This window comes from Balaenoptera musculus, chromosome 11 (genome assembly GCF_009873245.2).
Source record: "Balaenoptera musculus isolate JJ_BM4_2016_0621 chromosome 11, mBalMus1.pri.v3, whole genome shotgun sequence".
In the NCBI taxonomy this organism is placed as follows: Eukaryota; Metazoa; Chordata; class Mammalia; order Artiodactyla; family Balaenopteridae; genus Balaenoptera; species Balaenoptera musculus.
The window spans coordinates 36,541,589-37,118,304 of NC_045795.1; the positions used below are offsets into that span (position 1 = coordinate 36,541,589).

The window sequence follows — 576,716 nt, forward strand, 5'->3', positions numbered from 1 at the left end:
AGGCAGCAAGCAAGCTTGGCCAAGCTGTGAGGGGGGCAGCGGCAGATGAGGGCCCGTGGCTCCCCTCGCAACCCCATGAGGATGCAGCCCCATGGCGTCTGCTTTGAGGAGGTCTGGTGAGGTGGCCAGAGGGGTGCTTGTGGCCTCTGGCCCTTTATTGTGAAACAACACCTGTGTAACCACTACCCAGGTCTAGAGATTGAACGTGCAGAACCTCCTGCCCTTCATTCTAGGTCATGCTTTGCGGGGGAGTAAAATGCACATTTTGTTGGGGCTTTTGGCGAAAGCCTTCACCGTCACCTTCTGGTAGCTCCTTGGCGGGCTGGTGCTGAGCACGGCAAGCAGGGCGGAGTGTGTGCCTCGTGGCGCCCCAGTCAAGGCGGGCTTAAAGGCGGGGGCTGCTGCCAAGCACTCTGAACTTGAAACAGGTGTAACTATCACACACGCAAACACATGTTTTCCCATATTCTCAGTGCTTTTTCCGTTTTTCTTCTGAATTTAGTTAGAACCATGAGCCCACGATGGATGTGGGACTCTTCTCAATTGCTCTTTAAATTGTCACTTCTTTAATCTTAGTAAATGAAGTGTTGATTCCTGACAAATACATTAAAAGTGTTTTATTCCTAGAAGAGTTGGGAAAAGAAAATTATTTTCAGCAAGAGTGGGATGTGTTTGTTAGACTAATTCCTTGGCCAAGAAAAAAGTAGCTTTTGAATTGTGCAAAAAATTGCTCGGTAGTTATGCTGTCGCCCCAACTGTCAAACTGCTGTGCAGACAGTGCCGACCCAGTCAACTTCACCTTGTTTAATTCAGGAGGTAACAAAATTGTAATCACCTATCCTTTCTAGAGCCACGGGGGAAAAAGGAAGGTCTAATCTGTGACAAAAAGCAGAGCATCCTGTGTGCTGAGGCCATTTGATAATAAAGAAAGAGAGCGTTCCCCATTGTGGGCTTCAATTAAGAACCTGCCTTTGGACAGAGAAGAAAGGTGTCAAAGGAGGAAAAGAAAATTAGATGTGTCTCCTTCTAGGAGTTTTTCCTCATTAGTGAGTTTTTGTTTTGTTTTGTTTTCTGGTGCTGTCGTGTCACTCCTGCATTCCACATGGGCGGCCAGCTCCTCTGGGTGCAGCTGAGGTGGTCAGGGTGGCGGCCGGACAGGCGGCAGCTGTGGCTGCAGTGGTGCAGGCCACGCTCCACTTCCTTTTGTGGCTGCAGCCATCCATTCTGCACGTTTGTCCTGACAACAGCTCCAGCAGGAGTTCAGTGCTCATTAGCGGCCCTAAGAATTTAAAATGCAGTTCGTGGTTCTGTGCCACCATGGTTTTTATTATTCTAATATTAAATGAGAAGTAGTCCTGGGGCCTGGTGTTTGCACAGGAGTTTTTGGAGGAGGGGGAGGGATGTGCAGGGCAACTAGGACGCGCCCGTTTCTCCTCCTGGAAGCTGACCTGGTCATACCTGGTTACTGGACAGGATCCTGAGGCCCTGGTGTTTTGCAGAAAATGAGTGGGAACGGTGCTGGGAGGGTTTGGTCGGAGAGTAAACCAACTTCCGATACACCCTCGCCCCGCCCCTGTACTGAGGTGTGGGGAGAGGACCTGGGGGTTCTGCTGGTTTCCATCAGACTGGCCGCAGGAGCCGTCACACCTCAGCAGGCGCGGGGAGCTGCGTGTCCCCCACCAAACACCCGACGTGCCTTCAAGCAGCACTTTCTGCTGGACTGACACGGGCCAGGACCTGCCTCCTCTGCAGAGGTGAGGACAGGCGCACACTTTTGAAAGTCACTGTTCTATTTTTTAAAAATTACTGAAGTAATAATGCTCATGGAATAACCTAGCAGAGGGGTGAGGGTGCCCTCCCTTTCATCTGGCTGAGCCACTCTTGACCTGGGCCTGGTCCTTTGCTTCCTCTGTGACTGACTGTCCAGACGGGCAGCAGAGCCCCTGGCCCCCAGCTGTCCTTCCCTACACGCTGTCCTCTCCCAGCCAGAAGGCAGACTCTGAAAGGGGCCCTCCAAACCCACCAAGTTAGCTTCTGCTTCCCCCCCGCCCCTTAAAGAACTCAAATATTCCCCTAGAGGCCTGAGGGCCTAAAGACTCACAATCATCCACCTGTAATTTATGATAAATGTCTCGCGCATTTACCACGTGCGTCCTGAGTATTTATAGCCCTGAGCCCAGAGCAGGAGGCGGCGGCTGCCTACACCTGCCTCCACTATTGTCTCCTCTTGGCTGTCCCTGCGGCTGGGACAGCTGGAGGCCGCCACCTTTGAGAGCCAGCGGCAGGAGGAGCTGAGAGGCCTGTAAGGCGGGATCTGGGGCCCGGGGCTTGGGTTCCCACGGATGCCCGGGGAACACTGGTGACACTGCTACAGCCTGTCCATCTGTTGCCAGACAGCCTCCTCCGAGGGCTTGTGGCTCAGGACAGGGGCGGTACTTGAGCAGCAGTGGGGTAGAGAGGACCAGGCTGCCCAAGGTCACTGTGCCCCTCGGCCTCTGCTTTCCACCCTGCGTGTAGGGGGCAGGCTGTCCTCCCCAATGGCCACTTCTAGCGCCACGTTCCTGGTTTACTCCCAGCTGCTACGGGAGTTTTCCCTCCCAGACCTGCCCCGGCAGCGGGTCCCCATCAGTGGCCCTGGGTGCTGACAGTGAGATCCAGAAGCCTGTGGGCAGGGATGGCAGGGAGCACAGAGCCGCTGACCAGCCCAGGCCAGCTCAGAGCTCCCCAGGCTTTGGGGCCCAGCTTCTCCCAGCCTCCTTCTGCAGAGGGCAGCTCCAGTTCTCAGAGCTCCCTTCCAGAAGCGACCGGAGAGGCAGCACCAGCTCTGAGGAACAGCCAGGAATCTCCCGTCAGGCTCTCCCAGCACTCAGGTTCCGAGGCCACCCCACCCGTACCCTCACACCTAGAAAAGCCAGAGGAGGTGAGGACCGGACTCAGCCTCTGGACTGTGGTGTGGGGAGGGAGGGGTGGCAGGAGCACCTCAGGGTGGCCGTGGGGCTTGGCCCACGAGCTACTCTTGCCAAACGTGTATAACCTGAACTCGCCCAAGAACGCAGATGTCCTCTATCCATCTATCTATCTATCTTTGGTTTCTGGGTCTGTAAAGTTGGTGAGGGCCTCTGATGTGGGAGGGTAGGGGCCATGCTGGGCTGGGGCTGGGGAACAGCTCTTCTGAGCCATCTGTGAAGGAGGGCTGCGTCCAGAAGCCCAGAGGGCAGTGTTGCTGTTTGGAATACGTGTTCATTTGCGGGCAGGATGCAGCTTCATTCTGCATAGCAGCCTAGGTGAGCAAACATACAAATTGTGTGTTCACAACAACTGAGTTGACAGCTGTGAGACTGCGATGTGGCTTCCCTTCAGAAATCATGCGAAGACTCCTGTGCGTCGTGGTCCCTGCCCCACGGCTCCATGCTTTCTCTGCCTCTGGGCAGGAGGCAGACAGCATCCAAACAAGCCCGTCTCCTGTGATCTCAGCTAGCCCTCTGTGGGGCCTGAGTATCACGCCCTGTACATGTGTGGATGGTGAGGTGTGGCTGACTTGCTCTAGGATGGTAAGAAAGAGGAATGTGGGCCCATGCTGTGACCACAGCTCTACAGCACCTTCTCAGAACTCCTTTCCAGGCCCTGAGTACTGCAGACCCCAGTCACAACCTCTCCATTCTGAGATAGATAGATAGATAGATAGCCTAGTCTATCTTAAGGCGTATGAGGTGATCCTCTACACAGCATTTACATCATTCTGATCGTCCCTTCCGGGAATCTTTCTCCTCCAGGCCTGTCCTTGGTTAAGTTGGGTTTTGGATGTGCCAGGACCCAGGCATACCCAACCCTCGCACAGCTGGGGGCCCTCTGGGCTGGTGCTCATTCTTCCCATCTCCCCCAGGTATGTAACCTCCCTGCTGCCAGAGAAGGCTGGGCCCAGCAGACACACCTCTACCCCAGGGTCTCCCGAGGTGGAACCACACAAGAGAAACCAGAGGAGCAACTGTGGAGCCTGGACACTTACAGGACAAGTGAGCCCCAGACAGTGCACACAAGAGCCCTCCATCTCTTCCAACCTCTGGCTGGGGAGACCTTTTATTATTTTTCTGGTCGTCCAGGTGGCACTTAGGAGAACCAGCAAAACAGAGAAATCCAAACTTTCATACGATTGGTTTAATTTTTTTTTTTTCAGCAGGAGAAAAAAGAATAAAGTTACAAGATTCTTTTAATATTTTCACAATGTTAAAACTAAAACTGAGCTCTAGGCTATGTGTGTAAGTAAATCTAGAACACAAAAGGGTTAAATAAGATTTTTCTCTTTTAAAGATACAAGAATTTAAGCTTTCCTTACATTTAACAAACTTCACAGAACAGATACTGCCGGGGAACAAGCCCTCCCACCCCACCCCCAGCTCTACCATCAGGAAGTGAGCATGGGCTGCGAGCCCTGTGTGCGGCCGGGCTCCCCAGGGAGCCTGCTTCCCATCGCTGCCGGGAAGCAGCAGCCGGTGGGGCCTGAGGAGGGCCGGAAGGGCGCCTGGTGGCCTCTTCATGATCAGAGCTTGGTGGGGGGGCCGAGGTGGGCCGCATCACTGAGGATGGCCAGGTACTGGCCAGAGGGCCGTGGCTTGGTAACAGTGGTAAACGTGGGCAGACCTGGCCCCTCTGCCCTGGGCTGCCCTAGAGCAAGACGCCGGTCTGGGTCCTGAAGCAAGAATTAAGGCTGGAGATTTTGCAGCGGATTCCACTCTGGTGGGGGTGGGGTGGGAGAGGAGGTTGGGAAGAGCATGACTTCCAATTTCAGTATTCCGGACCAAAAACATTTGTAGTTGCAGGTATTAACTGTTAATTTGCAGAGCGAGTTGAGCAAACATTTGCTGTGGTATAAAAGGGTAAGTTGCTGGGTTAAACTATTCCAGTAGCCTGTGTGTGGGCAGATCCAAACTGCCTCTGCAGGAGCCTCTGACCCTCACCGGCCTGGATCAGATGAGGCTCTGGGACCATTCACCCCCGCTCAGGCTTTCAAGGGCATCGTTCGCCTGTCTACCCCACCACCACCACCTGATCGGTGATGATCTCCTAACACGGGCAAACAGGCCCATCCCCACCCATCCCCACCGGGCCTGAGCTCCTGCCTCCACTCAACTCCTCTCTGAAGAGAAACACGCTGAGAAACAGGCCCTCCCCCCACCTGCCCAAGCGAGCGTCTGTCTCAAGCTGGGCCACGGCCACAAACCACTGTTCTAGACAGGTCAACCTCTGCCCCTGTGACATATGCTGCCCCCCTTACTAAACTTGCTATGTGGTAGAAGTGGACTGGCTGCCTTGGACTACGGGGCTGCACAGACACGAGAGGCGAGGCCAAGGCATCGTCCTCTGGGCCTTGGAGGGGCTGAGTAGGCTCCTGCTGGCAGGGACGGAGCCGCAGGCAGCTCCCAGCTCTTCTATTGATTCCTGTTGGCTATGAAACATCTTTTTAAAAAACTTCCAATATAGAAATCTAGCTGCAGAGGCCAGTGTGTAGGCCACAGTTGCGGTGCTGCAATTAGCCTTATTTGATCAACTGCCAGATCCCTGCACTCGGCAAACGGCAAACCAGAGCCAGCGGGGTCAGGGCACGCCCACGGTGGCTTCTCATGACCAAGGGTCCTGTGTAGAAAAGGTGGTTCTCATTCGTGGACTAGTCTTGAGTGGAGCTGATTTTCAAAGTGAGGTTACTGTTTCTCTTCTCGTGTGATGAGAGAGTTTCTTCATAGCAAGTCAGGTAAGTTTTCTTAACCTGTCCCCACCCCCATTTCCTGCTCAATGGGAGAGCGAGGCCACCACCCAGCCCAGCCACGGGGCCAGTCTCAACAGCCTCCCGTGGCCCGGGCACGCGTGGCCATCAGGTATCCTGGCTACTGGGACTAAGGATAGTGAAGAGGTGAAGGCCGAACACTAACCAGAGCTTCCGGCAAAGCCACGTGCGTCGTGGGGACTTGAACACCAGCTTCTCCTCCTCTACTGACTCAGAGTCTCCGTCTGGAACACTTTCCACTTAAGGCTTTTTGTAAGTTTGACTCCAGCAGTGACAGGTATGTGTTGTTTTAAATCCACTAGCCATGCTCAAAAAAAAATATTCTTCATGTTTTAATTTTATACAATGGCTAGCAGGCACCTTAGTAACCAGCCAGAAATCAATTTCAACCACCATCAACCCCTAAACTACAGTACCAGGATGGCTGGCTAAGGAAAGGAAACGGACTGGCTGTAGTCTGACGCGTGCCCAGTACAAGGTGTCTGGCTGACTTTGTCCTAAATAAGGCTAACATTAGTGAACTAAGAACAGCGTCACGTAGCGGCCAAGCCGGCCTTCAGGAGCACCCTTCCCCGATGCGCTGGCAAGAGCGCCCCACTTTCCGGTCCAGTTTCACCATTTTCATGATGGCTTCCTCTCGGCCGCGGCCCATGTGGTCAAACGTACAGTCATGCTGCTCGGGGAGGCGATGCAACATACAGAACACGTAACCTGCAGCAGTGGGGGAAGCAGAGAAGACAGACCGTTAGGGTGGCCTCCACGTGCCCAGTGCCCAGCTCTCCCTCGGGTCCAGAGAGCGGGAGGGCGGTCCAGTGAGTGGACAGTGGTTGCAGCAGGGGCTCCGGCTGCTAAAGAGCCTATTACAACATCCGCCCTCTAACAAGACAGCCAGCACTTTCACGCAAGTCCAACGACGTCTTCAGAACGTCCAAGGGGCACATCTGCCTTCAATGCTGTTCCTGCCTGGACCCTGAGGGTGGAACCCCAAGGTGACTCTGCAGCGCCTGCCTCAGAAATGAGTGGGCTCTGAGCCCCTTTCCTCCCAGCCCCACGCAGGCGGGAGAGCCCAGAGCTGGCAGCTCAGCGCTTCCCCGGCCTGGACAAACCTCAGTATCTACCACAAGACACACACTGCTTCTAGGAGAAATGATTATGGGGACGGTGGGTGTGATCAAACCAAAACTCACGCATGAATGGGGGCTCTCAGAAGAAAATGGGTTATTTCAAGCACTGGACAAGGTATTACATTTAAAGAGAGGAAAGAACAGAAATGTCGAGCTCCGACTGGCATCTTAATGGAGCCTGATGCTTCCAACCCCACCTGGTGGGCAGGAGGTGAGGCCTACACACTCAGGCCTCCTGGGAGTGGAGGAGGCTGCAGGGCGGCCTCTGGAGCACAACGCTGGAGAACAAAGATTTGAGAGGACAAAGAGTTGAGAGGCCGGCAGAGCAGGTAGAGGCACAGATGAAACCCCTCTGGTAGGAAACAATGAGAGGAGGCCCTCAGGGTGTCAGCAGAGAGGCTCAGAGGACAAAGGGAACACAGAGCTGTGTCAGGATGTGGCCCATTCTCCCCTTCTGGTCAAATTCTAGGAGTGCTGATGGGGGGGGTGTGGACATGTGCGAGGACAGCCATCCAATGTTCCCTGGGTCTGTGCGGGCCTTTCTTTCAGGGAAGGGGGCATGAGATCTGGGCTGGCTCCTCCCCATCACCTCATCCCACCAGTTGCATCTGGTCATACCTCCAGGTCCCATGGGCCTAGACCAGGTCCACAGGACTGACCTATAGTGGGCTGGAATCCTTTCCTAAACCACCTCTCCCTGTGCACTTGGGGCAGGCATCCCAGAGCAGCGCCCCCGGCCAATGCTCTCCTCACTTATTCTCCAAGCAAACATCATCCCTTCTCAGAGATTTCTCTCTTTAAGCCCAGACCGCAGCAGCCAGAGTGAATGGACAGCCACCACTCGCAAACTGTGACTCATCCCTCTCCCCATCCTCAATTCTTTTCAGAGAAGAGGGGTGGAGGCAGTGATTTTAGAAGGATATCAGAAGTTGAAGCAAAGACTGGCCATGATGGACAACAATTTCAAAAGCCTTAACTTTTAAGATACTTTACCCAGAGAATATTCCTCAGCTGACACTCACAGCCCTGCTCTGATGCCTTCAGCTCATGCTGAGTACGGACAGGTGCCCACGGCGGCCTGAGCGACCAGGCCGAGCCTGGACCATCCATTGTGCAGGAAAAAAAACACGTTATTAACTGCTTCCCAGGGAGAGCAGGGCAATATGTTTGACTCTAAATTAGGACTAGGTTTAAGGAAAGGAACAGAGATGAAATTTTTGTCTCCTGAGAAGCTGAGCTCCCACTTGGCTCAAAAGCGAAGTTAAAATTAATGAGCTCGTGTGTTATATTTACTGATAAGTTCATTACTTGAAGATATTGGATACCAGTTGTCTTCCTCCTGAAGGATTTCACAGCAGAAGCGTGGATGGCCTCAATATGCCTCCTGCATCTAACAAGCACAATCATCTTTTTGGAGCAAAGCCCACCTGGTCGGGGAGAACCTGCTGTCAGGTCAGGGTTTGGGGTAGGGGTACCAGCTGTGCGGCAGCAGGAAGTGTGTGGAGGCATTTCTGTCGCCAAGTCCTGACATACTTCTATATCTTCAGCATCTATAATTAGGGCTGGGAAGACCCCTGCTAGCCTTCCTTCAAGATATTGGGATGATGCAGAAGAGGGTCCCAAGGGCTCTCCTCTCCTGATGAATGGTGCTGGCTGAATAAAAGTAGCAGGAAATGGATTACCCCTGAAATTAACTCAGCCCTGGCTCAGTCTAACACCTCATTAGTCAAAGACAGACTGGGATGGAGGGAAGAGGCTCCAGTCTTGCCCTCACTACGCCCCTGACAACTCTGCTTTAGCTTGCCTTCCGCCAACTCCTGGGGACCACCAACTCGGTGGGTGGACCTGAGAGCCCCAGGTTCTGTCTGGAAAAGGAAACAGGGCATGACAACCACAGGAACTCTACCCACCCAAGGATTTTCCATTCAGCCAAAAACACCTTATTTCTCTACTCAAGTTCTATGTAGCTCTGTCAGACACACCTTGACACTCGCCTTTGATTTTTGAAAGGTGAAAATCACTGAACAGCAGGTAAACTTTCACCAGTTCAGCAGGGAGCAGAGCTGGTAAAAATTACAATATATGACATTGTAATTCACTGGGGAAAAGTCTGGGGGAAATTTTGGAAGGCTAACTTCCCAAGTTGCTGCACTGAGGTTATTAGATGATATAAATTAAGCTCAATTCCCTCTCCTGTCAAGTTCACTCACCAAGTGGAAGTTACATGCTGGAACTTGTCCCAAATGCTGAGTAGGTATTATCCACTGACAGCAGCCAATTGGCTAAATGTACTTTGGTGTCAGTAGCTGGGGTGGGCTGTTCTGGATACAGGAACGCATTTGGGGGTGACTGGCGGGGTGTGTGTGTGTGTGTGTGTGTGTTTGTGTGTGAATCTTTATTCTCTTCTCTCGATACCCACAGACCTGTTTCCAGAAACCACTCAAGTGTCATGAACGTTCAATTATTCTCTGAAATCTGGAGACCAAGCTGGGCATGTGGAGAGAAGTGAGTTAGGCTGCTGGGGAAGCAGATTGTTCTCATTTCAGTGATGAACACAGTTTTAGAGCACAAGGGGATTTACAGCCTCAGCCTCAACACTTCCTCACGCCGTTTATTAGAAACCAAGTGGGGCCTTTCCAGGGTGAGTCAGCCAAGGCAGTGTCCAGAGGGAAAGAAAAGAGAAAGGACACTGAACTGATCAGCAGAGCTGCGACAGGGGCTTTGGTACTATTACCCAGGGTATCATGAAATTCTTTCTCCCCGATTTTAAAAAGTTATATATCATTATCAAACTCACTCACATATGTACAATTCATATCTACACCCTCCTTATGGTCCCATAGTTCAGCATCACGAAGTATTAAAAACAATTTCAATATACTTTTGCTTATGATAGCTATATACATACAGTGCTTTGGAGAGATAAGCAGTAGGATAATGATTAAAAGGATGCCAACCCCCTAAAAGCGAGGAAAACACCCAAGGCAAAAGTTTTTGAAAAAAGATCAGCCTATAATACTAAATGTGGTTTAACCTCAGCCCTTTCCCCTGCCATATCACACAACTGCTGCCCGCTCCTGGGAGCCCCGGATCACTGGTTTTCCACGAAATACTGGCTAGGAGGAAGCCGCAGAGCTCCGTTAAGGCTGCGGAGCTGTTTTCAGTAAATTTCACAAAACGCTCAAGAACTTGTGTGGGTGTTTCTTTCTTTGTCAGCGCAGAAGAGCAATTTGGGATGAGCCCTTGATTAAAAGGCGAGGGTGCAGAAGAGCTGTCTAAGCACTGGGTCCCACGGCCCACCTTCCAGGCCCCTTTCCACCTGCCACTGCCTGGCTCCTGACAGGCTGACAGGCCATCCTGGGCATGCGGAGAGGAGAGGAGGCCCGACCAGCACAGGTGAGACCAGTCGGCCGTCCTGCCCCCGTCCTGCGAGCTACGCTGCAAGGTCTCCGGCAGCTACACCCTCATTTCGAACAAACCTTCAACTGAGCAGGCAGCCTCAGGGCTGGACGAAGAAGAGGCCTGCCCAGGGAGCCACAGCGGCTGAACCGTGGTGGGCTCCTCCCAGGGTGCTGTGGCTGTGGACAGCAACAGAGGGGGCAGAGCAGGCAAAAGGCAAAAAGTACAATTCAAGACCTATCTTAACCCCCTGTCCTGAAAGGATCGCATGTGAATGAGAAACGCAGAGGCAGCACACTCAGCTCACCCTCACCCTGAGCAGAGAGGCCGGGGGATTCCTGTGGGAGGACAAGCATTTCAGTGCAGGCCGCTCACGGTTATAAACAAGCACACCTGGACTCAGCCCTCCTGGTGTAGAGCCACAGGCCACACAGACCTGGAGATGCTCGACACCCAAGTCCCTAAAAACACGTTCCCAGCAGAAAATGGATCCAAGGTTCACTCTTCCAAGACTCATAAAGGTCTGACATGCAGGTTTCTAAAAATGCTCATCTGGTGGGAACCGAACTTCAGCTTTTAAAGCTAACATCTGAAAGTCATCCATTTCATTCAGACGCCCTCATCCATAGCTAAATCTCACCTCTGCTCACACAGAGACGGGTGTGGGTATTTTGAGACTATACACCAGGATTGAGAACAGTCTGACAAATGCCATCATTAAGCAAAGATGATATAACTAACACCCAATACCTGACTATAAGTGCTATAAAGTTGTAACAATATTTCCCGTTTCACTTACTTGTTGACAAAAATCATTGACAATCACTGCCCAAGAGGAACACCCAGGGCCTGAGGAGAAAGGGTCACTACCTCTCAGCTGTGCTGGCAGGCAGGGGCCCTGAGGGCAGCTGAACCAGATAATTGGCCCCATTGGCCAGTTCCCTTTCCCCCCACTCCTCCCCCCATCCTCAGGCACCACTATGGTGTTGGGGGTGGGGAAGGTGTGTGGAGGAGGAGCTGGAGGACCGAGGGCGGAGCCAACCGGTCATCCCGCAGGCAGTACAGCCCCTACCCTTGGCTGAGGCCCCGGATCCCCAGGCCAGTGCTTCCCTCTGAACCTTAAGAACTGAGCAGGGGTTGGAACTGTCTTTTTTCCATGGAATTTCCTAAAGGAGACAAAGAAAGTGATGCCAAAATTCACAAAGTCTGAGCCCTTGACATTTTTATTCAATCCCTGCCAGACAGAAATGTTGCTTATTGGCTTTATCTTGGAGTAAAAAAGCACCACTTAAAAGTTGACAGAACTGGGCAGCTCTGGATACTTGTGGACTTTAATTAAACATTTGTTTTCCTGCAGATCCCCCCACTTGGGGGCTCTCCCAAAGTGGCCATTTCAGTGAAGCCTCAGACCAGGGGGGGGCCTCAGCTCCAGCTGCTCCGGTGTTTTTACCTCACTCACAACAAATGTTTTACACTTTCTTGCTCATTTGAATTTCAGATTGTCAAAGGTTCAAGCAGAACCTAAAAATACTGACAAGCCTTGGGGACCGAGGCACTGTAAAATGATCTCCAGGTGTGCAGCCTCAGGCGGCACCGTGTGTGTACACGCTATCCACACTGACACGTCTGTTCCCGGTGCCTGCCCACCAGCAACAAGCCCCAGGCAGGTATGTCCAGGTAGGAGGTAAATCGGAGACTGCACCTTGACATTTTTATCCAAACAGCAATCAGAGCCTACCCAAGACCTCCCGAAGCTCCCTGAGAAACCTGGGTAACAGAGCCTCCAAATCTCAGCTCAATAGGTACCATTTGCTATCTGAAGTGTCTATTTCAAATATAAACAACAAATATACCTGACTCGTGTCTGAAATGACCAGGCAAGCACATTAGAAGAAACGAATCACATTTTTCCAACAACATAAAAGTTTAAAACTCAGGACAGCTAACTGACCTCACAGCTCATTTGTAAGTACATGTTGGGAACAGCAGGTGGCTACAGGAAAGCTTGTTGGAAAGCATTAACCATTTATACTCCCACCAGCAGCAATCCCTGGATTACACCACATCTGCTGACCCAATCAATGCCCAAGGCAGAATTTGTAGCACAGAAATGCATTAAAGGATCTTAATGCATTTTATTTCATCAGGCCCATGGTACAGGCAAAGCAGCTGCAGGTGTTTCGGGAATGGAACGCGTCTGTTTTACATTCTCCTCCATCCCTGACTTTGCATGGAGGAGGGAAAAGCAATCACACTCCAAGAAAAAGAACTGGATCGCGGCTCACTGAGTTAGCTGACACAGTGCTCGGCTGGGCTGGGGGAGAGAATGGGTGGATGGACAGAGTCAGCTGCCCAAGGAGCTGGAACCAAAGCCACAGTGAACCACCAAGCAGGCATCAGTCTGTTTTCCAAGGGGAAGGAGAACCTGCAATTCAGAAGAGCCCAATGTACTCAACAATTCAGTAAAAACCACAGAACAATACCAAGACAGCTCTAAAACAGAAGCAATCATTTGTTTTCCCCAAATCAATTAAAACATCAGTTAGATACAAGCTAAACACTACAACAAAAAGCACTGTGACAGAGGCAAAGATACACAAGCCCGTGCAAAGAGCACTCACGAAGGCCCTGGGAGCAGCCGGTGGTGAGGGGGAGCTGCGCTGTCACGGCCCAGCTTAATGAAGCTCCCGACACGGTGCGTGCACACGTCAGTTCCCAAGTATAGAAAAATCCACCATTCTTGGTGTCCTTTATTGCCGTCTCTTCAGACTGCCCCATTCTTGCAAAAACTCTGACCTCTTTCCTTTCGTCCGTGGGGAATGTTCACCCTGTCCCAGGAACATCTCCTTCTACCACCTGACGTCCAGAGAACAAGTCTTCCACCCTTCATTCCTGCCTCCACCCAGGAAAAGGCTACCCTATTTTTGCCAAAGGGTGCGTGTGGGAGGTACGGGTGGGCCGGGCCTGGGGGCCAGGTACCCGCACCAGGAAGGAAACTGCGCCCTCAGCTTTGACCTGAGAACCCTCCCCCAGCAAGCTCTGTAACCCCTCGGTGCATGAGGAGAAGGGGGCTGGCTGCAGGCTCACATTGTGCTAGGCTGTTTTATCTAGAGATGAACATATATTTAAAAACTGAGAGAAAATGGCTCAAGGCAGCTTCTGCCACAGGAATAATGACTTGCTCTTTCAAACATTTCCTTTCAGTAGCTGAAAGCAGGCAGCCAGCGTCAGCCTCTTAGGAGCTGGGGCACTTTTTAGCATCCAAAAGCCCTAGAAGGTGCTTGCATTCCTGGCCTCCTCTTTCCTCCGCCCACCCCCACCTCTCTGGGGCCTCAGGAGAATAGTGAGGTACTCGCAGGAAACTTCTTTTTTGGGGGAGACCTTATCCTTCTCTCCGCAGGCTCCTGATTTGTTGGCCTTCTCTTTCAATATTTCCTTGTCCTGTAAAAGATTCTCCTCTCAGAGAGGTCTCCTAGAAAACCAACTCCAAAGCTGCAGTGGAGGCAAAAAAAAGGGCCAAACCCATCCTACCCAAGAGCCGCCGAGGGCAAAGCTTGGGCCCACGGGGGCAACTTAGTTAAAGACAGGCTCCTGACACACGGCTCACCAGAGAACTGTGGCCTGTTTCGCCACACCTGAAGGCTACACTGGCAAGAGCCAGTTCATCCAAGTCCAGAGTGTCCAAGTGGCAATGCCGTCAGGGGACACCAGACTACAGATGCCATGTGTCTCTCTAGAACAACACCTGGGAAAGAGAGGAATACTTACCCCATTTTTCTCTGCTGGCCTTTCAACAATCCACATGCTGGGGTCACAGGGGAGGACAGAAATGACAGACTGGCAATGGGAGAAACCTCTGGCTTAGTCCCACCCCTGCTGCTATGGCATGTCCCTTAGGGGAACCTCAAGTTCTCTTTCTGGATAATTCAGTGAGGATCTTGTGCTCCGGAGCCCAAGTACTGGATTCGTGTTCCAGCTGCACTGCTTTGACAGTCGTGTGGCTGCTGCTAAGCCATTGAGCCTTTCGGACCTTCAGGTGCGTCTCCTATAAATGGGGTTGTTACGGGCATTAAAGACTAGAGCCGCTGAAGCCTCGACTCAAGGAAGGTTGGCTGTTACCAGGATAGCTCTTCCAGCTGTTGTCACCCCTCGCACCTTACACAGTACAACTCACTCACCTGGTTTCAAGGCTGGGCACCCCCTCCTTCCCTGCTCCTTCCCCCTACTCACATGGCTTTCTTTCTGCTACACAACATTTTACACAAAGAAAATTTCTTTACACAAAGAAAATCCGCCTTCCAATGCAGGTTCAGTCCCTGGTGGGGAAACTAAGATCCCACATGCCATGGGGCAACTAAGCCCACGTGCTGCAACTACTGAGCTCACGCGCCTCAAGGAGGCCACGTGCCATAAACTACAGAGCCCATCCATGTACCCTGGAGCCTGCGGACAAAGCTAGAGAGAGAAAACCCACACGCCACAACTAGAGAGAAGCCCATGTGCCACAACGGAAGATCCTGCGTGCCACAACTAAGACCCGACACAGCCAAAGAAAGAGAAAGAGAGAGAAGGGAGGAAGGGAGGGAAAGAAGAAAGTAAATTTTAAAATATATAAAAAATAAAAGAACATTTACTGCTGGTAACTGTGCCCTCGCCCCCTCTCCTGGAGAGGACCACCACCACACAGTTTACTTCCAACCACCTGGGTGAACAGGGTACAGCGAGCACAATGTAAAGATGATTATTGTCTGGCTTTGGCTTTGGATGTACTTTAAAAATTTTTTTTGCAGTAGCAAGTTTACTTCCCTAATTATGCTTTTCTATTGCCATTATTAATATGAGCCTATATTTGCTGAGCTCACTCTTGAGAGGCAACCCAGAAAGGTCCAAGATGGCATTAGATGCTTTCCTGGAATTAAAATTTTGCTGTAACTCATGATCACAATGTGCTGAGTACAGATAATGAAGAACTGAACGTAAACACACAGGTTCCCACTGCATTCATCTCCTATTCTACCCTAGTATTTTGGTCAATTACTCCAGATTCCAAGGAAAATTAATCCTGGGGTAGCAGTTCAGTTCAAGGGAAGAGCAATTTAATTGATGCAAGGGAATTAACACAAAGCTGGCCCTTTAATCTGTGAGTCTGGAACTTTCCCCCTTCCTGGGTGAATCTGTAACCGAGGTGCACAGCTCTAAAGAACACATGTCATCTTATGTATTAATCACAAGGATGCACAAACTCCATCACGTGCTGACTCAGAGCTTCTGTCTCCCACTGGAGGGCAACAGCCTGCTGCTGCACGGCGGGCATCCTCGCGACGGTCCGGGGGGGGGGGCCCGCTCAGCTCCCTGAGGAGCAAATGGGCTGTCACTACATTAAGCCTCCTTGACCCACAGCAAATGTCTTCAACGGCCGCAGCCACTGCCTGCCACCTCCCACTCTACGGCCTAAGAACAACCCATCTCCTGCATTACAAGCAGTATCTTGACCGATACCTAACAGAACATTTGGCTAGAGAAAAGCATCTGACACCTGCATGAACACTTCCCCCAGCTCCCCGCAGCCCCGGAGTACTTTTCTGGAGGACTCACTGGAATAACTACAGCAGGCCTGGCTGCCTGCTGCTGAAGAGAGCCACTGGGGGAGGTCCCCACAGGCCAGGGCCACCTGTCTCCCAGGTATCCACCAGGCACTGTACATTTTACACGTATAGCAGTTGGTGAGGTCCCCAAAGCAAAGAGTGGCACTTCTTGTCGTCCCCTCTGTCCAACCATGTCCCAGGCACTGTTCTGGGGTAGAAAATAAACTAGACAGTTCGGTGGCCCAACCTCTCAACTCCACAGGGGACAACAGAGAAGAGAACACCTTTCAAATCACAGGAGGAAATAAGCAGCGGCCCCTCCCAAGCTCACACCACCCCATGAGTCAATGCCGGGGTTCTCCAATACCACCGCACCTCAACTTCTGCTCTCTTCCCTTTTCTTTTCTGTGCCTCAGTAACTTTGGTTGCCTTAACTCCTGATCTGACAGCAGAGGGTGTTTTCTGGACTGCAGGCTCGAGGGCAGGTCAAATTTGGTGATGTTGAGCATCCACACCAAGCAGCCTCTATATGCTGCTGCCCTCACCTCTCTGCAAAGCCTGCAGTAGATGCCTTCATTCCCTACTGAGTTCTGCCTAACTCCGAACAGGGATGGGAATAACGTCTTAAGTCTTAACAAACAAGGAGACGTGGAAAGGTGAGAAATTTCCTAGACAAGCCAGCTGATCCAATTACTTTAGGCACTTCTCCAATAAATGATAGGGCGGACTCACTTACCCTTTTCAGTTTGTGGCCTCTGAACTCCGCTCCAGTATCTCACGGTCAGTCTTGACCACCCACATCTGCAGTGTGACAGCTCCTCTCCCACCAGCTCTCAGCACTTCCTCCCTGCCTCCCCAGCACTTGTTTCTTTTCAGTCTCTGGGTCTCATGCCCTTCGTGGGTCCGTCCCAGGGACCTAGCCCCCTGGCGGGGTGACTTGGAGCCTCAGAGGCCGAACAGTTCTAGCAACACCAGGCACTGCGTGAGAGCCAACAACCCTCCACCACTGTGCCTGGGGCTCTGGCTAGTGGGCGGCCTTCTCCGTATCTGCCTTCCAAAAGACAGCAGCGCCCCGCCCCCCCAAATGCAAGTTCTCTTTTGGTAACGCTGGCTACAAAGTCAACCAACACTGCAGAGCTGCGCTGCTATTTGCCACAGTCTTATTCAGGCTCATTTCCGACAACAAAGCAGCAAAACTTGAAGCAGCAAGGCTTTTCCTGGAGCCTGCATCTTCAGGGGCCAAGAGTTGAGGAGTAAGGACTATCATGTGATCTTGTCAGAACCTCAGTCTGCTTAGCTAAAAGCACTTTCCAGAAGCAAAAACAAACTTCACTGATATTGATCTCTTCAGAGGAAAGCTGCTATAGAAATCTCATCTAATAAATAAAGGATTCAAGCTCCAGTGTTGGGCTGTCAGTCCAGGAAGGGAAAGAAGCTATCAGACTCAAGGAGTCAAGAGTATTTATTGGTCATCTGTGCACTGTTTACAGAGCTCTATTCTAGGGGCTGGGTGGAGGAGAAGGGGGAAAAAAAAGTCACTAGTTCCCAGCTTTTAAGACAGCTGGAGACGCACAGAGAGGAAAATGCTGAAGGACACAAGAAGCAAAGCAAGAAATCAACTGCAAATAAAATCAATACAATCCAGCTATGTGTAATAAATCAGGGGCACTGAGGAGAGGTCAACTGCATAAGGTATCCTGGAGGAGGTAAGTTTTCAAGGAAAATGAGGACATAAATTAGCACTCAGGAGAAAATGGAACACGTCAATGAGAATTAAGTGCCACTGTGCCTCTCATTACCCAGGCGCAGTGGGGGACAAAAAAGGGGCAATGCCATGGACCCTGTCCTCCAGAAGCATCGCATCTAGATGGAGCAACAAGTGGCACATGGAACAGTGGTCCTCAGAGAGTAGGTTGCATAAATTGTTACCAATGAATGTTTCCTTGAGACGGGGAAGTGCTCAAGGAACGGCTAAGAACTGTACAGCTGAAAACAGAGACAACTCATGCTGCAGCCATACCCTCCCTGTTTAGGGCACCCCATGGGCCAGTGTGGGAACATGGAGAAGTGGTGGGATTCTGGCAGCTCAACGGACCTGGGTTCAAGTGCTCCCTAGTATTTCTGAGTTACTTAACTTCAAAGCTTGAGTTTTCACCTCTGTAAAAAGGGAGTACCATCTGTCCAACCATGCTTTTGTAAGGGGTCAAATGATATAACACAGTTGCAGGCATCCAGCACATAGCTGGTGCTCAATAAAGCTGTTCTTCAAAGATTATTGTTTTGTTTTTATTAATAAATTTATTTTATTTATTTATTTTTGGCTGCGTTGGGTCTTTGTTGCTGCGCGCAGGCTTTCTCTAGTTGTGGTGAGTGGGGGCTACTCTTCGTTGCGGTGCTTGGGCTTCTCTTTGCAGTGGCTTCTCTTATTGCAGAGCACGGGCTCTAGGCACGCGGGCTTCAGTAGTTGCAGCACGCGGGCTCAGTAGTTGTGGCTCACAGGCTCTAGAGCACAGCCTCAGTAGTTGTGGCACACGGGCTTAGTTGCTCTGAGGCATGTGGGATCTTCTCGGACCAGGGCTCAAACCCTTGTTCCCTGCAGTGGCAGGCAGATTCTTAACCACTGCGCCACCAGGGAAGCCCTAAAGCTGTTCTTCTTCCTTCACCCAGAGGATCACTGCAGTGGTACAGGGTTCACCCATTCACTCATTCAGGCAACACTGCACACTAGGTACCATATAGCAGCGGCGGAGAGCTACTGAAGAACACAATATGGTCCCTGTCCTCCAGTGCTTATGGTCTGGGAGGAAGGACAGACATGCAGTCAATTTCAGTATGTTCTGAGAACTACAGCAACAGAGGCCAACCATGGACTCCACAGAAGACTTTTGAGCAGTCCCACAAGGAGATCTGCAGGTGAAAGGTTTTATTAAAAAGACTCCCAGATTTTGTGACGGCCTCTGATGAGGAAAACTATGGAGACAAGCACTGAGCCCAGTCTGGCATTCCTGTACCCCACCCTGCCCTTGATGTCCCCACACTATTCTTCAGTCCCTGTGAATGAACGTGCTACTGAAGGAACTGGGGTACTGGAAAGCCAAAGCCACTGTGTTCAAATATGTGAAGAGAAGCCTTGCAGGAGAGGAAGATGATTTGTGACAGGTCTCTCCAGAGGGCAGAGTGAGGAGGAATGAGAACATGTCACATACGGAGGCTGGTTTTAGTTCAACGGAGGAAGCACCTAGTCAGTCTAAGCTGCCTGCAACAAGACAGGCCTCACTCCCTCCAGGCTGGAGATGTACGTGCTGGCTGGATTACCTGCCAGGGCAGGGCACTGCTGATGTAGTCTCTGCAGCGTCAGTTCAGGGAGTTGGACTGGCACCAGATGGATAACTTCTCAGTCCCTTAAGTGCTTGGACTCTGTGTCAGAGAGTGATGGGTTTGCTAGGCAGGAGTGAGAGACTGCTGTGGTTATACACAGTAGGTCTGTGACCTGGCAGTCTCTGTGACGCCCAAAGAGCCCATCTTATTCACGTGCAAGATGAATCACAGGTTTTATTTAGACGCAAATACACCCATCCCCAAAGTTGAGTATCTAATTAAACCAAAAGCATATCAAATAATTTTAATCAGACCAAGCAAGCAATGCTGCTCTGATAGCATACCTGTCTCACCTGATTTTTCCCCCTCTACCAATAAAAATTCAAGGCGGATAAAAGTATGTAAAAATAAATAACGCTAAGGTTTTCTCTCTAAACCTTATTCCTTAAGTCAATTATTCCATTGGGAAACCCTCAGGTTGTACATGTACGTTGGCATCAAGAATTTCCATGGAGGGCTTCCCTGGTGGCGCAGTGGTTAAGAATCCTCCTGCCAATGCAGGGGACACGGGTTCGAGCCCTGGTCCGGGAAGATCCCACATGCCGCGGAGCAACTAAGCCCGTGCGCCACAACTACTGAGCCTGCGCGTCTGGAGCCTGTGCTCCGCAACAGGAGAGGCCACGACAATGAGAAGCCCACGCGCTGTGATGAAGAGTGGCCCCCGCTCGCCGCAACTAGAGAAAGCCCTCGCACAGAAACGAAAACCCAACACAGCCAAAAATAAATAAATAAATAAATAAATTTATTTTTTAAAAAAAGAAGAAGAATTTCCATGGAGACTGGGCCAGACATTCTCCCATTCACCTGCTTAGGCCTGCCTTCAAACACTACCACAAAAGGACGTTCCCCTAAAGAAAACCAGCAGGCTCACCAGAACACCACATTTCCTTGACTTCTAATTTTTTTCTTGTATGTTATTACAAGAAATAATAACAGATGGGGTACCTACTATAGGCCACGTAACTCTAACAGGGGCAGTGGGAAGCTATAGAACAACACATGGTCCTGCTCTCTGAGTATTTTAGAATCTAGCAGGAGAGAGGAGACCAGTGGAGGAAGGCATGTGTTAAACACTCAGAAGATGTAAATCTCTGAGTGAAAGAGAATGGAGTTGCCTAGATCTGACATAAAACCTCTGATGTGCATGACCTCATTGGAAATTTCCAGTAACTCGATTTTGTCTTAAATTACCTTTACATTTCCTATGAAGAAATGAGCTATTAAGTGTATAGGCAGTATATCAAACTTTGGGGTATATAGAATTGCCTGAGCAACTGCATTTTTTGCTTTCCAAAGACGCATCCCCACCTACTCAGGGACTCTGAAATGCTGGTCTGAGGCCCGCACTTTTTAAGAAGTTCTACTCAAGAGGGAGTCACATAAGAATTTAGCATGAAGACAGGGAGTGTTTACTAGCATATATCTGCATACAATGTACTAAACACAAATTAGTTTTAACTACACACATAAAAGGTGCAAGAAAGGACATTTCTTTAGCAACACTTTGTGAACAACTTGATATCAATTTTGAAAGAAATATTTTAATCCTGTTATTTTGACTAAATACTATTTTTACCACAACTGGTCTAATTTGGTGACATTTTGCTGTGAAGGGTCCATGTAAGAGTCCCAAGTCCTGAACAAGGTTCTGGAGGCTGAACTAAGAGGAGGTTAAGAGAGTCAGGTGTATTAATCTGGAGGAAAGACCAAGAAATCTTCTGGGTACTTCAGAGGAGATAAGAGCAGAAGTCCCCCAGGGATGGACAAGAATATGTGACAAGAAGCTGTAGTCAGTGGGGGATGAAAGCTATGCTCGAGGGAGGGAGAGTGGGCAGTGCTGTGAGCAGTCATGTTGGTCAGAAACTCTTCAGCAGTCCTTGAGTTTCAGATCAAAGCCTGCGTGAAATACCAACATTTAGCACACAGGTGTGATACGAGGCTAGTGGCAACTTTTCTGGCCTTGGTTTCCTCGTTTACAACAAACAAACAAAAAAATGGCGGGGGGGCCGTTGGACTAAATGATTGCTAAGGCTCCCTCTCATCTTGGTGGTACGTGATTCTATTACCTATCTACTCACAATTTTTTTGTGATTTTGTATTGTAGTAAAAGCATTTAATTCAAACAAAGCATTTCTCAGTGTGGTTTGCTTTCATTATCTCAAGTGAGAATAACCCAGAACAGCATCTTGGGTGTCTGTTTTGATTTTGGTTTTGAAAAAAGAGGAGTGCCCTCAGGTCACAGGCTTTCCCCACTATGGCTGGACAGACACGTTATGACTCTGAACAAAGGGCATGTGTTTCAACCGTAAGCATGGGACAGGAGAAGTCTTTAAAACACGTCTTTGTTCACCTTTTTTAGGTCACATGGTAGCTCACCATGAGCTGTATCAGCTGTTTTGGGAGAATGTATTTGAACATTTCCAATGTTTTCCTACAATGTATTCCACAGGTAACAACTATTAAACTTTGTCAGGATGGGGAACAGCTATGCACAATCTACAGCCAAATCATACATAAACGGTAAAAAACTGAATGCTTTCTACGTAAGATCAAGGAAAAGGCAAGGAAGTTGATTCTCAACACTTCTATTTAACATTATGCCAGAGGTCCTAGCCAGTGCAGTAACACAAGAAAAAGAAGTTAACAGGCATACAGATTGGAAAGGGGTAAAACTGCCCTTATTTGCAGATGGCATGATCATGGATACAGAAAACCCTAAGGGAATCTAGTGAATTTAGTAAGGTTGCAAGATAAAAGGTCATATACAAAAACCGGCTGCACTTCAAAGTGGCAGCAAAGAACAATCTGAAAATAAAATTTTAAAATTCTATTTACAATAGCATCAAAAAACTAAATACTTATAAATAAATTTAACAAAGAATGGAAACCGAAAAATATAAAACACTGCTATGAAATTAAAGAAGACTTAAGTAAGAGGAGAGACATATATTCATAGGTTGGAATATTGTTAAAATGGCAATTCTGTAAATCTTTTTAAAATGGGCAAGATATCTGAAGTACAAACAGACTCTTCAGAAAAGAAGATATATGAGTGGCCAAAAGGCATATGAAAAAGATGCTTAACGTCACTGGTCATTAGAGAAATGAAAATTAACATACGACAGTGAGATGGTACCACACAACCACTAGAATAGCTAAAGTTAAAAAGAATGACAACATTAAATGTTAGCCAATTATGGAGAAATTGGAACCCTAATACACTGCTGATGGGATTTTCTTAGAAAGTGACCATTCAACCTGGCAATTCTACCTCTATGTATTTACCCAAGAAATTAAAACATATATCCATACAAAGACTTCTGCATGAATATTTATAGCAGCTCTACTCATAATATCCCAAACTGGCAACAACCCAAATGTATGTAAAATGGTAAATGGATAAACAAATGTGGTATTATCCATACAATGAAATAATACTCAACATTAAAGAGGAATGAACTACTGATATGTAACAAATGGATGAATCTCAAAAACAACATACTATGGTGGACACACAACACTGTATATATATATACTGTTTGAATCCACTGATGCTAAAATTCTAGAAAAGGCAAAATTATACCAACAGAGGCAGATCAGTGGTTGCCTGGGGCTAGGGTAGGAGAGTGTAGTAACTGACTGAAAATGAGGCACGTGGGAACTTTCTGGGGTAATGGAAGTATTCTAAAATTTGAATTTGGTGAGGGCTGTACAACTTAAAGTTACTAAAACTCACTGAACTATAAAACAGGTGAATTTTATGGTATGTAAATTATATATCAAAAAATCCAAAAAACACGCACATATACACACACCTGGCTAGGCAAAGAACTAACTGAAATTATTTACTCTTAGAATTTAAAAAACTCATTTCCTTTTACAATAAGCCATTTTTTTTTCTCCATAAAGAAATATTCTAAACAGGGTAATCTATCCAAACAGTTTTGATTAAATTATTATTGTGTTGTTATTGCTAAGACTGGACTACAGAAATAGTTGCAAATTTGCTATCCAGACGGAAAATATTCACTTCATGGGACAAGGGTCTGCTGGTTTGCCTGTCAGTAGGGTATGAGTGGGGAAGTGACACAGGCTTCAGTAAATGTGCTCTGCACATTTTGTATTTTAAAAGCTTGGTCTTTGATGCTCCTTTGCTGGGGAGGGGAGCTCTTCATGTTTCTAATCTCTCTTTACAGCCTTGTTAAAGGACATATGGTAGCTTGGATCTCTGGGACGTGGTAAACTAATGGGCCAAATATGTGGAGCTAGTGTTCAGTAAAGGTTTGATTTGTTTTGCTCTAACACCTCAACTTGCAATTTAGAGGGACTAATCTGTTTGGTTTTAGACCAGAACTCTTACACATTAAAGATTAAATGGGGACTACAAATAAGCATACTCTTGTTTAGGTGAAAGTACAGTGAGAGTGAAAGGAAGAGAGTAGCAAAGGGAGAAAATTTTCTCAATTTGCCTCAAGATTTTCAATTACTCTTAGCTCTCATATATACAGTAACTCCCATCAAAGGTTTTCTGTTGCTGCTGTTGTTTTTGTTTTTGCTTTTGGGAGGGTGGGCAGGTACCTCCTTCTCTTGAGCCATAAGGTAACATAACACCCAGCTGCTGTCTCAGAAGTGCTGGAAAAACTTTAGCCTTTCACTGCCAGACTCAGCATAAAACAACAGGAGATCCTAAAGGGCTGGGATCTTGGTCACCACACTCTCTATATAACACACTGCAGAGCATGGACTCAATACTCAACGGCAGTAATGATAACACCTAACTGGCGAAACCAATTTGTTCATGATAAAGGATCTCAGGTGTTTCCATGGATAGTAGGGTTTTCTGACAGATCCAGGCTAGAACTCTGTACACAGAATAAGACCTTTTATAAGAAAATATAGCCTCGCTTTCTTTGAGACATAGGACAGAATGCCAAATGTCCCTGACAGGTTTAAATCACACTTGGAAGAGACTTAAAATAAAGGCCTAGACGTGGGCTTATTTGTGGTGGTTTCTGAAGCTGGTGGAATGGACCAGCCTGGTAGTTTCACGTCACCCACATGCTTCATAATCACCACAGCTCCTTGCCCCACACTCGACCTCAGAATATCACTATCTGTTCACTGCTCAGTCAGTCCCCTGTAGTGGACGGGGTCGGCTGTGACACGTGCACATTCCTTTCCACTTTGTGAATCAGTTCACATTCTCCCTAGATTGCTCCTCTAAGAAGATTCAACAGCCTCCTGGGCTTTCCTGTGTGCTTAATTAAAAAAAAAAAGTCAAATTAGATCGTGTTGACCACATTCAAACCACTGATAGCTTTTCACTGCAAACCAATGTCCAAACCCTACAGCCTGGAATCTGGAATCCCTTCCCTCCTTTTCTAGCAGTCTCTCCTCAGTCAACCCCAAGGCTCCACAGGGCTGCACAGAGGTCACCTGCAGAACACCAGCTTGGTCCAAGCATCCCCTCTTTCTGCACTTCTAAGTCCCACCCTTCCTTTAATGCCCCTATTGTGGAAGCCTGTCCAGAGTCTTCCAGTTGGAATTAATCTCTCCCTCCCCATATTCCTATAACATATGTCTTGTACCTTGATTAAAACTCTTATGGTAGGCTGCCCTGGATGCCACTTATTTCATGCATGTGCCTGCCTTCCACTCAGGACCAGCAAATTCCTACTCTGAATGCATATTTAAATCAGCTTGGAGATCCTTGGAAAAGTGGCTGATTCCAGGACTAAGCAAGTACAAGATACGTCCAGAACACATCATGTTAGGCCAGAGAGTAAGAAAATGCTTTTTAAAAAACGGGAGGCAGGGACTTCCCTGGTGGCACAGTGGTTATGAATCCACCTGCCAATGCAGAGGACACGGGTTCGATCCCTGGCCCAGGAAGATCCCACATGCCATGGAGCAGCTAGGCCCATGTGCCACAACGGCTGAGGGCCGCGTACCTAGGGCCTGTGCTCTGCAACAAGAGAAGCCATTGCAGTGAGAAGCCCGCACACCGCGACGAAGACCCAACACAGCCAAAAATAAACAAGTAAATAAATTAATTAATTAAAAAAAACCACAACAAAACAGGAGGTATGTCACAAAAATACAGAATTCAGCTCGAAGGAACTTCCACTGGCCAAATCTGAGACAATTTGAGCAACAAAATAATTAAGTATAGTAATGAATTATAAACCACTGAAAAATATAAGAGCCCAATGAGTCCAAACCAATGAGATAAATAAATGGGGGAGGAGAATGCTCCGTGCAAATGGTAAATGCAGGAGAAGGACTGGAGTTAGCAAAGCATCATTTTGCAACCATCATAGTAAAGATTGGTTCAGGCAAGAATCATCAATGGATGCTAAACCTAGGAGACCTTTTTGATGACGATCAGGACATCTGTATAGTCCAAGTGTTTCCCACAGATTGCTTACTAGTTGCAAGGGCAAAAATACTATTTTTAGAGACATCAGACAACACCTAGACTGGGTGAATGAAGCAAAATTAACATCAATAATGAGAGGCAGATAAACGTCCGTGCCTCCCAATGAAGAACCCTGAGGGGGACACAACATCACCCATGTAGCATTCTGGCTGGGAATACATAACCTGAATCTAATCATGAAGAAACACCAGACAACCTCCAAACAAGGAGTGCTCTATTTTAAAAAGTGGGGGGTTGGGAAGGGTAAGCAGAGGAGGGTGGAGAAATGTAGCCTTCAAGATGTCAATATCATTAAAAACAAAGAAAGGCAATGAAAATGTTCCAGCTTAAGAGTCTAAAGAGACATGACAACTAAATTCAACACTTGATCATGGACTGGATTCTGTACTAGAGGGGAGAAAATGCTTTTATGAAGTATATTACTGGATCAACTAACAAAGCTAGAATATGGACAACAGATTTGATAAAAATATTTATCAGTATCAATTTACTGAAGCTGATAAGTGTGCTGCGGTTATATAAAATAACTATTCTCAGGAAACATTCATTGAATTTTATAGGGATAAAGGGTCACAATGTTTGCAACTTACTTTCAAATGGTCCAGGACAAACTTTTAATTTCCAAAATGTGAAAAAAAACAATGCCCAGAAACCTTTTCTGATTTAATTGTTAAGTGTGAGGCCCAGACACTCTATACTTTAGAGGCTTCCCAGGTTGGGAAGCGCCTAGAGCAGTGGTTCTCAAAGCACGGTCCTCAGGCCAGCAGCGTCAGCATCGCCCACTGAGTCAGAAGCTCTGGGGGTGGGCCCAGCAGACTGTGCTTTAACAGCCCTCTGTGCAATTCTGAGGCCCACTTAAGTCTGAAATCACTGACCTAAACTATGAGCTCCTACGTTCTGTATTCTACCTCCTATATTCCCCACAAAACCTAGCAAAATGCTTTATGCAAAATCACATCTCAATAAATGCTAGCTGAATTTAGCTTGACAGTGAATGAAAAGGCAGAAGTGACCACTGAGGCACTTTAAGTCAATAAACTAAAGGTCCCAGCTAAAGCATCACTCTGAGTTTCTAAAGGGAATATAAAATTTATTTTGAAAGCAGTAAACAAAGTCAGATTACTCAAGAGGTTAGTAAAAGCACTGTTGTCCCAAAAGGGAGCATATCAGCTTACAGTTTAAGTCACTGTCAACTGAAAACATGCCATAACTTATGCAAGCTCTTAGATGGGTATTTAAAAATTAATTCTGTGGTTCTGGGAAGCAATGCATAGCGATTAAAAAGCCATGTGGTATGCATCATGCAAGATCTGATTAGAAAACACAGCATCCACATGGCTGTGCTGTGGCCCACATCGGATGAGGATGGCCAGATTTCAGAAGAACACCCTCCAGGTGGCATTTGGAGAGACAAGACCCCTGTAAAGACAACGAGCTGATCAATTTGCCTACTGAGTAGAAAATGAAACAAATAAATCCATTTTTATGCAATTGTTTTCCATCTTGAGAAGTTAAACTGCTGAAGATACACTAGGATGCAGGGTATCATCCCAGCCTCACCACATGCTTTTTCTGATTGGCACCCAGAAAGATTTCACAGGAAAAGGGTGTTACTATGGTATTGTTGATTTAAAGGTTATCTAGTCACAGCGAGGCAGAGGAGAATTCATCTTCAAAATTCACCTCCTTATTGAAAGCCCATGGAGTGTCTTGGCAATTAACAATTCCTATCACCTCTAGCTGTTCCCTATGTGAGAAGACTCAGAACTCGCCTTACAAATTGCTCTTTTGAAGATCAAAGGGGAGCTGAATGTGTCTGTGTGCTCTCGATGAGACTGTGATTTAATGGAATTTTTAGAGAAGGCTTGCTGGCAGTGTTTGGATGAGAGCCCCAGGCGGAGGATTCAGGGGAGCTTGGCCACTCTACCCTTTGGAGCGTCTTCCCTGTCTTTAATTGGCACCTCATTAGAAATTAATGAAAATGACATCCTCTGTTCTTCCTGCTCTAGGCCTCGAATGCTACAAAAAGGTCCATCACAATTCGTAACACATTCAATTTATACAGCAACGGCTCTTAAGCATTATTTATGAGATGTGAATTTCTTGTCAGCAGTTAATAACCTGTATAGAGTGGAAGGGGAATGGAAAAAAAGATTGTGAATATATATAAAAAAAAGATTTTCTGCAGTGGAAGAGTGTTCTGTTTGAGTTCAAACCGCCTTCCTGAGTCTTCACTTACAGTAGTAAATTACTGTGTTTCCCGTCTTCCAAAACCTTTCAGGGCAGTTAAACGTCTCCCTAGCACTCCATGCAGCCTCAAGGAAATAACTGTACAACTCACCTTTTCCTAGAGATCCAAGCAGACAGGCAGGAGGAACACAAGAGCTATTTGTCAGGGACAGTCCCAGAGGTGTGTGTTCCCATTACTGTCCTTCATCTTTTAAAATGTGGCAGTTGACTCAGTCATTTTTCTGGGGACATAAGTGTAATGCTCTCAGTGGGCCCAATTGAACTCCCAGCTCTCTCTAGGAAGGCTACATCTGGTGGGACTGCAGAAAGCTCAGGGCTCTCTTCTCCAGCAGAAAAATCAAATCTCTCTATAAGGCGACCCTCAGAATTGGGCATAAGCCAAGGGACCACGTGTTAGATCATTTAAAGAGAATACACATCTATGGCAAACCCAATAGGCACTTACTTTAGAAACCCAGCCTCCTGCCTGAGAGGTGAAGAGCACAGCAGAGTAATCTGCACTTACCAGAGCCAGTCAAGTTGGCTTCACTTTAGGAGCACATGAAGTCATCCAACATGTATTTCTAGATATTTTCAGCTTGGTGCTTAAGACCTTAGGAAATTAGGTGATTTGCATCAAAGCTGAAGGGTAAACTGGGAGACTCGGTTACCACACCTCTGGATCTCTCAGAGCTAAACTGTGAATTCTCACTGCTTGCCTGACAAGGAGAGGAGGTTATTAGCCACTGCCAGAGGCGAGACAGCACACTTGATGGACCAACTGCTTGATCCACTAGGGCAAATGTTGTGTAATACCCAGGATTCAGTTACTTTCAAGAAGGAAACAAGAATGTAAGGTACAGGAAAATCCCATGATTCTAATTTAGGAATCACCAAAGGCCTGTGTTACAAAAGCAACAGGCAAATGGTCAGGGAAGCTGCACAACACTGGTAACAGACTGAACTGCTGAAGCCCCAAGGGGTCCACGTGAAGACCAAAGCAAGAATTTGCAGACCACAAAAGATCAGACAAACCACTATGGGCAAAGCTGGTTAGCCATGAGACCCCAGAGTTTCCTTGGCTAACCACAGTATTCCTTCACTACCTCGTTAAGAATTTTACATTACCTGGCAGGGTTGATCAAGACACAGCCTAAGAACAAGGTTCTGGGCTCACCTGGACCACATCACATCGCAGGAACAAAAGTGAGGTTTGAAAATTCTGCTGACAGCCTCTGCACCCATGTCTTATCCTACCTCTCTCCTTACACTTTCACACAAGCATTTAATAGGATAAATAAATGCCAGGCTAAAGAATAAAAACTTGTCCAGTGATACCTGGACTCCACATGCTAGTCACCGTTTCTGCAGTTGAATATAAATATGTTTCTGATACTGCCGAGTACCACACACCAGACTGTGTAACAAACAGATTTCTACTCATGACAGGAAAGGAGTTCCAACTCAGTTTCCACGAGAGGCTGGAACTCCCTCCTGTCCTTCTCATTTCCAACAGGACAGATAACTGAGGGACAGGAGCAGCAACGGCGATCTCTTCAGAAGATGAAGAGCTTTGAGCAACTGTAACTTCCTAACTGCTGGGAGAACCACCTAGTCCTGACTACCAGCATCAGTATTTACAGGATATCTAAGGCCATCCCAGAGGTAACAGGAGGCTTCTAAAAGCTCACTCCTAAGGACAAAGGATACAGGATTCTCAGAGGCTAGAGCCAGTGTGCCTGATGACAGCTCTGTCCCAAAGAACAATTTCACAATACTGTGCTCTAAAGTCAAGAAATAAAAACAGGGACAGGAAAACTGTAAGTCAGCCTAAATAATGCAGCTACACAATTTCGCTTCCACGTGACACGATGTATGTGGTCAAAGGGAGAGGAAGGATTGTTCTAAGTTTTGTTCCACTGTGGGTAGGCATAAAGTTTTTAAAAAGTACATCCCACCAAAAATTCCAAGAGTTGGTATTACACTGGATAATACAGAAGGAAAAGGTTACTTTAAAGCTATTTCAAGGGGTTAACTGACAATGAATTATGGTTCAAAGAAAATAATTTTCTAATCAAACTTTAATTTAAAAGGGATATGGGGGAGAAATCTTCCATTTATTATATATAGTAAGAAGCTCATTCAAAATTAATTTAATATCTGAGTTTTACGGTACATATCTCAGAATTTCACTGGTTTGGTTAACTTCTAAATAAGTCATCAATGAGAAGGAACCACAGTAATATGCAGTGGGGAGAAGCTGAGAGCAGTAAGCAGTGACAATGCAACTCTAATGAAATATGTGTAAGAGTAGTTGGGGAGGTTTTTTGCCTTTTCTGTATGTGTGAGAGGAAATAAAGGGTGTTTAGAAATAAGAATCCTCTACTCTGATTTCCCAAGCTCCAAACCTATAGCTCGCAGGGAGGTACTCGGGAGAAGAATGAAGGAGCTCAGCCTCTCAGGGTGCCAAGGACGCAGCCTCTACCACGCTGTGTCCTCCACTGGGGGGACGCTTACCGCAGCGGCACGATCCCAGTTCCTGCTGCACCAGCTCCAGTTTGGTTTGGCACTGGAAGCACCGACGTCGGCTTTTCTGTTTAGATCGGCTGGTTTCCTCGGATCGTTCAGTATTCTCCAGTAGTCGTGGCCGTTTCACTGGCGAAGCCTCATTCTCAGACTGTGAATCTGAGCAAAACAACACATTTGGGGGTCAGGGTTAGTGCTTGGCCTGGCAAGCACAGCTGATTAATGTACAGCCAAGGCATTCTTCTGACCAGGCTACTGCCCTTTTCCAGGAACTGGATCAGTATAAGCAAGAGCCAGTTCTTCTAACTGGCCTGGTTTATGTCCCAAATTGTGACAAGCATGCACCTTTAGAGCTGACTTCTAACAAGCCAGGCCCAAGCTAGGAGAGGAGGGTGGGGTGGCTCAACAAACACCTGTTCTATGTTGTCTTTAAAAAATAGCTATCTCTAAGAGGAGACCATTCGAGCTGGAAATGGGATCCTCTCTTTGTACCCCTTCTTTGGGTCCTAGTTGTCTACTGCTTGTATTGGTTATTTATCTCTTCTTGGATCTTTGTCCTTAAGTAGACTGTAATTCACCAGAGAAGGGACTGTGTCTACTATTTCTGTATGTCACCGTGCTTATTAGCACAATTCTATACCTGAAGTCAGTGTTTCATGGGTGATCCATGATCTTTTCTAGTAAAAAGACATTTCTATTCCTATGCACAATTAAACGCACAAGAATCAGGTTCTAATACTGAAAACGATTCCAACTTTATTCAGAGTGAAGAAGTATCCTTGTTTGTTCACAAATAAGCTGTCCCATGGCCTCCAGCGTGGGGTGGTACAGAGGCAGCACTTGGCACCGCAACCCTAGGGCTGGTGCCAAATTAGCAGGTGAAGGGAGATGCAGTGTGCAACAAGTGTTTTGTATAACCTTAAAAAAGTAAAATGCCATAAAGTTCATGTCACAGGCAGACTGTAAATAACTCTTGCTTTCAAAAAAAAGAAAAGAAAAGAAAAGAAAAGAGCCAGCACTTGGGGGGCTCTGTACTCCTGGAATTACTGCCACTACATACTGACGATGCACCTCTCGCCAAGGTTCCAAAGTGATTTGTGCTAAACCACCTCTGGAAGAGAGTCTCCTAACACAGTAGCTTCTTACTGGTCTCCCTGCCCTTCCCCTTGTCCTACAGTCTATTCTCCACACAGCAGCCAAGCGACCCTGTTAAAAATCAAGTTAGAATCACTTCACACTCCTGCTCAAAATCCTCTAATAGCTCCCCTTCTTGGAGGAAAAGTTCAGATACTTCCTATGACCCTCAGAAAGGCCCTGCCTTTCTTATGTGCCCTCCTCCCATCTCTCTCCCCTCATCCCCTGCTACGCTCTCCCTCTGCTCCATCCACACTAGCCTCCTGATTGTCTCCTACCTCAGGGCCTTTGCATCTTCTGGTCCCTTTGTCTGGAACACTCTTCACCCAGATCTACCCGGAATTCCCTCTTTTAAGTCTTTTAAGCTACATTTTCAATGAGGTCTTCTTCCCTGAAAACCCTATCTAGACCACTCTTGCCCCCTTCAGCAGCACTTCCCTTCCTCCCTTTTCCTGCCTTTTATTCCTCCACAGCACTTATCTTTTGACATTATCCTCCAGGAGAATGTAAACTCCTGGAGGGCAGGAAGTTTCACCAGCTTTGTTCACTAATGTGCCCTCTATGCCTACAACTCAGTATTTCTTACATGAATAAATCTTCTCCTAAGGCAGTCCTGATTTTCTATTCACTGTGTCTCTAGTGAGAAGCAGTAGACTGTTGGCTGTTTTTCTTTCTTTCTTTCTTTCTTTTTTTTTTTGGCCGTGCTGTGAAGCATGCGGGATCTTAGTTCCCCGACCAGGGATCGAACCGAACCACGCCCCCTGCAGTGGAAGCACGGAGTCTCAACCACTGGACCACCAGGGAAGTCCGGCTGTATTTCAAGGAAGGCTGTCTGTATCCCCTTCCCAGCCTCCTTCTGTGTGGAGAGGATGCTGCATTTCGCCCGAGCACTCACTGGCCCTGACAGTGACAATGGTAACAGTTTGCTCACAGCCCTCCGGCCCACCGCACCGTGCACTGACTTTCAGAAGGTACGCACCATTCTTAGCAATTGTAAACTTCATTTTTCATTTCATTTAGTTCTTGCACCCTACATGACATTTTCCCCCAATACAAACCAACTAAACAAGGCCTTTGATGAAAACAATTGAAAGCAAGTTCAGCCTATTTCCCAGCTCTGCTGAGCAAAGCTGTCCCAACCTAGTCAGTGTGATGACTGAGGCAGCCAGACACACCAGGCCCCTCCCCTTCCCCTACAAGAGCAACAAGCAACAATCTAAATGTAAATGACCGCAAGGCAGCCAGACAAAAGGAATTCACCTGGTATGGGCCACACTGTTCTCCGGGGGGGTCCTTTTTTACAAACCAGAAATGGCACTATTTGTATTAATAACCCTATTTCGACTTTTTTTTTTTCCATTGGGTAACGAGAAGAGAAAATTCTAGAGTAAAAACTGAAACAAAAAAATGGTGTTTGTTCTGAGACAAGGTCCTAAATCTGGAGCATCCACATAAGAAATTATCCCCCAACCCTGGGGGGTGAGGTGGGGAGAGGAGAGAGATTGGGGTGCACACAAGAAGGTGGCTGAAGCCTTTGCATTTTTAAATTGTTAAAATCCAGAGGGTCTTGACACGAGGCCAGCACACCTCAAATATAAAAGAGGACCACTCGGACCCTCTTTTATTTGCACTGCGACCTCATAGAACTGAGCTTGTGTCTGGAAATGCAATGTTCACATTCAAAGCTGTTTCCCAAGTGAGTCTGCTCCAAACTGTCAAATGTGCTGTCTACCTACGTAGCACCTATTTCCATTTCTAAAGCAAGCCTCTGCTACAAGAAGACAATTTACTTTCAGTATGTCAATGTTATCCATGGCTAACTATTTTCAAACAAGCAAGAGAGTGGTATGTGAAGACAATATTTTTTAACATACGATTCCTAAGATTGAGAAACAGAATTCATATTGATATAATCATAATCATCATTGGTCATCACCAAACAACCCAGCTGATGGAACGCCCCCAAATTAGGAGACCTGTCCAGGCCTGATCCCTTTTCTTCTAATTCTCCACCTTGTCTGACCAATGAGCACTCAATAATAACAAAACTAAGAAACAGGTCTGCATGGTCTCATCCTGAAATTTTCCTTTATCCATTCCACAGTATATATAAAGACAACTGCATTATTTGTTCTGGAAGGCAGGAAGCATGGGATGTTCCTGAAACAGTGGGTCCTTAGGGAGGTCTTTGATGCTGCCAACAGCTTCTGGCGGCACTGCACTGGCCATCCTAAAAGGAACACCACTCAGCCCTAGTCAGTCCTCTGAGAGTCAATGTCTCGGCATCTCTGCAAGTCCAAGACCTAAGGCATCCATGTATAGAAAGCCTGAGCCATGAGAAGCAGTCCTCAATGAGTCTGAACCAAGACAGGTGAAATGTTTACCAGAATGTGTTATTTTTCAGAATCAAGGAACTGCTCCTAGACATTAAGAGATTCGTAACTTTAGCATTCTGGAATACACCCACTTATCCTTCACTCAGTCAATGGTCTATTAAGTGGAAAGGAATCCTTGTGCCCTCTAATGCTCTCTACCACAAGGAGGGAGGAGAAAAAACTCCCTAAACTGTTTACCACCTTCCACATGCTGCCATCCAATTATGTGTTATCTGTAACTTCTTGGCAAAGCAAACCATTCCTTGGCATTTCCTCACAAGTCAACTTAGTATTTTAATTATAAGCTGATGAAATAAATAGCAGTCTACAGGATCATCATCATGTCTGCATAAGAAATTTACATCTCCTCTCCTAATTACTTAATGAAACCTGTGCCATGTGGGGAGTTGCCTAAATAAGAGAAACAGATGTCCAGGACAAGAATTCTAATTACATAATAATGAACTAAATAATTCAACTGTTCAATTACAAATTTAATGGCAATTTTAAAAGGACCACCAGAAAGAAAAGATCCAATTATGGTCAACACTAAAGGAACCCTCATCTACTGTCCGTATTTGAATAAATTAAAGTTTGATTATTTACTTTTTGCTCACAAATAGTAAATAGTTCTTGTTACCCTGAAGAATTTTCAACTCCTCAACAATGATGGAAAACACCTACCAGTCTACTTGCATAATCTGAACTTGGGCAGTAAGGGTTTAATGCAGAGAGAAAGGTGAACAGAAATAACTCTCATATGCAGCTTCTTTAACTGTCAGAAGAAACGCATCCTTGCAAGGAGCATGCTCATTAGCAGCAGGAGGAGTGCAGCGGTGAGCTAGAAACTGTTCCCACCCCAGGAGTTAGGAGTGACTTCTAATTAAGGTCCTTCATAAATGGCCAACAAAGCACCTTCTCCCAGTATGCGTTTTCTTGAGAACATAATCTAGTCTGTATGTACCCACACAAGAGCTGCCCACATGCCTATGCCAGGCTCACAGTTCTTGATATCCAACCAGACCCCCTCTTCCTCTGCCTACGTTTAATAGCCTGAGGAAGATACCACATCAGACCTTCTAGTCAAAGGAAAGTCTGATCAAGAATCATAATGTGATTAAACGAGAAAGGAAAATCTTAAGAAAAAGTAGTTTATCTCTCAGTTTCCTAGATTTAAAGTAACCATTGCTTTATTTGTGACAGAGAAATAAGTACAGTGATTTTTAAAATATATAATCCTCTGAAGAGAGAAAGTCTTCTAATTGTACTTTCCTAGCCAATAGCAGAAAAGTAGTGGTAAGACTTTCAATTTAGGAACACAGTTTAACTGGAAAACTTGACTGGAGACCACAACAGACCTACTTCTTTTAAAATTCTGTTTTATCTCTGACAGAAATTCACATTTGTTCCTTACTGTCATTGTTCTTGTCTTGACAACTCATGTTCTCTCCTGAAAATTTCCAAATAAATTGTGTCAGCCCTGTCAGAGCTGAATCCCAATCTCCCTGAATCTCCCATCGCTGTGCAGCTGGCAGCCCGCACACAACTGAGACTGCTAACCATGACCATGTCCCTCTGACACCTCAGGCAGGCTCCTGACCCTCTGCACAAGCCAACACTCATGGTTTTGAACAGGAGAGTGGAAATAGCAAAGTGCCAACAAAGAGAAGGAAGCTTCTTCTATTCACTTCACCCATACCTTCCCTCACTTCTAAGAAAGAAAGATGAATCTGTTTAATCTCAGGTTTTATGACAGCTTTTGAGGTACTCAATCAGTTTTTTTAGAATCTATCACAGTCTCTTGACAGACTGACATTTATGATCCCAACAGTCTGTGCAAACATCAGTAAGAGCAATAATTAATGAACCCTCACACATCACTGCCATCTCTACTTCGACCATTTAAAAGAAGCTTAAGGGCTTCCCTGGTGGCGCAGTGGTTGAGGGCCTGCCTGCCGATGCAGGGGACGCGGGTTCGAGCCCTGGTCTGGGAAGATCCCACATGCCGCGGAGCAACTAGGCCCGTGAGCCACAGCTGCTGAGCCTGCGCGTCTGGAGCCTGTGCTCCGCAACAAGAGAGGCCACGATAGTGAGAGGCCCGTGCACCGCGATGAAGAGTGGCCCCCACTTGCCGCAGCTAGAGAAAGCCCTCGCACAGAAACGAAGACCCAACACAGCCAAGAATGAATAAATAAATAAATAATAATTAAAAATAAATAAATAAATAAATAAAAGAAGCTTAAGAGCACTTCCCTGGTGGTGCAGTGGTTAAGAACCCGCCTGCCAACGCAGGGGACACGGGTTCGATCCCTGGTCCGGAAAGATCCCACATGCCTCAGAGCAACTAAGCCCGTGCGCCACAACTACTGAGCCTGCACTCTAGAGCCCGCGAGCCACAACTACTGAGCTCACGTGGCACAATTACTGAAGCCTGCGTGCCTACAGCCCATGCTCCGCAACAAGAGAAGCCACCGCAATGAGAAGCCCGCGCACCACAACAAAGAGTAGCCCCTGCTCGCCGCAACTAGAGAAAGCCCGCGCACAGCAACGAAGACCCAATGCAACCAAAAATAAAAAATAAAAGAAGCTTAAGCTGCTAAAACCTCTGTCCATGAAAAACACCACACTCTCACTGGAAAAACTGATAAAAGACACTTAAAAAAGAAAATCTGTTCTATAGGTACTTTCTCTCTTTCTCCTCAGGCTTCCTTTCAGTGTGTGCAGGGATTAGATTCATCCTCTCTGGCTTCTTACTCTGTATGCCATAAAAGACTTCAGAAGAGAAAACTCCCTCATTATCCATTAAAATTTTGTTTCCACTTTATTTGGCTGGAATTTCCCCCTTCTTTCTTATTTTCCTAATGGTCCTAGAACTATTTTGGAATATCACACCTGTTAAAAAGCTGTTACACAGAGAAAGAAGTTCAACTCTTTGGAAGAGGCCGATTATTAAAATTTTGTGGAAAAACCCTTCATTTTCATTTGATATGTAATACAAAGATGAATCTAGTTTGAAATACTCCTAGGATGCCACATCTTAGATCATAACCATTTTAAAGGTCAGGTGTTCTCAAACTGCCAGGCAGTACTGTTGTGAAGCCCAAATCCCTCTCTTCTCCTTCCATCTCCACCCCCATCCCTCCAGGTTATTTCCTCTGGCTTGCTCCTTATCTTGAGGGTGGTCTCCTCCATCACAACCTTAAGACAGCAGACCTGACTCTTCCTCCCTGCTGAGAACACAAGATCGGGAGACCTGGGGTAGCCAATCAGTAGAACCAATTATCTTGGGAGCACACCTGAACTTTTGGGGTCTCTGTCCTTCTCAGTATGCTCAAAAGACATAAAGCATCAGAAATCTTGAGGGTAATTTTATCATCTAACTGTCTGACTTTGATCTTCACGACAGCAATTCAAAGCTGCTTCTGTAGGGACATTTTTTGATTGGAAGACAGCTTAAAGAGTAGCAGAAAATGCAGAAGTCATGAGCCATAATTTGTACCCTTCATGAAATGAGCACCCATACGTCCCAAAGACATGTTTTAAAGACTGGGATCAGATTTCTCACTTCCTCATAGCCCATCTCTCCCTCTGATTCCCGCTGGACAAGAAACTGAAAGCTGATTTTGGTGGTACACACTGACACCAAAAAAAAAAAGCAATTATGAATTCATCAAAGGATCAAGTAAGAGAAGCTAATGGGCTGTGGGGAGAACAGCTCTCCATTAAATAAAATCATCTTAAATGAAATCATGGCATCAGAGTCCAACAATTCTAAAGGAAGGGGTTTCTCTCAATTTTTCTTTCTAATCTGTGTGCCTTTTATTTCTTTTTCTTGCCTATTGTATTAGCTAGGCTTTCTAGTATGATACTGAATAGGAGAGTTGAGAGAGGACATTTTAGCCTTGTTCTCAACCCCAAGAGGAAAGTATTCAGTCTTCACCCAACTTTTTATTTTGAAAAATTTCAAAAATATAGAAAAGTTCAAAGAATAGTACAATTAATACCTGTGTACACTCCAGTCAGATTCAACAAGTGTTAATGAACGATCTGTCACACTGCTTTATCTCTCCCACCCCAACACCAAACCATCTGAAAATAAGTTGCAAACATCAAAATACTTCATATATACACATTTAACAATAAGGGCATTTCCTTACATGACTAAAATATCATACCTAAGAAAATTAAGAATAATGCTCCAATGCCATCTAACATTCAGTCCATATCCAAATTATCTCCATTGTTTTCAGTGTTTACCTTCATTGTTTCAAAGGCATGTCCAATCAAGTTGCATGTGTTACATACATCTGGATCTCACGTCTAAATCTCTTTTTAATCTAGAACAGCATACTCTCAAATCGTATATTCGTTCATTCATTCAAATGACATGGACTTCTGGATAGTCCTGGTTAGTTTTCCTGTGGAATATACCACCATCCGGGATTGACTGATTCTTTCTCCCTCTCTTTTCTATTTATCTCTCTATTTTTAATGACATCATTTATTTGTAAGGAAGGAGATTTTTTAACTGTACACCTCCTCTGTTTCATATTCAAGACCAGCAATTAAGCTTCCAGCAAGCCCCTGACAAACCCACATGGTCGGAGGGCTGGCACAAGTAAGGGCAGGTGAAGAAGGGCAAAGCACTGTGTGATCAGCCCAGTTCCCATTACACCTTGGCAGTGGGGGAAGGAATGTTCTTCCTCTAACTTCCTCCACTGCACACCTGCCGTACAGGTCATCAGGATATAGTTCATCTGTGCCTTGGCAAGGAAAGGATACTTAGGTGAACGTTAGGAGAGGAGCTAGCTGTCAGTGTTTTAGCCCATGATTTCTTAAAGTCTGATGGCACTGTCTGTGACTGAAGTTGGTCCCAGAAGGCCACAAGTCACTTCTCTAAATATCTCCTTTCCAATAGCTTCCTGGCCTTTTTCTGATTGCCCTTCCCCTCCTGATGGACTCTACACTGTTGCTAATTGTTCCTATAAGATATCCCTTTCATTGCTGATCACTCAACTCTCTAAACCTAAGGAAAATTTTCATCAGAATAAAAAACATAAAGCAAAAGCCCAGGAAAGTTCACTTGCAATAATAATCACAATCTCATTAAGTAAAATAAGACTCTCAGTTTATCTGATCTAATTTATGTAGGCCTCCAGATTAATGACCACTCTGTTCAGGGCCCAGACAAGTCAATATTTTATTAATTATTTATCAAGTGCCTACTGTGTGCCAGGCACTGGGCTTTAAACTAGCAAATCAGAACTACATATGGCAATGATCTCTCCTCTCAAGGAGGCCACATTCCAGGAAAGATATAAATAAATAAACCTACAGCATATTAATGTATGAAGAGACTATGAACATAAAATGTAGAAGTGATAAATTCTGTTAAGGGGGTGATTAAGAAGCAGAAGAGGGAAAGGTCGAAAAGGTACCTCTTGGGGCTTCCCTGGTGGCACAGTGGTAAGAATCCACCTGCCAATGCAGGGGACACAGGTTCGAGCCCTGGTCCGGGAAGATCCCACATGCCACGGAGCAACTAAGCCCGTGTGCCACAACTACTGAGCCTGCGCTCTAGAGCCCGTGAGCCACAACTACTGAAGCCCACGCACCTAGAGCCCGTGCTCCACAACAAGAGAAGCCACCGCAATGAGAGCCCGCACACCGCAACGAAGAGTAGCCCCCGCTCACCACAACTAGAGAAAGCCCACACACAGCAATGAAGACCCAACGCAGCCAAAAATAAAATAAATAAATTTATTTTTTTAAAAAAAAGGTACCTCTTGAACTTAAGAACTATACTGTATACATATAAACAGGTGATTTTTAGCTCACATCTGTCATCCTCGCATTGTTTTCTGTTAGCCCTGCTTTTCAAAATACCATTTGTATAAAAGTTGTTGCTCATCTACCTTCTACCTCATCTCTTTACCAAAAATCGTATCTATTAGTAGATCCTTTCACAGTCTGGAGAGCAAAGGTACATGGAGAACACCTGATTGATGGGTTTTCAGGGAAATAAAGCTGTTTTATATCTTTCTCCTCTCTTTGACGCCAACTGGTTCAATTTGCCGGCGGTGGGGGCGGGGGGGGGGGGGTGTTCATGAACATCTCACTAAAATGTCAATGGCCAGGTTAGTTCTCCTTCCATCACGTTTATTAATCTTAATACTGGTCTGTTGGTCTGAACAGACACATACATGGCATTAACTGCCAATTTTTCTCTATCAGGAATCTTTCAAGCCCATTTTCCTCTTACTATTAAACGATTTACTCTGAGATAATTATAGGTTCAAATGTAGCTATAAGAAATAATACAGAGAAATCCCCACGTACCCTTCACTCAGTTTTCCCCAATGGTAACATCTTGCAAAAGTCTAGTACAATATCACAACCAGGATGTTAATGTTGATACAGTTAAGCTACAGAACATTTCCATCACCACAAGGATCCCTCATGTTGCCCTTTTACAGCCATGCCTACTTCCCTCTCCCCCTCCCCCACCTTGCTCCCTGGCAAACCCTGGCAAACAGTAATCTGTCCTCAATTTCTAAAATTTTGTCATTTCCAGAATGTCATTTATACGGTCATACATGGACTTATAGATGAAATCATATGGTATGTAATCTTTTGTCCAAGCTTATTTTTAAGGTCACTTATCACAATAGGTAGATATGCCACAAGAGATTCCTTAAGTTACGCTTCAGTAATAATTACAATAATAACCACTAACACAAAGCACTTATCCTGTACCAGCACTTTTTAAATGCTTTTACAAATATTAACTCATTTTGCTTTTATAACAAGGTTATGTATGAGGTAGGTACTATTATTACCCGCATTTTAAGATGAGGAAACTGAGTTATGGGGTAAGTGAATTGCTGAAAATCACACAACTAGTAAGTAGAAGAGTTGGACTGTGAACCCAGGCACCATGGCCTGGAGTCCTTGCTCTTAACCACCACGCTATCCTGTTTCCAACTGTTACTACACTTCAAGATTCTACTTCTGCTCTTCCATGAGGGTACCTTACTGTGAAGATGAATTTCTGCTACTTCGTATGTATCCAAAGACCCCACTGCCTCTGGGATGAGGGTGAGGGCAGATACTGGGTCAAGTGTGGGGATGAAAAGCAGCACCCCTTCTCACTTATGATCTCCTTATCCAAACATGGTGGTGCAATTTCTCTAAACTACAACTCTGTTGAATAACCCTATCTGTCCTCTGCTCTTAGAATATGATTTATAAGACTTACTCCTCATACCATTTTCTTCCTATCCCCGTTAACTCTCTGAATATCTCTGGATTGTAGTCACAGAATTTTATTTATATGAAATCAGCTTTATTTTTTTCTCTCATGTTATTTTTAAAAATCTGTCCACAGAAGTTTCTTTATTGCTTATTTGTAGGATGATAAAAACTTTTCCCCCAGTAGCAAAGGAAAAGGTCTCTTTAAAAAGGCACAGATGAGGGTGATTACCCCATAAACCACTCCTGGGTTCATCTGAAAAACTGTGGCCACCATCCCTGTTTGTTAAGTGCCATTCCTACTGCACTGTTTATTTAAAAGGTATCGCCAGGAGCTAAATTCTACAGAGGGGTGGCTGGTCAGCAGAAGGTGTCAGACTAGCAATACAGTAGTCATCCTTTGTAGCTGGTACTGGCCTGGCACCACTTCCTTGTTTTAGCTTCTTCATTAGCAAGACCTGTCCTGCCTGCCCAACTAAACCATATTACTTTCCCCATAGATTTTTCAGTTACTCATTGTAACCGACAAATTACCCTCAATAGATAATCTTTCCTTTTTATAACCTGTTTGGGTATTTTAGAGTTCAACAATATTACAATGCATTGATTTTTAAAATATTACATTTATAGCATCAGTAGCGTACAGGATAAGGTAGTAGCACTATTGAGGTGAGACAAAGAGAGAGCAAGATGAAGAAACCCAAGAGAAATATGTACTTCTCAAAGGCCACATGCCTTCGTGTTTGGTGACCACAAAACACGCTCTATGACCACAAGGATTCCAAGACTCTCAGTGCTAAGACTGGTCTTGAACTTCTGTTCTACTACCTTTTCCAGTATTTCCAGAAAACTAATAAGATCAGCCACGCTTTATTTTCATTTACCCAAAGAAAGGGAAATTTGAGAGAATCCATGAAGTATCTATATAACCAGACTTATTTTCATATAACTGGGTCTAAGGCAGGCAATACTATTTTCATTTAGTTTCTTAGAACACTCATTTAGACGTTACACTGACTAAAAAATATGTAATAAGTCTACTTTGTAGTTACATGAAACCTAGATTTTTCAAATTATGCCTTACAAAATTATACAACTGTTTTGAGCAGCTGGGCAGTACATGTGACTACAGTCACTTCTTCCTACTGGTGACATATTTAAAGAAGCCAGGAGGAAGGAACAGGCCAGAAGTCTTCAAATAATGTTGTACCCTCATATCTTGGTCTCCAAAGCCAATGACTTGCCCAAGGGTTAATTTGATTTGACCCAGGGTCTTTTGCCAGGATGACTGAAAAATAGGTGTCCTTTATGGAAAACACTTGAGTATAGGGGTAGGGTGAGGACATGGGTAAAGAAGAATGAGACATTAATTCAATTTTTCTGACTTTGTGTTAAAAACATACAGACAAAAAGCCAAATATTCCCACACAAGTCATCTCACCCCTATGAAGCTTATAATTGTTTTGTCTGCCTGACTTACAATGCAAGCCTCTAGGGGCAGGGACAGAATTGGCCGCGTTTAGTACTCCACTGGTACTCAACAACAAAATAATAATAATAATGAAAAAGAATATAACAGAGGACAAATTCCTAATGACGGTAATCTTGCAATGAGAGATTGTCATCCTGTGGGCTGTGCTCCAGGTTTAATGTAAGGGGGGAAAAAAATGTTTGAACATTTATATTTTGCTATTTTTAAAAAAATCAGCTTGAATGCATAACTAAATAGATGCTAAAATTAAATAGCTGATTTGTTTTTAAACTATTTTTGTTTCTAATTTAGCATCAACTTAATTCAGTTCCTCTCTCTACCTATCACTTAGTTTCTTCCACCCAAGATTTAGTCTTTTGACTCATTACTCCCAGGGTAAATCCTTAAGCTTATAAATAAATACATCTGTGCCTCATTTTAACTCTTTCCAATGTGAGGCTAAATGAACCTAAAGTTAGAACTTAACATGATGATAAAGAGTGCCCAGTGAAAGCCTTGTCCCGGCCCCCCCCCCCACCGCCCCCAAATGAGTACCTTAGGCGTTCATTACTCAGGGGTGTATCAGTGTTGATGTAGATACTACTAAGTGTGTAGGGGGTTGAGGAAAGCTGCCTTAAGAAAATGGCTTATGAAGGAAAGAGAAATAACCCCATTTGTAAAATGAGCTGCTGGAAAATCAGAGGCGAGAAACTTCTACATAAAATTACTATGAAGATTTATCTTTAGTCCATATTTGAAACATGAGAGGAACAAGCATCTAGCATTTCAACCTCAATTCAACCAACTTTGCTCAACACTCTTCACTTACCAGAATTATGATTTATCAAGATGTCCACACTATGAACCATACTAAAAAAAATCAACTATATATTTTATCAATGTTAACTTCCCAACTTTGAAAACTGTACTGCAGCCAAATGAGACAATACCTTGATTTTAAGAATTACACACTGAAGTTTTAGTATAAAAAGGTCATTACTGAAATGGTTAGGGATGTGGCTATAACACACACACACACACAAACACACATGCACGGAGGGGGTGAATAGAGAGGAGAATAAAGAAAGCCAATGTGGTAAAATGTTAACGTTTGGGGAATCTGGGTGGGGGAGTTCCTGAGAATTATCTTCTCGTAAAATTTCTGTAAGTCCGAAACTGTCAAAAAAGCAACAACCACTATATCCCAGTAGTGGGAGTAGCCATACTGTCTTTTCTTAAGGCAGCTTTCTTCACACTTGGAGATGACTGGCTAGAGGGCCTGCTGAATTCCTTCCCAGAAATGTTGATACTGCTTAGGTCTGATGGGAAAGTGCATGACCAAACAGTTGTAGCAGGTAATCAACAGTAAGGTCAAAGCTCATACTTCTCCAGGTTTGTAGTTAAGTCAACACTTATCTGTAAGTACACTTTAATGATTAGTCACAGACTTGTACCTGTCACTCTCTTAGTCTATACTTCCTCCAATTCCAATAAGGACCCATTTTAAATTGCATCAATTACTGCAACAGCTGTTCCAGGAAGGATGATGACCAAGACCTTAAGACATGATTTTAATCTTTTAGAAATGGATTTATCAACAGGAAGCCAAAGAAAAAGTAGTTCTGAACCCTTGTCAGTTACAGGAACTATCAGTTAATGCCAAGCTGGAAAACAGACTGCTGCAGCTAACACTTCCCCTTCAAATCAGTACTACACAAACCGCGCCCCCCCCCCAAGCACAACTTTCTTTTAAAAGCGACCCTGCATATTTGAACACATAATTCAAGCTGTAATGTGATAACATCTTTGGAGAAGAGGTCTTCAACTTTCTCTAGAAACAAAGAAGCAGTGCCCAAAATACTTTTTTTGCAAGTAAAGTCTGGCCCACATTCAAGGTAAAAATCTTAAAGACTGTGTCTCCTGTATTCCTTCTTTATCCCTCGCTAAAGTAACAGAAAAGTTAACAATCTGAGTTAAACGCCCTGTTTTCTTGCTTATATATGTATACATTTTTAATAGGTTTTGAAAGGGTGGATGGATGTGGGAAATGCATAGCATGTAACTAATTCCTCTGTCCATTAAGCTAATAGAGATGTGGTTTATTTAAAATTCTGAGTTGTGGTTCTGCTATTTGGGAATGGCTTTCTGAAACTCTGTGGGTGGATACTGGTAATGAAACAGAATTCAGAACCGCGGGGAGCATAGGGCCAAATAAGCTTTTATAGCAGAGTGTGTGTATGCACTAAAAATAATTATACATATGTAGTGGGAGGCTGGTTAACTGAGCCCACAGAGGCACTTGGCTGTTCAGATAACTAATCACAATATGAAGTCCCCCATGACAGGAATGTTTCCAAGGTTAAACTGTCTGATTTTTAATCACAAAGAAGTAAATTTATTGGCTAAAGTTCTCTCATGTTGTTAGGATGCAACAGCCAGTCTTTTTATCAAGATTTTAACTACAAGAAAACTATCAACCCTCCACGGCTCCGAAATTGTGATTTGCCTCAGAAGGAAGGAGTTCTCAATTATAAATATAAAAACTTAGAGAAGAGCTCAGAAAATAAGAGTATTTATTGTTTTTTTGGAAAGCAAGCTTGTGAAATTTCTGTAAGAATTACTTTATACCAACACATACAGTAAAATTTTACTTTTAAAACAAGGCCTAGAAACAAAACAGAACAAAAAAGAAGTTTGATTTACCCATTCTGATGCCCAGTTTTCTTAAGAAGGGGTTTTCTGGGCTTTCTGTCATTACCGCCCTCATCTGTTGAAACAGGGCTGCTAACTGCCCCTGACTCCACTATCCTTCACTTCTTCCTTTCCAGGTCTGCACTCTCCAATCTGCTTGGCCTCGGGCCCTCATTACCAGTTTCTGATTCCACCTCTTTGTCCAACCAGATCATGTGAGTTATGTGAGTTCTTTCTTACTTTCCTCCACACTCCCTCAAACTCCTCTTTACCTTCCTTTCATTCAGACCATCAGGTACATTCTGTCCACATCTCTATTACCTACTGAGCATTTATCAGGCACTACATACTTTAAATAGATTATTTCATTTCCCTCAATAACAACTCAATAGCTGGGTCTGTTATTTTACAGAAGAGAAAATCAAGGCTCATAGAGAGATACAATTCTCCCAGTTATATAGTTGGTAAAAGGGGGCACTGGAATGTGAACCCAGGTGGTCTGCCTCTAGAGGCCCCCATTCTCAACCATGAACACATATATCTCCCTTCCCTTCAGGATTAGGGGCTTTACCTTGGGTATGATCCTATCCCCTACATTTCCAAAGAACCACATACTACTGAGGCTACCCTTTCCTTCTGTCTTCCACCAATGATTAAATCAGGAAGCACAGTCCTGACTTTGTCCCAGATAACTTTTAGTTCAAGAGGATTAAACACATTTTCCTCTGATCCCAACCCCCAGACCCAACTGAAATAAAAGCACAAAAATAACAAGAATGAACCCACTGCAATAAATATAATTGTGTATGTTTAACATAATCAGCAAGAGATTTTAAACAAATCTCTAGACGGTGGTAGCAATGGGAGTGGGTTAAGGCTGAAACTTGGTGACTGCAGAGGTGGTAGCTGCTGCATGCAAAGGAAAAGTCTTAAGAGAAGCAGAATGAGAAGCAGGGCAGAAAGCAGGGGATGCACTGAAAACACTTTTATTTGTTTCTCTCTTTCTTTTTTGTAAAACAACTATACTGGTTTTGGCAGCAGGCCATATTTACCTGGCAGAAATCTGGACAGCTCCTGTCTAGAGAAACTGAAAGACCTGCCTAGGCAAAGCCATTTCTATGGTTCCTCGTAGTCCAGTCTTCCTCCTCCATTAGGTTCTTAACTTCCTCACAACGACCCTGCCAGTTAACACCTCGTCCCCACTCCATTCCACACAGAGCCCCAGTAAAAATTCCCATTCAAGAAAGAGGCATGGTAGAAACCCTGCCCACCCATGTAGGCCTTTTCTCTTAAAAGTCAACAAACAGACTTCCCTGGTGGCACAGTGGTTGAGAATCCGCCTGCCAATGCAGGGGACACGGGTTCGAGCCCTGGTCCAGGAAGATCCCACATGCTGCAGAACAACTAAGCCCGTGCGCCACAACTACTGAGCCTGCGCTCTAGAGCCCGTGAGCCACAACTACTGAAGCCCGCATGCCACAACTACTAAAGCCTGCGTGCCTAGAGCCCGTGCTCCCAACAAGAGAAGCCACCGCACCGCAACGAAGAATAGCCCCAGCTCACCACAACTAGAGAAAGCCCGCGCACAGCAACAAAGACCCAACGCAGCCAAAAATAAGTGTGTGTGTGTGTGTGTGTGTGTGTGTGTGTGTGTGTGTGTGTATATAAAGTCAACAGAAAACCAAGCTTCACCAGGCAGATAAGGAGAACCTGAAGCATGAAGTAAAAGACAAAGATAAATAGGAAAACTGGCCTCAAAGCAATCACAGAGAATTCAGCAAACAGAAGAGCACAAGTCTAACCACTAATTAATACAGTCAGAAGATATTACTGTATGGGACTTCCCTGGCAGTCCAGTGGTTAAGACTCCGCGCTCCCACTGCAGGGGGCTCAGGTTCGATCCCTGGTCAGGGAATTAAGATCCCACATGCCACGTGGTGCGGCGCAGCCACAACAGATAGATAGACAGACAGACAGACAGACAGACAGAGACAGACAGACAGACAGACAGACAGACAGGGCTTAAAAAAAGAAGATATTACTATATGATAGTAATTCTTATTATATCCATAAGCAAGAATAGGATACTATGAAAAAGAAACCTTCAGAGAACCAGAGCAAGCGCACTGAAAGCTTGATTGTTGAAATACAATCAAAAGAAAAGCTGAGAGGTAAAGTCAACAGACTCACCCAGAACACAGAGAGGAGATGGAGACTATAAGAAAGGAGGTTAAGATCACCAATCTAGCAGGTCCAACATCTATATTATGAGTCCCAGAAGAGAAGAGAACATTGGGTTGGGGAATGTCAAAGACAGTCTGCAGCTCCATGAAGGAGTACGTCAGTCTTCAGATCTTAGGGCCTAGCAAGTATCCAGCATCTTGAATGAGGAAAAAAAAGGACGACCACCAGATACTTACTACAAATTTTAGAACACCAAGAATAAAAACATGATCCTAACAGCTCTTGAGGTGGAAAAATCCTAGCTATACTACTTAGTATCAGTGTCATCTGACTTCTCAGCAATAACATGAAATGTGAGAAGACAAGGGAGCAATGATTTTCATCCAAGAATTCTATACTTAATCAAACTTTCCACCAAGCTGGGGACAGAAGAGACATTTTCAGATATGCAAGAATCCCAACACTCTTTCTCTTAGGAACTTACTTCGGGGTTGTATTTCAAAAAATGAGGGAATAAAAGAGAGAACAGTAAAGGGAAACTCTGAGGTGACAAAATAGGCTTATAAAACATCTAGTCTAGATTGAGGCAGAAAGATGGTGGGCTCCAGGAGGGAGGTCTTGAGTGAAAGGTATAAATACAGGTTTGAAAAAAAGAAAGGCAAGTACAAGTTCCAAGAAAAAAAAACTGTATTAAAAAAATTACGATCCAGGGCTTCCCTGGTGGCGCAGTGGTTGAGAATCTGCCTGCCAATGCAGGGGACACGGGTTCGAGCCCTGGTCTGGGAAGATCCCACATGCCACGGAGCAACTGGGCCCGTGAGCCACAACTACTGAGCCTGCGCGTCTGGAGCCTGTGCTCCGCAACAAGAGAGGCCGCGATGGTGGGAGGCCCGCGCACCGCGATGAAGAGTGGTCCCCACTTGCCACAATTAGAGAAAGCCCTCGCAGAGAAACGAAGACCCAACACAATCATAAATAAATAAATAAATAAATAAATAAAAGAACGTGAATTTCTAAAAAAAAAAAAAAAAAATTACGATCCAAATATAGAGCAAACTAAAATGTGGCATGATTTTTGAGCAACTGGTGGAATACAACAACAACAAAACCTGATTTGGCTTTGATGTAAGAACATTCTCCTTACAGGCCCAGGCACTGTGACATGAGACCCACAGAAAAAGCAATCTATTCCTAGCATATAACTTGGCCTCCTGGCAGGGAACAACATTTACAGAGTCATAATAATATAAATGTCATTTATTGGCTTTCAATTTAAAAAAAACAACCTATGGACATAATAAGGAAGATTTGCTTGTGGCTATAGGCCAAAAATAAATAGTTAACAACTGTGACAATATAAAAAGTATAAGTGTAGCTGACAGGAGGTATGATAAGGTAGTACCTCTTATCACAGGTACTAATATCCTCATTAAGAGATGGTGCTGAAAATTGATGGATTAAGAAAGAAAAGGGGCTTCCCTGGTGGCGCAGTGGTTGAGAATCTGCCTGCCAATGCAGGGGACACGGGTTCGAGCCCTGGTCTGGGAAGATCCCATATGCCGCGGAGCAACTGGGTCCGTGAGCCACAACTGCTGAGCCTGCACGTCTGGAGCCTGTGCTCCGCAACAAGAGAGGCCGCGATAGTGAGAGGCCCGCGCACCGCGATGAAGAGTGGCCCCCGCTCGCCGCAACTGGAGAAAGCCCTCGCACAGAAATGAAGACCCAACACAGCCAAAAAATAAATAAATAAATAAATTTATAAAAAAAAGAAACCTATTAAGTGTACCTATTTAAAAAAAAAAAAAAAAGAAAGAAAAGGATGAAAACAAATAACATAAATTTCAAATGCTGGGATAAGGAACTGTGTGAGCTAAATCTTTGTGTTTCAAACCAGTTGACATCTCAAAAATCATGAATATAAGCATTTTTTCTTTCTTCCACAGTTAGTAAAAAGGTAACATAAAGAGTGAAACTACTAAAACAGAAACTGTCAAGAGAGAGATGCTGTTCAGTTTTGTGGGGTGGGACCATCTCTACGCTATCTTTCTCTTATAAACTATTCTGGGTTATGATGTGCTACCATGTGTTACTTTTGTAAAAATGAAAACATATAATTAAAAAAAGAAATGAGTACCACTTATTCTCCCTTCGTGCTTTTCTTCTGGGTTAAATATAGTAGCCAGAGAAAGTCTCACTTTGGCCCACTATAAATTTAAACTATTTAATGACAGTTTGGATTAGCTACTATTTAGAAATCCTATTTCCCCCCCTCAGTCCATAGTAGTTCTCTCAGTTCTCTACTGCTACTGATAGCTGTATGATCTATTTATTCAGAAAATGATGACCTTCAAGGATGAACTCCGTAGTGCATCTTGTCTCAGCTGTCTATATATTAAAAGAGAAAACCTATTTATCTATATCTGTATCTCTTCGCTTATACTCTAGGAGGGAACTAATGCTTCTGGGTTTCTGCCTCTAAAGAATCTTGCTTGTGCACCTTTTCTATTCCTCCTCTAATATTTTCCACTTCTTTCTCTTCTTTTTGTACTTTCCCTTTGTATCTTAACAAGGGTAAAATATTTCCCTATCTTAACCACCTCTGCATCAAGAAATGCCTGATCCTGATTCTCCCTTCAACCACCACTATTTACTGGTTTTTAATGGCCCAACTAACTCCTTAACTGAATGACTTGTCTGCTGCCTTTATTTCCTTGTTATCAAATGCCTCTTTAATGACTTCCCATCAGGCTTTGGTTTCCCACCATATGACACTAACTTCTTTCAGGTTTTCCAATGATCTTCTGCTACCCATAGGCAACAGCTTTCCTTAGTCCTCATATTTCCTGGCCCCTCTTCTCATGCATCTTTCATGATGCTGTATGAAGTTTTCTCCCTTCTTTAGCTTCCTTAACTGACTGGCTCCTCTTCTCTTTCCCAGCCCCCTAAGTACAACCCTTAGCCCCTTTTTCTTCTGTATTTGTTCCCTTACCCACTTGCACACCTTTCATCACTGCTTCAAGATCGATGATTTCCAAACTAGGTCTGTATTTTTAACTTTCTACAGGACAATCTACAACAATCTACAATCTACAATCTAGCTCATCAAAAACTGAAAATACATTCAATGAGTTTTTCTGCCCATTCCCTCCCTGCCATCAGTCACATCTTTCTTCCCTCAGTTCCCCAAGTTTATAAACTTTGCATGCTTTCTTCAGCCAACTCTAATCAGTCATCAAATCCTGTTATTATTATTTTAAAACATTTTTCTCAGTTATCTTTATTCCTCCATTCCACTGGCCACTACCCACAGGGCACTCTGAATGAACTGGTTCTTTGGTAAGTCAAATATTAATTTGCAAAAGGAAAAAAACCTATCCATATAACCCAGTGGCCAGACATTTTACACAATGAAGGACTCTCCTATCACATTAATTCTTGGTTTATCTGGTTTCTAATATTGAGATTATAATCTATCAGTCTTCTTTAAAATAACTTAAGGCATCAAAGAACTCCATAGAAAAACTACAATTCCTCTAACGGCAGGAGGTCTCCTGGTAGATTAGTTTTGAAGGTACTGCATAAAGAGGTGTATTCACTTAAAGGCACAAGTGACAAACAACAAATCCAGAATGCTCATAAACTCCTGGGATCAAACTGGTAAACCCTTTTAAAAGCATTCCTCTGTGGCTCTGCAAAGATTTCTCCTATCGCAAAGGTCTAATCACTGTGATTTAGTGAAGTTGAGTGATCAAAGTTGAACAGAGTTGTATCTCAATTTTCCCAAGTATTAGGTGCTTATCTGCTACTCAAAAGCACTGCCAGGTTTTTATTTGCAGTTTTCTGTTCACTGGAAAACACAATCCCCACTGCTGGACTTTCCCTCCACATTCCAGTAGCCCTTCATCACTTTAGGTTAGTCTAACCCTAACCCTAACTCTAACTCTAACTCTAAATCTAACCCTAACCCTCATACTAAGGCACTAAATTCTAAGCATTTCACCAAGAAGATAATTCTTTAAAAGAAAAAAAAAAAACAACCCACATTTGTATATTTGCTCTTAATAATTAGCATAATTTATCCTCCCTGTCCTCACTTTTAAAAATAAACATTAGTTACATTTCTTGCTCTCTAAAGCTGGAATTAGTTGTATTTATGCTTCTGTACTTATTCTGTCTCTTTATGGTATAAGCTCCCAGGGGCAAAATGCATGTTTATCACTTCTTTTGCATGTTCCTACAGAATCTACTACAGGACTTTGTCACAGTAGTCTTTTAATAAAGTACTAGACTGGCTGACTAACTACAGTGTCTCCTCTTGTCCTATATTCCAGGTAAGCAACCACTTCTGAAGGTGTGATCTATAACCACAACAGCAGGCAATACAATAAGATCACGGCTTTAACTGGCCATGATTATGAAATATTTCTGAAACTCTTCTCAACGGGGGTGCCTTAGAAGCAGACACAGGTATGAGAAATAAATGCCAGCCCACCTGCTGGCAGGAGAGGCAATGGGACTGCTTCTGCAGATAGATGAGCAAGCAGGAAAATGGATAACACAACTTGTCTTGGAAGCAAGCAGCACGATGAGGCAGTAAACACCCATCAGCATACATCATCCTATCACAGCCTAGTGTCATTCCCAGCCTCTATTAGCCCTCGCTGCATCAGCGCAAGTCCCAGACACTTTATCCTGTTTATAATTGCTGATGAGCAGTAATAAGGGCTCCATGCCTCAGCTCCGTCCGTTCCACTTCAGCACACACCTATTAGGTAATAACTTTTATTTACAGCCTTGCTTGATGTGCTGTTCTATTAGTACAGCCAGGAACTGAGGAGGGTAGAAAAAAAAAAAGTCTCCTTAATGGGCAGTATCATTGTGAGGCTCGGATGATTTATAATGCAGCTCTGTGGTTGTTCTATCCCGCTCCTGGTAAGACTGCTTCAGGAAAGCCACATTTCTAACACGCTGCCCTCCAGCAGGCACACAAGTGCTATGGAGCAGAACCTGAAAGGCACCCCCCAGATCCACCCCCCAAAAAGTCCAAAAGTTTCAAAGGAGGAAAGGGGTATTAAATTCCCTTGATATCCTTTTTAAATAGTGTTGGCTCAGGCATTTTGCCCCAGTGGAGCAATAGAACAACTAATTAATGGAAATTCAGGGCTTTTCTCCTTGGTAAGAGTGCAAGCTGTGATAAAATAAATGACCATAAAGGCAAAAAAACAGTTGTAACTGCATTCAAGGATCCAAGCAACCTGAATTTGCACAAAGCATGTGGACAAGCAGCTCAACACCAAAGCCTAGGACGGACAGACGGACACACACACACACACACAACAGCAACAAAGCTCATCACACTGCCTTTTCCTCTTTATACTGGAGTGCATTTTTATCCTTCAAGTGCAAAAATTCCTCTTGACAAGACTGGCACCCTGGCTTGATATTCACTTCCATCAGCCTTTTCTCAGAGGGGGAGCCACTGCTTCTCACAAGTAAAACCCAACCAAGGCCTCTGAAACAAGCCTCTGACTTCAAGCTCAGCAAACTTACACATACAAGTCTAGCTGGCCTGTAACACAAACACAGCAATTGGTGGCAATGGGGCCTAACTCTCATTTAGGGGTACAAATGAAAAACAGTAAGCTTTCCTTAAGCTTTTCTGAAATCTATACATCGTGTGAGGTGCTTTTAAACTTACCTTCTATTATTTACATATTGAGTATCAAATCATCTTATTATAATGAGCCTTGTTACCTCATTCTATTCTTTAACATATACAACAAATCAAGCAGATTAAACTTTTTACCAAAAAAACAAAACAAAAAAACCCCACAAGAAAAAGCATTTAGCAGATTATCTCCCTTCCCAGTTATCCACTCAATGGCCAAAAAGCACTGTCAGTAAACAATCACTGTGGCATACCATGATAACCTGTGGCTTTTTTCCTATGTTAAACATAGCAAGATGACACCTTCTAGATTAGAGAAATTTTTGCAGTCTTGCCTAATATTTGGTATTCATTTTGTCCCCCACCCCAGGACTCAAGATGATGAGTGCACAAGGTAAAACATTTTTTAAAATACTTTTTCCCTTGCCATGACAGTTTTAGTATGTTGATCTTTCTTCAATGGTTACATTAAATACTAATAAAAATGACCACCTAGGGGCTTCCCTGGTGGCGCAGTGGTTGAGAATCTGCCTGCCAATGCAGGAGACACGGGTTCGAGCCCTGGTCTGGGAAGATCCCACATGCCACGGAGCAACTGGGCCCGTGAGCCACACCTACTGAGCCTGCGCGTCTGGAGCCTGTGCTCCGCAACAAGAGAGGCCACGACAGTGAAAGGCCCGCGCACCGCGATGAAGAGTGGCCCCCACTTGCCACAAGTAGAGAAAGCCCTCGCACAGAAATGAAGAACCAACACAGCCATAAATAAATAAATTAAAAAAAAAAAAATGACCACCTAGAGGGGTGGGATAGGGAGGGTGGGAGGGAGACGCAAGAGGGAGGAGATATGGAGATATATGTATATGTATAGCTGATTCACTGTGTTATAAAGCAGAAACTAACACACCATTGTAATGCAATTATACTCCAATAAAGATGTTTTAAAAAATGCTAATAAAAAAATGAAAGGTTTGTATCTTCCCTAATATTCTCCTGATGGGAACTTGCATATTACATAAGTAGGTCAAATTTCTAATTTTCTATCTCAAATGCTGATATTGCAGACCTGAGGGAAAAGCTATACCTGAAGGACCAAGAAAAAAAAGAATAAAGAACAAACTGAATTACATAGTTGAACTCACACCCAAAGCCACCTTCCTTCCTTTAAAGCTTCACAGAGTCCTTCTGAGAAGAGTTACCTACAGTGTATGATATTGACCAATACAGTCTGTAGTCACCGACTCAACTCTCTGGGATTAAATGCACTGTTTCCATGAATATTGAATCTACCAGGAGATAAAACACACAACTGTAGGTATTTCTAAGATTTATAGGGCCACCTCTGATTTAACACTACCACCCTTTAGCTTCTGGATCAATTTAAAAGATCTTATATAAACCTCTTGGTAACATAATGACAATGAGACATTTCCCTTTAACTGGCATCTGAACACTGATGTGGAAAGTGTTTAGCACATCAATCTTCTCTGAACTCCCAGGTGAAAAGGAGTTTCTACTCTTTGTCTTTGTAAGAACAGACAATAATATCATGAGCAGGCTGCCTGAGAGAAGTGAGTCAAGAAAAGGTTTTTGGGAAAAAAAAGGAAACAATGAACAATACCAGGCTATCTAGTTCATGTCACTGTTCATCACACTGAAATAGGTGACCCAAAAGGATAAACATGTGCTTTAGGAAAGAAAAGAAGAAAGAGGAGAGGGGAGGGGAGGAGAGATCAGGCAAGGGATATACAGTTAAAATGAATTAGCATGCTTCTTATAGAGTGGAAAGACGATACTTTCTGGGAAAACCTGCCTTGATGTTTAATGGGACAGTTTCTAGTCCCATCTGCTTTCATCTTAGGCAATACTACAGCTCCCTTATGGCCCCACAAATGGTTATTTTACTTGCTATTCTACTAATTATAATCACATTTTTAACATACACACAGCATTTTAAAACCATCATTTTTCAAGTCTATCAGAGAGAATATTATTTACTCAACATACTTGCTGGAAAAAGAGTAAAAGTGAATATAAGATATAGTGGAGCAAAAGTCTGTTGACAGGACCACCTAGTCTGTAAACTTGTAACTTTTTTCTTATTTTAACTTCAGAAATGAAAGGACTATAAAATGAAAAAACAAACAAAAAAGCCATATAAGAGTGGTGAACTAGGGAAGGAGCAAATTCCTTTTTTTCATGTGCTAAAAAGTCAACCTTGATAAACTCAACCTAGGGCCTAGAGCTAAGAACTGGTTAATGCCCCACTTGGAAGGAGTAGGGTTCTTGGGTTGGTCACTGTTAAGGATTCTACTGGAGGGAGACTAAATTCTCCAAGGAAATTTAAGACAAGGAAGGCATGGTTCTATCTGCCTATTATAGCTTAAATTTTAAGGTTCATCAATGGCAAACGCCAACAAATAAAATACAAAAGAACATTTCTTTTGCTGTAACTCTACAAATTAAGTCTTACCAAAAAAAAAGATTACATGTCTTTAAATAAGAAATCCTAAGAAAAGGCAACAAACCTCTTCCCCACAAGACACTTTAAACATAAAAATATGACCTCATGAAGGTATTCACCTAAGTATCCAAATACATTCCCAAAAAAGTTGACTAAAGGAGATGACTGAAGCTCAGATTACAAGTTTTGTTTAAGGTATAACTTGATAGTTAGAAAAGATGAAGGACAAAAGGGAATCTTCTGGTAGTTTGTTGCCAAGGAAAGCGAACTCTTTCTTTCACAATATACGTGTTCTTGGCAGGAATGTTGTGAGAATTAACAAGGGAACATGTGCAAAACATTCTGAGCTCTTTGAAGAAATGTAAGCGTTCTCTAGTAATCTGAAGGTGTGATATACTTTAACTCTCACATTCTAACCAAAAGCAACCTGGGACTTGGCAGTCTTTGCTGACTGTAGATATCCCAGAGCGCTACAAAGCCACACACACCTGCACTTAATTTTTCTCTCTTAAATACCAAAAATGATCAAGGTGCCATTATTTTTTTCCATCTAAAGATCACCGAGTTTAACTGTTAATGCTATGTGACTAAAAGCCAGCATCTAAAGAAAAGCCTTTCCCACCAAGCTCACAAACACGAACTGATCTTTAATTTGCCACTACTGCTGCCTTTTGCAATCTGCTTCTTAAGACTCACAGCTACCACAGAACAATTTCTTAAAGGGTCCCCTCCCCTCTCTCACTTTTGATGGCTACAGACCCACCACTCTGCACTGCTGTCCACCTCTCTAAATTACAATACCCTCTGATCAAACAGTAGTCACCTGAGATACAAATAGAGACACTTATCAACCACTCAGGCTACATTCGTTCCTTGACTTATTAATAATGGATCTAATGCTAACCTTTAGATCTAATTTGCAAAGTACTAAAAAGAAAATGACCTGTGTACTGAGGAGGTCACTAACTTTTTTTAAGTGCACACTCCCATCTAAGACACTTGGCCGTGTACCTTTAATATGTATATATTTGTATGTGTATTTGCTGATTTTAAACTATACATATGGGCTAATACATAACTATGAAATTAATCTGTGAAACAGAAATTTTAAAGGGCTGAGATAAAGAGCTTTTATGATTTTCTCTCCATACCTCACAGACTGTACATTGTGTGCCCTTCTTCAGAGATCGGTGACTCAAAGAACTTTATTCTAGCCTAAGTATCCTTTTTCTAGCACACATCATTATTAAGCTGGAGGCTGCTTTAGGTCCAAACTTAATATGGATACATTGGCTGGGAGGGGGTCAGTAAGATCTAATTCAGAGGGCTTTACTCTATGGCTCCTAAAAAATGACACCACTGTAATTTTTTTTTTAACATCTTTATTGGAGTATAATTGCTTTACAATGGTGTGTTAAAGTAATTATTTACTATCAGTTGTGCCTGAAGCCCTGTGCTCTGGAAGATCTCTAGGAGCGCTACTGTCACTGTGTCCCTTGAGGTAGAAGCACCAGAGCATGTGTTAAGAGGCATGAGTCCTATTCTTGAAGAATCTAGACACCAAGAATACAGGAACAGTCCAGCAATGTAACACTAAAAAAAGCGTTGATTCATAAGAAAAATGTTCAGAATCCCCACCATGGGCAACCTGCTGATTTTAGGACAGAGAGAAAGATGGAGACAAAGACAGTCAGCTTGTGGTTCTCAAATCAAATCATTTAATTTACCTCTGAAAATCAGGAAGCTCTGTCCTCTAGAGTCAGGGCCATTATTTCAGGCTAACTGGGGGAGCCTGAGGGGGCCAGTGACCGGCTACTTGAGAAGAAGTACAGCAAGCTGAACCTGATGACCTTTAATGTCCACAGTGAGAAATCTCAACTTTCCTTCAGGCTTTCTAGGAGATGACCTGCACATTGCATTAATTTCCTTCCAAGCCAGAAACTCTCAAACTTTTTCTAGTTAAGAGGGATGTATTCACCTAAAAGAAGGCCTGGAAATGTGTGACTGAGAGCTCAATGTCTCACTTATCATTTCATGTAAGGAGACTTTAAAACATTACCTTCAGTTCCTACTATAATACTGACATGCAACAAAGAATGTGATCAACATAAAGCCAATTAATGAAACTAGGCATGGCAATGCATTCTGGTACTTCTAATCTAACTCCTTTCTGCCTAAAATACCGATTGATGTGTTACCAACACTATCTAATGATTGGCCACTGTATACACATAATCTTTAATGGTAAGACAATATAATAGCAGCTACCATTACTGAAGATCTACTATGCAAGCTTTATGTGTATCATTTCTTTTCTTACATCAAGCTATGAGATTTATCACCTCATTTTACAGATGAAGAACAAATTTTGAGATATTTACTTAAAATCATATTTTGTAAGGGGCTAGGCTAGGATCTGAAACAAGATCTGCTTCTAGAATTCTGTTTCAAAAACTATGTCACTACCTGCTATAATTCCAAATCTGTGTTTCTCTTTCTCCATATTTCATTCAATGATATGCTTTGTACTGTCTGGTTAGGAGCATAAATAATTATAATAAAATATGATAAGCAGTAATATGATGTAGTGAAAAGCAGGCTTTAGGATCTGAAGGATCTGTGTTCAAATCTTGACTCTATTACTTACTAGTAATATTACCCCAGGAAATATATTTAAATTTCTGAGTGCCTGTCTTGGTTAACTGTAAAAGAGGAATAACTATCTTGCAGAATTGTTCTGCAGATTAAATATGCATGTATGTAAAGTATACTGAATGGTGCCTGGTAATGTAGTAAGCATGCAATACATGGTATTAGTATTTTTAGATACACAAGATAGTATGGGAACAGAAAGGATGAAACAGATCTGCCTAGAAGATGAAGGACACAAGTACATGATATTCAGGAGGGGTTCCTACTAGTTTCAGTGTCTAAGCTGAGCACACAAGTCTCTTTCCTAAATCTCTCAGGATGACTCAATGCGCTCGAGGCTCACGCCTTGATGACACCTGAACATGTCAGGTAGTGCTAACCATAAACCCTGTCCTGAGGGCCAAAACTGGAAGGAAAAAAGAAAGACCAAAGTAACCTGTGTGTGTGTGAAGCGCTGGACCTGTAATCAAAGGGCTCGAGTGTTTTTTTAGGCTTCTGGCTGGAGTGGGTAGGAAGATGGCTCTTGGACTTCCCTCTGGCTAAGCAGGATGGTCTGTCTCACCCCAGGGCACAGTTCTCTTCTGTCTCAATCAGGAACTACCCAGTGGAGCTTGGGTACTGAGCACAGGAGGGATGGGAGCATGTCAGGACTATCTCACACAGCCCTGCCTCAAAACCGGTCATTTGGAACAAAAGAGTAAAATTAAAGTTCCTCAGAGTTCAATGCCTGGTTGTTACTCTGAAACTGTGCACGGACAGGCCTGTTTGAGGTTAACATCAAAACTATGAGCATTTAAAGGGGTTGAGGTTTCAGTGTAAGTCTGTACACAGAGGTAGTTTGTGCTATTTCTGCTGGGGAGTTAAAAGGACTTTTTAAGTTATGAAAAATACTTTGCGACCTTTAGAAAAACAAAATAATTATTTTGATTCTTTCAAATATAATCCTTAAGATACTCTAAATAGCAGGCAGCATTACTTAAAAAGGCAAATACTGTCGAAAATAAATTAAGCTACAGGGTAAGGGAGCAATGGGCATTCTGAGTGCTCTTTAGAGAGCTACAAGATTCATGGCTTCACGCTTAATAAAAATGTCACAGATGCACAAAGGTTTTTTGGGGACTCCATGTATCTGAAAAGAATGATTTCAGCACACCCCATGGCTTTAGCACAAATGAAAGGAAATAATTTTCTAAAACTATTAGGACACTATACTAGTCAGTTAACCTGATTATCTGTACTACAACTTCTTTTACCCTCCAGCCATCACTATTTAAATTATGTTTTTTTTAGTAGGTCCACGACTTATACAAATTAGCCACATGCTAGAAACCGGGCAACGATTTGCATTTTCTGTATGGTTTAGGTCTTAATAACATTCTTCAGACACTGGGAAGTAGGTAAATTTTGAGGTCCACCCTCTTGGTTCTAGCTGCCAGCATTAACTCCGTGAATCTGACCTCCAAGAGCATCACTCCGACCTCTGCTCACACTCCACTCCCCATACTAAGCACATGATACATCACTTCACAAATCATGGAAGAAATCAGAGCATACTCCGGCAAGGACACCGCATTAAAACCAGTAGCTAATGCCTGTGAATAATTCAGGTAAGAATGAATCCAGATAAGAATGATGTACGTACCTGTACCACAGGATCTTTTGGTTGGTGTGATTAACGAGACATGAGCTGTATCTGTGCATGGCCCACCTGGAAACAGAAAGGCAGGCACATCAGTTAGGACATATCCTCCACATACCCAGAGCTCCTATACTGGATAAAGAGAAATCTGAAAAGGAAGGGATCAACCTGTAAATATGCATGAGGAGGGGTTATTAGGAAAGATGAAGGTGGTAATGGTAGTGGTAGGTTAATTCTTAGCTCAGTCATTGAGTCTACAGGTCCATATTCTTTCTACATTATAACATGCTTTTCATAAAAAATAATCGAGTCTCACATAATGTTAAGACATTAAAGAAAAAATTTTTAATTAGAATTCTGATCTGGGTAAGAGTAAATTACCCGTAAGTTTGGGGAAATGAGTTTTTCCCCAGAGAAATAAGCAGGAGTACTCCTTCTCAGGCTTATCTCAGTGGTCACCCTACCTTTGAATTTATTCCAACACTGGCCTTATTTAAAGTGGGGGGGACTCTCTAAAAAACAAACAGCTTGTCAGAAGAAATAAGGATCATTGTAATATTTAAAGACAGCACTGCTGACTAAGGAAGAATATCTAGTTTAATTATAAAAATATGATACAAAGAGAGCCTTCATGCAATCTTTGTGGGCCCAGGGATCTGATGGATAGGTGTAATTCAAGAATATGCAAAAGATATAGTCAGTCAGTGGGTGAAGGCTTGAAAAGCAGTAATTTCATTCTACAGAATCAGGACCAACAACAAATTCTTAAGCTGATATTGATATATACTCCAACACATCCAATCAACTATGCCCTACCTACTGAAATAGGAAGTTACTGTGTAAACATGGAGACCTGTGGTTTTTGACATGCCCTGGGAGGGGCAGTAGTGATGATCATCAAGAAATGGGACACACAGGCAAATGTTACAAATATATTTTGAAAAAGCTCCCCAGGTGACTATAGCAAAGGGAACATGATTACTTAGCATAGTTTTATGTCACATATGACAAGACCTCATATCACTGAAGTTACTCATCAGAAAGGAAGGAAAGACGAAAGAGCTCAGAGACCTGTTCCTAGAGTTTATGCCACCAAGATCCATGGGTTTTGGAACCTGGAGAGTCCACCTAAGAAGTTCATCATTAGTCTACTCTTTCCTATACCAAGGCCGTAACAGCAGCAAACCTTAGTGGGTGTAAAAAGACACAGAGGAGAAATAGGAAAAGGGAGGAAAACCAAGTAAGTGTGTTGCTAATGTCAAAGAGCACTTAGCAAATACCTACTATGTGCCACCACAGGTTAGTCTCATGCTCTGGGGCTTATAATCTTGTTAGAAAGATAAAATCTGTTTACTTAAACACAGAACAATACGTGATAGCCAAAAAGAACTGGATGCAAAATGATCCACTGCCAAAGAATATGGAACGAGTAATAAATGCTAAATGTAATCAGGAGGAAGGATTATTCATCACTGGCCAGCATCACATGGAAACACTTCTCAAGGATTTGAAAATGAGGCAAGAATAAATTAAAAATTAGAAAGACCAAAAGAATAGGGCATTTCAATTGAAAAATTTTCATTACAAATGTCACATTCACTAGAGAAAGCTTAACATACTAAAATTCCAGAGGAGGCCCAAATGGGCACTGGTGACATAAAAATAAGTAACATGGAGAGACAATGAGCTGCAAGAAAACCTAATACAGACCCTACATCCTCGAAACCCTCTGGGCACTGGCTCTGTGGCTCCATAAAATGCTGTAGCTTCTGCCTCCATGTGTGATTTTTTTGGCTTTTGTTTTTTTTGTTGTTAAATGAATCATTCTTATTTCTGGGAACATAAGTACTTAAGTCCTGCAACTATTCTTTATTTAGTGAGTAATCCTGGGTAAGTGATCCTTAGTTTCTTTAACAAAAAAATGGGGATAGTTAAAATTGCCCATAAGCCACAGTGTTAATGAGATCTGTACAAAAAGACTTCGTAAACTATAAAGCCTTATGTTATGTATCTTCACTTTCTCTCCCATGAGGTTTTATGCACCCAAGGGTCAAGACTCACTTTGTCATCTACTCTTGGGTCATGACTGTATGGACAAAGGGCCCTTAATAGTGTTCAATAAGTGACCACCGCAAGCCACTTGACTGAATCAGTAGAGTAATGTACATTTTTAAAAAACCCTTTTTTACTGAGGTTTAACATAAAGAGAATGAAATACTAGAATGAAGTGCACAAATCTTAAGTATATACCTTGAAGGATTTTAACATATATATAATTGTGTAACAACCACCAGATAAAACTACTGGAACATTTCTGGAATCCAGAAAGTTCAAGGGTACATTTTTAAAAAGATTCCCAAATCTTGACTCTGGAAATTTGGATGCAATAGGCTGGGGTGGGCATAGGAAGAGATTAGTGTACATTTTTAAACCAGCTGAGCACGATGTACGTATTAACAGCCCAGTTAGTTCCAATCTCTGGTAACACTAACTCCCAGCTCAATATATGGCGAAGGTCACTGAGTTCACACAACATCGTGAGCCACACAAAACACAAGCATCAATAACAGCTTAACTAGCAGAATATTTTTTTAAAGGACATAAAATAATTCATTCAGTAAAATTATAAGAGCAGAGAGAAACTGGTTAAATCAAAACCCCTAAAGATATTTGGCTGGGACTCATGAATTAACACTCCCATGTTTACAAACGCAATCTTTACCTCATTTGTAGGTTGAAAGTTTATCTTTTTGAAAACTCCTAATGAATGAATTTCTGTAGGTTTTGGCAAATACACAAATAACTTCAAGGCTACCTAGCATATCTCAACATGCATCATCATGAAAGTGTTCTCCAGAGAGCTTGTTAAACTAACAACCCAATCCAAAGTATTCACTGCATTATAGTAAAGTACAAATAGAACCATAATTGAGCCAAAACAAACTGACAGCAAGAGTAACTGGCAATGATAATATATCCCAGCTTTGATAATTGGACAATATTATAAACAGAGAGCTTGGAATTAAGTTTGGTCTGGTAGACTATAACCTATGAAACTCTTTAAACTCCAGAACAGATGCACATGAACACTGTACATATATTCTATATACTAACTGTGCTGTCATATAAAATTCCTATACTCTCAAATAAAAGGAGTAACCACAGGAGATTAAGATATCTACCCCTTACACAATTAATTGCAAATCAACTCTGTTAAAATGAATGCAGGAGATTAAGGGCCACTCAAGGGGAACCTTTTCAGGTTTGAGTCCACAACAATAAAAATATAACATGAGTCCCATGTGGGTATAGCAAACAAAGTAATTTTGAGAGTTGATGTTAAGGGTCAAACTCAGGGCATCTGTTCCATCAAGGAATGGAGTTGGCTAATGTCTGAGAGGGGGGCTGGAGTATGGTCTCATAAATCATTGTAAATTCTGCTCCTATTTTTGGCCTTTCTTCCTCTTCTTTCCAAACAGTAGGGTAGACAGAGCTAATACCTGAAGAGTAAGATGAAGAAGTCTTTTCATGCCTGGGTCCTACAGGTTAATGTAGTGATGTTGTGTGTGTGTATGTGTGTGTGTTGGGATCAAGATTGGAAGGTTGGGAAAATAAATGCATTTCTAAGCACAGAATGATTCACACCATTACCCTCTATCCTATATTAGTAAGTAGCAAGTGAGTCTGGAACAGTTAAGTTTGGGGTTGTTAACTATTAAAAATAAAACCATAGTTAAGGTACCTTGCTTAACATGACAGACTCTCTGGGAATTCTGAACCAGACAATATCAAGATTAACTCATCTAAACTTTTAGCCCATCACCATGAGTGTTTTTTGCTTTCTTTTGCTAAAGCAAAATTAAACATGTCAAATTTTTTCAAGTTTCTTCATTATCTGAAGATACTTAATACTACCATTTTTCATTTGATATTACATTCAGAACTTTTTCCTAAGTTTCAACAATTCAGAGTCTGGAATCTGCAAGTAAATAATGTGTGTGGTAGCTTGTGGTTTGTATTCTGTAAGTCTGAATACTCTATCTTGTCTTTTAGGGATGTTTCTATTCTTGTATTAAAGGCGTCATACATAATGCAGCACTATGGATCACATTTGCAATTCCACGTGAGAGCCATGGAATGAAATTCTTCAGCTGTATTCCCAACAACTAGAAATCTTTACAGCCTTTGCAACAGGGTAGTGGATTTTCTTAGGGAACCAGTACTGATTTCAGCCCTGTAAAGTTGAAGACGGGGGTCAAATATGCATACTAAAAGTCACTGTAACCTGCAAAACCAGAAGGACTGAATAAAGGTATCCCGTCAACTATCAACATTCACATTTCAAGCCAAAGTGGCAGGAACCTTTTTCAGCCTCCTATAGAGTTACTGAGCATGTCAAAAAAACACTGAGCTACCATAGTAGTCAATCCAACTGACTGGTTGAAGACTATGACTCAGGAGAAAGACAAGAACACAGGCATGGAGGGCGGCTGCATTTATGCTGGTTATCATCTTAGGCACTCAAAATCTAAGGCTGAGTAAATATAGAAAAACAGTATTTCTCCTTAACCTTGAAAACAGAGATCAACAATCTACCCAGAAAGGTTTTGTTAAAAGAGCTGTGATGAGTAGCTATTTTTGGATCCTGATTCCACTAGCCCTCATTGGCTGCAGTTATACCATGTGCTAAACCACATCAATTAGGAAAAATGGACTGTCAAGAAGTCAGTCAGCTAAAAATTGCCAGAAGCTCAATAATCAAATATTCTACTATCAGCTCTTTCATGATAACTGCAAAGCATTAATACACAAAAATAGCTATTTTTTTTGTTGATTTATAACACTTCAATATTCTTGCTTAATTAGCATGACATTTACATAACAGTATCTAATTAATTTCTAACTAAAGACACTGTGGGCTAATTAGAAATGCATCATCCTTTTTTAACCAGCTTGTCAATTCCACTCTATCATTATCTGTACATTGTTTACCCTTGCAACATCTCACTTTTCCAGGCTTGCTATTCAAAAGGTGATTTCAGACAACAGATTCATGAGCTACAATTCTCCCTCCACTCTAGAGATTCATAATATCTTACAGGAGTGTTTTTTGATGAGCCATCCTAAAAAAAAAAAAAGAAAAAAAAAAGAAAAATCTATGCAATGGAGATAGTGAAATAAACTCAACACTGTCTCCTGATATGGCCATATTAAGAATGCAAAACTATCTTTTAAAAATATTCAAAGAATGTATATTCCTTCAGCAGTAAAACATTCTTTCTTTAAAAGCCTTCAAAATACACATGGATACTTAAAATAGTAAATGGTCATAAATATTAAGGACAGACCAGAACGCAGGAGAAAATAAGCCATCTCTTCAGAAAAGAAAACCCTATACTCCAACTTTACCCTAAACCTGCAATTCATGAACTGTTTTAATCAGAAAGGACACACCTAATCTGTCTACATAATTGAGTTTGAAAAGCACCATCTATTATAAACAAGGATACATAAAGATATAATGAGTGGGAATCTAAGTTTACAGAAAATCTTCAGCCCTGATAACAGCCCTCCCATTTCTCCAAATGAAACTTCCAAATTAAACCATTTACGAAGCTTGTTACAGAATCTAAGTGTTAATCTCTCAGAAATTCTAATCCTAACTCACTGCATGATTTTTCACACCATTTAGCTCTAAATCAGGGATTCATGAGAAGGGGATTTCCAAAGTGGGTAAGAAATTGCTACTGGTAAGCTCTCTGTTTTGTTCATAAAAAGGGCCTCTCAACAAAATTTCATTACCATTCCATCCCGACTCCCCTAAATAACTGTAGCTGGTAAGCTCTGCAAATATTAGTGTGTGTGTTTGTGCGTGTGTAAGTATGCCTATTAGTCTATCTGCACAACAGAAATAAAGTTTAAAATTCTCCCACACCACCTTCCTCAGGGAACAACACTACAAGCAAAATGAAATCAGGAATGCTTTCCATTTGCCCAGTACTGACAGACTCTTTTACAGTAGCGTGGACATCCCTACTGGGGCCAGGGTATGTGTTTTGGAAGAAATGCTCTCTCTTGACCCAGTAATGGCCTTAATGGCATGATCTTTAGGGGTAGTGGCAAAGTCTTACATATCTTGGTACCCTAGCATATGAGGTGTTCAAAATATGTCTTTCACTATTGAATGAAAATGATCCAGGCCAAAATCAATTATTGAACATACATATCTATTCAGAAGGGAAGTGGAACTATTAATAAACGGTTGATTTTCACCATATTTACATGTTAATCTAGCACAGCAGTTCTCAAACATTTGCATCTTAGGACCTTTTTACACTTAAAAATTATTAAGAACACAAAAGAGCTTTTGTTTATGTGGGTTATATCTATTGATATTTACCTTATCTGAAATAAAAACTGAAAAAAACCTTATAATTTTCATTTAAAATTCACAAAATAATGTCAACATAAAAACATATTTTTATGAAAAATAACTACAAATTTTTAAAAAAATGAGAGCAGCCTGGCTTAAAGAAGAAACCTGGATTTTCACATCTGCATTCAATCTGTTACAATGGATTGCTTATATGAAGCATATGAAGAAAAACCACCCTCACACGGATATATAGTTGGAAAAGGAAGGACCTCATGGATCCTGTGAATGGGTCCTGAGGACCTCTATAAGTCCCTGGACCACACTTTGAGAAAGACTGGTATAGAACAAAACAGGTTAATATAATTTCCATCTTCTCCACACTCTGCTCACATGCCAACTGACTTGTTCTAGTCCTGCAGAGACCCATCAATGCACTAGTACAAAAAGTAGTAAAACGTTTGCCCATTCTCAACAAAACATTAATATTTAAATAAATGAAGAAAAGAATAGTGGAATAAACTCTAGAATTATAATTTCAACCCAGAACATTCTATTTCTGCTACTTATGTAGGAAGAGTAAAACCATGTTTCATGTAACTCAAAGGATTCTGAGCAGTTAAATTTGTTTGTTTTTCAGATGTGATCTCTCACCTAGAACCCTTATAAACCAAAAAAGAGCATCCCATATATTAAGATACCGACAAACACTCACCACTAATACTCCGAAATGTGATAAAGTCCAACAGCAATTAACACTGAATTTCTAAGACACCACTATCTTGCGGTTCAAACTAAAAAGAAACCTTTTTTGAGAGGTCAAAATATCACCTGGCGAATGAAGTCAGTTCTATTTTTAGACACTTGTTTCTGTGACAAAGCATACTTAATATGAATATGAAATCGGGAGCTGTCACTTCTCCAATTTAGACTTCAGTTCTATTTACAGGCTTAACTAAGGCCCAACTCAGGTTTCTATATTTGCATTTTACCATCAACACAAGCATGAATCTCATAACATTAATGAAGAAACCACTCAGTATTACAAGATCTTTTATTTTTTTGACATAGTTTAGCTACCAAGAGTGTTTTCGTAAATCTTGTCCTGCGTCTGCAAATGAAAGAATGCACTGCCTTCCTCAGAAAAGGAAGTGTGACCTGTGCATGTTCTCTATAAGAGGCTTCACAGAAAATTAAAAAATACATCTATTTAGGCCATAGGTACTGCCCCGTGGACATTTAAAAAGAATTCTGAACATAGGTGCCCTTCTTCCCTGACCCTGTGCTGAGCCTCTCCTGTAAGTAGCTGTACCACAGCTGGCAATGTGTTCCAAGTGACAATGATTGAAAGGAAACTTAGCCAAACCTCCTTGCTTTACAGAAGTGAACACTAGCAGGTCTTACTAACAGGACCTTTCTTTGCAAATAATAGTTGAAAATGTCACAATTTGAATTATGTAAAGAAGTGTTTATATTGATATTTGGGAATTTTAAAAATTCCTTACCAACATGGCACCCTATTGTTTATTAAATCTAAAGAATCCTCCTTTTGACAGATCAAAAAGTGAAATGGTTTATGAAGCAACAGAACAAATGAACACAAAACATAAAGTTACATGCAGTCATTTTTTGGCATGGGCAGCTCTAAATTTTCAGAGAGAAGTTCACAAACACCATTAAAACATATTCACGTAAGTTTAAAATAACTACTTCTAACACGCAAAGAGATAGATAACCCTATTATATGATTTTTTTTCAGCCAAACACTTCTCTCATAACAAAACTTAAATTTAATTTAAAATCAGCACAGTGTCACCTATTAACCTGTATCTAGACAAAATAAAAACAGTATGACAACTGCAAAGGGCTAAAGCTATGTGATGTGTGGTTGTTCACTGTGACCTTTACTTTCACAGCCCAGTGTAGAGCATTTCATTTAATAAGAACATAAAAAAAATCTGCATTTGCAAAGAGGGGGCAGTGATGATGCTGCTTCAAAACCTAGTATGAATATCAATAACTGTATAATCTCATTAAGTGCCTGAGGAAACCTTTATGGGAAACCAACCTTTCAGATTTGCAGACTCCTTAAGGGATCCTTGAAAAATGGGTGTTTAAAGTTTGCTGGTCTCTCTTGCAAAGGGGAATCTTGAAGAGGGAAATTCAGGTGATAAAACAAATACCCATAAGCAGAAACTGGCTGTTTCACAACAGGCAGGTGGCTATTTGCAGTTAAAACAACAACAGAAAAGACAGTCTCTCATGCTAAAAGCTCTGTTAAAAGAGATGAACTGTCACCACAAGACAGCCAAATTTCAAAATTAGGTAGGGCAACTGCCTTTTTGAGTTACTTCACCTTGAGGTTACTGAATGGCACAGAAAACAATAAAAATATTAAGTAGCTGCTCAAAATCAGGTTCAGGCAATGAGAAGCCTCTCTTTAGTGTATCAAAACACATGAGCACATGAAGGTTCCCAAAAGTATGAAAAACTAGTAAACTTTTCTAAATATTTAAATCATTTACTGAGTATTGCCTTGCTGGGTGTTATGGGGCAGAGCAAAGCAGAATAAAATTAAGCCTCTGCTAATTTGGGGTATAACCTCTAAATTGGTACAGAGAGATGAGATTCTCATGTCAAAGAGGTGACCAACACAATATGTGATTAGATGTTACAGGGAGGAAGTTAGGAATTCCTTGGAGGAAGCAAGTGTGGAGGAAATGGTTCTGAGGTAGGCTTCCAAGAGCATGAATAAAAATGGTAATATGAGTTGCCATGGTGTCTTTTGGGGACAACAAGGATCTGGTTCATTTCAGAGCTGAGTATCGGTGCTGGGAAAGGTAGGGAGGTCAGATACAATGAGGTTCCAGATTACGTAGGGGAAGGATGTCTGATACAAGATTAAGAATCTGGATGATCAAATAGGCAGTGATGAGTCAATGAAAGAATTCCCTTTTTTGTTTAACATGATATCAATGGGGATTCATCTGACTAGTTTATTGACTAGGACAAGATTAGAAGCAAGAACAGTCTAAAGATTATGGCTGTAATCCTATGAAAACACAATGGTGGCAATAACTTCCCAGACCTTTAATATTTCTCCATTGAGCTAACACTAGAGGATCATAAACAAAGACAAATTAGGAAATATAAACAATATTAGAGTAATTAAGAATAAGATTTAGTTTGTGTACTTGGTACAATACATATTCTAAAATTAAGAGCACCTTTAATAGAAAAAAATTTTTAAATAAGAACAATATGTATAACTTCATTCCAATAAATTTAGAAATGTAGATGAAATAGATATTTTTATAATAATACTAATTGCCAAAACTGACTTTAAATGAGGTCAAAAATATAAATAGTCCAATATCAGATATCAGGCCAATCAGTTTTACGAATAAATTCTTCAAGCTTTCAAAGAATAGATACATTACACAATGTCAGAACATAAGACAAAAAGCAGTGTTAGGGCACTGGAAAAGATGACAAGCTTTCTATGAGATTAATGTAACTAGTATCTAAACTAGACAGGAATAGCATGCCCACCATATATAAGCACACACGTACACAAAATTAACTCACTTATTAAAAAGGCACAAAATTTAAAATAAAATTAGCATTTTGAATCCATCAGTACACTGAAAGAACTACCAGAGTTTATTCAAGGAATGCAAAGATGGTTTAACACTGGAAGTCTATTAAATTAAGAGATTACACATTAAAGGAGAAATGTATATGATCATCTCAACAGATGCTGAAAAGCATTTTATAAACATTCCTCTCTGATTTAAAAAAATTAACAAGCTAAAAATAGAAGTTTCTTAACCTGATAAATAATATCTACCAAAAAACCTATAGCAAATACTACATTTATGTGTGAAATACTAATATATTTCACATACATTAGTAATAAGAAGTAGTATCAGAGTTAGGAACAGGAAATACATATATAAAGCTATAAAGAAGAATTTCTAACAAGAAATGTATAAGGCTTACACTAAGAAAATAATAAATCTTTACTCAAGAATATTTAAGAAGGTTTGAACAAATGAAGACAAATGATATTACTGTATGAGAAGGCCCAATAATGTATTAAAATGCCAATTATTCCCAAATAAACCTATATTTTCAGTGTAAACCCAATTAAAAATCACACTGTAATTTTTAATAGAATTTGACAAAGTTCATCGAGAAGAAAAAATGCAAAAAAATAGCCAACAAAATTTAGAAAAAGATTAATTAAGGGGGAACTAGCTCTATCAAGATACCAATACACACCACAAAGTTATTTTCCAGTCTCAGGAATATACAATTAGACCAATGGAACAAAATAAAAGAGCCTAAAAACAGATTTACGTTTATAAAATAATAACGGAATTTCAAACCAGGCCTAATTGATAAGTGGTTTTGACATAATTGGTTATCCATTTGGAAAAATAATAAAGGTAAATCCCTATACCTCATATCATATACAAAATAAATTTCAGATGGAATCAAGAGCTAAATATAATTCTAAACTGTAAAATATAAAGAAAAATATTTTTATAAGCCTGTGATGGAGAAAGCCTTCTAAGAAACACACAAACCTAGAAGACAAACTAACAGACTTGAATTTTAAAATCTGTGAATTTTCTAATGGAATACAAGGCACCCAAATCAAAATTAAAAGTCAAATGACATACCAGAAGAAAATATTTACATGATATGTAACAAATATATAAGAATACATAACAAATATCCAGAATATATAAGGGGCTCCTACAAATCAGTCAGAAAAAAAGGCTAACAAAAAAATAAGCAAAGAATACAGATAGGCAAATCAATGGAGACACAAATAGCTAATAAACATATGAAACAGTGCTCAATCTCACTATCAGGAGATGTCAGGGAAATGCAAGTTAAGATAAGCTTTTCTTTTGCCTGTTGCCCCCAAAAAAAGAACACCTAACATTGGTAAAAGTATGGGAAAAATTGCTCACTCAAATAAAGTAGCATATAGGAATAAAGTAGTAATGTCATTTTGGAAATTAATTTGGCGGTATATATAAAAATTTTGATACATATTCTTTGACTTGTTAGTTCTTCTTCCATGTATTTATCATGGAAAAATGATACACGCACCATTACTTATGTTTAAAAATGTTTACATCATATGGTTTATAGCAGTGAAATATCAGAAACAGTCTCAAAAGAAAAGAGAAAATAATAATACAGAATACTACAGAGCAGTTTAAAAAGAATTAGGCTGACCTGGAAAGATCTCTAAAATATACTGTTAGGTAAAAAAGCAAGATACAAAACAATACATATAGTATGTTCTCATTTGTATAAAGAAAACCTTATATTTATGTAGACATGTATATAACTGCATAGAAAAAGAATATATATAATCCAAAATAAATAAACAGTGGTTATCTCTGGCAAGAGTGGGAATTTGGGGGGTAGGGAATGGGGTGGAGGCATTAAAAGAATATTTTCACCTTCTAACATACATAAACCTGTATGTCTTTGCTTTACTTGTATACTTAAAAAATAAAATAAGACAAAAAAGAGGGCAGCAAATAAGTAATTTAAAAGTCATGGTTTTGCTTTAATTTTGACTATTTTTAGACTACAAAAAAGGTCAGATGACACTCTAAGTGCTTGAACAAGTTCTCATCCAGCCAACAATGTGGAATAGAAGTAATTTCCATAAGAAAACACTGCTCAACTGGTCCTTTTGCATTTTGACCGGGATTCATTTAATGATCCCATACATTGATTCCTGGTGAATTACAACCATTCAATTCAATACAGCATACAACTGTACGTTATCAAACTGTACTGCAAAGTACCAATCTTTTTAGAACACAAGCCCTAATAAAAGCAACATGCTTTACAGAATCAGCTTCAAGGTAAATAAATGCACTGGAAAAAAAAGTACCTTTAAATTAAAATCAGAAGAGACATTTAAAATTTTGGCATTCTTCATTATGGGAAAGAATCTCCCACTTTGATACTATTATATATCAGAAAAGCTCCATCTGTTGTATAATTATCTCTGATAAATGGCCTGATGCTCCAAGCTTCATTAGAGAAAAAGAAAGAGAAAGACACATACAGAGAGAACTGTAAATAAATCTCCTCACCATATTTCACTTAAAACCAGCCCAGCAGGAAGTCATAAAATATTTTTAATAGGTAATATTTTCTGAATGTTCTACTAGAATAAGTCAGCCTGTTTTGCACATTATCTGGTCTTCAAGTAGGCATAGTCCAAAAAGGGAAAACTAGTTTCACTTAGAGATTATTATAAATTTAATTGGCAAAAACAGACGAACATGAAGTTCAGCCACTCAGTGGCAGTGATATTAATTTTCCAAGGGACAGATCTGTCAGACAGGAATGAAGACTAGCAGCCAATGAAGCCCAGTGCATGTTCAAAGACCCAAGGGCAGTTTAGCAAGGAAATCTGTTAAAACATGCCACCATTTTATTTTTTAAATGCCTGGGGAAGTTAGGCTATGACCAGGAACCAGTTTCCAAGGAAACAATGGAAATCTCTTTGTTCAAAAAAATTAATTTAACCACAGATAAAGAATGCTCTCAAATTCCTGTTTTGGGAATCACTGTCATATTAAAGGAAAATCCAGCCAGCACTTGGAAATGAAGCTTTATTCATTAAAAGTCTTCACTAACATTCCAGTTAGTATGGTTCTCACTTTTTCTGTATATTTTCTTTTGGTTACAACAAAATCATCTCTTCGGTATATGTAGTAGAGAAGAACAGGAAAAATTTTCAGCATTATGGATGAAAAAAGGCCGAGAGCTGAGTTCTAGCCCTGTCATGTGACTCAAGGCAGGTCACCATTCAAACCTTTCCCTCATCTGTAGAATAAGGAGGAGACTATCTGCCCTGCCTATGTTGCACACTGTTAGGATGATCCCAGAAAAATAACGTTTGTCAGAGGGCTTTGTAAAACAGGGGTTGACGAACTTTCTCTGCAAAGGATCACTGGGTCTGTGTAGTAACTACCCAATTCTGCTGTTAGAGAGAAGACGCAGCCACAGGCAATACTTACATGAATGAGCATGGCTGTGTTCCAATAAAAATTTATTTGTGAACACTGGAATCTGAATTTCATATAATTTTCACATGTTGTAAAATTACTGTCCTTTTGATCTTTTTCATTTAAAATCATTCTTAGCTCGTGGGCCATACAAAAACAGGTGATGGGCCAATTTGGCCTGTGGGTTATACTTTGCCAACTTCTCTTAAAAACTATTGTTTTATATATGTGTTGGTTGCTGTTTATTGCTTAGTATGTGCCTCTACACAGTTTAGAAACGTGTTCTGTACGAGGTGGGCCCTCTCTAACTGTTAGATTAGAATGTCAGAATATTTTAAAACAAGCCCATTTCTTGCCATTACTCTTCCCTAGTAGCAGGTATCAGCTCTCTTCCTCTCCTGCCTAGAAAGAAACAGACCAGCTAACTCTCCACCAACACCTCAATTTCCCTCCAGTACATAGTGGGACTGGCTAACCCCTGCCCCCGCCACCAAAAACCCCACAAAACCTAGCTCTGTAGGCATGTACACCATAAGGTCCCCCAGAGGGCACAAGCAAGGATGTCCAGGCCTGTAAGAGCATAACAATAGGAAATCTAATTTACAGGAGAAATAGAGAGAAGGGTCTTTTAAAAAATCTTTTAAGTCCAATCTTATAAGACTCTGACTTAACGTGACCAGTCATCTGCTCATCTTGTTAAGGCTATCAGGGCAGATGCATTGTCTAAGTCAAGAGTAAATAACTAAAGTGATTGCTAAGTAGCAATGAAGACCCAGGTGATCCACTGACACCCTGCAAATTTCTTCAACTGTGACCCACCTAGGAGAAGAAAGGTGGAGGAATAGGTAGCAGGGGATTACTCATATTAATCTTTTAGTACCCTCAAAGAGACCAGAATTTCATATAATGCATCCGCCCTGACAGCTTTAACAACCAGTTCCAGCGTTCTACCCACAACCTGACATTATTTCAAAAGTTGGCTCAAGAAACAAAGTACAGGGCTTCCCTGGTGGCGCAGTGGTTAAGAATCCGCCTGCCAATGCAGGGGACACAGGTTCGAGCCCTGGTCCGGGAAGATCCCACATGCCACGGAACAACTAAGCCTGTGCGCCACAACTACTGAGCCTGCACTCTAGAGCCTGCAAGCCACAACTACTGAGCCCATGTGCTACAACTACTGAAGCCCATGCACCTAGAGCCCATGCTCCACAATAAGAGAAGCCACTGCAATGAGAAGCCCGTGCACCACAACAAAGAGTAGCCCCCGCTCGCCGCAACTAGAGAAAGCCCACGCGCAGCAACACCCAAGTAGCCAAAAATAAATAAATTTATTTAAAAAAAAAAAAAAGATCAATGTCTCCTAGACTAGATTTGAATCTTCTAGGAAAGAGTTCTATGCCTGTTTGGGGTCATAGGTATCCTTAAAAAAAAAAAAAGAAAAAGGAAAAAAGAAACAAAGTACAGTAGCTGATTCAATTTGTTGTAAGGCAGAAACAAACACAACATTGTAAAGCAATTATATGCCAATAAAGATGTGGGAGGAAAAAAAAAAAAAAGGAAACAAAATAAACCACAATTTATCTCCTCTATGAAAAACCTGGAAATTGAAAGAACAATAAATTGGTAGTAGCAAAAGCATTAAGAAATGTATGTTATTTTGTTCTTTTTAAGTGTTTGCGCAACATCCCTTCCTCTGTAGTTTACTTGCAAGCAACGGCCTTTACACTACAAATCACTACAGAGACGGGCAGCAATGGAGTGGTGCTGGAAAGCCAGGCTGCTCTGTGATGTTGGGCAAGATACAGAATCATCCTGTGCCTCCATTTTCACATCTGCAAAATAGATACGGTAATACCACCCGCTTTACAGGGTATTATGAATATGAGGTAGGTTAATACAAATAAAAATTTGGAACAGTGCCTGGTACTTAGTAAGTACTCTGGTGATAGCTGTTACCATTTTTATAGCATTTAAGTGTTATGACAAGTCCTTTGGTCACTATTAGAATTTTGTTTACAACTGCTTTTTGAAAATGCTTCCAATGGCTAAAGTTCCATGGACTCTTCTGCAGACACACATAAGATGCGATAGGAAGAGACACATGTGTGTTTAGACAAAGAAATATCCCTTTGAGCTTTTGGACACCTGTTTTATTTGACCTCCAGTCAAGGTGTTTTAAGAAATTCTTTTGGATAAAAAATCTGTCCTGTTCTCTGCTTTACACATTCTTGTCAATAGTTCTTACTCTATCTGCAGTCTTTTCGAAACAGCATTAATGTACCCAGACTCTCACCAACCTTTCTGTTCTTATATTCATTTAACTTTGAGAAGCGGAAAGCAGATGTAAGCAATACTCATTCTCTTGATTATTAGGAAGAAAAGTAAAACCTTTCACAAGCCCCAAAGAAGACTCAGCACTTCCAGTTCTACACTAACGCTTCCAGTTCTACAATAACAATGGATCCATAACTACTACAGAGTTTACAGATTATGTAGTACTTGGATTTGGAATCCCACACCCATTTCCCAGCAACTCCCACACCTTACTTCTCCATAACTCTCTAGGGGAAGCTAAGGACCAACAGATGAAATTCTGGTCTCTTGAGGATACTAAAACATTAATATAAGTAATCCCCTGCTGCCTCTTCCTCCACCTTTCTTCTCCTGGGTAGGTCACAGTTGAAGAAATGTACAAGGTGTCAATGGATCAGGCTGTCTACTCTCACCTGGGTCTTCACCGCTACTTGGCAATCACTTTAATTACCTCCTGTTGACTTACAATGCATCTGCCCTGACAGCTTTCACAAACCTTCCTTACTTTTCTTCTCCCTATATCCACCCTATCCACAAACCAGGCACTTATCTCCTCACTCTAGCATAGTTTTCAACCTAGGCGAGAAGGCAAAACTCGCCTGAGAAAGCTTTTGCAAATGACATGCTTATTAATCACTATTCCTGCTACTGCCTCCCTTACACCCTAAAATTCTCATGCACCTGTTAGGGAGAACAAACCAGAAACTCAAGGAGAGATGTATGTATTTGAAAAGGTGACCTCCTTGTGGATAGAGACCTAATCTTATTCATTTCTGTACCCAGCACTTAACCTAGTGCCATTTAGCAAAGACTGCTAAATGAATATACAAACCACTGAAACAGTTTATTAAATAGTTTATTTAGAGAATTAATCACATGATCACCAAGTCCAAATTTTTCTTGTCAGCTTACAGTTTCCTGAAGCATTTTCACAATGTTGAGGCAATATACTATAGTGGTTGAAAGCACAGGCTCTGGAGCCGAATCAGTGGGTTGGAGCATGAGCTACACTGGGCAGCAAGAGCTCTGAATTTTGGGTGGAAGTTACTGAACCAGTCTATGCTTCAACTTCCTCATTTGTAAAAACAGGGATAATAAAAGCACCTACCTTATAGGGTACTGTGAGAATTAAATGTTAGTATGTGTAAAGAGCTTACAAGAGGGCTTAGAAGATAGCCAAACACTTCATAAATATGAGTAAATATTTTCATTATTATTAATATTAATTATTATTATTTCATTATTAATAATATTTCATTATTATTAATTATTAGTATTGTGAGAATTAAATGTTAGTTAGTATGTGTAAAGAGCTTAGAAGATAGCCAAACACTTTATAAATATGAGTGAATATTTTCATTATTATTAATAAAGCTTACACCATATGTTGAAATTTGTTCCTTGCCTTTTGTGACCTTGCCCACTATCACTTGCCTCCTCTCTGACTTCTTCAGTTGCCTCCTCTGTTTTGGTTTCCCTCTAAGTTCTATTCTCACTGCTTTTCTTTCTTCTCACCTTTGGCAATCTCACTTAACCCCTAAGGCTTCACTTATCATCTGCATGTGGATGAAGCCAACCTTGACTTCTCTCTCCTGAGCTCCAACTCAAACTGCCCAGTTGAACACTTAAGTCATCATTAAACCTCATATTAGCAAATCTCCTCCTCTCTCCAGATCTATGAAAATCCAAGGTTTACAATAATGAGCTCCACAAGAATTAGGAAATGAGATTAGATTCTGAGAGTTTCACTTGAAGAGTTAAACACACAATGGTTTAAAGCAGTGATGTCACCAGAAAGAGAGAATGGATCTGAAACTGGTAGAACTACACATCCTTAGTCAGATAGAAGGTATTTACGTATATATCGAAAGGAAAAATGTGGCAGTCTACAGCAGCCTAGAGTGGCAAGTTATGGAAACACAGGAAGTGCTGTGTCCTAGGGGCTCCAGAGCTCAGGGTAGGTCTAATCCCAAGCAGAGGAGGGGGAAAAGGGCATAAAGATGGAATCTTGTACTGAACGTAAGACTTTCCCTATATGTCCTCAGAGTACACCTGACAATCAGCGTGACTCAAACTTTCACTTCATCTAACTCCACTTGTTCTGAGTCCACACTTTGCCATTTGCTATGTAAATCCTTGTTATGGGTCTGCTTCCCATAAAGATCTGACTCCAGAGAAAATGTTTTAGTCATACAGTCATATGGATATAGTGTTTTTATTTTCAATCCCTGTTATAAGGATATTTCATGATGAATTAATCAAGTACCATGTGAGTTTCCACATACCTTAATTTCACAGAAAGAAAGTGTTGATCTTACCAACATGAATATTTCTATTCTCTGTGGCAGTTATATTTCACATTGTGAATTAACTAATTAAAAGCATGAGTTCTAAAGCCAAATGCTTGAATTTGAATGCTATTCTGGTTACTAGTTTGCTACCACAGGCAAATTACTTGATCTCTTTGTGCCTGTTTCCTTCTATACAATGGGGAAACTGAGTATTTACACCTCAATGAGTTGTCATGAGGAATAAAAGAAAAAATATGCAAAACATATAGAACAGTGTCTTGGACATAAAGTGCTCAATTAAAGGTAGCTGTTGTTATCTCAGAGCACTTGGGTTGCTCAAGTTGTTTTGATCCTGGCCTGATCCTGGTGTGTGTGGATCCAGTCAGATGCCATTCCACAAGATGAGATTCTGATCGGCTCCAACCTTTCCCTTAGACAAGGAGTTCTTAACCTAAAGGCCATAGTGAGCTTTAGAAAACTTTTATTCAAAATTGAGTATAAATGGTTGGTGTGTATTTTTCTGAGACAAGGGGCCAGAGCTTTCATCAGCTTCTCAATAAGTACACAACCCTCAACAGATTTTTAAAAACAAAACAAAACCTACTGCCTTAACATTATCACTACCATTTTCATCTTTTTTTCTCCTCTTACATAATTTCAACATCTTTGCCTAGGCCTCTATTCAATAGGTTACAATAATTTAAAAATTTTCTCTGTGCAATGTTATCTAGTATAATCCTTCCCATTTTCAATACTGCCATTCTACTTCTGCAAAATAATTGTAGTAATATTACTCCCTTTGCTCAAAAACATGACTACCGTCTAACATCCAAATATCTTCGCTGAGCAGTCAAGTCTCTATGGCACGGCCACAATCTACCTGTCCAGCCTTGTCCCCCATAAATGGCCCTAAAGAAGTCACTTGCCATTGCAGAACTCCATGCAGCTTTCCTCCATATTGTGTCTATCTTCAACACCACCTTCTCCAGTAAACCAACACCCTTCTTCAACAGTCCATGTCTTCAATACGTAAGAAAGACCATTAAACTAGGTGCATACAACCATGTATCAGAGTTTCTCAACCTTGGCATTACTAACATGTCAGGCTGGATAATTCCTTGCTGTGGAGGGCTGTCCGATACAGTGTCAGATTTTACAGTGTTGGGGGGAGGGGGAGGGGCAAACTCACTCCTGGTTGAGAACTACTGATATAAGAAATATATTTAATTTCCACTGCTAAACAGTAAATTCTTTGAGGACAGGGACTATGGCCTTTTTTACCTTTATGTTTTCAACTTTACCTAGTACAGTGGCTTATGACAGGGGTTTAGATAAACATTTGTTCTCTGCTAATCTTTCCAAAGTTAGTAGATAGAACATTCTAACCTACCATATTCCAAGGATTTCTAGATATTCATTAAATTTGAAACACCAGATTTCAACCTGTTAAGTAAAGCTTTTAAAAGGTAAAAAGCTGCTATGTCATAACATCACTACAATTTTCAACAAACCCTATCAGTTACAGTTGTGCCCTAAAGGAAATGGTTAGAGCATTATAAAGCTTAAATGGACAATGGACTTCCATATCACATATATGATAATAGCATTCTGTCACTGAGAACTTATAGAAGAGTAAAAGAAAATACTTCCTCCTCCCTTCAAATATCCCGTGTTCTATGAAGTATATAGTGTTATCTCGTTAACTGCCTAGAAACACTCGAGGCCCACTTAGTGACAGAGGCAAGGCTTCAACCAAAGCTTCCTAAATCAGGGTAAGTTCCCTAGACCAGTGGTCCTCAATTCTTGCTGCATATTTGAATCCTCTGAAGAATTAAAAAGAACAGATCACTGAGCCTCACTCCAGACCAGTTAAATTACAGATTCAGGGAATGGTGCTGAAGATTAAAATTGTTCTAAAAATCCCCAGTGGATTCTAATTTACAGCCAGGGCTGAGAACAACTGCCCTAAACTGGTTCAAAACCTCGTGTACCCTGACAGTTAACATAAAAGGCGATCCTTTAAGAAAACCTTAAGTGGGCTTCCCTGGTGGCGCAGTGGTTAAGAATCCGCCTGCCAATGCAGGGGACACGGGTTCGAGCCCTGGTCCGGGACTATCCCACATGCCGCGGAGCAGCTAAGCCTGTGCGCCACAACTACTGAGCCTGCGCTCTAGAGCCCGCAAACCACAACTACTGAGCCTGAGTGCCACAACTACTGAAGCCCGTGCGCCTAGAGCCCGTGCTCCACAATAAGAGAAGCCACTGCAATGAGAAGCCCGCACACCACAACGAAGAGTAGCCCCCGCTCTCCACAACTAGAGAAAGCCTGTGCACAGCAACGAAGACCCAACACAGCCAAAAATAATAAATAAATAAAATAAATAAATTAAAACACACACACACACACAAAAAAACCTTAAGCTCAATGGAAGGCTGAAACTTACTCTCTACCTTGCTGACTTGGGCCTATATGTTAACACTTAATCTTGAATTGAAAGAGCTGCTATCATTTTTTCTGGAAGAGGCATTACCAAGAAACTCATGATATGATTCTGAGGCTGCTTTCTCTACCACTTCACAGGATCTGAGACTTACACTCCTCTTTACTTGGTGAAGTTACATTCAGTTCTGTCGGAAGCGGCTGCTGGCTGGGACTAAGAGTTGGCGTGGTTATCGAGGTATTGCTGTTGTCACTGGTGGTCTCTTCGGAAAACAAATCTGATTGGCTGTTACTTGTACTTGGAGCGGAATCATCGTCTGGTTGTTTCTTTTGAAAATCTGAAGAGAAAGAGTGAGAAAACCAGTTTAAATAAGGAGTTCACAATCGTCTTGGGTATTAGAAAATAATGCAAGTTAGTATAAAAATTAAAACTAATTTGGGTGATAAAAAGAATTGAAGTAAAATACTGGTCAAAAACATAGAAGATTGGTGGAGGGTAAGTGAGTTAAAGATTTCCAAGATGAGTGGTAGACATACTGATTTTAACGCAAGACTCTGCAAAGCCAAATACATGTTAAAATTTTAGGGTAGGGGTAATCAAGGATAAAACAAATAAAGAAAAGTTGTTCAAACCAATAAAGGACAGGTTAAGAAGGAGAAAAACAGCAGAGGAAAAAAGGGGAAATAGAAAACACATAATAATGTGGCAGAAATAAGTACAGATGTATCAGTAGTGGTAATAAACGTAAACAGACTAAACTTAGCAGTTAAAAGATAGAAAATTCAGACTGAATAAACAAAGTCCTGTTTTATGTAGTTCCTAAGAGACATACTAAAAACATTAACATGAGAGAAAACTTTCAAAGTATATAAACAAAATACCAGCAAATACAAATGATTAAAAAGCCAGTAACAGCTATAGTACTGTTAGGAAATGTAGACTTTAAGGCAAAAACATTATTAGAGATAAAGAGGATCATTATATAAGAGTGAAAAAAATTAGCAGAAATCTAAAACAACTCTTAATCTGTATGCACCCAATAACAAAGCCTCAAAATAGGTAAAGCAAAAATGATTGTATCTATGGGAAACTGACAATTAGGTAATGAATTATTTTCAAACACATTTGGAATATTTATAAAAACTGCCTAAAACCTGGATAAACCTTGACCACACATTAGGTTATAAAGCAAAAGTCTCAACAGATACCAAAGAATTAGTAAGATATAGGCATTATGAATTGACCACAGAGCAATTAAGTTAAAAATTGGTAACAAAAATCCTATATATTTGTAAGTTTCTAAAATACACTTTAAACTCATGGGTCAAATTAGAAATTAGAAAATATGTATAATTAAATGATAATGTAATTACTACTTATCACTATCCAGTAAAGATAAAGATGCACATACATTACCTATACCCCATTTTTATTACTAGGTATATGCCTGACAGAAATTCAGCACACAGGTACAAGGATATTGATTACATACTGTTTGTAATAGTAAAAAGTCAGACCTAAAGGACCATAAATTATATTATATTCAAATAATGGAATAATGTACACAGTGAAAATAACTATTGCCACACACATCAACATGAATAAATCTCAAAATTATAATGTTAAACAAAAAAGCAAGTCACTAAATAACATAGTAAGACTGTACTGCACAAACCTTAAAAACAGGCAGAACTTCAAATAATATATTGTTTAGGAATATGTATCTATAAACACTAAAAAAATTAACACAATTCAGGAGGGTTGTTACCTCTGAGATTTGGGGGGGGTGGGGAGTGTGAAGTGAGAGCTATGCAGAAATATTCAAAATTATAGGTAATGTCCATTGACAGAGAATAGATTAAAATGATACATTCATTCATATGATGAAATACTCTATGGCAGTTAAAATAAATGAATAGAGCTATAAGTACAACAGAAAAATCTCAAAAACAATGTTGAGAGAGACAAGCAAGCTACAGAAAGATATGTATCTAATAATATTTATATAAAAATTTAAAATATGTAAAAATATATTGTTTATTGGTACATAATTACAATATAAAAACATGTGGAAATGATACACCAAGTTTAGGATAATAGTTATCTGGGGGTGGGAGGGAGGGAGGAACCGGGATCTTCAATTCTATCTGTAATTTTTTTTACTTCTTAAAGCTAGTGGTCAGCGTATGACTGTTTAAATTATTATGTTTAGTCTCGGTATGTTTCATTTTAAAAAATCTTATGCTAGTCTATGAAGTACAGATTATACTTCACTGCATCAATTCAGAAAAGGAACAGAAGATCCTGACAACTCCATTTTGCCTTATCTTTTGAACCAGAGAAGCTGTTGCTATTATGCTCTATAACCTCATCAGAATCACTATTCTGACATATTCTGAGAATAATAATAGCTAGCTAGCATTTATGTTGCATTTACCATGTGCCAGGCACTGAACTAAATGTTGTATATATTTAACTCATTTACTTTAATCCTCTGAACAACCCTAACAAGGGAGTTATAATTACCACCACTTTACTGATGAAGAAACTGAGGCTCAGAAAATTTAGGTAATTTGTTCCAAGTTAATAGCTAGTAAGTAGCAGGATCAGGATTTAAATACAGATCCATCTGACACAAAAACTCATGGTCTTCAATCTCAACCACAGGATGTAGAACGGTGTGCATTAGACTGGCCCAAGGAAAAGGCCTCCATGTCAAGCCCCCACCCATTTACAGCACCAATGGTGAATGCAATGGATTTAGCCAAAGAATTGCTAACCTGCTGTGCATGCCCATTAGTGATCTAAAGCCTCTACTGCTTCTGTGTATTTATTTCTCCTAGCCACTTTCTTATTTTCAGTGTTTTGACATTTCAAAATGGGTTATTATCTCAATGTTATTTGTACAGCACCCTCAGAGAAAAAGGTACTGTATAAGTGGAATAAAAATATTGCAAATGATGCTTCTTTTTTATATCATATCATCTCATTAGCTCTCCTATGTCAATAATCATTGTGTCCCTCCTATAGCCACCTTTCTACCATTTAATTGGAAATGTTATAAGACCCTAAAAGAACTGAAACTGAGTCATCATTGTACTATTTAACAGAATCTCCACTGCCTCAAGACAGACAAACACATAGAATCACTCACTGAGGCACAATAACCCTTTGAAGTTAAATGATGCTGGGGTCTAAAGACAATTACCAGGTCCCACCTACACAATCTCCAGCCCATGTTTGCCATGCTCCTTGCTTGATGTTCAGGTACTTTTCTTCAAGTTTTCTTTTGTAAATCTGCAGCTGTCATAAGGCTCCTTCCTTTAACCCATCCTCCCACTGATGCCTTCTTCTGCACCTCCACTGGACGATGGTGTGAAAAAGTCATCGGGCTAAAAGTAAAGATTACAAACCAAACTGGCTGCAAACAAGAGAACTAAGTAGAAGCTTTTACACATTCTCCATTTCAATTCAATAAAGAAACCAGAAATAACAGAATTTTACAACCAGAATTAACTTTAAAGATCTAGCTCAATCATCTCATTTGACAGATGAAGAAAGCAAGAGCCAAGAAAGTTAATGCAACCCACCAGAAATTCACAGTTAATTATAAGAGTTTTCTAACTCTTAGGCCAAAGTTAGCAGCTTATATGATACAAAGAGCTTTAGAGTTGGACCTGGATTCAAATTCTGACTTGCCTATTTACTGGGCATATGGCTAAAAGCAAACTGTTTACTCTTTTGGGCCTTGTCTGTAAAACGAAGGGAGGGAGTTATTTCTACCTCTCAGGATAGTGTGAATTAAACAAGATAATGTACATAAAGTATCTGTGCATGGGTACTCAAAAAATGATAGTCATTAAAGAGAAAAGGTATTTTCCTGGTTTAAAGAAAGAACCATCTCTTCCTTTTAGCCCTGACGTTTGCATTACAGTTCTTACTCTCTTGTTCCTTTCTTTCTGAATCATTCAGCATCCAACTTCTGACTACTGACCAAAAGAAACAGAAGGAAAAAAAATCCCAGGAGTCTACTCCAAGGACAAAGGGGAGCAGATTTATGTCCCATGTAAAAAAGTAAACAATAAAACAGGCAGAGACTGCCTCTCGTTAACTCTACTCTGGAAAGCAGCGCAGGAAAGGAACAGAAATAGTCACTCCATTTGATCCAGACACAGAAAAGACTTGTTCACTTGTTGTTTTACAGTTCTCATACAAATGGGAAAACTAGAGCTCTCCAAGCTTATCCATCTCTTTAAGAAAAAAAAATTAGGAAAAATTATCTATTTTTGTAAATTGTTAAGAGTTTACGGTATACACAAAGGTATAAACTTGGTCTTGAATAGAGTTTTTCCAAAATAAACTGCTATTTGTAAAACCTAAGTAAAAACCTTTGAACTTTAAAGGGACTGCTGTTGAAAAGTGAACAGAAGCCAAGATCTTGGCAGCTTACCTTATTATCAACTAAGAGAAAAAATAATTTCTCGACGAAGGTACTCTTGGAACCTGCGGTATCCAGAAATGAGATGGTTCCACAAGCTAGAAAAACTGACCTAATGGTACCAGCTGAGCCAAAATGGCCAGTGAAGAAGTGCCTGGGGCTGGTTACAAACATACTCACTAGACATATTTTTTTCTCACAGGTCAATCTTCTTACTACAAAGTATACCTCAAAAGACTGGGAGCACCAAGAAAGCACATGGTCCTGCTCTGCCGACAAGCTCATTCACCTGGGCAGCCTCACTGGGACTGTAACTTATCTAGTCATTACTCAAAACTCATATGTATGTGTGTGTGTGTATGTGTGTATATATATGTGTGTGTATATACACATCTCAATAGCTGATCTCTCATATGTACTACACAGACTTGGCAAGATGCTTAACTCAAACTCCCACCCAGCTTCCAGATTATGACCATAACTATGTCTTTTTGAATGATTTGTTCAAGGCAAAGAATACCCAAAAGTGATTTGGCAAGGACTTCACTAAACTTTCTTTCTTTGAAAATAAATTATTTTTTAAAAACCCTCCTTGCTAACCTACTTTTTGCTCTTAGCAATACATCGCGACTATTTTTTACAGATCTCTGGGATCGCTGATGGGTACACAGAATGTCCACTTATAAGATAGAAATTAAACCAATTCACTTTTGTTATACATTTGCAATTACCAATTTTTCACTATTATAAGCAGATTTCATCAAACTTCCTCAGGTTATGTTGCTAGAAGTAGATCAATTAGGTAGAAGAGGACGCACATTTTTAAAGCATTTGGCACACACTGTCAAATCCTCCTGGCGCAGCACCCTGTGATTTCCCACAGCACGAGCCTTACTATGGCATGTAAGAATCATCTGTTCACTTCTCCGTCTCCTACATTATACAGGCCTGGGACAAAAACACTGCTCCACAGATGTTAACTAAATGAGTAAGTGGCCAAATGTTTTTTAGTAGAAAGCCCATCACTGGATTACATTTAAAATTATTTTTTCAATTGTTATTTTAAACCCTTCAAACACTATTCTGTGTGCCTCTAAGGGCAGTCCTAGCATCATCTGGTTTAGCATTTCTAAAAGACGAAGTGCTATGAATTCCTATTTTCATAATCAATAAGGAGAGATGAGAAATTCAACTGCATTTGTTCTAACTCACTCATTAAATCTGTTTGGCCACTAATAAGGCTTCTATATCATTATTACAGACACTAAGCTGGGTATAAAGAAAATTAAACTGGAGGTGAAAGAGGAACTAAGAATGAAGTGCCTGCTATGAGGCAAGGCACTATGTTCATTCAGAGGCCTTACGTTCATTTTCTCATTTAATCCTCAAAATAAACTGGGTGGTAGATGTCATCCCCATATTTCAGCAGAGGACAGCGGGCATGGCAAGTTTGGGCAACCTGCCCCTCCTAACAAATGCCGGAGCTAGGGTGTGAGGCCCAAATTCGTGTAATTCTCGTATGCTACTTCCCACTACAGCATGCATCACTGAAGCAACCACAGCCCAGCTTGCAGGGGTGACTTTTCCAGTTCCCGCATTTCCATTCCTAGGCTCAAACCCCATCTGACTCTGTATCACAGATTACAACTCCACATTCCCACTGGAAGCTTTAATTTGGTATTTCACCCCATAAAATGCTTCATGTTTCCAGTAGCCAATTAAAGTAAAATGGAAATGTTGACAATAAAAATTTAATTTTGATATCTCAAAGGTTTGGTTCATGCAAGGCATAGTATAAAAGCCTCCTCTAACAAAACAGGGCCTTTTCTCCTCTTTTCTTCGTCTCTTCTCCTAATTTATCTCCATAACAGACTACAGCTTCCATTCATAAGCACATTTCTACGTTTTCAAAGCTTCACATTCCCACCCCAACCACAAATCTTAGATATCTTATTTTAAAAAGCTACAAAGCTGTTAGCAGTAGCCAACCAATTCATAAGCCAGAGTTCTAGCCTCCTAATTAAAATCTTAATAAAATTCTAGTATTTGAATGTTAATCTGGGTTAACAGCCTCAGAAAAAGACAAACTGGTTTAAACAAGAATTAGCAAGAACCAAAGGACGAACTAATTACTATTATTAAAGCCTTAAAATGCACTCACTCACCTTGGATCCTAGCTTATGGGGAAAACTGTGATCTGCTCAATGTGGCTGTGTTCATTTAAACTTTCTTTCATGAGTGATCTCTTCTAACTTCTTTAAAAAACAAAAACCAAAACCTTTACCCTACCGAATTCTCTCTCATGATGATTCCTTCCCTTTAAAATTCAGACTCTTCATTGACTGATTGATACTGTTTTGATACTGATACTTTCAAACAAATTTTAAACACACACACACACACATATGTGTATGTATATATACACACACCCACATACCATATATATATCCTGTTGAGGATAAATGACTCCTGTCCTGTGTTCCCTATCTATGCCCACAAATCTGTCTACTTTGAGGTATTACCTCAGAAATTAAAAGGGACCTTGTCTTCTGTCCTTTTCTGGGGATGGTGCCAACATTCTCCTAGGGACTGAAGTCAGAAGCCTGGGAAACATCTCAGACTCCACATTCTCCCTCTCTTAATTCTACATCTCAAAAATCACCAAGTCTAGTCTTTACCAGTCCTAAATATTTCTGGAATCCATGCACTTCTCTATTTCCACTCTAATCTAAGTCATCATCATCTGTCAGATTGCTTCAATAGCATGCTAACTCATTTCTTTGTATCCTATCCTCTCTTGGCCCTAATTCATTCTAATTCATTCTACACAAAGCAATCAGAGTGACGTAAAAAACAAATTTTGACACAGTCATTTTCCTCCCTAAACCCTGAATGAGCTTCCATTACCTTAATAATCATATCCAAATTCCTAAACATGGCTTACAAGTTAGAAGTCTCTCCATGAACTGGCTTCTGGCTATCTCTTCAGTCCCGTCTTAAGCCACTGCTCCTCCTCTCCCTCCTCCTGCTTCAGCCATACTGGAGTGCTTTTGGTTTTTTCTGAACACTATTCTTTTTCTCATCCTGGAGTACTTTGATCAGGCATGTGGGAGACTCTTTTTCTTTATCTTGCTATTCACCTTGGTAACTCCTACTCATTTTGAACCTTAACTTAAGCACTCTTTCCTCAGGGAGGCTCTTAAGATGAACCACAGAAGACACTTAATAAATATTTCTGGGTGAATGAATGAATGTCTTACTCACCGTACATCCCAGTCCCTAGCAAAATGCCTGCCACACAATATACAATATAGATTTGTTGAATTTAACTTATTTGATACTGGTGAACATACCAAGTTTAAAAACGTTTGTTCTCTCAGACATTAATAAGTAGACTTCAAATTGCTATAAAAATGTATTTCTAGGAAACAAGAATGCAACTACATACAGCAGAAATATTAAGTACCCCCTTCAATAAGCAGATGTTTGAATTTTACAAACTATCCCTTCACATATAAACTTTTTCTTCCTTACTACACACCACAGGTAACTGGTTCTGATAGAACTCAAAAGGTCTCTCAAGTCCTGTTTGCTTAGATTCAAACCACAAAGCTGCAAGCTTTTATTTCAGAATACTAGAAATAACACTAGACTGGCTCCCAAAAGCATGTCTTCAAATGCTTCCTGCAAAAGTAGGCAGTAGAGAATATATGAAGGTGACAAAGCTTATAAGCAAAACTCTTATCAGTAATTAAGCTTATTTTGTAATCTGGTTTATCACTGAAATTATACAGTCCCTAAATTCTTCACACCTATAGCGCCTACTGCTCAGAATTGTGAACTAGCAAAAAAAAAAAAGAAGGTATTTGGAAGAAGGCTTGTTTCTTATACAGCATTTATTGCGCAGACTATACAGTTTTCCCAGCAATAGTGTCTCATATTCATTTACAGGGCATAAATTAACATGTTAACATAACAGCAAATACCTAACAATCCATTAGTACTACAGTAACATAGTGCACAAGAGACACATTTACCTCATTTTGGTCTAACCTCAAAAACGTGTCAATTTTCTAAAAAACTGAAAACACAAGGAGAAGTTTTCTGAATATTGTGACCTTAATCTAGTTTCAACAAAATGAGAATTTGATGGTGTGTGTGCATATACATACATCCTACACATACAGCTCAACCAGCAAAATAAACAACAGAGTAGGCATATTGTGTAAATACTAGACAAAGCTGACAAAATAAAATAGGCAAATTAGAACCAAAAAACGAAACAAAAAACTCTGACCTATCTGTTTACAGCTGATCCTTGGTACCATTTAAAGACCTCCCTCAGGGCTTCCCTGGTGGCGCAGTGGTTGAGAGTCTGCCTGCCAGTGCAGGGAACACGGGTTTGGGCCCTGGTCCGGGAGGATCCCACATGCCGTGGAGCAACTGGGCCCGTGAGCCACAACTGCTGAGCCTGCGTGTCTGGAGCCTGTGCTCCACAACAAGAGAGGCTGCGATAGTGAGAGGCCCGCGCACCGCGATGAGGAGTGGCCCCCGCTTGCCGCAACTGGAGAAAGCCCTCGCACAGAGACGAAGACCCAACACAGCCATAAATAAATAAATAAATAAACTCCAATCTCTTTAAAAACTAAAAATAAAAAATAAAGACCTCCCTCAAACCAACAGTCCTTACTGTCATTCATGAATCATCGGATGGCACAGGTGTGGCACGAACATAACTGCTGGAGAGGCTGGAGCCCGGAAGATTTTTTTCAGTTCAGACCTAAGGTTACAAATGCCGCAGAAAGACTTCAGTGACAACAGAACAGAAAATTAGAAAAGCTTTGGGAATACACTAGAAAAAGAAAATGCTCCTTTTTTAGATCCTTGGTTGTTTTTATAATTGTATGCACAGTCTTCATGCTACCAGCCCTTCATTTTACCATGAAGAAGTGACAGGAGAAAAGACAAAACTCCCTCTCACTGGCCCTCCCTTTTGGGGAAGTGGAAGGAGAGCAGTGTTTGTGCTCCTGCCCACTGATACCCTTGTAATTCGGTCCTCTTTGTCTTTGTTCCCCTCCATGGGTGACGGGCAGCTCTTGCCTTTAACGATATTTCATTTCCACTCAGTTCTCAGTCTCACCATCTCACATCAGGGTCACAGACCACCAAGCTTCAGTCCTCCTACAGTTAAGCCCTATTGGCAAGCTGAGCACTTCACGTTTCAGGAAATTCAACTCAGGGTGGTGGTGGTGGTAACTTTTGAGACACACTTTCCCTTAAGATAAAACTTGCAAATGTTCAGCACAAATACTTATTTTTCAAACAGTGCAAAACGGTATATTTTAAGAATGGCAACCTCTTTCTCAAAATGTTAACAGACCACACATTGGTTTAAACTGCTAAGAGAAATTTTTTTAAAGGATGAAGTGATAGGTTTGCTAACATTTTATTACATCTATTAAAGCATATCAGGGGATGTTCAGCAAAGACCATGATTTTCACAAGATCCAAAGATCAGGGCTAACTGACTAATGTTTATCCGATGAACTCAAGGTAGCAAAAGAATATATAATGCCTGTGTGAGTCACAATGCCCAAAAAGGCATTTGTCTAATAATAGAAAGAGTACATGTTCTCTCTGAAGAACACTATGGATAGTTATTAAAAAGCTGTAGCATAAAGTAAGGGAAAACTTGTCCTTCACGTAATGGTTACCAGATAAAGACCTAAGAGATTTTTTCACTCATGAGAAAAGCTCGTGCAGTTACCTACAGATCCTCTGTCATAGTGTGGTGTTTAGGAATGCAGAATGAACCCTGGCTCAACCTCTTAACTGTTGTGTGACCTTGGGCGAGTTATTCAACTTCTCTTCCTTCAGTTTTCTCCTTCTCTAAAATGGGAATAATAATCACATCTACTTCATATATTATGTGGATTATATTAGATAATTACATGTGAAAAGTTTCAGAACAATGCCTGGCTAGTAAGTCTCAAATTAACTATGGACTTATTACACTTCTGCCTTCTTGCACACAATTTAAATATTTGCTAGTTTGAGACTGTAACAATGAAAAATAATTTCTCTGGAACCAATGAATGAACAGAAGGGAATTACATCTAACTCGTCTTCATAACAATGTACACTAGGTAAGCCAATCTGGGCTTATAAACTCAGAAATTTACAGGGACCAGGTAGATATCATAAATGTACAAAGTCAGCTGGCTTAAAGTAGCGGGAAGTGATGGTTACTGTGGCTAACTGGCAAGTGTAAGCCTCGCCTAAAGGTATCTGATTCCAAACTTAAAAACAAAATTAAAAACCTCCAAATACAACATATCTGTGCCCTGGCAAGCCTGCAGTTTATAAGATGCCTGATTTAAATAGAGACAAAGTATTTATTATATAAAAGTTTTGTACACTGCATTATCAATTCCACATACTGGTAAGGAAATGATTCATCAGATATATGTGCTTAGATATAAAGAGCAAATAGGAAAGTATAGAGATACAACACAAAGAGAATCAGACAGACCTATGTTAGAATCCTGGCTAAGCTAATCAGAAGCTGTGTGACCTCAAGAAAGTTACTTACCCAATTTGTGATTGTTTCCTCACCTGCAAAAATGTTGAAGACCTATCCTCTAGGATTGTTGTGAGAATGGGAGATAATGTGGGTGTCCCCCACATTACAAAGGTATTGAATAAATTTTTGAATGAATAACAAATGAGTGTCAAAACCCTCATGTAGGTCTACAACAGAGATTCTTAACCTAGGGTTCTTATATCAGCTTAGACTAATGTATGCTGCAATTACAAATGACCCTAAAACCTAGGTGCTTACCACAACAACAGTTTGTTGTTTTTGCCCACATGTGTCTTCATTCCAGGAATCCAGAATGAAAGAGTGGCCCTAACTGGAACACGACTGGTCTTGTGGCAGAGAGAATAGAGCGATGTGGAACCATACCATGGCTGTTAAAGTTTCCATTCATTAGTGACATATGAATTTTTTTGTTCACCTTTAATTTGTTAAAAGATGTCTCATGGTCAAGTCTGATGATGAAGACAGGGAAGTATAATCCTCCCACTGGAAGGGGAGGCAAACACATGGGAACAATAATACAACCTAGGGTTCATAACATGTGTGCACAGAAAATTTTGCATATAGTTCTGGGTTAATCTTATGAAATTATATGCAATACTGTGTATACATACAGGCCCATTTTTCCCCTCAGAAAATAGAACACAGATATTATATTCTGAAAGTTATCACAGACTAAAAGGGCCTAAAAAAAATCAGATTGAGTTTGAAAGAAGTCAAGTCTCAAAAATATGGCCATTACTAGTAATTTTATAACACTAGAGCAATACAACAGACCAAACTCTGGTTTTCTGAGTTGCTGATTACTGGGACAGTGTGGGCTGGGGAAATAGTCTGAATTTTCTACCAGGCTCCATTAAATTCGATTATTGTCTTATGAAAATCTGAGTATATGAATTGCAGTAAAACTACAGTAGGCTGATAACCGGTTTATTGAAAATAAAGTCTTATCTGAGAAAACTGTGATTGCCTGACAACTGAAAACGCTGTTCTTTATAAAATACAAGGCAGTCTAACCCTAATTCAAAATTTAATTTGTTTTAAATTAACAAGGCCATGCTATGTTTATTTTATTTTATTTCTCTTTTAATGATTATAACCCAGTCCTGTTCCTGATTCTCAAATGGATGAAGGTTACTAAGTCAATGTGCTGAAATATTTATAGCTCCCTACCAAATGGGAAAAATAAGCTATTAGAAAATTCTTCTTAGGAACCAACTGCCTTATACTAACCAAATAATCCAATCTGATTCTGTCTAAATTTCATTTAAGACAGGTGAAATTTGATATAACTAACTCATTTTTAAAATATTTTTTCCATTTGGGATTATGCTTTTATTTCACTTGCAACTGTGGGTAAATGCATTTTGAATGGGATGAGGAAGAGGAAGTTATCCATTTAAAAATTATCTTTCAAATATTTGATGGCATGTGCTATAGGCAAATTCTTCCTTTTAAGGTCATAATAGTACTAAACAAATTAAGTGTTAATGTTCTGTGTAGATACAACTCTAATTGGCCCTTACTCTTATTCTACGTAGCCCAACAAGAGGCCATGTAATTCAAACCCTTTATAAACTTCTAATTTACGCAATTAAATTAAATTTGGGCTTAGATCTTACATTAGTTTGAGAGAATTTGCTTACTATTAATTCTGACCAGTAAGAAAAAGGAAAATGAGAAACACTTCATGGGACTTCCCTGGCGGTCCAGTGGTTAAGACTCCACGCCTGCAGGGGGCGCGGGTTCGATCCCTGGTCGGGGAACTAAGATGCCACATGCCACGAGGCATGGCCAAAAAAAATCTTCTTTTAATTTAAGAAAAAGAAAAAAGAGATACACTTCAATTGTCACCACCAATACTCAGCCTTTATAGATGATGCCCTTGGCTTCTAATAGGGATGCTATTAAGAAATAGCCACATAAAACACACCACTTTTTTTTTTAGTTGAAGTATAGTTGATTTACAATATTGTGTTAGCTTTAGGTGTACAGCCTAGTGAGTCAGTATTTTTGCAGATAATATTCCATTATAGGTCATTACAAGAAAATGGGTATAATTCCCTATGTTATACAGTATACCCTTGTTGCTTATCTATTTTATATATAGTAGTTTGTATTTGTTAATCCTATATCCCTGATTTGTTCTTCCCCCACTTCCTCTCCCCTTTGGTAACCACAAGTTTGTCTTCTAGATCTGTGAGTCTGAAACACACTACTTTTTGAAGGGCTGTTACTGAGAACATGGTTCACTACTCTTCTCACAGTCTACTTTAGAGCTCATAGGATGTTGACCTTTGAACTGTTTGCATTTCCATTTTTGCTTTGACTCCTAGGAAGCTCAGATCTCAATCTGCACTCTGTCTTGAATGGTTATACAGAGGTTTATGGCATGAATTTCTGTGTTGACGTTCTTCATCTTCATCTTACTAATCAATCTAAATTTTCCCTTTGTCTTGATTTCTTCTTTTAAAAAGAAAAAGCGTATTGTACTCTGTATGTTATTTTTTACTAAACTACCATTTTTTGGAAAGTAATGATAATTAAATAAAAATAAATACCATAATCTCATTTTTATGTGGGGATTTCATAAAGATAAACATTTGTAAATAATACATATTTACGCCTGTATCTATATTGAAGTGAAGGCTACTAATAAAACCAAAAAGTTAAGAAAATTCCTAGAAAATATATGAATATATCAAGTTAGGAATAAAATTCTAAGTGGACTGCATTATATTTTCTGTATGAGGAGCCCATAGTTATGGTTGCTGTTTTTTTGTTTTTGTTTTTTTCATTTTACCTTTCAGGGCAAAGAAAGCATGCAGAAGAAATATCAACTAAATAGAACTGAACAGGTTTTAAGGCAAGACATGCCAAGTCTAAGTAACAGATCTAAAAATGTGAGGAGTTGAAAAGTAATGGACAAATGAAAATGAACGGAGGATGCTTAGGAGGCTAGGCATAACATTGCCAAAGCAGTACAACAATTTCCCTTGCAGTTTACACTTCAGTTGTCTCAGCACAAATCATACAAACCTAAAAAAGATCTGCTCCATCACTTTTGCATCTTCACATGTACTTTATCAAAAGCAAAAACATCTCCCCAATACAACCAGCCCCAAAGCTCCCATTTCATGAAAGTGATTTACCATTTCACTTGACTCTATATGTGAATAACACTGTAGTGCAAACTCAAGGGAAAAGGCTAGCATGTCAAGAAAGGCTACAGCACATTCCCAATTTCTCTTTTAATACTGTGTTTATCCATTTGATCGATGTTAAATTCCATTCATCTTTTCTCCTAAAAACTATAAAACTGAGAGTGACAAGGAAAATTACATTCTCTTCAGCCAAGTTCTTGCTGAGACATTAGAGATGCTGGCATTCCCAGTCAAGAGTGAATAGTGGCTCTAGCAAGCAGGAGCTCAAATTCTGCAAGATAGCTAAAGGATGAGCTTTTGTTTCTATTTTACTCATTTCAGATAGAGAAAACATTATAGTTACAAACTTATTTGCATAGATAACAATGTTTCCCCCAACAAATCATTTAAAAAGAGCACTGACTAGCCTTACTGTCAACCAAATTAAAATGCAATACTTTTTTTAAAAAAATCAATCTTTTCCATTAACCATTTCGTCATAGTCAGAAATAAATGCACCAAAGGTAGTAATTAGTATATTGCGATGGATGGATGGATGGATGGATGGATGGATGAGAGGATGGGAAGGAGGAAGGGAGGGAAGAAAAGGGTGCAGAGGATTAATGGGAGAAAAATAGCAAAACTGACTTATACTAGAAGTAATTATAATTGGAGGGATAGACTAAAGACTATGGACTAGATTTCTATTGGACTTTTTTATTGGTTTTTGTTGAATTGGCTACAAGTAACTATATAAGAGAAGTGATTCTTTGTGACTACTCCAGTGACAGACCTTGTCACAGAATCTACATTCTTCACCTTGTCATTTTAAAATAATTTCAAAGAATATACTCATGTAATTTTGGAACTGAAAAGCTTTTATAAATAATCTAGTACAAGGTTTTTGATCTAAAAACAATTTCAAAGGTACCACCAGCATTTTAAAGAAACAGAATAGAAAAGAAAATATGAGAATGCCCTGCAGATAGTAAGGTTAAATTCTGTTTTGTAAAACTTTGTTATACATATGTATTAAGCCCATACATATGTGTATACTGATTCACAATGCAAAATGTATTTCTTATTGTAGGACGTAATAAAAAAGTTAAATACCCATGATCGAATACATCTTCATTATACAGATGAGGAAACGGAGGCACAGAGAAGGAAAGAAGTAGACTTGTTCTGGGCATCTTAGTCACTGAAGTAGGAGCTCAAATGAGAAACACAAAAATGTCTGATCCTACAAGGCAAATGCACCCCACTATGAATGCTAATCCATAACTTTCCCAAGTAGGTTTTATATACTGTTAATCATCTATTCTTTAAAATACCCCTTAAAAGTCTGGTATGGCATTCAGACAGTTGTGAACTATTAGTCCTGAATAGCACTAAAAGATAAGCCCTTCTTGATCTGTCTACTTCTCTTGCAGATGTTTCTTGTAGCTGAAAGCCAGTAATGACAAAAATATCCTTATGTTTCTTAAAAAGCAGTTCAAGAAATATATATCAAAAGTTTAAATGAGCACACTTTTTCCCCCTCAAACCAGCCATAGGGGTGAAATGTGCATATTTCACAATCCAGCATTTTCACTTTAAGAAAATTGTTTTAAGGAAAACAAAAGAAGTACAAAAAGTTTTTTCTGTTGTTGTTGTTTTTTAAATGGTGACCTGAGAAAAGAACATAGAAGTCAGCTTGAAAAGATTCACAGTGGCCATATCTGGGACATTCTGAGCATTAAAGACAAAAAAGACAGTAATGGATTATAATGTACTGCATAAAATAAGAATTCATGGGTTCATATTGATATAATTTAAAAATGAGGGAGAAGGGAAAGCTCTTGTTACAGCAGAAAGCAAACTAATAAATATAGAAGAAATATGGTTAATAAAAATCATCAATGGTTGCTAAAACTAGTGGGTGAAATTTTGATGAGGAACAGAATACTTATATAGTCTCAAAGCATCTCCTCACAAATTCCTTATTAATTAGAAAGGAAACATAGTAATTTTATAGTGGAGAAACCTGGGGATTTCACCTTAATCACACATCTGATCTGATGCAATGATGGTACAACATCACTTTTGCAATATTCCTCTCAGAAATGCGTAACTTGAATCTAATCATAAGGAAACATCAGACAAACACAAATTGAGGAACAGTCTACAAAACAATTGACCTGAATTCCTAGTGTCAAGGTCAAGAAAAACAAACAAAAACAGGCTGAGGGACAATTCCAGACTAAAGGAGACTAAAGAGACATGACAATTAATTAATTAATTAATTGACTAATTTTTTTGAGACATGACAATTAAATGTGATGACAAACTCTGATCTGGTGGGGGGGGGGGCGGAGAGAATAGCATAAAAGGGGCTATGAGACAAACGATGAAGTTTGAGGGACTTCCTGGTGGTGCAGTGGTTAAGACTCCACACTCCCAATGCAGGGGGTCCAGGTTCCATCACTGGTCAGGGAACTAGACCCCACATGCATGCTGCAACTAAGAGTTCACATGCCACAACTAAGGAGCCTGCCTGCCACAACTAAGGAGGCTGCCTGCTGCAACTAAGACCCAGTGCAACCAAATAAATAAATATATACATACATATTTTTAATTTGAATATGGTCTGTGGATTAGATAATAAAATGGTATCAGTATTCTATTTCTTGATTTTGATCATTTTACTGTGGTGGTTATATAAGAGAATATCCTGGTTCTAAAGGAACTACACAGTGGAAATAAATATTAAGGATAAAAAGGCATAGTGTCTAATTTATGCTCAAATGGTTCAGGAGAAGATGTGTTTGTGTGTGTGTGTGTGTCCACACACACATATACAGAATGATAAAACAAATCGGGTAAACAACTGTTGAATCTGCATAAAGGATATACTCAAGTTCCTTCTATTATTTTTTTGCAGCTTTTCAAGTTTGAAATTGCATCAAATAAAAATAGTTTTTAAAAGGTGTGTAAATGGAAGCAACCCAAGTATCCACTGGTGAATAAATTAATAAACAAAACATAGTATATGCATGCAATGGAATATTATTCAGCCTTAAAGAGGAAGGGAATTCTGTCACATGCTACAACATGGATGAACTCTAAGGACATTATATTAAATGAAATAAGCCAGTCACAAAATGACAGTGTATGATTCCACTTATATGAGGTATCTAGAGTAGTTAAATTCACAGAGATGGCAAGTAGAATGGTGGTCGCCAGGGGCTGGGGGAGACGGGAATTGAGAGTTGCCGTTTAATGGGTATGGAGTTTGTTTTGTAAGATGAAGAGTTCTGGAGGCTGGCTGCATGCCAATGTGAATGTACTCCACACTACTGAACTGTACACTTAAAAATGTTCAAGATGGTAAACTGTATGTGAATTTTACCACAAGTTAAAAAATCTAATATATATATAATGAATTTCTTTAAAAAGATACATACAAAAAGTCATTGCAACCTTTTCTGTAACAGTGTTAACAACCAAAATGTCCTTCAAGAGGAGAGGAGGCAAGTCTGAATGTACACACACAGTGGAAAAAATAGGCTTACAAGTACTTCATTTAATATACTACTTGTACATAAAAATAAACTGTTTAGGGTTTTTCTTGTTGTTGATCTTTTATCCATTTTCCCCCTAAAGTCTAATAGCAATACACCGTAAGTTTAGGGGTAGTAATATCCAGGTGGTAGAATTAAGAAGGGAAATATTTTCTATACTTATGTCATAATTGGCTTTTTTTAAACAATCAGTATGTATTTTTTTTTTAGTATGTATTTTTTAATATTGAAAACAAAACATAGAGAACATGACAAATATCTGCATTCTCACCACCTAGATTCAATGAATTTTAGTATCTGTTGTATTTGCATTACGTCTGTGTGTCATCAATAGGCTAGAAGGTAATACAGCTTTCTAACAGAGCTACTTCTACCCTTAGGTTCCTCAGTACAGCAATGGCAGATGAAAAGACAGGATAAGATGCATAAGACCAGAGGACTTGGACCAGCAGATGAATCCTCGAAGCTCTGCTTTGGCTGAACTGCAGAGCAGCTTTGGAAGCCCCCTTCCCCATACGTGGATGCCCATGAAGGAGCAGAGTGTGGCCCCCAACTCTGTCTTTACTCTGTACCCTGTCCATTCTTGGGCACTTGTATTAATTGGCTCATACCCTTCCACACAACCCCGTCATAGATAATAGATATTAAGACCATGTGATGGAAAAGTCAGTCCCTGCAAGATTACGGACATGCAGTTTGGGAAATTAATCTTTGATTCACCCAACTTTGCAGTAAACATTTAGTAACATGCTGGGTTTGCTATCAGTTATTTACACTTGGTGAACAGGCAGTCACTTGGCTGGTCTCCAGAAGAGCTGGGAGGGGACATGAGAGCACAACCTATACACTCACCCCTCAACAAAGTGACAAAGATGAGCTTTCTAAAGGGCCCAAAAAGAGTCCTCATCCTAATTAAGGAGTACTGGCAGTGACTGGGTGCCCCTGTGTGGCTCCTCCCCAGTGGGAAGTGCTACTGTGCCCCCTGCTCTGGGATAAGCTGTTTCCTTTATCTACATTAAAGCATGTATACCTTTTACCTAGCAGCCAATGCCTTTCAATTAATTATATAATCAACATCAGCTAAATGCATGGGCAACCTGGATCATGGGGAAATTTTTATCAAGAAGTTGTTATCTAAGCACTTACCTTTAAAATGGTGATGAGTTGGTGGTTATAATGCTTGTTAAACAAGTGCCATTAAACTTTGTAAACCAAAAATCTGAACTGTGACACACTCTAAATTCTTCGTGGAGACAAGTGAATACTGGGTCAGCTTAAAGGAAAATGTAAGTTATTATACTTATTTAAGGACAAAAATGTTTGACACAATTTATGCATGAAATCAGGACTCAGAGGGAAAAAAGATTTTCAAGTCTTATTTATAACGCATTCCTGTACTACGGATATGCCTATTTTCTTTAATTAGCTAGAGTACCCCAACCATGCTTATCCTGATCAGAATGTTACACTTCATGATCTGAAAAATCTGAGATGAGTATATGGCAAGAAACAGTGTTTACTGACATCCTAGAAGGTGAATTCCACTCAACTACCCTGAGCTTGAACCCCAGCTTGCATCAAACATCAGGAAGACCACAACAGGAGGGCTACACCAAGGCCTGGCTATCACTCAGATAATACTAAAAACATTCTCTACTCATTTCCTGATATTTTACGTTGTGTGTGTTTACCTATTACACTTTACAACCCTTTAAGAGGTTCTAAGCTAGAAATGGCCATGGGATTCCTATTCTCTGCTCCGAAAGTGACTCAATAGCTCAAAGAAAGAAAAAAAAAAGTCAGGTTAGCAGGATATCACATGACTATGGTTGAGATTCTGCTCCTTAGGCAAAAACTACATTATGTTCTACACAAGCTCTGAAGCGACAAGCAGAATTAAATGGACAAGTGTTGTCTGTTCAAGTGAAAAGGTATACATTATATAGAAACTGAATTCTGATTTTATAAGTTTTTGGATATACCATCAGATAGTTTAGCTTTTAAAATATATTCAGGTATTTAATATTACATGTTAAAATTTGCTTACCAACTTGGCTTAAGTTTATTTCTATTTGATTCATTTCTATCTGTTGATACTCTATTTGATGAGTCATTGTACTCATACCTTCCTTTAAACATATTTAATTATATAATTTTTAAATATATTAAAATTTGAAATCTGTGTCTAAGTCCAACATCTGGGCCTACTGAAAGGCAGTTCCTATTGCCTGTTGTTTTTTTCCCCTACATATGGTCATACTTCCCATTTTTTTTTTTGCATATCTTATAATTTTTTGTTGAAAACTGGACATTTTAGATAATATATTGTACCAACTCTGGTTACTTACTCTCCCCGTTTGTGGGGCTTTTGTTGTTGTTTGGTTGGCTGGTTGGTTATCTGTTTAGTGGCTTGGTTGTACTAATTCTGTGAAGTCTATTTACCCTGCAATGTGCAGTTCAGACTTTCCAAAGTCCCTGTTAAGGCTTTTCCCTTGTTTTTATCTTTTAGCCGAGATTCCCATGGGTCACCACTGGGTCCACATAAAGCACTTATTGATCAGAGGTTGTACTTAAGCCTCCTTAGCCAGTTAGGTTTTCAGTCTCTTAATGTTTGTGTGGCTTGGAGACTGCTTTCACTTTCCAAGGAATTTATGATTTTGTCCTGCATTCAGCTAGGGAACGGCAGCTTGCAGGTACTCTCTCTACTACCAGGAGGGTGCAGCCTTGGGCATTCGCACAGTCTTCCACACCACCAGGGATGAATGTGCAATGTGGCTTTCCAGGAATTCCCCCGGGGTCAGAATAACTTACTGTTTAGTCAGTATTTGTTTTTAAGTTGTGCTTAAGACCTCTGAGCCAGTAAGACTTCCACATTTTGCTGATGGATCTGTATATGGCTTGAGGAATGCTTGCAAGTCCACCCCACATCCTGCTCAAACTGCTCCCAAGTGGGTACAGTCTAATGCACGCGGCACAGCTTTCCACATCCCAAGAAATGGCTGTGATCCCAGGAGGGCTCTTTCTGGCTGTCCTTTTCCTTGGTTCTGTTAAATTTCTGGCTGGTTCACCTTTCTGTTTATTGCTACTACTATCACAGAGCTACCTTCCCTCTTACTTTCACCACTGTTTTCAACAATGCCCTTAGGCATGACTTCTCTAGGCTTTGTTCCAAATAAAGGCAGTGTCTGCATGCCCCCCACCCCAACAATGCAGAACCCTTACCAATGCACAGGTGCTGAGGGTGAGGGCAGCAATTCACTTCTCCCAGAGTGACACCCTGCTTCATCCTGGCTTGCCCCTCCTGGTATAGAATCCCTATCCTTTGAGCAAGTTGAGGCAAGGGCAATCAGGGGTCTAGTATCTTCGGCTTGTTACGTCTCGGGCAGAGAGTCCTTGCCCTAGGAGTAGAAGCTGGGCCCCAGTCCTCTCAGCCCCATCCTGTCCAAAACAGTCTTTCTGCAATATAAGGCTGGGGGCAGATAAGAGATGCTGGCTGCCTGTCCCTCCTAGGGTGAAACTGTATTCCTAGACTTGGAGCGAGAGGGAGAAAGAGCTCTGTATTCTTGGCCACATCTGCTTGGAGTAGACATTCTGTAACATCGAGCTGGAAGAAGCAGTAGATGGGGGAGTAGGTTGTGACTCAAATGCCAAATGCTCTTGCTGTTCTTACCAAAATTTAGTAGATTTTGTTGAATAAGTGTTTCTCCATTTGCTGTGTGCCTTTAGGACAATTTCCAGATTTTTTAAAAAAAAATTTAAAAAATAATTTTCACTAAATGGTTGTGTTTCACTGAGGAGAAGGTCCACAAACCTTCTTACACAGTCATCCCAGAAATTCCCACCCTGAACAATTTCTAGAAAATTAAAATACGCATATGAGATGATAGAATCTGCACCTTTCCTAGATTACTGGTATGTGCTTGTTCTGTTCTTGAATGACTCAACACCGTTTATACAAGTCCATATTTTAGAAAAAGAAAATGCAGAAATCTTTAAGAATTACTTTAATGAGAAATTCCCATATACTAATTAAGCAGCATAAGTTTACTGTTTTGTCTGTGACTAAATATAAATATTACTGAAAACTCAGAATGTGAGTACATTAGAAAATGTACCACCCTCCCACTTTTCAAGGATTATTTTTAAGGGTTTCACAGGTTAAGATACACCATTACTTAAATGCTGGACATACATGCCCAGCCGTGTATCATCTTGGTTGCTTAGAAACCATGAGGCATGGCCTGAATAAGCAAAATTAGAGCAGCAGAAGGAAGGAACCCTTTGTTAAAAAGAGGTTCAGAGAAAAATGTCTTGGCTGTAATTATATATTTTGAAAATGAAACTGCAAAGTAAACAAACATAATGGAAGGTTTAGGATGTCACATGTAAAGATGTCTTCCCAAGCAAAAGCACTTTAATTCTTACTGCTCTTGAGTTACACACTTCAACATAGTTGCAGTTCACCAAGGAAAAAGAACAACTTTAATGCATGTACAAAATTTCCATAACCCCATGCATCAAAGTGTCAAAAAACCACCAAGAAAGAAAAGCTGACCTATATTTATGAACCCCAAAGGTCAGTGTGAAATCAACTTTACACTAGGCTCAGGAGGTGTAAAAATTTAATTTCCACTCAATTCTGACCATTTAATAGCATGAATCAGATGTATGGCAACCCAGCAACAACCCTGTACATTTAACAGGAAATTTTAAACCTGACTATATTATAAACAACAGAAGAAGATCTCTAAAGAACGTAGTGTGTCAGAAAACATTTACTTAGGTTGGTTCCAGTTTATATTATCTTTGAAATATCCATCACAACTTACAGTTGGTTATATCTAAGCAAAAAGTGATTTGTAAGAATTAAATTCTAATTGTTGGTATTCATTCTGGATCATTATCCTCTCAGAAGATATATGTGTCTATGGTTTATGTACTCAACTTCCTCTGAAATAAAGCAAAGTTTAAAAAATAATAAATTGCAAGAGCAAGTGGCTAAAGCAAGAATTTCTCAAGCAAGAAAAAAGATGTTCTATTCTATTCCTTTTTAGAAGAGGAGTAGGATGATTTTTAAAGTTGCCAATAGTTACAGTTCCTGTAGCAGACAGGAAAATTACCTTAGAAACCAAAAAGAAATATCATATAAAATTCAAAAATTCTCTCATAGGCTTTATGGTTCATTTGTTTGTGGGCTACAAACCTTGGGAGACTTACACAACTTGCAAATGGTGTTCATTTTCCTGGCTGTACAGAGATCAAATAAGAGGAAAGGACTCACCACACAAAAAGGGCAGTGGCCCCCCCTGTATGTTCTAAAGGTCAGCAGAGGGACCTGTATGCTTCTTTGTATTTAATAATAGTGCTGTCTCCACACAACCTGATTTCCACTTAACATTTCTTGATCATTTCTTAAAACATGATGAACAGTCTGAAATTCCTAAGAAAATGGACTATTTCCTATTCTCCTATATTCAACTTAATTCTAAGACTAGAGAAGTTTTATTTAGGGTCCAATCTGACTTTCTGTTGCGTTAATACATGTAAGGCATACAGAACAGTACCTAGTATATAGTAATCCAATAAATGGTAACTGCTACCCTCAACCTTATCCTGCAGACAACCTCCCCAACAAGAAATCACTGAGGGCTTTCACCTCATTACTAATGACATTTATCTCCATTCTGCTTCAGCTAACCATTCCCAAGGCAATAACTGACCCTTAGGACCCCAAACAACCCATTTCAGAAAATCTTACTCACCCTCACATACTCTGACCACAATCTACTTTACTTCTACAGTGTGTACTCCTCTCCTTTATTCCTACTGTTCTAGCTTTTCTTCCCCAGTTCCTCTTAAGTGATCAGCTTCTTGCCAGTCTTTCGTCCTTATCTAATCCATTCCAAAATCCTATGGTCTATTACTTGGCCTATTGTGACCAATTCCTAACTCCCTTGCAACCTCTGTCTTCTGTTCCATAGGCCCTGCCAACAAACCCCCAAATATGAATCGATCTCACAGTCTGCTTCTAATCTAGACTGCCAAACTGCATTAGAGTTATGCGACTGGGCAGGGCAGACTTAGGGCCACTTCAAACCAGCTAGGCCCCTCCAACTCTCCCTATGGGCTGGTTCCTTACCATCAGCATATAAACATGCTAACATATGGTACTGTGATACATGCTGAAAAACAAACAAAAAGGCTCCCTTTTGATCTTTGACCCCATAGCTATCACCCTCTCTCATTCGTCTCTCATTCAAGATTCTCAAGATAGAAAATCGAAATGACTTTAGGTTTAATGATGACTTTTTAGATGTAACACCCACATAACCCATAAAGAAAAGATTGGTAAATTAGACTTCATTAAAATTAATCTCTGCTCTGCTAAAGACACTGTCAAGAAGATGAGAAGACAAGCACAGACCAGGAGAAAATATTTCCAAAAGACACTTCTGATAAAGGACTGTTATTCAAAATATACAAAGAACTCTTAAAACTCAACAATAAGAACACAAACAATCCAATTATAGAACAAGCCAAGACTTTGACAGACATCTCACCAAAGAAGATGTACAGATAGCAAATGAGCATATGAAAAGATACTCCACATCACATGTCATCAGAGAAATGCAAATTAAAACAAGATACTACCATACACCCATTAGAATGGCCAAAATTCAAAACACTGACAACACTAAATGCTGGTAAGGATGTGGAACAACAGGAACTCTTACTCACTGCTAGTGGGAATGCAAAATGGTACAGCCACTTCGGAAAACAATTTGGTGGTTTCTTACAAAATTAAACATATTCTTACCATATGATCCAGCAATCAAGCTCCCTGGTATTTGCCCAAAGGAGTTGAAAACTTAAGGCTACACAAAACTCTGCAAACAGGTGTTTACAGAAGCTTTATCCATACTTGTCAAAACATGGACGCAACCAAGATGTCCTTCAATAAGTGAATGGATAAATAAACTGTGGTACCTCCAGACAATGGAATATTATTCAGGGCTAAAAAGAAATGAACCATCAAGCCATGAAAAGACATGGAGGAAATTGAAATGCATATTACTAAGTGAAAGATGCCGATTTGAAAAGGCTACATAATGTATGATTCCAACTATACAACATTCTGGGAAAGGCAAAACTATGTAGACAGTAAAAAGATCAGTGGTTGCCAGGGGTTACAAGGAGGGAGGGAGGGAGGAATTGGTAGAGCACAGAGGATTTCTATGGCAGCCAAACTACTCTGTATGATACTAAAACAGTGGATATATATCATCATACATTTGTCCAAACCCACAGAACACAAAATACAAAGAGTGAATCCCATGGACTTTGGGTGATAATGATGCATCAGCGTAGGTTTATCAATTGTAACAAACGTACCACTCTGGTGGGAGATGTTGATAATGGGGGAGGCTGAGCATGGGTGGGGGGCTGGTATATGGGAACTCTCTGTACCTTCCACTCAATTTGCTGTGGACTTAAAACTGCTCTAAAAAATAAACTTTATATATATATATTATTTTTTTTTTGTAAAGATTTTCAAGATATATCTTCTGGCTTTAGACTTAAGAAGTGGTGTACATATTAATATTATCAGAGGACGATAATGCCTACATAACAAGGATTAATAACTCGAAACAACCACTACCACCTGTTCACTGAGTCATTGATTATTGAGGGTCAGATACTGTAGCTGGTGGCCTTACCCTACTTTAAGGAAGTAGGGGCTTACAGAGATGAGGAAACTGAGGCTCAGAGGGAGTAATTTGTCTTAAGTCACACAGCTAATAAGGGGTAGAAAAAAATAAAACAGGACACACCCCTAGAAAGCAAATATCGATTGAAAGAAAGAATATTGGGAAGTGGTTTCCTTAAAGCATTCATATGGTTCCCAGAGAGATGAAATTCCTCAATGTGAGGAACTGATTTGGTAACACTGGTGAAAAGAGGTAAACCTTATGTCAGTCAGTGCCATGCTTAACCTACAAGATTTGATTTTAAGTCATCTAGCAAAAAAATATGAAGTTCTACTACTGCAGTTATTTTCTTTAAAGAATCCAAGATTAGAAATTGTAATCTGCCTTATTAATTTAGTCTTTACGCTATGATACAGTTTGAATATTAAATCCACAAGTTCAACACAATTCATTATTGCATAATTCTTTTTAAAAACTCTTTTTAGGGAGTAGAATTAGGATAACTGTATTTATCAAATTAAATGTTTGAACTGTAAAATAACATGCAGTAAACAATTCTCATTGGTTGTTCGATTTAACTCTTTTTAAAAATGTCTAGGTCAACTTTTAAAATGCCTACTAAAGTCATTCTATTTTGAGAACCATTCTTTAGAACTGATAGTTTCCCATATACAGGCATACCTTGGAGATAGTTCAGGTTGTTCCAGACCACGACAATAAACCAAATCTTATCACAGTTAAGTGAGTCACATGGATTTTTTGGTTCCCCAGTGTATATAAAAGTTATGTTTACACTATACTGCAGTCTATTAAGTGTGCAATAGCATTATGTCTAAAAAAATGTACATACCTTAATTTAAAAATACTTTATGGCTTAAAAAAAAAATGCTAACCATCATCTGACAACAGGATTACCACAAACCTTCAATTTGTTTAAAAAAAAAAACCCCACAGTATCAAAAGCACAATAAAATGAGGTATGCCTGTACCGGAGTTCTCTATTTGGGTAGAAGACCCATTATCAGCTTTCGACAGACAATCTTTTTTGTTTTTTTCTACTGATTTTACTTAATTGCAATTTTGGAAACCACACTGGAAAGCATATTTATTTTTACGTACTTTGGTCAAGAATCTTTAAAAAGACATGGCATATTTTTCAAGACAACTCAGCAGATAAAAGATGTGCTCCCTCTGCTGGCTTTGCAGTAGTTCCTTTTAGATGTTCCCTAGCCCTTGAAGTGGAAATACAAAATATTTTTTTTTCCTAATAAAATTAACTAGAGAAGGGTGGCACATCCCATTATAATGTATTGGGTGGCTTTTCAGCACAGCAGATTTATCAAGGGTCTGTCAGACTAATATCAATGGACTTTCCCTTTTCTTATTCTGGATTATTTTCTTGTTTTTGTTTTTTGTTTTGTTTTGTTTTCTAATTTTTGGCTGTGTTGGGTTTTGTTGCTGTGCGCAGGCTCTCTCTAGTTGCGTCAAGCAGGGTCCACTCTTCCTTGCGGTGCATGGGCTTCTCATTGTGGTGTCCTGTTGCAGAGCACAGGCTCTAGGCATGCGGGCTTCAGTCGTTGTGGCACGTGGGCTCAGCAGTTGTGGCGCACGGGGTTAGTTGCTCCGTGGCATGTGGGATCTTCCCAGACCGAGGCTCGAACCCGTGTCCCCTGCATTGGCAGGCCGGATTCTCAACCACTGAGTCACCAGAGAAGCCCTTTTCTTGTGTTTTATCATCTCCATTTCTCATGTGGACTGGGGTGGGGATAGAGAAGGTAAAAGCTTCACACAGAGAGAAAGAGGAGGTACCAGTATCTTTCACTAAATAAAGACATTGAAGCATGCAATTTGGCACATCTGAATTCACATAAAGGCTGAAATTGAATGTAAAACATAACTGGTAAATTTAAATCTATTTTTAAAAGCTGAGGAAACAACTGCTTCAGTAAAAAGGCCAATTTTGGATTAATGTTTTTTCAGATCCCAAAGGGGATGGAAGGGGATGGAAAATCGATATACAATCTAAAAAATATTCTTTCATTAGAAGCTATATTTTTTAATTTATAGAACTTTAAGTCATTTGCAAAATAAAATTTATTTTGAAACAGTATGTATCTAGAAGTAGGGTATTTAAACAAAAGCTTTAACTACACTTGTTTAAACATCTAAAGCTATTAATTTTAATTATTTTGCCATGTGCCGTTAGATGAATGTCATGAGAACTGTTATAGAGGTATCCTGTGATTGACTGAGCCATCCCTGAAAGGCTTCTACGGAGAACATGAATACCTTCTTCTTGACTACCAGTAAAATAAAAGATGAAAGGACTTTCAACTCAAGGCACAGTTGTTAATTTTGTACAGTACTTTACCACAGAAAACTGTGGATTGGCATGTAAAATTTGGTACAAATAGAGAAATGTGAGTAAATGGAAGGGTAAATAATCCTTCTAGACAGAGCTGAATTACTACTTTAAACTACTGACTGTCACACACTTGCTGTTCTCATTACCTGGTTAAAGCAGCCTGCATACCATTCCTGTGAGCCTCCTACAACAGACAAGCTTGGTCTCACAATTAGGTAAGGAGGGGAACACTGCAATAAATACAAGTTCCATTAACTAGATCAAACAAGCAGCTGGCGCAATGACATCAACTCTAGCTAGAAAAACGTTTCAACTTGATTTACACTCAGAAAGGAAAAAAAAAAAAAAAGAAGAATGGCAAAGATATTTCAAACTAACATCTCAGGAACCTAGCTCTTGGATAGGGGTATACTTGCAGCCATTTTCACTAAAGTGTTTACATTTTCAGCTAGCAGGTTTCTACGTCTTTTCAATAAGCTTCTCATCAGCTTTATATGAAAAGGATGCATCTTTTTACTAAGTTACTATAACATAAGGCTTTTTATTAGCATTTGGGGCAAACAACCAAGGCTTAGGTCTTACGCAGAGTAGCAACATGAGCTCTGTAAATTCACAGTCACAAAACCAAGTCTGATCTTTACTTTCTAGTTCCTAGATTTGAATAGATAATAATAAATCATTTTAGAACATATCTTTCAAATAAACCAAAGCTGATCATACGGAAAAAAATTCGCTAGATTATAAGTACAGCTGGCCCTTGAACAACACTTGGGGTTTGGGGTGCTGACCCTCCGCACAGTGGAAAATCCGCATATAACTTCATAGTTGGTCCTCCATATCCTCGGTTCCTCAGTATCCCAAGGATCGTGTAGTACTATAGTATTTACTATTTTTTAAAAACCTGTGTTTAAGTGGACCGACAAAGTTCAAACCGATGTTGTTGGAGGCTCAGCTGTAAAATAAGACACAGCTCCCACAATGCAGGTGCACTTGAGCTGAACAAAGTCCAAGGACTCCTTTGGGCTTCGCCTGATCACTGTGCTCCTCCAGAGTTACTGGATAAGCAACTTTTCTCACTTGCCCTGAATTCTAGCTTTTAAAAGAGATGTAGATATTTATCAAACACCTTTTGAAAATGATCCAGAGTTCTGCCTTTTCCAGCAGTTCCTCAGTACATTTTAAAGAAAATGGGTGTTCAGAGTTTTGTTCTCTTTTGGATAATGAGGTCCATGTCTCCCTATAACCTGCTCTCTCATTTACGGCCCTTCCTATCATACCTCCATGACCACTGAGCAGAGCCCAAATGACACTTCTGATACAACTTAACTGTCTCAAAGACTTGACAAAGATGTTCTCCACAGGGTTATTCTTCTATTAGTGAAACTTTCAAACAATATATGCTCAATGAAAACAATGATTAAAGTACAGCATGTCCATATAGCCTGGATTATTATACCACCATTAAGAACATTTTAAAAGACTATTATCTTTCCCATAAAATGGAATTGTTATCATTATATTGATTATATTGCAATATAATATATAACAGAATTATTAGCATTATCATATTAACATGGATAAATGCTCATGATATAGCAAAAAATGCAGGATGCAAAACTAAGTAGGATTCCAATTATGTAAAATATACATCTATAAAAAAGAAAATACATTAAAATATATTAAAATGTCTAGGTAGGAACTTTATTGGGCAATTAAGTGTTAGCTCAATTAACCAAAAAGCTTTTGAGGTAGTTATAATTATCTTCATTTACAGTTGGAGAAACTGAGGCTCGTTGGAGGTTAGTAAATTTGCTCAGAGTCACAGAATTAGAAAGTGGCAGAGTCAGGATACAAGTACTCAAGTCTATTAGACTCTAAAGTCTGAGTACCTTCCTCTATGCACCAAGGAAGGATTACAGAACTAAGACAGGTTTGCATCTAGACCTTGAACTGAGGTCAGGACTGAACAAGCTAGGGGTAGTTTGTTGGGCTGAGCATAGTGGGGTAATTAGAAGTTCCTCTGAAGAGCAGGAGAGTAATAGTTAATGGAAGACGTACCTGAAACTGTATTAAGTATTGAGGCAGTTAGGAAGTGAATGAAAGTTGTAGAAAAAGAACAAGCAGAGGATTATACAGTAACTATATATCCTTTTAAGGAAAAGAGGGCACAAACATGAAGCAAACTGGTGATACTGCACCAAGAATGGAAAAGAAACAAAAAACATTAGGTAGTACAAAAAAGCAGCAACTTGAATATAGAAAGACCTGACTTCTATCATGGCTATGTGACCTTGAGAAAGACAGCTTTCTCCTTTAGTTGCATCCTTAATCCATCACATTCTTATTCAAATTATTATTTTTACCTTATCCCAGATACTGCTAAGAACCTCAGCAGGTTTTTACTCCATTTATTGTCCTTCTTCCTTTTTGTTACTGTTGTCATCCATTTTGGTTCTACATCTATTTTAAACTGCAGAAGACACTGGAATTATCAGTTTTCACAGTCAATATTCACTTAAATTAAGTGACAATTTTATTTCATCTCCTGTTGTTCATTTCTTCTACTAGCTTTTTTGTCTGGCATTTTCCCCTCTTTCCCTAAAGGTTTCCTTCCTTCTTTCCTTGTCTTTCCCTCTCTCTTTTTTACATACTTCTTTTAAAGCAGATTTGTGGCTAACAGACTCCCTTAGTTCTTTGTTTTCATGAAAATGCCTTCTCACCTTTATTTTTGAAGGATATTTTCCCTGTGTTTGAATTATAATTTCAAAATTATTTTCTTTCTGCCTTTTTAAAGATGCCATCCTACTGACCTCTGGATTTCATTGTTTCTATTGAAAAATCAGCTGCTGGTCTTACTTAGTATTGCTTCTTTTAATGAAATATGTCCTTTTCTCCAAATTCTCTTACTTTAGCATTTTTACTATGATTGTTACCCAATTCTCTGTGCCACCACAGTTAGTTTTACTATGATAAGCACTAGTGTGGATTTCTCTGTATTTAATGTTGTGATGAGGGAGCTAAATAGAAATTAGCCAAATTGGATCACAATGAGAAAAAAAAATGGAAAATAAAAAACAGATTGTCAAGGGCAGTCAAACAGTCTTACACACGTGTAACTGTAATATTAGAAAAATGAGAGAAAAATGGGGCAAAATTAGTATTGAAGAAATCACGGCTGAAATTTTCCAAAATTAATGACACCAAATCCCAGTCCAAGACACTCAGGAAACATGCAGCAAGATAAACACCACACACACACACACACACACACACACACACACATGTACACACAAAGGTGAAAGAATTTATTGCCAGCAGACTTGTGTAACAAGAAATGTTCAAGTAAGTTCTTCAGGCAGAAGGAATTTGACATCAGATAGAAACTTGGATCTTCACATAGAAATGAAGAACACTAAATATAGAATAATTTAAGGTAAATATAAACAATAGTTTCCTTATTTGTATTTGCTCCGATAGGTGACTGCTTAAAGCAAACGTGGTAGTAATGTATTATGTGTTTACAGCATATGTAAAAGTAAAATATATGACAATTTACCCTCCTACTAGAAATGCATGAAAATTCCTGTTGCTCTACATCCTCACCAACACGTCATACTTTCTCTGTACTTCCCTAATGATTAAAAGCTCTAAGTATTTTTTCATGTTTATTGACAAGTTGGATATCCCCTTTTTGTAAAGTGCCTAATTTTTGCCTATTTAACTACAGTGTTCTTTTTCTTAAGGGGGTGGTCTTTTTATTTTTGATATGTAGGTATTCTTTATGTATTCTAGATACGAGTCCTTACTTTAGTCATTGCCTGAGAGATGACAACCAATTACAACCATAAGTGCCGTGTTGTTTCAGTAGTATTAGAGAGATCCAAATGAGTAAGAGTAAGGTAAGAAATCACAAGAAAGACATTTTATTACAGTCCTATTTAAAGTGTTTTGCTTGTTGATATTTAGTAACAACAACAACAAAAAAAAAACCAACAGAGGTAAAGGCAAAAGGTAAAATCAGAATTGCTATCCTTCCTGAGACCCAGAGGCTGAAAATCTGTACAATCAGTTTATAGGATGATTGTCAGCCAGAGCAACTTTATATCAGCCATCAGAAAGAAGGCTATCCACCTGCAATAGTTTGTAGATACAAATTTCAAAAACTAGTTTTTAACACTATACTGTTTAAAGAAGATGATTAAAGATGCCTGATAGAACATTAATGGTTTCTTCTATAAACTCTAATTTTTTCAAGGTAGGAGTTCAGATAAAACTGAAATAGCTAGCCAGGTCCAGGACTGAAGATTTGGGTCCTTACTGACTTGTCAGTTCCTCCACTGGCTATTAAGTAAGGCTCAATCAAGATGGTCAAGAGAAACAGAGGTGTCTGTGATGAGAGTCAAGGTCAACCTCACTGAAAACACATCTAATCAGGGGTAATTTAAACAATTCCTTAGAAGCAAAAAATAGAGCTTGATTTAGAGTGGGCTGTTCTGCCTCATGCCTTCTTCCTAAAGAAAGGCAAGTCATCAAGTTACACTCTACTGTGGAATTCTGCATGGGACGTATGAAATCTATCCATGATAAACCAGAAGCTACGCCAAGATCACAGCATCACTTCAAGGCAAGATGAGAAGCTGCAACTTGGAATTTATTCACTGGCACAGTAACTCTGACCTTATTTTGCTGCCATACTGTTACGGAGAGGTCAGTAAGTGGCTTCTTTACTACCATAGCACTTTAGGTCAGACAAGCTTTAGTTGCAATTGGACATCACCTTCTGAACCTAATAATCAAGCAGATCTGCAGTTGTCTGAGGAAATTAACTGGGAAAAAAGACATCTTGACTAGACAATAAATACAAGCATGGAATATCGACTACTGTACATTCAGATGTAGTTTATTAAGGCTAATCAGAGATGAGTTCAAAAAAAAAAAGAGAAAGTAAGAGAAAGGAATGTTTTCAAAAATCGTAACACAATACAGAAAATCTGGTGTAATGTTTACCTAAAATTCTCTTAATTTACCACATAGACATTTAGGTCCTACAAACCCTACACAAAATTTATAATGGAGGCTAGAGCCTACACAAAATTTATAATGGAGGCTAGAGCCAATGTATTCACATACATTGTTATCTTGTGAAAAAGTATGCCACATAACTGTGCTCTTAACTCTAGTAGGAGGTACAAACTACAGAACAAAAGAAAAAAAAAGGAAAGGAAGAAACTTGGCCCGCTCCTGGGCTTGACAGTATTTCTGGGACACTGGCTAAAAGGGAGGCTTATACAGCTCTATGAAACAAGGACCTGAAGACAATTCCCAAATATTCTGATAGCAATGTGCTCTCCTCAATAGAGCAGCAACTTGGGGAGAACAATCCCTTGAGGAATGTTGGTTAACCATCTTTAAGCCGTGGAAAAAGCAGTGTCTTCCCAGTCCCTACAACAAGAGTACTGCATGAATTACAGAGAAAACAAAAGCAAGGCTCCACAGCAGGGGCAGCTCAGATGAGAACAGCTGTGCTCCTACCTTAGACTGTGGCTGAGGGCTCTCTGAGATATTTTGCTGAGTCAGAGTCTTCCACTCACCCTACCACACCCTCCACCCTCCTAAGATATCCACATTGGTTTCAAAGCCTATGCTGAGAGCATCAGCCTTTTGTTCAAATATAAATATTTTATGCCTACCAAGGCAGCCAGCCGTGAAGAACAGTTTTTCTTCAGAATTTTGCTTTGATTCCTTGCTACTCTCTCTGAGCTACTCTCTCTGAGCTCTTGATTGGGTTTTTCAAGCCTTAGTACATTCATTAACATTTTACAGATTTAATTCCAAGGCAGCTAAACAATATAGTCTATTAAAAATGCTCTATTAAAAAAAGAGGTACCTTTAGAAGGGCAAGTTGCTGCCTAAAATATACTTACGAAAGGAAATGTTAACCTTGGAAAAAAGGTATCTCCATATGCTATTCAAAGCTCCTTGGTTCTTTTGAGAAGGACCTTAACAAGTCCATGGGGTTACTGAATGAGAATGGACTACTTGTAAACAATGAAGCATTTTAAAAGCTTGCTGAATTTATATTTAGGAGAAATATTTAAAAAGCAGGAGGTAGAAGGACATGGAAGAAAATCACTATGATCTACCCTAACTATCCTTTATCTTAAGGGACTGACAGATGTTTATATCCAGTAACACCATTTTTGCTTGTGCTCATTATTCATTATCCATCACTGGAGTCCATGTCCTTAGAGCCCCATAAGCTCCTGAAGGTCTCTCTTTCTGGACTGGGGACTGGGGGAAATATGTATGTAATGAGGCAGGAATTCACTTAGTTACAAAAGAAAAAAGTCAGTAAACCCATTCCTTATTTTATCAACATTAATCAATTTAAAAACCTGGATCTGAAATGTCATCTGTAAGAGAGAAAACTAGCCAATGTGCAGACAGGAACTAAAACTAAATTTGCTTCGCAAAGAGAGCACCCACACTTTGAGAGTGATGTCTAAATTTTATACTATATACACATACACAATATAAAGAGCTATAACACCTATCACACATGTAGATGGGAGATGCCACTGTCAGACTGAATAAGCATTTTAAGCTCATCTAAAGAGAGATCCTAAAATACAAAAACTAAACTTGCATAATGTGATGCCGAACTTCAAAGCTGAGTAAAGCATACTCTGAGTCCTTATATTGTTACCAAGCATTCCTAATGTCTTCTGTGGGTAAACAAAGCCCCTGATCACAGTGCTAAAACAGAGTGCCAAAGAAGCTATTCTAGGACTTGAGACTGAAGCAGGATTCATAAAGAAAAATTATAACAATATAACAAGTATAAAATGATCCAGTATAAACTGAATAGATGAGTGTTTAGGCGACAGAGAGATTAAGAGGTGTTTCCTTTAAGAACTGGATTTTGAAGTGGATCTGGAAAAGAATTCGTCAATTTATAATTTAAATTTTTGTAATAGCTTTACTGAGATGTAATTCACATACTATACAGTTTGTACATAATTCAACAGTTCAAAGTACATTCACAGAGTTGTGCAACCATCACCACAACCAATTTCAGAACATTTTCATCAGCTCAAAAAGAAACCCTATACCCGTTAGCAGTGACCCTCCCCCTCCCCACAATTTCTCTCCAACCTCCCCTCCCAGGCCTAGGCAACCACCAATCTACTTTCTGTTTCTATAATTTGCCTATTCTGAACATTTCATTTAAATGAAATCATACAGTACATGGTCTATTGTGACTGACTGCTTTCACATAGCTAATGTTTTCAAAGTTTATCCATGTTGTAGCATGTATCAGTACTTCTTTCTCTTCATGGCTGAATAATATTCCCTGTATGGGTGTGACTGGCTAAAAGATAAGTAAGCAAGTTATTTGTTAGACTCATCTTCTCTTTAAAGGCTTATGTTTTATAGTAATAAATATCACTAATTCGGCATTACTAAATATTTCACAAGAAGTAAATAGACAAAAAAGAATGATGGAAAAAAAAAAGAATGATCAGTTCACAAAAATGATGCAATGATATTTTCATGTGTACTTTTTAAAACAATGTGACTACAATATTAATTCAAGTTTCAAAAAATAAAAGCATTCAGAGAAATTTTCCTTCTCATTTGATGTGCATGACATGCCATTTTTCTTCCTTGACTTGGATATTTTGCCTACTTTTTAAGGGAAAAAAATAAATTAGCACTTCTAATTAAGAAGTGAAAGCATCGTGAGTGATTATGAAAAATATACTGAGGTGACTAAAAGAAGACCTTTGCCTCTCCTAAGTGGTGTCCACTCCTAGAAGCATGTGGCTTGTGAATTCTTTGAGGGAAAAAAGTTTTTTTAATGCTGCCATGTTTACAGCTGTTTACAGCCATTTAATTAACACCCTTGAGTTAGAAAATAAATCTTATTTCTAAAGCAAAATAAAGTAATAAATGGGTCTGATATTAAAATGTACTCTCAACATTGAAATCTTGAACATTGAAACACTGAACTCTGAAAGAGCATCTCTCAGATGACTATGTGACATGTGCATGTACCAGAAAGATTCAACCAAAGGAGAAATAATGAATAATATATGTGTACTTTTTATTGAGGTGAAATTCACATAAAATTAACCATTTTAAAGTGAACAATTCAACAGCATTTATAGTGTTGTGTGACCACCACCTCTATTCAGTTCCAAGCCATTCTCATCACCCCATAAGGAAATTTTGTCATGTTAAGTGGTTGTTCCCCATTTCCCCCTCCCTGCTGCCCCTGGTAACCACCAATCTGAGTTCTGTCTCTATGGATCTCCCTATGCTGTGTATTTCATATAAATGGATTCATACAATATGTTACCTTTCATGTCTGGTTTCTTTACTTACAATAAATGTTTTTAAGGTTCACCCATGTTTCCACATGCATCTGTACTTCATTCCTTTCTATGGCTGGATAATATTCCACTATATGGATGTGCCACAATTTGTTTATCCATTCATCCAATGACAGACATATGGGCAGTTTCTACCTAGTGCTGCTATAAACATGAATGTACATGTACTCGTCTGAATACCTGTTTTCAATTCTTTGGGGTATATACACCTAATAGGAGAATTCCTGGGTTGAATAATACATCTCTGAAGAAAGGAATACTGAATATAAATAGTGATTTCTACAATTGGCCAATATCATTAAACTGATTTTTTCCTAATAATGGAGTAGTTTAAACACCAATAGAAAGTATTTGAGACCAAACTGAGTAATCACGTAGAAATACCACTTAAATTACTTGAAATCTTTTCAAAAGCTATTCTTGATTCATTCCTGATTTTTCCAAAAAGTAGTGACATTTTTCTCGTGGGTGTATGAAACTGCTCTTTCATTTGGATATTTCCCTCTTGCCAAAATGAAATATTTCCTCCTTGCCTATGCCAAAAAGATTATAGGCAGCTTAGAGGCAGCACATTCTGGATTTTTCTTTAGAAGAATTAGTTTTAAAATACAAAAACTTCCATGTTGTTATTAAAACATCTAAATTGTTAGTATAGCTCCTTCTCCAGAAAGGTTTTCCAAGTAAAAATTGGAAAAATTAAACCTTCCTCAATTCAGAGTGCTTGGCTAGCTCACCTATGAAAGCCCCTTCTACCTTCAGAGATTTGTTGAAAGGTAACTAACCACTTTTTCCCCTAGTAAATTAGAAGTTGAAAAATTCAGAAAGAATAGTACATCCTATTTGCAAATTTGATTTTACTTATTTGCAAAGGACATACAGGTTCTTTATCTTTAAAGCTAACCACCACCACCCCCAGCACATATTCTTGGCTAAGTTTACAAGGGAAAACAAAAACAAAAAACTTGATGTTAGCAGAACTATACTAGAATCCTGATCTCTTGAATTCCAGTCTAAGGCTATTTGTACCAAGTTGTATTATGCTCCATAAGATCAAAAAAATGGTAATCCTCAAGTCAAATATTCTGAATTAGTAAAAACTACACATTTCACCTCCCTGCTCTTAGATAAATTCTCAACAAATGGCAGAGGAACAGAAAAGCACACTGGCTAAAGGGCCAGAAAATTTAGGAAAAATCAGAAAACTTTAGGTCTGAAGCTCAGCTTTAATACTTAGGTGATATATGACCTCACCAAGTCACATTAGAATTCTCTGGGCCCACTGCCTATTTCTTCAGTGGTGGGCGGGCGGGGGGGAGCAGGGGGGTGGGGTTTAAAGATTAAATTAGAGAACTTTATAAACTTAGTATAGTGCCTGGAACATAGCAAACTCTTAATAAACAGTAGCTGTTGTTATTAAGAGCTGCAAAACAAAGAGCTGACTTACTCCTGTTGCAGAAATTAGGTAGAAATAACTGCATGTACAAATAACATCTCCAGGAAGATACAGAAATATCCAAACAACATGGCATTACAATGACACTAAAATCATATTCAGACTTCCTGTTGGTGAAATAAAAGGCATTTTCTTTCTTTGTAAAAACCTTTTTGCCTACTTCAAACCAAGGGGAAAACATAGCAGATGCTGATTTTAGAAAAAAGCAGGCTGTGGTTTACAGCAGAGCTTCTCAAACTTTAATGTGCATTCGAGTAACTTGGAGGTCTTGTTAAAATGCAGATTCTGATTTGTATTTGGTAGATTTGGGGCAGGGTCTGAGACTCTGCATTTCTAACAAGCTCTAAGGTGATGAGGATGCTGCTGGTCTGGAGATCATGCTTTGAACAGCACAGGTTTACAGGATACCATATTCAAACAACAACAAAAGCCGAACTTTGGTCCTGATACCAGATACTTGATTTCCAAATCACAGGATTAGAATGGTGCTGATACCATCCCAAGTCCTCTATGATACATAGATCTACGTTTAAGTGTTGATGGTTTCTTAAATACTCATCTAAGCAGTTTTTCTCTTCCAAGGCACACACTGCCTCAAAATGGTGCTGATGCCACTCTCCCTGCCTCACAGTGAAGGTATCCAAAAACAGAAGCACTTGTGGCTGAATGGGGAAGCAGGGACTGCCTGGGGCAGCCCTTCTGAGTCAGGGATTCTAAGGTTTTAACAGCAGCCCAACTCAATTTTACCTCTAATGACTCATGCAATGGATAAAGAGGAGAGGTATTACCTCTACCACCACTAATTTTTCACCCTTTCACCTTTAGACATCTGCCCCAAGAGGAGAGATCATGGTACCACAACTTATCCAGGGAAAAGAGAAGAAAACTATACCTATACCAATAGGAAGACAGAAGTAAGAACTTTTGTTATTTAAAGAAGGTAGTATTTTTCTAACCCCTCCTCCTCTTTCCAGGTTCCACCCTACTTTCTCTAGTCAATGCAAAGTTCTACTCCTTGGGGGTACAACTGAAATTTAAAGCTTCCTTGGTATAACCAAGGGAGAAAGAGCTAGGGAATCACTAGTTTATATAAAGAAGATAAGCATTTAGCTATGATAAGTATGGTCCGTCCTTACAGCCTGCCACCTCTCTCACCTCCACCTTTTAAAAAAGGGCACAGTAGCAGACAATGTTCACTGGCTTTCAAAGAAAAATCATTAATCTTCTCCACATTACTTATCGCTGCAGCTAGGATAATGTTTGCTCTAATCTAACAGATTTTCATTTCAAAACCAATTGTAAAGCTCAGCAGGGTGCTATATACAACTTTAATGAGAGCTTCTTACCCAAGACTCCTCCAATATGTGCTTGTTCAGAATTGTTGAATTTTACTGGTGGAGGTTCTTGAATGAAGCAAGGGAAAGGTTAACCAAGACACAGAGTTTAAAAACAGAAACTCACTTCCTTATATATATTTTCTACTCATATAAGTATAAACATTAATAAATTGGACCCAGCTGATGACAGGATTTATGTTTACCTTCTGTGATACAAAAGTCAGCTCTACATAACTCCTTTACGGACCCTTTGCATTGCATCCTGTGGCTCCCTACAATTAAGGCAGAACAAGGGAGCAGCCCTGTAAACCTGCTGACAGCTGTTTAACGGGAGAGGTGGAAAGCAGTGGACGTATCCTGGCAGTGTGCTTAATGGACACACAAACACCACAGTCATCAGCCTGAAGTGATTCTGGCAGAAAATTAACTTAGAGATACAAAACTCATTTGGCGAGAAGACCCACAGCAATCTGGACAACATCGGACTGTATAATGGGGAAAGGGGCAAAATAAGAAGATGTGTTTTCTAAACTCCTCTTTCAGGAGGAAGCATTTAAAGAAAAAAAATTTTTTTCACACGCCACTGTGTAGCTTTTTTGCTTTAACATATATGCCTGCAATTGCCTCCTCTTTGGAAAGCAAAGCAAATAGTTACTATTTAACTATAAATTATGCAATGGACAAAGTATGTCAGAGATTTGTTAATACCAAAGTGTTGCTAAAGCACAGTATTTTATCAGATAACCTGGAAGATGTTTTTATCATCAACTGAATCCTATCTTTCAAATTTTCCCCCCACCACTGTAACACTCAGGTCAGAGGAAGGAAGAAAACCAGTATGTGTTGAATTATAAATTGTGATGTCCTCCTCTAAGAATATAACTTATATATTATCTTTCAATTTTCGTAACTACTCTGCAGGTAGGTACAATTACCTTTAATTCACATATGAGAAAACAGAGACTTGGATTCATGTATCTGCCCACCTCCCAGAGCAGTGAAGTAAGGGAGCTATGATTTGACTATCAGTCTGCCTGGATGTACAGCCTATGCCATACAGGCCACCCTACAATTAAACAGCAAAGGCCGTTATTATGAACAAACCAAAAATGGTGTTTTGATATTAATGTTTGATATGTCTTCTGCTGACAAAAGTAAGCCTATTCAAACATAAAAAGCAAAACCAAAAAAGTAGTAAAATAAAACGTATTTTTCTTTTTAATTTCAGAGAAGGCACAGCCTTTCAGTCTGACATAAACCAAGAAGCCATAAAACTAAAACCTGGTAATTTTGACTACATAAAAATAAAAACTTTCTGGACTTCCCTGGCGGTCCAGTGGTGAAGACACCACGCTTCCACTGCAGGGGGCAGAGGTTAGACCCCTGGCCAGGGGGACTAAAATCCTGCGTGCCGCACAGCCAAAAAACTAAAAAAATAAAAAACAAAATTTCTGCCATTTCAACACATGCCATAAATGGTCAAAATGACAAATAACTGGGTAAATTAATTGTAGCACATAGTACAGAAAAAGGACTCATTTCCTTAATAAGGATTCCCACAAATAAAAAGGAAAAAGACAGAAAGCCTAATAACAGAAAATGGACAAAGGACATAAACACACTATTCAGAGAAATCTGAATCACTCTTTATGCATATGGAAAAATGTTCAACCTCAGGATATATGGAATTAAAACAAACTTAAAATATTTTTAAAAATATACTAGATTGGCAAAGATCAAAAAGTTTGCTCTCTACTGCCAAAAAGAAGGGACTAAATGATACTCTCAAACACTGCTAGTGGGAGTATAAATTGCTGCAACCTCTCCGGAGAGCAATTTGGCAATATCAATATTAAAAGTGCACATACCCTTTGACCAATCAATTCTACTTCTAGTAGTTCACCTTAGAGATACAATAACCTCACTTGTGCAAAGTGCCCAATGTACACAGATAATAACGCAACACTGTTTTAGTAAAAAGTGGGGGTTGGGGGCGTCCCTGGTGACGCAGTTGTTGGGAGTCCGCCTGCCAATGCAGGGGATGCGGGTCTGAGCCCTGGTCTGGGAGGATCCCGCATGCCGCGGAGCCACTGGGCCCGTGTGCCACAGCTGCTGAGCCTGCGCCCTGAAGCCCGTGAGCCACAACTACTGAGCCCACATGCCGCACTGCTGAGGCCCGTGCCTGGAGCCCGTGCTCCGCGGTGGGAGAGGCCACCGCAGCAAGGAGTGGCCCCCGCTCGCTGCAACTGGAGAGGGCCTGCGCGCAGCAGCGAAGACCCAATGCAGTCAAAGATAAATAAATAAAATAAATTTAAAAAGAAGAAAAGAAAAAAAAAAAATTGGGGGTGGGTGGGGTCCTAAATATCCAACAACAGAGAACTGGTTAAATTTACAGCATAATGTAAAACTATGCAGCCATTTAAAAAAAAAAAGTCAACTTTAATGCTGTTTGTACAGATATGAAATGACCTCCAGAACATAATGAATGGAAAAAACAAGGTACAGTGGACGTGTAAATAAGAAAACCAAAATGAGTATACAAAAAGGGAGGCAGACTATGTGGATGGGGGACAGCAGCAGGAGATTTACTTTTTGTGATGTACCCTCTTGCACCTTTTAAAAAATTTTTGCAGAATGTGTGTGCACTTTCTGTTCAAAAATAAATTGGTGTTTATACTTTTTAAATCTAAAATATATGCTCTGAAAAGAGTGAAAAAATTTTTTAAATTATGAGACAGCTTAATTGTAACCATTTATGATGTGCTACAACATATAATATTTTATTTCCAGCTTTATGGAGATAGAATTGACATATAACATTGTGTAAGTTCAAGGTGTACAATGAATTGGTTTGATACATTTATAAACTGCAAAATGATTACCACCATAGTATTAGCTAACACCTCCCTCTTGTCACATAATTACCATTTCTTTTGTGTGTGTGGTGAGAATTTTTAAGACCTTCTCTCTTAGCAACATTCAAGTATATAACACAGTATTATTAGCTATAATCACCATGCTGTCCATTAGATCCCCAGAACTTGTTAATCTTATACCTGGAAGTTTGTACCCTTTGACCAGTATCTTCCCATTTCTCTCACTCCACAGACCCCGGTAACCACCACTCCAACTCTCCATCTCTCTGGGTTTGGTATTTTTAGATTACACATGTAAGCGACATCATACACTACTTGTCTTTCTCCACCTGACTTATTTCACTTAGCAAGATATAATACTTTAATGTTCTTTGTATTTTATTTCAAAATGCAAACAAATATTTTCATTTAGTCATATGAGAAGATGTTAAAGGAATATGTAATATCAGTGGATCCCTTTTCTAATAAAAGTTATAGATGACAAGGCTAAAACCACCTTATAGACTGTTACACTATGTTTTAATTATTTAGGAGACAGGTTACAAGTGACATTATGTAACCCATTTTATTTTGAAAGCCACACAAAAACAGGCTAAGTTCATAGTCTATTGGGATAACTGGCTCTTCAGCTGTGATAGTCCACCAGGGACTGTAAAAGGGAGCTGACCCTAAAAAGTCTGTGAAAGTTGGGGAAGTGGGAGGGGGGATAAATAATTATAATTAGCTTTCCAGGAAACTAGGAATAGCACAGTTTTGAGAGTAAAGGTATAGAGACTTGGGGGGACAGGACAAAACCTAAAACCAGAGATCCAAGAATGCTGATGTGAACGTTATTTTCTGTTGTTTAAGAAAATATCTCAGTTAACACCTATTTCCATAAAGGAAACAGCACAGATGGAGAAACAAAAACAAAAACAAAACAACCAACCAACCAAAGAGGCCCATATCTTTGACTAGGAAAGCAGAAGATGAAGGGAATTCCTTAGAAGATAGACAGAAATGTGTATCTAGAAATGTATGGTTCTTTTTTTTATGAAGGAAGGGGTATCCCTCTTTAGTGAGACACAAACACCGTATCTTCCCCCCTTCAACTTTTCAAGCATCAAACATAGAAATTCTAAAATGTATACTCACCATGAGAGTATCATTTACTTTGCAGTTTAGTATTCACAAAATGAAAAGACGGGCTCTGCTAAAGTACCTTCAGAAAAAATATGAACAGTGGTCTAGTGGAGCTAAGCAGATCAAGCTTTCAGACTTTATTTTAAAAACACTGAGCTACCTCAGGAATGCATGGCTCACTGGGCACACTAATAACTAGCTTCAAATACCAGTTGAAGTCACTGTGGAATGCAAAGGCTGTGCTTCTAACTGAATGCCAAACAGTCCCTGCCCAGATCGCCCACAGTGGTTCTTCCTCCTGTGGTTTATCCCAAAGCTTCCTGCCTCTCTGTGAATTGAGAGTTACCCTTTGGGTTGGTGTTTCTAGAAGTGATCAATCCATTGGGAGAAGCTGGATGAGGAAGTTGATCCATTTCCACAATATGGCTGGACTCAAAAAGCCATTCCTCACTCCCCTTGGCTCTGGGCAACTGCCACACACCCACAACTCTAAAATGCCTATAACCCTTTCACTAGGGGGTCGCTAAAAATGAAATCTTCTCAGATATGGCAGTACTCCCACCCACTTCTCAATTCGATGAGTTTGAGCAGAAGGCAAGCAATGCCCGGTTATGGAAATTCAAGACATTAAAAAAAAAAAAAAAAGTTGTTCTCTCTTCCACACACAGTAAGGAAGGACTGACCCTCTAACTAGATGTCTGAGTCTGGTTTATGAATACAATGTTTCCAGAAGTCCCTAAAGCCAGTTCTCAAAAGACAGTTAAAAATATATTAACATTAATCTTATACTAAAAAATCAAGAAAAAAAATCACCAGAAATATCATCTTCACACAAATGATTTTTTTCAGTCCATTTCATCTGCTGTAGTTGTTTGAATATAGCCTTATCTGTTTTTATTCGTAACTTTCACTAGACAAATCCATTAAGAATGGAGATTTCGGTTGCTGAAAAATTACAAGTAACTGACCTATTTTTAAGGAACTTTTTCTTTTAAAAAGCAAGGCTACACAAGAGGAAAGCACAATAACATAGTTAACTTCAATGATCTTTCATAATTAAGTTTGTAAGTAGAACTCAGTAAAGAAATACAGCTCTAATGTGGTCTCTAGGTGTTGGCATGGATTTTGTATTTTAGAAACTTTTAATTACACCAATCATATAGAAAACAAGCAATACTGTGTATGCAACACTTTGTCCCCACATCATCATGAATCTCTACTAAAGAATCGCTCCTTGAAATTAGGATGATTTAATCTAGGTGGTTAAAGGCTAAGTGTATCAATCATATATTGAGTGCTTACTATCTGTCACATTTTTTTCTTTTTCAAATCTCACAACCCACCCCTAGGAGGTAAGTTTGACCGCTGCTTCACACATGAGCATGCTAAAGCCCAAAGTCAGACAGCTGAGTGGATCAGCTGGGATTCTAACCCAGATATATTTGACTCCAAAACCTAAACCACTGCCTTTAAGTCTCAGGGTTACATGCAAGAGGTGGTCTGCTGTTCTACATTACTACTGATGACTTGAATTTGTGGCACCTTATAAACACACTACTCTGAATGTATCTAATCATGCTTTATAAATATGCAGAAAGTTATAGAGAATAACATGAACTGATATCTAGCTTTGCCTAATTTAACATTTCACTATATTTGCTTCAGAGACTTTAAAAAGAAAGAAAACATTGCAGGTCAAGTTGAAGGTCTCAGTGTACTCCTTCCCCATTCTTATCCCCTTCTTTCTTTCCCAGAGGTAACCACTATCCTAAACTTGGCTCAGGATTTGCTTTCCAAGGCATGTTTTTATACTATTTCTACAAACAAACATCCATTAAAAAGCATGATTTTTGCATGTTTTTAAACTTTATATAATGGTAACATATATATACATCACTCAGAAACTCTACTCAGCCGTGTTTTTGAGACCTATTCCATGCTGACATTTGCATAGTGTTCCAGTGTATGAACAAACCGCAATTAACGTACTCATCTGATGCTATACAGTTAGCTTGTACCTAATTTTTCTGCTAACACAAACACTTCTTGTACCTGTCTCCTTTGCACAAGCATTACAGCATTTCCAGGGTATAGACGTGAATTGCCAGGCCAAAGGGAATGCCGCCTTTACCAAATATTGTCAAATTGTTCATGAAAGGGATATTCAATTCATACTCCTACCAATAGCAGGACCCACACATCCTTGTCAACACTTGGTATTGCCAGACATTTAAATTTTTGCCAATATGAAAGGTATGAAATTATCTCATTTTTATTTTAATTTGTATTTCCCTGATTAGCAATGAGATTGAGCATGTTTGCATAATTACTAGCCACAATTTTTTTAAAAGAAACAACAAACAGCACAGTTAACTAATTAAGCATCAAGGGCATAGATGTAATATAAAATGGATATAATATAAAAGTAGATATTCAATACTGAATTCTAAATAATAAGAGAAACAGTAATATATACACACACACACAGACACACACACAGACACACACACACACATATATACTTCCCTTCCCCTGAGGCCTGAAATAAAGTATAAGTTTTCATCTGTCAGTCTTGTACTGGTAGCAGAAGGCTAAATTAAATGATCAAAGGTATTTCCAATTAAAAATGTAATTTAAGGGCTTCCCTGGTGGTGCAGTGGTTGAGAATCTGCCTGCCAATGCAGGGGACACGGGTTCAAGCCCTGGTCTGGGAAGATCCCACATGCCGCGGAGCAACTGGGCCCGTGAGCCACAACTACTGAGCCTGCGCTCCGCAACGAGAGAGGCCGCGATAGTGAGAGGCCCACGCACCCCGATGAAGAGTGGCCCCCGCTCGCCGCAACTAGAGAAAGCCCTCGCACAGAAACGAAGACCAACACAGCCAAAAATAAATAAATAAACTTATTTTTTTTAAAAAAATGTAATTTAAAATACACTCAAACCCTTCTACAGGAAAATCATTAAACTCCATGTATGAATGAATGAATGAATGAATGAATGAATCAACAACACAGCAATTAGCAAATTGCTTTGTGTTTAGAAAACCTCAATAATTATTTTCTGAATTCACAGAATTGTACCTGCGTCACCTTTAGGCACCCTTAGAGGAAATAGTATTTTGTGCCTAGGAAGCAGAAAAAAGAGACAGAGAAGTGGGATGATGCTTAACTAGTACCATCCTCTCTGTATTGGGCGGGGGAGCCTTCTCCCTTTAGAAAACAGGGCCCCAGGAGGAAAAGAATTCCAGATAAATGACAATGTGAGTGAAATGAGATGACTGAAAGCTAAGATGCATTCTGCCCACCTGTGTTTTTAAAATTAACAACAAAAATCTCTCAATATTTTACCAGTTAGAGATCCAAGTTAACAAACTCCTTTTTTATAACAAAACTTTTTATAAGTTTTATAAAGTTTTATAAACTTTTACAGAAAAGGTACAAGACTAATAAAGGGAACTTCCATATAGCCTTTACAAGATTCACTAACCATTTACACTTTGCTCAATTTGCCTTATCATTCATTTTCTCCCGCTGAATATTTTTTGGAACCATTTGAGAGTAAACTGAAAAAATATACAAAATACAAAAAGAAAACAAAATCCTCTTTTATCATCAAATACCTGGATATTAAGCCTGTTAGTTATTTATAGGTTTTAAGCCATCAAAACACCTTGCACCTGATTCAGGAAAGGTATTTTCCTATAAAAAGCAAATGGCATGAGTTTAACTTTACCTATGCATTATAAGTTAAATAGCGCAGTGGCTCATAAATTTTGCTTCAGATTAAAATTGTGGAGATCTTTACAAAATACCGATGCCTGCTCCCATCCCAAATACTTTTATTTATTTATTGGCATGGGGGGGAGGTGGCCTAGGTACATGGATTTTTTAAAACTCCCGAGAGTTTTTAAATGTACACCAAAGTTTTGAAATCAGTTTTAGGGATTAGGCACCTACACACTACTTGAAATACTGGTTCCAGGATAATACATTATAGTTCCAAACAACTGACGAAAATAAACAAGGAAAATATAGTCAAATTTCAAATGGAGGCAAGCAGAAGCTCTCAACATATGGTTTTAGGCAAATACTTCCAATTGTGTGCTGTTCTGGGGCTATAGGATATAAAAAGGCACAGCAAAGCCAGGAAATAGGCAACACACATAATAACTACAGCAGATGGCAATAAGTACCACACTAAAAACATTTTAAGACTAATAGGGGGCTTCCCTGGTGGCACAGTGGTTGGGAATCCGCCTGCCAATGCAGTGGACACGGGTTCAAGCCCTGGTCCGGGAAGATCCCACATGCCGCAGAGCAACTAAGCCCGTGCACCACAACTACTGAGCCTATGCTCTAGAGCCCGCGAGCCACAACTACTGAGCCCGCACGCCTAGAGCCCGTGCTCCACAACAAGAGAAGCCACTACAATGAGAAGCCCGCACACCGCAATGAAAAGTAGCCCTCACTCACCATACTAGAGAAAGCCCGCGCACAGCAACAAAGACCCAATGCAGCCAAAAAAAAAGAGTAATAGGAACACAGAACATATTTACTTCGAAAGTTCACAGGCATGGTGAGTGGTCCAGAAAGAAAGTGACATTTGAGATAGTCATTAGAGGATGAAGAGGACTTTACTGGGAAGGTTGAAATAGAAGTGAAAGAACATTCTGGGAAACAGCATCAGCAAGAACTTTGTGCCACAGAAATGTTAGCAAATGATCAGTGTTCCATTAAAACCCCAAACAAGGTTGAGAATCTTGTACCTAGGAATCAAGGCAACTCAAATCTGTATTTTAAGGATTAGGGATGATGTATTTAACAGTGCCTGGTATATAGAAGTGAGCAGTAAGGAGCTTTCTTACCCATGAATCTCCCTTAATACTATTCCTCTGGCTTAAAACACAAAAAGTTAACTGAATAAGATTAAGAAAATACACAAAGTATAATTATGAAAATAAAGTCATCTGTAATCATACTACCCAGATAACCAATGCTGTAATTTCAAGTAACTCCTTACTAAAGTTGTTCATCAATCCAGATATTTTACTCTGCAATAAGGAAAAGAATTCTATAGAAACAAGTCCCTCAGTCATTATCCTTTCTGATGTACACTAAAAGAGGATCAGTTAAATTGCAATATGGCCACAGCGGCCACTAGAGGGTGGCCAAGTCTGATGTATCCCTCACTCTCCCCTACTTTCTCAAAGGCCCTTAATTGACATTCAAGTTAAGATTTCTGGAGCCTATCACCTCATTACATAAAGATTAAAAAGCAGTTTCAAACAGAAAGGAGAGACTCCCTCAAGGCAATGAAGTGTTAACAGTTGGGATATCAAATTTGGCTGCTCAGATATTTTACCAAATGTTTCCCCTACTTCTCGGGAACAAGATACAATTTCTCCAACAGGGATGAGAGTATCTGCGTTACACAGCATGCAGCAGCATTCCACTACTGTCTTTCCCAACCCCAACCCCATTTAAAATGTACTGAAGCACATTAGGCTGAAAATCTCAATTCTGAATACTTCTACATAATTTCCCTCAAAGTGCTATATCCCAATGTTCAAAACTTGGGTATATCCTTCTCTTTTTATTTTAAACTTTTGTATTATTGTTTCACCAAAAAAAAAAAGAATGACTTATGAAATACAGCTATGTATCCTTTAGTTAACTGAGAAAAAGGTTAAAACCATTTTGAAGATCTACATAATGTTTTATTTCTCCAGAATCCTAACTGATAAGGTACAATTCACAAAGAATTACAGTATTTGATATTTTAAGTGTAACAGATTTCTAGACAACCAATTAATATAAAATAACTGTGCTGCTGATTGTGGAGAATCAAATTATATTCTGTGAACATAAAGATTACAAAGCAAAATGGTAACAGAACAGTAAAAGAAAAACACAAAACCCGTAAAATGACTTCCTATTTGGTACTTTTAACACAAGTGCCACGAAGTACATATTCACATCCACTAAAAACAAACTTTAAGGAAGTGCAAATTAAAACCACAATGAGATATTACCACACACTCACTAGAATGGCTAAAAGTTGAAAAGACTGACAATACCAAGCACTGACATGGATGTGGAGCAACTGGAACTGTCACACATTACTGGTGGGACTATAATGTGGTACAGCCACTTTGGAAAACAGTTTACCAGTTTCCTATACAGTTACCATACACTTGCTATATTTCATCATACATACAACCCAAAAATGCCACTCTTGTGTATTTATGCAAAAAATATATAAGCATATGTCAATACAAAGACCTATAATCAAATGTTCATAGCAGCTTAACTAAAAATAGCCCAAACTAAAAGCAACCCACAGGTCTGTCAACTCAAACTATGGTAAATCCACACAACAAAAAGCAACGAAAAGGAACAAACTACAGAAACAAGCAACAACATAAAGGAGTCCCAAAAATATTATGCTAAGTGAAAGAAGCCAGACGCAAGAGACTAAATGCTATACACTTCCAGTGATATGAATTTTTAGAAAAAAGCAAAATGATAGTGCCAGAAAGCAGATCAGTGGTTGTCAGGAAACAGGGATGAAGGAAGAGGATGACTACAAAGAGGTATGAGGAAACTTTGGGGGATAATGGAAATGCTATACATATCATGATCGTGGTGGTGGTCACACAACTATATACATATGTCAAAACTCATCAAGTTATATACTCTTAAACATCAGTGAATTTTATTTTAAATAAATTATATCTCAAAAAAAGCTGATTTAAAATTCCATTAAAGGGGACCTCCCTGGTGGTCCAGTGGTTAAGAATCGCCTTCCAATGCAGGGGACGTGGGCTCGATCCCTGGTTGGGGAACTAAGATCCCATGTGCCACAGGGCAACTTAGCCCTCACGCCACAACTAGACAAGCCCATGCGCCACAATGAAGGATCCCGCATGCCGCAACTGCGACCTGACACAGCCAAAAAAATTTTAAATAAATAAATGTATATTCAAAAATAAATAAATAAAAAATAAAATTCCATTAAAAACCTGCAAAATAAACTGATTCTAACAATAATAGGTCAAGACTTAATCAGAAGAAGAATAAAAAGAGATGGTCAAAATGAAGGCATACATACAGAGAAATAATTTTTCTCCTTTGGCTCTTTAAAGGTCCATCACAAAGGTGTACAGGTCCCTACATGTAAAGATCTACAAATGCAAAACACGCATGAGTAGAGGTGGTAATTATTTTACTATTCACAACATTCAGTCACTGTTGCTTACCACATTAAGTCTGGAACATGTCCCCTTATCACTGTTCTCACATGGTCATTGCTACCAGCCAGCCACGGAACCTTCAGTAACAAGCCCAGCTTTCCCCAAAACTATGTGTCCTAATACTTAATAAAATACAAATGAGGTAATCCATTCATTCCATCTCTTGGGCCTGCCCTAATTACTGGGCAGAGCAGCAGAGCATGGGAAACACCAAAATGATCTGTCTCTTATACCCTTATCACGGTGTCTGAAACCTCCATCACTAGACTCACTCCTTTGAGTTATTAAATGGTGTTCAAGAGGTCTGCAACTATTGTACAAAATATGTGGTTAAGGATCCACATTAAGTATGATCAAATCAATATAGTTTATAGGTACAGAATTTCTTTTTGGGGAGATGAAAATATTCTAAAATAAGATTGCAGTGATGGCTGCACAACTCTTGTGAATATACTAAAAACTACTCAACTGTAAACTTTAAATGGGTGAATTTTATGGAATGTGAATTATATCTCAATAAAACTGTTTTTAAAAAATCAACATAGTTTATCATGTTAGTTTAGAATTCTGGAACACTGGAACCAGAAAATTCTTAATGCAGCATGAAGGGATGGGTTGATGACTGGGAAAAAGACAGGTATCAAAGGGGGAGCCTCAGCGTCCCCCGGGAGAGGAATACAGACGGGCAGAGAGGAGAGCACACGCACTGGCTCAGTGCTGGGAAAGTGGGCCTCAGGAAGGAACGCCGCAAGGATGCCTAAAGGCACTCCAGGGCTGGTCCTGAACATCTGTCGTCCTTAAGAGAAATCTGTTGCTTTTCTACAAACTATTACTAACAGTAATGTTGTGGGGTTTTTCCTCCCCTTTCCAAATTCATGATTATCAAGGTTTTTTTTCAGTCATCTACTAAAGTATCTTAACTAATTTACTTCTTCATTTATAAAACTGCTGTAAACTATATACAACTAGACGAATAATCAACAAAATATTGAGACCTTAAATAACACATTGTCTACTTTCCTATTTTTACAGAAGAGGAAATTAACGCCCAGAAAAAGTGACTTGCCCAAGGTTATCAAGTTAAATATGGAGTAAAAACAAATTTCTAATCCAATGCTGATTTTATATACCAGCATGCATCACCTATCTTAGAAGTTCACAAAGGGTGTACTTATTTCTTAAAATCATGTAATCATATTCATATGTATAAAATTATTTGTGCAAACAGAAAATGGTTTTCTAATCTACCCCAGAAGAACTATACAATAGCCAAATACCGTCACAGGTACACCCAATATACCAGTGTTGTCACACACACTCAATTCAACTGTTAAAGGAAGTCTTCGCTATCAAGTTGCAGATTTCACCAGAGTGGAGCAATGAATTACAAGTTCGTATTCTTTTCAGGGTTCTGGGACAACCACGAACTACTAGATATGTAAAGCAGAGCCCTATGGGAATATCTATCTTCAAATGCGACCTTGCAATTAAGCATTCACTAGCTATCTTTCATAATTTGCATACAGAGTATTTAGAGAAAAGTTCAGCTAAATTAACAAACTGAAACAGAAAAGTTAGAGCTTTTCACAATCTGTCATTACTACATTCCCACTGAAGCACTAACAAAGGCATGAAAAGACTCACAGCTGCAGATGAAAGTGAAAGGCATACCACTGAACCTAATCAAAATGATGCTATCATATATGAACTTTCAAAATCCTGTACTGAGGCTTTAGGCTCCAGGGCAGGCTGTACCCTTCTGAGGAGTTATCTGAGAGAAATGAAACAAAGTAAACATATTTTTTTCTCCACAACATTCTCCCCCTAAGTATTCTCATTTCATCAGGAAGACCAAAACAAATGATGAGATATAAACTTTAAATTTCAGAGACGGTACTATTAACTGTAACCTACTGTTATTCTGGTGACTAATCACAGTTTGTAACTTAAAAGGCAGTGATAACTACCAGTCATCGCATCTGCTCCCTTAAAATGTGTCCAGATCAAAGCAAAGAGAGGTCTCTATGTTGGTATGTGAATACAGTTGGAAAGAGGAGACCTATTCTGGCCCAGAAATTTCCTGGAGAACCCCCTCCAAAAGTAGCTAAGTCAACCCCACTTCCAAAACAAAATCTGGATGGTGGCTACACATTATAGGTTATGGCAGGGTCTTATAAAGAGTTTAGAATACAGCTTTGGCAGGCTCTTGCAGACTAACAGATGTAAGAGAGAGATGTGGAAGATGCTTTCGTCTCTCCTGACACAACCAATTTCAGATATTTACACTGAAGACTACAGGATGGGAGATAAACACTGACTCTCTTACAACCTGACATCCAGCAGTATTCTAGAAGTTACTTGCTGCTGAGGGAGAAAAACAAGAAGTCCACCACCAAAAGTATAGGATATTAGTGGGAAGTGAGGCCAAAATCCTTTATCCTTTGTCAAAATGCCATCTCAACCTCATATTTTCTCCCTTTCCACATAAAATTGCCTGGTATCAGAATCACACACTCTTAAAAATTTTTCTTTAAATTTAAATTTTATTTAACTATTTATTTGATTAGTAATTATTTATAGGGCTCAAAATTCAAAAGATACAAAAAGGTATACAATGATTCCCTTCTGCTCAGATACTCCAATCATTCAGTTCCTCCACAGAAGGCAATTCAAGCACTTAGTATTTACTGATAACACATATAAAGGAACCAATTCTACTACAGGAATAAGAGAGCCAGCCTTTGAACATGCTTGCAGGTAAGCATCCTCAAGGGAATTCTTAATTACAGGGGCCTAAAAGCTCTGAACCCTGTATATAAGCATAAAGGAGTGATTATATATTTAAATATCTATTACTAGAAATTCCATTGTGATTCTCACATATCATATCACACTCAGCAGGTCTAAACCTATTATACCCTTCAAGAGAACAACAGTCTTTGTGTAAGTACTAGACAAAGTCCTCAAGAAGTTTAGTACTGTCCTCAAGAAGCTTAAACAGTGAAACTATCTGTGGAGCAGAAAAGAGGGAGAAAGAAAAAAAAAAAAAAACGATACGGGGGAGGGAAAAACAGGGAGGGAGGCAGTATGTCCCGGTGGCTACACATGTCCAAACAGAGTGGAAGCCTCATATTCAAAATGTTTACTGTAAACAGAGCCCTGAAACTGGATGGGCTAGAGGAGTGGGGGGACAGGGGGGGCGTGGTGGTGAAGTAGATAAACTCCTAAGGTACTTTCCAACTTTTCATTTTTAATTTCAAAATTCCATTGCTTGTTAATGGTGTAGTTCAAAAACTGTGATATAAAATTCTTCCTGTTTAAAAAAAGTCCCTGTATTTGTGATTATACCGAGGTTTTCTAAATATAAAACTAAACCTGAAAAGATAAAACTTAAAAACAGCTTCCAATTTCTTTTGAGATACCAACTTATATCTAATTGATAAGCTAATTATAAATCACGTTATCATTTATGTCAGTCTCAAGGCCTCTCTGTACTATATTTTTAGGCTAGTCTTAGTTGCTATTTAAAGCAATTTACTTCCTCTGATAATCCTAGTTTTGGAACACCTGTTAAGGAGACAAGGCAAAGGCTACGTGAAAATTACCTAATTGAAACTCTGGCTTTTAGAAAGATCCCCTAAATCAGTATCTAACTCTGCTATGCATGTGAATCACCTGGGAGACCTTGTTAAAATGCAGATTCTGATTCAGCAGGTTTCAGGTGGGGCCTGATAGTCTACATTTCCAGCAGCTCTCAAGTGATGCTAATGTAGATTGTCCCTGGATTATACTTGAGAATATCAAGTCCCTAAATCATTCTTCAAGAATTCAAGGTATCCATTCCACAATCTCACGAGAATTACTGTCAATAATTCAATATGGCAATGTATACCACCCGCCTTTGTGAGTACCTACTGAAACTGATTTGTGTTGCTTTCTCAGTTGTGTTCAAATTTTCTAGAAGCCTCTCTAGTTGTTGAACCTAAAATTAACTAAAAATACTATTCTGCAGCAGTGCTTACCACTGGGCAAGAACTTTGAGCTGCCATAGGCTAATATCATAATTTTTAACTTTAAATTGTTACGTTATTGTTCAAGTTAATTATGACCACTTGATTAGTAATTCCTAAATCCTGGGCCATAGTTAAATAAGAATAAGGGGGACTTCCCTGGTGGTCCAATGGTTAAGACTTCGCCTTCCAATGCAGGGGGTGCAGGTTCAATCCCTGGTCGGAGAGCTAAGACCCCACATGCCTCAAGGCCAAAAAACCAAAAGACATAAAACAGAAGCAATATTGTAACAAATTCAATAAAGACTTTAAAAATGGTCCACATCAAAAAAAAAAACTTTAATAAATAAGAGTAAGAACATATCAGTTTTTAAAAAGCTAAATATATTCTACATCGTTACCTATTACGTTTGTTAAAATTTATGTCAACTGTATGTTAGTGATTTCTTTTCAAATATCCAACTAAAAAAAGCTGGCAATCCTACGTTGGTCACTTTCCCTTCTCTCTAATATTCTTTTCAACAACTTAATGCAATCCAAAGTCTGAGAACCACCAAATTGAAATAACTTCTCCATACCTCTCCTTTCTCTGGGAACGCTGGACTCTCAATAGGACATGTGTGTGTGCTTGCACTGTGAGGGGGAGAGAAGGAGGGAGAGGGGGGAGGGAGAGAGGGAGAGAGGGAGAGAGGGAGGGAGGGAGAGAGGGAGGGAGGGAGAGAGGGAGGGAGGGAGAGAGGGAGAGGGAGAGAGAGAGAGGGAGGGAGAGGGGGAGAGGGGGAGAGAGGGAGAGAGGGGGAGAGGGAGAGAGGGAGAAGGAGAGAGAGGGAGAGAGGGGGAGAGAGGGGGAGAGAGGGGGAGAGAGGGAGAGAGAGGGAGGGAGAGGGAGGGAGAGGGAGGGAGAGGGAGGTGGGAGAGGGAGAGGGAGGTGGGAGAAGGATAGGGAGAGGGAGAGAGGGAGGGAGAGGGAGAGACTGACTGTGACTACAGGAGCAATTAGAACCACTTGTCAAATTTTTTAATCCTCTGCTCCAATCCCCAGGTTGTGACTTTACTATTGGAACAGTGCTGGCTCTCTCAGGTGAGTCTGGATTTGGGGTGGGGGACAGAGTGTTAAGATATTATACACAGTAGGTGAGGCGATTCCTAAGGTCCGTGGAACTTTTGACAGCCTGTGATTTCAAGGAATCTACACCTGTTGTTCCTCCCTCCTCTGAACAACCCAGAGCTGACAAAACCATCAGTTAAAAAAAAAAAAAAATCTCATCCCCTGCTCTGTAGGCTGAGCACATGTCAGTATTATGCAGAAGTTTTGTTTTCTCCTCAGGAGAAGCATGCGGCTGAATTTTGTACCCTGTGTTATTCATAAAGAAGCTATGTTTTAGCTGGGTGCAAGTAGGTTATTTTGCATTTAAAACACTGCAGACTTCCTGAAGAAAGCCAAATTTGTATTTAATTTGGAAAGGACAGCCTCTTAATTCGACAAATTTCACATGTTCTGTATAAAAAAGAAACAACTAGAATTATTTAGTGTGCAATAAAATTAGTGTGAAATTTCTCACCATCCTACATTCTATTACATTAAACGTAGAGACACACAACAGCTGGTCAATTTAACTTACATCTTCTGTTATTAAACATTACCTCAGGTCCGTTAAACACTCTCCCCCAACTCCTTCCCATACAAAAGGTTATATATGAATTGTATACTGTGTGTCAAACTGGGCAGATGATGACCTTCTCTGAGGTATGATGCATGTTGAACTGTCACTACAGGAAACTGAAGCAAAAGTAACCTATATTATGTATCTTCAATGTGAGCCTCAGAACGATACCATGAAGGGGAGAGTAGCTAAATTAGCTGGCTCTGCCTTCATCTGAGTTCATTTAGCACACCATGAGACGATCCTCTGGTTCAATGATCTGTGATTACCTAATTAATAACTTTTTTAAAGGGATTTCAAAGAACCAGAATTATAGGCTTAATAAATCTGCCAAACGTCCATATATGTGCTCATGTCCCCTGAATTGTACATTCAGTTTAGTATAGATTGATGACACCCAAGTTGTCTACTTTACCTCATACATAGCAAAGAACTATAAACCTACAGTGATTTCTGAATCCTATCCTGTTCTAGAAACCTGGTCAAATTAAGATTGTTCAGCTGTAATATTCTCCTCCTGGCAAGCTGCACGTTATTAACTATGCAGAATGTAATAACTGTATAATAATTTAAAAGATTTTTAAAAAATCCATCATTATAGGAAAAATGATTATGTGATTTAATGTGTTCAAATTCTTATGTAACACTGTATAAATGGAAAGCTATTTGTCATAACTGGCAAAGGAAGCAGAATTACTCTGTAATGGTGTTTTGAGAAAGGTAGCTTCTGTCAACACTATTTTCTACCTCTTACAATAAATAATTCCACCACATATGCTGAAAATACACATGATCATGACTTACTTAGAATCAAGTAAAAAAACCTCACAGTTCTTACTGGATTCTACACATAATGGCCACAGCCTTAAGAAACCTCCACCATCAGAGAGCAGAATACCAGAGGATCAGATTTGATCAAACTGGAGCTTGCCTGTTACAATCTAGAATCAGTAGTAACCCCTTGACCACAGTTCCACTTTCCACAGTTTCAGTTACCTGTGGTCAACCTCAGTCTGAATATACTACATGGAAACTTCCATAAGTTTTAAATTGCACGCTGTTCTGAGTAGCGTGATGAAATCTCATGCTGTCCCACTCCATTCCACCCAGGACGTGAATCATCCCTTTGCCCAGCATACCTACACTATATACACTACTGGTCCCTTAACTTAGGAAAAAACATAGTATATATAGGGTTCAGTACTATCTGCAGTTTCAGGAATCTGCTGGCGGGCTTGGAATATATCCCCTGCAGATAAGGGGAGACTACTGTACATTTTTTACTTCAGTGTCTTAGTTATAATTATCCTTCCAGAAATCTAAAATATTTGTGTCTAAAAAGGAAATAAGGGTACAAAACCAGTTTTTACCCCCTTCCTTTCCTTTTCTTTCTCTTTCCTCCTTTCTCTCTCTCTTAAGAGAAAGACCATTTTCAAGAGAAAGACAATACTTTTAAGAGAAAGTACATATCTAAATTTGAGTCTAAAGGGAAAAAACTATAATCAATATGGTGTGCAGAAAAAGAGTAACTCCCTGGTGGCACAGTGGTTAAGAATCCATCTGCCAATGCAGGGGACACAGGTTCGAGCCCTGGTCCAGGAAGATCCCACATGCCGCGGAGCAACTAAGCCCATGCGCCACAACTACTGAGCCTGGGCTCTAGAGCCTAACAGCCACAACCACTGAAGCCTGTGAGCCTAGAGACCATGCTCCACAACAAGAGAAGCCATCACAAATGAGAAGCCCGCGCACCACAACAAAGAGTATCCCCCGCTCACCGCAGCTAGAGAAAGTCCGCGCGCAGCAACGAAGACCCAATGCAGCCAAAAATAAATAAATAAAAATAAATAAATTTATATATATATAAAAAAAGAGTAACTGGATTGTTCAGGAGACATAAGTCACAGTCCTGAATCTGCAACTTACTAATTATGTGAGACAGATCTCAGTTTCATTAATTCTGAAAAGTGTGTAGAAACTAGTTCAATAAATAATTTTAAATTATTGAAAGATTTCCCTTCCCAATCGGAAAATGCACTTGTGACGGTACCATGGCCATGAATTCTTTGAGTACTACTTTCAAAATGCTTTAATATACATCATGTCATTTTTTTCTCATGAGAATTCTAAGATACAGATGGAATAGGTAGTATTATCATTCTACAAATAACTAAACTGTCTCTGAGTGATTAAATGACTTGCCTAAGAGCCCAAAACTGAGAGGACAGAGACTTCTTGATCTTGTTTAAGAGTGCCTTCTACTACATTGCATAATTCTGATCTAGAAAAGTTGGGTGCTATTAAAAGTATATTTTTGACAATCAATGTTAGTTCTTATTGGCAATGTAACAATACACACCTATACTCATTTTATATATTGGCACTAAAAAGAAATTAAGGTTTGACTGCAAGGAATTATCCTTAGAAACTATCTGTCAATGTCTGTATCTTTTGGTAAAGATATTAAATCCAATCTTTGAGACTTCAGTACTCTTTTTCAAAAAATGCACCAACAAGTGAGACTAGATATATAGAATACATCCATAACAGAGCCCAAAATAAAGCCATCCTATGTGGAGCTGCTGGGATTTGAAATGGCACTAAAAATTTATCAAAGATTCTCTGCAAATGTGCTGAGTAGACTCTCATTTTCAATCTTACTCATATAAAAGCTTCAAAGCCACTGCTCTTTCAGAAGCTGATTATCTCCTTGAAGATTGTGCGTCTCTTCTTGTTACAGGTTGAGCATTACACTACCCACATATACTTCCACCAATTTGTGATGCCAAGAAAATCACCAACTTTCAGTTAGAAGGGATCATAATGATTTTCTAGTTCAAGACCTGTATTTTACAGACTTTGGCAAAGCCCTGGCTGATTATTCACTGAACCCACAAAAGAATCACTCTGTTTTTCACTTTAGTATACCTTTACCACATGATGCTGATCTTTTTACATCTAGACATTTAATAAAAGGGATGGAAATTTTAACTTTAAGTGGTTAAAGTTTGAGAATATCTCTGGATCTCATTTTTCCACACCATTTCTATTCTACAATAACATCATGTGTTGGGCTAAAAGATCAAGTTTGAAGGTTATGAATTTATATGTTGCACACTCAAATTATCAAAAATTTAGAAATTACAGAATCAAAGGTGCAAATGAAAATTTGTTGCATGTAGTATTGGTCACTTCCATCTTAATGAACAGCTACCTAGTCTTGTCAAAAACAGGTTAAGTTTTTTTATTTCCTATAGTATGTCACCAGTATCAGGACACTGCTGTCCTCAAGTAGAAGGAAAGAAGAAAAGAAAAAGAGAGAGGGAGGGCGGGAGGGGAAAAAATCCCACAGAAAAAGGACACCCATGACAGGAATTCCCTGGCAGTCCAGTGGTTAGAACTCTGTGCTTCCACTGCAGTGGGCATGGGTTTGACCCATGGTTGGGAAACTAAATCCCACAAGCCACGCAGCGCAGCCAAAACAAAACAAAACAAACAGCACCCATCACATCTCCAAGGCAGGCAATACAGTAATTCTAAGAGCTAATGTCTTAGAAATCAGGTTCCTCCTTTGCCAAGATTCTACCAAATATCTACTATCAGAAATCAACTTCAAAATAACACAAAAGTTTTCTATGACCACAAGATCCCAAACTGAATACATCCGAGTTCTACGACATTAATTTGAAGCCCCTACTATAATAACCTCTCCTCATCTTCTACACCAAACTCCATGTTACCAAATTTTTAAAATACAGTACTCAAAATTTCCTCCAAGGGACCACACTGTTAAACCTAGAAAGCTGGCCCCAGGAAGCTGAACGTCGAGCCTTGGTCATCTTTCGGTCTGATATGAAATATAATAAAATTAAATAGGAAAGGGCTTCCCTGGTGGCGCAGTGGTTGAGAATCTGCCTGCCAATGCAGGGGACACGGGTTCGAGCCCTGGTCTGGGAAGATCCCACATGCCACGGAGCAACTGGGCCCGTGAGCCACAATTACTGAGCCTGCGCGTCTGGAGCCTGTGCTCCGCAACAAGAGAGGCCGTGATGGTGAGAGGCCCGCGCACCGCGATGAAGAGTGGTCCCCACTTGCCGCAACTAGAGAAAGCCCTCTCACAGAAACAAAGACTCAACACAGTCATAAATAAATAAATAAATAAATAAAAGAACGTGAATTTCTTAAAAAAAAAAAAAATTAAATAGGAAAGCTGACAAGAAGAAAAAGTGAGTTGCCACTCAATATTAGAGCCCTAAAGAAAAAATAAATTAGAGTGTTTTCATTCAGAACACAGAAGATGATGGACGGATATAGAGAACGACAGTGATAAACAGTGACTGAGGGGTGTCCCAAAGGCAGAAGGAAAAGAGATACAAACAGGAACCTTGACATTCTGCATGGCTTTTAACAGTACAAGTTCATTTACTTAAATTTCATTAATTCTCATTTATAAGCAAATACAATATAAAACATGTTTTAATAATTATAAATTAAAATACAGCAATATAATTCAGAACCAGACTCTAAACTTCCTGTGGGTATCATCTTTGTACTCATAATAACTTCATAGAGATTGTCAAGTGTTTATTGTTGAACCAAACCTAATTTATGGATATATAGGCTTATATAACACACAGACACATAGTACTATAGTTATTTTTTTTTAAAAATCACATCTCTTTCTGAGTGTTCTATAATTCAGACTCTATTAAATTGGACAAAACTTCGGGAGTCTCCTTTATTTAAAATGTTCACACTTGGGTCCCTGGTGGCGCAGTGGTTGAGAATCCGCCTGCCAGTGCAGGGGACTTAGGTTTGAGCCCTGGTCCGGGAAGATCCCACATGCCATGGAGCAACTAAGCCCATGAGCCACAACTACTGAGCCTGTGCTCTAGAGCCCACGAGACACAACTACTGAGCCTGCGTGCCACAACTACTGAAGCCCATGCGCCTAGAGCCCGTGTTCCGCAACAAGAGAAGCCACTGCAATAAGACCATGCACCACAATGAAGAGTAGCCCCTGCTTGCCGCAACTAGAGAAAGCCCGTGCGCAGCAACGAAGACCCAATGCAGCCAAAAATAAATAAATAAATTTATTATTTTTTTTAAATTGTTCACACTTGATTGTATTTTCAGTTGTAAAAACATATATCCTTCTGGTAATATAATAAATTAGCTCAGTTTTTCTTTGTCTGCTAATTAGAGACCAAAGATCTTGGTCATAAAAGAGGAAAGGGGTAATTTTTACTGAACAACCACTATTAATACCTGCTAGGCATTGGGTCAGATATTCCAGCATCTCACCTTCAAGGATATTAAAATCTAGTTAATCAGGAAAATATAACTATTTCCTTTTGACCACTGAGCAATTTTTTTTAAATGCCTATCATGTTTTTTTGTTTTTGTTTTTTTAATTAATTTTTTTTTTTTTTAGCTGTGTTGCACTGAGCAATTTGATCTTGGAATTAGTCTTGTTTTCGGTTTAATATGTCAATGATTTCAACAGAGAAAGAGAAATATCAGAAGCCCAGTAGAAATTTACCTACTTTAGATAAAATCTAAACCAAAGAAGCAAAGCTGACAGATCTTTAGCCCTAAAATTTCAGTGAGTTTGAGAACTATTCTTATCTCTATTTCAAATAATGGGAAAACGAAAACATAAATGAAGCATAAAGGTCGCACATGACTGTTAAACTCTGCAATCACTTAATAGACCAATATTTAGACTAAAAGAAAGGGGCTGAGAAGAACTCAGGCCAACACAACTCACTTCTTTTGTGTCCAACTAATTTTTATTCCCAGGGACAAAGAAGTCACCTTTACTTTTATTCCCCTGAAATTCTCTACAGAGCTTGCTGGGAGCTATGGGAATGTACAAATACATGTTTATCCATGTTCTGAAAATGGTTTTCCAAAACTGGATAAATCAGACATCTCGCTACAGCAATTACATCACATAAATTTGGGCTATTTACCTGTGACCATAGGACGAATTAATGGCTTTAAAAAAGAACAAGTGCTAACATCAAGCCTGTAATTTTACAGCGTAAAAAGTAATGCTACGCTCTCTAAAATCTGGAGCTCTGGACATCTGGCCAAAAGCCCACTAAAAGATAAGATTCTAATACAGTTTGTGTTGCTCTGTGGAAAGATCCCAGGAACGCAAAATAAATTGAGCAGGAAAGAACACCAAGACGGAGATCATTTATAACAGAACACAGACTAGCTCACAAAGTACATCCGCATCAGTCTTTTCGTTCTCTGACCTAACTACAGTTTCAGGGGCACTCTGTACCTTCCAGAAGGTCAAACACTAGTAGAAATGAACTTGTGAAGAGGGGAACTGTGAACCAGTTTCAGAAATATCTGAGCAAACGTTTCTAGGGGATTAAGGTTATTATTCAACTTGGAAGTTTTTACCATCCACTACAGGTCAAGTTTAAGAAGAATGAATAAAGATGAATCAGAATGCTTTCCACACAAAGGCTCAGAATTTATTTTGGAGATTAAAAATTCTCCCTTACAAAAGGATACACAGGCATTCTTGCTTTTCTAAATTACCCTGCATTCTTCAACTGTTCTCCTTCGAGTACAATCAGAGCAAACTTTGAGCTTTATCACTGCATCAGAGGAGGATTCAGTGTCTATAATTTTTTTCATTTATGAATACTTCTACTGATATATAAAAATAAAAGAATTATTAAGTAAAGTAGAAGGTAAGCATAAGACCCATAATCAGGATCTATGGGCTTTTTGCTCTTTCATAAACTTGTTTGGAGGGCATGGGAAAACCAGTTTCTATTTCTCAATTTCAGATTAGATGAAAAGAGTTTACAGTTAATTAATAGAAGCTGATTGGGTCTTTGCAAGTGATAGACATGAGAATCAATATAGTTCTCATATTGGAACCTAGATTCATCACAGGAAACTTTTTGGTTTATCTGAATTTTCTTTCATTTAAAAAAATTTTTTTAAATTCCATCAGGGGATAATTATAAGCAATTCTAGCTGTATGCCACTCAGAAGTATTTTCTTTTTCTTAATAATAAGTTTTATTTCTAGGAAAGTTTTAGATTTACAGAAAAGTTGCTATGGTGGTATAGAGACTTCCTATATACCCAGAACCCAATTTCCCCTAACATTAACATCATACACTAGAGTATGGTATGTTTGTTACAATTAATGAAACAATATTGATACACTATTTTTTTCTGCTTTGTTATATTCATCCATTTGTTTTAATTTTTAGGTTCCACATATAAGTGATAACATACAGTATTTGTCTTTCTCTGACTTATTTCACTAAGCATAATACCCTCCAGGTCCATCCACATTGTTGCAAATGGCAAAATTTCGTTCTTTTTTATGGCTGAGTAGTATTCCATATATCACATCTTCTTTACCCATTTGTCTGTGGATGGACAATTAGGTTGCTCCCATGTCTTGGCTATTATATATAATGCTGCTGTGAACACTGGAGTGCATGTACCTTTTCAAATTAATGTTTTCATTTTCTTCCAATCATATAGTAGTTCTATTTTTAGTTTTTTTGAGGAACCTCCATACTGTTTTCCACAGTGGCTAAACCAATCTACATTCCCACCAAGAGTTTATGAGGGTTTCCTTTTTTCCACATCCTTGCCAACATTTGTTATTTGTGGTCTTTTTACTGATAGACATTCTGACAGGTGTAAGGTGACATCTCATTGTGGTTTTGATTTGCATTTCTCTGATGACTAGCAATGCTGAGCACGTTTTCATGTGCCTGTTAGCCACCTGCATGTCTTCTTTGGAAAAATGTCTATTCAGGTCTGCTGCCCATTTATCAATCAAGGGTTTTCTTTTTTTGATATTTATAAGCTGTTTATATATGTTGGATCTCAACCCCTTGTCAGTCATATCATATGCAAATATTTTCTCCCATTCAGCAGGCTGTCTTCTTGTTTTGTCGAGGATTTCCTTTGCTGGGCAAAAGCTTTTAAGTTTAATTAGGTCTCATTTGTTCATTTTTGCTTTTGTTTCCTTTGCCTTAGAAGACAGATCCAAAAAAATATTGCTACAATTCATGTCAAAGAGTGTTCTACCTATGTTTTCTTCTAGGAGTTTTATGTTTTCCAGCCTTACATTTAGGTCTTTAATCCATTTTGAGTTTATTTTTGTATATAGTGTGAGAAAATGTTCTAATTTCATTCTTTTACATGTAGTTGTCCAGTTTTCCCAGCACCACTTATTGAAGAGACTGCCTTTTCTCCATTGTATATTCTTGCCTCCTTTGTCATAGATTAACTGACCAAAAATGTGTGGGCTTATTTCTGAGCTCTCTATTCTGTTCCATTGATCTATGTGCCTGTTTTAGTGCAAGTACCACACTGTGCTGATTACTGTAGCTTTGCAGTATAGTCTGAAGTGAGGGAGCATGATATCTGCAGCTCTGTTCTTCTTTCTCAAGATTGTTTTTGGCTATTTAAGGTCTTTTGTGTTTCCATACAAATTTAAAATATTTGTTCTAGTTCTGTGAAAAATGCCATTGACATCTTTTTTTTTTTTTTTTTTTAATAAATTTATTTATTTATTTATGTATTTTTGGCTGTGTTGCGTCTTCGTTTCTGTGCGAGGGCTTTCTCTAGTTGCGGCGAGTGGGGGCCACTCTTCATCGCAGTGCGTGGGCCTCTCACTGTCGTGGCCTCTCTTGTTGCGGAGCACAGGCTCCAGACGCGCAGGCTCAGTAGTCGTGGCTCACGGGCCTAGTTGCTCCGCGGCATGTGGGATCCTCCCAGACCAGGGCTCGAACCCATGTCCCCTGCGTTGGCAGGCAGATTCTCAACCACTGCGCCACCAGGGAAGCCCCCATTGACATCTTGATAGGGATCGTGTTGAATCTATAGATTACCTTGGGTAATATGGTCATTTTAACAATATTAATTCTTCCAATCCATGAAAATAGTGTATTGTTCCATCTGTTTTTATCATCTCCAGTTTCTTCCATCAGTGCCTTATGGTCTTCCAAGTACAGGTCTTTTACACCTCCTTAGTAAGTATTTTATTCTTTTTGATGAGACTATAAATCGAACTGTTCCCTTAATTTCTCTGATAGTTGTTGTTAGTATGTAGAAATGGAAGAGACTGCTGTATATTAATTTTGTGTCTTGCAACTTTACCAAATTCATTGATGAGCTCTAATAATTTTTTGGTGGCATCTTTATCATTTTCTATGTATAGTACAATAATGATACACTATTAACTTCATTAAATATGAAGTCCAAAACTCATTCATATTTCCTTAGTTTTCACACTAATTCCTTTTTCTGTCCAGGATCCCATCCATAATATATATTACATTTAGTTGTCATGTCTCTTTAGGTCCCTCTTAACTCTGACAGTTTCTCAAACTTTCCTTGTTTTTGATGACCTTGATAGTTATGAAGAGTACTGGTCAGGTATTTTGTATAACATGTATTGATTTGGGTTTATCTGGTGTTTTTCTCATAGTTGGACTGGGTTTATGAGTTTGGGGGATGAAGACTGTAGAGGTAGAGTACCCTTCTCATCACATCATATCAAGGGTACATGCTATCAACATGAATTATCACTGCTGATGTTAATTTTGATCACCTGGCTGAGGTGGTGTTTGTCAGGTTTCTCTATCTTAAAGCTACTCTTCTCCCCTTCCTTTCTCTTTGGGGAAGAACCACTGCTCACAGCCCACATTTAAGGGGTAGAAACTTGGGCTCCCCCTCCTTGAGGGCAGAGTATCTACATAAATAGTTTGCAATTCTTTTGCACAGCAAATTGGTCTCTTCTCCCACTTTTATTTATTTAATCAATCACTAATTATATCAGTACGGACTCATGGATGTGTTATACTTTGGGTATAACCTATTACTACTTTATTTATCTTATTACTCCAATTGTTCCAGCTTTGGTTATTGGGAGCACTTTTTGTTGGCTCCTATGTCCCTCTGACATGCTCCCATCATTGTGGGGTTTTTTTCTTTTTTTTAAAGCACTTCCTTTACTTTCTGGCATTACAATATGATCCATGCTCATCTTGTACATTTTCGGCCCCAGTCTTAGAACTGGCTGTTTCTCCCAAGAGACTGGATGGTTCCTTTTGTTGGAGAATGGTATTAAAAACCAAGATCTGGGTGCTAGGTATGCTCACTGCTAATGGGATGTCATTGCTTCCAGGCCCTCTCAGCTGACAAAGCAAGAAAATATATGTACATAAACTAACCTGTGTGTACACATATTTATAAATATTTTATATGTAACTATTTACATCTATAATAAGCTAAACATGAGTTCCTACTGATGTCTCCAACTCTAATCCATTACCATACAGACCATTTCTTTTTATCACTGAACAATATTCCATTGAATGGATGTACTGCAGTCTGCTTATTCATTCACCTACTGAAGGACATCTTGGTTGCTTCCAGGTTTTGAAGATCATTATAAAGCTACTAAAAACATTCATTTTTTTCAGGTTTTTGTGTGGTTTTAAGTTTTCAAAGGAGGTTTCAATATAGCAGTTAACATCATCTCTTCTTCCTAAACAATCTTTGAATTCTGTTAACCATCCACTGAAGCCATCAAAATCTCTTCCCACCAACTCTGTGCATTTGCCCAAGCAGCCCCAAGTTATCTAGTACAATTTTCACTGCCTATCTGCTAACCACTCTTTTCAAAACTCCTCCATGAATTTAACTCAACTGAATGGCCTATTATGTGCCAGGCACTGTACTAGGATTCAAAAGATGAATGAAACAGTGTTGTTAGCTGTCAGTGAGGGGAATAAAGCACTTCACCTGGAGCAAAAAGCACAAGAGTGCTTCGCAGTGCACCCAAGCTTGCTCCAACAGCTACCTCTCCCTGCAGTGGCTGTCTTCACCCCAAGTAGGAGCTAGTCTGGGGCTCCCTAGGGATATGACCTGGCTGTGTACTTTTATTTGAGTCTCTCCACTTCTCCCACTATGCATCTGAGATGGCTAAATTCCCAGCTGTCTGGCATCTGCTGATATAAAACTGCTGATGACGATAAAATTATCGTCATCATAGTTAAATAGGCATTCCTGAACCTTACTCTTCACCAGTGCAATGCCATTCTTCCCTCTATCCCTATTTTCTTTACAGGGCTTGGAATCGCATACCAGTTATACTCCTGAAAATATAAAAACTAAAAGACCATGCCAGAGAATGACAAAACTGAAACGCTACAAGCACTTCTAACTTAATATTGCCTGTATCTCTGTAATTTTTACTTTTCCCAACAGAAATAAGAAAACAGCATAACTCAACCTCTTTTATATGCAAAATGACTTTACAAGGAAAATAACACATTTTACTCTGCAAATTTACTTCTCCCTATCTAATTAACATAATAAAGGTACTGCTAGGCATAAACTAACACATGAGGTTCAAGAGTGTATCTGACCCGCTTCTGGGAATTTATCCTATAGAAATAATTCAACAGAAGAATACTGTTCTGTGTAGAAAAATATTCATTATTTCATTATGTATAATAATGAAAAACTGAAAACAACCAGAACAGTCCCAAAGTAGGGAAACAGACAGCAAATGTGGATAAGTTAGGTCAGAGGCATAATATATAACAATTCAAAATAATTTTAAAAACAGAACTATGTGAAATGTCTGATACAATGACAAAGAAACAGTAGAATATAAAATCACAAATACAATTACACATTGCAAAAATATGTGTATTTATGGAAAAATTGATTTAGGTAATGAAATTAACCACATTTTCCCTTATAATTTTCCTTTTACAATAAAAGTTTGAAGAAAAAAGTTACCTTTACTTTAAATTGAATTTTGCAGGTTCTTCCAAATCATATTTAAAAAAAAAAAAAAAAAAAAAAGACCCTACCGGGGGGGGGGGGGGGGGCGGTGCGTGCAGAGGATGATTGAGCCCAAGAAATACAAGGAGTTAAAACATCTGACTTGCCTGGTTTGAATCCAGGCTCTGCCAGCTAAGCTCTATAACTGTGGGACAGTTACTAATCTCTAAGAGTCCCCTATAAAATTTACACTTAAAGTTTATAAATAAAAAAGAAATAAGTGTATAGCAAGTATATGATAAATGTTAGCAGTTATTATTTCACTGCTATATATGCTCATCAGGTAACAGTGTTGAAGAGAAATACTGTGAAGACTATCAATATAATCTTAAAGCAGCACATATTTTGTGTCGATTATTTGTCTGGTGTTGGCAAGACTACAACTTTTGAAAATCTGCTCTTAAATTTTTTTTTCTAGGGACTTCCCTGGTGGCACAGTGGTTAAGAATCCGCCTGCCAATGCAGGGGACACGGTTTCGAGACCTGGTCCAGGAAGATCCCACATGCCGTGGAGCAACTAAGCCCGTGCGCCACAACTACTGAGCCTGCGCTCTAAAACCCTCGAGCCACAACTACTGAAGCCCACGCGCCTAGAGCCCGTGCTCCGCAACAAGAGAAGCCACCGCAGTGAGAAGCCTGCGCACCGCAACCAAGAGTAGTCCCGCTCGCCGCACTAGAGAAAGTCGGTGCGCAGCAACGAAGACCCAACGCAGCCAAAAATAAAAAATTAATCAACTAATTAAAAAAAATTTTTTCTATAAAATAAGAACCCATTGGTTTAAAATATTTTTAATTAGAATTATTCATTTGATAGTATCCTGCAAAAAAAATACCTACTGACTTTTTAATATTTCAAACACATATTTACTCATTTTACTTGTTAGTTGTGTTTGTTTTACTTTTTGTGCTCATTAAAAGGCTTTTTATAAAATAAAATTTCATTCGGGGAAGGGCCTCTGCTTTACTCATCTTAGGATTTCCCCCAGCAAAGTAAACAACATATACTGTCAACATTCAATAAATATTTATCAATTGAATTCTTTAAACATTTTTTATTCCCACTGCAAAATTAAATTATGCAACATCTGGCTAAGGAACAGGTATCACTGCACATTCCTAATGCAATTTTCCAAAAGGAAATTCCTTTCTCATTAACAGAAACCCAGAAATAATGTGCACAAGAAACAAACAGAACGGGGCAATCTAGAATTCAACTGCATTCATACATAGCTTGGGCTGCTAAAGGCAACTAAGGTTGAGAATTTAATGTCTGAAGACAGTAAGTTCTCCTAAAACCCTTGCCCCTACAATTGCGAATGAGACTGATACCCAAGATAGAAGTTTCCCTCACCTTAAGAAAGGTGAGAGAAATAAATTCCAACTGAGTAAATCACCTAAAAAGGAAGGAAAAAATCTGGTTAAAAGGACCTGCCAGGAGCCAACAGCTGCCTTTCCGCCCTTGATACAGCATACTGCATCAACAGACCTAATATTCTCACATAGGTGTCTCCAGCATGTCACCTTCCCACTTCTACCCTTACCTTTTACTCTCATTTATTCAAAGAAGCTGTTCAACTGCCACACCACTTGCCAGCAACAAAGGCAGTTAGAACCGCTTGATCAGCTAGAGACAACATTCTAGAACACTATCATTAGGATCACCCCTCCTCTCTGAGATAGGAAACCTTGGGGGTGGCCACTATCGTACATCAGTCTGCTTGCAGAACCTGTCTGAAGTCTAGCCACTAAGGCTGAATGTTAACAAAGCACAGAACAGCACCAGCAAAAATCTGGCCCTAAAAATCTGGCTTGGTAAATCTTCATTGTTTCAAATTATGCTAATGAGCCACAAGATATAACAAACTGCTTAATCCAGCCTGATTTGTAACTGAGCAGCTGTGTTTTATTGATGGAAATTGGAAGGTAAGAGTTACCAATCATATATTTAATATTATAATGGCATCTACATTGTATTTGATAAGTACAGACACCCTGAAGAAGAAGTACTCTACACCCTGCCAAGCACACAATGTCAAAACAGCGAAAAATGTTAAGACTCCAGCTTATAATTAGTCATTCTACTGCCAGGGAGGTGATGGCAGGCAATTTCTGTGGGAAAAGTAATGCCTGAGCTTGGAATAAGCAGTCCTTCTCTATCAAAGAAGTGGACACTTAAGAACTGCCTCAGCCTGCTCATAAATATTCCTGTTCACTCAGAGCCAGGCACCAGGTGATCTACCTAATCTAACAGATTTCCTAGTAGAAGGAAATGCAAGAAAAATAAAATGAAAGAAAGAATAAGTGATTTCTCATTTCCACGGTCCACTATGGGAAGTAAGCCACCTGTCCTCTTAAGACACTTTAGGATTTTCCCTCCAGGGGCTTTTAAGCTCTTTGCTCCATCTTTGGAATCATAACATTCTAATCATTATACAAGTATCATTATTTTCTAACAGAAGCCAACACACATACCATCCACTTGTTCTGTGAACCACACACACACAATTCTAGTAAGTAAATGTAAGATGCAAAAAGTTAGAAATCAAATTCTCTCACTGGTTCTATGGCATACCCTGTTTCTGTAGTAGTTCAATAATGACTTTCCTTTACTGGTGACATTCATTCTTTAAAGGAGGATTTCCATGTCTTTACCAAAAAATGAAAATATCATGAGCAGCCCCAAAAGAGTTCAGAATTACATGAGGGAGGGAGGGAGGGAGGAAGGAAGGAAGGAGAAAGAAAAGAAGAAAGAGAAAAACACTACCATATTGTGCTCTGCAATGTATATATTTTTAAGCTAATCATTACTATGGGACAATTTCGATTTGGTTAGGTTGAAGACAAGCTATTAAGTAATTGAGAAAACACTTTTTTTAAAACTTTAAAGCTGAATTCCTAAGCTTTTAAAGAAAATGGATAGATCTGCACAAGCACTTTATTGTTATTGATAATAATAAACAGCCCATGTTGCCAAAAATTTGAATAAAGAAAGTATCGTTAAAAATAAAGTCACCTCGGAATAAGAATGGAGGCAAAGATTGAGAAGATGCAAGAAATGATTAACAAAGACCTAGAAGAATTAAAGAACAAACAAACAGAGATCACCAATACAATAACTGAAATGAAAACTACACTAGAAGGAATCAATAGCAGAATAACTGAGGCAGAAGAACGGATAAGCGACCTGGAAGACAGAATGGTGGAATTCACTGCTGCAGAACAGACTAAAGAAAAAAGAATGAAAAGAAATGAAGACAGCCTAAGAGACCTCTGGGACAACATTAAACGCAACAACATTCGCATTATAGGGGTCCCAGAAGGAGAAGAGAGAGAGAAAGGACCAGAGAAAATATTTGAAGAGATTATAGTCGAAAACTTCCCTAACATGGGAAAGGAAATAGCCACCCAAGTCCAGGAAGCGCAGAGAGTCCCATACAGAATAAACCCAAGGAGAAACACGCCGAGACACATAGTAATCAAAGTGGCAAAAATTAAAGACAAAGAAAAATTATTGAAAGCAGCAAGGGAAAAACGACAAATAACATACAAGGGAACTCCCATAAGGTTAACAGCTGATTTCTCAGCAGAAACTCTGCAAGCCAGAAGGGAGTGGCATGATATACTTAAAGTGATGAAAGGGAAGAACCTACAACCAAGATTACTCTACCCGGCAAGGATCTCATTTAGATTTGATGGAGAAATCAAAAGCTTTGCAGACAAGCAAAAGCTAAGAGAATTCAGCACCACCAAACCAGCTCTACAACAAATGCTAAAGGAACTTCTCTAAGTGGGAAACACAAGAGAAGAAAAGGACCTACAAAGACAAACCCAAAACAATTAAGAAAATGGTCATAGGAACATACATATCGATAATTACCTTAAACGTGAATGGATTAAATGCCCCAACCAAAAGACATAGACTGGCTGAATGGATACAAAAACAAGACCCATATATATGCTGTCTACAAGAGACCCACTTTAGACCTAGGGACACATACAGACTGAAAGTGAGGGGATGGAAAAAGATATTCCATGCAAATGGAAATCAAAAGAAAGCTGGAGTAGCTATACTCATATCAGATAAAATAGACTTTAAAATAAAGAATGTTACAAGAGACAAGGAAGGACACTACATAATGATCCAGGGATCAATCCAAGAAGAAGATATAACAATTATAAATATATATGCACCCAACATAGGAGCACCTCAATACATAAGGCAACTGCTAACAGCTATAAAAGAGGAAATCGACAGTAACACAATAATAGTGGGGGACTTTAACACCTCACTTACACCAATGGACAGATCATCCAAAATGAAAATAAATAAGGAAACAGAAGCTTTAAATGACACAATAGACCAGATAGATTTAATTGATATATATAGGACATTCCATCCAAAAACAGCAGATTACACGTTCTTCTCAAGTGCGCACGGAACATTCTCCAGGATAGATCACATCTTGGGTCACAAATCAAGCCTCAGTAAATTTAAGAAAATTGAAATCATATCAAGCATCTTTTCTGACCACAACGCTATGAGATTAGAAATGAATTACAGGGAAAAAAACGTAAAAAGGACAAACACATGGAGGCTAAACAATACGTTACTAAATAACCAAGAGATCACTGAAGAAATCAAAGAGGAAATCAAAAAATACCTAGAGACAAATGACAATGAAAACACGACGACCCAAAACCTATGGGATGCAGCAAAAGCGGTTCTAAGAGGGAAGTTTATAGCTATACAAGCCTACCTAAAGAAACAAGAAAAATCTCAAGTAAACAATCTAACCTTACACCTAAAGAAACTAGAGAAAGAAGAACAAACAAAACCCAAAGTTAGCAGAAGGAAAGAAATCATAAAGATCAGAGCAGAAATAAATGAAATAGAAACAAAGAAAACAATAGCAAAGATCAATAAAACTAAAAGTTGGTCCTTTGAGAAGATAAACAAAATTGATAAGCCATTAGCCAGACTCATCAGGAAAAAGAGGGAGAGGACTCAAATCAATAAAATCAGAAATGAAAAAGGAGAAGTTACAACAGACACCACAGAAATACAAAGCATCCTAAGAGATTACTACAAGCAACTTTATGCCAATAAAATGGACAACCTGGAAGAAATGGACAAATTCTTAGAAAGGTATAACCTTCCCAGACTGAATCAGGAAGAAACAGAAAATATGAACAGACCAATCACAAGTAATGAAATTGAAACTGTGATTAAAAATCTTCCAACAAGCAAAAGTCCAGGACCAGATGGCTTCACAGGTGAATTCTATCAAACATTTAGAGAAGAGCTAACACCCATCCTTCTCAAACTCTTCCAAAAAATTGCAGAGGAAGGAACACTCCCAAACTCATTCTATGAGGCCACCATCACCCTGATACCAAAACCAGACAAAGACACTACAAAAAAAGAAAATTACAGACCAATATCACTGATGAATATAGATGCAAAAATCCTCAACAAAATACTAGCAAACAGAATCCAGCAACACATTAAAAGGATCATACACCACGATCAAGTGGGATTTATCCCAGGGATGCAAGGATTCTTCAATATACGCAAATCAATCAATGTGATACACCATATTAACAAATTGAAGAATAAAAACCATATGATCATCTCAATAGACGCAGAAAAAGCTTTTGACAAAATTCAACACCCATTTCTGATAAAAACTCTCCAGAAAGTGGGCATAGAGGGAACCTACCTCAACATAATAAAGGCCATATATGACAAACCCACAGCAAACATCATTCTCAATGGTGAAAAACTGAAAGCATTTCCTCTAAGATCAGGAACGAGACAAGGATGTCCACTCTCACCACTATTATTCAACATAGTTCTGGAAGTCCTAGCCACGGCAATCAGAGAAGAAAAAGAAATAAAAGGAATACAAATTGGAAAAGAAGAAGTAAAACTGTCACTGTTTGCGGATGACATGATACTATACATAGAGAATCCTAAAACTGCCACCAGAAAACTGCTAGAGCTGATTAATGAATATGGTAAAGTTGCAGGATACAAAATTAATGCACAGAAATCTCTTGCATTCCTATACACTAATGATGAAAAATCTGAAAGAGAAATTATGGAAACACTCCCATTTACCATTGCAACAAAAAGAATAAAATACCTAGGAATAAACCTACCTAGGGAGACGAAAGACCTGTATGCAGAAAAACTATAAGACACTGATGAAAGAAATTAAAGATGATACCAACAGATGGAGAGATATACCATGTTCTTGGATTGGAAGAATCAACATTGTGAAAATGAGTATACTACCCAAAGCAATCTACAGATTCAATGCAATCCCTATCAAATTACCAATGGCATTTTTTACGGAGCTAGAACAAATCATCTTAAAATTTGTATGGAGACACAAAAGACCCCGAATAGCCAAAGCAGTCTTGAGGGAAAAAAATGGAGCTGGAGGAATCAGACTCCCAGACTTCAGACTATACTACAAAGCTACAGTAATCAAGACAGTATGGTACTGGCACAAAAACAGAAACATAGATCAATGGAACAAGATAGAAAGCCCAGAGATTAACCCACGCACCTATGGTCAACTAATCTATGACAAAGGAGGCAAAGATATACAATGGAGAAAAGACAGTCTCTTCAATAAGTGGTGCTGGGAAAACTGGACAGCTACATGTAAAAGAATGAAATTAGAATACTCCCTAACACCATATACAAAAATAAACTCAAAATGGATTAGAGACCTAAATATAAGACTGGACACTATAAAACTCTTAGAGGAAAACATAGGAAGAACACTCTTTGACATAAATCACAGCAAGATCTTTTTTGATCCACCTCCTAGAGTAATGGAAATAAAAACAAAAATAAACAAATGGGACCTAATGAAACTTCAAAGCTTTTGCACAGCAAAGGAAACCATAAACAAGACGAAAAGACAACCCTCAGAATGGGAGAAAATATTTGCAAATGAATCAACGGACAAAGGATTAATCTCCAAAATATATAAACAGCTCATTCAGCTCAATATCAAAGAAACAAACACCCCAATCCAAAAATAGGCAGAAGACCTAAATAGACATTTCTCCAAAGAAGACATACAGATGGCCACGAAGCACATGAAAAGATGCTCAACATCACTAATTATTAGAGAAATGCAAATCAAAACTACAATGAGGTATCACCTCACTCCTGTTAGAATGGGCATCATCAGAAAATCTACAAACAACAAATGCTGGAGAGGGTGTGGAGAAAAGGGAACCCTCTTGCACTGTTGGTGGGAATGTAAATTGATACAGCCACTATGGAGAGCAGTATGGAGGTTCCTTAAAAAACTAAAAATAGAATTACCATATGACCCAGCAATCCCACTACTGGGCATATACCCAGAGAAAACCGTAATTCAAAAAGACACATGCACCCGAATGTTCAATGCAGCACTATTTACAATAGCCAGGTCATGGAAGCAACCTAAATGCCCATCAACAGACGAATGGATAAAGAAGTTGTGGTACATATATACAATGGAATATTACTCAGCCATAAAAAGGAACGAAATTGAGTCATTTGTTGAGACATGGATGGATCTAGAGACTGTCATACAGAGTGAAGTAAGTCAGAAAGAGAAAAACAAATATCGTATATTAATGCATGTATGCGGAACCTAGAAAAATGGTACAGATGAGCCAGTTTGCAGGGCAGAAGTTGAGACACAAATGTAGAGAATGGTCATATGGACACCAAGGGGGGAAAACTGCGGTGAGGTGGGGATGGTGGTGTGCTGGATTGGGCAATTGGGATTGACATGTATACACTGATGTGTATGAAACTGATGCCTAATAAGAACCTGCAGTATAAAAAAACAAACAAAACAACTAATACTAAACTTTCATTGGGTTATTTGTATGGAAATATGTTAATATAAATGTTTCAGACATTACATGAAATTTCTAAAAATCTTATATTTGTATTTGTATGGAAATATGTATGGAAATATGTTAATATAAATGTTTCAGACATTACATGAAATTTCAAAAATCTTATATTTGTATTTGTATGGAAATATGTATGGAAATATGTTAATATAAATGTTTCAGACATTACATGAAATTTCTAAAAATCTTATATGTTCTGGTATAATGTTATAAGTAATAATCCTAGTTATTACTTTAAAATGTATATCTCAGAAATAACTAATTTTCTTGTCAACTGCATTATTATGAACTTTCATCAAATCTTTAACCGTGGTCATTTTTAAGTCTTTTGTCATTTACAGACAGTCCTGGGTGTACTCTGATGATTTTGCAAATATGTTCCTATAAAAGGGTTTCATCTTCAAGAAATTCATGGAAAAGACTCTGACAAGTACAGGTTTCTGGTAACTGACTGTACTGCTGAACTGAATGAATAAGCATTTTCAGAACTCTAATGAAAAACTGATGAACTCATAAAAGTGCTAACAAAAGATCAAGATGAAAAAAAAATTAATTACATGGGACTGAGTGAACTGATGAGGATGAGTATAATTTTTGTGACTTTCTGTCTGAATTTAAAAAAAAAAAAAAATCCCACAAGGACTCAGAGGCAAAGAATATACAAATCAATTTTCACTGCAAAGTAAAGGAGCTGTTACAGTGGAGGATTACTGGACTGAATGTCAATATTATGACATAGTATGAGTGTGTTTCATGTTTGGTAATTGCAATCATTGTTGCTTTTGTTGTGGTCATCCATGTACAATGCTTGGTGTCAGTCTATTTATGTCTTGTAAAAATAAAATACAGTGTGTGTGTGTGTGAATAAAAAAAAAAATAAATAAAAAAAAAAAAAATAAAGTCATTTGTTAAAGGTTAACAAAAATGAGCAATAGCTGTATTTCTAACTCTATAGTTTCATTAGGCTTAGGATCACATAACAAAGACAAAAAAGTGTGTCTTAGGCTAATAAATATCCAAATTTTCTTTCTAGATTGATAAAACACTTCCTGCACGTATAAAATTTAATCCAAAGGTGAGCCTGGATCCCACAGATTACTTAGTCACCACAGATGAAAAAATATACATATATAATGAAGCAATCTAGTAGTCACCAACTTGGGCAAGTGATCAAACTTAGCTACTAGTACCAAGAGTAGCACGATGTAACTTTGTGGAACACCTGAAGAAATATATGTCATCTACTGTACAAAGCAATTCTTGCAAAATAAAGTTTAAGCTGAATTTAATTATGAGGGAAACAATAAGATAAATCTGGAATACTGAACAGTGTAGAATTTGACCAAGACTCAGATTCTTCCAAAAAAGAATTTTTTTAAGTCAGGAAAAACAAAGAAATAAACCAAAAAATGGCAGAGAAACCACTGTGGATTAAAATAAAGAGACATAATCAAATGCTTTACCCTTGACTGGATCCTGGATTAAAAACAATATTTTAAAAACTGCTAAAAAAAAAAAAAAACGGGGGAACAATTAGGGAAATCTGAATCGAGACTGTGTATTAACTGTTATGAAACTGTTGATACTTTTCTTAGGTATGATAATAGTATTGTGGTAATGGAAAAGGATATCCTTATTCTTAGGAAGTGCATGCTAAAGAATTTAGGGATAAAGTGTCAGGATTACTGCAACCTGCATGCAGCAAGGTAGCAAAGAAACAGAAGAAAAGCTGGTTGGTCTAAGTGAAGAATATACAAATATTCATTGCTCTAGTCTTTTAGCTCTTCTGTAGTTTGAAATTTTTAAACTATAAAGTTGGGAGAAGGGAAGAATGGGTGTGGGGGCTTCCATGTTTTCATCCAACTGCAGTACTGTGCTTTGCTTATATCCCCAAAGAACACCCACATCATCATTACTTTTCTCTCAGCACCAAAGATGATAAATTAAATGCTGATGTATGATAAGCAGCACAGATATAAAATTTTTTTTGCAAGTAGAGGAAATGCTGCCTAAAAAAACAAAATAAAAAACAAAAAACAAATTCAGAAAAGAGAGCCCTTCAAGGGTGAGTGAATTTTAAAAAGCCTAGTCTAGGACTTCCCTGGTGGCGCAGTGGTTAAGAATCCGCCTGCCAATTCAGGGGACACGAGTTCAAGCCCTGGTCTGGGAAGATGCCAGATGCCATGGAGCAACTAAACCAGTGCACCACAACTACTGAGCCTGCGCTCTAGAGCCCACGGGCCACAACTACTGAAGCCCGCACGCCTAGAGCCCATGCTCCGCAACAAGAGAAGCCACCGCAATGAGAAGCCCGCGCAACATAACAAAGAGTAGCCCCCGCTCACTGCAACTAGAGAAAGTCTGTGCACAGCAACGAAGACCCAATGCAGCCAAAAATAAATAATAAATTTTTTTAAAAGAAGCCTAGTCTAAGAAACAACAAAGTTCCCAAACCTTATTACATAAGTTAAAAGAAAAGCCCCAATCAACTTCAAGAAAGCCAGTCAGCAAGAGTAGTAAAATATTTTCAAAAAATGTAAATCATATTGCCCATTTATAAATTTAAAGGCTTTATCAAACATGATTTATCACCACGGGCAAGAAAATCTTAACATTTCATTTGTTTATCTTCAAATGAGTTAAGTGTGAAAAGAATGCAAAACAAATATAAAAAGTTTAATAACCAGAAATCTTTTTTCTAGTAGGATTTCATTATGTTGCTTACAATACGTAAAAGAAGATGAAGAACAATCTTTGAAAAATACAGAACTCCAAAAGAGGATCTGTGAAGAATAAGAAAACTGTGCTGCACACGTACTAGGAACTCAAATATTTGCTAAATGAATACTTACAGAAGACAAAAAAACAATATATACCTTTAAAATGTGCTACTGTGTCCAGTAAATTAGGGGCATGTGAAAAAAAAATTCTCTACTTAAGATTACAACATTGCAATTATCAGATATATATATAGTATACCCTAGCAAAATCCTAGCAAACAAAACTGGCACAGTGGCTGTTTGAAGTAGTATATTTATTCTGTCAAAACCTAATCACAAGGGAGAGGAGTCAAGATGGCAGTGTGGGAAGACTCAGAGTTAGCCTCTCCCCACAACTAGGGCACCTGCTGGCCTTCAGTGGGGGACTATGACCCCCAAGAAGACGGGAGGAACCTCAGAGTGACATAGGGGGACTGAAGCAGGGGAGGAGGAGTGGAGGCCAGACAAGATCGGTGCACCTGAGGCAGGAGAGATCAGGAGAGGCAGGTGGGACTCTCTAGGAAGAGCAGGAAAGGAACGGAGGGCGATTACCTGGCCCACTCGGGTGGGGAGCCTGCTGAGCTCCCAAGCCAGTTCCCCCACCTCCAAAGGCCCACGCAGGCCATGTGGATCCTGGGGGCAAAGGAGGGAGGCAGGGAAAATAAGGAGTGGCAGGTGGGAGGGGCCATCCAGGAGGAGCAGAAGAGAAGCAGAGGTCATTTGCCCCGCCCACTTGGGCCCAGGGAGCCTGCTGAGCTCCCAGGGCAATCCCCTGCCCTCCAAAGCCCAATCCAGGTCATGTGGGTCCTTGGGGGCATAGAAAGGAGGCTGAGGGGAGAACAGGAGAGGCAGGTGAGAGGGGACTCCGGGAGGAGTGGGTGAGGAGTGGAGGGCGATTGCCCCGCCCATGCAGGCACGAGGAGCCTGCTGAAGTCCCAGGCCGCTCCCCTGCCCTCCAAGCCACACCCCCACGCCACCACCCCCACCCTGGACCGTATTGGTCCTGGGGGCATAGGAGGGAGGCGGGGGAGATCAGGAGAGGCAGGTGGGAGAGGTCCTCCCAGACCCCAGATCAGAGGAGCAGGAGACGAGAGGAGGGCATTTGCCCTGCCCACTCGAGCCCAGGAAGCCTCCTGGGTTCCCAGGTGAGGTCCCCTGCCCTCTGAGACCAGTGGTGGGGGGCATGCCTGGGCCCCTTCTGTTCCTTGAGCCTAAGCCCCAGCCCCCACAGCCCCCAGGGCCTTTTCCAGCCCTGTGGGTCCTGAGCATTGGCCCCACCCACCACCCAAACCTCACCCTTGCTTAGGCCCTGCCTACCCCCACCTTTTTTCTTTTCCCTCCTCCTCTTTTTTACTATAGTGGTACTGATGTACCTTCCAGTTGTTAATTCATCTATATTTTTTATTTTTACATTCTTGCTAGCATATCTGTTTGCTTCCTAGTCTAATTTTATTTTTCACTTTGTTATTGTTTTCTCTCTCTCTCTCTCTCTTTTTTTTTTTTTTTTGGCACCCCAGGCAACTTGCAGGATGTTGATTTGCAAGCCTGGGTCGGGCGGAAGCTCCTAAGTGGGAGCTACAAGTCCGAACCACTGCACTAACAGAGAACCTCAGACACCAGGGAATGTTCATCGGAGTGAGGTCTCATAGAGTTCCTCATCTCAGCACCAAGATCCAGCTCTACCCAAATCGACCGTAACACAATAATACTGGGGGACTTTAACACCTCACTTACACCAATGGACAGATCATCCAGACATACAATTAATAAGGAAACACAAGCTTTAAATGACACAATATACCAGATAGATTCCATTGATATTTATAGGACATTCCATCCAAAAACAGCAGACTACACTTTCTTCTCAAGTGCACATGGAACATTCTCCAGGATAGATCACATCTTGGGTCACAAATCAAGCCTCAGTAAATTTAAGAAAATTGAAATCATATCAAGCATCTTTTTTGACCACAACGTTATGAGATTAGAAATCAATTACAGGGAAAACAACGTAAAAATCGCAACACATGGAGGCTGAACAATACGTTATTAAATAACCAAGAGATCACTGAAGAAATCAAAGAGGAAATCAAAAAATACCTAGAGACAAAATGATAATGAAAACATGACGATCCAAAACCTATGGGATGCAGCAAGAGCAGTTCTAAGAGGGAAGGTTATAGCTATACAAGCCTACCTCAAGAAACAAGAAAAATCTCAAGTAAACAATCTAACCTTAAACCCAAAGGAACTAGAGAAAGAAGAACAAACAAAACCCAAAGTTAACAGAAGGAAAGAAATCACAAAGATCAGAGCAGAAATAAATGAAATAGAAACAAAGAAAACAATAGCAAAGATCAATAAAACTAAAAGCTGGTTCTTTGAGAAGATAAACAAAATTGATAAACCCTTAGCCAGACTCATCAAGAAAAAGAGGGAGAGGATTCAAATCAATAAAATTAGAAATGAAAAAGAAGAAGTTACAACAGACACCACAGAAATACAAAGCATCCTAAGAGACTACTACAAGCAACTTTATGCCAATAAAATGGAAAACCATGAAAAAATGGACAAATTCTTGGAAAGGTACAATTTTCCAAGACTGAACCAGGAAGAATTAGAAAAGACAAACAGACCTATCACAAGTAATGAAATTGAAACCGTAAATTAAAATCTTCCAACAAACAAAACACTTGTACTCAGAAAACTATAAAACACTGATGAAAGAAATTAAAGATGACATAAACAGATACAGAAATATACCATGCTCTTGGATTGGAAGAATCAATATTGTGAAAATGACTATATTACCCAAAGCAATCTACAGATTCAATGCTACCCCTATCAAACTACCAAAGCCATTCTTCACAGAATTAGAACAAAAAACCTTACAATTCGTATGGAAACACAAAAGACCCCGAATAGCCAAAGTAATCTTGAGAAAGAAAAACGGAGTTGGAGAAATCAGACTCCATGACTTCAAACTATACCACAAAGCTACAGTAATCAAGACACTATGGTAGTGGCACAAAAACAGAAATATAGATCAATGGTACAGGATAGAATGCCCATAGATAAACCCACACACATATGGGCACATAATTTATGACAAAGGAGGCAAGAAATACAATGGAGAAAAGACAGTCTCTTCAATAAGTGGTGCTGGGAAAACTGGACAGCTACATGTAAAAGAATGAAATTAGAACACTCCCTAACACCATACACAAAAATAAACTCAAAATGGATTAAAGACTTAAATGTAAGGCCAGAAACTATAAAACTTTTAGAGGAAAACATAGGAAAAACACTCTCTGACATAAACCACAGCAAGATCTTTTTTACCTACCTCCTAGAGTAACATAAACAAAAACAAAAATTTTTAAATGGGACTTAATTAAACTTAAAAGCTTTTGCACAGCAAAGGAAGCCACAAACAAGACAAAAAGACAACCCTCAGAATGGGAGAAAATATTTCCAAATGAAACAACAAAGGATTAATCTCCAAAATATACAAATAGCTCATGGAGCTCAATATCAAAAAAACAAACAACCCAATCCAAAAATGGGCAGAAGACCTAAATAGACATTTCTCCAAAGAAGACATACAGATTGCCAACAAACATATGAAAGGATGCTCAACATCAGTAATCATTAGAGAAATGCAAATCAAAACTACAATGAGGTATCACCTCACACCAGTCAGAATGGCCATCATCAAAAAAAATCTACAAACAATAAATGCTGGAGAGGGTGTGGAGAAAAGGGAACCCTCTTGCACTGTTGGTGGGAATGTAAATTGATACAGCCACTATGGAGAACAGTATGGAGGGTCCTTAAAAAACTAAAAGTAGAACTACCATACGACCCAGCAATCCCACTACTGGGCATATACCCTGAGAAAACCATAGTTCAAAAAGAGTCATGTACCACAATGTTCATTGCAGCTCTATTTACCACAGCCAGGACCTGGAAGCAACCTAAGTGTCCACCGACAGATGACTGGATAAGGAAGATGTGGCACATATATACAATGGAATATTACTCAGCCATAAAAAGAAACGAAATTGAGTTATTTGTAGTGAGGTGGATGGACCTAGAGTCTGTCATACAGAGTGGAGTAAGTCAGAAAGAGAAAAACAAAAACTGTATGCTAACATATATATATGGAATCTAAAAAAAAAAAAATGGTTGCGAAGAACCTAGGGGCAGGACAGGAGTAAAGACACAGACCTACTAGAGAATGGACTTGAGGACATGGGGAGGGGGAAGGGTAAGCTGGGACAAAGTGAGAGAGCGGCATGGACATATATACACTACCAAATGTAAAATCGATAGCTAGTGAGAAGCAGCCGCACAGCACAGGGAGATCAGCTCGGTGCTTTGTGACCACCTAGAGGGGTGGGATAGGGAGGGGGGGAGGGAGGGAGACGCAAGAGGGAAGAGATATGAAGATATATGTATAGGTATAGCTGATTCACTTTGTTATAAAGCAGAAACTAACACACCATTGTCAAGCAATTATACTCCAATAAAGGTGTTTAAAAAAAAAAAAGAAACAAAATTGAGTTACTTGTAGTGAGGTGGATGGACCTAGTGTCTGTCATACAGAGTGAAGTAGGTCAGAAAGAGAAAAACCAAATATGGTATGCTGCATATATATGGAATCTTTAAAAAAAAAAAATGGTACTGATGAACCTAGTTGCAGGGCAGGAATAAAGAGATAGGCATAGAGAATGGACTTGATGACACGGGGTGGGAGGGCGAAGCTGAGGCAAAGTGAGAGTAGCATCGACATATATACACTACCGAATGTAAAACAGTTGGCTGGTGGGAAGCAGCAGCATAGCACAGGGAGATCTGCTTGGTGCTTTGCGATGATCTAGAGGGGAGGGATAGGGAGGGTGGGAGGGAGGCTCAAGAGGGAGGGGATATGGGGGCATGTGTATGCATATGGCTGATTCGCTTTGCTGTGTAACAGAAACTAACACAGTATTGTGAAGCAATTATACTCCAATAAAGATCTATTTAAAAAAAAAAAAAACCCAATCACAAGTCCTAAGGGGATCTTCCTTCACAAGAAAGAGCCTCCACAGACACACAGAACGGGCTGAGTTCTAGAAACCAATGACAAGACATGCTTTTAAGAATCAGGGCTATTCCTTGTAACTCTGACGGTTCCCACAGCCACTCTTTCAGGGAGAAATACTCAAGCCTGCAGAACTTACAAGACATTGGGTTCTAATGAAGCCAGCTATCCTTGGTGGAAACTGATTCTCAGGAATACAAACTCTTGTCCCCAGTTCATCTCTTAAGAGACTAAAAAAGCCTATACCCAGCTCAAGGACACTTGTCATGCCCAGAATCATTCTTTCCACATCAAGTGAAACAACAAGCTTCACTTCCAAGTCTATAACTAATTAGACCAAGAATCAGTACCTGAAGTAAGGCTAGACATAATGGAAGAGGCCAGGAAGACCGGGTGAAGAGGAGTGCTGGTTAGACTGGCACTGTCTAAAATAGGTGTCACTGGCCACATGTGGCTATTAGGCACTTGGAATTTGTTCAGTCTGAATTGAGATGTGCTGTAAGTATAAAATACACACCAAATTTCAAAGACTTGTTATGAAGAAAAGAATGTAAAATATCTCATTAATAATTTTATATTGATTATATTTTGTAATATTTCATATATATTGGATTAAAATAATTAAAGTTAATTGCACCTTGTTTGTTTTGTTTTGCTTACTTTTTAAAATATGGCTACTAGAAAATTTTCAATTACATGTTGCTCATATTATATTCTTATTGGATAGCACTGGCACTATAACCAAAAAGAGAGCTCGATAAAAGCATCAGCAACTTTATTAGTGGCAATTACCATGTTTCAAGGATATGCTAATGACTTCAAATACAGTATTTCTTTTAGTCTCCTCACAGCTTTAAGAAATACACACCCCGGGACTTCCCTGGTGGTCCAGTGGGTAAGATTCCGTGCTCCCAATGCAGGGGGCCCAGGTTCAATCCCTGGTCAGGAAACTAGATCCCGCATGCATGCTGCAACTAAGAAGCCCGAATGCTGCAACTAGGAAGCCCACATGCCGCAACTAAAAGATCCTGCATGCGGCAACAAAGATCCCACGTGCTGCAACTAAGACCCGGACAGCCTAAATAAATAAATAAAATAAATATTAAAAAAAAAAAAAACAGAAAGAAATACACACCCTGGTTCAAGGAAAGGAAAATCTGGCTTGTGGGGGAAGGAGAGGAGACAGGAAACGAAACAAAACAAAACCCTACTCCAAATCACAGAGCTACTTAATACCAGAACAGGGATTTGACTTCAAACCTTCTGATTCCAGACCTTAAGTCCTGATCCCCTATGCCAAAATGTTGCCCTGGGACCAGCAGTATCACCTGAGACCTTGTTAGAAATGAAAGCTCCCAGGCTACACACCAAGCCTAGAGAATAAAACTCTGGAGGTGGGGCTTAGTAGTCTGTATTTTAACAAGCCCTTCAGATGATGCTGATTCAGCACAAAAGTCTGAGAACTACTAGGGCTTCCCTGGTGACACAGTGGTTAAGAATCTGCCTGCCAATGCAGGGGACACAGGTTCAAGCCCTGGGCCGGGAAGATGACACATGCCAGTGGAGGAACTAAGCCCGTGCGATGCAACTACTGAGCCTGTGCTCTAGAGCCCACGAGCCACAACTACTGAGCCTGCATGCCACAACTACTTAAGCCTGCACACCTAGAGCCCATGCTCCACAACAAGAGAAGCCACGGCAATGAGAAGCCCGCAGCCGCAACGGAGAGTAGCCCCCATTCACCACAACTAGAGAAAGCCCGCACGCAGCAACGAAGACCCAATGCAGCCAGCCAATCAATCAATCAATAAGTAAATAAATAAATAAATAAATTTATTTTTTTTAAAAAAAGTCTGGGAACTACTGTCCTGAGCTATACTGGTAACAGCCAATCAAATCATCCCAAATGAGGATAACAATAAGAAGTCTGAGAAAAGGCTAGTCCCTGTTACTGTGTCTTTTGCTGAAGCTCTTCTTGAGACCTTCTCTATCTGGTAAGCACTGAGACTCTGCAGTAACATCCTGACTTCCCAGAGCATCCCTTCAACAAGCCCATCATCTAGGACAGCTTTTCATTTCATTTAACATCCAGATGGATTGAAGATTTAAATGCAAATAAAAACACAAAAGTACTAGCAAAAATATATATAGTTTTTTTTAATGATATTAGGGTGAAAGCCTAAGTATGACCTAAACTGACACTGTAAAAGACTGATTAACTCAATAATACAACAACAACAACAAAAAATCTGAATTGCACAAAAACACCATAAGCAAGTTTTAAAAACAAAAACAACTGGGGCAGAGTGATTTTTGCAACAAATATCACAAAGGGCTAATTTCTTAATTTATAAAAAGGATCCCTACAAATCAAAAGAAAAAGAACCACCCAAGAGATAAATGCCTCTCCAAATTAACTAATTAAAACAGATGAGTCACAATAAAGAAAATGCAAATGTTAAATTTCACTCATAGTAAGAAGAATGAAAATTAAAATGAGATTTTTTTTTCCTTCACTTTTCAGACTGGCAAAGATCAAACGGTTTGAAGTCATGTCTAAAGGTAAGCTTCAAATATTGCTGCACCACCCCCATGCCTTATGCAATTCAGTTTGTGGTCATTTCATTCAGGAATTACTTAGGCCAAAAAACCTTAATTTCACATGTGATTTGATCTCTCTCTCTCTGTTTCTCTCTCCCCCTTTCCCTCCTCCCCCACATCTGATGTGACAGCAATCCTGCCAACTCCACCTTCAAAGAAAGATTCCAAATTCAACTACCTTTCATCATCTTTACTGTCATCACTCTGATCCAAGCCATTGTGGACTCTCCCTGGATTACTACAGTAACCTCCTCACTGCCCTTGCTCCTGTTGCCCAGTCATTTCTTAACAGAAAAGAATCACTCTAGGTGCTAAAGTGCACAGCAGATTATATCACCACTCTGCTCAAACCCTTCAAATGGATTTTCATCTCATTCAGTAAAAGCTAGTCTTCATCATGATACACAAGCGGTTACATGATCTGAGCCCCTTACCCCTTGACTTCATCCCCTACTACTCACCGTTTGCTCTCTTTGCTGCTGTCACACTGGCTCCCTTGCTGTCATTAAACACTAAGAACAGTGCTGCCTCTGGATCTCTGCACTTGTGTTCGCTCTGCCTAGGATGCTCACTCATCTCCTAGATATCTACATATCTAGATATCTAGCTACCTCACGTCCCTCAGATTTTTATTTAAAAGGCCTTCTCTGGTCACCCTATCTAAAATTTTACTCTCCAACCCTGACGCTTCATATACCCTTTTGAAGGCATCCCCTCATTGATTCGTAGCATCCAGAGATGTTAAGAAAATCTGGCTATCTCACTCTCCTTAACTAGGGAACCTGGTGTGAAATTTCTTTTGGAAGCATTTTTTTTAATCTGCTGAGTTATGATATTTTATCTTGTATGGTAACAAATTTTATCTTACCTCATTTACCTTGTTATTTGGTGTGGGTCCACTGACTTTGAAAATCTCAGTCTTGAGGACACTGGTTCAAGATGGCAGAGTAGAGGGACATGAGCTCACTCCCTCTTGCAAGAGAACCGGAATCACAACTAACTATTGAACAATCATGAACAGGAAGAAACTGGAACTCACCAAAGAAGATACCCCACATCCAAAGACAAAGGAGAAGTCACAATGAGATAGTAGAAGGGGTGCAATCACAATAAAATCAAATCCCATAACTGCTGGGTGGGTGATTCACAAACTGCAGAACACTTATACCACAGAAGTCCACCCACCGGAGTGAAGGTTCTGAGCCCCACATCAGGCTTCCCCACCTGGGGGTCTGGCAACAGGAGGAGGAATTCCCAGAGAATCAGATTTTGAAGGCTAGTGTGATTTGATTTCAGGACTTCGACAGGACTGGGGGAAACAGAGACTCTGCTCTTGGAGGGCACGCACAAAGTAGTGTGCGCATCAGGACCAAGGGGAAGGAGCAGTGACCCCGCAGGAGACTGAACCAGACCTACCTGGTAGTGTTGGAGGGTCTCCTGCAGAGGCAGGGGGTGGCTGTGGCTCACCACAGGGACAAGGACCCTGGCAGCAGAAGTTGTGGGAAGTACTCCTTGGCACAAGCCCTCCCGAAGTCAACCATTGGCCCCACCAAAGAGCCTGTAGCCTCCAGTGCTGGGTCGCCTCAGGCCAAACAACCAACAAGGAGGGAACCCAGCCCCACCCATCAGCAGTCAAGCAGATTAAAGTTTTACTGAGCTCTGCCCACCAGAGCAACACCCAGCTCTACCCACCACCAGTCCCTCCCATCAGGAAGGGAAACTTGCTCTTAGACAGCCTCATCCACCAGAGGGCAGACAGCAGAAGCAAGAAGAACTACAATCCTGCAGCCTGTGGAACGAAAACCACATTCACAGAAAGACAGACAAAATGAAAAGGCAGAGGGCTATGTACCAGATGAAGGAACAAGATAAAACCCCAGAAAAATAATTAAATGAAGTGGAGATAGGCAACCTTCCAGAAAAAGAATTCAGAATAATGACAGTGAAGGTGATCCAGGACTTCGGAAAAAGGATGGAGGCAAAGATCAAGAAGATGCAAGAAATGTTTAACAAAGACCTAGAAGAATTAAAGAACAGAGATGAACAATACAATAACTGAAATGAAAAATACTCTGGAAGGAATCAACAGCAGAATAACTGAGGCAGAAGAATGGGTAAGTGACCTGGAAGACAGAAGGGTGAAATTCATTGCCGTGGAACATATAAGGAAAAAAGAATGAAAAGAAATGAAGACAGCCTAAGAGACCTCTGGGACAAGACTAAACGCACCAACATTCGCATTATAGGGGTCACAGAAGGAGGAGAGAGAGAGAAAGGACCCGAGAAAATATTTGAAGACGTTATAGTTGAAAACTCCCCTAACATGGGAAAGGAAATAGCCACCAAAGTCCAGGAAGCACAAAGAGTCCCAGGCAGGGTAAACCCAAAGAGAAACATGCTGAGACACACAGTAATCAAGACAGAAATTAAAGACAAAGAAAAATTACTAAAAGCAACAAGGGAAAAACAACAAACAACATACAAAGGAACTCCCATAAGGTTAACAAATGATTTCTCAGCAAAAACTCTACAAGCCAGAGGGTGTGGCATGATATATTTAAAATGATGAAAGGGAAGAACCTACAATCAAGATGACTCTACCCAGCAAGGATCTCATTCAGATTTGATGGACAAATCAAAAGCTTTACAGACAAGCAAAAGCTAAGAGAATTCAGCACCACCAAACCAGCTCTACAACAAATGCTAAAGGAACTTCTCTAAGTGGGAAACACAAGAGAAGAAAAGGACCTACAAAAACAAACCAAAACAATTAAGAAAATAGTCATAGGAACATACATATCAATAATTACCTTAAACGTGAATGGATTAAATGCCTCAAGCAAAAGACACAGACTGGCTGAATGGATACAAAAACAAGACCCATATATATGCTGTCTACAAGAGACCCACATCAGACCTAGGGACACATACAGACTGAAAGTGAGGGGATGGAAAAAGATATTCCATGCAAATGCAAATCAAAAGAAACCTGGAATAGCTATACTCATATCAGATAAAATAGACTTTAAAATAAAGAATGTTACAAGAGACAAGGAAGGATACTACATAATGATCAAGGGATCAATCCAAGAAGATATAACAATTATAAATACATATGCACCCAACATAGGAGCACCTCAATACATAAGACAAATGCTAACAGCTATAAAAGAGGAAATCGACAGTAACACAGTAATACTGGGGGACTTTAACACCTCACTTACACCAGTGGACAAATCATCCAGACAGAAAATTAATAAGAAAACACAACCTTTAAATGACACAATACACCAGACAGATTTAATTGACATTTGTAGGACATTCCATCTGAAAACAGCAGATTACACTTTCTTTTCAAGTGCACATGGAACATTCTCCAGGACAGATCACACCTTGGGTCACAAATCAAGCCTCAGTACATTTAAGAAAATTCAAATCATATCAAGCATCTTTTCCAACCACAATACTATGAGATTAGAAATCAATTACAGGGGAAAAAAAACATTAAAAACACAAACACATGGAGGCTAAACAATACATTACTAAATAAGCAAGAGATCACTGAAGAAATCAAAGAGGAAATCAAAAACTACCTAGAAGCAAATGACAACGAAAACATGACAATCCAAAACCTATGGGATGCAGCAAAAGCAGCTCTAAGAGGGAAGTTTATAGCAATTCAATCTCACCCCAAGAAACAAAAAACATCTCAAATAAACAATCTAACCTTACACCTAAAGGAACAAGAGAACAAAGAACAAATAAAACCCAAAGTTAACAGAAGGAAAGAAATCATAAAGTCAGAGCAGAAATAAATGAAACAGAAACAAAGAAAAAAATAGCAAAGATCAATAAAACTAAAAGCTGGTTCTTTGAGAAGATAAACAAAATTGATAAACCTTTACCCAGACTCGTCAAGAAAAAGAGGGAGAGGACTCAAATCAATAAAATTAGAAATAAAGAAGGAGAAGTTGCAATGGACAACACAGAAATACAAAGCATCCTAAGACACTACTATAAGCAACTCTATGTCAATAAAATGGACAACCATGAAGAAATGCGTAAATTCTTAGAAAGGTATAAGCTTCCAAGACTAAACCAGGAAGAACCAAAAAACATGAAGAGACCAAGCACAAGTAATGAAATTGAAACTGTGATTAAAAATCTTCCAACACAGCAACAGTCAGCTCTACCCACCACCAGAGCCTCCCATCAAGCCTCTTAGATAGCCTCAACCACCAGAGGGCAGACAACAGAAGCAAGAAAAACTACGATCCTGCAGCCTGTGGACCAAAAACCACAGTTACAGAAAGATAGAGAAGATGAAAAGGCAGAGGGCTATGCACCAGATGACGGAACAAGAAAAAACCCCAGAAAAACAACTAAATGAAGTGGAGATAGGCAACCTTCCAGAAAAAGAATTCAGAATAATGATAGTGAAGATGATCCAGGACCTCGGAATAAGAATGGAGGCAAAGATTGAGAAGATGCAAGAAATGATTAACAAAGACCTAGAAGAATTAAAGAACAAACAAACAGAGATCACCAATACAATAACTGAAATGAAAACTACACTAGAAGGAATCAATAGCAGAATAACTGAGGCAGAAGAACGGATAAGTGACCTGGAAGACAGAATGGTGGAATTCACTGCTGCAGAACAGACTAAAGAAAAAAGAATGAAAAGAAATGAAGACAGCCTAAGAGACCTCTGGGACAACATTAAACGCAACAACATTCGCATTATAGGGGTCCCAGAAGGAGAAGAGAGAGAGAAAGGACCAGAGAAAATATTTGAAGAGATTATAGTCGAAAACTTCCCTAACATGGGAAAGGAAATAGCCACCCAAGTCCAGGAAGCGCAGAGAGTCCCATACAGAATAAACCCAAGGAGAAACACGCCGAGACACATAGTAACCAAAGTGGCAAAAATTAAAGACAAAGAAAAATTATTGAAAGCAGCAAGGGAAAAACGACAAATAACATACAAGGGAACTCCCATAAGGTTAACAGCTGATTTCTCAGCAGAAACTCTGCAAGCCAGAAGGGAGTGGCATGATATACTTAAAGTGATGAAAGGGAAGAACCTACAACCAAGATTACTCTACCCGGCAAGGATCTCATTTAGATTTGATGGAGAAATCAAAAGCTTTGCAGACAAGCAAAAGCTAAGAGAATTCAGCACCACCAAACCAGCTCTACAACAAATGCTAAAGGAACTTCTCTAAGTGGGAAACACAAGAGAAGAAAAGGACCTACAAAGACAAACCCAAAACAATTAAGAAAATGGTCATAGGAACATACATATCGATAATTACCTTAAACGTGAATGGATTAAATGCCCCAACCAAAAGACATAGACTGGCTGAATGGATACAAAAACAAGACCCATATATATGCTGTCTACAAGAGACCCACTTTAGACCTAGGGACACATACAGACTGAAAGTGAGGGGATGGAAAAAGATATTCCATGCAAATGGAAATCAAAAGAAAGCTGGAGTAGCTATACTCATATCAGATAAAATAGACTTTAAAATAAAGAATGTTACAAGAGACAAGGAAGGACACTACATAATGATCCAGGGATCAATCCAAGAAGAAGATATAACAATTATAAATATATATGCACCCAACATAGGAGCACCTCAATACATAAGGCAACTGCTAACAGCTATAAAAGAGGAAATCGACAGTAACACAATAATAGTGGGGGACTTTAACACCTCACTTACACCAATGGACAGATCATCCAAAATGAAAATAAATAAGGAAACAGAAGCTTTAAATGACACAATAGACCAGATAGATTTAATTGATATATATAGGACATTCCATCCAAAAACAGCAGATTACACGTTCTTCTCAAGTGCGCACGGAACATTCTCCAGGATAGATCACATCTTGGGTCACAAATCAAGCCTCAGTAAATTTAAGAAAATTGAAATCATATCAAGCATCTTTTCTGACCACAACGCTATGAGATTAGAAATGAATTACAGGGAAAAAAACGTAAAAAGGACAAACACATGGAGGCTAAACAATACGTTACTAAATAACCAAGAGATCACTGAAGAAATCAAAGAGGAAATCAAAAAATACCTAGAGACAAATGACAATGAAAACACGACGACCCAAAACCTATGGGATGCAGCAAAAGCGGTTCTAAGAGGGAAGTTTATAGCTATACAAGCCTACCTAAAGAAACAAGAAAAATCTCAAGTAAACAATCTAACCTTACACCTAAAGAAACTAGAGAAAGAAGAACAAACAAAACCCAAAGTTAGCAGAAGGAAAGAAATCATAAAGATCAGAGCAGAAATAAATGAAATAGAAACAAAGAAAACAATAGCAAAGATCAATAAAACTAAAAGTTGGTTCTTTGAGAAGATAAACAAAATTGATAAGCCATTAGCCAGACTCATCAGGAAAAAGAGGGAGAGGACTCAAATCAATAAAATCAGAAATGAAAAAGGAGAAGTTACAACAGACACCACAGAAATACAAAGCATCCTAAGAGACTACTACAAGCAACTTTATGCCAATAAAATGGACAACCTGGAAGAAATGGACAAATTCTTAGAAAGGTATAACCTTCCCAGACTGAATCAGGAAGAAACAGAAAATATGAACAGACCAATCACAAGTAATGAAATTGAAACTGTGATTAAAAATCTTCCAACAAGCAAAAGTCCAGGACCAGATGGCTTCACAGGTGAATTCTATCAAACATTTAGAGAAGAGCTAACACCCATCCTTCTCAAACTCTTCCAAAAAATTGCAGAGGAAGGAACACTCCCAAACTCATTCTATGAGGCCACCATCACCCTGATACCAAAACCAGACAAAGACACTACAAAAAAAGAAAATTACAGACCAATATCACTGATGAATATAGATGCAAAAATCCTCAACAAAATACTAGCAAACAGAATCCAGCAACACATTAAAAGGATCATACACCACGATCAAGTGGGATTTATCCCAGGGATGCAAGGATTCTTCAATATACGCAAATCAATCAATGTGATACACCATATTAACAAATTGAAGAATAAAAACCATATGATCATCTCAATAGACGCAGAAAAAGCTTTTGACAAAATTCAACACCCATTTCTGATAAAAACTCTCCAGAAAGTGGGCATAGAGGGAACCTACCTCAACATAATAAAGGCCATATATGACAAACCCACAGCAAACATCATTCTCAATGGTGAAAAACTGAAAGCATTTCCTCTAAGATCAGGAACGAGACAAGGATGTCCACTCTCACCACTATTATTCAACATAGTTCTGGAAGTCCTAGCCACGGCAATCAGAGAAGAAAAAGAAATAAAAGGAATACAAATTGGAAAAGAAGAAGTAAAACTGTCACTGTTTGCGGATGACATGATACTATACATAGAGAATCCTAAAACTGCCACCAGAAAACTGCTAGAGCTGATTAATGAATATGGTAAAGTTGCAGGATACAAAATTAATGCACAGAAATCTCTTGCATTCCTATACACTAATGATGAAAAATCTGAAAGAGAAATTATGGAAACACTCCCATTTACCATTGCAACAAAAAGAATAAAATACCTAGGAATAAACCTACCTAGGGAGACGAAAGACCTGTATGCAGAAAACTATAAGACACTGATGAAAGAAATTAAAGATGATACCAACAGATGGAGAGATATACCATGTTCTTGGATTGGAAGAATCAACATTGTGAAAATGAGTATACTACCCAAAGCAATCTACAGATTCAATGCAATCCCTATCAAATTACCAATGGCATTTTTTACGGAGCTAGAACAAATCATCTTAAAATTTGTATGGAGACACAAAAGACCCCGAATAGCCAAAGCAGTCTTGAGGGAAAAAAATGGAGCTGGAGGAATCAGACTCCCAGACTTCAGACTATACTACAAAGCTACAGTAATCAAGACAGTATGGTACTGGCACAAAAACAGAAACATAGATCAATGGAACAAGATAGAAAGCCCAGAGATTAACCCACGCACCTATGGTCAACTAATCTATGACAAAGGAGGCAAAGATATACAATGGAGAAAAGACAGTCTCTTCAATAAGTGGTGCTGGGAAAACTGGACAGCTACATGTAAAAGAATGAAATTAGAATACTCCCTAACACCATACACAAAAATAAACTCAAAATGGATTAGAGACCTAAATATAAGACTGGACACTATAAAACTCTTAGAGGAAAACATAGGAAGAACACTCTTTGACATAAATCACAGCAAGATCTTTTTTGATCCACCTCCTAGAGTAATGGAAATAAAAACAAAATAAACAAATGGGACCTAATGAAACTTCAAAGCTTTTGCACAGCAAAGGAAACCATAAACAAGACGAAAAGACAACCCTCAGAATGGGAGAAAATATTTGCAAATGAATCAACGGACAAAGGATTAATCTCCAAAATATATAAACAGCTCATTCAGCTCAATATCAAAGAAACAAACACCCCAATCCAAAAATGGGCAGAAGACCTAAATAGACATTTCTCCAAAGAAGACATACAGATGGCCACGAAGCACATGAAAAGATGCTCAACAACACTAATTATTAGAGAAATGCAAATCAAAACTACAATGAGGTATCACCTCACTCCTGTTAGAATGGGCATCATCAGAAAATCTACAAACAACAAATGCTGGAGAGGGTGTGGAGAAAAGGGAACCCTCTTGCACTGTTGGTGGGAATGTAAATTGATACAGCCACTATGGAGAACAGTATGGAGGTTCCTTAAAAAACTAAAAATAGAATTACCATATGACCCAGCAATCCCACTACTGGGCATATACCCAGAGAAAACCGTAATTCAAAAAGACACATGCACCCGAATGTTCATTGCAGCACTATTTACAATAGCCAGGTCATGGAAGCAACCTAAATGCCCATCAACAGACGAATGGATAAAGAAGTTGTGGTACATATATACAATGGAATATTACTCAGCCATAAAAAGGAACGAAATTGAGTCATTTGTTGAGACATGGATGGATCTAGAGACTGTCATACAGAGTGAAGTAAGTCAGAAAGAGAAAAACAAATATCGTATATTAATGCATGTATGCGGAACCTAGAAAAATGGTACAGATGAGCCAGTTTGCAGGGCAGAAGTTGAGACACAAATGTAGAGAATGGTCATATGGACACCAAGGGGGGAAAACTGCGGTGAGGTGGGGATGGTGGTGTGCTGGATTGGGCAATTGGGATTGACATGTATACACTGATGTGTATGAAACTGATGCCTAATAAGAACCTGCAGTATAAAAAAACAAACAAAACAACTAATACTAAACTTTCATTGGGTTATTTGTATGGAAATATGTTAATATAAATGTTTCAGACATTACATGAAATTTCTAAAAATCTTATATTTGTATTTGTATGGAAATATGTATGGAAATATGTTAATATAAATGTTAAAAAAAAAAAAAAAAAAAAAAATCTTCCAACAAACAAAAGTCCAGGACCAGATGGTTTCACAGGTGAATTCTATCAAACATTTAGAAAAGAGCTAACACCCATCCTTCTCAAACTCTTCCAAAAAATTGCAGAGGAAGGAACACTCCCAAACTCATTCTATGAGGCCACCATCACCCTGATACCAAAACCAGACAAAGATACTACAAAAAAAGAAAATTACAGACCAATATCACTGATGAATATAGATGAAAAATACTCAACAAAATACTAGCAAACAGAATCCAACAACACATTAAAAGGATCATACACAATAATCAAGTGGCATTTATCCCAGGAATGCAAGGATTCTTCAATGTACGCAAATCAATGTGATACACCATACTAACAAACTGAAGAAGAAAAACCATATGATCATCTCAGTAGATGCAGAAAAGGCATTTGACAAAATTCAACACCCATTTATGATATAAACTCTCCAGAAAGTGGGCACAGAGGCAACGTATCTCAACATAATAAAGGCCACATATGACAAACCCACAGCAAACATCATACTCAGTGGTGAAAAACTGACAGCACTTCCTCTAAGTTCAGGAACAAGACAAGGATGTCCACTATTGCCACTATTATTCAATATAGTCTTGGAAGTCCTAGCCACAGCAATCAGAGAAAAAAAGAAATAAAAGGAATACAAACTGGAAAAGAAGAAGTAAAACTGTCACTGTTTGCAGATGACATGATATCATACACAGAGAATCCTAAAGATGCTACCAGAATACTAATAGGGCTAATCAATGAATCTGGTAAAGTTGCAGGATACAAAATTAATGCACAGAAATCTCTTGCATTCCTATACACTAACAACAAAAGATCAGAAAGAGAAAATAAGGAAACAATCCAATTCACAATTGCAACAAAAAGAATAAAATACCTAGGAATAAACCTACCTAAGGAGGTAAAAGATCTGTACTCAGAAAACTATAAGACACTGATGAAAGAAATTAAAGATGATACCAACAGATGGAGAAATATACCATGTTCTTGGATTGGAAGAGTCAATACTGTGAAAATGACTATACTACCCAAAGCAATCTACAGATTCAATGCAATCCCTATCAAATTACCAATGGCATTTTTTATAGAACTAGAACAAAAAAATCTTAAAATGTGTATGGAGACACAAAAGACCCCGAATAGCCAAAGCAGTCTTGAGGGGAAAAAACAGAGCTGGAGGAATCAGACTCCCTGACTTCAGACTATACTACAAAGCTACAGTAATCAAGACAATATGGTACTGGCACAAAAACAGAAATATAGATCAATGGAACAGGATAGAAAGCCCAGAGATAAACCCACGCACCTATGGTCAACTAATCTATGACAAAGGAGGCAAGGATATACAATGGAGAAAAGACAGTCTCTTCAATAAGTGGTGCTGGGAAAACTGGACAGCTACATGTAAAAGAATGAAATTAGAACACTCCCTAACACCATACACAAAAATAAACTCAAAATGGATTAGAGACCTAAATGTAAGACCAGGCACTATAAAACTCTTTGACATAAATCACAGCAAGATCTTTTTTGATTCACCTCCTAGAGTAATGGAAATAAAAACAAAAATAAACAAATGGGACCTAATGAAACTTAAAAGCTTTCACAAAGCAAAGGAAACTACAAACAAGACGAAAAGACAACCCTCAGAATGGGAAAAAATATTTGCAAACAAATCAATGGACAAAGGACTAATCTCCAAAATATATAAACAGCTCATGCAGCTCAATATTAAAAAAAACAAACAACCCAATCCAAAAATGGGCAGAAGACCTAAATAGACATTTCCCCAAAGAAGACATACAGATGGCCAAGAAGCACATGAAAAGATGCTCAACATCACTAATTATTAGAGAAATGCAAATCAAAACTACAATGAGGTTATCACCTCACACCAGTTAGAATGGGCATCATCAGAAAATCTACATACAACAAACGCTGGAGAGGGTGTGGAGAAAAGGGAACCCTCTTGCACTGCTGGAGGGAAAGTAAATTGATACAGCCACTATGGAGAACAGTATGGAGGTTCCTTAAAAAACTAAAAATAGAATTACCATATGAGCCAGCAATCCCACTACTGGGCATATACCCAGAGAAAACCATAATTCAAAAAGACACATGCACCCCAATGTTCACTGCAGCACTATTCACAACAGCCAGGTCATGGAAGCCACCTAAATGCCCATCGACAGACAAATGGATAAAGAAGATATGGTACATATATAGAATGGAATATTACTCAGCCATAAAAAGGAACGAAACAGGGTCATTTGCAGAGACGTGGATGGACCTAGACACTGTTATACAGAGTGAAGTCAGTCAGAAAGAGAAAAACAAGTATCGTATATTAATGCATGTATGTGGAATCTAGAAAAATGGTACAGCTGAACCGGTTTGCAAGGCAGAAATAGAGACACAGATGTAGAGAACAAACGTATGGACACCAAGTGGGGGAAGCGGGGGTGAGGGGGGTGGGTGGTATGAATTGGGAGACTGGGATTGACATATATACACTAATATGTACAAAATAGATAATTATATACTAATATGTATAAAATAGATAACTAATAAGAACCTGTATAAAAAAATTAAATTCAATTCAAAAAAGGAAAATCTCAGCCTTTAACAACGGAAATTTTCATTATTACTTTGACCCTCCTTCCATTTTTTTCTGCTTTCTCTTTTTGGAACTCCTGTTAGACAAAGTTTCTGAGGGAAAATAATTTTGAATTTAGACCCTTATACTCTGTCAAATAGCATTCACACCAAAGAGCAAAACACTAACATGGCTCTCAAATTTACCACATGGATATTTTTGATAACAATACCACAGCATGCTCTCCAACAACAACAAAAAAATGATCCTCGTCAGTAGGAAGAAAGAGTTGTAAGGGGGAAAAAAAGTTAAACTTACAATTATGTATAAGTTGATCACTATTTTTGTTGTTTTTAACCAAGCAAATAGCTAATTCCAAAGAAACATGATTACTGAAAAACTTTTGGTGCCCTTATCTAATATAATAGGATCTCAAATTTAACATGTCCACAACTCAACTCCTCATTTTCCCGTCAAAAGTGCTTCTCTGGCAGCCTTCTTCATCTCAGTAAGAGAGTCATCTTTAACTCTACCAAAAAATCCTCTCAGATCTACCTTCAAAGTAGATACCCAAAGTACTAACAATTCCTCCCAGCTCCACAGTCCTGGTCCACACTATCATGATCTCAAACTTGAATTACTGTATTAATCTCCTAAATGGTCTTTTTGCATCCTCCTTTACTCCCATATAGCAGCCCAAGTAACCCTTTTAAAACGAAGTCTGATCCCATCACTACTCTGATGTGATCAAACAAACCCTACTCTACACTGACTTCCCATCTCATCAAGAGTAAAAAGCCTACAAGGGCCTCAAGACTCAAGCCTCTCATTACTTCTGACTCCAGCTTTTACTACTCCTTCGCTATGCACCAGCCAACAGTGGCATCTTTGCTGTTCCCGGAACACATCTTGAAGGCTTCCCATCCAGCCTCAGGGCCTTTGTATTTGCTGTCACCTTTGCCTAGATACTCCTGCCCTAGATAACCACATGGCTAGGTCTCTAGCTATTGACCTCCCCTACATAAAACAGGAAACCTACACATTCACAAACCGTTTTCCCTAGCACCCCCTGTCCCCTTAATTATTCTTTTTTCCCATAGCACTCATCACCCTCTCACATACTACATATTTATATACTGATCTCTCCTCCCACAAGACTATAAGGTCCCTGAAGGTAGAGACTTCGCCAGCTTCATTTTCTGCTATATTTCCAGTGGTAGGGTAGTGCCTAGTATACATTAGGTGTTCAGTTAGAGTCCCTGACATAGTAAATGTTGGAGAGAGGGAGAGAAGGGAAGAGCTAATGACCTACATTAAGGCCATGCCCTTAAATGAGCAAGAAGAACAAGAGGAGTTGTTGGAAGAAATATGAAAACAAGTCAGTGTCAAATATTTATTTTATCTCAGAGTAAGGGCTGGCTTCAAAGGAGACATGGAGCTAATAAGAAAAGCATTTAGCAAGTAGTATATTTTAATTTTGCAAAACAAAACAAAGAAACCCAATAAGCTTATAGTTAGAAACTGAACTGAGAGAACGTCAACGGCTTGAATTACATGGGGGGGGAAATACTGCAGAATGTAAGGAATGGAGAGACAAAATGACAAATTTCATAGCAATGACATTTCTGGCAGGGGGTGGGGGGATGGGAAAGAGTTTGCAACATATGTAGCAAGATACCAGAGCAAGGACAAATTCTGGCAGGAATAGAAAGTATAAAGGTCAAACTGGAGATACATATTGAGACCACATATTTACACAGCTTACTGGGAAAGCAGCACTAAAGTTCATACCCAGTGATACAGAAAGAATCCTATGTGCTTCTATGGTTATCAGGAAAAAGTATTAATCACACAGTCCAATGAGGTAATAATAATACAGCTGTGTGAGGGCAAAGATAGCATTACTATGGGAACTTTGCTTCATTTTTTCAACTTTTTTGCAAAATTAGTATCTTACTTCAAATGTAGCACTTAAAACTTTTACCAAAAAAATCTAACTTATATAGTATCTTCTCTCAGCTCCAATAACCTTAACAATCAGTTTTCAAAACATGCTCTATAAGAGCAAAGATATACAAATAATTAGAACAGTTCTTGATCTGCCTGAGAAACTCAGAATTTCTTCCCAGAAAATACTAACAAATCTATTAGAAACCACTATTTTAAAAAAGATGGTTCATTTGAAGGTATGTCCAACATTAATAATACTCCCTTTTAGGGACTTCCCTGGTGGCACAATGGTTAAGAATCTGCCTGCCAATGCAGGGGACATGGGTTCGAGCCCTGATCCAGGAAGATCCCACATGCTGTGGAGCAACTAAGCCCAGGTGCCACAACTACTGAGCCTGCTCTCTAGAGCCCGCAAGCCACAACTACTAGGCCCTCGCGCCACAACTACTGAAGATCCCACATGCTGTGGAGCAACTAAGCCCAGGTGCCACAACTACTGAGCCTGCTCTCTAGAGCCCGCAAGCCACAACTACTAGGCCCTCGCGCCACAACTACTGAAGCCCATGCGCCCGTGCTCCACAACAAGAGAGGCCACTGCAATGAGAAGCCTGTGCACCACACGAAGAGTAGCCCCCACTCACCGCAACTAGAGAAAGCCCGCATGCAGCAACGAAGACACAAAGCAGGCAAAAAATATAAACAAACAAACAAATAAATAAATAAAATACTCCCTTTTAAAGAAAGCGCAGTTGAAACCAAGCAAATCATAACCTAGGGTCATTAGATCCAAGTCAGTTTCCAGTGAGAAGAGTCCCAATGTCACTAACCTATCTGGCTCTTACTTATTCTCCTCTCCTCTTAATCCTGATTCAACAACGTGCACGCAAATAGTCTCAGAAGTTCTGCATCAGGACAGTAGTGTCTACACAGGAGTTAAGATTTAGATTCAATTAAGTCTGAGGCAGGGCCAAGGTATTTAGAGTTTGCAAAAATCCTGCAGGTAACTCTGAACTACTGTTTGACAGTGGACAATTACCACATTGAGAATGCTTATGATTTTTTTAGGTTTTATAGGTTTAGGTTTATAGTCCCAATACCACACACGAGTACAGTTATCTTCATTTTTCTCAGAAGAATGCACTCCAGGATCATATTTTAGATCTCTATAAAGTGAATTCTGTTTTCTACTAACTTCCCATTTGATTGTAAACTTTTTTGGAAATAAGGTTACCAAATAAAGGAATGCTAGATATTGTTCCTGGGAGGAATTCTACAGCAAATTCAAAGATCTGAACTATTTTTCCAAAACCTAGAAACTAGTTCCTCTGAAGATCATCACTGTAATCTCTTTCTCCTCATATCACAGAAATGAATTTTTCTCACGCTCAGAGATCTGCTGGTTACTCATCTCGAGTCCCCTCTTTTGTTCTGAGTATTTACAATGTCTCCTAGAACTGGAGTTAAATTTCAAACTTTGCCAGCAGATACCATAATCTGATTCAAAGTAAAACCGTACTCCAATCTAAATATTCTTGAATTTTTTCAAGGTCACCAGGTCTCTTGAGATAAATCACTGACCTACATTCAGGAGTAAGCTTTAAAACTGATAAATCACAGGCTATCTGAATGCTAATCATCTTTGTATTCCTCATGCCTGGAACATCTAATAAACTTTCTGAAATTTTTTTTCACTGACACAGTTATGACTTAGGCTTCTTAAAAACATGTTGAGTATGAAACAAAGTTTGCCTTTAAACACATAATAAAGGAATAAATAACCAAAAAAAAATCCTCCTTTCTGGTTACGTATGAACGGTTAAATATTTTAACATTCCTTCTTTCTTCAGAGATTCATCTCTTGCTCTAATGATTAAACTTTCTTGGATGGAAAGATAAAAGTAAATGATTTGCCAAAATGCTTTAAAAAAAAAAAAGCTAGATAAATGTAAATCTGGACAGATGATTCAGGGAGTTTTACTAATTAAAACACTTATTTTTATCCACTAAACTAAGGATAAAAAATCTAAAAATGGGGGCTAGCCACTATATGTCATTTAAGGAAATTGGTGGAGTTCTTTTTTCACTTCCCAAAGAAAATATTTATGTGCAGGTGGTACTGGTAGCAGCTTACAAAGCATAATTTTTGGTGCCTACAGTGACATGCAACCTCCATCACCATCACTAAGTCTGTTTAAATCCTCTCCTAGGTAGTAGCTGATAAGTGCCATCAGAGCTCAGTCACTTAAGGGCACATGCTACAAACGCAAATATATTATCTTACGTAATATATGTGAGTAAAGTAAGCTAGATTCAGAACAAAAGGCAGTGTGAGTCTGTGGCAAACTCAAGAATGCCTGCGAGTCCAAAGGGGCAACATCTGATCGACTCCAGCAAACTGGAGCTACACAGATATTAAAAGAGAAACGAAAAATACTACATTTTGTATAGAGAAGCCAAACATTCAAAATTTTTGTGAAATCTCCCCTAGTTTTAAAATACTGGAGGCCAAATCAAACACATCTGCAGACAATCTCTACTTTGTGTTTCCTGTTAAAATACAAATGCCCCTGGAAGAACTGGTTATCAATTTCAGTCTAGGGATATCGGCACAATGCCTAACACAGTAGGTACTCAATAAAGACTTGTTAGATGGGTGGCTAGATCTGAGTTTAAAAGGTAATTCAGGTGTTAAAAAGAAACCAGAAGAATAAAAGGCAAATTTCACACCACTTCACATCACAATTTCACAGAGATCTGCCTCTCCTGTTTACCTCTTCTCCTAAATTCTCTTTTACCTGTTCCCCTCTTTTCCACAATTGCTATGCTTTGCTCTGTTGGTGGCACTAACAGCTTAAGTGGTAACATCAAACTAAATTTTATTGATGATTTTTTTTTAACTTTGAAAATTAAAGCATTAGAAATAAGGTGTTTAAAAAAAGGTGTCAAATAAATTCTAAGATTTCCTTTGGGCCAGGATTATTATAGTCATGCATCTTCCAACTACCACTTCCCTATTCCTCGCCCCACCTAAGATCGTAATACATAACTATTTGTTAAACTGAATGTCATTACAAAGAAATTTAAAATTTTTTATTTTACAAAAGGATTCCCTTCAATATCCCATTCCTCTAATGCCTCACAAACGTCTGGTGCTCAGTAAATACTCATAAAAGAGTGTTATTTACCAAGATAGAAGAAGCTGAGGGAAATAAACTACTTAAGTCTTACACAATTGAACAATTACAAACGAAACATTCCTTCTAAATTTTTTCAGACAATTTCCACATTCAACTTGAGACTATGTTAAAAAGAAAAGTACAACTGCTGCATCAGCCCCACGTACATATAACACATACAGGCAATGTCTTCTCTGAAAATTAACAGACTAAGTCCTAGGCATTTCACATTCTCAAAAGGGAGATAATTCAAAAGAAGAATAGTGAATGAATGAATTAATTAATTAATAGTATTAATGTACTTCTGTACATTATCCATAAGAATGACTTAAAATATAAAAAATATGAATACCCACTGTACCCAGCTGACAAATGTTGATTATTTTTCCAACCTACCAGAGATTCGACATCAACTTTCCTCAATTTTCCTCATCCTAGCATCTACACTCACCCTCTTGAAGGTTGCTACACTGCTTACATCATTTACAAATACAAAAATATATATAATTGGTTAAAATTTTACTATACAACTCATGTTGACTTTCTACAAGGAAAAAATTTTTATCTTTTTATATATTTGTACTAAATATAAATATATATTTTACAAAACTGAAATATTATAACTGTATCTATGTAACTATATCTCAGCATGCTTCTTTCATTAAAAAATATAAATAACTGAAACTTACCTCTTGGTTTAAATAATTACTATAGGATTCCTCCTACAGTAAGAATTAGCATTCCAGATTATCTACCTAACCATGACCAGAAATCACCAAAATACCCTGATATCTTACTACAGAGGTAACAGACATGAGATATCTGCACCCATATGGGTAAAAATGTTAACTTTTTAAAAAATTCACAGAAAAGCATCATTCAGTCTTAATTTTGAAATAATGATTAACAGCTCTCTTTATTTCTGAGTCCTGATTATGACACTATCCTGATTTATAAGTATTAACACCTCACTGTGTAATTTTTAAGTGCCCCTAAATTCTTGGAATAGAAGAAACATGTTATTCCTATGAACAGAAGATAACAAGATTCTAAGTCAATCCAAATTCTTCTACTTATACATCTAATACCACCATCATTTCCATCAGCCTTTAGGCTGGAAGCACTCGCTAGGTGTGGTTCCCCCAGGCTCAGGCCCTTGATTTTCTTATTTCTCTTTAGAAAATCTCACGCACTTTAAATTTACCCTCTTCCCTCATTATATTATGCTTGTGCCCTTAGAAGTATATTCCAATTGTTCTTTTTGTGCACATGAACAAGTAGAAAGCACAGAAATAAATTCATGTTGTAATTTTTCCAAGAGGATTCTACTTTACCAAGCAAGGTACTGCTTACCCTACAATTAATTTTAATAGTGTAGCATGGAAGATTTTTTTCCTCTATGTTTTAATCTAGGGGCAAGAACAAAACCAGTAACAGAACGTCAACATTAATTTGAGGGGAGATGAAAAATGGCTTAATAACCCTGTAGCAGGATTAATATTGTACAATAGATAATGGAACCATCTTGACAAATTCATTTTTGTATCACTGTATATTCTTGCTAATAGGGCAGGGCATATCTGAAAGGCTGTTAATACCTTATTACACAAATGCCAATCAAATTGCACTGCAAGAGGATGTATTTTGCAGAAGATGGGAGAACAGAGAATTGTCCTCACCCATCTGCAGCTTGCATTTAAATGCAACATCGAGAAGAATAAGAGCAGAGTGATTTCAAGCAGGAAGCTAATGCTTGCCTGAAATCAAGTGGTGCAATTCAGAAAATGAGTTGATGGTTACCAGGAAATTTGTTTCCACTTCAAGACCATCTAGCCAAGGAATTAAGAGTGGGAAACAGATCAGCAAGTGACACAAGACAGATTTTACCCCAGTTATCAAAACCAGGTGCCAAGCCAACAGACCATATAGGAGAATACTGGTTTGACACAAAAGAAGTTAGCAGGTCCTTAAACAAAATGAAACAAAACAAAACACAAATAAAAAGAAGCTACCAGATCTTTACACTTAAAATAGCTTCTGCTTCCAGCTGAAATGGACTAACAGGAACTGGATTATCCTCCTGCCCGGAACAACCAAAACCAACCCCTCCCCCCAAATACATGAGATAATAGAAGACCCTGGACATCTGGTAAAAAAGGACAGTGATTCCTGATATACAAGAAACAAAGGAGGCAAGCCCTATGGCTATCTCAGCTTACTGCTTTGAAGAGAGTTCCAGGCCACAGAAGGAACATGAGGTGAAACCCAGCAGTAGCACTGGCTTCAGGGGCATGCAACCTGTGCAGCTGCAGTTCAGAAGGGACCTATGCTTGGTTTAATGCTCTACTGGTCCATCTTGAAATTCTAAATAATTTTTGGACAAAAGGCCCACATTTTCATTTTACACTGGACCCTGCAAACTGTACATAGCAGCTCCTGCCCAACAGATGCCCTGAGCTGAGGAAATGAGATGAGTATGGTAAGACTGATGCCGCTAGAGTTCACAGGACAGAATAACAGAGTACAGATCATCACATGCATATTTTAAAAAAAAAAAAAAACTATCTAAGGCCAAGGAAATAATCATTCAAAGGACTGGGTGGAATAGTACCTGTCTTGCACACAAGGCTGGGAAAAGCGCCTATTCCCAAAGGTCAGACAGAGAAAACTCATAATTCAGGGACAGTGGGCAAAAGCACTCAAGATCTGGCCTTGTAAGTGAAGAACAATTAGCCCTAGAGAGAGCACCACTCCAGATCCATCTAAAAAAAATCATAAAAGCACAACTCCAAAAGATCAAATTGCTTCCAAGTAAGTTAACTGCATCCCAGAACAAAGCTCAAGAAGATTTGTAGGTGGACAAAAATCCGCAGCATCCAACAAGGTAAAACTCACATATTTGGCATCTAAACAGAAATTATCAGGTACACAAAGAATTAGGAAAACACAACCCATAATAAGAAAAATAATCATAGGAAAACACAACCCATAATAAAAAAAATAATAAATCATTCCCAATTGCTACAGTCTGAATATCTCCCACCTCAAATTCATATGTTGAAATCCTAACCCCAAAGGTGATAGAATTAGTAGGAAGGGCCTTTGGGAGGGGAGTAGGTCACAAGTATAGAGCCCTCACGAATGGTTAGTACTCTTGTAAAAGAGATGCCACAGAGCTACACAGGCCCTTCCACCATGTGAGGATACAATGAGAAGTCTGTGATCTGGAAGACAGTCCTCACTCAACCTTACCTGCACCCTGATCTTGGACTTCCAGCCTCCAGAACTATGACACCTACATTTCTGTTGTTACAATCTACCCAGTCTGTGGTATTCTGTTATAGGAGCCTGAAAGAACTAAGCCAGCAACCAACCCAGAACTAACATAGATGTAAGAATTAGCAGATAAGGACATTAAAATGACATTATTAGCAGAATGTGTAGGTTGCTACTAAAGCAGTACTTAGGTAGAAACGTATAGTAGTAAACATCTTTGTCAGAAAAGATCTTAAATCAATAAACTCAGCTTCCACCTTAAGAAATAGGAAAATGAAGAACAAAAAATTAAATGCGGTACACAGAGGAAAGGAAATAATACAGATCAGAGTGAAAATTAAACAAACAAACAAAAAAAACAAAAAAAAACAGAAAAACAAGAGAGAAAAAAAATGAAGCCAAAAGCTAGTTCTCTGACACAATCAATAAACTGATAAACCTCCAGCCAGACTGAAGAGAGACAGAGAGTGAGAGTGAGGGTGTGAGAGAGAAAGAGAGAGAGTGAGAGAGGAGATGCAATTACCAGTATCAGAAATGAGAGGTGTCATCCCTACAGTTTTACAGATATTAAAAACACAATGGAAGGACTTCACTGGTGCTGCAGTGGTTAAGACTCCACGCTCCCAACGCAGGGGGCCCAGGTTCGATCCCTGGTCAGGGAACTAGATCCCACATGCAAGCTGCAACCAAGAGTTTGCATGCCACAACTAAGGAGCCTGCATGCTGCAACTAAGGAGCCCGCCTGCTGCAACTAAGACCCAGCACAACCAAATAAATAAATAAATAAATATTTTTAAAAAACACACACACAATGGAATATTATGAACTGTATTCCATAAATATGACAAGTTGCAAGAAGTGGACAAAATCACTGAAAGACAAGCCACTAAGACTCACTCAAGAAGAAACAGATAATCTGACTAGCCCTGTATCTTTATTACAAGTAATTGTGTTTATAGTTAAAAACCCTCCCACAAAGAAAACTCCAGGCATAGATGGCTTCATTGAATTTGTTTGATGAATTCTACCAAACATTTAAGGAAGAAATAATGCCAATGCTAAACAAACTCAAACAGACAACTGAAATGGAGGGAATACTTCCCAACTCATTCTATGAGGTCAGAATTTACTCTGATAACAAAACCAGACAAAGAAATTATAAGATAACTATAGACTAATATCGATGATGAATACAGATGCAAAAATTCTAAATAAAATTTTATCAAATTGAATCCACATTATCCATTAAAAGGATAGTGAATCATAAAGTGGGGCTTATTTCAGAAATGAAGGACTAGTTTAACATTTGAAAACTAATTAGTGTAATTAATTCACCAGATTAACTAAAAGAGAAAAGCCATACAACCATCTCAGTGTATGCAGAAAAAGCATTTTTACAAAATCCAACATTCATTCTTGATAAAAACCCTGAGCAAACTAGGAATAAAAGGGAACTTCCTCAACCTTATCAAGAACTTCTATTAAAAAACCTACAGCTAACCTCATAATGGTCAAAGATGGAATACTTTTCCTCTTAGATAAGATGTCTGCTTTCACCACTTCCATTCAACACTGTACTTCAGGATCTAGCCAGTACAATCAGGCAAGAAAAAAGAAATGAAAGGCATCCAAACTGGAGAGGAAGAAGTAAACTCCCCTTATTCACAGAGAATATGATTGTTTATGTAGAAAACCGAATGAAATCAACAATAAAGCTACTAGAACTAATATGTTAAGTAGTTTACCTAAGTAACAGGATACAAAAATCAATATACAAATGATCAGAAATAGAAAAAACTTTAAATAATATTCATAATAAGAACAAAAATATTAAATGCTTAAGGAAAAATCAGAAAAAGATGTGAAAGACCTATACAATAAAAACTATAAAATACTGCCAAGAGAAATTAAAGACCTAAGTAAATGGAGAGGGAGATTCTGGATCATGGATCAAAGGACTTAAGACTGTGAAAATCTCAATTCTCCCTGAGTTGATCCATAGATTCTCAGCAATCCCAATCACAAATTGATGGTTTCTTCATAGAAACTGACAAACTGATACTAAAACTCACATTGAAAGAAAAAGAACCTAAAACAGCCAAAACAACTCTGAAAAAGAAGAACAAGGTTGAAGGGTTAACACTACCGGATTTCAAAAATTATTATAAAGCTTCAGTAGTCAAGAGAATTGGCATAAAGATAGACAAATAGATCAATGCCAGTCCAAAAAAAATCCACATATAAATGGACAACTGATTTATGAGAAAGGTCCAAAAGAAACACAGAGGGGAAAAACAATAGCTTTTCTAACTAGTGGTGCTGAAAAAAAATTAACTTGGATCCATACCTCATACTTCATATAAAAATTAACACAAAATAAATCATAGATCTAAATGTAAAACCTAAAATAATAAAACTCCTTGAAAAACATGGAAAAAAGTCTTCAAAAGCATAATTTTTTCCTTGAAAAAAAAATAGGAAAAAGTCTTCAAAACATAATCTATAATAGACCAAATAAATAAACTGAACATCAGCAAAACTAAAACTTCTGCTCTTCAAAAGTCACTGTTAAGAGAATGAAAAGACAAGCCACAGAGCAAGAAAAATCTTTACAAAGCATGTATCTGAAAAGGACTTGTATCCAGAATTTCTAAAGAATTCTCAAAACAGTAAAAATAAAACAAACAATCCAATCTAAAAATGAGCAAAAAATTTCAACAGTTCATCAAAGAAGATACAAGGACAGCAAATAAGCCCATGAAAAGATGCTCAATGTCATTAGAGAAATGCAAATGATAACCACAATGAGATACCAATACACATCTATTAGAATGGCTAAAATTAAAAAGACTGGCCATACCAGTTGTTGGGGAGGATATAGAGGGAACAGAACTCCCATATACTGCTGGTGGGAGTATTAAATGGTATAAGTTTGGTAGTTTCTTAGCAAGTTAAACATATACCTACCATGTGATCTAGCCATCCCAGTCCCAGAAATTTGCCCAAAAGTAAAGGAATATAAGGAATGTATGTCCATATAAAGACTTGTACATGAATGTTTACAACAGCCTTATTTGTAATTGCTAATACCTGGAACAAATGAAATGTCCATCAACATATAAAGGGACAAATAGCTTGTAATACATCTACACAATAGAATACTGCTTAGCTACTGAAAGGAATGAATTATTGATACAGCCAACAGTATGGATGAATCTCAAAATAATTATGTTGAAAGAAGGCAGACACCACCCCCAAACAGAGTACATACCGTATGATTCTATTTATATAAAATTTACAAAGTGCTAACTAATCTATAGTGACAGAAAGCAGATCAGTGGGAGTAGTAGGGAGAGATTTCTAAGGGGCAAGAGAAAAACTTTTGTAGATAACAAGTATGTTCAATATCTCAATTGTGGTGATGGTTTCACAGGTATAATACATATGTCAACTATATCGCAATAAATGTATCAAAAATAAAAATACTTAAATGTACAATAAACATTTTTCAAATATAAGCCACATAAGCTAATTCAGACCACTATCCTGTCTCCATTAATAACACTTTCTCCTTTCTTTTCTTCACCATTTACACTACTAGTAAAAGCACTTCTCAAACTAGAATAATGTCCTTCAAATTTTCCCTCAGATTTCTGCATTACAACTAAGCAATGCTTTTATATTATACTTAATGAAATGTTTTGGTAAGTCTTTCCACCAAGCTGATCTTCCTACAGCCTATTTATCTCAGCAGTGGGTTATTTTGGGTTATACACAGAGTAAGGCCGCTTTGGGTAAGACCCTATTTATGAAAAGGCCAAATTAGCCTTCACTTCACAGTGCCTCCTAAGAACCCCTTTTCTCATTCAGAGAATGAACTTGAGTGAAGCCGTTATTTCTCTTCATTACTTATATTAATCTTAACTTTACAAAAATAGACTTCTTTCTGCTATAATATAAGCAAGGAAACTGAGGCAGCCTAGAATAAAGTATGTAGATGGAAATGTGAGGAGACAGCTCACTAGTTCATGGCTAACTGGCCAGTGTCCTAGGGCAGTGATGCCTCACTTCATCCAATATGTGATCAAAATTACTTTTTTGTACACTGAATTCTACTTTCGCATTGGTTAACATAGCTTCACTTCCAACTGACCTTCAACTGATGAACTGAATAACTTAAGGTTAATGACAACGTTAAAGGTGCTAGTTAGAGGAAACTGTAAAGACTACCTCGAAGAGCAAGAATACTTTTGTGATGTGAAAAATTACTCCGAAATTTACCTACATATGAAATTTTGTAGCAAAGAATACTTGTAGGCAAAAATTTTTTCAAAGACAATAAGTAATGATGGTAAGAGTGACAGGTATGGGAAGCAGCCAAAAGAAGAATTATTTGTTGCAAAAAGACAAAAGCTGTTATTTCTACTTCCAAGTCCAGAAGTTTTGAGTAAAGCAAAAATCAATTATTTTCCTACAGATAGCAGGCAATAAACTCTCAGGTCACTAAAACTGTCTCTCTGAGACAGAGAACTAATCTAATTTATAATACAATATACCGACTACTGTATTGTTCATTTAAGACGATAGTAAATGCTTTACTAAGTAGATGAGAAAGAACATTTCACAAGTTCCCCAATGTAAAAATTGGGAATAGTGGAAGACAGTTCTTAATTTATTCTATGGAAAAGTCAAAAAGAGTAACTCCAGGCAGTATTTACATCTTCAGCTTCAAGAAAATCCCAACAGGATCACTTTCTTTCAGAACCACCAACTTAGTACTCAATATAATGCTCCATAACTGTGCTAATACAAAGTACATCAGAACAGAACTGTGAAGTCACATGTGGCTATTTAAATTAAATAAAATGGAAAATTCAGTTCCTCAGTCACACTAGGCACATTTCAAGTGCTCTATAGCCACATGTGGCTAGTGGCTACCATACTAATAGCACAGATGTAGAACATTCCCACCATCATAGAAATTTTTATTGGACAGCGTGCTACTCCAGAGTGACCAAGTTTAGAGTAAGATGGTGGCTCTCTTTCACAAACTCTTTAGTCCTTTAGATAAATGACATTTCATTTTTGTGAAACTTATATTTTCATTAAAAAATACAGTTTTTACCCAATCAAAAATAGGCGGAAGACCTAAATAGACATTTCTCCAAAAGAGACATACAGATGGCCAACAGGCACACGAAAAGAAGTTCAACATTGCCAATTATTAGAGAAATGCAAACCAAAACTACAATGAGGTACCAACTCACACTGGTCAAAATGGCCATCATTAAGTCAACACATAACAAATGCTGGAGAGGGTGTGGAGAAAAGGAAGCCTTCCTACACTGTTGGTGTGAATGTAAACTGGTGCAGCTACTATGGAAAACAGTATGGAGGTTCCTTAAAAAACTAAAAATAAGAGTTGCTATATGATCTAGCAACCCCACTCCTGGGCATGTATCTGGAGAAAACTCTAATTCGAAAAGATACATGCACCCCAATGTTCACAGCAGCACTATTTATCAATACAATAGCCAAGACATGGAAGCAACCTAAATGTCCACTGACAGATGAATGGATAAAAATGTGGTATATATGTACAATTGGAATGCTGCTCAACCATAAAAACAAATGAAACAATGCCATTTGCAGCAACATGGATGGACCCAGAGATTATTATGCTAAGTGAAATAAGTCAGAAAGAGAAAGACAAATACCATATGATATCACTTATATGTGGGATCTGAAACATGAACTTATTTACGAAACAGAAACAGACTCACAGACATAGAAAACAAACTTATGGTACCAAAGGGGAAAGGGAGTGGGGGAGGGATAAAATATGAGTTTGAGATTAGCAGAAACAAACTTCTACATATAAAACAGATAAACAACAAGGTCCTTCTGTATAGCACAGAAAACTATATTCAATATCCTGTAATAAACCATAATGCAAAAGAAAAAAAATAGTCTTGTGAATCAATGCCTTTTAAAGTCCAGGTACTGAGGCCATCCATGGAATGAAATTAGCTTTAGACACAATCAACATAGAATGCAGCACAGATTTTTTTTTTTTTAATCCTATAAAGTTCCCTTTACCTTGGGTGTATTTTACTACTTTGCAAAGAGCCATCAATAGTCTGTTGCACTAAGGTTGTTCTGCCCATTTGGAACATTTGAAGGCTGACAGCAAAGAAAATCATGTCAGCTTTACTAAATCAGCAACTCAGGAATTGAGACAAAGCAGTCTACAATTAAAAGCCACAGATATAGTTACAGAAGATCTAACGACTTTGACAAATGAACTCAAGGGAACGAAGTGCCAACAAAACTCACTAAGTGCAAAGGTTGCTCAAAATAAACTATCATCTTATTAATGGATATAAATGTTGGTAAACTGCATAAATAATTCAGGTTCAGTTTCATTTAAGTGGAATCTTCACTGAAGCCCTACACTACTGACTTCACAGCACCTGTCTTCCAGTTGACTGCTAACAAAACCACTCTAATTTCAGTTTGCAGCCAACAGTGCAGAAGAGTATTACCTATTATTCACCTAACTCTTTCACTTAAGTCCCTTCGGTCAAAATAAAATCTTTCCCCAATGTCATATATAATTTAATAAGGCCAAAAACCTTATGAGGGAAAGGGAGAGCATAAAGTATACCACCTTGTCCCAACTATCAATCCACTAATAACATAATTCCATTCAAATAAAATAACAGCTATTGTGACACTAAGAGCTATTCTTCGATGTTTCAAATCATACTTTGGTAAGTATTAACTCTTCACAGATCTTCAAAATGAACATGCTCACTCCATATACCTGCAAGGGCCCCAAAAAGGCTAGGCAGCCACATCTGTTATTCTAACAACATATTTGATGTGCATCAGGCATCTAGGGATGTATTTTCATTAACAGAAGAATCATCGATTACTTCTGAAGCCTAACAGAGGCAAGTATAGACTTTGAATGGCTGACAAAATGAGAAGACTGGTTTGATGAATTGAGGCTCCAAGAGTGAGGTTTATGTGCTAAACGCAGCTTTATGTGAATCTTCTGTGTGCAGCTCAAAGAGCAGCTAGTGACTAAGTCACTATTAAACAAAGGTACTGCACTGAGTGAGGTGTAACAGCTGGGTCATACCAAGCCTGGTAAATTGCTAACAGGTTAAAAAAATTGCTAACAGGTTAAAAAATAGGAGGAAGGTTGTTTAACCTGAAGGAAGGAAGCAGGAGAAAAACTCAATGCACACAACTAACTTTGGTCTTCAATTTTTTCCTTCCCTCCTATGTACCCAAAAACCATCTGGGGAAACCACTATTTAATAAGGACAAGAAATATCAGCTAGAGAAAGTTGATACAAATGTAACATGAAACCCTCATTTCTGCTATTAAGACAGAGGGAAAATAATGCAAATATGAAAAACAATTTTTGTGACTTCATTTTTACATAATTCCAAACTTCCAAAAACAGCAAGAACAGTACAAAGAACTGCCATATACCTTTTACCCAAGTCTTCACATTTTCTTGGCATGGAAGAATCAGTTTTTTTATCTCTGACCTATGTTTTTTCCTTCTGGAAATGACTTTACATTCTAACAACCCTCTAATTTCTCTCACTTTAATGATTCTAAATCAATTCAGTAACCACAGGAAGATCTGATTGTTTCCTAAAGATAAACAGAGCAAGACCTTACTAAGCAGGGTTCCCATCAGAGAAACAGTTTCCCTCAAATATTCAGGGAGTAACTAACTCCTAATTACTGAATTCAGGTAGGAGAGGGACAGAAAAAAAATTATGAATTAACTGGAGCAAATTTCAGTAACTACTAGACCAATTTTCTCCAATATCTTAAGTTTTTCTGAGTAACTCATGGCTCTGGCCACTATTATATATTTAATTCACCAATACACCTTTCACTTGCTAAAAAGACGAAAAATAAACCTCCAAATAGCCTACAGTTTAATTGCCCTGAATTACAACTTTAAGAATTTTAGGGGTAGGATTTCACGATATCCCCAAATTACTGAATACACTATGGGGTGTTTCAAAAACAGAATAATTTTCTTATCAGTTTGTTCTGATGAGAAAAAAATGATAAAGTATGTGGTCCTGGAATTGAGTTTGCTCTAGGGCAGTGTGCCATCTTACTCATCCACCGTCCCAGTTCTCACTGTAAGAGATTTAAAACCTTCCTCTGGTAACTGCTGGCCATCCTTCCTGCTTATTTTCCCCACAGAACAGCACAGACCAAATATAACTGTCACCCTACACCCCCCCTCCCCCATATTAACACTTAGCTTCATGCCTCCTACTGATCTTCTGTCAGACTGTCTGTTCCTTCACCCTTCACTAGAGCCTCTGCATCTAGTTTGCCCCACCCTAAGTCTCCATCCTGTCTGGCCTTTTGAATGCATAATATCCTCCCAATGGTTAGGCCTACCTCAATTAGTCCCTACCGAGAAGATCCTTCTTTTCCATCCATTCTAAGCCCTCCTGCCCACCCAGGAACCTACCACATTCTACATCCTCTGCATAACAGTAAAACTTGTTTTTCTTTTAATCTCTAATGAGACTTCTAGAGACAATCCATTAAGCCCCAATTTCTTGTCAAAGAAACAATTCTAGTTCTGTGATAATTTGCAGAATACAAATTACTGACCCAGGCCGATCCCAGGAAGTTTTAATTTTCAGCTCTAATGTTCCCAACTTAGACATTTTAGTTGGTGCTCTCCTACCAGCAGGACAATTGTTTTCAAGAACTCTTAATGTTGCATTTTATATATAGTAGCAAAAACACCAAAATAAGAGGACTGAGATGGCATAATACAGTCACTATGAAAATTCACTTGGGAACCCAAGTTGGGAGGATGGTACCGTACATCGGGAGAGAGAAAATGTGGAAATGTCTGGAATGAGGAGTCAGAGCCCAAGAAAGAAAAGCAGGGCATTCATGCAGGGGAGGAGGTAGTGACAAGATAAAGATTGGTAAGATACAGGGGGATTATAACAATATTAAGTAAACAAATTAAAGGACACTTATATATAATAAATATATTAAGGACAGTGGAAGCCAAGTTTCTCACTGTAAGAGAATAGCACTACAACAAGAAAGAAAGTGGTGTTAGACTGGAATTGGAGTTAATATGAATTCATGATTTTCAATATACTTAGATGAAGATGTAAATATATACTGAGGTTAAATGTGTATGTACCCACTGGGAGGGTCTGAGAGCAACACCACCCCAGCAACAATAAGCACATTAATTATCCAGATCTTGGCTTCTGAATACTAATTTCCACTAAAAATAACCAAGGTTCCTTGGAGAAATGACTGATTCCAGGGCTGGCGCAGGGAAAGTATGAGATGAGCCTAGAACATCATCTTGTGCCAGGAAACAAGAAAATGCTCAAGTATATTCTGTCAACAGACACGTCAAAAAAGACACAGAAATCAGCCTGAAGGGGCTCTCACTGGCCAAATCTGGGACAATTTGGACCTCAAAATATGCAATGGTATTAACAGATTATAATTCACTGAATAAACTAGGAAAACAAAGAGTCCATACAGACACAAATTTAATGAATTAGTGTCATAAAGATGGAATATTTACCTAGTTAAAAGGACTTTCCCACATAACATTTATTAATTACAATAGCAAGAAGAGTAACTTTACAGTAATAAAGCCTATCAGACAATACCTCAATAAAGCAAAGTAGTCATCATTAGCAATGGATCAAAATGAAATTGTATGACATGTTGACAGGGCACAATGAGAAAAACATCACTTACGTGATATCCCTCCAAAAGTACATAACTTGAATCATGAAGAAATAACCAATAAAATGAAATCAAGAGACAGTCTACAAAATAACTGCCTTGTAAGCTCCACAGGTGCCAAATTCACAAAGGTAAGAAGAGACTAAGGAAATATTCCAGAAGGAAACAAAAAGACATTATGGGGATATATGATATAAAAGACATCACTGGTACAACTGGCAAACTTGAATGCTATCTAACAATTAGACAATAGCAATGTATCAATGTTAATTTCCTGAATTTGATCATTATACTTCAGTTATGTATGAAAATTTTTTTTTAGAAAATAAACACTAAAATATTTGGAAGTGATGGAACATCAGGTCAGCAACTTACTCTCAAATGGTTCTAGAAGTTATGTGTGATATTTTTTAAGGTGAAAAAAGAAAGAAAACCCATTTAGGTAGAAGTTATGTGTGATATTTTTTAAGGTGAAAAAAGAAAGAAAACCCACTTAAGAATCTGGCAAATGTAGTTTCAAAATCAGGTTCAGCCACTTACAAACTACAAAGCTTTAGACAAGCTGCTTAATCTCTCTAAACCTTGTTTGCTCATTTAATAATGGGAATCAATCTCATGATCTGTGGTGAGAATTAAATGAGATATGTTTAAAACACCTTAGCACAATGCCTGGCACTTAGTATGTGCTTGCTGACAGTTACACTTTCTCTGAAGATAAAATACGATAATGCTTGGTTTCCCCTAAAATACTTGGAAGAGAATACCCAATTCTGGCTACATCTAGCATTTTGCAGACTTTTGGTTGTCAACCACGGTTGCAATTTGTAAAATCTGCTGGTTGCAATTCTATACTACAGATGCATGGTCGGTCACTGCCTCTGCATAGAAGGAAACCACAAACGCCAAGCTCCTCTGTCTATAGTTCCCCATTTGTCCACAAGCATGCAGTCTGGCTTGAGGTTGTGCTATAGGGAATCCTTAAGTTATTTTTCTTGACCACACCTCCAGCGATTGCTTCACCTACTCAGCATCCTACTCTCATTCACTTAGCAGAACTGATTTGTCCAAGACAATGCATGCTTATCTGGACTTTAGTGAGGAAAGTTTTCTAAACTGAAGAGCAACTAGGGGAGAATTGCATAGTTTAAAGAAAAAACAACAAAAACTCCATTATCTGGAAAGGGGTGGAATAACAATCTTATAAAAGGCATTCCAGATGCCTCAGATGTCCCTCATACTCTGTCCAGGTCAAGAAATGGATTTTAATTGTTAGCTACTAAATGTTATAAGAATGGTTCTTTTTTGTTCCATAACTACATGTTAGTGCACACGTATTCTGCCTTCTTTGAGATTCTCCATACAAACTAAGATAGGGCTACTCAAAGTACGATCCAAGGACCAACGCCACTCTGAAAAGTATTAAAGATCTATAATGAGATAGGCAGCAACACTAAGGGTAAGAACTTGGAAATTTTTGTAATAACTTAACAGAATAACTTTGTCTATTGACTATAATAAAAAACCAAGACTTATATTCTACATCTTTATTGTTGGGTTTTTTAATCTTGCAATTCATTTTGATTGTATTTTTCAATAATATTGGATTGTGACAGGTTGGGAGAAAAAAGAACTGGCCTTTCACCACAAACAGTTTGAAAAGCAATACACTAAGATTTTCACATCCTAAGTTTATATACAATAAGCTAACAATTACTGATGACCACTTACTACATACCAGGTACTGTTTGCTTTACACACATTACCTTATTAAATCCTCACAGCAAGCTAAGTCTTATCTCTACTCTCATTTTCCAGATGAGAAAACTAGGGTACAACTTGCCCAAGAAACAGAGTAAACAATATGTCTGACTTTTGAACTGAAGCCCTTAACTACTAAGCCAAAGAGTCTTGAAAACAATACAAAGTAGAAAGAGAAAACAGCTCACTTAGAAATGATGGGGAAAATTTTCCTGAATGCATGATGTACTGGTTGGCATTCACTGGACGTGAGTATTTTCACCTAGACTTCATTATGTCCAAGAGAGAGAATAAGCCATTTACCCTGCCCCATGAAGAACAGAATGGGTGGCCACAAGAACACACATCTCACAGGGAGCCAACAGCAGGACCTGGGTCACTGTCAGAAACTAAAGCTAAATCTGGCTGGCTGTCTCTCTCAGGGGCTGTGCAGTCATTGATATTATGCATGCTTCTGCTTTGTTCTCTCTGCCCAGGGCTTCCTCTACTTCAACCTTACACGTATACCTGCCCATCACTAGTTTAAATTTCCCTTTGCCTCTCCTAGAAGTTCACATTTCTCCCCCGGAGCCACACAGGTCAGAGGTTATAGGTTGGCTACCTCATAAATCAGGCACCTCTTCTGGTCCAGTAGTTTGGCATGGTGGTCAAGTGACACAAAAAACCAGGGTGAATCCATCCAAAATAACTAGGGGTCAGAGCAGGACTCTGAAGTCTGCATTTCTTCTACTATATTATATTACCTGATCTTTGAGAAGATGGTAATAGTTCATAAGGTCTGAGGAAAGATTTGGACTCAAAGGTCTGTTTCATTTTGTAGGACTTGAGGAGAGGAATACAGGGGAAAAAGCTAGGGGGAAGAAAAGAAAGAATGGAACAGAAGGAAAAACAGAATTCAACAGGAAAAATAAGATATTGAAAAGGATTTTAATATATGAAACATTGGCCCCAGCCAAAAACAGTCAACAATTATTGCAGAAAAGCAGGATTAGTAAGATAACAGACTTAACAACTGAGATCCTGAGAAAAGTACAGAAAAACATACATTTATATATCCACCTTACGTACCTTACGTTATGGACTAATCCTGCTGCAGTATGGTCAAGTATTACATCCAATATAGTACTAGAGAGAGAGCTTGGATAGAAAGGTTTGACACCTAGATCAACAAAACAACGTTAGGTTCTAAGTTCAGAGGCATAAGAGCATAAAGTCAAAGAAAAGAAAGGATTTGAGAGGCAAGGCTTCCACATTCAGAAGCAGACTATAAAACTTCACAGGAAAAGCTTTTGGTATTGTTGAAGCAGGAGGGAAACCTAGAAACTAGAAACCATCCATGACTTTAATTTTTTAAAAGGGGGGGAGGGGTGATCTTGGGAAAGATGAGTATCATTTAACATGGAGATCAGTAAAAATTTTAGTAAGAGTAGTTTCCATAACTAGAATGAATCAACAAATAAGTGAATATGGCAGCCTTTTCTAAACTTATAAATAAAGGGGAAGTATGCACATGGAAAGGTAGCTACAAGGTTCTGAGATGGTTGTTTGAATACATGCTAAGAGGATGTAACTCTTGGAGAGTGAGCAGTTTCACAAAAAGGGAGGAAGTTTCCAGGCTCAGATGAACATCACTGATGGCACTCCCCATCACACTCTGTCCGGAGAGTGCAAGGTGTATGTGAATGCATGCTGGCAACAAAGACCTGAAACATCTGTCACACTCAACATTTGGCATTCAAGGATTTAACACTTGGGGTTTCAAGGCTCACTACATGTAATCAATTATTTTGCTAAGTATGAATTTAAATTCTGTTGCAGGACAGCTGTGCAGGCATGAGTTTCTTAGCTGAACACTGAGCCTAAGCAGACCAGCTCACTGTGGTTTTACAGTTTTTATTTCACACAGGATCTCAAGTAATTCTCAGAACAATTATGAGAGGTATGGTACTACCACCCACATTTATAGCTAAGAAGACTAAGGAAAAGATATGCTTCACTGGTATCTTAAAGGTTTCAGAACACATCTCCCACAAATTTCAAGGGTGTACTGTATTGCTACTTGTTTATGCCTAAACTCCCCAATTCAACTTTATGGTCTTTGAGAGTAGGGACTATATATACACTTCTCCCTACAGTGCTTAATGTAAGCAAAAAACATAGCAGATATTCAAGAAAATTATCTTCTGAACAAATGCAATTTATTTCCACATAGCACTTCTTTTCAAGTTTCAGAGGCGCAGGTTACAAGTGTTCTCAGAAAAAAAGAAACAACAGTTTAAGCTGAAATTGGAAGCCTGAAGCATCTGCCTCTATGTGGTCTCAATTTAATTCTGGATCTGAAAGATAAGTTACCCCTATTTAATGGAAAGATTTTCAAAGTACACATATAACCAGAAAGCAGTTCCAAAAATGCCCACTTACATAAAGCAAGGATTACAAGGATAAGTAAGGTCTTTTAGTATGGTCCCACAGTGTTCACATCAGATTCTTATATAGTCAGCTATTTATATTTATATATTTGACAATTTACATGATATCATTACCACTTCTATCTGTAATGTGCATCCATGTTATTCAAACTGACATCCTTTGAATGGTGAAACTACACAGATGAAACACCACCACAGAAAATACATGGTTAACCGCTTAAAACTGTAACTATTTTAAGTAAAAAATCTGTTCTTAAAAAAAAAAAAATCTGTTTTTAACATTGTGCACAATGTTAACAGTAGTAGGCCAGAATTCACAGATTTAAAGCCATTTTTATGAGTACAACGCTAACATTTCTATCTTGATGAAGTCAGGCTAAATGCATTTGCAGAAAACCATCACTACTGTGGAGAAACTGCACTGATAACATTGAAACACCATCTGCTGTTGCTGCACATTAACGTCACAGAGCTAGACTGAAGCTTGATTTATTCATCTTGTAACTGATAGTTGTACCCTTTGACCAATATTGATAACACTTATTACCCAAATTTGAAATCCTGAAATACCTCCTTTCTAGAATCGATACCACTGGTGTCATTTAGTGACTGATGGTCACTACCTCTGTGACTTCATTTATCTCCTTTTCTTCTTCCTCCCCCAAGAATCTGAGCACACCCTTTATGCTCTCTATATTCACTTCCCTAAGTCAGTGATTTTCAAACCGTGATCCCTGACCAGCAGCAACAGCTGTTATCACCTGAAAATTTGTTAGATATGCAAATCACTCCAGCCCCACCCCTTCTTGAAGTACACCCTTCAGACAGAACGAAAATGACACCAGATAGAAACATCAATCTCTATAAAGGAATGTCAAAAGCAGTGGAAACAGTTATTACTCTAATAAATAATAAGATTTTTTCTTAAATCTCTTTAAAAGAAAATTGACTACTGAAACACAAATAGTAACAATGTAGTAAAAGTTTTATAAAATATGCAAAAGTAAAACGTTTGACAACAGCACAAAGATGGGGAGGGAAGAATGAAAGCACAGTATTATAAGGTTTTTATACTATATGTAAAGCAATACAGTATCACTTGAACACAGATTGTGAGAAGTTAAAAATGTGTATGACACACCCTAAAGTAAGCACTAAACTAACAAAAATAAGTTAACAAAGGAGATACAATGGAATCATTAAAAAATGTTCAATTAATCTAAAAAAAAGCAGAAAAAGAAGAACAGGTAGGATAAATAGGAGACAGATAGCAAAATGACAAATTTAAACCTAATCATACCAATAATCACACTAAATAGAAATGGTCTAAATACCCCCAATTAGGGTTCCCCTGGTGGCACAGTGCCAATGCAGGGGACACGGGTTCGAGCCCTGGTCTGGGAAGATGCCACATGCCGCAGAGCAACTAAGCCTGTGTGCCACAACTACTGAGCCTGCGCTCTAGAACCCGCGAGCCACAACTACTGAGCCCACATGCCACAACCACTGAAGCCCTCGCGCCTAGAGCCCATGCTCTGCAACAAGGCAAGCCACTGCAATGAGAAGCCCGCACACCGCAATGAAGAGTAGCCCCCGCTTGCCGCAACTAGAGAAAGCCTGTGCGCAGCAACGAAGACCCAATGCAGTCAAAAATAAATAAATTTAAATAAATAAATAAATAAACACCCCCAATTGAAAGGTAAAGACTGGCAGAGCGGATAAAGAAGCAAAAACTATAGGCTTCCTACAAGAAATGCATTTTAAATATAAACATAAACAGGTTAAAAGAATGGAAAAAGACATACTGTGCTAACACTAATCTAAAGAGAGCTTGAGGGGACTTTCCCTGGTGGTGCAGTGGTTAAGACTTCGCCTTCCAACGCAGGGGGTGTGGGTTCGATCCCTGGTTGGGGAGCTAAAATCCCACGTGCCTCGCTAAAATTCCACATGCCTCGCGGCCAAAAAACCAAAACATAAAACAGAAGCAATATTGTAACAAATTCAGTAAACACAAAAAATGGTCCACATCAAGAAAATCTTTAAAGAAAAAAATAAAGCTTGAGTAGCTTAATTAATCTCCAAGTAAATTTCAAAACAAATAATATCACCTAGGATAAAGATAAATCATTTCATAATGATAAATGGATCAACTCATAGATATGTAAAAATCCTAAACATTTATGAACCTAACAACAGAGCTTCAAAATACACGAAGCAAAATGTGACAGAAATATAAGGGGAAAAAACAGAAAAATCCACATTTATAGTCAGATATATCAATGCTTATCTCTCAATAACTGATAAAACAAGTAGGCAAAAAAGACATAGTAGACTTGAACAAACACCATCAACCAACTTGACGTGACATTTATAGAACACACCACCCAACAACAGCAGAACGCACATTCTTCTCAAGCACACATGACACATTTACCAAGACATGATATATTGAGCCAAAGAACAAGTCGCAATAAAGTATTAAAATAACTGAATTCACACAAAATATATTTTCTGAAGACAAGAGAATTAAAATAGAAATAACATTAAAATATCTGGGAAATACCCAGGGAAGGAAAAAAGAAAGAAAAGGAAATACTATAGTACACCAAAATGTCCCACAGGTCATAATACTTTATATACCCATAATAACAAATACTAAAGAATTATTTAACCACAAGTTGCACTATAAACATATCTGGAGTGGAAGGGGATAGGAGAGTATGGTGTAAGAAAGCACACATTTTACACATCATAACAAAAAGTAAAAAATGTCTAAAAGTGATAAATCAAAAAGTAGCAATATATGTATATTAATCATAAATACAGAGAGTATAAATTTAGAAGAAACAGAAGAACTGAAAGTAGCTAGCTGCTTCTGGGGAAAACTGGAGGGAGTAGGGACGTGTGGGGCATTTTGTTACATGTAATATTTTGACTATTTAAACTATGGGCATGTAGTACTTTGACAAAATAAATACTTTTATCAATAAAAGAGATTTCATCTACATCATCATCTCATTTGATTCCTAGTGAAGGACGTATAATGACCTCCATTTGACAAATGAGTTAACTGATACTGCAGTTAAGTAGCTTGCCCAAAATCAAAGCCACCATACTTTCTTTGATAAGTATATATAGGACACTTATCTGGCATCACTTACACATAATTAAAGGAAGGAAAAAACATAAATTGTTTTCAGTTCTCATTTTTATTTCTGTAAATACTTTTAGTTTTTATTCTCCTCTACTGAAGATTACTAGTTTATTGGTTGCAAAGAACAAGAAGGAATATTCACAATTAACCTCCTGTTAATAATGGATTTTTAAAAGAAACTGGAACAAAGATTGATTCTTGGCAAATATGGAGAGCAACATTATACTCAAAATCCAAGATTAAACACTTCTTTTAATCATTATTTTTAATTGTGGTAAAATACACATAACATCAAATTTACCATCTCAACCATTTTAAGTGACAGTTCAGTGGCATTTTGTACATTCATCTCTAGAACTTCCCATCCTTCCCTCCCCCAGTCCCTGGCAACCACCATTCCTCTTCCTGTCTCTGAGAATTTGACCACTCTAGGTACCTCATCTAAGTGGAATCAAAGTTATTTGTCCTTTTGTGACTGGCTTGTTTCACTTGGCACAATGTCCTCAAAGTTCATCCATGTTACAGCAAAACTTTTTAAAACTAGTTTCCAAAGCAGTAAAAACCAATTTCTTTGATAATGCTGTGACAAATTAAAGCACCAGTGAATTTAAGAGATACTAGTTAAGAAAAAGTGTTTCCCTCTCCTTCAACCATGATCCAGGCACAAAAGAATAAAAAGAGTAAGTCACAACTTTAAACTACCAAGAAAGGGTTTGTTGGTACTTTATAATGTGCCTGAAGGAAGGGAAAAACCCAGTTCTGTCTTTGAAAAATCCAAACAATTACTTTTCCTCTAAGGTTGTGCACTTTTATGTTGTACAGCAAAGGTCTACAAGAAAGAGTTTCTGTAAATTCACAGTCTTTGTTTTCCATATTAAGGGTGAGGCCACACAAAGACAAAAGTGCTATGTTAGGTGGTCACAAAATACTGAGTCATGGTAAATATCTTATAAATCAGAAGCGAAATAGCCTCCATTCAGTCATACAGAGCACAAGTAGAAAATACATAAAATCTGACCTTTACAATATACTTTGAAAAGGTTCCCTTGGTTGCAGTTTTTAAAAAAAACAAGCTTGTTGTGTGCCTTTCCATTCCCCTCCATTCTGTCACTCTTTCTCTACCCTGAATACCCTGCATTTATTTCCATCTAAAACTCACACAGAGGTCCCAGACAGCCTTTCAATGGAGGCACTCAACAGACAAAGGACACCAGCCCTTTGAGATATCAAAAACACCACTCTGATATTGGGGTGCGATGGTTCTCTGAATTTTGATATATGATGCAACTAGAGTCACCCACAGAATTTTAACAAGGACTGATAACCAGTAATGCCTCAAGTGTCCAGGTGTGACAAGCACTTAACCAAGAGCTGTGCTTTTCACAGGCTCAAAAATATTAACACCAAAAAAAAAAAGCTTGCTTAAAACAAAGTCAGATATTTTATATGACAACTAGACATTTTTAAAAAGTCTTTTATGCAAGACATTCATTTTTGTTTTATAAAGATTATATCATCTGGCATATCCAAAGATAAGTGATTACCACTGCTAACTAATATAAGACTATGTCAATGATGTTTCAACACAAAATTTCCCACTGTCCAAAATTATCTGCTTCATTGCTATTTTTCTAGATACTATGCAGTTTCCCCCAACACCTCAAAAGACAAAAGTATTAAGTATCCAGCACTGCCATTACCTAAGTTCTTTTTTTTTTTTTCTCTAAGTATTTTATTTATCATTGAAGAAAACACAGCAGCAAGTTCTGTGTTGGCTTCAATAAGACCAAATAGTTAATCTTTAACATAGCTACTACACTCCAAAACTGAAGTCAACACAGTCATTACTACAAATTACTTGGTGAAAGAATCTATCCTGAAGAGAAAGGAAATTACGAAAACCAATTTAAACAATTCCTCCAAACCACACATTTATAAATATTGTCATATTTAAAATGCTTGAAAGGCATGAATTCTCCATAAATGGAAAAGCGGTTTGCTATTGGCAACAGAAAAAACTCAGCAACAGTTTACCAAATGCTTTAAAATTTAAAAGCTGTATCTGTTTTGGATTCACACTTTAGCAGTATTCTTTTCATTACAATAATAACTGCAAATTGGTTTATATTCACCTTCTCTCAAGTAAAATCTACCGAAAATTCCTCTGTATCCGGTGTGTGTAATGTTTACTGCACTTACAGTAAACCTAAAAACTTTCTAAATTTAGTAAATAGTAAATACCTCAAAATACCTAGAGGTATGTCTCAACCGCTAGTGGTGTGAGAATTGTTTCAGCTCTCTGCTTTAGCGTCTTCAAATACATTTTCTATCAGAGAATCTTACTTCATTCCAAATTAATACCAGGTATTTCAAAATCAAAAGAAAAAAGATCAGTTCTATACCAAGATACAGGTGTTACTGAATACCTGACGAATTCCCATTTTAAATTTATTTTTTAGTTTTTCTTTTTTGTAAACAAATGATTGATGAAACAATGCAACACCTCAAATTCCAAAAAAATGGCATGGTTTTCCAACCTTCTGTGGATAGGGTGCATGATCAACCTATTACATAGGATTAATACAAGTTCATGCTTTTTGTGTTATGGTGAGACATTAAATTGCCACAAAAGCTATAAGTGACACCATCTCTATTTGACACCCACCATATGTCAAAACACAATACACCTCACTCATCCCAAAAGAAAACTGAATTCATTGCTTTTGACTTTCCTTTCAATGAAGACAAATTTCGGCCTGCAGGAAGCATACAAAGATTTTTCTCTTTTCTTCTTTAGGTTCCTCCTCTGGCAGGACCTTTTAAGAATTTTAAGAGAAGAATTTTGTCTGCTTTGTGATATCTCATAAAGCCAGACCACTTGACAGAAGAACATCATAAAAAGATCTATTCCCAGAGAGCATATATATCTTAATATATATCTTAGGACATGAAACACTTTATCTTAAGTTGGGGGGTGGGGGGGAATATATATATATATATATATATATATATATATATATATATATATATATATAAAATAAAGACTTGTCAAGTTCAGGGGGGTTTAAAGTACTAATGATGTAGAAAACATTTTTAGGACATTTTAGTGATTCTTTAGTTGCTATATGGGATACATCTCATTTATAATGCAAGCCTCACATTAAGAAAAATTTTAAGATTAAAAAAATTGTAATAAATGTAACACAAAGTTGTCAACTGTATCTACTCTACCGAACAATAAATAAGCTTAAGTAACTTTGCAAAACAATCAGGAAATGAATTAATAGATGGTAAACAGAAAAACGCATATAATCCCTTACAAATACTCACAAATGTTATAGATTTCTTTCTGGTCCCATCTTCAAGGTTACTAACAGAGCACAGTTACAATGTTAGAAGAAAGGAAATGGAGTTTGAAAGATACACATAACAAGATGAAAAAACAAGCCACTTTTTACCCCCACCACTTCTGTTTACTTTGAAACTCATTAGTTCAATAGACATTTGGAATAAGGACCAGTGTTTTAGAAAGACTAAGATTTCTTCCAAATATTCCATGATCCCCATTTTCTAATACCACTTGATTAATGGAGATTTAACACTTCTAGATGTCCTAAAAACAATGTTATAAAACACTTATGACATATACTGAGTAATGGAATGGGCAGAGAAGAAATGAACAATCTAGCTTTCAGTTGCCATTAGAAGTCTAGGACCTGTGTTAAAAGTATTTTTAAGAGTAACTTTTCCTGAGGTTAATAGCTACTGGATCTTAAACCATATTAGTCAAAGAAAACACCATTGTCATCTTATGCAAAGCTGGCAAATTCAGTGATTTCTGAAGATGCTGAATATTTTAAAAGTTATCTGTCTTGGCCTGTTAGTTCAGCCACAGCTTAGAACAGTGCTAAGGCAGCAGCAGCAGGTTTAAGCCTTAATTATCTTTACTCAGAAAACTGTTCAAACTTAAAATATTATCACTCTGGGTGTTAATCTTCAAAAATGGAGTGTGGGGCCTTTAATAATTCTGTTATAATGACTTTCTCTTAAAACTATCAGTAGGGCTTTCAAGACTTTAGGACAGTGTTAGAAATGTATAGGTTTAGTTTAGTTTAGTCCAATTAAACTAGCTTCCTCCAGTACAGAGCTCATTTTTCCAGAAATAATTTTTTTCAACAGGGTATACCTATATACTTTTTAATTGAATTATTCCATAGAAATATATTCCTCTTGTTCTCTCTTGCTTGTATATGTTAATAAATGTTAAAATGTTGTCTAAACCCGTTACCAGTCTTTATATGTACAACTTTCCCCTTGGTGTTTATATTTCCAAGCTTTTGATAAAGTTCTATTTTTTCCTTCAAATCAAGTCCTATGGAAAACAGAAAAAAAACAAGCACCTTCATTGCTTTCCTTGTGCCAATGTTGAATTCTAGAGTTTATGTGATATATCAGCTGAAAACAGAACTCTATTCTTTTCAGTGTAGATATAAATACAATATTTGAATCAACTTACAAAAAGGGGTCTCCCTATGGAGTGAGTTAGTAAACTGTCAGCCTATAAAGGTCTATTCAAAGACATTTGTGCTTTAAATATTTGATGAAAGTGCTTCTAAAATTCCAAATAGTCTTAAGTCACTGATAGCTCAAAATTCTATTATCACCTAAAAATAAAGTAACATTCATACACTACAGCAAAATCTTACATTTTCCTCATAATTTTCAAGTATCTTTTGGGGGGGGGGGTTCTCTATTACATTGAAAACTTGGCTTGATATATTAGAAAAATAAAGAGGTGAATATAGCTACAGTTTCATACACCCTCACCTTCCTAAACATGAATAATTCAAAACTTGGAAACCGCAGCAGAATTTAGTCTGCAGAAATTTAAAGGATTTTGCTAACATGTCTTGATCATGAAGAAAAAAAGTGGATTTGAAATGACAAACTTTTAAATTTATTCCGTCCATAAGGAAATTTACAAAACTATTTTTTATGAAGGTAAATATTTACCTTTCTTTCCCCCCCAAAAAGTGCTGAACTTTAGTAATGGCTCTTCTTTGTGAGTCAAAGAGTTAAAACCATCTCTTTTACTCCCAAATGAGTGTCAGTCCCACTCAGAGGTGCCATGTTTTATTTAGAACATACTCTTTCTCAGTAACCACTTTGTTCTAATTGGCCAGGCAAAGCCAGGTCCCTAAAGCACACAGCTCGTTACATTCAGTTTGGATTACAAAAACACACAATGAAACAAACTGCCCTGAAATGTACAAATTAACCGTGCAGGAGTATGGGACAGGGAGGTGGAATTAGATTGTAATAGGGAACAAAATCCACAGGGAGGCTGGGGAACAAATCACTAGTGTCTCAATAAACTATACAAGGTTTCCAAATGAGCAAATACACAAGGCAGAGGACAGGCTTTTCCATAACTCAACCAAATTGCTTAAATATGGATACAACAAAACAAGACTTTTTTCCAACGCTATTATGCATACATGAGAAAATGGGAATACCAACAAGAAGGTTTAACAAATGAAACCTGCAGCTTGCACTGTCTAAATATGAAACTCATCTTTGCCTTCACACTGACAATGTGCAAAACAGCCCTGCAATTAAATCACACCTCCAAACATTTTTGAAAAAATCTTCTGAGAAGCAAAACACAGAAGACTAAATTAGAAATAGTGCATCACTATGCAGTGCAGAGAGCAAGGTTAATGAGCTAAAAGTTATACGAACAAGAACAAGAAAGATATTAAGAAATGAAGATCTCACCACCAAAACAGAAAATGCATCAGACAAACAACACTCCCCCCATCACACATGCACACCTTTTCCCAAATTAGCCACTATGTGACGCTTCCAGCACTGTTTCTCTGATTTTCCCGTGATATCTAAAGACAAACTGCAACTGTACTAAATAAAAGAGAACAAGAAAAGTGTGTAACCCTAATCTACACACAAATGCAAAACAATGCCACTGCTACATCTTTGCAGGGTGTTTACAGTACAACCCCATCTACACCAGCTACCTTCACTCCTGACAACATCAAATAGTGGTAGAAGACTGGGACTGGTGTGTAAACACCTAAAATCAAATTTCAGTTCTCTGCTTTAAAATTTAATCTTGGGAACATTATTTAATCCATCTGAGCTGCAGTTTCTTTACCTGTAATATGGAGATAACAAAATCGCCAAAGTTGTGAGAATCAAATGGGATAATATTGTACAAAACGGCTTTATAATATAAAAGGACTGCAAAAATCTTACTTATTATTGCAATTACTTCATTTCAGGATTCTACTGCCTTTTTAAAAACATAGATATAATTGTCCAGGTACTTCCTCCATCTTATTTTACAAACAGTAATTCTTATTCCATTACTATTTTAAGTATCCTTTTTTTGGCATTCACTTTTAACATTATGCACCCTTGTTGTTTTTCTCCAAACCGGAAGTCTTGGGTTAAGGTATTTTTTCTTCTCTGTAGCCAATATTTAGTCTAAAAAGTAAATTAAGAAATTTAAAACTTTGGTAATAGTTAAAACTATTAGCATACACTCAGTTCTACTTTACACACTAAGACCCAGCTGAGCAGTTGGGGTTTTTAAATGACATAAAATTTTGTATCATTAAAGATCATATTTTAGCTATACGTTAATGGCCTATCATTTTTCCCACCACCTCTTCTGCGCACTAAGAATTAAGTGTAAGGGGGTTATAACCAAGAAAAGTATAAAAAAGCAACCTTATCATAACCCTCTAAATCAAGCACAAAGGAAACAGCCAGATTAAAAACTACTCTAGGGACTTCCCTGGTGGCACAGTGGTTAAGAATCCGCCTGTCAACGCAACGGACACGGGTTCGATCCCTGGTCCGGGAAGAGCCCACATGCTGTGGAGCAAGTAAGCCCGTGCTCCACAGTTACTGAGCCTGCGCTCTAGAGCCCGCGTGCCACAACTACTGAAACCCATGCGCCTAGAGCCCATGCTCTACAACAAGAGAAGCCACCGCAATGAGAAGCACACACACCGCAACGAAGAGCAGCCCCCTCTCGCCGCAACTAGAGAAAAACCCATGCACAGCAACGAAGACCCAACGCAGCCAAAAAAAAAAAAAATACTCTAAGTACCTGTAGCGTGGTGGAGTCAAGACCAGTGAAGCACAAAAAAAGCCTCATGTTGCTTTCCTGAGTCTACTTGATAGCTATCCATTTTCCCACCAAACCTAAAAGGAAGCCCATAAAACTAAGTGATCGTTTTGATTTAGGTTGCATTAGACTGAGAACATGAAACATTAGCATTGAACTCGTCACTTCTCATGTCGTAGAGGGCTGACTTTATTACATGAAAAGGGGCCAACCACATCTAACCTAAGCAGGTCTCAGGACTAGGGATCTCCAAGCCTCTTTCACAGAGGAACACCCTCAGTTTAAAATTTGAGCACATACCTCTCACATGTCTTTTTGTTTTAAAAATAGTTATATACTCCTGAAGTGGATTAAATGGTGTGCCCCCTCACAAAACCACCCCCTCCCCCCAAAAAAGTCCACCTGGAACCTGTGAATGTAATCTTATTTGGAAAAAGGATCTTTGCAAATATAACTAAGGATTTTGACATAAGATCACCCTACATGAGGGTGGGCCCTAAACCCAATGACACTCATCCTTAGACAAGACAGAGACACACAGGAGAGAAAGGCATGTGAAAATAAAAGTAGACTGGAGTAATGTGTCTTCAAGCCAAGGAATGCCAAGGATTGCTGGCAGAAACCAAAAGCTAGGAGAGACATGGAATGGATTCTCTCTCAGACCCTTCAGAAGGAACCAACCCTGCTTGCTGATATCTTGATTTCAGACTTCTGGCCTCCAGAACTCTGAGAGGATAAACTTCCGTTGTCTTAAGCCATCAAATTTGTGGTAATTTGTTATGGCAACTCCGGGAAACTAACAGCAATAAGATTATATACATTATAAAAACCAACAATTTTTAAAGAATGACAAAAGTAAGTATTAGTAGAAATTCTAACATCTTCTCTTTATGCCTCAATGGACAATCCTGTGCACCGTTACAGAGACCACAGCTTTAGACCAATATGTGGGCAGAAATAAAGCCAAATAACAGAGCCAAACTATCTTAAAAGACTCAATGACTATTAAATTTCTTCCACTTAAGAATGAATGACACACGGTCACAATTTTTCTACTTAAGGCCTAAAAAAGGTTGCCTTTCTGCTACTTAAAGCACTGAGCATTTTGTTTCCCATTAGAAATGCAGCAATTATTTTTGACATAATTTCCATAACAACATCATCTTCAACACACTGCTTCATTTATCCTGACTAGCATAATAATTAACCACACAATTTAAGAATGCTTATTAGTAAGACAGCAAAGTGCTATAGACTAAGAGGTCAGAAAGGGCTGCCAGAGTTCAGCTTTGCTAATCAGTTAAGGACCTGCTGCCTCTGAGTTGCTTTCATTTCAGAACAAGGAAGCTATACCACAAAGAACAGGGTTTCTAAGACAGAAACAGTCTCAACATATTCAAGCAAGTGTTAAAAAAAAAAAAAAAATAGAGAAAACATGAGGTTATTAAAACTGTAGTATAAAAACAGTAGTTGAAAACTATTTATATGTCCATCAAACAGAGGACTAGATAAACTGGAGCATGTATAATGAAGGTGACCAATAATTTATCAACCAAACTGGGACACTGAGGCGGAGTACAAAGGGATGTTATTAATTTCACTGATATAAAAAGCATAAACTAAGACTGTTCGGGTAAATTAATACATTTGTTATAATAGAATATTAAAATAGTTAACATGAACTACAGCAACATGTGTCAACATAATTAGTTTCTTCTGTTTTTAAATTTTATTTATTTTATTATTTATTTGGTTGCGCTGGCTCTTAGTTGCAGCAGGCAGGCTCCTCAGTTGCGGTTCGCGGGCTCCTTAGTTGTGGCACGTGAACTCATAGTTGTGGCATGCATGTGTGATCTAGTTTCCTGACCAGGGATCGAACCCAGGCCCCCTGCATTGGGAGCGCGGAGTCTTAACCACTGCGCACCAGGAAGTCCCAACATGATTAGTTTCTAAAAGCATTATTTAAAAAAATACAAGTTTATAGAATAAGTACTGTAACAAACCACTTATACATATTAAAAACAGAATCATACACTGTTTATATAAATACCTATTCATAGTAAAAAGTATAAATATAAAGATAAGAAAGATAATGATTATCTCCGAGGTAGAAAGAGGGTGACTGGGGTAAAAGAAACCTATAAGATTTTAGTTCCCTTTTAAAATACGTTATAAAGCAAAAAAAAAAAAAAAAACGACAAAACGTTCGTTAATTCTGGGTTGGCTTGTGGACGTTTATTATACTACTTACTATAATATTTTGAATTTACAGACACCGACACCAGACACCCGCCCACCCATGGACATAAAATGGTTCAGAGAATCTGATAAGCTGAACTGTCACTTTTTAACAAATACATGACAATGTGTGTTATACCTGAGTAATCTTTCTTGGACTTTTCGGCTTTAAAGAAATCAGAGAGTATACAACAGTAATGAAGTTATTAACAGAATTACAAAGACATAAATACCCTATTCAAATGCTTCATTTTAAGAGCCGCAGCTGCCTTTCTTCTGGGAAAAAGTGATTTGAATAATCAAGGTATGACAAGCATACAGATTCTACTATACTGCCCAAACCTCACCATGCCATAAAATGACTCATTGGAGTGGGTGCTTTGTTTTACACTATTTTACTAATGGATATGGGGTTCCCACAATTTCTACAAGGAAACATGCATTACAAGAAGCGCTTAAAATTTTCAGATTCACTCTGTTCCTCTTACTGCAGATCCTCAAAATTCAGCTCTAACCTGTAATTCTTCCCTTTCAAAAGTGACTAGAATCAGGCCACTTCTAGTCCAAACTTCTAACAGGAAATGGAAGCAGAAAGGAAACTAGAGTGTAACTCCAAAGCAGTAAGAGTTCCAGGTTCATGAGGAAACATTTTAGTTTACTTGTTATGAAATGGGAATGTTGCCCTGTTCTGGAAATTACCATGAAACTCAAGTCACCTCAAGGAAAAATGTTTGCATTTGGCTTACCATTCCATCTTATGCCCACCATTGCTGTATCACTTACCCTGGATGTCAACATTGAGATTCCCTATGCTGCTAGCTACAGCCAACTTTATTTTGCTCATTCCAGAATGAAACTAATCACTTCTGGAGTCTGTCACACATATGTAGAATGCACTTTACTTTTTAAAAATTTATAATGTTTACAATTAATTAATAATAAAAGTCTCAACATACAAAATCAAAATTAATTAAAATCCCCCCAAATACTCCTACTCTGAGACTACCAAAATTAAATTTTTCACGTACCTTCACCCAGCTTTATTCCATGCAACTATATACATATAATGTGTTGTCTAACTAAAAACAATATACAACACGTACTTCAATCAGCATTTAATTAATGTCCCTATGTTATTTATCAGCATTTAATTAATGTCCCTACGTTATCTTCAAAAGGGAAAAAAATCCCAAACAACCTAATGGCATGTTAAGAGTATAAATTACAAAAGTCTATTATTCAATAATCACTTTGGATTTATATAGAAGATTAAACAGCAATGAACAAGCTTGGTAATTTTCAGATTGGACACAAAGTATGCAGCAATGAGGAAAATGAAATCTTGCTTTAATACTATTTCGATCCCTTAAAGCCTCTCGAAAGTCCATTTTAAGTTTAAAACAATAAGATAATATCAAGAAATAATAAAAATGAAGATGAAATTACTATACAAAATTAATAATTTTCTCGAGCTGACAAAGGCTAGTAACAGAAATATATTCATTTATAAACATATTTCTCTCCAATGTTAAATATCAGAACCCAACATCTAAGATTACTCATTTGAATGGGTACCTGAAAAGATTCCTACAAAACCAAGTACACAGTTAGCTCTAGAGTCATTACTAGAATATGCTTCCTACATGACATGTATCATTTTCTTTATTTACTGCAATATTCTTCACCACTAACAAGGCATAAGGTACAACTAACCATGAAACAAAGGTAAGCTTGCTTAACTATCTTTCCATTAAGAAATACACATATTTTGAAAAGTTACACTGAAACTAATTTTCAGAAAAATAACCATTAGCTTCTAATTTAAGAGATGTTTTATCTGCTTTAATTAATCTTCAACTGACAAGAGACCCCTCACACTTCAGTTCTTCTAGTCTTATTCTTGTCTTTGTATAAATCGACATAGTAATGCATTAAAAGTATTCCTTTTTAAAGGAAACATTCTGTAAAAGGTTAAAAAAAAAAAAAACCTTCTTGCACTGTGAATAATCATCCCTCCCTTATTTTTCCAATTTTATGTGAATCATGGAAGAGCAAGTTTCCTAAAAGTTAGGCTTAAATGGAACAGTATGTTCAGATCATGTCTATAGTTTAAAAAGAAATTGCTTAATTTGATTTCTCAATGAAATACTTCTGTCAGTCAATAAATAACAGACATTTTAGTGTCTGTTTTTTATAGAAATTGCTGAAAATTATTAAAAACCATATACATACAGTCTAAAAGTCCACAAGACCAAACTGATTCTTTTTACACTGAGCACTTGTTAAGTTTGTCTTCTGATAAGCATCTGTCATCAGTGCTACTCAAAGAATCTTCCATCACTTGGGACCTATCTTCAAGCTCACTCCCTTATAAAGTATAAAATATGGTCTATGGATTATAGCTACTTCTTAGTGACCAGACTCCTCTGTCCCCCACAGCAAGCATTTCCAAGGGTGGTAGAGATAATGCCACATTGCTAGAGGTGTTACTTCAGTCAGTTCTTTAAAATTTCTGCCTTCCCCACCTTGTGGTCATCCTGTTTGATGTTTCTGTCATACATACTTTTATTTAGCAAACCCATTCTGTGAAAAGCACTGCTTTATGATAGCTGGGCTTCAATACAGTAGTACAGGAGGTTGTTGTGAATTTGGTACTAAATGTCCCTAAATATCCAGACCGGTTGGTATCTAAAACTCACAAATTCAAAAATTGGGTTTGCACTCAAACAGAAAATAATACCCCAGGCATTTCTATGGCCGTAAGAGGCAAGACCACCCTTTAGATGCTATGGTTGACCTTGCATATATCTTAAACACAGCTGTAGGCAATCGGGATTAGTTCATGCTTTCACACAGAAAATCGTATAATCCAAATTAGTCAATAGCTCAGAATGAACAAAGATCAAAAGAAATCAGTTGGTTAACACCTTGCCTAAAGACAGAAAGGAAATATGCCCTATTCTGCAAAGAAAATGAGATCTCAAGTAACTCAATGGCTTTCCAATGAATTTCTGCAATTTGGTGGTTTTAAACTTTTTAAACCATACTCCACAGTAATATATATTTACATCACAACCCATTACATATATAAATGAAAATAACGTGTAACTCAAACAAAAGGTTTACAAACAATACTTATCCTTAGTATCTGTGACGCATTCAGACTGTTTTCTATTGTAATCAATTTTTAATTGTGGATCATGACCCACTAAATTGATTTCTCTACCCACTAATGAATCACAATACCCACAGTTTGCAAAACTGCATTAAAAAGTAGTGTTTCGACCAGTAAGTGTTTATATCACCCTAATATAACTATTAGTACCATGTCATGAAATTTTGTTCCTTTCTATCATAGATATATAGATATTTACTGATTCTTTTAGTAAAGTCATACGAAAAACAATATGAAATGTTTAATGAAAAACAGAATAGCATGACAGGTAGAATATTATAAAGGGGGTAGAAAAGCCAAAACTAGACAAGACTTTAAACATGTTTTTACTCATTTCATTCAATTTCATGTAAACAAGTTATGACAAACTCACTTTTCCACCACACAGTTTTAAAAAGGAATCCTGAAAAATCTCTTTAACCTAATGGTACACAATAGCTATTTTTAAAGTAATTTTTCCACCTTTTAAAGTACATTGTACACTTTATGATACACTTTAAAAGACTATTTAAAATCACAGTGGCTTTGGCCAAAGTAATCTTCATGTTGTCTTTCACATCTCATGCCTCTGCTACAATGCACTTCTATATTCTCCCTATCTTCATAGAGAAACAAAATACACAAATGTATCTTTAAAGTTCAATGATCTTTTTTCTCTTGAATTTCAAAAAGAACACCAAATGCTGCTTCAGCAAGCAGGACGTTATTTACAAGTCATTCCTTTCAACTGATGTTGGGGAAATCAGGAGTGTGGGGGCAAAGATAAAGAAGAAAGGAGAGAGTATTTTCTTTACACACTTGAAAATATCCTCTTAATATTTTTAAAAGCAAAAATAACTAAGCTGTGTAAAGAGTCAATGGACACAGACCACCAGAGATACAATAAATAATGATAACCATAGAAAATAAAACTGTAACAAGTCCAAAGAAATGCAAAGACCATGGCTGAACTACCTTCGCTGATACTTTTTTAAACTTTATATTTATTTAGGGACATGAGGCAGTTCTTTGAGTATCTGATGTGAGCCACCTGACTCACAGGTGCCTGGCGTCTCCCACAGCCACGCTCTACTGAATTATCAGGGGGAACTAGTTCTACGTGGAGACAGACACACAACATACATTTTCTCTCATTGCTACTTCATCTTTACTACACATACATATAAACTCTCATCAGTGAGGAAGCATTTCTTCATATCTGTAATTGTAGATATGCAAAGTAAGAAAAGCACAATACATTCACTTAACATGGCAGAGATTCTGTTAAAAGTTGGATAAAAACCAAACTTACCAGTACTTTTTCTTTTAAAAACCTAAAGTATCTGACAAATTCCAGACCTTTAACAGATACAAACTGCCAGCTTCCCCAACCCTCCCAACTCCATCCAACCTATCTCCTAGTTTTGGCATAAATATAAAGGTCTAAAGCTTACACTATGATCATTTCCTTGTCCAAATAGCACAATGAATAGAAGATGAAAACTGACAAAGATTCTCTCCTTGACCAAATTCCAGCCAGGCTCCTCTGAGCCCTCTTCTCAACCAGGCCTCAACCTTGACCTATAAAAACTACCGACTCCCAACACAAATGATTTCATACACTCATATCCCCCCACATTAACAGATTTAAACAACCACTAACACAGTTTTCAAACAGCTTAAGGCCCCTTCCCTAGGGTGATCCTAGTCCCTTTTAAAGTGCCTGTCTGAGAAAGCTCAAAGCTGCCAAAAGAATTTAAGATTTGTTCCAACAAACAGCTGACTATAGGCCCCTGACTACCCTATCTTAGAGCATTTACTAAAAACAGTTTAAAATTGTGAACCCTTCCTCTGTCCCTTTGAGATGTATGTGTATCTCCTACAACTCAATCACTCAGGAGTGTCTTTCTCAAGGACATGAAAGCCATTCCTTTAAATGTAATCATCAGGAAGAACAGGGCCTCAATCTCTGTCTCTGTAGGAGGATAAAATCCTAACTTTCCTAACGTCAATAATTGTCAACTAACAGACACTGCCAGTCTCATTTACAATAACCAATCCTTTGTAATTTTTCTACTCCCCTGATTATACTGAGCCAAGCCAGCAACCCCTCCCCTACTCCTTCATTCTCCCTTTAAAATGTCCATTTCTCTCTGCACAAGTCCCCTCTCTTCCCTACTGCAGTGGTATATTACTGATTAAAATCTGTCCTTACCGCTTTAACTTGTGTCCAGGTTTGTCTTAGACAAAACAATAAAGTAATAAAAAGTAATAAAGAATGAAACTTAAACATATCCCAATTAGCAAGACTTAGTTATTTTACATAAGATCATTAGATGTGAAGTTCTTTAAAAAAAAAAAACACCTGAAGGTTTTAACTTCATGAGTCATAATTCAAGGAGTCAACCAATCAGCATTTAGGGGGTGGAAAAGGCCCTTGGCAAACATCAAGCCTAAGCCCTTCATGTTACAAATGATGAATCTAATGCCCAAAGAGATTAAGTGACTTACCCAAGGTGATTTCATTGAGGGATTGGATTAGAAAGCCTAATTCAGCATTATTCTCTTCCTGACTCCAACATGAAAATATTCTTTCTCTTGTATTCTCATTGGTAAAAGCAACATTCACCATTAATCATTCAAATCAAGATCAGAAATGAACATATATATTTTACCCTGCTACAACACGAGTGTTTACAATTCCACTATATGCCAACAACTGTAAACTGAGGAAAGTTTGTTTGGTACAAGTACACACAAGATTTCATTTCACTCAGGGAAGACTGTTTCAACAGTCCTTAGCAAGTATATGAAGCAACTTAGTGACGAGAAACTGCTTTCACACACAAGCAAATAAAACCCCATGCATAAACCCAAAAAAGGGTAGACAGTCTTAAAATAATTTAGACAGTCTTAAAAACAACCAAAAGAAGAAAATTAAAAATAAACTTAAAACCCTTTTTCTGCACTTACCAGCAAAGCATTTGGAACAGAGGTTCATAGTCTTGCTGGACCTGGGGCAAAAAGAAAGAAAGAAAAGAAAGAAGAGCTAAAAATTCAGTTATCACTCTAATCAAAACATAAAGATGTTTGAAACATAGGCAAAGAATTTCCTGGCCAGGCAACTGACCTAATAAACTAATGAGACGTCCGTCCCTAACCAGCTAGCCACCCTCCCCCACAACAAAACAAAAACAAAACAACAAAAATAAAATGCTTTTTTGTTTGTTATCTGTGAGTTAGTCAATGCTTTATTTTTTGTGACTAGCAGCTTATATGGGGCAAGTTCAGGAATACTGTAATATGCCCAGAAGATAACAGAGGAGTGAATTTATCCCACATGATTGCCACATTCCCTCTGTTTACATTAGAACATACACCACAGACTCATCACTAAAAAAAGGGAAAATTTTGTCTGTAAAGAGGTAAAACTTGCTCTTTATTTACACACTCAATTACCTCTATAACATTACTTGACCTTTTGTCCTCTTTCCCCTCATTCTAGCCCAATTTCAGATCCTGGTCATATTATGACCTTGCCATTTAAAATTCTTTCTTCAGATGTTCCCAATCAAATTATTTTTCATGTCCTTTCATCTGTTAATAATAACTACAATTCACTGAGTACTAACCTGGATGGGCACTTAACATACATTATCTTATTAATCTTCCCAACATCCCTGAGACTGGGCATTACCAGATTGCTTTGTTTCTAAAATACACCGTTTAAAAAAATCACATAAACATTTCTACAACCAGGAAATATCATACCACTGGCTACAAGTGATGAATAATTTTATGAGGAAATGTTTCCACCACCTCCTTCCAAGGTGTTATTAAATTGAGTGGTCTTCGAAATCAAGGACATAGTCATCCCCATTTAACAGGTGAGCAGCTTGCCCATGGTCACACAGCTGGGGAACTAACTGCAGAGGTATGTGACCTAAGGTCTGAGCTAACTCCAAAGGCCACCCTAACTACAAAAGCCTCCTAGAATACTCTTTGAGTAAACTGACCTATCTACAGCATCATTCCTCAGCAACTCCCCTCCCAACATCTGAGTCTTCCCAGAGCCACTCCGACACATGGAATATGGCAACAATCTTCTGCCCTCCACAGTAAATTTAACAATTAATGAAAGCCTCCCTCGGGAAGTATTCCCTGATGACTATGATTGTCTTCCAATGTACTGGGACCCAAGATCTAACTGTCAGTAATTGTCATAGGGTGATAAAATGAGGAGGGGGGGTGGGAGAGGAGGCAGGAAGGGATCACTAGTTCTCTTTCCCAAAAGAGATGCTATGTTAACAGGTGGATCTTTCTTTAGGACTCTGCTTAATATAAAGACATCAAAGGCAGTAAGGAAATTTAAGTATCAACAAAGTGAATAAAAATGAAAAAAACAAAGAGATGTATTAACAGTGGCATCTAACATTTATTACAAGCCTACCACGTGGTAAGCATAATAGCACATGCCTTCGACCCCATTTTACCAATGAGGAAACTGAGTCTCCAAGAGGGTATATAACTTGCCAAAGTTACAGAACTAGTAAGTAGATGAACCTGGTCTAATTCCTAAGCCTGTGTTCTTTTCACCATGCCAAACTAGGGCCTCTGCCTCAATACAGAAGTTGAGATGAACACACTCTGGTGGTTTGGGAGAATGGTCCCACAACCAAGATTTAATCTATGGTCATCAAGGCAGCTCCTGGAAAAAGTAAAGCCTTTAATCTGGAGGAAGCACAACTACTGCCCGACCCTCCAAATACACATATATATATATACACACAGGGAAGCGACCCAAGGCTGCCAGTCATTTCAGTTCCAACTCAAGGAAGAACTGGGGATGAAGGAATTCCTTTGTTGCTAGAACTGCCCCCAGGGAGGAAGGCCTCTTCCTGATGTGGTCGCTATCTCTTGCCCATGCAGTGCCACAGAGAGCCAGAGATAACTTGTTTATCCTCCGCTGCTCCCCATGATCCAGCAGGAATCATGGAAAGCCTGCAGAGAATTACTGAGGGCAGCTGAGCACCAAGTGTGCCAGTTTTAACATCTGTGTTTCACAAAGCTGGTAAGAAAAAACGGCAAAATACAATAGCAATTTTTTCGACTTGCCATTATCTCTCTTCAGATGGTTGATGTATTTTAAATGCCTGCTATACCTATATATTACCTAGATGACATCTATTCTACTTTCTGAGTAAGAACTTTTCAGCAACACAGTTATCAATCAGGTTACAAAAGAAATAATACAGATACTGATATTATTAATCAAAACAGAGATGTCATCTAAAATCTGAAAGAACCAGATTTTGGATATAGAAGTAATAGCTACTGGTAATGCCAACTTGGATCACATATGTCAGCAACACTGAACGTGAAAAAATGGCAAAGGCTTCTGAGAACTTTGCTCCTTTCTCATGTTCAACATGTAAAACTTGAAGCTAACCACAGGCATACAACCACCAAAAAACGCAGTGTGATCAACTTGCACAGTCGTGGGGTAGACTAAACAGAGTTCTCTATGTGGCTGCAAGCATGAAAGGTAGATATGATCCTCTTATGTCTCCAATGCTCCAGAGAAAGTGCTCTTATTGAGATATCCAATGGCTACCATGTTTCTAAAACCAAGGTTTAGTAGGTTGAATAATGGCTGCCCAAAAATATCAAATCCTAATCCCTGAAATTTGCAATTCCTGGAATTTATCTTATTTGGGGAAAAGGTCTTTGCAGAAAAATTAAGCTAAAGATTTTGAGCTTACTCTGTATTATCAAGGTGGGCCCTAAATGGCATTACAAGTGTTTTTGTGAGAGGAAAAGAAAGTTTGGAAAGACACAGAGAGAAGGCGATGTGAAAATGGAGGTAGAGACTACAGGAATGTGGTCACAAACCCAGAAATACTGGAGCAGCCACTGGAAGTAGAAAGAGGCAAGGAACAGATTCTTCCCTAAAGCCCCCTGGAGGGAAGGCAGTTCTGCCAGATTTGGGGCTTCTAGGCTCCAGAAACTTAAGAGAATATATTTCTGTTGTTTTAAGCCATCAAATTTGTGGTAATTTGCAGCCCCAGAAAACTGATACACAGGGTTATGACCCTGATCTCATCCTACTCCCTCTCTCAGCACCATTCAACTAGATCCGTCCTTGAAACTCTCTACTTTTGCCTTGTCACTCAGGTCCCAGATCAAATCTACCCCTACCCTCCACCCCATTTTCCTCCCACATAACAGCTCCCTCTTAGCCACCTTTGCTGGCTCCTCCTCCACTGTCAAGGCCTTATAATTGGAGGTCCCAGGACTTGGGTCCTCATTATCCCTACTTCCAACTTAGTGATATCACACAGTCCCATGGCTTTAAATACTATATCTATACACTAAAGACTGACAAATGTTTACCTTCATCCCAAACCTCTTCACCTTGCTCCAAACTCATACATCTAACTGTCTACGTGACATCTTTACATGCAGCTCAGTCACAACATTTCAAACTAGAACATTCAATATTCCCCAAAACCCACTGACCCATTTTGTCCACCTTTATAAATAGCAAACAGCTTCCTCCAAGTTGCTCAAGTCAATATCCAAAACACCAACCTTGATTTCCCTCTTTCCTGCAGTCTCTCATACACAGTACTGAGCAAGATCCATTGGCTCTATTTTCAAATAGACCTATATCTATCTACTTCTCTCCTTTGCCAATGCTTCTACTCTGGCCACCATGCTCTTATGTAGGCCACTGTAAATGACATTTTATTGGTCTTCCCACTCCCATACTTGACTCTTGACAACGATTTTCCACATTTCAGCCAGAGTAATCTTTTTTTTTTTTAAGTTAAATCATGCTATTTTCTTTCTTAATGACAATTTCCTGTTGCATTTATATTTTAGTTTTTTTTCTTTTTTTGGCTGCATTGGGTCTTCATTGCTGTACTCGAGCTTTCTCTAGCTGCAGCGAGAGGGGATTACTCTTCATTGCAGTGTGCAGGCTTCTCATTGTGGTGGCTTTTCTTGTTGCAGAGCACGGGCTCTAGGCGCGGAGGCTTCAGTAGTTGTGGTTCGCAGGCTCTAGAGTGCAGGCTCAGTAGTTGTGGCACATGGGCTTGTTGCTCCCCGGCATGTGGGATCTTCCTGGACAAGGGCTCAAACCTGTGTCCCCTGCATTGGCAGGCAGATTCTTAACCAATGCGCCGCCAGGGAAGTCCTCCTATTGCACTTAGTATGAAATTCAAACTTGTTAACTAAAGCCTTAAGTCCCCTCATGATCTGTCTTTTGCTTCTCTCACGCACCACACTTCAACTATACTCACCTTTTTATCTGTTTCTAGAACGCACTGCAGAGCTCTTGCCCATGCTGTTCCCTCTACTCTTAAATCACTGTAGGACTGGCTCTTTCTTGTCACTCAGGTCCTAGTTCGAACCTCCTCAGTAGGTTTCACCTGACCACCCAGTTTAAATCACTCATCTTCCTGTTCACAACACCTTATTCTTTGATACCTGACCACTGGCCTGTTTGCTTGTTGACTATCCTTCAACACCAGAATGTAAGTATCATAAGAGCAAATACCCTCTTGGACCCTCATTTGGTACTTAACAGGCACCCGATAAATACTTGTTAAGTGAAGAAATGAATCCTCTCTTGAAGGCATGAACCATGAAAATTCTAAGTAAATTTTTAATATATATTTTGTAAAGGTCATTCAAACACCTCCTAGAAGACAGGGCATCCACAATTCCTGTAGCTGTCAGCCTGTCATCTCTCAGGAGCTCTGTCACACTGTAATGCTTATAAATGGTAGATAATGCCACCCTGTGTACCTGGCCATGATTTGTCACTCAGGAGATAATAGATGGCAGACACTTTCAGAATTTTCTTTCCCATGGAGTTGCAAAGAATCCAGCTTAAATTTTTTTCTTCTTTCAATAAATAATGTTTAGTGATATTTTGTGGGGTTTTTTAAAAATATTTATTTATTTATTTATGGCTGTGTTGGGTCTTCGTTTCTGTGCGAGGGCTTTCTCTAGTTGTGGCAAGTGGGGACCACTCTTCATCGCAGTGCGCGGGCCTCTCACTATCGCGGCCTCTCTTGTTGCGGAGCACAGGCTCCAGACACGCAGGCTCAGTAATTGTGGCTCACGGGCCCAGCCGCTCCGCGGCATGTGGGATCTTCCCAGACCAGGGCTCAAACCCATGTCCCCTGCATTGGCAGGCAGACTCTCAACCACTGCGCCACCAGGGAAGCCCTATTTTGTGGTTTTGAAAATACATGTCCCTTGTACAAAATTTAGAAAAAGAACAGAAGCATTTAAGCAAAAGCCAAAGATCACTCATAATCCTTCCTCCAAACATAAGAATTGTTAACATTCTGAAATAATGCCTTTTTATCTTTATGGATATATGTAATAAGAATGTATTACATTAACAGTACTGGTAAAGTTGTGTGGTATGTTCACATGTATGCTTTATAACACATACACGTTGCATGTTTTCTTTTGTATATATCAAATAATTCACCAAAAATACATAATAAAAATATGTAAATTTCATTTTTCATTTTATATTTATGTTTAGTGATATTTCCCATATCATTAAATATTCTCCAAAAATATTCTTGTTGCTCTGTAATAGTCCATTACATACTAACACTACAGTCACTCTCTTACTGTTGAATGTTTAATCTTTTCCCCAGATTTTTTCTATTATAAATACTGCTATAATGAGCATTTTTGGACATAAGTCTTTGGCCATAGATCTTTGGCTGGATAACTTTCTTTAAAACTGACTCTGAAAAGGAGAATTACTGAGATGAAAAAGTATGATTTGGTAAATACTGCCAAATTACTTCCCAGATGAGTTCTACCAATTTACACTCTCATCAAAAGCATCTGAAAGTACTTTTTTTTCAATACACTCCCATCAACATTAAGTAAATAATTAATTTCAAATCTTTGTTTAATGGGAGAAATGGTTATCCTGCTTTAATCATGTGTTTTCTTCTGAAATTAAAAAAAATTCTAATTCTGAAGGATATTAATTTTTTAAACGAAAAATAAATTAATCTTCCAGCTAGTTTGTCTCAAGGAATTAAAAGAACATTCCTAATTTCTGAGAATGCTAAAAACATTTTATTTACAGCATTTTCTTGACATTCATACAACACTACTAACTCTCACCACTTCGAAAAACGCATACATGCCAGGTCCCCCCCCCGGCAAATATTTTAATACAAATATGGAAATAGAAAACAACCTTGTCACCATATCAGTGAGGAAGAAACTGAGGCACAAAAAAAATAAAGAAGAGTCAAAAGTAAAAACAAAAGTATCAGTACATAACTATGCCAAGCCATTCCAGCCATTCCACCCTAAATTTCTCTAGGTAAGGCATGGATCATAACATTTTTAAAAACCTAGACTACATAGGGATTTCCTTCTTAATGAAGAAAACCAATCTGTAAAAACCAACGAGTCACACTTCCTAATTCAATCTCCTTTAATAATCCAGAGGAAGGAGAGGGGAGCTGGGCAGGGATGCGCGTATACATGCAAAGGAAGAGAAAGAATAAAGAAACCACAATGCCTCCTCCACTCTAAAAACCATTCCAGTCACCTTAGAAGTAAGATTAGATGATTAAAGACTAGTAACAATCCGCGTGCCACCTCATACACGTTAAGCCAGAAAGTCTTAACTTCCTACAACAGCTAGAAAGCAGCAAACAACTCTACTAAATTGTCACTCTTTGCTAACCCCAGGCAAACAAGAAAAAGGCCAGTTCAAACAGATGACATCCTAGCAGGCAATGACAAAGGAGGCTTTCAACAGTGCATCCAGCCTGTCTGAATTGTTATACATCACTCTAAATCATTCAGACAATATCTGCCAAGTTTTCTTTTTAAGGGAATATTACAAAGGAAAAGATGGAGTTGTTATTAGGGGGATTAGTTGCTAGAATGTAAGCAATATGGGTCATGCTACTTTAAAAGCTAATTTCACTGTAATAATTTAGATTCCAGGTAGGGTACTGTAATGAGCCGTGTCTTAACATTTTATACCCAAATTCAAGGACAGGAAGGACATTAGCATACACCTCTGGTTTTCTGTGTTTTAAGTCCCTGCACTAAAAAGATATACAGATGTAAAACAAGTCACATTATCATCTGTGGCCCTGCACACATTACTAAAAGGTTAGCCCAGCACTACCTAACGATTAAAACAAGATGAGGCATGGCCATCAATAAACTGATAAAAAGAAGAATAAATATTAAAACGCAAATCCTTTGTAGAATTGCAGGAGAAAAAAATACAATGAACTGAATAAAAATGGCAAATAATTTTTCCACATAAGAGAAACTTAATGACCCTATCGATTCTAACACATATTGTATACAGTGGCTGCAGCTGTCTTACCATATATGCCCAAACATAAGAAAAGCTTTTCTTCCCTAAAATTATCCTTCAAGAAGCAGGAATTGCTTTACAATTAAATCCTTACTTTTGAAGTAGGCACCAATAATTTTATATTAAATACAAACAGGGGAGAAAGAAAAAAAAAGAAAAAGCTTCCCAAAAACCTTGAAGTGAAAACTCCAAGCGAGCAGTCATGCCCAGGGGAATGGCATTTGGGATTCCAAAAGAGTAAGACCCTGCCAATGGAATCGAACTCCCAGGGACGTCCACCCAGTCAGATTCTGTGAAAGGGGCAAGACAGTGAAGTTCTCATCTCTGGGCATAGACAGGGAAGTTCTCATCTCTGGGCATAAACAACTGAAGTCTGGAAAAACATCACACAACACTAGCGCTGGATGCTTTGTCAAAGTTATTACACCAAACAATTTTCAAAAGGGAGTAAAATACAGATTTAAACACAGATTAAATACTTATTCCTGGCATGTGATGTCACAATTACAAGAGGTAGCTGCCACCTGAAAAAGGCCTCTGAAGATCATTTAGAAAGAAATGCAATAAAAAACCTTGGAAAGTTAGGAAGATCACAAATAACATCAAAATGATGGCAATTCTCCGAATGTTATATGAATGAATTCTTGTGGCTTCAGATAAAACTTACAGAGAGCAACATTTACAGATTTTTTAAATGCTCTATATCTCAAACAACTTGTAAGGAAATAAATAACTGAAAAATTGGGCCAATACCTTTAAATGTGGTTTCAGTAAATAAATACTAAAGACATTCATGGCTATGAAGATGTGGAGCATTCAAATAAATGTTTCATAAAATGACTGTGGGAAAGTAATATTTTTAAATGTGTATTAGGAATAAATTCAAATACATGTAATTTGATAGTATAACCTATTCTTAAATAAGCATGTGCAATTACTACTGGGGTAAACTGAGAGAAGAATATAGGAGATCTCTCTGTATTATTCTTTTTTTACAATTGCATGTAAATCTAAATTATCTCAAAATGAAAAAGTTAAAGAAAAGATATTTTAAATATATATATGCAATTATTACAATTAACTATTTAACATTTTAATTATTTCGTCTACACCCCTAAAAATTTCTATATTTATGTTGACCAAAACACTTCTTTTTCTTATTGAGAAGATGGAGAAATGCCTTATATCTGGATCTCTTCATTTTCAAATATGCGTAATATTTTAGGAAATTCAAACCCTGTATTAGAGGAAAATAATGCTCAGCAGAATTCACTTTTGTAGTAGAGAAAATAGCAGGGGAAAAAAGAAGACTAAGCTCACTGCTGTCCAGTTACCTAAAGAAACTGCATACGAGTTGATTATTAAACTTCTCCCTTAAGTTATTCCTATCCATTTTATTAGAAGTTTTTTAGAACTGTACATCAAAGGAGTGTACTTTCTGGAGTGATGCAAATGCTCTGTATCTTGATCTGGTGGTGACTACATAAGTGTATATATTTGTCGAAATTCACTATATTATACACATAAGATTGTGAATTTTACTGTATATAAATTACAGCTCAATAAAGTATTATTGGTACGAAAAACAATTTTTAAAATTCTACACCACATTAGGTACTATTACTGGTTCATTACAAAAGGAATTCTTTGTGTTGCTCTGAAAACAATACACAGAAGATTTCCCAACCATTTGATATAGGAACAAATACCTGAGAATTAAATTGAGAACAGAAAATTTGAGAGAGAACAGTGAGGTATTCCCTGTCCTTATTTTTCTCCTGGCTAGCCATGGAGCTGCTGCAAATAGGTGAGGGTTAGGAGACACTACATTTATGGAAGTCAGAGTGTTTTCACCTGAATAGTGATCAAAATAATTAACTGGCTATGAAACTTCCATAATGGGTTAATAATTATACAGAAGAACCACGTCTTCTAAGAAAAAATACCGAGCCTTGCATTTTCCATCATCTTTGCAACCATCATTACATAAAAACTACTGAAGAATTATATATGTACCTGTCCTACCCAAGTGACAAATACTTCTGCTTCATCCTGGTGAAGTGTGCATTTATCTACTCTTATTAATTTAGGCTTGCAAACAGAGGCACTCACTTATCCATATTTAAAGAAAATCAGATCAAATACAGGGTAATTTTAATAAAAGATGAAAAGTAAACCTAACACATTATTATTAGATCTTTCTTTGCCAGAAAATGAGACATAAACCTGGGAGATGATAGTTACAAGGGTTCAAGCTGCAAGGTTAAACAGGCTAACACAGGTACTGTACAGCTAAGAAAGAAAAGCATAAGGTGCTTCTAACAGCTGGAAAACATCCAGGTAAAAAGACATCTACAAGATGTAACATTTCAGTTCATGTCATTCAGTTAAGACTCAGGTACCAAAAGAGTATCCACTAAATATGGAGGAAGAGAAAGTAATATCCAGCAATATACAAACACAAAAAATTTTTAATGTGCAGTTACTGTCACTGACATCAAAAAAATGTCTTTTGTACTTCAAAAGCACCTTTCATTTTGTTCAAATTCTAAACATTTCATTTATTACATCAGTCTACCAGGATATTCTTGGGGTGGGGTGAGTGGGGGTTGGGGTAGGTGAAAGGGTTGGGATCACACCTACCATGAATCTAGATGAGAAATGGATGAAAGGTGACAGCAGAAGAGAAAATGCTCTCCTTATTCCCAGTCCAATGCTCATTGAAAAGGAAAAAAGTTCAAAGTTTACAATTTCCATTTCCTGACTATTTTAGTCATTCACCACAAAATACAAGATTGCCTAAAGTCTGCAAAAGAAAATTCTCCATGTAATCAACCTGAGCAGTTATAACCCCCAGCAGAAAAAGAGAAAGAGCTAGAAGGAAACTCAAGAGTACATCTTTTCTGTCTCTGCCTCAATAAGACAAAGTATCCCTGTTCTATGACCACAAGAGATTCCACTGCTTCTTTGTGTGTCATGTTTCACTGCCTCCCAAACCTCAAAATCATTAATATCTAATGTCTTACTTTATAACCTTCCTACTATTGTAAATGCCTTAATAATCTTGTCATCAGAATAAAAACACAGGCTGCCACAGGGGTAAGTGGTAAGAACAGTGACCTGAGAGGAAAGGGCCTGTCTTGAATGTGTGACCTCAGGTTTGTGTTTTCTCATCCATTAAAACAAAATGAGTTACTTAAACCAGTGACCTCTGACATTCTATGAATCTATGATCACACAATAATACAATCATATATAATCTAATAAGAGAATTACTAAACTCTCCATTATTTTTAGGCTATATATTTACTAAAACCTTCTGATGGGGACTATTTCCTAATTTTTCAGTCTTCTCACTCTGGAACATTTTCCTGAGATCTTCATTTAATGCTTACACTGTGACAAATACTAAATATGGTGAAGGAATGGCCCTTTCTTTAAGTGCCATTCCAATTATATGACTTGTTATCAATGGTTTTAAATGCAAAGACATTATGACTCTTATTTATTAATTAGTTTTCTTATCACCTTGGGACTGTTTTGTACTACCACTGGTATAAACCCAATCCTACATCCATACTGAATTTCCACAGATATTTACTTTCCTTAAGAAAATTATCTTGTCTTAATCCTCTTGAATGCCATATTATGTATATTCACCAACTTTTCTAAAATATCAGATATTCTGAATTTTAACCCAGTTGTCTATTGAGCCACCTATCCCACCCAACTTGATGCCATTCACAAACTTAATGAGCATATTCTGTGTACCATCCACCATCTAAGACTCTGCTGGAAATATCAGAAGCCCAGGACCCGTCTGACAGAATTCAACTTAAGAGTGCACAGCTCCCCTCCCAATGCTGAGGACCTGTGCTGAGGCATGGCTGAATTGTTCTAAGAAGAACTTGGTAATCATGGGTCAGTTTGTCTTCCTGGCCATACAACTTTGCCACCTCTCACAAACATGCTACCTAAACCATCACAAGAAAACCAAGATGAAAGGCTGTAATCTGGCAGAAAACAGACCCATAAGAAATAACCTACAGTAGGTACCCTAAGATGGTGAGTCTGCAGCAGCAGCATCTTCTTCAAAGAACACAGCAGTTTTCTTGACAAGACTCCACTCAACTGGCTATATTAACCTGTGCTCTTAAGACCCTCCATAAAACAGACTAACACGCCCAATGTTAGTGTGCCAAATGCTCTCTCAGCCAGCAGAGCTGTTTTCCAATATAGAGGTTTATTTCCACTCCTGTCATTTGAGCTGAATGTTTCTGCAGAACCTGTTATTTTTTCCCCAAAATCTGTCTATGCCTTACAATTACACCTATTTTACTTGTGGCTGTGATCACATAGTTTAGTTACTATCTAAACGAGTAAGTGCAACAAGAAAGCATTATTTCTATGAAATCTATGTTGAATACTTTGAATTGATTAAAAGACAGGTTGCTATTTTAAAAAAAAAAACAATGCTGCCAGATTAGCCATGAGCAAGACAACTTAAAGACTAAGGAACAAATCATAAAAATCTAAAGAGTGCCCTCAAATTGCTTCATAAATGTCTTTAGATTCTCACCCCATTAATGAGACCAAAACTGGATGTCAATTAACTAGCAAACATTTATTTAGGCATTCGTGTGCCAGTCACCAGCAAGATATTTTAAATGAGTTAACCATTTCACACTAGTATACGTTTTACAATTACTAACACATTGCTTTTATCGTCAGCATCTTTCACATGAGAAAACTGAGGCACAGAAAAGTTAAGTAACTTGCCTAAGTTCACATGCTAGTAAGTAGGAGAGTGACGGTTCCAGCCCAGAAGGCCAGTTCCAGAAGGCATATGCTACGCTATCGCAGATGATGTATTATTTGCGTGGTGGACACAAGAAAAAGTGTATGGCTCTCAAATCAGTTGACAGATATGCAAAGAAAAGGTCTTCAGCCTACCACCCAAACACACACACACGTTTTAAATTAAATGCAGCCATAAATAAATAAACAAAAATAAATATATAAAATAAAAAACAAACCAAAAAAAACCAAATCATAAGATAGCAATGAGACAAAGCTAAAAGGTGGGATAACTGGCCTGTATTTTTCTAAACCTCACTGACATGAAAAACAGAGAGGAAGAGGAACTATTCTAGATTAAAAGAGACTAAGAAAAACAACAACCGAATGTAATCTAGAAAATCACTTTTGGATCCTGGATTAGAAAAAAGGGGTAAAAAAGCTCTAGAAGACATTTTTGGAACAACTGGGGAAATTTTAATATGTATATAAAATAGCTGATATAAAATTCTTGCTAATTTTTTTAATATGATAATGATACTGTGGTTATGTATGAGAATGTGTGTCCTCATTCTTATAAGATTCATGTTGAAATATTTAAGAGGTAAACTGTCACGGTATCTGCAAATGGTTCTGAAAAGGTATATTTATAGAAAGAGGTAGAGCATGGGTAGCAAGTGTTAACAATCAGTGAATCTAGGTGAAGAGTATATGGACATTCAGCATACTACTTATCTCAACCTTTCTGTGGGGTTGAAATCTTTCAAAAAAAAAAAAAGTTGAAGGAGGATGTCTACACAAAGACTTGTACATGAATGTTCGTTATTCATAACAGCCAAAGACTAAAAACAAGCCAAATGCCCATCAACTAATGAATAGATAAATGAAATGTGGTATTATCCATAGAATGGACTACTATTCAGTAATAAAAATGAACACCCTATGGATACATGCTACAACATAGATGAACCTTGAAAATATTCATCTCAGTGAAAGAAGCTAGCGTTCTATATATTATGATGCCATATATGTGAAATATTAAGTAAAGGCAAATCTACAAAAACAGAAAACAAATGAGTTGCCTGGAAGTGGGCAAAGAAATTTAGCACCAATAGCCCTGAGGAAACTTTTCAGGGTAATGGAAATGTTCTAAAATTGTATGTGGTAGTGGTGGTAGCACACTGTGAACTTACTAAAAATCATCAAACTGTACAATTACAATGGGTGAATCTTATGGTAGATAAATTATACCTCAATAAAACTGTTAACAAAAAAGTTAGGAAAGAAACACTCAATCAAAAAAAAAAAAAAAATCAGGGACTTCCTTGGTGGTCCAGTGGTTAAGAATCCGCCTTCCAATGCAGGGAATGCGGGTTCAATCCCTGGTCAGGGAACTAAGATCCCACATACTGCAGACAACTAAGCCTGCACGCCGCAACTACTGAGCCCATGCGCTTCGGAGCCTGCACACAACTAGAGAGAAGCCCGCGTGTCACAACGAAGAGCCCTCACACAGCAACTAAGACCGGACACAGCCAAAATAAATAAATAAATATTTTTTAAAAATCAAGGTAAAACATTAATAATTTGGAAAGGAATAAATTTGGTTATCTGCTAGTATAGACTGGACACAGGGAGCAAGACATCAGGCCAAGCTATATAATTGAAGGGAGTTACATTTCTATTAAAAAATAGATAAAAATAAAGCATGCAATAAAATGTTACTTTAAAAGAACGTCAACCCCTTATTGTTATATTTCCAAATAAGGTCTTTATCCAAGTGACAGTATATAAATTAATTTTATAATCAAAAGACTCCGCTTTCAACAACACAAAGACAAATAACCCAATTTAAAAATGGGCAAAGGAGGGAATTCCCTGGCGGTCCAGTGGTTGGGACCCTGCATTTTCACTGCCAAGGGCCCAGGTTCCTGCGGGGAACTAGGATCCCGCAGCCGTGCAGCGCAGCCAGAGAAAAAAAAGGCGGCCAGCAGCGGGGGCAGGGGGAGGGCGGCGCAAAGGACTTTTTTAAATATTTTATTTGTTTATTTTTTGGCTGTGTCGGGTCTTAGTTGCAGCATGCAAGATCTTTCATTGCAGCACGCGGGTTCAGTAGTTGCGGTGTGCGGGCTTAGTTGCCCCGCAGCAAGTAGGATCCTAGTTCCCCAACCAGGGATTGAACCCACATCCCCTGCACTGGAAGGCGAATTCTTAACCACTGGACCACCAAGGAAGTCCCAGGGCAAAGGACTTAAAGAGACATTTCTCTAAAGAAGATATACAATGGCCAACAATCACATCAAAAAGATGCCTAATGTCATTTAGTTGTCAGCAAAATGCAAATCAAAACCATAATGATGCCAACAAATTTGACGACCTAGAACAAATGGATAAATTCCTAGAAACATACAACCTATCAAGACTAAATCATGAAGAAAAAGAAAATATGAACACACTAATTACTAGGAATAAAATTGAATCAGTGATCAAAAACCTCCCAAAAAACAAAAGTCCAGGACTAGACAGCTTCACTGGTGAATTCTACCGAATACCAATCCTTCTCAAACTCTTACCAAAAATTATTAAGAGGAAACGCTTCCAAACCCATTTTACAAGGCCAGCATTACCCTAATACCAAAAGCAGACAAGGACGCCACAATAAATAAAATTACAGGGCTTCCCTGTTGGCACTGTGGTTAAGAATCCGCCTGCCAATGCAGGGACACGGGTTCAATCCCTGGCCCGGGAAGATCCCACATGCCACTGAGCAGCTAAGCCCGTGTGCCACAACTATTGAGCCTGTGCTCTAGAGCCCGCATGCCACAACTACTGAAGCCTGTGCACCTAGAGCCCATGCTCCACAATAAGAGAAGCCACCGCAATGAGAAGCCCATGCACGCAACGAAGAGTAGCCCCCGCTCACCGCAACTAGAGAAAGCTCACGCGCAGCAACAAAAACCCAACCCAGCCAAAAATAAAAACAAATAAATTTATTTAAAAAAAAAATTACAGGCCAACTTCCCTGATGAATGTAGATGCAAAAATTCTCAACAAAATACTAGCAAACCAAATTCAACAATACATTAAAAGGATCATACATGATGATCAAGTGGGATTTATTCTGGGATGCAAGGATGGTTCAACATGTGCAAATCAATGTGATACACCATATTAAAAAAATGAAGGATAAAAATCATATGATCATCTCAGTAGATGCAGAAAAAGCATTTGACAAAATTCAGCATCCATTTATGATAAATATTCTCAACCAAGTGGGCAAAGTGGATATATCACTAAAGACTTGCATGTAAATTCTGAAACCATGAAATTCCTAGAAGAAAACATAGGTGGTAAGCTCCTTGACATAGGTCTTGGCAATAATTTTTTGGAGTCTGACATCAAACGCAACAAAAGCAAAAATAAACAAATGGGATATATAAACAGCTCATACATCTCATATTTTTTAAAAATCTGATTTTTAAATGGGCAAAAGATCTGAACAGACATTTATCCAAGGAAGACATACAGATGGAAACAGGTACATGAAAAAATGCTCCACATCGCTAACCAGCAAGGAAATGTAAATCAAAACCACAACGAGTTGCTACCTTATACTTGTTAGAATGGTAATTATCACAGAGACAACAAATAACAAGTGTTTGTGAGGATGTGGAGAAACAGGAACCCTTGTACACTGTTGGTGGGAATATAAATTGGTGCAGCCACTATGGAAAACAGTATGGAGGTTCCTCATAGAATTAAAAATTGATCTACCATAGGATCCAGCAATTTCATTTCTGAAGTATTTATCTGAAGAAAACAAAAAAGCTAACTCAGAAAGATATATGCACCCCCATGTTCACTGCAGCTATTTATAATAGCCAAGATATGGAAACAACTTAAGTGTACATCAATGGATGAATGAATAAAAAAGGAATATACAATGGAATATATTATTCAGCCATAAAAAAGAATGAAATCGTGCCATTTGCAACATGGATGGACCTTGAAGGCATGCTACGTGAAGTAAGTCAAAGAGAAAAAGAGAAACACCAAATGATCTCACTTACATGTTGAATTTAAAAAAACAAAAACTGAGCTCACAGACAAAGAGAACAGAATGGTGGTTGCCAGAGGTGAGAGGGTAGAAGTTAGACAAATGAGTGAAAGGGGCAAAAGGTACAAAATTCCAGTTATAAATAAGTCATGAGGATGTAATGAACAGCATGGCAACTATAGTTAATAATAATATATTGCATATTTGAAAGTTGCCAAGTGAGTAGATCTTAAAAGTTCTCATGACAAGAAAAAAAAATTTTTTTTTGGTAACTATGTAAGGTGACAGATGTTAACTAGACTTGTGATGATCATTTTGCACTGTATACATTATGTATACATTATGGTGTACACTTAAAACTAGTTTTTTAAAAAATCTAACAACAACACAAAAAACATAATGGGGGGGGCTTCCCTGGTGGCGCAGTGGTTGAGAATCTGCCTGCCAATGCAGGGGACACGGGTTCGAGCCCTGGTCTGGGAGGATCCCACATGCCGTGGAGCAACTGGGCCCGTGAACCACAACTACTGAGCCTGCGCGTCTGGAGCCCGTGCTCCGTAACAAGAGAGGCCGCGATAGTGAGAGGCCCGTGCACCGCGATGAAGAGTGGCCCCCACTTGCCGCAGCTAGAGAAAGCCCTAGCACAGAAACGAAGACCCAACATAGCAATCAATCAATCAATCAATAAATCTTTAAAAAAAAAAAAAAAAACATAATGGGATACACTTCACACCTAATAGGATGGCTATAATTTTTTTAAAAGTTTTGGCCAGGATATGAAGAAATTGGAACCCTCACCCTCATGCATTTCTGGTAGGATGTAAGATGGTACAGCCACTGTGGAAAAGTTTGGCAGTTCCTCAATTAAGATAAATATAGAATTATCACATGAACCAGAAATTCTATTCATAGGCATTTACCAAAAAGAACTGCAAGCAAGTGTTCAAACAAAAACTTGCACACGTATGTTTGTGGCAGCATTATTCACAATCACCAAAAGGTTCAGAACTCAAATGTCCATCAACTGATGAATGGATAAACAAATTATGGTATATAACCACACAATGGCTTATTATTCAGCCATAAAAAGAAATGAAATGCAGATACATGCTACAACACAGATGAACCTTAAAAACACACAAAGTGAAAGAAGTAGACACAAAGGGACACAAACTGTATGATTCCATTCATATGAAGTTATACAAAATAGGCAAATCCACAGAGACAGAAAACAGATTAGTGGTTGCCAAGGGCTGGAAAGAGGGGGAAAGAGGGAGTGACTGCTTAATGGGTACAGGTTTCCTTTTGGAGTGATGAAAATGTCCTGGAAGTAGAGAGTAATGATGGTTCAATGCTGTGAATGTACTAAATGCCACTAAATTGTGCACTTTAAAATGGTTAAAAAGATGAAGTTCGTGTTATATGTATTTTTAACCACAATTTTTTTTAAACTCTGTTTATGGGTATACAGCATATTTAACTTGAATTTCAACTACTTCTTTTAGTTTTTCTGTATAATTTTTCTACTTCTTTTGGCTTTTCCGTATACCATAGATCATATAACGGGTACGCCATAAAATCTAACATTTGTTGATCACTTACTACATGCAAGATACATGCTAGTAGGCATTTTTTGTGCATTTTAATCCTAAAAAACCTATAAGCTAGGTTAAGTATTATTACCCCCATTTTAAGTATAAGAAATGAAGGCTCAGAGAATGAGATAACAATGAGTAACAGACAAAGCTGGGACAAAGCCCTACCATTTTTAAGGTTAACTCAAAGATAAAAGGAAGAGAATAAACTAAATGATTTCTAAGGCACCTTCTAGTATTACAACTCTACGAATATGCCACAGGAAAAAAAGAAAATCATATCCTTCCCCAAACAGTCCTGATGATAGCTTTCTGGTAAAATATACGGACAGAAAGTCAACACTGATCCTAAACGACCTTCAGTATGACATATGCTAGCATTTCTTTTCTTCCACCAGCGTAAGACCAAGACATTAATTACTGTGCTGGTTACTGTTTCCAGAGAACCCAAAAGGTCCAAGGTAATTTGTCACCACTCATTTTGAAGTACATAATGAAGCGGTGTGGGAAGACTAGCTGTACGTAAGCATCCAAGGAAAGGAAATTTCTTTACAATATATATTCCCAGTCTCCACCTCAGACCTAGCGGATCAAAATCTATGGGCTAATACCTTACAATCCTTATGTTTTTTTAAAAGCCCACCCAGGTGGGCGGCCAAGTTTGGGAATTGCCACAGACAAGTGGGGGGAAAATTTTTTTTTAATCAAACAGAACAGAGCAAATAAGCCTGGTCCAATTAGCATTGATCTTAGAGTACAGGAGCACCAGACTTACTTATAATCTAGTTACGATGTCAGATCTCTTTACTATAGTACACTTACATTTCAGATGACATGATTCTGCCCAAATACACTTGAATCTTTGCATAAATTCATGATACTCAGCATATCAAATTGTACCTAAAATGCCTTTAAGAAATCTTTTTTTTTAAATAATTTTAATTTATTTTTTTATTTTTTATTTTTATTTTTGGCTGTGTTGGGTCTTCGTTTCTGTGCAAGGGCTTTCTCTAATTGCGGCAAGCGGGGGCCACTCTTCATCGCGGTGCGCGGGCCTCTCACCATCACGGCCTCTCTCGTTGCGGAGCACAAGCTCCAGACACGCAGGCTCAGTAGTTGTGGCTCACGGGCCTACCTGCTCCGCGGCATGTGGGATCCTCCCAGACCAGGGCTCGAACCTGTGTCCCCTGCATTGGCAGGCAGACTCTCAACCACTGCGCCACCAGGGAAGCCCAAGAAATCTTTTATGGATTAATTCTAGCTGCACATGTATGTCTATGTATTATGTATATTATGTATATGTACACAAATGTACACACACATTATATTAGTAACCTTCACAACATTTAGCAAGGTGCCTGACAATCTAGCCGCAAACAGCTTTCAAATAAACAAATACAAATAAATCTAATAAATATTTACTGACACCCACATTATGCGCCAAGTACTGTGCTAGGTGCTGTGAATACAGCCAAAAACAAGACAAATTCTCACAACACTTATTATTAGCAGGGATATCAGTCGTTAAGCAGGCTGCTATGGAAGTACCCACCCCTCTTCATCATTTTCCTTATTTTACTTTTAGATGTGAACCTTCTGCTTCATCCTTCCCCGGGGCATTATAGGATTCTCACTTTGTCATATCAATCCCTTTAAATTCCAATTTTCATTTTACATGGGGAAAATGTACATCCAAGCAGCCTCCGTTACTGTTTCAAAGCAATTGGAAAAATCCCAGAATCCACATTTCCATTGGGCTGAGACTTTCCAATATGCCTAATAATGATACTTTATGACCTAGAAGTTCCAATGAATTGGTAGTAAGAAAACATTGGTGTGCTTCAGTGGCACTGTAATTGGAATGGTGATTAAATGCATCATGTTAAATTTACCCTGGGCCTTTTCCAGTGTGGCAAATATAAAATGAGCTATCAGTATCAGCAGAGCCTAAACCACTCTTTCCTTCTAAAATGATACTTCTCCTGCATGTCAAAGGTGATATGTTTGAGCTTCTCCATTATTAGGTAGCATAACACGACAAACTGTATACACCCATACAGGCTTCCACGGGATGTACACTGCCCAACATGGTTTACTGTACTTAGCAACTTGGGACAACCTTATGTATGTCAGAGCAGTGCATCTGCACCACTAAAGTTAATGGTCTGTCGGCGTTTCCATTATAAAGCAATTTTCAAAGGTTTATTGCTCTGATGAAGAATTTCCTCTGAGCTGAAATTTAGCATTCCAGAAAAGCAAAAACTGTAGCCCATAGTTGTTTATTCCCTTCCAAGCAGGCCAAGTAGTTTGTTTTTGGTTTTGTTTTGTTTTTAAGTTAATCTGGCCCTTTATTTCAGAATTTCCTCATATAGCCCTTTGGGACTATCCACAGAACAAAAATCTTATACCTCACAAAGGGACTACTGGTTTGGTAATAGCAGCTACCAAGGTACACAGCACAAATTCCAACTTATTTATGGAAAACAATTTTTAAAAAGCAAGCATATTTTTGATGAACTGTAAGTTTAAAAACTTTATCAGTGCTACCTAGTTATATTAAATTATTCATGCTATCAGACTATGCTGTCATTTACATTAAAATCAATGGTAATTTTTAAATCCTCATCAATTGTTAAGCTTTCTTTTATCCTTCCCACTCAAGAACCACAGCTACTACTGCCTAATGCGAATTTTACCTACTCTCAATTCCCTCTTACCCTACAAGTTAAAGGGAGTAAGTTCTGTAAGTAAGAGCTAGGTAGCAAGAAATGTTACATAGTCGATAGGAGAAGCCTGAAGGCAATTTAGAAAATTCAGAAGATGATGATCAGTCCCTGAATGACAAAGTTCACAGAAAACAACTGTGGTAATCTAGAAGATTGGTATATTAGTGATAAACTAACAGTTTTATCCAATCTCTGGAAACTGTTCTATTAGTCTGAAAGCCTGTTGGAATATTTCATGCTTCAAACAAAGAAGAAATCAACTATTCTAGTATTTTGGTTTCTTGTTATTGAATCTAACTTGAAAGCTTAAATATTTACACTTTAAATTACAAGGTTTTTCAACTACACAGCTAATTATAATTCTGATACAGCTCTACTCAACAAATAAAGGAGTTATAACATAAGAATGGTTTTCCAAGCTTAAACATTCTCATTATATACAAATAAAGACTCTAAAACTGGAGATTAGTGATCAAAGCAATCTTTTAAAAATGAACACTTTTTAGAGAAGTATATTCATTCCAAATTACTACTGATACAGGTTAATATATTTTGCCAATTTCCCAACTTTACATTACTCTGAAGACAACTAGCTATATAATCTCAGAAATTATTTATATTAAAACCATCTATGAAACCACTTCCAGACAAAGTAACAACACAAAATAATGTTTGTAAAATGTTAAGTAAATGGGATCCTATTCATGATTATAGCTATTGGAAACACGAATGCACCAGACAAGGACTAGAAGGATGTAACAAACATTAAAAGACAAGATTTTGCTTTATAATTTTTATTGATGTTGTTATATTCTTTTTATAACATACCTTCTATTCAGATTCCAAGTTGATTCTACCTTTACCTTCATCAGGTATTAATAACCATACTTGCCAAATTTACAAGTATAAAAGCTAAAGTCAAAAAAAGTTACATTTAATAAGGACAAAACAACAAAATACTCAAGATTAACCCTCAAAAGCATCAGTGTTACAAGTTAATTGCTTTGATGTATAGAATCAGAGATCTAGGTAAAAAAATAAAGTTACTTTTATCTTTTGCAATTTTGTTAAATGCCCTAGAGCTAGTAGGTCTGTCCAGTAGTTAACCCAAGGACCTGTGAGTCCTTTTGGCTTTTGTAAAAGATACGCAACTCAGCCTGCAATGGCAGGTCAGATGCAGTAGTGAAGAGGCAGCAACCTAGCATATAGGGTTGGCCATCACACCTCTACTCAGCTTCAATGCTTTTATGCCAATGATTGAAAGTTCTCTAAAAAACTTAACTGAAGCACACCACACGTTAGTTATCAATGGTTTCACTTCCATGTTAGAAAGACAAACACAGCCTTGTTAATGATGTAAAATAAATCAGATTTGATAATAGCTTTTTATCTTCTACCCATTTTGCCACTCAAAACTCCCTTACTTTCTTAGGAAGTCCTTTTCCTTAATATGCTATTAGTAGGGACCTTCCCTGGCGGTGCAGTGGTTAAGAATCTGCCTGCCAAGGCAGGGGACACTGGTTCGTGCCCTGGTCTGGGAAGATCCCACATACCGCGGAGCAACTAAGCCTGTGCACCACAACTACCGAGCCTATGCTCTAGAGCCCGTGAGCCACAACTACTGAAGTCCACGTGCCACAACCACTGAGCCCGCGTGCCCCAGAGCTCATACTCTGCAACGAGTAGCCACCGCAATGAGAAGCCCGCGCACTGCAACGAAGAGTAGCCCCCGCTCACCACAACTAGAAAAAGCCCGTGCGCAGCAACGAAGACCCAACACAGCCAAAAATAAATTTAAAAACATATTAACAACAACAACAACAAAAATACGCTATTAGTAGGAAAATACAATTAAAGAACCACTTCTGACTAAAAAGGCCTGGGCCACAGTGAAAGGACCAATGGACTGAGCAAAGCAGGGCAGCTCTCTGCTCCCTCATCTCTAACATCACAGTAGCCTCTTTCAAAAAAATTTATTCTTATGAATGTATCACATAACAGAAAATTCAAAAGGCACTAATAAAGAGTATTAATGAAAGTATGTCTCCTCTCCATCCCTGTCTGCCAGACACCCAGTCCCCCTATTAGAAGCAACCACTATTACTAGTTTCTTGTAGATCATTCTCTGAGGCACATCCTATTTTAAAATATCCATTATGCTCCAAACCTCAGGACTCCCTAGTCTTCCTGCATGCTTCATTTTTCTCTCTAGCACTGATCACCAATGGGCTTATCATTATATATTCATTATTTACTACTACATGTTTGATTACTTTATTCTTGTCTCACCACCACCTGCATCGAGAATAAAAGCTCCATGTAGAACTCTCTTCACTGCTATATTCCCAGAGCATGGAACACTGCATGGAACAAGTTTGCTCAATGAGTTAACAGTCCTATTATTACAAAAGCTAGTAACAAGCAGGTTATCTAGTCTCTACAAAATACTAATGCTTTCCCCAAAAGGAAAGAAAAACTACAGAAATAGTATATATACTCTGCTTAGGGAGCTAAATCAGTTTAAGACTAAAACTGCAAACATTCAATATTGCCTAATATTTGAGATTATAAATTTTACACTGACTTTCTACATAAAAGGTTTTTTACTTAAACTCTACTTGTAAGATTACTTTCCCCTGAGATTTTCTTGAAAATAGATGTCTTCTAAAAGTCTATGTAAGGGAGTAAAATTTTAAATGGTAATTTGTATCTCAAAAGCACTGAAAACATAGTTTGTGATGCAATTTATTCAGAACAAAGTATAAATACATTATAAATAAAAATATTAAGAATAAGTATGGGAAGAAATCATCACACATTTGCAGAAAGACATGTATTATAAGGTTTCCTGCAGCATTATTTCAAATAGTTAAATGATTAAATAAATAAGAGTTAAAACAAGATTGGCAAAAACCTGAATGTCTATCAAGAGACTAACTAAAGTATACTGTAACTACTGAGAATAATATCAAGCTATCCAAAAGAATGATATAATTCTACACACAGTGATATGGAACAATCTATAAGATATATCACAAGAAGCTGAACAATATGTGCAGTACATACCAATATGTATTATTTAAATGTATAACTGTTAAGGACAATACAGTATGGAAAGATACCCCACCACCACCAAAAAAAGCTGCTAAGAGGTTGCCATAGGATAAAGAAACTGTGAACTGGGGTAAAAAGATTCACTTTTCACTGTAAATCACTGGAACTATTTGAATTTTTACTGTGTGAATATTATTTTTTTCAAAACAGAGGGGGAAATTACAGAGTAAAATTGTAAAGAAATTTTACTTAAAATATGCAAAGATAATGGGCACCTCTATGTCTATTAGGCATAGCGTTAAAATCAGATCAATCTTATTTGAGTAATGCTTATTTCAAGTATTAATTTACATACTTTAAATTATGTAAATCCAAATACACATCTCAATTGGACAGATGAACAATACTTTTGGATCATGAAGGTAAATGAGCCACCTCAGAAAGATCACAACATAAAAACAAACAGTAACACAATGACATATCACTCTAACCATCAGAATAGCTAATTTAAAATAATGACAATAGCAAGCTAACATCACACTTAATAGTGAAATACTGTACACTTTCCCACCACCCCCGAGTCAGGAAAAAGGCAAGGAGCACACTAACATGACATCTACTCAACATTATACTAGAGATCTCAGCCAATGAAACTAAGCAAGAAACGTAAAAACAAAACCACAAACATTAGAAATAAAGAAGTAACCCTATCAGTATTTATACATGACATGACTGGATATATATTGATAAAAATGTGTAAAGGAATCCGTAAATATTAAAATTAGCAAGTGAACATGGCAAGGTCTCTAACCATAAGGTCAACATACAAAAATTTTATTTCTACATTTGAAGCAACAACAATAGTAAATTTAAGACCAGTAGTATTTACCATAGCATTAAAAAAAATCAAATACCAAAAAATAAATCTAAAAGGTGTACAGGGTCAATTACTGAAAATTTCAAAACACTACTGAGGGACTTCCCTGGTGGCACAGTGGTTAAGAATCCACAGGCCAATGCAGGGGACACAGGTTCAAGCCCTGGTCTGGGAAGATCCCACATGCTGCGAAGCAACTAAGCCCGTGCACCACAACGACTGAGCCTGCACTCCAGAGCCCACGACCCACAACTACTGAGCCCACGTGCCACAACTACTGCAGCCCACGTGCCTAGAGCCCGTGCTCTGCAACAAGAGAAGCCACCGCAATGAGAACCCTGCACACCACCAACAAAGAGTAGCCCCGCTTACCGCAACTAGAGAAAGCCTACGTGCAGCAACAAAGACCCAAAACAGCCAAAAATAAAAATAAAGAAATTTATAAAAAATAAAAACAAACACTACTGAGAGAAATTAAAGAAGACTTACGTAAATGGAGGTACATACACAATGCTCATAGTTGGAAGACTCAATGTGATGAAGTGACAGTTCTCCCCAAATTGATCTATAGATCCAATAGAATTTCAGTAAAAACCCCAGCAGCTTCTATTTAATTGAAATTGATAGGCTGATTCTAAAATGTATGTGGAATTGCAAAGAATGCAGAGTAGCTAAGACAATCTTAACAACAAAGCTGGAAGACCTACACTACTAAATATCAAGACTTATCCAAAAGTTACAGCAACAAAGACAGTGCGTCATTGGTATAGACAAACACAGCAATTAAACAGAATAAAGAACCCAGAAATAGACCCACACATATTTGGTCACCTGATTTAATACAAAAGACACCACAGCAAATCACTGGGGGAAATGATCTTTTCAATAAATTGTACTTCATTAAAATGAAGAACTTCTGTTCATTGAAAGATAACACTAAAGGGAATAAAAAACTAAACCAAAGATTGGGAAAAGATAGCTATAACATCCATATTTTATGACATGTGTGTTTGTGTGTGTGTACATGTGTGTAAAATATAAAAAACTATAAATCAATTAGACGATGAGTGACATCCCAATTTAAACTGGACAAAAACTTAAACAAGCATTTAAAAATGTGGATACCAATGTAGTCAATAAGCAAATGGAAAACTTCTCAACATCATCACAACCATCAGAGAATGCAAATTAAAATCACAATATAATGCCAATATACCCATAGAAAGACTAAAATTAAAAAGACTGGGACTTCCCTGGTGGCTCAGTTGTTAAGAATCTGCCTGTCAATGCAGGGTACACAGGTTCGATCCCTGGTCCAGGAAGATCCCACGTGCCGCAGAGCAACTAAGCCTGTGCGCCACAACTACTGAGCCCGAGTGCTGCAACTACTGAAGCCTGCATGCCTAGAGCCCGTGCTCCACAACAAGAAGGCACAACGATGAGAAGCCCACGCACTGCAACGAAGGGTAGCCCCCACTCACAACTAGAGAAAGCCCACGTGCAGCGACAAAGACCCAACGCAGCCATAAATGAATGAATGAATGAATGAAAATACCCAAATGTTGGCAAAGGTATGAAACATGGAATTCTAATACACTGTTGCTGATACACTGTTCCATGGTGTATGGCCACCATGGAAAAAGCTAGGTATACATAACCTATGACTCACCAACTCCCTCCTGTGTATATAGCCAAGAGAAATTAAGCTGTATTTCTACCAAGAGATATGTAAAGCAACACTCATAGCAGCATAATTCCTAACAAAGACTGAAAATAATCCAAAATCCCTATAAATTAGAATAAGTGAGTTGAGAAAGGCTGCTTGATACAAAGTCGATATGCAAGACCACACTGTATTTCTATATAACAGCATCAAATATATTTGGTGATACTAAGGCACTATCATAAGGCATTATATTAAGGTAATTATTTTTTATAATAATGGTATTAATGCTCTGTGAAGAGAAAAAAAACTGTCCTGAGTATTTAAATACATTCTAAATTACTTTTAGGTGAAATGATATGATGGCTAGAATTTGCTGCAAAATAACTGAAGGGATATACATTAAATAAAACAGAACTCAAGGTGATAACTGCTGGAGCTACATCATGCGTACATGGGTGATTTATAATACTATTCTAATTTTGTTTGCATTTTCCCATATTAAAATGCAAAAATATACAGAATGAGAAGACAATCCACAGACTGAGAGAAAATATTTGCAAAAGATATATCTGATAAAGAACTGCTATCCAAAATATACAAAGGACATCATATGTAATTAGGGAAATGCAATTAAAGTGACAATGAGATGCCATTACATATCCAGCAGAATGCTAAAATCCAAAACACTGACAACACCAAATGCTGACAAGAATGTGGAGCATCAGAACTCTCACATATTGGTGAAAATGCAAAATGGCACAGTCACTATGGAAGACAGTTTGGCAGGTTCTTGATATGCCTACCTCACTTCATACATAGAAATTAATTCCAGGTGGATTACAACTATAACTATAAAAGGCAAAACAGTATAGCTCCTAAGTGATAATATAAGTAAAATGTTTTCATGTGCCCTAAATAAAGATTTCTTAGAACACACAAAACACTAACCATAAAGAATTACTCCATGGGAATACATTCAAATTAAGAACATCTCTTCATTGAAAGACAACAAAATAAAAAACTAAACTAGAAATTAAGAAAAACTATCTGTGGCACATATAACTTAGTGCTCACACCCAGAATGTATAAGAACTCCTACAAATCAATGAGAAAAAGACAAACCAAAAGAAAAAGGGGCAGGACTTCCCTGCTGGTCCAGTGGTTAAGAATCTGCCTTCCAATGCAGGCGATGCGGGTTCGATCCCTGGATGTGGAACTAAGATCTCACATGCCATGGGGCAACTAAGCCCGCGTGCTCTAGAGCCCATGCACCACAACTAGAGAGCCCACGCACCACAACTAAAGAGCCTGCACGCCACAACTACTGAGCCCACACTCTAGAGCCCACATGCCACAACTAGAGAGACAGAGCACCACAACTACTGAGCCCACGCTCTGGAGCCCACGAGCCACAACTAAAGAACCCAAGCACCCCCAAGCACCACAACTACTGAGCCCAAATGCTCTGGAGCCGACATACCACAACTAGAGAGAAGCCCATGTGCCACAACAGAGATCCTGCATGCCGCAACGGAGACCTGATGCAGCCAAATAAATAAATAAATAAATAAATTTTTTTTTAAAGAATAAAAGAGAAAGGGGCAAGGACCAAGAAAATATTTTAAACATATGAAAAATAATGCACTAATCAAGGAATTGTAAGTTAAAACCACAATAAGATAATATGACAATATTGAGAGAATGGATGATATTAAAAAGAACCACAATACCAAGTGTTGGCAAGAATGTGAAACAACCAGAACTCATTTGTACAATTTTGGAAAATAGTTTGCCATCACCAATTAAAATAGACAAATATAGAAACCTATGTCTTAACTCTCCTAGTTATATACCCAACAGACACACATGCTCAGGTACACTGTAGAATATGTACATGAATATTCATAGCAAACAACCTAAAGGTCTATCAACAGCAGAATGGATAAATATACTGGCATGGTCCTAGAATGGAACAGTATATAGTAAAGAAAATGAATGAAATAAAACTACACCCAGCAATGTGCATATATCTCCCAACACTGACCAAAAGTCTTGAGAACCAGTCAGACTTGAGAGGGTACAAAGTGAGCCCCTGGGATGCAGACAATGTTCTATTTTGTGTTCTGGGCAGTGGTTACACAAGAACTCGATATGTGATAGTTCACTGAAATGTACACATCAGTGGTGTACAATTTTATGTATGTATGCTATATACATTTAATTTCATACACAAAAAAATGAAAGATGAAGACTCCCACTTTCAAACAAGACAGAGTAACAAGAACAACATTTACCTTCCCACTTCAAACAACAACAAAAATAAACAAAATATAGAAACAAAAGTTCTCAAGATACTGCACATCAGAAAATGAAGGTCAGTGACCACTGAAGAGAAAGTAAACAAAGTGAGCTTCTAATTTCTTCAGTTTACTGAAAGGAGAAAATGTATCGAGGCCACAGCATAGGACATGAGAGTCTAAGAGGGCCAAGGCAGCTAGAGTTTTCAGCACAATTACAGGAAAAGAGAGCTGCACACACAACTCTGGAGATCTACATATGGTCTTCTCTGAATTCTCATTTGAGTTATTTAATCAGTGTGTACATGAGAGGAAGAGAGAAGAACCACCAGAAAGGACTAGAGACAACAACTGCCATACCTCACAGGCTCCTGGAACACAGGGCCTGGAATAGTGGCTGTTCCCATCAGTCATAATGGAAAATGGAAACTCACAATTCATAGGGCATTGGAGAGTGCTCAGAAAGGTTTTTGCCTCAGTAGTGGAGTAAACGAACCCTAGATTAAACACTAATCCGGTACAGCCTAAAAAAGCTTAAAAGACATGAAATAATCAACCTCTTTCCAAGAAACTGAACTGCATTCTAAAACAAAGCTCAAGAATATTTACAAAAATACAAAAATAGCTATCACAAGGTAAAATTCACAATGTCTGGTATACAATCAAAAATTACAACAACCATGCAAAGAAACAGAAAAATATGACCCAGAGTGACAAGAACAACTAAATCAACCAAAACCAGCCCAGAACTGATGTAGATGATAGAATCAATAACCAAGGGCACTAAAACAATTATTACAATGGTATTCTATATGTTCAAAAAGTTGGGACTTCCCTGGTGGTCCAGTGGTAAAGAATCTGCCTTGCAATGCAGGGGATGGCGGTTCCATCCCTGGTCAGGGAACTAAGATCCCACATGCCACGGGGCAACTAAGCCCACGCGACACAACTACTGAGGCTCACGCACCCTGGAGCCTGTGCGCCACAACTAGAGAAAACCCGCATTCCACAACTATAGAGAAGCCCACGCGCCACAACGAAAGATCCCACGTGCCTCAACGAAGATCCCACGTGCCACAGCTAAGACCAAACACAGCCAAAAATAAATTTAAAAAAAATAAATAATAAAAAAAAAGTAGAGACTTGGAAGATATTAAAAAAGAACCAAACTGAACTCCTACAGATGTAAACTACATTGTCTTGAAATGAAAAATACACTGAATAGACTTAACAGCAGAGTAAACATTGCATAAGAAAAGATAAATGAAACTCTAGCAATAATAAATGTTCACAATGATGGAAAAAATGAAAAACAAGAATAATGTATGAGTGAGAAAACTTCATAAGGCTTAGCATATGTGTAACTGAAGTCTATGAAAGAGTTAGAGGGAGACAGAAAATATATTTGAAAAAACCATATTAGAAATATTTAAAATTTTATTAAAAACTATAAGCCCATAGATACACACACACACACACACACACACACACACACACCCCACATGTTCTTTATCCATTCATCTGTTGATGGACACTTAGGTTGCTTGGCAACTGTAAATAATGCTGCTATGAACACTGGCGTGCATATATCTTTTTGAATTAATGTTTTTGTTTCTTTCAGATATATACCCAGGAGTGGGACTGTTGGGTTATATAGTAGTTCTATTTTTAGTTTTTCGGGAAACCTCCATACTGTTCTCCACAGTGGCTGCACCAATTTACAGTCCCACCAACAGTGTACGAGGGTTCCCTTTTCTCTACATCCTTGCCAACATTTGTTATTTCTGTTCTTTTTGATGACTGCCATTCTGACAGCTGTGAGGTGATATCTCATTCTGGTTCTGAATTGCATTTCCCCAATGATTAGTAATGTTGAGCATCCTTTCATGTGCCTGTGGGCCATCTGCATTTGCTCTTTGGGAAAATGTCTCTTCAGTTCTTCTGCCCATTTCTTAATTGGGTTGTTTGTTTTTCTGATGTTGAGCTGTATAAGCTGTTTATATATGTTGGATATTAATCCCTTATTGGTCATATCATTTGCAAATATCTTTTCCCATTCAGTAGGTTGTCTTTTTGTTTTGTCAATGATTTCCTTTGCTGTGCAAAAGCTTATAAGTTTAACTAGATCCCATTTGTTTATTTTTGTAATAAAGACAAAATCTTAAAGCACCCAGGACAAATAGGCATGCAGGGGAAGGAAGATACGGGTGACAACAGATTTTTCCCTGGAAACAATGCAAGCTAAAAAACAGTGGAGCAAAGAAGGGCACACTTGTCAGAAATAAAAAGGAAATATTTAAAATGAAGCATTCAAATAATAAATATTTTAATCATTTATTTTAATGATGTTTAACATTAAAAATAAAAAATACTAGGAAATAAAAAAAAAAAAAAAAAAAAACAGTGGAGCATTACGTTTAGAGCACTAGAAGAAAAAACTGTCAAACTAGAATTCCATACCCAGCAAAAATATATTTGAAAAATGAAAGCAAAATAGACTGCAAGAGCTAAAGAAATTCCACACAAGCAGACCTGCATCCAAGAAATGTTAAAATAAGTATTTCAAGGAGTAGGAAAATGATACCAAATGGAAATAAAGACCTAAACAAAAGAATAAAGAGCATGGAAACAGTGACTATGTGCGTAAATAAACTTTTTTCTAATTATTCATACCTCTTTAAAAGACTTTTTTAAAGCAAAAATAACAATACAGTATGGATTTTTATAACATATAGAGAAGTAAAAGGACATGATAACAATAACACAAAGTTCAAGTGATGAAAAACAAAACTAAGGTCCTTACACTATACATGTATACACTATACTATACATGAAATTGTATAGTATCACTTTAAGCAGACTGTCATAAGATAAAGATAAAAGTAACCACTAAAATAACAATTAAAAGTTGTATCTAGATGCCTTTTATCAGGTTGAGGAAGTTCCCCTCTATTCCTAGTTTGTTGAGTGTTTTTATCATGAAAGGGTGTTGAATTTTACCAAACACTTTTTCTGAGTCAATTGAGGTGATCATTTTTTTAGTTCTATTGATAAATTAATTTCAGATGTTAAGTCAATATTATACTCATGACATAATCCCACTTGGTCATGGTGTATAATTCCTTTTATATACTACTAGTCTTTAGTTGAAGATTTTTACGTCCATATTCAAAAGAGATGTTGGTATGTATTTTTTTTGTGGTATCTTTGCCTGGTTTTGTTATCTGGGTAATACTGACCTCATAAAAATGAGTTGGGAAGTGCTCCTCCCCCCCACACCTTTTTTTTTTTTTTTTAAAGTATATACTCTTTTGTTTTTTGGCTGCATTGGGTTTTCATTGCTACACGCAGGCTTTCTCTAGTTGTGTCGAGCAGGGGCTACTCTTTGTTGCGGTGCACAGGCTTCTCATTGTGTTGGTTTCTCTTGTTGCAGAGCACGGGCTCTAGGCACACAGGCTTCAGTAGTTGTGGCACGCGGGCTCAGCAGCTGTGGCTTGTGGGCTCTAGAGTGCAGGCTCAGTAACTGTGGCACACAGGCTTAGTTGCTCCGCAGCATGTGGGAATCTTCCCAGACCAGGGCTCGAAACCGTGTCCCCTGCACTGGCAGGCGGATTCTTAACTGCTGCGCCACCAGGGAAGTCCCCCACCCTGTCTTTTTTAAGGTTTGTGAAGAACTGGTATTCTTTAATTTTTCTTTAATAATGTTTAGCAATTTTGCTGATCTTTTCAAAGAACTGGCTTTAGGTTTTATTAAATTCCATTATCTATCTCATTAAATTCTGCTCCAATATGTATCACTTCCTTTTTTCTGTCTCCTTTTAGTTCGTGCTTCTTTTTCTATCTTAAGGGGGAAGACCAGAAGACTGAATTGAGATCTTTCTACTCTCTTAGTATAGGCATTTACAGCTGTAAACTTCCCTGCAAGCACTACTTTAGCTGCACCCCATATATTTTTTTTTTAACAATTTTTTTTTTTTTTTTTTTTTTATGGCTGTGTTGGGTCTTCGTTTCTGTGCGAGGGCTTTCTCTAGTTGCGGCGAGTGGGGGCCACTCTTCATCACGGTGCGCAGGCCTCTCACTATCGCGGCCTCTCTTGTTGCGGAGCACAGGCTCCAGATGCGCAGGCTCAGTAGTTGTGGCTCACGGGCCTAGTTGCTCCGTGGCATGTGGGATCCTCCCAGACCAGGGCTCGAACCCGTGTCCCCTGCATTGGCAGGCAGATTCTCAACCACTGCGCCACCAGGGAAGCACCCCCATACATTTTGACGTGTTGTATCTTCATTTTCTTTAATCTCAAAGTATTTTCTGATGTACCTTTTGATTTTTTCTTTGACCCACTGGTTATTTAGGAGTGTGTTAATTTCCACATATTGGTGAGTTTCCCAAATTTCTTCCTGCTACTGATTTCTAATGTCATTCCATATGGTAGGAGCATTATTTACATAATTTGCACTATTTCTATCCTTATAAATTTACTGGGCTTGTTTGACCACCTAGCATATGGTCTAACCTGGAGAATGACCCATGTGCACTTGAGGATAATGTATATTCTGTTGTTAGGTATTCTATACATGTCTGTCAGCTCCAGTTGGTTTATAGTGTTGCTCAAGTCTTCTGTTTTCTTATTTATCATCTATCTAGTCACTCTACACACTATTGAAAGTGACGTTTTGAATTCAACTATTACTGTTGAATTATCTATTTCTCCCTTCCTTTCTGTCAGTTTTGCTTCATGTATTTTAGTGCTCTATTATGTAGAAATGTGGAAACAACAAAAATGCCCATCAAATGATAAATGGATAAACAAAATGTAGTATATCCATAAAATGGAATATTTGGCCACAGAAAGGAAGCAAGCATCAATGCATACTACTACATGGATGAACTCTGTAAACAGTGTATTAAGTGAAAGAAGCCAGTCACAAAAGACCACATTTTATCTGATTCCATTTCTATGAAATATCCAGGAGAGGAAAATCTATAGAGACAGAAAGCAGATTAGTGGTTGCTAAGGGCTGGCAGGGAAGGGGGAAGGTTGGGTTGGTAGGGAGGTGATAGCTAAAGTACACATGGTATAATTTGTGGTGATGAAAACATTTGCTTGGTTGCTATAACCTTTTGACTGTTTTCCAGATTCTGACAAAGTTAGCTCTGACAGTTTCTGTTTGTTTTTCAATGTTTCTGTGGAGGAACAAGCGTTTGGAGCTGCCTGCTCTGACATTTGACTGAAGTCACTCCTGGCTTTACTTTTAAGATATTATGGTGGGAGGAACTATCAAAATAGTTTCAACTGTTTGAAAGTAAAAATTGAATTTAGAATAACTTCTGCTATTCTATATGTTTATGCTCAAATTCTCAGATTATCAAGAACTCCAGAATACTAGGACTATGCTTATCTTAAAAGTAAATTGATAAAACAATGCTGCTTTGTGAATTAGCAAAAATTAAACTAATCTGATAGTGTTCCTTTAGCCATACTTCTGGTGCTTTGAGTACCTTTTACCTAACTGATTACTCCATAAAATTTACTGTTAATGATAATAATACATGTCAACTACATTTGTGAAATCTTTTACAGTATTCATAATCTAATTCACTCCACACAACAACCCAATGAGAGAGAATGACAGAATAGGTATTACAGAAAAGGCAACCATCTCTCAAAAAGGGAAATGCCTTCTTCACACCACACAGGTAGTCAATAACAGAGTCAAAAGGAGAGCCAAGGGTTCCTGGCTCTTAGACTCATGGTCTTCCATTCAACCTGTACTCCTCTATGGAAACCCAAAATCAGGGATCACTCATCTAAGTATCTCAAATTTAGTAACAGTTAACACCATAGGGACTCAAGCTGAGGCGGTGTTTAATTTTAAAACCAAAAGGCAAAACACATATTCATTAAACAACTGTTAACTAGGAATGTATTTATAAATCACATGTATAAATTTCTCACTCAAAATTATTAATTCCAGACTGATACCAGCAAAGCAATGCTTGTATGTGTTGTTAGCTGGGATATGAATACAGAAGGAACTAAAGTGATTCTTGCTATTATGAGCAGCTATACATAGCAGCTACAGATCTTTTTTAAATTCCTGTTTTGGTCCTATCTAAAAGAATCAGTGCTAAATGCAAGCAGTAATATAATGAACTACAAGGCCTAGTTGTTCAAATGAAGTATCATGGGAAGTATCCCAAAGATGATGGATGGAACATGTCTTAACATGCCAAATCTTTTCACTTTTCTAACTCAGCTGCAAAAGTAATCAAAAAAATAATCAAAATAAATCGTTGCTTAAAACATATACTGTGTAGCTTCTAAAAATGAAATATACACATGAAAACAGTAAAAATAATTATACAATCAAGGTTATATCAACAAACAAGAATACATTTTCTATTTTTTCAAGTCTTGCTGGTTACTGAATCATATTCAAATCAAACATACTCTATCGGTAGGCAAGTATTTTATAGCAGCAATGCCAACGGCAAATCCCAGATTCACCAAGAGGGGCCCATAATACAATATCAAGGACATTGGGTCTCAAAGGCATTTATTATTTTCCTCTCACCTTCCTATGCCTTTCTTAACTATGACGCAAGAAATAAGTTATTAAATTCAATGCCTGACTCTCTCAGACTGACCTCTCTCTTCTCAGTGTGGCATATACTTCTGGTAGCATACCCAATCATTCCTCCTTCCTCATAACTCACAAAACCCCCATTTTTCATCTGGTGACCCTAGACATAGCACCAGGAGAAAAATCAAGATTGGTCTAAGCCAGCATGGCACCCATTGTTCCTCTCTGCCAACAACTGATGTAGACGTGGCTATGTGACTCAGTTCTGGCAAATGAGACGCAAAGGGAAGTTTCTGGAGGTGGGAGGTGGCAGATGAGTTACTGGGAAAAGTTTTATTCCCCAATTATATAGAAAACAAAACAGAGGAGAAATTCTTTTTTTCTCTTCTTCCTTCATTCCCTCTTCAAATGTCCTCACATAAAGGGGGATACCTGCAGCTGCTGTAGCCATTTTATAAGACAAGCAAATTGCAGAGCTGCTGAATCCACCCTGGAATCACCAACTCCAGACTTTTTAAGTGAAATAACAAATGTTTGTGCAGTTTAAGCCCATGCTTCTCAAAGCGTGGTCCACGGACTGCTGTCAGTCTACAAAGTGTGTGATACTAGCCCACAAAGAGAAATGTACAGAAGTTGAGGGCAAGCATTCAGAAACTTTTTAGCAATTTTATATTCTCCCATTTTTCTTTTATTTTATAAAATATAACTCTGCAATAAATTGAAATTTTTAAAAAAACAAAAAACTGGTCCATCACATAGTGGAAAAGCATTTCTTTAAGCCACTTTTTTGGGATATTAAGTCACTTGTGGCCAAAAACATCCAGGGACTCAGCAATACCCAAGAGAAAGTAGCCTATACAAGTCCTTATATCCTCACCCATTTTAAGAGTAACCTTTCTCCAAATAAAATATACCAGGTGAAATTAAACAAAAACAGAAATGAATATGATCTGGAGAATAGCACTTTGGTCTCTCATCTAGTCAAAAATTTCCAAGGACCCCAGAGCACTGTGGAAAAGGGAAGTCATGTAAGAAAATTCAATGCATATACAATGCAAATGACATGAAAAAATTAATCTCTAAAAGAATAAAGCATAAATGATTGAATCATTACGCATTCCTACTGATGCCATAATTATACAACTACATTCAGATGTTAATTCTCTTTAGAATATTATCTGACTTCATTATACTAGTTCAGGGCTCAGCTGAGCTGATCAGTTACAGTATCAGAGACTAAGCTATGTGCCATTCAAACTTGCCAGTCTAGCTTTAAAGAAAGTTAAACAATGCACAATGAAAAACTATTTTTTACTCGTCTATTAAAACTTTTTTCAAATCACAATCTGCAAAATTTTTAATCATACTCTGAGATAGAAAAGCTGAAACACACATATGAAAAATTTATAATTGGAGACTTAGAAAACTACCTACACGAGGAAGATGTAACACAGTTAAGAAAAGACCTTAACTTGTGGTTCCACCCTACAGTTTTTTTTCTGTTTAGTAAACTAGGAAAACACATAGGAAGAAGAGTCCGTGAATACCTTCTTAGGACAATCAAAAATGACAGACGAGAACATAAAAGTAAAAATCTCAACACAATGAAAAGCCTAACTGCACATGAGATACCATGACTTTACAAATGCTTTTGCCAAGGTCATTCATTTTTCAAAAGGCTATATATTAATTTCTCAAAGAATATGCCACATTCTGCAATCAACAGCTAAAAGAGCTTGTCCTGAAATTATGGCTGTATTAACAAACATCTTAACAGCCTTATCAGATTAACTCATTGATTAAATGCTTAACTACTAAACAAGGCAACCATATTTTTGGCAAAAATTATGGAATCTGCATCTAGCACCAAATAGAGTTCTCCAATCTACACAGAAACAAAACTAAAATACAAGTGTACATTCAAATTGCCTTGGACTTAAACTATCAACAAGATGCTTCCCCCCCTCCCCCAGAGGAGGTGGGTAGTTTACTACACACAGAAGTCAATATATATCTTTTACCAGAAAGGTTAGAATAAAGATCTCACATTTGTAAAGGCACATATGAAACATATTACAGCAATGACAGGGGCAGTGAGAACATAAACATACACAACTAGGAGCAATATCTAAAGACTTTATAAAAACAGATAGGAAGCTGCAAAAACTACTGTTCAAAAGTCAGTTTTATACATGTCATAACTGTATAAAACTGGCAAGCATAAGTTTATTTACTGATATTTAAAAAGCACATAGAATAACATGCATAGTTTTATTTAAGGCTTTTAATATTATTAAATTGAGACGGAGTCTATACCACAGACAAGATTCTGCCATCAGAGAGTACAGTTTAAGGTGGGGTTTTTCTTTTTATCACAAGGTCATTCCCAACACCAGAAGTTCCACTTTGGTTATGACTTTCTCATAATATACATTAAGGTTAACTTAACTTGTTTAAAAGATAGATTATTTCTTTTAATAATCCTGATATAAAGCAAATGCTTTAGTTGGTACAAAGTACTAATGATTTTTATTTTAAAGAAGAAAGTCACGATGATTACATATTTAATACAAATTCTTAACACATGACAAGAACAGTAAATGCATTTCTTTTAAACTGAAAAGTAGCTCTGATGTACTTTTAAAAGAAAATTACTTCCATTACTCTGCAATTTCATTGCTTTCAAATCCAAGAACAAAATTTCTACCTAAGAAAGAAGCTTAGAAGAAAAATAAAGGGGGCTTGTTTCACCACATCACCACATTTCTTACTTCATTAAAACTTTCTTTACGCTTTATAATTTTCATTGATTTAATAAATTACCAGATAAAAGAACAGAAACATGATGAACAACCAATAGCTTCTTGATTATAACATCCATAACAAGGAATTCTTACTTGTAGCATATACACGGATATTCATATAAACATATACTAAGTCATCTTCTTAAGCTTTTAAGGTAATGGCTTTAACTGAGCAAAAGTTTGCTGAAGAGATCAACGTAGAATTGCGGGTCCTTTCCATGCTATGACAACGGAAGGTCTCCTCCAATTTTAGAAACCACTAGTCCTGCCCAATCTGAACTGTTCTAGGATTCGATTTTTCAAACCAATTAGGCTTGTGCTTTAACAGGTCAAGTCTAAACTTCTAATTGTCCACACAACGAAGTGAGGCCCAGAGATGCTTAACTAACCTAATACATTACTCCTCAGTTAAAACCTAGCATTGGTTTGTCATCTAGTTTGGTTGTAGTACTCAAGGCTGAATTTTAGCATATTCTTTGGACTTAAAACATTTTTGCAACATCCCAGACAAGTCAATTTTGTTCAGAACTAAAAAGAAATGAGCTATCAAGCCATGAAAGGACATGGAGGAACCTTAAAGGCGTATTACTAAGTGAAAGAAGCCAATCTGAAAAGGCTCCAAACTGTATGATTCCAACTATATGACATTCTGGAAAACTCAAAACTATGGGACAGCAAAAGGATTGGTGGTTGCCAGGAGTTGGGGTGGGGAGTGGGGTAAACAGGTGGAGCACATAAAATTTTTAGGGCAATGAAAATACTCTGTATGATATTATAATGATGGATAGATGTTCTTATATTTGTCCAAATCCACAGAAAGTACCACACCAAGAGTGAACCCTAACATAAGCTATGGATTCTGGGTGTATATGATATATCAACGTAGGTTCATCAGTTGCAACAAATGTATTCAGCTGGGCGATGCTGATAATGGGGGAGGTTATGCCTATGTGGGGGCAGGAAGTATATGGGAAATTTCTGTACCTTTCTCTCGATTTTCTATGAAACTAAAACTGTTCTTTAAAAATGAAATAAAAACATTTGCTCAGCTGCTTCTGCTCAGAATTATAAAGACTTTTTTTCCCCCCCCAGCTCCGTTGGGTCTTCGTTGCTGCGCGCGGGCCTTCTCTAGTTGCAGCGAGCAGGGGCTTCTCTTCATTGCGGAGCACGGGCTCTAGGCACGCAGGCTTCAATAGCTGTGGCATGAGGGCTTCAGGAGCGGTGGCTCGTGGGCTCAGTAGTTGTGGCTCAGTCTCTAGAGTGCAGGCTCAGTAGTTGCGGCGCACGGGCTTAGTTGCTCCGCGGCATTTGGGATCTTCCTGGACCAGGGATCAAACCCGTGTCCCCTGCATTGGGCAGGCAGATTCTTAACCACTGTGCCACCAGGGAAGTCCCTCCTTTTTCTTTTTTACAAACAAACAAACTGTATGCCCAATTAAGTGCTGTCTTTTAAAGAAGTAACCTCGAAAAAGTTATTCTGGCCATTACTCAAAATCAGTGTTAGAATTTTTCTTCAAAATTGTCTTCAGATCTATACTTATAAACGGTAAGGAATTAACATATGTGAAGGCCAACTAAAACCCAGGCACCGAGACTCTACACTTATCCCTCATGCCAATCCTATAAGGTGGATATGCTCTTGGTTTTAGAGATGAGGAAACCAAAGTCAGGCAAGTCACCTCAGTAGAGACCTTAAGTATTCTTCAAGGTGATGATCATCCACCTTTTCTTCCAATCTTGTCTCTAATAAGTTTGTTAGTCATTTTCCCCAAAGACATACCCAAGCTCCAGGAAATGACTGGCCACCATAAGGAGCAGTCAGAGAAATGTTCTTCAGTGCCTGAAGACAGACTTAATATTTAGAGTAGTAGATACAAGGTACAAATAAGAAACTTTCACAGGTATCTTGTTGTACAGCCTGAGGCCACGCTGGAACTATATCCTAGCACTCTCTCAAAGGACCTGCAAACTTACTGGGTGGAATTCTCACTTTTGTCAGTCAAGACAAACTTCATTTTCAACCACTTGTAAAGCCCTGATTGGTCCCAAACAATATCAAAACCATATCAACCACCCACTTTCTGGGACTTCCCTGGCGGTCAAGTGGTTAAGACTTTGCCGTCCAATGCAGTGGGTGAGAGTTCGATCCCTGGTCAGGTAGCTAAGATCCCACATGCCTCGGGGCCAAAAAACCAAAAACATAAAACATAAGCAATACTGTAACAAATTCAATAAAGACTTTAAAAATGGTCCACATCAAAAAACAAACAAAAAACCAACCACCCCACTTTTATGTGAAAAGTTCAAAACTAATCTCTATTACAAGAACTACAAATATATTCCAGAACTCTAGACATCTTTTCATCCACACAAGTTTTTAGGGCCCTAGAGCTCTTGGTCAACCAAGAAGGATGACTGTAAGCTTTAGAAGCTCTACATAAAGGCTCTCAGGCCTGAAAAAATCTCCAGAATATCATGAACTACTTGGGTGGGTGGAGGAAGGGAAAGTAGACAATAAAAGGGATACACCATTTAGGAATGGGGTAATTTCTAAATGCTCAATCTGAATATTTTCTATACTGTCAAGAGCAATAAAGAGAGGGAGAGGGAAGGGGGGAGGTAGGAGGAGGGAGAGAGACAGAACGAGGGAGGGATAAAGAAATCAGGAAGAAAAGAAAAATCTAATGTTAATTCTCTTCACAGTGACAAATAATCCTGCTGATACAAGATAAAATTATCCTAGGATGCACTCGCCCTCCCACATGTGCCTTGTCCACTACTTTCACTGTCTGTGACTCACATTACTGGTTTATTAACTAGACCTATAAGATGTTTTAAATATAACTATATACTGAATAGTGCTAATGAAACATTAAGCAACCACTGGAATGCCCTGAGCAGGAGAATAAATGTTTATGGGAAAAACACCAAAAACATTCAAAGTCCCACAATGAACAAATAGACAGAGACACAGAGGATGTGACAAGAAACGCCAAAAGAACTGGCCAACTATTCCCCATTCTTCATCTTTACATATAGCCCAGGTCAGGAACTGGGCTAATCCAGTCCTGGCCCTCACTCTAACATCAAAAAGGAGGGTAAGGGGCAGGACAGGACGCAGATGTAGAGAATGGACTTCAGGACACGGAGAGAGGGAAGGGTAAGCTGGGACGAAGTGAGAGAGTGGCATGAACTTATATATACTACCAAATGTAAAATAGATAGCTAGTGGGAAGCAGTCGCATAGCACAGGGAGATCAGCTTGGTGCTTTGTGACCACCTAGAGGGGTGGGATAGGGAGGGTGGGAGGGAGACGCAAGAGAGAGGAGATACGGGGATACATGTATATGTATAGCTGATTCACTTTGTTATACAGCAGAAACTAACACACCATTGTAAAGCAATTATACTCCAATAAAGATGTTTAAAAAAAAAAAAAGAGGGTAAAGATGTGAACTCTCCAAGCTAAACAAACGGGGGCAGGGTGAGGTTTGGGGAGGGGTATGCACAAACCAGTGAGGTTGGTGTCCCTGAATCATACAGGAATTAAACTCATCTCTGCTTTCCTTCTCCAGAAGAGAAGTGTAGCAGCAGGGACTGACCCCCTAGCACTGGAAAAAGTACCTTCCAATATAATCCTTTCACCCATTAGAGGAACCCTAGGCCTGGGAGTCCTAATCTTAACAAGTATTCCCTACTTGGGCAAAGGGAGAGGGAAGAGATTAAGAGGGCTATATAAAGCATCTGATTTGATCACTGCCCCTCAATGAAGAGAATCTGAAGAGCCTAAGGTTAAATGCTTCATTTGGCCATCTCAAAAAAAGAGGGAAAACAAGAAACCACTGCTAGTATGAACAGCTTTAAATATTTTTATCTAATTCAGCGTTATTAACCCAAGTCCATTGTTGGTCCTTTCTATTTCAGAGGAAGTTGAATTTCGTTAGAGACAGACACAAAGAGGATTTCTTTTGTTAACACTGGCCCTACATTAAAATGCCCACCTCCCAGCCTCACGTTCAGAGACCTAAACACACAACTGGCCTGTCATTGAAAAGCACACTACCTTTGCACTAGCCATGCTTTAGAGAACCTGGAAAATTCAACACTGGGCATATTTCTACTGCATCACCAGTGAAATTAAATTGTTTATTAGGAAATGAAAAGAACAAAACTGTACTGACACACACCACTTGCACCCCAATACCCTGTTCATGTAATTATACAGGGACCTTTTTGAACTTATTTAACCATATACTAGCATCCAGGGGAATAATTCTTTTTTAACTACATTTGTTGAAATTCTAAACACAAATAGTCTTCATTCCCACCCCTGCCTCAACCCCCACCCCTGCAGCCCTCGCTCTCTCAACACAGAATCTTTTCTTTCAAACCCTAAGAAACCAGGAACAAAAATCTCAATGAAGGTTCAAAAGACTTAAAATTCTTGTTTTTACCCCTTAGTGGTCTATTGCTATGTCCAAAACCCTATATCGCAGGTACCTTTTGACTAAGGAGACTGGAAACAGCCCAGCTGTTTTCTTTTCTAATTAGTGAAAGGGGAACCTGTGGAGGAATTAAAGATTTAGCCTTGCCCCAGAGCTAACAGCCTCCCTCCAGCTACATCTTCTTGGCCTAAGCAGAAAGAAAGAACAGGCAATCAAATCTACATCTCTTGCATCACTTTAGAGGACATTAATAATGACCCTGACAGTCTGGCCAGCCACCACCCAGCTCTGTAATTCAGCCCTCATAATCCCAGCCCACCCTTGCAGGCTATCTTTTATGACGCGCTAGCACACGATAGCAGGGGACCTAACAAGGAACTCTTAAAAATATTTGAGACGCAACAGCAACTTATGATCTAGAACTGTATAGCTTTTTAAAATACTTTCCATTATTGAATATATCCTAATGAAAAATGTTTGAAGAGCTTAAAACATACCTGAAAAACTAAATTCTGAATAAATTATTTTAGGCAATATTTTCTCAAAACTTGTAATACAAACGTTTTAATTCCTTTAAAAATTTTAGTTCAGAGGAGTTATCTCATCCTGGAGGATTTTTCCAGCTTGATCTTCAATTCCAAGTGGCTCATTCTAGTCAACTCTGAAACATCTCTAGTGAAAGATTCTCACTGAACTCCCTTAGCAAGTTATTCCACTGTCTGAGTGACCTCACTGTCAGGTAAAATTTTAGTAGCAGATTAGGACATTTTTCTTTTTCAGTTCCAGAACAAAGTTGTTTTTATATCAAAAAGAACTGCTGCAGCATCCCTGCTGACACAATAGGATAAAGCAAAGAAGAAAAGCACTGGTTAATACCACTCAGCTACTGGAGAGTTTATTTCTAAAGCTTGAATACAGTTTTGAAATACGAAGCTTAAAGTAACATGGACAGCCGGAGTGTGTGGTTTTGCTGCTACATTTTTTAAATTAAATCCTTTAGTGGCTATTTTGTCCATTCACCTTTCTTTTAATACCAAGAAAGGGGGGAAACACATTTCATGTTAGTAAATGCTTTATTGACCTAATTCTTATCTGAACAAAAATGACCCATATCTCACAACCTCCAAAAGCTTGTGGGTTTTTTTTTTAAGCCAAATATACAAAACATCACATGCAAAGGTTTTGCTTTTAATCCTTATAGTACAGCCACACAGCTAGCGCTAATGGTTTGTACCCATGCATAGCCTGCTACACAACTCCCTCAAAAAATTCCAAATCAACATCTTTGAGGTATCGCGACATTAGTTCAAAATTAGTTCAAAAGAATTAAATATCAAATATATCTGGTAACAAGTGTTATTTAGTTTTTCATACCCAAACTCAGATTCTAAAAGATCTATTACATGCAAGATAATACCTTCTACCAATAATGAATTTATTTACTATTATCCATATTTAAACAAATGGCATGTTTATTCACCCACTTCATTCAGTTATTTGAATACTCTTTTAAAATACTCACTAAATACAGGCAAAACAAAATTTCAGACCCACACATTCAATTAACTTTGATTATGCAGTTAATTCATTTAGCTGGGTTCTGATACCTGGAGATACCTACATATTTGTTAATTACAGACAGAAAAAACTGTGTTGCATATCCACAAGAAATAATTACCTCTAGTATGCAAATCCTTGAGGACATCAAATAAAGATGGTGCCATTCAATCCTCCTACTTTCTAAAATCAATTCCATCTCCCACACAACCCCTAAAAAAACCACTTCTGCATTTGGAATGAAAATCAGAGGTGGAGTGGAAGCCTGTTCTTGCTGGACAAAAGATCTATGAAGCATCCTACCTCACACAAAGACAATTTTGAGCAAAGTGGTCCCAACCTGTTCTCTCTTTGCCATCCTATCCACTCCCCCCTGTAATTCCTCCAAGGTACAGCTTGTTAGGAACATAAAGCCAGCAATTACACAGGTCACAGGGGTTGAATGAAGAACAGTAAGTTTACTCAGGCTGATAGTCAACCACACATGGGCTGGGTATGAGGGGTTTCCCTCTGAAGTTCCTGACCCCAACTATGACCAGCAAGGATGTTTGCTCCAGTCAAAATGTTAAATCAATCCAATCAAACCCTGTCTGTAGGATTAATTCAAAGGATTGAGAAGTGGTTATCTGGAGCAGTTAGCTGTCCTGAAGCAAAAATTTGACACTTTCCTAGCCCTTTAAGAACCTTATCAGGAACACTGGGGACTGAGTACTACCTATGCAGTGAATGAAGCAAATTCCCCTTTTTTACCTCTCATTTCCATCTCTGATTATAAAGTGTCTCTCCCTTGCCACTCTGAGAAACTTGACCAACCAGATCAGTACAAATCCTTTTGAGAAACTAATTCTCCCAAACGTAATAGCTTGAAGTTGCTTCCTTTCTCTTATTTCTCCCAGTTTCAAAAAAATATCTATACATCCAGGAACCAAGCAAATAATTCCCATGGTAATCTGGGGCTCATATTAAATAATAAGTGAGCATGCTACACTAAAGAATTTTTCCCTCCACAAGCATGGGGAAAATACCAATGAAGCAATGCTCCCAAATGAGAAGTGGTACGATTTGTCCCTGCTCAGGATAAAGAGTAAAAATCATCACTGTATTTATTCCCATTGGAAAAATAACATACTATCAAGAACATCTTTAAAATATATATACCATTGAACACCTATACAAAACTCTCCACCCTCCTTTCACATGCATAAACTGCTTGCATAAATATACAAACATTAAAATCCAGGATCCATGTGTCACTCAAGGAAATGATTGCTGCAGGCACAGAATTAATTAATACATTTCCAGAGTTTCCACAATGAAGCAGGAATACCTTCAAAGCAATTTAGTAAATATGGATAACTGGTAACTTGAATTGATTTCATTTCTGCTGTGCCTTCCCCATCATTACATTAACCCAACTTAAAATAACCAATTTCCTTCATCTCCTGCCTCACCTTTTCCTATTAGGTTCCACATGCTATACCAGCAACTTTCCAAATATTCAAGAAGTAAAAAACTTCCTTTTCAAATGACACCTTACAAAGAACATGAATATAAAATTGAAAATAGAGTCTTCTACAGTAAAAATATTTTCTAAGTTCAAATGTAAAGTCTTCACATAAAGTCAACTACTGTTAAAAAAAAAGGCTAATTTGATTAACATACACTGAAATCAAGGGTATGGATAAGAATCATATACAGATATTAAATACTATACAAACAAGAATATAGAGATGGCAATCAGGAAAATCCTGATTCACACACAGAAGTTGCTCATGATAACAGATTGATTTTTATTTTAAACAGGTCACCTCAGAGCCTTGGGAAGCTCTTTAAAAAGAGATGGCAAAAAAACATTTTGAGATCTGCACAAAAATGATAACATAATAGCAACAATTAATGCATTAGTGGTAACCGATGCATTAAAATTGAGTTTATTTTTAAAATAAAATTCTTATCTTTACGAAAGCCATGAAAAAGCACCTCCACAGAACACTAAGCAACTATTTCAAATCACTGTTCTAAGCCACCTTCTATTACATTACAACTCTGACCCACCTCCCAGGAACATCTCCAAAGGGGAGGTAGGGGACGGGGGTGGAGACAGGATTTATTCTTCCTAAAATTAAAAATATAAAAATGGTTATTTGAACCTGAACTATAAATATGTCTCAGAAGATATAATCCTATACTCTGGTAAATCAGTATAAACTGTTGTCCTTCATATCCAAAGATGAAACTGATGACTGTTCCTCTACTGAAACGGAGAAGTTCACTAGATTCGCCATCTCACCCAAAGATGCACCTAGACAAGCCTTTTGGGCTGGTAAATCCTACAGGTATCATCTCTGCCCCCATAAGATAAGCCAAGGGCCAACAAAGTGCAGCCAGCTGGCCAAGTCCAGCCCACCACTTATTTTTTAGTGACCCACAGCTAAGAATGAGGTTGTGGACTGAATTGTATCACCTCCCCTCCCCTGCCAAAAAAAAAAAGATATATTGAAGTCCTAACTCCCAATATCTCATGCCAAAAAAAAAGGATATATTGAAGTCCTAACCCCCAATATCTCAGAATGTGACTTTATTTGAATATAACGGCCTTCACAGAGGTAATCAAGTTAAAATGAGGTCATGAGGGTGGGCCCTAATCCAGTATGACTGGGAAACTGTGTACACAGAGACAGACACAAAAAGAGGAAGAAGATGTGAAGCGGCACAGGGAGAAGATGGCCATCTACAAGCCAAGGAGAGAGGCTACAACAGATCCTTCCCTTACATCCCTAAAAACATCCCTAAACACCTGAAGTAACTAATTTGTCAACACCTTGATTTTTTACTTCTAGCCTCCAGAACCCTGAGGCAATAAATTTCTGTCGTTTAAGCCATCCAGTTTGTGGTGCTTTGTTACAGCAGCCCTAGCAGACCAATACAAATGGTTTTTTCATTTTCAAGCAGTTGGGGAAAAAAAAAAATCAAAGAATGTTATTTTGTAACGTGAAAATTATACGATTTCACATTTCACTGCTGATAAAGTTTTACTGGAACACAGTCACACTTCTTCACTTATATATTGCCTATGACTGCTTTTGCACTGCAGTGGCAGAGCTGAGTATCTGCAACAGAGTATATGACCTAAAATATTTACTCTCCAGCCTTTTACAGAAAAAGTTTCCCAGTCTGAAATAACTTTTGTGTCACAAAGCATCACACCATATAGTGTAGATGCACCCCAGGAAGGTCAATCTCTTACCATTTTCCATCTTTCTCTCAGTTGCTCTTCAGTTTCCTGCTTTTCTTCCAAAAATTAGTTACATCACACTTACTTTCCAAGGCTACTGTGTATAGATTAAGTGAATGATAAGTGTATATGCCTCTTTAAACTACAAAATATAATAAACATATAAAAGTTATAAAATTCCACCACACACAACATAAGTAAGTTGTAACAAACAATTTTAAGGGGAATACTTACATATTTCTGGACCACGAACCTGATAAGTCCACCAATGTTAGCAGAATTTATGTAACTAATAACACACCTCATATGACTGTCAATAACAGATCCAAGAAGCACAACAACATAAATGATTCCAATAAAACTCAGTAAGACTGAGCAAACAAGCAAACAAGTGTTACATATTAAGGCTGTATTTGCCTTTTATTATCAAACTACCAATTTATCAAATACTAGGGGCCTAACACATGAAAACAATGATAAACTGTGCTTGCAGTAATTCTAGCTCCAATTTCCTAAAAGCTAAAACTTCCTAATAGTCGTTCATTCAAAAAAAAAAAAAATTAGGTACTACTGCTTTAGTCAATTGTTTGGCAGTATCTACTATAGCTGAACAAAAGGGTCATATACCCTATGATCCAATAATTCAATTACTTGCTACCACCCAATAGAACTGCATACACATGTATACCAAAAGACATGTAAAAGAATGTTCAAGCAGCACTTTTTTTAAATAGGCCCAAAATGGAAATAATTCCAATGTCCATCAATAGCTGAAGGGAAGGACTTCCCTGGTGGTCCAGTGAGTAAGACTCCGTGCTCCCACTGCAGGGGGTCCAGGTTAGATCCCTGGTCAGGCTAGATCCCGCATGCATGCTGCAACTAAGACCCGGCGCAGCCAAAATAAATAAATAAAAAATAAATATTTTTTTAATTAAAATATAGTTGAAGGGATAAACAAATTATCATATTCACACAATGAAATGCTTTTCAGCAATGAGAATGAACTACTCCTACACACAACATGGAATAATAATCAAAAACATTAAAACAAAAAGTAAAATATACATATAATACCATTTTTTTGGCTGCACCACTTGGCTTGCGGGATTTTAGTTCCCCTACCAGGGATCGAACCTGGGCCCTGGCAGTGAAAGCGCCAGGTCCTAACCACTGGACTGCCAGGGAATTCCCAACAGTGGCTACTCTGGAGAGGCAGGTGGGAATAGTGATTGGGAAGGGGCATGAAAGGGGTTTCTAAGATGATGGTAATGTTGTATTTCGCTCCCTAAGTCATGTCCAATTAGTAATGGCATACTGAGCTATAGAGTTATGACCGATGCACTGTGTGTGTATGATATATCGTACTTCAAGAAAATGGTTAACCGGGACTTCCCTGGTGGCGCAGTGGTTAAGAATCCACCTGCCAATGCCAGGGATATGGGTTCAAGCAATGGTCCAGGAAGATCCCACATGCCGCGGAGCAAATAAGCCTGCGCACCACAACTACTGAGCCTGCGTGCCTAGAGCCCATGCTCCGCAACAAGAGAAGCCACCGCAATGAGAAGCCCGCGCACTGCAACAAAGAGTAGCCCCTGCTCGCCGCAACTAGAGAAAGCCTGCGCAACGAAGACCCAACACAGCCAAAAATACATAAATAAAATAATAAATTTATTTAAAATAAAAAAAAAGAAAATGGTTAACCAAAAACTTAAGTTCCACTTCCAGAAGCTGCTTCCTAAGATTACTGGAACTTAATATGCTCCCACTGGACTAACACTCCCAAAGAGATCTATAAACTCTGGACAAAATATAAAAAGTAACTACCTGAAGGCACTGGAGAGCAATCAAAAGCAGACAGACACTTAGGAAGGTCACTGGAAAAAAGAAACAGCACTGACAAAGTTTTTCTTTTTTTTCTGGCTTTTTGCCTAAAGGGAGGCCCAGTTTGGCATAGTCAGGTAATAGAATTTGAATAGAAACCACATTCTTACTGGAATGAAGAACCAAACAGTAGAGTTCAGAGTGACCCCACCAGGTGGAAACTGAGGGGTGAAATCAAGGAAAGGAGAGAGCCACAGAGGGATAGGTCCAGAATCTACATATAAACTTGGCCCAAATCTCTGGCTAATCCCTGAAACATGCATGTGTGGAACAGACTACAAACATCCCAGAGAAGACTAAACACTGAATACAGATCTAAACTGCCAACCACAGGTGTGGGTAATTTGGAGTTTGAGCCCATCCTGCTAAAACAAAAATCAATATTCTTTGGAGGTACAAAAAGGATTCAGAATCTCTACATGAATTGTTCATAATGTCCAGAATGCAATTCCAAATTACTAGAATTCAGAGAGGTAAACGTGGGCTTCCCTGGTGGTGTAGTGGTTAAGAATCCGCCTGCCAATGCAGGGGAAAAGGCTTCAAGCCCTGGTCGGGGAATATCCCACATGCCTCAGAGCAACTAAGCCCGTGCGCCACAACTACTGAGCCTGCGCTCTAGAGTCCATGCACCACAACTACTGAAGCACGCGCGCCTAGAGCCCGTGCTCTGCAACAAGAGAAGCCACTGCAATGAGCAGCCCGCGCACCACAACAAAGCGCAGCCCCCGCTGGCCGCAACTAGAGAAAGCCTGCGCGCAGCAACGAAGACCCAACACAGCCAAAAATAAAATAAATAAATTTATTTTTAAAAAAGAGGGAAACATAATCCACAGAAGACAAAAGAACCAATAGAGACCAACGCCAAGATAACTTGCACGTTATAATTAGTAGAGAAGACTTTTTTAAACTACCTTCACCAAGGTTTTTAACGTTAACATCTTAAATAACCCTTGTACAGCTATAGCAACCAGTAAATTAATGACACAAAACTATTCATTTATAAACCTTATGTGTTATCTGTCAATCAATCCACTAATATTCTTTTTTGGACCTAGCATCTAACCCAAGATCCCACATTGCATTTAGCTGTCATGTACTGTTAGCCTCCTCAATCTGAGGTAGTTCCCCAGCATTCCTTTACAGATAAGAATTTTAAAAGCAGCTACTATGACCATGCCCAAGAATTAAAGAGGAAGATATGCTTACAACAAACAGGAAATCTCAGCAGAGACACAGAAACTATAAAAAAGAACCAAATGTAGATTCTAGATTGAAAAATAAAATATCTAAAATTAAAATATTCATTGGATGTAGATTAAAAGCGGCAGAAGAGTCAGTACACTTGAAGATCAATAGCAATTGTCCAATCTGAACAATAGAGAGGAAAAAAACAATATGAAAAGTGAACAGTCATATGTGTAATAGGTATAACTGAAGTTCTATAATCAGAAGTGAGAAAGAATGGAGCAGAAAAAATATTTGAAAAAATAATGGCTGAAAAGTTCCCAAATGGAGTATAAGATGGAAATTTATGGATTCTGGGAGCTCAGTGAACCACAAGCAGGGAAGATACAAAGAAAATATCTAAGCATATCAAAGCCAAACTGCCAACACCCAAAAATAGAGAAGTATTAAAAGAGCCAAAGAAGAATGACAAATCACAATAATATGAATTACTTCTGACTTAAAAAAATAGTGGAGGCCAAAAGACATTGGAAGGACATTTTAAATGCTAAAAGGAAAAAACTCTTGACAACCCAGAATTCTATATTCAGCAAAAATATCCTTCAAGAATGAAGATAAAATAAAAATATTTAGGGAAAAACAAAAGCTAAGAGAATTCATCACCAACAGACCTAGAATAAATGCTGAAGGAAGTTCACTTAGCAGAAGGTAAACGATACAAGATGGAATCTCCAATCTTCAGAAAGAAATGAAAAACACAGGAAATAGTAAGTATGTGGGTAAATATAAAAGATTATTTTCTCTCTTAATTTCTTTAAATACATGTGACTATCTTAAAATATTAAATAGCACACTACCAATGGGTCAAAGAATTCACAAAGGAAATTTAAAATACTTTTAAGAACAATGAAAATGAAAACCTAACATATCAAAGATTCTGGGATACAGCTAGAGCAATTTTCACAGGGAGACTGATAGCTGTAAATGACTACATTTAAAAAAAAAAACTCAATCTATAATCTAATCTTTCACCTTAAACACTAGAAAAAGCAGCAAACAAAATTAAGCGCAAAGCAAGTGAAAGGAAAGAAAAGTATAGAGTAAAAACCAATGAAGTAGCAAAAAGAAAAATAGAGAAAAATCAATGAAATCAAAATGTGGTTCCTAGGGACTTCCCTGGCGGTCCAGTGGTTAAGACTGCACTTCCATTGCAAGGGGCACGAGTTCAATCCCTGGTTGGGAAAATAAGATGCTGCACACCGCATGGCTCGGCAAAAAAAAAAAAAAAAAAAAAAAAAAAAGGTGGTTCCTTGAAAATATTATTTTTAATGCCTTTAGCTAAACTGACCAAGGAGAGAGAAAAATCAAATTACTAAAACCAGGAATGAAAGAGGGACATCACTACCCACCTTTCAGAAATAAAACGGATCATAAAGGAATAGTAATTTAGAAAAACTCTATGCCAACAAATTAGGTAATTTAGGTGAAATGAACAAATTCCTAGAAAGACACAAACTACCAAAACCAACTCAAGAAGAAATAGAAAATCTGAATAGATCTACAAGAAAAGGATCAAATTCTTTCCCACAAAGAAAAGCCAGGCCCAGATGGCTTCACTGGTGAATTCTACCAAACATTTAAAGGAAAATTACTACCAATTCTTCACAAACTTTCCCCAAAAAATGGAAGAGGGAACACATGCCAACTTATGCTGTAAGGCCAGCATTACCCTCAGCCAAAACCAGATAAAGACATCACAGCAAAAGAAAACTACAGCTCAGTATCCCTATAACTACAGACATTAAAATCTTCAACAAAATACTAGCAAACCAAATCTACCAAAAAAGAATTACATACTCCGACAAAGTGCGATTTATCCAAGGACAGCAAGTTTTAATACTTAAAATCAATTAATGTAAAATACCATATTAATAGACTAAAGGACAAAAACCCATATGATCATCTCAATAAACAAAGAAAACACCAAACATACACACACACACACACAAAATCAATCACAGACCTAAATATGAATTAAAAATTTAATAAAACCCTTAGAAGAAAACTTAGGTATAAATCCTATGGCCATGGATTAAGCAATGGTTTCTTAATATGACACCAAAAAGCACACGCAACAAAAGATAAATCAGATTCATCAAAAGTTAAAAATTTCATGTTGCATACAATCAATATAGTGAAAAGACAACTCACAGAATGATAAAAAAAAATTGGGAAGTCATATATCTGGCAAAGGGACTTGCATCCAGAACATACAAGGAACTCTTCCAACTCAATAACAAGATAAATGATCCAATTTAGAAATGGGTAAGGAATAGACATTCCTCCAAAAAGACATACAAATGGACAACAAGCAAATGAAAACATGTTCAACATCATTAGCCGTGAGTAAACAAAGCACAATGAGCTAGCTGCTACAATGGCTATAATCATAAAGGCAGATAATATCAAGTGTTGATGATGATGCAGAGAAAGTGGAACCATCACACTGCTGGAACCATCATAAACCAACACACATTGTTGTTTGAAATGATCAATGAATTATGTGGCCAGTTTGGAAAAAAAGTTTGTCCGTTCCTCAAAAGATTAAGCATAGAGTTACCATATGACCAAACAACTCCATTCCTAGGTGTATATTCAAGAGAAATGGAAACATACAACCACACAAAAACTTCTATTCAACCGTTCATAGAAGCATTACTTATAATAGCCAAAAAAATAAACTGATGTATAATAAAAAGTAGCATAACCACATAATGGACAACAAAATTCTGCAACAAAAAAGGAATGAGTATTTATATATAACATGGATGAACCTTGAAAACATTTTAAGTGAAAACAGCCAGATGTAAATGACCATATATTTTATAATTCCATTTATATGAAATCATCAGAATCGCAAAATCTACAGGGACAGAAATTAAATGAGTAGTTGCTTAGAGCGAGGGCAAGGGGATGGGTGGAAATGGGGAGTGACTGTTAATGAGTACATAATTTCTTTTAGGGGCGGCAAAAATGTCCTAAAATTAGATTGTGGTATGGCTGCACCAACCTGTGAATATACTAAAAAAACACTGCATCGTATACTTGAAATGGGTGAATTGCACTGTAAGTGAATTATACCTCCCGAAAATAAAAAGAGGTATAGCAAACATGCCAGTAAACTAAAATAAAATTCTTAACATGTTCAAGTAACCCAAAAGAAACCGGAAAATATAAAGAAAGGTACAAAAGAGTTGGGACAAATAAAACAAATATTAAAATAGAAGACCTAAATCAACAATTACAACACACATCAACAATTACATTAAACGTTAATGGAACAAGCACTCCAATTAAAAGGCAGACATTGAACAAACGAATTTTTAAAAACAAGAATTACATGCATGCTGTCTACGAGAGACATACTTTAGATACAAAGAATCAGAAAGGTTGAAAGTAAAAGGATGCAAAAGGACATACTAAGTAAGGAATAAAAAGCATAAGAAGGCTGAAGTGGCTATATTCCTATCAGAGGAAGTAAACTTTATTGGCAGAGAGAAAGAGGGGGATTTCATAAATATAAAAGGCTCAATTCATCAGGAAAAATGACAATAATAAATGGATACGAGCCTAATACTAAGGCTTCAAAATACACAAAGCAAAAATTTCCAGAATTTTAATAAAAGAAAGACAAATCCACATAGTTGGAGATTTGAATACTCTTCTCTCAGCAACGGATAAAACTAGATTTACAAAATCAATAATACAGAAAGTCCAAAAACACTATCAATACCCTTGAACTAACTGACATTTATAGAACACTATACTCAACAAGTACAGAATATACATTCTTTTCATCAATTCCAGCACACTTCTAAATAACCTATGGATCAAAAAAAAAATCACAAATGAAATTAGAAAATACTTTGTCCTAAAGCATAATAAAAATACAATATACCAAAATTTGTGGAATTTTGCAAAAGCAGTACTGAGAGAAAAAGTTATACTTTTAAATACCAATATTTGAAAAGAAGAAAGGTATAAAATGTGATGAGGCTGCCCTAAGAAACTAGAAAAAGAGCAAAGAAAACCCAAAGAAATAAAGGAAATAAGGGAAGGAGCAAAAACCACTGTCACAGAAAAACAGAAAATAAAGGAACAGGTTGGGTTTTTTCGAAAGATTAGCAAAAGTGATAAACACCTATTTACCAATATCAGAAATGAAAACTGGCAATATCACTACAGACTCTACATATACTAAGTGAAAAATAAATATAATGAACAACTTTATGCCAATAAATCTGACAACTAAGATGAAATGGACAAGTTCCATGCGAAATACAACTTTTAAAAATGGACATAATGTAGACTAAAATATCCTAATAGCCCTGACTCTATTAAAGAAATTGAATTCCCTATTATCAAATGAATTCTCAAAAAGAAAACCACAAGCCCAGATGGTTTTACTGGCTAATTCTCTCAAACATTTAAGGAGTAACTAATGACAGTGAACACAAACTCTTCCAGAAAACAGAAGAAACCTTTACCAACTCACATTGAGGCCAGCAAAACCTGATAAAGAAAATTACAGACAAATATTCTTCACGAGCATATGTGTAAAAACTCTTACCAATATACTGAACAAATGGAATCCATCAATATATAAAAAATATGGGGACTTCCCTGGTAGCACAGTGGTTAAGAATCCGCCTGCCAATGCAGGGGACACGGGTTCGAGACCTGGTCTGGGAAGATCCCACATGCTGTGGTGCAACTAAGCCCGTGCGCCACAACTACTGAGCCCGTATGCCAAAACTACTGAAGCCCACGTGCCTAGAGCCCATGCTCCGCAACAAGAGAAGCCACCGCAATGAGAAGCCTGCGCATCGCAACAAAGAGTAGCCCCCGCTCACCGCAACTAGAGAAAGCCTGTGCGCAGCAACGAAGACCCAACGCAGCCAAAAATAAATAAATTAAAAAAAAATAATAACACATCATGACCAAATGAGGTTTATCCCAAGAACGTAAGGTTGTTTTAGCATTAAACAAATAACTCATCATCATCCACACTAATCACTGCAGAAGAGATCTCTTTATCACAAAAATCTAATAATGTCACTCCCATTTTCTCAAAACTCTTTGGTGACTCCCCACACCCACACACAAGACAGAAACTTTAACACAGCATAGAAGGTTCATCACCCTCCCCCTGCACAGCAGCCACATTTCTGGCTACCAACCTCCAATATGCATCCCATACTCCAGCTACAATGGCCATGCCCTCTAAGATGTGGCACTCCCCTCTCCTTCCTTCCACTCACAAATTCGAAATCTCCACCTCAGCTGAGTTCCTCTGAAAGCCTTCCTGACTTCGTCAGGTGGATTTCATTACATCTCTCTCTATATTCCCACTGCATCTTTTGCAACCCTCAATTGTAATAGATATCACCATTATTTCTTTGTTTTTCTCTCTATTCAACTACCACAGCAGAGGCCAAATCTTTTCACCATATTAACAGAATAAAGAAGGAAAATCATATGATCATTTCAATAGATACAGGAAAATCATTTGACAAAAGTCAATACACATGTGTGAAGAAAAAAAAACTCTCAGCAAATTAATAATTAAAGAAAATGTCTTCAATCTAATAAACGCATCTAAGACAAATCCACAACTAACATTATACTTAACTTTCAAGAAGCACTAGCCTCAGTAGCAATATTCAACATTTATATATGCTTTTGTATCGTCAATGGTCCTTCAACAACCCTCTTTAAAAAAAAATTTTTTTTTAAGTAGGGAGCTATTATTCTCTCAAATGGTATTAATAGCAACTCTGGGTCAGAAATGGTACATCATATACCCAAGTAAGAAAGCCAGTACTAAAATCTAGTCTTTGACCAAAAGTACTTTTCAATTATAGTATGCCATCTAGTCTAGGTGATTACAGCAGATAGTAAGATATTCAAACAGCTATTATATTTCATTAGTTGATAAAATAAAATAGGATACGTAACACTAACATGGAATGAAAAAAATTTTAAGCCCACAATAAGAAAGAACCTCAAATCCCCTTTTCTCAAATGGCTGTGCCACAAAGATAAAAGGGCACAACGAATGGTGTGTAATATTTCCCTTTATAGGTCTAAAATGCAGCAGATAGGTAATTCAAGGCCTTATCTGAATTTACATCTCTAATCTGCTACTTGTCCATGCCTTAACTGAGCAGCTGTCAGCTGGAAGCTTAGGCCCACAGCTCCTTAAAAAGAAACCAGAGTGACATGGCTACTTCTGAGTTTCTGTTTCTGATTCAAGTGAATTTTTCATGCAAGAATATATGAATGCTGTCTTAACATCTTTCCATCTGTGATACACCCACAGCCAGCGAGTTCCACAATGAGGTTGGATTTGCTTCTTTACTGCTCAACATGCACTTCACTTCAAAGCATACAGGGAAATTCTAGTGTCTTCAAATAACCTGTTAACAAAACTACAAAAAAAAGATAGGAAGAATTTTTCTTTAAACTAGCTTCGCCACCCAGCTGCCTACAGACCAATCATTTCTATGCATCTTCTTGTGTTCCCTAAAGATGAACATTTGACCTGGAGTCATTTGTCTAGGACAAAACATTAAACAATTAAGATAAAATAAGCCTTCTCCACAAATGGAGTTGTCTTCTCTGTGAACATCCCAGGCCCTTATAAAGGAGCCCAAGTGTTTCTTGATAACACAGTGCCCTTTATACACAAGTTCCTAAAAGGCTTCTTATCTGACCTTACTCCTGCTGAAAGTCAGTGACCGTGAGGTATCACTCACTGACATTTACAGTGATTGAAGTAAAAATACGGACCTCTTTTCTCCAAGTGACACAGAAAATTCAAAGGTCACTGGATAATGTACTACCAAGTAGAGTACACCAGTATTCTCAGATATGTCTGTACTCAAATTGTCTGCTTTCAACAATCTTTGGAAGTGTCCTATGAAAACCAGTGGGTGACCTAAATTTTTAATCAAGAAATCGACAAAATAGTTTTATTATGATTACTTTATGGCTAAGCCAATATCATAACTTCAAACTTCTCTTTAATTCCAACAAGAATTCAGAAATGTCTGGATAATGTCTTTGAAAATAAGATGCTCTTTTAAAATTTAATTTGTTTTATTAATCATCTAAGAAAAAAAGAGGGGAGGGGTTATCGAGTTAATTCAAAATTCCCTTAAGTACCACACCATGTAACAACATTGAGCAAACTATAGACCAATACTCCTAACTTCACAATATCACCCTCAAATCTAATTTCAGGAAGAAATTTAAAATGTTCAAAGAATGATAACCTCAACCAATCACCTTCTAACAAACTTTTTTGTAAAGCTTGCCTCTAGCTGAATAATTCCAATCAACCCTCTCAACCTGAGGTTGGCAGCGCTGCTGCTGTCTCAAGATTAAATTTAACAACAGGCAGGAGTCGCCACTAGAGAAGTGGCGCTGGGGCTCATTGACCAGAAATTAAGTAAAGCAGTCAGAGATTCAGGAAGACTGAAGGATGAAAGCCCCACTCCCAGTTTCATAGTCTGAGCACAGAAGACATTTTTGCACCCACTATTTCACCACCAAACATGCTGAACCACATTATCTGGACCCACTCCTATTCAACCCTGCTCTCCATTCCCAATGGCAACTCCTGCCTCCTCAGAACCTTTAAACTCTGAACTAAATTCTGAAGCTAATTTACTTTCTTCACTCAAACTGTTCAGACCACATCCCCAAGCCATAAAGTTCCATTTCACATAAAATTTGTTCAAAGATATAGCATTACAGATATTACATGTGAAATAACAGCTTCTAAATATTCATCAAAAAGGGAAATTCTTCAGTCAAAAAGCAAAGCTAAGACAATGCTTATTTGCAATTACAGATATTGTTTTACCTGGGTTTAAAAAGCATAATTTCAACAGAGAAAAAAATTATATATATATGAAAATGTTACGAAGTCTTATTTTACATATGTGTGTGTATAATTTTCCTGAATTGGTCTTCATACAAAAAAGGCTGTTCAAACCTTGTGCATTGTTCGTACTAATGGAAACTGGTGCAGCCACTGTGTAAACAGTATGGAGGTTCCTCAAAAAATTAAAAATTGAACTACCATATGAAACAGCAATTCCACTTCTGGGTGTTTATCTGAAGGAAATGAAATGACTATCTCACAAAGATATCTGCACCTTCATGTTCACTGAAGCATTAGTTACAATGACCAGGCCATGGAAACAACCTAAGTGTATATAAATGGATGAATGGATACAGGAAATGTGTTTTATAGATATAATGGAATATTATTTAGCCATGAGAAAGAAGGCAATCCTGTTATTTGACCCAACATGGATGGGCCTTAAGCGCATTATGCTAAGTGAAATAAGTCAGACAGAGAAAGACAAATACTGTATGATGTCACTTATACGTGGAAACTTAAAAAACAAACAAACCTCACAGATACAAAGAACAGACTAGTGGTTGCTTGTGGGGGGGAAGAGTGGCTGAAATGGGTGGTAAAGGTGGCTAAAAGGTACAAACTTCCAGTTTAAGATAAATAAGTCCTGGGGATATAATGTACAGCATGGTGACTACAGTTAACAATACTGTACTGTATATTTGAAAGTTGCTAATAGATCTTAAAAGTTCTCATCACAAGGAAAAAAAATTTGTAACTATGTTTCATGATGGATAGTAAAATTATTGTAGTGATCATTTCACAACATATACACATATTAAATCATTATGTTGTATACCTAAAACTAATAAAATATTATATGTCAATTATATCTCAGGTTTTTTTTAAAAGGCTGTTCAACACAGATATAATACATTTGACAATATGCTATATCCCTTCTCCTAACCATTCTTCATCATGTCCCATTGGGAAGAAGAATCTTGCAGGGAAATCTATAAGCCTTCCCATGTCGAATTATGGTAACTACTTAACAGTTCTCATGTTTAATTAGGAAACCATTATATTGCTTGTCTTAGATCCCCAGATAAGTGTGCAATTATGGAGAAGGTTATCTGGTAAGAACATAAAGTGAAATTGCTTATATATGTGAATGCAAAAATAAATCATGTAGATAGATTCAGGCCTCAAAGCAAAAGCCCTATTTAATTTTTTATGTAAATTCAAAAACAGAACTTTTAAGTTGTCACTAATCTTAAAATTGATCAAGGTATGTCTCACTGACCTCATAAACTTTATAAACATTTACCCTTAAATGACCTTTTGGGAAAGAATAAATGTCTCTAACTTAGTCCTCAATGATACAGAGAATGCCCTGCACTCATGGAGGTTAGTGTATGCCATCAATCCAAACCATCCACCCATTTTAGACAAAAACAATTTGACCTGACAGGAGTCAGCAAATGGTCCAAATGCCACTTGTCCTGGACTGTCTAGTTTGTGTCCCAGAACAGATGGATGCCTAGCCCTAGAGTTAGGCAGTTATTACAATCAAAGCCATGAGCACCCATTTGAAAATATGTTTGATAGATCAATTTGGTTAAACTGGATGGAAAATCTGTGAAAGCTAAAGCTTTTCAACAATAACACCAAACAGGTCATTGTTAAAAAGACAAATCAAAGTATAACTTAAAGAATAAAATTAAACTCACACAAAATTTTCTTACGTCATTCCTTCCTTGAGTGCATTTTTTAAAAAGAACTCTGAGGCCAGATCCAGACTAAACAGGAAACAGTGCCATATATCAATTATCCCATTTCCCCCAGTGCATTGGTGGGGAAAAGGGGTGCAGAGCAGAACACAACATATTTTCTATCCCCACTACCACTAGGTCAATAAAATTTTAGCAAGCACTAAAAACAGTGAAATTTTAGAATGAAGCTCCAGTTACTCAGACTTAATGGCTACTAAGAAATATCTGTAAGTAAATTTTGGAGTGTGAAAATCACACATCGTAATACCTATGCTCCATGGCCCTATCCAACTCTCTCTTTAGTTACAGCCAGAGGAGCACAGGCTTCAGCTGCAACCAGACATATGCAGGATAAAAATCCTAGAACTTTCATGACTTGTAAATGGAAATGTTAACAATAGTATTAACCCCTTTCTTACTTTATCTGTGAAATGTAGAGTCACACCACACCAGAGGATTAATGTAAGGATTAACTCAATTGAGTGTGTAAAGCTGTTGGGACAGTGCTTTCCACTGTACCCTAAATAAAATAACACTAATATTCTACACATGGCCTGGAATGCCTGTATTTCACATCCCCCCTTCTGCCTATCCGAACTACATCCACTCTTCAGAGTCTTTTAAGTCATTCTGATGCCTGGCTTTTAACTTTAACACCACAATGACCTTCCTCATCTTTAATATTCAAATGTGTTTAATATCCAATAGCATTCATCATACTATTTAATGAGACACAGCTCTGAATTTTATTTAATATTTCAATGGCATATAGTATAGATCTCAAGCAGAGAAGAAGCTCCAAGCCTTCATGGAGTATCACCTCATCCTTCTATGTTCACCTCAATGCCTATCAGGGCTTTATAGAAACTAAGCAACATTCAGTAAATAAATGCCGTATGAATGAATGACCAAATAAAGGCACACAAATTACAAGTTGTTCTGGTTGAAAAAGGTAGCTGAGGTGGCTTTTGAGAACACAGAAAAGTAAATTTATGACACATGCTATAACTAAAATCTAGTTTACCTTTCTAAAAAATGCTAAATGAATACCCTCTGGGCCTTAAATACCACTGCAAACAAGTTACAAATGAAGAAAGACATAATGCAATCAATTCCTTACCCAAATGACACCTCCTATAACATAAGCCACTTCTACAAAGACTATAAAATTTGACAGACATTCTCAGCTCAGGATTAATATTCCTCTTTTCCCTAATTCACTGTACTTCTAAAGAGTCAGCCAGCAGGGGGAGTGGGAGTTCATTAACAATGTAGTCAGATAATACTAACAGCTAACAAATTTTTGAAACTGTGGAAATTTTTTAAAATTAAACTTCTGAATATTAATCACAAGAATCACCAGTGCCTATGTACTTATAAATTATAATATTTCATAATATTATTACTGTATCATGTAAATACTCCATAGAACTGTCACTCTTCTTACCTCAAGTTCTTTTGGGATATAGAGGTACATTCCTAACAAATAAAATGTAAACGCACATCCTTTTTAGAGCCAGAAAAATAAACCAATATTAATCAAAATTCAAATGACAATGGAGAAAAGTCGCTACTTTCTAAAACATTACCCAAACTGACAGAAGTACAAGGCCAGTCTCATAATCCCAGCAGCCACTCATCAATTTAGTCTTCATCTATTTGTTCATCCCAAAGCCTCACCAGCTGGTCTCCAGGTTGCTGCTATCATAACCCTCCCCAAAAAGCAAACCTCATTTTTAGTCTGTGACCATAATATTCATCAGGAAATAGCTAGGGCTCTGGAAATTATATATTTCTGAGACACAATTTAAGGAGCATCACAGTCTCTGTTGACAATTACAGACAAGCATAGTTACAAATGGTATGGTGAGGAGGGTACAACAGGGGGATCAACAATAGGAAATACTGAAAGTTAAGTTCAAATTGCCAAACACAGACTACTCAGATAAAACCTGCTCTAAGCAAAGGTGAGTCATGATTGTCTTTATTAAAAAGGACTGAGACAAACAAAACCTAAATGTAATACCCAAATTTTCTCTGTTCTGCTTAAAAGTACTTCCATATACGTTACCGTGTTTGATCCCTAAAACAACCTTTCTGAGATGCAGGAAACATGCCTATTTTACAGTGAAGAGAATTAAGATGTGGAGAGATTGTGTTACTCAAAATAACAAAGCTAACAAGTGCTGGGGAAAAGATGTTAACTTGGGCTTTCTGGCTCCAAAGGCAAAAAGCTCTATACATCACAACATGATGTCTTTCGGAAGCCTGGGCTAGAACATGGTATTGGAAATGTGGTTAACCTGCTCCCATAGACAGAGAAATTATTTTTCAACAATAGACACAAAAACAATTATATTCCAAGGCACTGGACAAACTAGAAGAAATGGATAAATGTCTAGAAACATACAACCTACCAAAATGAGTCATGAAGGCAGCAGAAAAAGCTGAACAAACCAATTACTAGTAAAAAGATTGAATCAGTAATCAAAATCCTCCCAACAAACAAAAGTCCAGGCATAAATGGCTTAACTTGTGAAATCTACCAAACATTTAAAAAAGAATTAATACTGGACTTCTCTGGTGGCACACTGGTTGAGAATCCACCTGCCAACGCAGGGGACACGGGTTCGATCCCTGGTCCAGGAAGATCCCACATGCCACAGAGCAACTAAACCCGTGTGCCACAACTACTAAGCCCACGCACCACAACTACTGAAGCCCACAAGCCCTAGAGCCTGCGCGCTGCAACTACTGAAGCCCACGTGCCTAAAGGCCGTGCTCCGCAACAAAAGAAACCACCACAATTAGAAGCCTGCGCACCACAACAAAGAGTAGCCCTGCTCGCCACAACTAGAGAAAGCCCGCACACAGCAACGAAGACCCAATGCAGCCAATTAAATAAATAAATAAGAAGAAAGAATTAATACCAATCCTTCTCAAATTCCTCCAAAAAACAGAAGACGAGGGAACACTTCCAAACTCATTTTATGAGGCCACCATCACCTGATACCAAAACCAGGCAAGGACACTACAAGAAAAGAAAACTATAAACTAATATCGCTAATGATCACAGATGCAAAAATCCTCAAAAAAAAAAAAAAAAAAATCAGCAAGCCAAACTCAACAATATTATTGAAAGGATCATACACCATGATCAAGTGGGACTTATTCCAGGGATGCAAGGATGACTCAATATCCACTAATCAAGGTGATACAAAAAAATAACTAACTGAAGGAAAAAAGTCATATGATCATCTCAATAGATGCAGAAAATCAACTTGAAATGGATTAAAGACTTGGACACAGGTCTTAAAACCATAAACTCCTACAAGAAAATACAGGGGGTAAGCTCGTTGACATCAGTTTTGGCAATGATATTTTGCATTTGACACCAAAAGCAAAGGCAACAAAAGCAAAAATAAATAAGTGGGACATATAAACTAAAAAGCATCTGTGCAGCAAAAGAAATCATCAGCAGAATGAAAAGGCAACCTACAAATGGGAGAAAATATTTATGAATCACATATCTAATAACGTGTTAATATATATATAAAGAACTCATGACTCAGCAAAAAAACAATCACAAATTAAAAAGTGAGCAGAAGAGCTGAATAGACATTTTTCCAAAGACTTGTACTGATAAATGGCCAACAGGCACATGAAAAGGCGCTCAACAACACTAATCATCAGGAAAATGCAAATCAAACTACAAGGCGGGGAACAAGCCTCTTAGATAGCCTCATCCACCAGAAGGCAGACAGCAGAAGCAAGAAGAACTACAATCCTGCAGCCTGTGGAACAAAAACCATATTCACAGACAGATAGACAAGATGAAAAGGCAGAGGGCTATGTACCAAATGAAGGAACAAGATAAAACCCCAGAAAAACAACTAAATGAAGTGGAGGTAGGCAACCTTCCAGAAAAAGAATTCAGAATAATGACAGTGAAGATGATGCAGGACCTCGGAAAAAGAATGGAGGCAAAGATGGAAAAGATGCAAAAACTGTTTAACAAACAACTAGGAGAATTAAAGAACAAACAAACAGAGATGAACAATACAATACCTGAAATGAAAACTACACTAGAAGGAATCAATAGCAGAATAACTGAGGCAGAAGAACGGATAAGTGACCTGGAAGACAGAATGGTGGAGTCCACCGCTGCGGAACAGACTAAAGAAAAAAGAAATGAAGACAGCCTAAGAGACCTCTGGGACAACGTTAAACGCAACAACATTCGCATTATAGGGGTCCCAGAAGGAGAAGAGAGAGAGAAAGGACCAGAGAAAATATTTGAAGAGATTATAGTCAAAAACTTCCCTAACATGAGAAAGGAAATAGCCACCCAAGTCCAGGAAGTGCAGAGAGTCCCATACAGGATAAACCCAAGGAGAAACACACCGAGACACATAGTAATCAAACTGGCAAAAATTAAAGACAAAGAAAAATTATTGAAAGCAGCAAGGGAAAAATGACAAATAACATACAAGGGAACTCCCATAAGGTTAACAGCTGATTTCCCAGCAGAAAACTCTACAAGCCAGAAGGGAGTGGCATGATATACTTAAAAGTGATGAAAGGGAAGAAACTACAACCAAGATTACTCTACCCCGCAAGGATCTCATTTAGATTTGATGGAGAAACCAAAAGCTTTACAGACAAGCAAAAGGTAAGACAATTCAGCACCACCAAACCAGCTCTACAACAAATGCTAAAGGAACTTCTCTAAGTGGGAAACACAAGAGAAGAAAAGGGCCTACAAAAACAAACCAAAACAATTAAGAAAATGGTCATAGGAACATCCGTATCGATAATTACCTTAAATGTGAATGGATTAAATGCTCCAACCAAAAGACACAGGCTTGCTGAATGGATACAAAAACAAGACCCATATATATGCTGCCTACAAGAGACCCACTTCAGACCTAGGGACACATACAGACTGAAAGTGAGAGAATGGAAAAAGATATTCCATGCAAGTGGAAATCAAAAGAAAGCTGGAGTAGCTATACTCATATCAGATAAAATAGACTTTAAAATAAAGAATGTTACAAGAGACAAGGAAGGACACTACATAATGATCAAGGGATCAATCCAAGAAGAAGATATAACAATTATAAATATATATGCACCCAACATAGGAGCACCTCAATACATAAGGCCACTGCTAACAGCTATAAAAGAGGAAATCGACAGTAACACAATAATAGTGGGGGACTTTAACACCTCACTTACATCAAAGGACAGATCATCCAAAATGAAAATAAATAAGGAAACAGAAGCTTTAAATGACACAATAGACCAGATAGATTTGATATTTATAGGACATTCCATCCAAAAACAGCAGATTACACGTTCTTCTCAAGTGCACACGGAACATTCTCCAGGATAGATCACATCTTGGGTCACAAATCAAGCCTCAGTAAATTTAAGAAAATTGAAATCATATCAAGCATCTTTTCTGACCACAATGCTATGAGATTAGAAATGAATTACAGGGAAAAAAACGTGAAAAGCACAAACACAGGGAGGCTAAACAATATGTTACTAAATAACCAAGAGATCACTGAAGACATCAAAGAGGAAATCAAAAAATACCTAGAGACAAATGACAATGAAAACACGACGATCCAAAACCTATGGGTTGCAGCAAAAGCAGTTCTAAGAGGGAAGTTTATAGCTATACAAGCCTACCTCAAGAAACAAGAAAAATCTCAAGTAAACAATATAACCTTAAACCCAAAGGAACTAGAGAAAGAAGAACGAGCAAAACCCAAAGTTAGCAGAAGGAAAGAAATCATACAGATCAGAGCGGAAATAAATGAAATAGAAACAAAACAACAGCAAAGATCAATAAAACTAAAAGCTGGTTCTTTGAGAAGATAAACAAAATTGATAAGCCATTAGCCAGACTCATCAAGAAAAAGAGGGAGAGGACTCAATTCAATAAAATTAGAAATGAAAAAGGAGAAGTTACAACAGACACCACATAAATACAAAGCATCCTAAGAGACTACTACAAGCAACTCTATGCCAATAAAATGGACAACCTGGAAGAAATGGACAAATTCTTAGAAAGGTATAACCTTCCAAGACTGAACCAGGAAGAAACAGAAAATATGAACAGACCAATCACAAGTTATGAAATTGAAACTGTGATTAAAAATCTTTCAACAAACAAAACTCCAGGACCAGATGGCTTCACAGGTGAATTCTATCAAACATTCAGAGAAGAGCTAACACCCGTCCTTCTCAAACTCTTCCAAAAAATTGCAGAGGAAGGAACACTCCCAAACTCATTCTATGAGGCCACCATCACCCTGATACCAAAACCAGACAAAGATACTACAAAAAAAGAAAATTACAGACCAATATCACTGATGAATGCAGATGCAAAAATCCTCAACAAAATACTAGCAAACAGAATCCAACAACACATTAAAAGGATCATACACCACGATCAAGTGGGATTTATCCCAGGGATGCAAGGATTCTTCAATATACGCTAATCAATCAATGTGATACACCATATTAACAAATTGAAGAATAAAAACCATATGATCATCTCAATAGATGCAGAAAAAGCTTTTGACAAAATTCAACACCCATTTATGATAAAAACTCTCCAGAAACTGGGCATAGAGGGAACATACCTCAACATAATAAAGGCCACATATGACAAACCCACAGCAAACATCATTCTCAATGGTGAAAAACTGAAAGCATTTCCTCTAAGATCAGGAACAAGACAAGGATGTCCACTCTCACCACTATTATTCAACATAGTTTTGGAAGTCCTAACCACGGCAATCAGAGAAGAAAAAGAAATAAAAGGAATACAAATTGGAAAAGAAGAAGTAAAACTGTCACTGTTTGCAGATGACATGATACTATACATAGAGAATCCTAAAAATGCCACCAGAAAACTACTAGAGCTAATCAATGAATTTGGTAAAGTTGCAGGATACAAAATTAATGCACAGGAATCTCTTGCATGCCTATACACTAATGATGAAAAATCTGAAAGAGAAATTATGGAAACACTCCCATCTACCATTGCAACAAAAAGAATAAAATACCTAAGAATAAACCTACCTAGGGAGACAAAAGACCTGTATGCAGAAAACTATAAGACACTGATGAAAGAAATTAAAGATGATACCAACAGATGGAGAGATATACCATGTTCTTGGATTGGAAGAATCAATATTGTGAAAATGACTATACTACCCAAAGCAATCTACAGATTCAATGCAATCCCTATCAAATTACCAATGGTATTTTTTACAGAACTAGAACAATAAATCTTAAAATTTGTATGGAGACACAAAAGACCCCGAATAGCCAAAGCAGTCTTGACAGAAAAAAACAGAGCTGAAAGAATCAGACTCCCTGACTTCAGACTATACTACAAAGCTACAGTAATCAAGACAATATGGTACTGGCACAAAAACAGAAACATAGATCAATGGAACAAGATAGAAAGCCCAGAGATAAACCCACGCACCTATGGTCAACTAATCTATGACAAAGGAGGCAAAGATATACAATGGAGAAAAGACAGTCTCTTCAATAAGTGGTGCTGGGAAAACTGGGCAGCTACATGTAAAAGAATGAAATTAGAATACTCCCTAACACTCTACACAAAAATAAATTCAAAATGGATTAGAGACCTAAATGTAAGACCAGACACTATAAAACTCTTAGAGGAAAACACAGGAAGAACACTCTTTGACATAAATCACAGCAAGATCTTTTTGATCCACCTCCTAGAGTAATGGAAATAAAAACAAAAATAAACAAATGGGACACAATGAAACTTAAAAGCTTTTGCACAGCAAAGGAAACCATTAACAAGACGAAAAGACGACCCTCCGAATGGGAGAGAATATTTGCAAACGAATCAACGGACAACAGATTAATCTCCAAAATATATAAACAGCTCATGCAGCTCAATATTAAAGAAACAAACAACCCAATCCAAAAATGGGCAGAAGACCTAAATAGACATTTCTCCAAAGAAGACATACAGATGGCCAAGAAGCACATGAAAAGATGCTCAACATCACTAATTATTAGAGAAATGCAAATCAAAACTACAATGAGGTATCAGCTCACACCTGTTAGAATGGGCATCATCAGAAAATCTACAAACAACAAATGCTGGAGAGGGTGTGGAGAAAAGGGAACCCTCTTGCACTGTTGGTGGGAATGTAAATTGATACAGCCACTATGGAGAACAATATGGAGGTTCCTTAAAAAACTAAAAATAGAATTACCATATGACCCAGCAATCCCACTACTGGGCATATACCCAGAGAAAACCGTAATTCAAAAAGATACATGCACCCCAATGTTCATTGCAGCACTATTTACAACAGCCAGGTCATGGAAGCAACCTAAATGCCCATCGACAGACGAATGGATAAAGAAGTTGTGGTACATATATACAATGCAATATTACTCAGCCATAAAAAGGAACGAAATTGAGTCATTTGTTGAGACGTGGATGGATCTAGAGACTGTCATACAGAGTGAAGTAAGTCAGAAAGAGAAAAACAAATATCGTATATTAACGCATGTATGTGGAACCTAGAAAAATGATACAGATGAACCGGTTTGCAGGGCAGAAGTTGAGACACAGATGTAGAGAAGAAATGTATGGACACCAAGGGAGGAAAACCACGGTGGGGTGGGGATGGTGGTGTGCTAAATTGGGCAATTGGGATTGACATGTATACACTGATGTGTATAAAATTGATGACGGATTTTTTAAAATAAATAAATAAATAAATACCGAGATTTCAAAAGAATAAAAATAAATAAATAAAATTAAGAAACCAAACCACAATTTCCCAGTTTATCTGCCAACATATCATATAAATTGACTTAGTAGAGTTTTCCAAGACAGAATACTCAATAAATTCATTCATTTTTAAAATTAAAAAAAAAAAAAACATTTAAAAAAAAAACCCCACAATGCAGTATCACCTCATGCCTGTTAGAATGGTTATTATCAAAAGATAGGAGAGGGGCACACCTGGCCTTCATGCCGTGTGCTGCCACGTCAGTGCTTTGCCGCCTTGGCGTCGTGCGGCTGATGACAGGATTTTTACCAAATGTATTTTAAAGTGTTGTCTCACTGGCCACTGGAATTCAGAGCATTCTTTGCTGGCTACAGTGCCATCTGTAACAAGGAAACAGGCCAGCTCTGCCAAGCTGACAAGGAACTCATCGTTATGGTAACCAGTCTGGCCAACAGGTGCTCATATAGCGTGGTTGTTCACAGTGCCTGGTACAGGGTCTTCTCAAAGAACCCAGTGCTCTCTGACCAGCCGGCCCCAAGCCTGGGCCTGTCAGCGCTCCCATTCTGGATCTGCCTCCCTCAACTCTTTCCCTCCAAGACTGGTTGTGAAATGGGTCTCGATCCCCAGGCAACAGGTTACTCTCTCTCCTTGTTTCATCCAAGGTCAGGCCTTTTGGGTGTCAGAGGTCATGCTAATTCTTCCCAGAGAAATGAACTGAGGATAAAGACACAGTGAACATGGGTCTGTGTGAACTGGAGAAAGTCTGACCTCCCTGCCCCGGAAAAGGCAATGCTGGAATTTGCACTTGCTATTTCCCGAGCTGATGACATAACAGATGACCATTTCAAAAAGTTCGAGGTGCATGGCTTCAACCAAGATGATGCCTGGGATATAGCTGCAATTTCAGCTTTTTATGCTATGTCCAACCGCCTTGCTCATTTCGTCAGTCTTGTTCCCAACAAAGAATTCTATTTGATGGGCAGATCCAATGATGTCAAAGACATCAGGAGTGAACCTGCTGCTCCCAAATTATAAAAGCCTGAACAGAAAGGCCAGTGTTTACATTTCCAGCACATTGCATTATAAGACACCAGTTGGGAAGTAATTTTTTTTAATGTTTAGTCAATGGATAAGGAAGAAAGTAAATAAATTTGTTCCCTGCCTGCTTGATGAGATAGCTCCTAAGGGACATGTGATATCTGGGCCTAGGGGAAACCTTTTACGTTTTTACTTTTGTTGTGATCTGAAAGGAGCATCAGGGACAAAGGTGAACATTTTTTAGCTTTTAAAAATAGTGTTACATAGAAATTGGTCTATACAGACTGTGGTTTGAAATCAGTTCCTTGTTAACATGGTGGTATACCAAGGGTCTGAAAGGCAGTGGGTAAATAGAAGCAGGCACCAAGTCGTTCTATCTTTAGTGCCTTCTCCTTTAACCTCCAGTGACTTCTGTTTAAATCATGGTCATCTCCATAGAATTTTAGTCCTTATGTGGTTTATTCTTATTTTAGGTTTTAGTAAAAATTATTTGGAAGAAGAGGGAGCTCATATTTTAAGCAGAAGTGTAAGAAAAAACCGACCCTGACATTACTAAGCAACTCGGTCTGCGTGTCACAACCACTGCTGCCTTATGTGTGCGGCTGTCTTAACTTTGCAGGAGTCATTTTCATTACCTCGCTGATAGAGGTACATGCAAACCTACAAAATGTTTTTGTTTCCACTTGACTTCTTTGGATTCTCTAAATTGCCAGTGAACAGTTCTTATTCAGTTTGGGGGCGATAGTGAGTTAATTTTGAATTGCCTGAACTGTGAAACCTGATTATCTTGAGACAGCGCAACTCTTGCTGCAGAGCTTGTGTTTTTCTGCTGGAACTATATCTTAAATACCTTGGATTATGTAACCTTTTAAAACTGACTTTTGAGGGGAGGAGGCAGGGGCATAAAAAAAAAAAAAAAAGACAAGAGACTAAGTGTTGGTGAGGACGTGCAGAAAAGCGAATGCTTGTGCACTGCTGGTGCAGCCATAATAGGAAACAGTATAGAGGTTCCTCAAAAATTAAAAATTGAACTACTGTACAATCCGGCAATTCCACTTCTGGGTATATATCCAAAGGAAATGAATATAGGGTATCAAAGAAATATTTGCACTCCCATGTTCACTACAGCATTATTCACAACAGCCAAGATATGGAAACAACCTAAGTGTGCAACAAGGAATGAATGGAAAAAGATCATGTGGTATATATACACAATGGAATATTATTCAGCCATGAGAAAGAAGGAAATTCTGCCATTTGCAACAACACTGATGAACCCTGACAGCATTATTCCAAGTGAAATAAGCCAGACAGAGAAAGCTGAATACTGCATAGTATCACTTACGTGTGGAATCCGAAAAAAAAAAAAGTCAAAATCAGAAAGTAGAAAGGTGGTTGCCAAGGGCTTGGGACTGGGGGAAATAGGGACAGGTTGGTAAAAAGGTACATAAAAATAATCATAATCATAATAGAAGATACATGTATAAAAGTCAATGTGACGTGCCCAATGCTGGCTCTGGTAGCATATCTATTCTTTCTAGTTCTTCCAGTCCAAAGAAATGACAGTGCAGTTACTGGAAAACTCAAAAATAATGTTTGCAGCAGAGAACTGTAAACACAAAAGAGCCGATTAAGCATTAATAGCTCCTCGCGGAGTAAACATATTGGTCTTCAAAGCACTGCATAAAGGACTGTTCTAAAACAACAGCTTAACCTTTTATACCTTTTCTTTACCTAGTTTAACAAATAGGTTTCACAGTGTGAGAAAAGTTGGACAACAATATATGCCATTCAAGTTCAAATCAACAAATACAAATATGTAACAGGATGTGTTTTATAATCAATGCCCTGCTTTTTAGTCATCTAGATGGGAATATAGGCTTTTGTTATATATTTGCAAATTAAAAATTTTTAAGAAAAAACTACCCTCCACCGTCAGAAGCCATTGTCTTTCATGAGCCTAAAACCTCAAGAAGGACAGATTTCAAAGCCATATAATACCCCACAATCTATTCAAATGCTAGTTTGTTTTGTTTTAAGTCTTATTCAAACCTTTGTGCATTTCAAGTCTACCTCTTCCCACCACATCTTGGCATTCTGGTGAGAAGTCTCGAAGGTCCTCAGTATCTGCTGCAAACCACCTAAAACTTACGATCCTCCCCCCCCCCAGAGAAAATGCCCCCAGAGGTTCTTCTGGCATAAAGTTGCCTGTGTATCAGTGAAGTTGACCCAGCTATTGCAGTTGTGTCAGACTGAAGCAGGGATTGGTGCACCAGCCTAAGACAGCCATGGATTAACTGAACAGCTAGGGTCCAACTTGGTCCAAAGAGGGTAACTGCACAGAGAATGGTGACAAATATATTCAGACCCTCCCATAAAATTAGGGCACAGAGCATGCAGTCACTAGAGATCAGGCAGTGCTCCAAGTGATTCTAAGCTGTCCATGAGGCCTACTCCATATTCTAGCCTGAAAAGGATTAGGACCCTGAGTGAATACACAGTTAACAAGCAAATAATATCCTATGCTACTGCACAGTCCCAATCCTGAAGGTATCTCTTCTGCACAATCAAGAAAAGTCTAATACAACTGATCTACTTCTCTAGACACAACATGTTCCAGTCATCACACCCATGGACTTGGTCACTGAAGAGCCAAGCCTTCACACACACCTTTGTGCTCCTCTGGCAGGAGAGGCGGGTAAAGCTGCAATTCCTTCCAATTACCTAAAATTCTCTCTCATCACAATAATCCATAAAGTAAGCCTGAGCTGCTTGACAATCACCTCCTTCAAGAAGACTTCTCAAACTGATCCAAATGACATTAAATTACTACTTTATTCTGTGACCCCCTCCATTTAGTTTTTTCTATAAATCACACATCATTTCAATCAACTCTTGAGATTCAGTCCAACCTCCAATAACACAGAAATTGACTCATCTTAAACATTATTTGAAATTTGCTGGGCCTCAATTTTTTTTTAATAGAGACCTTTATTCCCATATGGTTTGACTGGTATATTTATTTATAATTGTTTCCACAGAACGATGTTCTTCACATCCACTAGTAAAAAGCATTTGTCTCCCCAATACAAGGCGAATAAACTAAAGTCTATATCATGTCTATTTTTTTATATGTTTCCACAAAATCCAAGACTGTTTTAACCTCAACAAGTGAACAATTTTGTTAATAAATATAATACTTATCCTAATAAGATTATTTTGAAGGATATTTGAATATGGGATATTTTTACTATTCCATTATTCTGGATTTTCTAATACAGCTACACAAAAATGTAAAAAGGACAGTTACAACCATGGATTGCATTTTAGGTGCAGTATTTACTATGTTAATTAACATTATAAAATATATCCTTACAAAATTATTGCATATAGACAAATGAGATATATGTATCATTATTTACAAAGCACAAAGGTATTAGGCAGCAACATAATGCAAAATATCAAGAGAACAAAATCAGAATGTGCCCTAAGGAATTTAGAACTTAACAGACGACCTAAGGTAAGTACGAACAGTATGCCTGTGGAGATGAAGGGTACCCTGACTAAAAGGACAGGGAGATAAGGGAAAGTGAAAGTCAGCAGGTGGTATTTGCTTCACTGCATAGGTAGTGTTTTGAGTGTTATCTGAAGCAGTCAGAAAAAGCTAAATATGTTAAATACTGAAAGAAGCAGGTATCTGGCATAGCTAGAAGAGGAATATTAGGTGCTTAGAAAGGAGAGTAACGTGAATCCAAGAAGAATGCTCCTACAAGAAGCCATACAGATGAGCTGACAGAAAATAAGAATAGAGAAGAAACAAAACCAATACCAAAGATAACAAGGAACGGCTAGGTCTAAAAGAGGGAGAGTAGAATAAAGACAGTGGGTTACAGATCATCCTCGTGTGCGATGCCGGAGTTCAAGAAGAGTATAATGCAGTATTATGCATGATTACGAACAATGTCTTTATTTTACAAAGTTTCTATCCAGAAAGAAAATACGTCGTATTTATTCCTCAGAATGAGGCAGCAATCATTACAAAGTACATTAAGTGTGTATATTCTTAATACATAGTTTTACTTATGCTCTCCCACTTCAAAACGCAACCCAGATTTTAAATGCATGAAGTCACTGCAGCCTGCCACCCCGAAAAAAAAAAAAAAAGGAAAGAAAGAAAAGGTAATGCTTTTCATCTGACTAACAAAAATCAGACAGGGTACTTGCTCTTTCCTCTCTTCAAATTTTAACCTTTGAAGCAAGTATCTCTGGTTAAGAAAAAATTCCTAATATCAAAACCAAATTCCTTTCCTCTTTCATTAGGTTCAAATCGCTATCAAAGAATTAGTATGACTGAAAAAAAAAATTTTTAATCAACACTTGAATTAAATTATGGACATAAAATTCAATTGTCACAGAATCCAAAGTAATTCCCTCAGTGCAATCTTCCAGAAAGCAGGATTTTAGACGGTTGATATTAGAGAAGATCACCAGAAATTGGAAAGGAGATTCAATGAGCATTTATATCACGATCCAGCAAGATCCTGAATGCCTCACCAAAGAACTATTATATTTCTCTTGTGAACCTCAAACTTCTAATAGCTTGCCTTCTAAAATGCTCTTATTACTAATTTATTAGCTTTGGCTTTTTTAGACCAAAATATGTAGAACTGCAGAAGCTTCTGATCAGCACAACCATAATTAAGTGATACAATTTTAGGCCAGTCCAGTCCTCATAAAAGAAAAAGAGAAATAAGAAATAGAAATTTTTTTTTAATTTAAGCTTGACATTTTAGCCTATGTAGTCTCATTAATATAGTAGTTAAGAGAGAGTTCTGGAGTCAAACTCTTCCGTTACAATCCTGACTGATCCTGGGCGAGTAACTTAGATCTAAGTCTGTGTCGTCATGTATAAAATATAGGTATTACTAATACCTATCTCACAGAGTTGTTAAGGCTGAAAGGAGACAATACATGTAATATTCTTTGAAAACTGCTTCACAAATAGAAAATATTCAGTGAAAGTTTTAGTCACTTTTCACATTTGTTTAGGCTTTAAAATGCATTAAAACAACCTAGGGACCTCCATTACCACCTCCAAGAACCTCTAAGGAGTACAGGGACCTGAGATTTTATAATCATGCCCTAATATGTCCCTCCATGACATTTTTAAATTAAATCAATATATGCGCTTTTTACCTGAATTTATGTCTCCCTAAAGATGGCACATTCAGAAAAATATTTTGTCCGTTAATTTCTATCTGGTGGACTTACAGTGGGTTAGAACACTATAAATGGCAAAGAACCATAAAAGCCGTATTTCTGTGTGTTTGAGTTTTCTATCCTGAACATACATTACTTTTGTAATCAGAAAAAACAGATGTTGTAAGATTAGTGTTTTCCCTCAATAATTTATTTTGGCAGTCAGGAATTTTTATGCAATCTACTTATTTATCCAAGTGCCTAATAAAATAGATTCTTAGAGGTTTTAGTATTTTCTTCCTACTTCTTACATATTACATTGCTCACAAGCAAAGACTTGGAAACAAAACACATCTACTAAACCATATCATATAAGTAAATTTTATATATCAGAAGTTCCCTTCTAGAGTACAATCTATTTATAATTCAATTGTTTGGACCTCAGAAATCATTTTCCCTTAAAAGCAATGTTGTAAGTATGGTTGAAGTTCCTAGATTAAGCCAGAAAGATTATTTAGCCATATTATTCCTGAATTCTAGTAACAGGATTATTGACCTAGGTTTCAAAATCCAGGGTCAAGCCATACAATAGAAAGAAAAAGAAGTTTTAAAAAATCCAGCTTCTTTTTTGAAGCTCAGGAATATCCCTTGGCAATTTTCTTAAATAGGCAGCTTGCTTTGCTATCTTTTGACTGCCCTCTAGTTTGTGCCCCCCTGCTCTCATGTTGACCCTTGTGCCCACCTATTATGGAACTCCATCCAAACCTGGTCTCCCATGATGCAATCTTTTTTTTTTTTTTAATTTTTATTTATTTATTTATTTATTTATGGCTGTGTTGGGTCTTCATTTCTGTGCGAGGGCCTTCTCCAGTTGTGGCAAGCGGGGGCCACTCTTCATCGCGGTGCGCGGGCCCCTCACCATCGCGGCCTCTCTTGTTGCGGAGCACAGGCTCCAGACGCGCAGGCTCAGTAATTGTGGCTCACGGGCCCAGTTGCTCCGCGGCATGTGGGATCTTCCCAGACCAGGGCTCGAACCCGTGTCCCCTGCATCGGCAGGCGGATTCCCAACCACTGCGCCACCAGGGAAGCCCCCCATGATGCAATCTTACCCAGTCCTCTTTTCCCAACTATCCTACCAATGTAAGTGATCACATTTAGGTATTAAATATAGAGTAATATGAATGAACCAACTCACACTGAACCCCTTAATTCTAAGCTGGAGCATTTCTGGTCATATAAAATGAAGTGAAATATTCAGGCCACATCAAAACAGACATTACTGACCTACAAGGGAACCAGGCACAATCAACTTCTCACAACTCTTCTTTTATATTATTCTTTCTAAGCCCACCAGGTTTCGAAAAGTACTAAAACCATCAAAGACATCTACAGTGAAGAAAAGATTAAAAGCAGAGAGTGGACACCCTCTGAGAAACTTAAAAGTTTAGAAAATGCAGTACACAAAGAACATGTGAAATTAAAGAACTATGATTCAGTTTAAATTAACACCAAATGCTAAGGGAACACAAAAATTATGTCTTAAGAGACATTATAAATACAAACGACTCCTGAACTATGTGGGGTCAGGGGCACTGACTCTACGTGCAGTTGAAAATCTCCGTATAATTTACAGTCAGCCATCCGCATCCGGAGATTCAACCAACCGGAGCTTATGTAGTACTGTAGGATTTACTACTGAAAAAAATCTGCATATAAGCAGACCTGAGCAATTCAAACCCCTGTTGTTCAAGGGTCAACTGTATATGAGTAGGAGGCAGAAAGACATTCCAGGAAGAGAGAAAATGAGAAGGCAAGGAGTTTAGAAAAAGCAAGACAGGTGCATGAGGTGATAAAGATACCACACTGGGTTAAAAAAGGAAAGGAACATGGTTTTGATCTGGAGGTATATGGGACCAAGTAGAAAAAAAAGACTTCAAGCAAACAGTACAGTACAGAATTGAACAGACCAAAAACTGGACCACTTCCAGGTAATCCTTTGTTTTGGAGAATGTCCTACATATTGTAGGATGTTTAGCAGCATCCTTGGCCTCTACCCACTTGATGTCATTAACACCTCTCTCCACTAAGTGATAACAACTAAAAATATCTCCGGACATTGTCACATGTCCTCCAGGGGACAAATTCAACCTGCTTTAAAGAATCAATCTTTAACCAAAAAGCCCCAAACAAAGCAAAAAATATACTAAGCTACGAAAGGAACCAAAGCAGGAAATGTGCGACTACGCTAAAACACTAACTGGTCAGATCCCCGAGCACCTGAGTATTCTAAGAAACCAATTTTTCCTAACAGCTGAAAATCTATCCTTGTACCAAGTATTTTTTTTTTCTAATTTTAACTCTCTTGGACAGATATTTTTATTTTTATATACGACCTTGCCTTCTTAAGCAAGAATATCAAAGAAAATTTTAACTCTATTTTAAGATTCAGGGTCATTGTGAAATCCATTCATAACTGTATTATAGGACTTTGAGATCTTCAGAGAATATTATAAGTAAGGAACAACAACAGTTTTATGTGCTTCGAAGAAAGTATATGTGGATAAAACTGGGTAATTAGGTAAAACAGTATAGTCTGGAGTCAGGCCAAGGAGTTCGAATTTTATCTCAAAGAGTAAGCACTCATCCTGTTCTTTTGGTGGGTAAATAACATAAACAGGTCTGTTTTCCAAAGATCATAAATGAATGAATGAGAGAAAAGACTAGAACCCAGTAAGAAGCTCCATTTAGACATAACAGGCCAAGCAGAAGGCAGAGGCTGCCTGACCTAGGGTGGCAGTGATGGCAAGGAGGGAGAGAAAAATATAAAATATAGCTGGAAGACCAATTTGGTGAACTACGGGTGGAAAACGGAGGGGATATAAAGGGTCAAAGATGACACTGGCTTCCGGCTACGTAGATATAACTAAGACTGGGAAAACAGTAAAAGAACCTCATTTCCAAGGAAAAAGATAATGAGCGAGATTTGGGTTTTAAGGTCTAGCCTCGTGAACTCAGTAACCTAGGCTTTATTTAAGCAAGTCAAGTTAAATTTCTACTAAATTTCACCCTCAGTGAAGAAAAATAACACACATCCAATTTATTTGTGAAGATTAAATAACACAGTAAAAGCACTTTGGAAAGAACCAGTCTAGTATAAGAAATGACTATTCCTCTTTTTTTTTTTATTCCTGGCAAAACTACCACTAAGTACAAGCTTCATGGGGTACCTTCATTTCCCTATCACAAATCTTTCCAATCACCCTAAAATAATTCACATTCAAGCCACCAACTGCTTCTTCCTGGACATTTCTGTTTCACTGTACTGGTTGTTTTATTTTACCACTGTGTTTCACCTCTGCCTTGACATTCTTTACAGCATGTTTTAGGAAAACTACAATAAGGATATTAATTCTGAAAGTTTCTTTTCCATTAACACATTTTTCATCTCTGTGTTTATTCTACTCTACCTTGTCTACTCTACTTGCTACTACCCCAGTCCTACTTCAAATCTGCACTACATACTTCAATAGCCTCATAAGCCTCCAACTTTTTCCAAAAAGTTAAAAAAATAATTCACCCCACTACACCCCCCCTCCTCCCCCCCCAAAAAATCCTCCTGGCTGTGAAGGTCTGACTCATCTGGACAAAAGGGAGAATCACTGAGGTAAATGTGTTTTCCTCTTTGTATTAAGCCTCAAGAGAGAAAAGGGTTGTAGAAAGTTGGAACATCATACTCTCTCCCTCCCAAAAGAACCTCCCAAAGCTGACTCAGACTTTGTAAAGAAAATTAGAAGTTTTACAAAGAGTAAGAAAGCGTGGGTAGGAAAAAAGGAAGAGAACTCAAAATACAGAAAACTAGATGACTACAACACACAACCCACCAGAGTTGGTTACATGTTTCACTGGACATGTTTCATGGCCTGTATCTACCATCATGCCCTTCAAGAGTAACTGCCCACCAGAAAAATTCCTGTTTAGATGAAGGATGGATACCAGACACCCCGACAGCAAAAGGAAATCAGAAAACATCCATATGTCGTCAGAGGTGAATCAATCAGATAATCCCTCAAAGGAGCTTTTACTAAAGTTTTCCAAGTGTGGTCCCCAGCGGAGCAGCATCAGCATCCACATCACAAGCAAGGGAACTTGTGGGAAATGCAAATGATTTGGCCCTATTCTAGGAATAGGGCCTAGCGATCAGGTGATTGTGATACACCCTAACGCTTGCCTATTATTAAGATCCTCTGAGCCTCCTTAAATCCCGGTTTATTAAGTATACCATGGAGCTTGCGCTTGGATTAATATGAGATTTCCCTGTATCCTTGAATACCTAGAATAGTGCCTGACACAGAATGCCTGATCAATAAATGTTTGTTGAATGAATGAGTGAATGGCCTTAAAATAAACTTTACCCCTTACTAAACTACTGTTAATGGAATTGTTTCTTGTAACCAAAGAATCTTAATTAGGCAATGTGCATGGGGAGTGGGGGCAGGGTACACACAAGATGGCCAAAGTCATTTGGAGCTAGTACATGGGGACTTAGAGAGAGCTAGAACACTGTTTTGAGAAGAAGAAGCTAAGAAACATACCCTGTCCAAAAGAAAAAGTGAAAGAATTTCAAGGGGCAAAATTGAGAATTTAATAACAGGGTCAAGGAAATTGCAGCTGTAAGGAACTGTGATTTGACCTTGTACAGGCTCTGAGGCCAAAATAGAAAACTGCCATGCTTTTTCAAGAACCTAGGAAGTTAATAAATAAAGACTTTGACCTCTGTCTCAATGAGGAGTGAAAAAGTCTATGTATCTAATGATTTACCTGATCTGTATGTAATTTGTACCTTAAGATTCCACCACACCATGGAAATAATTTATACCTTTAAACTCTGCTGTAGCTGACGGATCAGGGACATAACCTTCAAAAATAAGAGTGGCCAGACTAAATTCTGAGAGCTCTCAGAAGCAGAATTCTACCCTCTTCCCTATCCCTGTTGATACTCTGAATATTGACAGCAGAAATCTACTCCCAAAAAGGCAAAAGAATAAAACAAAACTAAATGAAACTTTTGGGGGCCCAGGGACAGGGGGCTGTCTCTACTGTCAAACCCCTGAACTCCAATTCTCTGTATGTCACAGAAGGATTCTTCTTTCTCAAATACTGTATTAATAACATTATATGTCCATCAACAGATGAACGGATAAAGAAGATGTGGCACATATATACAATAGAATATTACTCAGCCATAAAAAGGAACGAAACTGAGTTATTTGTAGTGAGGTGGATGGACCTAGAGATTGTCATACAGAGTGAAATAAGTCAGAAAGAGAAAAACAAATACCGTATGCTAACACATATATATGGAGTCTAAAAAAAAAAAAAAAGGTCAGAAGAACCTAGGGGCAAGACGAGAATAAAGACGCAGACTACTAGAGAATGGACTTGAGGATACGGGGAGGGTAAGGGTAAGCTGGGACAAAGTGAGAGAGCAGCATGGACATATATACACTACCAAACGTAAAATAGATAGCTAGTGGGAAGCAGCCGCATAGCACAGGGAGATCAGCTCGGTGCTTTGTGACCACCTAGAGGGGTGGGATAGGGAGGGTGGGAGGGAGGGAGATGCAAGAGGGAAGAGATATGGGGACATATGTATATGTATAACTGATTCACTTTGTTATAAAGCAGAAACTAACACACCACTGTAAAGCAATTATACTCTAATAAAGATGTTTAAAAAAATATATATTATAGTCCCTCAGAGGCCTCCTAATGAGACTACCTTCCAATTGTCTCATAAATCATATTTAAATTACTAACCATGGTCTTTTTTTAAGCGGGGGGTTATTCCACCTCTCTATTTCCCACCAAACCCCCACTTATGCCCTCTACTGCATTAAGTAACTCTATCACCCATAAGATGCTTCACCCTCACGCAGGCTACATGAGGGCAGGGACTTGTATCCCCAGTGCTTAGAACCATGTCAGGCACAAAATGAACAGTAGAGTATGTGTTAATTGACTGACCCCCACTCCCACTCCTCATCCCAGTTTTGTTTTGTTTTTTTAATCTCTTTATTAATCTCAGTCTATCCTTCCTCAGAAAAGCTCACCTCTTCCAAAAAGCCTCTCCTGACTGGCTCCAAAGAGCTTCGACTGAAAGAAAACCATCTTGCTTCTGTTAATACTTATGCACAACTATCACTGGTTATGTTTCAATCACCTATGTTTTATTCTTATCTATCTTCCGTTTTTGATAAGATACTCAAGGGCTAAAAGCAAGCCCCTACTGAAGTAGTAAACCTGCCAAGGCTGTGCGCAGGGTGAATGCAATGTTCTCTCTCATGATCCATTGCTCAACTTGCTAATTAGACACAACACAGCCACTTCACCTGCAGCAGGCAGTAGTGGCAGCAGCACAGAGGAGCAGAAGGGAGCAGAGAGGAAGGGATCTGGCAGAGAAAGAGACCACATCTAGATGAGACTATGGGAAAGGAGGGGGGAGGGTAGCAGGACCCAGAAAGTCTCACTCACTCTTTCCTTGGGACCATCATAATCCCTCCCACAAGGCACTTATATCAAGTTATAAGTCCACTGGCTATCCTTCAGGACATTTTCCTGCTATTACCACAACTCTATTTCACCTTAAATATGATGAAGTTTTAAACAAAATCAAAATACTGATGGCACAAGCATAAATTATTGAATGAGGCAAATCATTTGGGGAAGGTAAGTGTTTATAAATTACTTACCATCCCCCTTCCCCAAAGAAGGGGTAGGGGAAGGCAGACCAAAAAAAAAAGAGAGAGAACTAGCACAAAGCAACTCTAAAAGGACAGCTCTGGCTCTAGGATGTGATGGATCTATACTCCCCACCTTTCCCACCATCTTCACTCCAACCTTCTGGCCATCTGCTGCTACTGCTGAAGGGCGGTAGGAATGTAGAATCTGAGCTAACTCCTTCAACCTGCAAGGCAATTTATTTTAATTACCCAAATAATAAAACACTATTCGCTGATATGCTTTAAGACTTCTGTCAAACCCTGGAGTTGATTTTTTGTTTAAAGATCAACTTCTAGGGGCTTCCCTGGTGGCGCAGTGGTTGAGAATCTGCCTGCCAATGCAGGGGACACGGGTTCAAGCCCTGGTCTGGGAAGATCCCACATGCCGCGGAGCAACTAGGCCCGTGAGCCACAATTGCTGAGCCTGCGCGTCTGGAGCCTGTGCTCCGCAACAAGAGAGGCCGCGATAGTGAGAGGCCCGCGCACCGCGATGAAGAGTGGCCCCCACTTGCCGCAACTAGAGAGAGCCCTCGCACAGAAACGAAGACCCAACACAGCCATAAATAAATAAATAAATAAATAAAATTTAAAAAAAAAAAATAATAATTTAAAGATCAACTTCTACAGGAAAACATGATGTCGAAGAACCTCACTTGTCAAAGCTAGATCAAAGTTATAAAAGTTCCATACAAAACAGAAGTTGAAAGGAGGAAGTCGACAGCTTTCTCCTCAACAGTCCTTATCCCCACCTATAATTGTCTTCAGCTTCATGTAACACAAAACTACCAGCGCTAAGGCAGCAAAAACATCCCTCCCCTGTTTTTTCAAACAAGTCTTCATTGGCTCCCTCTTCCGTTTAAAAGTTCCATGGCTAGTTTAAGTTATGACAACTCAAGCAGTTCTATTTCTATATTTCCTAATTAACAAATTTACCAGAAAAATGATTTTTAACCAAAGCCAGAAAGAGGTTAGCAGAGAGTAATTCATGATTAGGCTACAGAAACAAAAGGAACATTCCACAGAGGCAAACTACCCAGTTTCCCCATTTAGTGCTGCAACTCCAGGAGTCTAATGATCCTTCATTTTTTCAAAAATGAAAATGACAGTAAAATTCCCTAGTGTTGACAGCAGGTGATTTTTAACTTCACTTCTGCCTGACAGGCACCTACAGGCTTTACCTGGCCTCAATCTGTCCAGTTCGGAACTGCCAATTAGTCACTTCTCAAAAGCAAATCTCAATGTAAGTCATTAAAAAAAAAGTGCTTTTCAAAGCGTCAGATACAATGAATTAGTCAAACTCAGGACGTTAGAACAAAATAAAACTTGGGTGCCCAATCCAGGTTGCAACTGTCAAAGCCAAGTGACAAAAGAACATCGTTCCAGAGCAAAGAAAGGATCAAATTCTCAAAACAGTTGTGATACATATAGTGCTCCTCTTACATACAAATACTCTTAAATACCGCAGCAATTGAACAGGTGTCTTCATTGGTAAGCTTAGCCTTTCTCAACTGAGGTTCTAAAGGACAAAATTAAGCACTAATGCCCTAAGGCACAGGTTGGCAAACCTTTTCTGTAAATATTTTAGGCTTTTCAGACCACATGGTCTCTGTCACTATTCAATTCTGCCATTGGAGCTTGAAAGCAGCTGCCAACAGTTAAGTAAATGAATGAGGTAACTGTTCCAATGAAACTTTACGGACACTGAAATTTGAATTTCATATAATATTCACAGAATTATTCTCTTCTGCAATGATTTTAAAACATAAAGCGATTCTTATAAAAAATTTCTTAGTTCTTTGGCTAGATTTAGCTCTGAGCAGTAGTTTGTCAACCTACTCCCTAAGCCATCCTTTGTATTAATAGATTAACTTCTCTCTTATGCATGCAGAATGATACTAATTACACACCATACTACAGAGAATTGAGAAATAGTCACTCAAATCATTTTTTCCGTGTCTATAGTGCTCTGATTGTCTAATAGAGTAATACTCTGTCTAGTATGAAGCTAACTGATGAGATTTTGTTAGCACTTGTTAACTTGGGCAAATAACTTTACACAAGTTAAAAGTTACTCTTCTTAAAGTCTCAAAATATAAAAAGGAACTTTCACATCCAGTATATTGCCGATGGATAACGGAAATCAAACTGTTGTAAATTAAATCTCTGGTTAATATATTGCTAGAAATAATAAAGAAATTCTTTTAGTAAAGCCCAGAATTCAATTATCATCTTTCAATCCATTTTGTATCTTCAGATCCTGTTTCTTCTTAAAGCAGAACCTACCTGAATAAAAATCACAAGCATAAATTACAGGATTGTCTCAGACAATTAAGTAACTAGATTTGAGTTCTAGCTCCACCTCTTTCTAGATGAGTGAGCTTGAGCAAGTTCCATACTCTCTTTACTCATCTGTTAAGGAGAGGAAATATCTGCAACCCTCCAAGAGAAATCAAAAGTATACAATCAAACTTAGGCAGAACAGTTTGTATAGTGCTATAGAAATATCAGTTGCCATTATTAGGTGCTCAGTAACTTTCTTCATATTATCATCTTCTACTTTTTTATAACACTCCAGTGTTAGTTTCTGCTCAGGCTCAGGTTTAGTGGAATACTGTGCACCTAGTAGTACATCTCATTCAACACATAAAATTTAGGCAAAGCATAAGCAATAAGCAATAAAGATGACTGAGATGGTCTCAGCACTCAAACAGTTTAGAATGAACGCAAACACGTATACATGATAAGTCAGTGCTGTAAGAGGAACAAATGAAAACGAACATGAATACTGTGGAATGAGAAAAAGTTTCACAGGTAGTTAATAAGGGCCTGGGTATATGATGCGAGAGATACTGTAACAGACGGAACTGCAAAAGCACAGATACAGAGGGGTAAGAGAACACTCCACACACCCCACAATACAGGGCAGTTCAAGTTCTAAAACAAATTACAAAAGGAGAATTTCATTTTTAAAATCCAACCAGAAAAAGAAAAACCTTCCCATTAAGTCTCTAAAAAGTAAGCATCTTGAAGGATAAGCAAGGGGGCTCATTTTAAGCCAGAGTTGGAAAAATTATGAACCATGCTAGCTTCAACCCACTTCATCATCATTTCCCAAAGCACTTTACAATGTCTAAGAAGATACGTTTAGGGCTTCCCTGGTGGCGCAGTGGTTGAGAATCTGCCTGCCAATGCAGGGGACACGGGTTCGAGCCCTGGTCTGGGAAGATCCCACATGCCGCGGAGCAACTAGGCCCGTGAGCCACAACTACTGAGCCTGCGCGTCTGGAGCTTGCGCTCCGCAACAAGAGAGGCCGCGATAGTGAGAGGCCCACACACCGCGATGAAGAGTGGCCCCCGCTTGCCGCAACTAGAGAAAGCCCTCGCACAGAAAAAGAACGAAGACCCAACACAGCCAAAAATAAATAAGAAAGAAATAAAAATAAAGGAATTCCTTTAAAAAAAAATGTGAAGGTTTAAAAAAAAAAAAAGATCCTATTAAAAAAAAAAAAAAAGAATATACGTTTAGAGAGGACTGAGTTACAGAAAAGGGATGTCTGGCCTAGCAAGTCTCTGAGGAAGTGGGGACTGGCATACCTGTCTCCCTTGATGACGCATGCAATATATCAACCTGCTTCAAAAACCATTTTCTTAAATTCTGCAAGTTATCACCGTTCTCAGTAAGAAAAAGCAATACAGCAATTCTTAAAAGAGTAAGTTACGTACGTTTCCTCGAGGGGAGTGGGGACTAGGAAATCTTACGTTCTTCCTCTAGAGTTTGTTTTCTTACTTATATCATTAAAAAACTTTCCCGTAAACAAACTTTATTCATGTTTTCTACCCCTTTACCACCACCAACAAAATTAATTTACCTTGGAACTGTGCCTAAGCACGGTAAATTTTAACCCAGAAGACTAATGAGTAATAAGAAGGGTGTTCTGTAATTATTACCTCTCCCTCTCAAGACTGCCACTGCATCAGCCACGCCACCAGTAGAAGATTAAAGATGGCCCCCAACTCTCTGCTAGGCCTCTGATTGAGAGATGCAGTCCAATCCCCATCCCCACTCCTGCCCCCTTGAATCTGGGCAGGTAACTGCTTTGACCATTACAATATGGAAGAAGTGATGCTACACCAGTTTCCAGATGAGCCTGTCAACTGTGAGAAATAATAATAAATTGCTTTTTTAAGGCCCTAAATTTTAGAGTAGTTTGCTAAGAAGCACCAGATAACTGGAACAGTCACCATGTCTCAGCTCCAGCTTTCAGGGCTTTCACCACACCACAACCAAAATACTGTTTCACTTATAAAAGGAAACAAAAACTCAGAAGTTACAACGTATTGGACAGGTTTCTAACAGAATATGCTGTCAACTCTCAGAGCATAAAAAAGACAACCAAAGTGTCCTAATTCCTCCTACGAAATGCAAAATGACCTAACATCAGTCAAGTTCCTCTGAAAGGTTATAAAAATCAAACTCCTTGAGTATACCCAAGTGATGCATTGATTCTTTACACCAAAGAAAACCCTCTGGTCTGGAAGGTTAGATACCAGGAAGTAGTCATCTCCGGAAAGTAGTATTTAAAAAGGAAGTGGGGCCTTTTTCACAACGGGTTTGCCGCCAGGACACAGGTGTCGTGAAAACCACCGCTAAACCTAAGCAAAAATGGGAAAGGAGAAGACCCACATCAACATCGTTGTCATTGGACACGTAGATTCAGGGAAGTCTACCACTACTGGCCATCTGATCTACAAATGTGGTGGGATCGACAAGAGAACCACTGAAAAGTTCGAGGAGGAGGCTGCCGAGATGGGAAAGGGCTCCTTCAAGTATGCCTGGGTCTTGGACAGACTGAAAGCTGAACACGAGTGTGATATCACCACTGATATCTCCCTATGGAAATTCGAGACCAGCAAGTACTATGTGAACATCACTGATGCCCCAGGACACAGAGACTTCATCAAAAACATGACTACAGGCACATCCCAGGCTGACTGTGCTGTCCTGATTGTTGCTGCTGGTGTTGGTGAATCTGAAGCAGGTATTTCCAAGAATGGGCAGACCCGTGAGCATGCCCTTCTGGCCTGCACTCTGGGTGTGAAACTAATTGTTAACAAAATGGATTCCACTGAGCCACCCTACAGCCAGAAGAGATACAACGAAACTGTTAAGGAAGTCAGCACCTACATTAAGAAAATTGGCTACAACCCCAACACAATAGCATTTGTGCCAATTTCTGGCTGGAATGGTGACAACATGCTGGAGCCAAGTGCTAACATGCCGTGGTTCAAGGGATGGAAAGTCACCCGTAAAGATGGCAATGCCAGCGGAACCACAATGCATGAAACTCTGGATTGCATCCTGCCACCAACTTGCCCAACTGACAAGCCCTTGCCTCTGCCCTTCCAGGACGTCTACAAAATTGGTGGTACTGGCACTGTCCCTGTGAGTCGAGTGGAGACTGGTGTTCTCAGACCTGGCATGGTGCTCACCTTTGCTCCAGTCAACGTGACAACTGAAGTGAAGTCTTTCGAAATGCACCATGAATCTTTGAGTGAAGCCCTTCGTGGGGACAATGTGGGCTTCAATGTCAAGAACATGTCTGTCAAAGATGTTAATCGTGGCAATGCGGCTGGTGACAGCAAAAATGACCGACCGATGGAAGCAGCTGGCTTCACAGCTCAGGTGATTATCTTGAACCACCCAGGCCAAATAAGTGGCGGATGTGCACCTGTGCTGGATTATCACACAGCTCACATTGCTTGCAAGTTTGCTGAGCTGAAGGAGAAGACTGATCGTCGTTCTGGGAAAAAGCTGGAAGATGGCCCCAAATTCTTGAAATCTGGTGATGCTGTCATCATTGATATGGTTCCTGGCAAACCCATGTGTGTTGAGAGCTTCTCTGACTATCCTCCTCTGGGCCATTTTGCTGTTCGTGACATGAGACAGACGGTTGCTGTGGGTGTCATCAAAGCAGTGGACAAGAAGGCAGCTGGAGCTGGCAAGGTCACCAAGTCTGCCCAGAAAGCTCAGAAGGCTAAATGAATATTATCCCCAATACCTGCCACCCCAGTCTTAATCAGTGGTAGAAGAACGGTCTCAGAACTGTTTGTCTCAATTGGCCATTTAAGTTTAATAGCAAGAGACTGGTTAATGATAACAATGCATCGTAAAACCTTCAGAAGGAAAGGAGAATGTTTTGTGGACCATTTGTTTTGTCCGTGGCAGTTTTATTAGTTTTTAAAATCAGTACTTTTTAATGGAAACAACTTGACCAAAACTCTGTCACAGAATTTGAGACCCATTAAAAAAGTTTAATGAGAAAAATAAAAAAAGGAAGTGGGTAAGAAACAACTTTCATTTTATGCTATATACAACTCTGAATTGCTTAAAATAAGCATGTAATACTTTTAAATTTTTAAAAAGATATTTCCTTGGAAAAAAAATCATTGTAGTCCTAACAACTTTTAAATGCCTTTTTGGTGCACTAAGATGATGGCAAATGCCATTCTTAGCTATGCTTTCACAGAATGAAAGATGGTATCAGCCCCCAAACAGATACCTATTTTTAACAATGAGTAGACCCTGGGCTCTAACTTATTTCTCTTTCTCATCCCACCAGCCACATTCTCCTGCACAGTATGGCACTTCCAGTTAGCACAGTGCCCAGCAAAGGGAGGAGGACTGTGAAAGTGGAAACTGCTTTGACTTCCTTCTTTCAAGCTTTGACAGGTACTAGGTAAAAAGAGAACAGTTTCAGAACTTCCCCCCATGCCTCCAGCAACTCTGTGCTAGGCCTCCTTGCAAACCATTTCCCATGGTGTTCTCCTCTTGAGGCCTCTGCCATACTCCCAAACCCAAAAAAATTAGCAACACAGCTGGATGCATATGAAAAAGATTGGCAAAAAGTCAAACCAGAAAGATGAGGGGCTGAAAAAAAACGAAAATAGTTCCTCCCCTGAATATCTTTAAGTTTTCATAAACTATCCACATCTCTAACCTATTCTCTTTAGACCAATTCCTTGCTCCTAAGAAATTCCATCAGGAAACAGATAAAGGAAAGATGAAATTCAGAACATTTTGCTCTGCTTCTGGTTATTAATGTCAAGTAAAGAACCAAGGTGGAAAGTAAATAACCACAAGAAAATTTACAAGTTTTTGAAATTATCACAGGTTTTGTTAGGTTCTTCTCTGACGTATCATTAAGCGTTGAGGACTCACTGTTAGCTATAAGCACTTGCAAGCGCCCTTCCCAACCCTCAGTTTATCAGCAGACTCCCTAAAAGGATAGAAACAAAGGTTCAGCAAGTTCCAACTAGCAATATTTCTTCCAAAACATCATTTATTAGAGTCTTATGATCTCAGATTCAAGTTATTCCACTTACTAAACCCTAATATTCCAATTTAGTTTCTCTCAGAGGAAAACACCCAATACACAAATCAAGATGAAATATGAACTGATAAATGATTTCTATAAAAACTTGATAAACAAAGAATAATATAAGTACGGTTTATCAAATTTAAATGTTAAAAAAAAAGATTAGTCAAAAATGACCAAAGGATCACCCATGCTAAATATATTAATAATACAGAGCAACTTGAAGAGCAAGAGATTGAGGAGAGGGAATCATGTAGTGTTATTTTTAAAGTAGTATAACACGTGCAAAGTTAAGAGATAATCTTATTACACCCAGCATTAGTTAGACATCTATTAACTTTTGGGATATGTTCCAATCTTTTTTTTGTTTTGTTTTGTTTTAAGAAACTACAAGGATCCATACTGATGGTAGAAAAATTATCAGAGCTTTGTGTTAAAGAAACATGGGATGTCTGATCCAGAGAAGAAAGGAAAAGAGGTCTCATTTACCAACGATTGTTGGATATATTAAAGGTTTTTTTAATGAGAAAAATGCCAAGTAACTGCAAAACAGGCTCAAATGTCAAGTCATTAGGCAAACATGGTCTCTGAACAAGAATACAGTGGACCACAAAGTTCCCAGAACAAAACTCTCATATTAGCTCTCAGTGTTGCCTTTGGCTTCAGGGATACAGGCAGGATTTTACAAAACTGGACCACAAGTGAGGACAGGCACACTTTTATTTAAAAAGCAAATCACCTTAACAGTCAGTAGACAGTGGGCTAAAGCCACTAAGATTTTAAAAAAATCATCCCCTAGTAGAAATCAACACATAATGGATCAGATGGTTTTGCAACTGGGGTGCACAAAGGGCTAGGGTATCTCACAAACCGTATCTAAAATCAAATCAAGGCAACTAGAAAAAACAAGGCTGGAATACAAAGTTACCTAAGAAAATTACAATCAATTCTAGCCCATTTCCTGATGTCAGGTAAGAATGCTTGCTGATAAGTGACTTTTGTAGTTATAATTTAAAAAGCAAATTAGGATATCTATAAACAGGAGAACAGAGAAACAAAATAGTGGTATATTCACACAATAGAAACTATTAAAAAATACACAATAAAAAGGAACAAACTACTGATATACCCAAGACTGATGAATATCAAAAACATTACACTGAGTCAAGGAAGCCTTACAAAGAGTACATACATACCCTGATTCTATTTACATGACTTCCAAATCAGGCAAAACTGATCTACAGTAGGAGAAAAATTTTTCCCAGGGAGGGAAGAACAGGGAGCAGAATGACTGGAAAGAAACATGAGGGAACTTTTCACAGTGAGAGTACAATATAATAAATACAGTATATACAGTATGATGTACATCTTGATAGAGGTTTGGGTTACACAGATAAGTACATGTGTCAAAACTCATCAAACAGTATACTTAAGGTTTTTCTGTTTTCCACTCAAAAATGTACTTCAAATTTTTTAAAAAGTTAATAATATGCATGTTGAAATATTTGGGAGTAAACGTACCGATGTCTGCAATTTACTTGGAAAATAAAAAAATAAGACAGCGGAGTAGAAAGTAAATAAAGCAAAATATTACAGAATCTGGTGGTAGGTAAACAGGTGTACAATTTGTGTACAAGTCTTTAATTTTTGTTTTTCATGATAAATAATTATTTCATGATAAAATGTTAGGGAAAAAAAGAAAATTAGATACTAGAAAAATAGTCTCTTTCCATTAAGCTATTACTCAAAGAATTAAGGCTCATTTGGAGCCTCTTCTTTGGAATAGGGACTATCATTACCCACCTTCATTACTGGAATAAAATATTTACTCAAGACCATCCAGTTCCCTCTGTGCTGATTCTTCTATCACCCAACAAACTTCTAACCAATTACTGTTCCTCAAGTATCCTGAATTCACAAAAGGGATGCTCTGGACTGAGGCAAACATATAAAAGCATTATAGTCACAGATGAAGTACAGCCTAAAAAGCTTTTAATCAATTGGTTCCGTGCTTTATTAATGTAATTAATCTTCCTCTTATCTCTGGTTTTTCTAATCAACTGGTCTCTTACAAGTCTGGTTAGCATAATTACCTCCCCAAAAGTCTTAGGAAACCTTCAATATAAGTTTCTAGTTTGGGAAGCAAAGGACCAGGCCATAGACAGCAATGTCTCAAAAACAGACGCCAAGACTTCCCTGTGGGCGCAGTGGTTGAGAATACGCCTGCCAATGCAGGGGACACGGGTTCGATCCCTGGTCCAGGAAGATCCCACATGCCGCAGAGCAACTAGGCCTGTGTGCCACAACTACTCAGCCTGTGCTCTAGAGCCCGCAAGCCACAACTACTGAGCCCATGTGCTGCAACTACTGAAGCCGACGCACCTAGAGCCCATGCTCCGCAACAAGAGAAGCCACCACAATGAGAAGCCTGCGCACCTCAATGAAGAGTAGCTGCACTCGCCGCAACTAAAGAAAGCCCGCACGCAGCAACAAAGACCCAACGCAGCCAGAAATAAATTGATTAATTTTTTTTAAAAAGTAAGTGTAAATTTGTAATTTAAAGGAAAAAAAAAACAAAAAACACAACACCAACCCTGTGAAGGTAACCATGCCTGAAACAGACAGTTGGTTTTCTCACCTGTAAAATTCTGATATCTGTCTTGCCCAAAACAGGCTTGTGAGGATAAATAAGATAACATACATGAAAGCATTTTAAAAATAAAGTTCTACACAAGTGTTATATATTATTATGATTCCATGATGTTACTAACAACCTCTCAAAACCACCTGTGTTGCTGGACAAATAAGGAAAGAATTATTTAAACAGGTTATTACCATAAAGGAATAAGGTCACTTAAGAGAACTTTCCAGTACAAACACCTGACCCACAGTGATTAGTGTTGACTCACAGATATCTCTATGAGTCAAGAACTACTATCCCCCATTTACAACAGGTCTTTTGGTCTCACCCACATTCAAGTACACAAAGTAATAGGGGAGACAGACATTGTAGAGTTTAATGGCTTACTGGCATTATTCTAGGAGTGCTACTAAATACCTCCTGCAAATCCAAGGTTCACAACACTACTAAACAATTAAAAAGGCCCTAATTCAAGCAGCTATCACCAAGTAAATTATCTTGTCCATTTCAAACAGATTCCCCATGAAGATCAGCAGCAGCACCTAAGGCTTTATATCACGACCTCATCGTGCGTGGTTTTGAAAATAAATTTCTCCTAATCCCTACAGCTACTCAACAGATTCAGCATAACTTTAAGATTATTCATTTCAGGCTATCATCAAAAAGTCTACAAACAATAAATGCTGCAGAGGATGTGGAGAAAAAGGAACCCTCATACACTGTTGGTGGGAATGTAAATTGGTGTACCCACTGTGGAAAACAGTATGGAGGTTCCTTAAAAAACTAAAAGTAGGGACTTCCCTGGTGGCACAGTGTTAAGAATCTGCCTGCCAATGCAGGGGACATGGGTCCGAGCCCTGGTCCGGGAAGATCCCACATGCCGCAGAGCAACTGAACCCGGGTGCCACAACTACTGAGGCTGCGTTCTAGAGCCTGCGAGCCACAACTACTGAAGCCCATGCACCTAGAGCCCATGCTCCGCAACAGAAGCCACCGCAATAAGAAGCCCACGCACCGCAACAAAGAGCAGCCCCCACTTACTGCAACTAGAGAAAGCCCACGCACAGCAACGATGACCCAATGCAGCCAAAAATAAATTAATTAAAATAAATTTTAAAAAATAAAATAAAAGTACAACTACTGTATGATCCAGCAATTCCAATCCTCGCTATACAGTGGGAAAAAATGAAAACTTCAATTCGAAAAAATCCATGCACCCCAATGTTCATAGCAGCACTATTTATAGCTGCCAAGACATGGAAGCAACCCAAGTGCCCATCAACAGAAGACTGGCTTAAGAAGATGTGATATATATATATATATACACATATATATATTATAAATATATATAAAATATATATGTATATATGTAATGGAACATTACTCAGCCATAAAAAAATATTGCCATTTATAGCAACATGAATGAACCTAGAGAATAAGTCAGAGAAAGACAAATAAATATGATATCATATATGTGGAATCTAAAAAATAATACAAATGAATCAATATACAAAACAGAAACAGACTCAGACAGAAAACAAACTTACGTTACCAAGGGGAGGCAGGGGGGAAGGACAAATTAGGAATATGGGATTAACAGATATTTTATACTTAAAATAGATAACCAATAAGGATTTACTATATAGCACAGGGAATTATACCCAATACCTTATAATAACCCATAATGAATATAATCTGCAAAATAAAAAAAGATTACTCATTCAAATGGGAAACAGTACCATACTTGAAGACAGGGTCATCTGCAGAAAACTGATACATACTTAAGAGTACAATTTCTCTCCCTCTCAAAAAAAAAAAAAAAATTTCTCTCCCTCTCCTTTTTTTTAAAATAGTGATTGAAGAGGAAAAAATAAACTTTCTTTTAAAAATTTTAGTTTAAGCCTAAAATTCTAGTCTCAAAGTTTATAATCACCACATACCCTGTGGACAAAAGAAACAAAAAGAAAAAGGGGCCAATTAAAGTTTATCCCAAGGCCTTCATCATTCGTTATTTACTGATTAGTTATAATGTGCTCAGCACCATTATAAATTACAAAAGATACAAAAATGTATCCTTTATACAACCCTATAATAACAGAAATCTAGTAAGAGGCAGGAAATGCATACTAATTCCCTTGGCCAATTTTTCCAAGGGTCGACAAAGGCTCTTCTTTGTCCCACAAGCAATTCAACTGTACAAAAAAAATTAAAAATAAAGATGAAAATATTTAAACCCTTGCTCTTCAACACAGCAATGACCCACCTAAAACAAGAGTTAACAAATTGTGGACATAAGTTATCTTTCATATCAGAATCTGAATACAAAATACCATTTAAAGCTCTTTTCTGACTCAGCAGGGCTCCCACAAAACACACATTTAAAAGCCAAGCCCAGCCAAAGTCCTTGTAACATTTGGGAGGGAAAGTCTAAATTTCAAATGTTTAAATGGAAGTAAAGATGGCATGCTATATGTGAATAGAATGTGACAAATATTAAATGCAGTCCAGCTACTTGCATTTAACCTTCTACATAAAGGAATTACCACTACTTACCAAGTAGCTTAGAGTGGAAGTGTAGCATAGTGAGAGGAATACAAGCTCTAAAGAGTCAAGCCACTGATTTGCTATGCAAAATCTTGGAAAACTGACTAAGCTTCAATTTCCTTGTCTGTAAAACAGGAAACCACTATTTCACAACCACACAATTCCTATGAGGATTAGGAAAATAATACATATAAAGTGACAGTCATCCTGTAAATGGTAGCAACTGTTACTGCTTCCAGTATTAATGTATATTTGAGCTACTACCTTAAAAAAAAAAAAAAAAGACTGAAACAAAAAGAAATAAGAAAATACTGAGATGAAAACAATACACCAAAATTTACAGGATGCAGTTAAGGGAGTGCCTAGAGGGAAATTTATACCTGTCTATGCCTATATCAAAAAAGAAGAAATCTCAAATCAAACTAATCTTCCACCTTAAAACATGAGAAAAAGAGCAAATTAAACGTAAAGAAAGCAGAAGAAACGAAATAATAAAGCTGAGCAGAAAGTAATGCTATAAAAAAGAGAAAAACTATAAATGAAATTAAAAGTTGGTTCTTTGAAAAAAATCAACAAAACTGACGAACTTTTAGCTGGACTGACCAAGAAAAAACAGAGAGAAGACCCAAATTATTAAACTCAAGAATCAAAGACAGGATATCACAACCACTGCTACAGACAATTAAAAAGATATAAGGGAAGATGACTTTTATGAAATGGATAAATTTCTAGAAAAACACAAAGTACTAAAACTCACAAGAAAAATTAGAAAATCTGAATAGACCTACAAGTAAGGAGATGGAATTGGTAATTTTAAAACTTTCCACAAAGAAAAGCCCAAGCACAGATGGATTCACTGATGAATTTTACCAAATATTTAAAGAAGAATGAATACCAATTCTTCACACTCTTCCCAAAAAATGGAAGAGGAGGGAACACATCCCAATTCAATCTATGAGCCCAGTTTTACTTGATACCAAAACCAGACAAAGATATCACAACAAAAGAAAACTAGAAACCAAAATACCATATAGTCACAAAAATCCTCAATAAAATACTAGCAAACCAAATCCAACAACAAATAAAAAGGATTATACACTAAGACCAAATAGGATTTATCCCAGAAATGCAAGGCTGGTTTAGCATCAGAAAATTAACCAAACTAATAGATCATGTAGTGAAAGATTAAAGGACAAAAAACCGCATGACAGTCTCAATTAGACAAAGAAAAAGCATTTGACCAAATCCAATACCCCTTCATGAAAATAAAGAAATAAACTCAACAAACTAAGGATACAAAGGAACTTCTTCATCCTGATGAAAGGGATTTACAAAAGAGCTAAAATCAAAAAAAAAAAAAAAAAAAAAAAGCTAAAATCATCACCACTGCTAACTTCATTACTTAATGGTGAAAGACTGAAAGCTTCCCCCTAAGATCTAGAACAAGACAAGGATGTCTGCTTTCATCATTTCTATTTAACTTTGTATTACAAGTTCTTGGCAGGGCAATTAAGCAAGAAAACGAAATAAAAGTCATCCAGATTGGGGGGAAAAAAAGAAGTAAAACTATCCCTATTTGCAAATGACATGATCTTGTATATAGAAACATCCTAAGGAATTCACTAAAAAATTACTGGAGCTAAGAAGTTCAGCAAGTTTGCAGGATACAAGAACAATACACAAAAATCAATTGTATTTCTATATGCTATCACTGCACAATCTGAAAATGAAATTAAGAAAACAATTGCACTTATGAGTATCAAAACAAATAAAATAGGTATAAATTTAACAAAGAAGTGCAAGCCTTCTACACTGAAAACTATAAAACACTGTTGAAAGAAATTGAAGACATAGGACTTCCCAGGTGGTCCAGTGGTTAAGACTCTGCCTTCCAATGGAGGGGGCATGGGTTCGATCCCTGGTCAGGTAACTAAGATCCCACATGACACGTGGTGTGGCCAAAAAAAAAGTAAAAGAAATTGAAGACACAGATAAATGAAAAGATATCCCAACATTCAAGTGTAGGAAGGCTAAATACTGTTAACATGGCAACAGTCCCCAAATTTAACCTAAGAGATGCAATGCAATCCCTTATCAAATTCCTAGCTGGTTTTGCAGAAATTGACAAGCTGATCCTAAAATTCATATGGAAATGCAAAGGACCCAAAATACTCAAAACAATCTTGATAAAGAAGAACAAAGTTGGAGGAATCACACTTTCTGATTTCAAAACTTACTAGAAAGTAAGTATTCAAGACAGTGGGATATAGGCATCAATGGAATAAAACTGTGAGTCCAGAAGTAAACTTTTACATTTACAGTTAACTGATATTTGACAAGGGTGCCAAGACAATTCAATGGGGAAAGAATAGTTTTTTCAACAAATTGTGTGGGGCAATCAAATTACCCACATGCAAAAGAATAAAAAAGGAACCCTGTCTCACACTATATACAAAAATTAACTCAAAATGGATCAACAATTTAAACAAAAGAGCTAAGACTTTAAGACACAATCTTAATTTTAATGATAAAACATAGTTGTAAATCTTCATGATCTTGGATCAGGCAACATTTTCTTAGATATGACATCAAAAACACAAGCAACCAAAAAAAAAAAAAGATAAATTGGACTTCGTCAGAATTTAAAATTTCTGTGCCTAAAAGGACACTATCCCAAAAAAAGTGAAAAACCACCTATGGAATGGGAGAAAGTATATGTAAATCATATAGCTGATAAGGGACTAGTGACCAAAATATATACCAATAAAAAAAGGTTTATAACTCAACAATAAAAACACATAACCCAATTTAAACATGGACAAAGGATTGAACAAACATTTCTCCAAAGAAGATATACAAATGGCCAATAGGCACATGAAAAGATGTTCAACATCATTAGTCATTATCAAAAGCAAATCAAAACCACAATGAGATGCTACTTCATACCCACTACAATGGCTATAATCAAAAAGATGGGCAAGGATATGGAGACACTGAAACCCTCACACGTTGCTGGTGGGAATGTAAAATGGTGCAGCCACTCTGGAAAACAATATGGCAGTTACTCAAAAAGTTAAACATCGAATTACCATATGACCTAGCTTCCCCTCCTAGGTGTATATCCAAGAGAGTTGAAAACAGGTGTTCAAACAAAAACTTGTACACAAATGTTCATGGCATTATTCATACTAGCCAAAAAGTGATAACAACCCACAATGTCCATCAACTGATGAATGGATAAACAAAATGTGGTATACCCATACAAAGGAATATTATTCAACCATAAAAAAATGAAGTACTAATACATGCTACAACACAAATGAACCTTAAAACCATTCTACTAAGGGAAAGAAGGTAGACACAAAAGGCCACATATTTTATGATTCCATTTATATAAAATGTTCAGAACTGGCAAATCAATACAAACAGAGAGTTAGATTTGTGACTGCCAGAGGGAAAGAGCAATGTGGAGTGACTGCTAATGGGTACATGATTTCTTTCTGAGGTAAAAATTTTCTGGAGCTTGATGGTGGTGACAGCTGCACAACTTTCTGAATATACTAAAAATCACTAAATTGTACACTTTTAAAGGATGAATTTTAAGGTATGTGAATTGTACTTTCTATGTTCAATAATGTAATATTAAGGCCATATTCAAAAATTTTCAATCTCTTAACTAGAAAACGATAATCCCAAGGTTTTAGCTAAAACAAGTATCAGCAGCAGCACTTCAAACATGCATCAAATTCTGAGCCAGGAGATCAAGCACCACCTGTCTAATCTTTCTGGGTTAAAATACTGCAAGTTGTCCTTGTCCGCAGATCCAGCCAATGCCCTGGACCTTCTTGTCAGTCTCCATGTTGTAAAGCAGCAGGGAGTCAAAACAGCTTCAGCCTGGGATATTCTAAAATCCAGCAACAGCAAGTTGCCAATATACTTATGAAACTATTAAACCATAACCATATAATTTTAAACAAATTTAAAGTGTATCTTTGTGTATTTACCACTAACACATATTTAACATTAACGTATTTACCATTAATACAACAGTATACAATTGTACTTTAATAAGAGCTCACCTAAAAATTCAAATGACCCAACTGTCCTTCATCACAGAATTCAAATGCTAAAATGCTTAAAATTCCTTAAAGTCATAATATAGCAGTCATATAGCTAAATAAACAGAAGACTTTATAGAAAATAACATGCAGCAAAGTAATATTTTCACAATACCTGAAAAATGCAGTTTGACCTTGACTCTCAATCACACTATGTATGGACTAATATGTACTCTCTTCTGTGTCACACTAACACATACAACCATAATAATGAGTAAAACAGTATAAATCGTATCAGCCAAGAAGTGTGTGCCCTCATATTACTTCATACCTCACTTAATTTTTCCTAAATATATACTGAACTTTATTTTTAAGAAACAAATTTTACTACCCCCCACATGATCAGTTTCTTTCTATGCCATCCCAACCTATGGGTGGGAGGTAGGGGGGGAATAGAGAGAATATATCTATCTTTTGTCTTCAGCAACACAGATACACTTCAAAAATATAAAATGCAATTGAAAAGACTTCAGAAAAGACATCTAAATATTTACAAGGATGAAAGTGCAGACTAAACAGACTTCTTTCTAGAAAACCCAAAGCTGAGAAAGGAAGATTAAATCTATAAAATTAAGTAAAATATCAAGACAAATGAGGTGAGTGCAATCTTGTCCACCAGAAACTAAAGGACCTAAGAACAAGGTACCTCTTAAAATCTAAGATGTTGGAAGTTCAAGCTTTGGTTTTTTTTAGAAATATAACCTAGATTAGGAACCAAGATGGTGGAGTAGAAGGACGTGCTCTCACTCCCTCTTGCGAGAACACCAGAATCACAACTAGCTGCTGGACAATCATCGACAGGAAGACACTGGAACTCACCAAAAAAGATACCCCACATCCAAAGAAAAAGGAGAAGCCACAATGAGACGGTAGGAGGAGCACAATCACAGTAAAATCAAATCCCATAACCGCTGGGTGGGTGACTCACAAACTGGAAAACACTTGTACCACAGAAGTCCACCCACTGGAGTGAAGGTTCGGAGCCCCACGTCAGGTTCCCAACCTGGGGATCTGGCAACAGGAGGAGGAATTCCTAAAGAACCAGACTTTGAAGGCTAGTGGGATTTGATTGCAGGACTTCGACAGAACTGGGGGAAACAGAGACTCCACTCCTGGAGGGCAAACACAAAGTAGTGTGTGCATCGGGAACCATGGGAAGGAGCAGTGACCCAAGGGGAAATTGAACCAGACCTACCTGCTAGTGTTGGAGGGTCTCCTGCAGAGGCGGGTGGTAGCTGTGGCTCACCGTGGGGACAAGGACACTGGCAGCAGAAGTTCTGGGAAGTACTCCTTGGCGTGAGCCCTCCCAGAGTCTGCCATTAGCCCCACCAAAGAGCCCAGGTAGGCTCCAGTGTTGGGCTGCCTCAAATCAAACAACCAAAAGGGAGGGAACCAAACCCCACCCATCAGCAGTGAAGAGGATTAAAGTTTTACTGAGCTCTGCCCACCAGAGCAACACCCAGCTCTACCCACCACCAGTCCCTCCCATCAGGGAACTTGCACAAGCCTTTTAGATAACCTCATCCACCAGAGGGCAGGCAGCAGAAGCAAGAAGAACTACAATCCTACAGCCTGTTGAACAAAAACCACATTCACAGAAAAACAGACAAGATGAAAAGACAGAGGACTATGTACCAGATGAAGGAACAAGATAAAACCCAGAAAAACAACTAAACGAAGTAGAGATAGGCAACCTTCCAGAAGAAGAATTCAGAATGATAGTGAAAATGATCCAGGACCTCGGAAAAAGAATGGATGCAAAGATGGAGAAGATGCAAAAAATGTTTAACAACACCTAGGAGAATTAAAGAACAAACAAACAGAAATGAACAATACAATAACTGAAATGAAAACTACACTAGAAAGAATCAATAGCAGAAAAACTGAGGCAGAAAAATGGATAAAGGACCTGGAAGACAGAATGGTGGAATTCACCGCTGCAGAACAGAATAAAGAAAAAAGAATGAAAACAAACGAAGACAGCCTAAGAGACATCTGGGAAAACATTAAACGCAACAACATTCACATTACAGGGGTCCCAAAAGAAGAAGAGAGAAACAAAGGACCCGAGAAAATACTTGAAGAGATTATAGTCGAAAATTTCCCTAACATGGGAAAGGAAATAGCCACCCAAGTCCAGGAAGCGCAGAGAGTCCCATACAGGATAAATCCAAGGAGAAACATGCGGAGACACACAGTAATCAAACTGGCAAAAATTAAACACAAAGAAAAATTATTGAAAGCAGCAAGGGAAAAATGACAAATAACATGCAAGAGAACTCCCATAAGGTTAACAGCTGATTTATAAGCAGAAACTCTACAACCCAGAAGGGAGTCGCATGATATACTTAAAGTGATGAAAGGGAAGAACCTAAAACCAAGATTACTCTACCCAGCACGGATCTCATTCAGATTCGATGGAGAAAACAAGAGCTTTACACACAAGCAAAAGCTAAGAGAATTCAGCACCACCAAACCTGCTCTACAACAAATACTAAAGGAACTTCTCTAAGTGGGAAACACAAGAGAAGAAAAGGACCTACAAAAACAAACCCAAAACAATTCAGAAAATGGCAATAGGAACATACATATCGATAATTACCTTAAACGTGAATAGATTAAATGCTCCAACCAAAAGACACAGGCTTGCTGAATGGATACAAAAACAAGACCCATATATATACTGTCTACAAGAGACCCACTTCAGACCTAGGGACACATTCAGACTGAAAGTGAGGGGATGGAAAAAGATATTCCATGCAAATGGAAATCAAAAGAAAGCTGGAGTAGCAATACTCATATCAGATAAAATAGACTTTAAAATAAAGAATGTTACAAGAGACAAGGAAGGACACTACATAATGATCAAGGGATCAATCCAAGAAGATATAACAATTATAAATATATGTGCACCCAACATAGGAGCACCTCAATACGTAAGGCAACTGCTAACAGCTCTAAAAGAGAAAATCGACAGTAACACAATAATAGTGGGGGACTTTAACACCTCACTTACACCAATGGACAGATCATCCAAACAGACAATTAACAAGGAAACACAAGCTTTAAATGACACAATAGACCAAAAAGATTTAATTGATATTTATACGACATTCCATCCAAAAACAGCAGATTATACTTTCTTCTCAAGGGCACAGGGAACATTCTCCAGAATAGATCATGTCTTGGGTCACAAATCAAGCCTCAGTAAATTTAAGAAAATTGAAATCATATCAAGCATCTTTTCGGACCACAAGGCTATGAGATTATAAATCAATCACAGAGAAAAAAACATAAAAAACACAGACACATGGGGTCTAAACAATACGTTACTAAATAACGAAGAGGTCACTGAAATAATCAAAGAGGAAATCAAAAAATACCTAGAGACAAATGACAATGAAAACATGACGACCCAAAACCTATGGGATGCAGCAAAAGCAGTTCTAAGAGGGAAGGTTATAGCTATACAAGCCTACCTCAAGAAACAAGAAAACTCTCAATAATCTAACCTTACACCTAAAGGAACCAGAGAAAGAAGAACAAACAAAACTCAAAGTTAGCAGAAGGAAAGAAATCATAAAGATCAAAGCAGAAATAAATGAAATAGAAACAAAGAAAACAATGGCAAGAATCAATAGAACTAAAAGCTGGTTCTTTGAGAAGATAAACAAAATTGATAAACCACTAGCAGGACTAATCAAGAAAAAGAGGGAGAGGACTCAAATCAATAAAATTAGAAATGAAAAAGGAGCAGTACAACAGACACCGCAGAAATACAAAGCATCGTAAGAGACTACTACAAGCAACTCTATGCCAATAAAATGAAGAAATGGACAAATTCTTACAAAGGTATAACCTTCCAGGACTGAACCAGGAAGAAACAGAAAATATGAACAGACCAATCACAACTAATGAAATTGAAACTGTGATTAAAAACCTTCCAACAACAAAAGTCCGGGAACAGATGGCTTCACAGGTGAATTCTATCAAACATTTAGAGAAGAGCTAACACCCATCCTTCTCAAACTCTTCCAAAAAATTGCAGAAGGAAAACTCCCAAACTCATCCTATGAGGCCACCATCACACTGATACCAAAACCAGACAAACATATTACAAAAAAAGAAAATTACAGACCAATATCACTGATGAACATAGATGCAAAAATCCTCAACAAAACACTAGCAAACAGAATCCAACAACACATTAAAAGGATCATACAACATGATCAAGTGGGATTTATCTCAGGGATGCAAGGATTCGTCAATATACAGAAATCAATGTGAAACACCATATTAACAAATTGAAGAATAAAAACCATACGATCATCTCAATAGATGCAGAAAAAGCTTTTGACAAAATTCAACACCCATTTATGATAAAAAGTCTCCAGAAAGTGGGCACAGAGGGAACCTACCTCAACATAACAAAGACCATATATGACAAACCCACAGAAACATCATTCTCAATGGTGAAAAACTGAAAGCATTTCCTCTAAGATGAGGAATAAGACAAGGATGTTCGCTCTCACCACTATTATTCAACATAGTTTTGGAAGTCCTACCACCGCAATCAGAGAAGAAAAAGAAATAAAAGGAATACAAATTAGAAAAGAAGAAGTAAAACTGTCACTGTTTGCAGATGACATGATACTATAAAGAATCCTAAAGATGTCACCAGAAAACTACTAGAGCTAATCAATGAATTTGGTAAAGCAGTAGGATACAAAATTAATGCACAGGAATCTCTTGCATTCCTATACACTAATGATGAAAAATCTGAAAGAGAAATTAAGGAAACACTCCCATTTACCACTGCAACAAAAAGAATAAAATACCTAGGCATGAACCTACCTAGGGAGACAAAAGACCTGTATGCAGAAAACTATAAGACACTGATGAAAGAAATTAAAGATGATACCAACAGATGGAGAGATATACCATGTTCTTGGGTTGGAAGAATCAATATTGTGAAAATGACTATACTACCCAAAGCAATCTACAGATTAAATGCAATCCCTATCAAATTACCAATGGTATTTTTTACAGAACTAGAACAGAAAATGTTAAAATTTGTATGGAGACACAAAAGATCCCGAATAGCCAAAACAGTCTTGAGGGAAAAAAACAGAGCTGGAGGAATCAGACTCCCTCACTTCAGACTATACTACAAAGCTACAGTAATCAAGACAATATGGTACTGGCACAAAAACAGAAATACAGATCAATGTAACAGGACAGAAAGCCCAGAGATAAACCCACGCACCTATGGTCAAACTAATCTATGACAAAGGAGGCAAGAATATACAATGGAGAAAAGACAAGTCTCTTCAATAAGTCATGCTGGGAAAACTGGACAGCTACATGTAAAAGAATGAAATTAGAACACTACCTAAAACCATACACAAAAATAAACTCAAAATGGATTAGAGACCTAAATGTAAGACCAGACACTATAAAACTCTTAGAGGAAAACATAGGAAGAACACTCTTTGACATAAATCACAGAAAGATATGTTTTGATCCACCTCCTAGAGTAATGGAAATAAAAACAAAAATAAACAAATGGGACACAATGAAACTTAAAAGCTTTTGCACAGCAAAGGAAACCATTAACAAGATGAAAAGACAACCCTCAGAATGGGAGAAAATATTTGCAAAAGGATCAACGGAGAAAGGATTAATCTCCAAAATATATAAACAGCTCGTGCAGCTCAATATTAAAAAAACAAACAACCCAATCCAAAAATGGGCAGAAGACCTAAATAGACATTTCTCCAAAGAAGACATACAGATGGCCAAGAAGCACATGAAAAGATGCTCAACATCACTAATTATTAGAGAAATGCAAATCAAAACTACAATGAGGTATCAGCTCACACCAGTTAGAATGGGCATCATCAGAAAATCTACAAACAAATGCTGGAGAGGGTGTGGAGAAAAGGGAACCCTCTTGCACTGTTGGTGGGAATGTAAACTGATACAGCCACTATGAAGAACGGTATGGAGGTTCCTTAAAAAAACTAAAAATAGAATTACCATATGACCCAGCAATCCCACTACTGGGCATATACCCAGAGAAAACCGTAATTCAAAAAGATACATGCACCCCAATGTTCATTGCAGCACTATTTACAACAGCCAGGTCATGGAAGCAACCTAAATGCCCATCGACAGATGAATGGATAAAGAAGATGTGGTACATGTATAGAATGGAATATTATTCAGCCATAAAAAGGAACGAAATTGGGTCATTTGTAGAGACGTGGATGCATCTAGAGACTGTCACACAGAATGAAGTAAGTCAGAAAGAGAAAAACAAATATCGTATATTAACACATATATGTGGAACCTAGAAAACGGTACAGATGAACCAGTTTGCAGAGCAGAAATTGAGACACAGAAGTAGAGAAAATACGTATGGACACCAAGGGGGGAAAGCGGTGGGGGGGGTGAAGGTAGTGGTGTGATGAATTGGGAGATTGGGATTGACATGTATACACTGATGTGTATAAAACGGATGACTAATACGAACCTGCTGTATAAAAAAATAAATTAAATTAAATTAAAAAAAATAGAACTCACATGTCATGGGGTAAGGAAGTTAATTATCTAAAGTTCAGCATAGCTTTCATTTCTTTCCTTCCAAGTAAAATTCTGTTTTATTTATTTCAAAATGTTATTATAGTTCGTTAATTTTTGTTCTATCTATCCTTTTATCTTCAAATAAATATTCTATGTCTAGAATAAAGCTAATAAAAATATTAAATTAAATTTTAAAAAATAAAATTAAAAAGATACAAAGAAAACAAAAATAAACAAGTGGGACTACATCAAATTAAAAGGCTTCTTCTGCACAGCAAAGGAAACCTTTAACAAAATGAAAAGGCAATCTACAAATGGGAGAAAATATCTGCAAATCATATATCTGATAAGGGGTTAACATTCAAAATATATAGAGAACTCGTGACTCACTATCAAAAAAGCAATCCAATTAAAAATGGGCAGATCTGAACAGACATTTTTCCAAAGAAGACATACAGATGGCCAACAGGTACATGAAAAGATGCTCCACATCACTAATCATCAGGGAAATGCAACTCAAAATCACAATGAGATATCACTGCATACCACTTAGAACTGCTATTATCACAAAGAAATATCAAACGTTGGCAAGGACATGGAGAAAAGGGAACCCTTGTGCACTGTTGGTGGGCATGTAAATTGGTGTAGCTGCTATGGAAAACAGCATGGAGGTTCCTCAAAATATTAAAAAATTGATCTACCATATAATCCAGAAGAGAATGAAAACACTAATTCAGAAAGATATATGCACCCCATGTTCACTGCAACATTATTTACAACAGCCAAGCCACAGAAACAACCTAGATGTCCATCAATGGAGGAACGAACAAAGAAAATGTGGGGTGTATATATACGTATATATATACACACGCATATATATTATATGTATGTTATATATATACACACACATATATACATACAATGAAACATTATTTGGCCATTAAAAAAGAATGTAATCCTGCCACTTGCAACAACATGGATGGACCTTGAGGGCATTATGCTAAGTGAAAATAAGTCAGACAGAGAAAGACAAATACTGTATGATCTTACTTACATGTGGAATCTTTACGGGAAAAAAAGTCGCATATAGAGAACAGATTGGTGGTTGGTGGTGGCAGGAGGTGGGGGGGTGAAATGAGTGAGGGGGTCAAAAGGTGCAAACTTCCAGTTATAAAATGAATGTCATGGGACTGTATTGTACAGCATGGTGACTATAGTTAATAATACTGTATTACATATTTGAAAGTTGCTAAGAGAGTAGACCTTAAAAGTTCTCATCACAAGGAAAAAAAATTTTTTTTTTAAAGTTGCTTGGAAAAGTCCTTCAGAATTTCACCTGTTTTTATTTTTTTATTTTTTGGCTGCATTGGGTCTTCGTTGCTGCACACGGGCTTTCTCTAGTTGCAGCGAGCAGGCGCTACTCTTCATTGCGGTGCACGGGCTTCTCATTGCCGTGGCTTCTCTTGTTGTGGAGCACAGGCTGTAGGCGCCCGGGCTTCAGTAGTTGTGGCACGCGGGCACATTAGTTGTGGCTCGTGGGCTCTAGAGCACAGGTTCAGTAGTTGTGGTGCACAGGCTTAGCTGCTCCACAGCATGTGGTATCTTCCAGAACCAGAGATCGAACTTGTGTCCCCTGCATTGGCAGGCAGATTCTTAACCACTGCGCCAACAGGGAAGTCCCGAAAAAATTTTTTTAACTACGTATGGTGATGGATGTTAACTAGACGTTTTGTGGTGATCATTCTGCAATACCTACAAATATCAACTCATTATGTTGTACACCTGAAACTAATATAATATGATGTATCAATTATACCTCAATTAAAAAATACGATAAAAGTACACTGACATGCTATCTAATTCATCAAAATGTATACTCAACCTTTCTAAAACTAATCATCTCTTTCCCACAATATGCTCATCATCTTCCAGATGGAATCACTTCAACTTAAGAACTTCCAAAGTATAAACCTTCTTCTACCAAACCAAACTTCACACACCAGTGACAGATGGCATTAGTGGCTGCTTCTACAGTTTCACGATGGATTTAGAAATAAATGGATTCACAAACGACCTTTCAAAAGCTAACTAGTGTGTAGGCAGAACTTCTATACCCACCATATGTGACTGACCATCTTTCACCCAGTTGCCCATGTCAGAAATCTTGCTGCCTCTCTTTTCCTTTCCACCCCCCCACCCCATCCCCCATCCAGTCTGCCTCGGCTCTTACACTCAAGCCCTCCTCTGCAGTCCCCACTGCCCCAGTGCTACGGAGTGAAATGTTTGTGCTCCCCCCCCGGAATTCACATGTTGAATTCTAATGCCCAATGTGATGGTATCTGGAGGCGAGGCCTTTGGGAAGCAATTAGATCATGAGGGCTCTGTACCGTTATAAAAGAGGCTAGAGAGAGGTCTCTCATCCCTTCCACCATGTAAGGTTATAATGAGAAGACAGCATCAATGAGGAAGCTGGCTCTCCTCAGACACCAAAGCCGCCGGAGCCGTGATCTTGGACTTCCAGCCTCCAAAACTGCGAGAAATAAATTTCTGTTGTTTATAAGCCACCAGTCTATGGTATTTTGTTATTACAGCCCAAATGGACTAAACTACCCAGGTTTCAGCCTACATTCATTCTCAGCTCTCCTACTACAGCATTCACTCACGGCTGCTTTATCTAGGGTTCACAGACTCTATAATCCACATATAGAAGTGCATTTAGATCTAACTGGTTTCCTTTGTAATTCTAAAGTAATTTATTTTATGCATTGTCCTGAAAAGGGGGCTGCGGTCTTCACCAGACTGCCAAAGACATCCACGGCCCAAAAAGGTTTAAGGGCTCTAACTGGACTCTGCTTCCATGCTTATACCCTCCAACTCTCCTCCACACTGCTGCCAAGGTAAAGTTTTTGAAACATAAATATCATCTGTCATCCATACTTAAATCCTTAAATGGTACCAACTGCTTCCAGGATAAAATCTTAACTCAACCATCCAACAATCAAGTAGGTTCATGACTGGCCCCTGCTCATCCCCCCAGCTTCATCTTGCCTCCCGCCACAAATGCAGCTAACATCCTGAGTTGAATCTGCAATTCCCTGAATTCAGCAAGCTTTCTCACTCCTCTCTGCCTTTGCATAAGCTGTTCCCCGTGCTTGGAAAGCCCTTCCTCACCACCTCCACACGGTTAACTCCTGCTCATCGTTTACTCCCAGCTTAAGCACCATCTCCTCAGAGAGCCCTCCTGGCCATCCTCCACTCCCAGGCTCGGTAAGATGCCCAGTCAGTGCTCTCACAGTACTCTGTGATGATCTCCCATAGCACTTCCTCATGGTGTTTTGTCCATTTACTGTCTGCCGCCCCTTCCACCCTGTGAGCTTTCTTAAGGCGGAAGCTAAAACAGTATAACATGCCTAGCAGAGCTCAAGACACACAACAGAATGCTTAACAAATGCTTGCCGAACAAGGGATAGGCTCTGGAAAATAGCCAAACCAGCCAAAGTCCAGTCAGAAACCTCATCAACTAATGAGGTGGCACCGGTCTGGAGATTACCATAAATGCAAATTGCCAGTTGAGGCAAGAAAGTTCTGCATCTATTAATCTGCCACCAATGCTCCTTCATTCAAGGCTGGGAAGTCAGCCCTTAATAAATTTAATTACCCTGGGCAGGCACTGTGCCAAGGGGCTTGACAGGCATTAGAGCTCACTAAATCTCAAAACAACTCTAGAATATTCTTTTTTAAAGAAAAAGAGGCAAAGAGGTAAACTGCCCAAAATCAAGCAGAGAGTTATAAAGTCAAGTTTTCAACCCAGGTCTTTGATTTCAAAGCCCATGCCTAGCCACTGAGCTCAGCTGGTTTTCTGGAGATGAGCTATCAGCATGCCCTTCATCTTTGGAGGCATTCTGGAAGAGCCTAGGTTGGATGAGAGGGGGCCCTTCATTAGCGTCACAGCAAATAAGAAAGGTCTCATTCCTCCAACACTACACACTACTATTAAATTCTTTAAAATTTAATGTAACCTCCCCCGTATGTATTCATTGAAAAATCTTTTAAATGGGAAGGGCTTGTGAGAGTTTTCTCCCCCAAGAACAGCAAGTAAAGCAGGAAATGAGCAAAACTTTGTTGAACTCTCCACACCAGGCTTGGAGGTTGAAAAGGGAGACGAAAAATATCAATATATCCCAAGGAATGGAGTTGGTTGTGGCAATACCAATAAAGGAAAGAAGGCAGAGTCTCCATGGTCTGCTGCACAGACACCACGAAGCACCATCCTTTAACTGGCTGAGAAGGCTTAGCAGAAGAAACAGCCCATGGGCTTCTAACAGATGGAACACCAATTTTGCTGAAAGCTGCTGCCACTTCCACTAAACTTTAGTTTGGAATGTGCACCACAGCTCTCATCCTATGATCTTTAGCACTTCCCTGTAAGACCTCTGGGGACTCACACCCTACACTTCAAGGAAAAACAGAATGTTTTCTTTAATCTCACCCACACCACCTGTTCACATTAGTTTCTTGAGCCCTTACAGATGTGGTCACCTCTCATATTTTGACTAGAAGTTGGTGATCACAAAGCATCTTCATTCCTAATTTCCACCACTCCGCACTTCCCCATCCTCATCCCCCTTGCACCCCAGTTTCCCCCTTGACCACCTTGTGTGTCCTTACTCTTCCAACTCACCTCCAAATCAGGTGTCTCATACCGTCCAGTGACTTTTCTGCATCCCAAATTTCAACACAAAACCAACACAGTCCATTCTTCCTGTCCCTAACTCCAACCAAAAACACATACAATGTAAGTATCTAATTTATTTACAATGAAAACTATTCAGGTAAACCTAGGGGGCTTTCAACTATGGGATTATAAATATCTAGTCACCAAACAGCTTAAAACCAAGAAGAAAATGCAGCCTTTAGGGACACATACTTCCACAGAAAAGGTTTTACTGTGGCTATCATTTTCTAAATTAATCCATACTGATATTATTGAGATTATAAACCCCCAAAGAGACTCTTAGTATACATCATGTAACACTCCACACTTCTACTCAAGACTGTATCTTTATCACTTGTTACAGCAACTGTTCCATGATTAGATCCTGCACCACATTCAGTGAAGAAAAAGATTAGCTTTACAAATAAAATGCATAGTTTAAACACATCTCGAAAGTGCTACAGTACTGGGGGTGGGGGTGGGGGTGACATGAACAACAGGTAAAGCTAATTAACAGTGATATATACACAGAAACAGGGAATACAGGCCTCAGAGAGTACATGATTATGTCCCCCTAATCAACAAAAGAATAAAACAGAAGTTCCTCTAAGCAAGGATTTTTGTGGATCAACATGCAAAAACACACCTTTATTTTTAAAGGTGAGTAGCACAGCTCTGTGTTATGTTAAAAGAGAAAGGCAAGCTAGATAAAACTGTATAGGGTCATACACCGTGAAGATTTTGTATATACACGCAAAGTTTCATATGCAAACACAAAGACTTGAAAAACCTGGTTTTCTGAATTTCAGTGGCATCTGAAGAAAATGAAGAATACCATCCATCCATCCCCAGAACAGAAACCAAGAAATCATAAATCTAGAAACAACATACAATGAAATACACCACACTCTCTCCCACCTCCAGTTTATTATTTCTTGCTGGTTAATACACACCTGGACAGTTAAGAATGACTGTATTATTCAATCTATTCTGTGTCTCATTCATTATGTTGAAAAAAAATTCTTTCAGGAGAGAACTTTCCTAACACATCTATCTATATAAAGCACTCTAAAAAGGGCTGAAATTGAAAAACAATGACCTGAAATAGGCAGAGACTTTGAAAGCATGGACATGATCAGCAAAGCCCCCCCACCCAATCTATGTTCTCCAAATTCCTGCCCCACTCTTCCCATTAGGTACCCATTAAGCTAGAGAACACTTCTCACACCCTGTTCAGGAATGCTATCAGCACAACCATGTTAAGAAAACCAAATGACTGCAGGAAGAGTATTTGCGATACTTTTGAATGACTAGAATACTTCTCCTTCCAGGAAGTGTGGCTAAGAGTGTGATTATTCATATAAATGCACTTCAACTTACCAGTGTGTAAGAGTCCAAGAGGTAGATAAGACATGAACAACTGTTACTCCGTATCACTCCACTTTAGCAGAAAGAAATGAGAAATGGCACTCCCCAGAAGGTCCCAAGTACAACATCACCAACCTAACTTTTTACCAGGACATTAATGAGGCAGCAATGAGGCTAAATAGAGCCTGTCCACAAACTAGAAACACAAAATGCTGTGGTGTGGTCTGCCCTCATCCCCCCTTCTCCCCCAACCAGAGTGGTCACAGCTGCAACCCATGATCTTTCCCAGGACATTCTTCTGCCCTAACACAAAACTGCACCTGTCTATAATACAGGACATTTGGTACAGTTGAATGAACAGATGCAGTTAGCTAGTACTACATCTTCTTCCTACTGCATTCTTCCTTCCTCTGGTGAACAGCTGCAGCCACAAATTCAGATGTCAGGCACTGTTTGCAGCTCTGTCCCCTGGCCTCAAGGATGACATGGCATTTTCATTCATCTTGTTCCATTCTCTCAGTCTGGTACATCACAGATCAGTTTGGTTTTGCCCACTGCTGCTGGATATTCCAACATACTCCACCTTCCCCTGTATACAAGGCCTTGAATGTACCCGAAAATCCAATGCATTTATCCCTAATCATATATCAAAAGCTGTCATATGAGATTTATATTTGTGAATCTACAAAAGTCATAGTCCAAGGTGAATACCTTCAAAAATTCTCTCACTAAAGAAAAAAAGAAAAGAAAAAAGATTCTGTATTAGTCCAACGTCTCCCTGTATAGGCCTCTGAGGTTGACAGTTTAATAGACTTAAGAAAGGGGCAAAGATGACTGACCCAAAAGCTAACATGAAAAAAAAAGTTCAAATTATAGACTAACTTGTACTGAAATTTTAATTCCCAAAACTGATCAAAGGAGCACTTCCCAGTAATCTGAATTAACAATAGGACTGCTTCCCCCTTTGGAAATAAAATATGTTGGAGCTGGAGGGAATAAAAAAACACAGAGCTAAATTAAACAAGCCCCACATTTTCAGAATATGAGAGAAAACAGGGATCTAGAGAACTCACAAGAAAATAAGCTTGAATGTCAACTGTTTCTTAATAAAACTAGAAAAAAAGAAAAAAAAATAGGCTTGAAAATCCTGGTTGCCTATCAGGTCAACATTCTAGAAGAGCACTGTCCAACAGAACTTTTTGGGAGGATGAAGTGTTCTGTATCTGTGTTCCCCAACGGGGTAGCCACCAGCTACTGAGACAGAGAGTACTTAAAATATAGCTAGTGTAACTCAAAACCATACTGGACAGAACAATTCTAGAATGCAGTCTTAGATTCTGGTTATTAAAAACTTCAAATAAAGCTGCTTAACCTCCCTTCTGCATTGAACACACATAGGAAATTTCTTCCTTATATCTAAATATCTCATTCAGCAACATAATTTTGTTACATAGGGACCCAGCCCAAAGCAGGCTCAGCCTGTTTCTCAAAGCCCCTACCAGAACCGAGTGACATCAGTGTTATCCACCCAGTTGGAATGAAGGCCCTCTTTTGCAAACCACTCTGACACGAAGTCCCACAACAAGCCTGAATCTGGACAGTTTTTTAAGTGTCTGATTAAAATTATACAAGTTTTGAGTTGTGACTGGTCAAATTCCTACATGTAGCTTTGATGAGATACTGAACTTAACCTTTCTTCAAAAGAAAAAAGAACTTTTAACCTCAATCTTGATCTATAATTATTGTGGTAGTTCAAAATTTTGCATCAGTTTGCACAGACACACCTCCGTATGACCTAATAAAAAAATCCAAATTATATTAGTTCTCACCATCTTCATACTCTGCCCTCAATAAATAATATTTAATGCACTAGGGTTTCATTTTAAAAAACTTTATTCAAAGAATTCTTAGCCCTCTGATTTTTCCAGCTAGAAAAAGGTTAACTTGTAAAAATTAATGTTAACTTTAATACTATTAAAGACTATGACGAGATTTTTACTCAAAACTTTTCAGCAGACTTAAAGTGCTATGTTCTCTTTTTTGGGGGGGGGGGGCGGCGATGAGGGGAGGAGAGTGGTGAATGGGAAGGAGAAGAATGAATGGGGAGGAGAAGAGAATTATACCAAAAGAGCCTATGTCCTATATGTTAACTGGATCTAACTCTAAAAAGCTATTGTCTCAAACCAATGTAAACAAAGAACATGTTTTCTTAAAAAATAAAATTATCTCCCAGTGTTCCATCACTGCAAAGGGGCAAATTTTTCTGGATACCCAAATGTAATCAGGAAAATGGGGCAGACAGATAAATGTATTGACAGTGAATATTTCATATAAATCATGTTGCATCTTCAGATGCACACAAAACTCAAAAATGCAAAGTAAAACTGCATGACTCCTTGGTATTTACCCAAAGGAGTTGAAAACTTATGTCCACAAAAACCTGCACATGGATGTTTATAGCAGCTTTATTCATAATTGCCAACACTTGGAAGCAACCAAGATGTCCTTCAGTAGGTGAACGGATAAACTGTGATACATATAGACAATTGAATCTTAAAGTGCTAAAAAGAAATGAGCTATCAAGCCACAAAAAGACAAGGAGGAACCTTAAATGCATACTACTAAGTGAAAGAAGCCAATCTGGAAATGTTACATACTGTATGATTCCAACTATATGACATTCTGGAAAAGGCAAAACGATAGAGTAAAAAGATGAGTGGTTGACAGGGGTTGGGAGGAGGGAGTGATGAATAGGTAAGAGCAAAGAGGATTTTCAGGGCAGTGAAACTACTCTATATGATACTGTAATAGATACATGTCACTATAATTCATCCAATCCCACAGGCTGTACAACACCAAGAGTGAACCGTAGTGTAAACCATGGACTTTGGGTGATAATGACATGTCAATGTAGGTTCATCACTGTTACAAATGCACCACTGTGGTGGGGATGCTGATAATAAGGGAGGCTGTGCATGGGAGGGAGCAGGGGGTATATGGGAAATCTCTGTACCTTACTCTCAATTGTGCTCTGAACCTAAAACTGCTCTAAAAATATAAAATCTTTAAAAAAAAAAAAAAGTAAAACTGTGCAAATGAGCTGTTTTGTGTTTAAGAGAATGTTTAAGGGGGTTTTATAATCAGATGGATAACTAGTGACATCACTGGAATGAACATTCTACTGATTAACTAACTAGTGATTCATGCTGTGTTCACATGGAATTTGAAAGCCCAGGTTAAGCTGGTTGAAGTGTGGCAACATGTTCCAATTGGGAGACAGAGATTGATAAATCAAAAATGAGTGTGAGGGCCACACACTACTAGGAGCCAAGCAAACTTGCCATATAACGCACAGAGTGACAGAAACAGAGTTCTACATCAATTCCCAAGGCCTGGGCTCAGAGAAAATAAAAGAAACAATAAAAATAAATAACTTCTGTTTAAGCTAACTAGTCAGTATCTTGGTTGAATCAACTTTCTACCAGTAACCATTTCAGGAACAGAATTTATTTTGTAAGATTACTCTTGATCTCTGCCGTAACTCCATCTTTACTTAAAATTCATCATTATCTAGCAGATCTAGTTGGTAAGTAAAATGCTTCTCAACAGAATAGATCACAAAAATGAAATATTAATAAAATCTATTTCCCTGGGCTTCCCTGGTGGCACAGTGGTTGAGAAGCTGCCTGCCAATGCAGGGGACATGGGTTCGAGCCCTGGTCTGGGAAGATCCCACATGCCGCGGAGCAACTGGGCCCACGAGCCACAACTACTGAGCCTGCGCGTCTGGAGCTTGTGCTCCGCAACAAGAGAGGCCGCGACAGTTAGAGGCCCGCGCAACGCGATGAAGAGTGGCCCCCGCTCGCCGCAACTAGAGAAAGCCCTCGCACAGAAACGAACACCCAACACAGCCAAAAATAAAATAAATAAATAAATTTATTTATTTAAAAAAAAAATATCTATTTCCCTAAAGAAAATGTACCCATGTAATATTTCTTTTATGACATGATTCATCAGAAAATAAATCTAACATCTTTTTTTTTATCAAAACAATGAATCGTTTACCTAATAAATCCTATATCTAAAATACTCCAGGGACTTCCCTGGTGGCGCAGTGGTTAAGAATCCACCTGCCAACGCAGGGGACACGGGTTCGAGCCGCAGTCCAGGAAGATCCCACATGCTGCAGAGCAACTAAGCCTGTGCGCCACAACTACTGAGCCTGTGCTCTAGAGCCCACAAGCCACAACTACTGAGCCCACGTGCCACAACTACTAAAGCCCGCGTGCCTAGAGCCCGTGCTCCATAACAAGAGAAGCCACCGCAATGAGAAGCCTGCACACCGCAACAAACAGTAGCCCTCACTCGCCGCAACTAGAGAAAGCCCGCGCGCAGCAACGAAGACTCAACACAGCCAAAAATAAATAAATAAATTTATTTTTAAAATAAAATAAAATACTCCATTATTCCCTAAATATCAGACTGAACACTTATGTCTACTATACTTTAAATTTACTTATGAAAAGAATAACACTTCTCAAAGTTTCCATTAAATTACACTGTAATACAGATTGTCTCCAATTATAAAGGCAGAATATCAATAATTGTAATTAGATATTTATACTTAATATGCAGAATTTGAAAATAAAGTCCATCTTTCCCCCATCCTAATTAATTACCCGTTCTATCACCTTATAATACACTAAGGATATTCTTATTGTCTTCTTCCTGTCTTTTTTAAATAATATTCTAGATCTGCTCTCTCAAAAACTTTTGAAAATATCTATGAAGAATCTATATCCCTCAGTACATTTTGTAGCTTCAACTAATACCACTTATGTCTACATGATTTAAAAGTGCTTTTACATATGTATTTCCACTAAAAAAAATACACCAATTGACTATTTCATTTCAGATTTGACAATTATAAACTAGCATGACTTTTTGCATGATTACTGAATGCCTAAAATAAGCCAAAAAAATGCTCATGCTCATATTTCACTAAAAGTTTTAAGTCCATGTCTCAGGGAAAAAAAATATTTTTGGTCATTAACCCTAAAAACATTTATGTGCTATACAAACACCTTGCAACCTTAGTAAATCCTCAACAATTTCCAAGGTAGCAAAGTTTCCCAGTGGTCTCTCTATAACACATTAATTACCTACACTCCATTTCACAATATAAAACCAAGGAGAAAACTAGAAATTTTGAGTGTTCTAAGCACTAACACATTTGCACTGCATGCTCCTCTTGGCATTCTCCTTTCTCATTGCAGTCCCACAAGACCCACCTGAAAGCTCTCCTGTGTTAACCAACCCCCACTGATTGGTGTCCTGAGTGGACAATGCTGGGCAGCAAGTCCTTCCGCCTAAGTCACTAGAGCGAAGAGCAATCCTAAAGGAACTGCCTTTAGTCCGCTAGTACCAGAACATTCTGCTAAGAGGCTCCTCAGCAAAGGGCTGGGTGTGGGCCCTGGCCAGCTGACTTCACAGACCTGCGGCTTCCGCAGAGTGCAATGCTGACTAAAGTTTCTAGAGAACACACTCACCTTCATGCTCATGAAGGGAAAAGGCAAGTTACCTCCTGAATGGCTTTGACATCTACTTCTCTCCATCCTCCCTGGCCACTACACAGGTATAGTAATCCCCTGGGGATCACTCCTCCTGACAAGTCTTCTGTACCTCTGGACTTTACAACATGCCACAAACATACAGACACCACATTCACACACACACACACACATACACACACACAATCATACCCACATACACAGGCCACCCTCAAGATCATCCAGTAATCTTTCACATTAAAGAAAATCACCTCACAACCCACTCAAAGTTCTGCAACAGCTCCCCAGTGCACTCAGGATAAAAATCCAAAGTCTTAAGCATCACATATGGGGCCCTGTATCACCAACTGCTCTCACCATCTCAGCCTCATTTCTAGCTGACCCCTCTTCACAATCTACCAATCCTCTACAATGAACTTTCAGCTGATCAAATGTGTAGTGCTCTCTCTAACATCCAGGCCTTCATCCAAGCTCTCCCCTCTGCCTGACAGAAAACACTCTTCTCCCTATTTCCATTCTCTCCCAATCTTCCCGCAGGCCTAGGCTGGCGTCACCCTCCAGGCTACCTTCCTCTACATCCATCTCAACTGGAGTAGGTGCCCCTCCTAACAAACCCTATTCCAAGCCTAACACACTTCATTGTAACTGGTGTTTTTACTCCTCTATGCCCCCTGCTCCCAGAGAATGGTGCCAGTGACCCTCTTGTCTACCATAATATCAGAGGCACTCAAATATGTGCTAAATATGTTATAAGTTTACTTAATGAACATAACATGAATGTAGCCCATGCAATAAGGAAAACATGTTCAAAATCAGTCATGATATAATGGAAACTAGACAGCAATTTCCTTATACTTTGGTATAAACTGCAAACTACACAGGCACCTTTAGGAAAGGTTAAAACATTACACATTAAAAAGAACAGCTTCGGGGCTTCCCTGGTGGCGCAGTGGTTGAGAGTCTGCCTGCCAATGGAGGGGACACGGGTTCGAGCCCTGGTCTGGGAAGATCCCACGTGCCGCAGAGCGGCTGGGCCCGTGAGTCACAACTACTGAGCCTGCGCGTCTGGAGCCTGTGCTCCTCAACAGGAGAGGCCGCGATGGTGAGAGGCCCGCGCACCGCGATGAGGAGTGGCCCCCGCTTGCCGCTGCTGGAGGAAGCCCTCCCACAGAGGCGAGGACCCAACACAGCCAATAAATAAATAAAATGAATAAAAAAAAAAAGAACAGCTTCCACCATAAAGATATTAGTTTCGCCTAACTCCTGTTAGGCAAATTGCAGTTCATAAAAAGTGCCATATTGAAAGTATCAAAAAAGCAGCCCTGGTTGCTTATAGGTCAAGTATGGCATCAGTGTAACTATTCCTCTCTACTACCAAACTCTCCTTGCATTACTCAGAACCTTGCTCAGTTTCTAAGTCTTGATGTAAATCTTGGTCCCAAAGACATTAACGTGTTGCCAGGAAATAGACCTCTGATACATCCTGGGCATCAGCTGCCACTGGCAGCTACTTTCTCTGAGCCACATGTCTTCTTATGAGTTACAATCTGAGGCTTGTGACACCAGATTTTTCCAGGGCAGCAGACTGATGTCATAAACGTGATGGTACTAAGCACTCTACAGAGCTCATCAGCTCCACCCTGAAATCCCTGAATGCAAAGGCAAGTTTCCCGTCTATAAATAATGCCTGAGTTTTCCCATCTACAAATAAAGAGAGAATGGTTCCCACTTAATAAGATTCTTGTGGGAATTAGATTGCCTATGAAAGCACTTAGCAGACAACACAATTATTTTCAAGTCAAAAAGAAGGGGAGACTATAAAACCTAAGATATTTTCACATCTTCAGAACTTTTGGTAACGCCGTAACTTATTTTTCGCTAATATCCTTTCACCAAGAAATTTTTGAGAAAAAAAAGGCTGAAAGATAAGAAAATGAGATTTTTTTTTTGTCATAACCTTTGGATATGACAAACTCCACAGAAATCTACACTAAGATCCACTTTCTAATCTTTCTCTGCACTCCCAAAAACCATAGCCTTAATTTCTACCTCAATCATATAATTTATGAAGATAAAATACTTCAATACATCTTCCCAAGATGCCCTCACCAGAAATAATCATTTCCTTACTGCCTGTATGCACCTCCAAATATACTGAATCTTTGGAAAATAAAACAAAACAAAAAAAGAGGTAAATCACAAAAGCTGGCCTTCAAAGTCTCCAGTTTCCTTACAATAGATCTAGAATCATAAGTTATGATGGAGGCACCTGTCTGGTAAGAGGGGTGGCAATCCATAAAAACTCCAAGTGTAACAAGGAGAATTTAAACTGTAACTACAGGTGGAAAAGTTCATTTCCCACCTCAAATATTTTCACTCTAACACAGGATGGCCAAGCAAGAATATAGGCTGGCCAAGGTGAATATTTTTATCATTTAAAAAAAAAAATGGGGACAGAAGGGAATTTGAGCCAATTAAGCAAATTGGCTCTCACGTTCCTAAGCCTAGCTGACTTGAGGTTTTTTTTTTTTGACAAGGGAATCTTACAGACCTTCTGAAACAAACGTGTTTGAAATACGGTGAGACCTCAACAGTCTTATAACTTTACCCAAGCCTGGGTTCTGGGCTCGACTTTTAAAAATGGGTGACGTGTTAACAACTTCCTAAAAGCAAATGGGGCACTAGGATATAATTTAGGAAGTGATGATGCAAGTCTCTGGGGGACAGGGAGGAGGGGAGGTGAAAAAGTCAGAGGAAATACCCTCCTGGTTCCTGGGCACCAACTCATACCAAGGAGGGGAGGAAAGGCTGGCCTCCACAAGCCAAGGGAAGGGGGCACCCCAGCTCCACCGGGAGGTGCCAACGCCGCCCCCTCATCCCTGAACGCAGCCCTGCCCCCCTCACCAGTAGCCCGGGCGGCCCCTTTCGGCCCGAGCCTCTGGCAGGCGAGTCCCCGAGGGTGGCAGGGCACCCCATGCAGGGCCTTCTCTGCCCACCCCCAGCTCCCCACCCGGTGCCCCTCCCCAGGACGCGGCCCCTGCCCCCTCCCCGCAGGCCCAGCCTGGGCCCAGCCCCCAGGGTTCCGGCCTCCCCGGGCCGCGAGGCCTGCCCGGGCAGCCCCGGCGCCCGCGCCCCGGCCCCCGCCCCCACCCAGCCAGGCACTTACCCCCAGAAGCCGCAGGGACAGCGAGGCGGCAGACTGGGCGCTTTGCTGCGCTCGCTCCCGGCATCTCCCATGGTGCTCGGCGGCGGCGGCGGAGCTCGGCGGCGGCAGCGGTGGCAGCGGCTGGGCCTGGGCCCCGCTCGAAGGAGGAGGAGGAGGAGGCGGCGGCGGCGTCGGGGGTCTCGGGGCGGGGGGAGGGGGAGGGAGCGGGCGCGCGGGCGGGCGCGAGTCCGGGGCTCCGAGCCGGGATTCCAGGCCGGTCAGCTGGAGGCGGGCCGCACCACTCGGCCTTCGGAGATGGGGGGGCCGGGGGGTGTAGAGGGAGGGGAGCTGAGGAGGTGGGGCGTACGGGTGAACCGAGGACCACGGGGGAGGAGGGAAGTCCTGGCGCCCTCGGCAGCTCCCACCGCCGCTCCCAGCCAGAGTGATGTCCCGTGCGGCGGCGCTGGGAAGGACCTGAGGCCCCCCCCCCACCTCGGCTTTAGCGTAGCGGCGGCCGCTGTGAAGCCACAGGCCCCGCTCGCTCCGTAACACCCTCCCCTCCCTCGGAGGCTGCGCTGACCGGACAATGGCCGCTCCGCCCCCTCCCCGCCTCACGCACCCCTCCCAAGGAGTCACAATGGTCTCGCCGGGGGGAAGCCGCCGCCAAAGCCCAGCAGCTGATCAGCTGGGATCCGGGCGTGCCACTTTGTTCAGCGCCTCAAAGGAAGAGGACGGGACCGTGGGCAAAGCCGAGACCGTAGAGCTATCACTCAGCGACGGGCCTCGGAGGCTTTCCTATTCTTGGAACTTTAAAATCTTAAGGAAACTTACCTTCCCCTGTTTGAAGAAGGGGAGCAGGCTTCTGAGTACTCTGGGGCACGTTACCTCCCCCCCAAACGCGAATGGTACGCCCCAAGCGAGAGGGGGAGGAGCAGCTTAGTTGTTTAGGGTTAGTTGAACCAGTCCCAGAGCGGCGGCGAAGCGCCGCGCATGCGCTCGGAGAATCCCATTACCCGGCACGGGGAAGGGCCAGGAGGAGAGCTTCCAAACCCGGAAGTGGGGCTCGGTCTTCCTGGGGCTGCTGGGGTCTTCAGCTATCCGAAAGGTCTACGAGCCCTCCGCTTTTGGTCCTGGACGATGCCGGAGGACATTTCTCAATGAACTGCTAACCCCTGGAAATCTCTCTTCCCAGGCCTCCCACACCCAACTCACTCTTCCTGTTCCACCCAGAGAACCGGTTTCTCTTTGGCAATGATGAACTTCTGGGAAACGTCCCTCCCCTCTTCCGCACCCGCAATGGCGGGGGGGAGAGAGGCTAGTGTTTTGGTCAGGTTACGTGCCCCTCTAACCCCCTCGGTGTCCCCATCCTCAGAGACACAAGTCCACTCCCTATGCCTAGGCTAGGAGAACCTCTCTTCTTTCTGGAGTGGACAGTTCGGTTTTGGGAGGGTGGGTATGGCCAAATTAGTGATGGAAACTGGTAAGTGACCAAAAAGTTTGAGGCACTAAAAACCGAGTCCTTTAACGCTCATTGTCTTTTATCCTGAACCCATTCTGAGCTTCAACCAATCGTGAGAAGAAGGCGATTGTTAATCACTAATTTCAACAAGGAGCAAACTTCCACCAGTGACCTCTTGGAGAGGTGACCCATAGCTGAGGCCCTTATGGGTGGACTTCTCAGTCCCGGCTACTTCTAGGAAGGCTTCCTGGCTTTTTTTTTTTTTTCCCGCCACAGCTGAGCGTGTACAGAGACCCTCTCGAACCCCATCCGGGGGCCCTTGAACCCCTTTTCTTGGGATAGAGAGGAGGCCTTGCCAATTGATAGCCACAAGCCCTATTGTAAGCAGGTGTTGCTTGCTTTCCCCTCCTGCCCCCCACCAATTAGTTTTCTAAATAGTCACAATTATTTAAAATTCAGTAGATTTCTCTTAATGCCTGGGTTTCCAGTTGCTTTGGGAAAGCAGAAGCTTGACACCACTAAGCTCAGTCACTCATAGCACTGGTGATACGGAGATACATGTACCTGCCCATTCTGTTTGTACATGCTCTGTGGACTTGTTAACGTTGTTGCTTCTTTTGGCCTCTAAATGATCTCAGAGAGACAGCAGTGAATAGTCCTGAAGAGAGATCTTAGCGGCCCATCTACCCCCTACCTCATAAAGAGCAAGGATCACACTTAGTTTAGCATCCTCCTAAAGAGGCTCCTGCTGATGAAGACAGTAATTGCAAAAATCAAACCACTTAAAGCCAAAGCACCCTCCAAATGTGAATGCTGATTTATTTTGCGTAATATTTAGTTTCGGCTTTGTTGATTTTCACAAGCCTTCAATAAACATTTCTGTCAAAAGCCCATAGAATGGATGAAGTCATATAGCACACCCAGCTCTCATTGGACTCGTATTTCCTTAAATCCCCACTTAAACTGACATAAAATTTGCCACATTCATAGAAGATTTACAGGCTTTGAGTTTAACAAACAGATTAAATGGGACTCTTGCTATTGGCATCTTGATGACTTTCTTTTGTATGTGGAAAAGGAAACCCTAAAACCAAAAGGAAAATTTTATATAAAACATGATTGTCATCTTACAAACTGCTTGCCTACCTGTTTACCAGTTATTCAATTTAACAAGCATTTATTAAGTACCCAGTATGTACAAGGCATTTCCTAAGGCTTTGTCCCTCCTACTCCCCTCTGCCCCTTCCTCTCCTACCCAGCACACTCCTACTGCCCCTTCAGGCTTTTTTTTTTCTTAATTTATTTATTATTTTTGGCTGTGTTGGGTCTTCGTTTCTGTGCGAGGGCTTTCTCCAGTTGCAGCGAGCGGGGGCCACTCTTCATCGCGGTGCATGGGCCTCTCACTATCGCGGCCTCTCTTGTTGCGGAGCACAGGCTCCAGACGCGCAGGTTCAGTAGTTGTGGCTCACGGGCCCAGTTGCTCTGCGGTATGTGGGATCTTCCCAGACCAGGGCTCGAACCCGTGTCCCCTGCATTGGCAGGCAGACTCTCAACCACTGCGCCACCAGGGAAGCACCCCGTTCAGGCATTTATTACCTCTATGCCTCCCATACTCTGACAAGGCAGAATTGGTCCCTCCTCCCTCTGCCCATGTAGTCTCCATTATAGGACCAGGAAATTTACATGTCTGTCTCTCCTCACAAAACCTAGCTCCAAAAGAACTGGCTCTTAGAAATAGCTATTAATGTACCCACAACCCAGTGGGGATAGCAGAGACTCAGAGGGTGTTACTTAGATTAATTTTATTACCAAATATTATTATTTTATTTCTGTACATACCATTCTGTTTGTGCATGCTCTGTGGACTTGTGGGCTCCATCAATCTCAGTGGGATTGAAACAGACTCAATCCATGTTTGTTGAACGAATGAGCTAATCTGATAAAAACCCACTCTTAGTCAAGGCTCCTTTGTCTGCAAGTACAGAAACCCACTGAAACTTCTTCATGCTAAAAAAAAATTTTTTTTAAGGAAATAATCTTATAGAGCCCAAGGGCACAGAGATCAACAAGATCTCAGGAAGGACTGGAACAAGGATCTGAAATACCAGCAGGAAGCCATGTAGCTATTCCTTCATTATCTCTTTTCTCCTTGGTCACGTGCTCTGCTCTCTACAGAGCTGCTTCATTCCTCTGCAGACCTGTTTTCACTGCTTCTCTAGGAACATAGTAGAACATGGCTGTCCAAGCTTACCTATCCTCATTTCAAGAATTAGCAGAGAGGGACTTCCCTGGCAGTCCAGTGGTTGAGACTTCGCCTTCCAATGCAGGGGGTGCGGGTTCGATCCCTGGTCGGGGAGCTAAGATCCCACATGCCTCCGGGCCAAAAAACCAAAACATAAAACAGAAGCAATATTGTAACAAATTCAATAAAGACTTTAAAAATAGTCCACATCAAAAAAAAAAAAAAATCTTAAAAAAACCCCCCAAAAATCTAGCAAAGATTCATTAGTATCTATGAATCCCAATTCCCAGGAGAAAGATCCTTATTGGTCTAGCTCATGTCAGATTGTCTATTTCTGGTACAGTCTCCTTTAGCCAGTGGAGCATTGTGTAGTGAAGGCTCTTTGCTTTGTAATGCAAACATGGCTGCCAGAGACCCATCCTTGTAGCCTACAGTTCTCAAAGAAGATCAGTTATGTTCTTGGCAAAGATTCCAAAAGGTGTCTACCACAGACCAAAACAGGAGTAAATTGCAGCCTGAAATTCAAAAGCATATAGAACAATGGACAAGTTCAAGAATTTTCCAGCAAAGGAACTGCTAGTTGAGCTATTTCAGTCCTAAATTTAAATGGCACTTCCTCAGAGGAGACTTCACTGACACCCAGCCCCAATTAAAATTATGTTGCCCCATTTTTGTCTTCTATGGCACTCTTTCTTTGCAGCACCTATCACAGTTTATAATTAAATATTTATTTGTGTGTCTCCTCTCCAAAGATTATGTCTGTTTACTACTATATACATAATCCCTAGGGCACATTTGGTAGGCATTCAATAAATATTTGTTGAATGAATACAAAGGCACAATAATTTGTTAATCGATGTGAGACCCATATGTGAACTGGCATCCTAATCAGACTATCCTGAGGGAACATCTCCATCACCACCCAACTTCCCTAAAGACACTGAAACTCACTGTGAGCTTTTCTGTCACACTGCAGTTGTAAGAAATTAGACCCAGTGTTCATCTACTTCTTCTCATTACTTTCCTAGCTGGCTAACTCTTCATTCTCAGTTCCCAAGTTTTCTGTCTGAAGAGCCCTTGAACCAGTTCCTATAACGTGCCCGCTCAGTTGGCCAAAAACTCAGAGAGGACATAAAATTCCAGGGCATCATCAAATTAGGGGACCAAAGTGCGGGGGTAATTGGCAGAAGTACTTTTGTCATAATTGTCTTGACTATTTTCTACTGTGGATTACGTTCCAGATGAACCTGTGATGTGACTCTTGGGGGGTAGTTTGCAATCACCACTGGCCCAAAAGGAGCCATCTACATGCTCAGTAGGGTTTAGGAAAGGATAATATTAATGCTTCAGCAGCCAGAGCTGCTGTGAAAAAGCCAGGTGTGGCTCAAGGGCAGGGGCTCACAAGGGCTGCTTTCTTGGTAATACTAAGTCCAAAGACCTTAGTCCTGAAAGTCACAACCAAAAAGGAGGCACATGTAGAGACCTGAGACAAAGCAGATGGTCCTCCAACTCTGATTCTAATCCTTACCCCACAACTCTAACTCCCAGTTTAAACCCTTTCATCACTAACATTCATTCTAAGCTGGTATTAGTCCCAATGTCCAATCCAAACTCTAGCCTCAATCTTCATCCTAATCCTAATATTATCTGTAAAATTTAACCCTAGGTTTTAAGCCTAATCTCAACCCTAATTCTTAGAGCTTAACAAGGCTTCTTGCCTTGCCACTGTCTTTTTTCCCCTTGCTCTCTTTCTTATATCCCTTGGCCCTGACCCACTCCGGGGAACAGAGAACTCTATAATATCCTGGACCTCTGGAGAGAATGGGAGCCAGTTTCAACAATGCTAAAAAAGAAAAGAGCCTTGGGCTTTCAGGAAAGAGAAAGTGGGGGCATCTCTCACCTGTACAGGATGCAGAGACCGTCCACAGTTACAACATGACTTGTTGCCTAATTCAGGAGCTTCTTGGTCTCTGAAAATCCAGAAAAAAATGCAATCCAACTATAGACTCAGGAACGTTTGGTACAGCTGGCCAAGAGCAGGAGACCTGACACCCTTAAGCAAAATGATGGGGTTAGATTAGATGAGTGACTGGCAAACCATTTTCTCAGAGCAAGAATTCTGGTTTCTGCTCTCCTCCCTGACTTGAGTGTGGTTTTCCAAAGGAAAATAAAAAATCTTTTATTTTATTTTTTTAAAGTCACTGAGCCAGCCCCTCCCTGAGGTTCCTTCTGGCCCTCGTGTTTTCTGATGTGCAGTTGATTTTTTTACTCACTTACAGTCCAGTTGGCATGGATAAACTCTCAGAGCCAAGGGAAAAGAAGAGCAACCGAGCATACTGTCTCCAGCCCTTCTCAGGAAACTAAAACTAAATTAAATAAAATGAAGATTGCGATGGGAGGAGAGGGGAAGAGCAGAGAATATGTTGCCATTTTACATCCTGTGTTCTGTTCGTGAAGCAATCGCTGATTTCCCTGCTGCTCACACCCTTCTTGGTGTGAGATTTGATTTTACTGACTCTTAAAATTTCTTTTTAAGAATGGAGATATTGTTTTTCCCAGAAATACTTGACCTTTGTGGGGAAAAAAATTCAAATAATGAGAAAGGAAAAGTTCTCCCTAATACCATCCCCCTCCCCAGATATATCCTTTGTTAACACTTTGGTGTATACCTCTCCAGGCTCTTTATTTATATGTGATTATATAAATGGGGTCATTCAACACATAGTATATTCTATCTGATTATTTTTAACTTAGAAATACGTCTTGAACATCTTCCATATCTATGCATATAGCTTTGCAATATTGTAGCTAAATGTATTAGGGTTCTCCAGAGATATATATGATCTCTCTATATATCTATATATATGTATGTACATGTGTACATACATATATATAGATATATATATAAACATATACATATCTCCTATCTCCTAATGACCAGTATATATATGAAACAATATATAGAAATATATATAATAGCCATATATATGAGATTTTATTTATTATATATATAAAGTATAACCATATATATTAATTTTATTTATTCATTTATTTATATTTACCATATATATAAAAAGAGGTTTGTTATAAGGCGTTGGCTTATGCAATTACAGTGGCTAAGAAGTCCCAGGATCTGCAGTCCTAAGGCCTGAGAACCAGGAAAGCCAACGGTATAAGTTCCAGTCCAAGCCTGAAGAAAACTGATGTCTTGGTTCAGAGACCATCAGGCAGAGAGCAAATTCTCTCCTGCTCAACCTTTTGATCTACTCAGACCTTTAACAGGTTGGCTGGGCCTGCCCATGTTGGGGAGGGCAATCTGCCCTACTCAGTCTACTGATTCAAATGTTAATCTCATCCAGAAACACCCTCACAGACACACCCACAATGTCTAAGCAAATATCTGGGCACTCCACAGCCAGGTCAAGTTGACACATAAAATTAAACATCACACTAAAATCATGGGCTCCGAAGTCAAGCTGCCTGAGTTTGAATCAGCCTCCTACCACCTACTAGCTCTGAGTCTTTAGGGGAATTATTTAGCCTGTCTGTGCCTCAGTTTCCTCATCTGTTACAGGAGGCATCTGTAATGTGCAGTGCTTTCCATCTGCCTAGGTTCTCTTTGGTGGTCCCACTTTTCCTGTTCCCAGGCCTACTCAGAGATGCACACACTAACTAGTTTTAGTCAGGGAGCCCTAACCTCTGGCCATAAGAATTCAGAATGGCTCAAGGAGAGCCAGGGCCATCCCTGGCCTGACTTGCTAGCTTTGCCTTCTGATAGCAAGTGTCCTTGGGCCCATGTAGCCCAGAGCTACCAGGGACCCTCCATGTGGAACTAGGCTGCCAGGGGATCAAGACAACGAAGAAGAAAGAAGAGAGATGGAGAGAGAGAAAAACTAAATCATCAAGACATTGTTTGACTGAGAAGTGAAAAATTAAATGTTTTGACTATGTGTAACCAAGAAAAAAAAAGACATTGTTTGAGTCCTTGAATCCAGCCAAGTCTGAAGCTAGAACAACCCTCTGGACTTTCCAGTTACATGGACCAATAAATTCCTTTTCTTCCCCCTAACCTAATTTGAGTTAGGTTTCAGTATGTTTCAATGAGAAAAGTCCTGACTATACATTATAGTATCTACCTATGTCATAGGTTTATTGTGAGAAATTATATAATCCATGAGGAAATCTTAGCATAGTGTGTAGCCTAGGGTACAAACTCAATAAACATTCACTGTTATTATTCATTTCTTTTTAATGGCTGCTGACCACTATACATGGGTGAACCATTTAATGAATTCCCTCTTGATTCATTTGTCTTATCATTCATTCATTTATTCATTCAGCAGACAATTGAGCCCCTACTGTGTGTTAGGCACTGTTTGGGGCATTGAGGATAGAGCAGTGTATGAGACACATAAGCTTCCCTACTCTAGTGGTGGAGGCAGGCAATTTAAAAAATTTTTTTAATGTCTTGGGACTTCCCTGGCAGTCCAGTGGTTAAGACTTTGCCTTCCAATGCAGGGGGTATGGGTTCGATCCCTGGTGGCGGAGCTAGGGGAGCTAAGATTCCATATACCTCTTGGCCAGAAAAACAAAACATAAAACAGAAGCAATATTCTAACAAACTCAATAAAGATGTTAAAAATAGTCCACATCAAAAAAAAAAAAAAAAAAAAAAAAGGAATTCCCCTCTGGTCCAGTGGGTAAGACTCCATGCTCCCAATGCAGGGGACCCAGGTTCGATCCCTGGTCGGGAACTAGATCCTGCATGTATGCCGCAACTAAGAGTCCACATGCCTGCAACTAAGAAGCCCGTATGCTGCAACGAAGATCTCGTGAGCTGCAACTAAGACCCGGCACAGGCAAAATAAATAAATATTTTTTTAAAAAAAAGTCTTGAGGGAATTCCCTGGCAGTCCAGTGGTTAGGGCTTGGTACTTTCACTGCCAGGGCCAGGTTCAATCCCTGGTCAATCCCTGGTCAGGGAACTAAGATCCTGCAAGCCATGCAGTGTGACCAAAAAAAAAAAAGTCTTGAAGGACAGCTAGGTCCAGCTTTCCACTTTTGTAAAAATTTTACAACAAATCTTCCCCCATTAGTCCTATTAATATCTGGGATAAATTTTTTAGAAAAAGAATTGCAATACCATTTAACACTTGTTACGTTTGGCCAAATTTCCCTCCAGAAATGTTGTACCAATTTACGTTCCCTCCATCAGTGAATGGGAAGGCAGATTTCCCCACACCTCAGTAGTACTGGGATGTCATTAATCTTTTTAATCATTGCCAAGGTCAAAGGTGAAAAATGACACCCAATGGATGTTTTATTTGCACTTTTTGATTATTAATGATGACCAGATTACTTTTATGTCCTATCATGTTTTTGTATCATATGATAAGATATAAAAATAGTTGAATTTTAATTTGGATTTATTTTTGTGTGCATTATCTGTTTATAACCTTTGTCAATTTTTCTATAAGGGTTTTTTTTCTCCTTTAAGATATTTTTGTTGATATTGAGAATATTAACTTTTCATCATATGTACTACAAATTATTTCTCTGTTATTTGTTTCTTAACTAGGCTTTTGGTTTTCAAGAGTCTAAAAATTCAGGGGAACTATGTGAATTAACTCTGGCTGATGTTTGAATTGCCAGCATGGGTGCTATTTCTTAAGGCCTCTAGTTGCTGCTTATAGGTTAAAAAGAAAAGGAATTAAAGGGAAAAAAGAATTAAAGGGAGAAAGACAGGAAATTGCAGGAGTTGGGGGGCAAGCACTGAGAGGAACCCCATCCTCTCAGCCCCTAATTCCACCTCATCTCAGGCAGGCTCAGCTCCGCCTCCATGGGTCAGCTAGCTGCTCAGGCTTGCTGCCAGCCCTGAGCTCCCTGAAGTGAGTCATCCAGGACCGACCTCAGCCTTCCTGATTTCCTGTCTAGAGGTGGAAAAACAGCCAGAAGCAGTGGCCTTATAGCTCTGTCAGCCCCCAGGGACTGACCTGAAGTTCCCCGTCAAGTCCCTTGCTCAAGTTTGCAGACACAGCATCTAGGAGAGAATAGCACCACATGCGGCCAGGCTGGGCTCCAAGAACTGACCCAATGGGAAGAACCAAGGGTATTTGAGGGAGGCAGAGTGGCTAGGGAAGAGGGTTAAAATTAATTGTTAGGTTGAAATTAGGGGGGAAGCCAGTGTTGCAGGGACTGGGCTGGGGAGTGAGGAGTAGGCATTTAGAATGCCAAGCAGAGTTGGTGGCTCAGGGAAATGGTTATGACTGGGGAAGAGGCCTAGATGTCCAGGATAGGGTTCAAAGGCTAAGGCTGGTGTCTTAGACTGGTTTCCTTCCCCACAATGAAAGCTGACCTGGATACAAAGATTGGGAGGCGCAGAGAACAATTCTAGGTGTGGTGAAGTGGCCAATAAAAGGTGTGTCATCAAGCCAGCTATCACTGGGAGTGGCTAGAGCTCAGTGACTAGTCCTGTGAGGACTGGGCAAAATCACACCTTAATGGTATCCCACCTGAGGGAGGGGAGACTGAGTATTTATACACCCGCTTCTCTCGCAGCACTTCGGCCTGCCTTGTGCTGGCAAAGCACCCTTTCCTTGTTTCAGAGAAAGCCTTCAGACAAAGAGGTGCAGAGACTGGCCATTGGAAGTGAATGGGATCATTCTGAAGTGGTCAGTCCCAAGGGATATGGAGGGGGCACCTACAGTGTCTGCGATAGCTGGGGACTGTGTGTGTAAGTAGATTTGGAGGGTGTGATATTTGGTAAAATTATCCAGAGTTTTCTTCCTAAGGCTGTGATTAATCCAATAAGGCTAGTTGCCTTCTGATTAGGAGTTAGGGAGCAGAGATAAGATTACAATAGGATTAGAGAATTAGGGTTCTGTTAAGGGCACTCAGAGGCTCTTCATCCTGTCCGAAGTCACCCAGCTAGTAGGTGATGAGCTGGGGCAGGATTGTGGCCTGATCTGTGTTACTCCAAAGCCCATTAAGAGGACAGAATGCAGGCCAGCCTAGTGAAGAGAGGGAGGTATCCACCAAATCCCTGCTGCCTGGGCTTCTTCCCGGCAGCCAGGGAATGGGGTTAGGCGGAGGCTGTGCAACTGCCATCTGTTCTCTTGGCTCCACTACCTGGCAACTGCCCACCTATGTCTGCTCTCTGCTCTGGAGGAGGACGAATTCCTCCACGGCCCATCAGGCAGGACGAGGAGCCATCCCCTCACCAGGGCTGCACCCATGATGGATTCATTGATTATGACTTTCTGATGTGCAGGCTGCTCAGTCGTGTAGCAGACCCAATCCCATCTGGTGTATTTTTCTTCAAAGAGCTGCTGGAAGGAAAACTCTGCATACTGCTCATACTGGTAGGCGTGTGTGTATATATGCACAGGCACAGGTGTGTACACAGGTGTGAACCTGGGTGTGTGTGTGTGCACATGTGCACCTAGATGTGGATGTGAACATTGGGAGTTCAAAGCCACTGTGGTTCTGTTTCCTTCTCAGAGATCATTTAGCAAATAAGTCATTGATAAACAATAATGCTACCATTTTTTGAATAACTTCTACATACCGGTAACTGCGGTAGATGCTTTGCATACATTGGTTATTGTAGCAAATGTAAACCTTACAGCTACCGTGCAAGAGAAGGTTTACCTTCTTCATCCTGCAGATGAGGAAACCAAGGTTCTCAAGGCTAAATTAGCTGCCTGAGGACTTAATTTTTAAGTGGTAGAGCCAGGATTCCAGACCATGTCTCTGATTCCACAGTGCATGATATTTAATTTCCATCTCCTCCCAAATCTTCTCAGAATGAGAATGAACAAACAAACTACTGCTACACATGACAACATGAACAATTCATATAAAACTAATGTTGAGTGAAAGAAGTCAGACACAAAATACCTGCTACGTGATTCCATTTATGTAAAGGTCAAAAACAGACATAACTGATCTATGCTGTCCAGAGTTAGGGGAATGGTTACCCTTGCAGGGGACAGGGAATCATTGGAAGGGGGCACTGGAGGGACTTCTAGGGGCTAGGAATAGGTAATATATTATTTCTTGACCTGGGTACTGGTTACCTGGATGCATTCAGTTTGTCCAAATTCAGGAACTGCGTACGTATGATTTGTGCACTTTTCTGTATGAATGTTTCACCTAAAAAAAAAAAATCTCAAAATGGAAGAAAAGTCTTTCCAGGGGCTATGAGGGATTCAGAGAAAGGAAGCACCCCAGAGCCTGCCCTTGGTGGGGCGGGGGCTCTTGTTCTAATCAGGTGACACAGCCTCAGGAAGCCCCTAGGCTATGGAGTGGGGAGGGGTGTTCAGGTTAGTGGACTCCAAGCCGAGTACTCCCGGGGACTGGCAAAGAGGCACGATAAGGGCCTAGCGGAATTAAAGGTGGTTCTGAGTCTACAGACCAGGGCACAACAGAAGCTTCCAAAGGTGGTTGATATGTAGTGGCCAAGAGAAGATTATGGCCTTTGAAGCCCAACAGACCTGGGTTGACCTCCTGGCTCCATCCTCTACTGACTGGAGACCTAGATAGAGCTATTTATCCTTTTAGAGTCTTGGTTACCTCCCCTCTGTAATGGGTCACCGAGACCAAAGCCTGCTATGAGGATTAAATGACATGATATAGTTAGAACACTTGGCACAGAGCATGGTACCTGGCAGGCATTCAGCAAAGGTATGTTCGGAAGGTAGAAGAAAAGATGCTCTGTAACCTGAGAGCTCCCTCAAATGTCAGAAGGTCTGGCAGGTGGAAGGTGCCTCACACTCACTCTGGTGCCTGAACAGGGTGATGTAGCATCCATGAGGCAGGACCTGGGCTGTGATGGGTGGGAAGAAGTAAAGTTAGCGGTGGCAGCTGGGACAAACTGATCCACTCTGCAATGCAGCAGGGAGAGGTTTCCAGGTTGGGAGCCCAGCCAGGGAGGAACTTTGGGGAGGAATTGTCTGATTTAATGGAAGCTTATGAAGCTGCGTGGTGTGGGGTGGGAGTTCTTCCTCTAGGAAAGCGCTTGGAGTCTACTCCTCAAATTTTTTCCATAGAATCAGAGACTGATAGAATTTGTTTTAAAACCTGGTGAAGGAACTAGGTTTGGCCAGACTGAGAGAGCATGAACCCTCTAAAGACACAGCTGACAGATGAGATACCTAAGGAAGAACTTTCTGACTCATCCCCTAACTCAAATGCCAACTACCCCAAGAAGCTTCATTCCACTTAGAAGTCTGCACTTTCTCTTTCATGCTCCTGTAGTATACTGCACACACTGTATGGCCTATGGGACATGCTGCCTGGAGAAGGGAAAGAGACTTGCATCAGTTATTTTTCTGCTTGTAACATAAAACCCAGATAATAATGTCTTAAACACGACGGCAGTTTATTTCACCTTCATTTCAGAGCAGTCCAGAAAAACTTGTGCTTTAAAAGGTACCATCAAAAACGTGAAGACAAGCCACAGACTGGGAGAAAATATTTGCAAATCATATATTTGCTAAAGGACTGGAATCCAGAATATGTAAAGAATTCTTGAAACTCAATAATAAATAGACAAACCATCCAATTTAAACATGGATAAAGGATTTGAATAGATATTTCACCAGAGGAGATACATGAATAGATAATAAGCACATGAAAAGATATTCAACATCATTAGTCACTAGGGAAATGCAAATTAAAACCACAATGAGATACCACTCACAAGCACTAGAATGACTATAAGCAAAAAGACAGACATTAATAGGTCCTGGCGAGGATGTGGGAAAAAGGGAACCCTCATAGATTGCTGGAAGGAATGTAAAATGGGTCAGCCACTTTGGAAAACAGTTTGGCAGTTTCTTAATAGGCTCAACATAGGCTTATTATACAACCCAGCGATTCTACTCCTAGAATCTACCCACCAAGAGAAATGAAAATATATGTCTGCACAAAGACTTGTAGACAAGTGTTCACAGCAACAGTATTTATAATAGCCAAAAAGTGGAAACAACCCAAATATTCATTAATTGGTTAATGATATACCCATCCATTAGAATACGATTCAGCAACAAAAGGAAAGAAGCACGGATACCTGCTACAACATGAATGAACATCCAAAACATTATGCTCAGTGAAAGATGCAAAAGTCCACATATTTATGACTCCGCTAATATGAAACGCCCAGAAAAGGCAAATACATAGAGGAAGAAAGTAGACGTGTGGCTGCCAGAGGCTGGGTGGGAATGAGAGCACATGGGCACAAAGACGGTGGTGAGGGTTGCACAACTCTGTAACTTAAGTTACTCTTGCTGTTCCCTAATGTTTCTTTGTTTTTATTGAAGTGTAATATACATACAAAAAATGCACAAACCCTAAATGTACAGTTTGACTTACACCCCTCCCCCGCCAACACCCCTCCATAACCACCATCCAGATAAAGATAGTGAACATCTCTGGCACCCCAGAAGGCCCCTCTTAGCCAGTCCCCCACAAAAGTAACCACCATTCTGACTTTTGTCACCATAGAGGAGTGTTGCCTGTTCTTGGAACAATACTGCCCCAGAGCAGGCACTCAGGGGGTGTCACCCTCCATTTCTACCTTCACGTGGCTCTCAATGTTGGCCCTGGGCTCCTTGGCCACTATCTTTCTTTTTTTTAATATTTATTTGTTTATTTGGCTGTGCTGGGTCTTAGCTGCAGCAGGCGGGCTCCTTAGTTGTGGCACGTGGGCTCCTTAGTTGTGGCATGCCTGTGGGATCTAGGGCTCCCTGAACTGGGAGCACAGAGCCTTAACCACTGCACCACCAGGGAAGTTCCTTGGCCACTATCTTCTTATTGCAACACTCTGCCCCACACTGGTCACCACCTGTCTTTCTTCATCCCCTCGAAGTGCCACTAACACATCGTGACAGTGTCGATTTTTACTGAAGATTTAGTCAATTGGGAGTAAATACAACACAGCATAGAAAACAACCTAAAGTTCCTTAGTAGGTATCACAAGGCCTAGAACTGCATTGCCCATTCTCTGTCATTTCGTGGGTCCCTCCCAGGTCCCTTCATCATGTGATTGCTCCCCATGCCTGGTAAGGATCCCAAACTCCAAATCCTACATGAGACAGGAAAGTAACATACATGGGTGAAGTGGCCTGGGTGTAAGGAAGGACTGTGATGAACTCCAGACTATGGGACCCAGGAACCATGGTAGCCGCTTCCAGCTCCACCTCTATGTCCCTAAGGCAGGACGAGGGGTGTGGGTTTTTTTTTTTTTTAATTTTTTTAATACCTTATTGTTCCCTTTTTAAAATTTTATTTATTTATTTTTGGCTGTGTTGGGTCTTCGCTGCTGTGCACGGGCTTTCTCTAGTTGCGGCGAGCAGAGACTACTCTTCGTGGCGGTGCGTGGGCTTCTCATTGCCGTGGCTTCTCTTGTTGTGGAGCACGGGCTCTAGCCGCGCAGGCTTCAGTATTTGTAGCACGCAGGCTCAGTAGTTGTGGCTCACGGGCTTAGTTGCTCTGTGGCATGTGGGATCTTCCCGGACCAGGGCTCGAACCCGTGTCCCCTGCATTGGCAGGCGTATTCTTAACCACTGTGCCACCAGGGAAGCCCGAGGGGCGTGTTTTTAATAAAAGTCTCTGCATTCAGCCAGTTTGCATTATTGGCTCCAGACCCTTCTGGCTTTTCTCTTTCCCCTTTCCAGGCCTCCTGCCCCCCACTACATTGTTATGCAAAACAATTTAGTTCCCCTTAGCCTAGGGCTCCTCACCCGAGGCAGCCCAGGGCACCTCCTCTTTCCTGCCAAAATCACCTATGAGACTCATCAAGGTGTTTTCCTGAATGAAAGAACTACCTACTCAGGAGGTAGAAGAGACTGTATTAGCTTTTTAAAAAATAGCACTTTTGTTTTCCCTGTTTTAGTCTCACTTTAAAGATGAAGAAACTGAAACCCAGAGAGGATAAATAACTTGCCCTGATCAAAAAACTCTTAATGGGGGACTTCCCTGGTGGCGCAGTGGTTAAGAATACGCCTGCCAATGCAGGGGACACATGTTCGAGCCCTGGTCTGGGAAGATCCCACATGCCATGGAGCAACTAAACCCGTGCGCCACAACTACTGAGCCTGGGCTCTAGAGCCTGCAAGCCACAACTACTGAGCCTGAGTGCCACAACTACTGAGCCCTCATGCTGCAACTACTGAAGCCCGAGCGCCTGGAGACCACGCTCTGCAACAAGAGAAGCCACCGCAATGAGAAGCCTGTGCACCGCAACGAAGAGTAGTCCCCGCTTGCCACAACTAGAGAAAGCCCACATGCAGCAACGAAGACCCAACACAGCCAAAAATAAATAATCAAAAACCAAAAAGAGGGCTTCCCTGGTGGTGCAGTGGTTAGGAATCCGCCTGCCAGTGCAGGGGACATGGGTTCAAGCCCTGGTCCGGGAAGATCCCACATGCCGTGGAGCAACAAAGCCCGTGAGCCACAACTACTGAGCCCATGTGCCACAACTACTGGGACTGCGTGCCTAGAGCCTGTGCTCTGCAACAAGAGAAGCCACCTCAATGAGAAGCCCGCGCACCGCAACGAAGAGTAGCCCCCGCTCACCACAACTAGAAAAAGCCCACATGCAGCAACAAAGACCCAATGCAGCAAAAAATTTTTAAAAAATGAAAAAAAAAAAAACCAAAAAACAAAAAACAAAAAACAAAACTCTTAATGGGTACAACTGGAAGTTGAGCCCTGACTCCAAAGTCCACAAAGGTGGCTTGTTCACCTCCAATCCCTAGAATTTAGCAAAGTGTCAGAGCTCAATGAATGCATGCTGTAGTTGAATCCAAATTAAAGAATGGATTTGCAGGAGGAAGGCATCCTAGGCCTGTGAGGAAAACTGGAGAGGAGAAAGGGCAAATTGTTTAAGGAGTTGGTGGAGGGCAGCAAAGTGGGGAGGGGTGGGGCGCTACCCACTGGCTTCGGGAGGGAGCGGACTGCTCCCACTGGTTCCTCCACCCCCTGCCCAGCCTTCCAGGGAGACTGGTGCTCTGGGCAGAAGCTGCTGCCATCATTCATCAAGGCCCGGCAGCCCAAGGAAGCTCAGGGCCTATCCTGTAGGACACTTTCAGTCAACTTCGGTTCAATTTATTCCCTCTAAATGACTCTGAAACGTAAATAAAATTAAATTAATGCTACTGTATTTGTCTCTGGTTAGGGCTGTAATGGGCTGCAGTAACGCTGGCCCTGAGATCAGCTATGGAGAGAGAAGCCCAGACAATAGCAGTGTGACCAGCATTGTGTCCCCCTTTCCCAACCCCTTCCCCATCCGCCCCGTTCTGGAAGGACAGGCCACACTGTCCAGATTCATCCCTTTTTGGGAGTGGGGAGAGTTCGTATCACTTCTACCCTTTTTTCCTCCACCTGAGACCAAGCCAACTCTGACCCCCTAACTGCTCTCTGCAGATACCCCCATTCCCATGGCCCCCCATCACCCTCTGAAGTTTTTGGATCTTTGGAACAGGGCAGAATGGCTTTTTCTTTGCCCACCAAGCCAAGAGCCACAGATGACCCCCTCACCAGGACTTGCTCCCTGGGTCTACCCACCCTTCCACAGAGTGGACTCCATTGCCCTTGGCTGGGGACTCTCAGCCTCGGCACCACTGACATTCTAGGCCTGATAATTCACAGTTATGGGGGCTGTCCTGTGTCTACACACCAGGTGCCATCAGCACCCGCTCTCCCAGTTGTGACAACCAAAAATGTCTCCACGTATTGAATGCCAAATGTCCCCAGTGGGGACAAATCACCACTAGTTGGGAACCCCTGCCCTGGAGGAGGGAAGTGGAGAGACCAGAGGAAGGAAGAAGAGGGAGAGATGGGCTATAAAACCCTACGGTGTCTTTTCACTCTCCACCAAGCTCACCTATCCTGCCTCCCAGTACAGTTTCTTAAAACATATTAACATGGTCCTAACGGAAGTAATAAATGACCATCCAACCTCTGGACTAAACACCAGGAACCCTGACCTCTTCCATCCAGAAGCCTCTCTCCACCCCCTCCCACTCCAGTCCCCCAGTTTACCCAGCCCAGACTCGAGGACTGCCCACCAAGAAACCAAGAAAGGGGTTTTCCTTGAGTACCAATTCCTCTACCAATTTCTCCATCAGTAGAGATGCCCCAAGTAAAGGAGTTCTCTGTACATTGGGATTCCCCACGAAGGAAGAAATTTCTTACCAAAAGAAGATTCCCCAAAGAAGGAAATTCCAAATAGGAGGCAATTTTCCAATAGAAATAGCCCCCAACACTTTTTACAGACCGGCTGTTAGAATTCCTCAATTTCTTCCTAGTACTCAACTGCTGGTGGTGGGGGCAGGAGGGGGCACGTTGGGGGCTGGCAGAAAGCTCTCCCAGGGTGCAGCCCCCTCATGCCTTGTGGGGAGGAAGCTGAGAAGGGAGAGGAGCTTATCCTCCAGGATTCAGAGGTCCTGATAGCAAAGGCAATAGCAGTGAATTTGCCCTGGGAGATGGGAGGACAGGGCAAGTCCCCTCCACGCTGGGCCACCTCACTAAGCCATCTCAATGTACAGAACCAAATTGTGGAAAAACAATCTGAGATTTTAACTCTACTTATAAATGTCCTAAAGCTTTCATGTAGTTCTGAAGAACGCCTCCCAGAGCATTCCAGCTTACACAGAGGAAATCAAAGAAAATGAATTAGAATCACAGGACAAAGCCTGAGCCCAGAAGTCCAGGAGCCTGGAAGGCTCCCCACCTCCTACTGGATTCATTACCACAAAAATAATTAAAATCCCATCCCCCATCCTTGGATTTCATCATAATCTGATTTCTGTGTACATGTTTGCTATATTTCTACTTTTTGCCAAAGTCTGTTCCTGTCAGAATTTCTGATCTTTGAGAGTCAGTAAAAATCATTGTCCAAAAGTACGTTCATTATCTGGAGGTTGTCCATCAAGCAGCTTCATGTTTGTAGGATGTTTATTTGACCCATGGCTGTTGGACTTACTACCTTACCAAAATGTGCAGATCCGGACCCAGTTGCATTTGTGCTAAGTCTTTGGGCTAATTTGAAATTTTTCTCTGCTAATTTGGCCATGCTAGGAGACCCTAATACAGATGATAAAGAATCCATTGACAAGACAAAAGGGTGAGCACTTCACACACCTTCACCTCGGTCCATCAGCACAGCAGTGACTTCCAAGTACAGCCTCCACCCTTTCCAAGCTTACAGAAGAGCTGCTTTGATCACCCCCCGTCACTGGGAGACACACTGTGCCCCGCCCTCCTGAGGACAGATGGAAAGGAGTGGGTTTAAAGTGCAGTGGGAAGGACTGAAGCTGCCTGGGCTCTCAGTGACTCCTCCAGCTCCTCTGCGGAATCCCTCTTTGTATCAGACACATGGCTCCCTGGTCTCTGCCTGCCTGCTCCCTCCTGCTGCAGCCCTCCCTGGGCTGTCCCCGCCTCCCAGCTCTGGAAGAAGCCTCATCCTTAGGGAACCTGGACCTGGAACTTGATGGACCTTGTGTCGTCCTATCTCAATCTGGGAGGCATCCAGAAATAAGGAATCCAGATCCAGATCATTTTCCAGACCTTCCTGGAGAGCTGAGGTTAAATCCATGCATCTTTCACACCAAAGCCCATTCAGGACAAACAGGATTAAGGAAGATACTCTATGCCCACCAGGGTACCACCCTCCCACCCTGACTTCCCCAGCCCCAGGCATCCCTGTCCCCCAGCCCTCTCTCCAGCAGCCTCCTCCAGGGCGAGGCACATTATTGATGGCACAGAGCTTGGTCACAGTGCCAGTTTCCCTTTTTGACTTTGATGGTTGATGAGTGATTGGAGTGGGAAGTGTGTGTGCTCGTACTAAACAGCTGGTGGGGTGGGGGGCAGGCAGACAGAAATAGAAGGAGGCCAGGAACAGGAGGCAGAGTGAGAGGCCCAGATACAAACCTTGATTGAGGAATAAAGACAGAAAGAGATGAGTTGGGAGAGGAGGAGAGTCAAATGGGAATCTAACAGAGGCCGGAGTTGATCAGAGGAGCCAGAGAAGTTGAGTTTATTACCCACCTGTGCCTCAGTTTCCTCATCCATAAAATGGGGACAGTAGTAGCTACCTTACAGTGTTATTGTGAGGATCAAATGCATCAATATACCTACATGCTCAGAACAGTGCCTGGCTGTTTTATTGACTATAAACATTAGTTCTTCCTTTCATCATCACTATTGTTATTATCATCATCATCTCTAGTTTCCAGCCTTGGGGCACAGGACATGTGGGGAGAAAGACAAGCCTATTTTGGCTCCATTACCCCATCCTGCTCACTGCCCATGTCCTTCTTGCCAAGCACACCCTCTGCCAACACTTCTCAGCACCACTCTCCATCTGTGGGGACACATTTTTCCTGAAAACTCCCGAAGTTCTCTCTCTTCTGCACGTCCTCGCTAAACTGGACAAGTATTTCTATTTATTTGAACTACGTGCCTTAAAAAATGGACACACTGGTTGTATGAAGTAGGAGATAAGGCTGAACAGATGGTTTGGATTCAGTGCTTTGAATGCTAGGCTAGGGTTTGGGTTTTGTTCTGAAATAAATGGAGAGCTGTGGATGATGTTAGAGAAAGAGCATGTGTGGTCCAGGCTGAGCATCCATAGGGTTGGCTTTCAGGGACTATTCAGGACAGGGTAGTATTTTAAGCTCTTCTCAGTCACTTATGTGTTTGTGAGAATGAATTGCAAATACTTTCATGGGAGCAGGTCTGATACCAGAGAAAAGGAGAGAAAGCATGAGGTTCTGGGACAATTTGGCCTGGGGACAGTTGGCCCCAATATAAACGGGATATAGACCCCTAGCATCCAGGGTCAGGCATTTTATCCCAGGCACTTTCTTGGGCTGGGAGCCAAATAGATAATGGTACACACCTAAGTGGTGCTGTGTGTGCATGTGTGTGCATGTGGGTTGGGGGCCAAGGCTCAAAACACACACTTTGGGACACAAAGTAGAATCTCCTGTGTTATAGGGTGAGGAGGTGAGCACCACGATTACAAAAGCATAATCTGACACCAAACCGCCTGGATTCAAATCCTGGCTTCTAAGTGTGCGGCCTTAACTCAAAGCATTCTACACCTCAGTGTCCTTGTCTGTAAAGTGGGTGTGATGACAGCACCTTCCTCATAGGGTTGTTTTGAAGAATAAATGAATTAATACACTTAAAATGCTTAGAACGGCGCCCAGCAACAGAATAAGTCCTCAATATGGCATGGTTCCTATCATTACCATTATTATTCTACTATTAATAGTATTATTATGCCACATATTATCAGTATTTTATACCGTAATTATTAGTTGTAAGACACTGAATTGAGAATAAGGACACATTGAGCTCATCTTAGTCTCTGAGATTCCTCCTTCTTATCTCGAACTCTCCTGTGGGGCTGTCCCCTCCCCCTGACTTTCACAGGGAAGGTCTCCAGGGGCCAAGTTAGTTAACTATGGCCCTGTCCACTGGCCCCTAGGATTGGATCAAGGATGGTACCTGCCCTGAGCTTTGACATTCGGAGGCTCTGCCTAAGCATTTGAAATGGAGAGAAAGAAAGAGGGCTCTAGGGAGCCTCTTGAGGCTAGTCCTCTAACCTAAGCTCATTTGGGGCAGAGGCCTCGTTATGTTGGGGCCCAGCTGTGATGGTATCTGTGTGTTCCACAAGACACTCCTCTGTCTTCATAATAATAAATTTCCCCTTTCTTCCTTAAATTAGTTTCTATTGCTTGCAACCAGAGTATTAACAAACACAGTCTCATATACATGTACAATCTTATTCTGTGTGTGTGTATGTATGTGTGTGTGTTCACATATATACTCCCACTCCAAAACACACACACACACACACACACTTCCCATTTCTGTTACCTGTCGTTAATCAAGGTCACGCAGGTACTCTGGCCCCTGGGGCCAAAAGATAGATGCTTACGGCAGGCAAGGCCTTCATCTCTTGCAGCTGCTTCCTCCCACTCAGGCTTCAGTCCTAATGGCTTCCTGAAGTTCCATAAATATGGCTCATGCAGACATGCCTCCACGCCTCCACGCCTTTGCACACTTGGCATCGTCTACCAGAATGCCTTCCTTTGGGCTAACTCCTTCAGTTTTGAGATTCAGCTCCAGCATCACCTCCTCCAGAAAGCCTCCCCAGGCCCTACCCCTTCTGCCCAGTCTGTTCTCCTCTTCCTCCGTCGGCACTTCTTCTCTGTGCCTTGGTGACAATTTCACCAACCGAGCACTGGTCACACTGTGTCCGTTTACCCCTCTGACCTCCCATGAACTGGGAGTCCCCTGAGTGTAGTGGCTGCAGCTTTTATTTCTGAATCTCCAGTGCCCAGGGTAATATCAGATGCACAGGGGATGCTTGATGCTACTGCACTGAATGAGTATAGACATTGGGGTGGAGGGTGTGGACAGATGTTTTAGTATTAGTATTTTTACTGTTATACTACTTATACTATATATGCTATTTATACTATTAGCATGTTTTAGTAAATTAGTATTTACTACGCCATACTAGTCTCTTTTTGTGTGCTACCCCCCTTGATCCTCCTCAGAGCAGTCTTCAAGGTAGACACTGTTATCTCCATTTTACAGATCAGGAGTCTGAGGCTTAGAAGGTATAACTGTGAGGAATAGGTTATGTTGCAAGTAACAAAGATCCCAAGAGAGAAGTTTGCTTCTTGCTGATGCGAAAGTCCATAGGTGAGCTGTCCAGGTTGGTATGGCAGCTCTTCTGCGTCCAGTCTTCAGGGCTTGCTGCTCCATCACTCCTAGTGTGGCCCTTGTTACCATGGTGCAAAATGGTGGCTAGAGCTCCAGCCATCACATCTTTGTTCTAGCTAGAATATGGATGAAGGGAGAATGAAGAAGAGGGTAACAGGATGCTTGACTTTTAAGGAAGGTTCCTCAGAGCTGTCACATGACATTTCTGTTTACTTCCCATTGGCCAAAACTTAGTCACATGGCCACCTATGAACATACAAGGGAGGCTGGGAAACGTCTTCTGAGTGGCCATGTGCTGAACTAAAATTTGGAGGTTCTACTACTATGAAAGAAGAGAGGCAACACTAGCAGTATTTGTCACAGAAAGGTTTAAGTGATCTGTTCAATGTCACCCAGTAGAGAAGTTGCCAGAGCTGAAACTCAAGCCCATCTCTGTGAAACACCAGACCCAGGATTCCTTTTGGTAAATTATGCTGCCTCTTACAATCAGAAGGACAGGGCAAGGTGTTTACAAAACTTTAAGGAGGGGGTAGAGCATGTTAGGGATTGGAGACAAAGAGAATTCTGAGATCAAGATCAACACACATATGTACATTAAAAACAGTTTCTAAGTCAGCCCCACAGGGATGGATGACTTCCACGTGCGGGGCTGGCAAATAACAATGACACTAGCGGCTGGAGCATCCTCTCATACGCTCCTCTGGGCCAAGGCTCCCAGAAGGACTGGGGTCACTTCCTGGGTGGTAGCCTCAAGGGGCAGAGAGTTCAGCCCAAGCCCAGACAGGACCCCAGGGAGAACCCAGTAGGGGGCAAGTTTTCCTGATGACAGTCTGCAGCATTCCGGGTGGGCTAGTACTGGGCTATGGAGAGGGATTACCAACCACTGATAGGAAATTGCTGGATTTTGCTCCCAGAGTGAAGCCTCAGTCACTTCTCCAGTAAAAGCTTTAGGCTTAAAGCCGTTTGGGATGGGACATGGTTCTGTTGTCCTGGGGGACCCTCCAGGGAAGGTGAGGCACCCTGCTGCCAGTGGGGATGAGAAGGAAGGGGTGAGGGAGGATGCAGCCTCAGCCAGTGGAGGCAAAGCTATTCCCTGCCTGAAGCTGTCTGCTGCAGGAAGGGTGGGAGCCCGCTGGACAGCGCTGAGCGGTGAGGTCGGGTTCCAGCACGCTCGCGTCCTCTTTCAAGCACTCCCAACACTCTCTCACTGCAAAAACACATATAGTGCTATTTCCAGCTGCATGACTTTTGGGCAAGTCACTTCACACTGCTGAGCCTCAGTATCCTCATCCAGGTAATGGGGAAAAAAATACTATTTTGCATTCAGAATAGAGGTTACCTGTAGGGGTTATTGACTGGGATGGGATGAGGGAGATTGCTGGGGCACTGGAAATGCCTGTATCTAGATCTGGGTGATGGTTACACAGGTGTACATACAGGTAAAGATTTGTTGAGCTGTATGTGCGGTTAAGGTTAGGGCACTTTACTGCATGTAAGTTACAGCTTAGACAGAAGTAAAGAGTCAGAAAAGATGCCCCTCCTTCTCAAGTCCAGCCTGAAGGGCGGTTGTGAGGATTCACAGAGAGGGTGAAAGCAAAGCATTTCACACAGTCTGCCTGGCACTGTTGTGTTCTCTTATTCCTTATTTGCACCCCTGATGGATTTGTAAGACTTTGTAAACGAAAGCAGTTTCTCTAAGTCTTTCTGGGGAACAAAGCTGGGACTGTGATTAACTACATCAATCAACCAGGAAAACTTCTCTGACATCAAACTTGAGGCATAAACACAAAGGACAAATGAGACATCCTGGTTTCAGGCAGGAGAGGTCTCATCATGCCCGTTTTGGAGTTAGCTGAGACACAGAGGGAGAAAAGGGCTTGCCCACCACCGTGGCCAGTATGCAGCAGGCCCATGGAGGTCTAGCACCCAGGCCCCGACTCCCAGCCCCATGCTCTTCCCCGCACAGGAATGGCCCAGATGGCCTGAACGCCAGGCCTGGCTTTCCCTCGCCCCCCTGTGGCCAGCCTGGGAATAGTCGTGTTGCTGGGCTGCCAGCACCAGCTGTGCGCAGATGGGTGAGGCAGCGGCTGCCCCTCCTTTCTGGAACCCTCTGCACTCATGACAGCTCAACCATGAGTCATCCCAAAGGATAAATGAGTGGGAGAACCAGCCCCTCCTCCTTGAGGTGGAGGCAGGAATCCCAGAACGGCTTCCCTGCCTTTCTTCACATTCTTTGCAAACTTGCTTGCCTGGCCCCTGGGTTTACAGAGGGATAGAATGGCAGTGTTATCTCCCAGGTGCCCTGGCTGGCCTCTTGACCAGCCAGCTGAGGTCTGGGACTCCCATATTTAATGTGGTCCCCATGAGAGCCCGGTTCACTGCCAATGTGGTTCCCCTACTGTCCCTTAGGCACCTGCTCCAGTGCCGCTCTCTCTTCCTACCTTCCCTTTCTACCTGCTCCCTGACACATACTCTCTGACCCAACCTCATTCAACCAATAAATCCTTCCTGGCTGAGGTGAGAGCCTGCCAGGGACGCCCATCAACCCTGCGGTCCCACCCAGCCAGTTTCTCCACCCTAATCAATCCCAGTTGGTAGCCAGTCTAAAATAAGGCTTCAAGGCAATTTGGGTGTGAATGACTGGGTTTATTTGTTCACGCTTCCATTCGGTCATCCAGTAAGCATTTATTGAGTGCTAACTGTATGTTGGGTATTATGCCAGATACGGAGAAGGCAGAGACACAAAATATAGTCACAGACCCTAATCTGGCACTCAAAAAATATTCCTTTTCACTCTTTCCCCTTCCCTTTAAGAGCTCTGGTTTTGTTTTTTTGTTTTGTTTTGTTTTGTTTCTGCTTACTAGCTGTGTGACCTTGAACAGAAAATAAACAAGAAAAAAAACCATTATTACAGATGCCAAGTACTGTGCTAGGTGATTTACATCTGTTGTTTAATTCTCCTGACAATCCTGTGAGGTAAATATTACTATTCCCATTTTTCTAAGTGAGGAAATGGAGGCTCAGAGAACTTAAACTTGTCTAAGACCACACAGCTAGAAGCTGGCAGAGCCATGATTTGAAACGAGGTTGCTCAACCTCTCCAAACCTCTGTTTCCTCATCTGTGAGATAGTATACATATCATAAAATCCATGCTAGACACACCCAGGCAGGTTTTAGAAGCTGTTCTGCTTTTCCCTGCCCTTAGGTTCTGGGTACAGAACTTGGCTAGGGCCTCATCTAGTGGCACAAAGACCCAAGGCTATAATTAGAGGTTTATGGGGTGTGTCCAGGGGGTCCTGAGGCTGCCTTTTCTCCCACAGGCTCTTCCACACTGTGGAGTGGCAGCAATCTCATCCCAGCATGGCACAGCTCAGTGGGAGGAAGTGGAAAGTGGTATGTTGTTGTTTATTTTAAAAGTCAAGTGTGTGTCTCAAAATAATGTTAATGGATTCATCAGAAGATGGTACAACAGGGTTCAGAGCAGCTTCATAATAGCCAACAACTGGAAACAACACAAATATCCACCAACAAGAAGTTAAATAAATAAATTGTGCTTTTATGTATTATATGCATTTACACACAATGTAATACTCCTCGTAGTATACAATGAAACTACTTGGTAATGAAAAAGGGTTCCTATAACCACATGCAACACCATGGATGAATCTCACAGATGTAATGTAGAGTGAAAGAAGCCAGGCACCAGAAACATCACATACTTTAGAATTCCATTAATATGAAGTTTGAGAAGAGGCAACATTAATTTATGCCAGTAGAAATTGTAATACTGGCTACCCTTGCAGGGGTGTTGACTGGGAGGACACCTGCACCTTCTGAGGTGCTGGAAACGTGGACATGTTCTATGTCTTGATCGAGGGGGTGGTTACCTGAGTATATGCATATGTAAAAATTAATTGAGGGACTTCCCTGGTGGTGCAGTGGTTAAGAATCCGCCTGCCAATGCAGGGGACACAGGTTCGAGCCCTGGTCCAGGAAGATCCCACATGCCATGGAGCAGCTAAAGCCCATGCGCCGCAACTACTGAAGCCCGCGCGCCTAGAGCCCGTGCTCCACAACAGCAGAAGCCACCGCAAGGAGAAGCCCACACGCTGCAACGAAGAGTAGCCCCCACTCGTCGCAACTAGAGAAAGCCCGCGGGCAGCAACAAAGACCCAACGCAGCCAAAATAAATAAATAAATAAATTTATTTTAAAAAATTAGTTGAGCTGTGTGCTTAAGGTTCATGCACTTTCCACATATATGTTATATCTCAATTTAGAAAATAATGCCAGCGTCTCCTAGGGTGTTACCCACGCCCTGCCACTTTTCCGGATTCCCGAATGGATAATGAAAGCTTTGCCTAAGGGAGGGGCCGGGGTCTGGGCAGGTGGGGAGGATCAGGGGCTCTCTCGGGGGAGGGGGCAGATGGGCACCCACTGTTCTCAGACTCCTGCCCATTGTTCTAAGATTCTTTCCTTAACCATCCCCTAAATCACCTTGAGGGGGTCTTGCCCTTTGTTTGTGGGGTTGTTCCCTGGGGTTCTCTCCTGACACACTAAGCAAACTAAACAAATGGCATGGACAACCTGCAAATCCAAAGGAAGATCTTCTTTTAAGAAGAGACAGCATTCAGAGCCCTTGCAGGTGCTTCACCTCATTGAAACCTCTGGAGTTTATTGGATTTTACCGCTGAGGAAAGAAGCCTGAGAATTGAGGACATTATTGCTGTTGAAAGTCTCCTGGTGAGTTAGTGGGGAGCTGGGTGGGAGCCCAGTCTCTTTTCTCCTTGCTGAGGGCTGCCTTCAGCTGGAGGAGGATGCTGGAGCTGAGGTCGGGGTGTGCTCCTTGTGTGGGGGGGTGGTCTTTCCGCGAGGGCAGGGCTTCTCCATTAACTGGTGAGAAAGCAGCTCCGCCTGGGACTTGCCTATGGGAAGGCAGATGTATGGTGACTGGGTTGGTTATGTGTGTGTCTGGGGTAGATTGAAAGCTCAGACTTTCCCTTCACCCCACCCTAAGGGAGAAGAGAGCTGAAAATAAACAAGAAAAAAAATGACACCTCCTTCCTCCTGCCCTCCTGAGGGCTCAGGTGACTGGTGGCAGACCCAGGGTTGGGACAACCCAGGAAGAGTTGGTGGCAGCAGCAAGTTGCTCGAACCAAACCCATGCATTCCACACTCCAGGGTTTCTGGGCTACCAATTTAATTATCAAATATTTCCCACTTAGTTTTAATTGATATCTTTTTTTTTTTTTTTTTAACTGAATAGGTCTTAAATCCAAAAGCCACGGATTCTCCACTCCTATCCCCAACCCCCAAATTCTTCTCAGAGACAACCAACTTCATCAGTTTCTTTGAGTTTTCTTCTGAAAATATTATATATAGACCCATTAAGTTCATGTATATTCTGTTTTCCCCCGTTTTACACAAACATATACTGTGCTCAACTTTTCACAGGATATTTTGAAGGTGGCTCCATATGAGTACATATCAAGCTTTCCTCATTTCTATGCAGCTGCATTGTATTCCATTGTATGGATGATACCTTAAATACAAAGCACCTACTAAGTGCCAGGCACTGCACTAGGTGGTGGGGTTATAAAAACCTCAAAAGTTCCTGCCCTCATGGGGTTTACAGTCAGGGGGAGACGAAGATAAGAACCTTTGCTGTATAATTAGTTTAATAACGGGAGAAGTATGTTTTAAAATAGAAAGCCAGGGGAGTGCCAGGAAAGGCTTCTGAAGGAAGTGACATCTACCGTAAGACAGAGTGTGCATTAGCCAGATGGGGGTGTGAGTGGGGGGTGGTGGGGAGAGACTTTAAGCTGAGGGAACAACGTGTATAAGGGGCAGACATAATACATTCTGGGCACTTGGTGATTCAATACAGGTGGGATGGAGAACGAAGGGTAAGGTCAGGGGGGCCCCGACGGGCTCACCTTGTCAGCCATGGAGCAGGGCAGGACTCTAGGCTTGATCTGTACAGTGGGGAGCATGGGAGGGCCTCAAGCATGACTGACATGAACGGGCTGGTGTTTTGGAAAGATCCCGGAGGCTGCTGTGCGGAGGGAAGATGGATGGGATGAGAGACCACAGGAGCAGCAGGGAGGCTGGCTGGGCACTCCATCCACCAGGCGGGAGGCCTGGCCACGCTCACCGGCTCAGCAGGGTAATCACAGCCTTTTCTGGACGAATTTTCTTACCTCCAAATTGCAGGAGGGGGAGGGGTAGTGGATTAGATGAGCCCCCAGTCCTTCCCATGACTTCAGCCTCTTGTTGAGAAAACTGATTTCTAGGTTCTCCCCCCCCAACACCCCCCCACACCCCATCCCTTCTCCCAACAACTTTTCCTACCTGGATGCTTTTATGCAGATTGTGTGCCCTCTCTGCCACCAAACTCTGCTGTCCCTCACCCCTTTTCAAGTATGTCTGTGCTTGGTGCCAGGTAATCATTCAATTAGCTCCTTTTCAAGTGGGTGAAGGGGGTCAACTGGATGGTGATGGATGGTAACTAGACGTGTGGTGGTGAGCACTTTGTAGTGTATACAGGTGTTGATTTTAATGCTGTACACCTGAAACTTATATAATTAAAAGAAAATTCGTTCCTTCTCTACTTCCCTCCTTCAAGCTTGCAGGCAGACTCCCATTCTCCAGGGAACCTTCACTCTCTCCTGGTTGATTTTTCAGCCATTTCTTGGGGTCCCAGTTCTATTTGGGTCTCCCTGGTTCCCCAACTGATGTCTCAGCCTAAGGATGCCCAACTTGGTACCTCCCCACTAGACAGGAATGGGTGCCGCCCCCATAGATAGAAATTGGTTTCCAAGTCTGGGGGCGCTCCCTTCCTCTCCCCTGTAGACTCCGCAATCTCTATTGGATCCAGTTGGCCCTTTCTCAGAAAGCCCTGAAAGAATGTCCCACCCCAAACTGGCTACTCATTCCTCCTTGATCTACTTTGAACCCTGGAAGGCCTACCTCCGCAGCTGCATCTTTTGGTCTCTTTGGCTCTCTGGCTTCTAGTTGGGCTTGGCTGATGGCAGACACTAGCAATAGATCTGAGAGCAGCAAGAGAGAAAGGCCAGGGTACTTAGCACACCCCTCTCCCCGCGAGGCTGCAGTTTGGGCCGCGACTGCATTTCCCCACCAAGGCCATAGGTGGCAGCTCCTGTTGGGTGGGCTGCCAGCTCCCATAGCTACAGCTCTTTCCAGCCCCTCCCTTTCCCCCTTCATGCCTGGGATAGTAACTAGCCCTGGGTGCTTCATTGTCTCATTAGTTTCCTTAAAGCTGCCCATATCTCTGTAAATAGTACATTTACATGCCTTCGATGAAACCTTGCAGTATGCCCTGTGTTTCTGGCCAGGACTGATTGGTATGTTCCTCACCTCACCCACCCCATCACTCTCCACCCGTGCTGGGGTGAGGAAGTCTGTATGTCTCCCCTTGGTCATTGGTGATTCTTCTCTTCGATCTGGGACAAGTTGCTTAAGCTCTCAGTTTTCTGGTGGGTAAATGGAATGATTGTCAGACCTCATTCCAAGGGTGGATGTAAGGATTCCATATGTCCTCCTGAGTCCTGGGTCTAGCACAGTGCCTGGCACACCGGAGAACCTCGGTAGGTGTTGGGTTCTTTTCCCTTTGGGAAGTGGCTTCCTCTCCACATCTGCCTCCACCTGACCTGGGAGGGGGAGAGCATCCCCTCTGGGTCGGGGGCTGGAGGGGGGTGCTGTGTACTGGAGAGGGGGGGGAGTTAGGGGCTGGAGGGAGTGCTCCTGATAAAAAATCCTATCCCCAAACCGTGTGTGTGACTCCATTAACCTAGAGAGTGCTGCTCAACGCTTCGTTTGCCTTTTAAATAGAGAGTGGGGTGGATCGTGGGCATGGGGGGTGGTCTGCTCGGTACAGGACCAGAAGAGGCTGCTCCCCTCCCCAGGCCCACCCTGTCCGCCATTAGCGTAGCCTGGCCATGCGCCGCTCTCATTCCATTAGCCTTCAGGAATAAGAAGAACGATTTCTTAAGTCAAGAATAATTATTTCAACCAGCTTGCCTCCTCAGCTTGCTGCTGTGCTGGCTGGGCCACGTGTGCTGGCTGACAAATTAATTTCTATTATTTATATTGGGGTAGAGAGGAGCCACATGCCTGGGGAATAGGGGGAGCAAGCAGGGGGAGGGCTGGGAGAAGAGGTGGGAGGTAGAGAGGGAAGTGGGGAGAGAGCACAGGGAGAGAGGTAGAGGCGGGGGTAGGAAATACAAAAACAGCAGAAAAGACAGTCGGGTAGTTGGATGGAGAGAAGCAAAGGAGGATGAAGGAGGCAGAGGGAAGGCAGGCTGGGTAGGCTCCAGGCCTGGGAGGGCTGGGCCTGGGCCCTGGGGGTGCAGGCACTGGCTCTGCACCCTGCACCTGTGAGGGCGGCTGGGTCCGGGCACACAAGCCGGCAGGAGTCTGCCCCTCCAGGAAATCTGCTAGCAAGCCAACCTCCCCATCCTCCCCATCTGGGACATGCACTGGCATATCATCTAGCACTCAGAGCGAACGCTCTTCAAGACCCATCAAAATGCAGGGAAATGTCTCATCTCTCCCAGCCTCCCAGGCTCCTGCCAGCCCCACTCCTGCTCCCTGGGTGACCAAGAAGCTCTCCCTGAACTTATTCCGCTGAGAGTCAGAACCACAGGAGGCATGGAGGAAACATGCCCTTACCCACCTCTTGCCTTCTCCTCTCTCCTCCCTGCTCTTTCTTCTTCCCTCTCTTCCTGCCTCTCACTCCCTCTTCCCCTCTCGGATGGAGGGGGGCACTGGTCTGGCACTTCCCCTGGGGGAGGCACTGGGGGGAACACAGGATGCAGACACTCCTCCCTCTCTGCAAAGACACAGGACCTCTCCCTCCAAATGAAGGGAGAGTGGGACAGGGTCTGGCTCCCCACCCCCATTCCGTGCCAGGATGCAAAGCCAGAGTTTACTTGGCTACTCAACTGTTGGCCTGGCATCTTTTTTTTTTTTTTTTTTTTTATTTAATTTATTTATTTTTGGCTGCATTGGGTCTTTGTTGCTGCTCACAGGGTTTCTCTAGTTGCGGCGAGCGGGGGCTACTCTTCATTGCGGTGCTCGGGCTTAGTGCAGTGGCTTCTCTTGTTGCGGAGCACGGGCTCTAGGCGCACGTGCTTCAGTAGTTGTGGCATGTGGGCTCAGTAGTTGTGGCTCGCGGGCTCTAGAGCTCAGGCTCAGTAGTTGTGGCACACGGGCTTAGTTGCTCTGCGGCATGTGGTATCTTCCCGGAAAAGGGATTGAACCTGTGTCTCCTGCATTGGCAGGTGGATTCTTAACCACTGTGCCACCAGGGAAGCCCAAGCCTGGCATCTTTTTAAATGATATATATTACACATTGATTTATTTACTTATTTATTCATTTTCTTTCTTTTTTATGGAGGAAAATCTTAAGGATGCAGCTCGATGAGTTTTTACATATGTACACGCATACTCATAACCACCAACCACTTAGACCAAGATAGAAAACATCTCCAGCACCCTAGAAGCCCCCTTCATTCCAAAACCCCACTCCACTCTCTACACTTCGAGGTAACTATTATTCTGACCTCTATCACCACAGAACAGTTTTGCTTGTCAGTGAACTTTATATATCAATAAATAGAATCATGCAGTAGATACCCTTTTGTATCTGGCTTCTTTTGCTCAACATTACGACCATGAGATTTGTTCATGTTGCTGTTTGTAGCAGTAACTCATCATTTTTCGTTGTTATGGAGTAGTCCACTGTGTGAATCTATACCACAGTTCAGTCAACCGTTCTCCTCTTGATAGGTATCTGGGTTGTTTTCAGTTTGGGGCTATAATGAATAAAACAGGTACATTCTTGTACCTGTTATGCTCTGCATATTGAGAGCAGTGTTACCTTAAGCAAGTGTGATACTGTGATTTGTAAGAAATATATATGTTTTTTGTCTATGGTTCCTGGCTCACAGCTCCCAAAACCCTTGGAATTTCCTGAGTGATAAGAGCAATAGGAACATCTTTTATCATGTTTGGTCTCTTGCCCTCAGTTCCTGAAATCACTTCAAAGCCATAAAAGTGAAAGGGGTGCCTTATTCATAACAAGCCCCTTTCCACCACACCTGAATTTATGTTAATGAGGTGACGTTTGGAAAGCACCTAAGCACAGCGTTGGCGGGGTGAGGGGCTGGTTGCCAGAGGAGCCAACCAAGTGATTAGAGATTGGGACTTTTAGTCCCCGCCCCAGGAACTCTGTGGAGTGGGGAGGAGCTGGAGGTTGAATCCATCGCCAATAATTTAATCAATCATGCCTTTGCGATGAATCCTCCATAAAACCCAAAAAAAGAATGGGGTTCGGAGAGCTTCCAGGTTGGGAAACAGAAAGCTTCCAGGTGCCACCGTGCCAGGCCTCACACTCCATGAGGACACAGTTCCTTCGTTCAGAACCTTGCCCGATGTATCTCTTCATCTGGCTGTCGATCTGTATCCTTTAATATCCTTTGTAAGAAACCAGTAATCTAGTGGGTAAACGAGTTTCCTGAGCTCTGTGCACTGCTCTAGCAAATTAATTGGACCTCCAATCTGTGGCCTGTTCATCAGAAGCACAGTTAACAACAGGGGCTTGTGACTGGCATCTGAAGCAGGGGGCAACCTTGTGGGACTGAGCCCTTAACCAGTGGGATCTGATGTTATCTCTGGGTAGATAGTGTCAGAATTGAGTTTAATTGTAGGACACCCAGCTGGTGTCATGGAGAACTATTTAGTGGTATGTGGGAAACTCCCTCCCCCTACCGCTCCACCCACACAGTGGAATTGTGGATGCAGAATCTTTCAGCAAGGTGCCCCACTTCTCTGAGCCCCAATTTCCTCATCTCTAAAATGAGGAGGGAGGATGTTAACTATCCTGTTAGCGATCATGAGGATTAAATGAGATAACACATGCAGATTGTCCTACACAGTGCCTGGCACGCAGTAGGTGCTTAATAAATACCATTTCCTCTATTTTGCAATCTGCTGGGAGCTGGGAAAAGAGGTTGCAGTATATAATTCCCAGCCTGGGACCCTCAGGTCAGAAAGCTATCTCCATAGCAACCAACATTACAGCAAATAATGACAACACCGAGGACTATTTGTTGAGCACTCACACAGCTGATGCTGTGCTGTAGACTTTTACTGTCATTTCTACCATCATCCATGGCTGCTCTCTGAGACTAACTCTTTGTGGCCTTTCAGCCTTCCTAAAGCACCAGGTATGATTCCCATTTTACAGATGGGGAAACTGAGTCTCAGAATAATTGAAAAGGTTTGCTCCAAATCACTCATCCATCTGGCCTGAGAGTAAAGACACATCTCTTTCATTTTCTATGCCTTCTTGAACCCGGCAGAGTGTCTGGCTCAGGATGGGTGTTCCTGTTTGTGGAATAGACCAAAAAAGAAATCCCTCCCTTGCCCAACCCTTCCTCCTGGACAGGCTTTCTCAGGAAATTATGACTGCTGCTCTCTGCATATGATTTCTCCCCTAGAGAGCCTCCTTTGCCTGAAACTGCTATGCAACAAGCAATGGGGAGCTTTATAGCGAGTTTTGAAAGTGAACTGGGTCACCTCATTTGCTCTTGCCCAGCATGTGGGAGAACCCAGTGTCCTGGGCTGATAGGAGACTCCCAGAGGTCGTCACATTTGGCCTCCAGCCCAGGGATTGGTCCTAACCAGGTCAGTGGCCTGCTTGCTTTGCAAAGCCCTTAGAGAAGGGGCTGCCTTTGCTAATGGTGGGGGAGGAAGCAGAGGAGACCCCAGGCCGGGGACACAGTGCTAGAAGTCTGGACGCCTGCCTCCAGTAGGGCTTGCCCCATGGCCTGGCTGGCCTTGGGCAAGCCTCATGTCCTCTCTGGACCTTGCTTACCTTGTCTAGGATAGGTCAGGGTGAATACAAATCCTTTCCAGCTGCAACGCAACGTGTACTTTGGAAGAGAGGTAGGGGCAGTTTCACTCCATTTCGGAGAATTTGGTGAGTGGTTGTGGACGGGGAGTAGTGGAGGCTGCCGCAGTCCACTCAGGGCCTTGGGCCTTAGAGGCTCCACGAGGCTTTCTTCCCCTCCTGCAGCTGTTCGGAGGAGGGGCTGCTAACCGCAAGGCGGAGGGCGGCTGATGAGCCTGCTGAGGACCTACAAGACAGCTCTGATGGTGCTAAAGGGCTTCCCTGAGTTTCCTTAAAGGCCCTGGTGGCAGTGAAGCCTCCATTAGCAGGAGGATTAATCACCAGGCAGATCTCAGCCACCCCCTTCCAAGCTGCCCCCAGCTGCCCCGGTGGTGCCCTTGGGGTTTAGAGATGCCCCCATCCATGGCTTGCCCTATCTGATCTCCGATGAGAGAGCAGAGCAGGGAGATGGGAGTCTGTGGGGCTAGGCTTGGGGGACATGGGGGACACGGGGATGGAGGATGGAGACCTGAGAAACAGGGGCAGGGGCCTCTGGGAGCAATTGCAGGTTATGACGGCCCCCTGGAGAATGCAAATGATATGCAAAATATGCAAACGATTAGTGATCAGTTGTGAGTCAACAGCTTGGGTCGTTTGAGCAGTAAGTTGACAGCTCTGTGCTCTAAGCCTCTGACTGGGCCCAGGGGAGGGTCAGGCAGGGTGGCCTTCATGGGCCCAGACCAGGAACTCTGACCCCTCAGCTTGCCAGCCCTCCTGGGCACCCTGGCATGCCACCTTCCCTGGGCAGTGAGGGGGTTCAGGCAGCCAGAGGCTCAGAGAAACCCCGGCAAACTAGCCACCCTCTCCAGAGTCCAGGGCGTCTCCTCCCCTCCCCTTTCAGGGCACGTGAATGTCCCTTCTTCCCTCCCCCTCTGCCTTCACCCTGCCCCTTCCCCTCTAGCCTCTGAGTCTCTGGAGATCTCCACCTCCTGCTTCCCGCGCCCACCTGTTAGTTATTCCCAGTGACCTTCGCTCAGTGCTCTTGATGGAAAATTTACCAACTTCGATGCCCTTGGGCCGCAATCACTTAATTTGCACCTGGGTCTAATTCGAGGCGTTCAGAAGGCCCAACCAACCCTGGGGTGGGGGAGGGAGGGAGGAGGACCTGCTCCATCGTCTCAGCTCTTCGAGAAAACCCATAGCTGCCAGTCACGTCTGTCTCTGAGGGCCGCACAGAGGAACCCCGAGAGGGCGCCCTGTCCATCCCCTGCCTCCCACCAGGCCATGCAGGACACGTAGAGAGGCTTTTCCAGGCTGGCAGGACCCAGAAGGGTGGCATGGCTTTCTGAACACCTGGGCCTTCTCCCAGCACCTGTTTGAGGGGGAAAAGTCTTCCTGGAGTCTTTGCCACAGCTGGGAGTGGCGGGGGGGGGGGCGGGAAAAAAATCAATATTTGCCAAGTCCCTGCTGTGCGCCTGGCAGTGTCCAGGGACTGTAAAATGCAGTGCATGCTGGGGAGCGGCGCAGGGTGTCTTCAGACCAGCCACCTTCTAAAAGCCCCTTCCTCAACGCGCCCTTCCTGCTGGCAAGGGGAGGTCTGTAGCCTGGCAGGCCTGAGTAGGGAACTTTGCCTCTGGGTCATTCTCTGGGAAGGTGAGAGGCCCTGAAGCCAGGCGGTAAGGGAGGCCAGAGGGTAGGGAGGGGAGGCAACTGGCCCAACCTTCACCCCAGGGGAGGGGGCTGCAGGGGCCTGAGACCAGTGACGCTGGACCGCACGGTCTGACCCTCTGTAGTGGTGGACGTGGGTAGCAAGGGGGGACCAGGCAGTTCTGAGCGGAGGGACAGAAGGGGGCAGACCCCATGACATCCCCGTGCTGGCTCTAGGAGGAGAGCTGAGGTTCACATCGTCCTACATAGTAACACCAGGAGCCAGACATTTTGCTGTTGGGGGTGACGGTGGTGTTTGTCCCTCATCTGGCCCAGGGACCCTCTCCTGTTCCCTGTTTCCTCCATCACTCTCCCTTCGCCTCCTGGAAGACAGGCCAGGAGGTGAAGAGGAGGGAACTGGGAGATCTGGGGTCTGAGCTGTGATGACAGCGTGGAGTTCCCTCGTCTGCAAAATGGGGATTATCTGGCCTGCCTCCTGGGGTTGTGGTGAGGACCAGAAGAGAATGTTGAAGGTCTCTGGGGACTTTAAAAATCTATGCAAGGGTAAGGTCTCCAGTGCACAGCCTCCCACGAGGATTGCTCTGCAGGCTCACGTAGATGTAGAAGTTAGAGTGTGCTTGTTAAACCTGCCCTTCGCCTTCTACACCCTGGATTCCGTACTCTAAGAACTCCGTTACACACACATGCCTTCACTATTGGCCACTCCCCTCCCGGCCCCCATCTCTGGGGTGGAGACCCCCTTTTCCCAGGCTTTTTCTCACCTCCCAATCCACCCTCCCTCAGCAGTGTCCTTTGTGACATTGCTAGGAGGCTGAGAATCAGACCCCCACCTCCCAAGGGCCTCTCCAGAGCGAGCAGCATCAGCTTTCCAGCATTCCCCCTGCGGTGGCATAGACACCGCTGACTGCCCCTGACCTTCAGGCAGTACCAGGATCCTCTTTCAGCTCTCCTATCTGCTCTCCCCACCTCCAGCCTCAATCCTCCCTGCTTGCTGCCAGGCTGGAAGGCTTGCTATCTCTGCAGCCCCGAGGGGGGATCAGGTGCAGGGCAGCAAGGGCCCAGCTCCTCCCTGGGGCCTGGGAGTAATCGAACAACTTTACTTCCGGCGACCTGAGCCCTGTTCTCTCAGACGGGAGCAGAGAAATGCATAGCTGGGAACGGGCTTGCAGAACTTGGCTGGATTCTGGGCAGCCAGAGGCCCAGGTTGCTTCGCTGGGCTGGGTCTGAGGCTGGGAGGGGTGGGCAAGAAGGAAGAATAGGGCCTGGATTAGGATGCCTCACTCAGCTCAGGCATAAAATTTAAGGGGTGCCCCAAAATATTTTCATGCAATATTTAAAAAAATCAAAATTAATGCAAAACAAAATCCATTACTGTGCTACGCAGAATAACTCCCCATCCTCCCCCCTCCCCCCAGAGACCTGTGTCCTAATTTCCAGAACCTGTGAATACGTTGTTATATGGCAAAGGGGAATTAGGGTTGCAAATAGAATTAAGATTGTTAATCAGCTGACCTTAAGATAGGGAGAGTATCCTGGGTTGTCCAGGTGGGACCAATGTAGTCACAAGGGTCCTTAAAAGTGGAAAAGAGAGGCAGAAAGAGTCAGAATCAGGGAAGGCAATGTAATGACAGAAGCAGAATCAGATTGATGTGATGTGATGTACTGTGATGTGATGAAGATTCTGCTGGCTCTGAAGATGGAATGGGGCTATGAGCCACAGAATGCGGGCAGCCTCCAAAACCTAGAAAAGGTAAGAAAACAGATTCTCCCCTGGAGCCTCCAGAAAGGAATGAAGCCCTGCTGACACCTTGGTTTTAGCTCAGTCGGACTAGTGTCAGACTCTGTCTTACAGAAATATAAAATAATAAATTTGTTGTTTTAAGCCACTAAGTTTTGTGGCATTTTGATACAGCAGCAATAGGAAACTAATACTAATCAGCCAAATATCAACATTTTAAGTAAAAGCAGGATCAGGAGACTCTAGGCTCTTGGCAGGGGATATATATATATATATTGAAATCTTGCATGTTGGAAAATGTCTTTATTCTACCCTCCCTTTGGTTGATAGTTTTGCTGGGTATGCAAGGGAAAACCATGTCCCTCAGAATTTAGAATGCATTGATTCATTGTCTTCCAGCTTCTACTGGTATGGTTGAAAAATCTAAATCCATTCTGATTCACTTTTCTTTGCAAGTGACCTATTTATTTTCTCTCTGGAAGCTTTTAAGATTTATTTTTTAGCACTAGTGTTTTGAAATTTCACAATGAGGTGGTTTTGTAGGGGTCTTTTTCTGTTCATTGTTCTGGATGACCTCAAGCATGTCTCACTGGGAAATTTTCTTGTATTATATCTTTGCTTCTTTTTTCCCCTCCATAGGCTCTGTTTTTCTTTTTCTGATACTCCTGTTAGTCAAATGTGGATCTTCTCAACTGATCTTTGTATTCTTAAATTTTCTCTCCCATTTTCTCATTCTTTGTCTTTTTTTTAAATTTTAAACTTTTTATTGACACACATATAGAGATGTACATATATCATACACATATGACTCAACTATCATTCTTTGTCTTTTTGTTCTACTCTGTAGGAGATTTCCACAACTTTATTTTAAAATTTTTATATTAAATTTAAGCAGTTATTCTTTTTTTTTTTTTTTTACAAGAGATAAATAGACTGACACCAAGCATTGTACATGGATGACCACAACAAAAGCAACAATGATTGCAATTACCAAACATGAAACACACTCATACTATGTCATAATATTGACATTCAGTCCAGTAATCAGTTATTCTTTTAAATTATTTTTCATTTTTAAGAGCACTTGTTTTCTGAATGATTCCTTTTATAACATTTTATTTTTATTTCATGGATACAGCATACTCTTATCTGTCCATACGTGGTGATCCCTGTTGTCTGTTGTCTGTTCATATTTAATAGTGGGTTACTAGGAAATCAGTTGACAGCTCCATGGGAAAGCTATCAACCACTGGACCTTATGGAAGGATGGTCAGGTGGGGACCTAGCTGCTTCATTGATAGAAGCCCAGTGTTAGTATATACAGACTTTTCTCTTAAGCCAATCAGTTTCTCTAGGAAAGATTTCCAATCTCCCCCCTGGGGGTATGAACTTGACGGCCAAGATACTGAGATCTGAATAGGGGAGGAGAGCTAGAGTCCCACTGTTCAGAGTACAGACTTTCATTTATCATCTTTTCCAGTAAAATACCTGTAGCAAGTTGTTAGATCCCCACCCACCCACCCCCCGCCCCAAATATGTCCATGTTGTAATTCCTGGAACCTGTTAATGTGAACATATTTGGAAAGAGGGTCTTTGTAGATGTAATTAAGTTAAGAATCTTCAGATAAGGTCATCCTGGACTACTAAAGTGGGCTCTAAATCCAATGACAAGTGTCCTATAAGTGACATACAAAGGAGAGACACACAGAGAAGTCCATGTGAAGATGGAAGCAGAGATTGGAGTGATGCAGCCACAAGCCAAGGAACACCTGGAGCTACTAGAAGCTCAAAGAGCTACTAGAAGCTCAAAGAAGCAGGACGAATTCTCCCCTAGAGCTTTGGGAGGGAGCATAGTCCTGCTGACATCTGGATTTCATAATTCAGGCCTCCAGAGCTGTGAGAGAATAAATTTCTATTGTTTGAAGACACCCAATATTGTTTCTATTGTTTTGTGGTAATTCATTATGGCAGCCCTAGGAAACTTATGTAGTACCTTACTTCCAGCTGGCCTGTTATCCCTGAAACCAGACGCCCTTTGGTTCAGCCTCTCCTGGGAATAAGCTGCCAGTCTTCTGCTGGGGTGGGGATGGAGTAATTGACTGAGGTCTGAGAGGACACCTGAGGGTATAATTGCTCCTACTAGAGACTTTTTAAATTAATCTTCTAGTCTTCAGTCTCACCCCTCACCTCCACCTTCAGTGGTCCTTGGCATCTTTAGTGCTCAAGCCTTCCTGAGGTTCTGTAGTGTGAATCATCTAGCTTCTTGTTGGCATACCCCTTCCAACTTGTGGGCTTAAAATGCTGCTTTTTAGAGCAAAAATCCATTACCACCCATCCGTCAGCTTTCCAACTTCCAAAATTTTAATGACATCTCTCATCTGCCATCAATTCTTCTTCATTCTCTTTCTTTTTGTGGGTTTTTGCCTTTAAAAATATCTTTAACTGTCATTTAGTGGTGTTTTAGGAAGGAACAGAGAAAGATGTGTACATTCAATTACTTTGTTTAATCAGAAGATTCATATTATTAACATGATCAGAAGATTCATATTCTTTAATTATTTGAGTTTGATTGCTATATGGAAAGTCATGTACTCCAGTTTGCCACAGACCTCACCTCTCCCTGCAGTGCTATACCTGGTTTGATTTGTACATTTGTGTTTCCCATCTGGCTTCCTCCTGTAGGCATGTACGTTTGTTATCACTGGTTCAGGTAACCTCCAGAGATCAAAACTCCAGAGAACCATAGTGAAGGGAGTGGTACGTGGTGAGACAACCTCTATCTAATTTTCTCCACTTAAAAAATCCTGGAGCTGGGCTGGAAAAGTAGAAAAAATTCAGAGTTAGGAAACTGGGGCAGGAGAGGAAGGACTTAAGGATGGCTCACCTTGGCTTGGTTGAATTTCTGATTCCTTGGTTGTATAACCTACTGACCCCTGCCTGTTTTTTATCCCTCTGCCTCAGTTTTTCAAGTTGGCTAATAGGCACATTCATCTATGCCCAGTGGAGTGAAGTTGGCATGGTGACATTAGACATAAAAAAACCTCAACAGCCATAAAAAAAGAATGAAATTCTGCCATTTGTAGCAACATGGATGGACTTAGAGAATATTATGCTTAGTGAGATAAGTCAGAGAAAGAAAAATGCTGCATGGTATCACTTATATGTGGAATCTAAAAAATAATACAAACGAATATATATAAAAAATAGAAGCCGACTCACAGATATAGAAAACAAACCAGTGGTTACCAAAGGGGAGAGAGAAGGGGCAGCAGCGAATTAGGGGTATAAGATTAAGAAATACAAACTACTATGTATAAAATGGATATGCAACAGGATATATTGTATAGCACAGGGAATTACAGCAATTATCTTGTAATAACTGTTAATGGAGTATAATCTGTAAAAATACTGAATCACTATGCTGTGCACCTGAAGCTAATATAATATTGTAAATCAACTATACTTCAATTTAAAAAAAACAACTCAACAGAAGGAAAGCTGGAAGCTTTGCTATTTTTAAAAAAAATTTATTTATCTTATTTTTGGTTGCATCGGGTCTTAGTTACAACACGTGGGATCTTTGTTATGGCATGTGGGTTTCTCTCTAGTTGTGGCGCACGGGCTCCAGAGTGCATGGGCTCTGTAGCTGCAGCACACAGGCTCTCTAGTTGTGTCCCACATGCTCAGTAGTTGCGGCTCACGGGCTTAGTTGCCCTAGAGCATGTGGGATCTTAGTTCACCGACCAGGGATAGAACCCACATCCCCTGCATTGGAAGGCAGATTCTTAACCACTGGACCACAAGGGAAGTCCCTGCTTTTTTGTTTTAATCTGTAGTGTTTCAAGTTATCTTGATCAGTATTGAATTGTATTGCACAGATACATCTGTTCCTCCTCATTGGAACGAACTGCCTGGGCCCTACTGGCCTAGAATGCTGTCTGTCAGCAGGGGAAATCTTGATACTAAGAGACAATGGTTTAGGGGTCCTGTTTTTAGAATTGGTACTTCCCAGCTGGGAGGCGTAAACACCACACTCTGGGTTCCTCAGCAATACCCACACCCCTCTGCCTCCAATAATGGAAGGTGTAGGGATTTTTCAGCTACAGGAGAGACAAAAGCCTTTAAGAAGGATTCTGGGAGAAGCTAGAGATGCAGAGGTAGTTGAGGCCAAGGTCTTAGCTGATGGCTGCGGGTCTTTGAAGGGGATGCTGAACAGGTACTATGTGGAGGGGCGGGGGAAGGTGGGAGGGAGGTAGAACAGGCTACCGTCCTCCAGTGAGAGCCACTAAGCATTAGTGATATATTAACCTCTCCTCCTTTTCCCTTCTTTCTTCTCCTCCCTAAAGCCCCAGGGGCCCCAGCCAAACCTTCATACAGTGTAGGAGTTCTGATCAGTGGGGGTTGTTGGTTGGATTGAGTATAATGTCTGCATCCCAACATGCTCTGTCCTCCCAGGAGACTGGGACCCAGGGAAATAGGTCCAGTATTTCAGGCCATAACTGCGCTCTCCAGATCAACCAGGAGCAGCCACCTACCTCCTCATTACCCACCAGGACTAGTTCCCTATGGCTTTGGTCCTAGGCAAGGGGAGCCGAGGGGAAAAGCAGAATCTGACAGCCCCAAGGCTCTTCTCTCCTCCCCTCTTTCCCCTGCCTTTCCCTCTGCCATCCCCTAGGAAGCAGCAGACACAATCAGCAACTTTTTTTTTTTTTAATAAAAAGGCACTTTAGGGCTTTTATGAAGGAGGCTGAGGCCCATTAAGATACAAATTAAATCTGTGGGAATAGCCAGAGTGCAGATTCCCTGTGTGAGGAAGGCCCCTCACTGGCTCGGCTGCCCCCAGCCCCAGGCTTTCACCCAGCCTTGGGCCCCACCTCCCTTCCTCCCCGCCAGGATTTGAGTGCATCTTAGCGGTTGAAGGAAAATCAATCAGTCTTGGTGTTAAGTAGGTTATAGGGCAGGGCTAGAGTGGGGTTGCGGGAGAGAGAAAGAAGCAGGTGAGGCAGTTGTGGAGTGAGGGGAGGGGGAGCCGAAGGGCAGGAGGACACTCTGCATATTGTTTTATTTAACCCTCTCATCAAGCAGAAGAGGGAACTGCTATTGTTATCCCCCATTTGACAGGTAGGGAAAACTGAGGTTCCGAGAAGTAACATGACCAAGGTTATGCTGCTAATGTCAGCTGGAATTTGAATCTCCTTCTAGAAGATTGGGGAGAAGGGGAGAGAGAGGCACACACAGTGTTCCCAGCCCTCCGTCCCCCTCCAACCACCCCCAAAGCATTTCTATGCAGTCCATTCAGGAAGTCCTTAACTGCGCTTTCCTGTGACCCGATCACTCTTGAGGGTCCCACAGAGAGGTGTGCTTTATTTGGGCCAGGGCACCAGAGTATGTAAGGCACCCCTGTATGGGTGTGTGTGTGTGGGCCGGGGAGGGCCCATTAGCTACCCAATTAACCTGTTGGGAGCCACACAAGGCCTGGCGAGGCGTTTGGAGGGGTTTTTTAGTCTGGATGTGGAGAAAGGGGGAGAGGCGGGGACTGAAAAAGCCTTGGGCCTGGCAGGCTCCACTGTGAGGGAGTTGGGAGCCAGTGGGGGGGGGGGCAGTGGGGGAGGGGCTGTCACTGAGGCGCATGTGCCTCCCCACACTTGCGTGGGTGCTGACCTGTCACTGATTCATTCACTCTGCAAATGTTTTTTCAGCACCTGTCATGCAGCTGGTGGGGGACTAAGTGCTTCCTTTAGGGAGCAATAAGAAGGAGAATAATGCCGTATTGCATCTTTCTAACAAGCACACTTTCCCCACAATTTTAACGTTTCTCAAATCAGGATGCGTCTTACAAGCAGTGAATGCTACAGTTGTTGTCAGGAGCATTTTATTTTTCTTAGAAGTACATAAAGTCATGATGTATCCAAACCATGACAGCTCAGATTTGATGAAAGTCGGTAACGGCGACGCCTGCAGTACCTCCTACCTTCCAGGTGCTGTTCTGACTGCTTTACATGTATTAACACATTAGTTCTTCCCAACAACCCTGACATAGGAATTATTTCTGTTCCCACTTTAGAGATGGGAAAACTGAGGCCCAGAGAGGTGAATTCTCATCTCCCCCCATGGGCTGCTTTGTAAATGCCAATGCCAGGCTTGTAACCGCAACAGAGCTGTGTGCAGGACGACAAAGAGACCCCAGAGCCCACCCTGGAAACCTCCCACCCAGAGCCAGCTGTGGGAGCCCTCCTTTCTGGCTGAAGGGACCTCCCCTCTCCTGGCCCCCATTCCCCTCTCCTCCTCGGTGTGTGATCAATCACGGAAGCAGCTGCCCTTCCTATCAGCCCAACAGCTATCAGCTCGGTCCAGGCCTCTGGGAAGGCGTGGATGGGATGGAGAGAGGAGGTGGGGGTTGGAGGGGTGGAAAGCCACAGAGAAACTCAGAGCTGGAGGTAGAGCACCTCATCACTCCTCGCCCCTCCCTGAGCAGACATGGGTAGTTCTCGGGGTTTGCAGCTCTTTCTCCTGGTCTGTCTCATGCTGGGAAGGCACCTGCTGATGGGGAAGGTTTACAGTAGGGGGGAGGAAAAGTAGAGAATTTAGTAGAAATCCTGCCCCCTCCCCTTACCATCCACACTCTAAAGCAGGCCAAAAGCCACGTTAGGAAACAGAGGACCTGGGGTGCCCCCCCCATCACAAACCTGTGATCCTAGGAAATCTCTGTGTCTCCCTAGGCCTCAGTCTCTCTATCTGGACAGTGGGATTAATTCTCCACAAGAGAGCCTGGGTGAGGGGTGCGGGGTGTGGGGTGTAATAAATGCCAGTTCCCAGGCCTTAACAAAGGCCCCTGTGTCCTCTCTCTCTCCAGACTATGCACCCTCCACCCCCAGTTCAGTCTTGTCCCTTCCCCAGCCTGCCTCTGTCAGGTGCTGGGAAATGGAGACCTCACCTGCCAAGAGGAGCTGGGAGGGGTGCCGTGGGCCCTGCCAGCAGCCCGAGCTGTCAGGCTGGCTGCCGTCTCTTGCTGGTGCTGGCAGTAACTATTTAATCAATCCATCCACAGGCCCAAGGCTGCCCTCGGCAGTGTCTCCTGGACATAGCACAGTGGACAGAAACAGCAGCAACTCCAGCTGCGCGAGGGCCTGGGAGACCCTGCCAACCTTGGCCATGTGGACCTAGTGTCTTGTGGTCTGAGAGGGGCCTAGGGGAAGAGGGGAGTCATCTTCCCAAGCCTGAAGTGTCTCATACTTGTTCAATCATTCAACAAACATTATTAAGCTCCTGCTGTGTGTCTTGGATCAGATTCCCTGAAAACTGAGCCTGAGACAGGGATTCAGACGCATGTGGCTCATTAGGGGGCACTTGTCAGGAACCCCTTGTAGAGAAGGGAGCTGTCTTAGTCTGCTCGAGCTGCTGTAATGGTATCCCGTAAGACTGGGTGACTTAAAAAACAGGCATTTATTTCTCACGGTTATTGAGGCTGGGAAGTCCAAGATCAAGGTGCCAACCAATTCAGTTTTGGTGCGGGCCTTCCTCTTGGTTTGCAGACATCTGCCTTATCACTGGGCTCACATGGCTTTTCCTTGGCTTATGCTGTGGAGAGAGAGGAAGAGATGTCTCTCTCTTCCTCTTCTCATAAGGGCACCAACCCTATTATGAGGGTCCCACTTTCATGACCTAATCTAAAGCTAATTACCTCCCAAAGGCCCCACCCTCAAATACTGTCACACTGGGGATTGGGTCTTCAACATACGAATGTGGGGGTTGGGGAGACACAGATATTCAGTCCATTGCAGGAACTAAGCACGTGGCCTCAGCTAATGTCTCGCCTTGGTCTGGTCTCCAGGGGGCGCTGGAGCATAAATCGCACTGCAAAGTTGTCTCCCGCTTTGAGAGGAGGGCCAGCCCTTTTCAACCCCTCTTCAGTGGGTCATTGGCTGTGGGCCATGGAGGTGGGTAACCTCCAGGACAAGGTGCTTCCCATCAGCAGAGGATGATCCTTTAGCAAAGGGGCAGCTGGGTACCATTAGTAGCCAAAATCCACAGGAGCTGAGGGATGGTGCACCTGCCTGGGTGCAGGGGATCTGGGCAATGACTCAGCAGGTTCCACTGCACCAGAGGGGCTCAGAGTGTGGTCTCTGGACCAGCAGTGTCAGCATCATCTGGGAAGTGAAAATTGTTAAGTCTGGTCCCAGAGACCCTAAAATAGAAACTCTGGGGATAGGGCCCACTAAGCTCTGTTTTCAACAGCCCTCCTGACAATTCTGATGCCTGCTTACTTTGGAGACTGAACTACAGGATATACAATGAGCAATGCAGTCACCATCTCAGTGCTCATGGGACAAGTCCAGTGTGGCCAGACCGGCAGGATACACATGGGTCTGCTTGTGGGTTTGTGCACCCAGGTCTGTGGCTGGTAGCTCAGCTGGTTTGACTAGAGTTTCCTGGCAGTGGTGGTACTCCCCACCCACCCCTCACAGACCTCTGTAGCCTAGGACCCCCCTCATTACATTCATTGTACATCACCCTTCCTTCATCCCCCCACTGTGGCGCCACTATAAGAGGAGGGCATTCATATTCAACCAACATGTATTGAGTCTCTTCTGGGCTCTCTCTCATAAGCTATTTTATTTGATCCCTCCCTACAGCATCCTGTGTTGTAGATATTAACATCTCTGTTTTACAGCTGAGGAAACTGTGACTCAGGATAACTTGCCTTAAAGTGACACTGTTAATAAGGGGATGAGAACTTGCCCTTTCAATTCCAAGCTCACTGTGTATTCCTCTATAAAAATTTTTGGCAGAAGTCAGATAGTAGCTACCTTGGGTTGGGGGTGGTTGTGGGATGGGGTACTCAGGGGACTTCTGTGTCACTGGAAAGGCTGTATTTTTCATCTGGGTGGTAGTGATACCCATGTGTGTATAAGTAAAAAGTCACTCAGCTTTATACTTAAGATTTATGCATTTTATTGTATGTAAATTTTACCTCATTTTTTAAAATGCAAAAATAAAAGTCCTAAACAGTCACAAAAAGACAAATACTATATGATTTCACTTATATGAGGTCTCAGGAGTAGTCTAACTCACAGAAACAGAAAGCAGGATGGTGGTGCCAGGGGTTGGGGGCAGGGGACAGGGGAGATGTTGCTTAATGAGTATAGAGTTTCAGTTTGGAAGGATGAAAAAGTTCTGGAGACTGGTTGCACAATAATGTCAATATAGTTAACACTATTGAACTGTACACTTAAAAGTGGCTCAGATGGTAAATTTTATATTATGTCTATTTTGCCACCATTTTAAAAAATATTAAAAAATAAAGCTCTCAAAATTCGAGACGTTCTGTGGACTCAAGGGGCGCTTGAGGATATATGGCCGGCCTTTAATAGTACCGGCCAGGAATTGGCCTCCGGAATGAACTGGCTAGAACTTTGGAGTCTTGAGGTCAGAGGAGGCAAGATTTCTCATTTGATTCTTGAACTCTCTCCTACAACATCCCTGTAGGTGGTTTCCAGCCTGTGCTTAAACATCTTTTAGTGACAGGTGCTCACTCCGCCCACGCTTAAGACAAAAGTAATGCAAGCTAGTGATGGATACTGAGAAGATGCAGACAAACACAGAGAAGAATGTCTGTCCTCTTTTCAGAGCTCTATTACAAAGTCTGTACTTACTTGTATGAAGCCCACACCTCTGCCCTTTTGTCTGTGTTCCAGGTCGTAGGGCCATGGGAAATGAGTGTCCCCTTCACAGGACCCCCCTGCAGGGTTTTGTTTTGTTTGTTTTGTTGTTTTGGTTTTGGCTCCATACATTTCATACTTGACTTCTTCTCCCCTCTCCAAATACTTCCAGAACCAGGCATCCAGGACACACTCATATGGACCCCGCTCCTTTGTGTCCCATTACCAAATGAGTCAGCACAGTGGGTGGTAGGAATATTCCCAAATCTCATCCCTGCACCAGGAAGGCTACCAATAAAGCAACTCATATGGAAGTGACCATGAATCAAATAAACATATGCACTAAACCCTACCTAAGTGGGTCGCTCACTTAATTTCCCCTGAGCTGGATCCCATAAATGCCCACGCCCACTCTGATACCAGCCAACATGAGGGAAAGTGTGATGAAGGGGAAGTCACAGAGGAAAGAGACATGGCTCTTAACTGATGAGAGTTAAATTATCTATGTTTGAAAATTTTACAAAGCCACATGACCATGTGAACATTTTTGCCAGCACCCCTTGGAGAATCTTGGAAGGGCCTGTTTAAGTGAGGGGCCCTGAATCAGAAACTACATCAGCTCCATGGTGAATCCATCTCTGCCCGTGAGCTGTGAGCCCCCAGGGGGCTGGGCAGCCCTGTGGGTGTTTGAGGACCCTGACAATCCTCACTCCTGACCCCCTCTCCCTGAACCCCAAGGCTTTTCTTTTGCTGGTGAAACACAGCCAGTGCTTTCCATACTGCCTCAAAGATAGGTCTCTGGTTCCTGTCTGACCTGGTAGCAGTTTGTCTACATCTGTTTAAAAGGATCCAGAACTGAGTGACAGGCTGCTGATTCCCTCACATGGCCTGGGGGCCAGGGTGTCACAGCCAGGCACTGCCCCATCCTTCATTCAAGGATGAATTTGGCAACTCTTTCGGAGTGCTTTGTCTGAGCCAGGCCCTGAGGTAGGCCCTGGGGATCTGGAGAGAAAACAGGAGGGTCCCTGCCCTTGGGGAGCTCACCCCCTCCACTTGCAGAGCTGCAGCTATAAAGTTATGACTCCCAACCCATCCTGTTCCTAGGAAGTTAGGTTTTAGCCCCTGTTGCAGGGCCTTCCACAGATCCTTGACTCAGTTTCATCTTATTAGGTTTCCTCCACTTGGCCATTCTGCCAAAATAATTTTGGATCTTGCTCCTGTCATGCCCTGTCCTCTCTCTCCCTCCTGGCTTCATGTCATCCGTGAATGTGATAAGCCTGCCTGTTATGTCTTCATTGCAGTCCCTGATAACAGTGCTGGACTGCCAAGGACAAGGACAGAGCCTGAAGGCACTAGAAGTTTCCCTCCAGGTGGACACAGATTCCTTAATTAGCATCCTTTGGGGACAGTGGTTCAATCCACCTAATGACAGGGTCACCCAGCCATATGTGTCCATCTTGTTCACAAGGATATCACAAGATGCCTTGTCACACTCCTCAGTGAAGTCCAGACACACCACGGCTGACACAGTTTCCTTCCTGTCAGTCTGGCAACCCTGTCAAGAAAAGAAAAGTGGATTTTGTTCTCCAGTCACTGACGCCACACTTTAGAAAAACGTTTTACTGAAGCACGTATTCAGAAAGACCCCAAATCATAAGCGTACAGTTTGACAATTTTTCACAAGTGACACACAATGTAATCAGCACCCAGATGAAGGAATGGAAGGATACAGGCGGCCTGAAGACCCCCTCATTTCTAATATTTCCAGTTACCTCCCCCTGCCAAGAGTGATCATCTTATGACTTCTAACACCATCGGTTAGCTTCTCCCATTTTTGAACTGTGTATAAATGGAATTATATAAGATGTATTCATTTGTATCTGGTTTCTTTTGCCCAACATTATCTGTGAGATTCCTCTGTATTATTTTCATAGATGCTTAATACTCCATTATACGAATATAGCACAGTTGATTTATCCACCTGACTCGATGTTGGGGCTATTATAAGCAGCATGCCTATGAACACTGTTATTTATAATTTGGTGCACACGTGTACTCATATTTTGAGTCTATCCCTAGGGGTGAAACCTCTGGGTCATAATGTATGCATTTTGCCAAACAGTTTTTGAAAGTAGTTGTACCACTTTATACTCCCACTAGAAATATATGAACATCCTCACCAACATTTGGTATTGTCAATCTTTTAAATTTTATCCCTTCTCTGGGTGTGAAGTGGTATCTTATTGAATTTGCATTTCCCTGATGACTAAAGGTGTAGAGCACCTTTTCATGTGCTTATTGGCCATTTGGCTGGCCTCTTTTGTGAAGTGTCTGTTTAAATCTTTTGCTCATTTTTCTATTGGGTTGTCTGCCTTTTTCTTATTGATCTGCTGTAGTTTCTTTTTTGCATTCTAGATGTGCACTGACTCTGCTCTTAACCTCAGCCAATTATTTTTGCAAATGAGTGCATTTGATCCCAGGAGTGAATGAGTGTCCCTTTAGTGAGAAGCCACGTCACAGAGGGGCTGGTGATTCCAGTTGTCATGTTCATAATCAGGCCGCCTGTTACTCTTGAAAAGTGGTCCAGGTGTGTGGGGAGATGAAAGGATCCAGAGACCACATGTTGAAGGGAACAGGACCCCTTTGGGGGAAGGCCCAATAGCCATGGTGGGGCGCTGTGAGGTTCCTTGTCAGAAACCCTGAGCTCAGGCACTGGCCTAACCACTTCTGAACATGTGATATTGGAGAAGTCACTTAGCCTTTCTAGGCATCTATTCCCTCCTCAGGGAAATAAAGATAATAATACCCATTTCACAGGGTTTTCTAAGGTTAAATACGAAAACAGTTTATCAAATGTAGTATTCTATGCAAATGTTGTATGTGTCTTAGAGTTGGGAGGACCTCATGAATCTGGCTTAATATAGTAGCTGCTCAATAAATATGCATTGTTGAGTGCCTGATGTATACAAGGTTGGCAATCTAATAGTAAAGAGGCTCTGATGGCAGATTACCTGGGCTCAAATGCCAGTTCCATGACTTACTAGCAGTGTGTCATTAGGCAAGTTGATTAGCCTCTTTGTGCTTCAGTTTCCTTATCTGTAAAAGAGGGATAGGATAGTACTAACCACACAGCATCCATACGTGAATTAAATGAGATCATTTATGTAAAGACCTATACCAGGCTCATAGAAGGCACATAAATGTTAACATTACATTTGTAATCAGGACCTTACCTATGTCATCTCACACTTTTTTTTTGGCTGCATTGGGTCTTCATTGCTGTGCACGGGTTTTCTCTAGTTGCGACGAGCGGGGTCTACTCTTCATTGCAGTGCGCGGGCTTCTCATTGCAGTGGTTTCTCTTGTTGTGGCTCACGGGCTCTAGAGTGCAGGCTCAGTAGTTGTGGCACACGGGCTTAGTTGCTCTGAGGCATGTGGGATCTTCCCGGACCAGTGTCTCCTGAGTTGGCAGGCGGATTTTTTTTTTTAATTTATTTATATTTATTTTTGGCTGTGTTGGGTCTTCGTTTCTGTGCGAGGGCTTTCTCCAGTTGCGGCAAGCGGGGGCCACTCTTCATCGTGGTGCGCGGGCCTCTCACTGTCGCGGCCTCTCTTGTTGCAGAGCACAAGCTCTAGACGCGCAGCCTCAGTAGTTGTGGCTCATGGGTCCAGTTGCTCCGCGGCATGTGGGATCCTCCCAGACCAGGGCTCGAACCCGTGTCCCCTGCATTGGCAGGCAGATTCTCAACCTCTGTGGGCAGGCGGATTCTTAACCACTGCGCCACCAGGGAAGTCCCATCTCACATTTTCATCCTAATGAAGCAAAGTGTGTGGTTATCCTTTCCATTTTGCGGGTGAGAAGAGGTTAAGTGAATTGCCAAAGTCACGTGACTGGTAAGTACCTGAGGTGGGATTTGAACTCAGGCCTCTGTGGATATGTTGCAGCCCAGTGCATCTAACTGGGCTGCCATCTAGCTCATATTTGTCTCCCTTACTTCCAAGGACATTAGGAAAGCCTTGTCAAATGCCTCCCTGGATTTTTCAGGGTGGGGGAGGGGATAAGACAGGCCTGAGCCCCTAGACGCCTCAAGGGTGTATTGGGTGTGCCTGGCCTGGTGTCCTGAGAGGGGATGAGGAGGTGAGGTTGGTGAGTCCGCAGCAGAGCTGCAGAGCCAACAGGGCTGGGAGCTCTGCGTCGGGGGCTCTCCCGAGCCCCAGGCCAGGCAGCCCGGGATGGCCCCGGAGCTTTCTGTAATGAGCCTGCCACATGGCTGGACAGAGACTTATGACTTCTGGTGGCTGGGCGGCTTCCTCCCGCTTGTCCTCTCTGGTTATTTATCACATTTGTCCCTCTGGAGAGGCAGGGCCATCGCTTACACTGTCCAGAACAGGGAACGCAATAAAACCAGTTCTACAGGAGGCCCTGAGCCTGTCCCCTTCACTGAGGGCAGAAGGGGCAGAGGGGCTCTCCGGGTTGGGGGTAGGGGTGGGGCAAGGCACCAGTGGAAATGCCAGCCTGAGTTGCGCTTCCCAGGAGGTCTCCAGCAGCGTTGCCAGGACTGCAGTGTGGGACGTCACTTGCCCTGCCACAGCTAAGGTGGCACTAACAGCATCTCGAACAGCATCCTGACACCCCCTCCCGCCACCTTGGGCACTGCCACCACCAGTAAGACTAACACCATCACTGGTGACATCACTGTCATGTGGTAGCAGCCAGCATCACTACCACCACCATCAGCACCACCATCGCCGCCATCATCACCAACAGGAAGGTAATTACCGGCCTGGCTTCACTACCCACTTTAGCTTGGCTCAGAAAAACAAGGTAGTCAGAAATTTCACAGCTCTTTCTATTTCCACTCCTGACTTCTGCCCCATAAGGGACCTCCATGGCTCCTAGAAGTAGTGTCCTTCTTGTGTCGCTTCCCTGGTTTTACGGAGACAGAGTGGGGTTGTGAGAGGAGCTTGGCTCCAGACAGACTTGACCTTGGACTCATCTGTGCCAGTGACCAGATGAGAGGCGCAGAGCCAATCACATGCTTCCCTGTGCCTTAGTAGCCTTGTCTGTAAAGAGGGGAGCATAAAATTCACCTCACTAGGTTACTGCAGGGATAACAGAGTGAAGTGTCTGGCACATAGTAGGTGCTCAATACTTGGCACGTGAAATGATGATCACAGTTACATTATTCCTGGGTGAAACCCCTCTCCTAGACACCCAGTTCCCGAAATGACAGCCTCTGTGCATCTGCCCAGAGAATCTCCTGGACCTCCCCATCCTGGTCACCTAACCCAGGACAGTGGCTTCTCTCTCCATCTCTCACTGCCTGACGCAGTTTCTGTGAAAACCCAAGTTTCTCACTGAGCAGAGACGGCAGCGTCACATCTCCAGGTCTCATGGTCCTATTAGGACAACGTCAGCGTAAACATTAGTTATTCACAAACCCAATTACGTTTTGATTGCTCTGACCCAAGTGAGATTGGGGTTACTCTTGATCCACATTTATTTTTTGGCACAAGCTTCCTAAGGTGTGGGGAGAAGAAAACAACCTCCTTCTTCCTCCACTGTACCCAAGCAGGAATCTTCTCCCAGGTTCCCTAATTTCTTCTCCTTCCCTGCTCCAGGACTCAGCCATACCTGGGCACCCTGCCATTAAATGGAGAGCAGGAGGGGCTGGGCCAGGGAGGGAGGGAAGCCCAAACGCCTTTGAAATTTCAGTTTTAGTGAAAGGAGCAGCTCCACCAGGGAAGCGGGTAGGAGAGGACCTGAGAAGAGGTTATATCTTTGCCCAGCCAGGAAGACTGAGAGAGAAGCTGCCTGGATTTGGGGTGGGGATGGCAAGTTGACCTCCCAACACCTAGGGCACCATGTGCCCACATTCTGGGCTATGCCCTTACTGATGTGCTCTAATTTGAACTCTGGATCTTCCCCCCAAACCTGCTTCTCCGGATGTCTTCCCATCTCAGTAAATCCTTCCACTTGCTCAGGACAAAAACCTTGGCGAGGTCCACAGTTCCCTTCTTTCGTCATTCCAATCCATCAGAAAGTCCTGTTGGCTTTACTTCAAAATCCGTCCAGAGTGTGGCTGTTTCTCGCCACTCCCATCGCTCCCACCCTTGTCTAAGCCACCACGGCCTCTTGCCTTAATAGTCGTTATTACGGTCTCGACCATAATAGTCCCGAGTGGCCGGCCTCCTGTTCCATTATAGTCTATTCTCAACACAGTTACCAGAGTGACCCTTTTAGACATGTGTCTGATCAAGTCACTTCACTGCTCCAAATACTGCAAGGGGTCCCCGTTTCCCTCAGAGTAAAAGTCAAAGTCCTTAAAATGCCTACCAGACCTTAGCTGACCTGGCCTCCTGCCTCCTTTCTGACTTGTCTCTACCGCTCTCCCCCTCACTCGCTCTGCTCCAGCCACAAAGATGCCAAGCACAGTCCTGTCTCCGGCTGTTGCACTTGCTGTTCTCGTGCCTGGGAAACTTTCCTCCCAGATATCCACATGGAGTATTCCTTGGTCTCCTTCAGACCTCTGCTCAAATGTCACCTTATCACAGAAGCCATCTCTATCTGTCAGGTCCCAGCAGAAAACAGATGGCACACTCAAATTGAGATCTATTGAGGAAAGTTTACAAAGAGGTGGGCAGGGTGTTTGGAAACCACAAAGGAGAGAGCAGGACCCCTAGGCTATTAAGAGTGAGGGGCCGTGACCATCCCAAGGACAGACAACAGGGTGGGGAGTTCCAGTTGGAGGGAGGCAGCTGTTATAAAATCCAGGATGCAAAAAGGACTGAGTGGAAAGGGCAACCTGCTAGGGGCTGAGATCCTTGGTGGAGGGAGGCAGCCAGCCTGGGTACTCCCCCCTTTTCCCTCTGATCTGTGGGGCTCCCCTTCGGCCAGACTGAACAGAAGCCAGAGAGCAGGGGGCCCAGGTGATGCAGCCTCACGGGGCACCGAACCTGGTGGAGAAGGGTGGTGAGTGAGTCTGGAGAGGCAAAGGGAAGGTGGTCAGGTCATCACCCATGACTGCACTGTTTAAATATCACTCCCAGCACTCTATACCTCTTCCCTGCTTATTTTTCTATATGCCACTTATCACCTTCTAAAGTACATATAATTTTTGTTTGTTGGTTTGTTTATCTTCACCCATCAGATTGCAAGGTCCATGAGGACAGGGATTTTGTCTATTTTTGCCCACTGATGCATCCCCAATGCCTTGAATAGTGCCTGGCATATCATAAATGCTCAACAAATATGTGATGAAGGAGCAAATGAGTGAATTTTTAAAAGAGGGAAGCAGTGTGGGAAAGGCCAGGTGAGATCTAATGGGGCCTGAGCTCTCTGGATTTCACCCTGGGAATTGCCATGTGTAATGGAGAAAGAATGCATTTGTTGTTCAAGTAATTGGTGGTAACTGATGGTAATTTCAAGTAATTAAACACTAATTAATCCAATGAGTCAATAATGTATTTATTTATGGTATCTGTTTGTTCCCTTATAAATAGTGGTATTACTTTTGTCAGGCTATTAAAATCCTTTGGGTTTTAAAATCCTCAGCGACTTCACTGAGGTCCCCGGAGGTTACAGAATGAGTGGTGGGACCCGAGTTGGGTGAAGTTTGAGGTTGGAGCACAGGTCACGTGGGGTGGGCCAAAGCAGGCACTGGTAAGGGGTTTCGCGTCTGGTCGGCTGATGCTGGTTTGGGGATGGGGGTTAAGAAACTCAGTCACAAAACCCTTTCCAACTTCTTGACTTCCTCTTTTACTCCCCTCTCCGTCTCAAAAGTATTCTTTTTAGATTGGGACATATGAGGTCCACGGGGGTCACTGGGTATGGAGGTTTTTTTTCCTCCCCTGACTTCTTTTCTAAGAGAACAGCAGTGTCCTGAGCTCTTGGACTTTGAGCCCAGCTAATTCTGGGCTGGATAAAAGATGGAGGAAAGATGGGGGGATACCTCAGCCTGCAGACCCCGAAGGACCCAGAGCAGAACCTGAAGGGCTGAGAGGAATTGTATGGGGGTGGCGGTTGCTGGGGGAGAGCCTAAGCTCATAAAAGGCAAGTCTGAGGCTTTGGGAGTGTCTCGAGTTTAGGTCCAGCAGGTATAAACCTGGTCCCACAGATGGACTTGCACAGAAGGACACAGAGTTATGATACCTAGAGAAGACACTGCCTCATCTTTCTAGATTCCCAACCCACATTCTCCCAACACCCCCAAACTAGGGGTGTCAAGCCTTTGGCCAAAATGTAAACCTCTCCTCCCCCACCATACTTTGCTTTTTAGATCCTCCATGGCCACTTGGCAAATTAAACTTATTACAGGTTAGAAAAAAAATATCAAATGGGCACAGAGAAAGCAGAGAAAGAAGTTGGTGCAGGGCTGAGTGTCTCAGAGGCTATAGTACGTAAGAGATCTCCTCTCCCTTCATGAGCCTCCACAATGACTGTCTCCCTTCCCTATGCTTCCAAAGTGGTAGCAGGAAGGCATTAAGGCGCAGACCCTGGAGTCAGATGACATGGGGTCAGACTCTGGCTGACTCTACCACTTCCTTGACCTGTGACGTGTTGGGAAAGTTACTTACCATTTCTGAGCCTCAGTTTTTTCATCTGTGAAGTGGGGATAATAACAGTACCTGTCTTATAGAGTTGTTATAACATTTAAATGCACTTATACACATAAAGCACTTAGCCCATGTAGCCTGGCAGGCAGGAAGTCCTTAATCTGCCTTAGTTAGTAGAATAACTAATGCAGGTGTCCCGCCACCTGTGACTCAGTTTCTGCATTCCAGTTTGGCCTCATCTCTAACCACAAAGAATCTCAGATCCCCGATGGTCCTGACCTGTCCTAATAATTCTCCTTCCAAGGCTCAAATGAACGAGCACTGTCCTTCTAGATCTGGAGTGGGCATCTCCTTTGTAGCAGACTTTTGATTTTGGCCCCTAAACATCAGCCAAGAATCGTCTTTCCTCTGCTTCTCCCCTGCAGCCTGGCCTCTGGAGCGGCCCCAGCTGCCAAGTGACCTCCAGCTTCATATTTCTCACTGTCTCTGTGACTCACCACCACCACAGTCTTGCTCTGTCTTCCTGTCTCTGTCTCACTGTCTCTGTCCTACTGTCTCTGATCCTGTCCCTGTCTCTCTGGCCTGTCTCTCATTTCCCCTCCTCGCTCCTCCTTTGTTCTCTCTGTCTTGCTTAATTAGCCATATTTTGGAACCGAAGTGTTTTTATTATGTATTATTTATTGAATGGCTGTACGTTTCCTGTTCTTAATTTAAAAGGCATATCAATAAAATGCTTTATATTCCTTGCTTAAAACAAAACAGAGCTAAGTTGTTCTTTGTTCATGTGGCTCTTTCTCGCTTATTTCTTTTTTCATTGGAAGAAAAGGTTCCTCATCCCCATTCCCTTAACTGACAAGAACACTTAATTCACTCACTGGCTCATTCATTCAGTTAATTATTCAGTAAACAGCTCTTGAGCCCCAGTTATGTACCAGTTGTGGGACTCGGGGGACATAAAGATAATACAAAGCAATGTTCCTCTCCTCAAGAGGCTCCTATCTAGCTGGGGAGACTTGTTTGGGGGCTGATACATGCCAGAAAATGTTAGAGGTACTGTGTCAATGCCTGATAGCGTTGGATCTGGCACAGAGAGGGAGTGGGAAAGCCTTCCTGGGTGGAGAGCAAGTTGGGCTGAGAATTCAAAGATGGGTAGATGTCTTGATTTGAGCTTACCCAGAAGGAAACCCTAAGGCAAGGAAAAGAGTGCAAGGAGTTAATTTGGGAGGATCCCAGGATGCACTAGCAGGAGTAGGGAAGAGAGACCTGGAAGAAAGGGAGTCAATACAGGGTATATCAATGAGCAACTTATCACTGTGGGCAACTGGGCTCACTCCCTCTAGGAACTGTGAAGTACATGTGTCAGAGTTGTCCCAACTGAGTGGTGAGGGAGCTGGGGTATTTATACTCCCATCAATTCCCATCAATCATTGGTGAGAGCCACCCCAGGAGGCATTCATTCTTCAACACTCCTGGCCTGCTGCACAGATGGCAAAGTGGGCTCTGGTGGCCAGAAAGAGCCTTCAAACAAAGAAGCAGGTTCTGGCTGTTAGGAGTCAGGCTGGTGTATACTGAAGTGGTAAGGACAAAGGGGTGCTGTGGGGCCCTGACATCATCTGCTACAGTGGGTGTTGGGGGAGGAGAAGGGCATGCCAGAGAGGTGGAAAATGTGACCAAGGGCAAAGGGTGTGGTGACCCTCGGGGCCCACATAGAGTTTTGGATGGTTCCAAAATTCAAGTTGAGGAAGTCTGGCTTTGCTTCCCCTGGGCCCCAGCTTTCTCATTTATAGAAAGGGGACACAAATACCTTCCCTACCCATCCAAGATGATTTGCACAGAACCCCCTACCCCAACTTGGACCCTGAAGAGCAGAGCCCAATTCAGCCCTTTCCTTGAATTTTTCCACCACACCTCCTGCCAGCCTCCAAGGCCTTGGATATGAGAGGCTATTTATGATGCCCTGTCGATATCTGTCTTGGCGGAGGAGTGTGGAGGGGGACCAGATGAGCCTGTGGTCCTATCCATCAGTCACTGGCTGCAATCTCTAAAGAGATTTTAATTGTGAGTTCAGATTTTTACTGTAGTCATCAGTAGTGCCAACCGCCTCTTTTACCGCAAGAGCAGGGCCCTGCAGGCCTGCTGGGGTTTGCCGAATGGACGTCTTGTAGCAACGCTGAGGAAATTTTGCTGCGGTGAAACAATGAGCCTGGTGGAAAGCAATTGCCCCAAATCGCCCCCTGACAGCCCGCTGAGCTCTGCCGGGGACTCCCGCATTATATGTGCAGCTGTCTTCATTGAGCTGAACCCTTGTTACCTGCCCAGGAAACAAGAAGATGGCCTCAACTTGAACTGGAGGGAAACTGAGGCAGGGAACATCGCTCCCTCTTCCGGGCCATGTGGAAGAGAGACAGTAGGAGAACAAGGTGGTGGGGGTGAGGGTTTGCAGGGGAGAGGGAGCCCCGAGTTACAAGACATTTACCAGAGCACCTGAGCAAACTGTACAGTAAATGTTAGCCCCATTTTCATCTGAGGACACAGGAGCTAAGGAAGTGGGAGGTTAGCCCAAAATCATGCAGGAAGTTGTGATGGACGGGGCTGAAATCCTGGTCTTTGGTCTTCTGGATTTCTGCATAAGGGTTTTGTCCTTTGGAACTCCTCAGTATCCCTTTCATAAATTCTCTTTTCTGTGTCTCAAGGCTTCTTCACTCCCTCTCCAGGGGACCAGAGGGCCCCCTTCCACTCTCAGGATTTGCATCTGGGGAAATGACCTGCCTTCACGGCTGGTTACCCATCTGAATGGGTTTTAAGTGCTTCTTTCTGAGAGGTGGCCAAATTGTCTCCCCACCTGTGGTGTAAAACTATTGTATCCTGCTAAAAGGGGAACCTCTGAGGGATAGGAAGGAGGGAAAAAGAAGCGATCCTTCCTAACACTGGGAAGCCACCCAAATTAGGCCTCCTCTTCTGCCTTCGAGGTTTCAGGACTCAGGAGCAGGTCTGGCCTCAGTGCCCCTTTTCCCTTTGACCCAAGCCTGTTTGCAGAATTTATCTAACAGAAACAAAGCAAAATCACTAGCCCACACGAATTCTTGTTCTTGATATCTATTGCCACATTGCTGTGATAGCAGAAAAACTGGAAAGCTGAATGTCCATTAAGAGGAGAACGGTTTGGGACTTCCCTGGTCGCACAGTGGTTAAGAATCTGCCTGCCAATGCGGGGGACATGGGTTTGAGCCCTGGCCCAGAAGATCCCACATGCCATGGAGCAACTAAGCCTGTGCGCCACAACTACTGAGCCTGTGCTCAAGGGGCCCGCGAGCCACAACTACGAGCCTGCATGCCACAACTACTGAAGCCCGCACGCCTAGAGCCCATACTCCCAACAAGGAAGCCACCACAATGAGAAGCCCGCGCACCGCAACGAAGAGTAGCCCCTGCTCGCCGCAACTAGAGAAGCCCGTGCACAGCAACAAAGACCCCAGCGCAGGCCAAAAGAAATAAATTAAATTAAAAAAAAAGAAAGAAAGAAAAAAAAGTAACAAAATAAAAAAAGAAAAAGAGGAGAATGGTTGGATACCTTATGGTCCAATTTGGGAATATCACACAACTGTTAAAAAAGGAGGTTGACCTGGGACTTCACTGATGGTCCAGTGGTTAAGACCCTGTGCTCTTTCCACTGCAGTGGGTGCGGGGGAAATTAAGATCCTGCGTGCTGTGCAGTGAGGCCAACAAAAAAAAAAGGAGGTTGACCTAATTGTTGACTTAGAAAGTTGTGCATGAGAAAATCAAGTTGCAGAGTAATAGGTTGTATTGGGAACAAAAAAAATCTGTATATGTTTACATTTTGGGGGGAGGTTGGGAAAAGCACATTGAGGGGGTCACATTAGGTTTAGATTTAGTTGTGAATGACAGAAAAAAAGACCACAAAAACAACAGTGTGTTAAACAGGATAGTTTCCTTCTCTCCTCACTTAAAATTCTGGAGGTAAGTGGTTCAGAGCTTGTGTGATGGCTCTACTTCATGAAGTCATCTAGTTTCCTTCTACCCACCATGACTAGCTTCCATTCCCAAGTTTACCTCATGGCCCAAGATGGCTGCTTTAGCTTCAGCCATCACTTCAACATCCTAACCAACAGGAAGGAGGAAGGAACCCAGAGTAGCATGCCCTCTTCCCTTAAAAGGTCATTTCCTCAAAGTATCATATATTAATTTTGGTTACATCCCATTCACCAGAGCCTAGCTCCATAACCACACCTAGCTGCAAGGGAGGCTGGGAAATATATTCTTCATCCCAAGTAGCCAAGTACGCAGCTAAAAGTCTTTCAGGAAGAAGAGTATGGGTATGGGGCAGGGGGGACAACTAATTGTCTCTGCCCAGGGGAAGGAAACAAACTTTATACTGATTACTTTAGGGAGGGTGTTTGGGAAGGGGCATGGGGAGTAATCAAATATTAATTTTTATTTTTTACATCCTACACTTACTACTTTACCTGTCTGAATTATTTTAAAATGTGTTAGGGAATTTCCTGGCAGTCCAGTGGTTAGGACGCTGCGTTTCCACTGCAGGGGGCACGAGTTCAATCCCTGGTCGGGGAACTAAGATTCCACAAGTGGCGCAGCATGGCTAAAAAAGTGTCACTTTGTTACTTTTGTAATAAAAAATCCCAATAACATGTTTCTTAAAAACCGTTCTGATGGCTCCTGTAATTCTTGTATAAACTCTAATAAATCTCTCATCATGGCATTCAAAGCCCTCTCACATCGCCTGGGCCACTTAGCAGCTTCCTTTCTCCTCCCTGCACCTTGCTATGGCCACATTGAACCCCCCACTTTTCCCCAAGAACTCCCCACCTCTGTGACTTTGTGTATTCTGGTTCCTCTTCTTAAAACGTCCTTCATGCTCTTCATTTCATCTTTATAGCTGCCATTCAAAAGTCATTTCCTAGAAATCTTCCCTCCTTGCCCTGGTTGGTCACCCCTCTCCCCTCAACCCTGCTGCTTCCACTCCTCTTTTAGAGCAGATGCTGTGCCATCTGGTGGTTTGTCTCTACTGCGTCCACTTTCCGCATTAGACCAGGCGCTCCTCAAGGGCAGGGACTGTCACTCATTTGTTCATGTCCTCCGGCACTCACATAGCATCTGTTACATAGTAGATGTTCAATGGATGTGCCTGATGCTCCCTACAAGCACTGTCTCATTTAATCTTCACATCACCCCATCAGGTCGGTACCATCATCCTCCTTTTTATAGGATTGGGGTGCAATACTGTGTAGCAGTTATAGACCAGGAGGCTGCCTGGATTCAAGTAACAACACTTTAGCAAATTACTTTTTTTTTTTTTTTGGATTTATTTTATTTATTTTTTTTTTATTTTTGCCTGCGTTGGGTCTTCGTTGCCGCATGCAGGCTCTCTCTAGCTGCGGCGAGCGGGGGCCACTCTTCATTGCAGTGCACGGGCTTCTCATTGCGGTGCACGGGCTTCTCATTGCGGTGGCCTCTCCTGTTGTGGAGCACGGGCTCTAGGCGCGCGGGCTTCAGTAGTTGTGGCTCACGGGCTCCAGAGCGCAGCCTCAGCAGTTGTGGTGCACGGGCTCAGTTGCTCCGCAGCATGTAGGATCCTCCCAGACCAGGGCTCGCTGCACTGGCAGGCGGACTCCCAACCACTGCGCCACCAGGGAAGCCCACAAATTACTTTCTAAAGCCTCAGGTTCCCCATCTGTAAATTGGAGTTCATGATACCGGTTGGCATACAGTAGGCACTCAACAAATTATAGTGATAATTGACTGTCAGACGGCTGGGGCTGCAATCTTTCTCTCTTCCTTCCTCTCTTTAGCCCTCCTCCAGTCCGGAGGAATCATGCTGCACATATCCTTTGCCCAGCCCTGCGACCAGGTCCAGGACAGGTCAGGTCAGCCCCAGCCTAATCTCCCACCAGCCCTGATGTGGAAGCTGGCAGAACAAGGGGAGAAGGAGGAGGACAGACGTGTGATGTCCCTTAAGTGATCTCACCCTCCTGCAGCTCTTCCCAGAGCACAACCATCTGGGCAGCATCTTTGCTGCTGGCCCTGGTTCCCTTCTATCCCCAGGGCCTTGAGTCATCCTCCTGGGGGTGGGGTGAGGCACTGGGGCACCCGCAGTTCTCCAGGACCATGAAGAGAACAGGTGCCTGAGACCCTGACTGCATGACCCCCAGGGCCAGCCAGTGCCCACCTTGGCAGCTGACCCCTACAGCCTCTGGCTAGGCCACCCTCACCCCCATCCTTGGGCACCCGTTCCCTGATCTGCCACCCCAGGAAGAGAAATCATCCTAAACTCTGGGGAAGGGGCACACAGAGGCTTCCCATGCAGAGGAGCAAGTTTCTAGTCTAAGCCTGGAAACCCTGTGAATCCAGCCTGTAGATGACCCTAACTGAACTACACACACACACACACACACACACACACACACACACACACACACACGCCAGCAGTGGCCTCCTTGGGTCCCTACAGCTCCTCCACGGCGTCCTGTGATCACAGGGCATCAAGCCTCTCACCCCCTCCCCATAATTAGAAGCCTTGGGGAGAAAATGCCTGCCCCTCCTTGTCCTCTGGCTTCTGCTATGTCTAGAATCAGCATCTCATTCAGTGACACATTCTGTACTGAGTCAGGTAGCAGTCAGCCAACTTCTGAACCAGGCCCCAACATTGGTTACCTCCCCCCCCGCCGCCCCTGCACCCCCATACCCCAAACAATCGTGAGTAGAAGCATTTGGGAGGCAGGAGGTCAGGGAGTGAGCACAGGGGATTCGGGAAGGATTCTCCATGCATCTCCTCAGGTGCCTAGTGGGCTCTGCGGCTGAGTGCTGGGAGGGCAGGATGGAGTTCATTCTCTTTCCTGGGTGGGGGAGGGGAGTCACAGGGCCGGTGACCCTATACCAGGCTGACCTGGTGACTTCAGGGTTCTGTGTTCCAAAGCCCTGGCTGCCACACCTCACCCTCTTTTGTCACTCGTTTCCCCGCTTCCGAGACTGTCTTTTTTTTTTTTTTACTACTATTTATTTATTTGGCTGTACTGGGTCTTAGTTGCGGCATGCGGACTCTTAGCTAAGGCATGCGTGTGGGACTACTTCCCTGACCAGGGATCGAACCCGGGTCCCCTGCGTTGGGAGCGACGAGTCTTAACCACTGCACCACCAGGGAAGCCCCTGAGACTGTCTTAACGGCCAACTCCTGATTATCCGCTCGCTAGTCTCCTCCCTCAGACGGGCGGGGTGGGGTAGCCTCCTGTACCAGAAAGGGGCCTCCCGTGTCATTCAGCAGATGGGGAACTGGCAGAAGCTGGGAGAGGAGCACTAATTCCCAGACGTCGGACCCCGCCCCCCCCCCCCATCAGCCTGGACACACAGCTCTGGCCTCCCGGGAGTTCAGCTGGGGGCGGGGGGGGGCGGCGGGGGCTGGGCAAGAGGAGGCAGGACGAGACCATGGGTTCTGCCCTCTGCCCCCGCCCCTAATTGCCTCCTTCACCTTTCCCAGGTTGTGTTTACCTTGGCCTCCTCCTTGTGCCCTGTTCTCCCAGCCGATCTGATTGCTGTAATTAGTTAATCAGTAACTGGCATAATTTCCCCCTGATTAATGCAGGAATAATCACCCGCCAGGGCTGCCAGCAATTTGCTTATCAGAGTCACTTTGAAACAGCTTTGAAAAAGAACGATTGGCACCTTCTTCGGGGTTAAAATTAGAGCCAGAGGAGGCCGCCCTCTGCCTTGGGCGTCTGGGATGTTGGGAGGGGCCAGTAGGGGAGCCCCCGCCCCACTCCCTGTGTCCGGGCCTGGGGCAGCCTGCGGGGGCTGTAGAGCAGACGAGGGGTCCTGCGGGTCTCCCGGCCTCCCCGGACCCTGGGCAGTCACGGTCCTCGGGCTGCTTCCCGGCTCACGTTAGCACGGCTCAGCTGCGCCCCAGGCAGCCCGCGGCCTCCCGAGCTGGTGAGGCTGCCGTTCCCACGGTGGCGTCTGGGTCCACAAATATTTGCTGAATGGATGGAGGATAGAGGCTGTTCCTGCCTCCTGTGTGCCCGCTTCAGGGGGCTCCCGGGGACACGGGGAGACAGGGCACGGGTACTCACTCACATCATTTACAGCCATTCGGTCATTTCAAGGGCGATGGCAGTGCTGCAGGGCCCTCCAGGATGGAGCTGGTGGGTGGAGACCAGGATCGGAGGCCTGTCCAGGAGTAGGAGATTGTCAGTAAGGGCACAGGACAGGGTGATAGGACAGCAGGAGGGGCCTGCTCTAGGGAAACCACAGCCCTTCCGCCCTTTTCTGGAGTTCAGGAATTATATCAGGTTCTTTACATACATTATCTCACTTAATCCTTGTGAGATAGTACATACTTAAAGCCCTTAATGAGCATGTACTATGTGCCATTTCTGCTTCTTTATTTTTATAAGTTTACTTTTAATTATGGCAATTTCCAAACATAAAGAAAGAATTGCAATAATGAACTCTTATGTACACAATATCCAGGTTCTACAACTTATTATTTTTCTAATTTTGTTTCATCGACTCCACCCTCCCTTCTTGTACTTGTTGTTCAAGTATCTTAAAACCCATCCCAGACATTATATCATTTCACCTGCAAAATGAGATGCAGATAATAAGAGCATCATCCTCACAGGGTTGTTGAAGGATTTAAGGATATCATGGTCTTAGGACACATATCACTCAGTAGATATTTGTTATTATTATAGAAGTGGTGGTGGGGGCTTAAATCTTGTCTAAGTCTGTAGGGTCTAGAGGAGAAGTGAAAGGCAGGCCAGGGGTATGAGAGCCTCCAGGTGCTGGTGCAGGGGTCTCTCAGACAGGTCTTGGGGGTGCGGGGCAGGGGAGGCTGGTGTGATTGTTATTAACGTTTCCTGTGAGTGTAGGTCATCTATGGAGCTGTGACAGGGGACTGAGAGAATGATCACAGGGGATGCTGTGGCCTTACAGCTGAGCTGTGGCCCCTGCATGTTCCACTTGGCTCATCAGGTACACACCTGCCTCTCCAGCTCTCCTCTAGTGGGTGGAAGAATTGAGGGGAAGGGGTAGGCGGGTAACTAGGGGCTCTGGAGGACTAGTTCTAAGTCTCTCAGAAGGGAGCATCACAGCATCAAGTCAGGGGAAATCTGAGCGGTCCCTTGAGGACCACTGGGGGCTCGGGGTGCTCTTTTGTTGGATTTGCTCCCAGGTGCACCACCGGGTAATGAGGGACATGGGAAAGAGGTGATAGAAGCCACTGTGCTGGTCGCTAGGAGCCCGCAGGCTGGTTGGAGCACAGTGAATTAAGCCATTGATCTATAACAAGACACGCACTAGCACATGGTAGGGTGTGATTGTCCAAATCAGTTCCCAGGCCTGGCCTGCTGGAGCCCTGACCCTGAGCAGATGGATGTCCATGTGTGCACATGTGCATGTGCACGCGTGTGCATGCATGCGTGCACACACTGGACTCACACTCCTGACTTATAAATGCCCTGTCCTGTGCATACACTGTCAAGTCACACCTGTCACAGAAGCTTTTGTCAGGGTGAGGAATAATATGTTAATTTAGAAACATTTCTCTGCCAAATAGGTGAGACTGTATGACATTGCATTAAAAAAAATAATTTAAACTCCACAAAAGAATTCTAAAATGGGCTTTATTTTTAAACAACCAAGCTGTTTTCTGTGCTAAGGCAGCTGCCATTGTCCAGTTTGCCGCGAGTGCAGGAAATAAGCTTGATGGATTAGGCATGGCAGGGGGTGTCTGTATTTCTCAAGGTGAGTCTGCTCCCCTCCCTCTCCTCCCCATTCCACAATGTCACCCTGGCCAGGTCCCACTTTCTGCGGGCAGGGTTTGCCTAACCCCCTTTGCACAACATTGACACTTGGTATCCATCTACTTCCTTCTTGAAACTCACTCTCTCCATTTTGCTGACACTGAGCTCATTCACTTCTCCTCCTACCTCTTTGGCGGCTCCTCTTCTTCCACTCACTCCTCCCTCTGTCCTCCCCTTAAATGCAAGCAGCCCCTCTGAGATACCATCCCCAGCAGAGTTCAATTCTGGCACCACGTGTCCCCCTCCCAACCACTGCCATGATCTCTTCAATCCTCTTCAACTCTTTTATTGCCACCAGGCTGATTCCCAAATATATCCCTATCCCTTGTCCTGATATGTCTCCAAGGACGCCCAGTCGACAGTTCCCTTTGTGTCCTGGACACTTCCACTAGGCGCTCATGCTGGAACCTCAAATTTAATTTGTCTCTATCAATTTGTTAGAATCTTCGTCTGCAAATTAGATTATCCTCTGCAAATCCTAAACCTTCAACCAGCACCACAGCCCCTTCAGTCCCTTTATCCAGAAACTTGGGAGCCACACACAGCCCCCACCATAATCATGTGGATCCAGGGCGGTCCACCCTGCATATCTTTTCCTTCAACCCCTCCTTACCATCCCTAATGGGTTGAGCCTCGGCCCTCTCACTCTCACAGGGACTCTTTGCCTCTCGTCTTTGCTCTATCTCCCACCCACCCTCCAAACCCAAACCAGAGTATAAAGTCCAGACTACTCAGGAAGGCGCATGTGAGCTCTTCAAGGTTGGTCCCAATGAACTCCTTCCCCGTCATCTCCCTGTACTCACTTTCCTCTCCCTGAACCCTCTGTACAAGCATCACCCTGGGTGTGGCAGCTTTCTCAGAAGACACCAGCCACTCACATATATTTGTCCCTCACCTAGGAAGGCCATTCCCTACCCCATTCCCGACTTCTACTCATTCGATTCCTACTCACTTTATTATTAATTTTTTTAATTTTTGGCAGTTCTGCATGGCTTGCAGGATCTTATGTCCCTGACCAGGGGTCGAACCCGTGCCCTCCGCAGTGAAAGCACCGAATCCTAACCACTGGACCGCCCAGGAATTCCCCTTACTCACTTTATTAGTTAGCATTAGGTTTAGCTGCAAATCACAGGGACCCCAAATAATAGTGACTTAAACAAGATAGATGTTACTTCTCTTTCATGTGGAAGTCCAGGTGGAGCTCTGCTCCATAAAGTCCTCAGGGACCCAGGCTCATTTCAGTTTATTGATTTGTCATCTCAAGGCTGTGGTTCCCATCCTCATGATCCAAGATGGCAGCTAGAGCTCCAGCCATTACCTCTGTGTTCTCGGCAGCAAAGAGGGCAAAAGTTATGTGTGACTGCTTTTAAGGAAGGCTACCAGATGTACTACACTGCATTTCCACTTATCTTGCATTGGCCAGCTGCAAGGGAGGATAGGAAATTTAGTCTTTATTTTGAATCATGTGCCTGGTTAAAAATCTAGTCCAGAAGAAAGGGAGTGAGGATATTGGGGAACAGCTAGGGTTCTCTGATGTCATCTGACAGAGACCTATTTAAATGCCTCTCCCTTCAAGTGCCCTCTCAGAGCCCCAAATGGAATTAACCTCTTCTTCCTGGGCCCTTGCCTATAGTACTTACCAGAAATTCCCTCTGTCATCTATTACAGTTAGTTCTGGAGTTGTCTTCCCTTCCAGACTGTGAGCCCCTGGGGGCATGGGCATATGGGTATAACATATACCATAAGTGCCCTAAACTTAAGTCTAAGACAATAACTTTGAGTAATGAACACACCCATGTATCACCACTCAGAGCAAGAGAGAGAACATTTCTAACACCTCAGAAGACACCCTTGTGCCCCTCCCTAGGAACAGACCCTGCAGAAGTAGCCATTGTTTGTGTTTCATGTGTGACTGTGGTTTTACTGATGCTTGTATTAACTTCAGCAACAACTGGCTGCTTGGTAACCATAAAGAAAGCACCTGTCTCTCTGGCTCCAAGTCTTCTCCTGCCTCTCTATGTGCCATTCACACTAGTCTTTAAGTTTCTTGAACTCACTGAGCTTTCTCTAGCCCCAGGGCCTTTGCACATGAAATTTTATCTTCCTGGAGCACTCTTACTCCACACATGGCCTGTTTAATTCCTGTTTGACCTTCAGGTCTCAGCTCAAACATCATTCTTCATAAGACTGTCCCTACCTCACCAGGACTGGGTTCTACCTTCCCATAACACCTTGCACTTTTTCTTTTGTAACAATCATCACCCTTGTAACTCTTTATTTCCTCCTGTGGCAGACACACCCTAAGATGACCTCTCGATGAGTCATATCCCTTGAGTGTGGTTGGGACCTGTGATTTGCTTATAATCAATAGACTAGGTCAAGGATTACAGGATTGTGCAGTCCCAAATCAATTGAAGTTGAATTAATCAAAAAGGAGATTAGGGCTTCCCTGGTGGCGCAGTGGTTGAGAATCTGCCTGCTAATGCAGGGGACACGGGTTCGAGCCCTGGTCTGGGAAGATCCCACATGCCGCGGAGTAACTAGGCCCGTGAGCCACAATTACTGAGCCTGCGCGTCTGGAGCCTGTGCTCCGCAACAAGAGAGGCCGCGACAGTGAGAGGCCTGCGCACCGCAATGAAGAGTGGCCCCCACTTGCCGCAACTAGAGAAAGCCCTCGCACAGAAACGAAGACCCAACACAACCATAAAAATAAATAAATAAATAAATAAATAAAAAATTAAAAAAAAAAAAAAAAAAAAAAGGAGATTATCCTGGGTTGGCTTCACTTAGTTTAAAGCCCTTAAAAAAGGGACTGGAGGCCTCCCTGAGGTCAGAGACTCTCCTGCTGGACTCAAGAGAAGCAAGTCACATCGAGTTCCACCTCTACAAGGAAATTAATTTGGCCTGAGGGAGCTTGGAGGTAGATGGTTCTCCAGTCAAGCCTCTGATGAGAATGTAGCCCAGCTGACACCTTGACTTAGCCTGTGGGATCCTGAGCAGAGGACCTAGATAAGCCAGGCCTGGACTCTGGACCCAGATAAGAAATGTGTGTTGTTTTAAGATTCTAAGTTTGGGATAATTTGTTACACAATAATAGATAACTAAGGGAGGGTGGGTGGGAGACGCAAGAGGGAGGGGATATGGAGATATGTGTATATGTATAGCTGATTCACTTTGTTATGCAGCAGAAACTAACACAACAATGTAAAGCAATTATACTCCAAAAAAGATGTTTAAAAAAAATAGATAACTAATACATCTGCCTTTACCTCTTGTAAAGGGACCTTGTCTTATTCTTTATTGTGGGTATCCCTGTTCTCTAATAATAGATGTTCCCAAACTTTCTTGGCTCATGGTATCCTTAATGTCTTAATTTTTTTTTCACGATGCCCCTAGATCAAAAGAAATAGTAACACTTCCATTTATTAAGTAGTTATATCCAGACAGCTTAATAAGTATCTATGTCCTAACAACTTAGTAGCCATTTGAAGAAATAACACACATAAATTAAAAGAAAGAAAATTTTAACTTTACTCTTAACCACAATTGCTTACTTGTAGGATGTGTGAACCTGTTGGACATTGCACAACTTCTCAAACCTTGAAATCAGATTGGACACCACCACCCTCTTCCTCGTTTCTTGTTCTACATTGATTTTCACATGGATGAAAACCTAACTTCACAAAGATATGACCTTGTTGTGTGTTTTTTTTTTTTTTTGCAAAAGACATATCTGATATAGGACTGTTATCCAGAATACACAGAGAACTCCCAAAACTCAAAAATAAGAAAACAAATGGGAGAAAACAATTGCAAACCATACATCTGACAGGGAACTCACGCAGCTCAATAGCAAAATCGTATAAGGAACTCATACAACTCAATAGCAAAAAAATCAAATAATCCAATTTAAAAATGGATAAAGTACCTTGTGAGATCATGGAAAATATATATTGGTCTCTGTCCCCAGTTCCTGAAACCCTTGCAATTTCCTGGGTGATAGGAGTGTCTTTTGTTCTAATGAGGTGACTCTGGGTGGGCTCCTGGATGAGGGCTGGTCACCAGAAAGATCAAGCCATAATCAGAGGCTTGGCGTTTTCAGCCCCACTCCCCCATCCTCCAGAGAGGAGAGAGGAGCTGGAAATGGAGTTAATGATTGATCCTGCCTACATGAGGAAGTCTCCATAAATATCCTAAAAGTATGGGGTTTGGAGAGCTTCCAGGTTGGTGACCACATGGAGGTGTGGGGAGAGTGGTGTGCATGAACAGGGCATGGGAGCTTGGCGCCGCTTCTCGCACACCTTGCCCCCTACACATCTCTTCCATCTGGATGTTTATCTGTATCCTTTATCATATCTTTTTATAATAAACTGGTAAACAGTAAGTAAACTGTTTTCCTAAGTTCTGTGAGCCACTCTAGCAAATTAATTGAATCCAAGGAAGGCATTGAAGATATCACCTTTTTGAAAGAAATGCAGCGCAATCTACTGTTTAGTGTGAATGAGAACTACCTCAAACTAGTAGCTTGTGTGGTATACAACAGATGTTGCTGCGTTTTCTTTGAAAATTTTAAATATCCCACAGTGCCCCTATGAAGTCACTGAGGTGTCCCAAGGTACCTTGACTCACAGTTTAGGAACCATGAACCTGATACATGGAAGGGACTCAACAAATAGTCATTAACTGAGTGACTGGCTGCCTGGATGAATGAATGAACTGTGGTGGGAAGGGAAGCCCAGAGAGGACCAAAGGGAGTTCTGAGTGGAAAGGCTCGTTTCTTCTCACCTAGCACAGTGGCTCCAGAGGGCTAACAATCAGAGTCCAAACAGAAAGCAGAAGCCACTCCAGATGTTTCAAACGGGAGGAACTCAATACAGGGGATTGGTTTTACAAGTGGTGGAAGAACAGAGAAGCTGAACAAGGGATGGTGAGGTGACTCAGAGATTAGTGAGAGTAGGAAATTGCTATTACCCTTAGTCTGTAAAGACAAAAGGAGAAGGTTATTTCCAGGCCCTAGGGGAACCACAGTAGCCCTGTTGGGCAGGGGTTGCAGCCATAAAGGAGATGCAGCAGCTGCAAAAGTTGCCAACTGAGACACAGAGAGAAGGGGCACAACTGCCCTGGCGTTTCCCTACTTCTTGCCTTGCAGTTGCTCACCAGTGCTTCCTATCAGCCAAACCCAGCAGGAAACCAGTTAACATAGAGCCTGATAAATGTACCCTGGCAGGGGTCAGCCCCTGTTACAGAGAAGAGTTGGGGGGAGGATGGTTCTGAAAACAGGCCCAGGACCTGCTCAAGAGGGGTTGAATGAATTGGTTATGTAGGGAAAGAGACTGGGCTGGAAGGAGGGTCACTTCACCCAGGCCCTCAGCCTGGCTTGGGAACAAGCCAGCATCATTCTGAGAAGAGCCAGCGCATCTAGGATTGGGCTAAAGTGGACACCCTATGTTCTCCCAAACACTGGGGAGACTCTTCCTCCTCAAACTGGAACTGAGACCAAGCCTACATTATAGAGCTTTGGAGACAGACCTGTGGTCCACTGGCTGAATGACTTCCATCAGGTCACTCAAACACGCTGAGTTCTGCTCTCCTCACTGTAAAACAAGGGCTTGGACAAGATGATCTCTTGGATTCCTCCTCTCTTCAGCATCTTTCTGTGAATGGCTAAGCCAGACTTTGAAGATGGAAAATGTCCCAAAGGGCAGCTTGTAGATGGAGGAATGGGTGGGCAAGAAGGTGGAGCCAGATTCCACCCATTTATCTAGGAAAGCATGGGCTGGAGGCAGGTCACCAGCAGATTGCATGCATCTGAGCTCACTGGCAGGATCTGGGGAGTTGTCTTCTTCCTGGAGGCATTGCCCAGGCTCAGAAGCTTTCTCTGGAGGGAGAAGAGACCCAGAACAGTCTACCCCTTGGCCTCACCTCTTAAAGGGTGGAGCGAGTTTGGAGTCTGGGAGATGGAATCATCTAACTCTGGAGGCATCTGCAGTGATCCCAAGGAGGGAAACAGAGTTTGCAAGACAGATTCAAGGGACCCTGAAAAGTTGGAAAAGGAATGGGCAGGAGAGAACTGGACCAGACGTTGTCAAATGGCTCATAGACCTGGAAAATGTCAGAACTAGAATACACCTGACATATTACCTACTGTAGTCCTGTCACTTTACCAATGAGGAAACTGAGGCACAGAGAGGGAAAGTAACTTGCCCAAGACCTTCTCATCTATTATCAGACAGTCTCCCGACTCTCAGCCTGGTTCTCTTCTGAACTACAGCTATCTCCCTCATCACACCAAGATCACAACTGACTTGATCCGTGTCCCATTCTCTAAGGGCTCTGCTCTGGGTTTTCTGTTGTTCCAGAAAGTGAACTGAGCAGTGAATTTTCATTAAAACATGAGTTAATATGCGGTCCTACTAATAGAATGTCAGCCTCACAAAGACAGAGATGTTATCTGCTTTGTTTCCCACTGTATCCCTAGCACTTAGAGCAGTGTCTGGCATGTTATAGGTGCTACCTCAACGATCCCACTCTGAAATCACAGTCTGTTGGGGATGATGTTCTACGTACAAAGTGTAACAAATGGTGGACATTTCAGGCTTTGGTTGTGGGAGCTCTCTGAGATTTTTTTTTCCTGAACTCCCCGCCCTGGCCCCGGTGAGACTGTTTTATCTTTCCTCAGTCCCCCTCCCTCAATATTCTCATAATAGAATTTCTCAAGCTGGACCTGCTATGTCACAGAGTCTCTCCCCTCTCTTTCACTTCCCCCTTCAAAACATCTTGTGGAACCCAATTCAGAAGGTTAAGAGAACAGTACCTAAGACCCTCCTTCCCCCTTGGCCCCAGCCTGGCACCACCCTCAGAGCTGTTTTTCTCAAGATGTCAGTTCCAAGCTCCAAGCCCACATTCTCAAATGCTCACTAGGCATCTCCTCCTGGTTGGTTGTTGTGGGTTGAATTGTGTCCCCTAAAAAGATATATTGAGGATACCTGTGAATGTGATCTTATTTGGAAATAGGGTCTTTGCAGATGTGAACAATACTAGGCCCTAAATCCAGTGACTGATGTCCTTATAGAGGGAAATTTGGACACAAACACAGAGAGAACACCATGTGGGAAACCTAGAAGCTATGCCTGGCCACCTACTTTGATGGCGGATATAGGGACAAAGCATTTGTAAGGGCAAAGGACACTGAGAATTTCCCATGGAGCATCTGGGAGCCAACTGGGATTGGTTTGTAGTCTTTCTGAAGGAATGGACCAGCAGATGCCCAGAGATTGATGGCAGATGAAATGACAGGTGGGGAGTGCCACACCCATGTCAGCGAACAATGATAGGTGAGAAAGCCCAGCAGTGAGTTAGCAGGGGGGTGTCTTTTTTTTTTTTTAATTTATTTATTTTTGGCTGTGTTGGGTCTTCGTTTCTGTGCGAGGGCTTTCTCTAGTTGTGGCAAGCGGGGGCCACTCTTCATCGCGGTGCACGGGCCTCTCACTATCGCGGCCTCTCTTGCTGCGGAGCACAGGCTCCAGACACGCAGGCTCAGTAGTTGTGGCTCACGGGCCTAGTTGCTCCGCGGCATGTGGGATCTTCCCAGACCAGGGCTCGAACCCGTGTCCCCTGCATTGGCAGGCAGATTCTCAACCACTGTGCCACCAGGGAAGCTCCGAGGGGTGTCTTTAAAGAACCCATGAAGGGACTTCCCCGGTGGTCCAGCAGTTAAGGCTCCGCGCTCCCAATGCAGGGAGGCTGGGTTCGATCATTGGTCAGGGAAGTAGATCCAGCATGCCACAACTAAAGATCCTGCATCGCCACAACAAGATCCCGTGTACCACAACTAAGACCCCACACAGCCAAATAAATAAATAAGTATTTAAAACAAAAAAACAAAAAACCCACGAAGTTTCCCGTGAGAGGAAGAGGCAGCTTTGCTCACATGCCGAGACCTGGGAGACATCCACTAGAGTATGAGACAGTAACAGGCAAGTCAAACCTTTCCTGCTCCATGCCTCTCCCACCCCCAGACTTGGAGGGGCAGAAGTGGCCTAGCGATTGGAGGAAGGGAGAGAGGGCTCTAATGGGGAAAGAGACAAGAAGCAAGTGAAACACGTCCCTCCCCTTCCCACAGTGGGGGCTGGACACCTGGGGCCGGCAGCCAGGAAGAGCCTTCAAATTTGTATGTAGGTACCTCTCTGGAAAGACGTAAACTGGACTTTAAAAAAATACAAGCTTTATCAAGGAAAATTTTAAACATATCCCCAGGTAGAGAGAATGCTATAATGCACTCCTATGGACCATTTCTCGGCTTCAGCTGTTGTCAGCACACAGTCAGTCTTGTTTCATCTGCACTCCCACCCCTTTCTTTTCCCCTTAATGAACTGGACATTTTAATTACCAAATGAAAGATTTTTTGTTACATAAGCAAATGAGAACTTTTTGTTGCCTAAGAGTGGTTTTGGTACAGTGTGGCCTTGGGGTAGTGCTTTCACCTCTCTGTGCTGTAATTATTGCAAGGTCATGATCCCTGTTCTTCTGACCTCATGTAAGATGCTGGACCATGGAAGTCCTCTGGGAATGATCACACATGGGGTGGATGGGAGATGGTAACGATGACGATGAGGATTGCCAGGATCAGAAAGTAAGCATGTGTGTGGTTGGAGTATGGGTGACGTGCAATTGCCATTTGGTGGCATGTGATGGTATGTGGGTGGAGCGTGGTGACATGTGTGCTGGTGTGTAGTTGGCATGTGCGTGGTATGTAGGTGGGAAGTTGGGTGGCATGTGGTTGGCACGTAGCTGGTGGCCGGGGAGAGAGATGTGTGGGTGTTGGCTGGTTCACTCTGGGCTCAGAGTGTGAGATGATTTATCTGATTTGCCCTCCCTTGTGCTTCCCCTCCCGGCAGCTGACTGCATCTCATACATACCAAGGTTCTTATCACATCAAGAATTCATAATCATCCCAAAATATTCAAAGGGGGCATGAAATATTTACACACAAGGCACCAGATGATGAAATGAAGCAAGCCCGTCCCCAGACCCCGGCAGAAATCTCTCTCCTGCAAGGACAGCAATGGGACTGAGAAGTGGGGCATCTCCATGGGTCCCGTCTCACCTTCCAGAGTTCTGGGGCCCCCAGGGCACATACAACAAGTCCTTGTTTGGTGGGGGAGAAGCAGATCTCCAGACTCCTTCCTGCTGCCTGTGTAGGCATCCCCTCTCTCTCTCTCTCCCCATGAAGCCAAGGATGCCTCTGCTTGGCAGGGGATGGCTGAGGGAGTGGCAGGAAAACTGAGAGGGGCTTGTCCCATATCATAGGGACCCAAAATCTTGGAAATGGAAGCAATTACAGAATTCACTCATCCTTCTCTCCACCAGATGCTGCAGGAATCCTTATTTATCTGCTTGCTTAACTCCACCAACAGGGAGGTCATTACCCTTATTTAATAGCTGGTGACTTGTGGTTAGAAAGCACCTTCCTTGTATTGAAATACCTGCCAGCCTTCTTCAACCTGATGACCCTTCAGCTCCCTCTGAGGGTCACCTTGTTCATTGCCCTGAAGTTTGGCTCCTCAGTGTCTTGAAGCCCCCAGTCCTGCCAGCCGCCCCGGGATGCCCCGGAGCACAGATGGGTCCCTGAGCAGCCGTAATGACCTGGTCTGTTTAATTAGCATGTGATTAGCCTAATGCATATTTTAACATCACACCAGAGCTGCTCATCAATCACCTGCAGCTGGGGACAGACAGACGGTCAACCTGCAGAGCCAGGAGGAGGAAGTTCTTCTCAGTGACTTTTCGGGGGCGCAGCACCCCCAGAGGGTTACAGAGCTGTGCCATGTTAAAAGGCTCAAAGTCCTTCCCTCCATCTTCCAGGGCAGCAGCATGATGCTCAGGCCTCAGTTTCCCCAGTTACAGCTCTACCCCCACCTGGGCCAGCAGAATCGGCTGTGGCTTCCTGCTAGTGATGTTGATTCCTCAAGGACACTGTTTCCCCCATCAGCCTGGAAATCCTCTGAGGACAGGAACCCTATCTTCTCTTCTCTCCTGTCTTCTCACTCCATCTGGAATTCCCAGCCAAGAACTAGGATCCAGAACAGAAAGAGCCCTGGACGGGGAGCCACTGAATGCGTGTGTTATGCTGCCCAAGCCATGTCTTCTGGCACAATCTGTCTTCTGGCAGAGTCTGTTTCCATCATAGTGGCGTGCAGAGAACAGAGGCTTGCAAGCTAGATCAGTTTTCCGTTTCAGCTCTGCCAGAGGCTAGCTAGGTGTACTTAGGAAAGTGTCTTTACCTCTCTGAGCCTCCATTTCCTCAAATGCAAATGGATCATAATAATACCTACCTTATAGGGTTGGTGGGAGAATTAAATGAGTTAATACAGTTCCAGCACTTATAGATACTTAACACACAATGCCTTCCTCCCTTTCCCCCTCCCTCCCTCCCTCCTTCTTTCTCTTCCATCTCAGACTGTCTTGAATTCACAGGTCCCTCCATGGACTCTGGAGACTTTGCTGGTGGGGAGGTGAGACAGTAGATCCCTAGAGCACAAAAGAACCCTTACTGTCAGTGCTGGCTGGAGCCCTTAGTGGGGAGAGCTGGGGTGTGCGTTGAGCGGGGTGTAGCCTTGGGTGGATGAGGCAGGGCATTCTGATTGACACATCTTCCATGAGGATAAACCAGAATGTGACACTGTTACTGTCAGACCCTGTGCAGCAGAACACGGAGGAGCCTAAATATTTCATGGTCAAATTCATCAATAATGGAGACCAAGACTAAATTACATAACTGTCACCTTTCTGTTAAATAATATTTTCTGCAGGGTGCTGGGAGGGGGCCATGGAGGCCTTTATTGCAAGTCATGAATGATTTAGGCCAGCAAATAAAAGGGATCAGGAAGAAAGAAAGGGAGAGGAATTTTCTAGGATCACCTAACTCATCACTGGGGGTGGCTGGAGGGAATCTGAAAGGTGTGAGGGTTTGGGGGGGAGAGGGTGCTAGGCATACCTACAGGAAGGCTTTGGGGGCTGAGGCCCAGCTTCCACAGCAGAACAGGGTGATTAGCATGCTAACCTGAGTCTCACTGTCAAATTGTTCCTTTTATATGGAGATGGACCAACAGAAGCTCAGAGACAACCAGAAATCAGGGGCTATGTCTCCCCATCGAATAGAGAGGTACTCGGAGTACAGGGGCTTGTCTCTCCCATCAGACCAAGGGCTTCCTGACAGCAGCAGCTATGTCTCCTCCATCAGAATCAGAACCCTTGTAGGCAGGAACTGTGTCTCTCCCCCATGAAACTGGGGGCTCCCAAGGCCAGGGCCTAGGCCTCCCTCATCAGAGAGCTCCCCAAGGGCAAGAACACTCCCACTCCACTGCGGGGGTGGGGGTGGGTAGGGGTGGGCTGTGTCTCTCTGCAGGCTCCCTGATGGTGTGGGCATGATCTGACGTCTGCCCTGATATCAGAGCAGGGGTTCCTGGAGGGCAGGCGTTCTGTATTCCCGATCAGAACTGGGCCCTGTAGGCAGCAACTGTCTGTTCCATTAGACTGGGGTCTACCTGGGGTCTTGGTCTATGCCTTTTCCATTGGACTTGGGAGCCCCTGAGGGCAGAGGCTATGTCTCTCCACTCAGACTGGATGCTCCCTGAGGGAGATGACTGACTCTTTTTTCCTCACCTTCCTTCTTTGCTCAGTGGAGGAGGGAAGGGTTAAGGCCTAGTGGTCCCGTGTCTTGGGACACAGCAGCAGCAGGTGGGCCCTCCCCTCCCCTCCCCGGGAGGGAGCTCCAGTGGGTATGTATGCAAACTCACCCTGCACCGTCAGCCCTCCGTGGGAAGGGTGAGGGTTGGGAGCGTGGTGCCCGCTAAGTGTATAATTACACACTACTTGGGGTAATTTTCCTCTTCCTCAAGAAGCGCACGTTGGCCCTGATTTTCTTATCTGCAGATTGTAAGCTCGTAATTAGCAGCAAATTACCCACACAAGTGACAAATTTTTGTGCTTTCAAGTAAACAGACAAAATACTCACGGTTCATAAATTGCCTCTTGGTGCAGCAGGCACCTGTCTCCTGGCGATGCCCAGCCTGCCCACACGTGGCAGGGAAGTGGGTGAAGAGCTGGAGTGAAGGCCGAGGTTGCAGTCACAGGGATCAAGGGTAGACTGGCTTGCCTTTAGAATCAATCCTCCCTCCTCACTGACCAGCGCCACCAGGTCAGAATACTTGGTCTGGGTCAGCTTCGTGGTCCCTGACGTGGATGTGGAGCATAGGGTGGCAGCATCAGCCTTCAGGATAAGAACCAGGTCCCCAAACCCTCATCTGTCACCCAGGAGCTCATTGTAACCAGTTTTGTGTCTTTTCTCAGCCAGTATCCCCTCTTCGGGTACCACATGCCAGCAGAGCACTGCCTTTTACTTGCTTTTAAACAGGGATTCTTAACCTTTTCTGGGCCATGGATAGTTTGGAGACAGGGCATTTAAGGAGGTAATTAAGGTTAAATGAGGTCATAAGGGTGGGGCCCTAATCTGTTAGGACTGGTGTCCTAATAAAAAGGGGAAGAGACACCAGATCTCTCTCCCTCACTCTCTCTCTCTCTCTCTCTTTCTCCCAAGTGCACATGGAGGAAAGACCATGTGAGGATACATTGAGAAGGCAGCTGTCTGCAAGCCAGGAAGAGAGGCCTCCTAACCAGAAAACAGCCCAGCTGGTACCTTGATCCTGGACTTCCAGCCTCCAGAACTGTGAGAAAATAAATTTCTGTTGTTTAAATCTCCCAGTCTATGGAATTCTGTTATAGCAGCCTGAGCAGAGTAACACACTCGGGTTACTTCTCTGAGCCTGTTTCCTCATAGGTAAAATGGGGGTAACCACTGAGCCTCCCATACAGGATTGTAGGGATCACATGAGATCGGGTGCGAAATTCTTATCAGTGTCCCTAGCACAAACTAAGTGCTCAATGGCTGTGTTATTTCTAATATTTTAGGATTTTGGTGAGTTACTCTCTTTGCCCTTCCTCTTCATGTTCATTCAAGTTCTTTCCCACCAGGCTCCCAGACTTGATGAACACTTATTTAATAAGATTTGATTTCCTGTGCTCCCCAATACTCTTGAACTCCCCAATACCATCCAAAAACTATGGGTTGGCCAAAAAGTTCATTTGGGTTTTTTCTGTAACATCTTATATAATATATATAATGCCCCTACCTTCCTGCAGAGGAGATGCCTCACTGCTGTAGGCAAATAGGATCTGAAGTTACAGACTCTGTCACCCTCTCTGATCTCAGGGTCCTCACCTTTAAAACGGGGTTAATAACACCTACCTCATCAGGCTGAAAAGAGGTAATATGTGTCAGATGCCTGGCCCAAGCATCTCTTACCCGTGGGCATAATGTAATGATAGCTGGGATCAGTGTTATTGTTCCTAGTAATCTGTTACTTTGGTAGCTCCCAGTGAAACACACCTCCAGGAATCATGGCCTGTGTACTCCCCTCCCACATTAATGCTGGGCTGGCCTGAGACCTGCTTTAATCAACAGAATATGGTGGAAGTGATTTGGGTCAATTCCTGGCCTAAACCTTAAGAAGGCCTGGCAGCCCTGGTGTGCTGGAGCTTGCTCGTACCTGCTTGCAAGAGCGGATTGTTAAATTTTCAGGAATTTTATGGACTGATTGACCTCAAGTTGGTAGCTTGAAGTTAGCCTTGATGGAAATATTTACCCTATGGAAATTGGCAAATACTACAAATCAGGAGCCTTCCTTCTTTTCTTTCCCCCCTTCTTCCCTCCCTCCCTCCCTCCCTCCCTTTCTTCCTTTTGCTTTTTTCTCCTGTAGAGCCAGTTACCAGCACCCCACTGTCTGGCAGCTTCCACTTTAGAACTTTTGTGAACCCTGAACCACCACATTAGAAGTTCAGCCACCTTTCAGGAAAGACCATCACGTGGAAAAGCCCCATGAGGAGAGAGAGGCCCTGGGACTACAAAGAGGAGAACCAAGGAACCTGGATAAATGACCCAGTTGAGCCACTCCAGCCAGCCCACAGCCTCCTCGCCCTCCTCGCTGAGGTTTCCAACCTGTGAATGGAGAGGTCACGGACATTCCAGCCTCAGGAGACATCATCACACGGATCAGAGGTGAGCTGTCCTGGCTGTAACCTGTCTGCATTCCTTCTTTCTATCTTTTTTTTTTTTTTTTTGGTTTGGTTTTTGTTTGTTTGTTTGTTTTGGCTGAGTGGCTTTTGGGATTTTAGTTCCCAGACCAGGGATCGAACCTGTGCCCCCTGCAGCAGAAGCCTGGAGTCCTAACCACTGGACAATCAGGGAAGTACCTGTCTGAATTTCTGACGCACAGAGTTGTGATCAAATGAAGGATGTATTGTTTTGTTTTTTTTTTAAATAAATTTATTTATTTATTTATTTATTTTTGGCTGTGTTGGGTCTTCGTTTCTGTGCGAGGGCTTTCTCTAGTTGCGGCAAGCGGGGGCCACTCTTCATCGCGGTGCGCGGGCCTCTCACTATCGCGGCCTCTCTTGTTGTGGAGCACAGGCTCCAGACGCGCAGGCTCAGTAGTTGTGGCTCACGGGCTTAGTTGCTCCGCGGCATGTGGGATCTTCCCAGACCAGGGCTTGAACCCTTGTCCCCTGCATTGGCAGGCAGATTCTCAACAACTGCGCCACCAGGGAAGCCCAAGACGTATTGTTTTAAACCATTAAGTCTTGGGGTTTCAGGATGCATCCATGGATAGAACTGCTGTCCACCCTGAGGCAAAGAGCCAGACACTCTCTTCATTGTGTGGCTTTTCAACCCCTTCCACATCTCCTGGGTTCCAGGAAGCCCAAAGGAGAGGTGCCCAGCATTCCACACCCCAACAGGGGTGGCCTTACTTGCCCCTGAATCACCCTGATCTTTCAGGGATCCCAGGGAGCGTCCCCCACTCACACCCCTCCCCCATCCCCTATAAACAGATAAGGAGATGTGGAGTGAGGGATTCTGCTGGGAAGGCTGGTGTGGAGCTGAGAGAGGAACAGAGCCCCCTCCCTTCCCTGTTGACATTTGAAAAGGACAAAATTAGGAGGAAGGTAAATGTTACTCCTCTCTTCTCCTGGGGATCAAGGAAGAGAGAAGCTGACCCAGGGTTCAGATTGTTTCAAGTTTGGTGAGGGCGCTGGAGTGCTGGGCGTGAGGTCACTGCAGGCTGAAGGCGGCTGTTGCTGGTGGGCTTAGCATCCTGCAATGGAGCTTACCTGGGACTGGTGTGGGGCAAGACTGCCCTCTCCGTGCCATTCCAGCACCGCTGAGGCTGGGTATATCCAGTGTTCCCGACCAGGGTTGATTCTACTAGTCTGCAGTGTTTCCGAATTCCTGATAGCTACTAATTTGGTGTATTTGGAAATAAGAAATTGGAATCCTGAGAATTCTTGGAAATTCCTGAAATCATTCTGTATTTTGTACTTTCCATAACAGTATATTTGTGTGTTTTTTAAAATGAGTGACCATAAATAATAAACGGTGAATAATTTTTCTGTAATAGTTTCTAAAAGTTTCAGAGGTTTTTTTGTTTAAAAAAATAATGTTAAACGCATGGTTCATTATTACAGGCACACCTCACTTTATTGCGCTTCGCTTTGTTGTGCTTCACAGATATTGTGGGTTTTTTCTCTCCTTAATTTACTTTATTATTTTTTTTAAACATCTTTATTGGAGTACGGTTGCTTTACAATGTTGGGTTAGTTTCTGCTGTATAACAAAGTGAATCAGCTATATGTATACATATATCCCCATATCCCCTCCCTCTTGCATCTCCCTCCCACCCTCCCTATCCCACCCTTCTAGGTGGTCACAAAGCACCGAACTGATCTCCCTGTGCTATGCAGCTGCTTCCCACTAGCTATCGATTTTACATTTGGTAGTGTATATATGTCCATGCCACTCTCTCACTTTGTCCCAGCTTAACCTTCCCCCTCCCCGTGTCCTCAAATCCATTCTCTACGTCTGCGTCTTTATTCCTGTCCTGCCCCTAGGTTTGTCAGAATCTTTTTTTTTTTTTTAGATTCCATATATATGTGTTAGCATACGGTATTTGTTTTTCTCTTTCTGACTTACTTCACTCTGTATGACAGACTCTAGGTCCATCCACCTCACTACAAATAACTCAGTTTCATTTCTTTTTATGGCTGAGTAATATTCCATTGCATATATGTGCCCTAGAACTACCATATGACCCAGTAATCCCCCTACTGGGCATATACCCTGAGAAAACCACAGTTCAAAAAGAGACATGCACCACAATGTTCATTGCAACGCTATTTACAATAGCCAGGACATGGAAGCAACCTAAGTGTCCATCGACAGATGAATGGATAAAGAAGATATTGCATTTTTTACAAATTGAATGAAGGTTTGTGGCAACCCTGCGTCGAGCAAGTCTATCAGCGATGTTTTTCCAACAGCCTTTGTTTGCTATGTTTCTCTTTGTCACATTTTGGTAATTCTTGCAGTATTTCAACATTATACTTGTTATGGGGATCTGTGATCAGTGATCTTTGATGTTACTACTATGACTCAATGAAGGCTTAGATGATGGTCAGCGTTTTTTAGCAGTAAAGTATTTTTAAAATTTATTTATTTATTTATTTATTTTTGGCTGCATTGGGTCTTCGTTGCTGCGCACGGGCTTTCTCTAGTTGCGGCAAGCAGGGGCTACTCTTCGTTTCAGTGCGCAGGCTTCTCATGGTGGTGGCTTCTCTTGCTGTGGAGCATGGGCTCTAGGTGTGCGGGCTTCAGTAGTTGTGGCACATGGGCTCAGTAGTTGTGGCTCGCAGGCTCTGTAGCGCAGGCTCAGTTGTTGTGGCACACGGGCTTAGTTGCTCCGCAGCATGTGGGATCTTCCAGGACCAGGGCTCGAACCCATGTCCCCTGCATTGGCAGGCGGATTCTCAACCACTGCGCCACCAGGGAAGCCCCAAGACTATATATTTCAATAACGTAGATTTGCTGCCTTCCGGATATAGACATTTGAAAGGGAAAACATGAAAAGAAAGGAACATTAACACAAAATTCATGACAAAAGTCATTAAGAATTGAAAGACACAAATATTTTAAAATTTTTATTCTTAAAATAAAAGTTTTTTAAACCCACAAAGCATTAATTGACCTGACAATTTTGATCTTTTTTTTTGCAACAAATATTCCAGACATAGAAAAAAAACCTTTGTGTTGACACTGTTGGAATTATCAAGCAAATGTCCAAAAGCACCTTCAATCTGAGTGTTAGGATGCACATTGCTTCATATAAGCTCATTTTTTGTTTAACAATGAAAGTGCTTTGTCTGCTTTCCCTGATTTTCTTTTTGCCGCTGAAATTGATATTGTCTTTGCTCATTCAGATTTTAGATCAGTATCTGATTTTGCGTCTGAGAATTCTACAACATTCCTATTTCCTTCTCTTTGCATTTCTTCCACAGAGAATATTCAAGCACTGGAAGATGCCAGTGGTCATGACTGGGTAGTACTTGAAGAATGTAACATTCAGATCCCAGCAAAGTTAACAGAACTACAAATACCAAATTGCCAATTTAAGGGCTTATTTTGCTTCCAAAGCTTATTTCTTGGAATATCACTCAGAGGATTTGTATAAAATATACTATGCATATAAACTTATTAATATTTATTTTATTTGTAAGAATGACTCACCATCGGGAACAGACAGGGCTCCCAACATACACTGATATAATAGCAACAGCTACAAGCAAGACCGACAGATTAGATGGTAAAATTCCCAGCTATGAGCTCCTGACCAAATTCCCAGAGACACTGACCTTAACCTTCAACTCCATGTATTGGGGTTTTCAGCTTTTGCTTTCAACTTGACATCATCAGTTGATCCCTTCAAACCAGTAACATCTCTATGTTGATTATGAAGCTTTAATTTTCGCAGGAGAATTATAATACTTTTTCCCATCTTTCAGTTTTCTTGACTGACTTTTCTTGAGACTTGGGATTTGAGAAAGAGAATTTCTAGAAACGCAGAAAAGACATTGCTGCCTTGTAACACTAGGTCTACATCATGGCTTGAGGGACATGAGCTTTATCCAAGGAGCGTGAACTCTTGACATGCCTGCCCTTGGATGGGATTCTGTTGCGCAGAGGTTCATTAAAGAGAGAGCTGGACTTCAGTAGAAAGAACACCCAACCTCACTGGCTCCCAAGTTCTCTGCCTCCCCTGCTGAACTCTTACAAGGCAATGTTCCCCAGAGACTTGTTTTTAGCTCCTTCCTTGCCTTCAGCTTCATGCTTATTTGGGGCACTCCATCTCTGATCATGGTTTCAATGCACTGATGAAACCCAAATTCATGTCTCCAACCCAGATCTCTCACTTTCTTACCTAAATACCCATTTGTAAGGTTTTTGCTTTCTAGCCGCATGACTCCAGACTTTGCTACTTTAGAAGTCTGAATATCCACGATAGGAATACTTCTAGCAGGGGACAAAATGGTTCCATTGAACTGAAAAGTGGGTTTGTCACCAGGACCTTTTGGCTTCTCATGCTAAAAAGGGGATTATAGTGTTGACTGGGGTGATTGACCTTAATAAGCAATGGGAAACAATGAGGCAGGAAGGTATATGGGGCATCTCCTAGTAATTCTAGGTCAAGTGGTAAAAGTTAATGGAAGACCAGAGTGACCCCAAACAAGCAACACCATCAAAGGCTCAGCCTTCTTCAGATGGAAGATTACAACTGTCCCATTACATAAAGAACCATGACCAACTGAGGTACTTGTGAAGTGCAAATAGGACATGGGATGAGATGACAAATACCAGCTGTGGTCTTGTGAGTAGATACAGAAACAAGAACTATAGTTTCTACCCATATTGTACCCACCCCTCTTTGTGATGGATATATTGATCTGTTTTTTAAAAATTTCCCTTTTTTCTCCCATCCCCATTCCCTATTATTTGTATACAGGGATTTTCTGGATGGTTATATTTGCAGTTTGTTGAATGGATTATAGAATATCAACATGGGATCATGATGGAATTAGAAAGGGAACGGACATCCCAGTTATCCTGGTGTAATTACCGATATGAATTTGGGTTGAATCCCTTTGGGCAAAAGGGTAAGTTTTCATTAGTGAGGAATAATTACATTATGTTAGGTGGAAGCAGGTTTTGGTGGTAGTGGTTGTGGTGGATGAGCTTAAGAATGGAAGAAGGGTGTACGTTGACCTTAGGCAGTCAAGAGGTGGATTGTAGTGGACATTTGTTATTCTTCCTGGCTGCCTACGGCCTTTAAACCTTCTTCCTTTGTTTGGGACTTCATATCTTGTGTGTTTGCCTTTCCCCTAAGTAGAAGCCAGAACTTACTTTCCCAGGATGCCTTGCACCCAGTATGTAACTTAATAGCTAACGTTTATTGAGTGCTTGGATTGCACCAGACACTGTGTTAAGCACTCTTCCTTCTATATCTCAATTCTCACAACTACTGTATGTGGTAAGTACTATCATTAGCCTCATATTGGAGACAAGGAAACTGAGACTGAGTGAAGTTAAGTCACTTGTCCAAGATCACACAGCTAGTAAATGGTGGAGCTGAAATTAATCAGTAAGTGGTGGAACTGGGGCCGTCTGACTATGGTGACTGTGCTAATTTTAACCATCTGCCTCCAGGTGACATCTGTGTTTGGTGAGAGAACACACAGATAAAGTCATTATAATTTCATTGTATTAAAGGTTTTACTCCAGGAGCATGGAGGAGGAGAACTTAATGGAGATCCAGGAAGACTTCTGGGAAGAGGTGTTGCCTGAGCTGAGTCATGAGGGATGTGGGGAACTGGTTAGACAAAGGAGGATGGGCGGGACACTCCAGACTGGGAACCGCATGTGCAAAGGAATGAATTGGCATGACCGGACGGGCCATATTGCTGTGTGTCGGGAGAGCAGAGGGCGGGAAGGCAGGGGCTGGATCCTGCAGAGCGCCATGTGCTAAGCTGAAGAGTCTGCACTTGATCCTGGAGTCTGTGGTGAGTCACAGAGGGATTTTCAGTGGATTTGCAATTTGGAAGTCTCAGGCAGAGCAGGATGGTTTGCAGGGTGTGTAGGCTGGAAGCAAGGAGCTATCAGGAGGCCTTTGCATAATCCAGGTGAGAAACGAGCAGGGTCACACCAAAAAAGTAGTGGTGATGGGAAGAGGAAGTGGATGGAGGGGATGATTATGAGAGATGTGGAGGAGGTAGAAGCTGCAGGACTTGAATGTGGATTTAAAGAAGGAAGGAGGAGTTCAGGGTTTGGTCCCAGGTGTCTGCCTGGATGATGTGGAAATGGTGAGCCGTTCACTGAGAGGAGAAATGCAGGAGGAAGAATGAGGTTGTAAGTGCTAAGCAGAGAGATGGGCAGCCTCAGAGCAGCCCAGAGCTGAAGATGCAGCTAATAACAGCTAACGATTACTAAGCGCATGTAACACGCTGGGCACGGTGTTAAGAGCCAACCTCACAGGGACATTCGAAGATTATGTGAGTTTACACGTGTGAGGGGTTCAGAATAGTGCCTCTCACAAAGTAAGCAATCTGGAAGAAACTGCTGTTAATAGTATTAGTAGCTTTGTTTTACAGACAGGGAAACGGGGGCTTAAAGAGGTGAGGTAACTTGTCCAAGGTCACACAGGCAAGAAGCTGCAGTCTGACTCCAGGGAGTGCCCCTGACCTCATACACGCCGTGGGTGGTGATCAGAGGAGGGGCAGTAGATGAGCTCATACAGGGGGTGCGTGAAAGGGATAAAGGTGGGGGCCAAGAGCCCAGGGAACACTGACAAACCGTCCCCAAAGACCCTTGGCCAATTGTGTGCCCTTGGGGCCCCTCTGGTGCCCATGCTTTAATGCATGTACTGCTCACCCCTGGGTGTTTTTGAACAATACATTTGCAATATATTCCTGTGTCCCACCCAAGAACTTCTGCTTCAGTCATTCTAGGATAGTTGAGGTCCTGGGCCAACCTTGGGAGACCCCGGAGCTCACAGTGAATTCCTTCAGCACAGGAACGACACTTAGTGTCCTCCGCTGAAAGGTGGGAGTAAATGTGGTACGTCTTAAAGTGTTGTGGTGAAGGTTGAGATGGTGTTGTACATGTACGCCATTAAGCTTAGTCATTATTATTATTACAGACCATTATCGTTATTGTTATTGAATCTCCAGGGTTTAGCACAGCATCTAGGACTTAACAAACACACTTGTGGAATGAATGTCTGAATCAGAGCACCTTGGTTCTCGTTCTACCTTCTCCTTGGACGAGTCACTCGGAGCCTCAGTTTCCTCACCTGCAGGCTGGAGTCACCAATCCCCACCTCACAGGCTTCCCAGAATTAAATGAGCGAATATGAATCTGTATTTTGAGGACTGTGGAGTGTTCTACAGATGCAGTGCACTGTCATGCTCTGCCTCCCCTCCTGGGATGCGGCTGGCAGCAGACCAGGGACAGTGATGGGGAGGCTGCCTTGAACTAGTGGGAAGCTCAGTTCCTTGTCAGACAAGTGGGGTGAGGCAGGTAGGGTAGCTGGGAGGACGTGTGCCAGGCATGGCCGCCACTGGCTTACCAGCTCCAGGAGGGATTGTTGAGGCTAATGGACTGTAGCCTCCCCGACACCTGCCTAATGGTTTGGCATCAACGGTGCTGCATCCTGGATGTATACTTGCCATTGCCCATATGCATGTGTGTATATGTCTGGGGGAGGCTCAGCTATCTCCCAGAGTAAGGAGGTGGCAAGTATTAAATCTTTGAGAAGCCTCCTCTTATGTGGGATGGAGATAGTTGAAATACTGGGAGCATTTGAGTTTGTTTGGGTGTCTATCCTGATATCTTTAAGCCAAGCATGTGCACGCGTGTCTGTCTGAGCTGCTTAACGGGGCCAATGAGCCATACGGGAAGTAATGATGGGGTCAGTGGTGACAGTGGGGCCAGCCCGGGGGGTTACATACCATGACGAACACTGTGGTAACAACGGCGGTGGTGTTGAGGGTGGGTTGGTGGTGGCCTCTTGGCTGCCCCTTTCACACATTGTAAATATTTAAGAAGGAATGGAGGAGGAAGGAGGGGCATCCTCACCCCTCGGTACCCAACCAGCAGCTTTTCCCTAATAATCCACCTCTTGCAATATCAATTTTTCCTTCCAGGAAGCAGTTCACTTTTGCTGTGTGATTGGGAAGGTAATAGGTGGGAGCAGCACCCTGCCACGGCATTTTTATTTAAGTGGAGTGAACACACTCTGCCTGGCCCTTCCTCCGAAACTTTGCTCAGACTGCTCCCACCATTCAGAACACCTTCCATTCAAGGCGACATCTCACCCATCCCTAAAGGCTCAGCTCAAATACACCTCCTTTATCACGCCTTCTTATGTCTTGCATGATAGAATTAAATTCTCTGTTCTTGGTACTCCTAGGTTGCAAAGACAACTGTTGTAGGAGTCCTGTGTGGCTCTGAGGCCAACAAATCTGGGTGCGCTAAAGGTTACATTGGAAATTGGGTCAATGTCCTTCTCTGGTTTAGACTGTAAGTTCTTGGGGTTCAGCTTTGTGTGGTCCAGGATACCGAGGCCTGGTACAGTGGTGGGTTTAGTAAATGTTTAACAACCAGCTCTCTGGGGAGAAGGCCCTGATTTGTACCACTTGCCAATTTCCGTGATATAAATACTCCCACCATGGCTGACCTAAAGCTACCGACGTGATGGTACTGAAGGAGCAGTTGAGAAGAGACATGTACAGTCAGCTGTGAGCACGTATGAGCTTGTTCCAGCACACAATTGCTGATTCATGCCTATGCTCCAGAAATGTCAACACCAGCTAGTTCCTGGCACATAGTAGGCCTCGATACATGTTTGAATGAATGAGTGAATAAATGAATACATAAATAGATGAATAGACCAAGAGCTGGATGAGTGGGTGGAAGGAAATCAAGAGGCTCGGGCAGTGGTGACTCATGGCAGCTTTGGCAGGGGCAGGTGGGAGGAGAGAAGAGGTTGTTCTGCGCTGGGCAGGGGCATTGGTGGCCAGCACCAGGGAAATCCAAGGTATCCCAGTCCCCCATCCACAGGGCCTTCCTGCCTCCCCCAGGCTTCCCCCAGTGCAGAGGCTGCCTTGCCTTCTCTTATAAATAACCCATAATGCCTCTGAACGGGGTTTTCTTGCTGGGGCTTTTGTTTCTTCAATCATGACAAAAGCTGCACTAATGAGTTATTGGAAAAACCAAGCCCTGATCCAGGCCAGAGAGGCTAGGTGAGCACAGAGGGGGAGGTGCGGGGCCCGGCAGCCCAGGCGGGGCAGGAGGCTGAGCTATTCCCTGAAGAGAGCTTGCCAGCTCGAGAGAGGGAATTTCAAAAGCCCTAATGGCTCATATGTGTCCAGGGCTTTCCAGTCCACACAGATTATCTCAAGGAATCCTTCTCTGCAAGCCGCTGGGCAGGTGTCATTAACATCTCCCTGCTCCCAGGTGTTTCCACCTCAGGGCCTTTGTACCCGCTGTTCCCTCTGACTGGAACACCTTTGCTGCCAGGTATCCACTTGTCTCCCTCCTTACGTTCACTCAGGTCCTTGATTGAACTGAACGTTACCTCCTCAGAGGGGTCTTCCCTGACTACCCTGTCTAAAGTGGCACCTAGGGCTTCCCTGGTGGGGCTGTGGTTGAGAATCTGCCTGCTAATGCAGGGGACACGGGTTCGAGCCCTGGTCTGGGAGGATCCCACATGCCGCAGAGCAGCTAGGCCCGTGAGCCACAACTACTGAGCCTGCACGTCTGGAGCCTGTGCTCTGCAACAAGAGAGGCCGCGATAGTGAGAGGCCCGCGCACCGCGATGAAGAGTGGCCCCTGCTTGCCAGAACTAGAGAAAGCCCTCGCACAGGAACGAAGACCCAACACAGCCAAAAGATAAATAAATAAATAAAGTGGCACCTACCCTTGTTCTCCACTCTCTTGTCCTACTTGAATTTTGTTTTGATAGCACCAATCATAATCTGATGTCTTGGGTTGGCAGAAGCAGACCCCAAGATAAGGATTTGAGGGCAATAGTATTCAGTGACTCCAGGAAATACCCAGGGGAGGATGGGGAAGTGATACAGGGGAGGGAAGGCAGCCAATAAAGGGTGCAGTTATTTATCCAGTTACTGTGGAGGGGAGGGGGACTGGAGCCCAACCCTGCTGGGGAACTCTGGGAGCTAGTGTGGGACACATACCTTGGGGACATCCTGCCTGAGAGGTGAGGGAGCTGGGGTGTTTATGCACCAGCTCTGTGAGTCATTGCTGAGGGCTGCTCCCAGGGAGCTGGGTGTTCCTGGTTCTTCTGGCCGCTATGTGGGCAGGGAAAGAAGGCCTTGGGCAAAGGCAATTAGAAGTCAGCCGGAGGGCAGTGAAGTTAGTATAATAGGATATGGGCTGACATAACAATGTTATGTTTGTCTCATCCACTGAAATGGAAGGGAGGGACTTTGTCATGTTCACTGGTACAACCTCTGTCCCTGGAACAGTGTCTGGTAATCATGACATAGTTATTGAATGAATGGATGCCCATTTTACAGATAAAGATGTTGAGGCTCAGAGACATGAAGGACTGTGCCCAGATTAGATTCATCCACAACAGAAGTATTTACTGAGCACCTACTTTGGGTCTAGCACTTTAGTCTCTCTGACTCCAATTCCTGTGTTTCCCCCTAGCCATGCCCTCCCCCAGCCAGGGTCCTAGTGAGGGGGAGATGAGACATCCCGAACTCCATTCCACACTCCCTGGCGCATAAATGCTCCTCTGCCTGACCTGGCAGGGAGAGGTCTAAGAAGTCATCAGTTGAAGTTCAGGCATGAATTGTATAGCCAGGATCTACACTGAAATGTTATTTTGTGTTTTCCCATTTCACTTGGAATAATGAGTGACATTTCCCCCTCCTCCATCCCAAGAAAGGAACCAAGGTCTGTGTCTGAGTCTGGGTTTTCTCGCCTCAAGGAGTTTTGGATTTTGTTATCAATGCAACAGGGACACCCCCATCCAGTTCGGTTTGGAAGTAGAGGTCTCTTGCGGGGGAGTGAAGAGTAGACTAGATAAGCGATGAGGAAAAAGTGACTGACTAGAAGGGCCTCTCCAGCCCAGGAAGTGACAGACATTTGGGGGTTTTTGTTTGGGGTCTTGTGTCCCTCTGGCCTGCAGTGCCAGATGGGGATATTTGTGGAGGCTGGATGACAAGTGCTGAGGCCCTGAGGGTCTCCAGGGCCCACTGTGGTCACTGAGAGGGCTGCTGTGGAGAGCTCTCACAGCCTGTCCAGGGCAGCCGGCCGACTGAGGCCTGGCCCAGGGTTCAGGAGCCAAGGCAACAGGAGTCAATTACCATGGCAACCACAAGGCCCAAGGCCTCTTTCCTGGGTCCTAGATTCTTCTATGACCCTGGAGACTCCCCCCAAACATAACTAAGGCTGATTTCTCAGCACTCTGGCAATTGGAGACTTGGGGTCAGAATTTATTTGACTTGAAAAAATAAAACGGTATGACATTTATTGCATGTGGATGCTGCTGAGTAAATTCAAACCCACTCCAGTGCAGAGGGACCTGAGGGCCTGTGGATGAAGGGGACTGAGCTGAGAGGCACAACACCAGCCTCCTGTCTGCTAGTAAATCTGGCCAGGCAAAGCCAACCCCTGGGTCAGACCTCCTAACTGCTTGGAGGGCAGAGGAGACCACGGGGGAAACACTGGAAGAACTTAATTTTTTTAAAAAATGTATTTGAAAATCACGTTTATTTCTGGTTATGAAAATAATACATACTGCTTAGGACTTCCCTGGTGGCGCAATGGTTAAGAATCCGTCTGCCAATGCAGGGGACACGGGTCTGAGCCCTGGTCCGGGAAGATCCCACATGCTGCGGAACAACTAAGCCCTTACACCACAACTACTGAGCCTGTGCTCTAGAGCCTGTGAGCCACGACTACTGAAGCCCGTGTGCCTAGAGCCCGTGCTGCGCAACAAGAGAAGCCACCACAATGAGAAGCCCACGCGCTGCAACCAAGAGTAGCCCCCGCTCGCGGCATCTAGAGAAAGCCCACGCACAGCAGCAAAGACCCAATGCAGCCAAAAAATAAATAAATAAATAAATTTACATAAAAAAATAATAATACATACTGCTTGCAAAAAGAAAATGGGGGAAATAGAAGCATATGAGGACAGAAATGCAAATCACACATAATTCCATCACCCACAATAATCATTAAAATGGAACTATCTGTCCTTTTCATCTTTATTCTATATACAGATTTTACATAATTGAGACCATATTAATATTATTTATATGATTTATATTCTATCTATAGGGGACAAAGGTCCCTGAGCTCTGCATGGTAAACAAATACAAAACACAAACACACACACTCACATGTTAATTTGCACAGACAGTGGAGAATAGAGCTGGGGGCAGAACACTGAAGAGTAATAATTCCCCACCCTGCTACTAAACAGCATCATGAACCTGAAGAAGTTACTTCACCCTCTCTGTGCCTCAGTTTCTTAATCTGTAAAATTGGGTTGATGAAACCTCTTTTAATTGCCTCCCAGCACTTTGGAGAGGGTCAAATGTGAAAGTCCTTTATCAACTATAGCGGTATCATTAGGCCATGATAAAAAGAACCAGGAGCCCTAGATTTGGCATTTAATTTGCTGTGTGGCTTTGAACCAATTCCTTAGTTTCTCTGCTTCTTAACTACCTACTTAGTTAAAGGAAGGACTGGACCAAGAGTCCTAATAATAAACATAATTTTTAGGGACTTCCCTGGTGGTGCGGTGGATAAGACTATGTGCTCCCAATGCAGGGGGCCCAGGTTCGATCCCTGGTCAGGGAACTAGATCCTACAGGCATGCCGTAACTAAGAGTTTGCATGCCACAACTAAGGAGCCTGTGAGCTGCAACTAAGGAGCCTGCCTGCCACGACTAACACCCAGTGCAAACAAATAAATAAATAAATAATTTAAAAAATAATAATTTTTAGAATGCTTACTATGTGTTAGGCACAGCATGGAGCACTTCATATGCATTTTCTCATTTAATTCCCCTAACAGCCCTATGAAGTTGGCACTATTCATCTTTTTTTTTAAATTTTATTATTATTTATTTTATTTATGTATTTTTGGCTACGTTGGGTCTTTGTTGCTGTGCGCGGGCTTTCTTTAGTTGCCATTAGCGGGGGCTACTCTTTGTTGCGGTACGCGGGCTTCTCATTGCGGGCTCTAGGCGCCCGGGCTTCAGGAGTTGTGGCTCGCAGGCTCTGGAGCTAAGGCTCAGTAATTGTGGCGCACGGGCTTAGTTGCTCTGCAGCATGTGGGATCTTCGCAGACCAGGGCTCGAACCCGTGTCCCCTGCATTGGCAGGTGGATTCTTAACAGCTGTGCCACCAGGGAAGCCCTTGTTGGCACTATCCTTATCACCATTTTTTTGGATGAGGAAACTGAGACACAAAGAGGTTAAGTAACTTGCCCACAGTTACTCAGCTAGTAAGCAGTAGAGCTGGGGTGAAATTAAAGACTCCTGAGCACTGCTGTCTACAAAACTATGACGATAGAAGTGTTCTATATTTGCATTGTCCAGAATGGTAGTCACTGGCTATGTGTGACTGTTGAGTTGAGCGCTTGAAACGCGGCTAGTGTGACTGAGAAACTGAATTTTAAATTTGACTTGATTTAAACTTATATAAATACTAGTAGCCAGAGGCTGTGTGTTTGGCCAGCACAGCTGTATTATGTCAGCTTTTGGCCCCTCTTCTATGTGAGAGGCAGCACCAAGTAGTGGAGAAGAGTATAGACTCTAGTTTCTGGAGCCAGATTCTCTGATTGGAAAACCAGCTTTGCCACTTACTAGCTGTGTGACTTTGGGGGAGTGACTGAACCTCTCTGTTCCTTAATTCCCCATCTCTAAAACGATGATAAAACTACCTACCTACTGGGTGGTTGTGAGGGCAAGTGTCCTTTAGGCTGAGCATTTTATGCTTATGCGATTGTGTACTTAACTCTTTCAGATAAGCCCTGGGTTAGGGGGTGGAAACGGTGAAAGGTGGGGCTAGACTGCTTTCAAAGGGCTGAGTGGGAGGGTCCCTCGGGGTCCCCCTTCCACGCTCGCTCAGGGCCAGACGTGGTTCCCGAAGGCCCCCGGGACGTGGCGTTTCCCCAAGGAGAGCCGGGAGGGCCAGATAATGAGACGAGTTAATCAAAAAGGCAGCGAGTCCCCAGGGCTTGTAGTGTGTTTGGAACAAGGAGCTTGTGGGACACGTCCCGGGACCCCTCCCATCCCCTACCGCATCATGCTGGGGGCCAGAGAGGCTGGGGGCTGCAGTGGATTGGGAAGAGAAGGAGCGTGGTGCAGGGGGTGGGGGGTATGAGGTACAGAGTAGGATGACATCAGCTTGTCCTGGGGTCGGGGCAGAGCGGAGGGAGCTGCAGCTGGGCCTCCATGTCGCACCCACTGGGGTTGGGAGATGGGCGCCGTTCCTGTCATACTCTATGTGAATGGCGCCCCCTGGAGTTTATGCCACGCAGCGGTCCTGTCCGTGTGTGTGCCTGCGATTTTTCTGCTCCAGATTTCCCACTAGCCTCACCTCCACTACCACTTTACAGGGCTCAAAAAGAGGTGATGGTTAAAGGAAAAGGAATTTGCTGGAGAACTTGAAAGGAAAGGGACCTGGGAGAATCATGGGCCCCGTCCCTGGGCCCAGCCCTGGCCCCCTCCCCTCCTGTAACTACATCTTCACTCCCCTCCTCCCTTTCCTCCTTTCCCCTCATACCCCAGCCTGTTTTTTCAAGCCTGAGGACATTTGATCCCGCTTCCGAAGAGCTGTCCTGGAGAAAGTGAGAAAGACCAGCTCAGCGAAATCTGATGCCTTTCACTGGTGCCCTGGGGGCAGATGCCAGAGGACGGAGCCACCCTCAGCCTGGCAGAATGCACCCCCCACTTCAGGAAACTCACCTGACCCACACCTCCCCTCCTAGAAAGCATCCCAGAATGAGGCAGCAGTGGAGGGTCACATCCCCTGCCACTTGTGTACACAATGATTTTCCCAGAATGTTCTGTCCCTCACTTGCCTACTTCCCGTCCCTAAGAATTTGCTTCCTCTCGACCTGCACATAACTCAAACATGTCTTCTTATGTATTCACTATGTCTATTTGTCCCTAATCTACACATTGTCTGGACAATTTGGGCCTCCCTTATCCTGATAATTCAGGTCTTGCCCAGGGCGTACTTCTGTTTCAGTCAGGGTAACCCGACTCAGTTCATTTTAATGAGCAGACACTGAGTGGCTGCCATATGCTCAGTCCTGCACGGGGTGCTGTCTACAAGTGATCCAAATAAGAGCAGGACAACCACCCTGCCGTGGAGCTCACAGCACACGTGGAAACCAAGCACACTGCACAGATGCCACTCTAAGCCTGGGGTGGGAGGTGACATCCATGAGACCAGAGTAACAGGTGGGGCCTTCAGGGAGGAGCTGGTCTCCAGGTGCTCTGCAGCCCGCTTAGCCAGGTGTGTCTTCCTAGAGAGGCCAGTGGAGTGAGGCAGGGATGGGGCTTCTGGCTGGGGTGGGGCCTGGCCCCCAGAGAGAGTGGGTTCTCCTCCCAGTGGGTGTTGATGCTGCATGCCAGCTTCACAGTTTCGCCTTCAAACAGGCCTGGTTCCCAGGAGCCCAGAGAGACATTTGCATTGGGAGAAAGACCCAAATAAAACACCAGGCTGCTTCCCTTGGGCTTGGTTGAAACTTGGAAGGCTGCAGGCAACCAGGCTTAGGGGTATGAAACAATCTTGCAGTAGAGCCAAGAGTCAGAGTAACCACACCTCGTGCTGTCCTTGTTCCTTATGCCATTAGCATTTACCCGTGTAGTGGATAGTTTATTGCTGTTTTCGGTGTATCTGTTCCTGTGTCTATATCCTGGCTCCTTTTTTATGCCAGGATCTAGGAACCTTTAGTAGCAGTCTCCCCACTCCAGGTGGGGGGCCTGAAGGTAGAGCTGTGTCTCCTCCTTCAGACTGGGGCTCCCTGAGGGCAGGGATGTGTCTCCCCTCAGCCAGGGGCTCCCTGAGGGCAGGGCTGTGTCTCTTCAGACTGGGGCTTCCTGAGGGTCTTTACTTGTTGGACGTCTCCACCAGGATGCTCAGTATGATGCAGGCACAATGCCTGGATTAATAAATATTTATTGAATTAATGAATAAATAGTCAAGAGAACCTTACTTTTCCAGCCTATTCACCCCCTTCCTACACCCACCCAGTGGGGAAGTAGAGCTGGGTAAATTAGTGCTCCTTACACCTCCTCAGAGTGGGAAGACCATGTGTTTCCAAGCTGGTGCTAAAACCAAATTACTTCTGATCCACTGAACTGTCAGCTCAAAAAAGTTAAAACTTCCCCTGTTCTAACATTAGTGTGGACAAAGGGAGCTTGAGACAGCCCATGTGACCCTCACTTGAGAAATGGTAGCATCCAGGTCTCCGACACAGCTCATAAGGCTTTGGAGTTCAGGCACATCTGCTCATCGTGGAAATGAGAATCTGGAGCCCAGAGAGGGAGGATCTCACAGTGAAGCAGGGCGCAATCATGACAGTGGCCAGAAATGCGAGGGAGAGACTCCTGTCTCTTTTGCATCCCCCAACCCCATCATTCTAGGACTGGTATTTTAGTAACACACTGTTAAGCCAGTCAGTGAATGTCTCTTTGCCTCAGTTTTCACATCTGTAAAATGGTGGGGGCCACATGTCTTCACTTACCTCATATTTTAAGGACCAAGTAGGATGGTGGATGTGGAATTCCTTGGAAAATTCAAATGTGCAGGCATCCTTGGAGGGTTGTAAAATAATTTACAAGAGAATCCAAATAAATTGGACTTTCAAAAGCGATCATGGTTCCCATTCTCACAATCTAGCCCCATCAATTTTCATTTGTCATTTTATGACAAGTATTTATTGAGCACCCACTAAGTGCCAGGCACCGTGTTAGGTGCTAGGGATGCTGTGGCACCCCCTTCAATCAATTCCTCACACAGAGCCACAACAAGCCTGCTAAATTAAAGTCAGATCCTGTCCCTCTTTTCTTCATAACGCTGTCATAACTCCCATCTTACTCAGAGTAAAGTCCAACATCCTGCAATGAACGCAAAACCCAAATGACCTGCCCCCTTAACTTCCCTGATCTCAGCTCCTACTACTCTTCCCTCATCTACTCAGCTACAGCCAAATACTCCTCACCACCACAGGGCCTTTGCACTTGCTGCCCCCCTCCCTGCGATGCTCTTCCCCCAGACATTGGCACGGTTTGATCCCTCTTCTCTTTAAGGTCATGACTCAAGTGTCAATGGGGTCTTCTCTGTACACCTTCTCTAACATTTCAGGCCTCACATTTCCTGCTCCTCTTCCTAGCTTTTAGTATTTTCCTTACTATCTAAATACTATTTATAGACTATATTATCTGTCTCTTCACTAGAATGTCACCTCCATGAGAGGAGGGGTTCTTGTCTGTTTTGTTCACGTTGAATTTGCAGTGCCTAAGGTAGTGCCTGGCACATAGCAGGAGCCTATTAAATATTTCTTAAATGAATGAATGGTGAACATATGGTCAGGGTCCCTGCTCTGAATCCTGCATTCCATGAGCAGAGAGCCTGCTGGGGGTATGGAGTGAGGGGGCAGTGGAGGGGGCTACAGACCCTTTGAACAACAGAAGTCTCTATGGCCCTTCCTTTCTGAGGATGTCATTGCAGGATTGCAATATTACTAGTCTCGAGCAGCACGATTTATAACAGGAGTTAACTGCTTACTAATTAGCAGCTGGAACCATTAATTGGCTATTTGTTAGAGCTGGAATTAATAAACTGGTCTTTCAGCGGGGTCATAACTCTCCCCGTTCCTCACCCCTCCCAGCCAGCCTTCCCCTACCTGACCAGAAAGTGGCTTGCCCCTAGATTGAATCAATACCTCTCACTGCACGATTTTCAGAGACAATTTCCCTTGCAAGGTGATGACGCTATTCCCGCAAAGACTCTTTCTCTCTCTCTCCCTTTTTCCTCTCCCAGGCTCTGCCTTGCTGGAGACGTGTGAGCGAGAGGCGGGAGGAGATGGGAGAGCTTTCTAGTAATGCACTCTCACAACAAAAGCCCAAAGCTGCACTGCTTGGCTGAGGTCTGGGGCTCCTGGTTCCCTGGCCTCTCACATACCCCCCCACTCAGCAGCTAGTTACTTAGTCTTCCTGGAGGCCGCAGGCTGGGCTTTCTCTAGGGCAAAATAATGGGGTTTTTCTTAGAATATCATGGGTGGAACCCAAGAGTTGGCAGTTGGGTACTGACCATCGAGCCTCCAGGCAGCCTGTGCCCAGTGGCCCGCTTCATGGATGCCTCAGGTCCAGTGGTCTAGCTCTCATCCCGCACCCCCCAAGAGCCCAATTTGGGGCCCAGAGGACTGTTCTCTATTCGAGAAGAGAATAGGAACACTTCTTGTGAAAATATTTACTAAATACCTAGGCCCTTACGTCTCTTCTGTACAGAACAGTGGGAAAGAGCAAGGCCGCAGAGCCCACTTCAGCCACTTAGCAGCTGCGTGAATCACTAAATCCTTCTGTGTTATTCTATGAGAATAACAGTCCTGTGTCACATAGTTGTTATGAGGATTAAATAGTTAATACACGTGAAGGGCTTAGAACAGTGCCTGGCAGGTGGTGTCAGCTATTACTATTATTACTCGCTTCTCTCAACCACTCTCCGAAATGGGGATCCTACTCACTTTACAGCTGGGGAACCTGAGGCCTAGAGAGGTTAAGACTGGAGCTCAGGACAGATGGCTCCCAAGCCTAGTGCTCTTTTCCTTCTCCAGGCTGCCTCCCATTGTCAGACTCAGGGCTCTGTCAGAGGCAGCAGGCAAGGCACACCTAGGGGAGGAGATGACTGAATTTACAGGCGCACGCAAGCAGGCTGTCAAGGTATTTACACTGCATGCAATTAGCTGCAGAGTATTCACAAGTGCATTAGCTACAGCAAATGTTCAGTCCCAGCCTGGCTAGAATTTGGTTCTCTGCTCCCCCTCCCTTTTATCCCTCCCCCATCGCAAGTCTTCTCTCTCTAGGCCAGTGTAGGTATTCAGAGATGGTAAATTCAAGTGACTGTCAGCTGAGTCACTGGGGTTCCTTGTTCACCAGTAATGCACCCCAAAGCCAAAGAGGATCAATTAACTGCTATTTGGGGTTGGACTAGCTAATTGAAAAATAGGAAGGCAGTTTCGCATGACATGGACAAGTGCTCATTCAACTCAAAATGGGCAAAGCCAAGGAGGGTGGGAATCACTGTGATCACTCCCTGAGAGCTTACTGGAGGAGGTGACAATTTTTGAATAAGGGGAGAAAGATGACAATACAAGAAGCTACTCACCATCACACCCTCAATTGTTGCCACTTCCTTTTCAGACTGGGTGGGGGACGTGCGTGGGAATATACAGAGCCTGATAGCGCTGTATCTCTGTGGGGCAGAAAATGGATTTTTCTCTTTGGTTTGGGGGGGCGGTAGCGGGGAGTAGAAAAGATGGCGGCATTGAGGGTATCCTAGGTCTGTGGTATCTGGTCTAGGATGGGAATCACTCATTCATTTAACAAATCTTCAGTTGGAATCTGCTGGGTGCCCAAAACTCAGTTGGATCTGGTTCCCCTTATTCAGCCTTGGACCCACAGGTAAGGAAGGAGAGGAAAAAAAGGAGGGGTTGAAAGAGGAGCAATCAAGTGGAGGGTGGGCTGCAGAATAAGATTCTTCCGATAAAAGAACATGAAAAAGAATGTATGTATTGGGTTGGCCAAAAAGTTCATTCAGGTTTTTCCGTAAGATGTTATATATATAACTGAATCAGCTTGCTGTACAGCAGAAATTAACACAACATTGTAAATCATCTATACTCCAATCAAATAAATTAAAAAAAAAGATTCTTCCGATGGTCTCGGACTTTCTGAGATGGACAGAAGGAAGCTGAGGAGATGTTACCTGATGGCACGCCCCCCCATGCTGCCTGGAATTTCTCCAGACACCTCACATTCCTGCCACCCCACCTCCGAAGCTGGGGGCACGTGCTCCTGTGAGGGTCAGCCCCTGGAGGGTCAGGAGAGGAGGGAACCAGCTGGACATGAGCCTGGGAAACGGGTGGCTTTTTTTTAAAATTTTGTTTTAATTTGCGTACTGAAAAATAAAGTCTTTTTTGGTATACAGTCTTTGAGTTTTGACAAATGCTTGGAGTCGTGGACCACCATCACAACCAAGATATTACGCAGTTCCGGGGGTGGGGGAGGAGGGTTTGTAATCTCCCCGCTTCTTAGTTGCTGCGGTTTTCCGCGCTCCCACGGGCAGTCCTAATACAATCCTTGCGCACACGCCGAGATAAATAACGGCGACAGGTGGAGCAGGTGAGATTAGCAAGACATGGGTAGAGGAAAGCGATCGGAGGTGCGGGGGAGGCCGCCCGCCTTGCTTGCTAGCCTTTACCTCTCCCTGCCGGCGTTTGGGAGGAGCACTCTCCCCACCCCTGCTCTCGGAGGGCCGGTTTGAGGTAGCGGAGTCCGGGAGTGCGGGACCCCGCAGGTGGAGCTGGCCCCTGGCTTGGCTGCTGAAAGAGAGGACGCCCCTGGGGCGCCTGAGGTCCTGAGGGGAGGCAGGACGGAGAGAGGGGCGAGCTGGGGATAATGGAAGGTGGCCTGGGGAAGCTCCGGCTGCGGGGTCCTGCGGACAAACCTGTTGGCAACCTGCGGGCCGAGGCAAGGGCAGGAGCTCTGATCGCTCCCTTTTCGCCCCGGGCTCAGCCAGCTGCTCTGGCGGTGGCCCCCACGCCGGACGCCGGGAGAGGCCGAGGCTGCCTGGAAAGGGGCGGGGCTCGGCCGGGGGCGGAGGGACTCCAGGGCCGCGCAGACAACCCTGCAGACCCACAGCAGGCGACCGGCTCGCCAGCCTGCAGGACCCCAAGAGCCGCGGGCGCCCCGGCCCTCGGCCTTTCCCTTCGACCCCCGCTTCAGTCCCGCCCCCACAAAAGTGCAAAACATTTACAAAGTGGGCAGTGCCCCGCAGGCTAGGCTAGAGTCCCCGGGGCGAACGGCCGTGCTTGCCCAGCGAGAGTACTGGGATCGGTGCACCCGGCTCGGGCAGCCGGTCTGGGTGTGCAAGGGCGGGCGAAGAGCGAGTGTGCAAGCGCGCTGCAGAGCCCGCGCCGAAACCCACGTCTCTTCGCCTCTGTCCTCGGGATAGATGGATCCATTTCTGCTTTCTGACATTTTCCTGCTGGGGGGATGGGGGGGCGGAGAGAGGGAGAGAAGGGGGGGATGCAGAGAGGGGGGAGGGGGAGAGAGAGGGAGAGAGAGAGAGAGAGAGGGAGAGAGAGAGAGAAGAAAGGCAGTCCGCTTCCCCCAGCCCTGTTTTGTTTTCTCTAATTGGTCCTGGGGGAGGCGAGGAAATTGGACAGAGGCTGGGCCCGGCGAGCTGCGCTGCCTTTAATTGGCTCCTTTTTTTTAACTGGAGGGGAATCAAACAGGAGAGCGAGCGACAAAGGGTGGGAGAGCGAGAGACCGAACGAGGAGACGCGAGGAGGAGGGAGGAGAGGGGGAGGCGGGGGGGGGGGCGCGGAATGAAAAGCTCGGAGGGGGGAAAAAGCAGCACAGCGAAGCCCAAGTTGCCGAGCGAGCGGAGCGCTCCCGAGGCCCGAAGCCCAGCTGCAGCCGCGCCCGGCAGCCCGGCCCGGCCCCGCCTGCTCTGGGCCCCCGCCGGCGGAGGCCGCCGGGCGGGGGCGGGGACGGGGACGACCAACTTGGGTCGCGGCGCAGCCCGGCTCTCCCGAGAGCACCGAGCCGGGGAGCGCCACCGCCACGGCCAGACGGCGGGAGCGGAGCGAGGCAAGCAGAGGCGGCAAGCGGCTCCCGCGCCGCAGCCCAGGCCTTGGCGAGAGCGCGAGTATTTTTCAAACGACTCAAACTTTCCTTCTTTCCCCGCGTTCTGGGGTCTCTCTTGGATGGAATTGCTCTCCTGATTGCCGCGGGGCCCTGGGGCGCGATTCCTCCCCGGGGTTCCTCGGTGGCTCGGCTAACTTCGCGGACCCGTGGACCCGTGACTCTCGCCCCTCCGCGGAGCCTAGCCCGCGCTTCTCCCCTGCTCAGGAGGGCCAGAGCCGGGGCTTTTCGCCTCCGAGAGGACGCCCAGCCCGGCCCCCTTGGGTCGGGACATTGAGCCCCCAGCACCGGCCGCAGAACTGGAGACAGCGGATTAACACCAGCGGAGCCCCGGCCTCCCCGCCCCAGCTCCGCGGAGGGGCGTCCCCTGGGCGGGGAAACGACAAGTTTGTCAGTCGTCGGTGGCCTGTTGGATCCAAGCGCCTCCGCCTCTGCAAAGGGGTCCCTGGCGCCCAGAACCCCGAGCGGACAGCCCTGGGAACCCGGAGAGGCTCGGCGGCCGGGCTTCTCGGGCCGGGGCGCTGGCTGCTGCGCCGGGCGCGCCGAGGCACCCGGGGCCGGGCCAGCGCCCCCTGCGTTCCCACGCGGGCAGCGGCCCCGCCGGAGGAGAAACCCGGGTCGCTGCCGCTGCCGCCGCCACCGCCGCCTCCTCAGCCTCCTGATTTCCGTCGCCGCCGCCCCCTCCGTCGCCTCTCGGGGAAGGGGAAGACGCAAGGGGCATCGCAGGGCCCCGGCGGAGGCGCCCCCCACCGCCTCTCGGGCTGCGCCGCCTCGCGGGGATGAAGCACGGGCCGTGAAGATGGAGGTGACCTGCCTTCTACTTCTGGCGCTGATCCCCTTCCACTGCCAGGGACAAGGAGTCTACGGTAAGAGCCCGCGTCCCGCTCCATGCCGGCTTAGCACCGCGCGGAAACTTTGCAAGAGGCGCAAAGTGCGCGCTGCCCGGGTTTGGTGGGTACCCCGGCTCGGACTCTGGAGTGGATACCCGGGTCCCCGCCCTTTTCCAGAGCGCGAGGAGATCGAGCTAGCTGCTTCAGAGCACGGAGACAGGTTGTAGGGTCTGGCGTGAAGCCAGGGATGCCAGGGGGAGGTAGTACCCACTTTCCCAAACCCTGCCAGGGTCGGGAGTGAATCGGAACACTTGAGAGCACCCAGTTGGCTCGAGAGACCCTGACAGACCGCACACCGGGGGCTGGGAAAACGACTTGCACCGAAACCTCATCCCACCCTGGCTCGGCCTCCGGAGTGGAAGCCGAGCGATGCACGATGCGGAGTTGCGCCTGGCTGGCGAGCGAGCTGGCTGCCACTACCGCGGCCCGGCGGCTGGCTCGCTTTCCCGGCTCTCGCTGGGCTTCGCTGCTTCGCTTCTTGACAGCCCAAGCGGATGCAGGCATCCCCTAGATCCGGCTCCCAAGACCCCAGAATCCCTTCTCGGACCTCTCCTGAGACAGTTAGTTCTTCCTGTCCCCGGTTCCCAGCTACAAAACCCCAGCCCCACCTTCCTTCTGCCTGCGCGCACACATTCAGCCACAGTCCCCAGGAAAGCAAACACTGCACGCACCCATCAGGCTACGTGTCGAAACTCTGCCTCCAGCCACGCAGCTCTGCTCCCGCGTCCGCACCCACGCTCTCAGGCGCCAAGGGAACTCTGGTTACCCCTTCTCCCTTCTCTCTCGTCGGTTTTCCGGGAGAAATATCCCGGGAGTGGGTATCATCCGTTCAGGATCACGAGGGCTCATGCCTCTCAGGGACTTTCCCTCTGAGTTCTGGCAGCCAGCAATGCCCTGACCCACAGCACAAAAAGTCTTTGGGGCGCGGTGGCCCTTACTTTACCTTCTTCTGACTGCAGGGTGGTCTGTATAGGTCACTTTTTTAATGATGTGTGTAGCTGGAGTGGGGAAGATTCTCTTTCCTTCTTTCTCTAGGGTTGAGGACCTAATTATTCACCTTTAGATGGGGAGAGGGTTGGACTTATTCTGTTGAGGGGGTGGGGGCAGAGGCATTGTCCCTCAGCTGCCAGCCTCAAGTGCAGATGCTAAATGCTTCCTTCTGGGGATGCCTGGCCTGTGTCCCTGAGCCTGGCAAGAGGGAGGGGTGTCCTGGGGGTATCTGGGAGGTGACATCCTCCTGGCCCTACACAGCTAGCTGGCTTGGGCTTAATTCCCTGGGGGAGGCTGGCCCAGGCATCTGGCCAAAGTCTGCTGCTTAATTAGTTTGTGTGTCTCTTACTGCCTGGCCCTTTACATAGGCCAGAAAGGGAAAGAAGGAGGAAGAATGCAGCAGGGACTGAGAGAGGCTGCATTGTGGAGAGGAGGCCACTAGGCGGGTTCCAAAGGCCTTGGCCTCCCCAGGGTAGGGGAAGACATCAGGGTGTACTGGGGGGGGTCCTCTTTCTTTTTTCTCCTCAAGGCTTCCCTACAGCTTCACTGTCTCCTTAAGGGGTGGCCTAAGGAGGGACCTGCTGAGGTCTTTGCCTTCTCACCACACCCCAGGGGCTCTGGAGAGCGATGGGGAGTCCTCCGCCTCTGCTGCTATCCTCCACCCTGCTCCTCCCTCTGAGTGCCCTTGGGCAGATCTGGCCATCTCCTGGCCAGAATGGCCCATCTCCTGGCCATTCCTCTTCTCTATCCCCTCCAGTTTCTTCAACCTTATCCGGGGCTGCATGGGACGCATCTTGAAGAAGCTCCCCTGAGCCTAGCCTGGAAACCCCAGCAATGAAGGAAGGGGGTGGGGCAGTAATTTCTGTGGACCCTGATTCAGAGTACTTTGGGGCCAGGATTTAGCCGTTGGCTTATAAGTCCCCTTTTCTCTGTATTTTCTCCACTCCCTTGTGTGCCTGGGTCCCAGCTGCTCTCACTCAGAGCAAATCAAGGTGTGTTGCTGTGCACTGGGGCCAGCCCGGAGCTCTTGGGTGACGTTCTTTCCACTTGCCCTTTGAGAGCATGACTCCAAGGAAGGCCTCAGGGGAACTGCAGGGTGAAAAGTCTTAATCGAGGTGGATGGAGAGTGGAGGATCTAGTGAGGAGGAGGACCACAAGAGGCTGCCGAGTTCCTTGTGATGCTAGAAGCCTTGGCCAGATATAGCAGAAGGGAGAACTATGGTATCACTGGGTCTGGCTTAAAGAAATAGTATGGCGAGGGACTTCCCTGGTGGCACCGTGGTTAAGAATCTGCCTGCCAGTGCAGGGTACACGGGTTTGAGCCCTGGTCCCGGAAGATCCCACATGCCGTGGAGCAACTAAGCCTGTGCGCCACAACTACTGAGCCTGTGCTCTAGAGCCCGCGAGCCACAACTACTGAGCCCGTGTGCCACAACTACTGAAGCCCACGTGCCTAGAGCCCATGTCCACAACAAGAGAAGCCACCGCAATGAGAAGCCCGTGCACCGCAATGAAGAGTAGGCCCCACTCACCGCAACTAGAGAAAGCCTGTGTGCAGCAACGAAGACCCAACGCAGCCAAAAATAAATAAATAAATTTTAAAAATATTAGTTCTTTAAAAAAAAAAAAAGAAATAATATGGTGAGCTAGATCTTCTGCTCCACCCCCCCCCCCCAAAGCAGATGAAGCAGTTTGAGAAAGAGTAGAGTGTAAGGGTGAGGGATGGTCACTCATGCCCATCATTGTATGTCAGCACCTAGCATGGTGTCTGGCACACAGCAGGAGCTGGCAAATATTTGTTGCATGAATAAAGGGCCATTGCTGGGGGGAAGTTGAGGAAATGTTTCTTGAAATTCTTACTCTGCAAGAAGTCTGTCTAGGATGGTTTCCAGCAGCGTAGTGGGGTCTCTTTGAGAGTCTCTGCTTAGGGAGAGTCATGGAGTCCTAGGCTGGCAGCCGTAGGGGACCTCAGCTTCCCTGGCAGTGAGAAGGGAGGCAGGTTTTACTCAAGGCACAAAAGAAAAAAGTGTGCCCGAGGGAGGGAACCCCAGCATCTTCCCAGCCTGTGTGGCTGAGGGAGGGGCAGATTAACATGGAAGCTGAATTGAGGAGAGGGAGGAAGAGCAGGATGTGGAGGGTAAACCCGTCAGGATCTGGCCTGGGCTGTGGGTCCCTGATGAGGCTGGTGGGAGGCAGGTGCCTGGAGCCCTATGCCTGGCTTCCCTCTGAGTGTCCTCTTGTCGTCTCTGAGGTCCGCTGTCTACAATGGGGCTGGGGAGGTGCTCTCAGTCTGGTCAGGTGGTTTTGCTCTTCTTGGGGGCACAGATGCTACAGGAGCTGAGTACTGGACCAGATGGTCCATTTGGAGCCCGTCCCCTCTTCCCTCCTGCCTCCCAATCTCCTGGCCCAGTTTGTTGTGCTCCCAGTGGATCCTGTAATCTGCTTTCTGGCAAGCCAGGGGTGTGGGCTAGCCCCAGAGGCCTAGTTCTGGGGCAAAGACAGTAGCCAGGTGATGGAGGAGGAATATCCTACGTGTGGATAGCATCAGAAAACATCCCCTCCTCCATCCTGGCTTCCTCTCTTACTTCCATAGCTGCTGGACTTCCAGCCAGGGGCAGGTCAGTGGGACTCCTCTCCTTTACAAAAACACAACAAACCCCTGGATTATTTAATATGCAGGAGTGCGAATTGACATTATCCTTAAGACAGGTTGTTTGCAACTTACTGGTGGAAGTCAAAATATTTCACCAAAGGTGTCATCAGAAACTACTATCCTATGCTAATTTTTGTGGGAACATGAAGACAGATGTTGAATAATTTGACAAGAGCAACATAGCTTACAGAATTATCACCAAGTCAGGTTTTTTTCCCTCCTCTGAGGGGTGCGGAGAGGGAATTTCAGTAAGTGTGTCTCCCAGTGCCGTCTTCTGGGTGTTGATCTGAGTGTGGGCACCCTTGGGATTTTTCACTGGCATTTCTACCCCATGCCTTGAAACTGGCTGTCCCCTGGAGAAGGAAGGCATCGCATCAGAAAACTCTGGCCTCCCAGGGCAAGCAGAAGGCTTGGGGGTTTCTAAATGTCCTCAAGAAGGTCCCTGCCTCTGTCCCTTCTTCCTTTTCAGTTATAGAAACTACACGAGGGAGAAAGAGGGCCTTGTGTCCACAAATCCAGGCTGTTTTGTTTGCTTTGTCAACATTGTCTGCACCCCTGCCCCACCAAGTTTAAGTTGACCCCTGTGCTAGCCTGAGGGCTCCCAGGCCTGACGTTGGGGCCAGAGAGTCCTCCTTCAGGTCAAGAGCCACGTGATGTCCCATCCTACACTGCAGGCTGCAAATTTGTGCTTCCTGGGGCTGGGGGTGGTTAGAGAGGATGAGTTTGTTAGCCAGGAAGGCACCTTCAAGAGGCGGGCTGGGGACATGCCAAGAGCCTACTTGTAATTGGCCAGGCCTGGCTGTGAGCTGCTGGGGCCAGGGTGGCAAAGCCTCGATTAGAGCCTGGTATTAGCTCTGCTTTGCTGGAACATGGAGGGACGGGTGAGGGCTCCATAGGGAGAATGGAGGGAGCTAATCACAGCCGCCAAGGCCAACAAATGAATGATGCAGGAAATCAATACCCGGGGGCGGGAGTGGAAATCCGGGCAGTGGTAGCAGCCACGGCTTCTCCCGCTGCCCAGGAGGCGCAGGCGGGCCTGGGAGGAGTGAGACAGAGGCAGCAGTGTGAGGACCCTCCTCTCCCCCACACCCTCCCCACTCCCCTTCGTCTGCCTTCCTCTCCCCCACTCCTACCTTTCATCTCCTTGTGGCTGGGCTCAGGGAGGATGGGCCAGGAGATGCCCCACCTGGCAAAAACAGGGGACCTGGGAGATGGGACCTTGGGCCACTCAGTCCTGGAAGAGCGCTCCCCAGCTCTGACTTGCCTCTGGACACCTGAGCCTGACTAGGCTCCAGGTGCGAGGGTGTGTGCCTGGGGACCCTGCCCTGTGCCGCTGGCACTGCCACTCCAGATATGGCCAGCAGGGGGAGGGCTTGGCTGTCACATTGCTTCTTGCCTTTCCTGGGCTCTCCTGGCCTCAAGCCTCCCAGTAGGATGAGCTTAGCCTGGGGCCCACGGGAGCTCCTTAAGGCCTTCTGAAGCTCTCCACCTCCCGTGTCCCCACCCCAGTGTCCCAGGGCATTCGCCTGTGGCCAAAGCCACACTTCCTGAACCCTAGGCTGGAGGAGAGCTCTCTGGTGGGGCTTGGCTGGGTTGTGTGCAGAGCAGGGGCTTGTGCCTTGGCAGAGCTGCCTCTTTGTGAACCTGAGTATGGCCCCTCTTCTGCATCTTCCTCCCCATAGTCAGAGACCCTGCTTTGCAGGCACACATCTGCTGACGGCTGATACTAGGTATTAAGGGGGCCCTATTGCATTTAAATGCTGCTATGGAAGGCAAAAGCAATGCTTAACCCAAAGGAATGAATCTTTTTTCTTAAGCAACCCAATCTCCCTTTTCGCAAGTCTATGAGTAACACGTGTTCTCTGCAAAAACAATCAGAGTAAACATAAAAGTATAAGGAAGAAAGTAAAACTCACTTGACATCCTGCCTTGCATTCGATGATGATTCTTTCAGGCATCTTTTTGGGCAAATAGGAATGAACTTTTTAGGGGAGAATCATTGGTTATGACGACCATATCTTATAGGTGTGTAAGTACCACGTGCATTGCCAAGCATTTTCATGCATCTACCTCCTTTGATTCCGTAACATTCTGAGAGGTCAGAACAGGGAGTCCTATTGTCCCCATTTAACAGATGGGAAAACCAAGGTTCTAAGAGTTTAAGAACTTGCTTAAGGTTACACAGCTGGTAAGAAGTGGCTTGTAGACTCGATCCCAGTGGATCTTCTGATTTGGGGGTTGGAAAACAGTATGGTGTCCCTCTCGCCATTCATTAAATATTTACTGAGCACTTCCCTTGGGCAAGGCCCTGTTCTGAGCATTGACAGGGCTACTGAGATAAATAAGATGCCCTCAAGGAGAAGGGGAGAGGAATCACATACAAGATGGTGGTTCCTGGATGATCTTGATAAATGCCATGTGGCAAGGGCAGATAAAGGGCTGTGGGAATTCGAAGAGGGAGGAAATTACTTCCAAGGCCTGGTAGAGGAGGGGGCATTTGAACCAGCCTTGACAAATAGAAGTAAGGAGAAGGGCATCCCAGGTGGAGGACTCGTTATGGCAAAGGCATGGAGGATAAAGAACCTGGGTGTGTGGGGGGAGTCGTGAGTCGTTGATTTGGGCTGGAGCGTAGGTTGAAAGGGAGTCAGGGCAGTTAGAGTTGAAACAGTAAAGAAATAATAATAAAAACTGCTAACATTTGCTGCCCAGGCTGAGATCAGGAATATGTATTGTCTTCTTTAATCCTTACCATAATCCCTTAAGAGAGAGTCACTAATCAGCCCATTTTACCAATGAGTAAACTGAGGGCTCAGAAGGATGAAGTTACTTGTCCAAGGGGCAGAGCTGGGCTTGAACCCAGATTTGCTGATTATAAAGCCTGTGCTTGGGGGGAGTAGGCTGGAATCTTGGGTTTGTGAAGGTGTTGAGCAAGGGAATGGGTTGATATGAGCCCAGGTACCTCATATCAGGCTGGGTAGCCGTGCAGCTGTGTGTTTGAAGAGGCTGCGGTCAGGCGGAGGGAGACTGGTCAGGAGATCCAGAAGTTGTCTGGGGAAGTCGTAATGAGAGCTTGATCCAGGGTGGTGGCTGTGAGAATGGACAGGAGGGAGTGGGTACAAGAACTGCAGCCAACCAACAAACATGTAAGAGAAGCCTCTGTAAGCGGCACTTGAGATATTTGATGAAATAAACATGCTCTTGTTCTCCTAGAGTTTAAGTTCAAGTTGAGGGGAGACAGGCAGTAAACAAGTCAGTGAATAAGTAATGCATTCTATGGTGATGAATTTTATAAAAATGGGTAAAGCAGCTAAGGGGACAAGGTGTGGTAGGCTGTGGTTCAAGTTTATACCCATTAATTGGGGGTAGAGGTGCTCCTTGAGTAGGTGCCACCAGAGCAGACACCTGAAGATGCCCGAGGGAGGAGGGAGGAAGCCCCGTGGATGTCTGCAGGAAGTGTGATCCAGGCGGGAGAATAGCCAGTGCAAAGGCCCTGGGGTAGAAACATGCCTGGACTATTTAGTAACAACGAGGAGTCCAGTATGGCTGGAGCAGAGTGAACCATGGGGAGGGGAGTAGGAGGTGGGGTTAGAGAGTTAATGGGGGCAGATTGTTTGCAGCCTTGAAGGCTAAGTAAGGACTTTGGATTTTATCCTGAGAGAGGTAGGGGCCATGGGAGGGTTTTGAGCAGAGGACAGACATGAACTGACACCTTTTTAATAGAATCCCTCTGGCTGCCATGTAGAGCATAGACTGTAGGAGGTTGGGGATGGGGGAAGGATCCAGTCAGAGACTGTTACAAAAGGCGAGAAGTGAGACTGTACAATCATTGGGTCCTGACAGTATTTCAGAGCTTGGGCAAGAGATGGGAGCTGAAAATGGCTCTGAAGTTTGGTGTTGGGAGGCTTGGCACACAATGGCAATGAGATGGAGCGAAGGCCATGGGAAGTCAGACAGGTTTGGGGCAGTGGAGTGAAGCAGTTAAATGCCTGGACTTCTGGGTAAGGAACCCGTGTTTGAACCAGCTGTGAGAGCCCGAGAAATTACATCTGCTTTCAAAGCCGTGGCTTTTCTGCTTGTCAGATGTGTTTGTGATAAGCATGCAATAAGCCGTACCTGGAAAGCCCTGAGCACTGTTCTTGGCACTTAGTAAGGCCTCGGTGAATAGTTTTATTTGAATGACAATGCCAGTGCAGTTTTGAACTTCACGGGATTCTGGTGGTGGGGTGTCTGGGAGAGATGTTGATGGACATGAGTGGCGGTGCTCAGGAGAGAGATCTGTTCTGAGAGGTGGACTTGCACATCTGGATTTATGTCTACACAGCGATGTGAGGTGAGACCATGAGGTGGGATAAAATTGCCAAGGAAGAGAGAGTAGAGTGAGAGAGGAGACTGGGCTGAGAGCAGTGCCCTGGGGGTGGGAGGAGGAAGAGGAGACAGAGCAGGTGGCATCAGGGAGGTAGGAGGAGACCCAAGAGGGGACAGGGACCAGAAAGGCAGGGAAGGGATGGAGTCCATGGGAGGAAGGGCCATCTGAGGTGGGAGAGGAGACAGAGTAAGGGCCGTCTGGGGACCGGGAGGTTGGTGGGGATGCGGCTGCAGCACAGAGCGGGGCTCCTTCTCAGGGGGACTTCCCAAGGAGTCCCCTGGGGATTTTGTGAAAATGCAAATTCTGACTCAGTGGGTCTGGAGCTGAGCAGAGATTGTGCATTTCCAACAAACTCCTGGGTGATGTTGATGCTGCTGGCCCACAGACTGCTCTTTGAACAGCAAGGACAGACAGGAAGGAGGATTGGACTCAAATGGGAAGACTTGGGTTGGAGGGTCAGTGGGCAGCTTGCTGCCTCAGAGACCCTAGCCCAGGAGCCTCACCTCTCTGAGCTCAGTTTCCTTATCTGGAAGGCTGGTTCAGGCACTGCTGCCTCTTGGGATTACAGAGGAGCCGAGAGTGATAGCACTTAGTAAACTCTAAGGCAATCTATGGGGACTTTGTTTCACGAGAGCGGAGGGGATGGCAGGCAGGTGGTAGGGAGCCCTGGGTGTGGGTGGTGTATGGAAACAGGAGGTGCAGGCTGCCCTTTTGAGAAATGTCACAGGCCAGGGAGGGCTGGAACCGCAGTTCCCCTACCCAGGCCGGGCCTTCTGCCTCTGGGAAGCTGGGGCTGCAGGGGTGGGTGACCTCAGTGTGTGTGTGTGTGTGTGTGTGAGTGTGAGAGAGAGAGAGAGAGAGTGTGTGACGTGGGCGGGCATGAGGCCACTGCTTGGCCAGCTTTGGAGATTCCACCCCAGTCTCTTCTTTGTTCCTTTCCAGTCCCAGAAACTCAGCCGGGATTGACTTTGATTATCTGGAGGGTTGGGAGCTGTGTGGAGAAGTGTTTCTCAGCCCCGGGGGGCATGTCAGAACCACCTGGAGAGCTTTTTCAAGAACAGATACCTGGCTCCACCCCCGGACCTCCTGAATCAGAAACTCTGCAGGTGGCATCAAGACAGCTGTGGTCGGAAGCTCTCCAGTTGATTCTCAGGCACAGCTGGTGTAGACAGTGCATCTGAATGAGTCAGGCCCAAACAGATGCCTTCTTCCCTTGGGCTTTCTGAGGGCATTTCTGGGTTTTCCAGGTCACCGCCCAAGCTTTGTTTCAGCCATGCTCATCTGGACCCTCGGGTCTTAAAAAAAAACTCACTTATCATTTTTTAAATTATGAGCCAGGGGACTTTCTAGTTTAGTAGTCTAAATGGAAAGGTCAGGAGCTTGGGAGAGTAGCCTCTCTCACTCTGCTTCTAGCCAGGGAATTTCCAGACCTGAACCTAAAGAGACCGAAAGAAACTGCTCCAGAAATGTTGTTTTCATTGATTTTCAATAGGTAAATTCTGTTACCTTTTTGAAATGTGGCCCTTTTGTTTATTCTCTTCTCTTTTTGGTTTAGAGAAAATGGAAATTTCAGAGCTGGGCCACGTCGTAGCAATTCAATTCAAATGTAAACCGAGCACATGTTTAATGAGCAGCTGCTAAGTGTCTGGAAGGGAGGTGGGCGCTGTGGCTGCAGGGAGGGCTGAAGGATACCTGCCCCCAAGGAGCTCACAGTGGCGCGAGAGAATGCAGCCTTTTCCAGTGTCCTCATTTTCCAGATGTCGAAGCTGAGGCTCAGCTTGAGGGACTTACCCAAGGCGCTGAAGTTAGCAGGTAGTGGAGTCAGGATTTGAACTCAAGCCTGCCCAATACCAAGTCTGGTACTTGCCTGTTGCCCCCAGTGTGAAATTCCTGAGGGCAGGATCTGACATTTTTTTTTTTTTTTTCCCCAGACTGTGCAGCAGAGAATGGGTTGCTGATGGGAGCAGCATGAGGACCCTCAGTCCTATATCAGTTAGGAATCACATTCTGTTGCCAGAACCGAAGACCTGACTACAGAGTCTCAAACAAATTAAAGTGACTTTCTTAAGTCTAGAAGTAGGCTATCCACGGCTGCTCTGGTGGCTCCTTGGTCACTAGAGATCCAGGCTCCTTTCATCTTGCTGTTCTGATCTCCTTACGGTGGTGCTTCTCAAACCTTGCTGCATATTAGAATTACCTGGGGGTGTTTAAAATTTGTGAAGCTTCGGTCATACCTCATATCAACTAAGTCAGAATGTCTGGGAGTGAGAACCAGGGATCAGCATTTTTTTTTTTTTTTTTTAAAAAAAGAAGGATCCCCAGATGATTCGGATGTGCAGCAAAGTTTGGGAACCCCTGCCTTAGAGCATTTTGCCTTAAAGTCACCAAGGGGCTGCTGGGGCTCAGCCATCATGACATATTCCAGGCAGGAAGAAGGGAGGAACACTTAAAAGGCTGAGTCATTTACCAGTTGAGTCAGCTTTTCCAGAAGCCCCCTTCCAATGATGTCTGCTTACATCTTACTGGCCATTCTTTTTTTTTTTTTTTTTTTTGGCTTAGTCGGGTCTTAGTTGTGTCACATGGCATCTTTCGTTGCGGCACACAGGCTTCTCTCTAGTTGTGGCGTGAGGGCTCTGTAGTTGTGGTGCACGGGCTCCAGTTGCCCTGCGGAATGTGGGATCTTAGTTCCCTGACTGGGGATCCAACCCGTGTCCCCTGCATTGGAAGGCGGATTCTCAACCACTGGACGACCTGGGAAGTCCCTTACTGGCCATTCTTAGATGAAGGGAGGCTGATAAATGTAGCTTTTTATTTATTTATTTATTATTTATTTTATTTTTGGCTGCGTTGGGTCTTCGTTGATGCGGGGGCTTTCTCTAGTTGCTGCGAGCGGGGGCTACTCTTCGATGCGGTGCGCGGGCTTCTCATTGCAGTGGCTTCTCTTGTTGCGGAGCACAGGCTCTAGGTGTGCTGGCTTCAGTAGTTGTGGCACAAGGCTTAGTTGCTCCGTGGCATGTGCGATCTTCCCGGACCAGGGCTCGAACCCATGTCCCCTGCATCGGCAGGCAGATTCTGAACCACTGCGCCACCAGGGAAGTCCCAATGTAGCCTTTTAGATGGACATATTCTCACCTAAGAGAATATCAGGGTTTATTTAGATAGAAGGGGAGAATGGAAGTTGGGTAGGTAATGAGCAGTCTTTACCACAAATCCCCACCTCAGGATCAGTTGGCATTTCTTGAAATGAAAGGATTTAGATGGATGGGAACAGCTCTTCTTCTCCCCACCTCACGCTACCCTGCCAGCCTAGCTCAGGTTGGGTGGGGTGCTCTGGCGGCTCTGAGTATGGCCAGAAGGAACCTTAGAGAAGACAGAGAGCCAGAGCAGGGAAGAGGCTTGCTTGGGGCAACCCAGACGTTCATGTGAGGGTCCAGCTTCCCATCTGCTAGTGCTCGTTTGCTCCTCCTCACCCCAGCACACTGTTCATTCACACTTCTGTGAGGTTGTTCATTTCCGCTGGTTGGTACCTCCCTCCACTAGCAGATGGCTCCTTTCAGTCCCAGCCGCAGGAGAGCTCTGTGGACCCTCCTGGTTTGGGGGAACCAGAAACTGAGGGACTGTGCTAGAAACCATGATCTACCTCATCTTTCTGCCTCTCAGCAAGCCCACACCCACATGAGCCCAGGCAACCCCACTGCTGTTTGCTCAAGGTCTAATCCTTTGTTGGGAAGTTCTTCTCATTGTCTGACCTTATTTTAGCTTGTTGTAACATAATCTCTTATCAGAAAGATTCAGAAGCTGAGGCCTCTGAGCTGAACTTGAATATCTCCTTAGCCCTGAGACTTTTCCTATGTGAAACTCTAAATGAAGGCACTTATCCCGTCTCTGAGAGGGACATCCGGAGGGTAGACGTGGGGAGGGAGCTGGATTCTGGTGGCCTCATCTACCTGGGTTTGGTTCTGGTGTTCCAGTAAAATGCAGGGGGCCTCTGGGGAGGTCAGTTTATCTCTAGCAAAATACATAAGCCCACAAGGCAAGCTGAAGTTCTGTGCCATCACAAGACCTGGCTTTACTCTCCTTTCTGGAATAAGGCCATGTATTCCAGATACAGAGAAGGCCAGGAGATGGAGCTTGAGGGTGTGGCGAGAAGTGAGCTCAGCTGCGATACAGTGGTCTTAACTGACCCAGAGGCACTTGAATCTCAAGGAGTCTGTGCAGGAAGAGACTGAGACCAGAGAAGGTAAGGTCAAGGTCACACAGCAATTGGGTGCCAAGGCTGAAGTTAAAAGTCACATCAAAGGACCTTCCAGCTGGATCTTTCTCATTCTCCTATATTATCCTGTGGGCTCAGGAGAAGCAAGGACACATCTGCATGGCATTTATAAGCTCCCATGAAGTTCAAAACTGCACTGGCATTGTCAGAGCCAGGAGAGAACTTAGATCAAATATAATAATTTGTTAGAAAAGAAACCTGAGGCCTAGAGAAGGCAAGAGAAGTCCCCAGACCACACAGCAAACAGGCAGCCCAGCTTGGAATCATGCAAGGTCAGAGGTAATGGGCTTAGAAGTTACCTGGCCCTAACTGGTCAGTTTTTAGAGGCAGAAACCAGTGGTCAGAGGTGAAGGGTCGCTCCAAACCCTACCTGCCACTGAATACACCCTTCTCTCCCACTTCTATCTCCCAAGTCATATCTGGGCTCTAGGATACCGAGAGGACTGTGTGTGTGTGTGTACGCGTGTGTGCGCACGTGTGGCTTAATGTGCCAGGGGCAGCAGGCAGGAGACGTAAGAGGCTTTCTCCAGATCAAGCCACCCACCTCCTTCTGGGGCATTCAGAGGCTACAGTGAGTTCTCCCCTCCCCTCCTGGCTTCCTCCAGTTCCCCGTACAGCCATGGCCCCTGGCGTTGCCCACTGGCACAGTGGCCTTGGGGGTGCTGGGAGGGCTCAGCACTGAGGGATGCCCTAATCTGCCTGAAGCACCGACACCCTGCCTGGCTCACTCCCTCACTTTCTCGGGAGCTGAGGGAGCAGGGGCTGTGAGGCTGTCCAGGGCGACGGCGGGCTGCATCTCCCCACAGTCTCCTCCCCTTCATTCTGTCGGAGCTGGGGCCGGTGAAGCCAGTGGCTCCTTCGGGCTCTCTTGCAGAATTATAGAGCCAGGGATGAGGGGCTGAGGGGTGAAAGGAGTGATTGGTGGGGAGCCCTGGCTGCTGGTGGAGATCAGTGTGTGTGTGTGTGTGTGTGTGTGTGTCTTTCTGTCTGTCTGTTTGTGTATGGAGAACCATTGGCAGGAGATAAGCTGTTCTCACTGGGTACCTCAGCAGGAGCTGAAATACATTCCCCAAGTCCTCTCTACGCTGGGCATGTACACTTCATCAGTATTTTTCGTGCACACATAAATATATGTGGGCACGCATGTGCTGAAGGTGTGCATATGTGTGATCATGCCCACAAGAACATGGGTTTATGTGCAGGGAGTCATGTATGTATGTGTGGGGGGCTGCAGACCTCTTTGGGGGCTTCTTTGGGTCCACCTTTATCCCACTGCTCCTCTGGGCAGCCCCTGGTCATCCTAGCCTTGGTCCCCAGGCAGGGGGTGGGAATGGGCATCCAGCACTCTGGACCGTCAGCCCAGCGCTATGTCCAGCCTGGGTTATGACTGCCCCCGCTTCTAGGAGACCTGAAGTGGGGGGCAGGGGCAGGCTGAGGCTGGCCTGAAGCTCCTGGCTAATTTTCCCGGCCTCCATCGATCCAGCAACTTCTCCTGAGTCTATTAGCAGTCGGCGAGTGAAAATATCCCCCATTTCAAGCCCTGACCTGAGACAGGGAGGAATCCATAGCAATTTGTTCAAACAGAGGAAAGCATTTCCCTCTGATCTGTATTCCAATTTATTCCAGGCAAGAAGGGGGTCAGGGTGGGGGAACGGGGAACCCTGGCATGGCCAGAGCTGAGCCCAGGCCGTCCCCCTCAGCCCCCCATGCCAGCCGGGGTGGCAGCTGGTACTCCCCATGGCTCCTGGGGTGAGGGCTGAGGAGGGGAGGGTGGGCCCCAGCAGGGGAATGGGAAGAGAGACCCTTCCCAGCAGGCCCTGCTTGACTGGAGAGCTCAGTTGTGGATGTGGTTTTCACAAAATACAAAGCTGCCTGCTCGGAGCCTCTCTCCCAGCACCGGGGCCTGTGCCAGGCGTGCGCTCACCCGCTGTGCCCGTGCCAGGGCGGGGGCTGGGCTGAACGCATGGACACAGTGGCCCCAGCTGGGCTGAGTGGCAGGGGGGCCTCTTCTTCTCCTGAAGCCCTCCCCAGCCATCCTCGCAGGAACAGAACTGCCCAGGCTCAGAGGGGAGCTGGCACCTTGGAGAGTCCCCTTGCAGGGCAGGGGGCCCCTCACCGCGGGAGCCCTGAGCACATCTGCCTGACACAGCGCTCACGCTTCATTCCTGGCCTGAGCAGACTGGAGCTCACAGGTGTCCTAACCAGAGAGTCTCTTTTGAGCACCTAGGATAACGATAGCTCTGGCTGACATTTATTGAGTACCAACTACTTGCCGGGCACTGGGCTAGTGCTGCCAAGCACCCAGTTTTGGCACGGTCCAGGCGTCCTCCTGCACCTCACTTTCCTCAACCTTCTGCATACTTCTGTCACCTCCCTCAGCCGTCTCTGCCCAGTGTTTTCAGTTTCTCCTGGGAATCACTTCTCCCTTCCACCTGCGGCTGGCCCTAGCGACTGAGGGTCTCAGGACTGATGCCTCTGCAGCCCCCCTTTTCCAAGGGCCTCCACAGACAGGCCAGCTTCCTTTCTTCTGGATCACTTTCTTTGGCGCCACCTGGCTTTCCGCTCCCCGCCAGGACCCAAGCCTCTGCAGAGGTGGCTCCATGGCAACCAGAGAGGAGGATTCTGGGAAGGGTCAGCCAAGTGGTCCTGCAGCTTTGCCCACAACCCCTGCTCTCCACTGTTTCCTTCCCTCATGCCTCAGTGCCCCAGGGAGGAGAGTAACCAGAGAAGTTCTTCACACCAAGGTGTCAGTGACTAGCAGCTCTGAGGTCAGCTGTCGCACATGACTTGCCAGGCTCCATGACACCACCGAGGTCTAATTTCAGAAGCAAGCAACTAGATATATCAAAGTCATCTCTCTCGCTCAGGTGGGAGTGTCGGAAGCAGTGTGGCCTGAAGGCTCGTAGCAGAGGCTTCTGCAACAGGTCTGGGTTCAAGTCCTGCCCCAGTCACTCACTGGCTGTGTGATCTTGGGCAGCGTATACTCTGTGCCTCAGTTTCCCTGTGCACAAGCAAATGATAATAATAGTGCCCCCCTCAGGGGGCTGTGGTGAAGAGGAAATGGGAACTTGTGGAAAACCGTTCTGAGCCCAGTGCCTGGGGCTCTTCAGAGGAGGCACTGCTAAGGGGGTGATTCCAGCGCCCAGGCCTGCTCTGATGAGTCACAGAGGCTGCCACCAGGGAAGTGGCGTGTGAGGCTCTATGTACAGGCATGTGACACAATATTGGGGGAAAGACCGAGACCCTGGTCCTGGAGAAAGTGTGGCAGAATTCCACCCCTCCTCCCATCTTCCTCTTGGGGAAGTTTATAGCCAGAATGTTCCCTTTGAGCTACTTTATGAGTTGGGAGACAGGTGTGTTTTGCACCCAGCCCTTTACTGCCACCCACATGGCTGCCCATTCCAGACCTCACTTTCCTCCTAAGAGGCAGTGCCCCCCACCTCCTGTCCTTAGCCCCCAGGAGCCTCCTAATGGCAGTGACTTTTCTGTCCCTGGCTGTGATTGAACTTAGGTCCAATTGGCCTCCCCCATCCACAGGTCCTTCACTTTTCTCCCCCAGCCGACTGGGTTTCAAGTCATTTGCAAGTTGTTCAGAGACTCGGCATGCTGAGATCCTACAGTGCATGCCACTTATGTGGTTTCTTAAATTTCAGCCAAAACACGAGAGAAACCCTTCAGTGATGGAAGAAAAAAATAATGAGAATACTTAAGCAGGGGGGCAGGTATTACATTTCCCGATTTATAAATATACCTGATGCTAAAAGAAAATATGTTCCCAAACTTTATGCTTCTGGAATTGACTCTTGAAAAAAAAGAAAAAAAAAGATTGGTCATCCCTTTCAGAAATTTAACGTGCTTTCCCTCCCAGGGGTGTTCTCCTTTTGAAACGGACACAGAAAGAGAATGCACAAGTGACTATTTATTTACTTATTTATTTTTAAAATTTATTTATTTATTTTTTGGCAGCGTTGTGTCTTTGTTGCTGTGCGCGGGCTTCTCATTACGGTGGCTTCTCTTGTTGCAGAGCAGGGGCTCTAGGCACGCGGGCTTCAGTAGTTGCGGCTCACAGGCTCAGTAGTTGTGGCACACGGGCTTAGTTGCTCCGCAGCATGTGGGATCTTCCCGGGCCAGGGCTACAAACCCGTGTCCCCTGCATTGGCAGGCAGATTCTTGACCACTGCACCACCAGGGAAACCCGCAAGTGACTATTTAATATGCTGGTGTTGATAAGAGGTATGAAGAACACACAAAGCAGGTAAGAGGATTGAGAGTGATGGCGGTGGGGGCAGGGATGCTGTCTTAAAAAGGGTGGTCAGGGAAGGCCTGTCTCAGAAGAGAGCTGAAGGAAGCAATGGGGTGAGCTCTGGAAATCCGGGGAAGAGCAATCCAGCAGGGGGAGCTGCAAGTGCAAAGGCCCTGAGGTGGAAGTGGGCTTGGTCTGCTTGAAGAACAGCAAAGACAGCAGTGTGGCCACAGGTGGGAGGAGGGCAGTAAGATACAAGGTGGGGATGGGAGCAGATGCAGGGTGTGGCAGGCTATTGAAAAAGCTATGGCTTTGACTCGAAGTGAGAGGAGACCCACGGTAGGGTTTTGAGCAGAGAAGGGACAGGATCTGACCTAATGTTGGAAAGGGATCCCTCTGGCTGCTTGTGGAGAACAGACTGTGCCAGGCAAGAGAGGAAGCAGGGTAGAGCTCTCTGGAGGCTGCTGTAAAAATCCAGGCAGGGGACGGTGGTAGTGCTTTCTAAGACCAGGTTGGTGTTTCAGGGGTCGGATGCAGGATCAGTTCCGAAGGTTGAGCTGGTGGATTGGGCATGGGGTGTGGAAGGAGAGAAGGCAGGGATGACTCCCAGGTTTCTGGCTGCCAGTGTGTTTTCAGTGACAGAGGGTGAGGAATGGCTCTCAGGCCTTGGGGGTGTGGCGGGGTCACTAAGTGCTGTCCTCCTGAGGTCAATGGATGTGGACAGAGGCATAAAGTTAATCAGGCCCTTGCATCTCTGATCCCTGGTTTTTAAACCTTCAGAGGCAATCCTTCTCCTGCCTCCCGAGCTGGGATGAAGGCCCAGCCTGGAGGAACTACGCAGGGGCTGCTTTAAGAGGTTTCAAGCAGTCAGGTTGTGACACCCATAATTCCACCCCCCAGCTGGGTGGGATGATGCCCAGGAACCCACAGTGGCCCGGGGTGGGGGTGGGGGAGGACCAGAGTGCTGCCGCACCAGAGTGGCGGCGGTAAGCTCTGCAGAAACACTGTCCTTCTGTCCCCTGTCCTTCTGTCCTGGCATCTAAGGCCCCGCCTGCTCTTAAGCTGCAAGATTGATTTTGCTTTCAGGGTTGTTATTATTATTATCCACTTAAACAACTTCATAGGAAAAAAAAGGAACCCAGTGACCATCGAACATTAACCATTCATTCTAAATTCCCTGCCCATACCTGTCAATATATTTTTACATAGCAGTAAACAGTGGTCCATTCTGCTCTCTTGGCTGACTTTATCTCCTACACACATCTCCTGGTATTGACTGAGCCCTCAGACCTGTCAGCTTAATAGCCGCAGGGCACCCCCTGCATTGATGTGCTGGAGTTTGGTCACCGTTTCTCCAGTGCTGGGCATTTGGGCAGACGCCAATTTCTTCTTCTAAATAGCTCTGCTATGAATATCCTTATGTGAATTACTTTTTCCTTTTAAATTATTTCCCTGGGGCCTATTCCCCAAAGTGAGATTGCCTAATAGGTCATAGGCTAGGAACAGTTTTATGGTTCTCATTTCGCACTGCCGGCCCGTGCTACAAAAAGTTTGAGCCGGGCTTGTGCGCAGCCCAGCCACAATGGATTTTTATCAGTTTAATTTATTTTCACTGGTTTAATAGGTGCATTATGGCCTGCTTCTTAACTTCCAGTTTTTACTTCCAGAAGCCATATTTGGGTCTTTTGAACACCTAATAATAATAAGACCTGATCTGTGCAGAACTTTACAGTTTACATGGCACTTTCTGATATGTCATCTCACTTGAGATGACACATCAAGTGAGACACGATGAGCCTAATATTATTGGCCTCTGTTTTATATGGTGAAATGGGGGTTTAGTCAGGTTGAGTGCTGGAGTGGAACTTCCAGCCAGTTCTTGCAGGTTTGGTTGGACAGAACTCCCACCCACTTGCCACCATCCCGTTCTTTCAGAGGGCCCAAGGCCCCCCCCACCCCACCATCCTGCTCTTTCTGAGGACCCAGGTCCCCAGATGCTCATTTCAGCCCCAATCCAGTGCCTCAGCCCCCTGTCTCCCTCGGTTCCCACAGCCAGGCCTGTGTCAGGCTGCAAGCTGTGCCCTGTGCTTCAGGCTTGGGTCTCAGCTCGGGGGGTGGGAGGAAAACACTGGGCTTTTGGGTCAGAGGGGCCTTTGAGGGTTCTTTGCTTTAGCGAGGCCACTGCTCCCTCCATTCCCTGGCCCAGGGCTGGCCAAGGTTCTGCATTCTGGGTTGGGGGCCTGGACCTGGCAGTGTGTCTCTGGTCCCACCCAGGATGTGCCCCATCCCCAGTGTTGGTCACAGGTACACTGGTGCCCTGGTGACTGAGCCTCAGGCGCCAATAAACAGGGTTACTCAGGGGCCTGTCAGGCTCTACACTGGATGCTTCAACTCTCAGACTAGGGGGACCTTCTCATGGTGGACACACCCTTAGGTATGAGTTTGGTTTTATTCTGCTCCCTTCTAACTATACTTCTAGAGCATCTACTAGGCAGCATGTGCTGTGATTGGTGGATTCCATTCTTATTGTATTTAACACTCTCAATAGGGAGCATTCTTATGCCTATTTTATAGGCAGGAAACTGAGGCTGTAGACTAGAGAGTTAAATGATTTGCCCCAGGTCACACAGCAATTATTGCAACAGTCTGAATGAGAACCCCTGTGTCTACTCCAGCCCTGCCCCTCCCATGGGCTTGGTTCAATAGGTATGCTTTGTCAGTTGGAAGCTCGGTCACATCCAGAATTTGGCCCACTGCCAGGGTCCAGGGCCAAGTGAACTGCAGTGATGGGGTCTCCAGGACTGCAGATCTTGGTGGGGTTGCGTAGCGGGCCCCAGCAGAAAATTATTACACGAGAAACCCTATGTCCATGGGCCCCACAGCCCTGGGCCAGGCAGGCTCAGGCCCTGGGTTCCAGAAACCATTCTCTGCTCTGATGGGTGGTAGCCTCTCTCTCTCTCCATCATCCTGGATGTTCTCCTGGGGAGAGCTTTCCTTCCAGTGATTACCTCTTTCCGTCCACATTGACGTTCTGGTCTCTCGGGATTATGGCTCTTGGCATCCCCCCAAAGTAGACCTCTTCATTCAGTTTTACATTTTCCTCTTACAAGCCCTTGGAACAGGTTCCCAAAGGGTCCCAGGCTATATGATCAAATGGAAAGGGAACTGAAATTTATTGAGCACTTACTATATACTAGTGATTATGCTCTGTACCAAATGTGCATTATCTCGTTTAATCCTCACAACCCAGAAGTTATTTTCACTAGAGCTGAGATGTAGTATTATCCCAATTTTACAGATGAAGAGACTGAGGCTTTGAGAAGTTAAATAACTTGCCCAAGGTCACATAGTCATTAGAGGAGAGATAGAGCCCTACCTCCTGCCCCTCATACTACACCATCTGGGCAGCCCCTCAGACTTGCATTTACAGCTTCGGCTCAAGCAGTGCCCAACTTGAGGCATGTGCCTTTGTGATCTCTCTTCCCTGGGTGTCCTGCCTATAATGTTAGCACTGTCCTAGGGCACCTCATTTGTTGACAGTTTTGATCTCCCTGCCCACCAGGGAGAAAGTCCCTTTACAGTTTCCCCCAGGGGACCTCAGAGCCCCCACTTAGAGGGCTTTCTGGTGGCCTGTCCTAACATCCCTGAGTTCATTAGTTGTGTGCAGATTAGACTTCCACTGGTATGCAGACAGTGAAGATTCTATGAGTAGAACCTGGCACTCTCAAAACCTGTGTGCCTTCTGATGGGGCCAGGATGTAGGTGCAGTGGTGCCAAACCTTCCTAGGGACGGGGGCACAGATGGACTGGCCACCACTTTCAGCAGTGCCAGGCTCTGCCAGAAGCATCAGGCTCTGCAAACAGTATCAGCTCCTGAAAATGGAACCAGGCCTTACACACAGCAGCAGACTCTGCGAGCCCTGCCAGGCCCTGCCTCTGACTATGAGAGCAGAGCTTGTTTTCATGCTTAACCATGGTGATAGGCTGGCAGCCTGTGCCCTGATCTTTCAGCTGTGGCTGCTTTTCACACTCTGTGACAGCGCTCTTGGACCTGGAGGTCAGAGATACATACATACTCAGGCTGGGGAGAGATTTTTGAAGCCAAAGGGGAGGTCGGCTGAATGTGGATCTGGTTTTGGTAAGCAAAAAAGACTTATTGCTGAGAGCAGACTTTAATAGAGTCGGCAGCAAGGGGAGGGCAGAGGTGCTTCAGGGAGGGGGATGTGCCTGACTCCCTCTGCGTTCTAGAGCCGAGGGCAGGACAACAGGTGCTCAGGAAATGTTACAGAAGGGATCCATGAATCAATGGTAAGTTAACAGGAGATTGTATGTGCCTTTGAAGGGCTGGGAGGCCAGGGAGCAAGAGGGAAGATGGAGAGAGAATCATCCTGGACCAACCAAGGTCTGATGCCCTGAGAGAGTGACCAGAGGTGGACAGGGCAGGGTGTGCTGGTGCTTCCCCTCAAGATGACTGACATTAATGTGAGGCCAGGGGAGGTGGTACTGGTGGGGGGACTGGTTCAAACTTGTTTTCCCAGCATGGAATTGGAGCCTCCCCTAGACTCCAGAACTCCTGAGAAGCCACCTGGCCTGCCCCCTGGCCAGCGGCCGAAACAGAGGGCAGGCTTCAGCCAGCTCTGCAGACAGGGCTGTGGGGAGGGCAGGGCGAAGCCCCACTGTGGAGAGCACAGAGAGCAGGGTTAATTTTCCCGAGAGGTACACATTTGATGGCCTGTGGTCCGCAGGAGAGGTGTGTAGCCTCATCCCTGGCAGAAGGAGGCCCAGGCGGAGCCAACCAAGCGCCTGCCCTGAGAGCCTCCTTTCAGACCCCGGCCGCCATTCTCTGAGCAGCTAATTAAAAGAGAAAAGCCTGTTAATATTTCAGCACTGTTAACTCTGCTAAATTATTAAGTGTCCATTTGCATTACGTACAAAAAAGGATCGATAAACATGTGTGTACCAGGAGCTGGGAGAATGAGGGAGGAATAGTTTCTGAGGATGCCACGTGGGACAGGCCCAACCAGTGACTCAGAGACTATGTCCTGGAGCCCTGTGTCCTCAGCACTGTGCCAGGCACTTGCAAACTGGAAATGCATGGGGCTTAGCACAAAAGTCAGAGAGTCAGATGGACTCCAAATCAGCAGGGTGTCCTTGGGCAAGTTACTTAAACTTGCCGAGCCTCAGCTTCCTCATCTGACTAATGCGAACAATAATAGGCTTGTTGTGGGCAATAAATAAGATAATAGATATAAAACACTCAATAAAACGCCGGCGCAGAGTAATATTATTATTATGTTATGTATATATTATTATGTGATCGTTATATTATGGTGGTGGGAGGGAGACCTGAGACATAACTCCAGCTCACAGTAATCCCTCCTTGTTTCCTTTCTGCCTCTCATCAGACCTTTATAGGTATCATTCTTATCCCAGGTCTTCTAGACTATGCACTTCCCTAGTGCAGGGCCTGGGTGCCATAGCTCTCTGTACCCACAGCACCAAGCTCAGCACCTCACACTTATAAGGATTTGTTGAATGACTATCTGATAGAAGCTAGAACCAGAACACAGATTCTGTTTCCATATCGCCTGGCCCGGAACACTCAGTGATGCTTCCAGGAGGTGGTTAGGGTGATGGTACTTGCCCTGCCAACCAGTAACTGGGAGATAGAACCAACTTCAGGTGGGGGAGTTGGAAGCACCCCCTTCTTCTTTTCTCTCCTTGCCTTCCCACCACTCTGCTCTGTTTGGAAGTTTCCACAGCCTGCAGACACCCTTCCCCTGAAAGAGTCAGGAGGGGGAAGCAGGACACCAGATCCCACTTGGTCGTGATAAACCTTTCCAAATTTAGGGTGGGGAAGAAAGCTGAAGGAAAGCTGATGTGATGGGGCTTTTAATCAAGGGTTTTCATTCCCTTTGCTGTCTGTCAGCCTTGTTTGGCTCTACATCCTACTGTTGCATCCTCGTGTACTTCGCCAGCGTCCCCCACCCCCTTGGCTTGCAGCTGGGGAGAAAATTCTCTGATGGGGGATGGGGATCCTTGATGAAATTCCCCTTCTAGGTTCCAGTGAGAATTCTCTTCAGAAGGCCACGGAGCAAGCTGGAATTTGCCTTAACATGCGTCCTTGAGAGTTTGTGGCTTCCTCACTGGGCCTCCTGGGTGCTGGCAATCCCCACCCCTACCTACGGTTTGGGGTGTGCACTTTTGGAGGTAGAAAGGAGTGAGCTGATAGACCAGAAGCATCTGACAGGGACTTGCCATTTCTGCTCAGTTGCCCTCCTTAGGATGCTGCCTCACTGGTGACATGTCTCATGCCGCTTGGTTACTCTCAGCCAAGGGGCTGGGGAGGGGAATGTTACTTGACTCCACAGCCATTATACTCTGTTAAGAAAGAGCTTTATGGTCAAGTGGAAAGCGCTGGATTAAACCAAGTTACATGGATATGTTTACGGCAGGACTTTTCAGGGCCTTTAATAGTTTACTCTTGTGCGCTGAGACTCTGAGAGGGAGAAGATGCAGCATCCTTATTTGGCGATGGGCTATCTGTGAGCATTTTATGGCACACAGGTTTGGCAGACAGTGTTTTCCTTTTCCATGGGGTTTGTTGCTAAAGCTTGGGAGAGTGAAATAGCAAAAGTCTCATAGGCCAGAAGTGGGAAATTGTTCCACAATCCTTCCTATTTTCTATCCACCAACGTGGCGTCAAGCAGAGATAAACAAATCCAGCAGTGCCTCTGAAATTCAAAGGGAGCGTGTTACAAATACAACCTCTGAGGCCCGCCCCTGAAGAGTCAGGGCTAGTGGTTCTGCATGGGCCTGGGAATATGCATTGCAAAGGGCTCCCCTAGTGACACAAGGCGGGGGTAGAGGAGTCCGTGGAGGGCAGTGAACTGAGTTCCAAGTTAGTGGGCAGAAGGCCTGGGTTCGAGCCCCAGCTCTGCTACTGTCCTGTGTCTGTGAGTGGACAGGGTGTTCCCTTCTCCAGGCCTCAGTCTCCTTCTCTGCCAAAGGAGGCTAAATAGGACGTGCCTTTTCTGGCTCTCAGAACTGAGGCAAGGATCTTGCAAATATACAATGGACCCCAGGAATGTATCAGGCCTCATCATCTGTGGCAGATAAGACATCGTCCTTTCATGCGAAGGCCTTGCAGTCCCCTGGGGAGGTGGGGTTTTAAGAGGAGTGCAGGATCACTTATGGAATAATAATGCTGGCTGACATGCTTGATGACTTACTGTGTACCAGACAGTTTTAAACACTTTACCTGAGTTTACTTACTTATTCCTCTCCACAACCCCATTCTACAAATGAGAAAACTAAGGCTTTAAATAACTTGCTAAAAGTCACAAGGTAACTTTCTGAAAGTTAAGTGTGTAAGCGGGATGCTCAGAAAGGGCTCCATCCCTCCCCTCTGGTTTTCTGACTCCCTGCACAGTCCTCAACGTGAACTCTGAACATGTTCATGAAACATCCCTAATGGTTTAGTGTCTGCTTTGAGTGGCTCCACCCCTGAGATATAGAGGGGGCCACAGAGGGTGGTCTCCTGTCCCCATCTCTTGCTCCTATTTAATCATCTCAGGAGCTGTCATTTATTGACAGAACACATACTGTTTGGCCAGATGATTTACATATATTGTATTCAACCCTCACACCCGCCCTGGGAGAAGGCATTATTGTTCCCATTTTACAAATGAAGAGGCTGAGGCTCAGAGAGGTTAAGTAACTTGCCCAATGTCACCCAGCTAGTGGGTAGCAGAGCCAGAAGTTAGTCCCAGATTGTCTGCTCTTTCCACCTCTCTCCAGCAGATCCCTCCTCTGCCCACCGTTCCTTTTGTCACGTCGCCCTGCTTTGGGGTCATCTTAGCACTTAACACACTCTGAAACCATCCGTTCATTTCTGTTTCCTTGTTTGCCATCCATCTCCCCAACAATGCTCTTTCAGAGCTGGTCTTTGTTTGCTTTTCATGACAGTCTCTCTAGCATCCAGTGCAGCGGCCTGCTTTTGTTGTTTGATAGACTGAATGAAGGGATTATGTCATGGTGCCTCTTGACTCAGGCCCTGGCCTGGTTGCCTTTAGAATCAGAAAATGTTGCTGCTGGTAGTGACTTCCTGGGGTGTGTAGAGCGAGAGGCTGAGGCTCAGTGGGACAGAACCCCTTTGGGGGTCTGTAACTTGGTGGGATCTCTGTTGGTTTAGGGTCAGAAAGCAGTTCCAGCCATTCCAGGGGTGAGCAGAGTGGGGGAGGCTGACTCATGTTAACGAAACTCAGTGGGGGTGATGGGCAAATTGGAATGTCTATGCCAAGGGGGCCTGAGTGCTTTGCAATTAGGCAGCACTTGCTCCAGTAGGAAAATCTGAACCGGGAAGAAGTCAGCCATGGGAAGTGGCTCATCAAGTAGGACTCAGAGTAAAGAGAGTGGGTAATTGTAATGGTTAGTGTCAACTGAGGAAGCTGGATAACATCAACGGACAATGTCATCAAAGGGGGGGAGGATGCTCTTTTTTTTATCTAATTGAAGTGTAAAGTGATACAGTAAAATCTTAAGCAAATACCTTGATGCATTTTTACATGTACATCCACCCATTTAACAGCCGCTCAGATTAAGACTATGAACATTTCCATCTCACTAGATGGGATCCCATCTCCTCCCCAGAAACTTCTCTTGTGCCCTTCCCAGTAAATAATCGCCCACCTCCACCCAAGGGCAACCACTGTTTAGATCTCTGTTACTATAAGGTTGGTTTTTCCAGTCTCGAATTTCAAATATATGAAATCATACACTATTTCCTCTTTCACATCTGAGCTCTTTCACTCAAATTGTGCTGTGAGATTCAACAGGGTTGTTGTGTCTATCTGTAGTTCTTTTTTCACTTCTGCGTAATATTCCATTGTATGAATATGCCAGAATTTATTCATCCTTGCTGCTCTTGATGGACATGTGGGTCATTTCTTGTTTTTAGCTATAATGAATAAAGCTGCTATGAATATTCTTGGACCTATTGTTTGGTTGTTATAGCACTAATTTCTATTGGGTACATACCCAGGAGTGGAATTCCTGCATCATGGGGTGTACACTTGTTTAGCCTGAGTAGGTGCTGCCAAAATCTCTTCCAAAGTGGTTCTACTGTTTTAGAGTTGGATAGTCTTAAGGAGTTAATGTCATTAAGGGGCGTTAGATAATCTTAATGATGTCATCACCCATGATGCCAACTCATAGCCCAATGTCCAATGAGGAAGAGCACCTGTCAGGTGGCCAGAGGCCTTGTGTCTGCTGGCCAGGCCCCATCTTTTCTGGCTTGGGCTGGCCAGGCCCTGAGAAAGTCCAGCTCTCCAGCTCTTTTTCAGTATTCTTCATCAGTCACCAAAGTGTCTATCATTACAACACTGCCTGGCTACGGGCAAGCCACAGTGTCCAAGATTACAGCTTATCTTCCATTGGAGCCTGTTAAGTCAATGTCTTCCTTGTTGAGAGGCACCCCAGGCCTCTTGCAGACATCCATGCAGCCTTCTGGGCTTATCAGCAACTGGCACACACATCACACATTGGTGGGTTGTTTCCTGAGGACCTTGGCCACAGATGGCTATCTTTTCCAAAGCATTTTCATTGCAGGGGGTGATAGTTTCAGACCCATTCCCTAGATTCCAGGGTGCATCTTATACAGGGAGCACGTGCTATTTATAAAATTCATAGAAAGTATGAGTTGAAAAAAAAGACCTCAGAAGTCATCTAATACACTCCCCTCCTATAGGTGAGGAAAGTAAGGCCCATGAGGTTTGACTTGCCCAAGGTCACACAGCTTGTCTCCTGACAGCTAGCCTAGGTTCATTACTCCATGGCAGCCAGACCGGACACTCAGACTCTGGGTTGGTAGCAGCTGCCACTGTTTGCAGAACCTGCTACTGTTTGCAGAGACTGTCATGGTTAAACACAGCCTACATCACCCCCAGACGGCTGCCCCACAAACTTCTTGATGTGTGGCCGGGCTGCCTCTGTGGACCCACCTCTGTAATGAGTTCATGACTGTCCCGTCAGTGTTGGTTGGAGAGACTCTGTTAAGGTGCTATTTGTGGCAACAGTGGAACATATCAGAGTTCTACTAAGCACTTCTCATTTATCCTGTGTGATGATCACATCCACCCTTGTGAGTTCTCAGGGTTGGTAGCGTTCTCTCCATCGTAGAGATGAGAAAATGAAGGTCCAAAGATCACTAGTGTTTTACCCCGGGTAATATGGTGTATAAGACTGCCCTGCCAACCTGCAGGAAGCCCCCCTGTTTTCTGAGGGCTTGTTCAAAAGCTGCCTCTTCCATAGAGCCTTCTGTGATTCTTTCTCCAGCAGACAGTGATGTCTCTCTCCTCTCACCTCCTCTTTACCTTTCTTACAATGCTTAGCAACTTCACCATGGCATATTCCTATAAATTCATTCATTCAGTGTTCACTGAGTACCTGCTATATTCAAGGCTTTGCGCTGGGGATATCAAGGTGTGAAGCTCATGATCTGGTAGGCAGAAAGATAAGAATGCTGAATTTGGTAGACACGCAGATTGATGCTTTGTTGTTGCACTGGAAAAGTGATGAATACAGAAGGAGGGAGGACGTAGGTCAATCATGGAATGCTTCCCGGAGGAAATTACACATTTTATGAACAGGTTTTATCTCACCTCCCTGCACCTCTTTAGGGCAAGGACTCAGTTTTCACTCCTTTGTGTCCCTCGTGCCCTGGATTAGCTCTCCTGCCTCCACTCCCTCCACCCTCATATGTGAGCAGACAGGTTTGAAATTGGGGGCCTTGCCCTCCTTCCCAGAGCCCAAGTACTGGTGGGCTGGGGGCTGGTTTGCCTTCAGGACAATGGGGCTAAGACACTGAAGGAGGGCTATGAACTTTTCTGGTTCAATCATTTTCCCTTTGGGTCCCCCAGCCATATCCTAGCTCTGGTCCCCCAGCCCTGGCCAGATCCCAGCCCTGGCCACTGTGAGAGAGGTTAGGGAGGATCCAAAGTCTTGTGAGAGCTTCCAGGCCCCCGGTGAGAACTTCTCTCCCTCGGAGAGGAGGCCGGCATAGGTTCAGAGAGAAATGAGGGAAAAGTAACAGGCGTTTGGGTGAGGGGAATGTGCAGTCCTTGGGGCTGGGGGATATCTTAGTTAGGTTCGCTGTAGGTTGAGCCTCGGATGGTTGGTGGCAGTGAGTTCAGGCAAGTGATTTGCTGAGAAAGTGCTCTAAGGACCAACTGAAAGGGGACAAGGGAAACAGCCAGGTGAAAATGTGGTTTAGTGGACTTAGTCTCAGCCTGTTCCCTGGGGTGGGGGTAGGGGAGCTCTGGAACATGAACAGAACCGCGGTCACCCCAGCTTGAGGCAAGGTGGCTGGGCTTTTGCATCATGTCCACCAGTCATTGGGGTGTGTATGTATTGGGGAAGGGATGACCTCCTAGGCGTGTCTGGTCCAGGCAGCTCGCACTGGTTGAGGGCAATTCCCTGGGGCAAGTGAGCTCTGCGTGCCTAGCAGCTAACACAGCAGGTGGGAATGGAGGCACCTGCCAGATACAGGGGGCTGGGCAGAGCACCAGCAGCCTGCACGACAGGGGGCTGCTAAGACATGATGCTCACTGGGTGATAACCACTCTGTACAGATTACAAAGCCCCCTCACAATCCTCAGCTCATTGAAGAGTACAGATCTCTTGCAAGGGCCGTGGGATGGGGAGGAATTGCCCCTGTCCTGAGTCCCTGGCCCTTCTGGTCTGGCCCGGGGCCCTAGGAGGATTCTTTCCTGAGCTCGATGGGATCAGGCCTCTGAGGGATGTCATGGAGAAGTCTGGGCTGACCCCTCCCCCTGACACACTCAGGAGGGAGCCTTAGACCCCCTCTGGCCTCGGTGCCTCCTGTCTAAATCTCCCCGTCTCCCGCCAGCTCCAGCCCAGGCTCAGATCGTGCACGCGGGCCAGGCGTGTGTGGTGAAAGAGGACAACATCAGTGAGCGCGTCTACACCATCCGGGAGGGGGACACCTTGGTGCTGCAGTGCCTGGTCACCGGGCACCCTCGGCCCCAGGTAAGCCCCTGCCCTGGCTTGAGCAGGCCCCTCCTGACCTCGCCTCCTCACTCCCCACCCCACTCTGGAATCAGAAGAGGCAGTGGGAGCTGTGACTAGAGACAGACAGCAGCAAGTCAACAGAAGACAGGAGCCTGGGGCTGGGGAAATAGCTGGAAAATAGACTCTGTGGGGAAGGGCTAGAGGCTGTGGGCTTACTCACCTGGAAATATTGACGACTGAGGGCAAAAAACCGAGTGTCACTTGTTCAGTTCCACTCCATTCCCTGTATCTGTTGAGCAGACGCTCTCTCAGATATATACCTTCATCCACTGTTTGAAGGCAGACCATGTGCCAAACACTATGCTCATTACTTTCTCCAGTGTTTTCTCTTTGGAGCCTCGCAACCGTGCTGTGAGGAAGGCATCAGGGCCTCCATTTTTAGCTGAGGAAATCGAGGTTCAGAGAGGTTGGGTAAACTCCCAAGGTCCCCAGCTCTTGTGAGGGTGGGAGCAGAATTCGAATCCAGAACCAGCGTTCTCTGTAGCTTGGTACACTTCCTCCTACTTCAGGAGGCTTCCAGTAGACAAGCCCCACACTTTTGACATTAAGAGACTCAAAGCTATTAGAAAGTAACAGAAGATGAGTATCTGGAAAATCTGGGTGAATTTTGTCCCAGACTAAGTGTTTGGTTCAGGCAGGAAGTATTGGCTGGTTATCACTGAGAGCTGACAGGAGGAGGCAGGAGGGTGGGCTGGAGGGATGGGTAAAATTTGCTGGCGAGCTGCGGTGACCTTTAAAAGCAGCAGAAAAGGTTTTGATTGGATCCTAGGAAGCACAGTGATTGCAAAATCCTTTTTTTTGGGGACAATTTTGGGAACAGGGACAGCTTTAGTAGGTTTGGTCTTGAGACAAGCAGATGGACAAGAAAACTCCTAAAGACTTTTTCAAACTGAAACTATCATCACCGCTTCCTCCTTCTTAACGGTTTATTTTTGGAAGTGAAAACAATGCTGCCAGTCTTCAGGTTGGTGTTTGCATAGGTGTGACTTTAGGGATGATCCTCCCTAAAGCCAGGGAGGCAGCTGGGCCACCTCTCCCTCAGGCTGCACTGGCCATCTGTGTGTGTCCCCTTGTGCATCACATGTAGGAGTCGTTTGTGGCTGTGGCTGTGAGTCCGTGCACCCATTTTCTACTTCCATTTGTAGTTTCATTATTCTTCCTGCTACCTAGGCTCAAACCCTTGGGCTCATATTTGACTCAGCCACATATCATTCCCCACACCTAGCCAGGCTCTGAGGCCTTTCTTTTTACGTCTCTTGCATGGGTCTCCTTCTATTCCTCATGACCCCTTGAGGTCAGACCTTTAGTCCTGTCCCTTGGACCACTGCAGTAGACTCTAACTGGCCTCCCATTCTCCTACCTCTCCCCCTCCAATCCATTCCTGCACCCTGCTCCCAGAATCATCATCCTTAGACCTGCTACATTATATCACTCCCAGCTCAGAAACCTTCCATGGCTCCACATTACCTGCCAGACCCAGTTCAGGCTCATAGGGGTGGAACTAAAGACCCCCCCCACAATCCAGCCCCCACCTGCCTGTCCTGTCTGATCTCCCACGGCCATCCTCCTCACGCCCCGTCTTCAGTGAACCTGTCCAAATACACCCTGTTCATTCTTGCTTTAGCCACTGCTCTTTACCTGTCCTGAAATGCCTTCTAGTGCCTTTTTGCTCATTTCATTACAATAAATATTTATTGAGCACCTGCTATGTGCCAAGTACTGTGATGGGTCCTGAGGATACAGCTGCAGTTGCTGTTGTCATGGAGCATCCAGTCTAGGGGTGGAGCAAGTATCATCTCATAGCCCACTTTGTTGTCAGATGGAGGAATGAGTGGGCATGGAATTCCCTACTCCAAACTAATAGCAAGAGAGAGCGACTCTCTATGGTTAAAATGAAGAAGAAATCTATAGCGATGGTAGTGAGCAAAAGCTGAAGAAACTGGTACTTGGAGGGACTTAACTGCCTACTCACCTCAGGGGTAGTAGTATTAATACACACATGGGGTTATGAGCTGAGGCCACAGGCCCATCTATGACTGGAGCTAGAACTGGACTTCTTACCTAAAGCTGGAAGCTTGATAAGAGTGACACCACCTATGAATGGGGACCAGAAGATCTCTGCCCCATAGCCCAGAGTCATAGCAGGGAGCAGACTTTCTGCTTCAGGGTGTGGGTGCAAACAGAGTCACCTATGAGGGAATAACCCTAATCCAGTCTGTGTCTTGCACTATCCAAGTGGTGAGGAGACCTTAAGCTGAGAAACTAATATAAAAACTGGGACTTCCCTGACGGTCCAGTGGTTAAGACTCTGTGCTTCCAATGCAGCGGGTATGGGTTCGATCCCTGGTCAGGGAACTAAGATCCCACATGCCGCAGGGTACGGCCGGAAAAAACCCAAACTGGTTGAAACCTGTGAATGCATATATCTTGGGCATAGGCAACCATAAAGCTACACCACAGACAGGCCTGTCAGGACCCAAGTGGGAGTTCTGAGGAAGATAATTCCTACTGAATACAAGCCCATGGGGTGAAATTTTAAAGCATATCTAAAAATACAGTGCCAGGAGAGTCAGTCCATAGACCCAAATAATTGAACAATTCACATCTGAGAAAACAGAGATAATAGAGCAATATGAAAGGATCTTTAATATAAATGTGTTTAAAATGTTTAAAGAGATAATGGAAGGAATAGAATCTATAAGACAGGAGATTATAAAACCTGATCAGTTAAGATATGGAAAAAAGCAAATAGAAATCCTAGAAATAAAAAATAATATAGTCTTTAGAAAAATTTGGCCTCGATACCATGGAAGTAGCTAAAGAAGAAACTGGTGAATTGGATAATAGGTCCAAGGAAATCAGCTACAATGCAGTCTGGAGAGGACAAAGGGACGGAAAATGTGAAAAGGAAGTTGGGAGACATGGAGGATAGAATGAGAGGCTGTAACAAATTTAGGCATTTTAGAAGGACTAGAGAAGACTTAGAAGAGGCAATATTTAAAGAGAAAAAGCCTGAGAATTTTGTAGAATTGAAGAATGGTATGAACTCTCAGATGGATAAACCAATTCCTAAGCATTTGTAAACAAACCCCATCTAGATAAATCATGGTGAAACTGCAAAATGTCAAGTACGAAAAGCAAAAACATTTTCATGGTCTTGTTCTTTTTCTAAAGCACCCTCTGATCTGCGTCTGAATGTCCTGAAACTGCATGTAGCCTTCCCCAAGTTTTGTAACCCCTGGGTCCATGAGGGTAGAGTTGAGGGTGGTGAGGAGATGAGAACAGCAGTGACACACCATCACTCCTGCCAAATTCTATTGGTCACACAGACCATCCCGGGTACAAAATGGGAGGAAACTACAGAAAGGTGTGAATACCAGGAGGTGGGGACCACGGGGGGCCATGGTGGAGGCTGGCTATCACAGAGACTTCTTTCACAGATGAGAAATCTGAAGCTAGGAGATGAGTAACCTACCCAAGGCCACTAAGCTAATAAGTGGAATAACAAAAATTTAATCAAATTCTTACTTTTCCAGGAATGAATTATATACTCATTTAGTCTTCTCAGTAAGCCTAGGAAGGGAGTAATATTTCCATTGTACACATGTGGAAAGGAAGACAGGAGAGGTTGGGTAACTTGCCCGCAAATCCATGATGTTAACAACTGCACATACGGCCTTTTTAAAAGCCTCCTCCACCTGACCCCAGATTCCCCAGGCTCTTCACTGAGAGGTCCTACCTCCAACGTGCATTCCCACGAGGCTGTTTGGGTTAGTTTCGCAGGCCTGTGTATGCCTTATGTGCACTCGTGGAAAAGTATGGGGGTGGGCAGGGTGGGCGGGGAGCCCCCCTTCCCCCCCTCCCCCTATGTGCGGTCTGACTCTGCCCTGCCTGGCTGGCCCAGGTGCGTTGGACCAAGACCGCGGGCAGCGCGTCGGACAAGTTCCAGGAGACGTCGGTGTTCAATGAGACACTGCGCATCGAGCGCATCGCGCGCACGCAGGGCGGCCGCTACTACTGCAAGGCCGAGAACGGCGTGGGCGTGCCTGCCATCAAGTCCATCCGGGTGGACGTGCAGTGTGAGTCGGGTCCGCCTCTCAGTACCCGGGCCAGGGACCTGCTTCTGGGGGCTCAGGCTGGGAAGGAGGAGTGGGGAGAAGGGTGGAGAAGTGGCACCTCCGTGGAGAACAACTGTAGAGACTTTCTCTTTTCCGGGATAGAGAAGGGCATCCCTGATGTTCCTTTGATGTGCACTACCTTATACCATTCACCCATTTCTATCTTTAATCCCATATGAACCTTGCAGCATCCCTGCAAAGTGGTCAAGGAGGGCAGGACAGGTTGGATTATACCCATTCCACAGATGAAGAAGCTGAGACCAAAGGCTTGTGACTTGCTCACTGCATAGGTCTCTTCTCATTATGGTCCAGTGTCCTTCCCACAGTACCTCATGTCTCTGCTTTCGTCCCAGGGCAGCTCTGAAACTTCCCTACCCCAACACCTGCAGGACCAGGCACCCCTCAGTCCTTGCTGCAGGTTGAATGGGAAGCCCTCAGTCCCTGCCTGCCCTCCATGGATATTCCCTTGACCACCCAGAGGCTATCTCCCTTCTTGCCATCTGCCTCTGTGCCATCCAGGCTGACCTAGGTACCCAGAAGCTGTGGGGCCAGGCCCAAAGGTCTGTCTGCCACCATCTTAATATCTACAATGAACCTACCCATTAAATACACCCCCCTGCCCCAAGTGGGACCTGATAGAGTGGTGGAACCGCAGGCCCTCTCTTCTGTCCCCCTTCAGTCACCCAGGGGCCTGACAAACCCTGGGGCTGAGGGTCGTTTCTCAAGTTATTGTAGCTGGAAGGGTCTGGCAGATATGGCCTGATTTCCAGTGTGCAGCTGCTTCCTCCATCCCATGATAGGAGGGTGAAGATAGACACACACATCCCCCCCTCCGCCGCCAATGCAGGTCCCTGGGGAGGGACTGCTGAGAAGCCAACACATCCAGTCCCCTGCCTCTGACAGGTTGCTCAAGCTTGCAGGGCTGGGAGAGCATCTGACTCTCTGGAAGCATCCCATGAGGGTAGCTTAACTTTCCCTGAGAGCTGCCAGGGGCCCAAGCCCTCCACCTAGGGGATCACGCATCTGACTCCACTGGGGCTGTGCCCTTGCAGACCTGGACGAGCCAGTGCTGACAGTACACCAGACAGTGAGTGATGTTCGAGGCAACTTCTACCAGGAGAAGACGGTGTTCCTGCGCTGTACGGTCAACTCCAACCCACCTGCCCGCTTCATCTGGAAGCGGGGCTCGGACACCTTGTCTCACAGCCAGGACAATGGGGTCGACATCTATGAGCCCCTCTACACCCAGGTCAGGATGGGCGGCAGCTGGCTTGGTCTCATGGCTCACCCCACATTCTTCCTCCTACACCCCACAAGGGAGGGGGCCAGGGGGGCTGAAGCCTCACCATCTGGAGTTCCAGGGACTGCCCTGACTCCAACAAGTTTCTTCTGACATCAGAAGCAAGCATTCTGATTGGGCTTCAGACCACCTGGGGCAGACAAAATCGAGACAGAAAGGTCAGGGAGCAGTGGTGAGGACAGGAGAGTCCTCAAGGCAACATGTCCTCTAAGAACTTTGCCAGTTAGGAAAGGCACCTCCTGGGGCAGACAAGTCATCCCTGCCTGTTGCTGGCTGGCAGGGTCTTTGGAACGCATGGGCAGGAACAGCAGGAGTTGGGGTAGAAAGATGAGTCACTTCCCATGGCTCTCCTGCAGTCCTAGGAGATGGTGATGAAGCCATCCTGCAAGAGAGTTTTCAGAGGCAGCTTTCCTAGGTGGCTGTCAGAACTCCACATGTAGCCATGGCCTGTAGGGCCAGCCCTATATTTGTATGGGTTGTAAGACAGAGCAGGATTCCCTCCTTACCCTTCCATTTCCTAGAATGGGGAAACTGAGGCCTGGTCCTGACCAGTGTGTACCGGGACACCCTCAGACCCATGGAAACCCAGGGTATGGGGAGTGTGCCATCCACCCCAGGCTCAGTCCTGAATAGGAATTTGCTTTAGCCTCTGGTGCTTGGTGAATGTGTGTGAGACCCCTGGAGACCCAAGCAGGCCCCTCACCCCAGTGGTCACTGCCCAGGGGGAGACCAAGGTCCTGAAGCTGAAGAACCTGCGGCCCCAGGACTATGCCAGCTACACCTGCCAGGTGTCTGTACGCAACGTGTGTGGCATCCCGGACAAGGCCGTCACCTTCCGGCTCACCAACACCACGGGTACAGGCACTTCCCCACCCATCCCCTTGCCCACCTGGGCTGAGTCCTCAACCAGGAGGTGGTGCCCACCCCATGCAAGACTCCAAGCACATCACCACAAGTGTTTCCCCTCCTGCCTCCTGCCTGCTCCTTCCCTTCTCCCCCTGCAGGCCTTCCCCGGCCCCCATTCCCTCCCTGATTCTCCTCCCCCAAATCTGGCCCTGCCTCGCGGTCCCCTAAGACCCCATTCTTGTCCTCCTAGCGCCACCAGCCCTGAAGCTGTCTGTGAACGAAACTCTGGTGGTGAACCCTGGGGAGAATGTGACGGTACAGTGTCTGCTGACAGGCGGTGATCCCCTGCCCCAGCTGCAGTGGTCCCATGGACCAGGCCCGCTGCCCCTGGGTGCCCTGGCCCAGGGTGGCACCCTCAGCATCCCTTCAGTGCAGGCCCGAGACTCTGGCTACTACAACTGCACAGCCACCAACAATGTGGGCAACCCTGCCAAGAAGACTGTCAACCTCCTGGTGCGATGTACGTGGCTCTGGAGGGGTGGAAGGAAACTTGGGAAGCAGACAGGGTCCCTGTACCTTGGGAACTGAAATGGGAAAGGGGCCTGTCTGCTTCTCCTTGGTAGGGGAGGTAGGCTGAGAAGGCAGGTTCCAGGCACCTTGATTTCCCTGCAATTCAGGTGTCTGCCAGCAGATGGCAGGACTAAAATTTGTATAAAGTTTTATTTACAGTTTACAATCTATCAATACATTTTCAAATATAACCTCAACAACCCAAGAAGTAGGAAGGGCTGGTGTTGATTACCTAGATTTTTTTAGATTGGGAAACTGAGGCTGCAAAAAGCTAAATGTGGACATTCCAGACTCTAAGAGAAAGTTCCTGACTTTCTCCCTGTACAATGGTTTCTACATGATTAATAGAATTAAAGTGAAAATAACACACATTTCCACATACCTCATATGTAAATCTTTATTAGCAAAGCATTTCAGTGAGTATAAAGATAATTACTAAATGTAAAAATGATTAAAACTTGGAGCACAGGGGCTTCCCTGGTGGCACAGTGGTTGAGAATCTGCCTGCTAATGCAGGGGACACGGGTTCGAGCCCTGGTCTGGGAGGATCCCACATGCCGTGGAGCAACTGGGCCCGTGAGCCACAATTGCTGAGCCTGCGCGTCTGGAGCCTGTGCTCCGCAACTAAGAGAGGCCACGATAGTGAGAGGCCCGTGCATTGCGATGAAGGGTGGCCCCTGCTTGCTGCAACTAGAGAAAGCCCTCGCACAGAAACGAAGACCCAACACAGCCAAAAATAAATTAAAAAAAAAAAAAAAAACTTGGAGCACAATATAAAGAAGTACAAATACTTTCCTAACTAAACTTCAGCCTCAGTAATTATCATTAACTGCTCGATAAGATCTTGATTTTACTACTCTGCTTTAAGGAGGAAACTTTAAATTCTTCTGCTTGTGCAGCTTTAGGTGGTTGTTTTAAAATTTATTTAAAAAAAATTTTTTTAAAGATCCAGGCTTGTTTCCAGCTCTTTAGCACTTGAAAGTAAGATACAGCTTCTGTCAAATTCAGTTGAGCATTTTCTGATGAACACTCTTCTTTGTTCATCTGTCACTGACCAGTCTCTCCCTGACTCTCCTCACCAAGAGAAGCTAGCTCTCTATGACTTTTTACTTAATTATGATTAAGTAGTGAGAAAGATAATAGTCAAACTGTGGTTATCTAATGACTACTGTTTCCTTTGATGGTACTTTTCCCATCAGAAGATTGTTCTTCCCCACCTGATCCATATGCCCTTTAAAACCTGGGTTGATAAGATTGCCATTTTCATCAAATACTTGTGGTCACCTCTCGGGGTGACATACAGCCTGCTTCACTCAGCCCAGTCCTGATTTATGGCTGTTGTACCAGAGTCCTTTCCAATGAGCACCTAATATTAAGAATTCTGTCTAACTCTTGGCATACATAAAACAATATTTAGATTTTTAAAGGAGACCAGACCATTTTCTTTCTAAACTCTGTATTTTTATGTAATTGCATGTAAAATGATTGTATTGGTCTTTTTTTTTTTTTTTTTTTTTATGACACAAACTTGTTGCAAAGAGCTAAACAGCGCAAAAGGGCAAGTTAAAAATTTCCCCTCAATTTCCCTCAGTCCCATTCTCTAGATAGAACCAGTATTACATTCTGGTGCCTCCTTCCAAAATTTGTATTTTGTATATTCTGGGTTTAAAACAACAATAAAAATAAAGCAGCATAGTAGTTAAGAGCACAGGCTCTGAGTGTGAATTCAAGATTGGCTATTTACCAATACTTCTCTGAGCAAGTGAATTAAACTGTCTGAGCCTCATTTCCCTCCTTTGTAAAATAGGGACAATAAAATGCCTCCCTCAAAGATTGTGGGATGGGCTAAATGAGGAAACCCACATACAGTGCTTAGAACAGGGCCTCTCATAGTGTATGTTTGGTCAACAGTGGCTGTATTGATTACTTAACCCACTTTTCTACAGCGAGCTTTTTTTTTAACTTTTGGAAACACATCTGAGAGAGAACAATTTCCAAGCAGAAAAAGTGATGGTTTCTCCTGGGAGTGGGATCGTAGCCCCCAAACTCCAGGAAGGCCAGTTGGAGGGTAGAAACTGCATCTGGATGGGGGTAGTGAGACAGGGAACCCTGGCTTTGGGCCAGCTCCAGCCACCTTTCCCTCCCCATCCACCCATAGCCATGAAGAACGCCACATTCCAGATCACCCCAGATGTGATCAAAGAGAGCGAGAACATACAGCTGGGCCAGGACCTGAAGCTGTCATGCCATGTGGATGCAGTGCCCCAGGAGAAGGTGACCTACCAGTGGTTCAAGAATGGCAAGCCAGCGCGCATGTCCAAGAGGCTGCTGTTGACTCGCAATGACCCTGAGTTGCCCGCTGTCACCAGCAGCCTAGAGCTCATTGACCTACACTTCAGCGACTACGGCACCTATCTGTGTGTGGCTTCCTTCCCGGGGGCACCTGTGCCCGACCTGAGCGTCGAGGTCAACATCTCCTCTGAGACAGGTGGGCAGCTGGAGGGGGGCAACAGGGAGGTATGAGGGGGCTGGAGAGACCCACAGAGGGGAGGTGGGGGCAGCAGCTTGGGAAAGGGAGGCCACAGTGAGGAGGATACCATTTGTTCATGCCATATGCATTTATTAAACACCTGTTATATGCCAGACATTATGCTAGGCCCTGGAGTAAAGTGGTGGGCAAAACAGGCTACATTGAACTCAGTAGCAAATGTTTTTTAGATCATCCCACAAATAAATATATCACTGCAAACTGTGATGCATGAGAGTCAGGAAAGAGTTTCCTAAGAGAGCAGGTTTGATCTGAGATCTGAGGGAGGGGCAGGATTTTAGTAGGCAAAGGAGAGCAAAGGGAGGGTGGAAGAGAAAAGCGGGCCAAGGAATCAGCATGTGTAAAGGCACCGAGGCAGGAAAGTACATGGAGCATTTGGCACACTGAAAGAAGGAGAGTGTGGCTGGGAGAATAGAGTGAGATGAGAGTGGAGAGGTTGGCAGGGGCCAGATTTTGCAGAGGATTTGGGTCTTTATTCCAATAATAATAAATAACGATAATGAAATAATGGCCAACATTTACTGAGTGTTTACTATGTGTTCTGATGATGTTATATTTATCTCATTCGCCTTCATGATTTACTTTATGGGGTAGATGGTTCATCTTCAGTTTTGAGAGATGAGGAAACTTAGGCTCAGAGAGCTTAAGAATCTTACCTAAGGTTACACATCAATAAGTGGTGGAGCTGGGATTCAAACCCAGGCAACCAGACTTCAGAACCTGCTCTCAGCCACCCCTGAAGCGTTTACACTTTGAAAATTACAAGAGTTTGGAGGGAGTGACTTTGGAGAAGGTCTCTGGAATCTCATCTCCAGCCCCCAGTACCTTGCACCGAGTTGCTGGCTGACTTTGGCTAAGCCTCTTCAACTCTCTGGGCCTCAGTCTCTCCTCTAGGAGACATTGAACCAGATGGCCTTGGAAGCTCTTCCCATCCTGACATCTGAACAGGGAGAGGCCAGGTGTCGCTGGAGGTGTCAGGAAAGGCTTCCAGAAGGAGACAGACCTGAGCTGGGCTTTGGGAGTGGACTAGGCCTCCACAGATTCCACAAATCCATTTTGCAAATCACAGAGCCATGTCTGGGGTGAGGAGCTGGGAACTCAGACACGAATGCCACAGCCCCATCATCAGAGCTCACTGCCTAGACAGAGAGATAGACCTGTTGCAGAAGGGTCAGGCAAGGTGGAGGAAAAGGAAGGACAAACCTTAGATAAGACTCAGGAGCTAAAGGTGGGGTCTGCAGAGCATCCTGGGGGCACAAGAGGAGTACCAGGCTGCCCGGGGTCGTCCGGGAAGGCTTCTTAGAGGAGCCATTTTCCATGTGAGCATTTGCCCATGCTCAAGCCCATGAGAGGAGGGACAGGGAGCCCCCAAGGCATATGAGACTTGCTGTGTCCGGGAAGTATGTTCCTTACAAGTGGATCCCACAGCTGGAACACAGGATGGGAAAGGAAGATGAGGCTGGGGGTCGACAGAGGCCAGAGCACAAGGGCCTTGTCAGAAGAGCCAAGCAGTTTGAGCTTTAACCTGAGGGCAGCATGGCCTCAAAATGGGGGGACAGCCCTTTATCTTGTGGGGGCACAGAAGGGTTGGGAGCTGGGGTGTTTTAGAAACAGGGAAATCAATGGGGTACAGGGCCATTTCCTTCATTTCACTCATCAGCTTGATGCCTAGGGCATAGAAGCTTTTTAAGGACCTGGGTAGACGGTTTAGAATTGGAAAAATAAATTAACTGGCTCCAAAATACAAAGGGAAAACTGCAGAATTAAAGCCAATAAATGTATAAATGTTTACAGAGTATAAATTATGCTAACTAGATAACTGGACTTCAGCTTGCCTTGTAGAGTTATTTACGATTTATATTTAATGTAGACATTTAATTTGTTTGATGTGATATGGGATGGGGCCCATGGAAGTCTTTAAAAGTCCTTAATTTGGGCAATGTGTTGGGTTGGATTAGGTTTGGCTGTGAATAACAGAAAAAAACCTAAATAATAGTACCTTTAAATGAGATAGATGTGTATTTCTTCTTTATGTAAAAGTGAGCAGTCCAGGCTGGAATAGTGGCTCTGCTCCACCAAATCCTCAGAGCCCCAGGCTCCATCTTGTCTTGCTTTTCTTTTATCTTTAGCATGTGCCCCCTCGTCCACGATGGCAGTGCCAGCTGCAGCCATCAGTCTGCATTCCAGCCTGCAGGGAGGAAGAGAGGCACTGCCTCTCCCTTTAAAGACTCACACCACCTTGGCCAGGATTTAGTCACGTGACCACAGCTAGCCATAAGGCAGGCTGGGAAATACAGTCTTTATTCTGGCTGTGTGTCCTGCTAAAGCCCAGATATTCTTTCACTTTTGAAGAAAGGGTAAGGATGTTGGGGGACAGACTACCAACCTGTGATAACACTCCAGAAAGAGAAGATGGAGGCTTTCACTAGAGCAGGGCCAGTAGGCAGCAAGGAGGGGATTGAGGGAGAAGATATTTAGCGGAACTATTTAAAAAGTGGAACCCCCCCAAATAAATAAATTAAAGGTGGAATCCCCCAAACTTAGTAATGTGGGGGGTAAGGGGATAGAAAGAATTGGCCTGGACGACTTCAACACTCTTTCTGAGTTGGGAGACCTTGAGGTAGAGACCCAGGAGGTGGAGAGGATTTGGAGAGGGGAGCTCTGCTTTGAAGATACTGCAGGATCTGTGGAACATCGGGGATGGGAAAGGGAGGCTCGCACTTAGTGGGAGGGAAGCAGGAGCCCCAGAGCAGAGGCCGGGGGATGGGGGGGGGGCGCGGTGAGGGGAAGCTCTAACCCCGCTCCTACCTCTTCCCTGCCCCGCTCCTACGTCTTCCCTGCCCCGCAGTGCCTCCCACCATCAGCGTGCCCAAGGGCAGGGCCGTGGTGACCGTGCGCGAGGGCTCGCCCGCCGAGCTGCAGTGCGAGGTGCGGGGCAAGCCGCGGCCGCCTGTGCTTTGGTCCCGTGTGGACAAGGACGCTGCGTTGCTGCCCTCGGGGCTGACCCTCGAGGAGACCTCGGACGGGAAGCTGCGGCTGGAGCGCGTGAGCCGCGACATGAGTGGGACCTACCGCTGCCAGACGGCTCGCTATAATGGCTTCAACGTGCGCCCCCGCGAGGCCCAGGTGCAGCTGAACGTGCAGTGTGAGTCCCACCGCCCCACCCAGACTACCGTCCAGAGCTGTCCCTCACGGTTTAGTCAGGCCTGCCCCCTCTTCACCCCTTCACCCACCCTGGTCCAACCAAACCCCTCTGCTGATACCCCTAAACCCTCCTTGACCCCCGTGCTCTAAGACATGGAGGTTCATGACCCTTGCCGCACTTCTACTCCATCTTCATTCCCAGGGACCCAGTGAGCAAAGAAATAACTGATTTTGCCAAGTGAAAATGGGAGTTGGAAGGAGGAAGGAACCTTCAAGGGAACACACTGCCTCTGATAGTATAATGACGAGAGTTAACTTACCACGTGCCAAGCACTGAGTGTTTTGGGTTTTTTAAAAATTATTTTATTTATTTATTTATGGCTGTGTTGGGTCTTCGTTTCTGTACGAGGGCTTTCTCTAGTTGTGGCAAGCGGGGGCCACTCTTCATCGCGGTGCGCGGGCCTCTCACTGTCGCGGCCTCTCTTGTTGCGGAGCACAGGCTCCAGACGCCCAGGCTCAGTAATTGTGGCTCACGGGCCCAGTTGCTCCGCGGCATGTGGGATCTTCCCCGACCAGGGCTCGAACCCGTGTCCCCTGCATTGGCAGGCAGATTCTCAACCACTGCACCACCAGGGAAGCCCGCACTGAGTGTTTTAATGCCCTAACTCATCTAGCCCTCCACAGCCCTATGTATAGATTCTGTTATTCACCCATTTTTACAAATAGGGAAACCGAGTCACACAGATGTTAAGTAACTTGCCTAAGATCTCACAGCTAGTTAGAGGCAGAGCTGGGGTTTGAACCTAAGCTATCTAGCTCCGGAGATCATGCTCTAAATCCCGACGTTATGCTGCTTTTCATTACAAGGAGGGTGAGGGGACCATTTGAGGCATGAATAGAGGCCCAGTCTGGGAAGCTCGGCTGGAGGTTTTGGCCGGGAAGGAGTAGGTATCTGCAGGTCGGGGAGGTATGAGTGTGGCTATTTTGTATGTTGTGAGTGTGTATCTGCCCTGAGACCCTTCCAGGATGCTGGGGGGTGGGCGGAGGGGTGGCGGGAGTAGGGGCGAGTACGTCGCCTCCCCATGGGGCCGCTCCTCAGACCCCACTCGGTGGGGAGAGGCCCCGCTGACCGCCGCCCCCGCCCCCAGTCCCGCCGGAGGTGGAGCCCGGCTCCCAGGACGTGCGCCAGGCACTGGGCCGGCCAGTGCTGCTGCGCTGCTCGCTGCTTCGAGGCAGCCCCCAGCGCATCTCCTCGGCTGTGTGGCGCTTCAAAGGGCAACTGCTGCCTCCGCCGCCTGCTGTCCCCGTAGCCGCCGAGGCCCCCGACCACTCCGAGCTGCGCCTCGACGCCGTCACCCGCGACAGCAGCGGCAGCTACGAGTGCAGCGTCTCCAACGACGTGGGCTCGGCTGCCTGCCTCTTCCAGGTCTCGGGTGAGTGTCCCGACTGCCCCGCCCCAGCCAACCCCGCCCACCTGGGGCCAGGCTCCGCCCCAACCCCAGCCCTGCCCAGGCTCGGCCTGGGGCCCCGCCCTTTCCGGCCCAACTGCGCCTGGTTTAGGGCCCTGCCTTTGTAGGACCCCCCCATGCCAGGTACAGATCCGGCGCAGGCCTCCCGGATATATCCAGGACCTCCGCTCACGGCCCTGAACCCTCCACTTGCCTACTCTAGGTCTAGGCCTTCCCCTTTCGAGGCCCGCCTCGACTTGCCCTAAGCCTCGCCTGTTTTAGCTTGCCCGGCTCCTGGCATTTGACAGGCCCGCTCCCTTCACTAGGCCTAGACTTCGCCCCTCTAGCCCCAGGAGCGCCAGGTATGGGCCCTTGCCTTTAAAGACCCATTCACGCCTGGCTTACGCCCCGCCTACGTGAGGCATAGGCTCCACCCCTTCCAGCTCTCTGCTTCCACCTGTTTGAGTAGCAGGCATCGCTTTCCCTCCAGCCCTGTCCACGTCAGGTTTAGACCGACCCGCTCAAGCCCTGGGCACCGATGCATCTTAGCCGTCACTTCTCAAGCCCCTCCTCCTTCGTCCTTGGCCCTAGAGGCTGCAGATAGGAAATCTCTTCCTGACTGCGGGCCCAATGTGAGGGGCCTGAGCTGTAGCTTAGAGGAGGGAAGAAGCGCCTCAACAGCTTCTCTGGAACGTCGTGGGTGGCGCTGGGCCAGCCAGCACACATTTCCTGAGCTGTCACTCTAGAGGTTCAGGCCCCTCGGTGCCCAGAAATCCCTTTCAGCCCCATCTCTTCATGTCATTCAGGTGGGCATTTTGGGGCTGCAGATGGGTGTGGGTGGGTCAGAAAGGAGGGAAGGTCGTGGTGAGAGTGGAGGGGAAAGGCCGGACCCACTCCCCTCTCTTCCTCCCTTGGGGAGAGCCGGTACCCTGTCAGAAGCAGCACCCCAGAGGAGAGCCCCAGGTGTGCCTGTCCCCCATTTTACTGCGCCCCCGCTCTCCCAGCAGCCTCCGACTGACTGGGTGTCCCTTTAGCTCTTGTTTGGATCTCCTCACTCAACAGTGGGGGGCTAGGGCCACAGGTCACTGGCCACCTCCCCAACCCCTCCCCAGCCCCTCCCCACCCCACCCAGCCCTGCCAGCCAGAGGCCCCTGTGACATTTCCCACCTCCTTCCCCCTCCCCTGTTCTCCCACACTTTCCCTGTCTCTGGCCGCTCTCTATCTCTCTTCCCTTCCTTCTACCTCAAAATCCTTGACCCTTCTTGGTGTCTTCTATCCAATTCTCTTCCCCGTGTCTTCTCTAATATCCCTTCTCTGTGTCTTCCCACATTTCTCTTTTCCGTCCTTTCCTTGGCCTTTCCACTCCATTCTCACCAACACCACCTCTTGGATTCCCAATCTCCCTTTCCTCCATCTCCCACCTTCCCGCCTACCCCTCATTCTCCCCAATCTCCTCTTCTCCCACCATCTCCTCTCCTCACAATATTCCTTCTTTCTGTCTCCCCCCCACCCTCTCTCTGCACCACGCATCCTCTTCTGTCGCCCTCTCCCGCACCTCGTCTCTCTGTGTCTCTCCTCATCCCCTGCCCCTCACGGCCCCATGCCCCCCTCCCGGCCCTCTCAGCCAAAGCCTACAGCCCGGAGTTTTACTTCGACACCCCCAACCCCACCCGCAGCCACAAGCTGTCCAAGAATTACTCCTACGTGCTGCAGTGGACCCAGAGGGAGCCTGACGCTGTCGACCCTCTGCTCAACTACAGACTCAGTGTCCGCCAGGTGGGCCAAGGGGGACAGAGGCTCAGGTGCAGGCTGGCCCTGGGAATGCTCATCAAGCCAGGGGGAAGGGGTTGGAGACACATTGACCATCTTATAGATAACTCTTCAGACCCAGGGAAAAAGTGTTCTGGACACAGGAGCTGGGAGGCTCTAGGGACCTGTCCCCTTTGAACCCATGCTCTGGGCACAGCCCTGAGAATCAGGCAGGGGTCTGCTGGGTTCATGTGGGGGAAGGGGTGCAAAGCCAGTCCTGCTCAGAAAACAGAGAATCTACTCTTATATCAGAAGCTTAAAGCATGAGCTTAAGTCTCATCTACAGAGTCTCTAGGACACAAGCCCAGAGCCACTATACGAGTCTCGAGTCCAGTCTAATTGCATGTGGTTCTGCCCAGACTAAGGGGTAGTTGGGTGGAGGGTAAGAGTGTGACTCTGAGGCAGACTGCCTAAGCTAAAATTCAGTTCTGTATTAACTTGGGCAAGCTACATCTGTTTGGCCTCAGTTTCTTCATCTGTAAAACGGGGGTAATTATACTATTCCAACTGATAGGATCATTATTTTGAGGATTAAATGAGTTAATAATTGCAAAGCATTTAGAACAGTGCCTAGCACACATTAATTTTTCAATACGTGTTACTATCACTTATTATTAAGACAGCCCTGGGAGGTGGGCATGGAAGGGGTGATTGCTCTATCTTACAGATGAGGAAACTGAGGCTCTGGCTTCCTAGTCCTTTGCTCTTTCTGCTCCCCTATGCTGCCCCCCAAAGTCACACCAGGGCCTGGGCTGGTGCTTAGGTGGAGGGTGTCGGGCATCTGGGAACTCCCTGTATCTACAGTTGAATCAGCAAAACGCCATGGTGAAGGCCATCCCGGTGCGGCATGTGGAGAAGGGGCAGCTGCTGGAGTACATTCTGACCGACCTCCGAGTGCCCCACAGCTACGAGGTCCGCCTCACGCCCTACACCACTTTCGGGGCTGGAGATACGGCCTCCCGCATCATCCACTACACAGAGCGTAGGTGGTGGTGGCTGTGGTGGTGGGATAGGTGGGCCCATCTCATGCCCAGGGGACCCCTCCATATTCCCCACGTGGTTCCTGAGCTTGGGGTTCTCCAATGTGCAGTGTCCTACTCTGTCACTGCAGGCCAGGAGCCTCTGGCCCCCAGGCCTACTCTGGGGGCCCTGTTCCTAAGCCCAGGCACCCTCTGCACAGCCCCACACCTTGGTTCTGACTTGGTTTTCCTGCTTGCTTTCTCAGCCATCAACTCTCCCAATCTGTCAGGTGAGACACCCCTACCCACTTCCCCTTCCCTTTAGGGACACAAAGGCTCCCCTGGTGGGAGGGACCCCAAGAGATAACCCAGAGAGAAAATAGTGTGGAGGCCAGAAGTTGGCAGAAAAAGCAGAAGGGAGCAAGGCTGGGCTTGGAGATATTTGCATCCAGGATTTATTCTGGGGCTTAAAGGCTTGAATTGAGGGTGGAGTCAGGAGGACATCTCTCTAACTCAGGGCCTTTTGTCCTCACTCAGCACCATTCACTGTCCCCAAAAGAAAAATGGAAAGACCAGGCTAATCTACATTCTCTGTTCCCTGGGGCAGAGGTCCTTAATCTGAGATCCATGGACCACCCCTGCAAAGGATGAGGAGGGTCCATGAAACTGGACCCTGGAAGGGCATACAATTACTTCTTTATTTTCCCTAACTTCTAGAAATTTAACATCTTCAATGATGAATGTAGGAATGTGGTATAATCACTACCTGTGACTCTGTCATCAGTGGAAATCCAATGTTTTCACATCACCTAAAAGTTTTTGCAGCCATCTCTAAATATCATTTCCATTTATTAGTATTTCAAACTACAGTAGTTAGACCTAACACTGGATCCTGTGATTTAATTAGATAATAGAGAAGCCCACTTATTATTATATCACAAATTTATTTTTTAAATATTTTGACAACTGTATTTCAATATAATTGATTTCCTTTGTAACCCTGTGTTTTTCATTTTATGCACCTAAATAATTATTCTGAGATGAGATTCTTAATTTCACTAGACGCCAGAAGGGTTTGTGGCACAAAAAAGATTAGGAAGTCCTGTTCCGGGAATAGATTTGTCAGGGGTTCCATTGCCTGGTTTCTGAAGCCCTGGGATCCTGGGCCCGCTGCTTGGATGCTTGGGAGCTGTCTCAGGGGTGACCAGGAAGGCAAAGCTGGACCAGGGGACTTGAGGAGGCTGACTGACTCTCTTTGTCTCATTCCCTCCCAACTCTGCCCTGAATACAGACAACACCTGCCACTTTGAGGATGAGAAGATCTGCGGCTACACCCAGGACCTGACAGACAACTTTGACTGGACCCGGCAGAATGCCCTCACCCAGAACCCCAAGCGCTCCCCCAACACTGGTCCCCCCACGGACATAAGTGGCACCCCTGAGGGTGAGGACATGGCCTGCTGCTAGGAATGGAGAACAGCTTCAGGGAGGGGTCTAGCCCTGGGGAGCCCCGGTCTGAGGGGAGACACAGCTCCGGCCTCAGGGAGCCCCGGTCTGAGAGGAGAGAAACAGCTCTGAGCTGCTAGAGGATTGGGAAGAAGAGAAACTGCAGCAGAGCTAAGAACTCACAATTGCTGGCCCAGACTCCTGTGTTGTGCCGTGAGGCAGGGAGGACTGGGTGGGGTGGTGTGAGGCACCTGGGATTCAGGCAGCTGATACTGAGGCCAAAAAGGAATCAGATGGAAAGAGGCCTGGGAGGGGTGAGGGGGAGGCTGTTGGCACATCTCCCCCTTCCCTGCAGGCTACTACATGTTCATTGAGACATCAAGGCCCCGGGAGTTGGGGGACCGTGCAAGGTTGGTGAGTCCCCTGTACAACGCCAGCGCCAAGTTCTACTGCGTCTCCTTCTTCTACCACATGTACGGGAAGCATATCGGTGAGTCGAGGGACCAGGTAAGCTGCACGAGTGTGTGCTGGGGCAGGGAGAGGTGTCCACAGGAAGCTGGGGACTGGCCCGGGTAAGGCCTGGGCATCCCACGTTGGCTGAATCACAGATCCTTGTAGGGAATATGAGCAGAATCTGGGCAAGGGGGAAGTCCAGAGCCAGCTTGTCTGAGGTTTTGAGATGATCAAGGCTTCCTGAGTCTGCAAAGAAAATGGATCCACCAGGATGAGTCTTGGAGGGGATGGAGAAATCAGCTAAGAGGTTGCATGTATTGAGTGCCTGCCAGGTGCCAGGTGACATCCTGGGTTAGGGATGCATCTGTGGTCTTATTAACCCTCACAACCACCAGGTGAGGGAGGTGTTACCATATAGACCAGAGAGGTTAAGCATTTGCCCAAGATCACACAGCAACCCAAGTCTGTCTGACTCTCCCAAGCCCTAAACACAGGGTTGGAAGGGAGCTGCTCTGTGAGCAGTGAGGGGAAGTACTACTTCCTAAGCATGACCATGAACCTAAGGAGTGCCCTTTGGGAAGAGATGGCACTGGTAGGAGTGCCACATTAGTCAATGAACTCATCAGTTCAGCCATCATTTCCAGAGCTCCTGCTCTGTGCCAGGCATCTAGTGCTGCAGTGAACAGGATGGACAAATCCCTCATCCTCTTGGCACCTACAGTCAAGTGGGAGAGACAGACATTAAATAATTAATTGCACCAGATAGGATTTGGTGACCACTGTGATGTGTGTCTGCAGCAGAAGGACAGAGGCCAAGACAGCTGATAAAAGGAATAGTTGACTGACTCTGGGGCTGGTTATGGAAGACTCTGCTGAGGAAATGACAATTTTAATTTTATTTATTTGTTTGTTTGCATATTTACAGGAAAGGTAATGTATTTTGCACAGGTCAGAAGGTACAAAAGGGTGCATAAGGAGAGTCCCTCTCCCATCTCAGTCCTCCTGCCACCTAGAGTCCCTTCCCAGAGGCAATCAATGTATTAGATTTTGGGGGCAAACTTCCAGAAATGCTTTAAGCATGTAGAAGCCAGTACACATACATTCTGTTTCCCTCCATTTTACACACGCTGTTCTGTGCCTTGCTTTTCCCTCTAAACTGTGCATCTTGGTGATCAGGCCTTAACAGACCATAGAAAGCTTCATTGTTTTCCTCGGCTGCATGGTAGAGGAAGTGACTTTAAGCAAGTGTGGACCTAAAGGCTCATTGTGAAGTGTCCACAGCTAGAGTGATGGGTCGGGCCGAACTGATGAACTAGAATGAGGTGGGATGGAACCTTCTGCATCCACTGGGGTCCCCCGGGCCATCCACACAATCCAGTTCACCCATGACTGGGTCTGGACTTCGTGAGAAGCTTCCTGTGGGGTAGGTGGGGGTGAGGGTGACCAGGACCTCCCTGCCCAGCTAGAGTAACCACTTCAAACCAATCCTGGTTTGCCCCAGCCTTTCCCACTTTTAACACTAGAAGTCCCACATCCCAGGCAAACCAGGACAGTTGGTCATTTTATCCTCAGCTCAGGAGGGGCACAGGGGACCCAGCTGGCAAGAAGAGCATGTTGGACACAGTAGGGCCCTGGGAGATCAAGCCTTAAGAGCTGGGATGCCCAGGTGCCTGGGAGCAGAGAAAGCCCTGGGCGAGCCGTCTGTACTCCAGAGCTTGCTTGGTGTCCCCCAGCAGGTGGGACAAACACCAGTCACTGAAAGCTTCTGGGAGGCAGGTTTGAATTCCACCTGAGGAAGATCCTATAAGTATCAGATCTTCCCAGCAAAGGAATGGGATACCCTGTGCCTGGACAGGAGGACTGTCCAGCAGGGGTGCTGTGGAGGTGACCCCTGTCCCAGGTCATGTTACTCCCCTGCTCGGTCCCCTTCCATCACCATCTTCTCTAGGCCTCCCATACCGGATCCGCCCCTGCCTGCTTCTCTGACCTCATTTTCTGCTGCTCTCCCCTGACTCTACTCAGTTCAAGCACACCGGTCTCCTTGCTTCTCTTTAAGTACTTGAGGCCTTAGAAGTCTTTGCTTGTGATATTTCCCCCCGCCTAGAATGTTCTTCCCCTCCCCTCATTCAGGCCTCCTTGGAGGGGTCCCTGACAGCCCCATGTAAAATACCTCTGTATCCCTTTCCTGCATTATTTTCTTTATAGTGCTTACTGCCAAAAGAGCATAAGCTTCAGGAAGCAGAGTTCTTTATCTTATTCATGGATGTGTCTCTGGTGCCTAGAATAGTGCCTGCTCAATTAGATGAATGAAGGAATGAATGAATGATGGGGAGGTAGGGAGGGCTGGGCTTGATGAACCCTGAGGTGACTTCTTACCCTGAGAAGCCTCTTTTCAGTCAGTCCTGATGACAGTGATGGAAAGTTCTTCATTGAGCATTCAAATATTGAGAACAGATAGGAATTAGATGGGGACTTTCCCTCAGGAGCCAAATAGGGAGAGAAGATATGAATCCCAATAACTGCCACACTGTAGAGCAGGGAGTGGTCTGGGCATGGGGAGCTGCAGTTTAAGGTCTCAGAGTTCACAGGAAACACAGAGGGCTCCCAGCTCAAGCCTGGGAAGACTTCTTGGAGGAGGTGACATTTCAGAGAGGGCTTGAAGCACAAAAAGGATTTGGTCAGGGGAACATAGTAGGGGAGGGCATCTCAAGCAGTGGGAACAACCCAGTCAAAAGCCCAGAGTCTGGAGAGCTGGACTGTGTCCAGGCTGCAACGTATAACTCAGTGTGGCTTTGGAGGTGACAGGAAGATAGGGAAGAATGTAGTGAGCAGGCACCCTTAAGGCCCTGGCTGACCCTGTGAAACGCTGTCAGGAAGAGGGGAGATCTTGAAGCTGGTGGGATGATCAGGGAAGGGGGCAGAAATTCAATTTTGATTTGAGTAGTGAAAAGGTGGGGTTCCCCCATTAGGGTCCTTGGGGCAGGGTGGTGGAGGAGGAAGAAACGGTTTGGAGATTGAGGTTGGACCCTGGAGGTTGGGGGATTGGAACCGGGGAAGATCTTCAGGAAGGGGAAGAGAGGGAGGTTCCTTTGGGGCTGGTGAGAAGCCCAAAAGTCACTGGGGCTTGGGCCCTGCCTAAGCCAGTGTGGCATCTCCCGGCCCACTGGGTGCTGGCTTCAGCCCTCTCAGGGCCCCGTCTGCTGGTGAGGGTTCTCCACATGCCTTGAACCTTTGTTTGCTCCTCCCCCAGGCCTGGGTCTGCTGCTGGGGAGAGGTGGGTGTTTCTTGCTGTCCTGGTCCCTCCTCTCCCCTCCCCTCCCACCCCACCTGGCAGCTCTGGGCACCAGCTGTCCCCAGTCCTTTTGTCTCACTGGCTCTCCTAGGTCCAAGCCAACTCCTTTAATCTCAGGCAGGTAACATTTGGTGGCCCTCCCACACTGGGGGTCCGTCTATCTGGTGTCACAGATGGTGTGGCTTTGTCTGGGGCAGTGCCATGGAAATGCCAGCTACCAGGTGCCGTCTAAGATTGATTCCCCTTCTCTCTGAGCCAAGTCTTTATGTCATAGGGGGCTTGAGATAGGCTAGAAGAACTGGCGAGGGGGCATGACATTGCCTGGGTGCTCTTCATCAAGGCCTGATCCCTTCCTTCTCTTCCATTGCCCCTCAGCATCTCCACAATCCCAGGCCCCTGGGTCTGTGGGCAAAGGGGCTCAGCACCCCTAGGCTAATACCTCCAAAATTTCACATTTTACCACAGCTATGTAGCACCTATACTAATATCTTTCTTTAAATCAACTCACTCCTTTTTTCTTAGCTTTGTCCTAAGCATCAATATTAGAGAAGTTGTGGGTTTGAAACAGTAGCTTTATTCACCTCTTAAAACATATATATAAGTATGAAATTTTTCATTGAGGTATAATGGACATTATATTAGTTTCATATGTACAACATAATGATTTGACATTTGTGCATATTGCAAAACAATCACCACAATAAGTCTAGTTAACAACCATCACCAGAATTTTTTTTTCTTATGATGAGAACTTTTAAGGTCTACTCTCTTAGCAACTTTCAAATATGCAATACAGTATTATTAACTATAGTCACCATGCTGTACATTACATCCCCAGAACTTATTTATTTTATAACTTGAAGTTCGTACCTTTTTAGTCCCTTCACCCATTTCACCCACCCGCCACCCTCCAGGTGTTAAATTTTTAAAGTCCGTTCCTGTACCTCCAGAAATCATTGCATGTATCTTGTACCACCAAGCGTGTGCATTACGTGCTTCGGGAATCCTGCTCTGTGTTCAGATATGGGCCCCAGTGTCCTGGGACAACTCCCCTGTCTAGAGGGGGGAAGGGTGCTGTGTGTGGGTGTGTTTGTGTGTGTGAGTGAGTGAGTGTGTGGGGGGAATTAGCTGATTAGGAAGGAAAGGAAGAAATGAAAGAAAATTTGCCAATCGTCCTGATAAATGGAAGCCCTGCTGCTGTCCCCTTTCTTTCCCATGCTGAGGTCCCCTCTGGGATAACAGGACACCGAGCCAGTCTGCGATGGGGAGAATGTCCTGTCCAGCGGGGACTGTGCGGCGGGCAGTGGTAGGGAGTTGAGCCTGGTGAATGGGGAAAGGTGAGGGTGCCCCCTCACTGCCCCCTCTCCTCACACCCACCACAGGCTCCCTCAACCTCCTGGTGCGGTCCCGGAACAGAGGGGCACTGGACACGCACGCCTGGTCCCTCAGTGGCAATAAGGGCAACGTGTGGCAGCAGGCGCATGTGCCCATCAACCCCAGCGGGCCCTTCCAGGTGAGTCTGCTGGGCCCAGGGCTCCTCACAGCTCTCCAGGCCCTGGGCCATCGCTCCAGCCAGGGAGCCCTCAGGAGGGCCTAGGGCTTGCTCCCAGGAGCTGAGGAGGAAAGCTTGCAGGGATGGGGGGCCTTCCAGGGAGACGGAGGCTAAGGGCTGGGAGTCTGTGGTGCAGAACCTCCCTCATCCCTGCTCCCTGCTCTCTGACCCCACCCCAGATTATTTTTGAGGGGGTTCGAGGCTCGGGCTACCTGGGGGATATCGCCATAGATGACGTCACACTGAAGAAGGGAGAGTGTCCCAGGAAGCAGATGGATCCCAATAAAGGTGCAGGATGGAAAGAGGGCGGGGGTGCTGAATCTCTGGGGGACTGTGTGGGTGGGTACCTGTGTCGGGAGGCGTTGCTGTCTGAATTGGGGTTCAGAGTGGCTGGGTGATGGGATGCATGTGCTGGTGACTGTGGGAACAGCTGCTGGTGTGTTTGGTACCCACCTTGGGCCCCACCCTGGCTCGGGCTGTGGGCCGTATGGAGGACATTGAGACTACCAGACCCTCCTGTGAGCTTACTAAGTTTACCGTAGCAGCTACAGTAGCAGCGTCTGTGTCTGGGTACATCCGTGTGTGTGTGTGTGTGTGTGTGTGTGTGTGTGTGTGTGTGTGTGTGTTTGTCCAGGTGTGAATGTGTACCCCTCCCCCTCCACCACTGGGGGCCAGGTGTTTGCAATAACAACAGCTGGAGTTTACCAAGTGATTACGATGTACCAGGCAAGGTACAAACACCTGTATATGCGTGATCTCATTTATTTCTCACAGCAGTCCTCTGGGTGGCTCTTCCTGTTAGACTCATTTTACAGATGAGGAAACTGAGGCCACTGAGGTTGAGTGAATTGCTCTGTGTCTTATTTAGTGAGCCACAGAGCCAGGATTTGGACCCAGCAGGCAGAGCACACCGCCTCACGCCTTACGAGTGTGTCTGTGAGCACGGAGAGGGGGCAGAGGACCAGCCCTCCCGTGGCCTGCTGGCTGCTCCTCCCTGGCCCTGCTGAGCTGACCGGAGCCCTGGCCTGTCTCCCTTCTCTTTCTCGTCACAGTGGTGGTGATGCCGGGCAGTGGAGCCCCCTGGCAGCCCCGCCCACAGCTCTGGGGGCCCGTGGCCATCTTCCTCTTGGCGTTGCAGAGATGATGAGCGCTTCGTGGCCCCCCCACCCCGCCCCCGGCACACCAAAGTGTCCGCATCGTACCAAAGACTGACCCCATGCCAGCCGGGGTGCCCAGGGGCAGAGCCGCCCGCCAGTGAGGGGGCCTGCATTGGCTGTGAGGATGAGCAGAGAACAAGGACAGCGGCCCAGCACTGAGGCCCCGGAGACGTTTGTTCGACACACGCACACACTCACACACACACAGATATATTAAAGCACAAGTTTCTATCTGACCTGCCAGCACCTTCTTTGCTGCAGAGACAGGGGACTCGCCTGAATGGCATCCACCACCCCACGGACCTCAGCGCCACGTAGGCCTTGTCCCGGCTGCACCTGTGGTGTGTTTCTGACCTTCCCCTGTCCCTGACTCCAGGCTGAGCTCAGCCCCGTGGCTTTACCAGAAGGAGCCAGAAGGGGAGCAGACACAGAAGCCCTGCCCTTGGCTGGACTCTGGGGCCCCCTGGGATGGAGGAGGCCGGGGTCAGAGGGGGCCAAGCGGGACTGACTCTGACATGAGGCAGCAGCTGCACACAACTCTGTTCCCAGAGCGAAGGCCAGAAGCCGGAGAGCCCAGGCCACCCATATCCCCGGACCCATTCATTCCTGGGATGTCATATCCCACCCCCCTCACTGTGCCCCCTTCGAAGGGATCTAGCGCAGGGCCTTGGGCCCAGACAGTCTGGAGACTGACCCCTTCCCCACCCTCCCCATCCCACTGCACCCCACCCCACAAGCAGCTGTATTCCTGAGAGCACAGCCCCTGCCCTGCTCAGCTGGCCTAACCTCAGCCTCCAGCTGAGCCAGGGGGGAGGCGTGGTGGCCAAGCCACCTTCTGGGGTGAGGCTTGCCTCTGAGAGGGGCAGAGGAGAAGTCCTGCTTTTATGATTTCACGCCCCCATATTGGACATTGATTTTAGGAGTAGAGTGGAACCTCCATTTCTTATATACTTGCCATGAAGGGGTGCTCTGGATGGGGTGTGTGTAGGGGGCTGCCCTGTCCTCCTCCACCACAAAGCACTGTCTAATGGGCTGTTCCCTTCCCCGCCCAGGGTCAGTGAAGGAGGAGGGGTTTGTAGAGCTGGGGGTGGTGTGTGGGGCAGTTGCTGGTCACCGTGTTCCCTGGGAGCTGAGCCTTGTGCCCCAAAACTGGGAAAGGGCTCCGTGCCCTTGGTCCTGGGTTGGGAGACTGAGACAGACATGATGGGACCTAGACCTCCTCCTCACCATCATCCCTGAGCCCCCCTCCTAGCGGTCCATGGGAGAGAGGAGGCCCAACCCCTTCCAGGGTGAGTCATCACGCGTGTGTGCATGTGGCTGTGTGGGTGTGCACGTGTGAGCATGTGTGGGCCCATCTGTTGTCTGTGTACCACTGTGGGTATATCTCTGGCAGGAGTGTGTGCAAATATATATCTGCGTGTGCAGTTATCCATATGTGAGGCTGGGTCTAACCCCCATCTCTTGTGAGTGCCTGCGTATGTCAGTATGTCCATCTTCATGAGTGACATGAATGTTTGTGGAGTGCTGGTCAAATATGCCGCTTCAGCCCTATTCTGTAGTCTCAAGCTACTTGCCACCACCTGAATTTCTACCTTTTATCCTCTATGGGTGACAAAGAGCTTACAGATGACCCTATGGAAATGAAGGCACCTTTGGTGGAGGCGTCACAGGGCTCCTCCTGGAGCATTTGGTGGGGACAGCTGCAGAGAAGAGGCAGCACTGCAATGCCAGGAGGCAGGCAGGAAACCAGAGTAAACGCTGCCCATCTCAGCTCTGCCAGGCTGGTGTTATCATCATCACCAACAGCTGGTGGGTGGCCAGGCCAGGGCTGGAGTGGGGCCTCCTGATACCCGACCAACGTGGCTGCCTTCCCGGCCCAGCCAAGGCCTCTATCTGGAATGAGTGGCTCCAGGTTCCCAGAACATGCTGCCATTTTTCTGCAGGTATTGTTCCTTAACTGTCCCATCTGTGCAGGGTCTGTTGTCCCAACTAGACTGTGAGCTCCTCCTCTGAGCCTTCCAACCCTCCCCTGACCCCATCCCACCCTCATGCCCAGCACAAGTGGGTCTGTTATGGGAATCTCTCAACGGGCTTTGCCTAGCGGAATGGATTATAGAAATCAGTGGTTCCCAGCCTGGCAGCAGAATAGAACCACCAGAGATTCTTTTAGAAAGCACCAATGCTTGGGGCCCTCTCCAGAGATTCCAGTTTAATTGGACTGGAGTGCAACCTGGCATCAGAAATGTTTAAAAGCTCCTCAGGAGAACCCTAGAGTAGAAACGACTGGCCTATCACCTGCCAGGCGCTTCCCCCGTGCCCTGGCTGGCGTGGGTGCTGGAGATCCAGAGCGCTTCCTCCTTGGGGCTCCGTGGTGCCCCATGCCTGCTGCCCTCAGATGACCTTTGAATACGTCTGTCCCCTGCTCTGGCTGCTCCATGATGGAGACCCTCTCTCCCTTATTCACCTCCACATCTGTAGAGCTGGATACAGAAAAGGGACTCAGCATATGTCAGCTGAGCCGAAGCACATACACGTGGCCCCTGAGTTCTGGTCTGTTTGGAGAGAGAGGACATGGTTACGTGGACAGAGTGTGCGGGGTGGGGGAGCACCAGGGAGCACTGCCAGAGGGAGGTCGGGGTGGGACCGGGGCAGCCCTGACTCCAGAGTGGCTTGACCTGGGCTAACAAAGTGCCCGAGGGAGCCACTGAGATCCTTGGTCCTTGCGTATGTCTGCACGTGCCAGCAGGTCTGCAGTGGATGTGGGTGTCTGTGTGTGCTGACATTAACGGTGTGTGATGCGAGCACCTAGGGGTGTGCTAGCCTGTGTGTGTGGGGGGGGTGTCTGCAAGGAATGAGCGTCTTTGTGTGTCCCTGGGTGACTCGTGAGTCAGTGTTTGTCTCTGTGTGCCTGTGAGTCAGCACCTCTGTGTCAGTGTCACCTGTGCCATGTGTGTCTTTGTGTGCCAGTGGATATCAGCGTCCATGTGTTGGTAGGTGGCCCATGAGGACCCCCAGCCCGGGGGAGACCCGCCTGGCTGGATCCAGTGCATCTCCCCAGTGGCAGTCTCACCCTCTGGGTCAGGGTGGCTGAGGCATTTTGTGGCCTTAAAATAGGGAGTCCAGGGTCAGCCCTCAGGGTGTTAGGGTCCTTCACCCCTGTCCCCTCCAGCTTGGTGTCTGGGGGACAAAGGGACTCCTGGGGCCAGGTGCTGTATAGGTAGGAGACAGGGAGCCTCAGCTTGGCTGTCCTGCCCCTGGAACCATAGACGGCCACCCGGGGTGCCGAGCTAAGCCTGCAGACCAAGCCCTCTGCTGCTGGGACGCTCCTTCCGCCTCTGCCCTCTCTGGGATAGCCCTGACTCCTCTTTCTCATTCACTTTGCCCTCTCCCTATGCTCAGTGAAAGCCCCTGGCTCAGGCTGTCAGTGCTGGGATGGACCGTGGAGGTCCAAACTCCTCATGGTAAGAATGAGAGTTAAGCCCAGAGAGGGGGAGGGACTTGCCCCAGGTCACACAGCCAGTTAAGGTGGAGCCAGCCTTGGAAGCCAGGTACTACAGTCCTGGGGTTGTCACACCTCTGGCCACTGCTCATGCCAGGCAGCAAGGAGGAGCTTGGTCAAACATCCCTGTCTCCGGGTGCTGGTACAGATGTTACTGGGCCCTGCACTGGGAGAGGTACTGTCTCCCTGCCCCCAATTCTGGCCCCGCATCCCAGGCCACAGCCCTTCGTGCCCCAGGTCAAGCCTGGGTGCCACATGGAGGCTGACGCCCTTTGCCCCCACTGGCTATGTCTGCTGCCCCTCCCCCAGGCTCCCAGATGAAAGGGACTCTGTTTCCCCTCCCCTCTGTCTTCACATGAACCTGGGCTGGGAATGAAGGTCAATGTGTCCTGGTGTCCTTATCCTGTTGACTTCCCCCTAAGGACCAGGGGAACCTGGGGGAGCAGGGCTAATCCTCATGTTTTCCTCTCTCTGGACAGCTCAAGGGGGACGGGGGTATTTTCAGGGTCTGTCCTTAGGAATGGGGTGGGTGAACCTGCTCTGGAGGGTCCCTGTAGGGCCACTGGTTGAGTTTCTGGGGTCAGGGGAGCCCTCCTCAATTCCAAAGGCAGGATAGCACCCCCCTCTCTGTTGAGTCAGTGCTGCTGTGTGTGTGCGTGGATGAGAGGGTGTGTGTGTGTGTGTGTGTGTATGTGAGAGAGAGAGAGGGTGTATGTGTGAGTAAGAGTGTGTGTGTGTGTGAGGGTGTGTATTGGGGCAGAAGGACCACTCTTTCCTGGGGATCCCTTGACCCTTAGAGCTGGAAGGGACCTTAGAGACCATTTAATCCAGTGTCCCCACTGTACAGGTGAGAAAGCTGAGGTCCAGAGAGATGGCCCTTGCCCACCACCACCCCCTCCCCTCATGTCACCTGCATTCATTTCCCAGGGGCCCCCCTAGGAATGCCCTCCCTCCTGGCATCCCCCCACAGCTGCTCACGTAAACACCATCTCAGCCCAACTCTGCTGGCCCCTCTGCACCCGTGGCCTCCAAGCATCCTTCCTGCCCTAGGGTAGCCAGCTCACCAAGGCCTTTATCTCCAACCCAGGAGAAAGGGCAGGGGAAGGAGGGGACTGCTCCAGCCCTGAGGCCTCAAGACTTGGGAGAAAGCCAACCCCTCTGTGCCCAGGCCCACCCTACCACCAAGGTAAAAGCACAACAGGAGACCCTCATTAACGGGTGAAAGGGATTGGGGTTGTTTTAGTCACATGACCCCATCCTCACCCCTTTGCCTTGCTCTCTGTCTCCGCCCCAGCCTCTGCCCCCTCTTTGTTCCCCTTTCCCCCCTACACCCCCCAGATGTAACCTCTAGTTGCGGACACGGTTGTTTCAATCAATAAAGCTGCAGTGTTCTAGCGCTCCGGGTCAGGTGGTGTGTGTTGGCGGCAGGTGGGCTGGGCCTGGAGGGGGTATGGGTGAGAGCCTGGGGGTTGCCCTCAGGCCCCTGGAGGGAGCCCTTCTTCCCTTCGGCCCCCAAATCATGGCTCCTGCTCTGTGGCGTGGACAGTGGGGACCTGCAGCCTGGTCTCCAACCCAACTAACTCATTCATTTGTTGCTTCAACAAATACTAGCTAAATGCTGCCTTCGTGGAAGCTCCTGTTTAGTGGACACTAAGTTCATAATTGCACCGGGAAATGTATCCTTATGAGCACAATTAATGCTGTGAGGGAAATTGGTGCTCTGGAAAAAGGTAAGAGGAGGGTCTCATCTGGGTTGGGGCTCCAGGGAAGACTTCTCTGAAGAAGAGACATTTAGAAGATACCTAAAGAATGATTGGAGTTAGCCTTTGGGGGCAGAGGGAATCTTCCAAGCAGAGGAAACAGAATATGCACAGGCCAAGAGGGGTGAAAAAACTTAGAAGGCTCAAGGAAGAGGAAGGAAGACAAAGAAGGAGGAATAAAATTGATCCACTACCTGTACCAATGCTGCCCTTTCCCTTTTCAGCACCCAACCCCACCATCCCTCCTATACGCTCCTACTGCCCACCCCCAACCCCCAATCTCTGTTTCTGTCCTGGCCCCATAAGCCCCACTCTGCACTCTACTTGGCCTCCCTTATTCACCACCAGTTAGCTGCCCACTCGCCCCAAAATCATTTTGTGCCAACCTTTCCCTTTTTTCCAGACCTCTCAGAATGCTAAAATTTCAGAGCTGGGATGTCCTTAAAGTCACTTATTTCAGTCATCTACTCCTATGCTTTCCTTGGGAGAAACAGGCTTGCCAAGATCATGGGGGCAGGCAGTGATGGGGAACATTCACTCCCCTGTGAAGGTTTGTGACGTGACCCCAAATCAAGGGCACATGTGTCATGATATGAACTACCGGGAGATCAGGCAAAGAACAGGAAGAGAGTTTATCGTGTTAGTAGTAACAGGTAGGTAGAGCAGAGAGTTTCATTTCCATGTTTCAGATGGGCAAACTGAGGCTCAGAAAGGTGACAAGACTGCAGGCTCCATGCCCCACCTCTGTCAGCTCGCACCTTGGGTAACTTGTTGCTGCCACACCTGGGATTTCTCTTCTGGAGCTTGGAGCCCACCACTGCTTTGGGTTGGCTCATTGGGTACCAGGAAGAGAGACTCACTCAACCTCACTCAAGTACAGGAGCATTACTGTGAGGCTCTATGTAGTGAGGGGGACGGACTTTCTCAGAAAGCCAAACACAAGAGCCGTAACAGGGATGAATTTCTTGAACCAGATGGGTATTCTGCGTTCAAGGTAGTTTTAGGAGTTTACGGCTCCTCACCTGGCAGAGTAAAGATGGCCACAAATCTTTTGTTATCCTACCTATAGGGAGCAGGACTCTAATTCCCTTCCCCTTGAATCTGTATTGGTCTTAGTGACTTGTTTGGCCCATAGAATGTGACATTCTGAGTTGAAGATGCCTTGCAGCTTCAGCTCAGTCCTCTTGGAATGTTCTCTCTGGGAGCCCCGGACCAGCATGTAGGACATCCAACTCCCCCAAGAGCGACATGCTGGAGAGGCTTCATGAAGGGCTCTAGTTGACCATCCCAGCTGAGTCCAGACCTCCAGCCATCTCCTGCAAAGCACCGGACATGGGCGTGAAGCTGCCTTGCCCCCTCCAGACCAGCCCATCCACAAGCTGAACACCTCTGTCGTTGCCACAGGGAACAGAAGTATTGCCCAGCCCAGCTTGCCCAAATTCCTGACCCATGAAGTCATGGGGTAAAATAAAATAAGTGTTATTTTAAGTCCCTGAGGTTAGAGATGGTTTGTTAAAACAGCAAAATCGATAACTACCCTGGCGTGACTCAGCCACTTTGCAGCATCTGCTTCTTTTTACCCATGCAGTTCTCTCCTGACTCACAGTGTCTGCACTTTCATGACTTCTGCTTTCCAGACATCTCCAGCTCTCAGTCTCCCTCACAACCTTCCAGTGACAGCTCCCAGCATTCACAGACTCAAGTTCTCTAGAGAAAGAGCCCACTGGACTGGCTCACCATTTTGTGCCCGGTCATAAGTACATCACTGGGAAACCTGTTGATAGGTTGCCCTTGGGTTAAGTGCCACCCCTGATCCAATCCACTGGGTTGGAGGAGGGGGTCATGAATATAAAACATGGCTGCCTGGGGGCCACTGCTTCTGAGAGACTGTGCATGGACCCACTTCAGAAGGGCAAGGGGCTGGCAGGCACCATAAACGTACTTCCTTGGTTCTTCCCTCTTTCATTCCTCCTCTAATGATGATCTATTCCCAGGGGCACAGTTATGCAGCGTGTGCACCATGAAGCTGATCCCATCCAAGGGCGGGTCTCAATGCCAATTGTACAGGTGGGTCAGGTAACTTCCAGGAACTGAGTCTTGTGTTATGCACTTGTGGTGACTCAGATATTTTTATTTTCGTGTCTACAGATGAGGAAACTGAGGCTCAGAAAGATGCTGTGGTTCCCCAAGCTCATACAATTAGGAAGGGGAAGAACCTGGAGACGAATCTAGATTTTTGACTTTTAGGGCAGTGTTTGTTTATGTCAGCCAGATCCTCTCCTCTTCCTCCCCTTTGGGATCATTCTGCTTTTCTCACTGGCTCGTCCCCAGGAGCTGGGAGAAGCAGGGCCCTTTCCTGTGTGGCCCTTCACTTCAGATGGAGATTGTTCCTGGGCCTGATTTTCTATTTCTAGCTGCCTGACCTTTTTGCATATGTCCTTTGTGGAGAGCTACTATAATACCTTTTTAGAAAGAGGTTGGGTATAAATAAATCCAAGAAAAAAGTTGAAACTCTTCTTGAATTCACCCCAACCCCACATGGAGGCATCCCTCCATACTGCTTATTGAACTGCCTGCTCCCAAATTCACCTTTCCTGGGCATGGAGCCCCATCAGCGCCCAACAGGTCTCTGTTCTCTGAGGTCAACTTGGCAGGCCCCCCCAAATGCAAATCCTACCACTCCATCCATCACCCTGTCTCTCTAGTAGTTCTGGTCTTTAAAAATATTTTGAGTTTCCCATTTCTCTGAGGCCTCATGAGGCCAGCCAAAGCTCGGCCGAATGGACTCAGCACTTTGCAAGGCCCCATTCCACCTGCACATGCTGTCCTAAGTAGAGCCCCACTCTCAGTGTCCCCGCCTTCCAGGACACCCACCAATTCACTCTCAACTGTGAGGTGGTGAGAAGTAGAGTAAAACATGAGTCAGAGAGGCTGCGAGTGCCAAATGTCCACGCAGTGGGAGTCGCTGCTGCCATTTAGAGATGTCTATAATGTATTGTTGAGAGAGAAAGGCAGACTAGAAAAGAGCATGCTTATTACTCTGGCATTTTTTAATATAAAAATATCTGTGTGTACTTGTGTGTGTGTGTGCATATTTTTTTAAGTCCAGAAGAATATTCACCAGGTTATCTGTCGTTCTCTCAGTGGTGAAATTTCAGATGCTTCTGACTCATATCTTTAGACTTTTCTGTATTGTCTGAATTCTTTTACAGGAATATGTATTATTTTTAATAACCAGGAAAAAAATCTATTTTCTCTAGAAAAGAAAAGCCAGAAGTCATCATCAAGGACTATAGATTAGAAATAAAGGTCACTTTCTGTTCTTAGCATTATTTTTACAACTACACATCACAAAGATTGGGAAAGGGCTTTGAACTTAGGCCTTGAAATCTTTTTCCTGCTGATTTATTCAAATAAAAACAGATAGTCGGAAAGAAAGGGAGAAGAATTGGCCTGCGTTGATCAGGAATGAGGAGGTGGGATGTTAAGCCAGGTTTTGACTAAGAGAAATCCCAAGGAGAAAGGATAACACTACTCGCAGCAACAAACACTAACATTTGAGGCATGCCCAAGCCCTGCGCATGTGTGAGTGTGTGAACGCAGCCGTGGGTGTTGGCACATGGGTGAGTGCGTGTGCATGCCCTCTTTTGGACGCTGTGGTGTTGGCAGCCCCCGTGCAGTGCTGGCATCTCCCTCCCTCTCATGAATGCAGGGCCATTTAATGAGGCGTCACTCCAGCCAAGGTGAGTGTGTGGACAAACACACCCTCTGTGGGGGGAGTGGGAGGGCTGGCCTGTGTGGCCTGGACAGGGCCTGGAGGGGATGGGCAAGAACTGCCTTTGGGCCCTTCCCAGACTCCTTCCCGACCCAGGTGGCAGAAAGCCCCTTGGAAACTCTCAGACCCTTGACTAGAAGCATCCAGGCCTCTGCTGATCTCTGCCTCAAGACTGGGGTCAGAGAAGGTGTCCTGATTCCACGGGAGAGAGGGAGAGAGAGGGGTTGAGGAGAGGTGGAGAGAGACAGAGACTGAGCCCAGGAAGTGGAAAGAGCACTGGGAGGAGGGACAGGGATGCCTGGACCCAAATTCTGGCTTGTGACCTCCAACAAGCCAACCCCATCTGGGCCTCCGTTTCCCTGTAAATTGGGAGGCAGGATGGAGAAGTTTAAACTTAAAGGGTCTTCCAGCTCTAGGATTGAATGAAGTGAGGGAGTGGGGTGTTCCTGAGAAAGGGGGCTCCCCCAAAGGGGTCAATGGGAACCCCAGCGACATAGCCCTGTTTCTGTCTGTGGGACTGAGCATCTTTCTGTCTATGTCCCCCTTCCCAGCACTGGGGACCCCTGTTACCCAGGCCCACCCCCAATCCCTGAACTGGGCCCCACCCCTGCCAAGGGGCAGGCCGGGGTCCTTGTGGGGCGCTGGCGGGCAGATGCCGGCTGAGCAGGGCTCCGTGCCAGCGGTGTGGTGGGAGATGAGTGGGACCCACCGGGGTCTGGCTGAGACCTAAAGCAGGGGGTCTTAGCAGGGTGGAGTGGACGTCAGGGTTGAGCCAAAGACAGAGGAGGAAAGAGGGACAGTCCTCAGGGAGGATGGCATCCGAGTGGGAGGTGGCTACAGGTGGACTTGGGGGGTTGGGGGGTGGCAGCTACTAGGATGGGGGGAGGAACCCCTCCCCTCCATGGCTCCCCAGAGGCATCAGAAAAGCCCTTTCTACCCTGGTGGTGGGGACAGCATAGTAAATCCAGAAGCCTTCCAGGAGGTCATTGGCCAACCCTGGACATCCTCTCCTGGAGTGAGGGTGGAAGTGGGTGGGAGGCAGGACCTAACTGGGTCTCAGAGATGTCCCTTCACCTCTTCACCCTGGGTCCAGAGATGGGGACAAGATGGGGGAGGGAGGTGGTGAAATTCCCCATTTCCCCTCCCCCTGAAATGGGAATCTGAGGCCCTTTTCTTTGTCTAAAACTTGAGAAGCAGAGAAGGTCAATCTCCCCCCACACACAGGCTGCTACCGCTGTGGGGACTCTGGCAGGAGGCAAGTGCAGCGTCTGGTGACTTCTGGCCTGTGGAGTAGTGACGGTGGGGTGCTGAGGTGGGAGTCCTTGTCTCCGACCCTCTGTCCAGACCCCCAATCTCTGAGGGAAGTGAGCAGCCTGCCCTCCGCTGTGGCCTTAACCACACCCCTGCTGGCACAGAGTCACACCTTTAGAAGCCTCCAGACATCTCTCCTCTTGCCTCTCTCTCACCTACCTGTCATCATGGGGACAGCCTCCAGGCCTGGCAGAGGTGTCTGCTGTCTCCAGACCTGAGCAGGGCCCGGCCCCTCTTGGCTGGTGAGAACTGAGTCAGACTGGAGATTCAGCGCTGAAGAGAACCTCTGGTCACCCCCTCCATGGCTGGCCAGAGTCTTCCCTACAATATCCCTCCAGCCCTGCTCAAACTGTGCCAGTGGCCAGGAGCTCAGTACTTTGCAGGCAGGTCACACCCTCTTGGCCAGCCATTGTCCCCTACCAACCCTCTGCGTCTTGTGTGATGGTGGGGGGAAGGCTGTGGCAGAATGGGGGTGAGGGCTCTGTCCCCCACTCCAACATTTCAGAACGGGCTGGGGAACCCCAGGCTGTCTCCCTTCAGTCACTCCATTGAGGCCGTGGCTCTGCCTTGAGAAGCGATGTAATGCCCAAAGGGAGGGGCAGACACTGGGGTCTTGGCGCCTGGGTTCTGGCCCAGCCTCTGCCATGGACTTTCTTTAGCTCCTGTCTCTGAGCCTCAATCTTCCCACGTGTAAAATGGAAAGAGTTTGGATTGATTGATTTTCTTAGGGTCCTAAAGCTCTGACTTCCAGTGTTATTTGCTATTAGGGTAAAGAATTAGGCATGAAGAACCATCACTAATGGCCAGAATCATTGTTTGTTTGTATCTCTGGGTTAGCAGAGGATAGATTCCTGCAACACACATTTAATCTTAGGGCCACTGCCCACATCTGGGACGCAGCACCCTTGTCTGTCCCCCAGGCTTTGTCCAGGTTCTTAGGTTTGACTGAGCCCTGTTCCCTTTTCCAGGAATTGCATCATCTTCAGGCCAGGGTGGATTTCTCTCTCTCCCCTGTTGTCATGTGGGTCACCCTGCCCAGCTTCCAGGTTCCCTATCCACTCTGGATCCATCTAGTCATTTCTGAGACTACCACCCTCTCCACCCACTCTGACTGCAGAAACTCTAACCTCCTTCTTTCCTCTAAACCCCAGGAGTAAAAGAGTGGATATATGTATTTGTATGGCAAATTCACTTTGCCGTACACCTGAAACTGGCACAACATTGTAAATCAATTATACCCCAATTAAAAAAAAACAAAAGCAGGAGAATCTCTATCCCTTTCCCTCCATTGTCCGCTTCTCCCTTCTTGGATTCTGACCCTGAGAGGACATAGTAGCATTTTTTTTTACTATGTAGTATTTGTTCATTTATTCACTCATTCACTCACTTAGTCACTGCTGCAGACATTGCTGGTTACTGATTTCACAGTCACTCCCTTCTTTTTTGCCCACCTCCCACCATAGAGCTTGAAAAACTGAGGTACTCATTTCTCATCCTCCCTTGCAGCTAGAGCTGGCTTATGTGACACATTTATGACCAATAGATACAAGAGGAAGTCTGCTGGGAGCTTTTGGGAAAGGTTTTCCTCCCTGTTGAAAGAAGGAAACTCTGGAGAATAATCCTATCTTACCACCCTGGCCCTCATCCTGCTTCCTGCCCATGGGCATGATTGTGTGAGGTCATGATGCCTGGCACAGTGGTAGCCACCTTGTGACCATGAGGCACCAAGCACAATGATAAAAACCAACACTCTGAAGATGGTGGAGTGGAAAAGTAGAATGAACCTGGGGTTCTTAATGATTGTTTGAGCTGTTGAGTCATTCCTGAAACCACCCCATCACCCCTTCATACTACTTGTTAAGTAAACAAATGTCATAATTGTTAAAGCTTTATAAATATTATTATTATTATTTTGCTGTCACCGTAACAGCACAATTTAGGCATTCATTCAGTTGGTCATTTACGTACTCACGAATTCACTCATGCATGTATTCACCTTCTTGCTGAATTGATTAGGATAGTGGTTCAGATGTTCTAACAGAGACCCCATGTAACAGTAGCTAAGTTAAATAGGAATTTATTTCTCTCTCACATAATAGTCTGAGTGTAAGTAGTCAAGGGCTGGGGTGGCAGCTCTGAGATGTCAGGAACCCAGGATCCGTCTAACTCATTGCTCCACCAGCCCTGGGGTGTTCTCTTGTCCACATGCTTCAAGGTGTCCCCACTGCATCACATCTCAGCTTGAGGGAAGAGAGAAAGGCAAGAGGGCCTTGTTCTCTCTTTCGAAGATGTGATCTGGAAGTTAACATATCCCACACTTTTTTATTCACATGTCATTGGCCAGAACTAGCTACAAAGTTCTGGCCCCTCCTAGCTACAAAGGAGACTGGGAAACGCATGCTCTATTCTAGGTTGCGATGTGTCTAGCAATAAATTATAATTTTTGTTTTACTGTAAAAGAAAGTGAGAAAAGATATGGGGGGCAAGTAGCAGTCATTGATTTTTCCCCTCATTCATTCATTCACTCACTTGTTCATTCATCAAACATGTATAAACACATACTTTGTAGAAAGCACTGTGCCATGTGTCAAGGCCCCAGATTTCAGGAGCTCATGATCTAGTGGGAGAATAAGGCAAGTCTAGACATTCACATCCAACACACTTTTGTGAGCACCTCCTCTGCCCAGACATGCATCCAAACCAAAAAGCAAAGAGCACCAATGACATTACATTTGGGGGGCTGTGTGTTGGCCCACCTGTCCTCTCACGTGGACTACCCCTACTGAACCAGTGATGTAGAATGAAGGAAGGGAGAACAGTGACGACGGCAAGTGAGAGCATGTCTCTCAGAACAAATCTGTGCTTAGAAAAACCCTTCTTGGGGACTTCCCTGGTGGTCCAGTGGGTAAGACTCTGTGCTCCCAATGCAGGGGGCTTGCGTTCAATCCCTGGTCAAGGAACTAGATCCCACATGCATGCAGCAACTAAGAAGTCCGCATGCCACATACTAAGAAGCCCATGTGCCACAACGAAGATCCCATGCGCCACAGCAAGACCCGGCACAACCCAAATAAATAAATAAATAAATTTTAAAAATCCTTCTTAGGTTCTAATGAGAATCCTGCCTGCTGAAATGTGAACTCTCTCTTTGTTCTTGGGTGTGACAGGCATCAGTACTGGCATCTCCCCCGGGCCCCCTTCTGATGCCTCTGAAGATAGGCTGTCAGTCTCCCACTCTTGGGGTTGCAAAGTGACTCACTTCCTTTGGGAAGCAGAGACTCTGTGTGAATGGTCCTCACTCTGTGTTTGGCACTCCTGGGCACCACAGGAGTTTGGTACATGGAAGAAGAATCAGGAGTATGTGCTAGATTGTATTTTGCAAAATTGGCGTCGGCAATATTTCTTCCAGGACCTGACCACTCCTCATCAGAAGTGAATCTATTTTGGGGACTTCCCTGGTGGCGCAGTGGTTAAGAATCTGCCTGCCAATGCAGGGGACACGGTTCAAGCCCTGGTCTGGGAGATCCCACATGCCGCGGAGCAACTAAGCCCGTAAGCCACAACTACTGAGCTCACACGCTGCAACTACTGAAACCCACGTACCTAGAGCCCGTGCTCCGCAACAAGAGAAGCCACCGCAGTGAGAAGCCCGTGCACCGCAACAAAGAGTAGCCCCCACTCACCACAACTAGAGAAAGTCCGCGCACAGCAACAAAGACCCAATGCAGAGAAAAATAAATTAAAAAAATATATATATATATATATGTAAAATTGAATCTATTTTCTCTCCGCTCGAAATTGGGCAGATTGTGACTGCCTCCACCAAGAGAATGTGATACAGCTCTGCCTGGGTCCATCTATCTTCCACTCTTTCTGTCCAACTCTCGATACTCTCCCTGGGAACCCATCTCCACGCTGGGAGAAAGCACAAGCCGCAGAGAGGGACCACATATAGGTGTCCAGGACGGCAGCCCCAGGTGAGGTGTCAGCTGAGAGCCAACATCAGCCCCCAGTCACCTGAGTGAGTTTCAGATCATTTCACCCCCATCCTTCAAGCCACCCTAGCTTGAAGTGCTGGGTGGAGTAGAGATGATCTGTCCCCACAAACCCTGTCCAATTTGAAGATTCCTGAGCAAAAGAAATACCATCATTGTTTTAAGCCACTTAGTTTTGGAGTGGTTTGTTATGCAGCAATAGACAACCAGATTTTATTTATTTATTTATTTATTTTATTTATATTCTTTGATTATTTAGGCTGCATCGTGTCTTAGTTGCGGCATGCAGGGTCTTCACTGAGGTGTGCGGATCTTTCGTTGCAGCGCGGGCTTCTCTCTAGTTGTGGCGTGCGGCTTGTCTCTCTCTAGTTGTGGCGCCCTGGGTCCAGAGTGCGTGGGCTGTGCAGTTTGCGGCATGTGGGCTCAGTAGTTGTGGTGCACGGGTTTTAGTTGCCCCGCAGGATGTGGGATCTTAGTTTCCCAACCAGGGATCGAACCCATGTCCCCTGCACTGGAAGGCAAATTCTTTACCACTGGACCACCAGGGAAGTCCCAGACAACCAGGTTTTAAATGGCCACAAATTCTTTGCTGCTCCTCCCATCAAGAGACAGAGACTGCTTTCCCAGCCCTTGAATCTGGGCTGGCTTTGCTCAGTAGAATACGGCAGAAGTCATGTGCAATGGCCAAACCTAAGCCTCAAGGGCCTTGCAACTTCTCTTCTTGCTTTCTTGCTGAGCTATCCTGCTAGATGCTGGAGACAACAAGGCCCAGCTGACGGCCAGCACCAACCTCCAGACATGTGTAAGTGAGTTCACCTGAAAGCATCCTGCCCCAGTCAAGCCACTGACTGCAGCCACGTGAGGGATCCCTGGCAAGAACCCAGCCCAAATTGCTGACTCCCAGGATTGAGAGTAAATAGGATGGTTCTTATTTTAAGCCCTTGAGTTTGGCACATACCAGCAGATAACTGATAATATCAGCTTCCTATTTCTGAATCAACATATGAATTGAGAGGTATTTTGTGTGCCCAGTGCTGTACCAGGTGTGGGCACAGGTAAAGTGGATGAGATCGTTGACCCCAGGAGCTGACTGCCTAGTTGAATGTCAGGGAAAATGAAGTCTCATACTGGAGTAGATTGCTAGCTGACAACCCAAACCGTTCTCCCTCGGTGATGGGATAGTAGCCCAGCAGCACATGGCTGCCCAGCTGCACCTTGTTCTCAACCTCCCTTGCATCCATGAACCACGGGACTAAGCTCTCTCTGTGAGATGTGGTGGGAAGTGATGGAGGCCAGCAGACTACGAGCGTGTAGTCAGAGGTCTCCATCCCCTTTAGAGAAGAGCTTCTTACCACCCTGGCACTCAAACTGCATCGAGGAGATTATAATTCTCTTACTTGCATTTTGGATTCTCTGTTATAGGAGTTTAGTTTTACCCTATTTAATAAAACCAGCCTCTCCTGCAAGGCGGCCTGCAGCAGCCCAAGTCTAAATACTTGCACCTGGGTCTGGCAATGGAGGTTGGGGGAAAGTGGGTAATGCTTCCTTCTTAATACAGTGTGAGCTCCATAAGGGCAGGGCCTTTATTCTTTTTCTTTAGACTTATTTCTTCGATCCAGTACTGGAAATGCAGCATGACACCCAGTAGATGCTCCATAAGTACTTGTCCAATGGGTAAGTGAAGTGACCCAAGGAAAAAATCGTATTTCATCATCCAAGGACAGTGCTTATGTGGCCTCTTCAGACTGGGGCTCCCCGAGGGCGGGGCCGCGTCTCCCCTCAGACCGGGGCTCCTGAGGGCAGGGCTGTGTCTCCCCTTCTGACTGCACTCCCTGTTGCAGATCTGGGTCTCTTGTCATACTGGGTCACCCTGAGGCAGGGCTGTCTCCCCCACTCTGTCTGGAAATTCCTGAGTGCAGAATTTTGTCTCCCCCTCATACTGGGGCTTTCTGAGGGCTGTGATGTATCTCCCCCCCTAGACTGGGGCTTCTCTAAGGCAAGGCTGTGTCTCTTCCTCCTGCCCAGCCTTCAGAAATCTGGAATCCCCTGAGGTCGAGTCTCCTGGTCCCTTTATTTTCTCAGGACCGGAGCAGTGCCTGGCTTCTGATACCAGAGCAGGCAAGAATATTTGGTCTTCCCCCCTGCTCCCAGCCGCCTCTAATTTGGGCAGTGACTGTGACAGGGGCTGCAGATGGCATCCAGTGATGGCAGAGGGTGGTTAAGCACCCTTGGAATGAAGCTTAGCCTCATTACAGCTTGTTTGAGAGAAGAGCCAATTAGGGAAGCAATTTTCCTTGAGCAGTCTGGAGAATGGAGTGAAAAGATATGCAGACAATAAACCAGCAGCCTCTCCTAGGCTGGCTCCATGGAGGCCCCTCCCTTGCCTCCTAGGAGTGCCCGCAGCCACTCAGATGTGGCCAGTGGGTAGAGAGAGGCAATGACGCCCCACCTGAGGTCAAGGTTCTAGAGTACTTCATGACCAGCCCCTCCCCCATGCTGCCCTCCACTAACTTATCATGGCAATAAACAAACACTCTCAGCTTCTGAACTTCATGCTCACGGCATTGGGGAGATTTTCTTGATCACTAATCAGCCTTCTTTGGGGCTGCTTTCTTGATCGCTAATCAGCCTTCTTTGGGGCTGCAGTTTCTTTTCGTTATATCCTTTGTGAGGAAAGAAAACAGGAAATACTCTGAGGAGATGCCCAGAGGCCCTCTCACCTCCCCTTCTCCATTCACAAAGTCCTGTCCCTTTTGTTCTCTGGCAGATTCCGGAACGATGGTTTCCTGGGAGTTCTCTGTTGGCCAGAACTACTGGATGGGGAGCAAATGACAGAAACCCAGCTTAAATGACTGAACTAAGGGGAAAAAAATAAAAAATAAAAAAGGAGAGGCGGGTGACTTATGAGAAGGATTCAGAACATCTCTCATAATCAAAGGAAGGGAGGGCCGAGCAGGCAGGAGAGCCTTGGTGACAACTGGATCCCAGGACTCAAACGCTGCCCAAACTTTCTGTCATTTTCCCCTCTGGTTTCTACCTCTCTGCCTGTTGACTGAAGTCTCTCAGACCCTCTTCCTCCACATGGCAGGCACTGTGGCTTTCTCCCTCGTGTCTCCCAGCTTCAATTTGAAGAATCCCAGGGAAGAATTCTGATTGGCCCCGCTTTGGGCACAGGCTAACTCCTCAACTGGTCATCTATGGCCAGTAGTGGGGGGCGGTGCCTGATAGATGCTTTCTACCAGGATCCCAGAGCTGGACAGGTGGGGTCCATCCCCCAGAAGAAGGGGAATGCCAATCCCAGGAGAGTGGTGGGGGCTGGGAAGACCATAAAAGAGTTATCAGTTAGGAGGGCACAGCTGTCTCCTTCCCTCACAATGTGCCTGACAACTTGTCAAATAGTTTATCTGCCTCATCTCCTTTATTTCTTGAAACAGGCATGAAATAAATTCCTATTATTATCATCCATGGTATTCAGATGAGGAAACTGAGGCTTGGTGAAGTTAAATAACTTGGCTCAGGTCACACAGCTGTTAAGTGAGAGAGCCACAATTTGAACCCCAAACTTTGGGTGGCACAAGTGGGGGAGGAAGGAAGAATCAATCCATAGGATGAGCTGAAGTTGGACATGTGAAATAGAACTTCTAATACCAGGAGGTCTGTGCCAAGTGTCAAAGCAGAGTCTACACAGAGCTGAAGGAAGCCAGATTCCATGGGGCAGAGTTGAGCAGGCTCTAGCAATCAGGATAGGCTTCCCAGAGGAGGTGTCATTTGTGAGCATAGCAGGATGGTTTGGGCTGCTCCGGAGAGTGAGCAGGCAAAGAGCTGCAGGTGCTGGCAGTTGGGAGTTGGGCTGGTGCCCATCCTGCGGCAGCACAGGCCTTAGTCTTGGAAGCCAGGCCTTTAACTAGCTGAGCCACACTGGAGGAGCAGCGCCTAGCACAGTGCCAGGCACACAGTAGGCACTCAATAAAGAGTGATAACTTTTTTTTTAAATTAATTAATTGTATTTATTTATTTTTGGCTGTGTTGGGTCTTCGTTTCTGTGCGAGGGCTTTCTCTAGTTGTGGTGAGCAGGGGCCACTCTTCATCGCGGTGCGCGGGCCTCTCACTGTCGTGGACTCTCTTGTTGCGGAGCACAGGCTCCAGACGCGCAGGCTCAGTAGTTGTGGCTCACGGGCCTAGTTGTTCTGTGGCATGTGGGATCTTCCCAGACCAGGGCTCGAACCCGTGTCCCCTGCATTGGCAGGCAGATTCTCAACCACTGCGCCACCAGGGAAGCCCCAAGAGTGGTAACTATTACCCAGACTAGGTGGTGACAACACTGCCAGGACTACTCTGTCAGCCTGATGATGAATGGAGACCATGAGAGAGAACACTCTCGACTACTGAGCACCTACTGTGTGCTACACACTTTACCACATTCTGCAGAAGGTAAATCCTGAGAGCAGGGATTTTGTATGTTTGTTTTGTATGTGTCCTGCACATAGTAGGGGCTCACTACACATCTGGTGAATCTGCAAGGGGGGGCCTCACAACCCCTCATTTTACAAATGGAGAAACTGAGACTCAGAGAATTAAAGGGACTTGTCCAAGGTCACAGGGCTAGAAAGTGAGGGAATCAGGTTCTGCTGATTTCCCAAAGCTATTTTTTCAATGAGCAACCCCAGCTGCTTCCCCAGGGACAGGTGGTTGCCAGGCAGAGGAGGAGGTTGGGGTCCTGCCTCTCCCATCAGACTCACTGATGAGAGGTGTGTTTTGCTGTCCCTCCACCCTTGTTGGACCCTGCTCAGGGTTCAAGCTCTTCAGACCTGGATGAGGGCCAAAGAAGAGAGGGGACCAGCAGAGGCTTCATAGGTCTGGCCCCTGCGGGGTACCAGACGCTTCCTGGGGAGCCTGAGGGAGGTGGCCTTAGCCGCGGGGGCAGCCTGCTAATTAGGACACGGTCTTTATGACTCAGTACTCTGAGATGTCATTTTCTAGACTTGGGGTTGGGGGTGGGAGTGGAGAAGGCACACACAGAGTTGTTTTTAATTACATTTGGTTTGCTAATTTCTGATAGAAAATAAATATTTACCGGGAGCCATATTTCTTCATTTCACGCCGGCTGACTTCTGAGTTTATCAGGAGCCCAAACTGGCACCTCCAGCTCACCTCCCCGCGCGCCCGCTGCCCCCCCCACTGGAGTCACACACCGGAGCTCAGAAGTTGGCCGGGAAGGGGGAGAGATGGGAGGAGATGGAGGGGTGGGGGAGGGCAGGCCCTGCTTCTGTGGGTGGCAGGTCCACTTTTCGATGTGGACAGAGGGGAAGGGGGCCTGAGGACGGGGAGCTCCTCGCTCCTGATGCCCAGGTAGCACAGTGGCTGGAGTGGGGGCAGGGAGTCTGGAGGGGGCATGCCCTCCCCTTCCACCCATGAAGATGATTTCTAAGGATACTTCTGGCTTCCACATCCTAGCGTGGTGATGGGTCTCTCCAAGGACTGGCCTTGGAGGGCTTTTTTGGTGATAGGGGTGGCAGGGAGCTTTGAAAGGTCATCCTGTCCACTCCTTGGTCTCCAGATGGGCCCATGCAAGGGAGTTGGAGGGAGGGAGAAAGGAAGAAGAAGGGGAGAGGGGAAAAGGGAAGGGAAGAGAGGAAGGAAGTCAGGGTGAATTCCCCAGGGGGGAGGTAAGTGGTCCCCATAAAGTAAAGACATCTGCCCTTCTCTCTGCTGAGGGTGAAGGTCTTGAAATTTACAGGGGACACATAAAAAAGAGGGTGCCTCCTGATGGTGGAGAGGGGAGAGGAAACTAGAGGTCCCTTGGTTGAGGGCTGGGCCTAGGCAGGGTGGAGAGCTGGAGCGGGGCACTTTCTCAGCCTCAGCACTGTTAACATCTGGGGCTGGATAATTCTTTGCTGTGGGGGGCTGTCCTGTGCCTCGTGTCGCTGGTCTCTACCTACTAGGTGCCAGCAGCACTGACCCACCACCCATCGTGACAACCAAAAATGTCTCCGGACATTGGCAAATGTCCCTTGGAGTGTGTATGTGTGCAAAATTGCCCCGATTGAGAAGCACTGTCTAGGATGCCTGGGGGTGAGGATGGGGGTAGAGAGGAGCTGCAGGAAGATAGGAAGGAGCTTGTGGGGACCCTGGACTGAGAGGTGATGGGGTCCCCTGAGGGATGGGGAAGAAAGAAGGAGATTTGGCGACTAGAGAATAGAGAGGCCCCTGCCCCCAACCTGGTTTCTAAATCCATGTTAAGCCATGATTGGTTGTTTTTTTTTTTTTTCCAATTACATTTCAATTTAGCTCAATTACTTTTCCATTATTGTTCAAGCGACTCGGTTTTAATTGAAGCTGCTGGTTCTTATCTCTCTCATTCTCCCACACAGAAGAGGAGAGGGAGGAGGACAGCTGGGGTTAGAGGAAGCCCAGGTTGGTGGAGTTCTGGGGACAGTGGGCATCTTCAGCAGAAAGACCAAGGCCTTGAGGGGTGGAGCACACCCAGGAGCTCTCTGTGGCACCCCCGACTGGCCAAACAAATCTTCAGGAGGGGAAAGGGAGAGCTATGATAATAACACTTGTCAAGTACTGGACATCACTGTAGCTAAAAGCAATAAGGTATCTACTATTATCAAACTCACTTTCCAGATGGGAAAACTAGGCACAGAGACATTAGAAAACTTGCCCTGAGTCACATACCTGGTAAGTAGCAGAGCTGGGAGGTAATCTAGCCCTTTGCCTCTTGAGTTTAGGTGCTTAGCCTCAAGCTCTACTCCCTGTCCCTCGAAGTTATGCCCACTGGCCCCCTCCCAGCCCCAGCCCCATCTCCCTGGCACTCCCTCCCTCCCAAGCTCTGAAGGTCTAACTCAGTTCCTTCAAGGGTGTTTGGCTTTTCACCTGTCTCTAATTTCTCCCCAGGCTTCGAGGCCTGACCTTCCCTACCTCTTCCAGGAAGTCTGCCCTGATTGCCTCTGACCTCATATATGCCCCCAGCCCCGAGCTGCCCATCATGGTGAGGTGGGGTGGGGGCTGGGAAAAGGCAATGATTTGAAGTTGGACAGATCTGAGTTAAGTGTATTAAGTCACTTAAGAGCTGTGTGATTTGGGCAAATCATGTTAGCTCAGTGAACCTCTGTTTCCTTGTCTGTAAACTGGGTATTAATAATACCCACCCCACAGGATGTGGGTGGATTTCACTAAAGGAGATGAAGTATGTAAAGCACCAGCAAGGGATAAGAGGCTTAAGCAGGATAAGGGGTTTTCTCAGCCAACCCTAATGTCAACCCTGAGACACAGGTGTAGTAGGGATCAATCTCTCCACTTCACAGAGCAAACAAATGAGCCCCAGATATGTATTCAAATCCTGCAGGGAGATGGAACAGAGACTGGGACTGGAATCTCCCTCTTAACCTTGAATTCAGCAACCCTGTGGCAGAGGAGATGAGGGTCGAGTATAAACAGCTGTGGACTTTCTGAGCCTATGAGGGTGAAGGGTTTGGATATTTACTCTTCCCCCACCTTCCTTGTTCTTCCTGAGATCCCAGTGAATTCACAGAGGGGGTGCCCCTGAGACTCTGAGGGTGGGTAAGTGATGGAGATGAGAGCAGACAAGCCCCCTGCCACGCAGTTGTGGTGTGTACTTGGTTTTCTCAATTAAGAGAGATGTCTTCCACTAGAAGGAATAGAATACTAGACCCAAAGTGGCTTTAAATGTTTTTGCTCAAAGAGCTAAAACTCTGGAAGTGGTTCCAGTGTTGGTCAATGACCTGGCTCTTCACAGATCCCTCTGCTCTGCCACCTTCGGCATGTTCATAGTATCCACCTCGTGGTCACAAGATGGCTGCTAGAGCACCACATCACAACTTCCAAAGACAGCATCCTGCTGCAAGGAAGGAGAGAGAAGAAGGGGACTCCCCTCATGCCCTCTCTCCTTTCATCAGGGAGAAAAGTCATTCCCAGAACTTGTCCCGCAGATTTCCCCTATGTCTCATTGGTTAGAATTGAGTCATACATACAGTCGTCCCGAACTGCAAGGGAGTATGGGAAAGCCAGCCTCTGGCACCCTTACCCCAAGGGTGCACCCTTCGGGGTGGGGCCCCAGCTTGATGTAGGGAGGGCCTCCTGGAAGATCCCCCCACCTGGGCCTTGGCGGACCTTGACTTCTGTGCCTTTCATCTGGAACATCCCCTAAACCAAAGCCCAATGAACAGTGTCTGCAAAGAACCTCAGGATAAGCAGCGTTGGTGCTTACCTCTCGGGTTATGAGATTTCATCCCCAAATTAGCTTGGTATTCCCTGCTGTCTTTTCATCTTTTTTGAAGCTTTTAAGTTTACTTCTTAAAATGTATGTTTCCAGTGTTTTTTGTTGTTTTTAGAAGGGTTGATCTGAAAGGCCTAACAAGTCGTTGCCTGGAACAGGAACTGCAGTGTCTGACAAAGAGGAGTGGTCTGTCACACTTGGCTTAGACCAGTGGTGACTCACGCCAGAGGCTGGGCACACTGCTGAGCCCCAACAAAATTAGGGTTCTCTGAGAGAAGGAGAAGGGGGAGTGGCTGCAATGTGGGCCATCTGCAGCCCACACCAAAAGCAGTGATAATTATTGCTGAAATCCCGAGGTCAGGGCCCAAGGGACAAGAGAGGAGGCTTGCCTGTGAAATGTGCCTTTTTGCCTGAACTTGGAGATTTATTGATATTTTTCTCCAACAAGTATTTTATTTTTTGAGACAACAACAAACTCACAGAAGAGCTGGAAGTATGTTACAAATAACTATGTATTTTCTGAACCATTTGAAAGTAAGTCGCAGACCTAATGTCCGATCACTCCCAAATACATTAATATTTCCTACACAAGAGAGCATTCTCCTGCATTGCCACAATACAGCCATCAAAATCAGGAAATTAAAATTAACATATTACTACCATCTGAGCCTCAGACTCTGTTCACATTTTGACAGCTGTCCCTATAATATCTTTTATAGCAAAAAGATGCAGTCTAGAATCACCTGTTGTATTTAGTTGTCATGTTTCTGTCACATGAAGCTTCTTTCACTACGAAACGGTTCTTTGATTTTTCCTTGACTTTTATAACTTCAACATGTTTAAAGATTACAGGCCAGTTATTTTGTACAATGTCCCTCAATTTCAGTTGCTTTCCTCATAATTAGATTCAAGTTATGCATCTTTGGCAAAAAACATCAGCAAAGTGATTCTGTGTTCTTATTGCATCCTATCAGGTTTCAATATGTACAATTTCTGATAACGTTCACTTCCAACAAACACTTTTTGAACATGTGTATATAAATCATTGTTTTTGACTTCTCAGTGTCCTCTAGCTGCTGTCTGGACCCTCACACATAAAAACAAACTGTGCCAAATTGCATGTTTTGAGAAATTCCATGGTTTATTCATTCAGGGGAGAGAGCAGTCAGGGAGAGCTTCAAGGAAGAGGTTTTGTATGGCCTCCAAGAATGGGGAGGATTTGGCAGGAACTGAAGGCGAGCACTCCAAGGTAGGAGGAAAAGTATATGCAAAGGCTCAGAGCTAAGAAGAGTAAGGCATGTGTGACAGAGACAATGTTATGTATTCAACAAAGCGATGTCACTTCTCTCTTGGGTATTCAGAAAAACTACATTTCCCAGACACATTTGCAGTTCAGTTGGCCCACGTGACTGAGATCTGGACAACAGACTATGGATGAAACTAATGAGCACTGTTTCTAGGCGTCCCATAAATTCTTCTGCTTGATCCTCCATACTCTCTCCTCCTCTTGCATGATAACCTTGGAATCTGCAACTTGAGGATAACAATGTTACCAGATGAGAGAGCCTGGGTCCCTGAATGACTATGTGGGACAGAACTTTACCTCTCCCCCATCAGATTGTGACATGAGGGGGAATTAACCTTGCTTATGATAAGTCACTGAGATTTGGGGGTTATTTATTACAGCAGCTGGCATACCCTGACCAAGATAGTATGTGATGGAGACCTCAAGGAAACCAGTCTGTTTAGCACAGTAAGCATGTGTGAAGACTGTGAGACAAGATAAATCCAGTTAATAGTAGGACCTTGAATGTCAGGGTAATAAATATGGAATTGCTTTCAGTAGGAAATAGGGAGCCACTTAAAGTTTATAAGTTGGGGAAAGACGTGAGAAAAGTAGTGTTTAAAGGGGAGGTGGTTTCTAGGATAGCTTAGGTTGCAATGAAAGAAGAGGGAAGGCTATGTAAAGGCTCTTGTGGTCATCCAGGTAAGGGGTGTTATTAAATAGGATTAAGTTCAGATTGACAGAAAACCCCAAATAACAGTGGCTAAATCAAAGTGCATATTTCTTTCACATAAAAGAAATCTTAGTGTATCAGTCTAGGGCTGATCCCCAGGCCCCTTTTGTCTTTTTGCTTTGCCATCTTTAGTAGATGGCTTCTGTGTCATGGAAAGAGATGGCTGCTTGAATACCAGCAGTGAGTCACATCCACTTCCTAGTCAACAGGAAGAAGAAAGTGGCAAGGAAGGGTGTGCCCCCTCCCTTCGAGGACACTCCACAAAGTTGCACGTATCGATTCTACTTACATATTCACACGTAGCAGCAAAGGAGACTGGAAAATTTAGTCTTTATTCTACGTGACTCCAGATGCCCAGCTAAAATTGGGAATATGAGGAGAATGGATTTGGAGGGATAATTAACAGTCTCTGCCAGGGGGGTAGTGGTGCCTAAGCCCCAGGGGTGGTGCTGAGATTGAAGAAGCAAAGGGAGGACCAAGAATAATGAACAACTGAAACAAATAGTCCTGGGTTCAAATCCTAGGTTCTCCATTTTACTTGTTATGTGATTTAGTCAAGTAAGTTTCTTAACCTAAGCTTTTAATCAGTTAAAGAGAATGATACTACCTCCCCCACTGGGGGATTAAATGAGACATTAAATGCAAAATGTCTGGCACATAGAGGATGCCCAATAAATGGTAAATTAATTTAGCCCTTGAGAGGCAAGAAAAGAGTGGGAGAAGAGGGGCCAAGTGGAAAGAATTAGATCATAACGTCATTCGTGCATCCACTCATCATCTCTTTATTGACATGCCAGGCACAGTGCTGGACTCTGGAGATAAACAGGGGACAAGGCTCTGGCCCCTTTGAAGAAGTTCCCCATCCATAGAGACAGACAAGTAAACAAGCGATTAAATCATAATAGAGTGGAAAGCCCTGCCTCACAGTGTCAGCCAGGTTTACAGCTTTGTCTACCTCCTCCCCAGGAGAGTGGCGGGAGCTCTCCAAGGTACTAGCTTGGGTCCGCCGCTCCTGCCATGCGGGGCCTGCCATCAATCAGGGAGAGTCATTAGCAGCGGAGAGTTCTCCTATTCTGTCTCAAAGTGAGGGGAACTTTCCCTTTGAGCACACAGGTGGGTTAGGAATAGCCTGAGTGGGGAAGAGGAGAGACCTGGGTGTTTGCAGCAGATTGTGTCTTGGGTTGTTGTTGGGTGAGTATGGGCAACCTGGTCCTTAGAAGTAGACTGACAAAATGGCTGCCATTGTGAAGGGGGTCTCTGATGGTGCAATTTCAGACATTAACAAAAGGAGGTGGGTGTTTCCTCTTTTATAAGATTTTGAGTTCTGGTTCTGAGGAGATGGAGGAGGCATACTCCCACCTTGTCTCCCACTGCATAAAACTATAAATCTTGAATTCTTGGAGCACGTATCAAAGGATTCTGAAAAATAAATGGTGGCAGGCGGGTTAAGGAAGAATTACAAGTTTCACCCCTCTGGTATTGCCCATCCTGGACTTAAAGGCAGCCTGAAACTCAGAAGTGCTCATTGGGTGGGGACAGAAAGAGCTCCATGAGAAGCTTTCTATTTCTGGACCAAGGAGTGGGAAAGGGGGCCCCTATGGGTTATTGAGAGTAGGGGACATCCCCTGTTGCTTTTAGTTTTTTCCCCTTTTTTCTGGCCCCAGCCCGCAGGCAATACTGTGGTGGCAGTGGTGATGGTTGCACAGTGATGGAGATTTAGTCAGCAGAGCAGGTGTCTAAATCTCTGAGAGAGGGAAACTCTTATCTCTCACCAGAGTAGCTGTGATCCCAAGGGCATAGGGCGAATCCCCACTGCCTTCTTCTTCCTCTTTGTTCTCCCGCTACTTGTTCCTGTGTGTGAATCCCAGGCCTCGCCTCTGAGCTGTGTATGCCTGGATCTGATGCTAAACAGGTGATCCAGGCTTTGAGAACTGAGCTACAGTGCAGATTACCACCTAGATTTCAGACTGGCCAATGGGTGGCACACACGTGAGACTGTTCCTCAAAACACTGCAAACACTTTGAAAACTAAACTGGTATTGGAACCACAACCCACAGAAGGCAGGACAGAACTTGCAGCCTAAACCTAATTTGGTTGATTACCTGCTAACAACAAAAAACCCAACACACTTCTTAGGATTTAAATAAGATCCAAAATAGCTAGGATAAAATCCAAAATTGCTTGGCATGTTAAGAACAAGGAAAATCTTAACTCACAAGGGAAAAGAAAAGGAACAAATGCCAACCTCAAGATGACACAGATGTTGGATTATCAGAAAAAGACTTCAAAGCAGCTGTTATAACCATGCTCCAAGAAGTTAGAGTGAACACTACTGAAATAGATAGAAAGTTAGAAAGACTCAACAAAGAAACAGACGATATAAAGAAGAAGAACCAAACAGAAATTTTAGAACTGAAAAATACAATAACTGAATTAAAAATTCACTGGATGGGCCCAATAGCAGAGTGAAGATGACAGAGGGAAGAATGAGTGAACTTGGGTGACTGATAGCTATTCATTTTGAAAAACAGACAGAAAAAAGTTTTGAAAAAAAGATGACCAGAAATTCAGGGACCTGTGGGACAATGCCAAAAGTTGAACATTTGCATTAACAAATTCTGAAAAATCGAATTCAAAGTATGTTTTCTGACCATAATGAATTAAACTAAAAATCAATAACAGAAAGATAATTGGAATATCTCCAAACACTTTGAAATTAAACAACATACTTATAAGTAACTCATGGATCAAAGAGGAAATCTTAAAAAGAAAATATTTTGAACTGAATGAAAATGAAAATAAAACATAGGAAAATGTGTAGCATGCAGTTAAAGAAATGCTTAGAGGAAAATTTATAATATTAAATACTTATATTAAAGAAGAAGAACAGTCTCAAATCGACAATTTAGCTTTTTCCTTAAGAAACCGGGGCAGGGGGCAGCAGGGTGTACAAAATGAACTCAAAGTAAGCAGAAGGAGTAAATAATAAAGATCAGAACAGAAATCAACGAAATTGAAACCAGGAAGAAAATAGAAAAGAATCAATAAGATTAAAATCTAGTACTTTGAAAAGATCAATAAAATTGATAAACCTATAGCTAAATTGACAAAGAAAAAAAGAAAAAGATGCAAATTACCAATATCAGGAATGAAAGAGGGAATGTAACCACCCACCTCACAGACATCAAAAAGAGAATACTGCAAACATCTCTGTGTCCATAAGTTTAACAACCTTGGTGAAAGGTCAGCAAATCATGGCCCATGGACCAAATCTGGCTCACCACCTGTGTTTTTTAACTAAAGTTTTCTTGGAACATGGCTCCACTGGTCTGAATAGTACCCCACCCTCAAATTCATGTCTACCTAGAACCTCAGAATGTGACTTTATTTGAAATTAGAGTTTTTGCAAGTGTAATTAGTTAAGATGAGGTCATACTGGATTAGGATGGGCCCTAAATCAAATATGACTGATGTCTTTATGAGAAGAGGAGTGGATACAGGAAGAAAGATTTGGATACAGAGATACAGAGAGACACGGATGGAAGAAGGCCAGGTGAAGACTGAATTAAAGATGGGAGGTATGCTGCCATGATGCTTCTTCTGGGGCTGGAAGAAGCATGGAATGATCCTTCCCTAGAGTCCTCAGAGGGAGCATAGCCCTGTAACACCTGGATTTTGGACTTCTAACCTCCCAAACTGTGAGAGAATAAATTTCTGTTGTTTTGAGCCACCCATTTTGTTATGGCAGCCCCAGGAAACAAATACCACAGCCATGCTCATTCATTTATATATTGTCTATGGTTGCTTTTATACTACAATGACAGAGCTGAATAGTTGTAACTGAGTCTGTATGGCACAAAAGCCAACAGTATTTTCTATCTATCCATTTACGGAAAAGGTTTGATGACCTTTGATGTAGACGAAATAAAACAAGTCCTTAAAAGCCATAAATTACCAAATGCACCCAATAAAAATAAATAACCAGAATAATCCCATACCTATTAAAGGAATTGATTCATAGTTTAAAAACTTCCAAAAAATCTCCTGGCCTGAATGGTTTCTCTAGTGAATTCTAACAGACATTTAAAGAAGAAAAAACACCAATTCTACACAATCTCTTCCAGAGAACAGAAAAGGGAAAACTCCCCAACCCATTTTATAAGGTTAGCATTGTCAGATTGCCCAAAGCAGATGAAGAAGAAAACTACAGACCAATATCCCTCAGGAACATAGCAACAAAAATCTTAAACAAAATAGTAGAAAATTGAATACAACAATACATATAAAAAAGAATACCCCATGACCAAGTGAAGTTTATTCCAGGAATAAAGCCAGACTGGTTCAATATTCAAAAATTGAGACTTCCTTGGTAGCTCAGTGGTTAGGAATCAGCCTGCCAATGCAGGGGACACAGGTTCGAGCCCTGGTCCGGGAAAATCCCACATGCCGTGGAGCAACTAAGCCCGTGCGCCACAACTACTGAAGCCTGTGCACCTAGAGCCTGTGCCCTGCAACAAGAGAAGTCACCGCAATGAGAAGCCTGCGCACCGCAACGAAGAGTAGGCCCCGCTCTCCACAACTAGAGAAAGCCCGCGCAGCAGCAACGAAGACCCAACGCAGCCAAAAATAAATAATAAAAAAATTAAATATTCAAAAATCATTCGATGTAATCCATCATATTAACAGACGAAAGAAGAAAATCCACATGATCATTTCAAACTGAGATAATAAATTTATGTGGTTTTTAAGCTGCTGAGTTTTATGATAATTTGATACTCAGCGATAGATAATTAATATTAGCAACACAGTTAATATTAATATTAGCAACCCATGTATTTCTTCTGTATTTCTTCTCCCACACATCTCATACCCCCAGAGAAAATATTTTGGTAACCTCTAGGGAACCACTAACCTGAATGTGTTATCTTTCCCATGCTTTAAAAACTACTTTTACTTACGTGTATATATGCCTAAACAATACATGGTTTATTTTAATGTTTTTATATATAAATGGTATCACACTGTATGCAATTCCTCTGTTACTTATTCTTCTCAACAATGTATTGTGACATTCATCCATGTTATGTGCATAGATCTTATTCATTCATCCTTACTGCTTATAGTATTCCACTGCCGGATTATGCCACAGTTTATTTATCCATTCTTCTATTATAATGGACTTTTAATTTGTTTCCTTTTTTTTTTTTTTTTTGCCTTTCCAGTGTTGCTGGGAACCTTCTTGTGTACGTGTGTGAAAGTATGGGAATTTCTCTAGGGAGGGGGAAAGCTTGGGCTAATCCTTGGGTGTTAAGGCTTCTCCCAGAGTCCATAATGAAGTGGTCACAATCCAAGTGTGTGATGAATGTGTATTTCTGAGGGTTGGGGAGAAAGAGTCACACTGTAACAATGAACGATCATGACCAGGAGTCACTGAGCCTTGTCTCTGTACCTGAACCAAGCGTTTGAAGTACTTACCATAGAATGTCTCTGTTGGAAGGGGATTTAGGTGCTATTTGTCAAACTCCCTGGGAATTTCTGTCTCTCTCTTAACTCCTGCCTTGCCTGTGTAGCTTCTTTCTCACTTTCCCTATCCCAGTCCTGCAACGTTTGTCAAGAGCTCAAGAGAAGGCATTGGGGAACAGATGGGAAAGGAAAAGAGAGGCCCTCATCCCCAATCTTTGCCATGAGTGAGGGGCTGGGAGCTGCCAGGGCTGAAGAAACAGTGTCAAGCCACTGACAGAGAAAAAGAAGAGGCAGAAACAGAGGGAAAGGAGCAATGCAGGTGAGGGGAAATGCCCTCTTCCTCCACGGAGTTCAGGAGAACTTCTGCCTGGACCAGCATTACCCAAAGTGTATGTGAGCATCACAAAGTTCCCTGAGATGCCACAACACATGCACACTCATAACACACACACCCATATAAGCAAGCACACACACCATGCACACAGATACACATGTATAGAAACACACATACAGCACACACGCCTGTGTACACAGCAAAACACATGTGCACACAGTGATACACATATAACACATACACACACCCCATGTGTGGGCACACACCCCCTGTGTGGGCACACACACACTCTTTCCTGGTCAAATAAAAGTGGGAATTGCTTTATCCCCTGACCCTTCCCCGTAGGTTCCCAGTGCACATCAGAATATCAAAGGCTTCTAGAAGTTGGGCATGAAAGAATCCCACTCCCTCCTGTTTGGGACCCTTCACTTGTTTCATATCATTTACTTCCTAATTGTGACTTTTGTGTCATTATTTGTTTTTCAACATAGAAATAGTTTGTGTTTTTTTAATTAGGAAAATAATGCGTGCCCAATTGCAAAAAAGTTTGATAATGCATTAGAGCAAACACAAAGTAGAAAGCACAGAGGGAAAATGACATTTTGGTATATAACCTTCCAGTATTTTTCTCATAAATATGCACATGCTTTTCTCTTTTTCATAACTTGTTTCTTTCATTTGATAATATGCATTTAAAATCTCTAAATGATTGAATGGTATTCCACATTATGGGTTGTGGGAGATTGTATTTTCCAAAGATGGTTGGAACAGTATCTCCCATCTCACAAGCTCCCTTCAATAAGTGGAGTCTGAGTCCTGTCCCTTGGAACCTGGGCTGACCTTTGTCAGCCTTGACACTGCCTTGACCACTAAACACTATGAGATTAGTCAAAAAATTTCCATCTTGTCCTCTTGGAATGCTGGCTTTTGGAACCAGCCACCACGCTGTGAGGAAGTCCATGAAGAGGTTCATGAGAGGAGCAGAGGCCCCGGGAACCACAGCCCCAGCTGAGCTCCTAGTTGGCAGCCAGTACCAACTTGCCAGGTGAAGAAGTCGCTTTTAAGCGACTCATCCAGCCTTAATCAAGGTGTCCCAACTGGTGCCATGTAGAGAACACAGCTGCCTTGCTGAGCCCTGCCCAAATTGCAGATATGTGGGAAAAATAACTGATTGCTGTTGTCTTAAGTCACTAAGTTTTACGTTGGTTAATTACACAGTAGCAGATAACCGGAACATGGGTGTATCATACTTTATGTAAGCATCATACTATATATGCATATTTGGGTTGTTTCCAATCCTTTTGCACTGATGTCCAGCTTTCTTCTTCAGTCCATCCTGTCTTCTGGATGGCTACAGCCCCTTCTTCTATGTCCAAGGAGCCCAGTACTGGGTTGGGTGCATACAGGAGGAACTCAGTATAGCCTTACTGCATAGGCTGGTAAGGGGAAACGGAGAATCTCATGGGGATCTGGCCTTCCCACCCCTCTGCTCCTGGGCTGCAACCTGTTGTCTGCTCCTGCTAGGGCACCTCTCTCACTGCACTTATCACTGGCTCCCATGGGTCCCTGGGAAGGGCAGGTAAACATAACGGGGGGTACATATGTGGCCTAAGGGGGTGATGGAGAACACGAATGAAAGGGGGTGATGGAGAGCAGTATTCTCCCCGGGGAACAGAAACAAATCTCGGAGCCCACAAACTTCCTCTGGCGCCTGGTCTCCCGGAGTGAGTTGAGGGCAGAGTGGTGCGGAGCTAACCTGGTGGTGTGGAGAGATTGCAGTTGCTGGCCAGGATGCCCGTAGACCTGCTGAGGGGGTGGGGAGCATGTCCTCTCTCCTCAAAGGCCGTGATTCCCCTCCGCCGAAACACACCTTGCTGTTACAGGAAGGCTGGGGCACTCTGAGCTGGCCTGGGGTGTGGGCAACATCTCTGGCCATTTGGGTCCCGTCAACCTGGGTCTCCTTGTGGCCAGACAGAAGGGCCTGTCTTTGCCTGTCTGCACTTGCACTGAGCTGCTGAAGTGGCAGCCGGGCCTGGATGGGTTGGTGGAGGAGCTGCCCTCGGGGAAAGGCAGTGGGTGAGCATCCTGGAAACACAGCCACTCCTGGCAGACCACTTGCCTCTGGAATTTGAGGGGTTGGAGAAATCTCTCTGCCACTCCAGAACCAAGCCCCACCCCTGGGTTCAGACTGCTGCTCCTTCCCAGTTTAGGGCCTTTCCCACCCCCAAATAAGAGTTCTCTGAAGCCAGAAGGAGAAATCCGGGAGCTTTCTTCATTATAGTCTCTAAAGCCAGCTTCCAGGAACTTCTATAAGCAGAGGTGGGAGGATACCTCAAGACTATGGAATCCAGGGCTTTGCTTATTTGAACATGCACAGGAATCACCTGGGACCCTATTAAAATGCAGATTCTGGGCTTCCCTGGTGGCACAGTGGTTGAGAGTCTGCCTGCCAATGCAGGGGACACGGGTTCGAGCCCTGGTCTCGGCAGATCCCACATGCCGCGAAGCAGCTGGGCCTGTGAGCCACAATTACTGAGCCTGCGCATCTGGAGCCCGTGCTCCGCAACAGGAGAGGCCACGATAGTGAGAGGCCCGTGCACCGCGATGAAGAGTGGCCCCTGCTCGCCACAACTGGAGAAAGCCCTCGCACAGAAATGAAGAACCAACACCGCCATAAATAAATAAATAAATAAATAATTTTTTTTAAAAATGCAGATTCTGATCCAGTGGGTCAGGGGTGAGGCCCGAGATTCTGCGTCTCTAACCAGTCCCACACAATGCTGATGTTGCCGGTCAGTGAGCCACTCTTTGAGGAGCAAGGCTCTTGTCCACCGCTTCAAGCTCAGGGGCCCAAGGAAGCAAATGGATGGGCTCAGGGCCGCACAGTGAATTAGAACGTGGGCCCCGCTTTGCCCCGCACTCTGCATAGTCCAGGACAGGTACAACACTCCTCAGCTGCCCACACCAAAGAAGAAGCGCCGGAAGCACCCCGCCTTCCCCCCTGCGATGGCCAAGCTGAGAATGCAGACAGGCGCTTGCGCACAGGACACCGTGTCTGGGGCACCTGCTCTGCAGCAGAGAGGAGGTGAAATAGCCTAGGGGTGGCCTCTCAGCCCCAGTGTCAGCCCAGCTACTGTGGCACATACACACACACCTCCCTATAGTAAAATCACTCAGTGGCCCCCTTGTTGATGAGGGACAATCTCCCACCGTTCACTCTTGGCCTAGCTGCCCCAGCACAGTCTAAATGCTTAGGTAGGAAGAAAATCCAGGCCCCAGGGCGGAGGGATAACACTGAGAGTCTTCTGCTTCAAGTGCATTCAGGGTCTACCGAGCCCTGTGAACTGGCCCCTGTGAATTGGACTGAGGAGAGAATGCTGGGGAGCCCTCAGTCTGAGGGACGAGGCATATCGTCTGCCCTCAGGCAACCCCCAGTCTGAGGGAGGAGGTGCAGCACCTATCCTCAGGGAGCCCTCAGTCTGAGGGACCAGGCATACCATCTGCCCTCAGGCAACCCCCAGTCTGAGGGAGAGGAGCTCCCAGCTTGGCTGGTTGTCAATCTGCACAAGGTAGAAACTAAAGATGCTGAGATATGAAAGATCCCTGGTTCTAGACCTAAGGTCTATGGAGATTATTGTAACTTGTGAGAAACCATTGATTTCTGCTTCTGCTGGGAATGTACTGAAACGTCAGGAGAACTGGAGGCAGACAGCAGGAAAGAGTTCCTACCCAGGAGAAATGAAGGCACTGCGACGGTGGGGTTTGGTGCAGGGGAGATCTGCCCAAGCTGCAGGGCCTCTCCCCCGACTGGATGTTTACCCTTGAGGCTCAGTTGTCATCCCACATGGAGGAAGGGGGAGGGCCAGGCCACTTTTCAAAACTTCTTTATTCTGAGGAAGTGCCATCCTTGAAAATGAAGAGTGTCTAGCAAGAACCCCTGCCCAGGTGTTCAGGAAAAATAGAACTCCCCCCACTCCCCTGAAGACTACTGCCCTCGTCAGCAGCACCCTAATTGAGAAGGCCCCTCACAATTTCCTCCACCACCAGCAGTGCAATGGCCAGAACTCTGGGCTATCGCCAGGAGGCCTAGGTTCAAGTCCTAGTTCTGCTGGTTTGCTGTGTGACCCCTGGCAAGTCAGTGAACTTCTCTGAGTCTCATCTGTCACAGAGGGAAGAGAGCCTAGCACCTGGCATTGTTTAAGGGTTAGATGCGATGCTGTCAGTGAAAGCAGCTGGTAGGCCGAAAATCACTGAGAAAGCACAATGGCCTACTACTACAGTTTAACTGTTATCACGTACCTCACTGTGGTGGCAGCATCCTGGGTCCCCGGTCAAGGGTGACATGAGAGTTGCCTGCCCTCTGGGGTTGCAGAGTCCAAGGCAGGAGCACAGGCCTTAATGTATGGGTTCCTCTTAAGAGCCAAGGCTCATCTTCAGGAAGCCAGTTAGAACCCCCTGGGCCCCATCCCCAAAGGTTCATGCAGCCCGGCCAGATGGATGGTGGGGCCTGTGGAGGTCATGTCACTCTGCCTGTTCAGCCAGGCCCCAGGAGCTGACAGCCAAGAACACTGAGCATTAGCTAGTCACGGTTCCTCTTTCTAAAAAAACACAACTCTGTTAAAATAACAGCGTGATTTTTTTTTTTAACTAAATTGATTGATTGATTGATTGATTTTTGGCTGCGTTGGGTCTTCACTGCTGCGCGCGGGCTTTCTCTAGTTGCAGCAAGTGGGGGCCACTCTTTGTTGAGGTGCGCGGGCTTCTCACTGTGGTGTCTTCTCTGTTGTGGAGCACGGGCTCTAGGCACGTGGGCTTCAGTAGTTGTGGCACGCAGGCTCAGTAGTTGTGGCTCGCGGGCTCTAGAGCGCAGGCTCAATAGTTGTGGCGTACAGGCTTAGCTGCTCAGCGGCATGTGGGATCTTCCTGGGCCAGGGCTCGAACCCATGTCCCCTGCGTTGGCAGGCGGATTCTTAACCACTGTGCCACCAGGGAAGTCCCAACAGCGTGATTTAGTTAATTATTCTCCATAGTAAATGGGTAACTGTAGAAATTCAATTCATCCAGCTCCCTGATGCTTGATTGAGCTTCCTAAAGTCCCTCTTTGCTCTTGTCACTTCATCTTCTCCCCTAAGAGCTTTCAGTGGTTCCCAAGATTGCATAGGATAAACCTCAAAATCCTAGTTCTGAGACTTTGGGACCTCCACCATCTGGGCCCTCTCTACATCCCTGCCTCGCTACAGAACTCTACATTCTGGAAAACTAGGCTGTCTATTCCCTGTGCTTGTCTCTGTCTTCTTCAACTTAGCCCCTTAAAGACTCTGGTCAAATCCAGTTTCCTCCACAAAGCCTTCCTTGATTACTAGAGCCCAGAGTTTCTTGAAGTGGCTTACACCATCAGCATCAGAATCACATGAAATGTATAGAAGGCAGTGGGTTTTAAATGCTGATTTATGGGCTCCACTCTGGATCTATTGGACAAGACTCTGTGGGGGAGGGGATGTCTGGGACTTTGCTCATTTAATAACCCACACCCTCACCCCATCATGTGCCACGTAGACCTGTCCTGCTCTGAACCCCTGTAGCACTTGTCCTGGACCTCTCATCTGGATACGTCACTTGCAGAAACGTGATGGACTAGACATGCCAAAGGGCTCTCTGACTATAAAACACTCAAATCCTTAATAAACCATATGTAATGATGTGGGGCTTGGGAGAAGTCAGGGGACTCTTCAAGACTGCCCTGAGGGAACATGCTGATATTAGCTCCACAGCTGGGAAGGCAAGGAAACTGACCCGGCACTCTTGCTTTAAGTACAGACTTGACCTGTAAGAAAAAAGAAATAAAAAAGTAGAGACCCAGTGCTTCAAGCCCACATCCCTTGACTTGCAGAAAAACCTACTGCAAATCCTCTCTGAAGGAAAATATACCAACTTCGTCCCCAAGGATTTCCACAGATTAGGGTTAGGAAAAAAAAAATCTCATGATCAAAGTTCACCAAACACTTATGAAAATGAACCATCATAGTGAGAGCCAGCAGAAACAATAAGCAACATATGTGAATTCCCAAGAAGTTCAGATACTAGGATAATTAGACACTGGTTTCAAAAGAATAGCATAAATTTTTTTTTTTAATTAAAAGTTGAATGACAAAGACAATCATGCAACAAAAGTCTAAAAATGACAAGGCAGTTTTTTTAAAGGACTGAATTCACCTCAGTAACTTTTTGGGTTAACTGACTTCCTGAAGATGGCCCTTGGCTATTAAGAGAAACTCATTGACAGAATATCAAACAGAAAGAGAAAATCCTAACAGCAGCCAAAGAGAAGACAGACCTCATGTCATGCCTCCTTATAATGTCAGTTCCCTGTAGACAAGCATGTACAACCTCTCCTGCCAGATCCAAGTCCCATAAGGCCCAAGCCTCTATCATCGTGAGCCCAATTTAACCACTGAGTCTCAGGGTTTCCACTGGTAATAGATTGAGGGGGTTAGTGGGTATGGTGGGAAAGAGTCCTGGCTTTGGAGTCTGGTGGTCCAGGGATTAAACTCTAGCCCTGCTACTCACTGCCTGTAGTCATTTTTGTTTTCCTGGGGCCGATGCTCACACCTAAGTCTTTGGCTTGTGTGTTGCTACTGAAGTTAAAAAAATGAAGAGCAAGATAGCAAAACACCCGTGGAAGGATTCCTATTTTTTGAAAGATTTACTTAAGTACCTACTCTGTGCTCATTCTTCAGACATTCTCTCAGGAAGCCCTTGCAACATCCCTGTAAAGTAGTCATCACCTGGGGAGGGGACCATGGGGCCAAGGCAAGGGAAAATCACCCCTCAGCTCATGGTGTACTTTTGTTGGTCTGTGCAAGGTCCCCCCATCTTCATTTTCTTTTCTCTCCTTCGTCTCTGGCCCCCACTCTCATTCACTCCCTGACACCAGCACACATTCTGATGCACTTGATGTGTCTTTGAATATGTATGTCTATCCTTGTTAAATATGTGGTATTGGTTTGCCTGAGAACGTGTTTCTAATTTCCATATATGATATTGTGCTATGGACCTTAATTCTGTTTCTTTTTTCCCACTCAACAGTAGATGTTTAATATCTATCCCTGTATCTGTCTGTACATCTAGCATGTTGTTTTTCATTACAGCTTAGCATTCCATGGTGTCCCCACTTCACAGGTGAGGTAACTGAGTCTCAGAGAGCCTAGACAACCTTGCCCAGGGTCACACAGCCGGTAAGGAACTGGCCTTGATTCACAGATTCAGAGAGAGATGCTCATTGCCTCTTCTCACTGGGTCCACTGACCTCGCTGCTCACTGCAAGGGGAAGGTCCCTGGCTGGGCCTCCACTGGCCTCCAAAATACCCTACTCACCCTGGTGCCTGGGTTCTGGAAGGCCCCATCCCTTCTTCTAGACCTCTTCAGTGGCTTTCTTTTACAGTATTTAATGGAACATATTTAATTAGGTAATATAACTTAACTTATTTAAATAGGTAACACAGGTGCATGTTTCAATATTCAGAAGATAGGAAATGGTATACGGTGAAGTCTGGCTCTCTGTTGACCCAAGCCACCAGGTTCCCCAAGCTGGAAACACCCACTGTTACCAGAGCTATTTTATCCTTACACAAAAATAGGTTTACATGAGGTTCCCATGTCTCCATTTTTATGCAAATGCTAGCATACTCTTTATCCTGTTCTACACGTTGCTTTTGTCACTTCAGACTGTATCTTGGGGGTTGTTCCCCATCAGTATTCTAGTAGCTTCTGCTTTCTTTCTGGCTGCATAGAATTCCACTGTGTGGATATACCATCATTATTTCAACTAAGTTCTTATTGAAGGACATTGTCCAGTCTTTCACTAAATAAATTGCTGCAATAAACATCCCCACGCATGTGTCACTTCTCATGAAGGCAAGTGGAATGGATATTAGGATGCACTGCTCCGACTCCTTCAGGAACGGGACTGGGCACTCATTCCCCCAGCTGCCTGGAGCATTGATCCCTAACAGCTCACAGCTGCAAACCTCCTCAGGCACTGCCCTCAGCTGACCCTCACCGGAGGCTATGCCCCTGCCCGGGGCATAAACACCCACTAACTGGATCATAAGGGCCCCCTGCTCCAATCTGGGACATCCCTGCAGGGCCATCCCAGCCCAGAGCTCCCATGGGATCTGCATGGAATTTCAACTCCACCCTCTACCCATCCTGCCTCTCTCACTCCCCTACAGATGTCATTCCCCAGAATGTTCCCCCAGAAAACCTCCTGTGTGAAAAGTTCTGCCTCAGAGACTGTTTCCAGGGAACCCAATCAAAGACAGAAAGGCTGTTAGTAGGATAAATTTCTAGTTAGGGAATTAAAGGACCAATGTGCTTGTAGTTTGGGTAGATTTCAACGTAATTTCAAAGGATGGAACAAAAGAATATGGATGCAACTGGAGTCCATAACCGTCCTGAATGGAGCCCTTCCACCTGACCCAGGTTAGAAGGCGCTCTTGTGCAGATGGTCACATAGGGTTTTCCAGCACCCCTATGCAGCAAGCAGGACAGAAAATCCAACGCTTTGCAGCTGGGAGGCTGGGGGTGGGGGCAGGGGGCTGCTTGCCCAGGATGAGTCAGCCGGCACAGCGAAGACAGGGTCATTCTGGCTCACACCCGACATGGGGATGCTGAAATGTTCGCTTCCTCTGGGGACTGCAGGAAAGGGTGATGGGGGAGGAAACTGCAGGAAAAATACATACGCAAGAGGGTGAGGGGAAGGCAGTTAGCAGGACCTCCTAGTTAGGGCCCCGCCCTTCTCTGATGTCCCCCAAAGTGCCCCAGTCTGACCCAGCCCTCCCTCTTCTCTCCTGACCTTCCCCTACTTCTCAAACTCTGAAGGCCACTGAAGCTGTCAGATGCCCGAGAGAAAGTAGTTCAGAGTAACATGAAGGCCATGTGCAGCCTCTCCCAAATGTCTCAAATCTCTGCCTGATTTTCAGACTGTAGGAAAATAACCTCATGCACTAAAATCACCTTTCTAACCATTTATAACAGCCCAGCTTTCCTCCAGAGCCTGACGGCTATACCTTAATATGAACCTTCCGCTTGGACAGGCTTCCCATCTCCCTTCCTCTTCCACCCCGCAGATGTGTCCTCTTCATCGTCCAGCCCTCACCCAGGCACCGCCTCCTTTAGGAAGCCCTCCCCCATCTTCCCAGGGGACTCTGCTCCCCCCTGCCACAGACCCCAGTAACCACTACTCACACTCAATGTTATAGGTTGAATTGTGTCCCCCTAAATTTGTATATTGAAGTCCTAACCACCAGTACCTCAGAATGTGACCTTATTTGGAAATAAGGTCATTGCAGATATAGTTAAGATGAGGTCATACTGGAATAAGACGGGCCCCTAATCCAATGTGACTGGTGTCCTTATAAAAAATGTCACATACAGAGAAAGAGCCACATGCAGAGAGATGATGTGAAAGTACCATCTGCCAGGAAAGCCAAGGGTTGCCAGTAAACCACCCGAAGCTAGGAGAGAGGCCTGGATCAGACTCTCCCTCACAGTCCTCAGAAGGCATCAACCCTGCTGACACCTTGATCTCAGCCTTCCAGCCTCCAGAACAGTGAGAGAATAAATTTCTGTTGTTTAAGCCACGCAGTCTGTGGTACTTTGTAACTGCAGCCCTAGGACACTAATGCCCTCACTAAGCTCTCAGTGTGCACAGACCGATACTAAGCTCCTCGCAAGGATGAGTGAGTGCATTGCTGGGATGCTGCAAGCTGGGTGCTAGCACCTTCATTTACACTTGGGGAAACTGAGGCTTAAAGCTGTTTAAGTGGTAGAGCCAAGATACGGACTCAGGCCATCTGACCCCAGAGCCTGCATTTTTAACCACGGGCCTAGATATCCTTGTAGTATTAATTATCAGTAGTAATACTGAACGAAGACCCACAGTATTACTCCAGGCTCTGGAGTCAGTGCTGATGGCTCCCACAGCACTGAGGGGGGAAGAAATCTTCCAGTGGCCTCAGGGGCTTACCAGATTCCTTGTCGGTGAGAGGCCAGCCCAGGATTTGATGTAGGGCCTTCTGTCTCCTAGAGACAGACGCATGCCCATGTGCACATCGGTCTACTAGCCCAGCTGTGGATGCCCAGTGGGGTGCCGAGCACACAGCAGGCGCTCCATAAATGTGGTGGGAAGAGTGACCTACATGTGCCTCCAATGTGGCGGCCTCCTTGGGTCTCATAACATTTCATACACTGCTCCAGGTATTGACAGAATTCTCATCTCAGCCTGCTAAATGCCTGCCTAATTTTCCACTCTATTGACAGACTCCATTTTACTTAACTGGCCCCTATTGTGTAGCAATTGGATGGTTTCTCATCCTCTCCTAAACTAGGCGGAGGCGTCAGGGGTGCCTGTGCTGTGCTGGTGGTGGCTTCTAAAGGAACCGGCCTAGGAAGAACATCTCTGTGCCACTGGCAGCAGCAGTGAGCTGGGGAGAGGCCTGGGGACAGGCTTGGTCTCAGGAAGTGTCACCCTGTCCGTGGTCACCCTCGAGGTCTGTCCTTAGTCCCTGCTCACTTTTGCTGACTCCCTCAAGGGAACAAAGGACAGAGCTCCCACATGGCCTACTCCCTGTCCCCTCTCATCCTGCTCTTACCCCTCACTCTCTCGTCTTGCCCGTCCTTCTCTGAAACAGAATCCTGGAATTCTTTCCATAACATTCACTGAGTGCCTACCTGGTGCCCAGCGCTGATCCAGGTGCTGGGGATGCAGCCGTGAACAAAAGAGACAACATCCCTGCTCAGAAAGCTGACAGTCCAGAGTGGCGAGACGGGCTCCAAACAGAGAGAGAAGTGACAGTCACGTGGTGATAAGCGCTATGGTAGCAAGGGGAGAGGGCTGATCATTTAAACAGGGTGGTCAAGGAAGGCTTCTCTGAGGAGATGAACAGAGACCTGAACAAAGAGAAGGAGTGACCATGTGGACATGCAGAGGAAGAACTTTTCAGGCCAAGAGAACAGCAAGTGCAAAGGTCCTGAGGTGGGAGAGGCTGGCATGTTCCACAAAGAGTAAGGAGGCTGGTGCGGCTGGGGTGGGCGACAGCAGCCACAAGGTGTAGGGCTTCTGAACCTCCCTCACAGCTTTGGCTTTTACCCTGGGTGAGATGAAAGGGTTTACAAAGACACAGGCTTGAACTGGCTTGTTTGAAAAGATCCCTCTGGCTGCTGTGTGGAGAGTAGACTAGAGAGGGGATGGGGTAGAAGCAGCTGCAATAATTCAGGCAAGAGACAATGGTGGCCTGGACCAGGGTGGTAGCAAAGGAGCATGTGTAGACACACACACACACACACACACACACACACACACACACACCCCATTGGGAACATAGACCTGGAATCCAGTCTCATCACCTCTGCTCCTGTGCTCTTGCTCCAACATCTCTCTCCACCGCTTGAGTGTTTGATTGTGTGTCTCCTCCCCGCTTTGTCTCTCTCTGTTCCCAGCCTCGGTCTCCCTATCTCTGCGGATGCCTCCGCATTTATTTCTCCTCCTGTCAGGCCCAATTTGGAACATTAATTAGTGATGAATTAGCAACATAAATCCCAGCAGTTGCTGTCGCCTGGTGCCCACGGGCTCTTGGAAGGGACCTTGCAAATCTGATCTTAATACCTCTCGCCTCCTCTCCTAGGGCAATTACTTCTCACAGCATTTGTCTGTGGAGGCTGTGGCCATCCCCCACCCTCCCCCCAGCCCGGCTGAGGACAACAAGTTCATCTTTGTCAATTAATTATTGAACGGTTTATTTCGCACTGGGAGGTGATAAAAGAAGGGAAAGTCACATGTGAAATCATCACCGTAATTATACAGACGCTGCTGCAGCGCCCAGCATCACAATGCCACAGGTGCCAGTGAGGGCAGGGAGAGAATAAAGGGTAGAGGCCCACTGGTGGGCAGGAGGCCTGGCCGTGTGGCCTTGGGACAGCCCCTGGGCCTCTCTGGATTGTGATCGACAGACATACCCATATTGAGCTTTCAGAGTCCCATTCCAAGTGGGAAGGGGGATACAGGGAATTAAGCAGAGGTCCATGCTTCTTCACTTGGGGAGATCAGAATGTGAGAAGGCTGATGTCATCCTTAGAGCCCTTCCCATCTGAGCTTAGGAGCCCCACGGCACGCACAAAATATGGTTGCATGGTAGAGGGCTGTTGATAATCTAGCAAAGTACACTTCCAATGGATTGCAGAGCCTGGAGCATCTGTCTCACCCATCCCGCCCCACTGCCTACACCTCATCTCTGACTCCTCTCCCCTTTGCTCCACTCCAGCCACACTGGTCTCCTCGCTACTCCTTGCAAACACCAGGCACACCCACACCCCACGGCCATTGCATGTGCTGTTCCTTCTGGTTGGAGAGCGCCTTCCTCAGGAATGTGTATGGCTCGCTCTCACCTTCTGGAGGTCATGAGCAAGCACCACCCTTCAGTAAGACTCTCCCTGAGCACCTCATTTAAAAATGCAACCCACCCACCCACCAACCAGCCACCCTGACACAAACATTCTCTATCTCTCTTCCTGCTTTTTTTTTTCCAGAGCATTTCATCACATTGGACTTACGATGTGTTTTACTTATTTATTTGTTTGTTCTCTGTCTCTGTCTCTCTGCAAAGTATAAGCTCCACAGGGCTGGGGTTTTTGTCTGCTTCCTCCCTGTCCCTGCCCCAACGGTCAGTATCCCGTCTGTGTCTGTGGCACTAGGACACTGCCTGGCACAAAATTAGCACAGAGTTAATCATCGTTGAATGAACGGATGAATGACTATTTGTGTGGGATGGGGTCTGGATGTGGAAAGGACAGGGGTGATTTCCTTTTCTGGGAACAGGCTGGCAAGGTCCGCTGTGGCACCAGGAATTCAGGAAGATTCTTGGCAGAGATGGGGGACCCTGGCCAGGGAAGAAAACTGCTGGAAAAGTCATTTTAAAAGCGAGTGTTCCAGTTGATTTCATGTCTGTGCATGCCTCGGGGCTGGCGTGTTTGATGCTGCCCTTCCATCGGTCACACACAGACTGGTGGCCACCCCTCCTCCCCGTTCTCCCAAGGGAGGGAACAGGAACACGAGAAGCTGTGGACACTTTGATTAACTCCCAGCAAGAGTCCCCACGCCTGTCTCCTTCTGTCCCCAAGGCTGGAATGGGGGGCAGTGCACTGAGGCTGGGAGCTGGCGGGGGGGGGGCATCTTCACAGTGTGTGAGAAGGGGGAGCTGTGGCCCTTGAGGGAGGGGGGCACTGAAGAGCATTTCTGGGACAAGGGACAGTGCTCTGCCCCACCAGGAAGAGATGGAGAGGGGCTGGGTGGAGAGATAACAGGGAGGTGGTGTGAGGAATCAGCGCAGTAGGTAGGGAAGGAGGCAGGTCTCTCTTTGGGGCAGCAGGAGATGCAGAGAGAGAACCAGGGCCTTCCTGGTTCTCCCCTTCTGGGGAGGGGGTTCAGGAACTGATGGGGGCAGCAGTGGGCCTGAGGGGGGCACCAGCTCTTCTTCCAGGACCCTGTCACCCTCAAGCTCCTCTCCTCTCCATGGAGCTCTGCTGCCCTCCCCGCCTGAAACAAAGACAGTGATTTTTTAAAGCCAGTTTTCCTCCAAATCTCCGGAGACACCCGGAGCTGCTGTTTCCATGGAAACCTTCCCCCCACCAACCTCGGGAAGGAGGAGCTGGGCAGCCGCCACTGCCCCCTACACCGCCCCTGCTCCAGCCTGCAGGGGGGCCCCAAGCTGAAAATAATCCCCCTCCCTCACATTTTCCCAGCAGGGGCTCCACTTCTTCACTCAGGGGAAGGCAGGTGGTATTGTCTCTTGGCTGAGGACTAGATGGGGGACACTAAGACCTAGGCAAGAGAGAAATGGGGCTGCGGGGGGGTGGGGGGCGGGATGCTAGGGCAAGTTCTGCCTTCCTGAAATGACTGCCCAGGAAACCAGTCCCTAGGGAGGGCCTGGGAGTAGGATCTCACCTTCCTAGGAAATCCCAGAAGATCCCGTTTCTCTCTGGCCCTGTATATCTCTGGGGAGTTTCCCTCCCCAGACCCCAGACCCCAGTCCCACCTGAACTCATCAGGGATCACATTGCAAACTGTAAAAAAAACAAGAAAACTCTGTCCACCTCAAATAAGGAAGGAATTTATTGGGAGGACACATCATAGCTTCTTAAATTGATAAGAAGGCTGGGGAGGCAGGCTCGGAAAACTGGCCAGAAGAAAGAAAGGCTGGTGAAAAGGAGGCAGCCAGAGTCACACCCAGGGGCAGCCCAGCTAAGGCAGGGGACACTGCTGCCTCTGGCCACTGGCCACCTATGGACGCCAGCACGTCGGGACCCCGGCACATTGTGAACAATTTGTAATGGTCCCCGCTTCTCCTGATGGTGGTGGTGGTCACATGAATCTATACCTGTGTTAAAATTCATAGAACTGTACACCAAAAAAGTTAAATCAATTTCATGCATGTTAATGTAAAAAATAAAATCCTGGACAAAAACACCCTCTGGCCAAGATGGCCTGTGTGCCCACAGCCCAGCTGCCGGGGACAGGGGAGGGGGCCTGTTTGCACCCCTTTGGCTTCCACAGTGGGTCAGGGCTCTGCCTCCCAGCCAGACTCACACTGGAAGATTCCACGAAGAGGTAGGGAGTTTGGGTGCCCGGCGGGCAGCAGATGGGTGATATCCATTTCCCCGGAGAAGCATTTGGGTGCTTGGGAGCTTCCTCAACGGCCCCCACTTCAGTCAGACCAGAAGCTCCTGAAGGAGGGGAGAAAGCAAGTTTCTGATGCACTGGACACAGGAGAACCCAGTCACCCATTCAAACAAGCACACACACACCCCGCACACAAATGCCAGAGGAAGACACATACTCGGGCTTCAACACATGCTTCTAAAGCCCCTATCACTAGTTTGATCAGCAGGAGACTTTGACCCTAACTTACTGCATGATCTTGGATGAGTGCCTCTTCCCTCTGGGCTAAGCTACCTCGTCTGTAGAATGGGGTTGTCCAGCTCTGGCATGAGCAAGGAGGCTGGAGAATTAATGGAACTGCTCTTAGGAAGCCTGGGTTTCTGGTTTGAGTCTGTCCTGGACTATAGTGGGGTGGAGAGAGAATGACCCCATGTCGCAGAGAAACCCCCCAAGGACCCCCCGGAGAAGGAGCACGGTCATGTCAAAGGAGGAGGCTCTGGCGACAGGGAGGACCCTCCTGCTCCAGCTAATAGGAGTGCAACGCCAGGCAGTGCCTGTGCTAGGAGCCAGTGCCCTGGAGCTTCTCTGGGAGCCTGGGTGGGGAGGGGCACGTGCAGTGCCTTCCCCAGGCCGGGCCCAAGAGAGGCTGTATCCCCTGAGACCCAGCTCTCAGGGGTAGTGGAGGGTCTTTATTAAGGCACGTAGGACAGCCCAGCACTGAGCCTCACACACTCCAACTCTCAGCATCTCAGGGACTCAGGGAGGGAAGCCCCCCCAGTCCTCCCCCAGTGGTGCTCCCCTGGCCCACACTAACCTCCACCAATTCTACCTGGGTCTGGCGTGCGAGCCTATTCTGCTATCCAACCAGGAGGTTCCCGAAGGCTTGTGGACAATGCCCTCCCTGGAAAAATGTAATTCCTGACTCTAAGTTCGCACATGGTGCAGCAGGGAGAGAGGGGTTCCCAACCTCCTCAGCCCTCAGCTGTCCCTGCTGGCATCCCCCCCACCCGCAGGGCTCTAGGTGGGAGTGTCTGGGGAGGCTGAAGGCCAGGGAAACAGCTACAAAGCGGCTTCCTGCTCAGGTCTGAGGAACTGGACCAGATGGCCCAGAATCCGGATACAGCAGGTTAGGGAGGGACGGAGGGAGGGCAGAGGAGGGTGTGGGGGGCACATAATCCGAGTAATGCCCCCTCTCCTCCCTTCATGTGACCCTGGGCCCTGCTCTCTCCCTGCTGCCCTGCCCTCACCTGGAGCTCTGCTACCTGGGCCAGGACCCCAGAGAGGAGGTAGGGAGGGAAAGCAGCAGGGCTCTCCGAGGGGCCCTGTCCTTTATGGCAGGAGGTGAGGGGGACGTGCCATGGGGCAGCACAGGGCTTCCAGGAGTATATGCACCAAAACATCTTTTCCACAATTTTAAAGGTCACATGTTGAGGGACTTCCCTGGTGGCACAGTGGTTAAAAATCCGCCTACCGATGCAGGGGACACAGGTTCGAGCCCTGGTCTGGGAAGATCCCACATGCCGCGGAACAACTAAGCCCGTGCACCACAACTACAGAGCCTGTGCTCTACAGCCCGCAAGTCACAACTACTGAGCCCGCGTGCCACAACTACTGAAGCCCACACGCCTAGAGCCCGTGCTCCACAACAAGAGAAGCCACCACAGTGAGAAGCCCCCGCACCGCAATGAAGAGTAGCCCCCGCTCGCCGCCGCTAGAGAAAGCGCACAGCAAAAAAGACCCAACACAGCCAAAAAAAGAAAAAAAAATAGAATCCAGTAAGTACAGTTGGGAGGGTGAGCTCAGGGTGTGGGAGCATCCAGGAGGGACACCCAAGAGGGCAGGAGGCAGACTGGGGAAGAGTCAGGGGAGGCAGGCAAGAGGGAGAGCGGGGGGCACCTGGGAGGCTGGGAAGGGGAGCGCTTCAGAATTAGACCTGCTCAGTATGAAGCCGCTTGTGCGCCCTAGGCAGTGTTTCCACCTGCTTCATATTAGCTGATTTTTGTCGCAAAGGATGATGGAAATGTTCTAGATCTGCCCCGCTCAGTCGGGTAGCCACTAGCCACACGTGGCTCCTGAGCATTGGAGATGTGACTAGTGTGACTGAGGAGCTGGACTTTAAGTTCCATTTCATTTTAATGTACTTTAAATGTAAATGTAAGTAGGCACCTGGGCCTCCCGGCTGCTGGAGACACTGGGATATAGCCGTGATATTATACTCCAGTTGGAGAGACAGACATTAAACAAATAGCTATGCAGTCTAGGTTATGACCAGTGCTATGGAGAAAAATCAAGTTACAGAGTGATGTAGTGTGCTGCTGTTCTAGAAAGGTGGTCAGAGAAGGCCCCTCTAAGGAGGTGACCTGTGCAGAGACCTGAATGAAAGGAGGAAGAGAGCCACGTGTCATGGGGAAGGGCATGATGTCAGAGGGAATGCAGCTGCAAAGGCTTGAGATGGGAACGCACTTGGGCTTTCTCGGAGGCCAGAGTGGCTGGAGCACTGTGGGTGGGTGAAGAGGTGGGGCCAGGAAATGAGATCCAGGCAGAGCCAGGGTCCAGAGCAAGTCAGGCTTTGCAGGCCACGGAAGGAGCATGGGTTTTTTGCTGTGATGTGGAGCGCTTGTTGTTGCCACAGCCAACTGGACCAGGAATTAGTAAACCAGCTGTGCACTTAACTCTCTGCCTGCACACACCGCTATTTCTGTTGTGGATAAAGGAAACAAACATGCTTGTTTTGTGTCTAGGTTCCTTAGTTCCTCTTCCTGCTGCTTCCTCCCCCCAGCTCTGACTCTCTGAGTCTCTGCCCTCACCTATTCCCATCTCTCTTGCTCCTTACCTCTGCCCACCTCTTGGGCTAGTATCTGAATGTCTCCCTGTGACTCTGTCCTCCTGGCTGGTACACCCTCTGCTTCCCCTGGTGGCTCAGCAGAGACAATGCGGTGCCTTCAGGTGCTGTCATTCAGCTACCACAGGGCCCCACAGAGGGTATCCTGCTGCAGGCACCAGACTGTGAGGTCCCTGAGACGGGAAGCCTGTCTTTTCTTGCTGCTGTTCCTGCCCTCCAGAGTTTGTGCAGGATCACAGGATCGCATGGGCTCTGGAGCTACCTGGATTCGTTCCTGCCTCTTCCTAGTAGTGATCTTGAGCAAGTCAACTTAACCTCTCTGTGCCTCAGTGTCTTCATCTGTAAAATGGGAATAATAGTAGTACCAGCCTCAAAGCGTTTTTTTTTTTTGTGAGCATTCAATGTCTTAATTCATATAAGGTGCAGAGAACCTCGCCTGTGTGTTAATAAATGCTGTGATCAGAGTGTACAGTGCATAGCACATAGTGAGCACGTCAGCTGACATCATTATGACTGTAATTCCTATTATCGAGCTTCTGATAGGCTCAGCCCTGTGATAGGCAGGCAGGAGCTAATGAAGAAGGAAGGAACATTGCTTGTTCTCAAAGAATTTACAATCTAATTGGGAACACAAAGGCTTACAGAAACATAGAACTTTTTTTTCTGGAAGGACAGCTTCTAAAAATTATTTCACAAATGTTTAGGCTGTTGAAGTTTCTTCATGATGCATCTGTGATAGTCCTTAGTGCAGCTGGCCAAATTTTTCCAATTATCTGCCTTCTGGATACATGGTTGAATCGCACTTGGAAGCCTCAGTGTGGGAGGGTGGGTGAGTGGGGTTCTGGGACTGGTTCTGGTCAATGAGTTGGGAGCAGAAGTGAAAGTGTCACTTCCAGGCCTGAGCATTTAATTACTGGTGCAAGACCCTCCAGAGTTGGCTCTTTCCCTCTGGCACAGTTTCTCGTTCAGCCTGACTCTCCCAGTGCCTGCAGTGAGCAGAGCCTCCTGATGAACATGAAGAGCAAGTGAAAATTAAATTTGGCTGTTTTAAGCCCTTGCAATTTAGGAGTTACTTGTCACCTCAGCATAACGTCTCCTGACTGATTCAGCAACTGAACTGGTGTAGACGAAAAACCCAATTAGCACCATCACACTGTCATTGATGAGTCCCCACTCAGGATCTCTGCACTAACATACAGCTTACATAGTTGTGACCCATGAAGAACATCCACTCTTTTGTCCTACTTTTCCACTTAATATTTTCTCCCTGCATGTATGCATCAGTGGGAATTCAGTTTGGCTACTAATAACAGAAAACCCAAACTAAGAATGACTTAAAGACCCAAGGTTACTTCAATCTCTCAAGTAAAAACTCTAGAGGGAGGCAGTTGGGAGCTGTTATGGTGACCCCGCGATAATGAGAAATCCAGGCTCCTTTCGTGTTACTCTGCCATTCTTATCAGATGGCTTCCCCCAAATGGCTTAAGATGTCTGCTGAGACTCAAATGATCATATTTGCATCCCAGCCAGAGGGAAGGAGGAAGTCATGGGGTCAAGGGAAGGGAGATGCTCCTTCTCTGTAATGACATCACATAAGATTGTTCTGATTATATCCCATTGGCTAGAACTTGGTCACAAGGCCACATCTAGTTGCAAAGGAGGTTGGGAAATGAAATACTTATTCGGGGCAGCCATGTACCCTGCTAATTTTTTTTTTCCAAAGTAGAAAGAGAGGTGGTTCCAGGGAGGCAACTAGCGATCGCTGCCACAGTACAGGATGGTATTCCGTCACATATAAATTCCATGGTTTAATGACCACTTTGGACCTTTTCTAATTTTTGTCAGCATTCCAGATAACCACATTAGTGCAAATTGCTTTTCTCCCTTTGTGTTATTTCCTTGAGACTTATTTCCAAATGTGCGATAACCTGCCAGGCTGAAGGGTGTGACTCGTTCTCTCCAGCAATAGCGGCTGTTACCTCTTGCTGGACTGGACTCCCAAACATCAGCCCAAACAATAGAGCCATGGGGGAATTTATGAGCCAATGTTCCTCTTTCCTCCCAACCAACATCAGCTGGTGCAATTTTAATTTATTTTTACTGATTTAATAGGTGGGTTGTTTAAGGATATTTTTGTTTTCATGTCATTCATTAGCGGCCAGCTGAGGTTTGGGCCTGGGCTGGTTTACCATCTATATTTTCTCAAATAGCAACTGTTTTTTGACGACTGCAAGGGAAACTTAAAAGCCCATTTTAGAGCTGAGAAAACTGAGGCCCTTAGGCTGAAGCCATGCGCCAATTATGATAGAGCCAGGACAGGCCCTGAGTTCTGACTCCTAGCCCAGTGCTCCTATAAACAGGACCTGTTTAAATAATAAAGCAGGAACGCAACGGATGCTGAGGTATGGCGGCAAACCACTGTGTGGGGAATTGTGGGCCTCCCTAGGTGAGGCTTGGCCTGACTAACCCCCGTGGCTTTGTGCAAGCTGCTTCCTCTCTCTGGGCCTCAGTTTCCCCATAAGCAGAGTAGAAGGGGTGGAGCAGACCTCCTCTAAGGCTCCTCCCAACTCTGATGGAAAATGCAGTAATAAATACTGGGGCAGTTTAGGAGGCTGGGGTGGGGTGTGGGGAAGGAGGAGCACTGACTCCTGGGGCATGGGGAACGTGGGGGGGGGGTCCTTGGAGAGGAGTGGGCTGCAGGGAGTCTGGTCTGCCCATCGGTGTGTGCACCGCGCTGTCACTGTGTTCTCCTGAGTCTCAAATCTGGGCTGAGGGTAAACACACACAAGTTCATTTTTGACTCGCAGGTGAGGATTGAGTATACGGACTCGGCACTGCCACTCTTTCCCTCACCCCAGGGAGGTGGGACAGGGCACCCAAATTTACAGCTGAGGAAGCTGAGGTGAGGGGTTGTGACCCCGCTTGGCATGAAGGAGCTAAGCCTGGGCTCTCAAACCTGGCTACTCTGCTGTCGGGGGCCCGAGGGCTCCCCACTAATTCTAAGACTGAGACTGTGTGAACAGCAAACCTCATGCAAACACTTCAGAGGGATGGGATGGGCGAATGGTTCCAGGAGAGCTGGGGGCAGGAACAGAGAGTTAAGAACAGAAAGGTCAGGACGAGGAGAAGGACAGGCTGACTAGAGCATGACAAAGTCCTGCAAACTATTATATATAGAATGGATAAACAACAAGGTCCTGTTGTATAGCACAGGGAACTATATTCAATATCCTGCAATAAACCATAATGGAAAAGAAAAAATCAGAAATAAATAAATAAAAATAAAGGGGGGCAGTTCTGACCTGACTCCTGGAAGGAGGGAAGTGAGGCCCACAGCCAATTAGCAACTCAGGGTCAGAGCTGCAAGAGGCCCTGTTGGTATCAATCCATCAATCCCTTCCCTTGGCTTCTCCTCCCGCCTCCCTGGGTGCCCCTTCTGAGCCTCCTTTGCCACGTGTCTCCACCTCCTGGCCCTCTGAAAGTTCCAGTGCTGGGCTCAGTCACTGAAGCCTTTCCCTGCTCTGTCTGCACTCCCTCAGTGGTCCCAGCAGTCTCCTGCTGTAAATGTTTATCAACAACTATTAAGTTGATTGCCACTGCTCAGACCTCTTTCCTGAACTCCAGACTCATATGCGTGTCTGCCTATTACTCTACATCTCCATGAGGATGTCTAATGGACATTTCAAATTCAACGTGTCCAAAACTGAGCCCCTGGTCTTTCCTCCACAAACCTGTTGCACCCAGAGTCTTTCCCTACTCAGTAAATGGCAACAACATCCTTCCACTGCTCATTGCAAAGATCTGTGGAACCATCCTTGACTCTACTCATCTCTTACAGCCCCCTCAACCCATCAGCAAATCCTACAGGCTCTACCTACAACACCGACCCAGAAGCCACCCACTTCTCACACCTTCACCGCTGCCCTCCACCCCTGGTCCAGCCTCCACCATCTCTGCCCTAGAGGACTCCAGAAGCCTCCTCCCTGGTCTCCCTGCTTCTGTTCCATACTGCCTACCATCTGCTCTCAACACAGCAGCTAGAGGTAGTCTTTTAAAACACAAGTTAGGTCATGTCCTTCCTCTGCTCAGAAGGGCTGGTCATTTCACGTTGAGTGAAAACACAAGCCATCACAATGGGCCACAAGCCCTATACAATCTGGCCCCTCATCACCTCTCTGACTTTACATCCTTGCACTCTTCCCCTCATTCACTCCACTTCAGCTTCCCTGGCCTCCCTGATGGTTCCCCAAACACACAGGCGCTCTCCTACCACAGGGCCTTTGCACTCACTGTTCCCCCGTGACTAGAAAACTTTTTTCTCCAGATATCTGCAGAGCTCGCTCTTTTACCTCCTTCGGGTCTTCGGTCTGTGTCACCCTCTATGACCCTATTTAAAATTGTAATTCCACCCCAATCCAGAATTTCTTATCCCTCTTACCCTGCTTTATTTTTTAAAGCACTCATCGCCTTTAATGTATGATGCAACATAATCATTTCTTTTGTCCCTATCAGCTTTTCTCCACTAAAATGTGAGCTCCATGAGGGCAGGGATATTTGTCTATTTTGTTCACTGATGTCTCCCCCACCCTCAGGATGATACCTGGCACACAGTAGGTATACAGGATATATTAGCTGAATGAACGAATCTAGTCCAGCCCCTCATTTCACAGATGAGGAAACAAAGGCCCAGAGAGGTGGGCAGTGTCCCTGAGGCACACAAAGAAAATCCGTGGCAGGACCCAGGAGCAGGCCGAGCACCTCCAGACTCACAGTGCAGTGACCTGTCTGCCCTTCCAGGCTGGGTAAGGCTGAGTGTGGCAGGCATTGCTGGGGCCCTGCCGTGACTGCCTTGGATCCATTTAACTGGCCTGTGTTCGTTGCCAGGTTCAGTGTGCTTTGCAGCTCATGTCTGGAACCATGACCTTTTCCAGCAGTTTCCCTTGGGCTGTCAGAGGCACCTCATCTGTAAGGAGAGCTGGAAGTGTCTGGGAGTTTGCATTCCTTCCTCTCCACACACATCCAGCCAGACTATAGACAGTTAACTGGTGAGAGAATAAAAAGACCAGGAATCTCACCTTGAAGCAGGACTAACCCTGGGTGTGATTTACACCCCAGAGTTCCGCACAGGATCAGGCTGAGGTTAGGACCTTCCTGGAAATCTTCCTGTGCTTGGCTTCTTCCTCTTTCCTACCCTGCTTCTCCCCACTCTTCCCAGATTCTCAAGTGAGCATTCCCATAATACGTCACCTGTGCATGAATCATCACCGCAGGGTCAGCTTCTGGAAGAACCCAACTTAAGATATGGGCTTCTGTGCTAATCTGGGATGGGCTTGTGAACAGTCAGGTGTAGGAGAAAGACCACAAGGTTTAGAGACCATGTTTCAAATCCAAGCTCAGCCCCTGACCTAATGCAAGATCTTGGGGGAAAATCCTGAGCTCTTTGAGCCCAATCTCCCCCACTGGAGAAATGACATGAATTACATCTTTCTATAGAATTGCTGTGAGGATTAAGTGCGTAAATATGAGAAGGACCTTGTGCAGTGGCCAGCACATAGTAGTTGCACAATAAACATTAGTTTCTTCCCGGTCTCCCATCTGTGGCCTGTTTGTGACCCCACTTGCCTGTTTGGACGCCCAGATTCCTCCCCAGCAGCTGAGCAGATGCTGCATAGCTCAGAGTGTGATGAATCTGAAATTTGTCACTTTGGGGAATACTGGGGACATAAAGTAGGGGGTATCCTGAGGCCATTGGGGCATCTCCCAAAGGACAATAGGATGAGGTTAAGGGTGAATAAGACTGTCCAGGAAGAAGAATGGAAGCAACACACACACACACACACACACACACACACACACACACACACACACACACAGAGACAACTCCCCATGGGTTCCCATACTTTGCCAGCAGATGAGTGGTATCACCAGGCAAGGAAACATTAACAATCAATTCCAGACTGTAAAAGCTGGTCCTCAGCTGGGTCGGCAGCATGCCTCTGGGTGACATAATGGCACCTACAGTGGACAGAGGTGAGACCCAGGAGCCCTAGAAGCCATGGTGGAGTTGAGGTCAAGGAGGGCTGTGTGACTGCAGGATCCTAGGAGGCTCTTCCACTAGTGTCCACCCGCCTCCCAGGTACTGCTCCCCGCTGGATTGCTCCCAAGCTGACCGGCACGCTCTGCTCATCCTGCCCCCTCTGTGGCATTGCATCTGCAGCCTGAAGCCCTGTCCCCACAGCCCCACTCCTGCCCCATGTGACCAGGCTTTTTTAGAAGCCAGGGTCAAGTTTATCTTTTTTCTTTTGGAATACAGGTATGAGATTGTATTTTATAGCTAAAATTTTACCACTCATCAAATCCAATCCTCCCCTATATTTTGTAAACATAACAACAGAAGCACAGAAAGGAAAAACTGGCTTTCTCAGGGTCCCACAGTGAGCTAGTGGCGAAGCTAGAATGGAGTCCCTGATGCTCTTCTATTTTATTTTGCCACCACAGGGACAGATGAGGGCAATGCCACAGACATACTCATCCTGCCAGTGGCAAGGACTCTGACACAGCCTTTCATGAGGTCCCATCTACTGAGATGGGTGGGAGTGTGGACCACACAGAGCTGTCCTCCATTTGCTTACAGTTTTTATCTGGGCTGGCGGAAACCTTAGGGAAGATAAGAGACCATTATAAAGTGTCTGCCATGCATTGGGCACTGCACACATACCAAAATATTAAGACTGAGTTTTCAATGGAGTCACCAACATACATTAGAGGTGAAATTCCAAAGTCAGATCTTACATACAGCATTTACCAAGGAAATGTACAATGTGTCATAACTTGTAGCACCCTCAGCCAAGTCAAGAGCATGTCAAGAGGACAGATAGTAGAAAAGAGAGGATTTGTTGAAGAGGTTACTTTGGAGAGGCCTCTTGCTATGCTGTAGACCCCAGGTCACACCCACTATGATGACCATAATGAAAAAAAAAAGAAACAGGTAAAACCAAGGGTTGGTGAGGATGTGGAGAAATTGAAACCCTCATACACTGCTAGTGCCAATGTAAAATTGTGTACCTGCTTTGTAAAATAGTCTGGCAGCTCCTCAAAAAGTTAGTTACCATTTGACCCAACAGTTCTACTCCTAGGTAAATTCCCAAGAGAAATGAAAACATGTACATGCAAAAACCTGTACATGAATGTTCATTGCATCATTATTTATAGTATCCAAAAAGTGAAACAACCCCAATGTCCATCACTGATGAATGGACAAAGAATGTGGTATATCCTTATGATGGAATATTATTCAGCCATAAAAAGGAATGAAATATTGATCCATGCTACATCACGGATGAACCTTGAAAATGTTATGCTGAGTCAAAGAAGACAGACACAAAAGTCAACATACTGTATGATTCCATTTATATGAAACATCCAGAGTAGGCAAATCCATAAAGGTAGAAAGTAGATTACAGTAATAGTTGCCTAGGGGATGGGGTGGGACAAGGGGATTGGTGAGTGACTGCTAATGGGGACAGGGTTTCTTTTTGGGGTGATGAAAGTGTTCCAGAATTGATCATGGTGATGGTTGCACAACTCTTTGAATATACTAAAAACCTCTAAATTGTACACTCTAAAAGGGTGAATTTTATGATGTGTGAATTATATCTCAATAAAGTTGTCATTTTTTAAAAAAGTGACTGTGGAACCATCACTTACCTAAGAAAGCAGAAAAAAATCATAGGCCTGCCGGTGTATTCATTTGTGTCAGGGGAAGATAACCCCCACTGAATAAATTTGAAAGAGACTCTGGGACACATTAATAAAAAGTTTCAGTATTTGTTCATCACACCACTTAGATACACGCTATCTTGTTTAAGGAGCTTGTCCAACCTGCTCAGAACTGAGCGCTGCCAGAATCCAGTTTTGAAAAGACCTTGACAGGCTGAAATGTAAAGGATGAAAAAGATTGGGGAAAAAGTGATCTGGTGTTTAATATCTACCTAAATTCAGAAGAGGGTGAGGGTGTTAAGTTCAATAAAAGTTTGTGTGAAAAAGACCCGGCCTTAGCTGACCATAAGTTTAACAGCTGCTAAACATTTGATGTGATAGCCATAAAAGCTTACTCTTTCTTGGATTACATTAAAAGAAATAAAACCACTGGGTCAAAAGCGGTGATAGTCCCAATGTGGTGAGAACCCAGCTCACCTGTTGTGTTCTGTTCTGGGCATAATATAAGAAGTACACTGGCAAACATTAACCAGTTCAGAAGAAAGTGGTCAGAAATATAAGCTCCTGGAAACGGTGTCAGATGAGAACAACAGAAATATCTGAGAGTATTTAACCAGAGCACAGAAGATATTGCTGGGAGCCATGTAACTGTCACATGGAAGGTTGAGTGGACTTGTATTCTGCCATTCTTTAGGGATGAGCAAGGATCATACATGTAACTTATAGAAAGGTAGGTTTGGGTTTAACATAAGGAAACAAACTAATTATCAAAATAGACTTCCTCAAAAAGAAATTATGCTAGCTATAGTTTATTGAAAAATAAGTGAAGGCACTTATTTTTATTTGTTTATTTTGAACAGGTAATACACACACATGGCTCAAAAAGCAACGCAACATAGAAAAGTTTATGGTGAAAAGGCTTGTTCCTATCCCAAGTTATCCTATGCTCATGCATACAGCTTTTCATCCTTCCAAACCTTTCATATGTAAACAAAAACATATGTTCTTATCCTAATACCATCGATGGATGAATGGATAAAGAAAATGTGGTATATATATATATATTATAATGGAATATCATTCAGCCATGAAAAGAATGAAATCTTGCCATTTGTGACAAGATAGATAGAACTTGGGGGCATTGGGCTAAGTGAAATAAGTCAGACAGAGAAAGGCAAATACCGTTCGATCCCACTTATATGTGGGATCTTAAAAAAAACAAAAAAAACAAGCTCATAGACACAGAGAACTAGTCGGTGGTTGCCAGAGGCCGGGTGAGGAGTAGGCAAAACGGGTGAAGGTGGTTAAAACTTCCAGTTATAAAATAAATAAGTCATGAGGATGAATGTATAGCATGGTGACTATAATTAATAATACTGTATAGCATATTTGAAAGTTGCTTAAAAGTTCTCATCACAAGAAAGAAAAATTTTTTGTGTATGGTGACAGATGTTAACAACAACAAATATATATGTATATGTTCTTATCCCTCCCTGACTTTACCTAAAAAGTAACATAGGATACACATGACTATGTATTTGCTTCAGTCTGGATATTTTCTATTGGCCTGTTATATTTCTCTTTCTATTGTTAATCCTCTGATTAAACCCACATATTGAGTTCTTAATTTCAGTTATTTTATTTTTTAGTTCTACAATTTCCATTTGATTTTTAATAGATTGTGTTATCTGATGAAATATTCCATTTTAAATGATTTTTCATCTTCAGGTTTCTTGAACATATTAATCATAGCTGTTTTTAAGTCCTCAATATCTGGATCACTTGTGAGTCTGTTTCTATTGTCTACTTTTTTTCCTTGACTAAGGTGATCTGGTCCTATCTCCTGGTACGCCTACAAATTTTTACTGAATGCCAGATATTGTGATTTTAAAACTTCATAGTATATCCTAAAGATCTGTCCATTGAGAGAGAGAGACTGATATATTTAAATATTCCTCTTTTTCTAGATAGTCTTTTTATAAACAGTATCTCCAAACCATACAACAATTCTGCAAGGTATGCATTTTGTGAATATGGGGTCCAAAGAGAATATATGACTTGCCAAGAGAGAGTCCTGCAACTAAAACCCAAAAAGGATGGGATTCATGTCCAAGCCTGTCTAGGTCCGAAGTGGGTGCTCCACCCACAACACCTGTGAACAGCTATCACAGGAGGGACTCATGGGGATCCTGGAGGGTCAGCTGTTGTAGAGACAGTTCCAGCCATGCTCTGCTGGTTATGAGAGCCATTCACGTTAGTTCAAGAATAAAGGGTCATATCAGTTAAGAATGCTTGTGGCTATTAAAACTGTTAGTCAAGATCTCAACAGAAGTAGGTAACTCACTCAAGTTAGGGTAATTCGAGGAGGGCTTATTTACAAAGGGATTCATTACAAAGGTATGGGTGGGATTTAGGGAGACCACAGGGGAAAATGAAGAAACCCAGGGCTGGCAGCAATGGAGCTGTCACCACCCCAAAGCTCAAAGGGATGAAGGTTACTGGAACTCAGAGAAGAGAGAGTCATGGAGAACAGGCCACCTTGAGAGGAGCGGAGACCTTCAAGCAGCCCAAGTTGACATACAGGTAGAGAGCCAAGAAAATAAACAACCCCATTGTCACTATTCTCCCTCTATCTGGTCTTTTGCCAGGGCTCACTATTGGCCAAACACAATCAGAAGACTCCTGAGGCAAAGAGGAGGAGGGGGAAGTGATATGCAGTGGATCTAGACAGGGAGGAAGATATCTGGCCCAGACAACACACACACACATACACACACACAAAACAGAGGCCTAAGCAATAATGACATTTAATTATGTCACATATGAGGAGTCTGTAGGCAGTCACAGTGTCTTGAGTGGGCTCGGTGATGTCATTGAGGACCAGGCTTTCTACACCTTTTCACCTCACCATCCTCATGATGGTAGGCTTTTTAATCCTTAGGTTTGTTCCCTCATGGTCACAAAATGGCTTCCATAGCTCCAGACATTACACCCTTACTCAGCCGCATTCAAGACAGGAAGAAGGTGCATGCTTCCTTACCTATCTCCTTTAATCAAGGAGTAGGATCATTCACAAAAGGCTCCCTGCCCCCAGCAGTCTTCCCCCTCCATCTCATTGGCCAGAACTTGGTCACATGATTACCCTTGAACAAAAAACTAGTAAAAGTGTATAGGATTACCTTGGTTGGCTTAGACCAACCATGTTCCATCTCCTGGGGCCAGAGATTGGGTCCACTTCCTTGAGCATGTTTTCCCCCCAACAAAATCAGGGTTCTACAGTCTAAGGAAGAAGGAGGAATGGTGCCAGGTAGGTAATCAGCCATATGGGCCACAGGCTTTTTTTACTTTCCCCGGGGAAGCCCCGGGCATCTCACAGGAACCCAAGTGCTCAGGGAACTAGAATCAGCTGGGGTTCTGGATGGACCACAGCTCCTCCCAGCCAACATCTCTGCACTGCATGGTCTCCTCTTGGCCAGGAACTGCTTCTCTCTGCCCTGCACTCCTCTCTCTGACAGATTCCTCTGCCTACTCGTGACTTCCTTCCCCCAAACTTTAGCTTCTCCAGCCCCTTCTGTTTCAGTGCAAAGCCCTACTGTAGCTAAAGCTGAGGGGTGGGATCATGGGTCCAGACAGCACAAAGGCAGCAGGGGCTGAGGGTGGGGACAAGGGTCCCTTACAAGGGTCCATGCAGAGGTCAGGTGAGGGCAAATGAAGCTGGGGCAAAGTAATGGGATAGAATTTACCCAGATGTGGGCAAATGCATAATGAAATAGGGTGTATTCATGCATTTGGAAGAGGGTAATTCAGTGCAAAATTGACATAAAAACTCTCCAGACTGGTGCCCCCATAGGCTGACAGCTTGGGACCAGTGTCCCTCTGTCTTCCCTTCTACACACCTCTGGGACAGACTCAAACCATGGCTACCTAGTATGAAGGGCATTCTGGGGGATGAAGTGGGTGCTACTGGTGCACCCAGATTGTTTTTATCAGGGCAGTACATCCAGTCCCAGCTGCTAAGGGCTCACAGCTGCCCCCTTTTCAGGAGAATTACTCTCAGCCAATAGATCCACCTGACCCAGATATCTGATGTTTACTCCCCTCCCCACCCTGGGCTGCCAATGACTGCCTGCTTGGGGGCAGGGAGGAGGTGATAAAAAGCTGATCCTGGGACTGCCTTGGCGGTTCAGTGGTTAAGACTCCGTGCTTCAAATGCAGGGGGTGCAGGTTTGATCCCTCGTTGGGGAACTAGGATCCTACATGCCACGTGGCACAGCCAAAAAATAATAATAATAATAAAATAAAAAGCTGATCCCTTGCCCAGGGGCCAGCTCCACGGGGCTGTTTGTGCTCCAGATCCTCCTGTGCGTTAGACCTCATCCTGACCTGGCTTTTTCTCCTGAACTTGGCTGCCCCTGTTCTCCTACTCCCACAGTAAGTCACCCACAAAGAATTCCTATCTTAGGCTCTACTTGTGGGGAGACCTTAGACAAGACATCTAAGGCCCATCCACTCTGAGATTCAGGGGCCAGGGGTTCTCCATCACCCAGAGCTCCCCAGGGGTGAGAAAAGTGAGCAGGAACCCTGTCTCGGCCATCTTCCTCCTTCTCCAGTCGCTGCGCAGAGATTCTCAGAGCACCTTGCCTGTGCTGTACACGCTGCTGGGCTCTGCAAGAAGAGGCACCAGACAGGGCCTCTGATTTCAAAGGGTTTAAATTCTAATTAGCGAGGCAGGAAATGCCTGTAAAAAGGAAAACGGTCATAGTGAACAGCATAGGCCAAAGCCCAACGGTTGGCCTCAGCAGACAAGAGTCCAGCAGGTGTGCAGAGAAGAGAGATGAAGCTGCAGTCAGGGAGGGCTCCCTGGAGAAGGCGCCAGTCTGATTAAAACTTCCAGAAACAAGAAGGAGGCCGGAGGAATGAGCTAGGGCTCAGGTGATCCAAGGCATAGGCCATCTGGCAAAGTGGAACTCTCTGCAGTGAAACAAGAGAGAGAAGATGGGAGAGGCAGTTTGCTGCCCCGGGGGCGGTAGGAGGGATAGGAAGGAGGTTGTGGCCAAGGTTCAGAGCTGGAGGGATTGGGAGGAGGAGGCTTAAAATAGGGAAGTCTCCTTGTCTTGGTCACTGTCATCCCCACTTCCTCCCCCATAATGCCTAGCACAGTGCTGGGCACAGAGCCGGAAGGCTGTAAGTGTTCGCTGAGCTGGGTCCTACACGTGGAGACCCCTCCTCCTCACCCTCTTCCTTCCCGGGATCCATGCTTCTCAGAGCAGGAGCTAGGGCTGTGGGATGGGAATGGGGAATGCTGGTAGCAGGTGGAGACTTCTAGGTCAGCATAACCTGGTCCCCAGAGAATCAGGGAAAGGGAAAGCCCTTCCCTTCCATCCCAGCAGGAAGTTAATTAGGAGAGCTAATTAGTGGACCGGGAGTGAGAGATGGAGGCACTGGCCCCTGTGTGCGCGCAGGAGTGAGCGCGCTGAGGATAACTTCAGGCTGGTCTTCCGAGGGGAATGAAGCCTGCCCGGGGTTGAGGCTGCTGTGGTCAGACAAGAGCCAGGGCTCCTGCGCTGGGCTGGCTCCATCCCCCTCCGCCAGCGACAGGCCCCAGGGTTGTGCGCGTGCACACACACACATTCACACCAGCATCACACACTTACACACCCAGGCACATACATATTCACACACTTGCCCCCCCACACACATTTCCTGTGCCCTCATGTACACACACACGCATGCATGCACAGGTGCAGGAGGTGCAGTTTTGACCTCCATGGCTCCACACCCAACTCTTAACTGTGCTAGAATGTCCTCAGCTGTGCTCCAGGGCCATTGGCAGAGCTGGCACCCTGCACCAAACACTCACCAGCCCTCTGCCCTCATACCCAGGCCCTCCACAAGCTCCTCTCCCTCTGCTTGGCTTTTTTGAAAGGAAAAGAAACTTCAAAGCAGATGTCACAGTCTTCCTTGCTTCCACATCCTGCATGTCCCAGTGTGAGGAACTTCTTCCTCCTAGCTAGCATCAATCCTCTGCAAAATCAGGCAGGCCAGTTCCCATGGACAAAGAATGTTCCCATCTGATGGTACAGCTCAGGTCCCAGGAGGGCCCTAGCCACACTCCAGAGCCATATTACACAAATGGCTCTGAGGGTGTGGGCTGTGAGGGTTCTAACCCAGCTGTGAGTGATCTTGGGTAAGTTACTAAACCTCTCTGAGCCTCAGTCTCGTTGTCTATAAGTGATGGCAACTATGGTTCTAGGTTGTGTGCAGAATGAGTGAAATTATATGTGTAACATGCTTAGCAGAGAGTATGGCACATACTATGTGCTCAATAAATTTAACACTTATCATTGGGGCCCAACCCAGCACTCCTGGCTTCCCACTCCCCAACCAGGATTTACTTTTGCCCTCTGAGCCTGGCTTCTTCTTGTTTCCTTTCTTTGTCTCAGAATAAGCAGACAGGTTATTAGTACAAATTTGATCAAAATGACACATGGATTAGCATGTACACTGCAAAGTCTAATTCTGTTTACTGTTCTAGGAGAGCATGCAATTATTACAGGAGCTGGGACAGAGTGTTTTTAATAACATTTCTTGTTAAGATTTAATTACAGGAAATTGTATTTTCTTAATCACTGAAAACTCAACTGGCTAGGAAAAGAATCGTGATAATTTTGTTTGCAGTTTATTAAATCCTTAGGATATTCTCTCTCTTACATTTGCTTTTATTATGTGCTGCTGCTAAGTGCTTTTTAACCCTTGGAGCTGTGAGGAGGGAGGCCCACAGGAGGCCATCCCCTGCATCTCTCATCCCCAGGCCCTCCACTCCTGGCAAATCTGGATGCCAATAACCCCAATAAACTAAAGCAACTTAGGGAGCTGAGGTGTTCAGTTTCCCGCTGGGTAAAAAGAGCAGGTACGTTCCCCTCCCCGTCTGAAGTTGCTGGGCTGCGAAATCATCCTCAGAATATCTGGCCTGAGCACCAGCTTCCCCTGGAAACCCAGCCCTGGGGTATCTCCCTACCAAGAACTCCCAAGGAAGATTACAGAAGTGATAGTATCACCCATTCTTCACTCACAAGGTATTCCTGACCACCTCAGGAGGTCCAGGGCCTGGAGAAGTGCTCTGAGGGTCAGATGGCTGCTAGAAAACTCTGGGGGAAATTTCAGTCCTATAACTGGCCTTGAGTGAGTTTCCAGCCAAAGTTGAGCTAAGAACAGAAGATACAGAAATGGATGTGACAGAGCTCAGCTGAAGGCGTCCACAGGGCCCTCCTGCTTCCCTTCCTGCAACTTCTGTGTGTGCGTGAGGGGGCACAGGGAGGCAAGGGGCGGTGGAGGAAATGGGACGTGTGAAAACCAGAGGCACAAAGGAGCCGCAGTCTATCAGTTCCTCCAGGAAACCATGCTCAAGGGAAAAGATGCAGTATTACCAACAACATGAGGAGTGATGCTCATAAAACCAATGTGAGACACTGGCCCCGCAGGGATTTGTGCTGCTGTGATTAAGTCATAATTCCTCAGCCAAAGGAAAGCACCTCCTCCTGCAAAATCCTGTGACCCCAGAAGTGTAGGGTGAGGGTGAGGTCCTCTTGGCCTCGGTCACAGCTCCATCTCCACCTGACCCCATGACTCACCAAGCCTGGACCATCTCCATTCAACCTTCCCTCCAGAGAGTGCCACCCTTTCAGTAGCAAGTACACCTATGTCTAGCCTAGGTCTCTCCTACTGCAAATCAAACCCATGTCCTCTTGACCTTTTGGGAGGTAGGAGAGAGGGACAGAGAGACAATGAACAGAATTCCCAGCAGAACAGCTTCATCCGATGCATATCCACTTCTTCCCACTCCCCTCTAAACTCTGAGCCCTCCGCTTTCTCAACCACCTCCCAGTGGCCTCTCCGTTCCCTCCACGTCCCCTTGTTCTCTGGGGCTGGGGAAAACAGGTCTGACAATGTTAACCCCTGATGGCGGAATGCATGACATCAAAGAGGTGGCAAGAGAGGTGATGGATAATAGATGGCTGGAAGCATGAATGATGCATATGCAGATAAATGATGGATAATGGGGCTCACATCATGTATAGGCAGCCGCCCAAGTAATAGATGTGTAGATACATATAGATTGATGGAGAGAGACAGTTTCAGAGACAACACAGGGGAGGATGGAAGGATCCAGGATCTGTGATAGTTGCCTTGACCCTAGATAGGCAGGGAAATAAGAGGAAGGATCGGTACCTAGTGAGACAAGGCAGACGGATAGACACAGGGAAGGGCTTCCTGAACAGAGGGGACTAAAGAAAAGACAATGGGCAGAGCCTTACACCCGCAGATACTGTTGCTGCCCAGGTATCCACGGTGGATCGCAGGATACAGGGGGTGAGCTGAAGGAGCCTGGACACGTGGACGGGTGATGAATGTGCCAAGAGATGAACAGATGGGCAGGCCCATAGGTCAAGACGCTCATTGCTTCTCCCCTTGGCCTCCCTTGGCCCTGAGCTGGGCTCCCAGGCCCCTGGGTGCAGCCCCCGCGTGGCAAGGTGCTGAGCCGCTGGTGGCCGCGCGGGGGCGCCCACGGCCGTGGTGATCGCGAGAAGGGGCGGGGAGGGGCGCAGGCGGCTGTGGGTCCGGCACCGAGGAGTTTGTTTCCATGACGGCTCGGCCCACGGGACCCACTCCCGCCTCTCCTTGCCTTCATAGATGCTGTCCCTGGTTGAAAACGTCTCCCCAAGGAAGGGCAAGAGACCAATTTCCCCAGAATGGGAGCAAGTCTTTGAAGGCCAGGGTGTCTGCCTTCCGGAGCTGCCCAAGTGTGTTTGCTCCTTTACCCTGTCACTCCCTCTGCTTGCCCTTCTTCCCTGTTTTAAATCGTTTCCCTCCCCTTCCCCCTAATGCTCAGGGTCTTCCCGACCCCAGCTCCTCTGTGGAGCCAGCTGGTACAGAGTGGAAAGGACAGTGAGAGAAGCTATTGTTTTGGAAAGGGCAAGGCAAACTCCTAGGAGAATGGGGGGCCTGAGGGGTGGCTGAAGCAGATAAGACCCTCTATCAGCTGACGCTGGGATGAAACCTAGCTGGGGTAGGGGCCTGTCACAGCCTGAGTAGGCAGCCCCTCCCTGGCCCTGCCCTCCCAGACACACAGATGGGGAGTAGATGCATCCAGGATGGACAGCTGTGGGTGGCCCTCCCTCAGCCCCAGCTCAGATCTGTCTGCAGCTTGGATGGTAGAAAACTGCAGAGGAGGAGATAGAAGGAGCATAAGCCGAGATAGCAGTGCCTTCAGGGAGGGTTAGGATCCTGGAGGTGGAGCTGTCACTGCTGGAACCAAAGATCTCTTGCCTAAACCTCTAGTTCGTTGTGTCCGCTGGAAGCCAGAAGCCAGAAGCACAGCCTCACGCCCTCCAGAGGAGAGAGACTCTGCGGCCTCCAACACGTGCCTTCACGGTTCTTTTCAGCGACTGCTTATTACCCTACCCCAGGGCCCCTGGAAACAGAGAACCATGGAGAACCTTCTGCAGAGCGGCCAACTCGGGAGGCACAGAGAGGTTAAGTGACTGGCTCGGTGCAGTACAGCCTGGAAGCTGCAGGGTTGTAACCACCATCAAACCCAGGGAATTCTCAGTCCTGAAACGTTACAGAAAGCATCAAGGAAGGAAAAATACAGAGGAAGTGGTCAAAATGTGGGATGTTTTTCTTGTACTGGTTCCCCCCCGCCCACTTCCCGACCAAGTCTTCATCCCTGCTTCACATACCCGCATCCAGTTCATTGCCATCGAGATTTTTGTAAAATCTGGCTAATTTACCTCTACCTGAGGTGACACCAAAACAGTCTTTAACAAGCAGTGGGAGTTGTCCAGCATCGGCCAGAATTGGGGGGCAGGGGGGTGGGCAGAGAGGGAATTGCAGGCACAAGGGACAGCATAGCAAAGGCAGAAAGGCATGAAGGGTTGGGGGGGAGTAGAGGCAGCTCTGTATTCCTGGGGTGAAGTTTCGGCAGCAGCAGAAAGAGATTTGAGAAGAAAGAGGCAGGGCTCAGATCATAGAGGTCTTGTTCTCCATCTAGGAGGCTCACAGTAGGGAACCACTGAAGAGTTTTGAGCAAAGGAAGTAACAAGTGTAGATTTGTAATGTGGAGTGGATTGGAGGCAGGGGGTATGGATAGAGACTGAGAGGCCAGTTAGGAGGCTACTGCGGCAGTCCAGGGGAAATGATGGGGAGCCTCGTCAGGGTCATAAGAACTGGGTTAGGGAGAAGGGAGAGTCAAGAAATATTTTGGAGGTCAAAGCATCAGGACCTAAGAGAATGAAGACAGAGTGAACAAAATTGAAGTCAAGGCTGATTCCTGGGTGTCTGGCCTGGGTGTGGGGGTACAGTCTGGCCACCCTCTGAAGGGTGAGGTGGGAGAAAGAGCAGGCTTAGGGGAAGATGCCCAGTTTGAAGCACGTTGAGTTTGAGGTACCTGAGGGTGCCTAGACTGACTATCTGGGGGTAGTTGGATATTCTGGCCTGAGCCCCATGGACAAAGGCTAGACCAGCAATGTTTTTGGTGGCTGAAATCCCAAGGAGGGGGTAGAGGCGACTGCCCAGGAGAGAGAGCAGAGCAAGGGTGAAGGTCAGAAGGGGCCAAGAAGGAACTGTCAGAGAGAAGGAAGTTGATAGAGTGCTGTGTTGGGGAAGGAGGGGAGGAGAGGGGAGCTGGGGAAGGAGGGAGGGAATGGTGCCAGGTCAGGTGCAGCAGAGAGACCTGGTGAGAAAAACACTGAGTGTTCCCTGTGGACTTGGCACTGGGCATCTTATTCGTTTTTAAAATTTTTAATTGAAGTATAGTTGATTTACAGTGTTGTGTTAATTTCTGCTGTACAGCAAAGTGATTCAGTTATACATATATATATTCTTTTTCATATTCTTTTCCATTATGGTTCATCACAGGATATTGAATATAGTTCCCTGTGTGCTATACAGTAGGACCTTGTTGTTTATTCATCCTACATATAATAGTTTGCATCTGCTAATCCCAAACTCTCAATCCTTCCCTCCCTTGCCCTCACCAAGTCTGTTCTGCATATCTGTGAGTCTGTTTCTGTTTCATAGATATGTTCATTTGTGTCATATTTTAGATTCCACATATAAGTGATATCATAGGGTATTTATCTTTCTCTTTCTGACTTGCTTCACTTAGTATGATAATCTCCAGGTCCATCCATGTTGCAACAAATGGCATTATTTCATTCTTTTTTATGGCTGAGTAGTATTCCATTGTGTGTGTATGTGTGTGTATACATATATATATGTGTGTGTGTGTGTGTGTGTGTGTGTGTGTGTATAAAACATATCTTCTTTATCCATTCATCTGTCGATGGACAATCACGTTGTTTCCACGTCTTGGCTCTTGTAAATAGTGCTGCTAGGAACATAGGGGTGCATGTATCTTTTCACATTATAGTTTTGTCTGAATATATGGGCATCTTATTCATAATCAGGGTCTAGCTGGAAACTGAGAGGACTGCCCAACTGAGTAATTCAGAGAGAGTTTTAAAAAGGTGTGGGCAAGGTACAAAGATGTGGGGAGGGTCTAGGAAAGTGAGCAGGGGTTGCTGAGGCTCCAGGGCTGGTAACGGGGGAGCCAGGCCTGAGGAGACCTGGAGGGAGAGCCGTGTGGAGGGGCCACTGGACAAGAGCTACAGTCCGGTGTGGAGGGACACAGCCAGCCCCCTGTGGCTCACAGGGAACAAGTCAGGAGGTTAAATACCTCAGCCTCACTCTCTTCCCTCCCTCCATCTCCTGTGTGGCTCTGCAATGGTGTGGCCCAACCCAAAGCCAGAGGGCAGGGAGCCTGGGCCATGCAGCCCCCAGAGGTCAGCCCTGGAGCCCACGCACTAACCGCTGGGCTATGCAGCCTTGGTGAGCAAGCAAATAAAAACTCTGACCCATGTAACTAGTAACAAAGGGCAGCACTGGATCCAGGCCCCTCTTGTTTCTTTCTCTGAGCTCTGCTGCTTTACGCCTGACCACCCATTCCTCCACAGCAGGGACACCTAACCCCTTCCTGTGTCTATCACCCCCAAGGGAGGAGATGCTCTTCCCTGCTAGTTCCAGCAGCAAAATCCCAGAGAAGTTGTCTTGGGTCACATGCCCATCCCAAAGCCTGTCACTCTGCCTGGGGTGAGGGAAGAGGAAAGCTGTGCTGGGCAATAGCCATGAAACAGGGAAGAAAGTGGCAGCTGCTGGGAAGAGGCTGGGAATGTGATGAGGAAGCAAGCTGGGACCAAGATATGGCCCTTTGTGTTTCTAAATGAAACAGGAGGTGAGGAGACAGCAGAGGGAAATTTTCCTTCTTTGCCTACTGCTGGGCATGTACCAAAAATATGGAGATTTGTACTCGCATATACCCATAAACACACATGCTTACATATATGTAACTCCAAATATATGTAGGCACATCCACATGCTTAAACAAACCTGCTTGCTCACTTTACACTCATGTACAGACATATACACAGTCACCAACATATATACAGTAGCAGTCAGGGTGGGCAAGGTTATGCTTCATTAACAAGCAACTCCAAAATCTCAGTGGCTTAAAAACACTGAGGCCTCATTCTTGCTCATACTAGACGTCCGTCACAGCCTCTGTTCATCATGGTCACCCCAGCTGATGAAACCTTGCTGGTCACTGTGCCAGAGAGAAAGACCTCTGAAAGGTCTTGCACCAGTAATTAAATTCTTCTGCCCAGAAGTGATGTTCTCTCTTCTGTTCATTGGCCAGAACCGCTCATATGATCCCACCAAAGGAAGCCAGAGACACAGAACTTCATAGCAAATAGCACTAATGACTACTACAATATAGCTCACACACACACACACACACAAACTCACTCACTCACTGCTCTTCCTACAGCTTTCTTATTTTATCCTTTTGTATCTCAGACTCCTAACAGTTCCGTTTCCAGCAATTAGAGTCAAAAGTCCACTGCTAAAAAAAAAAAAAAAAAAAAAGTCCACTGCCAAGAGCCAGAGGTCATGGAAATTTCCATCCCTTTTTATTTCAGGCCCTGTCTGCTGCCCCCAACTCTCTCTCTCACCTGGGGCCCTGTCATCCATCACCCCTCCATGCCCACTCTTCCTTGCCTCCCCTGCCCCATGCTTCTTCCTGCAAAGGAGAGATAAAAGGGACAGCTGCATGTTTATTCAGCGCAACTTCACGCTGACAACCTACCACTTGCTTCCATTTCCCTACTCCCTCCCTTTCTTCTTTCTGTGATTGCCTTGGGAGCTTACTAGGTGTGAGCTAGTGGCTCACGGAGAGACAGGCTGCTACAGAGCTGGAGAGATGGCGGTGAGGCCCAGAAGGCCCTGCAGGTGGGGGGAGAAGAGGCAGATGCAAACAAAGACACCAAGATGCAGAGAAACAGACACAAATGGACAGCGACAGAAGAGAGACATAAGATGTGGCAGAGAGAGAAGCCAGAGACACAGCCAGTGACAGAGGCAGATGGAAAGAGACGCAGACTGACAGAGACAAAAACAGAGAGAGATGACTGAAATAGGTAGAAACAGAGACACAGAGAATGGGCCAGAGAGGTGAATGCGGAAAAGAGCAAAGAGACAGAAAAGATTGTTGAGCTCCAGGGTGGAAGTAGGGATGTGTCCAGGGATGTGTGTGTGTGTGTGTGTGTATGTGTTACCATATAGCTCTGGTTTTTAAGCCACATTATCTTTCATTGAGATGGACGCAGGAAAGTGAGTGCTGAGATATCTTGAAAGATAAGAAGAAGATGTGTCCCTTTTCAAGCAAGTGGCTGGGGGTTGAGGCTAGGCGGTAAGCTCAGGAGACTGGCAGGGGTTTCCTTGGAGGTTTCTTATGCCGTGTGTTTGGCTCGATAGCATTGGCTCTGTCGGCTGGAGGAGACTGCAGGGTCTGAACTGTGAGCACATCCCCAGCTGCCTCCACCCCACCTGTGCTGCATGCTCCAGCTCTGACCCTGGAGGGAAGAAAGAGGGGGCAATGCAGCCCCTGCTCTGGGCAGGGGTGGAGGGTCCCAGGCTGAAAAGAGAGGCAAACTCCTGCCTTTGGGGAGCCCTGGGTTGGTGCCAGGCTCGGTGCCAGGACCTGGAGTCGCGGTTGAAGAGAAAAGCCACGTGCTCCCTGCATAGGTTGTAGTCTAGTAGAGCAGACAGACCCCAAACAAACGGCAGTTACATGATGACAAATCAGGTTAAATGCTACAAAAGAAAGGAGTGTCATACAAGAGGGAATGATGGTAATGGGGGCCTCCTTAGACCGTGTGCTCAGGAAATCTCTCCAATTGGGGGATATCGTGACCAAGACCTTCCCGGTGAGGAGCCGCCAAGAGGAAGCCTGGATGTGGCATGGGATGGGGAGTGGGGAAGCAGGGCCCAGGAGGAGGGAACGGCCCCACAAAGGCCACAAAGCAACACCAAGCTTGGGCACTGTACCAAGTCCTAAGGAGGGCCTGAATGGCGGGAGCAGTGAGCCAGGGGGTGTCTTGAGTAAGATGGGCCAAGTGGGCAAGAGCCTGCAGGGCAAGCCCTCTGAGGAGTGTGGATTTTATTCTAAGGACAGTGGGAGAGACGTGGGTGAGTGGTATCCATCCACACGTGTCAGGCACTGAGCTCGGGGCTGGCACCCAGTGAAGGTGTCGGGATAGAAGTAAGAAGGCTGCAGAGCAGAGGAAACCAACACATCTGATCAGGTCACTCCTGTTCTCCACTCCCTTCAGTGGCCCCCACCACCCTCAGAAAAAGGTCCAGACTCCTTAGCAGGGCTGGCAAGACCTTCCCGCCCTGTCCCCCTCTTCCTCCCCATCTACTCCCCTCTGGCCATTCCTCTGCCTCAGACTCAACGCTCGGTGCTGTGTCCTCCACCTGGAACCCCCTCCCCGCTGCTCTCTCTCTCCACCTGCCCGACTCCCAGCCAGCCTTCAGGACGTAGTTCCAGCCTCCTGCCACGGGTGAAGCTTTGGCTGAGCCTGGCGCCCTCCTCAATGAAACTGGCCACTCCCACCCCTGTGGGCCTCACAGCACAGGTGCCCAGGAACACTTCACTGCCCGCGGCTGCTTGTGAGCCTGTCTCCTGGATGGAGTCCTCAAGAGCAGGTCTGAGCTAGTCAGAATTCCCAGGTGAATGACCCACCCGTGGTCATGGAGCTGATTAGAGGTTGAGCTCTTGGTCCAGAGGGGCTGCTCCAGCTCCCCCCTCTCCAACACCATCTCAGGGTAATCGGAGCTGAACCCCAATTGGTAGGGAGAAGAGACTGGAAACCAGAGTCTAGGAGGTTAGCCTAAGAAATCCTTCCAGCCTTTTGTTTTGTGGCATCCGTGAAAACAAGCTGGGTCACCAGCAGCTCTCCTGGAGAAACTTTGGCCAGAGTTCTCACTGATGCCACAACTGCTCAAACCAGCATAGTCTGATCTGGAAATACAGCCTCAATATGTGCCAGGGTTTCTAGCTGTATGCAAAGGATGCAGGCATCATTAAGCTGGACGAAGTGATCCATTCAGCTCTTCATACATAAGATTTTAAAAACATTTTTTTGAGGTCGTGAATACAGGTCAGAAATCAGAAGAAAGGGCAGGTAGGGGTCGGGGCTCCCAGCTGGGAGGGGGGTGACCGAGGGGCAGGGGTGTGCTGAGATAATTGAGGTAATTGAGGCAGGGACCTGGTGAGAAGGTCGGGGAGGGAAAACGCTGCCCACCAGCCCTCAGGTGTGGATAACTCAGGGCAGCGTCCCGGGTGGGCCAGCAGGAAAGTCTGCCTAATCCTAGGAAAGTGAATCTGCCACAGATAGATTTTTTTTATCCAATTTGCCTTCATCTCCTCCAGGACTGCATGTGTTACCAGGGCAAAGGCCAAGAAAAAGCCTGTCCCCCCAGGAGGTGACCTCTCTGAGACTCTTGCTGTGCTTCTATTTCAAGGAAGACATGGCCATCGGTGCCACAGCATCCCCTTGGGAGGACCTGGGGGTGGGCAGCAGGGCACAGAGATGAAAAGTCAGGCAGAGGCGGGGAGAGGTCAGGAGAAGCAAGGCAGGGGCTAAGTGAGCCTGGGAAGAAGGAAGTATCCCAGAAAATGGTGAGAATTCATGAGGCTCCCAGCCCACTACCACTGGGAGGCAGCAGGAGGAGGGTCCATGGAGGGCCTGCCCCTGAAAGATGGAAAGCTGGGAGAGAGAGGATTTGGAGGCCAAGGCTAACTGCTCCCATGGCTGTTGGCTCCTCTCTCCCTGAGCACTATGGGGGGAAGGGGGGTTTCTGAAATCCAGCGTGGTTTGGGTCTCCATGAACCAGTTCCCAGAGGACCACACAACTAAGCAAGAGCCCTAGATGGCCAGACCACCCCATCAGCATCTACTGAGGCTGGGACTGCGCTTGGTACCTGGAAAGAAGGTCCCACTCTGCCCTGAGCCTGACAGCCAAGACAGCTGCCTTCAGCCCCATGTTGGACAGCAAGGCAAGTAGGCCTGAAGTGGGAGGCAGAAAGAGGGTCAGGGGGCCTGAATGGAACTGCCTGGCCTAGAGGGATGTGGCGGCCTCACTTCCAGGCAGAAAGATAAACAAGAACAGAGAGAAGCCAGGGGGTGGGGTGAATAGAGGAAAAAAGAAGAGGCAATGGAATCTGCTGTAACAAGCAAGCGCCCACATCTCAGTGGCCTGACCTATAAAAGTTCACTTCTCCCTCAGTCACAGTCTAATGCAAGTGCTGCTGTTGGGGTGGCCTGCTGTGTGACCAGCTGGGGCCCAGCCTCCGTCCCTCTTGTGGCTCTGCTTTCCTTTAAGATCTCTGACTCCTCCCTGATCAGCCAACAGACAGGATAGACGTCTACTCAGGAAGGTGCACCCAATTTTTGATCTCTGCCTGGAGGGGGCCCTGCACATGTTCCACTGGTGAGAACTAGAAACACTGCCCCACCCAAACACAAAAGGGGTCTGAAAAATGGGGTCACTGGCTGCGTAGCTGCTCCTCAGCCAAAAACTCCACGCCATGCAAAGGGGGTCCTGAATTGTGGAGGATTACAGGCCAGCTCTTCCTCCAGTACTAGTATTTCTTGGACAACTGTTTTGGACCAGGCCTTTTATAAAGTGTGATTTATTCTATTCTTTATAACAACCCTTGAAAAGTAAAGACTGTTAGACCAGTTTTATGCCAGGAGAGATGGAAGCTCATAGAAGTTAAGAGGCTTAGCCCGAGGGGGTGAGGTCTGGATTTTAACCCAGGTACTTGCAGGTCAGGGCCCACGCAAGACATTTCCTTTTGCTGCTCACCAAGCCAGTTCTCTAGAAAATGACAGAGATGGAGACAGACAAAAAGGAGGAAGTTGGCGGGGGTGGGGGGGGGTGAGGACTAAAGGGAGGGAGGACAAGAAAGAGGGAGGTACAGATAAAAGGAGAAAACTGAGATTCCCACAGAGGGGGAGGAAGTAGGGAAGATTGAGATGAGAAAGAACTGGAAGGAGATCCAGGAGGGCCAGGCCCCTCCCCTCTTCATACCTCGTCTGGCTTCTGGACCACTCAAGGCCACCTGCTCTGTGAGCTTTCTCTGCAAGCGTCTGCTGTTCCCCATGGACATGCATTCGAATCCTGCCTCTGAGTGTTCTGGCACTAGATCTTGAATGGTTGATCGCTCAGTGAAGATGCAGTTCATGAAAGTGCTTTATAAACACTGACAGAAATGGTCCTGGGGGCGAGGCGAGGGGGCAGGGGGGGGTCTGTTTGCCCGAAGGAGCAAGAGGGTGGGGAGAGGCCTGAGGACTGGGCAGCAGCACAAAGCCCAGCTGGAAGAGAGGGGAGGGTGGAAATAAGGCATGTAGAGGCCACAGTGTCTCCCTGTTGCCCTGTCAGGAGCAGCTTTCCTGACAGGGAGGGTGACTCATGAAATGAAAAGTGAATGGATTGCTGAACTGCTTTACTTCCCTGGCTGTGTCATCGCGGTTGGCATGGGGCTCTAATGAGGGACCATGCATCGCTTGACCCTCTCACCCCAGCAGATGATAGAGGCTGACTGCTCCCCACTTGCAGGCCCTGGAACAACCCGCCGCTGCGCGCTGCACAGCTTGTAAATTGTTATGGCCCGTTGAAGAGCTCGCCCTTAAATGTCACTTACCCAGGAATTAAGGTGAAGACAGGCAGAGGGACCTGCCGTTGGCACAGCCCGAGGTGGGGACTGATCGGGGGGGTTCAGCCTTTTCGGGAAGGACAGTTGGACACAAGGTCCGGGGTTAATCAAAAAATGCCCCCATCCACCGGGGGATCATTATCTCCAATAATTATCCCTGCTCCTGGGGCAGGGAGCAGGGACAGGCTTGGAAGGCTATCATCTGAGTGGACTGGCTAAGAATATAGACCTGAACTGTGGTCCTGGGGTCCCCATCCCCACCTGCCTCCTCTCTCTGTCTCTCTCCCCTCCCTCTCCCTCTCCCTCCTCCCTTTCCCCATCCCTCCCTCTCCTCCACCTCTTTCTTCCAGTTTGCTCCCTCACTCCAGGTGTCTGCATGGCTCACGGATTTCTCTTTGTCCCACTGGACCCTGAGGGCAGAAGAGGAGGATCTTAATGAGTCTGACCCAGGCCAGAGGGCCCTGGTTGAGGGCACCACTCCAGAGGGATGGGCCAGCTTCACTTTCTAGCTTCACTTTCTAACTTTGGGGGCAAGGAGAGGTCAGCTTCCTGCTTCTCCCTGGAGGCCCTTCTCTGGAAGAAGGTAGACCATGAGACCTGAGACTGTGGTACCTCCCAGTGATGACCCTTCACACCTCTTCTCTCTCCTGTAACCTTTTTTTTTTTTTCATTACAAAACAAATCCACATTCAGAAAAGGTCATGAGACAAAAGTTCCACTTAACAAATTATTTTAAAGCAAACTCAAGGTAGCCACGGCCTCAGCCAAGGACCAGAATATGGCCAGCACCCAGCGACCCCATGGACCCTTCCCCATCCACCTTCCCCTACCCTCAGGTCCCAGGCAATCACTTCCTGTGTCTCTTTATAGTGTGTGAGCTCCTTCAACAATACGGCGTAGTTAGGCGTGTTTCTGAACTTCACATAAATAGAATCACATGTTATGTATTCTCTGCATCTGGCCTCTCCCAGCCGCCCTAATGGTGTTTGTGCATCTCTTCCGCGTGGTTGCTGTGGTCACAGTTCATTCATTCTCATTGTCGTGGAGAGATTGTCGTTGGCTGCGTGCCCCAGCCCAGGTGTCCCCAGCTGCAGCACCTTATTGCTTTGGGGACAAGGCTGTGACAATCCTCACAGCAGCCTGAGGCCTGGTCACAGAGGGTCCTCTGCAGACAGATTGCATAGTGAGGAGTGCTGGGGCTGAACTGAACCTTAGCCTCCGGGCCACGCACCCAAGCTCTTACAACCTGCTGGGGGTGCTGCGTGCTAACAGGGAGCCTAGGGAGACTTGGCCCCCACAGAGAGAAGTCCTAATGGCATCCCAGGCATTGGCACCAGTAGCTGGCGAGAGAACTTGAAATAGCATTTGGTGCCCAATTGTTGCCTGGTAGATATTTGCTGAGTGAGCGAATGACCACCTTCCTGGGAGCCCTCAAACCAGGCTGTTAGGCGGCCAGCCCTTCTTGCCTTCCTCCCAGCTGCCAAGCAGCTAGCTCTTGGCACTTGCATCTCTTTCTGAGACTCTGCAGGCCAGCAGACCCCTCCCAGACTCATAACCTCCCTCCTGCCTTCCCTCTGGGTGAGATTAACTGCTCTACACTTACTAACTGCTCCCAGAGCCAGGAAGGAACGATATGGATGCCACCTGTCACCTGTTGCTGTCTCCCACCCCCTCCTGCCTGCAAGTTCCCCTTAGGTCTAATCTCCATCCCCACACCCGACTTTGCTGCTTTGCTGGCTCTGATGAAGTTGAGGGAGAGGAGAGGTACAGCAAAAATAACACATCAGTTGAGTTTGCAAGGCAGTTTTCAAGGTAAAAAGCATTTCCTAACACACTAATTGAGTGCGGATCGTTATTATCATCCTGTTCTAAGTATTTTACATTTTTAACTCATTTGACCCTCAGAACCACCCCTGCAGTAGGTACTATTATTTTACTTATTTATTTATTTTTATTATTTTTGGCTGTGGTGGGTCCTCGCTTCTGTGCGAGAGCTTTCTCTTGTTGCGGCAAGCGGGGGTCACTCCTCATCGCGGTGCACGGGCCTCTCACTATCACGGCCTCTCTTGTCGCGGAGCACAAGCTCCAGACGCGCAGGCTCAGTAATTGTGGCTTACGGGCCCAGTTGCTCCGCGGCATGTGGGATCCTCCCAGACCAGGGCTCGAACCCGTGTCCCCTGCATTGGCAGGCAGACTCTCAACCACTGCGCCACCAGGGAAGCCCAGTAGGTACTATTATTATCCCCACATTATAGAGAAGGGAGCTGAGAAGTTAAGGAGCTTGTCCAAGGTAGAGACGCCAGATAAAATACAGAATAAGTAGTTAAATTTGAATTTCAGATAAACAAGGAATGTTTAAAAGTATAAATATGTCCTGAATGTTGCATATTAAATTCAAATGGGCATCTTGTATTTTTGATTTGCTAAATCTGGCACCCCTAGTCCAAGGTCACTGAGCAAGTGATGGTGGAGTCAGGATTCAAACCCCAGCTTGCCATTGCCCTCCGCTCCTATGGGATCTGCACTAAGGCCTGACAGCTGGCAAGAAAAGCAGATAGATTTGAAGCTATTTAGTAAATCAAACCAGCAGGGCTAGGAAACAGATTTGACATGGAGGCTTAAAAAAGCCCAGTTTCTGGCTCCTGTAGAGTCAGAGAGGAGCCTTCTTGCCAGGGATCACTCCAGCAAGAGGAGGCAGAGCCTCCAGAGGCCGAGGCCAAGGCCAGGGTCCATGAGGGGGTCCAGGTCACCTGGCAGGATGCCGATGGTCACACCCTCTAATCCCTGTTCTCCACCTAATCACCAAGGGGGTGGCCCAGCCTGGCTCAAACCCAGGCACCTCAGTCCTCCCAGCTCTCCAGTGGCCCCCATTTCCAGCCTTAAAACCCATACACAAACCACTTCATCTGACTGCCAGGATGTCACCAGGGCCCGGCCTCTGCCCTCTGCCCTCTGCCTTCCATCCTGCCCTCCCCCTCCCCCAGGGCTAATCGCCTTATTTAGATGTGATGTAGCCACAAGACTCCCCAACTGTAAAAATTGCAAAAATGAATGTGATGGTGTCGGAGGCTGCAGATGCGAACATAGGCTTTTATTTTGCACCAAATAACACATTTAATTACTTCTTGGAGGGGAAGCCTGTTTGGCAGATAGTGAAGGCAATGCTAATAATAGCACTTTGCACGGAGGGCCTCAAACACAGAGGAAGAGCCATGAAAGGGTCCCGTTTCTGTTCCAGACAACTTGAAAGCTCCACGAACACTCATGCCTCCTCAAGAGCAGAGGGAATTGTGAAGAAAATGCTGTGGGTTTTTGCTTTTAACTCACTGTTTTTTTGATCCTTTCCAGCCATCAGAATGTAGGAGCCCTGGAGAGACTGGGGTGGGGGTCGTCGTCTGGTGGAAAGAGAGTGTGGAGGGGGGAGCACACTCCCTCTTCTCCGTCCTTCTACCCCATCTCAAAGGGCAGGGCCAGAGGGAGCCCCCCAAGATAACGCCTACCCTGGCTGGGGCACAATTTTGTGCGAAGAGCATAGAATAGTGAATCAGGAGAATCTGTTTTGCCAGTTTGGGCAAATTGCGCTCCATGTCCAGGCTTCGGTCCTGCTGTGGGGTGTTGGGCCTCATGTTCCTCACCTGTTAAATGGGGCCTTATGATGCCTACAGTACAGGGATGTTGTGAAGGTTAAGTCTAGGGTCCCATCTACCATTAAAAATCTCCATGATCTAGGCAGCAGAATGCTCCCCTGAGCACCTGGGGCGCCACCACCCACAGACCATGTTCCTGGTGTGCCTGGCTTCCCAGCTGCCCAGGGCTATTCCCCGGGCAGGCTGCGGTCAGTCCCGGCCTGTCTGGGGGGTGCTGGGCTGCCATGCCTGCAGGCCTCACTGCAGCCAACGGGCCCAAGTGGGGTTGCCTCCCTCCCTGGCAAGGGGGTCAGCTGGAGCTTGAGAAGATGCTGGTCCCCAGGAAGATGTCCATCAGCATCCTGGAGAGCTGGCTGACGGCCCGCTACCTCCTGCCCAGACTGAATACTGGGGCCCCAGGGACTGTGTTTCCAGCCCAATTCTATGAGTATTTGCCTAGCCAGTGGGGGAAGGGGCCGAGCAGAGGGTCAAGGGTGTCCCAGATTCTGTGCAAAAACTTACTAAACATCCACTGGAAGAATAATCACACACACACACGCATACACGCATACACACACACACACACACACACACAATCTCTATGATTTAGATCTAGCTTCTACCACTCAAACATAGAACTAGAAGTTGCCTTAGAGCCCATCAGGTTTGACTAACTCCCTAACCCATTTTACAGATGAGGAAACTGAGGCCCAGAGAAGGGGAGTGCCTTGTGAGTTGTATCAGTGCTGGGACCCAAACTGGGCTGTCTGTCACCCATGCAGGGCACTTTTTCACATGTCTCCTGGCTTGCTGCTGTGTGCTCTTGGGGAAGTCGCTACACCTCTCCAGGCTCCGTTTTTGCCTTCGCTGTAGAATGAAGGCCTGGGATTAGATGCCAAAACACTGCAGGGGAATGAGCCAGAGAGGCCTGGACATAAATCCTGGTTGTGTGACCTGGGAGAGTAATGTCAGCCCCCGAGCCTCAAACACCGTCACCCTCACCAACACTGTCACCCCAGCTAGGGCTTGCTGTGTGGAGACCCTATTTATTCTAAGTTGCTTTTCTTGGACAAACTCATTTATTCCTGACAACAACCCTGGGAAGTGAGTCCTATTATTATCACCAATTTATAGATGAGGCAACCGAGGCCCACAGGGGTTAAGTAACTTGCCCAAGGTCATGCACCTCTTAGGGGTGTCACTGGGAAGGATTTGATGTCCATTGTGTACACCAGTGGCCGGCACATAGTGGGCCAGGCACACGGTAAGTATCAGTGCCCCAACCCCACCTCCAATCTAGTCAGTACCTTCTAGGAGTCTGTCATTACAGCCAAGACTCACAAGAGTCAGGAGACCTTTTACACACCATATGGCTATAGAATTAATAAAGTGTTGTAACCAAAGATTGGAAAAGAGATTAGGGTACTCAGCTCCTGGAGTGGAACTATTAAAAAAGAAAGAAGCCCCTCAGCTCTGCATTGGAGGAGTGGGAATGGGGCCCAGGCCTCCTCTTAGATGCTGGGCAAACACCAGGCAAGGGGGAATCCCTAACCAGCTCAGCGTGTCTGCTGTCGGCCATAAAGAAGCAGATTATTGGCGCTGTGGTGACGGGAGAACCGAGGAGTAACAAAAGGACCTCTTTAGAGGGGGATAAGGAGGCAGGTTTATTACCCTCAGCAAAGAGGGATACTTGGAGCCGGCATACCCACCCTGATGACAGGTGACAGAGCCCACCTCACCAGGCCTCGGGGCTGCGACCCTCCACCAACCTTTGGTCACAGGTGAAGGGGATGAATCAGACTCAGCAGGGCCTTTGCTCCCCATCCTCGTCCTCCTGGGGACACGTCTACCACCCCCACCGCAATAACAGAGGTCAGAATGGACTTCCTGACCTCCATCCTCACCTATCCAGGCAGAACTGTTCCCACCTTCCTCTGTCTTTCCTGATGCAAGAGTAGACTGCCTGGGTTCAAATCCCATTTCTGCCTCTTGCTGGCTGTGTGATCTTCGGCAAGTTACTTCACCTCTCTGGGCTTCAATGTCATCATCTGTGAAATGGGTATAATGACAGAAGCCACCTCATGGGATTGGTGTGGGGATTACATGAGGCTTGTAAAGTGCTTAGTCCAGTGTGTGACACTGAGTAAGACCTCAATAAATGTTGCTTCTTCTTATTATTAAGACCAGTTTGGCTCTTACCATATTATAATTTGATCATGAGTCTGTCTCCCCAACTAGACCTTGGGCTCTGGACCTCTCATGTCCTCCTAACAACCTCATAACATAGTTATTATTGTCACCATTTCAAAGATGATGACACAAGCTCGGAGATATTAACCAATCACACAACTGGTACCAGCCAGCTGGCAGATCTCAAAGTGGACTTTATGGCCCTTACACTTTGCTCCCAGGGCCTCAGCCTGGTGACCTCCAGGGGCTCCCAGTTCTGCTGTCTTAGCCTGTGGCTTTGTGATGGCCTGTTAGGCAATAAATAATTAAAGATGCCACCCTGGACTTTAGGCAGGAAATAGTTAAAGAAAAGTAACCTCAGCTCCGGAGGGCACAGAGGCCAGAAGCTGGGTTTGCTGGGCTCTGGGATGTGGGGTGCCAGGAAGCTGAGATGATCTGAGTTGTGGAGGGCAGCTGCCGCCACTCAGACAGGAACACCAGCCCAAGGCCCTTCATCATCAGAAACATGCTGCTGCTGAGAGAGCTTGTGCACACACGGATCCAGAGACACACACAGACACACAGGCACACACACGCAGAGTGATACACACACAGACACATGGGCACACACACACACTCACACATGCCCACTGACTCCCATAAAGCTGTGTCAGAGGGAACCATTGTGTCTACTTTCTAAGGAGAGAGACTCAGTATTGTGATGGAGATGCCTGGGGGCGCCTTGTCATATAGGAGGGATTTAGGTGATCATGGAAAATACAACTCGAAGACTGGCACTACAGTGAAGGGAGGTGAGGTCCCTAGAGTTTTCCTCAGCAGGAGTTCAATGTGAAAGGGTGAGGGATCAGAGAATCTTAGGGTTAGCAGATCTGATCTCCCCTGACCGACGTCCATCCAAACAAGTCTATGTCCCCACCCTTCCCCTCCACCTGCAGAGGCTTCAGGTTTTAGTGGACATCAGATCCACCTGGAGGATTAACTTAAAAATTCAGATTCCTGGGCCACCCCACCAGAGATTATCATCCCCACTTAGCAGGTGTGGCAACTGAGGCCCAGAGAAGCTAGATAACTTGACCAGGACCATGCAGCAGAGCCAGAACTGGTCCAGGAGCCAAGCTCTGAACCACCATGCTAGGCTCTGTCTCAGGTACCTGTAGACCCAGGTGCGGGCATCATTTAATCCCTGCAATGAATCCCTTGGGGGAGCAAGATGGGGAGCAAGGGGCCAAGCTGGGCAAAAAGGGTCAGGACCCCAGGCTCAGAGGCAGGAGTTCCAGGCAGGGCTCTGTTTCCACTGGGGGCTGCAGACTCAGAGAAGAAACTGAGGCGCAGGTGCAGCTGTGTGGGCTGACTCGACCAGGCTGCAAGACAAGTACCTGGTAGTCGAGGACACTGGCTCTGCAGTTCTCAGGGACTGTGTGACATTGGGCAAGTGACTTGGCCTCTCTGAACCTATAGAAAAACTGGGATAACAACGATCCCCACTACACAGGGCTGATATGAGGATTAAGTGAGCTAATGCACATATCCTAGCACCAGGGAGGGCTTGTTTCAATGGCAGTTTAGCCTCCTACAGACTCAGCCATGGGTGACCCCTCTGGCAGGGGCTGGGTGCACAGCCTAGAAGCTGCCTCCTGGCCCACCCTGGGTCACCTTGAAGCCAGCATGACTCACCTTCCTCTCCA

At 43.2% G+C, this 576,716-nt stretch overlaps 4 protein-coding genes across 5 annotated transcripts; 3 read left to right on the forward strand and 1 right to left on the reverse strand.

Moving 5' to 3' along the window:
* Positions 1-3,883: 3,883 nt before the first annotated feature.
* Positions 3,884-340,104, reverse strand: ZFAND3 (zinc finger AN1-type containing 3). 2 transcript variants are annotated; one of them, XM_036869698.1, is made up of 6 exons: positions 339,556-340,103; positions 219,769-219,809; positions 80,613-80,795; positions 59,989-60,054; positions 30,451-30,618; positions 3,884-6,490 (listed from the first exon to the last, which is right to left on the reverse strand). In XM_036869698.1, exons 1-6 carry the CDS (start codon positions 339,624-339,626, stop codon positions 6,336-6,338), a joined length of 684 nt encoding a protein of 227 aa, XP_036725593.1. In that variant the 5' UTR covers positions 339,627-340,103; the 3' UTR covers positions 3,884-6,335. The 2 variants fall into 2 exon arrangements, with proteins under 2 accessions (XP_036725593.1, XP_036725594.1); XM_036869699.1 differs by lacking the exon at positions 219,769-219,809 and having other exon boundaries at positions 339,556-340,104.
* Positions 306,036-307,608, forward strand: LOC118904033 (elongation factor 1-alpha 1-like). Its single transcript, XM_036869697.1, has one exon. It carries the CDS (start codon positions 306,137-306,139, stop codon positions 307,514-307,516), a length of 1,380 nt encoding a protein of 459 aa, XP_036725592.1. The 5' UTR covers positions 306,036-306,136; the 3' UTR covers positions 307,517-307,608.
* A 100,852-nt stretch (positions 340,105-440,956) lies between the features above and the next one.
* LOC118904231 (basic salivary proline-rich protein 3-like) lies at positions 440,957-442,058 on the forward strand. The gene is made up of 2 exons (XM_036870149.1): positions 440,957-441,279; positions 441,461-442,058. The coding sequence occupies exons 1-2, from the start codon at positions 440,957-440,959 to the stop codon at positions 442,056-442,058; spliced, it is 921 nt and encodes a 306-aa protein (XP_036726044.1).
* MDGA1 (MAM domain containing glycosylphosphatidylinositol anchor 1) lies at positions 442,014-496,403 on the forward strand. Its single transcript, XM_036869191.1, has 17 exons — positions 442,014-442,141; positions 470,599-470,738; positions 474,685-474,859; positions 475,951-476,147; positions 476,921-477,053; positions 477,295-477,564; positions 479,773-480,102; positions 483,011-483,307; positions 484,455-484,739; positions 486,379-486,530; positions 487,368-487,545; positions 487,789-487,812; positions 488,814-488,966; positions 489,324-489,458; positions 494,096-494,226; positions 494,445-494,553; positions 495,318-496,403. The coding sequence occupies exons 1-17, from the start codon at positions 442,075-442,077 to the stop codon at positions 495,407-495,409; spliced, it is 2,868 nt and encodes a 955-aa protein (XP_036725086.1). The 5' UTR covers positions 442,014-442,074; the 3' UTR covers positions 495,410-496,403.
* The last annotated feature ends 80,313 nt before the right edge of the window (positions 496,404-576,716 follow it).

Excerpts from the sequence above, each read along its gene's own strand:
- LOC118904033 (XM_036869697.1), top strand. The coding sequence starts at position 306,137 with ATGGGAAAGGAGAAGACCCACATCAACATCGTTGTCATTGGACACGTA.
- LOC118904231 (XM_036870149.1), top strand. The coding sequence starts at position 440,957 with ATGAAAAGCTCGGAGGGGGGAAAAAGCAGCACAGCGAAGCCCAAGTTG. Across the intron at positions 441,280-441,460 it reads AGGCCTTGGCGAGAGCGCGA|CCCGCGCTTCTCCCCTGCTC; the intron begins GTATTTTTCAAA and ends CGCGGAGCCTAG.
- ZFAND3 (XM_036869698.1), bottom strand. The coding sequence starts at position 339,626 with ATGGGAGATGCCGGGAGCGAGCGCAGCAAAGCGCCCAGTCTGCCGCCT. Across the intron at positions 80,796-219,768 it reads CTGTTCCAAATGCTTTGCTG|ATTTTCAAAAGAAACAACCA; the intron begins GTAAGTGCAGAA and ends CTTTCTCTTCAG. Across the intron at positions 6,491-30,450 it reads ACTGGGATCGTGCCGCTGCG|GTTACGTGTTCTGTATGTTG; the intron begins GTAAGCGTCCCC and ends CCACTGCTGCAG.
- MDGA1 (XM_036869191.1), top strand. The coding sequence starts at position 442,075 with ATGGAGGTGACCTGCCTTCTACTTCTGGCGCTGATCCCCTTCCACTGC. Across the intron at positions 487,813-488,813 it reads CAACTCTCCCAATCTGTCAG|ACAACACCTGCCACTTTGAG; the intron begins GTGAGACACCCC and ends CCCTGAATACAG. Across the intron at positions 488,967-489,323 it reads CATAAGTGGCACCCCTGAGG|GCTACTACATGTTCATTGAG; the intron begins GTGAGGACATGG and ends CCTTCCCTGCAG.